The following is a 574763-nucleotide window of genomic DNA, read 5'->3' as shown; positions in this document are numbered from 1 at the left end:
ACATGTGTATATACTGCTGCACCTGTGTATAATGCCCACATGTGTATATACTGCTGCACCTGTGTATAATGGCCCTCATTCCGAGTTGTTCGCTCGGTATTTTTCATCGCATCGCAGTGAAAATCCGCTTAGTACGCATGCGCAATGTTCGCACTGCGACTGCGCCAAGTAACTTTACTATGATGAAAGTATTTTTACTCACGGCTTTTTCTTCGCTCCGGCGATCGTAATGTGATTGACAGGAAATGGGTGTTACTGGGCGGAAACACGGCGTTTCAGGGGCGTGTGGCTGAAAACGCTACAGTTTCCGGAAAAAACGCAGGAGTGGCTGGGGAAACGGTGGGAGTGCCTGGGCGAACGCTGGGTGTGTTTGTGACGTCAACCAGGAACGACAAGCACTGAACTGATCGCACAGGCAGAGTAAGTCTGGAGCTACTCTGAAACTGCTAAGTGTTTAGTAATCGCAATATTGCGAATACATCGGTCGCAATTTTAAGAAGCTAAGATTCACTCCCAGTAGGCGGCGGCTTAGCGTGTGTAACTCTGCTAAATTCGCCTTGCGACCGATCAACTCGGAATGAGGGCCAATGCCCACATGTATATACTGCTGCACCTGTGTATAATGCCCACATGTGTATATACTGCTGCACCTGTGTATAATGCCCACATGTGTATATACTGCTGCACCTGTGTATAATGCCCACATGTGTATATACTGCTGCACCTGTGTATAATGCCCACATGTGTATATACTGCTGCACCTGTGTATAATGCCCACATGTGTATATACTGCTGCACCTGTGTATAATGCCCACATGTATATACTGCTGCACCTGTGTATAATGCCCACATGTATATACTGCTGCATCTGTGTATAATGCCCACAGGTATATACTGCTGCACCTGTGTATAATGCCCACATGTGTATATACTGCTGCACCTGTGTATAATGCCCACATGTGTATACTTCTGCTCCTGTGTATAATGTCCACATGTATACTGCTGCACCTGTGTATAATGCCCACATGTGTATACTGCTGCACCTGTGTATAATGCCCACATGTGTATACTGCTGCACCTGTGTACAATGCCCACATTTATATACCGCTGCACCTGTGTATAATACCCACATGTGTATATACTGCTGCACCTGTGTATAATGCCCACATGTACCATTTGGCTCATATATTGTGTGTAAATCTGACTCTGGTAACAACCAGTGCCTCCTGAGCCATTTACCTCACTGCACATCCCTGCTGTGTACTGTAACTTGTTCCCTGTGTACTGTAACTAGTTCCATGTGTGCTGTAACTTGTTCTCTGTGTACTGTAACTAGTTCCCTGTATACTGTAACTAGTTCCCTGCATGCTATAACTTGTTATCTGTGTACTGTAACTTGCTCTCTGTGTACTGTAACTTGTTTTCTGTGTACTGCAACTTGTTTTCTGTGTACTGTAACTTGTTTTCTGTGTACTGTAACTTGTTTTCTGTGTACTGTAACTTGCTCTCTGTGTACTGTAACTTGTTTTCTGTGTACTGTGACTAGTTCTCTGTGTACTGTAACTTGTTCTCTGTGTACTGTAACTTGTTTTCTGTGTACTGTGACTTGTTCTCTGTGTACTGTAACTTGTTCTCTGTGTACTGTAACTTGTTTTCTGTGTACTGTGGCTTGTTCTGTGTACTGTGACTAGTTCTCTGTGTACTGTGGCTTGTTCTGTGTACTGTGACTAGTTCTCTGTGTACTGTGACTAGTTCTCTGTGTACTGTGACTAGTTCTCTGTATACTGTGACTTGTTCTCTTTGTACTGAGACTTGTTCTCTGTATACTGTGACTTGTTCTCTGTGTACTGTGACTGTTCTCTGTGTACTGTGACTGTTCTCTGTGTACTGTAACTAGTTCCCTGTGTACTGTGACTGTTCGCTGTGTACTGTGACTGTTCGCTGTGTACTCTGACTTGCTCTCTGTGTACTGTGACTTGTCCTCTGTGTACTGTGACTAGTTCTCTGTGTACTGTGACTAGTTCTCAGTGTACTGTGACTTGCTCTCTGTGTACTGTGACTTGCTCTCTGTGTACTGTAACTTGTTCTCTGTGTACTGTAACTTGTTCTCTGTGTACTGTAACTTGTTCCCTGTGTACTGTGACTAGTTCTCTGTGTACTGCGACTTGTTCCCTGTGTACTGTAACTAGTTCCCTGTGTACTGTAATTTGCTCTCTGTGTACTGTGACTAGTTCTCTGTGTACTGTGACTTGTTCTCTGTGTACTGTGACTTGTTCTCTGTGTACTGTGACTGTTCTCTGTGTACTGTGACTGTTCTCTGTGTACTGTGACTGTTCTCTGTGTACTGTGACTGTTCTCTGTGTACTGTGACTGTTAACTGTGTACTGTGACTTGCACTCTGTGTACTGTGACTAGTTCTCTGTGTACTGTGACTAGTTCTCTGTGTACTGTGACTTGTTCTCTGTGTACTGTAATGCATCCTCTGTGTCCTGTGACTTGTTCTCTGTGTGCTGTAACTTGCTCTCTGTGTACTGCAACACATTCTCTGTGTACTGTAACTTGTTATCTATGTGATGGGACTTGCTCTCTGTGTACTGTGACTAGTTCTCTGTGTACTGTGACTTGTTCTCAGTGTACTTTGACTTGTTTCCTGTGTACTGTGACTTGTTTCCTGTGTACTGTGAGTAGTTCTCTGTGTACTGTGACTTGCTCTCTGTGTACTGTAACTAGTTCTCTGTGTACTGTGGCTTGTTCTGTGTACTGTGACTTGTTCTCTGTGTACTGTGACTTGTTTCCTGTGTACTGTGACTTGCTCTCTGTGTACTGTAACTAGTTATCTGTGTACTGTGGCTTGTTCTCTGTGTACTGTGACTTGTTCTCTGTGTACTGTGACTTGTTCTCTGTGTACTGTGACTTGTTCTCTTTGTACTGTGACTGTTCTCTGTGTACTGTGACTAGCTCTCTGTGTACTGTGACTATCTTTCTGTGTACTGTGACTAGCTCTCTGTGTACTGTGGCTTGTTCTGTGTACTGTGACTGTTCTCTGTGTACTATAACTTGTTCTCTGTGTACTGTGACTAGTTTTCTGTGTACTATAACTTGTTCTCTGTATACTGTGACTTGTTATCTGTGTACTGTAACTTGTTTTCTGTGTACTGTGACTTGTTCTCTGTGTACTGTAACTAGTTCCCTGTGTACTGTGACTGTTCGCTGTGTACTGTGACTGTTCGCTGTGTACTCTGACTTGCTCTCTGTGTACTGTAACTAGTTCCCTGTGTACTGTGACTGTTCGCTGTGTACTCTGACTTGCTCTCTGTGTACTGTGACTTGTCCTCTGTGTACTGTGACTAGTTCTCTGTGTACTGTGACTAGTTCTCTGTGTACTGTGACTGTTTGCTGTGTACTGTGACTTGGTCTCTGTGTACTGTGACTTGCTCTCTGTGTACTGTAACTTGTTCTCTGTGTACTGTAACTTGTTCTCTGTGTACTGTGACTAGTTCTCTGTGTACTGCGACTTGTTCTCTGTGTACTGTAACTAGTTCCCTGTGTACTGTAACTTGCTCTCTGTGTACTGTGACTAGTTCTCTGTGTACTGTGACTTGTTCTCTGTGTACTGTGACTAGTTTTCTGTGTACTGTGACTAGTTCTCTGTATACTGTAACTTGTTCTCTGTGTACTGTGACTGTTCGCTGTGTACTGTGACTTGCTCTCTGTGTACTGTAACTTGTTCTCTGTGTACTGTGACTAGTTCTCTGTGTACTGCGACTTGTTCTCTGTGTACTGTAACTAGTTCTCTGTGTACTGTAACTAGTTCCCTGTGTACTGTAACTTGCTCTCTGTGTACTGTGACTAGTTCTCTGTGCACTGTGACTTGTTCTCTGTGTACTGTGACTAGTTTTCTGTGTACTGTAACTTGTTCTCTGTATACTGTGACTTGTTCTCTGTGTACTGTGACTGTTCTCTGTGTACTGTGACTGTTCTCTGTGTACTGTGACTGTTCTCTGTGTACTGTGACTGTTTGCTGTGTACTGTGACTAGTTCTCTGTGTACTGTGACTTGTTTTCTGTGTACTGTGACTAGTTCTCTGTGTACTGTAATGCATCCTCTGTGTCCTGTGACTTGTTCTCTGTGTGCTGTAACTTGCTCTCTGTGTACTGCAACACATTCTCTGTGTACTGTAACTTGTTATCTATGTGATGGGACTTGCTCTCTGTGTACTGTGACTAGTTCTCTGTGTACTGTGACTTGTTCTCAGTGTACTGTGACTTGTTTCCTGTGTACTGTGACTAGTTCTCTGTGTACTGTGACTTGCTCTCTGTGTACTGTAACCTAGTTCTTTGTGTACTGTGGCTTGTTCTGTGTGTACTGTGACTTGTTCTCTGTGTACTGTGACTTGCTCTCTGTGTACTGTGACTTGTTCTCAGTGTACTGTAACTTGTTCTCAGTGTACTGTAACTTGTTCTCAGTGTACTGTGACTTGTTCCCTGTGTACTGTGACTAGCTCTCTGTGTACTGTGACTAGTTCTCTGTGTACTGTGACTTGTTCTCTGTGTACTGTGACTATCTTTCTGTGTACTGTGACTAGCTCTATGTGTACCGTGACTGTTCTCTGTGTACTGTGGCTTGTTCTGTGTACTGTGACTTGTTCTCTTTGTACTGTGACTGTTCTCTGTGTACTGTAACTAGTTCTCTGTGTACTGTGACTAGTTATCTGTGTACTGTGACTAGTTATCTGTGTACTGTGACTTGTTCTCTGTGTACTGTGACTAGCTCTCTGTGTACTGTGACTAGTTCTCTGTGTACTGTGACTGTTCTCTGTGTACTGTGACTATTCGCTGTGTACTGTGACTATTCGCTGTGTACTGTGACTAGTTCCCTGTGTACTGTAACTAGTTCTCTGTGTACTGTGACTAGTTCTCTGTGTACTGTGGCTTGTTCTGTGTACTGTAACTTGTTCTCTGTGTACTGTGACTAGTTCTCTGTGTACTGTGACTGTTCGCTGTGTACTGTGACTTGCTCTCTGTGTACTGTGACTAGTTCCCTGTGTACTGTAACTTGTTCTCTGTGTACTGTGACTAGTTCTCTGTGTACTGTGACTTGCTCTCTGTGTACTGTGACTAGTTCCCTGTGTACTGTAACTTGTTCTCTGTGTACTGTGACTAGTTCTCTGTGTACTGTGGCTTGTTCTGTGTACTGTAACTTGTTCTGTGTACTGTGACTAGTTCTCTGTGTACTGTGACTGTTCTCTGTGTACTGTAACTTGTTCTCTGTGTACTGTGGCTTGTTCTCTTTGTACTCTGACTGTTCTCTGTGTACTGTAACTAGTTCTCTGTGTACTGTGACTAGTTCTCTGTGTACTGTGACTAGTTATCTGTGTACTGTGACTTGTTCTCTGTGTACTGTGACTAGCTCTCTGTGTACTGTGACTAGTTCTCTGTGTACTGTAACTAGTTCTCTGTGTACTGTGACTGTTCGCTGTGTACTGTGACTTGCTCTCTGTGTACTGTGACTAGTTCCCTGTGTACTGTAACTTGTTCTCTGTGTACTGTGACTTGCTCTCTGTGTACTGTGACTAGTTCCCTGTGTACTGTAACTTGTTCTCTGTGTACTGTGACTAGTTCTCTGTGTACTGTGGCTTGTTCTCTGTGTACTGTGACTAGTTCTCTGTGTACTGTAACTAGTTCTCTGTGTACTGTGACTAGTTCTCTGTGTACTGTGACTAGTTATCTGTGTACTGTGACTTGTTCTCTGTGTACTGTGACTTGTTCTCTGTGTACTGTGACTAGCTCTCTGTGTACTGTGACTAGTTCTCTGTGTACTGTGACTGTTCTCTGTGTACTGTGACTATTCGCTGTGTACTGTGACTATTCGCTGTGTACTGTGACTAGTTCCCTGTGTACTGTAACTAGTTCTCTGTGTACTGTGACTAGTTCTCTGTGTACTGTGGCTTGTTCTGTGTACTGTAACTTGTTCTCTGTGTACTGTGACTAGTTCTCTGTGTACTGTGACTGTTCGCTGTGTACTGTGACTTGCTCTCTGTGTACTGTGACTAGTTCCCTGTGTACTGTAACTTGTTCTCTGTGTACTGTGACTAGTTCTCTGTGTACTGTGACTAGTTCTCTGTGTACTGTGACTAGTTCTCTGTGTACTGTGACTAGTTCTCTGTGTACTGTGACTTGCTCTCTGTGTACTGTGACTAGTTCCCTGTGTACTGTAACTTGTTCTCTGTGTACTGTGACTAGTTCTCTGTGTACTGTGGCTTGTTCTGTGTACTGCAACTTGTTCTCTGTGTACTGTGACTGTTCGCTGTGTACTGTGACTTGCTCTCTGTGTACTGTGACTAGTTATCTGTGTACTGTAACTTGTTCTCTGTGTTCTGTGACTAGTTCTCTGTGTACTGTGACTGCTCTCTGTGTACTGTGACTTGCTCTCTGTGTACTGTGACTAGTTATCTGTGTACTGTGGCTTGTTCTCTGTGTACTGTGACTAGTTCTCTGTGTACTGTAACTAGTTCCCTGTGTACTGTAACTTGCTCTCTGTGTACTGTAACTAGTTCTCTGTGTACTGTGACTGTTCTCTGTGTACTGTAACTAGGTCTCTGTGTACTGTAACTTGCTCTCTGTGTACTGTGACTTGCTCTCTGTGTACTGCGACTTGTTCTCTGTGTACTGTAACTAGTTCCCTGTGTACTGTAACTTGCTCTCTGTGTACTGTAACTAGTTCCCTGTGTACTGTGACTGTTCTCTGTGTACTGTAACTAGTTCTCTGTGTACTGTGACTAGTTCTCTGTGTACTGTGACTTGTTCTCTGTGTACTGTGACTATTTCTCTGTGTACTGAGACTTGTTCTCTGTGTACTGTAACTAGTCCCCTGTGTACTGTAACTTGCTCTCTGTGTACTGTGACTTGTTCTGTGTACTGTAACTTGCTCTCTGTGTACTGTAACTTGCTCTCTGTGTACTGTAACTAGTTATCTGTGTACTGTGGCTTGTTCTCTGTGTACTGTGACTAGTTCTCTGTGTACTGTAACTAGTTCCCTGTGTACTGTAACTTGCTCTCTGTGTACTGTAACTAGTTCTCTGTGTACTGTGACTGTTCTCTGTGTACTGTAACTAGTTCCCTGTGTACTGTAACTTGTTCTCTGTGTACTGTGACTAGTTCCCTGTGTACTGTAACTTGTTCTCTGTGTACTGTGACTAGTTATCTGTGTACTGTGGCTTGTTCTGTGTACTGTAACTTGTTCTGTGTACTGTGACTAGTTCTCTGTGTACTGTGACTGTTCTCTGTGTACTGTAACTTGTTCTCTGTGTACTGTGACTAGTTCTCTGTGTACTGTGACTAGTTCTCTGTGTACTGTGACTTGTTCTCTGTGTACTGTGACTATTTCTCTGTGTACTGCGACTTGTTCTCTGTGTACTGTAACTAGTCCCCTGTGTACTGTAACTTGCTCTCTGTGTACTGTGACTTGTTCTCTGTGTACTGTGACTTGTTCTGTGTACTGTAACTTGCTCTCTGTGTACTGTAACTTGCTCTCTGTGTACTGTAACTAGTTCTCTGTGTACTGTAACTTGTTCTCTGTGTACTGTGACTAGTTGTCTGTGTACTGTGGCTTGTTCTGTGTACTGTAACTTGTTCTGTGTACTGTGACTAGTTCTCTGTGTACTGTGACTGTTCTCTGTGTACTGTAACTTGTTCTCTGTGTACTGTGACTAGTTCTCTGTGTACTGTGACTGTTCGCTGTGTACTGTGACTTGCTCTCTGTGTACTGTGACTAGTTCTCTGTGTAGTGTGACTTGTTCTCTGTGTACTGTAACTAGTTCCCTGTGTACTGTAACTTGTTCTCTGTGTACTGTGACTGTTTTCTGTGTACTGTAACTGTTCTCTGTGTACTGTAACTAGTTCTCTGTGTACTGTGACTAGTTCTCTGTGTATTGTGACTAGTTCTCTGTGTACTGTGACTTGTTCTCTGTGTACTGTGACTAGTTCTCTGTGTATTGTGACTAGTTCTCTGTGTACTGTGACTTGTTCTCTGTGTACTGTGACTATTTCTCTGTGTACTGCGACTAGTCCCCTGTGTACTGTAACTTGCTCTCTGTGTACTGTGACTTGTTCTCTGTGTACTGTGACTTGTTCTGTGTACTGTAACTTGCTCTCTGTGTACTGTAACTTGCTCTCTGTGTACTGTAACTAGTTATCTGTGTACTGTGGCTTGTTCTCTGTGTACTGTGACTAGTTCTCTGTGTACTGTGACTTGTTCTCTGTGTACTGTGACTATTTCTCTGTGTACTGCGACTTGTTCTCTGTGTACTGTAACTAGTCCCCTATGTACTGTAACTTGCTCTCTGTGTACTGTAACTAGTTATCTGTGTACTGTGGCTTGTTCTCTGTGTACTGTAACTAGTTCTCTGTGTACTGTGACTTGTTCTCTGTGTACTGTGACTTGTTCTGTGTACTGTAACTTGCTCTCTGTGTACTGTAACTTGCTCTCTGTGTACTGTAACTAGTTATCTGTGTACTGTGGCTTGTTCTCTGTGTACTGTAACTAGTTCTCTGTGTACTGTGACTGTTCTCTGTGTACTGTAACTTGCTCTCTGTGTACTGTAACTAGTTCTCTGTGTACTGTGACTGTTCTCTGTGTACTGTAACTAGTTCTCTGTGTACTGTAACTTGCTCTCTGTGTACTGTGACTTGCTCTCTGTGTACTGCGACTTGTTCTCTGTGTACTGTAACTAGTTCCCTGTGTACTGTAACTTGCTCTCTGTGTACTGTAACTAGTTCTCTGTGTACTGTGACTGTTCTCTGTGTACTGTAACTAGTTCTCTGTGTACTGTGACTAGTTCTCTGTGTACTGTGACTTGTTCTCTGTATACTGTGACTATTTCTCTGTGTACTGCGACTTGTTCTCTGTGTACTGTAACTAGTCCCCTGTGTACTGTAACTTGCTCTCTGTGTACTGTGCATTGTTCTGTGTACTGTAACTTGCTCTCTGTGTACTGTAACTTGCTCTCTGTGTACTGTAACTAGTTCCCTGTGTACTGTAACTAGTTCCCTGTGTACTGTAACTTGCTCTCTGTGTACTGTAACTTGCTCTCTGTGTACTGTAACTTGTTCTCTGTGTACTGTAACTAGTTCCCTGTGTACTGTAACTTGCTCTCTGTGTACTGTAACTAGTTATCTGTGTACTGTATGAAGGAAGCACACTGCCTAGGGGGGCGGATTATCATACACACCCTAATGGTTTACGGCTAATTTCATTATTTTTTTTTCCCAGATGCCCCGATAGTAGATAGTGTTCTATAGTGCCAGCGCAGGATATGTTCTGATAAAAGGGCTGATTTAATTGTTCCACTTTTATTTTTAGAGCAGGACATTGTGATAGTACTACAGTATTTCTATAGGGACGGTGCGGGTTTGTGTGTTTTTTTTTATTTTTGTCTCTTTTCATTTTCTTTTCTCTTTGGGAGTATCCATTAATAAAGGAAAATAAGAGGAGATAAGTATGAATGTGACTGCCTGCAGGAAGCATGCTCACGGTATACACAACAAATGTCTTTATAACGGTAATTAAATTAAGCAGGGAATCATGATGGAAGAAGATGATAGCACCCAAGTTACTGCAGTAAGGCGTGGGGCCAGTGGGTTCCTGAATCCCTCCCCACAGTGGAATACAAAGTAGTCACTGTGTGTTATTTAATGCAATGCACATTTACATAAAGGATGTTATGGAAGGTGGGGTAGTCCGTCCCATGGGAAGTTAACTGTTTCTCTCTCAGCTAGCAAGTGTACTCCGTGTGCTCTCACTGCCAGCCTGCCTGTTCTGAGGTGCAAAGGATGGGCTTCCTCCATGCAGCCTGCCTGCACTGAGATGCAAAGGATGGGCTCCCTCCATGCAGCCTGCCTGCCCTGAGGTGCACAGAATGGGCTCCCTCCATGCAGTGTGCCTGCCCTGAGGTGCAAAGGATGGGCTCCCTCCATGCAGTCTGCCTGCCCTGAGGTGCAAAGGATGGGCTCCTTCCATGCAGCCTGCCTGCCCTGAGGTGCAAAGGATGGGCACCCAACATGCAGCCTGACTGCCCTGAGGCGCAAAGGCCGGGCTCCCTCCATGCAGTCTGCCTGCCCTGAGGTGCAAAGGATGGGCACCCTCCATGCAGCCTGCCTGCCCTGAGGTGCAAAGGCCGGGCTCCCTCCATGCAGCCTGCCTGCCCTGAGGCGCAAAGGCCGGGCTCCCTCCAAGCAGTCTGCCTGCCCTGAGGTGCAAAGGCCGGGCACCCTCCATGCAGCCTGACTGCCCTGAGGCGCAAAGGGTGGGCTCCCTCCATGCAGCCTGCCTGCCCTGAGGTGCAAAGGCCGGGCTCCCTCCATGTAGTATTCTATCTGGTCATCAGGCACCTCGTAGCCATGGAAGAGGAAGCAATTGGTGATAGAGTGATTCACTAAACTATCACTGCATGCTTCTTCCTCACTCACCGGCATATTAATTAATCTATGCGGCCAGTCTCCGATAATAAGAATTCCTTATCGCCGCAATTCCTGGCAATAAGGAATCCATATTAACTTGAATATATCATTACCGAGTCACCTGGGACAGGGGCTCCTATAGGAGCCAGTCCTGGCAATCAGTAAAAGTGATCGCATCTACTTTTCCACTTTTTACTCCAGAGTTTTGACTATAAAAATGATTAGAATAATACAAAGAAGATATAATATATTCTTTGTATTTTTTTCTAGACTTTTATATAGTCAAAACTCTGGCGTATTTGTTAGTATGTTAGGAAAGGCTCTGCCTCACCTGCCTCACCCCACCGCACGTCACTGCCTCAGTGGAAGATTTATCAAACCTTCTAAAGAGGACCAGGGCAGGTGTTGCCCATAGCAACCAATAGATACCAGGGGCGGATTGGGACCTAAAAGTGGCCATTGAAAAAATGGCATATGTGGCCTGACATGTCCCACACCAGAGGGTTAGCACAGCGTACTGTGTAGCCATTACAACAGCAACCCCCTATTCCGGAGATTTGTCACCGGGGATCTTCCCTGTGAGGCTTGTGACTGGTCCGCCCTGGTGTATACTAGATAAATGATAGTTTGAACCTGATTGGTTACTATGTGACCCCCCTGGTGTTGGGTGTGCATATCTGCATGGTGTATGGTGCCCCACACTTGGGGTGGGATGTACTAAGCATCGCATGCGTGATGCGGTACATCCCACCAGTTATCGGGTACATACCGGTGTAAATAACGACGGTATGTACCAAGAAATTTGCAAAGAGCAGCCCTCCGTAAAAGAGCTGTCATGTACAATAGAAGGACTTCCGGGTTTCGTGCCTGAACTCAGTGGCGGATCCAGGGGGAGGGGGGCACTCGGGCCCGTGCCCCCCCCCTGTCATTTGTGGCAGTTCTCCCTCCGTCCGTCCCCGCTGCCGCACAGGGAGATGACGGGCGCCCGCTGAGATTGTTTTACCAGCGGGCGTCCGTCTCCCTGCACAGCGGCAGCCGGAGGCAGGAGATCAGTACTGAGCTACGGCTTCCGGCGCTGTCACTGTGCGGCGTGCGCTATGGGAGAGACGTCAGTCATGACGTATCTCTCATAGTGCTGAGGAGAGGACGCCAGGAGGAAGTCTGGAAGCGGGAACGGGACTCGGTAAGTATGAAGTTTTTTATCTTCCTTAGTGCAGCGGGGGCATCTACTGGGTGGCAAATGACAGGGGGACATTACTACTGGGGGGGCATCAACAAGGGGCATTACTGCTGGGGGGGCATCTACTGGGGGAATTACTACTGGGGGGGTCATCTATTGGGGCATTACTACTGGGGGACATTTTTACTGGGGGGCATCTACTGGGGGCAAACTACTGGGGGACATTATTACTGGGGGGCATCTACTGGGGGCAAACTACTGGGGAACATTATTACTGGGGGGCATCTACTGGGGGCAAACTACTGGGGGACATTATTACTGGGGGGCATTATTACTGGGGGCCAACTACAAGGGGGCAAACTACTAGGGGTAAGCTACAAGGGGGCAAACTACAAAGGGCTAACTACTGGGGGCATACTACAGGAGGGCATTACTACTGGTGGCGTAACTACAGGGGCATTACTACTGGTGGCGTAACTACAGGGGCATTACTACTTGGGGGCTAAACTACAGGGAGGCCAAACTACTGGGGGCATAACTACAGGGGCCAAACTACTGGGGGATAACTACAGGGGCCAAACTACTGGGGGCATTACTTCTGGGGGCTAAACTACAAGGGGGGCATAACTACAGGGGCTAAACTACAATGGGGCAAACTACAGGGGGGCATTACTACTGGTGGCTAAACTACAAGCGGGCAAACTACTGGGGGCATTACAACTGGAAGGCTAAACTAAAGGGGGGGGGGGTAAACTACTGGGGTCATAACTGCAGGGGCATTACCACTGGGGGCATAACTACTAGGGCGCCAAATGACTGGGGGTATTACTACAGGCAACATTACTACTGGGGGCAATACGGGCATTGCATAAGGGGCACTACCAGTACAGTGGACATTGCATAATGAGCGCTACAACTGTGGGCATTGTATAAGAAGCGCTACTGTGGTGGGCATTATGTGTATTACAGGGTGCTACTACTGTGGGCATTATTATGCTGCCCCCTGCCCCTCACACACTGCCCCCTGCACCTTGACCCTCACACGCTGCCCCCTGCCCCTCAAACGCTGCCCCCTGCACACTGCACCATGCACCGAAGCCGCACGCAAATGTACTTGCCCCTTCCATGGTGCCCCCCCTATCATTTTCTTCTGGATCCGCCCCTGCCTGAACTCATGTGTCCAGTTATGGATGTGCCGTGGGGGGTGCTGGGAGGGATCCAACTGGTGGAAATTGCATTAGCTTCTATTGGGTAATGCCACACAAATGCTTTGCACACTGGAGCTGGGTACATATGAATATTGCGATAAGGGTTTAGTACTTCCTGCCCTTACTCTGCTATGCCTGGTCGTGGGTGAGACACAAGTGCCAGTGGAGCCCCCGAATACTCTGGTGTCTAGCACAGGATGCAGTATGGTGGATTGTTTGCCGGTGCAGTGCAGATAAATGGGCACCAGGCCATCTCATAAAATCAAGAATGAATTTATTTGAAAGATGAAGCTTTATCATGTAGACAGTGACGAAATGCTGACTTCTTAGAATGTCGACATATCGTTGGACCAGCTATGACTAACCTTCTCCTGGAGGCTGCAGCTGCTCCAGGCTGCTGGGACACCACAGACATGTGACCATCACTTCCAGGTCAGAGCTGTGATCCTCCACCTGTGTCAAGGTTAGCTGCGCCACTACACATGTATAATGCCGTGTGTACCTCACAGGGGAAGACCCCCGGTGGGCCTATGCGAGTGTGGGGCCTGTTTTGTTTGCGGACATGTGAGGGGTGGTGCCATAGTTACACGGTATGCCTCTGGTGCAGCCCATGTGAGGCCGCTTCTACAAATTTTTCCAGGGCCACTTTCAGTTCCTAATCTGCCCCCTGGCCGACTTTGAAAGAAAATGCAATGGACTATGCTAGCGCTACATAAATGTTAATACATTAATATCCAGATGTTACAGACAATAATTGTAAAAGCTCTTGGTGTCACTGGGCTTTTCAGACAGCAGTGGCAATTTGAAACAAATTGTAATACCAAAAGTTATAGTATACATTTATTTATTTTTCCCTGTGGGGGCCAATCTGTTTTATTGTTTTCTGTGGGGGCCAATGTGTGTGTTTTGCTGTGAGGTCCAATAGGGCTGCTTCCATAAATTTCCCAGGCTGGTTTTCCATCCCAATCTGCCCCTGTATATAGCTCCATCACTACCCCTGTATAATGCCGTGAGTACCTGTGTAATGTATAACTGTGGAAAAATTGTGCAATACACAACACCCATGTGTTATAAGTATAATGAAACAATCACCCTACGTAACGTTCTTTCTTGATATCCAAATGTTTGTAGCAAGTCACCTGATAGACATCATATACTTCAGGAAATAGCTTAGAGCAGGTTTTCTTCATATATTCCTTAATAGGACCTGTAAAAGGTGACTCCCATCCCACATAACACGTGTAAGGGAACACGTGAAAAACAAACACAATAGTGCAGAGAAACCTTTGATTTAAAAGGTTTAATAACAACTTGCACTTACAAACATGAAGAATATAAACGGCATAGAATGCATCCCAAAGTGGCCAGCAGCAACAAACAAGGATCACTCCTGGTTCTCCAGTCGACCAATAGGCTTCAAAGTCCAGATACAGAGAGCCTCCACAGCGACAATCCAAGAAGAAGCTGTTCACCCCTCCGGGAGTGCAATATGTGCAGAGCCACAGCCAACGCGTTTCACACACAATGGTCCTTCATCAGAAGCGTGGTTTAGGCTCCAAAGTCCAGATATAGAAAGCCTCCACAGCAACAAGCCAAGAGGAAGCTCTTGGTATCTGTTCACATGGTCGACCATGTTATGGTCGACAGTCATTAGGTCGACCACTATTGGTCGACATTGACATGGTCGACATGGACACATGGTCGACACATGAAAATGGTCGACACATGAAATGTCGACACATAAAAAAGGTCGACGTGAGTTAACTTTTTTTTCTTTTGGGGAACTTTTCCTTACTTTACGATCCACATGGACTACGATTGGAACGGTAAAGTGTGCCGAGCGAAGCGGTAGCGGAGCAAAGGCACCATGCCCTCGCATGGCGAGCGAAGCGAGCCATGCAAGGGTACACGGTGCACTAATTGGGGTTCCCAGTCACTTTACGCAAAAAACGACACCAAAAAAAGTTAAAAAACTCATGTTGACCTTTTCATATGTCGACCATTTTCATGTGTCGTCCATGTGTCCATGTTGACCATGTCAATGTCGACCAATAGTGGTCGACCTAATGACTGTCGACCATAACATGGTCAACCATTCATACCGGAACCGAAGCTGTTTATCCCCCCCGGGAGTGCAAGATGTGCAGAGCCACGGCTAACGCGTTTCACACACAATGGTCCTTTCGTCAGAAGCGTGGTTTAGGTTCCAAAGTGCACAACTAAATACCCTATCTAATTGAAAATTCACCTGTGACTAATCCGCCACTAATCAGCATGTCGTCCAGACCGCGCATGTGCAGAAACCATAGACCGGATCCCAGATATCCCATGCGTTCCACTTAGCCGGAAGTTGTCATATTACATGTCGGCTGCGTTCCACACATCCCCGGCAGCCCGTTTTCAACATTAGATTTTTATTGCTTACAAAATATGCAGAAAGTAATCATACAGACAGCCATAAAGCCACATAGCGTCAACAGCAAAAAAAAAGTACACAAAGCATTAGATCAGCAGATGTATACATGAAATCTCAAATACACAAAATACACTCAACAGAAATAAAAGAGGGGGGACATAAGACACAAAAGACAAAGTGCGGGATGTACTAAAGGAAAAATGCGGTAAAACCCCTGAAAACGTGTAAGTAGATAATCAATGACGCAATTGCAAGTATATAAATAAGTCATGCTTCTGGATATTAAATTGCAATTGCAGCTGGGAGAAGGCAAGTAGACCGTCCGTACCATAAATGTCCTTCAAGCTTGGTATTCCCGTCTCAACCCAAGAGTCTAGTTTGAGATTCGGGATAGAGTTGGTTATCGTCATCTAAATCAGGATAAGCAGCGCCTCCGGAGCGTTTAGGCAAAATCAAGACACGCCTGGCTATACGGGGCCTGGATCCTTTCCATATAAATTGGGAGAATATTTTATTAGCTCTAGTGCTGAAGGCCTTAGGGAAATTACGGGGGATGGCACGAAAAAAGTACATACGTTTAGGTAACAACACCATCTTAGCCAATCAAGAAATTTCGTGATGCGACCACTCTCTTTAATCAATCTCTCAAAAGAACCCAGCAAAGGTGTAAAATTACTGTCAAATAGGTCGGTATCCTGAGCTAGTTGCACCCCTAAATATTTAATGGGACGTGTCTGCCATGCATATCTATATTTGTCTTTAAGATGGGCAAGTGTTACCTCTGAAATATTAAGTGGGAGGGCTTCACTTTTAGAAGTATTTAATTTATAGTAGGAAACTTTTGAATGTCTATTCAAAATGTTATGAAGCCCAGAAAGGGAGGTTTCAGGGTGAAGAAGGCAAATCAAAATATCATCAGCAAAAAGGCTGATCTTGTGGTTAAGTACTCCTATCTCAGGTCCCTTTACATCCTGGCAGTCCGTTTTCAATAGCGGAGGTGTCTTCAGATAATAAAGGATAATGTAGTTGGGATCCAATACGCTAATAGTCCAATGGGGCACAACGCCAAAGTAAAGTCCATATTGCATAAAAAAGACAGTTAAAATAAACACAATATACATCAATAAAAGTAAGATAGTAACATCAAGGGTATAATATTAAATAAGAATTTACTCACCGGTAATTCTTTTTCTCGTAGTCCGTAGTGGATGCTGGGAACTCCGTAAGGACCATGGGGAATAGCGGGCTCCGCAGGAGACTGGGCACTCTAAAAGAAAGATTAGGTACTATCTGGTGTGTACTGGCTCCTCCCTCTATGCCCCTCCTCCAGACCTCAGTTAGGGAAACTGTGCCCGGAAGAGCTGACACAATAAGGAAAGGATTTGGAATCCCGGGTAAGACTCATACCAGCCACACCAATCACACCGTACAACTCGTGATACTATACCCAGTTAACAGTATGAATAACAACTGAGCCTCACGAAAAGATGGCTCATAACAATAACCCTTTAGTTAGGCAATAACTATATACAAGTATTGCAGACAATCCGCACTTGGGATGGGCGCCCAGCATCCACTACGGACTACGAGAAATAGAATTACCGGTGAGTAAATTCTTATTTTCTCTGACGTCCTAGTGGATGCTGGGAACTCCGTAAGGACCATGGGGATTATACCAAAGCTCCCAAACGGACGGGAGAGTGCGGATGACTCTGCAGCACCGAATGAGCAAACTCAAGGTCCTCCTCAGCCAGGGTATCAAACTTGTAGAACTTTGCAAATGTGTTTGAACCCGACCAAGTAGCAGCTCGGCAAAGCTGTAAAGCCGAGACCCCTCGGGCAGCCGCCCAAGAAGAGCCCACCTTCCTCGTGGAATGGGCTTTTACTGATTTAGGATGCGGCAGTCCAGCCGCAGAATGTGCAAGTTGAATCGTGCTATAGATCCAGCGAGCAATAGTCTGCTTTGAAGCAGGAGCACCCAGCTTGTTGGGTGCATACAGGATAAATAGCGAGTCAGTTTTCCTGACTCTAGCCATCCTGGAAACATAGATTTTCAGGGCCCTGACTACGTCCAGCAACTTGGAATCCTCCAAGTCCCGAGTAGCCGCAGGCACCACAATAGGGTGGTTCAAATGAAACGCTGATACCACCTAGGAAGAAATTGGGAACGAGTCCTCAATTCCGCCCTATCCATATGAAAAATCAGATAAGGGCTTTTACATGAGAAAGCCGCCAATTCTGATACACGCCTGGCCGAAGCCAAGGCCAACAGCATGACCACTTTCCGCGTGAGATATTTTTGCTCCACGGTTTTAAGTGGCTCAACCAATGCGACTTTAGGAAATCCAACACCACGTTGAGATCCCAAGGTGCCACTGGAGGCACAAAAGGGGGCTGAATATGCAGCACTCCTTTTAACAAAAGTCCGAACTTCAGGCAGTGAAGCCAGTTCTTTTTGGAAGAAAATCGACAGAGCCAAAATCTGGACCTTAATGGAACCCAATTTTAGGCCCATAGTCACCCCTGACTGTAGGAAGTGCAGAAATCGACCCAGCTGAAATTCCTCCGTTGGGGCCTTCCAGGCCTCACACCAAGCAACATATTTCCGCCATATGCGGTGATAATGTTTTGCGGTCACATCCTTCCTAGCTTTAATCAGCGTAGGAATGACTTCCTCCGGAATGCCCTTTTCCTTTAGGATCCGGTGTTCAACCGCCATGCCGTCAAACGCAGCCGCGGTAAGTCTTGGAACAGACAGGGCCCCTGCAGTAGCAGGTCCTGTCTAAGCGGCAGAGGCCAAGGGTCCTCTGAGATAATTTCTTGAAGTTCTGGGTACCAAGCTCTTCTTGGCCAATCCGGAACAATGAGTATAGTTCTTACTCCTCTCCCTCTTATTATTCTCAGTACCTTGGGTACGAGAGGAAGAGGAGGGAAACATATAAACCGACTGGTACACCCACGGTGTCACTAGAGCGTCCACAGCTATCGCCTGAGGGTCCCTTGACCTGGCGCAATATCTTTTTAGCTTTTTGGTGAGGCGGGACGCCATCATGTCCACCTGTGGCCGTTCCCAATGGTTCACAATCAGCTGGAAGACTTCTGGATGAAGTCCCCACTCTCCCGGGTGGAGGTCGTGCCTGCTGAGGAAGTCTGCTTCCCCGTTGTCCACTCCCGGAATGAACACTGCTGACAGTGCTATCACGTGATTCTCCGCCATCAAAGAATCCTTGTGGCTTCTGCCATTGCTACCCTGCTTCTTGTGCCGCCCTGGCGGTTTACATGGGCGACCGCTGTGATGTTGTCTGACTGAATCAGAACCGGTTGTTTTTGAAGCAGGGGTTCTGCTTGACTCAGGGCGTTGTAAATGTCCCTTAGTTCCAGAATATTTATGTGTAGGGAAGTTTCCTGACTTGACCATTGTCCTTGGAAGTTTCTTCCCTGGGTGACTGCCCCCCAACCTCGGAGGCTTGCATCCGTGGTCACCAGGACCCAGTCCTGTATGCCGAATCTGCGGCCTTCGAGCAGATGAGCACTCTGCAGCCACCACAGCAGAGACACCCTGGCCCTCGGGGACAGGGTAATTAAACTATGCATCTGGAGATGCGATCCGGACCACTTGTCCAACAGATCCCACTGGAAGATTCCTGCATGGAATCTGCCGAAGGGACTTGCTTCGTAAGAAGCTACCATCTTTCCCAGGACTCGCGTGCAGTGATGCACCAACACCTGCTTTGGTTTCAGGAGGTCCCTGACCAGAGATGATAATTCCTGGGCCTTCTCCTCCGGGAGAAATTCTTCTGTTCTGTGTCCAGAATCATGCCCAAGAACAGCAGACGCGTCGCAGGAATCAGCTGCGACTTTGGGATATTCAGAATCCAGCCGTGCTGATGCAGCACTTCCTGAGATAGTGCCACGCCGACTAGCAACTGCTCCTTGGACCTCGCCTTTATAAGGAGATCGTCCAAGTACGGAATAATCATGACTCCCTTCTTTCGGAGGAGCATCATCATTTCGGCCATTACCTTGGTAAATACCCACGGTGCCGTGGACAGACCAGACGGCAACGTCTGGAATTGGTAATGACAGTCCTGTACCACAACCTTGAGGTACTTTGAACATGAACTTTTTTATATAAATGTTCAAGGATTCTAAATTTAGAATGGGTCTCACCGAACCGTCTGGTTTCGGTACCACAACATTGTGGAATAGTAACCCCGTCCCTGTTGAAGGAGGGGTACCTTGATTATCACCTGCTGAAGATACAGCTTGTGAATTGCCGCCAGTACTACCTCCCTTTCTCTGAGGTCAGCAGGCAAGGCTGATTTGAGGTAACGGCGAGGGGGAGTCGCCTCGAACTCCAGCTTGTATCCCTGTGATACTACTTGCAGAACCCAGGGATCCATCTGTGAGCGAGGCCACTGGTCGCTGAAGGTCCGGAGACGCGCCCCTACCGCACCTGGCTCAGCCTGTGGAGCCACAGCGTCATGCGGTGGACTTAGAGGAAGCGGGGGAAGATTTTTGATCCTGGGAACTGGCTGTCTGGTGCAGCCTTTTTCCTTCTTCCCTTGCCTCTGGCAGAAAGGAAGCGCCTTTGACCCGCTTGCTTTTCTGAGGCCGAAAGGACTGTACCTGATAATACGGTGCTTTCTTAGGCTGTGAGGGAACCTGAGGTAAACATTTTTACTTCCCAGCTGTTGCTGTGGATACGAGGTCCGAGAGACCATCCCCAAACAATTCCTCACCCTTATAAGGCAGAATCTCAATGTGCCTTTTAGAATCAGCATCACCTGTCCACTGCCGGGTCCATAATACCCTCCTGGCAGAAACGGACATTGCATTAATTCTGGATGCCAGCCAGCAAATATCCCTCTGTGCATCCCTCATATATAAGACAATGTCTTTAATATGCTTTATGGTTAGCAAAATAGTATCCCTGTCGAGGGTAACACTATTATCTGACAGGGTATCAGACCACGCTGCAACAGCACTACACCTCCATGCTGAGGCAATTGCAGGTCACAGTATAGTACCTGAGTGTGTATATACAGACTTCAGGATTTCCTCCTGCTGTCTATCAGCAGGCTCCTTCAAGGTGGCCGTATCCTTAGACGGCAGTGCCACCTTTTTTGACAAACGTGTGAGCGCCTTATCCACCCTAGGGGATATCTCCCAACGTGACCTATCCGCTGGCGGGAAAGGGTACGCCATCAGTAACTTTTTAGAAATTACCAGTTTCTTATCGGGGGAAACCCACGCTTCTTCACACACTTCATTCAATTCATCTGATGGGGGAACAAAACACTGGCTGCTTTTTCTCCCCAAACATAAAACCCCTTTTTAGTGGTACTTGGGTTAATGTCAGAAATGTGGAACACATTTTTTTTTATTGCCGAAATCATGCAACGGATGCCCCTAGTGGATTTTGTATATGTCTCAACCTCGTCGACACTAGAGTCAGACTCCGTGTCGACATCTGTGTCTGCCATCTGAGGTAGCGGGCGTTTTTGAGCCCCTGATGGCCTTTGAGACGCCTGGGCAGGTGCGGGCTGAGAAGCCGGCTGTCCCATGGCTGTTACGTCATCCAGACTTTTATGCAAGTAGTTGACACTGTCGGTTAATGCCTTCCACATATCCACCCACTCTGGTGTCGGCCCCGCAGGGGGTGACATCACATTTATCGGCACCTGCTTCGCCTCCACATAAGCCTCCTCATCAAACAAGTCGACACAGCCGTACCGACACACCGCACACACACAGGGAATGCTCTGACTGAGGACAGGACCCCACAAAGTCCTTTGGGGAGACAGAGAGAGAGTATGCCAGCACACACCACAGCGCTATTTAATCAGGGATTTACACTAATAGAAAGTGATTTATACCTAAAGCTGCTTTTTTATATACAGTTTGCACCTAAATTTAGTGCCCCCCCTCTCTTTTTAACCCTTTGAGCCTGGAAACTGCAGGGGAGAGCCTGGGGAGCTGTCTTCCAGCTGCACTGTGAAGAGAAAATGGCGCCAGTGTGCTGAGGGAGATAGCCCCGCCCCTTTTTCGGCGGACTTCTCCCGCTCTTATAATTGTATTATGGCAGGGGATTTTTACACATATATAGCTTATTAGGCTATATTATGTGTTGTTTGCCAAAGTTAAGGTACTCTAATTGCAGCCCAGGGCGCCCCCCCCCCAGCGCCCTGCAACCATCAGTGACCGGAGTATGTGGTGTGCATAGGGAGCAATGGCGCACAGCTGCAGTGCTGTGCGCTACCTTAATGAAGACCGAAGTCTTCAGCCGCCGATTTCCAGGACGTTCTTCTTGCTTCTGGCTCTGTAAGGGGGACGGCGGCGCGGCTCCGGGACCAGACGACCGAGGCTGGGCCTGTGTTCGATCCCTCTGGAGCTAATGGTGTCCAGTAGCCTAAGAAGCCCAAGCTAGCTGCAAGCAGGTAGGTTCGCTTCTTCTCCCCTTAGTCCCTCGTAGCAGTGAGTCTGTTGCCAGCAGATCTCACTGAAAATAAAAAACCTAACAAATACTTTCTTTACTAGGAGCTCAGGAGAGCCCCTAGTGTGCAACCAGCTCGGGCCGGGCACAGATTCTAACTGAGGTCTGGAGGAGGGGCATAGAGGGAGGAGCCAGTGCACACCAGATAGTACCTAATCTTTCTTTTAGAGTGCCCAGTCTCCTGCGGAGCCCGCTATTCCCCATGGTCCTTACGGAGTTCCCAGCATCCACTAGGACGTCAGAGAAATTAAAATTAATTAAATAAGAAAACATTTCAATTCAAATTGACTGTTGAGCCCATTGGGTGCCCAACTGGGGAATCCAACGTTTCTCAATATCGCGGGTATTCAATTTTGAAAGAACTTGCTGTATTCTCCACAAAATTTTTATGTGGCATTCATCAGACTTGTGGCACAGTTTAAAGTATGCAGAAACGGTGAGTATGTGATTTGCGGATATTATATATGTGCTCCGCAAGTCTCACCTTAAGCTGTCGGGAAGTCTTTCCTACATGCCATAAACCAAAATAGGCTTTGAAGGTATTCTTTCACCAGTTATGGGGTCCTGCTTTAATAATTTCCAATTTCTACTGAATACAGCTTCCACATCTTTATGACGGATGTTAAATTGGCTAATAAAAGCCCACTGATATTTATCATCAGAATTAGTTGTTTAATTCTTATCTTTTTTCTCTCAATAATTCAGATCTATCTACCATATCTACAGTATCTTTTCCCTCACTTGTTATTATTTTTCTTTCTTAAGAATACCTTCTAAATCTATTTTCATCTATAGAAAGGCCCCCTCCTTGAGAGAACATCTAGGGCGGGATGTATTAACATACATCACCCACAGCCCATTGCAGCGATGTTAATCGCATATGTACTAACATATGCAATTAGAATCGCAATGCGGTGATGGATGTCCCCCGCGATACCTGTGAGGTGGTGTGCGGGCAGTCTCTGTCACCTCCCTGGGCTCTCCCTCTCCTCAGCTGCCGGGAAGCAGGCAGCAGGCTGTCCCCGGCGCCTCCTCCTCTTCCTTGCAGCTGGAAGGACCTCCGTCTGTGTTGCTAGGGGGAGGAGGAGTTTAGCTTCAGGGACCAGTGCTGCCTTAACGGAGGTATGCCAGGGGGAGAGGGGTCAGCAGGTTGCGGCAGCCGGCGTTAAGAAGCCCATAGGCTTCTATAGGGTGTCGCCGTCAAGGGCAAAAACACGGCCGGGGGTTAGTACATATGAAAATGCGGTAAAACTCCCGAAACCGGGGGTTTTACCGCATTTTCCCTTTAGTACATCCCGCCCCTGGTGAGAAGTAATTTGGAAACAGAAGTGAGACAGAGTGTAAGAACAAAAGGCTTTCATAGCTGCGGAACATGTTTAACCCTTAACTGACTATTTTTTCCTTCAAAAGCGTTAATAACATTGTTTTTTTAAAGTTATTTAATAAAGCTGAAAAAGTATTTTTTAAAATATTTAAACATATTATGCACATCTGCATCCTCATCAAAAACGAGGGGACAGGGTGGGACGGCGCACTCGCATGAGATCTGACCATGCCAGTTAAGTGGTTAATCTGCAAAACGGTAAAATCGAAGGATCGTAAGGTTACTAATTTTAATATTGGTAACAAGACCTATAATATTAAGGAATTCATCACATGCCACTCCAAGAACGTTATATATGTCTTGTAGTGTGCATGTGGTTTATGGCATGTAGGAAAGACTTCCCAACAGCTTAAGATGAGACTTGCGGAGCACATATATAATATCCGCAAATCACTCACCACACATTCCGTTTCTGCACACTTTAAACTGTGCCACAAGTCTGATGAATGCCATATACATTTTTGGGGGGGAATACAGCAAGTTCTTTCAAAGTTGAATACCCGCGAATCGCGATATTAAGAAACATTTATCACAGTCTGAGATGCGTTGGATTCACCAGTTGGGCACCGAATGGGCTCAACAGTGAATTCAAATTAAAAAATTTCTTATTTCATTAATATTATACACTTTGGGTGTGGATCATTAGATCGACAATGTTTAGGTCGACCACTATAGGTCGACAGTCACTAGGTCGACAGGGTTGGAAGGTCGTAGAAAATAATTCCTCTCTTGGCGCTGCAATAAAGAGCTGCAATAGAAAGTACTAAATAGACCACCAATCTATATCCACTTGCAAAAAAGAAAAGGTACAATCTCACTTTGCGCTCAATGTCCCAGAAGTCCAAATTTGTCCCGGTGGACAGATGTCATCTAATCAATATGAAAAATAAAAATAAAAACACAACATAGTGTAATCCTGCTATGAAGATGGATCTTTCACCGCTGTGTAACACGGAAATTGGAGGTGTTGGTATAGTCCCAGATAGAAAGTTCATACATCCACCTCCTTTTCAAAGGCACCAAGTGTGGTATACAGGAATTAAGGTGATGAACTCTTACATGTATGCTAAACATCTTAGTGATAATTGGTGGACCCCTTTCTTTGAAAGTAAAGCATTCATAACCATAACCAGAAATAACGACACTGAGACTTGAATTTGGCAGAAAATTGCTAGCTATTTATTTGTCCCTAACCATTGGGAAACCTGTAATAAAAGAGATTAATTTAATATGCCGCTCCAGCTGGCATATGGTGGCGGCCCAAAAGAACGGCTCCTTAATCTAAATTAACTTAAATAACTGAATCCTATAAATTAACTAAAAGCTTACCATAAACCGGTAATAGGTGACAACTCAACCCCCACAGTGACTACCCACCGCTCCTGGGTGCCCTGCCGCTGCCTTCCCGGATGGGTGGTCAAGCGGCCATAAGTCGATGGAGGTGAGTGCACCTAAACCACAACAAACTGTAAAACACTACAGTTTTCTCTACCATACGAAACTGCCGTTCTTTTCCGCCAATAAATAGCCAACGATAAAACAGCCAACAACTTAGAGCCACAGCACCACGTGCCACTATTTCCAACTACCAGGGCGGGTGGGTGGGAAACCGAGTCACCAAGAGACTTAAAATGGCTTCGCCTTCCCTATATATATCAAGCCCTCCCCCTTAAAGGCTGAACTTTCCTTACAGCTAGGTCCACCCCTCCCCAGATGTTTAACCCTTTCCTCTCCTATGCAGTCAATACTCTCTTCTAAACATCTTAGTGATAATTGGTGGACCCCTTTCTTTGAAAGTAAAGCATTCATAACCATAACCAGAAATAACGACACTGAGACTTGAATTTGGCAGAAAATTGCTAGCTATTTATTTGTCCCTAACCATTGGGAAACCTGTAATAAAAGAGATTAATTTAATATGCCGCTCCAGCTGGCATATGGTGGCGGCCCAAAAGAACGGCTCCTTAATCTAAATTAACTTAAATAACTGAATCCTATAAATTAACTAAAAGCTTACCATAAACCGGTAATAGGTGACAACTCAACCCCCACAGTGACTACCCACCGCTCCTGGGTGCCCTGCCGCTGCCTTCCCGGATGGGTGGTCAAGCGGCCATAAGTCGATGGAGGTGAGTGCACCTAAACCACAACAAACTGTAAAACACTACAGTTTTCTCTACCATACGAAACTGCCGTTCTTTTCCGCCAACAGCGAAAGACTCATCCCCAAAATCTTTCGCACCGCCACCATAAACCTACCCTAACTCCTGCAAAGCGAAACCTAGATCCTCCAGAAACAACATCATCCCCTCATTGGATAGATGTACTCCATCGCGCCGGAAAAGGTGGCTGTCTCTGAACCGTATCCTCGGGTGGCGAACCACCCTCCCACCGTGGGACAGCACCCACTTTGCCACAGCTCCGTTCACCTTTTTCCGGGCCTCATCAATCCGGCGACCATCCGCCACACCCCTCCAACACAATCTCGGCACCATCATGGAAAAAACCAACACACAATTGGTCCATTGCGCGGTCACACTTGCCAGATCCTGTATCATGGCCCACCGCAGCTCCAAGGATGTCCTCTTCCCCAAGTCGTTGCCACCTAGATGGACAACCAAAACCCTAGGGACTCCATGCTCTCTGGCCTGACTCACTAACCTACTCCTCAGCTCACCCCACATCATTCCTCGCCAGCCGAGCCATCTGACACCCTGAGTTCCCAACAATGCCTGAGACCCTTCCGAGGCCACAAACCTGGCCGCCCAGTAAATGTAAGAGTGGCCAACCACCCAAATGGGCAAACAGTCTTCGAACCATCCTGAAGGGAAAAAGAGGGGTAGAATTGATTACTAAGAGGCTTATTTCGTGTTTATACTGAAGGATCTGCCAAAAAAGAAAAACTTTAGATCTCGCCATTGCAGCAGTCACGGCCTAGCCGACTGCACCATGCTCCGTTGCCAATTTAAAGCGCAATTAAAGACACAAAGGGTAAAGATCAAATATAACAAACGAAATAAAAAAGGGGGGGGGGGGGAGGGGGGTATAAAATGGGAAACACATGTAATAACTCAGCTGGAGGTGAACGTAAAGACCTGCTGAGGGACTCTGATTAGACCAAATTAGCCGAATTATAGATTAGAATTCAGTCCGTCAAGTCAGGCAAAAAATCGCAAATAACTCCAGACCCCCGCTGCCGACTCATGCCAGCAACGGCGAGTAGCTAATCCCTGAGTAGGATAACAAAAACGGGGGAACAAACATAACAAACGCACAACTTCATGAAAACACTGAACTGAAACAGCATAACGAATTGCAATTAACAATGCCCCCAGCGCCGGGCGCCCTCTCAAGTGACAGGGCGAATATATCGCTTATAACTGGACGACTTCCATCGCCCTACCGCCTGGATCTCAGTTCTGGAGAAACCCGCCGCAGCTGCCGACGTCGCCGCGCCTATCCGAAAGGAATGGGTACCGAAAGCAGCAGGCGAGAGGCCCAAGCCCGTCAGACAGCGGCCCAGCATCCACCGGAACTGGTATTTTGTGACTGGCAGCCCGTCATAGTGCAATAGCCATGACCCCTCCTTAGCGGGTCGTACTCCCAGATATTGCATTGCCAGACCCACTGGGCAGACGCTTACCTCTATCGCCGGAACCATCGTAACCCAGCGCCCTCTGCCCACTTGATCCGTCTTGGATCGCCGCAATCTGCACAGCAAGGACCTCTCACCCACTACCACGTCCCCGACCAGCATGCGCGATTCCGACCTCTTGGAAGGCGCTACCAACTCAGAGACTCGAAAAGCCCCGTGGTAAGCCATAGAGAAGGCTAAACGGAACAAAAGCGCCTCAAACCTGGACGACGCTACTCGCCCCACCGCCTCGATGACGGCCGGCAACAAAGCCGCATCGATGGGCCGCCTCCTATCCGGCGGCGTCGGCGCAACTCGCGCCCACCCTTTCATAGCCTTCCGCAAAACCTCGCTTTTCGTTACATCCGAGACGCCTCGCAGCTTGCAAAAGAATGAGACGCCAGCCAAGTACCGGGCCACCACCGCTCGCGACCTACCAGAAACGTAGAGCTGCCACATAAAAGAGAGCATCAGCCGATGCTTGCTCTTACCTTGATGTTGACGACTCTGAACAAACGCCTCCCACTCACTCCACGCTTGTCCGTACGCCTTGAGCGTGGCCGGCGCCACCGACCGCAACGCTAGACCTTCCAATCCGGCCCGATCACCTGCCAAACATAATCAGGACAGTGAAAACCCTGCTTTTCGGCCTCGGGTGCCAAAACCCAAAACCTCTCCCACTGTCCCCGCGACAATGCATCTGCGATTTCGTTCTCCAAGCCGGGAACATGCTGCGCCCGGAACCATAGGTTCCTACGCAAGCACGTCAAAAGCAAGTGCCCAAGCACCCTCAGAACCACTAGCGATTTCGCCCTCTGGTTATTAATCGCATGCACTACGCCCAGATTGTCGCATCTAAACACTATGCTGCGATTAGCCAAACGGTCACCCCAAACTTCCAGGGCTACCATAATGGGAAAAAGTTCCAGTAGTAACAGATCCCTTGTAAGACCTTCACTATGCCAGCTTTCCGGCCAAGCTGCCACGCACCACGATCCCTCCAAAAAACAACCAAATCCATAGGCCCCTGCGGCGTCGGTAAACAGCTGCAACCGGTCGCTGTCTACAGCTGGCGCTTGCCATATGCTCACACCGTTAAAATCCTCGAGGAACGAAGCCCATACGGCCAGATCCCTTTTTAATTCAGAGGACAATCGAACGAAATGATGAGGCCTGACACACCCCGCCGTTGCCCTTTCAAGCTTCCTGCAGAAAACCCTGCCCATCGGAATTACCCGACAAGCAAAGTTAAGCATGCCCAGCAAGGACTGCGCCTGACGCAACGTGACTTTACGCGAGCCTTTGAACCGGCAAATGGTTTCGCGGAGCTTCGACACTTTGTCCTGAGGCAAGCGACACTCCCCCGCCACTGTGTCGATTTCAATCCCCAAGAACGATAAACAGGAGTCAGGACCTTCCGTTTTGTCCTCGGCTACAGGAACACCGAAGTGGTAAAAGAGAGCCTGGGTGCTAAACAACAAATCGCCGCACCTCGTGTCGTTCGCCGGACCTGCGCATAGGAAGTCATCGAGGTAATGTGCAACCCCGTGGCCGCCTGACGTCGACTCCACACACCAATGAAGAAAAGTGCTAAAGCGCTCGAAAAATGAGCATGAAACGGAACATCCCATCGGCAAACATTTGTCGATGAAATACTCCGTCCCAATCCGGAAACCCATGAAACGGAATGAGTCAGGATGCAAAGGCAATAATCTAAAGGCTGACTCAACATCGATCTTAGCCATGAGGGCCCCGCTCCCGTAGCTGCGGACCATCTCTAGCGCCTCGTCAAATGACTGATACACCACCGAACAAAAGGCCGGTGGTATTGCGTCGTTGACCGAAGCCCCCGGCGGGTAAGACAGATGCTGTATGAGCCGAAAAGCGCCCGGGGTCTTCTTCGGAACCACCCCGACCGGGGAGATGACCAAGTCATCCACCGGGGGTGATCTAAAAGGCCCCTCCATCCTGCCCAACCTGACCTCCTTATCTACTTTCTCCCGCAGTACGGTCGGCAATGCCCGTGCTGACTGTAGGTTTCTCTGCGCCCGCACTGATACCTCGCTTGCAACAGGCAAGCGAAAACCAAACTTAAAACCGTCTAACAAAAACTTAGCATCCTCTCTATTTGGATACATATTCAGCCATTTGCCCATTGTTAACAACTTAACTGGCGTTGGGGCTCTGCTGAGCGGTCCCGCTCGTGGCCTGCTTAGAGTAAGGCTGCTTCCCCTTGCTTCCCTGTCGCCCCCCTTTGAAACAGGAGGAGGCTGGGTGGGCTCCCCCACAATGGTGGCAGGAGTGACGAAACCGACACTGCTTGCCATAGGAACATGTTCCGCTGTTAAAAGCGAAGCATTTCCCCCGAGTAGCAGACCGCCCGCCCCCGCGAGCGGCCAGCCCGCCTGTCCTGGCCATACCTCCGTCTGCGGCCGCCCCCTGGGCCGGTGCCCCCGCGCGACGCACCCCTGTCCCCTGTTTCTGGGGCTCCGCCTCTTGTTGTGATGCCCGGGTCACCTTGAGCCATACCTCCACGTCTTTGAAGCCAAAATCCATGACCCGCAGCCCATCCTGTTTCTCCCGAAACTCTTGGTCGTACTGGCGCCATTCCGAGCCAGCGGAAGTGCGCTGCATGTCATGCACTAGGTGTAGGTACCGGATGATATTCATGTGCTCTTCCGGCCTATCCTCCAAATAGCATGCCGCAAACACCCAAAAACCGGCCAGCCAATTATCAAAAGACCGGAAAGCTTCAGTACCCATGCCTGTCTTAGTGGCCGCCGCTTTGTAATCCCTCTTCATGGCCCTCGTCAAGACGAATAGATCCACGAAGTCGCCCCTACATATTTTCTTGCGGCAGCTATCTCGCAGCCCCCTCATAACTGCGGTGTATTCGCAGCGCACTACCCCCGGCAGATCGCGCCGCTTCTTTGCCCTACGCTCCTCTACGCTCATTCGCCTGCGTCGCTTGCGCCTCTTCTGCTGCCTTGCCGCTCTTTTGGCAAGTTTCTCGGCCTCCCGCCTTGCCCTAGCAGTGCTATCTGCGTCGGACGCCTGCGACGCTAAAGAAGATGAGGACGCGGAGGAAGAAGAGCTTCGCGAACTCGAGCTCATGGTGGAAACCGATATAGAGTGCAACAACTCACCGGATGCTATCGACCTCTCCGACCCGGATCCTTCGTAATCCTCCAGCCAATCCTCATTCACCACGGAGTCCGCCCCATCTCTTTCACTTCGGCCCTCTGTGGAAGACAAAAAAGAGGAAGAGGGCCCGGCCCCCGCTTGTGGCGCACGCCGGGCACCCCGTACGGAATGCGCGGCGACTGTGCGCCCCCGCTCCCTTCTTGGTCCTAGTTCCAGCTCCGCCGCGGCGGCCCCCAGCTCTCGGCAGGCCCGCGCTATTCGCTGTGCCGCTGATGCTCTACGGTCGCCAGACCCCTTGCGTCCCGCAGACTGATCACCATAGCGCGCGGGGCGACGCGCGGAACCGCCGCCCGATGGGTGGCCGGTCCTTGGTTGGGCGCGCGCCCGCGCCCGCTGACCGCTTGATGTGCCCCGGGGATACAGCTCGTCGTGCTCTAAACCGAAATCCAGGGCACCGCTGACGGCTCCGCTACTCTCCATTTCAGAGCCTGCTTCCTCCCTGTCTGGGGAAACGGAAAAATCCTCTGACCCCGCGTAGGACCCACTGTCGGGCTCAGCGTCCCGTGCCGCGGCCCTGCGGCCGCTGACCCACTCCCTGTCCTCCTTCCTGCCGCGGGGCCTGCTGTGATCCGCGGTATCCACGGTGCACTGCTGCCCCCCCGCGCGTGCTCTCCCCCGTGCTACCGGGCCCGTGGCGGGCGCACCCGCCCGCTGGCCCCGGCCAGCCCTTGCCGCTGGTGTTGCTCCCCTACTGCCCCTAGTAGCCACCGTGTGCCCAGCGTTGCCTACTTGAGGCATACGCTGCACCCCCCTCATGTGTTCCTTCCCCCTGCCGTTAGCCGGCATACGGGGAGAAGGAGAGGCTGATGTGTCTGCAGTGACCCCAGCTGCGCGCGCACGTGCGCGGCCTGCAGCTTGTGGAACGAGCGTGGGCGCGCGCGCGCCTCGGGCGCGCGTCCCACGGCCTCCCGCACATGGCCTCCCGCCATGAGTTACCTCCTCAGCCGCCGCGCGGGGCTCCTGCATAGGCCCCGTGCGGCGACCGCCTGCACCCGCACCTGCCCTCCCCCCCCGCCCGGCACGAACACTCGGCCGCGGCGAGGAAGGAGAGATGTTCTCTGCCGTTGCCGGGCGCTCACCGCAGCGCGCATGCGCGCGCCCGCGGGCGCCCGACCTGCTCCCGGGTACGGCGGCTCCCGGAGGGGACGGCCGCCGCCCACCGGACCTCGGGTGGCTTGAAGGGACCACCGGTCCCCCACGCCGCCCTCGTACTGCCAAAGTGCTCCCGGCCCCCGGCGGCGAGCCCGCCCGGCCCCCGACTGCGCTGCCTTCGCCCGTGGTTGAAGAGGCCCTAGAGGACGGAGCCCCGTCCCTCAGGCCACCCACCGCCTCCTCAGGGCCCGCTCGGACATCCGAGCTGCTGAAACGAGCCGGGGCCCTTAACACGCGCCTTGGCCTAGCAGCCATGACAGCAGGCAGACCAGGTGAGAGGGTATGAATAGGGGGGAAGAGCAGCCAACGGATCTTGACTAAACAAAATGCGTACAGCAAAAAAAGGCGTATTGAAGGCACATAAAGGTTTCTTTTGTGATCTTCAAAACTCTCCTCACACAAACGGATGAACCCTGTTATTCCTCGTAACAAATCAAAAGCCAGAGATATAATCCAATTAGGACAAAAACACTCCTTTTATTATCAGAGTAGAATAAAAGTGGAAAGCAAAACAGTCATACCATATGGGAAAGGCAAGATGGTATTCAGCTAAAAGCAATGGACCCGGATATCGATTGCTAATATGTCCCCACTATGGGTAGGCTGATCTGCAACCCACCACATACACTGTGTCGACGCGTTTCGACGCTATGCAGCGTCTTTTTCAAGATTCACAGTGTAACACACTATAGACATAAATACAATTTGTAATTAAAAATTACGATAAAACAATACTTCATATATTATTAATGTGTTTTACAATTTATAAAGCCACTTAGAGGCACTATAACAATATAATAATAGTAATCCAAAGTATTTCTCTCCATTATAAACCTAGCTAGCAAAAATACACCTTCACTCAAGAAGGTTACGCCTTCAATCAAGAAGGTTACATACCCCTGGAACGCAGCGTGTCCTGTCTGATCTCCTCCGAAACAAACATGCCCCAGAGCTACTGTATGCATTTAAGTAGGCAAAAGCCTGATTGGTGTGAACTTAATCCACCAATCAGGATGGGAACAAAATGATTGACTCAAATATAAGCCAATGCGGGTTCACACAAATAGCGCAGGTGTAAAATAACACTGAACTGAGTTTTGATTTGAAAGTCATATGACTCGCGGGTCACGTGTTATCCTTAGGACATGTGACCAGCCTAGGTGACGCGTCACCGCGTCACTGCATACTCGGCAGCGCATCGCGCTATTGAACCCGCCGGTCCCCCAATAAAAAGATGCGCACGGGCAACCCCACACAAAGGTTGAGGTCACGATCGTATGCCGCACATTACGGCAGTGCACATCCCGACTCCGTCTACGTATCGCGATGCCTGTCAGATGACATCATTGTCACGTGACCGCAGACCTCCTTCTTATACGCTAGTCATGGTTTGTTTACATCACATGACCGCTCCATAGGACTGTAGAATCAGAAGAAGAATAATCAAACAGCACAGCTGCCCCTTACAATCTAAATACATCCTACATAAACACACTATAAAAACCACTTAATCTCAAAATCGTGGTTTAATCCACGTGGTCTGAGACTGTTAAAATCATAAATATTTTTCATTTCAGCCCTGGCCAATCTATTATCTCTATCTCTGGTCCTCCAATCATTTTTGATCCATTTAATCGCACAGAAACTCTTTAACCCTTTAAGGGAATTCCCATGTTTTTCTTTAAAATGAAGAGAAAAAGGATGACTTTCATTGCCCTTTAAGATGTTTCTGACATGTTCTGCCCATCTAATTTTAGCCTGTCGCTTAGTTTTGCCTATGTACAATAGATTGCAGTTGCAAACGATAGCATAAATAACATAATCCGTATGGCATGTTATAAAATCTTCTATCCTGATTTTTTTCTGTCCCCAATTGAACTGTGTAATTTTGGATTCAATACTAGGACAAGCTTTACACATCCTGCATTCCCCACAGCGATAAAAACCTTTGTTTCTTGGTAGGAACCTTTTTCCATCCATAGGCAGAGCGCTATTCACCAAGGTGTTCTTAATATTGGGTGCCCTTTTGTATGTAAATTGGGGACAGAAAAATTTATTTTTTGGGTGTCGTTTTCTTTGTAGAGTGACTGGGAATCCCAATTAGTGCTTCGCTCGTCAATGGATACCGTTCCAATTGTAGTCCACGTGGATTGTTAAGTATGAAAAAGTTGTTCAAAAAAAGGAAAAAAAATGTGAAAAACTCATGTTGACCTTTTGACCTGTCGACCTAGAAACCCTGTCGACCTTCCAAACCTGTCGACCTAGTGACTGTCGACCTATAGTGGTCAACCTAAACATTGTCGACCTAGACAGTGTCGATCTTCAGACCGGATCCCAAGTGGAACGCATGGGATATCTGGGATCCGGTCTATGGTTTCTGCACATGAGCAGTCCGGACGACACGCCAATTAGCGGCGGATTAGCCACAGCTGAATTGTCAAATACATAGGGTATTTAGTTGTGCACTTTGGAGCCTAAACCACGTTTCTGACGAAGGACCATTGTGTGTGAAACGCGTTAGCCGTGGCTCTGCACATCTTGCACTCCCGGGGAGGGGGGGGGGTGTGGAGGTGAACAGCTTCCTCTTGGCTTGTCGCTGTGGAAGCTTTCTGTATCTGGACTTTGGAGCCTAAACCACGCTTCTGACGAAGGACCATTGTGTGTGAAACGCGTTGGCCGTGGCTCTGCACATCTTGCACTCCCGGGGGGGGGGGGGGGGGGAGATGAACAGCTTCATCTTGGCTTGTCGCTGTGGAGGCTCTCTGTATCTGGACTTTGACGCCTAAACACTCCATTGGTCGACTGGAGAACCAGGAGTGATCTTTGTTTGTTGCTGCTGGCCACTTTGGGATGCATTCTATGCCGTTTATATTCTTCATGTTTGTAAGTGCAATTTGTTATCAAACCTTTTAAATCAAAGGTTTCTCTGCACTATTGTGTTTGTTTTTCACGTGTTCCCTTACACGTGTTATGTGGGATGGGAGTCACCTTTTACAGGTCCTATTAAGGAATATATGAAGAAAACCTGCTCTAAGCTATTTCCTGAAGTATATGATGTCTATCAGGTGACTTGCTACAAACATTTGGATATCAAGAAAGAACGTTACGTAGGGTGATTGTTTCATTATACTTATAACACATGGGTGTTGTGTATTGCACTTTGAGAGCGCTCTTTGTAAATGCAGTCACCATTTTTCCACTTGTTCCTATGAGTCTTTTGGATGTGTACTCCCTTTGCATGTACTAGAGCAGCACTTGTGGTTTTACTGCGCACCTACCTAAGGGGCCGAATCAGACCTGTGTGCGTTTTCTCACAGCCTGCGATCAGATCTGAACTGCGCATGCACCGCAATGCGCAGGCGCAAGGGACAACAGCAACGGGGATTATCGGTTAACGACGGGTTGGTGCAAAATTTCCGAACGCACGGGCGATCGCAAGAAGATTGACAGATAGAAGGCATTTGTGGGTGGCAACTGACCGTTTCTGGGAGTGTCTGGAAAAACGCAGGCGTGTCCATTTGTTTGCAGGGAGGGTTCCTGACATCAATTCCGGCCCCGGACAGGCTGAAGTGATCGCAGTGGCTGAGTAAGTTCTGGGCTGCGCAGAGGCTACACAAAATCTGTTTGTACAGCTCTGCTACACATGCGATCGCACACTTACACAGCTAAAATACACTCCCCTATGGGCGGCGACTATCTGACAGCAGCAGTACAAATATCACCTGCTAGCGATCAGGTCTGATTTACCCCCTAAGTATTTTCTTTTATATACTGTATAGCTGTATATTATCAGTACCTATGTATCACTGTACCAGCTGGGCTATCACACAGGGGTTAAGCAGATATATCCGTGTCATATTAGTGACGGTACGGCAAGGTCTGGATAACATGTGATATGAGTTCCTGTTGCGGAGAATGAGTAGAATCTATACAACACATGCTTCTCATTGCCGGAGACTCGTGTCCTGTAATATCTGCCTTCACGTGTCCAATCTTCTCAGCAGCAGCTCTCAGCACCAGCCTAAACTGCCCTCTCCCCGGCACACTGTGTTTCCCCTTCTGCAAGTGTATCAAATATTTCTATGGGGGTCATTCTGACCCATTCGCTCGCTGCATTTTAACGCAGCAGAGTGAACGGGTCCCTGCTGTGCATGCGCCAGCGCATGCCAGACAGCCGAAGGCCGTAGCATGGATGCGATCACCTCTGCCTGATTGCCAGGCAGAGGCGATCGCTGGGCGGAGGGGTCGGAAATGGCGGCATTTGGCCGCCGGTTTGTGGGTTTGGTCCGGCCAACGCAGGCGTGGCCGGACGGAACGGGGGGCGGGCCGCAGCGGCTGCATGACGTCACACGCAGTCGCTGCGGGCTGGGGAGCGATGAGTAGCTCCCGGCCACCACGCTAAAGCTGCGCTGGCCGGGAGCTACTCTTGAAGTGCAAAGGCATCGCCGCTGTGCTAAATTTAGCACAGCTACGATCAACTCGGAATGACCCCCAATATTACTTATGTTGCTGATGTAGAACTTTTAGAGCAGGTTTAGGCAATTGGTGGTTCCCAAGCTGTGGTGGAACTATAAGTCCCAGCAGCACTACCAGCCATAGTCTCCTTATACTATGCACCATTACACACAGCTCACTGATATCAGGCTGTCCTGTATTGTTCTGCTCCAAGATCAATACGTTTCATTGCTGTCAGTGGGCACTGTGTTTATGGGGGATCCGGTTGACATGCCGACGTTCGGGATTAGGCCCTAAGGGGGAGGGTTAGGGTTAGGCACTTAGGGGGAAGGGTATGGGTTAGGCTGCTGGGGTTAGGCACTAAGGGGGGAGGGTTAGGCTGTGGGGGGGGGGGGGGTTAGGGTCAGGCTGCAGGACAGGAGGGTTACGGTTAGCGCTGTAGGAGAGGGGGTTACAATACTTACCTAGCAGGTGTCGGGATTCTGTGTGCCGGGATCAGTGGTGTCGAGAGAGGGGGGGGGAGAGGGTACAAATTACCTGGGCCCAGGTCTGATGGAGGGGCCCAGGCCACCTCCCCCCTACCTGGCGGCAGCAGCAGCAGCAGCAGCTCTTCTCCTCAGCCCAGCACACGCTGCTGTGTATTGGGCTGCAGTGTGGCCATGGCGGCGCTTAAAATACTATTTTTTTTTCAGTATTTTTTTCTAAGGGTACATGACCACACCTCCTGTGATTAGGCCACGCCCCTTGAAAAGTACCTGGGTCCAGCCCGGCTCTCGACTGCCCTGGCCGGGATGCAGCTATCGGTATACTGACCCCAAGCACTGGGATCCCGAGACCATCCTGTTTATAGGGAATAACCAAATTCTATCGTTAGGGCTGTTAATGTTATCTGGGGTCCACTACACAGCGCCAAAGCAGTTGTGCGGCGAAGTTGCCACCTCATGTGTTTACACTACAGAGCAAGATGGCGGCGTTGGCGGGGGAAGAGGCTGATGCAGAGTGGGCAGTAATGGGAGTAAATTACATGTGCTAGGTCGACAGGTCAAAAGGTCAACACAAGTTTTTTTTTTGGGGGTGTCGTTTTCTTCGTAGAGTGACTGGGAACCCCAATTAGTGCACCGTGTCCCCTCGCTTCGGGCAAGGTGACTCGCTCTACTACCGCTTCGCTTGGCACCGTTCCAATCGTAGTCCATGGGGACTCTTGCCTGCAATACTGTGTAAAATGGGGACTCGTGCCTGCAATACTGTGTAAAATGGGGACTCTTGCCTGCTGTACTGTGTAAAATGGGGACACGTGCCTGCCGCAATGTGTAAAATGGGGACTCGTGCCTGTCGTACTGTGTAAAATGGGGACACTTGCCTGCCGTACTGTGTAAAATGGGGACTCGTACCTGCCGTACTGTGTAAAATGGGGACTCGTGCCTGCCGTACTGTGTAAAATGGGGACTCGTGCCTGCCGTACTGTGTAAAATGGGGACTCGTGCCTGCCGTACCCGGTAAAATGGGGACTCGTGCCTGCCGTACCCGGTAAAATGGGGACACTTGCCTTCCGTACTGTGTAAAATGGGGACACTTGCCTGCCGTACTGTGTAAAATGGGGACTCTTGCCTGCCGTACTGTGTAAAATGGGGACACTTGCCTGCCGTACTGTGTAAAATGGGGACACTTGCCTGCCGTACTGTGTAAAATGGGGACACTTGCCTGCCGTACTGTGTAAAATGGGGACACTTGCCTGCCGTACTGTGTAAAATGGGGACACTTGCCTGCCGTACTGTGTAAAATGGGGACACTTGCCTGCCGTACTGTGTAAAATGGGGACACTTGCCTGCCGTACTGTGTAAAATGGGGACTCGTGCCTGCCGTACTGTGTAAAATGGGGACTCGTGCCTGCCGTACTGTGTAAAATGGGGACTCGTGCCTGCCGTACTGTGTAAAATGGGGACTCTTGCCTGCAGTACTGTGTAAAATGGGGACTCTTGCCTGCAATACTGTGTAAAATGGGGACTCTTGCCTGCAATACTGTGTAAAATGGGGACTATTGCCTGCTGTACTGTGTAAAATGGGGACTATTGCCTGCCGCAATGTGTAAAATGGGGACTCGTGCCTGTCGTACTGTGTAAAATGGGGACTCTTGCCTGCCGTACTATGTAAAATGGGGACACTTGCCTGCCGTACTATGTAAAATGGGGACACTTGCCTGCCGTACTGTGTAAAATGGGGACACTTGCCTGCCGTACTGTGTAAAATGGGGACTCGTGCCTGCCGTACTGTGTAAAATGGGGACTCGTGCCTGCCGTACTGTGTAAAATGGGGACTCGTGCCTGCCGTACTGTGTAAAATGGGGACTCGTGCCTGCCGTACTGTGTAAAATGGGGACTCTTGCCTGCCGTACTGTGTAAAATGGGGACACTTGCCTGCCGTACTGTGTAAAATGGGGACTCGTGCCTGCCGTACTGTGTAAAATGGGGACTCGTGCCAGCCGTACTGTGTAAAATGGGGACTCGTGCCTGCCGTACTGTGTAAAATGGGGACTCGTGCCTGCCGTACTGTGTAAAATGGGGATTCGTGCCTGCCGTACTGTGTAAAATGGGGACTCGTGCCTGCCGTACTGTGTAAAATGGGGACTCTTGCCTGCAGTACTGTGTAAAATGGGGACTCGTGCCTGCCGTACTGTGTAAAATGGGGACTCGTGCCTGCCGTACTGTGTAAAATGGGGACTCGTGCCTGCCGTACTGTGTAAAATGGGGACACGTGCCTGCCGCAGTGTGTAAAATGGAGACTCTTTTTTTTTCCTGTGGTGGGCGTGATGATATCAGATGAGGCCACGCCCATTTTAATGAGGCCACACACCCTTTCCGGGAGCGCGCGCGCGCCTTCGTCGCTTGCTTGCTTTTTCTATCTATGGGGGGGGGGGGGGGCGCATATATATATATATATTTTTAATGTCAATGGGTGGGTGGGTGGGGGGGGGGGGCGCATTTTTAAATCTTGCACTGGGAGCCAAATTGGCTAGAAACAGCCCTGCGTTTAGAAAGGAATGTGATTTTTTTCTTTTCTTTTGCAAAGTATTAGTATTACGCATCTGAAAACAGAAAAACAGCTTTAGCAAGTGCTTTATTTCAGCACAAAGCAGCAGAAAAACATATAATTGCTGGTTTTGCAATCATCCTACAGTATTGTGAAGGGGGAGATATAAATAAAACAAGGGTCAGTGTTATCTTTTTAGCTCATCATGCCGACACAATTTATTTCCGATTCCCAAAACATTGGTGAATAAAGCATTGTGCAATATTATTATATTGTGACTGCATCATTATATTGTTTCATGAGGAAGAACATACAAGGGCCAGTATTTACTAAAAATTCGAGTTTGGCCGATTTGTTTTTGTCAGCGGTTGACCGAAAGTAACCTCACCGCTGACCGCAAAGTTCCCACCATTGGCTACAATGGAGCGCATAGGCGCTACATTGTATCACTGCCGTGTGCTGCCTGACAGACACTACAGGAGCACACAGCCAATCAGGAGGGTGCCACGACGTGGCGCTCCCTGATTGGCTGAAGGGACCCTCTTTGACAGGAGTCAGGGGGGGTCCTGGCAGTCGGGGAAAGGGGTCCCATGTGTAAACATGGGACCCCTTTCAGTGCGTGGTCGGGTTTCCAGTTTAATTTTTTGCCAAGTACGTGGATTATTCAAAGGCCGGATTCTTCACTGGATTATGTGAGTATAATTTTTTTCACAGGTACCCCTAGGATTCTACATGGAGAAGAGGACCGAGCCTCGTGGGAATATAGGTAAGTATGTGTGTATGTTGGTGTGCATGTATGTAATAAAGTTGTACTGTCACGGTGTGTGTGTCCTGTTTTTATTGGGGTATTTTTTTAGTAGTAGTACTACAGGTACCAGCGGCTAGTGGAGCCCGGTGCTGGTTTTAAAAATACGGGGGACCCCTACACTTTTTGTCCCCCGTATTTTTGGAACCAGGACCAGGCGCAGAGCCCGGTGCTGGTTGATTAAATATGGGGGAACCCCTGTCATTTCCCCCCCCCATATTTTTTCAACCAGGACCGGCTCAAAGAGCCCGAGGCTGGTTATGCTTAGGAGGGGGGACCCCACGCAATTTTTTTCAGATTTTTAAAGACTTTAATCAACTTTTTAAGGTACACAATGAAGCCCTGCACGGATCTCACAGATCCGGCCGGGATTCCTTGTGTTTTTTGAGGCAGTGTTTTACTCATCACTCCCGTAAAACACTGCCTGATATTACGAATCACATCGACATCGGAAAAAAACGATTGTGCAAAACTCGGCAGCTTAGTGAATGATCGTATCAGGATTAAAAAAGTTGCAGTAAAATGCACCCGATACCATTCGAGTTCAAACACCCTTCAAAACGGCCAAAACACGAATATTAGTAAATATTGCCCAAGGAACAAGTTACTGAAGTAATAATGCAATGTTTTATTTTCTTGCTAATCCTTCACGTCAGACTTTTCTCTGATACCAAAAAGAATCTATTTCTGTGTACACGAGGAATTAGCAGTTCTGTTTCTTTACAATCCGCGTTGCTTATTGGCTGTGCGCCGGGGATTACCGTAATGCTTACAGAGGTTGCTGTGGAGAAAGGGAATTTCTTTTCATTCTGTGTCAGAGCTATTTAAAGAAGGGAAATATATCACTGGTGAAATTGTCTTTGGGCCCAATTCAGACCCGATTGCAGCAGCAAATTTGTTAGTAAATGGGCAAAACCATGTGCACTGCAGCGGGGACAGATATAACATGTGCAGAGATAGATTTGGGTGGGGTGTGTTCAAACTGAAATCTTAATTGCAGTGTAAAAATAAAGCAGCCAGTATTTACCCTGCACAGAAACCATATAATCCACCCAAATCTAACTCTCTCTGCACATTTTACATCTGTCCCCCCCTGCAGTGCACATAGGGGTTCATTCCGAGTTGATCGCACGTAGCAACTTTTTGCTGCTCGTGCGATCAACTAGATGCTGCCTATGGGGGAGTGTATTTTAGCATAGCAAGGGTGCGATCGCTTGTGCAGCCCTGCTGTGCTAAAAAAAGTTTTGTGTAAAACAAGACTAGCCCTAGACATACTTACCTGGTGCGATGATTTCAGCGATGCAGGTCCCGGAATTGACGTCAGACATCCGCCCTCCAAATGCCTGGACACGTCTGCGTTCGCCGAACCACTCCCGGAAAACGGTCAGTTGTCGCCCCGGAACGCCTTCCTCCTGTCAATCTTCTTGCGGTCGCCGCTGCGACTGCTTTCTTTGTTTGCGGCATTGCTGCCCGGCGATGGCCATCGCTGGGCACCGACACGCCTGCGCAATGCTGCCAGTTCTGACCCGATCGCAAGGCTGTGAAGAAGTGCAGCGTACGATCGGGTCAGAATGACCCCCATGGTTTTGCGCATTTGCTAACAAATTTGCTGCTGCAATCAGGTCTGAATTAGGCCCTTTATTTGCAGACAGGTAGATGCCAACAGCAGTCACTTGCACACAACACTAATGATAGTATATGGATGGCAGCCAACGGACAAGATCATAATACCGCAGAATCAGGTGTTTCATTTCCAGATTTCTCATATGGATGGTATTCAATACAGATGTCCCGAAGAGGAATATGAAAATAGAGAACACAAAAGACCAATGTGCGGTATTTCACATAAAAGTATGATTCAGTCTCAAATTTTCGATTCAATATTGGTGAAAAGACTAATTAGATGTGGAGCGTACCCCAAAACTCACAGAGGAGAATGGTGTACAGGACACATCAAGGTATCTTTGAAATCTACAGATTTTTATATACAGCGTACCCAGACTCACACTTGGTGGTATATGATGAATCCTATAAAGGTATCTTTCGATTGATCTTCCTTTTCATACGCACAAATCGTTGAGTAGATCTCATATAACCTCAGTGTAATATATGAAAAAATAAAGAAAGGAAAACCAATGTGTAGTATGTAAGGCACCCACGTTGTATTTAGGGTTTAGTCTCACAAAAAGGAGGTGGTATTCTATACACACCAAACAATCTTTCAAATATAAAGACTCCACAAAAGATGGCGTACCCCAACTCACACTTGGTAATATATGGAAAATCCTATAAAGGTATCTTTCAGTGGACTCCCTCTCCCAAATGTGAAAGAAAAGGTACGTAACGGATATTATGGAGATATCTTTATAAAGATGTAATGATGGTAGTATGTGGCGTACCCCAACTCACACTGAATGGTGTAGAGTAAATCCTATAAAGGGTATCTTTAAATCAGCCTTTTTTCTCCCAAGATAAATCAAACCAGCACACGTGATGAGAAGAGGTAAAAAAGGTGTCTTTACAGATATGTGATGATCTTCATATAAAGCGTACCCCAACTCACGTATATAAGTGAGGTGATGTTCCCATAAAGGTATCTTTTTGCTGTATATCCTGAACTTCACATCCACATCACGATATTTTCTTTAAAAAATGATTTTATTCGGCTACACAATACTTTCCATAAACTCCGCCGCGGAGTGTACAAAAATACAAAAATTGAACAAGAATATTTTAGTCCCAAATCCAGACTGATAAAAAAATTTTTTAAAACATAAAAACAAGACAAGAATTAATCCAAGTTTAAAAAAAGTAGCTACTCACACTCCCAGAAGTGTATTCAATCAACGCGTTTCGGTCGTAACAAGATGATAAAGGTTGTTACGACCGAAACGCGTTGATTGAATACACTTCAGGGAGTGTGAGTAGCTACTTTTTTTAAACTTGGATTAATTCTTGTCTTGTTTTTATGTTTTAAAATTTTTTTTTATCAGTCTGGATTTGGGACTAAAATATTCTTGTTCAATTTTTGTATTTTTGTACACTCCGCGGCGGAGTTTATGGAAAGTATTGTGTAGCCGAATAAAATCATTTTTTAAAGAAAATATCGTGATGTGGATGTGAAGTTCAGGATATACAGCAAAAAGATACCTTTATGGGAACATCACCTCACTTATATACGTGAGTTGGGGTACGCTTTATATGAAGATCATCACATATCTGTAAAGACACCTTTTTTACCTCTTCTCATCACGTGTGCTGGTTTGATTTATCTTGGGAGAAAAAAGGCTGATTTAAAGATACCCTTTATAGGATTTACTCTACACCATTCAGTGTGAGTTGGGGTACGCCACATACTACCATCATTACATCTTTATAAAGATATCTCCATAATATCCGTTACGTACCTTTTCTTTCACATTGGGGAGAGGGAGTCCACTAAAAGATACCTTTATAGGATTTTCCATATATTACTAAGTGTGAGTTGGGGTACGCCATCTTTTGTGGAGTCTTTATATTTGAAAGATTGTTTGGTGTGTATAGAATACCACCTCCTTTTTGTGAGACTAAACCCTAAATACAACGTGGGTGCCTTACATACTACACATTGGTTTTACTTTCTTTATTTTTTCATATATTACACTGAGGTTATATGAGATCTACTCAACGATTTGTGCGTATGAAAAGGAAGATCAATCGAAAGATACCTTTATAGGATTCATCATATACCACCAAGTGTGAGTCTGGGTACGCTGTATATAAAAATCTGTAGATTTCAAAGATACCTTGATGTGTCCTGTACACCATTCTCCTCTGTGAGTTTTGGGGTACGCTCCACATCTAATTAGTCTTTTCACCAATATTGAATCGAAAATTTGAGACTGAATCATACTTTTATGTGAAATACCGCACATTGGTCTTTTGTGTTCTCTATTTTCATATTCCTCTTCGGGACATCTGTATTGAATACCATCCATATGAGAAATCTGGAAATGAAACACCTGATTCTACGATTTTAAAACAGGGACGTACAGGCTTCCTTTTTTCCTGCTCTTGTTTTGATATATGCTCTTGCGCTGAACACACCAGGGCGGTTTATATTTTTCGTTTATTGTGTATGTCGAATGTGGTGACATTCATTTTAAATCTCTAGGTGCCACAGCAGCATTGCGCCATTTGGGTATACTATCCTTTTACTTTTTCAAGATCATAATACCGTTCTATAGGTCTTTATATACTTCCGTTTATTGCACCGGATGCATTAATACTGTCTAAGAGAATACTGTACTAAAGCAAACACAGCCAGCGGGCTACGCTACAGGGACGTATTTCCTGAGTCCTACTGTGATACAGAAGTGACCAATCAAACTTCTTAGAATAGGAGAGCGCTACTGCACCAATATGGCTCCTCTGGGGGTGATTATACATTCCCTTACCAAGATGGCTGCCAGTACTGTTACCGTGCATGCGTGGTGCCATCTTGTTACTGTGTATAAGTGATACAGTGGGAGACGGACTTCTAAGTCCTTATCTCCAGAGACCGGCGACACCATTATTATACCCTAGACCGCTGTTCCAGCAACTTGTACCGCTACCGCTTTTAAGAGACAGTCACTGGCTGGTGATCTGCCTGCAAGCTCCGCTGCAGATTCCAATCCATGCCGTAAAACAGTGTAACAGTGAGTACGGCTGTGCCAACACTTGCTCAGTAAACCACCCTGCCTGGTTAAGCTGAAGTGGACTTAACGTTGGGTGAATCATATCCGCTCGTGTGTACATTACCTCTGCCAAACCACCATTTCCCGCAAAACTAACCATCGGCGAGGGGAACCAATCACAGGACCCGATTCAGACCTTGTCACTGTTGTGCGAATTCGCAAGGTGGCCGATTATCGACCGACTGCGCATGCGTATGGATCGTAATGTGCAGGCGTGAGGCCAAACTGCAGAAGAATCTAGTGTCTTTTTTGATCGCTAGGCGTACGCAGGTGGATTGACAGGAAGTGGACGTTTGTGGGCGGTAACTGGCCGTTTTCTGGGAGTGTCAGGAAAAACACAGGCGTTACGAAGTGTTTTCAGGGCGGGTGTGTGACGTCCGCTCCGGCCACCGATCAGCCTGTGTGTATCACACTGTAGGAGTTAGTCCTGGGCTGCACACAGACTGGAAAAATCATTAGACGGTGAGTGAGTTGCGAACGGATTTGCAGCTGACCGACGTTTGCAAAGCTTTTGGAACAGTGTACGTACACCTGCGCGGGGCGGGGATTCACTCTGGCTGGGCGGCAACTATCTGATCGCAAACCTCTGCAACTTCACAAAGGGACAATCCGGTCTGAATCGGGCCCACAATCTCTTGATCGCATCTGGTTTTTGGCTCTCCCGTTCTCCCCACATTGGTGTTCGGCCAGGGTTGTAAATTTCTACATGTAGAATTGGCGGAGTAATAAAATATTTTCCTAGTGGTGGCGCAGCGTTAATTTATAAAGTGCACAATGAACAAATTCATATACGAATATCTTATACTGCGCAGCTGTCATACACAGGTACACACCAGTTACACTTCCCAGGGAGTGTATATGGGGAAATAACGCGTCGGCATTTATAGTTGTGTAATCAATATTAGGATGCAGAACAGTGACACATGTAGAGTCCTGACGTCTCCTCACTCACCATTCAGCAGCGTAGTGTAACGTAATAAAGGGATGATCCTGACGTGGCGAGGGGCTGTGCGTGGAAGTGTTGTTTTAATAAGCCACCAGCATTTCCACAAGACGTGGTTGAGGCAGTGATAAAAGCGGAATGAGGTACGTGTGCACAACCTGCAGCATCCTGCGTGACGGCATACTTCCTGGGTTTTATAAATAACCCATTGTCCGTGTCTTGCCGTATGACCGTACCCCATGCTTCCAGATATTATTCCTTATTATTCATTTACATCCATCAGGCTTCTTCTACTGCAGGCGGAGCCTCAGAGCCAGATTCAGCAGGAAATCTAGTAGTCTTAATAAAGAGAAAATCATCCGCTAACACTGTAACTTAGTAGAAGAGCAGGGCAGTAGAGAGCCGGAGTGGGCCCCAGGTACTTTCCAAGGGGCGTGGCCTAATATCAGGAGGTGTGGTCATGTACCATTAGAAAAAAATACTGAAAAAATAGTGTTTTAAGCACCTCCATGGCCACACTGCAGCCCAGCACCCAACAGCGTGTGCTGGGCTGAGGAAAAGAGCTGGGTCCCTACTTGACCCTCACTGGGCCCCTCCGTCAGACCTGGGCCCGGGTATTTTGTACCCTCTCCCCCCTTTCCCCTCCCTCAGCACCACTGTAGAAGAGTGAAACGTTATAATATTACTTCCTTTCTGGGTTAATTACACACTGACCTGGGGACCTTTTACTCATTGTGGAGATGGTGGTTTTGCATTTGTTATAATCATGTGAACTTGTCGTCCTCCTGACATTTCTCTGAAACATTTACGTACATCGCTGTTTCGGAATGTTATTGTGGCCGGAGACAGTGGTTGTGTTGTTCAGGGAAGATGCTGGTGGCGTTTCCTTCCGAGCGAGAGTATACACAGCAGTCAGATCCGCACATAGGGGTCATTCAGATGGGAGCGCTGCTGGGCGTTTTCACACAGCGGACGATCAGGTACTAACTGCACATGCGTGAGGAGAGATGTACACACACTTATGAATGCAACAAAGAAATAATAGACACGACCTGACTGGTTGCTATGGGTAACATCACTTCTTTTTTTTAGAACCTTTAGTAAATTTACACCATATTGTTTGACATAAACCGTTTCTGCTTCTTGCATGGACTTTGATGATCTGGTTGCAGTAGCGGATCTTGCCACGGGCAAGCAGGACTTTTGCCCGGGGCGCCGCCTTTTGGAGGGCGCCATCCGGAGGGCGCCGCACCAGGGCAAGATCCGCTGCTGCTGTGAAGAGAAACTAGACGCGTACGCGTCTAGTTTCCCTTCGTGGAGAGGACCTTTGCTGTGTGGTGCGTAATGACATCATCGCGCACCGCACATAATTTCAGTCTGTACAGGGGGCGGAAATGACCACGCCCCCTGTATGTAGCCACGCCCCTATTGTCGCCCGGGGCGCACAGCGACCAAGAACCGGCCCTGTCTGGTTGCAAAACCTTCAACGTAACTGCATACACTAATCCTCAATATTATAGAGAAGATGCAAGGGGTGTGGCCTAGTGTATAGGTGGCGTGATCATAGACAAACTAGGGCCTGTCTCAGCAGAACAGTGCAGTTTAATTACTTTGTTCCATTTCTTTTAAAGTGCGTGTGACTTGCTTCATAGCACTTGTTACCTAATTCATAAACGGCACAGCAGCACAGAGAATTTTAGGAGAAAAATGTGCTAATTCTGTAATAGACAGAGGGAAGCCACAGATTGAGAGCTATATAGTGGGATGAGCAGTACCCCAGCAGCACAGAGTGTATCAGGAGATGAGGGATGCGTCAGTGAGGACAGGGCTGCATGTAACAGGGGCAGTGACATGATGTGAGGAGGGGAATGGAGGCAGCAGGAAGCCACAGACTGAGAGTTATATAGTGGGAGAAGCAGGGTTCCCAGCAGCACAGAGTATATCAGGAGATGAGTGATGTGTCAGTGAGGACAGGGCTGCATGTGACAGGGGCAGTGACATGATGTGAGGAGGGGAATGGAGGCAGCAGAAAGCCACAGGCTGAGAGTTATATAGTGGGAGGAGCAGGGTCCCCCAGCAGCACAGAGTATATCAGGAGAGGAGTGATGTGTCAGTGAGGACAGGGCTGCATGTGACAGGGGCAGTGACATGATGTGAGGAGGGGAATGGAGGCAGCAGGAAGTCACAGACTGAGAGTTATATAGTGGGAGGAGCAGGATCCCCAGCAGCACAGAGTATATCAGGAGATGAGTGATGTGTCAGGACAGGGCTGCATGTGACAGGGGCAGTGACATGATGTGAGGAGGGGAATGGAGGCAGCAGGAAGCCACAGATTGAGAGTTATATAGTGGGATGAGCAGTACCCCAGCAGCACAGAGTGTATCAGGAGATGAGTGATGTGTCAGTGAGGACAGGGCAGCATGTGACAGGGGCAGTGACATGATGTGAGGAGGGGAATGGAGGCAGCAGGAAGTCACAGACTGAGAGTTATATAGTGGTAGGAGCAGGGTCCCCAGCAGCACAGAGTATATCAGGAGATGAGTGATGTGTCAGTGAGGACAGGGCTGCATGTGACAGGGGCAGTGACATGATGTGAGGAGGGGAATGGAGGCAGCAGTAAGCCCAGATTGAGAGTTATATAGTGGGATGAGCAGGGTCCCCAGCAGCACAGAATATATCAGGAGATGAGTGATGCGTCAGTGAGGACAGGGCTGCATGTGACATGGGCAGTGACATGATGTGAGGAGGGGAATGGAGGCAGCAGGAAGCCACAGACTGAGAGTTATATAGTGGGAGGAGCAGGGTCCCCAGCAGCACAGAGTATATCAGGAGATGAGTGATGTGTCAGTGAGGACAGGGCTGCATGTGACAGGGGCAGTGACATGATGTGAGGAGGGGAATGGAGGCAGCAGTAAGCCCAGATTGAGAGTTATATAGTGGGATGAGCAGGGTCCCCAGCAGCACAGAGTATATCAGGAGAGGAGTGATGTGTCAGTGAGGACAGAGCTGCATGTGACAGGGGCAGTGACATGATGTGAGGAGGGGAATGGAGGCAGCAGGAAACCACAGACTGAGAGATATATAGTGGGAGGAGCAGGGTCCCCAGCAGCAGAGTATTATGTTATTTTTCTCATTCATCAATAAAAAATAATTGCCTAAAAGTCTACCGGACAACCTTACCTTCTGATTGGCCACAGAGATTCTGGCTTTTGTAGGGTACTGCCCATTGTAGGTAGGTTTGAAAGCTCCATCCAAACCACTGTTTAATAATTCTAGCAGTTTGGATGTGAAAACCGCTGGGCATGGACGTTGAATTGAAAACACCACAAAACCCACCCTTTAGTAATTTAACCATTGGTGTTATTTTGTCTACATTACCTATGTTTTTATGTACTTATATGAATCCTAGCAGAACTCAAGTCCCGCTCACCTTTACCCTCCTGCTTATCCGGTAACCCCCATGTACTGGAGCCTGGCGAGCAGAACCCTTGTAGCTGTTTATCGGGTTTGTTCATACCCCCTAAATATATTATCTTTGTGACATTCTACATTTTGAACACGGAGATACTATCAATTATTATAATAGACACTGCTGGTAATATTGAATTAAATCCCTTATATATATATATATATATATATATATATATACCAGGCACTCACCAGCTCTGTAAATGCTGCAGTACTACTTTTCTTTCTATGGGGGTAATTCCAAGTTGATCGCAGCAGGATTTGTGTTAGCAGTTGGGCAAAACCATGTGCACTGCAGGGGAGGCAGATTTAACATGTGCAGAGAGAGTTAGATTTGGGTGTGGTGTGTTCAATCTGCAATCTAAATTGCAGTGTAAAAATAAAGCAGCCAGTATTTACCCTGCACAGAAACAAAATAACCCACCCAAATCTAACTCTCTCTGCACATGTTATATCTGCCTCCCCTGCAGTGCACATGGTTTTGCCCAACTGCTAAAAAATTTCCTGCTGCGATCAACTTGGAATTACCCCCTATAAGCGCATACTAACGGACATTGTGGGTCATTCCGAGTTGATCGTAGCTGTGCTAAATTTAGCACAGCTATGATCAGGCACTCAGACATGTGGGGGGACGCACAGCAAAGGGCCAGCCCTTCCCCCGCAGAAATGCAAAAGCATCACACAGCAGCGATGCTTTTGCATTTAAGGAGTACCTCCCGGCCAGTGCAGCTCCTGCGGCTGCCTGGGTTGCAGGGCTGCGTGTGACATCACGCAGCCACCGCCCCAACGGTCCAACCACGCCTGCATTGGCCGGACCGAGCCCTTTAAACGGCGGCTTAACGCTGCCATCCAGCCCCCTCCCACCCAGCGACCGCATCTGCCTGTCAATCAGGCAGAGGCGATCGCTAGGCAACGACGGCCTTCGGCCATCTGGCATGAACCGGCGCACTGCAGCGCAATTCCGACCCGATTGTTGCGATAAACCGCCGCGAGGGATCGGGTCATGACCCCCCTTGTTTGTTTTATATTGTGGGAATTATTTTTTTAGGTTACATTAAAACCATGATTTTTGTAATATATATACCAATAGGCTTGTATAATGTTTTGAGACAGTGCACCCATTCCTTTTAGTATATACTGTCTAAATAACGGTTCGCAAATAAAGGAGCACATTATATCAACTTTAATTGTATTCTAGGTCTAGTTCTGGAACCTGTGCACTCAGCGCCACCTAGTGGCTCTTTACACAAGTAAGAGGGAACTGGATGCAATCTAGGCTCCATAATTTCATTCTGTTGCCACTAGGTCACAGTCAATTTAGATGGCAGAAAAAGCGATTCTGCTGTTGTGGAGTCATCCGAAGCCCCAAACTCTGCAGATATTTTCTGTATTATACTGAATAAATCTAAGCCTGAATAAGAGATTATTATTATTATTTTTTTTTTACATGTAACTTACATCTACAAAATAGCTTTCACTGGCTGTAGGGGGGGAATTCAGTTGGCTGCAAGGTTTTGACCACAAAAAAACAAAAAAAAAAACTTGTGGACCCAATTTTAGATTATTGCAGGTATGCGTGCTTCCGATACCCACAAAGCGAGTAAAATAATATAAATCAGAATATTTATCTGTCTGGGGGTCTCCCCTCCATCTTTGCTGCTGGGAGATGTAATACTCCCACCAGCTGCTGCCTTGTTATTGGGGGTGGGGGGTGGGGGGGGGGGGGTGGTGGTTATGCACACACATGCTTACATACACTCACCGCTGCTGCAGAAGACCGACTACCAATACTGGTTGAAGACATCACTTTGGAAGGTGATTAATTGCAGACTAATTAAACCAATTATTTAATCAGTCCTTTGGAAGGGGGTTGGAGGGGTACAGCAAGGGTGCCAGAGCAAGTCCAGATGATTTTTCCTAAAAATAAAGATGCAGAGACTTGTATAGAAATCGCTGCTTCCCATTTTCTCCTCTAATTGAATAGGAAAACCCTGCGATGCAGGATTTTTTTTAAAATTTCCTTCCCTCAGTTGAATTCCCCCTAAGGCTCACCTTCATATTGGACAGTAGTTCCTATCTTTTCCTGGATTGTCCCAATTTGCAGGACCCGCACAAGGAAAATTAATGTGCCTTCTAAGTAGGTGTGGCTTCTTTACAATGGTATGGAAAGTGGGTGTGGCTTCTTTAGTATTTGTGTTATGGGAAGTGGGTGTGGCTCCTTTAGAATGTGTGCTATGGGAAGTTCCACGCTTTCTTTAGAATGTGTGCTATGGGAAGTTCCACGCTTTCTTTAGAATGTGTGCTATGGGAAGTTCCACGCTTTCTTTAGAATGTGTGCTATGGGAAGTGCTGCGCCAAACATCGCCAGCCGGGACACTAGCAGTGGGTGTGGCTCCCCTATTTGAATTTTGAACTGTGCTCTGCAACTGCCACTGGCAAGGAAATCCAGGAGCAGAGCATTTTGTACCTAATGGAATGGGTCATGTTGAAGGGTATGCCTTCTGCCTCCTCCAGCCTACCCTCTCCATTCTTCAGGATAGGTGGAGCATAAGGAGGCTTTTCATCAGGCCTGGCCTGCTCTATATGTTCTGCTCAGGAATACTCATCAACCCTCACTACTTAGCAACCAGCGATTGTTTACCACCAATGGTCAAGGGTTCAAAATTTCTCTTCCATCATTGGCAGAGTGAAGGTAGTGGCTCAGCATGGTTTGTCATATGGTGCTCAGCTCCACCCTTCTTCCCTGATTGGCCCACCACAGTCATGTGTCCCACAATCGTGAAGCCGCTCAATGGTTTTCAGTTGATGGTTTCCTGCCTTCAATGTCAAGTACCGATGGCAACAAACAATGCAATACAGACCTGGACATTCCCTCTCTGGGTGACATCAGGTTAAATGGGGAGTGTTTCAATTAGAAAACTTTGGGGGAAAGACTTACTATGCATTGTAGTTACTTAAAACGGCAACAGAAATGAATGCTACATCAGGCTTGCACAGCATTTACTACAAGCGCTAGTTTAAATCCATTGGTCAAAATCGCCAAAGACTGGCAGCTTGGGAAATGAGCTGGTTAATAAATCTGTCACCCTGTCTACAAACTGCAACTTGTGCTGCAATAATACTTGGATAGCACTTTAAATAAAATAAAAAAAAATAAGAATTTACTTACCGATAATTCTATTTCTCGGAGTCCGTAGTGGATGCTGGGGTTCCTGAAAGGACCATGGGGAATAGCGGCTCCGCAGGAGACAGGGCACAAAAAGTAAAGCTTTAGGATCAGGTGGTGTGCACTGGCTCCTCCCCCTATGACCCTCCTCCAAGCCTCAGTTAGGATACTGTGCCCGGACGAGCGTACACAATAAGGAAGGATTTTGAATCCCGGGTAAGACTCCTACCAGCCACACCAATCACACTGTACAACCTGTGATCTGAACCCAGTTAACAGTATGATAACAGCGGAGCCTCTGAAAAGATGGCTCACAACAATAATAACCTGATTTTTGTAACTATGTACAAGTATTGCAGATAATCCGCACTTGGGATGGGCGCCCAGCATCCACTACGGACTCCGAGAAATAGAATTATCGGTAAGTAAATTCTTATTTTCTCTATCGTCCTAGTGGATGCTGGGGTTCCTGAAAGGACCATGGGGATTATACCAAAGCTCCCAAACGGGCGGGAGAGTGCGGATGACTCTGCAGCACCGAATGAGAGAACTCCAGGTCCTCCTCAGCCAGGGTATCAAATTTGTAGAATTTAGCAAACGTGTTTGCCCCTGACCAAGTAGCTGCTCGGCAAAGTTGTAAAGCCGAGACCCCTCGGGCAGCCGCCCAAGATGAGCCCACTTTCCTTGTGGAATGGGCTTTTACTGATTTTGGCTGTGGCAATCCTGCCACAGAATGTGCAAGCTGAATTGTACTACAAATCCAACGAGCAATCGTCTGCTTAGAAGCAGGAGCACCCAGCTTGTTGGGTGCATACAGGATAAACAGCGAGTCAGATTTTCTGACTCCAGCCGTCCTGGAAACATATATTTTCAAGGCCCTGACAACGTCAAGCAACTTAGAGTCCTCTAAGTCCCTGGTAGCCGCAGGTACCACAATAGGTTGGTTCATGTGAAATGCAGAAACCACCTTAGGTAGAAATTGAGGACGAGTCCTCAATTCCGCCCTGTCAGAATGAAAAATTAAGTAAGGGCTTTTATATGATAAAGCCGCCAATTCTGACACACGCCTGGCTGAAGCCAAGGCTAACAGCATCGACACCTTCCATGTGAGATATTTTAAGTCCACAGTGGAAAGTGGTTCAAACCAATGTGACTTTAGAAAACTCAACACCACATTGAGATCCCAAGGTGCCACTGGAGGCACAAAAGGAGGCTGTATGTGCAGGACCCCTTTTACAAATGTCTGAACTTCAGGTACTGAAGCCAGTTCTTTCTGGAAGAAAATCGACAGGGCCGAAATTTGAACCTTAATGGACCCTAATTTTAGGCCCATAGACAGTCCTGTTTGCAGGAAATGAAGGAAACGACCCAGTTGAAATTCCTCTGTAGGGGCCTTCTTGGCCTCACACCACGCAACATATTTACGCCAAATGCGGTGATAATGTTTTGCGGTTACGTCCTTCCTGGCTTTGACCAGAGTAGGGATGACTTCTTCTGGAATGCCTTTTTCCCTCAGGATCCGGCGTTCAACCGCCATGCCGTCAAACGCAGCCGCGGTAAGTCTTGGAACAGACAAGGCTCCTGCAGTAGCAGGTCCTTTCTTAGAGGTAGAGGCCATGGTTCGTCCGTGAGCATCTCTTGAAGTTCCGGGTACCAAGTCCGTCTTGGCCAATCCGGAACCACGAGTATAGTTCTTACTCCTCTCCTTCTTATGATTCTCAGTACTTTTGGTATGAGAGGCAGAGGAGGGAACACATACACTGACTGGTACACCCACGGCGTTACCAGAGCGTCCACTGCTATTGCCTGAGGGTCCCTTGACCTGGCGCAATATCTGTCCAGTTTTTTGTTGAGGCGGGACGCCATCATGTCCACCTTTGGTTTTTCCCAACGGTTTACAATCAGGTGGAAGACTTCTGGGTGAAGTCCCCACTCTCCCGGGTGAAGGTCGTGTCTGCTGAGGAAGTCTGCTTCCCAGTTGTCCACTCCCGGAATGAATACTGCTGACAGTGCTATCACATGATTTTCCGCCCAGCGAAGAATCCTTGCAGCTTCTGCCATTGCCCTCCTGCTTCTCGTGCCGCCCTGTCTGTTTACGTGGGCGACTGACGTGATGTTGTCCGATTGGATCAACACCGCCTGACCCTGAAGCAGAGGTTTTGCTTGACTTAGGGCATTGTAAATGGCCCTTAGTTCCAGAATGTTTATATGAAGAGACGTTTCCAGGCTTGACCACAGGCCCTGGAAATTCCTTCCCTGTGTGACTGCTCCCCAGCCTCTCAGGCTGGCATCCGTGGTTACCAGGATCCAATCCTGAATGCCAAATCTGCGGCCCTCTAGTAGATGAGCACTCTGCAGCCACCACAGGAGAGACACCCTTGTCCTTGGCGACAGGGTTATCCGCTGATGCATCTGCAGATGCGATCCGGACCATTTGTCCAGTAGATCCCACTGAAATGTTCTTGCATGGAATCTTCCGAATGGAATCGCTTCGTAAGAAGCCACCATTTTCCCCAGGACCCTCGTGCACTGATGCACTGAGACCTGTCCTGGTTTTAGGAGGTTCCTGACTAGCTCGGATAACTCCCTGGCCTTCTCCTCCGGGAGAAACACCTTCTTCTGGACTGTGTCCAGAATCATTCCTAGGAACAGTAGACGTGTCGTTGGAATCAGCTGCGATTTTGGAATATTTAGAATCCACCCGTGCTGACGTAACACTACCTGAGATAGTGCTACTCCGACTTCTAACTGTTCCCTGGATCTTGCCCTTATCAGGAGATCGTCCAAGTAAGGGATAATTAAAATGTCTTTTCTTCTTAGAAGAATCATCATTTCGGCCATTACCTTGGTAAAGACCCGAGGTGCCGTGGACAATCCAAACGGCAGCGTCTGAAACTGATAATGACAGTTTTGTACTACAAACCTGAGGTACCCTTGGTGAGAAGGGTATATCGGGACGTGGAGATAAGCATCCTTGATGTCCAGAGACACCATATAGTCCCCTTCTTCCAGGTTTGCTATCACTGCTCTGAGTGACTCCATCTTGAATTTGAACCTTTTTATGTAAGTGTTCAAGGATTTCAGATTTAAAATTGGTCTCACCGAGCCGTCCGGCTTCGGTACCACAAACAGCGTGGAATAATACCCCTTTCCTTGTTGCAGGAGGGGTACCTTGATTATCACCTGCTGGGAATACAGCTTGTGAATGGCTGCCAAAACTGCCTCCCTGTCGGAGGGAGACTTTGGTAAAGCAGACTTCAGGAAACGACGAGGGGGAAACGCCTCGAATTCCAGTTTGTACCCCTGCGATACTACCTGTAGAATCCAGGGATCCACTTGCGAGTGAGCCCACGGCGCGTTGAAATTCTTGAGACGGGCCCCCACCATATCTGAGTCTGCTTGTAAAGCCCCAGCGTCATGCTGAAGACTTGGCAGAAGCAGGGGAGGGCTTCTGCTCCTGTGAAGCGGCTGCATGGTGCAGTCTTTTTCCTCTTCCTCTGCCCCGGGGCAGAAAGGAGTGGCCTTTTGCTCGCTTGTACTTATGGGAACGAAAGGACTGAGTTTGAAAAGACGGTGTCTTTTTCTGCTGATGTGGAGTGACCTGGGGTAAAAAGGTGGATTTTCCAGCCGTTGCCGTGGCCACCAGGTCCGATAGACCAGCCCCAAATAACTCCTCCCCTTTATACGGCAATACTTCCATGTGCCGTTTGGAATCCGCATCCCCTGACCACTGTCGCGTCCATAACGCTCTTCTGGCAGAGATGGACATAGCACTTATTCTTGATGCCAGGGTGCAAATATCCCTCTGTGCATCACGCATATATAGTAGTGCATCCTTTAAATGTTCTATAGTTAACAAAATATTGTCCCTATCCAGGGTATCAATATTCTCAGTCAGGGAATCCGACCATGCGACTCCAGCACTGCACATCCAGGCTGAGGCGATTGCTGGTCGCAGTATAACACCAGTATGTGTGTATATACTTTTTAGGATATTTTCCAGCCTTCTATCAGCTGGTTCTTTGAGGGTAGCCGTATCAGGAGACGGTAACGCTACTTGTTTTGATAAACGTGTGAGCGCCTTATCTACCCTAGGGGGTGTTTCCCAACGCGCCCTAACCTCTGGCGGGAAAGGATATAATGCTAATAATTTTTTAGAAATTAGCTGTTTTTTATCGGGGGAAACCCACGCTTTTTCACACACCTCATTTATTTCCTCTGACTCAGGAAAAAATATTGGTAGTTTTTTCTCTCCCCACATAATACCCTTCTTTGTGGTACTTGTAGTGTCAGAAAGGTTCAATGCCTCTTTCATTGCCGTGATCATGTAACGTGTGGCCCTACTGGACATTACGTTTGTCTCGTCACCGTCGACACTAGACTCAGTATCTGTGTCAGGGTCTGTGTCGACCCACTGAGGTAACGGGCGTTTTAGCGCCCCTGACGGTGTCTGAGACGCCTGGACAGGCACTAATTGATTTGCCGGCTGTCTCATGTCGTCAACAGTTTTCTGCAAATTGCTGACATTATCACTTAATTGTTTAAATACAATCATCCAGTCAGGTGTCGACTCCCTAGGGGGTGACATCACCAACACAGGCAACTGCTCCGCCTCCACATAATTTTCCTCCTCATACATGTCGACACACGCGTACCGACACACAGCACACACACTGGGAATGCTCTGATAGAGGACAGGACCCCACTTAGCCCTTTGGAGAGACAGAGGGAGAGTCTGCCAGCACACACCCAGCGCTATATATATATATATATATATATATACATACAGGGATAACCTTATATAAGTGTTATTCCCTTATAGCTGCTGTTATTATCGTTATTTGCTGCCAAAAATGCCCCCCCTTCTCTTTTTTACCCTGATTCTGAAGCAGGACTGCAGGGGAGAGTCAGGGAGCCGTCCTTCCAGCGGAGCTGTGAGGGAAAATGGCGCTTGTGTGCTGAGGAGATAGGCTCCGCCCCTTCACGACGTCCTTATCTCCCGCTTTTCTGTGTAAAATGGCAGGGGATTAAAATACATCCATATAGCCCAGGAGCTATATGTGATGTATTCTGTTTTGCCACCTAAGGTATTCCGTTATATTGCGTCTCAGGGCGCTCCCCCCCCAGCGCCCTGCACCCTCAGTGACCGGAGTGTGAAGTGTGCTGAGAGCAATGGCGCACAGCTGCGGTGCTGTGCGCTACCTTAGTCTGAAGACAGGATGTCTTCTGCCGCCGATTTCACCGGACCTCTTCGTCTCTTCTGGCTCTGTAAGGGGGACGGCGGCGCGGCTCCGGTGACCCATCCAGGCTGAACCTGTGATCGTCCCTCTGGAGCTAGTGTCCAGTAGCCTAAGAAACCCGATCCACTCTGCACTCAGGTGAGTCCGTTTCTTCTCCCCTTAGTCCCACGATGCAGTGAGCCTGTTGCCAGCAGGACTCACTGAAAATAAAAAAACCTAACTAAACTTTTATTCTAAGCAGCTCAGGAGAGCCACCTAGATTGCACCCTTCTCGGCCGGGCACAAAAATCTAACTGAGGCTTGGAGGAGGGTCATAGGGGGAGGAGCCAGTGCACACCACCTGATCCTAAAGCTTTACTTTTTGTGCCCTGTCTCCTGCGGAGCCGCTATTCCCCATGGTCCTTTCAGGAACCCCAGCATCCACTAGGACGATAGAGAAATACAGGTTTTCAGTTAGTTATTCAACTGCTGCGAAGCATGGACATAACCTTATTAATTACTGCATGAGCGGCTATGCTATAAACAGAATATCCAGGGAATGTACGGAACTCGCTGACAGCAGTTACTAACTTTGTAAATTACAATATGTAACCTTCTCCAAGCAGGTCACACGAAAATCCCCAGAACAGGAACATCCATGAAACCAGGCTCACTAGTCCTCATGGAAGACGGTAGACTGCCCTCTAGCGGAGAGACTTGTGCAATCGTGAAGTGACAGCAATGGCATCAACTGCTGGTGACCAAGATATTTGGGAAGGACAAGATGGAAAAATTTGAGAGTGTTCAACTTTATGTCCACCCCACCCATTTTATGGGGTACATTCTATCGAAGTCGGATCCATTCTGTTATTCATTTGTCGGAATGGATCCGACCAGGGCTATTCAATACCATTTCAATTCCACTTTCAAAAAAAGTCGAATTGAGATGCGGGAGCTGAGACGGGGGGAGAGCAGCGCTACAGAAGCGTAGCCGGAGGATGTGTCACAGCCGCCACTCACGGCAGTGTTCACCCGGCTCCAGCAAGCGAGGTTTCGCTTGCTGGAGCCGGGTGGACGCTGCCGTGAGTGGCGGCTGTGACACATCCTCCGGCTACGCTTCTGTAGCGCTGCTCTCCACCCGTCTCTACTCCCACATCTCAATTCGACTTCTTTTAAAGTCGAATTGAGATGGTTGAAAAGGAGGCCAAAACCTGTTGGTTTTGGCCCCGTTTTCAACAGAAGCGCGCTGATCGGCAGCTATTCCACCAATCCATGTGCTTTTTGACAAGTCGAATTTCTCGACTTGCCGAATAATTTGGGGTTAGATTGAATAGGTCAGAACCCCTTCCGACCTAAAAAAGTCGAAAACTGCCGTCTTTTCGACAGACGCCAGCTTTCAACTTCAATTGAATATACCCCTATGTCTATAAAAAAAATAAACTCACTTTGTATGCCCACACATCTGCTCTTAACATAATACTTAGAAATATCCCAGTCATAGATTCTATAAATGGTCATTTACAAATCTGAAAACCTGTGGGCCGATCATGGTTACAGATTTGCACAATTGGCTCTGCAGGTTTGCCGATCACAGGTTTTCATATTCTATCCTCAGGAGTCTGGACAACCCCCGTTTTCCAGGCGACCCAGCAGGGGCACAGGTGCACTCGTTACTCACCTACACATTTTAAAAGACCCACAGCTGGAGCCAATTATTTCACTTATGATTCTGGGGGGAGATCTGGAAACCTAATTGCCATGTTCCAGGCTGTGTTTAAAAAAAAAATTACACTTTAGGAGCTCATTGGTTGGTTACTCTCTCCAAGACTTATAGGCCCTACACACTGGCCGATTTGTTTGAAAGATATGAACGAGCTCGTTCATAAATGAACGAGAACTCGTTCATATCTTTCAGTGTGGAGGCTCCAGTGATGAACGATGCGCGGCCCCGCGCTCGTTCATCGCTGGTCCCCCGTCGGCTGTGCATGCAAGCCAATATGGACAATCTCGTCCATATTCGCCTGCACTTCAATGGAGCCGCGTGACGGGGGGAGTGAAGAAACTTCACTCCCCCCGTCACTGCCCCCCCGCCGCCGGATCGCTCGTCGGCCGTATCCGCCGTCGGGCAGCTCGGCGGCGGATCGGCCAGTGTGCAGGGCCCTTTAGTACATAAGGGCCATTGCATGAAAATGAGTGTATAGGTCCCATATCCGACACAGTAAACAAAAAATAAATATACAGCTGTGTAGTTACATTACAAATCTCTTAGGTTTTCATTAATATTGATATGGTAAAACATGTACAAATGTCCATACATGACTGTGGAATAGCCTACAGTCTACATTAAGCGGCGCTATGACATGTCTATCCCATGCATGCCGAAATCGTTCTACCGTTTTAGCCTCTACCACCCCTGACATGTGTTCAACCCGGCTTGGGGTGCGGTGTGAACGGGTAAGCCGGGTCAATACGACCCATTCACTAAATAGGAAGAGGCGGCACTTGGAGATCTTCTCTTCGACAAGCACCGCCTCCACCCGCGTCAGCGTCACCAACCCGAATTATTGCCAGGTCAGGACGAATGTCTGAAAGGCGTCTTGCCCAGTCGCACCACTGTACACGTTCTGAGCGTAATTCGGCAAAAGCGGTCTGAAAGGGGGATGACACTGCATAGTAGGATGATGATGTGGAACCTGGGAACGATTACGTACAGGCCAATGAGAGCTGGAACCTAGGACCAAGTTGGAGCAGAGTTTGAGGGATTTGTAAAATCATAAACAAACACCAATTTACATGAAGGTCTCATAACAGTGAAGAGCGGATGCATTTACTGCTGTGCACGTGACGTTTGCATGGATACTGGTGACCACTTTCACACAGAACGCTCCACACAGGTAGAAAGTCCATATGAGGCCCTAGCATTGGAAGCCATTTTGTAGCCCCCATATAACCTGATATTACACCTACAGTACTATACCACATTACACAGCAACCCCAGAACTTACCTGCTCCAGAGGGGAGCCTATAACCGCACCTGTCCTACTCATTATAGACTACATGCACCATGAAGCCCAGTGTCATTAGCACAAATATCATGTGCCGGTTGTGATGAAGTCCAAGTTTGCTGGAGGTGTGGGTTTCCGGCCGAACTACTCTCCACTCCTTTTCCTTCCAGATAGGGCAATTTACCCCAGAACCTGCTCTTCACCATTTCTACTACAGTATCATGGGGCATCAGTCAGGGCCTATGTTGTCTTATCAGCAATGGGTAGCAAACAACCTAGTTTAATAGACATAATAAAATTTACTTTGACTTGTGTCAGCTGCTTACCTAAATTTGATGACCATCTCACCTTTATAAACGGTTGGGTTCTAAATGGCAGTGGTCAGGATGCTGACTGCCGGAACCCCGACCGCCGGCATTTAGACCGGATCCCCTTTGAAAGCAAAAGGTGCTGTGAGCTTAAAAGGGCCCCATACACTAGAATGATAATTTTGGGCCGATAAATCGGATGAAAAGTGGCAAATCGGATGTGTTTTACATCCAATCCGATGCGCGGTCGCGTGAGCATCGGATCAGAGCCCCTAGGTCGTTAGTGCTGTACTTGTGATATGTTGAATCCCGCAGGCATAGCTGGGATCGCATACGATACATTGTATGCAAAAGGACCGCATACGATGTATCGTATGCAACCCTGCCACCCGGTTCAAGGGAAATCGCCTCCGACATGTTGCTGTAGTGTTTGGGGCCCTTTACACTAGAGATGTGCAGGTTCAGATTTACTCAGATTTCAAAAACAGTATCTTATTGGCTATTGGCTCTCGTGTTTTGGATAGTAAACCACAAAACAGGTCACATTTTTCAGGTCATGCATCAGGTGCACAGGTATACTCATTAATCGTTAGTCACTAACATTTTAAAAGAACCACAGGTGAAGTTAATTATTTAACTTGTGACTGATTCTGTGAGAAGACCTGGTGAAACATCAGATGTTTGAGGTCCTGAAGACTAAGTTCGATAACCTATGATCTAGAACAGTCTTGATAATATAAAAAAAATATATATTTTTACTCACAGTAAAATCCCTTCCTCAGAGTTCATCTGTGTGACGCTGCCTTATGACGCTGGCTTAGAGTGTGTGGTATTGGAGTTTGGCACTAAAAGAGTTAACAGCTAACTCCTCCCCCCTTTAACCCCTCCCAGCTCCAGCAGCAGCTCAGTTATTGTTTAGCAGAGTCGCCCGTAAGAAGAAGAGAGCAAAATAGTAAAAAAATGAAAGTCTATAACAAGGGGTGGGGAGAGGTGGTGACGAAGAGTATCCAGCACCAACACATCTGAAAAAGACACAGGACTGATGGATGGCAGAGGTGACCCTGGGTTTTAAGAGCCAAGCTGTTAAAGCCAATGGAGACAAATTGGGTTGTAGACACAGACTCTGACCAAGGAGGTGTGGTCGAAGAGGCAGATGGTACGGACCTTCAGCTACCATGTCTTGAAGCAAAGTGTACCATTGACGACTAGGCCAATCCGGGGAGATCAGAATGATCAGGAGAACCTCTTGTCTGATTCACTGAAGAACTCGAGGCAGCATTGACAGAGGTGGGAAGAGATATCCCAGATGGAAATGCCAAGGAGCCGTAATGGCGTCCACAAGAAATACTTGAGGATCTTCTGCACGAGAGCCATACCTCAAAAGTTTTCTTTAGAGGCGAAAAGCCATGAGATCGATATTGGGTTTTCCTCACCTGGATACGAGATCCACACCCACCGCCTGGTGCAGTTCGCATCTCCTAGTTGTCCACTCCTTGGATGCGGACAGCAGAAATGGCAGGAATACAAAGCTCCACTCCCATCATAGGACGTGGGAGACCTCCTGCATAGCACGCCAGCTGCGAGTGGCACAGATTGTTGGGCATTATCCGACTGGATGTGAACAAAATAGACCTATAGAGTGGGTTGAGATCGTAACATACCGAATCGCTCGCAATTCTAGAATGTTGATGGGAAGCGATGATTCTGGTGCTGACCAAAGACACTGCAGGTGTGTGTCCTTAACAACCGCGCCCAAACGTGTAAGGCTGGCATCAGTGATGACAAGTACCCAGTTCCAAATCAAAAAGGGGGCTTCTCTGGTCAGATTCGGACCCTGTAGCCACCATAGGAGCGACTAATGAATTTGAGGCGATAGCCTGAACAGCTGTCTGGCCAACCGCAAACCCATCTTTGACTAACAACGGAGGGGCTGGTTCTGAAAAGTTCGGGCATGAAATCTGGCAAACAGAATTGCCTCGAATGCTCCATCATCTTCCCCAACAGTTGCATGCACCTGAGGACAGAACTTTCTCTGGTGGAAGAAAACCTTTGGACATTGGGCGTCAAAAAAAAAAAAGAGACCTAAAAACACCATCCATTGTGATGGCACGAGGTTCAACATGGGAAAGTTTACGATCCAGCTGAAAGACTGCAGTGTATTGATTGTCAACTAAAGATGTTGTTGCAGAAAAGGCGCAGAAGAAGCCTTGAGCAGCAGGTCGTCTAGATATGGTGCAACACTGATGCAGGCATGTCTGAGCAGGGAGATCATGTGGGCCATGACCTTGGTGAACACCCTGGGCGCCTTGGAGAGTCTGAAAGGCAAGGTCTGAAACTGAAAATGCCACCTCTATCCTACGGTATAATGGAGAAAATGATGGTGACCCTTCCGTATGTGGACATGGAGGTACGCATCTTTAATTTGTATTGAAGCAAAATACTCCCCCACTTCCATGGCATTGATGACTGAACGCGCAGACTCCAAACTGAACTTCTCCAGATAAAGTTACAGATGTGTCCCGCTACAGCCTTGCTGTTTTCAGCAGCATTCTGTAGCGGGACTGCGTTGCCTATGCATCGCAACACTAGATCAAGAGGACACATCTGTAAGGATTTGACAACTTTAGGTTGAGTATAGGGCAAAGAGAACTGTACGTTTTTCCCACAAGAAACAGACTGGACTAAAATACCCGACTCTGTTTGTGTACAGGAACCAGAAGAATTACTCTGGAAAATAAACTGCCTGTATTAGAGTCCTTCTTTGTCGGTTTGGTACGTGACCCTCTAAGCTTCAGGATGCAACCCTTGGATACAACCTCATTCACCCAATGATCCAGGCAGTACTGAATCCAGACATCCTGAAACCTTAGCAAACAGGCCCCCACAACCTGAGAATGTGCTGGGGTTTCAAGGCCGTCCTGTGGCTTGTTTGTCAAAAGGACGACTGGTTCACAGGGCTCCACAGCCTTAAAAGTTTCCACGACTGGAACAGTGGGACATGCCACAGAAAGACTGGAAGGTTCCCCCACCCTGGGGCCGAAAGGAATGGAACCTGGAAGATTTTGAAACCGAAATGGGAAGGTAAGGTTACCACCTGTAGCCTGTGAAATAATTTTGGAAAGTTCTGAACTAAACAGGAATTCACCTTCAAAAATGGAACTGCCTCTAATGTGAGTTTCTATTCTATATCAGCATTCCAGGACCAGTTACAAAAAAGCCCTGTGCTGACAGCACCAACGCGGAAATGTGAGACTGCACAGAAATGGAATCTAACAAGGCATCCACCACATACGTGACAGCCTCTGTGATCTGGTCTGCTAATGCGATAGCCTCAGACTCGTTATTGGACTGAAAGCCAGAAACTACCTGAGCCAGCCAGGTGTCCACAGCCTTTGAACTTCTTTGGAGCTGGGACCTTTGTATTGGACTTCAGCCATGCTTCCTTTAATGATCTCTCTGAAGTGTGAGAAAGGTAGAAGCACAGACCCCTGTTTCTTTTTACGTTTGAAGGAGGCAGAGCTGGTTTCAGGAACTGGAGAATCCTGCAACTGTAAGCTTGACGTACTGCGTCAATTGATATAGCAACCCCAGAGCTAGATTGGGAATCCTCTTCCCAGCCAGTTATCCTGTCACTCAGGATCCAACTCTCTCCTTCTTCCAGAGAAGATGTGACAGATCCCAGATCATCTCCTGGAAAGTCTATGGTGGTACGCATTCTAGCGGCTGTAGCCCCCGCCGATGCTACCATCGTATTTAAAGATGTAGCCATCTCTGAAAGACACTTGCCCATATTACGGGCTCATAGTAGTTATTCAAAGGAATCAGGCAAAGGTTGTGGCTGAGCGCAGGGTAGTGAGTCACTGACCTGAGACTGGCGTAGGTCCGCGATATAGCCTCTGCCATAGATCTGGCACACTAAGGCACCCCTGACTCGGCAGTAGAAGCTCCTGGCTGTGGATCCATTAGCGACCCGGAACACGCTGCGCAGAGTGAACCTGGTTCCAAAATAAACAGCCCGGCGCCATGTCACACAGCAGCAATGGTCACGGACCAGCAGTAATAAGTGGGCTGAAGCTATACCTACCAGACTACCTCCTGGGATTGCGGCCCTGTGCTGGTGGAGCCCCAGTGAGCATCATCTGGTTTGGTGACTCTCCAGAGGCTTGGATAGTGGGACACCAGTCAACACTAGCTCCTATCCTAACAAGCACTAACTTTATTGGTGCTTTTCATCTGTTAACAGGGTACTAAGCACCCATTTAAAAAAAAAAAAAATACAAATAACCTTAAATAAATCTAGCTACAACCTAGCTGGAAAGGTGTGCCTTCACTCAAAGGCACAAAAAACAGGATATTAATACCTACCGGTAAATCCTTTTCTCCAAGTCCGTAGAGGATGCTGGGGTCCACTTCAGTACCATGGAGTATAGACTGTTCCACAGGAGCCATGGGCACTTTAAGACTTTTCTAGAGTGTGAACTGGCTCCTCCCTCTATGCCCCTCCTCCAGACCTCAGTATAGGAATTGTGCCCAGGGAGACGGACATTTCGAGGAAAGGATTTACTTTTAAGTTAAACGGTGAGATTCATACCAGCTCACACTTCAACCATGCCGCACACATAGCATTCAACAACTATTGCAGCAACATGCTAAAAATAATTTTAACACAACACCTGTGTAACTATAACAAAATAACTACTGCAGGTAAAGTTCGCACTGGGTTGGGTGCCCAGCATCCTCTACGAACTAGGAGAAAAGGATTTACTGGTAGGTATTAAAATCCTGTTTTCTCATACGTCCTAGAGGATGCTGGGATCCACTTCAGTACCATGGGGTTATACCAAAGCTCCAGTACGGGCAGGAGAGTGCCGATGACCCTGCAGCACCGATTGACCAAACTTGAGGTCCTCATCGGCCACGGTGTCAAACTTGTAAAACTTCGCAAACGTGTTTGCCCCTGACCAAGTAGCTGCTCGGCAAAGTTGTAACGCCGAGACCCCCCCGGGCAGCCGCCCAGGATGAGCCCACCTTTCTAGTAGAATGGGCATTCACGGAATTCGGTATCGCCAATCCTGCTGTGGAATGAGCGTGCTGAATCGTACCTCTGATCCAGCACACAATGGTCTGCTTAGAAGCAGGACACCCAATCTTGAAGGGAGCATACAGGACAAACAGAGCCTCTGTTTTCCGTATCCGAGCTGTTCTTGCGATATAAATTTTCAAAGCTCTGACCACATCCAGAGACTTTGACGCAGCGAAGGTGTCAGTAGCCACTGGCACCACAATAGGTTGGTTTATATGGAAAGAAGAAACCACCTTCGGAAGAAATTGCTGACAAGTTCTTAACTCAGCCCTATCTTCATGGAAGATCAAGTAAGGACTCTTGTGAGACAAGGCCCCTAACTCAGACACCCTCCTTGTGGATGCCAAGGCCAACAGCATGACCACTTTCCAAGTGAGAAACTATCTCCTGGAGAGGTTCAAACCAATCCGATTGAAGGAACTGCAACACCACGTTAAGATCCCATGGTGCCACTGGAGGCACAAATGGAGGTTGGATATGAAGAACCCCTTTCACGAACGTCTGAACTTCTGGAAGGGAGGCCAATTGTTTCTGAGAGAAAACAGACAAGGCCGAAATCTGGACCTTGATTTAACCCAATCTTAGGCCCGCATCAACACCTGCCTGCAGAAAATGGAGAAAACGTCCTAACTGAAACTCTTCCGTAGGAGCCTTCTTCGATTCACACCAAGACACATTTTCTCCAAATACAGTGGTAATGTTTAGACGTTACTCCTTTCCTGGCCTGAATCAGAGTAGGAATGACTTCTTTTGGAATACCCTTTTGGGCTAGGATCCGGCGCTCAACAGCCATGCCGTCAAACATAGCTGCGGTAAGCCTTCATACACGCACGGCCCCTGCTGCAGCAGGTCCTCACGAAGAGTAAAAGGCTGAGGATCTTCTATTAGCAATTCCTGAAGATCTGTATACCAAGCTCTCCTTGGCCAGTCTGGGACAATGAGGATCGCTCGAACCCTTGTTCTTCTCACGATCTTGAGCACTTTTGGTATTCGTGGAAGTGGAGGAAAGACATACACCGACCGAAACACCCACTGGGTCACCAGCGCATCCACTGCTATTGCTTGAGGGTCTCTCGACCTGGAACAATATCTCTGAAGCTTCTTGTTGAGACGAGATGCCATCATGTCTACTTGAGGAACTCCCCAAAGACCTGACACCTCTGCGAAGACTTCTTGGTGGAGGCCCCATTCTGCATGTCTTTCTGCCCAGAGGAGGATCTTTGTCACCTCTGCCATCGTCGCTCTGCTTTTCGTTCTGCCCTGACGGTTTATGTACGCGACTGCTGTTACATTGTCCGACTGGATCTGTACGGGTTGATCTTGAAGAAGACGCCCCGCTTATAGAAGGCCGTTGAAAATGGCTCTCAACTCCAAAACGTTTATGTGAAGACAGGTTTCCTGACTCGACCATCTTCCTTGGAAGCTTTCTCCCTGCGTGACTGCACCCCAGCCTCGGAGACTTGCATCGTGGTTACTAGGACCCAGTCCTGAATCCCGAACCTGTGTCCCTCTAGTAGGTGAGAACTGTGTAGCCACCACAAGAGCGAAATTCTGGCTTTGGATGACAGGATTATCTTCCGGTGCATGTATAGGTGGGATCCGGACCACTTGTCCAACAGGTCCCACTGGAATACTCTGGCATGGAATCGGCCAAACTGTATGGCTTCGTAGGCAGCTACCATCTTCCCCAACACCCGAATGCATTGATGAATCAACACTCTTGTTGGTTTCAGAATTTGTTTGGCCATTCTCTGGATTTCCAGAGCCTTTTCTGCTGGAAGAAATACCCTCTGTACTTCCGTGTCCAGTATCATCCCCAGAAAGGACAATCTTGTCGTCGGTTCCAATTGTAACTTTGGAAAACCTATGATCTAACCGTGATGTTGAAGTACTGTCAGGGAGAGTGCCATGTTCTGCACCAACTTTTCCCTGAATCTCGCTTTTATCAGGAGCTCTTCCAGGTCAGGAATTAAATTGACTCCTTGTTGTTGGAGGACCATCATCTCCTGCCATCACCTTGGTGAAAACCCTCGGTGCCGTGGAAGGTCCTAATGGCAACGTCTGAAATTGGTAATGACAATTCTGTATTGCGAATCTCAGATAAGCTTGATGTGGAGGATAAATGGGAACGTGTAAGTATGCATCTTTTATGTCTGCCACCATGAAGTCCCCCTCCTCCAGACTGGAAACCACTGCCCGCAGGGATTCCATCTTGAACTAGAACCTTTGCAGGTAGAGATTCAGAGTAAACAGGTTTAGAATCGGTATGACCGAGCCGTCCGGCTTCTGAACCACGAATAGGGTTGCAATAAAACCCTTCCCCTTGTTGTAACAAGGGAACCAGGACAAAAACTTGATCCTGACAATTTTGATCCCACCACTTCCCTGTCTGGGATAGAAGCTGGTAAGGTCGATTTGAAAATACAGCCTGGGGAAATGTCTTGAAACTCCAGTTTGTACCCGTGGGACTCTATTTGTATGACCCACGAGTCTAGGCCAGATTGAACCCAGAACTGACTGAAGAGTTTCAGACGTGCCCCCACCTGAGCGGACTCCCGCAAGCGAGCCCCATCATCATGCTGAAGATTTGGCAGGAGCAGAGGTTGATTTCTGCTCCTGTGATCCTGGAGACGCTGTGGACTTTATTTCCTTTTCCCCTTTCTTTACCCACACAGAAAGGGGAACCTTAACCCTTTTTTGTAATTTTTGGGCCTAAATGACTGCATCTGAGAGTGATGTGTCTTTTTCGCCGGCGCAGGAGCAATAGGCAAGAATGTCGACTTACCAGCGGTAGCTGCAGAGACTAAAGCATCCAGCCCATCTCCAAATAAGGATTCACCTTAATACGGGAGTCTCCATATTCCTTTTGGAATCTGCGTCAGCATTCCATTGGCGGATCCACAACGCCCTCCGTGCTGAGATTGCCATGGTAGCGGCTCTTGGTCCCAAGAGACCAATATCTTTCATGGTTTTTAGAATGTACGCAGCAGCGTCTTTGATATGACCTAACGTCTCTATCTATTGTGTCAATGTCTAATGACAAGTTTTCTGACCACTTTTCAATAGCACCACTCACCCACACACAGGCAATGGTAGGCCTGAGTAGTGTCCCATTGGCCACATAAATAGATTACAATGTAGACTCCAATTTGCGGTCTGCCGGCTCCTTAAGTGAAGCCGTCCCAGGCGCAGGGAGAAACACTTTTTTCCTTTAACCGTGACAGGGCACTGTCTAAAATGGGGGGTGACTCCCACCTTTTCCTATCCTCTGCATGGAAAAAGCTAAGCTGCCCGACTTCTTTTGGGAATCTGAAATTTCTTTTCGGGTTAAACCAGACTCCCTCCAAGAGACTGTTCAGCTCATGAGGTGGAGGGAAAATAAGAATTTACTTACCGATAATTCTATTTCTCGGAGTCCGTAGTGGATGCTGGGGTTCCTGAAAGGACCATGGGGAATAGCGGCTCCGCAGGAGACAGGGCACAAAAAAGTAAAGCTTTACTAGGTCAGGTGGTGTGCACTGGCTCCTCCCCCTATGACCCTCCTCCAGACTCCAGTTAGGTACTGTGCCCGGACGAGCATACACAATAAGGGAGGCATTTTGAATCCCGGGTAAGACTCATACCAGCCACACCAATCACACCGTACAACTTGTGATCTAAACCCAGTTAACAGTATGACAACAGAAAGGGCCTCTTAAAGATGGCTCCTTAACAATAACCCGAATTAGTTAACAATAACTATGTACAAGTATTGCAGATAATCCGCACTTGGGATGGGCGCCCAGCATCCACTACGGACTCCGAGAAATAGAATTATCGGTAAGTAAATTCTTATTTTCTCTATCGTCCTAAGTGGATGCTGGGGTTCCTGAAAGGACCATGGGGATTATACCAAAGCTCCCAAACGGGCGGGAGAGTGCGGATGACTCTGCAGCACCGAATGAGAGAACTCCAGGTCCTCCTTTGCCAGGGTATCAAATTTGTAAAATTTTACAAACGTGTTCTCCCCCGACCACGTAGCTGCTCGGCAGAGTTGTAATGCCGAGACCCCTCGGGCAGCCGCCCAAGATGAGCCCACCTTCCTTGTGGAGTGGGCTTTTACAGTTTTAGGCTGTGGCAGGCCTGCCACAGAATGTGCAAGTTGAATTGTGTTACAAATCCAACGAGCAATCGACTGCTTAGAAGCAGGTGCGCCCAACTTGTTGGGTGCATACAATATAAACAGCGAGTCAGATTTTCTGACTCCAGCCGTCCTTGCAATGTATATTTTTAAGGCTCTGACAACGTCCAACAACTTGGAGTCCTCCAAGTCGCTAGTGGCCGCAGGCACCACAATAGGTTGGTTCAGATGAAATGCTGATACCACTTTAGGGAGAAAATGCGGACGAGTCCGCAGTTCTGCCCTATCCGAATGGAAGATTAGATAAGGACTTTTATAAGATAAAGCCGCCAATTCAGATACTCTCCTGGCAGAGGCCAGGGCTAGTAACATAGTCACTTTCAATGTGAGATATTTCAAATCCACCTTTTTCAATGGTTCAAACCAATGGGATTTGAGGAAATCTAAAACTACATTTAGATCCCACGGTGCCACCGGAGGCACCACAGGAGGCTGTATATGCAGTACTCCCTTGACAAAAGTCTGGACCTCAGGGACAGAGGCCAATTCTTTTTGGAAGAATATTGACAGGGCCGAAATTTGAACCTTAATGGATCCCAATTTGAGACCCATAGATAATCCTGATTGCAGGAAATGTAGGAAACGACCCAGTTGGAATTCCTCCGTCGGAACCCTCCGATCCTCGCACCACGCTACATATTTTCGCCAAATGCGGTGATAATGTTTCACGGTGACTTCCTTCCGTGCCTTAATCAAGGTAGGAATGACTTCTTCTGGAATGCCTTTCCCTTTTAGGATCTGGCGTTCAACCGCCATGCCGTCAAACGCAGCCGCGGTAAGTCTTGAAAAAGACAGGGACCCTGCTGTAGCAGGTCCCTTCTCAGAGGTAGAGGCCACGGTTCGTCCGTGAGCATCTCTTGAAGTTCCGGATACCAAGTCCTTCTCGGCCAATCCGGAACCACTAGTATTGTTCTTACTCTTCTTTGCCGTATGATCTTCAATACCTTTGGTATGAGCGGCAGAGGAGGAAACACATACACTGACTGGTACACCCAAGGAGTTACCAGTGCGTCCACAGCTATTGCCTGTGGATCTCTTGACCTGGCGCAATATTTGTCCAGTTTCTTGTTGAGGCGAGACGCCATCATGTCTACAATTGGTCTTTCCCAACGGTCTATTAACATGTTGAAGACTTCTGGATGTAGACCCCACTCTCCCGGATGAAGATCGTGTCTGCTGAGGAAGTCTGCTTCCCAGTTGTCCACGCCCGGGATGAACACTGCTGACAGTGCTATCACGTGATTCTCCGCCCAGCGAAGAATCTTGGCAGCTTCTGCCATTGCACTCCTGCTTCTTGTGCCGCCCTGCCTGTTTACATGGGCGACCGCCGTGATGTTGTCCGACTGAATCAACACCGGCTTTCCTTGCAGGAGAAGTTCCGCCTGGCTTAGAGCATTGTAGATTGCTCTTAGTTCCAGAATGTTTATGTGAAGAGACTTTTCCAGACTCGTCCATACTCCCTGGAAGTTTCTTCCTTGTGTGACTGCTCCCCAGCCTCTCAGGCTGGCGTCCGTGGTCACCAGGATCCAATCCTGAATGCCGAATCTGCGGCCTTCTAATAGGTGAGCCTTCTGCAACCACCACAGAAGTGACACCCTTGTCTTTGGTGACAGGGTTATTCGCAGGTGCATCTGCAGATGCGACCCTGACCATTTGTCCAACAGATCCCTTTGGAATATTCTTGCATGGAATCTGCCGAATGGAATTGCTTCGTAAGAAGCCACCATTTTTCCCAGGACTCTTGTGCATTGATGTACTGACACTTTTCCTGGTTTTAGGAGGTTCCTGACCAGATCGGATAACTCCTTGGCTTTTTCCTCTGGAAGGAAAACCTTTTTCTGAACCGTGTCCAGAATCATTCCTAGGAACAGCAGACGAGTTGTCGGGATTAAATGGGATTTTGGAATATTCAGAATCCACCCGTGTTGTCTTAGCACCTCTTGAGATAGTGCTAAAGCTGTCTCCAGCTGTTCTCTGGACCTTGCCCTTATTAGGAGATCGTCCAAGTATGGGATAACTAATACGCCTTTTCTTCGAAGAAGAATCATCATCTCGGCCATTACCTTGGTAAAGACCCGAGGCGCCGTGGACAATCCGAACGGCAGCGTCTGAAACTGATAGTGACAGTTTTGAACAATGAACCTGAGGTACCCTTGGTGTGCGGGGTAAATCGGAACGTGTAGATACGCATCCTTGATGTCCAAGGATACCATAAAGTCCCCTTCTTCCAGGTTCGCTATCACTGCTCTGAGTGACTCCATCTTGAACTTGAACTTTTTTATGTAGAGGTTCAAGGACTTCAGATTTAGAATAGGCCTTACCGAGCCATCCGGCTTCGGTACCACAAATAGAGTGGAATAATACCCCTTTCCTTGTTGTAATAGGGGTACTTTGACTATCACCTGCTGAGCGTACAGCTTGTGAATGGCTTCCAACACCCTCTCCCTTTCGGAAGAGACGGTTGGTAAGGCAGACTTCAGGAAACGATGAGGAGGATCCGTCTCTAATTCCAACCTGTACCCCTGAGATATTATCTGCAGGATCCAGGGGTCTACCTGCGAGTGAGCCCACTGCGCGCTGTAATTTTTGAGACGGCCCCCCACTGTCCCCGAGTCCGCTTGAGAGGCCCCAGCGTCATGCTGAGGTTTTTGCAGGAGCCGGGGAGGGCTTCTGTTCCTGGGAAGGAGCTGCCTGTTGGTGTCTCTTCCCTCTTCCTCTGCCTCGTGGCAGGTACGACAAGCCCTTTGCTCTCTTATTTTTGTAGGAGCGAAAAGGCTGCGGTTGAAAGGTCGGTGCCTTTCTCTGTTGGGGAGTGACTTGAGGTAAAAAAGTGGATTTCCCGGCAGTAGCCGTGGCCACCAAGTCTGATAGACCAACTCCAAATAACTCCTCCCCTTTATACGGCAAAACCTCCATGTGACGTTTTGAATCCGCATCGCCTGTCCACTGTCGTGTCCATAAGGCTCTTCTGGCTGAAATGGACATAGCACTCACCCGAGATGCCAGTGTGCAAATATCCCTCTGTGCATCACGCATATAGATAAATGCATCCTTTATTTGTTCTAACGACAGTAAAACATTGTCCCTATCTAGGGTATCAATATTTTCAATCAGGGATTCTGACCAAACTACTCCAGCACTGCACATCCAGGCAGTTGCTATAGCTGGTCGTAGTATAACACCTGCATGTGTGTATATATTCTTTTGAATAACTTCCATCTTTCTATCTGATGGATCCTTAAGTGCGGCCGTCTCAGGAGAGGGTAACGCCACTTGTTTGGATAAGCGTGTGAGCGCCTTGTCCACCTTAGGGGGTGTTTCCCAGCGCGCCCTAACCTCTGGCGGGAAAGGGTATAATGCCAATAACTTTTTTGAAATTATCAACTTTTTATCAGGAGCAACCCACGCTTCATCACACACGTCATTTAATTCTTCTGATTCAGGAAAAACTGTTTGTAGTTTTTTCACACCATACATAATACCCTGTTTTACGGTATCTGTAGTATCAGCTAAATGTAACGTCTCCTTCATTGCCAAAATCATATAACGTGTGGCCCTACTGGAAAATACGTTTGAATTTCTACCGTCGTCACTGGAATCAGTGCCCGTGTCTGGGTCTGTGTCGACCGACTGAGGCAAAGGGCGTTTTACAGCCCCTGACGGTGTTTGAGGCGCCTGGACAGGCATTAATTGATTGTCCGGCCGCCTCATGTCCTCAACTGACTGTTTAAGGGAAGATAAACCATCACGTAATTCCACAAATAAAGGCATCCATTCTGGTGTCGACCCCCTGGGAGGTGACATCTGCATATTTGGCAATTGCTCCGCCTCCACACCAATATCGTCCTCATACATGTCGACACCACGTACCGACACACACCGCAAACTCACAGGGAATGCTCTAATGAAGACAGGACCCACTAGCCCTTTTGGGGAGACAGAGGGAGAGTCTGCCAGCACACACCACAAAGCGCTATATATACAAGGGATATCCTTATATTAAGTGCTCCCTTATAGCTGCTTTAATATATATATATATATAGCCATTAATGTGCCCCCCCTCTCTGTTTTACCCTGTTTCTGTAGTGCAGTGCAGGGGAGAGACCTGGGAGCCGTTCTGACCAGCGGAGCTGTGACAGAAAATGGCGCCGTGTGCTGAGGAGATAGGCCCCGCCCCTTTTTCGGCGGGTTCTTCTCCCGCTATTTTTCCAGTCAGGCAGGGGTTAAATATCTCCATATAGCCCCTATGGGCTATATGTGAGGTATTTTTAGCCTTGTATAAGGTTTATATTTGCCTCTCAGAGCGCCCCCCCCCAGCGCTCTGCACCCTCAGTGACTGCCCAGTGAAGTGTGCTGAGAGGAAAATGGCGCACAGCTGCAGTGCTGTGCGCTACCTTATGAAGACTGAGGAGTCTTCAGCCGCCGGTTTCCGGACCTCTTCACGCTTCAGCATCTGCAAGGGGGTCGGCGGCGCGGCTCCGGGACCGGACTCCACGGCTGGGCCTGTGTTCGATCCCTCTGGAGCTAATGGTGTCCAGTAGCCAAGCAGCAAATCCACTCTGCATGCAGGTGAGTTTACTACTTTCCCCCTAAGTCCCACGTTGCAGTGATCCTGTTGCCAGCAGGACTCACTGTAAAGAAAAAAACCTAAACTAAACTTTCTCTAAGCAGCTCTTTAGGAGAGCCACCTAGATTGCACCCTTCTCGTTCGGGCACAAAATCTAACTGGAGTCTGGAGGAGGGTCATAGGGGGAGGAGCCAGTGCACACCACCTGACCTAGTAAAGCTTTACTTTTTTGTGCCCTGTCTCCTGCGGAGCCGCTATTCCCCATGGTCCTTTCAGGAACCCCAGCATCCACTTAGGACGATAGAGAAAGTTACATTACATCTTTACTAAAGTAAGCCTGCTCCTGTGGTAAAGGAGAGGGCCCCGTAACTTCTTTTTTTTTTTTTCTAACAATTTTTTATTGAGACATCATGGCAAACATAATCCAAAAAGATACCAAGACAATGAAAAATTGCTGTAAAGAAGGGTTACAAATGTGCGGTGTGCATTGATTTCACATATGTATAATAATAAAAATTGTTACAGAGTATGTATTCCTTGATTCGTATCATTTATAGTATTATGGACAATAGAAGCAACCCTGGGGAAAGCCGCCATACATGTTAGTTCTCAAATCAGAGATACAGGCTGGTCTTGTGCTGCCATTCTAGTTTGGTACCATGTGGTATTCTTTAGACTGTTGTGGATTTGCAGCCTCGTGGTAAGGGGTAGAGTGGATATATAGGATTCCCAAAGATTGAAAAACCTGTCTACCTGTTTGCCTCTATCCACAATGGCTTCCACCCAGTCCATCCTGAATATGTGGTGTAATTTATTCAAAAATAAAGGTATCTGTGGAGGCGCGCTATCTATCCACCCCTGTAAAATCGTTTTTTTCCCGGCTGCACGGAGGGCTATCAATAGTTTTCTACATTCCGATGACATTCAGAGAGTAGGATCAATGATGCCTAAAACTGCCCATTCGGGGGTGAATGGCACATAGGTTATTAGTTTAGCCTCTGCAAATCTCCTAATAAGGTGCCAGAAATACTGCACGATAGGGCATGCCCATAGACAATGATAGGTATCTGCCTCACTCTGGTGGCATTTTGGGCAAGAGTGTGTTTCCGACGTTCCTATATGGAAACGCCGTAGCGGGGATAGGTATGTATTATGGTATATATTAAGAAATAATTCAGTATACATACTGGCTGGCAGGACCTTCCGAGAATAAGATAATGCTTTTTCCATTACGGGTATAGTCAGCCTAGGAAAGTGGGTCAACCATTTGGACATGCCACCCGCCACGGTAGCATGATCCAGGATAGTCCTCAAAAATGTATAAGGTATGGATATGGCTTTGTGGCTAGGTACAGGGTGTAATAAGAGGCTGTCTAGAGAATTAGTCCAATCCCCCTCCGCAAAATGTGTAAGAACGTGCCTAACATAAAATTGTGTTTGGAGAAATGGAAGGGGGGACGAAACAACCACAACATTTCTCGTTGAGACCTCCGAGAAGGTTAGAAAGCGGCGGTCCTCCACAGATACCAATGAGCGAATGGATATTATACCAGCCTCCCTCCACAACACAAAGGGGTGAGCAGCCATGCCATCCAAAAATTCTGGGTTTTTGATTAAGGGCAAATGTAAAGAATGGTATTGATTCAATTTCGCATTGTGGCGCAATATGTGCCACACTCTCCTGGTAGACCATAAAAGTGGGTTCGACTTAACGTGGTCCGGTATTTCCCAATCATGTTGGTGGAGAAAACATGTCAAATCTATATTCACTAGGAAATTTTGTTCTAAGCAGGTATTCGTATATATCGAGCTGTTTTGTAGTCAGTCTCTTAAGTGTCTCTAGAGTGCTGCCTGGTTATAAATTACCACAACTGGGAAATTAATCCCTCCATTAGATTTGGGTTGGATAAGTTTACGTAAAGCAATGCGTGCACGGCCTCCCTTACATATAAATTTTCTGATAAGTTTGTTAATCGTCTGCGCGTCTCGTTTAGTCAGCAGTACAGGGAGTGTTTGCAATGGGTACCATATGCGTGGTATAGCTACCATTTTTAGCAGGTTAGCCCTGCCCAAAAATGACAGCGGAAGACGTTCCCATCCCTTAGTATCGTCTGTTAAAGTACGTATGGCCTTGCTTACATTGAGTTTGTATAGTTCAGATATATATCGTGGCACCATAATACCCAAATATGTAATATACGTCGATACCCAGTGTAAGGGGAAGCAGGAGGTCCAATGCGGACATGTCACGTTGCCATACAGCAATAATGCCTTAGATTTATCCATGTTGATACTAAAACCTGATATACGACCAAATGATTGAATTTTGTCCAGCATCAAAGCAAGGGAATGCTCGGGGCCAGTTATGTAAAGGAGGATATCATCGGCAAATGGCGACAATTTAATTTCCTGTCCGCCCACTCTAATACCCCTAAAGTCTGGCCAATCCTGCAAAGTCCGAAGCAGTGGATCTAGGGCTAAGTTAAATAATAGCGGCGATAAGGGGCATCCTTGACGGGTGCCTCTTTCTAAAAAGAACCTTTGGCCCCTGATCCCGTTTATTAACAGAGAAGCAGATGGTTTGTCATAGATATACCGAATATAATTAATAAAGTCCGTGTCGAAGCCCCTTTTTTCCAACACAGTGAACAAATGTGGCCACAGGACCATATCGAAAGCCTTATTGGTGTCGAGGCTAAGAAGCATATTTGAGTCTGTACATGGAGATTGAGACGCCGTCACCGCTGCCAATGCCATGCGAATTGCTTTAACCGCATGTCTGCCAGTCACAAAACCCATCTGTGTTGTAGTAAGGATATCAGGGAGAATGGACTGAAGCCTCAGTGCCATTATCTTTGCCAATAATTTATAGTCGACATTCAATAGACTAATTGGTCTATAGGAAGAAAGAAAAGTAGTGTCCCTGCCGGGTTTAGGGATAAGGGTAATAAATGCTTCATTAAACAGTGGGGATGGAAAACTTCTTTCATGTATGGCTCGAAATAATTCTAATAAAGCAGGGACAATATGGGCCTGTAATATGCGATAGTAATCTCCCGATAGGCCATCTGGGCCCGGAGATTTACCATGGGGTAGATAGAGATGGCAGCGCTAATTTCCTCTGCCGTTATATTACCCACAAGAGCTTCTCTCTGGCTCCGGGTTAGAGGGGGTAGTACCTCATCTGTAAGCAATTGCGTTTGCAAGTCGTTATCTACCGGTGTAGAACTAAACAGGGCATGAAAATAGGTTTGGAATTGTGTTATTATGTCCTGAGATTTGATAATAATACGGCCTGACACGGGGTGGTGTATAGCAGTTATGGTATGCCATCTTTTAGGAGGTCGGGACATGACAGCTAGTAACCTACCCGCTTTATTGCCCCATCTATAAAATTTATTTTTGGTAAAGTCTAAGGAGCGTTTCGCCTGGGTCGCTAAATATGTTTCAAGCAGGCGTCTAGCTTGTCTATATTCAGTGAGAGTGGAGTCCGTGGGCGCAGAAGTATATATTTGGAAAGCCGTTGACATTGCTGCTTTCAGTGCAGTATATTCCGCCTTGGATTCCCTTTTTTTCCGGGCGACATAGCTAATAATGTGACCCCTCATCACAGCCTTAGAGGCATTCCAAAAGATATCGGGTCTATCCCAGTAATCTATATTTTCATCAACGTAATTGGTCCAATGGTATGTGAGATATAGTTTAAAATCCTCCGAGTTTGCCAGGTATTGTGGGAATCGCCAAATATAGTCCGTTAAATGCATATGAGGATGGGTCAGGGCCAGCGTAACTGGAGCATGATCAGAGATCAGTATATCGAGTATATCCACCCCAGCAACCTGAGACATCAAGTCATCTGCAATTAGGAATTTGTCAATACGAGATAACGTCCCATGTGCCAGAGACAGATGGGTACGGGTTTTGTCGGTAGGGTACAGCAATCTCCATGGATCAGAAAGGTCTAAAGAGTCCCGAAATGCTAACAAGTGTCTACTATGGGTGTCAGTAGTTCTCGGTATAATCGGTGATCTATCAACTGTGGGATCGTCTACCATGTTGTAATCCCCACCATCAGGGAATAGTTGGTTCTACCGTGAAGAATGTGGCTGAGGTCTTGAAAAAAAACATGTGTGTTGACATTCGGGGCATACAGATTGACAAGGGTAAATTTAGAATGAAAAAGCTCTATATCCAATATTATATATCTGATTCGGGGTCAATAAGTTCTGTCAAAACTGTAACAGGAAGGTTTTTCCGAAAAAGTATGGTCACTCCTCTGGCCTTTGTGCAAAAGGGAGCAGAGATACAGGGTCCAAGCCAGGGGGCCTTCAATACACCCTCTTTGCCCATCAGCCAGTGAGTCTCCTGTAAGAAAACCACATCCGGGTGAGAGCGTTTGAGGTGCGTGGCCACGCGGCGTCGTTTGACTGGGGAATTAAGCCCTCCAACATTCCAGGAAATAAAGTGTATGGGTTTTGGGGGTAGTACCTCAGACGAGGAAGAAGCTACTGACGGCATGGCTACTCAACCCCCACGGGGCAGAGAGATATTTGGCAGATAATCAGTAATTTCAAGTACACAATGGCGGCTCCCCTCCCAACCCAAAGACTCCATTGCAGCGTAAATTGTAGTAGTAGGAACATCAATATGACATTAAATGCATTGCACAATTGTAGTAGTTGAAGTGTAAATAAGAAACCATAATGACTCATAACTTCATTTTCTAACATTTTCCTAATAACCAAAACCATGGTGGGCACCAACTAGGTCTAGTGGTGCGCACACTAAATACTAACAAAAAAGAACTATAGAATTAAAGAAAGATAAAATACAAGGTGGAGCAACACACATCCGTCCGAGGCGAGGGTACCCAAATTGCTCAACCTATCGCAGTTCAGTGACCTACATTTTGGCTAATGGGTGACCTTGATGGGGATCTGTGATTTAGAAAGTGTGATCTTGCTATCTTCGGGTCTGTATAAAATACCTGACTCCCATTTTCTAAAACCCGCAGTTTAGCTGGGTAAAGCAGGGCAAATCGAATATTTTGATCATGTAGGAAAGAACAAACGTCAGAGAATTCCTTTCTTTTCTGAGCCACGGCTACCGAAAAATCCTGAAATATCAAGATTTTGTGACCTTTAACAGTTCCCTGGTTTTGCGGTATGCGGCAAGAATTTGTTCCTTGGCCCTATAATCCAAATATCGAGCAATGACAGGCCAAGAGCGCTTCCGCGTCCCGTCTTGCACCGCTCCCAGCCTATGGGCCCTTTCGATGTGTGGGACTTCTATATCATCAACGAGACCCAAAGAGGTAGGCAGATCCACGCTAAGATAGAAGGAAAGAGCTTGACCTGTCAAGGACTCTGGTATATCTATAAACCTAAGGTTATTTCTACGGGATCTATTTTCCAGGTCCCCAACCTTGTCTTGCAGTTGTTGTATATATTTACCCTGGGATAACACCCCCTCCCGACAAGACTGGATCAGGTCCTCAGTGTCACTCATTCTCGTTTCCAGCGTGGAGATGTGTGTCGCATGTGAATCTATGCGAGCTAATCCCGCATCTAAGCAGGCTTGTAGGTCGTCAAATCGTTTGTCAAGCAGGGGCATAAGGAAATCTGAAATCTCCTTAGCTGTCAAGGGGGAGGCTCTATCACTGGATAAGCCAGACGATTCCACCCCAGAACCAGCCGGGGAGGGCGGGCCCGACTTAGGAGGAGCGTCCTTCTCTTTCCCCGCTTTATAGGAGGTATTTGATTGTTTTGGAGGCATATTTTTGTCGAGGTATTTATCCATACCCCAGAGAACGAGGTATATAATAATCAATGTCTCCTGAAAGCACAGATCCCACAGTTATGGGTATTAATGTAATAACAGAAGTGAATATATATGAGGCTCGGGCGAAAGTGTGAAACCACACCAAACTATTCAAAACATATTTCAATCAGTCTACTTCCCCACTAAACAATTTGCAGCTGTACATAATGACCGCCTATAACTGTTGAGAGGATATCTGAGGATGACTCCAGCAATAAACTATGTCAAATATGGGCAGGGGCGAGAACCCACGCTAGAGTACAAATTGAACTGTCAAGTAACATAGAAGAAAAATATTGGGGAAAAATAACAAACGTCACATACAGCACTCAGCAAGAGAAAAGCTGAAAAATATATCACATAGAATCCTTAGTGTAAGAAAAATAACAAACGTCACAAAAATCCTCAGCAAGGGAAAATAGAAATCTATCACGTAGAAGCCTTGGAATATGAAAAATAACAAACGTCACACAAAAAATAAAAAAATAAAAATTTCCCTTCCCAGGAGAGGAAAAAACAGAAAATATCCCATTTGATAGTATAAGAAGAACAACAAACAGTACAGATATGCTACTTTGGGAGCCAGCAGGGCAGAAAATAAGGGAAATATAACCGAGGGTATACGAAATATATATGTAGTCACCCTGTGAGTCTCCCAACAAAGAACCACTGGGTGGCACTATTCCCTCAGCTGCAGCACTATGTATTCCGCATAACCCCCCACCTAACTTCCAGAAGTAAAAATATTGCTTATATAGCAAGTAAGGCAGAGACTCTGTAATCAGGCAAATATTATATAGTCTTCTTCCGGGGGTGTGACGTCTCGATGTAGCATTCATTGGTGTTATGTAGCGTTGGAGAATGTAGTAGGCACCCCGACAGGAACCACAGCAACACATTCTATGAGAAGCGTCAGCACACCTCTTTTGTAATACAATGGGGAATAAGGACTCGTAAAAACCAGTAGGGGGGGCCAGTCCAGTTCAAAAGCACATAAGAGGCTCCCAAACACACTTATGGTGCACAAAAAGAATGTGCGGGAAGAAGGAAAGAGAGGAGCAAGTGAGGGTAACTTTGATTAAGGAGGAGAGGAATATGCTGCGAGGGGGGAACAGGTTCACACATGAGGGGGGGCGGCACCAAGAATGGGGTAATGTGAAAGAGGAAAGGGGATATCGTTAGTAAAAGGCAGTGAGGGAGACAAACAATGTTAGTACCTGGGGCAGCAAGGTCGTGCACAGGAACAATGGCAGCAGGAATCGGGGCCTCTCCAGGATCACCAATCTGTAGTCAGCCGTAGAGGTCTCAGTCCCAAACCCTCCGGATGCCAGCAGTAGGGATGGGCAGTCTCAGCAGTGGCCTTTAGCGGCACAGTCAGAAATGGGGCACTGTGATATTAGCGGAGCCGGACAGGGACAGATATACAGCAGGTTCACAGCTCCGTCGGTTCCCCCAGCCATGTACAAGAGTTAGTAAGCGGGACCTTTAACGGCAGGGATCACTCGGGTTGCACAGGAGGAAGCTGAAATGTGTCCCGGGGAGAGAGTCAGCGGTGGTCACTGCTGCAGCGCCGACTTCAGCCAGGGGTGAATGTGGGTAGGGGCCACACTGATTACCAGTATATTACGGATCACTCAGCGGGTAGGAGAGGGAGCGTAGCGCGGGCAGCATGGGCTCGCGATCCACCCGAGCACACTGCCAGCACCGCCGAGGCTCCAGGAAGCCACGCCGGTGGGCGACATAGCAGGGCGCCGCAGCGGGAGAGTCGTCAGCCGCTACTAGCAGCGGCGCCTCCAGCAGCGATCCACAGCGGGGTGAAGGCAGGAGGGCAGCCCAGAGCGCAGATCTTCAAGCAGGGCAGGGGGGAATCAGGTGTCTGCAGCAATCCGGAGTGTGGTCTTCCGCCACGCATACACTCCACTGCCGAGTTGCCAAGCAGCCTATGGGGCCATCAGTTGCGGTGAAAAAAAAATCTGTCCTTGGAACAGCGGGTATCAGTCTCCTCAGTGCAGCCAGATCTTTCCACTTGGGGTGTTAAAGACTGAAAAAATAGTCGTTGTGAGGAGGATGTAGGCAGATTGGGGAGCCGCTGTCCGGAGTTTCAGTAAAAAGCGGCCATGCTGGATGCCCCGCCCACCGGAAGTCCCGTAACTTCTAATACCTCCTTTATAGCTAAAAACATGTTTTGAATGTTTTTCGCTAACTTAGGACCTCTTCCCCTGGAATCCCTAGTGTCGACACAGGAATCAGCGTCCGTGTCGGTATCAGTTCATACTTGTGCAAAAGTTTGTGTGACCCAGAGGGGTCCCCTGTGGATGAAAGGCAGAACTATTAAAAATCACATCTTCAACAGATTATTTTCAGTTTTCTGCATGAGACTCAGACTTATCTAATCTCTTACTGATATGATTCACACTATCACGTAAATCTTTCACCCAGTCAGGCTCTTGGTGTGCCGGCAGCGCCACCACATTACAACTCAGTGTCCCTAAAATGGCTCCCTCAGGGGAAGAGCTCCCTGCCTCAGACATGTCACACACGTGCACAATCACACCACAGACACTCCGGGGCTTATAGAGGACAGACCCACAGTAAAGTCTGTCAGAAGGACACAGAAAAAACATTGCCAGTCCACAACTCAGCGCTTAAATAAAAAATCCCTCTGTCGTGTACTTTGTACACAGACTTTCCGCTCGCTATATATTGTCAATAATAGGTTATAATACCACAATATACACTTCCCCCCCCCCTTTTTACACTCTGATACTAAAATCACAAGTTGAGAGGAGGATCAGCGTTTCTTCCCTTGCTTTCTGCTGGAAGAAAATGGCGCTGAGCAGTGTGCTGGCTGCATGAGGAAGAAGCCCCGCCCCCTGCAATGGTGCGTTCTTCCTCAGCAAACATGAGGTAATATTTATACTGGCGGGGGTGTAGGATTGTGCCACGGCATAATATGCTACTTTTGCCAGTTTAAAGGCCCGTACACACTTGTCGATATATCGGCCATTCTCTTGAACGGCTGATATATCGCGGGACCGTCGGCCAATGTGTACGGCCGATACTTCTGTGAACTCCGTCACTCACAGACGTATCGCGTCGGCCGCGCAGCACAGCCGACGGCCAATTTATCTACTGATATATTGGCGCGTCGCTGTGTGTGTACGGGGCGGTCGACCGACCGCCCGTACACATTCTGCGGCGGCAGACGGTGATTGACAGCTGAACTGGGCGGGCGTATGTACACGCCCGCCCAGTTCATGACGTCAGTCCCCGACGGATAGTGTGTATGCACAGCTCACTGCCCGATCTGTCCATAGATATATCTGCAGATCTATTGATCTGCAGATATATCTATTAGTGTGTACCTACCTTAAGAATAGATTTTCATGCTGCCCAGGGCGCGCCCCCCCCCGCGCCCTACTGTGCGCTGTGTATGGGAAGCATGTCAGCGCAGCGTTCCCGCTCGCTGCGCGGCACCTTGAGCCGTCACGATGAGATCTCCGGTAATAATACTCACGCGTCTTCTGGCTCTGTTAGGGGGGTGACGGCGTGCTGTGGGAGTGAGCACATAGCCGCAACTAGCGTTCAGTACCCTTCAGGAGCTAATGGTGTCCTGTCAGCAAGAAGCAGAGCCATGAAACTATTTAGGAAGTTGGTTCCTACTTCTTCCCCCTAAGTCCCACGAAGCAGAGAGACTGTTGCCAGCAGTCCTCCCTGAAAATAAAAAACCTAAAAGTCTTTTCAGTGAAACTCAGTAGAGCTCCTCAGTGCGCATCCAGTCTGCCTGGGCACATTTCTAAACTTAGGTCTGGAGGAGGGGCATAGAGGGAGGAGCCAGTTCACACTCTAGAAAAGTCTTAAAGTGCCCATGTCTCCTGCGGAACTGTCTATACCCCATGGTACTGAAGTGGACCCCAGCATCCTCTAGGACGTATGAGAAACTAAACTGAGCTGCTGCGGGAGCTGGGAGGGGTTAGAGGGGGGAGGAGTTAGCTGTTAACGGATTTAGCGCCAAACTCCAATACCACACACTCTAACCCAGAGTCATAAGGCAGTGTCCCCCGGATGAATGATAGAGGAAAACGTAGAGCATTCTTTCGGTGTGTATTTACAACAAATAAGTACACACTATACAGCCTAGTCTACTGCATATTAAACTGCATGACATACAACAGCAGAAAGCGTGCCTGGGTTGTGCAAGGCACCACTACATAAATCAAGGTTACTATATGCAACATATTTAATATCTATAGACACAGTTTAAGTCCCCCCCTCCTCACTCTAGCTCAGTGATACCCAAACTCCGTCCTCACGGACCCACAACAGTTCATGTTTTCCAGGTCACCTAGCAGCTGCACAGGTGTATTCATTACTCAATTACATATTTTAAAAGAGCCAGAGGTGGAGCTACTTATATCACTTGTGATTCTGTGAGGAGACCTGGAAAACGTGACTTGTTGGAGGTCCTTGAGGTCCAAGTTTGAGAACCACTGTCCTAGCTGCACATCTGCACTTAGATAGAGATTGCAAGAGTACTCACCCATGGGATCTGTGGTCTAATCTAAGAGCAGCAAAAAATTAGGAGACCCGCTTGGATTCTAAAAATTACCTGTACAGGTTTTTCTTCTTAAAATAATAAATCTATTGTATAAAACAAAAGAAAAAGAAAAAACAAACAAACCAACCACAGGCTTATCTTCTGAAATCATTTACATATTATAGGGTATTTGTTAATGCTACAAGATGGCGCTTTCTATATAGCAGCTTATTTCATAGTTTGTGGTTCTACAAGACCATCCAATATAAGTAGTATGAAACACGTAAGTGGACAATACAGGTATTATAGTTATAAGCCTATACAGTGATCTTTATATATAAGGACACCTACATAGAAGCTGCAAGCTGTCCAATGGGGATGAGATTACCATCCTGGCGGTCAGCATACCGATTGCTGGGATCCCGGACGCCAGCAAGGGACCTAGGACTATTCCCACTCGTGGGAGTCCACGACCCCCATAGAGTGGGAATAGAACCTGCGGCGAGCACAGCAAGCCACGGAGCCCGCAGCGTGGCAAGCCTATAAGGGGCTTCGTTGCGCTAACCCCCCCCTGCCGGTATTCTGGCCATCAAGACCCCTGCGTCAGTATGCAGACAGCCGGGATCCTGACCACCGGTCACCCGGCCCCAACCTGTCCAAAGGTTGCATTAGACTTCACAAGGAACATAGACGGTCACAATTGGCTCGTGGCAGTATCGGGTATGGGTCGACTCAACTTAGGGCGACAGTCATTAGGTCGACGATGGAAGGTTGACATGCATTAGGTCGACATGGGTATTAGGTCAACTTTTTTTTTTTACTGTTTTTGGCGTTGTTTTCTTTATAAAGTGACGGGGAACCCCAATTAGTGCATCGTGTCCCCTCGCACGGCTTGCCATGCGTCGGGCAAGGTGCCTCGCTTAACTCGACACCAGTTATCGTTCCAATCGTAGTCCACGTGGATCGTTAAGTATGAAAAAAATCCAAAAAATGAAAAGAAACAGTGAAAAACTCACGTTGACCTTTTGACCCATCGACCTAATGCATGTCGACCTTCAGTGGTCGACCTAACGATCGTATCCCGTGGTATCTAATTGTGCATCCAGAAAGTTGGACAATACTGACCAAGCAGAATAATATAAACCCTACATTCAGCGGGATCACCAAAGGATCCAATTGCTGCAATCTGTGCTGCACACTACATAATTATTGGGCCGATCGGGTGAATGGTCCAAAAATGGGCAGAAAATCTCGACTTCGATTATACATTCAGTCATCCTTGGCAGATGTCAGCCAAAGGGTCCCGATATTGCGCCATTCTCTATAATCTGCCCACATCCCCTATGGTTTATTCTGATTACCTCACCCTCAGTGTAACGTGGCGGAAAATCTAACATATTTATGCCAATATTGGGACCTTCCACCATCAGAGAATCACCCCGATTGCCATGTGATGGAGTTGGAGGCACTGTGAAAAGATTAGCTGTACGAGCCAGTCTCCAAAGGCCGTACGATCAACAAATAATGACACCTCGACAATTGTTTGATTGGGCCATTGAGAACGTTCCCGCTGTCTCTTTCAAGTACGCCAGTTCAGCTGACCACGAGGCAGAAGAGAAGTTCCTGGAAGCTCGATTTGAGCAATCCCGCACAATTGCTGGAACCCAGAAACTACATTCCTTTATTCCCATATAACAACTACTCTGTCAACTAAAGTTTATTCCTACTCTACATCTTCGAAAGTGGAACGAGTTGGTTTACTGGAGGACGAAGTAGAATTTAAAGACATTAAAGGATTTGTCACTTGTGTGTATGATGCAGAGTGGTGGGTAGCATGTGTTCTTGACGTAGATGAAAAGTACGAATTAGTAAAGGTCAGCTTTCTCCACCCACAAGGACCATCCCCATCATACAAATACCCAGGGAAACAAGACATTCTTCTAGTTCATCGTTGTGATATACTAACAACAGTAGACCCAATGACTACAACAGGACGTGTGTACACCATTACAGAAAGAGAAACCCTGTCTGCAACTTCAAAACTAAACTCATGGAAAGCATGAACAAAACCTGGTCTGTTATATATATTAAGGTTATTTTGCTGTTTTTCAAAACTTTATAATACACTGTCTGCATGTGAGAATTTTGTATAATTTAGCTGCCTGCTGGTCAGTAAATTATTGTTATCGCATTATCCCATGGGAGTCCCAAAGTGAAATTTCGTACATGTTTAAATGAAATATGGGAGAACACAAATAAAAAAATAAAAAAAAAATGTACTTTTTTTGTTTTAAATCACTTTAAAAAAAGTTTAATAACAACATTTGACCATGACCTTTGACATCAATTTTTTTTTTAGTGCTACCTTACTAATTTAAAGTGAAAAGATCTAGTCATAAGCTTCAAAATGACACTAATTTCATCTCTCTGTCTTAATTAGAACTCAAGTTACAGGCAAACGAAAAGACCCACGCAGCAGTAAAATTGCATAATTTGTTAATTTTTAAAATGGCTCCACCTCCAAAAATATCCAACCTATGATGTTGAAATTTGGTGTAAATTAGTTTCGCGTCAGACCTAGCAAGCACAGCAAATGTCATTGAAATTGGTGATGGTCATGAAAATGGCGGTGTTGATTTGATGTGGAATGACCCAGACATGGATACGGCTCATGTCACGCCATGCTGAGGAAAACGTATGGTCTCTCTACATAGACAAAGTACAGCTTACCTTGGTAACTTGACAGAAAGGCTGGCACTTAAATATGAACTTCGACCCCTAACCCAGGAGTATTTGGAGCGTCTTAATATCTCATTCTCTTGTCTTCCAGCAATACACCAGCCTGTACTGAAATACAACTGTGCTGCAGTTATAAAGGGGGTGGGGGACAGGTCGTACTTACAATGTTTGCGGATGGCTAAACCCTGCAGCACTTCGAGTTCTCTCCTGTAAACAAAGGCAGCCCACAAATAAAAGGAAAAATGTATCATCAAGTTTTCTGTTTTATTTAAGATTTTAGTTTTAATTCTGAAGACAGAGGTACATTTTTTTCTTGGTTTAGTTTTAGCGTCAGGTTATAACCATGTGTAATTCATCATATTTCCCCCTCTTACAGGCTTCTCCTCTCCCTAATCTGGTCAATACTGCAGAATAATTCCAGAAACTAGAAGGTTAGGTTTTTTTAGAAATCAGGTGACGAGTCGTACTTCCGCCAGGGACCTGAAAAAAGTTGCCTTGATATTAAAAGCTGTTGGGCTCATAATCAGGAAAAACAAAAATCGATTTTTTGCAATATATATTTCATGTTAGTGCAAAGGTTGCCCAATTTCCAAAAGAACCAGATGTCTGGTTAAGTAGCATATCCATTACCGAACCTTACGGTATACTGTGTGGTTTTGAAAGGTGACCAATGATGACTCGACGGCATGAATAAAATACACCAACACTGTCACGGATCTTCAGACAGCAACAAAAAAAAGCCAAAATGATCAGGTTTGAATTGCTAACGATAGAATTCCCATTATTTATCAAAAAGCAGTGGGTCATTTCCAAGTTGGACGTTTCACGTCTTCTAATTCGCAACGTTCCCGGATTTCACGGCTTGCTGCTCAGCATCTGGAAAAAGCACCATTATACATGGCAAACATTGTGTTTAACAAATAAAAAAAAAAAATGGCGACAAAAGACTCGCCAAATCCCATTTCAACTTGACCCCTTCAATGCCAGAGGGTTAAAGACAAAAAAAAAATATTCTATATATATTTGACAACGAAGCCCCTTTGGTCCTGAAGAAAATAAAGTATGAAATGGCACATTTTTGCCAGCACAAACCACTGAAATAATTACAAAAAAACCCCACCAAAAAAAAAAAAAAGAAGGCAATGAAAATTTTTACTATGCTCTTCCTTAACGTTAATACATTCTCCTTAGTTACTGATCATGACAGGCCTCTATTTTTCGTCCCTAGAGTATTTTATGATTAGTTCCTGGTACTAGCTAGATCTCAGAGCTGTTAAATCACATAATAAGCTGGAAAAAAAAAACCCGAAACAAAACAGATCATGCAGCAGACCAGTGATTTCAGGTATTGAGAATTTTCGTACAATTGATTTAATTTTTCATTTATTTTCTTTCGTCTCTCTGTAATCGTTCAGGAAACTCGTTGGTGCTTTTGGATGGTAATCTGCTAGTCACCTCTTCAAAATGACCTTTAAGCATTGCAACAATGGCGGAAAACGTAGACACCGGATTTCAATTTAAACGTGGCAGGGAAGGGTTAGTGGAATCGCCTCAAGAGTCTTGAGAATCCCCGCAAAAACTGTTGGGAGGACTGGATGAGAGGGAAAACACTGAGGATTTGATTTGGACTGAAATTGGGTTGGGGGGAAAGTAATCCCAAATTTGTAGCTGTCTCTTATTCATTTATTTTTAATGACGGTCCAGGGCTGAGCTCTGTAGTAGATCTGTAGGTGTTTTGGTAGGGGGTCTGAAGGCCGTCTGAAAGCCTGGGGGTGGGGAGTGGTAACTGGCGGGGTTTGATGGGGGTGGATAAGGGCTCCAATTTGGTCTGTGTAGGGGTATCTGTGTGCTGAAGAGATTATTGTGAGGGTGGTGGGGAGGTATTGAACTGCTGGGGCCGTCCATCTCTGTCAGGGCTTGAAGTGATTTTAACCAGTGTGGCGGATTGTCATCTGGCAGAAGTTCTATACCGTTTCCTGTGGATGACGGGATGCCTGCAGAGGAAGCAGAAGAAACGGATGCTGAAAACTAGTGCACACGTATAGGTCTATAGAAACAGCGCAGTAATCCACACGCCTGCTTCCACGTTTAATACGCAGGAGGCGATTGCGCGCTATGGGTTAAAACACTTTTTGAAAGTATACGTTTCTAACATGTCCCAGACAGCTTATAATAAAATAAACATTAGGCAGATTTAATTCAGTTCGAGGCTGCGAGCAGAATCCAGTTAGCAGGCGGAAGCTGACGGGAACCCTAAAAATGATTTTGCCCCTAGGATTGCTTTACACCAGCATAAATACAGCCAGGATATCTTGGAAAGAGGAAATACTTAGATTTTTCCTTAAAAAACAACAAACCCCCCCCCCCCCCATATACAGTATACAAGTGCATAACGTAACCTCAATGCTCGTTAGTTACAGAGCTAAGAAACTTCGGAAAATCATACTTGCAAGGTTACGTCACTTGCACACCAATCTGATACAGTTATGTTCAGGAGCTCCTTTATATAATCCATACATGCAGCAATCTGATATATTCCCATTCAGGAGTTTCTTTATATCATCCAAAACCCCCCCCCCCCCCATCTGATATATTCCCATTCAGGAGTTTCTTTATATCATCCATACACATGTCTGATATTTGTATTTAGGAGTTCCTTTATTTAATCCAGACACACACCAATCTGATATATTTGTATTAACGAGTTCCTTTATATCATCCACACACACACACACACCAACCTGATATATTCCCATTCAGGAGTTTCTTTATATCATCCATATACACACCAACCTATATATTCCCATTCAGGAGTTTCTTTATATCATCCATACACACACCATCTGATATATTCCCAGTCAGGAGTTTCTTTATATCATCCATACACACATCAACCTGATATATTGCCATTCAGGAGTTTCTTTATATCATCCATACACACACCAACCTGATATATTCCCATTCAGGAGTTTCTTTATATATCATCCATACCCACAGATTAGATCAATTCGCATTCAAAAGATCTTTTTAATCATCCATACACACACCTACCAAATCGGATATATTCTTTTCCATGAGTTTCTTTATATCATCTATTCACCCACCTCCTGCTTCTTCTACTGTAGACACCATGTTACATAACATTTACAAGACCAGTTTCCTAGCCAGCATGCTTGCAATCTAATTTTTTGTGACTTGGCAAAGGCCATTTCCACCTTCAGATAAATTTATCGTTCACAGGTAACCCAACCCGGTATAACAGCACAGAGATGCCCGTGGTACAATGCCATTTCATGCAGAATTAAAAAAAAGCGGAAAACTTAATTTATTATGCAAAAGAGAACCTGCAAAGCACAGAAAGTAGATAAGAAGCAATGCATGTAGTAAAAGTAGCACCTGGCTCCCTACAAACCAGTGCAAGACTTTCTAAGCTTCAAAAGAGTCTAGAGCCCAGTATTATCACTATGCTGGTGACCCTGTGAAAGCCACGATTACACAGCATGGGGGAAATGTATCAAAGAGTGGAGAAGTGGACAGCAAACAATCAGTTCCTACATACCATTTTATAGAATGTATTATATAAATTGCTGGCGAGAAGCTGATTAGTTGCTATGGGAAACTTTTCCACCTATCCTCTCTTTACAAGGTTTGATACATTTACCCCTTAGTGCGGCTGAAAGAGACAGAGGGGGGTATTCAATTGAATGCCGTTTTTTCGACTGGTCGAAAAAACGGCATGAATTCGACACATGGTATTACATTGTGGCCATTTTCGCACATTTTTTTAATCCATTTTCGCCCATGTCGTTTCACTTTTTTTTTGTCGAATCGGCATGGCCGAAAAATTGCACCAAAAATTGGTGAAGACGCCCGTGAATCCACCTAACACACGTGTATCAGCAGCGAATTCGCTGATACACACGGTTTTTCACCCGTGCCGGATTTTTCAACCACGGGCATCAAAAAGTTCTGTTTTTTCAACTGGTCGAAAAAACGGCACTGATTGAATACCCCCCAGAACTTCTTGTAACTTTGTGTTGATCCAGAGGAAGAGAAATTCCCACAGGAGGTAAAGAAATCATTTATAGTCAGGTATTTCCCAGATCAATCACATCTATTAAACATTTTTGCAAGGAAGGTAATAAAAGGGAAGACGTTAACATTTAATAGTATTTGGACACTGCATGCGCTGCCTGGCCCCAGACAATCGTTGGATTAAGTTCTCCAATAAAATGAATTTCGAAATGTACATTCCCTGGCACTTGCAAGGTGGCTTCCCCAGATCTGAATTTATACACTGGAGAAACTCAGGGCGGTATCCAATTAGCCGCAGTAATTTATCGCGGTTAATTACCTCCCCGGGGCTATCCAATTAGCCCTGAAGCCGGCACTAATTGGGGATTTTGTCATGCCCAATGAAAAAAAATTCCCGATCGCAGCAGCAAAAACACCTAGGTTCGAGACATTTTTCGCAATTCCCATGTGTTTTTGCACAAAATTTTTATTTTTTTCCAATTGGAAAAAAATGGGAGCGAATTGAATAGCCCGGGGAAAAAAACAAAAACAAATCTGTCCTAAAAAATAAAATAAAATTGAATACCCCGGTTTAGCTGCCAAAAATTCTTCGGGTCTAATTGGATAACCCTCCTAAACCTTTTTAGCTCTCCAGAAGCATGGATGTAGTGGCATGTAAAGTCGTGCATCTGTTTTAAACAGCAAGCAGTCATATCTTACAAATCCCTTACACAAGAAGTACACTCTATCCAACAATATGATTCAGTACAGGTATTTATTTCGACAAACATATAAAGATTAAAAAAAAAAAGCTTCAAATGCCCCATCAAAGAATAAAATAAAAAAATTACCAAAAAAATGTCGTAAAATAAAATAAACAAAGTAAATAAATAAATAAAATTCTATATGATATAAAACAAAAAATAAGTTGCATTAAAGTGAATAGTAGGGGCAATATAAGAAATATTAATATATTAAAAGCAAGGGCAACTGTTTATTTATATATAAATAAATATATAAAAATACTGGCTTTAAATCTACTAATTAAAGGGGGGTGGGAAAAGCGGCATCACTTCTGTAACAGTCACTCATTCGTACCTTATGGAAAAACATACCACCTGCTCGCTCTATTGAATAAATGTGGAGTATGGTTTGAAAGTTCAAAATTATTTTGCCCTCATCCCCCACTTTTTTCCAGGGTTGACTACTCTGTCCACAGATATTAAAAATATATAGAAAAACTGAAATGGTGGAAAAATCAGTTATAGAAAAAATAAATTAAAAAACGAATAAATCTCCAATTTCTGAAAGTTCTACTGACCACTGAAGAGTGTATATGTAGATAAAATAGATCGCTGCGTATGCCGTTTATAGGGCTCTGATATTAAGCCCGCTTGGGCAGAGAGGGTATGTAATATTCTGATTGAGAAACGGTTACCTGTGATTATGGCGGGATCCATCCAGCTGCTCGGGCAGTCCCAGTTCAGGCTGTTGGATGTGGCAGTGTTGGACGTTGGTGCACTGTGGGTGATGTTGGAAGGGGAAGAAGCATTTTGCAACCCACCAAAGTTGATGTTTATGTTGGGCAGAAGTGCCCTTAGACCGTCCTGCCATTCCTTCATATTTATACTCTCTATTGAATTGCTGTGGTCTGGGAGGTTTATCCAAAAATAAAAAAATAAAAAAAATAAAAGAAAGAAAAAAAAATAAAAAAGTTGCCGTTAGAATTTTTAAGGGTGAGGAGAGATTTAAAACGAAATCCTTTAAGTTCATAACTGGCTCTAATGCAGCTAGATTTTTTTTTTAAGACTAAAGGGAAAGCCATCTTTAAAAAAAAGAAAAAAAGAAAAAAGTTTACACTGCTACAGTATATGAAGCTGCGCTTCAACTGATGACGAAGTTAATACAAGACACCAGGTCAATTACTGGTAAGATGTAAAAATAAGTTAAAAAAATTAAAAACCTAGAAAAATTAGACCCTGTAAGAAAAATGCACGTGTGCAATGTAATTGTGTATTTAAGAAGATTTATTATTATATTTTTAGGGATGGACATTACAGTAGAGTATCCCTTTTCCAAAATGCTTGGGACCAGAAGTATTTTTGATATCGGAATTTTCCATATTTTGGAATAATTGCATACCATAATGAGATATCATGGTGATGGGACCTAAATCTAAGCACAGAATGCATTTATGTTTCATATACACCTTATACACACAGCCTGAAGGTCATTTTAGCCAATATTTTTAATAACTTTGTGCATTAAACAAAATGTGTGTGCATTCACACAATTCATTTATGTTTCATATACACCTTATACACACAGCCTGAAGGTAATTTAATACAATGGCGTATATTCAATTGAAGTCGAAAGCTGCCGTCTGTCGAAAAGATGGCAGTTTTTTACTTTTTCAGGTCGGATGGGGTTCCGACCTATTCAATCTAACCCCAACTTATTTGACAAGTCGAGGAATTCGACTTGTCGAAAAGCACGTGGATCGGCGGAACAGCTACCGATCCGCGTGCTTCTGTCAACCCCTTTTTGACTATCTCAATTCGACTTTAAAAGAAGTCGAATTGAGATGTGGGAGCAGAGACGGGGGAAACGCGGGCAGACGGAGAGCAGCGCTACAGCAGCGTAGCCGGAGGATGTGTCACAGCCGCCGCTCACGGCAGCGTCCACCCGGCTCCAGCAAGCGAGACTTCGCTTGCTGGAGGCGGGTGGACGCTGCAACACATCCTCCGTTTACGCTGCTGTAGCGCTGCTCTCCCCCATCTCAATTCGACTTTTTTTTAAAGTCAAATTGAGATGGCATTGAATAGCCCTGAACGGATCCATTCCGACAAATGAATGTCGGAATGGATCGGACTTCAATTGAATATACCCAAATATTTTTTATAACTTTGTGCATTAAACAAAGTTTGTGTACATTGAGCCATCAGAAAACAAAGGTTTCACTATCTCACGCTTACTCAAAAAATTCCGTATTTCGGAATATTTGGATATGGGATACTCAACCTGTAATATGTAATTCAAGGTTACGAAAAGAAACATGGATGTAATCCGTGGAGAAAAAACAGACCACAAATGATCTCATATTGCGGGTGGTCACCGGCAGCTATAATACAGGCTTATAGTGAATCACACTCAGCGCAAGTCTTAAGGACAGTACTACCACTCGGAGGACACATTCCTATTTGGTAAATAGACTAACGTCAATGAATTGCAGAGTATAACTTCCTGGCTAGCGGCATGATTGTGTGTTATTACAGGTGTGCTAGAATAGAGTTACACAAATTATATAGATCGTCAATAGGTCGGGATGTATCCATTATCCTACAATCAAAATACCGACGGTCAAAATCCCAACATTTAAAATACAGACAAGGTCAAAATGCAAACGACATTTAAACTGTCGATAGGTCAAAAAGTCAACAGACTTGTTCATACTTTACCACCCCAGTGGACCTGGAGGGGGAATATAATAGTGTGCTGAGCGCAACGAGGGGACGCGGTACACTTATATGGTGTCCATGTTGACCTATGTCGACATACACATAACCCCCCCCAACAAAAACTTGTGTCGGCTTATTCACCTGTTGTCATTTTAAATGCCAGTATTTTGACCTTGTCGGTATTTTAAATGTCGGTATTTTGACCGTGTCAGTATTTTTACCGTCAGCCAATTGTTGACGGTATTTTGACTGTCTGAATTTTGATTGTAGGTATTTCATACTAAAACCGATAGGTCAACCTTATATGGTCAAGAGTTAAAAGGGCAACATGGAAATGGTCAACTCAAAAAAGGTTGCAACAAGTTTAATGTTTTTTGACAAAAATCGGCATTTCACAGTCTTGTGCTTTGCTCGCGAAGCTTTGGATATCGGGCCTAATTCAGATCTGATCGCAGCAGAAAATTTGTTCGCTAATGGGCAAAACCATGTGCACTGCAGGTGGGGTAGATATAACATGTGCAGAGAGTTAGATTTGGGTGGGTTATATTGTTTCTATGCAGGGTAAATACCGGCTGCTTTATTTTTACACTGCAATTTAGATTTCAGTTTGAACACACCCCACCCAAATCTAACTCTCTCTGCACATGTTATATCTGCCCCACCTGCACTGCACATGGCTTTGCCAAAATGCTAACAAATTTGCTGCTGCGATCAGGTCTGAATTTGACCCAAGGTGCCTTGCTCTGCTACCTCTGCACAGGTTACTATTCCCAATCGTAGTCCACGTGATTGTAAATCAAGCAAAAGTTTAACAAAAAACACAATGCGTCGACCATTGTCACATCGACCTTTCGAACATGTTGACCATAAACAGTCAACCTATTGCATGACTGTATCTATACATGGGTGTGGTATGGAGGGTCGACAAGAGTTAGGCCGACCACTATTGGTCGACAGTAAGTAGGTCGACATGGGTTCTAGGTCGACAGGGACTCTACCATTCCCAGTTTTAGTCTGCGTGGATCGCAACGTGTGAAAAAGTTTTGGAAAAAAAATAAGAATTTACTTACCGATAATTCTATTTCTCATAGTCCGTAGTGGATGCTGGGAACTCCGTAAGGACCATGGGGAATAGCGGCTCCGCAGGAGACTGGGCACAAAAAGTAAAAGCTTTAGACTAGCTGGTGTGCACTGGCTCCTCCCCCCATGACCCTCCTCCAAGCCTCAGTTAAGATACTGTGCCCGGACGAGCGTACATAATAAGGAAGGATCTTGAATCCCGGGTAAGACTCATACCAGCCACACCAATCACACCGTACAACTCGTGATCTGAACCCAGTTAACAGTATGATAACCGTAGGAGCCTCTGAAAAGATGGCTTCCAACAATAAACAACCCGATTTTTTTGTAACAATAACTATATACAAGTATTGCAGACAATCCGCACTTGGGATGGGCGCCCAGCATCCACTACGGACTATGAGAAATAGAATTATCGGTAAGTAAATTCTTATTTTCTCTGACGTCCTAGTGGATGCTGGGAACTCCGTAAGGACCATGGGGATTATACCAAAGCTCCCAAACGGGCGGGAGAGTGCGGATGACTCTGCAGCACCGAATGAGAGAACTCCAGGTCCTCCTCAGCCAGGGTATCAAATTTGTAGAATTTAGCAAACGTGTTTGCCCCTGACCAAGTAGCTGCTCGGCAAAGTTGTAAAGCCGAGACCCCTCGGGCAGCCGCCCAAGATGAGCCCACCTTCCTTGTGGAATGGGCTTTTACAGATTTTGGCTGTGGCAGGCCTGCCACAGAATGTGCAAGTTGAATTGTACTACAAATCCAACGAGCAATCGTCTGCTTAGAAGCAGGAGCACCCAGCTTGTTGGGTGCATACAGTATAAACAGCGAGTCAGATTTTCTGACTCCAGCCGTCCTGGAAACATATTTTCAGGGCCCTGACTACGTCCAGCAACTTGGAGTCCTCCAAGTCCCTAGTAGCCACAGGTACCACAATAGGTTGATTCATGTGAAACGCTGAAACCACCTTAGGGAGAAATTGAGGACGAGTCCTCAATTCCGCCCTATCCGAATGAAATATCAGGTAAGGGCTTTTATAGGATAAAGCCGCCAATTCTGATACGCGCCTGGCTGAAGCCAGGGCCAACAGCATTAACACTTTCCATGTGAGATATTTCAAATCCACTGTGGCAAGTGGTTCAAACCAATGTGATTTTAGGAACCCTAAAACTACATTGAGATCCCAAGGTGCCACTGGAGGCACAAAAGGAGGCTGTATATGCAGTACCCCTTTGACAAACGTCTGAACTTCAGGCACTGAAGCCAGTTCTTTCTGGAAGAAGATCGACAGGGCCGAAATTTGAACCTTAATGGATCCTAATTTTAGGCCCATAGACAATCCTGCTTGCAGGAAACGACCCAGTTGAAATTCCTCCGTAGGGGCCTTCTTGGCCTCACACCACGCAACATATTTTCGCCAAATGCGATGATAATGTTTTGCAGTTACATCCTTCCTGGCCTTGATCAGGGTAGGGATGACTTCATCTGGAATGCCTTTTTCCTTCAGGATCCGGCGTTCAACCGCCATGCCGTCAAACGCAGCCGCGGTAAGTCTTGGAACAGACAAGGTCCCTGCTGGAGCAGGTCCTTCCTTAGAGGTAGAGGCCACGGGTCCTCCGTGAGCATCTCTTGCAGCTCCGGGTACCAAGTTCTTCTTGGCCAATCCGGAGCCACGAGTATCGTTCTTACTCCTCTCCTTCTTATGATTCTCAGTACTTTTGGTATGAGAGGAAGAGGAGGGAACACATATACTGACTGGAACACCCACGGAGTTACCAGAGCGTCCACCGCTATTGCCTGAGGGTCCCTTGACCTGGCGCAATATCTGTCCAGTTTCTTGTTGAGACGGGACGCCATCATGTCCACCTTTGGTTTTTCCCAACGGTTTACAATCACTTGGAAGACTTCTGGATGAAGTCCCCACTCCCCCGGGTGGAGGTCGTGTCTGCTGAGGAAGTCTGCTTCCCAGTTGTCCACTCCCGGAATGAACACTGCTGACAGTGCTATCACATGATTTTCCGCCCAGCGGAGAATCCTTGCAGCTTCTGCCATTGCCCTCCTGCTTCTTGTGCCGCCCTGTCTGTTTACGTGGGCGACAGCCGTGATGTTGTCCGACTGGATCAATACCGGTTGACCCTGAAGCAGAGGCCTTGCTTGACTTAGGGCATTGTAAATGGCCCTTAGCTCTAGGATATTTATGTGAAGAGACGTTTCCATGCTTGACCACAAGCCCTGGAAATTTCTTCCCTGTGTGACTGCTCCCCAGCCTCTCAGGCTGGCATCCGTGGTTACCAGCATCCAATCCTGAATGCCGAATCTGCGGCCCTCTAGAAGATGAGCCTTCTGTAACCACCACAGGAGAGATACCCTTGTCCTTGGAGATAGGGTTATCCGCTGATGCATCTGAAGATGCGATCCGGACCATTTGTCCAGCAGATCCCACTGAAAAGTTCTTGCATGGAATCTTCCGAATGGAATCGCTTCGTAAGAAGCCACCATTTTTCCCAGGACTCTCGTGCACTGATACTTGTCCTGGTTTTAGGAGGTTCCTGACTAGCTCGGATAACTCCCTGGCCTTCTCCTCCGGGAGAAACACCTTTTTCTGGACTGTGTCCAGAATCATCCCTAGGAACAGTAGACGTGTTGTCGGAATCAGCTGTGATTTTGGGATATTTAGAATCCACCCGTGCTGACGTAGCACTACCTGAGATAGTGCTACTCCGACCTCTAACTGTTCCCTGGACCTTGCCCTTATCAGGAGATCGTCCAAGTAAGGGATAATTAATACGCCTTTTCTTCGAAGAAGAATCATCATTTCGGCCATTACCTTGGTAAAGACCCGTGGTGCCGTGGACAATCCAAACGGCAGCGTCTGAAACTGATAATGACAGTTTTGTATCACAAACCTGAGGTACCCTTGGTGAGAAGGGTAGATTGGGACATGGAGATAAGCTTCCTTGATGTCTAGAGATACCATATAGTCCCCTTCTTCCAGGTTCGCTATCACTGCTCTGAGTGACTCCATCTTGAATTTGAACCTTTTTATGTAAGTGTTCAAAGATTTTAGATTTAAAATTGGTCTTACCGAGCCGTCCGGCTTCGGTACCACAAACAGCGTGGAATAATACCCCTTTCCCTGTTGTAGGAGGGGTACCTTGATTATCACCTGCTGGGAATACAGCTTGTGAATAGCTTCCAATACTGCCTCCCTGTCGGAGGGAGACGTTGGTAGAGCAGACTTCAGGAACCGGCGAGGGGGAGACGTCTCGAATTCCAATTTGTACCCCTGTGATACTACCTGCAGGATCCAGGGGTCCACTTGCGAGTGAGCCCACTGCGCGCTGAAATTCTTGAGACGGCCCCCCACCGTGCCCGAGTCTGCTTGCAGAGCCCCAGCGTCATGCTGAGGATTTGGCAGAAGCGGGGGAGGGCTTCTGCTCCTGGGAAGAGGCTGCATGGTGCAGTCTTTTTCCCCTTCCTCTGCCCCGGGGCAGGAACGAGCGGCCTTTTTCCCTCTTGCCCTTATAGGGACGAAAGGACTGGGTTTGAAAAGACGGTGTCTTTTTCTGCTGAGAGGTGACCTGGGGTAAAAAGGTGGATTTTCCAGCCGTTGCTGTGGCCACCAGGTCCGATAGACCGACCCCAAATAACTCCTCCCCTTTATACGGCAATACTTCCATATGTCGTTTGGAATCCGCATCACCTGACCACTGTCGCGTCCATAACGTTCTTCTGGCAGAAATGGACATCGCACTTACTCTAGATGCCAGGGTGCAAATATCCCTCTGTGCATCTCGCATATATAGTAATGCATCCTTTAAATGCTCTACAGTTAATAATATACTGTCCCTATCCAGGGTATCAATATTTTCAGTCAGGGTATCCGACCAAGCCACTCCAGCGCTGCACATCCAGGCTGAGGCGATCGCTGGTCGCAGTATAACACCGGTATGTGTGTATATACCTTTTAAGATATTTTCCAGCCTTCTATCAGCTGGTTCCTTGAGAGCGGCCGTATCAGGAGACGGTAACGCCACTTGTTTTGATAAGCGTGTGAGCGCCTTATCTACCCTAGGGGGTGTTTCCCAACGTGCCCTAACCTCTGGCGGGAAAGGGTATAGTGCCAATAATTTATTAGAAATCAGCAGTTTTTTATCGGGGGAAACCCACGCTTTATCACACACCTCATTTAATTCATCTGACTCAGGAAAAACCACTGGTAGTTTTTTCACACCCCACATAATACCCTTTTTTGTGGTACTTGTAGTGTCAGAAATGTTCAATGCCTCCTTCATTGCCGTGATCATGTAACGTGTGGCCCTACTGGACATTACGTTTGTCTCGTCACCGTCGACACTGGATTCAGTATCCGTGTCAGGGTCTGTGTCGACCATCTGAGGTAACGGGCGTTTTAGCGCCCGTGACGGTGTCTGAGACGCCTGAACAGGCACTAATTGATTTGTCGGCTGTCTCATGTCGTCAACAGTTTTTTGCAAAGTGCTGACATTGTCACGTAATTCTTTAATTACTACCATCCAGTCAGGTGTCGACTCCCTAGGGGGTGACATCACTAACACAGGCAATTGCTCTGCTTCCACATAATTTTCCTCCTCATACATGTCGACACAATCGTACCGACACACAGCACACACACAGGGAATGCTCTGATAGAGGACAGGACCCCACTAGCCCTTTGGGGAGACAGAGGGAGAGTTTGCCAGCACACACCAGAGCGCTATATATATACAGGGATAACCTTATATAAGTGTTACTCCCTGTTATAGCTACTGTATTTATATATTAGCTGCCAATAGTGCCCCCCTCTCTGTTTTACCCTGTTTCTGTAGTGCAGGACTGCAGGGGAGAGTCAGGGAGCCGTCCTTCCAGCGGAGCTGTGAAAGAAAATGGCGCTTGTGTGCTGAGGAGATAGGCTCCGCCCCCTTCACGGCGGCCTTTTCTCCCGCTTTTTTCAGGAAACTGGCAGGGGATAAATGCATCCATATAGCCCAGGAGCTATATGTGATGCATTTTTTTTAGCCATATAAGGTTTTTATATCGTTTATATTGCGTCTCAGGGCGCTCCCCCCAGCGCCCTGCACCCTCAGTGACCGGAGTGTGAAGTGTGCTGAGAGCAATGGCGCACAGCTGCAGTGCTGTGCGCTACCTTATTTGAAGACAGGAACGTCTTCTGCCGCCGCTTTCTCCGGACCTCTTCGCTCTTCTGGCTCTGTAAGGGGGCCGGCGGCGCGGCTCCGGGACCCATCCAGGCTGAACCTGTGATCGTCCCTCTGGAGCTAATGTCCAGTAGCCAAGAAGCCCAATCCACTCTGCAGTCAGGTGAGTTCGCTTCTTCTCCCCTTAGTCCCACGATGCAGTGAGCCTGTTGCCAGCAGGACTCACTGAAAATAAAAAACCTATTTAAACTTTTACTTCTAAGCAGCTCAGGAGAGCCACCTAGCTTGCACCCTTCTCGTTCGGGCACAAAAATCTAACTGAGGCTTGGAGGAGGGTCATAGGGGGAGGAGCCAGTGCACACCAGCTAGTCTAAAGCTTATACTTTTTGTGCCCAGTCTCCTGCGGAGCCGCTATTCCCCATGGTCCTTACGGAGTTCCCAGCATCCACTAGGACGTCAGAGAAATGGGATTTAACCCCCCCTCATGTCGACCTTTTGTCACGTCGACCTAGAACTTGTCGACCTACCTACTTCGACCAATAGTGGTCGACCTAGATACTGGATGCCCTATACACTGGAACCGGCGTGTTACGGTAGATTATCCATAACATAAAAGTAACATTGGGGCAGGAGGTGGCGTGCACGTGTGTAGATAAAAACTGGGAATCTGCATAAAAATGCCTGCACTCTGTCTTTATCGACCTGGCAATGCAAATTCCAAATCGGAATAAAACCACTAAGGTTTCACTAGTTTTATTTCCAACGGATGAGAACAAGTGCAATCCTCGGCCTGGACTATCTCACCTCATAGGTTTCAGCGTACAGGTTGAGGAAATTTCTACAACTTAACATCTGACCGTGTTGCACAAATTCGGTGTATTTTCGTGAGGGACGGGAATTAATTACACCGTATAATACTGAATGTAAATGAGGTTTCCATATTTTTTTCCCTTGCGATAAAAATGATGGGTTTTATTTTAGCCTCCAGGCGCAACCAATTGTATTCACTTTCCAATGGATAGGGGAGGGGGAAGGGGGGGTAAAAAAAATAAAATAAAAAAAAATTAAAATAAAATGACCATTGGCCAGATCCCTCCAGATACGTGTAGCAGTGTAAACCGTGACAAAGTCAGGCTTTAAATAATAAATAGTCCATATTTGTTTATAACCGGAATTCTGCATTACAGAGTAATCGTATCCCTCCTCGTTTTAATCAGTGGGAAATATCCTATAACATAACTTTATATTTATTCATTTAAAAAAAAAAATAAAAATAAGAATTTACTTACCGATAATTCTATTTCTCGGAGTCCGTAGTGGATGCTGGGGTTCCTGAAAGGACCATGGGGAATAGCGGCTCCGCAGGAGACAGGGCACAAAAAGTAAAGCTTTTCCAGATCAGGTGGTGTGCACTGGCTCCTCCCCCTATGACCCTCCTCCAGACTCCAGTTAGGTACTGTGCCCGGACGAGCGTACACAATAAGGGAGGATTTTGAATCCCGGGTAAGACTCATACCAGCCACACCAATCACACCGTACAACTTGTGATCTAAACCCAGTTAACAGTATGATAACAAAGGGAGCCTCTGAAAGACGGCTTCCTACAACAATAACCCGATTTTTGTAACAATAACTATGTACAAGTATCGCAGAATAATCCGCACTTGGGATGGGCGCCCAGCATCCACTACGGACTCCGAGAAATAGAATTATCGGTAAGTAAATTCTTATTTTCTCTATCGTCCTAGTGGATGCTGGGGTTCCTGAAAGGACCATGGGGATTATACCAAAGCTCCCAAACGGGCGGGAGAGTGCGGATGACTCTGCAGCACCGAATGAGAGAACTCCAGGTCCTCTTTTGCCAGGGTATCAAATTTGTAAAATTTTACAAACGTGTTCTCTCCCGACCACGTAGCTGCTCGGCAGAGTTGTAATGCCGAGACCCCTCGGGCAGCCGCCCAAGATGAGCCCACCTTCCTTGTGGAATGGGCATTTACATATTTTTTGCTGTGGCAAGCCTGCCACAGAATGTGCAAGCTGAATTGTACTACAAATCCAACGAGCAATAGTCTGCTTAGAAGCAGGAGCACCCAGCTTGTTGGGTGCATACAGGATAAACAGCAAGTCAGATTTCCTGACTCCAGCCGACCTGGAAACTATATTTTCAGGGTCCTGACAACATCCAGCAACTTGGAGTCCTCCAAGTCCCTAGTAGCCGCAGGCACCACAATAAGCTGGTTCAGGTGAAACGCTGACACCACCTTAGGGAGAAACTGGGGACGAGTCCACAGCTTTGCTCTGTCCGAATGGACAATCAGATATGGCTTTGTGAGATAAAGCCGCCAATTCTGACACTCGCCTGGCCGAGGCCAGGACCAACAGCATGGTCACTTTCCATGTGAGATATATCAAATCCACAGATTTGAGTTGTTTAAAACAATGTGATTTTAGGAATCCCAAACTACGTTGAGATCGCCCAGTGCCACTGGAGACATCAAAAAGGGGTTGTATATGCAGTACTCCCTTAACAACTTCTGGACTTCAGGAACTGAAGCCAATTTCTTTCTGGAAGAAAATCGACCGGTCGAAATTTGAACCTTAATGGACCCCAATTTGAGACCCATATACACTCCTGCTTGCAGGAAATGTAGGAATTAACCTAGTTGAAATTCTTCCGTGGAGCCTTCCTGGCCTCACACCATGGAACATATTTTCACCTAAGCGGTGATAATGTTGTGCGGTCACCTCCTTCCTGGCTCTGACCAGGGTAGGGATGACCTCTTCCGGAATGCCTTTTTCCCTTAGGATCCGGCGTTCACCCGCCCTGGCGTCAACGCAGCTGCGGTAAGTCATGGAACAGACATGATTCTTGCTGAATCAAGATCCTTTCTAGTATCTCTTGAAGTTCCGGGTACCAAGTTCTTCTTGGCCCAAACCGGAACCCCGAGTATAGTTCTTACTCCTCTCCTTCCTATCATTCTCCATACACTGGGTATGAAAGGCCGAGGAGGGAACACATACACCGACTGGTACACCCACGGTGTTACCAGAGCGTCCCAGCTATTGCCTGAGGGTCTCTAGACCTGGCGCTTCATGTGGGACGCCATCATAACCACCTTTGGTCTTTCCCAACGGTTTACAAACATGTGGAAACTTCCAGATGAAGTTCCCACTTTTCCGGGTGGAATTCATTTATGCTGAGGAAATCTTCCTAGTTGTCCACTCCCGGAATGAACACTGCTGACAGTGTTATCACATGATCTTTCGCCCAGCGAAGAATCCTTGCTGTCATTGCCCTCCTGCTTCTTGTGCCGCCCCGTCTGTTTACGTGGGCGACTGCCATGATGATGTCCTACTGGATCAGCACCGGTTGACTTTGAAGCAGAGGTCTTCCTAGGCTCAGAGCATCGTAAATTGCCCTTAGCTCCAGTATATTCATGTGGAGAGAAATCTCCAGACTTGACCACACTTCCTTGGAAATTTCTTCCTTGTGTGACTGTTCCCCAGCCTCTCAGGCTGGCAACCGTGGTCACCAGAACACAGTCCTGAATGCTGAATGTGCTGCCCTCTAGAAGATGAGCACTCTGCAGCCCCCACAGAAGAGACACCCTTGTCCTTGGAGACAGGGTTATCCGCTGATGCATCTGAAAATGCGATCCGGACCATTCGTCCAGCAAATCCCCCTGAAAAGTTTTTGCGTGAGATCTGCCGAATGGAATCGCTTCGTAAGAAGCCACCATTTTTCCCAGGACTCCTGTGCATTGATGCACTGATACTTGGCCTGGATTTAGGAGGTTTCTGACTAGGTCGGATAACTCCCTGGCTTTCCCCTCCAGGAGAAATACCTCTTTCTGGACTATGCCCAGAATCATTCCTAGGAACAGCAGACGTATCATCGGAAAACAGCTGCGATTTTTGGAATATTTAGAATCCACTCGTGCTGTCGTAGAACTACTTTAGATAGTTCTTTTCCGACCTCCAACTGTTCTCTGGAAACTTGTCCCTTTCAGGATATCGTCCAAGTAAGGGATAATTTAGATGCCTTTCTTCTTTTAAGAATCATCTTTTCGGCCATTACCTTGGTAAAGGCCCGGGGTGCCGTGGATAATTCAACGGCAGCGTCTGAAACTGATATTGACAGTTCTGTATCACGAACCAGAGGTACCCTTGTTGAGAAGGGCAAATTTGGACATGGAGGTAATCCTTGATGTCCAGGGACACCATATAGTCCCCTTTTTTCCGGTTCTCTATCACTGCTCTGAGTGACTCCATCTTGATTTGAACCTTTTTATGTAAGTGTTCAAAGATTTCAGATTTAGACTATGTCTCACCAAGCCGTCTGGCTTCAGTACCACAATATAGTGTGGAGGACTAATACCCTTTTCCTTGTTGTAGGAGGGGTACTTTGATTATCACCTGCTGGAAATACAGCTTGTGAATTTTTTCCCAATACTGCCTCCTTGTCGGAGGGAGCCGTTGGTAAAGCAGGCTTCAGGAACCTGCGAGGAAAAAATGTCTCGACTCTCCAATCTGTACCCCTGGGATAATACTTGTATGATCTAGGGGTCAACTTGCGAGTGATCCCACTGCGCGCTGAGACTCTTGAGACTACCCCCCCACTGGTGGAGGGCTTCTTTTCCTGGGAAGGGGCTGCCTGCTGCAGTCTACTTCCCTTTCCTCTATGTCTGGGCAGATATGACTGGCCTTTTGCCCGCTTGCCCACATGGGAACGGAAGGATTGAGGCTGAAAAGACTGTCTTTTTCTGCTGAGATGTAACTTGGGGTAAAAAGGTTGGATTTCCCAGCTGTGGCCGTGGCCCCCAGGTCCGACGGACCGACCCCAAATAACTCCTTCCCTTTATACGGCAATACTTCCATGTGCCGTATGGGATCTGTATCACCTGACCACTGTCGTGTCCATGACATCTTCTGGGAGATATGGACAACGCACTTATCTTGATGCCAGAGTGCAAATATCCCTCTGTGCATCTCGCATACATATATATATAGAATGCATCCTATTAAATGCACTATATCAATAAAATATTTGTAGTCAGGGAATTCGACCAAGCCAACCCAGCACTGCATCTCCAGGCTGATGGCGATCGCTGGTCGCAGTATAACCACCGTCTGTGTGTATATACTTTTTAGGATATTTTTCCAGCTGCCTATCAGCTGGCTCCTTGAGGGCGGCCGTATTTGGAGACGGTAACGCCACTTGATAAGTGTGTGAGCGCCTTATCCACCCTAATGGGTGCTTCCCAACGCGCCCTAACTTCTGGCGGGAAAAGGTATAACGCCAATATTTGCTATCGGGGTAAACCCACACATCATCACACACTTCATTTTATTTTATCTGATTCAGGAAAAACTACAGGTAGTTTTTTCACTTCCACATAATACCCTTTTCTGTGGTACTTGTAGTATCAGAAATATGTAACAGCTCCTTCATTGCCCTTAACGTGTGGCCCTAATGAGGAATACGTTTGTTTATTCACCGTCGACACTGGATTCAGTGTCCGTGTCTGTGTCTGTGTCGACCGACTGAGGTAAATGGGCGTTTTTTATAAAAAACCCCTGACGGTGTTTCTGAGACGCCTGGACCGTTACTAATTGTTTGTCGGTCGTCTCATGTCGTCAACCGACCTTGCAGCGTGTTGACATTCTCACGTAATTCCCTAAATAAGCCATCCATTCCGGTGTCGACTCCCTAGAGAGTGACATCACCATTACAGGCAATTTCTCCGCCTCCTCCAGCATCGTCCTCATACATGTCGACACACACGTACCGACACACAGCACACACACCTGGAATGCTCTGACAGAGGACAGGACCCCACTAGCCCTTTGGAGAGACAGAGGGAGAGTTTGCCAGCACACACCAAAAAACGCTATAATTACATAGGGACAACCTTATATAAGTGTTTCTCCCTAATAGCATCTTTATATATATATTTATATCGCCAATTTGTGCCCCCCCTCTCTGTTTAAACCCTGTTTCTGTAGTGCAGTGCAGGGGAGAGCCTGGGAGCCTTCTCTCCAGCCTTTCTGTGAGAGAAAAAATGGCGCTGTGTGCTGAGGAGATAGGCCCCGCCCCTTTTACGGCGGGCTCGTCTCCCGCTCTTTAGTGAAGTTTGGCAGGGGTTAAATATCTCCATATAGCCTCTGGGGGCTATATGTGAGGTATTTTTAGCCAGTATATAGGTTTACATTTGCCTCCCAGGGCGCCCCCCCCCAGCGCCCTGCACCCTCAGTGACAGCGTGTGAAGTGTGCTGAGAGGAAAATGGCGCACAGCTGCAGTGCTGTGCGCTACCTTTAGAAGACTGTCAGAGTCTTCAGCCGCCGATTCTGGACCTCTTCTAACTTCAGCATCTGCAAGGGGGCCGGCGGCGCGGCTCCGGTGACCATCCAGGCTGTACCTGTGATCGTCCCTCTGGAGCTAATGTCCAGTAGCCAAGAAGCCAATCCATCCTGCACGCAGGTGAGTTCACTTCTTCTCCCCTCAGTCCCTCGTTGCAGTGATCCTGTTGCCAGCAGGACTCACTGTAAAATAAAAAACCTAAGCTAAACTTTCTCTAAGCAGCTCTTTAGGAGAGCCACCTAGATTGCACCCTTCTCGGCCGGGCACAAAAATCTAACTGGAGTCTGGAGGAGGGTCATAGGGGGAGGAGCCAGTGCACACCACCTGATCTGGAAAAGCTTTACTTTTTGTGCCCTGTCTCCTGCGGAGCCGCTATTCCCCATGGTCCTTTCAGGAACCCCAGCATCCACTAGGACGATAGAGAAATAATAATAATAATTCACTTAATGTTAAGAATGCATTAGTCATTGTGAACTGCCCCTTAATCATTAGTTATGTTTCTATATAAAAGCAAACAGTCTGTAAGGAAGAGGTGTTAGAATGTAAAGGTGTCCTATACGCGGTCCCATATAAACCGTATTTGTATTGGAAACCGTCTGGCTGATCAGCACCTGCTGGAATATTATTTTGTAGCCAGGATAGAAAGAAAATGATAAAATGCTGGAAAACGGAGGAACTGAATTTGATAAGAGGCATACTCCACATTTATTCCCAAACTCAACGTCGCGTGCGTCACAGGTTCAACCGGGAATCCGTACAGAACATACGTCATTAGACCAACACTACATACTGAAATAATCACATACTCAATATACTGTGCGTTCTCAAAGTCACGCAGTCCCCCCTACACCTCAGTACCGCATCCTAAAAACACACCAATATTAAAACCTGTTAAATCCTGGTCACAAGAGTCCGCAGCCTAATGACCCATTCTTGCATATGTGCGCAGTTTTGGCTCTGCGGTAACAACTGTCAAAGTGAAGGTTAAGGTGCATACACACGGTGCGATATGAAATATAATCCATACCGGTAGAAAACATAGCGCATATCACACCTTGCGATGCCGATGCGCGGTCGTTATCTCAAAAAATAAATAAAAAAATACTGCGCAGACATGGCAATGATTATTATATTGTGTACAATCTAGCGCATATCGCACGTGTTTCCAGTAGTGATTGATATTCGCTTGTGATACCGATCTACGTCCCCACTGATATATCCCAATAATCAAATGAGCTGTCTAAATCGGCCATATCCAAAATCACACAGTCAAAAACATACGTACAGTACATATAGTCAAAATTGGTGGTTCTGGGCTCTGGGGAGTTCAAGGGAGACCGCATAATCAAAATCTCACCGTGTATGCACCTTTAGGTTGTAGGTTTCACGGCCCTCATCTGGTAGCAAACTGGAATCATTTTTTATTTTAAGTTACAGACTGACGAACGCACAAAAATGCATTTCTTTACTAACATTTATATAGCAGCAGAATATTACATTGATCTTTAGAACTGGAACAAAACACACACACACGGGGTTGGCGGGGTGAGGGCTTCAGTGATTCCCATAGCAGCTCCCGATATCTAAACGCAGGGATACCAAATCTATTTGTTTTAGTGAATGAGCCTGCAGCCAGGCCAGTCCTTGGGAAACTCTGATGAATCTACCGTATATTCAGCAAACATCTAACCACTGCATTTCTTTACATAAATGGTTACACACTGGGTTCATCCCGACACACTCCCATGTAACAGCAAAACGCTGCTACTCAGACACTGGATCGATTGTTGCATGCTTTGGTCAGAAGGCAGCATAGAAAACCGGTTACACACAGTCTTCCACCGTGACCAACACTAACCTGGGAGCTGTTGAATGAATTAGTATACAGTACCGCAGAATGCAGCTACCCTTATATAGCAGTTACTATTAGACCAATTTGATTTGATTGTGGAGCAAGGATCCGATCTTCACTAGTACCGGGTCCCGCCAACAAGAGCGTGATAGAAACACGTTGGATACATACATGATGCTGAAAAATTGGAAATCCTAGTGGGACTCCATTCTTGGCTATATGCAGCGGCAGATGTGCGGCTACACGCGTCACGGAGAATTACAGTATGGGCTACAGCATACATTTTTTCTGGTGGTTGCCTGCGAAGGTGCCGGCGCTCTGGCAGTTTCCAACGCATCATAAAGACAATTCACGACCATTGGTACTAATTTAATTCCCTCCCCACGAGCACAGATCCCCAATTACTATGATTTGCAAACAATGTTTGTGCACTGCCTTAATCCCATCCCGCAATTTGCGTATGCTCTGACTGTACAGAAACTCTGTTTCAGGAGACTGATTACATTTAGATAATTTGTATCCATTTTTGAATTATTATTATATTTTTTTAACCAGATCATAAGTTAAATAAAAAAAATATTCACATACACAGACACACTTGGTGAACTGAATCCCCTCCGCTGATTATTCATGAAAACGTTCAACTATATCTTGATCAGATTATCAAATCGGTAGTTAAGTAAGGCTGGGTACACACTTGCCGATGTCCGTGACATCGTGCAAGATCCCCCCGCAAATAATATCGTTCATACACACTGAACGATATCGTTTGCGTCTCGTCAGTGACGGAATAGACCCACATCCAGGTGCGTGCCGTCTCGTACAATATCTTTCGATTTCAAGTTGAAAACTAAATTGATATTGTACCTCACTAACAACCCGCAGGAGCGCGCATAGTTAACAATATAGGGTATACACACTTGCCGATGTATACGATATAGCGTCCGATCTGCCGGTTCGGACGATATATCGGGTGCACATAGGGGGTGATTTAGACCTGATCGTAGATGTGGTAAATTTAGCACATCTACGATCATCTTCCCTGACATGTGGGGGGATGCCCAGCACAGAGCTAGTCCGCCCTGCATGTCAGTCCCTACCCCGTCGTACTAGTACAAACGCACCGCACAGCGGCGGACCTACTCGTCGCTGCCCGTGTCGCTGCGGCTGCGTGTGATGTCACGCAGCTGTCGCGGCCCCCCCCCCCCCCCCCACAACGGCATTGCCCGGACCACGCCCCCTAATGCCGCCGTCCCGCATCCTCCCGCCCAAAGACCGCCACTGCCTGTTAATCAGGGAGAGGCAATCGCAGGGCTAAGACAGCCGTCTTCATAGACCAAAGCAAGAGATGTCAGTTCATCATGGCATCTAAGCGTTTACTGCTGGAATCCAACTATAATTCCTAAACAGCCCTGGATCCTTAGAGGTTTCTGTTGCTGGGGACAGACTATACCCTCTTGAATAAACAAACAATCCCCCCTTGTTCCGAATGTAAAAGGCCTAAACCCCCATTAGGAAAAGGGGACCTGCATTCCGCGGTTATGACTAACACACACTATCAAGGTCTGGCCAACCCGCGGCTCTCCAGCTATTGAGAAACTACAAGTCCCAGCATGCCCTGCCACCGTTTTGCTATTAGGGAATGCTGAAACACAGCATGCTGGGATGTGTAGTTTCACAATAGCTGGAGAGCCGCAGGTTGGACAGGGCTGCACTAGATACTTTATGCTTGCTTTTCTCCACTCCATAAGAATTTCCTTACTTCCCCTCCGCATACCGCACGATAAAGCAGATCGCGTCGCTACACTGATCAGTAATACGGACTTTCTCTCTATTTATTTAAAGCTACCAGAAAGACATACCTGGTGGTTCTTGCTTCGGCATTAATCCAAGAAAGCACTCGACAGCATAGTATCATCAACGACATCCCCAAATTGACCTGTATGTACGGACGACAAGGGGTGTCGCTGTCTATCCGTGGGACAGCGCATCATCGACAATATAGGGGTATATTCAATTCCTGTCGGAAAGACGTCAGTTTCCGACAGGTTTAGGTCGGAAAGGGTTCCGACCTATTCAATGCGGGACAATTTTTTACGACAAGTCGGGAATTCCTGACTTGTGGGAAACCACGTCGATTGTCGGATTAGCCACGGATCCACATGTTCCGCGGCCAAATCAGACAGGTTTTGGCTATGGTTCCAACAGTATCAATCCGACTTTTTTTTAGGAGATAAGACGGGGAAGCAGGGACACTGCAAGCATGTGACTGAGACCACCACAGAGAGGAGCGGGGACGGGTAAGTAGTGGCAGCAGCATGGCAGTAAGTAGTGGCAGCAGCAGCACGGACGCCACTTCAGCATAGAGGACCCGGCCGCCGGACGTGACTGCGCGGTAATTGAGCGGCGTCTGTCTCCCCAGAGTTGTGCTGCCACTGCCCGTACTCCTGGGCCTGCAGCCTGATGGAGAGAGAGGTGATCCGGCTCCGTGAGGAGAGCTGCAGGTACACCGGCTGGAACAGGGCAGAGAGCCGCTCACAGCTCGCCTCGGGGGCCCAGCCTGAGCCGTCCATCCCCGGCCACCACCCCACTCATTGCTTTGGCTTCCCACTCCAGTCCGATCCCTGGGACAGTTGACTCCTCCGGTGGTCCCGGGATGAAGTTGCCCATCCAACTCCCCCCTCCCATGGGCTGCAATGTGCAGAGTACAGTGACCCACACGCAGCGCCCACATCTCCTGTTCAGGTCCGGCCGCACACCAGCAGTAGCGCTGTTGCCGCCACACGGTCTCCGGGTGTGTCAGAGCAGCAGCCTGTCTGTCGGATTGGCATTGTCGGAACGGCCAAATTCTGACAGCCCATTGAATACTGACCTGTCGGATCCTTTCCGTCGGATAGGATCGAACAGGAATTGAATATACCCCATAGTCTGTAAACACTTGACAATATGAACGATACGTCGTTCTAAAATATCGGAATCGGGCGTATTGTTCAGAATATCGTCTAGTGTATACCCAGCATTAGAGAGACAATGCGCAGAACGTATATAGACTGCAATCCTACCAGTGTAACCGCATGCCACCACCTCATTCTGCTCGCACTACCCCCCCCCCCCCCCCCCCGCCAGGTCCCCACCAATCAGCAGGGAGCTCCTGGCAGACGACGTGTGGTTTAATAAACACACCATGGATGGTCTGGACCCAGTCAGTCGTACGTCCTCAGTGACCCCAGCTTTATATAGGAGCCTGCGCACACTTCCGATAAGCCCATTAGTCCAGAAATCATGACAGTATATTACAATTATTGTGCCTGAAGAGACTCTGATCTAGACTCTGGCGGCGAATAACCACATGACATTCCCGCTCCTGCCATTCAGTGCGGTCTGTGGAATAATCGCAAACATTTGTGCTATGGCTTCTGGTAAGTCCACACTACTGAGATACTGGTTGTAGGCATTTCTTTTGGACTAGGGGTGCAGTGAAGAAATTGCTGTAGCTGAGGTATTAATGCTACCATGGACAAAGTAACTTGGCAACCACTGGCATAGGGTATTATTGTCTTGTGATCACAAGAAAGAAACTACTTGTTTGAAAAAGGGGACCCCCCCCTCTTTCCAATAAGGGTGCCTCCAAGTGGGGGCGGGGGGTTTACAGAGCACCTTTCATAGTTACATAGTTGGTGAGGCTGAAAGAAGACAAAATGTCCATCGAGTTCAACCTATATTATAAACTTTTATTTCATTTAGAAATATCCAATACAGCATCTATCAGTTAGGAATTTATCTAATCCATTTTTAAACTTATTTAGTGAGTCCACCATTACTACTTCCTCTGGTAGAGAATTCCAAATCCTTACTGCTCTTACTGTAAAGAAACCTTTCCTCCATTGTGTATAAAAAAAATTTTCTTCTAACCTCAGGGGGTCCTTGTGTCCTATGTAGCTTTTTTTAATAACCAGATCATCTGATAAGTCCTTGTATTGTCCCTTAATCTTTTTATAAATATTAATAATGTCCCCTCCCAGCCGCCTCTTTTCCAGTGTAAACATAACTAACCCTGCAAGTCTTTCCTCAAAATTCAGTGCCTCTAACCCCTTAACCAGTTTGGTGCCTCTGAACTCTTTCTAGTTCCAAGGTATCTTAGGTCTCTCCATCCTGGCTTGTAAAAATTCCTGCAACGTTTATGCTGTAACTGGTGGGGCTTAATGATGTAGTTATGGGTTGTAAGAGATATCATTAAGCCCCATCCATTTCTGCGTCAGCAACTGTAAGGTGGAGACTTTTCGGCAAATATTAAGGTACATGTTCTTGCCTGCTTCCTAATTTGACCACTCAAGACTGGACTGCATTCTTTTAAAGGTCGTCTCAACTAACAAACGATTACACATCATTTAAACAAGGCGGAGTACTGCAATGTACTGCAATATTCACAGACACAGAAATTGACTTTTGTGTAAAAGCAACAGCTGAAATATCAGAAACGCACAGTTGCTGCAATCTGACTGTAATGAGGTTAGTTATCCGCAACACCTGTAACCCAGGAAGTTGTACAGTTCACCACTTGTTTATATGGTTACTGATGATGCTACGGAATGTAGGCTACAGGACATAGGTTCAAGGCTCACATATACATATCAGGATACAATCATCATTGGTTTGCATCAGTGTAAATGAATTATCCCCTTAAGATTAGTTTGTCCCAAAGGGGCTGGCATTCAGACGTTTCAAGGGTGCTTGCACCTTCCTCAAGTGCTTCCCAGTCACCCTGAAACTAAACCACTCCTAACGGAAACATACTTCGATGTGTGCAGTCCGTATTTGCAACCTGTCAATTCGCAGCAAGAGCCTTATTTTTTTATCTATGGACAATTTAAAGGGCAGTATTAAATTCTTTTCACCCCCTTCTACACTCGTTCTGCTTCTGTTGATGGGCGTGGTATAATAATTTCCCCCTGGTGTAGCGAGGGCACCCAACCCATTACGCAGCTAAAGCGGATTACTATGGGCGCGATATGTGCTTTAATGGGGGTCACTTTAGAAAGGAGATTGGGTGTGATATATCATTTGAATACCGCCCTAAGAGTTAGCACTATTGCACATACGAAAAGATCCTTAAAGAAGTTGTAGTATTGGGTGCAATGATTTATTTTTATTTTATCAGGCAATTCGTTACCCTTTAAGTGATTAGTATAGAACAGCCCACCGTAAGTACAAACCCACCACCAGTGTCCGTCTGTACTGGAAGCAGCAGGGCAGGAGAATGTCTCGGATTCTAAGAAGGAGCAACCACAAAAGGACATTTGGCCTGGACAGGGCCAACATTAGGGCAGCATTATTGAACTATAATAGACATCACAGTAGCCGTAACAGGTCTGGTGGTTATGACCACTGATGGACTCCATGTACAGACCACCAAATTAGCATCAGCAGGAGTAAGAACGGTTCCGCAGAAAGAATCTTTAAACTTTCAATGACACACACAACAGAGCATCGAGAAGCCTACCCTCCCCACCCCCCTTTAGAGGAAGGTGTAAAGGGAATGGAGCAACCTACCTGAAATGGGAATCCCTCCCAGGCCTGTGCTGTGTTGAGAAGGGTGGCTCAAGTCCATGAAATTACTGTTTGAGGTCGGGTTTGCCGTGTGGTTCAAGTGCATGATGTTGTTACGTGGAAAGGCCATCCAGGGATACCGCGTGGCCTGGCCCGGGAAACTGTAGGAGTTATAAACTGCTCTGTGCTGAAAGGGTGGGAACCGCTGTGGCAAGACGGGGTAGGTGCTAGAGATAGAGTTGGCGTTGGAGACTGTGATGGGGTGGAGGTAGCCGGAGCCGGGCCCTTTGGCAGTAGTGTGGTGAGAAGGGTTCTGTAGGGATGTGGGGGACAGTGCAGGCTGCTCTTGGACAGACAGTTCTTTCTCGATCAAGTCTGCTAAGGCTTTGCGGGTGATATCAAAAGGATCGAAACCTAAATCATCCTCTTGCTGTTTAGAAGAACCGAACCCAAACGCCGCTTGCCAGTCTGTGGATGAGGAAACCGGGATTGTTTCTGCGTATAGAGAAGACATTTAAAAATGTTACAAACATTTTTTATCATCAGATCTTTAAAAAATAAAAAAAAATGGACACTCGTATTATGGGAATCGTTCAGAGTTGATCGCTAGCTGAAAATGTTCGCTGCGCAGCGATGAGGCAAAAAAAATGACACTTCTGCGCATGCGGCGCAATGCGCACGCGCGACGTACTTTCACAATGGCCGATGTGTTTTTACACAAGGTCTAGCGAAGCTTTTCAGTCGCACTGCTGGCCGCACAGTGATTGACAGGAAGAGGGCGTTTCTGGGTGTCAACTGACCGTTTTCAGGTAGTGTTTGGAAAAACGCAGGCGTGCCTGGGAGAATGCAGGGCGTGTTTGTGACGTCAAATCTGGAACTGAACAGTCTGAAGTGATCGCAAGCGCTGAGTAGGTCTGGAGCTACTCTGAAACTGCACAATTTTTTTTTTTGTAGCCGCTCTGCGATCCTTTTGTTCGCACTTCTGCTAAGCTAAAATACACTCCCAGTGGGAGGCAGCATAGCGATTGCACAACTGCTAAAAACTGCTAGCGAGCGATCAACTCGGAATGACCCCCTGTGTTGTATGTTTATAAGCACATTCCTCACAGGTTTTCATCATACACTCAATAATCCTAAGCAGACTACTACGTAGTTAAACGGACGCCTGAAGAGTGGTCATTCTAGGAAGATACTTTATAGTCAACACTGGGAGATCAGACATCATGGCAGATTTCACCTACGTTCAGTCACAAGGTAATAAAAAATAAACACTAAGAAAGTTAGGACTTTGCCAATAACAAGATGCAAAGGAAAAAGTCATAATTTGTCGGTGATGTGTTTTTGGTAACCATGAACTCTTGGGGGAGGGGTTCAATTCTAGGCGAAGAATGCCACGTGCAGTTCCGGAACGGCATATTGAGCCTGCCCGTATTGCAGGTTTTCCCTCACACTCCACAGATGCGCCTTGAGATACCAGAACTACTGTAAAAGGCTGATATGTACGCGGTCGGGCACCACCGCAATGCCTGGCGACACATACTGTAGCGCTGAATTGAAACCCCCCTCCATTAGAATCCACCAAACATCCGAGGAATAAAATAGGCACAAACATAAGACGACACCTAGAACAGGAGTTTTTTTTTTTTTACAAACATTACTTTTCTATAATAAGTAACACATTAAACCAGAGTTTCTCAAACGCGGTCCTGATGTCAACCCAATGGTCTTGAAAGGTTTCAGTTTATCCATGTTTGGCCACAGGTCACCGCAGAATGATTAAACCATGGACATACTTAAAACCTGGGGCCTAATTCAGATCTGATCACAACAGCAAATTTGTTAGCTAATGGGCAAAACCATGTGCACTGCAGGGGGGGGGGGATGGGCAGATGTAACATGTGCAGAGAGTTAGATTTGGGTGGTGTAAATACTGGTTGCTTTATTGTTACACTGCAATTTAGATTTCAGTTTAAACACACCACACCCAAATCTAACTCTCTCTGCACATATTACATCTGCCCCCCCCCTGCAGTGCACATGGTTTTGCCCATTAGTTAACAAATGTGCTGCTGCGATCAGATCTGAATTAGGCTCCTGGACTGTTGCGGTGCCTTGAGGACCGCGTTTGAGAACCTGTGCATTAACCAATATTTAACCTATTAAAGATTTTGGTTGGTGTTAAGCTGCTGTAAAAGAGGGAGCACAGGTAAAACCTGGAAACGGCACATCGCTGCCCGCGGCAGATCACCACCAGCCGTGGCAACCAGCCGTGGCACCTCCGTCATCTTCTTTGTACCCATACTAAGACACGCAACTCAGCAGTTATAGGACAAGTGAAGAGCAGGGATACTGAGAACCGCAGCAGCCAGATACCAGCTTCAGGCAGACACGAGTTGCAAGATGACAATGCCTAATATCAGAACGGTTGCTATGGGTTACAGCGCACAACTTCTTCCAGCAGGATTCACTCCTCAGTAAGGTCACTGGATACTAGGTAAGTTATAGGATGCCTTCCTCTGCATACTGATTAGGCTGGCGAAACGTCGGCCCAATGCAAACCTTATAAATCGTACCTAGAATTACTGAAAGTGATTATAAGCACCTGATGTGAAGAGACTTTGGGGCTCTGGAGCCGTTGGCCATTCGCTTGACGTCTGTGGGGAGCTGGGAAATGGAGGGAGACCACTGGGGATGGGGTTGGGGTGCCGGAAGTTGTCCGAAAACAGAGACTGGGATTCTGTCATGGCATCTTCAAAGGGAGACCGTGCACTGTGATTGGCTGAATTGATTGGGACGACTGGGTTGGGTTTGGATAAACCTGGCGGAGGTGACGGGGTGTCACTTGTTAATATCTGTTGATAGAAATAAAAAGACAGGCTAAGATCTTTGCAAGTACATACACACCAATAGAAAATGAACAATTCAGCAGATCGTTCGGTCCTGTAACTTCCCAGCTCTAGTGCTGTCCATTGGTGCATCTGCCACTGACTGTCTCCGTTAGCGGAGAACCAAACATTGTGGACAAATGCTCAAAGGTGGTTACTGCATGTGCAAATTGCGCACTGCCGCTGCAGAGATTACATTCACGCAAACCGCCCACAATAAGAATTCAAGACCCAACGTATTCAATGGGAAAATACAATTCTTGACTCAATTAGTTGAGGACCCAACTAGAGGTAAAACAATTCTGGACCTAGTTATTACCAGTAATGTGGACATTATATCAAACCCTAAAGTTGGGGAGACCCTGGGAAACAGTGACCACTACATGATCACATTCAACATCAGTTTTAAGAAACATAGCTATAAGGGAGCCACCAAAACATTTAACTTTAGAAAAGCCAACTTCAATATGCTGAGACGGGCGCTAAACGACACTGACTGGGAAGTTTTGTTTCAAGGCAAGGACACATCGGAAATGTGGGATGCTTTTAAAGGGTTGCTTGAAAACAATATTCACAAATTCATTCCCATCAGCAGTAAACGCAGGAGTACTAAACACAAACCAATGTGGTTTAATAAGGAGGTCAAGGAAGCAATGTCTAATAAGAAACGTGCTTTCAAAACATTTAAGTCTAATGGAGGGGAGAAGTCATTCCGGTATTACAAGGAATGCAATAAAAAATGTAAAAAAGCGATAAGGGCCGCTAAAATTATAAATGAGAAAAAGAAAGAAAAAAAAAATCGCTAGGGAGAGTAAAACCAATCCTAAAAAGTTTTATAAATATATAAACAGTAAAAGGTTAAAGAAGGAGAACATATGCCCTTTAAAAGATGAATTGGGAGCTTTAGTAAAGGATGACAAATTAAAAGTGGAAATATTGAACACATTTTTTCCCATCAGTATTTACCAGGGAGGATAAGCCAGTGACATTAGTGCATAACGACAGTGAGAGTAATGACTCTTGGCTTGATGCTTGTTTAAGTGAGGAAGTAGTCCTGGAGAGACTAGGTAACGTGAAGATTAATAAATCACCAGGCCCAGACGGTATTCATCCAAGGATTATTATGGAGCTTAGGTTACAGCTAGCAAACCCCTGTACTTCATTTTCCATAGTTCAATTAGATCAGGCATGGTACCAAGGGATTGGCACATAACGGAGGTAGTGCCTTTATTCAAAAAGGGAATTAAAAATGATCCTGGAAACTATAGACCAGTTAGTTTAACCTCTATAGTGGGTAAAATATTGGAAGGCATTTTGGAGGTATAGCCTAAGGGATCACCTACAGCAGGGCTGGCCAAACCAGTCCTCAAGATCTACCAACAGTTCACATTTGTGCTGCATTCATTCCTAACTGACAATTCTACAGATCTCCAGGAGGCATGGAAAACATGAACTGTTGGTAGATCTCGAGGACTGGTTTGGCCAGCCCTGACCTACAGGCTACAAAGTTTATTAGTAAAAGTCAGCAAGGGTTTGTAAGGAACAGATCATGCCAAACCAACTTAAATAGCTTCTATGAGGAAGCGAGCAAGAATCCTGACCATGGAAAAGCAGTGGATGTGGTGTATTTAGATTTTGCAAAAGGCTTCGATACAGTGCCTCCTAGAAGACTGATCAACAAACTATGGGAACTTGGCCTAGGTAACATTATTTGTACATGGATACGTAATTGGCTGGATAACAGAGTACAACGAGTAGTGGTCAATGGGATGTTCTCCAGTTGGGCACCAGTAGTCAGCGGAATACCACAAGGGTCAGGTTCTTGGCCCTCTGCTCTTCACTATATTTATCAATGATCTAGGAATAGGCCTGGAAAGCAGAGTATCAATCTTTGCAGATGATACTAAACTGTGTAAGGTAATTAATTCAGAAAGCGATTTGGAGTCTTTACAGAATGACGTAGTTAAACTGGAAACCTGGGCGTCTAAATGGGGAATGATGTTCAATATAGACAAATGCAAAGTTATGCATTTTGGGGGAAAAAAAACAAAACAAAAAAAAAAAACCACACACATGCATCCTACACTCTAGATGGGGAAAATATAGGGGTAACTATGGTGGAAAAAGATTTGGGAGTGCTCATAGATAATATGCTCATCATAATATGAATAGATTAATGCAGAATGCAGGTTGAACCCGATGCGCAGTTTGCCTCTTTTCAACATCACTGACTATGGGGGTCATCCCGAGTTGATCGCTCGCTAGCAGTTTTTAGCAGCCGTGCAAATGCTATGCCGCCGCCCTCTGGGAGTGTATCTTAGCAGAAGTGCAAACGAAGGGATCGCAGAGCGGCGGCAATTTTTTTTTGTGCAGTTTCAGAGTAGCTTCAGAGCTACTCAGCGCTTGCGATGACTTCAGACTGTTCAGTTCCTGTTTTGACATCACGAACACGCCCTGCGTTCGCCCAGCCACGCCTGCATTTTTCCTGGCACCCCTGCGTTTTTTCCGAACACTCCCTGAAAACGGTTAGTTGACACCCTGAAACGCCCACTTCCTGTCAATCACTCTGCGGCCAGCAGTGCAACTGAAAAGCTTCGCTAGACCTTGTGTGAAACTACAACATCCGTTGTAGTAGTACGACGCGTGTGCGCATTGCGCCGCATACGCATGCGCAGAAGTGCAGTTTTTTAGCCTCATCGCTGCACAGCGAACGAATGCAGCTAGAGATCAACTCGGAATGACCACCTATGTAACACCAACGGCCCCTAACTGGCAACGATTGTGAAACACTGACAACCAATGGCCTACCCTCCCTCTCTTGATATTATGGAATATGAATGTTTCTGTCCAATCACATCACAAGGTGAAATCCGCATTCTCACCCCCCTCTTTACCGCGTGTGGCTACGTTGCTAATGACAGACAGTAGAACAGGGTAAACCTGAACATAAGGAGAGATGGAGAACGGCTTCTAGTAATACTGCATGAAAACAACGTATTACACTAAATTTCTCTCTAATACGTTTCTGTCAGAGACGTGGCGCAATTAGACAGAGAAGAGTAACTGGATTTGGCCATGATTTTCCAGTCTGTATATAGGGATGTATGTAAGTACTGATTACACTCATTTCCCATTTTTATCATGGCCCAGTCTTGCAAACGTATGAACACTAAGGGGGAGATTAAATTGTTTAATGGGCGCCCACAATTGCATTTCCCCCGACACTTTACACGGGGTGGTATGCAACAGATTGAGCACCCATTGTTTCTTTGCACCCAGAAGCGCTGGGTTCAGCAGCGGAAAACGGCCAAACCAGACTAAAGTGCTGCCCGCGGCACCAAAAGTCCTGTTTTGGGCACCCAAATGGGACACCTTCTCGGGGGGCACTGCCAGTAGAAATGCTGGTGCCAGCAGTGATCGCGCCCCGAATAGCAGAACAATTGAACTGCTGTCCATCTAGTGGCCGACACCTGAAAATCTATTGGATCGCCCTTTAACATGTAATTTAGTATTGTATGAAGATATAATCTATTATGCTGTAACTGCACTTCAATAAAGGAGCAATAGTTAACGCTTTACTTACTATATGCTAAAATTTAAAACGTGAATTAGGAATTTTAGTACAGAGATCAAGCTCACAAATGCAAATATACATACATATAAATCGACCTTTAAAAAAAAACAAAAAATAAATAATAAAAAGCAAAATAGAAAATAAAATAGCAGGGATGGCTGCTCCTATGAGTTATCATTACAAATGGGGCACTCCTGTAGCATGTTTGGGTAACCACGGGGACACGTTAACCCTATGAGTTACCCATACCTAAGAGTTAAGTCATGTAGCAGGGATGTAGAAACACCCGCAAATCCAGAAAGAAGATACAAACTCCACACAGATATCGTCATGGGTCAGGATTGTCACTCCGACCTCTACATGCCATGTAGAGATCGGATTGACAATCCTGACCAAGACTATATTTGTGTGGAGTTTGTATCTTCTTTCTGGATATGCGGGTGTTTCCTCCGGTTCCCTCCCACACCACTAAAACATACTGGTAGGTTAACTGGCTTCTGACAAAAAGATTATTATGTTACATGTGCATGGTCATGTGATCGGAGATATAGAATATACGCTCCAATGAGGCAGGGACTGCTGTAGAACACTGCGGAATATGTTCTATATAAAGAACTCAAACCATAATCACAGCACATATCTACTCACCTGCTGTAAGTTGTCACCGTTGCCTATACTCAATGACTCTGTTGATTTGTCGACAGAACTGAAAACGGAAAAAAAAAAAAAACATGTATGACACACGTGTGTAAAATGGAACAAACACAATTACACATTTGTGAATACAAAACGTTATTTTGTAGAGAGATGACTGCAACAAATAATCCATGCAGGTGTACTGCGAAACGGTTCCAAACTAAACAGTCTATCCATAGATGGCAAATCCAGAACAGAAAAACAAAATTACTAGCCAATTTGGCCATGTACGAAATCCACAAAAACATCAAATACGAAAAAAAAAAAAAAAAGTCAGGCAATTGTCAACCACAATAAACAACAAGACAGATAAACAAACAATAAACAATTTTCCAGCTTCATGCGCTTATAACAGTGGCATGCACATGCCCTTAGCTAAAACTATATATACACACACACACGCACATAATTGTCGGTGTCTTGTTGCCGCCTAAGTTTGCCGCGTGCAACACTGCCAGGGGCTCATTGAGCCTGACGCAAATGCCCATTGCTGCAGTACCCAGAATAAAAACTAGCTCTATTTAATATGAACACATCGCTCAGAATCTCAGAAGACGGAAAGACACGCTATTTAATTTAGTCAGTGGATACTGGACACATAGGTCATCAGAAGCCAGAAACCGCCTTTAAGCACAGGCCCGCATATAAAATGCAAATGACAAACATGCTGCTTAGTTAGAGTACTAAGGGGTGTATTTACTAAGCCTTGGACGGAAATAAAGTACCAGCCAATCAGCAGCTACCTGCCATGTCACAGGCTAGGTTTGAAAAATGACAGTTAGGAGCTGGTTGGCTGGGACTTATCTCCATCCAAGGCTTAGTAAATACACCCAGAAGACCCAATGACCACATTCACAGCAAGGCAAGCAAGGTAAACATGCATACACAACGCCACAGCTGCATTCTCCGATACCGCCTAGTACCCCATCTCCTGCATGAGCGAATGGGGTTTAATAAAGACCGGCCTATAGGTAACCAGAGCATTCATTCCTAATTACACAGACGTCAAGTAAATAGGCATGATAAATAAAGGGGTCACTGCTCTGAGGTGCAATCAGGCAGCCGGAAACCTTAGCGTGCTGCTCGGCTGAAGTCATCGTGCTGGCAAAACACAGCCGTGACGCATCATGTCCTGCTAAAAATGAGACCGGCTGAAGGAGAGGCTCCTTAGCAGTTTAATAAAAGTTTCTAAGTAAGTATCCTAACCTCATTCTGTTTGGAATCAGCCGCCATTTTGTTTGAATTACTCTGTCTAATAATGCAGCACATCCATTCACAGGGAACCCCAGACATCATGGAGGTTCTTAAGGGGGGCACGAGTGGTGATGGAAGTGAGGCACTGGAGAAAACTGTTGGACTCTGGTCCCCTTGCGGCCACAGATTTGTCCTCACACCCAAAAAACAAACGACTAGCATTTGACCGATCCTTTTATGTGCAAAAAGAAACACGTGACTACTGGCTATTTTTAGGATTTCATGTCCGCTTTTCTACTACATAATGGCAGGTCTCTCAATGCTATAGTAAATACATGAATACAACATAAAAAGCATTACAGGAGTTTATAAAGTCTGAAAATGGGGGGTCATTCCGAGTTGATCGCTCGCTAGCTGTTTTTAGCAGCCGTGCAAACGCTATGCCGCCTCCCACTGGGAGTGTATCTTAGCTTAGCAGAAGTGCGAACGAATGCAGCGCAGAACGGCTACCAAAAAAATATTGTGCAGTTTCTGAGTAGCTTCAGACCTACTCAGCGCTTGCGATCACTACAGACAATTCAGTTACGGATTTTATGTCACAAACACGCCCTGCGTTCACCCAGCCACGCCTGCGTTTTTCCTGGCACGCCTGCGTTTTTTCGAGCACTCCCTGAAAACGGTCAGTTGACACCCAGAAACACCCACTTCATGTCAATCACTCTGCGGCGGCCATTGCGACTGAAAAGCTTCGCTAGACCTTGTGTGAAAATACAACGGCCGTTGTGAAAGTACGTCATGTGTGCGCACTGCGCCGCATGCGCATAAGTGCCGTTTTTTTACTTAATTACAGCGCAGCGAACATTTTCAGCTAGCGATCAACTCGGAATGACCACCATAGCATCCGGTATGGACAGACGTAATGCACAACAGACAGGAGTCCGGAAATGCTCACACGTATAAATTAATAAAATCTGACGGTCAAGAAGGATCCAAGAGACAAAGTTGTGTCACTTCTAATTGTAAGATAAGGTTAAACGTTAGTGGTAGAATAGCTGCCCAATCTCTCGGTGATGAGATGGAAACTTCTTCGGTCCGTTTAATAAGGACATGATCAGGAGACCTCAAGGAACGTAGGGCTTATGTGTTAGTTAACTTTGTGGAGGAAGCATGAGATAGAGGAATAGAGTTGTCCAGATAACGATTTGTCAAAGAAGGTAAGAGAAGGGGAAAGTCTAAAGATGCTCCAACACTACAAGAAAACCTCAGGTCACTAGGTTACTGCGCCAAAGAAAATGTAAAATGACAAAGAGAAACAAAAAGTTTCTATTAACCTAAAATTCTTCAAGACAAAGACTTTGAAGTAGAATATTGTTAGTGGAAAACCAATATCGAGAAATAAAATGAAATGCAACCCCATTTCCCCAACACCCCCCTTCCCAAAAGAAAAGTCAGTTCTACATACCTTGTCTCGTCCTCTAAGACCCTGCCAAATTTGGTAACATTATGCTCAGCGGTATCCCAAAACAGCCTAAAAATTTGTGAGAAACAGTGATTTGAAGCAATAAGGGTGTGATAAAAAACAAAAACAAAACAAAAAAACAGAAGGGAGGTGGCATGCTTTTAGAAGAGGGGTAGGAAGTATATCAGAGCCAAAATTACTGAGCTACATTTCAAAAAAAGTTTCTGAAAACCTCAGGTCACTGCAAGGTTTAAAGGGGGGTGGGGGTTGTTCTTTAGCAAATTCTACTATATTGGTTGCTCTACGGTCACTCTTCCAAAGTTCAGTCACTTTGCAAAAAAATGAATGGCACTAAGAGCGCAAGTTCTTGTGCACAAACTAGCTAAGGAAGTCGGTGAAGAAATGGAAGATGGAATGATATCACATGGTACGAACACGAGACAATACAAGATGCAGGTATGTTTTAAAAGAAACATAAAAAAAGGGAGAAATAATAAAATAAAACAAAACAAACTAGCGAACCACCAGAACAGAACGGCAGCTCAATTACCCAAAATCTGAGTCGGGAGCGACTGAAGTCAAATGGTCGAGATCTAAGCCATTGTCTAACTGCCTGTGTTCCAGTGTTAGTCCGTTGGCGGATCGGCTCGAGCTCTGTAATGACGGCCAGGTGTCTTTGTTATTACTGTTGGGTCTAAAAATATGTGGGTAAGAACCCAGAAGATGCAAAAGCAGAAGAAAGGGGGGGGGGGGGGGGGGGGGGGGGGAAGCAAGGAAGAAATTAAACTAGAATGCTTAAAGAAAAAAAAAAAATACAACGTCCGGTGGAAACGGCGCGTTAAAAGTTAAAAACAGGCGGGTCACCGTGAATTATCAATATCACGGGAACTGCGGGCGTAAGTTTACATGATACAACTATATAGTAACACGGACTAATACAAGAAAACACAATATACATTATATAAGAGGGTGGTTCAGTAAGGCAACAAGACCTCTCACGTGTGTAATGTTCTCCATTTCGTTCTCCCCGCCAGGCCAGAGCAGGTAGACCGCTGCTTCCCCTCACGGCCATTAGACTGTGCCTCCAATCAGCCATAGGGCAAGACTCAAAACTAATCTTGCCAGCAGCCACTAGATGGCGCCCAAATGGAGCTAATCAATTGTATCGCCATTCGGGCAAGATGGCTGCCGGTTTATGCATTTCATCTCACCCCCCCAGGGGTAACAGATAACGTTAAAGACGTTCAAGATGAGCAGCATTCCAGCCGGCCACGCACGTCCACCACAGGCGGTGCACCAAACCCTAACCTGCTTCTGTGACATGGCGTGATCACCGTACACCTCCGCAAGTTGGTGATGAATGTCAGCGGCTGGTGTGCCCTTTAGGTACAGAAATCGAATCACACTATGCACCTCAATGTGTCTACGTTTTCGCCAGTCCCGCCGTCTTACACCGGATGATGGGACAATATGACTGATCTGAGGAGAAGTGTAAGGACCCCGAGGGGAAGCAGCGGTCTACCTGCTATGGCCTGGCGGGAAATTAGAATGAAATAGAGAACATTACATGCGTGAGAGGTCTGGTTTCCTTACTTACTGAACCACCCTAATAGAAAGGTGTTGGAAATTGTAAATATTACTCCTCAGTGGTGCTAGGGGATCCTGCCCTATATAGCTAATACGGTCTGTGGCCTCCAGCTGTTCTCCAACCACCTCTCACCATACAATGACACGGCCCTGTCACATGCAGTCCCGAATTCACTAACACGGTGCACATCACTGCTTCCTAGACAGCTCAGCGTCATCGCCTCCTGAATTACTCTGTGCTGCTCTAAAATGCAGACTATCAGATTGGCTTCAAAAACTAAGCACATCTGAAATGATGACCAAATACACAAAGGTGTTCTGACTCTTGCCGGGGCGCACCTTACAGAGACCACAACGAATCTTGCATATTATAATATACAGAGGCAAGCACAAGATTGTGCACTATTTACTAGGATAGCAGGCGGATTTGCTGCAAAGTATCTGTTGGATCACTGTTTAGCCAAATCTCTCTGCAGCAGTGAACAAACCGTAGTCCGGACGGCTCCGTATGACAGACTACAAAATAGGAAGCACCCTGTAAAGAGAACGCTCTGCTATATAGATCAGTCTGGGATCCAAACTAATACAGCTTTCAGATCGCAAATGCCGGATCCCACCCGGTAAGAGAAACGTGTCCTTACAGGGTGGGATCCGGCATTTGCTCTGCTCTGGGGGGCGTAGCGCAGCAGCAGCAAGGGCGGGGGTGGAGGCGGCGCTGGGAGATAAGCTCATCACCTGCGCCGCCTCTCCCTATGCTGTGAGTGGGAGCCTTGTCGCATTGAAAACTGCTCGCCTGACCCGGTATTCAATCCGGTAATAACCCTTCTTTTTTACCGGGTTGAATTACCGGCCAAAGTGCTTTCACATCGCACACTGACCCGTTTCGACACGGCAATATGCTGTGTCAATACCGGGTTATTTGTGGGATTTGAAAGGGGTATAAGAGGAAGATTTATCAAAGCTTGGAGAGAGACCAACCAACCAGCTCCTAACTGTAATTTTTCAAACACAGTAGGTGGAATTCAATTGTTTGAAAAGTCGGTTGGGCTTCTGTTTTTTTCCGAACAATTAAATAGCCCCCAGTACGTAACACGGCACATCGTTGCTAAGTTTTTAACATTGAAGTATCAGGCCACAGACACTAACTAAATGCAATTGAAAACAGCAAATGCACACACCTGTGCTTCAATCAAACCTCCAACTTGACCAGTCATTAACATTGCAGTGGGAACAGGCAATTGGTCACCATATACTGTAGCTCTTACGGAAACCGCAAAGGACTATTACTGGGGCTAGAGGACGGTACACAACCCAAGGTATTCTGGGCTGGATCTCGTGCACTCTGACCCAAGTTGGACAACAACGGAAGTCGGTCAATTCCCAAGACCAGCAGCGGCACTGTCAGGTTTTGTTTCTGTGGCGCCTTACGCTTAGCGTATATACAGAAAACACACGCCGCTGACCTTATATTATAGAGTAGACTACCACTTTAAAGCAATGTAATCTATGATCGCAAATGCTCAATTGCGGCAAATCGATGGCACTTTCCCGATCCCTACCATATGGTTACACTTTACAGATGACGCAATACAATTCTCAGTCTTCTTACAGTAACCACATCCATAGATATAGGGAAAATACATCTTCAGGTCCGTGCCGACCCAACTTACACAGGCAAATGACTCACTGCAGCCGACCTGTGCACAGGCACGCAACATGTATCGCTGAGTATTTACACCGACAGCAACACGCGACTGGTTAACGGGAAGCCAAGATGGAACAAGTGTTACTGGGAAACGATAAACAGAAACGTTCTCTTAATGGGGGAGGTGTATCAAAGCTTGGGGGAGAGATAAGGCACCAACCAGCTCGACATTCTTTTTTCAAACACAACCTGCAACGTGATAGTTAGGAGCAGATCCACCCCCCCCCCCCCCCATCCCACAATTGTTGGTTTCTCTCTCCAACTTTTGATACATCGCCCCTGAATCTCAGCCGTAACAAATGTCTCCATCAGACGTTAAAATGGAAGTCTTGCTTTTTTCTTTTATTATTGTTACTATAGACTGATGCTGTGCAGGGCTAGGTGCCGCACTAAACTCGCTCAAACTGTTCCATGTATACTGAGAGCAGAAAACACATTAGTATAAGGATGGCATCCGTAGAGCACCCTAAACCCTTGCTCGTGCTCAGTAAGAAAGTTACACATCCGTAGTGTTTCCCTGGTGATGAACTGAACTAAGCGGGACAGCCGCTCCCAGTGTCGTACGGCCGCGGGTAACCGCTACCATGTGGCAAGAAGACTTTCCCCCTTTGCACGGGAGCGACAACACACTATTTTCTCTGACGTCCTAAGTGGATGCTGGGGACTCCGTCAGGACCATGGGGATTAGCGGCTCCGCAGGAGACAGGGCACAAAAATAAAAGCTTTAGGACTAGGTGGTGTGCACTGGCTCCTCCCCCTATGACCCTCCTCCAAGCCTCAGTTAGGTTTTTGTGCCCGGCCGAGAAGGGTACAATCTAGGTAGCTCTCCTGAGCTGCTTGGAATAAAAGTATAGACTTAGGTTTTTTTATTTTCAGTGAGTCCTGCTGGCAACAGGCTCACTGCATCGAGGGACTAAGGGGAGAAGAAGCGAACTCACCTGCGTGCAGAGTGGATTGGGCTTCTTGGCTACTGGACATTAGCTCCAGAGGGACGATCACAGGCCCAGCCATGGATGGGTCCCGGAGCTGCGCCGCCGGCCCCCTTACAGATGCTGAAGACAGAAAAGGTCCAGAAATCGGCGGCAGAAGACGTCCATGTCTTCATAAAGGTAGCGCACAGCACTGCAGCTGTGCGCCATTGCTCTCAGCACACTTCACACCGCGGTCACTGAGGGTGCAGGGCGCTGGGGGGGGCGCCCTGAGACGCAATGAAAACACTATATATGACTAAAAATACATCACATATAGCTCCTGGGCTATATGGATGTATTTAACTCCTGTCATTTTACCTCAGAAAAAGCGGGAGAGAGGCCGCCGAGAAGGGGGCGGAGCCTATCTCCTCAGCACACAAGCGCCATTTTTCCACACAGCTCCGCTGGTAGGAAGGCTCCCAGACTCTCCCCTGCACTCCTGCTACAGAAACAGGGTAAAAAAGAGAGGGGGGGCACTTATTTGGCTAGATATAGATAGATATATTGCAGCTATAAGGGATAGACACTTATTTATAAGGTTGTCCCTATACATATATAGCGTTTTGGTGTGTGCTGGCAAACTCTCCCTCTGTCTCCCCAAAGGGCTAGTGGGGTCCTGTCCTCTATCAGAGCATTCCCTGTGTGTGTGTGCTGTGTGTCGGTACGCGTGTCTCGACATGTATGAGGAGGAAAATGGTGTGGAGGCGGAGCAATTGCCTGTATTAGTGATGTCACCCCCTAGGGAGTCGACACCTGACTGGATGGTCTTATTTAAGGAATTACGTGATAGTGTCAGCACTTTACAGAAAACTGTTGACGACATGAGACAGCCGGCAAATCAGTTAGTGCCTGTCCAGGCGTCTCAGACACCGTCGGGGGCTCTAAAGCGCCCATTACCGCAGTCGGTCGACACAGACACGGACACTGACTCCAGTGTCGACGGTGAAGAAACAAACGTATTTTCCAGTAGGGCCACACGTTACATGATCACGGCAATGAAGGAGGCTTTGCATATTTCTGATACTACAAGTACCACAAAAAAGGGTATTATGTGGGGTGTGAAAAAACTACCCGTAGTTTTTCCTGAATCAGAAGAATTAAATGAAGTGTGTGATGATGCGTGGGTTTCCCCCGATAAAAAACTGCCAATATCTAAGAAATTATTGGCATTATACCCTTTCCCGCCAGAAGTTAGGGCGCGTTGGGAAACACCCCCTAGGGTGGATAAGGGACTCACACGCTTATCAAAACAAGTGGCGTTACCGTCTCCTGATACGGCCGCCCTCAAGGAACCAGCTGATAGGAAGCTGGAAAATGTCCTAAAAAGTATATACACTCATACTGGTGTTCTACTGCGACCAGCGATTGCCTCAGCCTGGATGTGCAGCGCTGGGGTGGCTTGGTCGGATTCCCTGACTGAAAATATTGATACCCTTGACAGGGACAGTATTTTATTGACTATAGAGCGTTTAAAAGATGCGTTTCTATATATGCGTGATGCACAGAGGGATATTTGCACCCTGGCATCAAGAGTAAGTGCGATGTCCATTTCTGCCAGAAGATGTTTATGGACACGACAGTGGTCAGGTGATGCGGATTCCAAACGGCACATGGAAGTATTGCCGTATAAAGGGGAGGAGTTATTTGGGGTCGGTCTTTCGGACCTGGTGGCCACAGCAACAGCTGGAAAATCCACCTTTTTACCCCAACTCACCTCTCAGCAGAAAAAGACACCGTCTTTTCAGCCTCAGTCCTTACGTCCCCATAAGGGCAAGCGGGCAAAAGGCCAGTCATATCTGCCCCGGGGTAGAGGAAAGGGAAAAAGACTGCAGCAGACAGCCTCTTCCCAGGAACAGAAGCCCTCCACCGCTTCTGCCAAGTCCTCAGCATGACGCTGGGGCCTTACAAGCGGACTCAGGTGCGGTGGGGGGTCGTCTCAAGAGTTTCTGCGCGCAGTGGGCTCACTCGCAAGTAGACCCCTGGATCCTACAGGTAGTATCCCAGGGGTACAGATTGGAATTCGAGACGCCTCCCCCTCGCAGGTTCCTGAAGTCTGCTTTACCAACGTCTCCCTCCGACAGGGAGACAGTATTGGAAGCAATTCACAAGCTGTATTCCCAGCAGGTGATAATCAAAGTACCCCTCCTACAACAGGGAAAGGGGTATTATTCCACACTATTTGTGGTACCGAAGCCAGACGGCTCGGTGAGACCTATTCTAAATCTGAAATCTTTGAACACTTACATACAAAGGTTCAAATTCAAGATGGAGTCACTCAGAGCAGTGATAGCGAACCTGGAAGAAGGGGACTATATGGTGTCCCTGGACATCAAGGATGCTTACCTTCATGTCCCAATTTGCCCTTCTCACCAAGGGTACCTCAGGTTCGTAGTACAGGACTGTCATTATCAGTTTCAGACGCTGCCGTTTGGATTGTCCACGGCACCCCGGGTCTTTACCAAGGTAATGGCCGAAATGATGATTCTTCTTCGAAGAAAAGGCGTCTTAATTATCCCTTACTTGGACGATCTCCTGATAAGGGCAAAGTCCAGGGAACAGTCGGAGGTCGGAGTAGCACTATCTCGGGTACTGCTACAACAGCACGGCTGGATTCTAAATATTCCAAAATCGCAGCTGATCCCAACGACACGTCTGCTGTTCCTAGGGATGATTCTGGACACAGTCCAGAAAAAGGTGTTTCTCCCGGAGGAGAAAGCCAGGGAGTTATCCGAGCTAGTCAGGAACCTCCTAAAACCAGGAAAAGTGTCAGTGCATCATTGCACAAGGGTCCTGGGAAAAATGGTGGCTTCTTACGAAGCGATTCCATTCGGCAGATTTCACGCAAGAACTTTTCAGTGGGATCTGCGGGACAAATGGTCCGGATCGCATCTTCAGATGCATCAGCGGATAACCTGACAACAAAAACTACAAAGGAGATCTGCACTCTCAAGTTATGTATTAGAAGATATTGAAGTGAGAAAAATCACTTCTGATGACCCCAATATATACTTCAGGGATTCGTATACCTCAGTCTTGGGGGTGCTACCTAGGACAACCAATTAGCAACGCATATTACAGACAAAAGAGAATGGGGTTGTACAGGTAAGGTGCACACAAAGTCAATTAAAATATAACTTTTATTATCACATTAAGAGGCCAAAAATCGGTCAGCATAGCGAAATATATGGTTAAAAATAAGTATAAAGAAAGACTTAAAGTGCTCTAAGATGGAAAAGTGATAAGATTAAAAATTTCTCCACTTTGATGGATGCAAAAACTACGGATGAGTAGGAATTCGTTTAATTTGCAATTATCAAATAAGTTTATTATATATACATGTAATAAAATCAAGCCTATAATTGTACATTATTTTATCAGCGGATAACCCTGTCTCCGAGGACAAGGGTGTCTCTTCTGTGGTGGCTGCAGAGTGCTCATCTACTAGAGGGCCGCAGATTCGGCATTCAGGATTGGATCCTGGTGACCACGGATGCCAGCCTGAGAGGCTGGGGAGCAGTCACACAGGGAAGAAATTTCCAGGGAACGTGGTCAAGTCTAGAGACTTCTCTCCACATAAATATACTGGAGCTAAGGGCAATTTACAATGCTCTATGCCTAGCAAGACCTCTGCTTCAAGGTCAGCCGGTGCTGATCCAGTCGGACAACATCACGGCAGTCGCCCACGTAAACAGACAGGGCGGCACAAGAAGCAGGACGGGAGAGTGGGGACTTCACCCAGAAGTCTTCCACATGATTGTGAACCGTTGGGAAAGACCAAAGGTGGACATGATGGCGTCCCGCCTCAACAAAAAACTGGACAGGTATTGCGCCAGGTCAAGGGACCCTCAGGCAATAGCTGTGGATGCTTTGGTAACACCGTGGGTGTACCAGTCAGTGTATGTGTTCCCTCCTCTTCATCTCATACCCAAGGTACTGAGAATTATAAGACGGAGAGGAGTAAGAACTATACTCGTGGCTCCGGATTGGCCAAGAAGGACTTGGTACCCGGAACTTCAAGAGATGCTCACAGAGGACCCATGGCCTCTGTCGCTAAGAAGGGACTTGCTTCAGCAAGGACCCTGTCTGTTCCAAGACTTACCGCGGCTGCGTTTGACGGCATGGCGGTTGAACGCCGGATCCTAAGGGAAAAAGGCATTCCGGAAGAGGTCATACCTACCCTGGTCAATGCCAGGAAGGAGGTGACCGCACAACATTATCACCGCATTTGGCGAAAATATGTGGCGTGGTGTGAGGCCAGGAAGGCCCCCACGGAGGAATTTCAACTGGGTCTATTCCTGCATTTCCTGCAAACAGGAGTGTCTATGGGCCTCAAATTGGGGTCCATTAAGGTTCAAATTTCGGCTCTGTCGATTTTCTTCCAGAAAGAATTGGCTTCAGTTCCTGAAGTCCAGACATTCGTCAAGGGAGTACTGCATATACAACCCCCTTTTGTGCCTCCAGTGGCACCGTGGGATCTCAACGTAGTTCTGGGATTCCTCAAATCACATTGGTTTGAACCGCTCAAATCTGTGGATTTGAAATATCTCACATGGAAAGTGACCATGCTGTTGGCCCTGGCCTCGGCCAGGCGAGTGTCAGAATTGGCGGCTTTGTCTCACAAAAGCCCATATCTGATTTTCCATTCGGACAGGGCAGAACTGCGGACTCGTCCTCAGTTTCTCCCTAAGGTGGTTTCAGCGTTTCACCTGAACCAACCTATTGTGGTGCCTGCGGCTACTATGGACTTGGAGGACTCCAAGTTGCTAGACGTTGTCAGGGCCCTGAAAATATATGTTTCCAGGACGGCTGGAGTCAGGAAAACTGACTCGCGGTTTATCCTGTATGCACCCAACAAGCTGGGTGCTCCTGCTTCTAAGCAGACGATTGCGCGTTGGATTTGTAGTACAATTCAGCTTGCACATTCTGTGGCAGGCCTGCCACAGCCAAAATCTGTAAAGGCCCATTCCACAAGGAAGGTGGGCTCATCTTGGGCGGCTGCCCGAGGGGTCTCGGCTTTACAACTTTGCCGAGCTGCTACTTGGTCAGGGGCAAACACGTTTGCAAAATTCTACAAATTTGATACCCTGGCTGAGGAGGACCTGGAGTTCTCTCATTCGGTGCTGCAGAGTCATCCGCACTCTCCCGCCCGTTTGGGAGCTTTGGTATAATCCCCATGGTCCTGACGGAGTCCCCAGCATCCACTTAGGACGTCAGAGAAAATAAGAATTTACTTACCGATAATTCTATTTCTCGTAGTCCGTAGTGGATGCTGGGCGCCCATCCCAAGTGCGGATTGTCTGCAATACTTGTACATAGTTATTGTTACAAAAATCGGGTTGTTATTGTTGTGAGCCATCTTTTCAGAGGCTCCTCTGTTATCATGCTGTTAACTGGGTTCAGATCACAAGTTGTACAGTGTGATTGGTGTGGCTGGTATGAGTCTTACCCGGGATTCAAAATCCTTCCTTATTGTGTACGCTCGTCCGGGCATAGTATCCTAACTGAGGCTTGGAGGAGGGTCATAGGGGGAGGAGCCAGTGCACACCACCTAGTCCTAAAGCTTTTATTTTTGTGCCCTGTCGCCTGCGGAGCCGCTAATCCCCATGGTCCTGACGGAGTCCCCAGCATCCACTACGGACTACGAGAAATAGAATTATCGGTAAGTAAATTCTTATTTTTCCAAGGTTCCATTTTACAGTATAATAACCAATGCAATCACAGGAAGTTTATATACTCCCACTGAAATATTGAGGCATATTCAATTAGCCACAGGACGTACTGCAGGATTTGGTTCCTGGGTTAAGTGGCTCCGAACTATTCAAACACAGCGCGCATTAAGCACGAAGGAGGGCGTGAACAGAAATCTGCGTTCCATGCACCCTCTGAAATTACCGCAGGCTTACTGTGTGCAGTAACGGCATAGCCCCAGGGACTTGATCTATGCTTAAAAATCGATATAGCTTCGGGGCTTTTTGGGTGATATAATTGAATAGCTCTGGTCACTTAACTCGGAAAAGCCTGCAGTAAGTCTCAGTGGCTAATTCCCACTGAGTGCACAGCTTTCAACTTTTACACCATTAAGTCTGAGTAAACATGCGTATTTGCTAACACCGGGGTACTTCATAAATAGAACAACAAAATGTCCTTTTAATTGGGAGGCAGGATGATTATATCTCTTTACCTTTGTGCTACATACAAAGCGAGTACAGCCAGTCACAGGAAGTACACAAAACTCAGGTAGATGGACAGTGTCACCGCACATTAAGGAATGACCCCGACTATCGATAGTGTAATAGCAACTATGCAGTACTAAATGTAGGATACGGCAAATACACTAAGCAATCACCCTGTATTACATCCTACAAACGGACCAAACACTTATTCAGAGACACTTACTACACAATAGAACAAGCTGAGCCTTCAGCAAACCGCACACTTAGTAAAATTTCCTACTTATGACATTTACTAGGCAAACCGCTTCAGCCGTGATCACAGTAGCTACACATCCATAAACATCTGGCGCAAAGATCGGGAACCTTTGGCACTCCAGCTGTTGTTGAACTACACATCCCAGCATGCCCTGCAACGGTTTTAGCATGGCCAAACAGCAAAAATGTAGCCTGGTATGTGTAGTTCAACAACAGCTGAAGGGCCAAAGGCTCCCCAAGCCTAAATAAATTTTAGTGGAATACATCCTTACTGGTGCACAGCGGTCTTTTTAAGTCAGAGGGTCTTCTTCACCATTCAAGTTGTTGGATACCAATTTGTCGATTGAGTATTTAGAGGCAGTGTACTTTTCATCATAGACCAGAAAAATAAGTCTTTAATAAAAATATACAAATAAATATTTCAGCCGGTGTATTTGGATGCATTCATACAACTGGTAGAACAATTCCAGCTGTGCAGTCACTTAATCTGTAGTCGCTCCGATGTTTTGCCGCACACTTGGAATACGTGGATATAAAGATCCGGACGATAGAGATTATCCGCTCCGAGTTCCATGCTGACTGTACCTTAGATATTGTTGCTTGCGGAACATTAAGATCTGGAACAGTCACCAAAGCTCCTGCCAAACGTATCCCAGCAACCATCCACTCTTTCAAAGTCATTGAGGTCTCTTCTTGTAGCCAGAGGTGCAATCGTTACAGGCAACTAGTGCATTATTATACATACCCCTGGGATGTTATCCTATAGTTGTCCTTATGCCAGCCACTGCAGTGGCCAAAGTCCTTCACAATTACTCCTTGCACAACAATTGCACATAACACAATACATTTCCATAGACTGCAATCTATAATATTGCGATGATAGAAACAACTATATACATGGCAGCACTGAGGTCTTGGGAGTCTGGTCCATACGTGTGTGGAGTTTGCATGTTCTCTCCTTGCTTGCACGGGGTTTCCCCAGATACTCTGGCTTGGTTCCACACTCAAAAACATTCTGGTAGGTTAACTGGATGCGTGTGTCCCCATGTGGTAAAGAATAGATTGTGAGCTCCTCTGAGGCAGTGACCGATAGAATGAACAAACGGTGTAAAGTGCTGCGGAATATATGTGCACTATATAAATATCCTACAAAGTAGCCAGCAATTCCTTTCCTCACACACCACCCTAATGGCGATTATACCAGAAGTGAACTCCTCATATAGATACCAGCAGCCATGCGACATTACTGTAACTGGAGCGCAAGACACAGGAGTCACCCGCTCAGAGCTACAAGCCTACACCAGTGCAGCATGCAGGATTAATCAACGCCACAGGCAAGCATGCAGCTGGGAAACTTAGCACGCCGTGCCAATACTTACACATCGTACCTCTGTAGGGGTGTTACTTTGTTTTTGTTCTTGTCAACTGTACCCGTAGACAACTGTAAAAAGTTGGGGTTTAGTTTGTAGAGTTCCTGAAGCAACTTCTGTTCATATTCCTGATGTTTGCCCGCCTGTAGAAAGAGGAGAGGGGGTGATAAGTTAATACGGCAAAGCCATTCAGGGGCCACTATACCCAGCAACGGTGACATTGTGCAATAGATCACATAGTACTATTGATACACAAGTTCTAAAAAGCAGCATTTAGCTTTTGGTGGCGTATCCCAGCACGGCTTTCTACCTCCAAAAATTAACCACACGTCTTTCTCATTTTCTCTCTCCGAGCGCACCCTAGTTTCACTTTCGCTGAGATGGGCATGTAATAGCCAAAAAGCCTTGTGGTCACTAGGTAGGCATGTCGCCTAAAACCACTTGGTGAATACTGCATTCCAGGTGTAGAAACTCTGTAGCTCTGTCGTCTAAAGTGACGGTTGCTATTCGGTTGTTTCTGGGTGTTCAATTATTTCCGATTTCTGCTCACACCCTCAGACGGCCATTAGGATTTTAAACCTTTGAATCACTTACTGGTATATTGCGTATATAAAGCTCATAAGATAATATCGGATTTTGTCTTTGGAAATTAAGAATGGCATTATTCTGAATGAACCATTGGTAGGAAGAGTCCTCTTATTTAAAAATAACCCTTTTCTGTTTGAGGTAGAGTACATCTCAAAGCCCCAGTAATGTTCTGCACACTAGGTATATATTTACTAAAGATCGATTTTCACCCATTCCAAATTGATGGAATAATCTAAATCAATGTTGTGCTTCCATTTACTAACATTTAAAAATGACCATAAAAAAAAAATGAATGTTAGTAAATGTGTTAAAGCCCTTTAAAAACATATCGATTTAGATCAATTTTCCTCGATTTGAAATAGCTGAAAATGGACCCTTAGTAAATATACCCCAAAGACAGCCTTCCCTGAGCAGAAGGCAGCTGTAAAGTTTTGTGCTGCCTCCACAATCCCGAAAGAGGAGGTTGCTCCTCCAATTGTTTTCTCACACCCATAGCGCCCATCTGAAGTCATGGTAGCTATTCAACCGTTGATCGCCAGCCCTGTACTGGTTGACAGTGCCGCATCCTCACACCCAAATGCACCGGGATTCGATGCGTACAGCGGCTTTTCCTATGCACACTACTGGATGCGATGCAAATAAGGTGCCCAAAAGCCCTACTTCAGATGGATTTCTGCTCGCATCTCAAGATGGTGCGAGCATAAATCAGGCAATAATTGATGAACACCCAAAAACAACTGAATAGCACCCGTCACTTTATACGAGAGCGCTTCGCTGTACGAGAACAACTGAATCCCCCCCAAAGAAAATTTGCTAAGAAAAGAACGTAACATTTAAATGGACAGAATAAGAAACTGTTTCCTGTGAAACAGACGCAACACAAAGCAAACAGTGGACCAACGAGCTAACCATCTTCTGCTTGCAAACAGACCCACCTACCCCATTAAAATATGTAACTGCTAACAAGGTTGAGGCCACTAAGAATAAAATCTATTTTAAACTGACATTTCCAGATACGATAAAACATTAAATGTATGACTGTTTCCCAACGTCATTTTAATTTATCATAAAAGCAAGCATAGCAATTAACAGTGCTAATTATCTTATTACAGGTAATTTTAAAAGTAATTAGTGGTATTTCATGCCTGCAAGCCTTTTACATGGCTGACTCTGAATTGGGATTCTGGAGCAGAACAAATACAGCCATTGTACTGTGTGACAAGCAGAACATTTGACACTCTCGGCATTTCACAGTGCAATTTCTAGAATATTGCCTTTTACGGTCAGTCGCTACATACTCTACTTACTTCCTGGAAATAAACAGAAAAAGGGTGAAATGTTCAATCTCTGCACACTGACATGTAAATCAGAAACTGTGCAAAAGCATAAACATCCTTTATCATAAAAGGCTAACACGGCTCCTCATCTCTCTGGGGGGGGGGGGTTTCAAGCGTTTTGCTCGGCTGATGGCCACTAGATAGTGCCCGACGGAACAATTCAAGTGTTGCTCCGTTCGGCCGCACACAGCCGCCGGCACTGATATTACGGTTATGCTGTTCCGTAATTTTGACGGGCTGGTAACTAGCAGTACTTAAGCACAATGGGAGAAGTCCTGCAACGACGGGGGGCTTTAGTTCTGATTTTACTCTGTATATTAAGGAATGAATAATATGCTTAGGCCCAGATTTATCAAGCCTTGGAGAGTGATAAATTGCATGGTGATAACATACCAACCAATCACCTCATAACGGTCATTTTTCAAAAACAGGGACAGATGTATTAACCTGGAGATGGCATAAGGAAATGATAAACCAGTGATATGTGCAAGGTGATACACGCACCAGCCAATCACCTCCTAACTGTTAATTTACATATTGGAGCTGATTGGCTGGTGCGTGTATCACCTTGCATTTATCACTGGTTTATCACTTCCTTATGCATTCTCCAGGTCAATACATCTGCCCCACAGCCTGTAACATGGCAGTTAAGAGCTGATTGGCTGGTACTTCAACATCGTGCAATTTATCACTCTCCAAGGTTTGATAAATCTGGGCCTTTATATATGGTATGTATGACTATTATAGAGTCTGCTTTCAGCATTTAATATTCTGTAGACTGTCCTTGTTTATTCAGAAGGTTGGAAAAAGATTTTCATTCTAGTCTTTGAGAATACATAACAATTTGGCATGTCTCCTTTCCTTTCAGACATATCCTGATTTCACAACACGCTAACCTGATAAGAGTAATTTCATACCATTTTATCACTTTGTGACGTACCAGACGTGAACAGATGGTTTTAGCAGAGACATTACTCATACATATCTGCACATCACACTCAAACGCACAATTTAGAAGCAAACGGGGTGAAGACGAGATATTTAATATCCACATGACATTGAACGTCAACAGTAAACGTTATTCAGTAGTAGGCCTTAAAAAAAAATGATAACCAGCTATAGAATGAATGCATGGTACAATTCATACTGATGCTTCTGTCATTACAATCATAATTTCATTAAGTAGAATACACATCTACTGTACGGTTAAGAAACAAAAACAGGGGTCCATGAAGTTGCCCATGGCGGTGCCACGGAACAGATCAACTAATGCAAAACGATCAAGTTCTTACCTGCATTTCTTCTTTTGTGAAACTGGCTGCTTCGTCCCCCAATTCGTGTAAATACATACAGTCTGGCTTTGGACACTGCATATTTTTTAAGAAATAACTGCAGTATTTTGTAGTACCTAAAGATGCCTTGAGACAGCGAGTGGAATGAAAAAAAAAATAAAGAGAGAAAGAGACCAATATTAGAGGACCCAAAACACAAACAAAAAAGATACAAGTAGACTCTTCAATTGTGTTTTAAACATTACAACTGCTGCCTCGATTGTCTAGGTGAGACAACGATCGTGACAAAACACACCCTAAGAAAACACCATGTTTTAGTAAATGTGTTTATCATACTGGAGCGTGGAATTACCCTCTGCTGTATCTTTCCTTGCCACACAGGGGGTTTCCTGTAAAACTGACTAGCAAGCAAAAAGACTACAAGGATTGTAGATTTCGTCATGCCGAGATACATTTGGAGGAAAACAGATGCGTCTGCAAATCATTTGCTTGAACAGATCTGGACAGTGAGACTTGTGGGCATTAGAATGGTAATGCCGCTGGCCAAACCACTTCATTTAAAGCCTTGTACCGAGAGATCAACCGAACGCTGACCGCACGCAGCGATATCGCAAACTACAATTTTGGAAATTTTTGACCAGTCCTGTAAATCCAGTGACTGCTGTGTAACTGTATGTGCCAGGGATTCGGTGACCGCACTACTGTACCACTAAGTAACTGGTGGTTTGATATGAGTGTTGGGTCTGTCTACATTGGCCACCCCTGCGGGACGCAGGGTCGATGGGACTCGCTGCCGGGATTCCGTCAGACGAGATGCCGCTGTCTGTATACCGACAGCCGGCATCCCATCTGCCGATAAAACATATTTATTCCACCTCCACAAGTTGCCAAATAGCAAATAAGATTGGTTGAAAAGAAAAAGGCAATGACTGACTTCTAAACTCTTAAAGTGCCAGCTCAAGGTTAGCACACACTCTATACCCATTGTAAAGAGCACACCAGTGTCCCTAGTGGATGAAGGAGAAATAACAGAGGTAGTAGTATTCTACAGATCTCAGATAAGACCATATATTTGAGTCATGCTACACACTGCATCTTAATAGGGGTATTTAATAGATAAAGCTGCACCAGGTATATACTACCCAGGGGGACTTCCTATGCACTTATCCTAGATGGCTTTATTTTTCATTCCAGAACTGAGTAAAGAGTTTTCAATGTATGGGCAAATTACAGCAGTGGCTATCTATATTATGGGCCGCGGCATTACTGCATCATACATAGATACAAATGGTTATCTATCGGCAAATTCTATTAGCCGTGTGGTACACTTTCGCAGTCTATGCCACCTATGAAATGGCTGCCCCGGGACCGCTTGAGAGTAGATTGCAAGTCTCTAATATAATGGCTCTGGGAACTTTTCACTTTGGAATAGACCACGCGCAAGCCAACCGCAGGTTACTGAATACGACTGAAGATTATTTATTGATAAAAAGAAACATTATTTATGCTTAAATAAAACACGGAAACACAAGGTATGCACTCCTAGATTGTCACGGGTGGGGTATAATAGCCTTGTGTGTGACAAACGGTATCCAGACGATAGATAGAAAATGTATTCGTAGACACCAAAAGTTCAACCATATATTCGTTCAACAGGGTGAAAAGGTCGACATGACAAAGAACACATTTTGACAGGTGCCCTTGGCACGCCAATTTGTTTTACAACTAATTTATTTCTATAAAAAATTGTTCAAAATACACCATAGACTTCCATTGATCTCTATAGGTCTAAAGGTCTCCAGGATTATAAAGCTGTGAAAAAACTAACAGTACAGACGATGACTACCTACCATAGCCACAGGAAAAAAACATGGAGAACTACCAAGTAGAATACCCGTTTTAAAATAATTTTAACCCCTTTCTCCTTAAAAGGTACAAATTAGCGCCATCTCTCTAACATAAGCCGTTATTGTCACCTGTAAGATAACATTCTTGTTAATTTTTCCCTAGAGTTAGTAAAGCAACTTCAAACTTGCTCTCATATGACTACCATGGCAACCACAGTCACAACACACATGATGTAGTGACCAGAGAGGCTTTACAATGGTTCTTGCTCTCAACAGGCACGGGACCCCGCCAATCTCTGCAATCACGTGACCCAGTGGCATCTATAGTATAGTATGGCTTCTTTGTGGGAACTGTGGCGGTCAGCTTTCGCAACCCCATAGGTCATGCAGCTGGCCAATGGTTTTGCAGCATCGGATCAGTAATGCAAACAGGAGTACCGCTCCTGCTGCAAAACATATTCATGCTACGTCTGCTACTGCTATGAAAGCAGCAGTGATGGCAATTCCAACCACACATGAATCGGGCCAAGTGAGTGTTTCGCTGCGTCTGCGAGAAAACAACATTTAAAGTTGCTAAGTTACACCGCTAGCTGCGGCTTAGTCACATCCGACGTCTCCCGCCGTACGGCATATGGAGGCTAGGATCTGATTCTAAACGTCACCAAGCAACAGACTTATGTAGTGGCTGCCATCTATGTGTCTGTCACACAGGCCTGTCGCATCATACCTTAAGCGTTCTTCCGTCTACTACCACATTGTTGACACACTGTATAGCTCGAAGTGCATCTTCTGACCGTATATATGTTACATAAGCACTTGCACTTGGACCCTGCAAGAGAGAGGAGATATATTTAGTTAATGGCTACTGGCACAAGTGGCAGCTGTCTAACGTCAGCGGAAAACCTCTGAGCAGAAACCATTCTCATTTTCTATATACGTTTCATGTCCTGATCCCAACACATTAGACCACAGGTTCTCAAACTCGGTCCTCAGGACCCCACACGGTTCATGTTTTGCAGGTCACCTGTAGATTTTTAAAATGTAACAGTTGGTGATACACACAGTGCAGCTGCCGGGTGACCTGGAAACCGTGAACCGTGTGGGGTCCTGAGGACCGAGTTTGAGAACCACTGCATTAGACCAAACTTAACTGTTAATAGACACTGCTAAATTAATCACCCTCCTAATTGGCAGATGTCATGGCAAGACCCACCAGGGCATATGCAATGTGGGTATGCAAGGGTAAACCGGCAAAAACAAAAAACACACCTGGCCAGTCTAATAGCAACAAAAATCTCTCTCACACTATTAAACACAAAATCCTGTCACCAGTAAGATTTGGTTAAAGAGCTGGCACTCCTTACAGACAGACAACTCTTTACCGACTAATATCAAAATGCAAATTACATCATACATTAAATCACAGGCTCTGCAATTCAAAAGACTCCCTATATAATTGGAGAAACACACAAATACTAGCCGCACTCTCTAAGAAAACAGAATATTAAACGGGATTTAAGAACTGTTACAATGCTCATGGAATCAAAATAAAATAATCGACAAAAATAAACTTATATTTATTCTTTTATTTAAAACATGGAAACCATGGTCTATACTCTTGCACGCTTAATAATCGTAATGCGTCACAACGGGAAAAGCTAAAAAGAAAAATAATTTGATAGGTGTCCTTGGTATGCTAAAGCTGTTTCACAATTATTTTCTTTCCCTCTGGATCAACAACAGTAAGCAGTTCATAAAAATAAACCATACCTATATTGTAGAAAAGAACTGCCATGTCTTCCGCCAAGCATGGATTCCCCAAACAGGTTCCTTAAGGGGCCTGTATGTGTCATTCACAAACTATCTGTTTCTTACCACATAAGTGGGGTGGGGTTTTTATTTTGGCACGATGTGTCATGGTGCATATTGGCAATTACTGTAGTGCCTATGGGTCCACAGTTATCTTGACTAGTTTTCTGTGCCTAGCCACAACATGACTTATTAGCATAAACCCTTCATCTATTGTTCTCAGCTGCAATACAATACAGAGAACAATACAGCAGGGGATTAAGTCATTACAGCAGGGGATTAAGTCCGATTGGCCAGTCTCAGTTAATCCTATTAAAGGTCAAGACAAACGTGGACCCATCTGTACATTGCTCGCATAACTACAGTACTTCATAGTAAAGCCTTGTTCTGGTAGAAGGGCAATTTGATATTTCAGGAATTTACACCAGGAAAACCACTTTCCAGTTACTCACCTGTGAGCCTGCATAGGATGTGCTGTTGTTGATAACAACTTTATGTATTTTACCAAATTTCCCAAAATATTCTGGCCGTTTTAAAACCTGTGATGGGAAAGGAACATTAAAAGGGAAGGAAAAAATAAATAAATTATTTGTGCAATTATTTCTTTCAACAATTTATCCAGGTAAAACATAGTAGTTTTCACTTTTGGTATTTAAAGGAATTGATATTTGGCAGCAGTGTATAAGATTGACAAAATGTAGCTGCCTCTGTCAAGTGAGACATGATTTTTGGTGTGTTCGCGGGCAAGTAATAGCAGACAACGCGTTTTACCTGCGGCCACCGTAGTAATGAATGATCTCTATATGCAGATCAGATCCCAGCGCAGATTACAAGTGTTCAGTGCGCAGTGGCTACATGTATCAACACTACATCACAAATTCCCTAAAAAGTGCATGTGGGGGACAAGCCAAAATCAACGGAAAATCCTATTTAAATTATATATTGAATGAAATGAAAAAAAAAAAAATATAAGTTATGGTAAGAACTTACAGTTGATAACGGTATTTCTCCTAAGTCCACAGGATCCACAAGATAACAACGGGATATGATGAAGCGACAGCAGATTTGCACCAATCGGTCAAAGCTTTCTGGCCTCCCAGTATGCAACGGGCCCATCAATATATCCCCGCCTCCTGGCTGAGGCAAATCGGTTGTATTCCAAAGCTCAAGGCAGGAGCATCATAGATAGCCCTAATCAGGCGATAAGAACACACATACACACCCTTCCGTGCAAGAAGGAAGAGGTTAGTGAGTAAAAGTATCCTCAAATCAGGTACGTCAGGGTGGGATCCCTGTGGAACCTGTGGACTTAGGAGAAATACGGTTATCAACGGTAAGTTCTTACCATAACGTATATTTCGCCGGCAGGGTCCACATGTTATCCACAGGATAACAATGGGATCTCCCAAAGCAATTTAGTGGTGGGTACGCTTCTGACTGGTCAGGAGAATCCTTCGCCCGAATTCAGCGTCATGAGAAGCAAAAGTATCCAAGGCATAATGTCTAACGAATGTGTTAATGGAAGACCATGTGGCTGCCTTACATATCTGCTCTGCTGAAGCACCATGTTGTGCTGCCCATGATGGACCTACCTTACCAGTAGAGTGAGCAGAGACATTAGCCGGAACAGGGAGATCAGCACGAGAATATGCTTCTGAAATAGTCATCCGAAGCCACCCCGCCAGTGTCTGCTTATCAGCCGGCCATCCTCTCGTGAAATCCGTAGAGAATGAAGAGAGAGAATCAGTTTTTCTGATAACACTGGTACGATCCACGTAGATCCTTAATGTATGGACCACGTCCAGCAATGTATCTCCTGCAGAAAGGCCCGGTACCTGGAAAGCCGGGACTACAATTTCTTCATTAACCACTTGCCTGGCATGGTGGCAGCAGATGCGACCATACCAGCAAGTGCTCTATCTGACCTGGTCGCACAGGATAACACCAGTCAGACAGACAGTGTGTGCAGTGACAGGGAAGGGAAACTTCCTTCCGCTGCTGCTGTCAGGGGGACCGGAAGGTTCCTCTGCCTCCCTGCACTCTCCCCCTGTGTCTGCCGAGCTGCCGATCACTGCTGATCGGTCAGCACGGCAGGATCCCCCCCACCCCTCCCCCCCCTCCAGCGGCTGCAGACAATGGCAGCCGCTGGGGAGAGTACATTAATCCTCTCAAGCCCCCCCCTAGCCCCCCCCCCCCGCATACATACAGGCTGTCCCGGCTTTCAAAATGAAAGCCGCGATGTTCCAGATCGATGTTTGAAAAAATTATATTTAACATTTTTTTTATTTTTTATTTTTAACTAAAATCATTTGGGATAGGGTTAAATTGATGTTCTTCCCCTAATTCATGAATAAAAAAACCGACAATTTCGGAGCGGTTTTCGGCGAAATAAATCGTCAGTTAAGTGGTTAAGGTGGAATTTAAACACCATCTTCGGAAGATACCCAGATCTAGTTCTTAGAACTGCTTTATCTGGATATAAAAAAAATAAATAAATCAGAAATGGGGAACGACATGAAAAAGCCCCTAAATCCGATACTCTTCTAGCTGACACCATAGCCAGTAGAAAGAGAACTTTAGCTGTCGACCATTTAAGATCCACTTTATTAAGTGGTTCAAATGGGGCAACTTGAAGAGCTTTCAGGACTAGACTTAAGTCTCAAGGCACTACAGCAGGAACAAAAGGAGGTTGTATGCGCTGCATTCCCTGGAAAAAAGTACGCACATCCTGTAAGTTGGCAATTTTCTTTTGGAACCATACAGTCAATGCCGACACTTGCACTCTCAAGGAAGCCACCTTCAAACACTTATCTATTCCTGCCTGAAGGAATGCTAAGACCCTGGAAACTCTGAAAAACTTAGGCTCCATTTTCCGTTCACTGCACCAATGAAAATAGGTTTGCCATATTCGGTGATAAATGCGAGCGGAGGAAGGTTTCCTTGCTCTAAGCATAGTTTGAATTACCTGTTGTGAGAATCCTCTTGACTTCAGGATAGAGCACAGGTTCTCAAACTCGGTCCTCAGGACCCCACACAGTGCATGTTTTGCAGGTCTCCTCGCAGAATTGCAAGTGGAATAATTAGCTCCACCTGTGGACCTTTTAAAATGTGTCAGTGAGTAATTAATACACCTGTGCACCTGCTGGGTTACCTGCAAAACATGCACTGTGTGGGGTCCTGAGGACCGAGTTTGAGAACCCCTGGGATAGAGGTTTCAAGAGCTACGCCGTCAAAGACAACCGATCCAGATGCCTGTGATAACAAGGACCCTGCATTAGTAGATCTGGACGTTGAGGGAGCAGAAGTGGAGCATTCATCGACATTCTCTGCAGATCTGTGTACCAATGCCTTCTGGGCCAAGCCGGAGCTATTAGTATCACAGCACCTTTCCCTTGCTTTTTCTTTCTCACCACCCTTGGTAATAGGATGATTGGAGGAAACACATAAGCCAGATGAAAGTACCATCTCTCCGACAGGGCATCCACAAAGATCGCTCTTGGATCCTCTGTTCGTTCTTAACCCATATGCGAGCACTTTGTTGTTCAGATGGGATGCCATGAGATCTCTCTCTGGCAACCCCCACTTGTCTACTAGAGTCTGGAAGACCTCTGGGTGTACAGCCCATTCGCTTGCCCGAATAGCATGTCGACTGAGAAAGTCCGCTTCCCAGTTTAGGACTCCCAGAACAAATACTGCGGACAAGGCTGGAAGATGAAGTTCTGCCCACTTTAGTATGTGACTTACCTCCTTCATCGCTTTTCGGCTGCAAGTTCCTCCCTGATGGTTGAGGTACGCTACTGCCGTCACATTGTCCGAGCGGATCTGGACTGGTTTTCCCAGAAGAATCAGTGCCATGTATATAGGGGGGTCATTCCGAGTTGATCGCTAGCTGCCGTTGTTCGCTGCGTAACAATCAGTAAAAAAAACGAACACATGCGTATGCACCGCAATGCGCACGTGCGATGTACAGGAACAAAGAGCATCGTGGTTTTGCACAGGTTCTAGCGACGCATTCAGTCGCACAGCCGATTGCAAGGAGATTGACAGGAAGAGGGCATTTATGGGTGTCAACTGACCGTTTTTTAGGAGTGTTTGGAAAAACGTAGGCGTGGCCGGGCGTTTGCTGGGCGGGTGTCTGACGTCATTACCGTGTCATTCGTCGCAGCAATCATCGCACACAATAAGTAACTACAGGGCTGGTCTTGTTTTGCACAAAATGTGTTAGCTGCCGCGCGGCTGCACAGGCGTTCACACTCCTGCAAAGCAAAAATACACTCCCCCGTGGGCGGCGACTATGCGTTTGCACGGCTGCTAAAAGTAGCTAGCGATCAACTCGGAATGACCCCCATGGCCCGAAGTTCCAATATACTTATTGGCAGGCAACCTTCTTCCTTGGTCCATTGCCCCTGGAAACACAACCTTCCTGACACTGCTCCCCAGCCCGGGAGACTGGCATCCGTTGTCAGAATTTCCCAATCTGATATCCACAAGGGTCTCCCCTTGTCCAGATGGGATGTCTGTAGCCACCAGTCTAATGACATTCTTACTTCTATCGTAAGCACCATAGTCTGTTTTTATCGTCTGATGCAGCCCATTCCATTTGGCAAGAACCAGACGCTGCAGAGGCCTCGAGTGGAATTGTGCATACTCCACCATGTCGAATGTTGACACCATCAAACCCATCACACGCATTGCTGCGTGAATGGATACTTTTTGACTGTGTAACAAGTCCTGAATCCTTGACTGAACCTTGGATATCTTGTTCAGAGGTAACGTTACTCTCTGAAAACTTGAATCCAGTACAGCCCCCAAGTGAGTCATCCGCTGTGACAGAACTAGAGACGATTTTGCCCAATGTTTGAGCCACCCGTGGTTCTGCAGACACATTGTCTGTTGCAGATGACAGAGGAGCAATTCCTGCGACTGTGCCAGGATTAAAAGATCGTCGAGGTATGGAAAAATTATTATCCCCTGCTGTCGGAGATAAGCTGCCATTACCACCATAATCTTGGTAAATACTCTGGGGGCTGTGGCTAACCCAAAAGGTAGGGCCTGGAACTGAAAATGCTGTTGGAGGATAGCGAACCTGAGATAGCACTGATGCGACAGTGCTATAGGAACATGTAGGTAAGCATCCAGTATATCCAGGGATACCATATAACCCCCTGGCTCCATGGCCAAAATTATGGAACGTAAGGTCTCCATGTGAAACAGAGGTACCCAAATGTATTTGTTCAGCAGTTTGAGATTGAGAATGGGCCGGAACGGGCCATTTGGATTCTGAACTAAAAACAGCTTGGAGTAAAAACCCTGTCCTCGTTGTTCAGGAGGAACTGGAATGACTACTCCTGACTGAAGCAATTTCTGAACTGCCTCTTGCAAAGCCCTGGTCTTCATCTCTACCCAAAACGGGCTGGTACAAAAAAACCTTCATGGAGGGTACTTCTTGAGGGCAAAAGCATAACCTAGAGATAGTTTCCTGTACCCTGTGCAAAGTGAAGTCGTCGGCCCCCCACCCTGGGGTCCCCCAGGTGGAGGCCCGCACCATCAGGCTGATGGTTTATCATCGGTCTTCCCAACCCGTCCTCTGGTAGCCCAATGCTTTTTAGTCTTACCAGACTTGTTGTATTGGGCCTGCTTGCCCTCATTTTTTCCTTTAGCTTTTTCTTGATACCGAAAGGGCCAGAACTTTAGGTTTGAAATTGTATGTGGAAGGAAACTTGACCTTCTTGGGAGTCTGCTTCGGACTCCAAAATATCTGTCAATTCTTTACCAAAAAGAATATCTCTAGAAAAGGGCAGAGATTCCAAAACCTTCTTAGATTTTGAATCAGCTTTCCACGTACGTAGCCTAACTGCTCTGCGAGCAGCTATTGATGAAGCTGATGCCCTGGAGGCAATAGTACCCATATCCAATGCTGCTTCTTCCAAGAACATTGCAGCCTGTTTTATATGTGCTATATGGGATTTTTGCTCTCTAGATGCTAATGGAAAATCCCCCTCCAATGCATCAGCCCAGGCAGCCACTGCCTTTGCCATCCAAGCTGAAGCCATGGCTGGCCTTATGACTGCCCCGGACAGTTAAAAAATGTTTTTAAGAAAACCATCCACTCTCCTATCCGTGACATGATTTAATGATGTTGAAGGCAAAGGTAATGTAGATTTTCGCACTAATCGAATCATATGCGTATCTACTTTAGGAGCCACCTCTTTTTTTAAACAATCCCCAGCTAGAAGAGGATAATTGGAATTCCATTTCTTAGGAATTCAAAACAACTTATTAGGCGTAGCCCAAGCCTCTTCCATGAATTCCGTCAGCTGATCTGACCCTGGTAACTCAGTCTTAACGGTTTTGGGACGTTTAAACACAGGTGCCTTGGTTTTTAATACACAGGCTCTGCTGAATCTTCTAAGGATAGAATGGCTTTCATTGCTTTAATTAACTCACCTATATCCACTGAGCTGAGACCTTCCTCCTCCTCTTCGTATGCCGAAGTAGAATTAATTGAGCTTTCATCCTCTGATGAATTCTCCTCTGAACCATGTGTAGCCTGTGAGGATGAAGATTTACTTACCACCGGCTTATCAGCCTGTTTCTTCTGAGAGGCTGCTGCTGGAAGTGATACACCACAAGTAGGAAGCTGCATGTAAGGGTTAAACGTGTAACCTATCGCCGGTAGAGGAGTTGGAGGAATTATCCATTCAGCTATACTGGATAAAGTGTGTGCAAACATAGCCCAAGGTGGATCAACCTGCACCTGAAAGTGCCTTGCATTTTTCAAGAACCCCTGGTGAAAGCTAAAACAATTTGCACACAAACTATCCTGAACCAGATCCTGAGAGCTTTGCAAGACAAACATGATATGAGTGTTGGTGTTGCTGTGAGTGTATCTTCTTCACCTATGCCGCTCTTAGACATAATAAATAATGAACACTTCCACAGTGTACTACACAATTTGTGACTGTAATCAAACTAAGCTTTTTAAAGTGACAAACAATCCGACCCTACCCATGCACCAGCATTGAGGATCGGAATAAAACAAAACTGACAGAATATAGTAAAGTCAGCAATCACACTAGCAGTCAGTCACGTTATATATTGGTATAATAAGCAATATGAGTATGTAGGAGAACATATTACTGAATCATGTTTAAACAGATCTAACGTATGCAGACGCAATGCGAAAGAAACAGTATATGTATACAGACACATATGCAATAGGCACTTATCTAACTATTCATACTCAAGAGGCAGATACAGGGAGACTCACCTCGCTTCCAGGACCGATCAATACGTTAGCGAACGCTGAGTGGATCCAGATGCTACTAGTGTACACTGTCGCTCCATGAACCTATAGTGAACACAGACGCACCAGTCACACAGCCGCCTATGCTGCGACTGGGTCTCCTTGTGTACAACGTCTGAAATGGAAGCGGGAAAACAGTTCACGGCGGGATACTCGGAGGAAACTGGTCATGAACCAGGGGGAGGGGTGACCAGGAGAACGTCTGTCATCAACCCTAGGGATCGCGGCCTCATACTATTCCTGGAGCCTATGATCCCTAAGGCCTAGCGCTGGTGCACCGAAGGGGGCAGCCGCATCAGCGACTGTTTGGTAGTCTCCTCCCAAAACAGTGTGGCTGTGTCCGTATTCCCCTTCTAAGCGGAACCGATGCCTTACCTTCTCCCCGTGCTCCGGCCACAGCCTGGTAACGTCTACTGGACCTGCTAGTATATCAGACACAGGCGCCCGCCGAAACAGCACTGTACTCGTGGGTAAGCATTGTCGCGACCCGGTGGAGAGTTGTTGGAGCGACTCTTTCTAAGGTACGTATAAGATGCTGTTTAGAAAGATTGCTCAGAAAAAATAGTAAGACTATAAAAATTAAAATAAGAAAGCTTAGGGCTGCTAAAACCAGCAGTCCTCTGACCATGGTTTGACTCCTGCCGCACCAAACCAAAAACTGATTTGCCTGAGCCAGGAGGCGGGGATATATGGACGGGCCCGTTGCATGCTGGGAGGCCAGAAAGCTTTGACCGACTGGTGCAAATCCGCTGTCGCTTCATCATATCCCATTATTATCCTGTGGATAACCTGTGGACCCTGCCGGAGAAAAAAAATCTTTACAGTATAAGCATATACGAGATTCCAGCAGTTATGACTTTAAGTCAGATAAAAACTCCTTACCGAGTCCAAAAGTGATACACTGTATTAAAAAAATATATATAAATAATCAAATGAAAAAAAAAAAAAAAAAAAAAAACCCAAACAATCGATACTGAAAAAAACCCCAAAAACAAAACAAAACCCCAAATACCAGTAATTTGCAATTCCTTCTTCTAGATAAAATGCAGCATTAAGGGTTACAGAATGGTGAAGATAACCAAGTGATAAGTCTGCCTGCCACCAGCTGTAGCAAGAAGTCCGAGCTAAGCAGTATGACCAGGGCTGTGAATGCCTCAAACATACCTCTAACTTCTAGCTCTTAGAGGAAGCAAATGAAAACTGCATTTGTAAGTGCTGTATTTCAACCACACTGCAGAAAAAAATATTTTAGCCCAGCATTTCCGACCTCCGATCCGCAAAATTCCCCCGACAGCCCTGGTTTATAATGACACAGGCTACGGGTTAATTAACACGTCAAGTCATTTTGATCCACCACCTGTGTTCTAGCACGGAAATCCTTAAAACCCGGACTTTCGGGGAAGGCTTGAATATTTATACTAAGCCTCCATGAGGAAATAAAAGGCCGCCTTGCACTCACCTCTGGGTCTGCGAGGCGTTGTGAAAGGCCCACTACAAAGACTAGATTTTTCTGGACAACGCGCACGCTGGCCAAATGTTTCCGGTTTTCTGATATTTTCTGTTTGCGCTCGTTCTGTTTCTGTTTCTTTTCATTCTTTATCCTCTGTAGCTCTTCCTGGGAGAGAGGTTTGTATACGGCTGGGTCTTCTGGATATGGCTAAGGAATGACACAGGGGAATTTTAGCGGGGTAACGCTAAAGGACTTTACGCAGGCTCCTACGAACCACAATAATAAAAATACACAACACTGAATGATAATGATACCAAGTTACCGCTCTAAACTACAATAACTAAATATACTCTTTGCCTTGAGAATGTTGAAAGCAAGCAGTACCGTGGTAACTGCAGGGACCCTGCACTCATAGGAACCCACAGGAGAAATAAGAGTGAGTCAGGAGTTGATGACAGACCAGGGCAGTTACATGTACCCTAACGTTTTCAACTTTAAAATAACTTGAGTTAAAAGAGGATCTATCACAAAGATCCTCTAATCAGTTATTCTAGATCACAGGTTCTCAAACTCAGTCCTCAGGACCCCAACACGGTCCATGTTTTGCAGGTCACCTGTAGATTTTTTAAATGTGACAGCTGGTGTTACACAGTGCAGCTGCTGGGTGACATGGAAAACGTGAACCGTGTGGGGTCCTGAGGACCGAGTTTGAGAACAACTGTTCTAGATCATAAAACGGTTTTCAAATGAACTCCTTAAACAGTGCTTGAAATAACGACAGTATGTATCATTTACAGGGGAAAGTGGAACAAAGCGTCAATAAAAAAAAGTAAAAAAAAAGTGATGCTTATTGTGGGTCTTAAAATGTCAAAGTTGGGGATGCCAGAGCAGAAAGGGAAGTGCATCCATCCTCTGGGTTCAATCACGTAATAAAACCAAATGCTGATAAAAATTCCATCAAAGCACACAACAGGTGCCCACCAATATTTTATCTATCTACTCTGGAGTTCTTCTAAGGCCTATAATGAAAAGAACTTTGGACTACAGGTACTTCAAAGGATGCACTAGCCATTTGTTTAAAAATATATATATATAATCCGTTACAAATTATGTCATCAGGTGGCGATACAAAACACTTGAAGAGCGCTACAACTGTTTAATGCGTCCTCCATTGCGGTCAACAGTTTCCATTTGTAGAACAACACTCTACAGTAGACTGCAACATGTCAGGTGGAACAGCCAACGCATGCGCTTTAATGCAGTCTTTAAAGATCACAGAGGGTATGATATCTTTCCAGATACAGCAGGTTCTTTAAAAAAAAAAAAAAAAAAAAATCACAAAGCTTCATTGTAGTGAAGTCCGGAGATCAGGGAGGTCAAGAAAGTAGTCGAAAGTAGGGGCTGATGATCCGTGCTCCTGTAAAGTGTTACATTAGCAATTATGGTACTCTTCAAGGGATTTGTATCACCACCCAGTGCCAAAATCTGTAACAAATCATTTTTGGAGAGAAAAATAAATAAATCTATGGCATCCTCTCAAGTACCTATGGCCAGATGTGTCCTCATACACCCAGCCTCAATACGCCATGCATTGTAAGATGCCTGTCGTGAGTGAGCCGCAGGGTCCCGTGCAACTCTGCTAACGTTGGGCGTATTTGCTTCGACGCAACGCAGTGCACACAAATATATAAGTGCCATATATCAATTATGTTGCGGCTAACGCGTTTCGGCAAAACACGAAGGCAGACGTTAGAAATTTTTCCCGTGAAGGGGCTGTTAAGCATGACGGCCGCAAAGATGAAGGAAGGACACATCTGTAAACAACCACACCACGCCATTATACTGCCCCAACTGAACGCAATACCATCGGGACCCTTCAGGTAGATACATAGCCTACATACTCTCTGCAGAGGGTGGAAGAGAGGCCATGAGAAAAGATTTCTGCAACGCTGACCTTTCTGCATGCGGGACACAACCCGTTCTCGTCTGTGCGTATACGGTGCCAACAGAAGCGGCAAATCTGATATCCACATGTGCAAGGGAAAAAGTTTATGTCATCGATTTCCAAAGGCTCCATGCAAAGGGGGCATTCCACAGGGTCTTCCTTCATATCGGGGCTGCGGGACATCTTTATGGGATCCCAAAAACACAGTAGAAAAAAAACAAAAACCCCAAAAAATATATATATATGTGTTCCACGCTTAGAATAATTTACTGAAATTAAAATCCGTGTGATGCAGCAATCTGAAAGACAAATCAGGACAAGGAAACCATTAGATAAAAATAGAACGACAAAGTAATACAATAAAAAGGTGTGCTTTACACTTAAGGGCCCTACACACTGGGCGATAATTCTCAAAGATATGAACGATCTCGTTCATTAATGAACGAGATACCGTTCATATCTTTGAGTGTGGAGGCACCAGCGAAGAACGATGCGCAGCCCCGCGCTCAATCATCGCTGGTGGCCCGTCGGCTGTGCATGCAGGCCAATATGGACGATCTCGTCCATATTAGCCTGCACTTCTATGGAGCCGTGTGACGGGGAAGTGAAGAAACTTCACTCCCCCCGTCACTGCCTGCCGCCCCCCCCCCCCCCCCCCCCCTGCCGCCAGGCAGCTCGGCGGCGGATCGTTAAATGTGTAAGGCCCTTTACAGATGGAGCCTTGCACATCTAGGCTTCTCTGCTGCGCCTAGGTGCACCAAGGCTTATTAGCATAAGCCTTTCATCTATTGTTCTCAGCTGCAATACAATACAGAGAGAGCAATACAGCATGGGATTAAGTCATTACAGCAGGGGATTAAGTATGACTGCGCTGGCTCAATTAATCCTGGTAGAGGGATAGATGAGAAGGGCTCCATCTGTACTGTCGCTTTACACTTCACCTCAATGCCGCCACTTCATACTGTACATGTAGCCCAGAAGGTGTGACTAGTATGTGTCTGAAGATGGAGAAAGTTTATTGCATTTTATAGGACGCTATAGCAATGAATACATGTGCGTGTATTGTGAAGGATCTCAGACCACTAACGCGTTTCACCACCAGAGAAGGCTTAAACATCTGTGACCAAACCCATAGTCAAAGTTTTCTGTTGAGTTTGTTACACGGAGAAAATTCTTAATCTAACAAAGTGTTATTTATCTTTCCTCTTAGACATACATAAAGGTTCATACACGCTAGACAGCGTCCATATCGCTCAGCGACGTCATGCGGCAGCCAGCTCTTGAACGATGTTCCAAATTGAGCATAAATGCACCACCGACACAGAGGGTCGTTAACGACCCTCGGTGCCGCGCATCGGTCGTCATCACCGGCATACACACTTGCTGAGAAAGTGAGCGTCGCCACTCAGGAAGGGTGAAAATTAGCGACGTTGTTCATTTTGTCGGCAAGTGTGTACGCACCTTAAAGGATTTCTTAAAAAAATAAAAATAAATTTTTACTGAAATCTTTTAAACAACAACTTCACTCCACTTCCCCACCGCCAGGTCGCTCGTCTGCCGTATCGGCGGCCGCCCAGTCTGTAGGGCACTTAAGTTTCTTTAGTGTGTTGCGAGACAATATTTGCTTCTGTTTGTCCTCATTTTATAATTGACAGCACTGCACAAGCACTGGTTTTGTCTATTACTTTGACCAAAAATAGTTTGAATTGGTCCTGGACCACCAATCCAAGACACCCCTGCTAGTGTCCTGAGGCCTAGGCACACAAGTTTGGGAACCACAGACGTACACTACAAATTAGAACCTTGCAATGGGTTGCAAAGTGAAGATTATAGTGGCTACTATTGTAATATCCCTGTGCGGTACATGTCTGGCAGCCTTAGAACTTGTTGCAATTTAGCGTAGATACCCCCAAACACACACATACACCGGGGACTAGCGATCAAACCAACGTGCACAGCATGTGCCTCATCGGTAACCCCCACACACACTGCAGCAATGCAAATCAATCACCTAGCAGCGACTCCCAATGGATGTGTCACGCTGAGTGGGTCCCAGGGATAAACCACTAAATTAAACTTAAAACATACTTGATTTAGAGTATACAAATACGGCGATAATACGGAACAAGATAACACATCAGGAGAGTACCGATCACATAGATGGAAGAAACAACATACCTGTCTGTGAGAATCACCTATTCATACACACTCGCCTGCTTTACATGGAAATGTGTTGTGTAATGAATAATGTAACCTCTTACCATAAATCGGCTGTTAGAGGTCACAGTGTAAAATCACGGCCTCATATTGCAGTATGAGTAGGGGGTAGAATGTATATGGCCACTGCTAAGACGAGAATAACAGCAAGCATACCGCCATGTAATCTCCAGTACACCATGGTACTCTAGAGCAGTGGTTCTCAAACTCGGTCCTCAGGACCCCACACGGTTCACGTTTTCCATGTCACCCGGCAGCTGCACTGTGTATCACCAACTGTCCCATTTTAAAAATCTACAGGTGACCTGCAAAACATGAACCGTGTGGGGTCCTGAGGACAGAGTTTGAGAACCTGTGTTCTAGAGCACCCGTTCTAGAGGCTTGTGTGCTTATAATTTTGGTGCAGCAGTTTGAGGAAGGCCCTTTCCTCTGTCAGCATGACACTACCCCCCCCCCCCTCCCCCATTCACAAAGCAGGGTACAACATAAACAGATGGTTCAACAAGTTCAGTACGGTAGAACCAGACCGGACGATTTCAACCCCATCACACACACCTTTGGGATGAATTGGAACACCAGCTGCCAGCCAGGCTCTACCACCCGAAATGGGTTTGTTGGGTTGACCCTATTTAGGTCGACACTCATTAGGTCAACCACTATTGGTGTCGACAGGCACTTGGTCGACATGTTTTTTGGGTGTTTTTGGTGTAGTTTTCTTCATAAAGTGACCGGTAACCCCAAAAAGTGCACAGTGTCCCCTCGCATGACTAACTTTACTCGCCATGCTTCGAGCAAGGTGATTCGCAGCGCTCGGCACATGTTACTATTCCCAATCATAGACCGCGTGGAACGTAAAGTATGAAAGAATTTTTTTTTTTAAACTCATGTTGACCTTTTCATGCGTCAACCTTTGCCATATCAACCTAATGGCTGTGTCGACATTCTCAAGTTGTCAACATAATGCATGTCGACCAACAGTGATCAACCTATTGAGTGTTGACCTACCCTATCACCCAACACCAGTGCGTGGCCTCCCAAACTCTATTGTGGTGGAACAGTGGCAACTCCCTGCAGTCATGTTTCAGAATTCTGTTGCAAAGCCTCCATAGATGAGAGGGGGCTGGACTATTAGCCAAGGGGCGACCAAATCCATATGGGCAGAGTCTGGGGTCAATTGTAAAATAAGATTTTAAACCTACCGGTAAATCCTTTTCTCCTAGTCAGTAGAGGACGCTGGGGACTCCGTAAGGACCATGGGGATAGACGGGCTCCGCAGGAGACATGGGCACTAAAAAGAACTTTAGATATGGGTGTGCACTGGCTCCTCCCTCTATGCTCCTCCTCCAGACCTCAGTTAGAGAAACTGTGCCCAGAGGAGACGGACAGTACGAGGAAAAGATTTTTGTTAATCTAAGGGCAAGATTCATACCAGCCCACACCATCCACACCGTATAACATGGAATATACAAACCAGTTAACAGCATGAAACAAAACAGTATCAGCCCGAGACTGATCAAACTGTAACATAACCCTTAAGAAAGCAAAAACTATTTACAAGTCTTGCAGATGTAGTCCGCACTGGGACGGGCGCCCAGCATCCTCTACGGACTAGGAGAAAATAAGAATTTACTTACCGATAATTCTATTTCTCGTAGTCCGTAGTGGATGCTGGGGACTCCGTCAGGACCATGGGGAATAGCGGCTCCGCAGGAGACAGGGCACAAAAAGTAAGCTTTTAGGATCACATGGTGTGTACTGGCTCCTCCCCCTATGACCCTCCTCCAAGCCTCAGTTAGGTACTGTGCCCGGACGAGCGTACACAATAAGGAAGGATATTGAACCCCGGGTAAGACTCATACCAGCCACACCAATCACACCGTATAACTTGTGATCTGAACCCAGTTAACAGTATGACAAACGTAGGAGCCTCTGAACAGACGGCTCACAACAAATAACAACCCGATTTTTTTTTTGTAACAATAACTATGTACAAGTATTGCAGACAATCCGCACTTGGGATGGGCGCCCAGCATCCACTACGGACTACGAGAAATAGAATTATCGGTAAGTAAATTCTTATTTTCTCTAACGTCCTAAGTGGATGCTGGGGACTCCGTCAGGACCATGGGGATTATACCAAAGCTCCCAAACGGGCGGGAGAGTGCGGATGACTCTGCAGCACCGAATGAGAGAACTCAAGGTCCTCCTCAGCCAGGGTATCAAATTTGTAGAATTTTGCAAACGTGTTTGCCCCTGACCAAGTAGCAGCTCGGCAGAGTTGTAATGCCGAGACTCCCCGGGCAGCCGCCCAGGATGAGCCCACTTTCCTTGTGGAATGGGCCTTGACAGATTTAGGTTGAGGCAAGCCTGCCACAGAATGTGCAAGTTGAATTGTGCTACAAATCTAAGTCTGCTTAGAAACAGGAGCACCCATCTTGTTGGGTGCATACAATATAAGCAGTGAGTCAGACTTTCTGACTCCAGCCGTTCTTGAAATATATATTTTCAATGCCCGGACCACGTCCAACAACTTGGAATCCTCCAACTCGTTAGTAGCCGCAGGCACCACAATAGGCTGGTTCAGGTGAAACGCTGACACCACCTTAGGCAGAAAATGAGGACGCATCCGCAGTTCTGCCCTGTCCGTATGGAAAATCAGATATGGGCTCTTATATGATAAAGCCGCCAATTCTGATACTCTCCTGGCTGAAGCCAGGGCCAGTAGCATGGTTACTTTCCATGCAAGATACTTCATCTCCACCGATTTGAGCGGCTCAAACCAATGGGATTTTAGAAAATCCAAGACTACATTAAGATCCCACGGTGCCACTGGGGGCACAACCGGGGGCTGTATATGTAGTACTCCTTTTACAAAAGTCTGGACTTCAGGAACTGAAGCCAATTCTTTCTGGAAGAAAATCGACAGGGCCGAAATTTGAACCTTAATGGACCCCAATTTGAGGCCCATAGACAATCCTGTTTGCAGGAAATGTAGGAATCGACCCAGTTGAAATTCCTCCGTGGGGGCCTTCCTGGCCTCACACCACGCAACATATTTCCTCCAAATGCGGTGATAATGTTGTGCAGTCACCTCCTTCCTGGCCTTTACCAGTGTAGGAATGACCTCTTCCGGAATGCCTTTTTCCTTTAGAATTCGGCGTTCAACCGCCATGCCGTCAAACGCAGCCGCGGTAAGTCTTGGAATAGACACGGTCCCTGCTGAAGCAGGTCCCGTCTTAGAGGTAGAGGCCACGGATCCTCCGTGAGCATCTCTTGAAGTTCCGGGTACCAAGTTCTTCTTGGCCAATCCGGAGCCACTAGTATCGTTCTTACTCCCTTTTGCCGTATAATTCTCAGTACTTTTGGTATGAGAGGCAGAGGAGGGAACACATACACTGACTGGAACACCCACGGTGTTACCAGAGCGTCCACAGCTATTGCCTGAGGATCTCTTGACCTGGCGCAATACCTGTCCAGTTTTTTGTTGAGGCGGGACGCCATCATATCCACCATTGGTTTTTCCCAACGGTTCACAATCATGTGGAAGACTTCTGGATGAAGTCCCCACTCTCCCGGGTGTAGATCGTGTCTGCTGAGGAAGTCTGCTTCCCAGTTGTCCACTCCCGGAATGAATACTGCTGACAGTGCTATCACATGATCTTCCGCCCAGCGAAGAATCCTTGCAGCTTCTGCCATTGCTGTCCTGCTTCTTGTGCCGCCCTGTCTGTTTACGTGGGCGACTGCCGTGATGTTGTCCGACTGGATCAACACCGGCTGACCCTGAAGCAGGGGTTTTGCCAGACTTAGAGCATTGTAAATCGCTCTTAGCTCCAGTATATTTATGTGAAGAGACATCTCCAGGCTTGACCATACTCCCTGGAAGTTTCTTCCTTGTGTGACCGCTCCCCAGCCTCTCAGACTGGCATCCGTGGTCACCAGGACCCAGTCCTGTATGCCGAATCTGCGGCCCTCTAACAGATGAGCACTCTGCAACCACCACAGAAGAGACACCCTTGTCCGTGGCGATAAGGTTATCCGCTGATGCATCTGCAGATGCGATCCGGACCATTTGTCCAGCAGATCCCACTGAAAAGTTCGTGCGTGGAATCTGCCGAATGGAATCGCTTCGTAAGAAGCCACCATCTTTCCCAGGACTCTTGTGCATTGATGCACAGACACTGTCCCTGGTTTTAGGAGGTTCCTGACAAGTTCGGATAACTCCCTGGCTTTCTCCTCCGGAAGAAACACCTTTTTCTGAACCGTGTCCAGAATCATTCCCAGGAACAGCAGACGTGTCGTCGGGGTCAACTGAGATTTTGGAAAATTCAGAATCCACCCGTGTTGTTGCAGCACTAGTTGGGTTAGTGCTACTCCGTCTTCCAGCTGTTCTCTGGATCTTGCCCTTATCAGGAGATCGTCCAAGTAAGGGATAATTAATACGCCTCTTCTTCGTAGAAGGATCATCATTTCGGCCATTACCTTGGTAAAGACCCGAGGTGCCGTGGACAATCCAAACGGCAGCGTCTGAAACGGATGACAGTTTTGCACCACGAACCTGAGGTACCCTTGATGTGAAGGGCAAATTGGGACATGCAGGTAAGCGTCCTTTATGTCCAGGGACACCATAAAGTCCCCTTCTTCCAGATTCGCTATCACTGCTCTGAGTGACTCCATCTTGAACTTGAATTTTTGTATGTACAGGTTCAAAGATTTGAGATTTAGAATAGGTCTTACCGAGCCGTCCGGCTTCGGTATCACAAATAGCGTGGAGTAATACCCCTTTCCCTGTTGTAGGAGGGGTACCTTGACTATCACCTGCTGAGCAAACAGCTTGTGAATGGCTTCCAATACTGTCGCCCTGTCCGAGGGAGACGTTGGCAAAGCAGACTTTAGGAACCGGCGAGGGGGAGACTTCTCGAATTCCAACCTGTAACCCTGAGATACTACCTGTAGAATCCAGGGGTCCACCTGTGAGCAAGCCCACTGTGCGCTGAAATTCTTGAGTCGACCCCCCACCGTTCCTGAGTCCGCTTGTAAGGCCCCAGCGTCATGCTGAGGGCTTTGCAGAACCCTGGGAGGGCTTCTGTTCCTGGGCAGGGGCTGCTTGCTGCCCTCTCTTACCCCTTCCTCTGCCCCGAGGCAGATATGACTGTCCTTTTGTCCGCTTGTTCTTATAGGAACGAAAGGACTGCGGCTGAAAAGACGGTGTCTTTTTCTGTTGGGAGGGGGTCTGAGGTAAAAAAGTGGATTTTCCGGCAGTTGCCGTAGCCACCAGATCCGATAGACCGACGCCAAATAATTCCTCCCCTTTATACGGCAATACTTCCATATGTCGTTTGGAATCCGCATCACCTGACCACTGTCGCGTCCATAAACTCCTTCTGGCAGATATGGACATCGCATTTACTCTCGATGCCAGAGTGCAAATATCTCTCTGCGCATCTCGCATATAAAGGAAAGCATCCTTTAATTGCTCTATAGTCAATAAAATACTGTCCCTATCCAGGGTATCAATATTTTCAGTCAGGGAATCCAACCAGACGACCCCAGCACTGCACATCCAGGCTGAGGCGATGGCTGGTCGCAGTATAACACCAGTTTGAGTGTATATACTTTTCAGGGTAGTTTCCAGCCTCCTATCAGCTGGATCCTTGAGGGCGGCCGTATCAGGAGACGGTAACGCCACTTGTTTCGATAAGCGTGTGAGCGCCTTATCCACCCTAGGGGGTGTTTCCCAGCGCGCCCTAACCTCTGGCGGGAAAGGGTATAATGCTAATAACTTTTTTGAAATTAGCATTTTTCTATCTGGGTTAACCCACGCTTCATCACATACATCATTTAATTCCTCTGATTCAGGAAAAAATAAGAATTTACTTACCGATAATTCTATTTCTCGGAGTCCGTAGTGGATGCTGGGGTTCCTGAAAGGACCATGGGGAATAGCGGCTCCGCAGGAGACAGGGCACAAAAAAGTAAAGCTTTACTAGGTCAGGTGGTGTGCACTGGCTCCTCCCCCTATGACCCTCCTCCAGACTCCAGTTAGGTACTGTGCCCGGACGAGCATACACAATAAGGGAGGCATTTTGAATCCCGGGTAAGACTCATACCAGCCACACCAATCACACCGTACAACTTGTGATCTAAACCCAGTTAACAGTATGACAACAGAAAGGGCCTCTTAAAGATGGCTCCTTAACAATAACCCGAATTAGTTAACAATAACTATGTACAAGTATTGCAGATAATCCGCACTTGGGATGGGCGCCCAGCATCCACTACGGACTCCGAGAAATAGAATTATCGGTAAGTAAATTCTTATTTTCTCTATCGTCCTAAGTGGATGCTGGGGTTCCTGAAAGGACCATGGGGATTATACCAAAGCTCCCAAACGGGCGGGAGAGTGCGGATGACTCTGCAGCACCGAATGAGAGAACTCCAGGTCCTCCTTTGCCAGGGTATCAAATTTGTAAAATTTTACAAACGTGTTCTCCCCCGACCACGTAGCTGCTCGGCAGAGTTGTAATGCCGAGACCCCTCGGGCAGCCGCCCAAGATGAGCCCACCTTCCTTGTGGAGTGGGCTTTTACAGTTTTAGGCTGTGGCAGGCCTGCCACAGAATGTGCAAGTTGAATTGTGTTACAAATCCAACGAGCAATCGACTGCTTAGAAGCAGGTGCGCCCAACTTGTTGGGTGCATACAATATAAACAGCGAGTCAGATTTTCTGACTCCAGCCGTCCTTGCAATGTATATTTTTAAGGCTCTGACAACGTCCAACAACTTGGAGTCCTCCAAGTCGCTAGTGGCCGCAGGCACCACAATAGGTTGGTTCAGATGAAATGCTGATACCACTTTAGGGAGAAAATGCGGACGAGTCCGCAGTTCTGCCCTATCCGAATGGAAGATTAGATAAGGACTTTTATAAGATAAAGCCGCCAATTCAGATACTCTCCTGGCAGAGGCCAGGGCTAGTAACATAGTCACTTTCAATGTGAGATATTTCAAATCCACCTTTTTCAATGGTTCAAACCAATGGGATTTGAGGAAATCTAAAACTACATTTAGATCCCACGGTGCCACCGGAGGCACCACAGGAGGCTGTATATGCAGTACTCCCTTGACAAAAGTCTGGACCTCAGGGACAGAGGCCAATTCTTTTTGGAAGAATATTGACAGGGCCGAAATTTGAACCTTAATGGATCCCAATTTGAGACCCATAGATAATCCTGATTGCAGGAAATGTAGGAAACGACCCAGTTGGAATTCCTCCGTCGGAACCCTCCGATCCTCGCACCACGCTACATATTTTCGCCAAATGCGGTGATAATGTTTCACGGTGACTTCCTTCCGTGCCTTAATCAAGGTAGGAATGACTTCTTCTGGAATGCCTTTCCCTTTTAGGATCTGGCGTTCAACCGCCATGCCGTCAAACGCAGCCGCGGTAAGTCTTGAAAAAGACAGGGACCCTGCTGTAGCAGGTCCCTTCTCAGAGGTAGAGGCCACGGTTCGTCCGTGAGCATCTCTTGAAGTTCCGGATACCAAGTCCTTCTCGGCCAATCCGGAACCACTAGTATTGTTCTTACTCTTCTTTGCCGTATGATCTTCAATACCTTTGGTATGAGCGGCAGAGGAGGAAACACATACACTGACTGGTACACCCAAGGAGTTACCAGTGCGTCCACAGCTATTGCCTGTGGATCTCTTGACCTGGCGCAATATTTGTCCAGTTTCTTGTTGAGGCGAGACGCCATCATGTCTACAATTGGTCTTTCCCAACGGTCTATTAACATGTTGAAGACTTCTGGATGTAGACCCCACTCTCCCGGATGAAGATCGTGTCTGCTGAGGAAGTCTGCTTCCCAGTTGTCCACGCCCGGGATGAACACTGCTGACAGTGCTATCACGTGATTCTCCGCCCAGCGAAGAATCTTGGCAGCTTCTGCCATTGCACTCCTGCTTCTTGTGCCGCCCTGCCTGTTTACATGGGCGACAGCCGTGATGTTGTCCGACTGAATCAACACCGGCTTTCCTTGCAGGAGAAGTTCCGCCTGGCTTAGAGCATTGTAGATTGCTCTTAGTTCCAGAATGTTTATGTGAAGAGACTTTTCCAGACTCGTCCATACTCCCTGGAAGTTTCTTCCTTGTGTGACTGCTCCCCAGCCTCTCAGGCTGGCGTCCGTGGTCACCAGGATCCAATCCTGAATGCCGAATCTGCGGCCTTCTAATAGGTGAGCCTTCTGCAACCACCACAGAAGTGACACCCTTGTCTTTGGTGACAGGGTTATTCGCAGGTGCATCTGCAGATGCGACCCTGACCATTTGTCCAACAGATCCCTTTGGAATATTCTTGCATGGAATCTGCCGAATGGAATTGCTTCGTAAGAAGCCACCATTTTTCCCAGGACTCTTGTGCATTGATGTACTGACACTTTTCCTGGTTTTAGGAGGTTCCTGACCAGATCGGATAACTCCTTGGCTTTTTCCTCTGGAAGGAAAACCTTTTTCTGAACCGTGTCCAGAATCATTCCTAGGAACAGCAGACGAGTTGTCGGGATTAAATGGGATTTTGGAATATTCAGAATCCACCCGTGTTGTCTTAGCACCTCTTGAGATAGTGCTAAAGCTGTCTCCAGCTGTTCTCTGGACCTTGCCCTTATTAGGAGATCGTCCAAGTATGGGATAACTAATACGCCTTTTCTTCGAAGAAGAATCATCATCTCGGCCATTACCTTGGTAAAGACCCGAGGCGCCGTGGACAATCCGAACGGCAGCGTCTGAAACTGATAGTGACAGTTTTGAACAATGAACCTGAGGTACCCCTGGTGTGCGGGGTAAATCGGAACGTGTAGATACGCATCCTTGATGTCCAAGGATACCATAAAGTCCCCTTCTTCCAGGTTCGCTATCACTGCTCTGAGTGACTCCATCTTGAACTTGAACTTTTTTATGTAGAGGTTCAAGGACTTCAGATTTAGAATAGGCCTTACCGAGCCATCCGGCTTCGGTACCACAAATAGAGTGGAATAATACCCCTTTCCTTGTTGTAATAGGGGTACTTTGACTATCACCTGCTGAGCGTACAGCTTGTGAATGGCTTCCAACACCCTCTCCCTTTCGGAAGAGACGGTTGGTAAGGCAGACTTCAGGAAACGATGAGGAGGATCCGTCTCTAATTCCAACCTGTACCCCTGAGATATTATCTGCAGGATCCAGGGGTCTACCTGCGAGTGAGCCCACTGCGCGCTGTAATTTTTGAGACGGCCCCCCACTGTCCCCGAGTCCGCTTGAGAGGCCCCAGCGTCATGCTGAGGTTTTTGCAGGAGCCGGGGAGGGCTTCTGTTCCTGGGAAGGAGCTGCCTGTTGGTGTCTCTTCCCTCTTCCTCTGCCTCGTGGCAGGTACGACAAGCCCTTTGCTCTCTTATTTTTGTAGGAGCGAAAAGGCTGCGGTTGAAAGGTCGGTGCCTTTCTCTGTTGGGGAGTGACTTGAGGTAAAAAAGTGGATTTCCCGGCAGTAGCCGTGGCCACCAAGTCTGATAGACCAACTCCAAATAACTCCTCCCCTTTATACGGCAAAACCTCCATGTGACGTTTTGAATCCGCATCGCCTGTCCACTGTCGTGTCCATAAGGCTCTTCTGGCTGAAATGGACATAGCACTCATCCGAGATGCCAGTGTGCAAATATCCCTCTGTGCATCACGCATATAGATAAATGCATCCTTTATTTGTTCTAACGACAGTAAAACATTGTCCCTATCTAGGGTATCAATATTTTCAATCAGGGATTCTGACCAAACTACTCCAGCACTGCACATCCAGGCAGTTGCTATAGCTGGTCGTAGTATAACACCTGCATGTGTGTATATATTCTTTTGAATAACTTCCATCTTTCTATCTGATGGATCCTTAAGTGCGGCCGTCTCAGGAGAGGGTAACGCCACTTGTTTGGATAAGCGTGTGAGCGCCTTGTCCACCTTAGGGGGTGTTTCCCAGCGCGCCCTAACCTCTGGCGGGAAAGGGTATAATGCCAATAACTTTTTTGAAATTATCAACTTTTTATCAGGAGCAACCCACGCTTCATCACACACGTCATTTAATTCTTCTGATTCAGGAAAAACTGTTTGTAGTTTTTTCACACCATACATAATACCCTGTTTTACGGTATCTGTAGTATCAGCTAAATGTAACGTCTCCTTCATTGCCAAAATCATATAACGTGTGGCCCTACTGGAAAATACGTTTGAATTTCTACCGTCGTCACTGGAATCAGTGCCCGTGTCTGGGTCTGTGTCGACCGACTGAGGCAAAGGGCGTTTTACAGCCCCTGACGGTGTTTGAGGCGCCTGTACAGGCATTAATTGATTGTCCGGCCGCCTCATGTCCTCAACTGACTGTTTAAGGGAAGATAAACCATCACGTAATTCCACAAATAAAGGCATCCATTCTGGTGTCGACCCCCTGGGGGGTGACATCTGCATATTTGGCAATTGCTCCGCCTCCACACCAATATCGTCCTCATACATGTCGACACCACGTACCGACACACACCGCAAACTCACAGGGAATGCTCTAATGAAGACAGGACCCACTAGCCCTTTTGGGGAGACAGAGGGAGAGTCTGCCAGCACACACCACAAAGCGCTATATATACAAGGGATATCCTTATATTAAGTGCTCCCTTATAGCTGCTTTAATATATATATATATAGCCATTAATGTGCCCCCCCTCTCTGTTTTACCCTGTTTCTGTAGTGCAGTGCAGGGGAGAGACCTGGGAGCCGTTCTGACCAGCGGAGCTGTGACAGAAAATGGCGCCGTGTGCTGAGGAGATAGGCCCCGCCCCTTTTTCGGCGGGTTCTTCTCCCGCTATTTTTCCAGTCAGGCAGGGGTTAAATATCTCCATATAGCCCCTATGGGCTATATGTGAGGTATTTTTAGCCTTGTATAAGGTTTATATTTGCCTCTCAGAGCGCCCCCCCCCAGCGCTCTGCACCCTCAGTGACTGCCCAGTGAAGTGTGCTGAGAGGAAAATGGCGCACAGCTGCAGTGCTGTGCGCTACCTTATGAAGACTGAGGAGTCTTCAGCCGCCGGTTTCCGGACCTCTTCACGCTTCAGCATCTGCAAGGGGGTCGGCGGCGCGGCTCCGGGACCGGACTCCACGGCTGGGCCTGTGTTCGATCCCTCTGGAGCTAATGGTGTCCAGTAGCCAAGCAGCAAATCCACTCTGCATGCAGGTGAGTTTACTACTTTCCCCCTAAGTCCCACGTTGCAGTGATCCTGTTGCCAGCAGGACTCACTGTAAAGAAAAAAACCTAAACTAAACTTTCTCTAAGCAGCTCTTTAGGAGAGCCACCTAGATTGCACCCTTCTCGTTCGGGCACAAAATCTAACTGGAGTCTGGAGGAGGGTCATAGGGGGAGGAGCCAGTGCACACCACCTGACCTAGTAAAGCTTTACTTTTTTGTGCCCTGTCTCCTGCGGAGCCGCTATTCCCCATGGTCCTTTCAGGAACCCCAGCATCCACTTAGGACGATAGAGAAACTACAGGTAGTTTTTTCACCCCCCACATAATACCCCTTTTTGTGGTACTTGTAGTATCAGAGATATGCAAAGCCTCCTTCATTGCCGTGATCATATAACGTGTGGCCCTACTTGAAAATACGTTTGTTTCATCACCGTCGACACTAGATTCAGTGTCTGTGTCTGGGTCTGTGTCGACCGACTGAGGTAAAGGGCGCTTTACAGCCCCTGACGGTGTCTGAGACGCCTGGGCAGGTACTAACTGGTTTGCCGGCCGTCTCATGTCGTCAACTGATTTTTGTAATGTGCTGACATTATCACGTAATTCCATAAACAAAGCCATCCATTCCGGTGTCGACTCCCTGGGGGGTGACATCACCATTATCGGCAATTGCTCTGCCTCCACGCCAACATCGTCCTCATACATGTCGACACACACGTACCGACACACAGCAGACACACAGGGAATGCTCTTATCGAAGACAGGACCCCACTAGCCCTTTGGGGAGACAGAGGGAGAGTTTGCCAGCACACACCCAAGCGCTATAATATATATGGGAACAACCCTATATAAGTGTTGTTCCTTATAGCCGCTTAAATATATAAAATTATCGCCAAAATATGCCCCCCCTCTCTGTTTTACCCTGTTTCTGTAGTGCAGTGCAGGGGAGAGTCCTGGGAGCCTTCCTCACAGCGGAGCTGAGCAGGAAAATGGCGCTGTGTGCTGAGGAGAATAAGCCCCGCCCCCTATTCCGGCGGGCTTTTCTCCCGGAGTTTTAGACATTTGGCATGGGTTAAATACATACATATAGCCTTAATGGCTATATGTGATGTATTCTTTTGCCATAAAAGGTATTATATATTGCTGCCCAGGGCGCCCCCAGCAGCGCCCTGCACCCTCCGTGACCGTCTGGTGTGAAGTGTGTGACAACAATGGCGCACAGCTGCAGTGCTGTGCGCTACCTTCATGAAGACTGAAGAGCCTTCTGCCGCCTGTTTCCGGACCTTCAATCTTCAGCATCTGTAAGGGGGGTCGGCGGCGCGGCTCCGGGACGAACCCAAGGGTGAGACCTGTGTTCCGACTCCCTCTGGAGCTAATGGTGTCCAGTAGCCTAAGAATCCAATCCATCCTGCACGCAGGTGAGTTGAAATTCTCTCCCCTAAGTCCCTCGATGCAGTGAGCCTGTTGCCAGCAGGACTCACTGAAAATAAAAAACCTAAAAAACTTTTTCTAAGCAGCTCTTTAGGAGAGCCACCTAGATTGCACCCTGCTCGGACGGGCACAAAAACCTAACTGAGGCTTGGAGGAGGGTCGTAGGGGGAGGAGCCAGTACACACCATGTGATCCTAAAAGCTTACTTTTTGTGCCCTGTCTCCTGCGGAGCCGCTATTCCCCATGGTCCTGACGGAGTCCCCAGCATCCACTTAGGACGTTAGAGAAATAGATTTACCGGTAGGTTTAAAATCTTATTTTCTCTTACGTCCTAGAGAATGCTGGGGACTCCGTAAGGACCATGGGGATTATACCAAAGCTCCAAAACGGGCGGGAGAGTGCGGATGACTCTGCAGCACCGATTGAGCAAACATGAGGTCCTCATTAGCCAGGGTATCAAACTTGTAGAACTTCGCAAAGGTGTTTGAACCCGACCAAGTAGCAGCTCGGCACAGCTGTAACACGAGACACCTCGGGCAGCCGCCCAAGAAGAGCCCACCTCCCTAGTGGAGTGGGCCTTTACAGAATTTGGTAACGGCAATCCGCCTGCTGAATCGTGTTACAGATCCAGCGAGCAATAGTCTGCTTCGAAGCAGGAGCGCCAACCTTGTCGGCTGCATACAGGACAAACAGTGCTTCTGTTTTCCTAACCCGACCCGTTCTGGCCACATACATTTTCAATGCCCTGACCACCTCAAGGGACTCGGTATCCTTCAAGTCCTGTGTAGCCACAGGCACGACAATAGGTTGGTTCATATGAAAAGAAGAAACCACCTTGGGCAAAAAATAAGAATTTACTTACCGATAATTCTATTTCTCGTAGTCCGTAGTGGATGCTGGGGACTCCGTAAGGACCATGGGGAATAGCGGCTCCGCAGGAGACTGGGCACAAAAGTAAAGCTTTAGAACTACCTGGTGTGCACTGGCTCCTCCCCCTATGACCCTCCTCCAAGCCTCAGTTAGGATACTGTGCCCGGACGAGCGTACACAATAAGGAAGGATTTTGAATCCCGGGTAAGACTCATACCAGCCACACCAATCACACCATATAACTTGTGATCTAAACCCAGTTAACAGCATGATAACAGAGGAGCCTCTAGAAAAGATGGCTCACTACAGCAATAACCCGATTTTTTGGTAACAATAACTATGTACCAGTATTGCAGAGAATCCGCACTTGGGATGGGCGCCCAGCATCCACTACGGACTACGAGAAATAGAATTATCGGTAAGTAAATTCTTATTTTCTCTGACGTCCTAGTGGATGCTGGGGACTCCGTAAGGACCATGGGGATTATACCAAAGCTCCCAAACGGGCGGGAGAGTGCGGATGACTCTGCAGCACCAAATGAGAGAACTCCAGGTCCTCCTCAGCCAGGGTATCAAATTTGTAGAATTTTACAAACGTATTTGCTCCTGACCAAGTAGCTGCTCGGCAAAGTTGTAAAGCCGAGACCCCTCGGGCAGCCGCCCAAGATGAGCCCACCTTCCTTGTGGAATGGGCTTTTACAGATTTTGGCTGTGGCAGGCCTGCCACAGAATGTGCAAGCTGAATTGTACTACAAATCCAAAGAGCAATAGTCTGCTTAGAAGCAGGAGCACCATACAGAATAAACAACGAGTCAGATTTTCTGACTCCAGCCGTCCTGGAAACCTATATTTCCAGGGCCCTGACAACGTCTAGCAACTTGGAGTCCTCCAAGTCCCTAGTAGCCGCAGGCACCACAATAGGTTGATTCAGGTGAAACGCTGAAAACCACCTTAGGGAGAAACTGAGGACAAGTCCTCAATTCCGCCCTGTCCGAATGGAAAATCAGATGAGGGCTTTTACAGGATAAAGCCGCCAATTCTGACACGCACCTGGCCCAGGCCAGGGCCAACAGCATGACCACTTTCCATGTGAGATATTTTAACTCCACATATTTAAGTGGTTCAAACCAATGTGACTTTTGGAACCCAAAAACTACATTTAGATCCCAAGGTGCCACTGGAGGCACAAAAGGAGGCTGTATATACAGTACCCCTTTCACAAACATCTGAACTTCAGGGACTGAAGCTAGTTCTTTTTGGAAGAAAATTGACAGGGCCGAAATTTGAACCTTAATGGACCCCCATTTCAGGCCCATAGACACTCCTGTTTGCAGGAAATGTAGGAATCGACCTAGTTGAAAATTCCTCCGTCGGGGCCTTACTGGCCTCGCACCACGCAACATATTTTCGCCAAATGCGGTGATAATGTTTTGCGGTTATATCTTTCCTGGCTTTGATCAGGATAGGAATGACTTCATCCGGAATGCCTTTCTCCTTCAGGATCCGGCGTTCAACCGCCATGCCGTCAAACGCAGCCGCGGTAAGTCTTGGAACAGACAGGGTCCTTGCTGGAGCAGGTCCCTTCTTAGAGGTAGAGGCCACGGATCCTCCGTGAGCATCTCTTGAAGTTCCGGTTACCAAGTCCTTCTTGGCCAATCCGGAGCCATGAATATAGTGCTTACTCCTCTCCATCTTATAATTCTCAGTACCTTGGGTATGAGAGGCAGAGGAGGGAACACATACACTGACTGGTACACCCACTGTGTTACCAGAGCGTCTACAGCTATTGCCTGAGGGTCCCTTGACCTGGCGCAATACTTGTCGAGTTTTATAAACATGTGGAAGACTTCTGGGTGAAGTCCCCACTCTCCCGGGTGGGGGTCGTGTCTGCTGAGGAAGTCTGCTTCCCAGTTGTCCACTCCCAGAATGAATACTGCTGACAGTGCCATCACATGATTTTCCGCCCAGCGAAGAATCCTTGCAGCTTCTGCCTTGCCCTCCTGCTTCTTGTGTCACCCTGTCTGTTTACGTGGGTGACTGCCGTGATGTTGTCCGAATGGATCAACTCCGGGTGACCTTGAAGCAGAGGTCTTGCTGAGCTTAGAGCATTGTAAATGGCCCTTAGCTTCAGGATATTTATGTGAAGTGATGTCTCCAGGCTTGACCATAAGCTCTGGAAATTCCTTCCCTGTGTGACTGCTCCCCAGCCTCGCAGGCTGTCATCCGTGGTCACCAGGACCCAGTCCTGAATGTCGAATCTGCGGCCCTCTAGAAGATGAGCACTCTGCAACCACCACAGGAGAGACACCCTTGTGCTTGGTGACAGGGTTATCCGCTGATGCATCTGAAGATGCGACCCGGACCATTTGTCCAACAGGTCCCACTGGAAAGTTCTTGCGTGGAATCTGCCGAATGGGATTGCTTCGTAGGAAGCCACCATTTTTCCCAGAACCCTTTCATTGATATACTGAGACTTGGCTCGGTTATAGGAGGTTCCCGACTAGCTCGGATAACTCCCTGACTTTCTCCTCCGGGAGAAACACCTTTTTCTGGACTGTGTCCAGGATCATCCCTAGGAACAGAAGACGAGTCGTCGAAATCAGCTGCGATTTTGGAATATTGAGAATCCAATCGTGCTGCCGCAACACTACCTGAGATAGTGCTACACCGACCTCCAACTGTTCCCTGGATCTTACCCTTATCAGGGAATCGTCCAAGTAAGGGATAACTAAAATTCCCTTCCTTCGAAAGAGTATCATCATTTCGGCCATTACCTTGGTAAAGACCCGGGGTGCCGTGGACCATCCATACGGCAGCGTCTGAAACTGATAGTGACAGTTCTGTACCACAAACCTGAGGTACCCTTGGTGAGAAGGGTAAATTGGGACATGAAGGTAAGCATCCTTGATGTCCCGAGACATCATGTAGTCCCCTTCTTCCAGGTTCGCAATCACTGCTCTGAGTGACTCAATCTTGAATTTGAACCTCTGTATGTAAGTGTTCAAAGATTTTAGATTTAGAATCGGTCTCACCGAGCCGTCCGGCTTCGGTACCACAACAGTGTGGAATAATACCCCGTTCCCTGTTGCAGGAGGGGTACCTTGATTATCAAAACTGCCTCCCTGTCAGAGGGAGACATCGGTAAAGCCGACTTTAGGAAACAGCGAGGGGGAGACGTCTCGAATTCCAATTTGTACCCCTGAGATATCACCTGAAGGATCCAGGGGTCTAATTGCGAGTGAGCCCACTGCGCGCTGAAATTCATTGAGACGGGCCCCCACCGTGCCTGATTCTGCTTGTAAAGTCCCAGCGTCATACTGAGGGCTTGGCAGAGGCGGGAGAGGGCTTCTGTTCCTGGGAACTGGCTGATTTCTGCAGCCTTTTTCCTCTCCCTCTGTCACAGGGCAGAAATGAGGAACCTTTTGTCCGCTTGCCCACGAAAGGACTGCGCCTGATAATACGGCGTCTTCTTATGTTGAGAGGCGACCTGGGGTACAAACGTGGATTTCCCAGCTGTTGCCGTGGCCACCAGGTCTGAAAGACCGACCCCAAATAACTCCTCCCCTTAATAAGGCAATACTTCCAAATGCCATTTGGAATCCGCATCACCTGACCACTGTCGTGTCCATAACCCTCTACTGGCAGAAATGGACAACGCACTTAGACTTGATGCCAGTCGGCAAATATTCCGCTGTGCATCACGCATATATAGAAATGCATCTTTTAAATGCTCTATAGGCAATAATATACTGTCCCTATCTAGGGTATCAATATTTTCAGTCAGGGAATCCGACCACGCCAACCCAGCACTGCACATCCAGGCTGAGGCGATTGCTGGTCGCAGTATAACACCAGTATGTGTGTAAATACATTTTAGGATACCCTCCTGCTTTCTATCAGCGGGATCCTTAAGGGCGGCCATCTCAGGAGAGGGTAGAGCCCTTGTTCTTACAAGCGTGTGAGCGCTTTATCCACCCTAGGGGGTGTTTCCCAACGCACCCTAACCTCTGGCGGGAAAGGATATAATGCCAATAACATTTTAGAAATCAGTTGTTATCGGGGGAAACCCACGCATCATCACACACCTCATTTAATTTCTCAGATTCAGGAAAACTACAGGTAGTTTTTCCTCACCGAACATAATACCCCTTTTTGGTGGTACTCGTATTATCAGAAATGTGTAAAACATTTTTCATTGCCTCAATCATGTAACGTGTGGCCCTACTGGAAGTCACATTTGTCTCTTCACCGTCGACACTGGAGTCAGTATCCGTGTCGGCGTCTATATCTGCCATCCGTAATTCCTTCCAACAGTTCATCCACTCAGGTGTCGACCCCCTAGGGGGTGACATCACTATTACAGGCAATCTGCTCCGTCTCCACATCATTTTTCTCCTCATACATGTCGACACAAACGTACTGACACAGCACACACACAGGGAATGCTCTGATAGAGGACAGGACCCCACTAGCCCTTTGGGGAGACAGAGGGAGAGTTTGCCAGCACACACCAGAGCGCTATATATATATACAGGGATAACCTTATATAAGTGTTTTTCCCCTTATAGCTGCTGTATTTTTAATACTGCGCGTAATTAGTGCCCCCCTCTCTTTTTTAACCCTTTCTGTAGTGTAGTGACTGCAGGGGAGAGCCAGGGAGCTTCCCTCCAACGGAGCTGTGAGGGAAAATGGCGCCAGTGTGCTGAGGAGATAAGGCCGCCGAGAAGGGGGCGGAGCCTATCTCCCGTTTTTCTGTGTATTCTGGCAGGGGTTAAATTCATCCATATAGCCCAGGAGCTATATGTGATGCATTTTTTGCCATCCAAGGTGTTTTTATTGCGTCTCAGGGCGCCCCCCCCCCAGCGCCCTGCACCCTCAGTGACCGGAGTGTGAAGTGTGCTGAGAGCAATGGCGCACAGCTGCAGTGCTGTGCGCTACCTTGTTGAAGACAGGACGTCTTCTGCCGCCGATTTTCCGGACCTCTTCTGTCTTCTGGCTCTGTAAGGGGGCCGGCGGCGCGGCTCTGGGACCTATCCATGGCTGGGCCTGTGATCGGTCCCTCTGGAGCTAATGTCCAGTAGCCTAAGAAGCCCAATCAACTCTGCACGCAGGTGAGTTCGCTTCTTCTCCCCTTAGTCCCTCGATGCAGTGAGCCTGTTGCCAGCAGGTCTCACTGAACATAAAAAACCTAAAACTAAACTTTTCACTAAGCAGCTCAGGAGAGCCACCTAGTGTGCACCCTTCTCGTTCGGGCACAAAATCTAACTGAGGCTTGGAGGAGGGTCATAGGGGAGGAGCCAGTGCACACCAGGTAGTTCTAAAGCTTTACTTTTGTGCCGTCTCCTGCGGAGCCGCTATTCCCCATGGTCCTTACGGAGTCCCCAGCATCCACTAGGACGTCAGAGAAATTGAGGACGAGTCCGCAACTCTGCTCTATCCACATGGAAAATCAGATAGGGGCTTTTGCGAGATAAAGCCGCCAACTCCGACACTCGCCTCGCCGATGCCAAGGCCAACAACATAACCACTTTCCAAGTGAGATATTTTAATTCCACCTCTTTCAAGTGGTTCAAACTAGTGAGACTTAAGGAACCGCAACACCACGTTAAGGTCCCAGGGTGCCACTGGAGGTACAAAAGGAGGCTGGATATGCAGCACTCCCTTCACAAAAGTCTGGACTTCTGGGAGAGAAGCCAATTCCTTCTGAAAGAAAATAGATAGGGTCGAAATCTGAACCTTAAATGGAGCCTAATTTTAGGCCCAAATTCACTCCCGTCTGTAGGAAGTGAAGGAAACGGCCCAAATGGAACTCTTCCAGAGGAGCATTCCCGGACTCACACCAAGATACGTACTTTCGCCATATACGGTGATAATGTTTCGCTGTCACGTCTTTCCTAGCCTTTATCAGAGTAGGAATGACCTCATCCAGAATGCCCTTTTCCGCTAGAATCCGGCGTTCAACCGCCATGCCGTCAAACACAGCCGCGGTAAGTCTTGGAACAGACAGGGCCCCTGTTGTAACAGGTCCTCTCTGAGAGGAAGAGGCCACGGATCTTCTGTGAGCATTTCCTGCAGATCCGGATACCAGGCCCTTCGCGGCCAATCTGGAACAATGAGAATTGTCTGTACTCCTCTTCGTCTTATGATTCTCAATATCTTTGAGACGAGCGGTAGAGGAGGGAACACATAGACCGACTGAAACACCCATGGTGTCACCAGGGCGTCCACCGCCACTGCCTGAGGGTCCCTCGACCTGGCGCAGTACTTCGGTAGTTTTTTGTTGAGGCGTGACGCCATCATGTCTATTTGGGGCAGTCCCCACCGACTTGCAATCTCTGCGAAGACTTCCTGATGAAGTCCCCACTCTCCTGGATGGAGATCGTGTCTGCTGAGGAAGTCTGCTTCCCAGTTGTCCACTCCTGGAATGAAGACTGCTGTCAGGGCGCTTACATGATTTTCCGCCCAGCAAAGAATCCTGGTGGCTTCTGCCATTGCCACTCTGCTCTTTGTTCCGCCTTGGCGGTTTACATGCGCCACTGCGGTGATGTTGTCTGACTTGATCAGAACCGGTAGGTCGCGAAGCAGATTTTCCGCTTGTCGAAGGGCGTTGTATATGGCCCTCAACTCCAGAACGTTGATGTGAAGACAAGCCTCCTGGCTTGATCAGAGACCCTGGAAATTTCTTCCCTGTGTGACTGCACCCCAACCTCGGAGGCTCGCGTCCGTGGTTACCAGAACCCAGTCCTGAATGCCGAACCTGCGACCCTCCAGAAGGTGAGCACTCTGCAGCCACCACAGGAGAGATACCCTGGCCCTGGGGGACAGGGTGATCATCTGATGAATCTGTAAATGTGACCCGGACCACTTGTCCAGAAGTACCCATTGAAAAGCTCTCGCATGGAACCTGCCGAATGGAATGGCCTCCTAAGTCGCCACCATCTTTCCCAGAACTCGAGTGCAGTGATGCACCGACACCCTTTTTGGCCTCAATAGGTCCCTGACCAAAGACATGAGTTCTTGGGCCTTTTCCATCGGAAGATAAACCCTTTTCTGGTCTGTATCCAGAATCATGCCTAAGAAAGGCAAACGAGTTGTTGGAATCAACTGTGACTTCGGGATATTGAGAATCCAGTAGTGCTGTTGCAACACCCTCAGGGAGAGTGATACGCTGTTCACAGCAACTGTTCTCTCGATCTCGCTTTTATTAGGAGATCGTCCAAGTACGGGATAATTGTGACACCCTGCTTGCGCAGGAGCACCATCATTTCCGCCATTACCTTGGTGAAAATCCTCGGGGCCGTGGAAAGCCCAAACGACAACGTCCGAAATTGGTAATGACAATCCTGTACGGCAAACCTCAGGAACGCTTGAAGAGGCGGATATATGGGGACATGAAGGTATGCATCCTTTATGTCCAGGGACACCATATAACCCCCCCTTTCAAGGCTGGCAATGACCACTCTGAGCGACTCCATCTTGAACTTGAACCTTTTTAAGTATAGGTTTAAGGATTTTAAATTTAAAATGGGCCTGACCGAACAGTCTGGTTTCGGGACTACAAACAGGGTTGAGTAATACCCCATCCCCTGCTGCAGCAGGGGGACCTTGACCACCACTTGTTGAAGACACAATTTTTGAATTGCCTTTAACACCAACTCCCTCTCTGGGGGAGAAGCTGGCAGGGCCGATTTGAAAAACCGGCGAGGAGGCACCTCTTCGAATTTCAGCTTGTAACCCTGGGAAATTATTTCTATTGCCCAGGAAATCCACCTGTGAGTGAACCCAGACGTGGCTGAAAAGTCGAAGACGTGCCCCCACTGGGGCAGACTCCCTCAGCGGAGCCCCAGCATCATGCGGTGGATTTTGTAGGGGCCGGGGAGGACTTCTGCTCCTGGGAACTAGCTGTGGCTGGCAGCTTTTTTCCCCTTGCCCTTACCTCTGGCAAGAAAGGAAGTTCCCCGCACTCTCTTGGGTTTATGTGACCGAAAGGACTGCATCTGATAATGTGGCGTTTTCTTAGGCTGTGAGGAAACATAAGGCAAAAAAGTTGATTTACCAGCCGTAGCCATGGAAACTAGGTCCGTGAGACCTTCCCCAAACAATTCCTCACCCTTGTAAGGTAAAACCTCCATATGCCTTTTCGAGTCGGCATCGCCCGTCCATTGTCGGGTCCATAGGGCTCATCTAGCCGAAATCGCCATAGCGTTGGCTCTGGAACCCAGTAGGCCAATGTCTCTCTGAGCATCTCTCATATATAGGACAGCATCGAACAGCTAGGAGAGACCTGCGTTCCGACTCCCTCTGGAGCTAATGGTGTCCAGTAGCCTAAGAAGCAGAGCCTAGCAGTTAAGTAGGTCTGCTTCTCTCTCCTCAGTCCCACGATGCAGGGAGCCTGTTGCCAGCAGTGCTCCCTGAAAATAAAAACCTAACAAAAAATATTTCTTTCAGGAAACTCAAAAGAGCTCCCTGTAATGCACCCAGTCTCGTCTGGGCACAGTATCAAACTGAGGTCTGGAGGAGGGGCATAGAGGGAGGAGCCAGTGCACACCCATATCTAAAGTTCTTTTTAGTGCCCATGTCTCCTGCGGAGCCCGTCTATCCCCATGATCCTTACGGAGTCCCCAGCATCCTCTAGGACGTAAGAGAAATTTACTTTCAAATTTTAGACAAGGTAATTTACTGGTGTATATAGGGTTAAAGCTTAAGGTGTATATTCAATTGAAGTCGAAAGCTGCAGTCTGTCGAATAGATGGCAGTTTTCGACTTTTTAAGGTCGAATCATGATTCGACCTATACAATATAACGCCAAATTTTTCGACAAGTCGATGAATTCGACTTGTCGAAAAGCACGTGGATCAACCGGTTTTGGCCCCCTTTTCGACCAGCTCAGTTCGACTTTTAAAAAAAGTTGAGTGAGATTGGGAGAGCAGCGCTGGAGACGGGGAGAGCCGAGGCGGGGATGGGGAGAGCAGTGCTGGAGGATGTCACAGCCACCGCTCACAGCAGCGTCCACCCGGCTCCAGAAAGCGAGACCTCGTTTGCTGGAGCCGGGTGAACGCTGCTGTGAGCTGCGGCTGACGGGAAGAGGCGGCTGTGACAGAGGGGACGGGGAGCGGCAGCTGTGACGGGGGGGGGGGGGGGGGGGAGATGAGGAGCGGCAGCTGTGAGAGAGGAGGGACTGGGGGGGGGGGGGGGGGGAGAGCAGCGCTACAGCAGCTCTTCCCTCGCGCAAATTGAGATGTCCATTGAATGGCCCTGGTCGGATCCATTCCGACAAATGAATGTCGGGATGGAACAGACTTCAATTGAATATACCCCTGAGGCTGCAAAAAAACAAACAGGAAGGTATGTCTTATGTTTGCACCACAATTATAAGGGGCAAGTCTTCTTTATTTACCAATGACCCTATGAGAAACGGGGGGATTGGGCCTTTGAACTGCATACCCTAATTCTAAACATAATGAGAGGTGTTACCATGCTGACACTTGCAATTCCACTCAGAGAAAAGAGAAAATACAGGTGCACACTCTAAATACTAAACACTGCTATACAGAAAAAATAAGAATTTACTTACCGATAATTCTATTTCTCGTAGTCCGTAGTGGATGCTGGGGACTCCGTCAGGACCATGGGGAATAGCGGCTCCGCAGGAGACAGGGCACAAAATTAAAAGTTTGACCACTAGGTGGTGTGCACTGGCTCCTCCCCCTATGATCCTCCTCCAAGCCTCAGTTAGGATACTGTGCCCGGACGAGCGTACACAATAAGGAAGGATTTTGAATCCCGGGTAAGACTCATACCAGCCACACCAATCACACTGTACAACTTGAGATCTGAACCCAGTTAACAGCATGATAACAGAGGAGCCTCTGAAAAGATGGCTTCCAACAATAATAACCCGATTTTTGTAACAATAACTATGTACAAGTATTGCAGACAATCCGCACTTGGGATGGGCGCCCAGCATCCACTACGGACTACGAGAAATATAATCATCGGTAAGTAAATTCTTATTTTCTCTGACGTCCTAAGTGGATGCTGGGGACTCCGTCAGGACCATGGGGATTATACCAAAGCTCCCAAACGGGCGGGAGAGTGCGGATGACTCTGCAGCACCGAATGAGAGAACTCCAGGTCCTCCTTAGCCAGGGTATCAAATTTGTAGAATTTTACAAACGTGTTCTCCCCTGACCACGTAGCTGCTCGGCAGCGTTGTAATGCAGAGACCCCTCGGGCAGCCGCCCAAGGTGAGCCCACCTTCCTTGTGGAGTGGGCATTTACAGATTTTGGCTGTGGCAAGCCTGCCACAGAATGCGCAAGTTGAATTGTGCTACAAATCCAACGAGCAATCGTCTGCTTAGACGCAGGAACACCCAGCTTGTTGGGTGCATACAGTATAAACAGCGAGTCAGACTTTCTGACTCCAGCCGTCCTTGAAATATATATATATATTTTTAAGGCTCTGACAACGTCGAACAACTTGGAGTCCTCCAAGTCGCTAGAAGCCGCAGGCCCACAATAGGTTGGTTCAGGTGAAACGCTGATACCACCTTAGGGAGAAACTGAGGACGCGTCCGCAGTTCTGTCCTGTCCCAATGGAAAATCAGATATGGCTTTTGTACGAAAAAGCCGCCAATTCTGACACTCTCCTGGCCGAAGCCAGGGCCAGTAGCATGGTCACTTTCCATGTAAGATATTTCAAATCCACCGATTTGAGTGGCTCAAACCAATGGGATTTGAGGAATCCCAAAACTACATTGAGATCCCACAGTGCCACTGGAGGCACAACCGGGGCTGTATATGTAGTACTCCCATGACAAAAAGCCTGGACTTCAGGAACTGAAGCCAATTCTTTCTGGAAGAAAATCGACAGGGCCGAAATTTGAACCTTAATGGACCCCAATTTGAGGCCCATAGACAATCCTGTTTGCAGGAAATGTAGGAATCGACCCAGTTGAAATTCCTCCGTCGGAGCCCTCTCCTTCAGGATCCGGCGTTCAACCGCCATGCCGTCAAAAGCAGCCGCGGTAAGTCTAGAGGTAGGGTGCACGGATCCTCCGTGCGCATCTCTTGAAGTTCCGGGTACCAAGTCTTTCTTGGCAAATCCGGAGCCACGAGTATCGTTCTTACTCCCCTTCGCCTTATAATTCTCAGTACCTTGGGTATGAGAGGCAGAGGGGGGAACACATACATTGACTGGTACACCCATGGTGTTACCAACGCGTCCACAGCTATTGCCTGAGGGTCTCTTGACCTGGCGCAATACCTGTCCAGTTTTTTGTTGAGGCGGGACGCCATCATGTCCACCTTTGGTTTTTCCCAACGGTTCACAATCATGTGGAAGACTTCTGGATGAAGTCCCCACTCTCCCGGGTGGTGATCGTGTCTGCTGAGGAAGTCTGCTTCCCAGTTGTCCACTCCCGGAATGAACACTGCTGACAGTGCTATCACATGATTTTCTGCCCAGTGAAAAATCCTTGCAGCTTCTGCCATTGCCCTCCTGCTTCTTGTGTCGCCCTGTCTGTTTACGTGGGCGACTGCCGTGGTGTTGCCCTACTGGATCAACACCGGCTGACCCTGAAGCAGAGGTCTTGCCAGGCTTAGAGCATTGTAAATTGCCCTTAGCTCCAGTATATTTATGTGAAGTGAAGTCTCCAGGCTTGACCACACTCCCTGGAAATTTCTTCCCTGTGTGACTGCTCCCCAGCCTCTCAGGCTGGCATTCGTGGTCACCAGGACCCAGTCCTGAATGCAGAATCTGCGGCCCTCCAAAAAGGTGAGCACTCTGCAACCACCACAGAAGAGACCCCCTTGTCCTTGGAGACGGGGCTATCCGCTGATGCATCTGAAGATGCGATCCGGACCATTTGTCCAGCAGATCCCACTGAAAGGTTCTTGCGTGGAATCTGCCGAATGGAATCGCTTCGTAAGAAGCCACCATTTACCCAGGACTCTTGTGCATTGATGCACTGACACTTTTCCTGGTTTTAGGAGGTTCCTGACTAGCTCGGATAACTCCCTGGCTTTCTCCTCCGGGAGAAACACCTTTTTCTGAACTGTGTCCAGAATCATCCCTAGGAACAGCAGACGTGTCGTCGGGCTCAGCTGGGATTTTGGAAAATTTAGAATCCACCCGTGCTGTTGCAGCACTACTTGGGTTAGTGCTACACCGGCCTCTAACTGTTCTCTGGATCTTGCCCTTATCAGGAGATCGTCCAAGTAAGGGATGATTAATACGCCTTTTCTTCGAAGAAGAATCATCATTTCGGCCATTACCTTGGTAAAGACCCGGGGTGCCGTGGACAATCCAAACGGCAACGTCTGAAACTGATAGTGACAGTTTTGTACCACGAACCTGAGGTACCCTTGGTTTGAAGGGCAAATTGGGACATGGAGGTAAGCATCCTTGATGTCCAAGGACACCATAAAGTCCCCTTCTTCCAGATTCGCTATCACTGCTCTGAGTGATTTCATCTTGAACTTGAACCTTTGTATGTAAGTGTTCAAAAGATTTCAGACTTAGAATAGGTCTCACCGAGCCGTCCGGCTTCGGTACCACAAACAGCGTGGAATAATACCCCTTTCCTTGTTGTAGTAGGGGTACCTTGACTATTACTTGCTGGGAATACAGCTTGTGAATAGCTTCCAACACCGTCTCCCTGTCGGAGGGAGATGTTGGTAAAGCAGACTTCAGGAATCTGCGAGGAAGAGACGTCTCGAATTCCAATCTGTACCCCTGTGATACTACCTGCAGGATCCAGGGGTCGACTTGCGAGTGAGCCCACTGCGCGCTGAAATTATTGAGACGACCCCCCCCCACCGGACCTGAGTCCGCTTGTAAGGCCCCAGCGACCTGCTGAGGACTTTTCAGAAGCGGGGGAGTGCTTCTGCTCCTGGGAAGGAGCTGCTTGCTGCAGTCTCTTACCCTTTCCTTTGCCTCAGGCAGATATGAATGGCCTTTTGCCCGCTTGTTCTTATGAGAACGAAAGGACTGAGGCTGAAAAGACGGTGTCTTTTTCTGTTGGGAGGTGACCTGAGGTAAAAAAGGTGGATTTTCCGGCTGTTGCCGTGGCCACCAAGTCCGATAGACCGACACCAAATAATTCCTCCCCTTTATACGGCAAACTTCCATATGCCGCTTGGAATCCGCATCACCTGACCACTGTCGCGTCCATAAACTTCTTCTGGCAGAAATGGACAGCGCACTTACCCTTGATGCCAGAGTGCAAATATCCCTCTGTGCATCTCGCATATAAAGAAAATGCATCCTTTAAATGCTCTATAGTCAATAAAATATTGTCGCTATTCAGGGTATCAATATTTCCAGTCAGAGATTCCGACCAAACCCCCCCCCAGCACTGCACATCCATGCTGGGGCGATTGCTGGTCGCAGTATAACATCAGTATGTGTGTATATACTTTTTAGAGTATTTTCCAGCCTCCTATCAGCTGGATCTTTGAGGGCGGCCGTATCAGGAGACGGTAACGCCACTTGTTTTGATAAGCGTGTGAGCGCCTTATCTACCCTAGAGGGTGTTTCCCAGCGCACCCTAACCTCTGGCGGGAAAGGGTATAATGCCAATAACTTCTCTGAAATTAGCAACTTCCTATCGGGGGTAACCCACGCTTCATCACACACTTCAATCAATTCATCTGATTCAGGAAAAACTACAGGTAGTTTTTTCACACCCCACATAATACCCATTTTTGTGGTACTTGTAGTATCAGAAATATGTAACGCCTCCTTCATTGCCGTGATTATGTAACGTGTGGCCCTACTGGAAAATACGTTTGTTTCTTCACCGTCGACACTGGAGTCAGTGTCCGTGTCTGTCGACCGACTGAGGTAATGGGCGTTTTAAAGCCCCTGACGGTGTTTGAGACGCCTGGACAGGTACTAATTGGTTTGCCGGCCGTCTCATATCGTCAACCGACCTTGTAGCGTGTTGACACTATCACGTAAATCCATAAATAAAGCCATCCATTCCGGTGTCGACTCCCTAGGGGGTGACATCCCATTACAGGCAATTGCTCCGCCTCCACACCAACATCGTCCTCATACCTGTCGACACACACGTACCGACACACAGCACACACACAGGGAATGCTCTGATAGAGGACAGGACCCCACTAGCCCTTTGGGGAGACAGAGGGAGAGTTTGCCAGCACACACCAAAGCGCTATAATTATACAGGGACAACCTTATAGTAAGTGTTTTCCCTTATAGCAGCTTAATATATAATAATATCGCCAAAAAATGCCCCCCCTCTCTGTTTTAACCCTGTTTCTGTAGTGCAGTGCAGGGGAGAGCCTGGGAGCCTTCCCACCAGCGGATCTGTGTGGGAAAAATGGCGCTGTGTGCTGAGGAGATAGGCCCCGCCCCCTTCACGGCGGGCTCTTCTCCCGGTTTTTTCTGTAATCCTGGCAGGGGTTAAATACATCCATATAGCCCAGGGGCTATATGTGATGTATTTTTAGCCAGTAAAGGTAATTACATTGCTGCCCAGGGCGCCCCCCCCCAGCGCCCTGCACCCTCAGTGACCGCGGTGTGAAGTGTGCTGAGAGCAATGGCGCACAGCTGCAGTGCTGTGCGCTACCTTAAGAAGACTGGGAAGTCTTCAGCCGCTGATTTCTGGACCTGTTCTCTCTTCAGCATCTGTAAGGGGGCCGGCGGCGCGGCTCCGGTGACCCATCCAGGCTGTACCTGTGATCGTCCCTCTGGAGCTAGTGTCCAGTAGCCTAAGAAGCCAATCCATCCTGCACGCAGGTGAGTTTGCTTCTTCTCCCCTTAGTCCCGCGTTGCAGTGAGCCTGTTGCCAGCAGGACTCACTGAAAATAAAAAACCTAACAAACTTTTATTCTAAGCAGCTCTTTAGGAGAGCCACCTAGATTGCACCCTTCTCGGCCGGGCACAAAAATCTAACTGAGGCTTGGAGGAGGGTCATAGGGGGAGGAGCCAGTGCACACCACCTAGTGGTCAAAATTTTAATTTTGTGCCCTGTCTCCTGCGGAGCCGCTATTCCCCATGGTCCTGACGGAGACCCCAGCATCCACTTAGGACGTCAGAGAAATTATAATAAACGCTGTAATAGAAAACAGTAAATTTGAGATGCTTAGCATAATTTTGCATAAAATATTGTCTTACCAACCACAACCGGGTGACCACATCTGGTGGGCCCCTAAAGTCCAGGGCAACAACGACCCTCAAAGCATTGGAGAGGTGTGCCTCAGTGACAGATAGGTTTGCTAATTTTTCTTCGCAACTCACAGAGGCTGGCTAATTTGCACAGATTATCTAGAAGAATAAGTGGTACAGGTTGAGTATCCCATATCCAAATATTCCAAAATACGGAATTTTTCGAGCGAGAGTGAGATAGTGAAACTTTTGTTTTCTGATGGCTCAATGTACACACATTTTGTTTAATGCACAAAGTTATTAAAAATATTGGCTAACATTACCTTCAGGCTGTGTGTAAGGTTTATATGAAACATAAATGCATTCTGTAATTATACTTGGGTCCCATCACCATATCTCACTATGGTATGCAATTATTCCAAAATATGGAAAAATTTGATATCCAAAATACTTCCGGTCCCAAGCATTTTGGATAAGGGATACTCAACCCGTAATATGTTCCGCCAGCCCTCGCACCGATATCCAGCTGCTCGCCGCGCAACACAGATAAAATGCACCAATCCCTTACACAGCAGCAGACGTTTCAGGAGGTGAATCGATAGTTCTATTACTCCAGTTTACCCATTCACCCCTACCTCATGCCTCAGCGATATCACTAGTTACTAATGATTGCCAAGACCGAGGGCCTCATCTGCAGAGTGTAGGTGCTTCAGCAGTTGAATGAAACAAAGGAAGTTTTCAACGGGTTGGGAAACGTGTAACTACAATAGGGCCAGTCTCTGCATAACACAATGTGCAGCAGAAGATCTGCGCAGCATCTAAACGCGTGCAGCCGATTTCAAAGGAAAATGATTTAGTTTTGATAATTGCGGTATATTTTCCCTGTACAGGAAGATAAAAGGACACCAGACAATAGGTTTTCACAGACCCACGAAATAAGTTATTTTTAGCCAGCGATAGAGAGCAGGGGGCACTTCATACAGCAGCATCTTCTCTCACAGCCCTGACTCAGCTACATGCGGCCTCCACAAATCTCACACGTTCCTGAGCAATAGACGGAGGGGGGGCAGTGCTGACAGCACACAGCTAATCTCCCACTGCTCGCTGGCTTACCGCACAGGTCCAGGGGCAACATTATCACTTCCACCGCTGCAAACAAAGTCATTTGCAGGAACAGGGTTATTACATGTCCCACTAAGCAGGCGGAGAATTTGCTTGAAAATGAACTTTACTTCCGGGGGGATATTCAATTGTTTGAAAAGTCAGTTGAGTGTCTGTTATTTCCTGTCTATTAGATAAGAAAAACCAACAGACACCCAACTGACTTTTCAAACAATTGAATACCCCCCCAACAGGACATGTAGCGGTGAAGGTTATTCAAAAGGCATTAAAATAAGAATTTACTTACCAATAATTCTATTTCTCGTAGTCCGTAGTGGATGCTGGGGACTCCGTAAGGACCATGGGGAATAGCGGCTCCGCAGGAGACAGGGCACAAAAGTAAAGCTTTAGGACTATCTGGTGTGCACTGGCTCCTCCCCCTATGACCCTCCTCCAAGACTCAGTTAGGATACTGTGCCCGGACGAGCGTACACAATAAGGAAGGATATTGAATCCCGGGTAAGACTCATACCAGCCACACCAATCACACCGTACAACTTGTGATCTAAACCCAGTTAACAGCATGATAACAGAGGAGCCTCTAGAAAAGATGGTTCACTACAGCAATAACCCGATTTTTGGTAACAATAACTATGTACAAGTATTGCAGACAATCCGCACTTGGGATGGGCGCCCAGCATCCACTACGGACTACGAGAAATAGAATTATCGGTAAGTAAATTCTTATTTTCTCTGACGTCCTAGTGGATGCTGGGGACTCCGTAAGGACCATGGGGATTATACCAAAGCTCCCAAACGGGCGGGAGAGTGCGGATGACTCTGCAGCACCGAATGAGAGAACTCCAGGTCCTCCTCAGCCAGGGTATCAAATTTGTAGAATTTTACAAACGTATTTACCCCTGACCAAGTAGCTGCTCGGCAAAGTTGTAAAGCCGAGACCCCTCGGGCAGCCGCCCAAGATGAGCCCACCTACCTTGTGGAGTGGGCATTTACAGATTTTTGGCTGTGACAGGCCTGCCACAGAATGTGCAAGCTGAATTGTACTACCAATCCAACGAGCAATAGTCTGCTTAGAAGCAGGAGCACCCAGCTTGTTGGGTGCATACAGGATAAACAGCGAATCAGATTTCCTGACTCTAGCCGTCCTGGAAACATATTTTCAGAGCCCTGACAACGTCTAGCAACTTGGAGTCCTCCAAGTCCCTAGTAGCCGCAGGCACCACAATAGGTTGGTTCAGGTGAAACGCTGAAACCACCTTAGGGAGAAACTGAGGACGAGTCCTCAATTCCGCCCTGTCCGAATGGAAAATCAGATAAGGGCTTTTACAGGATAAAGCCGCCAATTCTGACACGCGCCTGTCCCAGGCCAGGGCCAACAGCATGACCACTTTCCATGTGAGATATTTTAACTCCACAGATTTAAGTGGTTCAACCAATGTGACTTTTGGAACCCAAAAACTACATTGAGATCCCAAGGTGCCACTGGAGGCACAAAAGGAGGCTGTATATGCAGTACCCCTTTTACAAACGTCAACTTCAGGGACTGAAGCTAGTTCTTTTTGGAAGAAAATTGACAGGGCCGAAATTTGAACCTTAATGGACCCCAATTTCAGGCCCATAGACACTCCTGTTTGCAGGAAATGTAGGAATCGACCCAGTTGAATTTCCTCCATCGGGCCTTACTGGCCTCGCACCACGCAACATATTTTCGCCAAATGCGGTGATAATGTTTTGCGGTTACATCCTTCCTGGCTTTGATCAGGATAGGGATGACTTCATCCGGAATGCCTTTTTCCTTCAGGATCCGGCGTTCAACCGCCATGCCGTCAAACGCAGCCGCGGTAAGTCTTGGAACAGACAGGGTCCTTGCTGGAGCAGGTCCCTTCTTAGAGGTAGAGGCCACGGATCCTCCGTGAGCGTCTCTTGAAGTTCCGGTTACCAAGTCCTTCTTGGCCAATCCGGAGCCACGAATATAGTGCTTACTCCTCTCCATCTTATAATTCTCAGTACCTTGGGTATGAGAGGCAGAGGAGGGAACACATACACTGACTGGTACACCCACGGTGTTACCAGAGCGTCTACAGCTATTGCCTGAGGGTCCCTTGACCTGGCGCAATACCTGTCGAGTTTTTCCCAACGGTTTATAATCATGTGGAAGACTTCTGGGTGAAGTCCCCACTCTCCCGGGTGGAGGTCGTGTCTGCTGCGGAAGTCTGCTTCCCAGTTGTCCACTCCCGGAATGAATACTGCTGACAGTGCTATCACATTATTTTCCGCCCAGCGAAGAATCCTTGCAGCTTCTGCCATTGTCCTCCTGCTTCTTGTGCCACCCTATCTGTTTACGTGGGTGACTGCCGTGATGTTGTCCGACTGGATCAACACCGGCTGACCTTGAAGCAGAGGTCTTGCTAAGCTTAGAGCATTGTAAATGGCCCTTAGCTTCAGGATATTTATGTGAAGTGATGTCTCCAGGCTTGACCATAAGCCCTGGAAATTCCTTCCCTGTGTGACTGCTCCCCAGCCTCGCAGGCTGGCATCCGTGGTCACCAGGACCCAGTCCTGAATGCCGAATCTGCGGCCCTCTAGAAGATGAGCACTCTGCAACCACCACAGGAGGGACACCCTTGTCCTTGGTGACAGGGTTATCCGCTGATGCATCTGAAGATGCGACCCGGACCATTTGTCCAGCAGGTCCCACTGGAAAGTTCTTGCGTGGAATCTGCCGAATGGGATTGCTTCGTAGGAAGCCACCATTTTTCCCAGAACCCTTGTGCATTGATGCACTGAGACTTGGCTCGGTTTTAGGAGGTTCCTGACTAGCTCGGATAACTCCCTGGCTTTCTCCTCCGGGAGAAACACCTTTTTCTGGACTGTGTCCAGGATCATCCCTAGGAACAGAAGAAGACGAGTCGTCGGAACCAGCTGCGATTTTGGAATATTGAGAATCCAACCGTGCTGCCGCAACACTACCTGAGATAGTCCTACACCGACCTCCAACTGTTCTCTGGATCTTACCCTTATCAGGAGATCGTCCAAGTAAGGGATAACTAAAACTCCCTTCCTTCGAAGGAGTATCATCATTTCGGCCATTACCTTGGTAAAGACCCGGGGTGCCGTGGACCATCCAAACGGCAGCGTCTGAAACGGATAGTGACAGTTCTGTACCACAAACCTGAGGTACCCTTGGTGAGAAGGGTAAATTGGGACATGAAGGTAAGCATCCTTTATGTCCAGAGACACCATGTAGTCCCCTTCTTCCAGGTTCGCAATCACTGCTCTGAGTGACTCCATCTTGAATTTGAACTTCTGTATGTAAGTGTTCAAAGATTTTAGATTTAAAATCGGTCTCACCGAGCCGTCCGGCTTCGGTACCACAACAGTGTGGAATAATACCCCTTTCCCTGTTGCAGGAGGGGTACCTTGATTATCACCTGCTGGGAATACAGCTTGTGAATGGCTTCCAAAACTGCCTCCCTGTCGGAGGGAGACGTCGGTAAAGCCGACTTTAGGAAACGGCGATGGGGAGACGTCTCGAATTCCAATTTGTACCCCTGAGATACCACCTGAAGGATCCAGGGGTCTACTTGCGAGTGAGCCCACTGCGCGCTGAAATTCTTGAGACGGGCCCCCACCGTGCCTGAGTCCGCTTGTAAAGCCCCAGCGTCATGCTGAGGGCTTGGCAGAGGCGGGAGAGGGCTTCTGTTCCTGGGAACTGGCTGATTTCTGCAGCCTTTTTCCTCTCCCTCTGTCACGGGGCAGAAATGAGGAACCTTTTGCCCGCTTGTCCTTATGGGAACGAAAGGACTGCGCCTGATAATACGGCGTCTTCTTATGTTGAGAGGCGACCTGGGGTAAAAACGTGGATTTCCCAGCTGTTGCCGTGGCCACCAGGTCTGAAAGACCGACCCCAAATAACTCCTCCCCTTTATAAGGCAATACTTCCATATGCCGTTTGGAATCCGCATCACCTGACCACTGTCGTGTCCATAACCCTCTTCTGGCAGAAATGGACAACGCACTTACTCTTGATGCCAGTCGGCAAATATTCCGCTGTGCATCACGCATATATAGAAATGCATCTTTTAAATGCTCTATAGGCAATAATATACTGTCCCTATCTAGGGTATCAATATTTTCAGTCAGGGAATCCGACCACGCCAACCCAGCACTGCACATCCAGGCTGAGGCGATTGCTGGTCGCAGTATAACACCAGTATGTGTGTAAAATAAGAATTTACTTACCGATAATTCTATTTCTCGGAGTCCGTAGTGGATGCTGGGGTTCCTGAAAGGACCATGGGGAATAGCGGCTCCGCAGGAGACAGGGCACAAAAGTAAAGCTTTTACAGGTCAGGTGGTGTGTACTGGCTCCTCCCCCTATGACCCTCCTCCAGACTCCAGTTAGGTACTGTGCCCGGACGAGCGTACACAATAAGGGAGGATTTTGAATCCCGGGTAAGACTCATACCAGCCACACCAATCACACCGTACAACTTGTGATCTAAACCCAGTTAACAGTATGATAACAGAGGAGCCTCTGAAAGATGGCTTCCTAAACAATAACCCGAATTAGTTAACAATAACTATGTACAAGTATTGCAGATAATCCGCACTTGGGATGGGCGCCCAGCATCCACTACGGACTCCGAGAAATAGAATTATCGGTAAGTAAATTCTTATTTTCTCTATCGTCCTAAGTGGATGCTGGGGTTCCTGAAAGGACCATGGGGATTATACCAAAGCTCCCAAACGGGCGGGAGAGTGCGGATGACTCTGCAGCACCGAATGAGAGAACTCCAGGTCCTCCTTTGCCAGGGTATCAAATTTGTAAAAATTTACAAACGTGTTCTCCCCTGACCACGTAGCTGCTCGGCAGAGTAGTAATGCCGAGACCCCTCGGGCAGCCGCCCAAGATGAGCCCACCTTCCTTGCGGAATGGGCCTTAACAGATTTAGGCTGTGGCAGGCCTGCCACAGAATGTACAAGTTGAATTTTGTTACAAATCCAACGAGCAATCGACTGCTTAGAAGCAGGTGCACCCAACTTGTTGGGTGCATACAGTATAAACAGCGAGTCAGATTTTCTGACTCCAGCCGTCCTTTAAATGTATATTTTTAAGGCTCTGACAACGTCCAACAACTTGGAGTCCTTCAAGTCGTCTGTAGCCGCAGGCACTACAATAGGCTGGTTCAGGTGAAACGCTGATACCACCTTAGGGAGAAAATGCGGACGCGTCCGCAGCTCTGCCCTATGTCGAATGGAAAATTAAATAAGGGCTTTTATAAAACAAAGCCGCCAGTTCAGATACTCTCCCGGCCGAAGCCAGGGCCAGTAACATAGTCACTTTCCATGTGAGATATTTCAAATCCACCTTCTTTAGTGGTTCAAACCAATTTGATTTGAGGAAATCTAAAACTACATTTAGATCCCACGGTGCCACCTTAGGCACCACAGGAGGCTGTATATGCAGTACTCCTTTGATAAAAATCTGGACCTCAGGGACTGAGGCCAATTCTTTTTGGAAGAATATTGATAGGGCCGAAATTTGAACCTTAATAGATCCCAATTTGAGACCCATAGACAATCCTGATTGCAGGAAATGTAGGAAAACGACCCAGTTGAAATTCCTCCATCGGAGCACTCCGCTGCTCGCACCACGCAACATATTTTCGCCAAATACGGCGATAATGCTTCGCGGTGACTTCCTTCCTTGCCTTTATCAAGGTAGGAATGACTTCTTCTGGAATGCCTTTTCCTTTTAGGATCTGGCATTCAAAACGCCATGCCGTCAAACGCAGCCGCGGTAAGTCTTGAAAAAGACAAGTACCCTGCTGAAGCAGGTCCCTTCTCAGAAGTAGAGGCCACGGATCGTCCGTGACCATCTCTTGAAGTTCCGGGTACCAAGTCCTTCTTGGCCAATCCGGAGCCACTAGTCTTACTCCACTTTGCCGTATAATCCTCAATACCTTTGGTATGAGAGGCAGAGGAGGAAACACATATACCGACTGGTACACCCAAGGTGTTACCAGCGCGTCCACAGCTATTGCCTGCGGATCTCTTGACCTGGCGCAATACCTGTCCAGTGTTTTGTTGAGGCGAGACGCCATCATGTCCACCATTGGTTTTACCCAACGGTTTAATAGCATGTGGAAAACTTCTGGATGAAGTCTCCACTCTCCCGGGTGAAGGTCGTGTCTGCTGAGGAAGTCTGCTTCCCAGTTGTCCACGCCCGGGATGAATACTGCTGACAGTGCTATCACGTGATTCTCCGCCCAGCGAAGGATCCTGGCAGCTTCTGCCATTGCCCTCCTGCTTCTTGTGCCGCCCTGTCTGTTTACATGGGCGACTGCCGTGATGTTGTCCGACTGGATCAACACCGGTCTTCCTTGAAGCAGAGGTTCCGCCTGGCTTAGAGCATTGTAGATTGCTCTTAGTTCCAGAATGCTTATGTGAAGAGACTTTTTCAGGCTCGACCACACTCCCTGGAAATTTCTTCCCTGTGTGACTGCTCCCCAGCCTCTCTGGCTGGCACCCGTGGTCACCAGGATCCAATCCTGCATGCCGAATCTGCGGCCCTCCAATAGATGAGCCTCCTGCAACCACCACAGAAGGGATACCCTTGTCCTCGGCGACAGGGTTATCCGCAGGTGCATCTGAAGATGCGACCCTGACCATTTGTCCAACAGATCCCTTTGCATGGAATCTGCCGAAAGGGATTGCTTCGTAAGAAGCTACCATTTTTTCCCAGGACTCTTGTGCATTGATGTACAGACACCTTTCCTGGTTTTAGGAGGTTCCTGACCAGGTCAGATAACTCCTTGGCTTTTTCTTCGGGAAGAAAAACCTTTTCTGAACTGTGTCCAGAATCATCCCCAGGAACAGCAGACGAGTTGTCGGCATTAATTGGGATTTTGGAATATTCAGAATCCATCCGTGCTGCTTTAGCACCTCTTGAGATAGTGCTAAACCCATCTCTAGCTGTTCTCTGGACCTTGCCCTTATTAGGAGATCGTCCAAGTATGGGATAATTAATACGCCTTTTCTTCGAAGAAGAAATATTATCTCGGCCATTACCTTTGTAAAGACCCGAGGTGCCGTGGACAAACCAAACGGCAGCGTCTGAAACTGATAGTGACAGTTTTGTACAACGAACCTGAGGTACCCCTGGTGTGAGGGGTAATTGGAACGTGGAGATACGCATCCTTGATGTCCAAGGATACCATAAAGTCCCCTTCTTCCAGGTTCGCTATCACTGCTCTGAGTGACTCCATCTTGAACTTGAACTTCTTTATGTACAGGTTCAAGGACTTCAGATTTAGAATAGGCCTTACCGAGCCATCCGGCTTCGGTACCACAAAAAGAGTGGAATAATACCCCTTCCCTTGTTGTAGAAGAGGTACCTTGACTATCACCTGCTGAGAATACAGCTTGTGAATGGCTTCCAAAACCGTCTCCCTTTCTGAGGGGGACGTTGGTAAAGCAGACTTCAGGAAACGGCGAGGTGGCTCTGTCTCTAATTTCAACCTGTACCCCTGAGATATTATCTGCAGGATCCAGGGATTTACCTGCGAGTGAGCCCACTGCGCGCTGTAATTCTTGAGACGACCGCCTACCGCCCCCGAGTCCGCTTGCGAAGCCCCAGCGTCATGCTGAGGCTTTTGTAGAAGCCGGGGAGGGCTTCTGTTCCTGGGAAGGAGCTGCCTGTTGCTGTCTCTTCCCTCGTCCTCTGCCTCGTGGCAGATATGAATAGCCCTTTGCTCTCTTATTTTTAAAGGAACGAAAGGGCTGCGGTTGAAAGGTCGGTGCCTTTTTCTGTTGGGGAGTGACTTGAGGTAGAAAGGTGGATTTCCCGGCCGTAGCCGTGGCCACCAAATCCGATAGACCGACCCCAAATAACTCCTCTACGCATCGCCTGTCCACTGTCGTGTCCATAAAGCTCTTCTGGCCGAAATGGACATAGCACTTACCCGTGATGCCAGTGTGCAGATATCTCTCTGTGCATCACGCATATAAAGAAATGCATCCTTTATTTGTTCTAACGACAGTAAAATATTGTCCCTGTCCAGGGTATCAATATTTTCGATCAGGGACTCTGACCAAACTACCCCAGCACTGCACATCCAGGCAGTCGCAATAGCTGGTCGTAGTATAACACCTGCATGTGTGTATATACCTTTTTGGATATTTTCCATCCTCCTATCTGATGGATCTTTAAGTGCGGCCGTCTCAGGAGAGGGTAACGCCACTTGTTTTGATAAGCGTGTTAGCGCTTTGTCCACCCTAGGAGGTGTTTCCCAGCGCTCCCTAACCTCTGGCGGGAAAGGGTATAAAGCCAATAACTTTTTTGAAATTAGCAGTTTTTTATCGGGGCACCCCACGCTTCATCACACACGTCATTTAATTCTTCTGATTCGGTAAAAACTACTGGTAGTTTTTTCACACCCCACATAATACCCTGTTTAGTGGTACCTGTAGTATCAGCTAAATGTAACATCTCCTTTATTGCCAAAATCATATAACGTGTGGCCCTTTTGGAAAATACGGTTGATTCGTCACCTTCACTACCGGAATCAGTGCCTGTGTCTGGGTCTGTGTCGACCGACTGAGGCAAGGGGCGTTTTACAGCCCCTGACGGTGTTTGAGGCGCCTGGACAGGCACTAAGTGAGTGTCCGGCCGCCTCATGTCGGCAAACGACTGCTTAAGCGAGTTGACGCTATCCCGTAATTCCACAAATAAAGGCATCCATTCTGGTGTCGACCCCCTAGAAGGTGACATCCTCATATTTGGCAATTGCTCCGCCTCCACACCAATAACGTCCTCATACATGTCGACACACACGTACCGACACACAGCAGACACACAGGGAATGCTCTATACGAAGACAGGACCCACTAGCCCTTTGGGGAGACAGAGGGAGAGTCTGCCAGCACACACCAAAAAGCGCTATATATGACAGGGATAGCCTTATGATTAAGTGCTCCCTTATAGCTGCTTTTATATTAATATATTGCCATTTATTTTGCCCCCCCTCTCTGTTATACCCTGTTTCTGTAGTGCAGTGCAGGGGAGAGACCTGGGAGCCTTCCTGACCAGCGGAGCTGTGACAGAAAATGGCGCCGTGTGCTGAGGAGATAGGCCCCGCCCCTTTTCCGGCGGGCTCGTCTCCCGCTATTTAGTACATTTAGGCAGGGGTAAATATCTCCATATAGCCTCTGGGGCTATATGTGAGGTATTTTTAGCCTTTTTAAAGGTTTACATTTGCCTCCCAGGGCGCCCCCCCCCCAGCGCCCTGCACCCTCAGTGACTGCCGTGTGAAGTGTGCTGAGAGGAAAATGGCGCACAGCTGCAGTGCTGTGCGCTACCTTAAGAAGACTGCAGGAGTCTTCAGCCGCCGATTCTGGACCTCTTCTTGCTTCAGCATCTGTGAGGGGGCCGGCGGCGTGGCTCCGGTGACCATCCAGGCTGTACCTGTGATCGTCCCTCTGGAGCTTCATGTCCAGTAGCCAAGAAGCCAATCCATCCTGCACGCAGGTGAGTTCACTTCTTCTCCCCTCTGTCCCTCGTTGCAGTGATCCTGTTGCCAGCAGGAATCACTGTAAAATAAAAAACCTAAGCTAAACTCTCTAAGCAGCTCTTTATGAGAGCCACCTAGAATTGCACCCTTCTCGGCCGGGCACAAAAATCTAACTGGAGTCTGGAGGAGGGTCATAGGGGGAGGAGCCAGTACACACCACCTGACCTGTAAAAGCTTTACTTTTGTGCCCTGTCTCCTGCGGAGCCGCTATTCCCCATGGTCCTTTCAGGAACCCCAGCATCCACTTAGGACGATAGAGAAATACATTTTAGGATACCCTCCTGCTTTCTATCAGCAGGATCCTTAAGGGCGGCGATCTCAGGAGAGGGTAGAGCCCTTGTTTTGACAAGCGTGTGAGCGCTTTATCCCCCCTAGGGGGTGTTTCCCAACGCACCCTAACCTCTGGCGGGAAAGGATGTAATGCCAATAACTTTTTAGAAATTGTCAGTTTTTATCGGGGGAAACCCACGCTTCATCACACACACCTCATTTAATTTCTCAGATTCAGGAAAACTACAGGTAGTTTTTCCTCACCGAACATAATACCCCTTTTGGTGGTACTCGTATTATCAGAAATGTGTAAAACATTTTTCATTGCCTCAATCATGTAACGTGTGGCCCTACTGGAAGTCACATTTTTCTCTTCACCGTCGACACTGGAGTCAGTATCCGTGTCGGCGTCTGTATCTGCCATCTGAGGTAACGGGCGCTTTAGAGCCCCTGACGGCCTTTGAGACGTCTGGACAGGCACAAGCTGAGTAGCCGGCTGTCTCATGTCAACCACTTTCTTTTGTAAAGAGCTGACACTGTTAATTCCTTCCAACAGTTCACCCACTCAGGTGTCGACCCCCTAGGGGGTGACATCCCTATTACAGGCAATTTGCTCCGCCTCCACATCATTTTCCTCCTCATACATGTCGACACAAACGTACCGACACACAGCGCACACACAGGGAATACTCTGATAGAGGACAGGACCCCACTAGCCCTTTGGGGAGACAGAGGGAGAGTTTGCCAGCACACACCAGAGCGCTATATATATACAGGGATAACCTTATATAAGTGTTTTTCCCCTTATAGCTGCTGTATTGTTAATACTGCGCCTAATTAGTGCCCCCCTCTCTTTTTTAACCCTTTCTGTAGTGTAGTGACTGCAGGGGAGAGCCAGGGAGCTTCCCTCCAACGGAGCTGTGAGGGAAAATGGCGCCAGTGTGCTGAGGAGATAAGTCCGCGAAAAAGGGGCGGAGCCTTTCTCCTGCTTTTTTATGGATTCTGGCAGGGGTTAAAATTCATCCATATAGCCCTGGGGGCTATATATGATGTATTTTCGCCAGCCAAGGTGTTTTTATTGCTGCTCAGGGCGCCCCCCCCTAGCGCCCTGCACCCTCAGTGACCGAAGTGTGAAGTGTGCTGAGGAGCAATGGCGCACAGCTGCAGTGCTGTGCGCTACCTTGGTGAAGACAGGATGTCTTCTGCCGCCGATTTTCCGGACCTCTTCTTGCTTCTGGCTCTGTAAGGGGGTCGGCGGCGCGGCTCTGGGACCGGACTCCATGGCTGGGCCTGTGTTTGATCCCTCTGGAGCTAATGGTGTCCAGTAGCCTAAGAAGCCCAATCCACTCTGCAAGCAGGTGAGTTCGCTTCTTCTCCCCTTAGTCCCTCGATGCAGTGAGCCTGTTGCCAGCAGGTCTCACTGAAAATAAAAAAACCTAAAACTAAACTTTTCACTAAGCAGCTCAGGAGAGCCACCTAGTGTGCACCCTTCTCGTTCGGGCACAAAAATCTAACTGAGTCTTGGAGGAGGGTCATAGGGGGAGGAGCCAGTGCACACCAGGTAGTCCTAAAGCTTTACTTTTGTGCCCAGTCTCCTGCGGAGCCGCTATTCCCCATGGTCCTTACGGAGTCCCCAGCATCCACTAGGACGTCAGAGAAAATTAGATCACGTGACTTGTATGATGGACAAATGTGCACAGAGATAAGGCAACATGCAGCAAGCAACTACTAATTCTATGAACATCTTAATAACGAGGAAGCAGACAACCCTTCTAATCGATATGTTACCACATTTCTAAGCATCAGGGGTATCTTTGTATAGTGTCTGTACCAGACCTGGATCACTAGCATCTTGTTTTTTGGGGTAAACATTGCAGCACCTGTACTAATGTGATTATCGCCAGCCTGGCTGACTTCTAAATGATCATGAACCTAAAACACACACACACACACACACACACACTAGCAGCAAAGTGGATCTCGCACTACATGGAGTAATACTAAACTGGCAAAGATGCAGGAAAAACTTCTCCTACATAGCCAAAAGCAAAACAAACAGTTACAATGTGCGATACACACACAGGCCTTGGAAGCCAGAGACAAAGCTGAATGACGATTACTGCCGGACGAAGGCACAAACAAGCCATTACAACTAGCGGCTATCTGTATATCATGCAAGTCATGGCTGACCACTGCCATAAGGGGAAGACCAATCTGTTTATCTGATTCTCGGATGCGATTATCTGAGACAAAGTAGTCACATTACCACCAATGTGCTTCTAAGCAAAACCAACACATGTCCTCACTGACACATCACTCATCTCCTGATATACTCTGTGCTGCTGGGGACCCTGCTCCTCCCACTATATAACTCTCAGTCTGTGGCTTCCTGCTGCCTCCATTCTCCTCCTCATATTATGTCACTGCCCCTGTCACATGCAGCCCTGTCCTCACTGACACATCACTCATCTCCTGATACACACTGTGCTGCTGGGGAACCTGCTCCTCCCACTATATAACTCCGTCTGTGGCTTCCTGCTGCCTCCATTCCCCTCCTCACATCATGTCACTGCCCCTGTCCCATGCAGCCCTGTCCTCACTGACACGTCGGTCATCTCTTTACATACTCTGTGCCCCTGGTACCCTGCTCCTTTCACTGCATAACTCTGGCGGCCTCCATTCCCCATGTCGCTGTCCCTGTCACATGCAGCCCTGATCTCACACAGTCTCCAGTAGTATACAGAACACCGCTCTGAGCAAACCGCACTCACATGATGTATCCTTGGGCACTTTAAAAATGATCGCACCACTATAATCTAATACAGGGTTCATCGACCACTCAAATCCTCCAAAAGTTTTGCACCAAAAATCTAGTGTGCTATCACAAGCAGCCTGGGTTTTTTTTTTTGGGGGGGTGGGTGGGTGTCAATCCCCCAATGGACAAAGAATACTGTAAATCGATAAAGAACCAGCGCTGAATGAATTAGCGAATAGTAACTAAATCAATAGATGGTAAAAAGGTACAATAAACCATAAAATCGTCCATATATGAATAAGTGCTTTTCTTAGAGGCCACTGTCCCAGCTCCTGGATGAAGGAGGACATATGGTGGAGATCACATCAGTGGTGTATCATGTATAGATGCCCTGTCTTAGCAGCAGATGTCATGGAAAGCTGAGTTCCTGCAGTCCTTGGTAGGAGGCTGTAGGGAGGTCCACCAGGCTACAAGTTCCGCTGAAATTTCCTGGTCCAATTGTGAGAGTGTGGAGAGTCCAGGAGACACTGTGGCATCGGCTTGACGCGTTTTGCTGGGCAACGGCCACCCAGATTTAATATACCTTGTTTTTAGCATAATAAATGGGTGTGTAATTTTACAAAACTATTTAAAGAGTCAATCTAAATATGTATTTACTATTAGCCAATTCATTCAGCGCTGGTTCTTTATGCACTTCCAATATATGTGAATGGCGTATACAGCCTGACAGCCTCCCATATATGGATGGTGGCCTAGGTGGGACAGGATCCTGGGGGGGGGACTGAATAACCAGTGCATGGAGTGCGGTCATACAATGGAGTGTAAGTATTCTGAGACGCGAAGGACCACAAAATAAAAATCATGAGACGTAACACAATAGGTGTATTACAAAACTAAGTCGGCGACAGCTAATTTCAAAGGAATGACTACCCAGCAATCAATGGATACAGATGTGTTCTCATATACAGACCGCGGTCGTACCAAACAGCAGCTCTTGGTGTGCCAGGTCCCGGCGACTTGGCAGAGTGTCTTTTGCACAAAATGTGCGTCTTATCCGCACAAATAAAACTACAAGCGTCAAAACGACTCTGCTAGGTTACACTGATCAATGTGATGAGCGACATTTGTGCATCTGTGTGCGACCGAGTGTGAGTCTGTATACGAAGTGCTATGATGCGGCGCCCGCGGCTTTATTTCAACGCCAAGTTCCGTTGTGCTTCATCTGCGGCTTTATACGTGTTACAACTTAATTCCTGTGTAGTTAAAGTCGCAGCCCGGTGTTTCTGGCACACCGCGAGCGCCTTCCAGCGCCGCCTGTGATGCAAATAACATACAAAATTGAAAGAAAACGGCGGTACGCTGAATCTCTCGGAAAGCTTGGTTGCATCTGGCGTCTCGCACCATTGATGATAGGGTATCCGTTCACATGGTCGACCATGTTATGGTCGACAGTCATTAGGTCGACCACTATTGGTCAACATTGACATGGTCGACACATGAAAGGTCGACACATGAAAAGGTCGACATGAGTAACTTTTTTTTCTTTTGGGGAACTTTTCCATACTTTACGATCCACGTGGACTACGATTGGAACGGTAACCTGTGCCGAGCGAAGCGAATGCACCATGCCCTCGCTTGCCATGCGAGGTGACGCGGTGCACTAATTGGGGTTCCCAGTCACTTTACGCAAAAAACGACATCAAAAAAGTAAAAAAATTCACGTCGACCTTTTCATGTGTCGACCATGTGCCCATGTCGACCATGTCAAAGTCGACCAATAGTGGTCGACCTAATGACTTTCGACCATAATATGGTCGACCATTTAAACCGGAACCTGATGATAGGAGTATGTGGACACATCTGTATGTAGCCATTATGTCGGCACTGAGAATGTCAACAGTCACAATACCAACGTGGTTGACATGCAGTCACAAATCCAAAATGCCAACCCTGTGCCGAAAGTCAACAGCATGTGCGGATTAGTTGTAAGATGCCCGAACCTCGCAACGGAACTTCCCATCTGACATCACACTTAATTGAATTGACTCCTACATCATCTAGCTTATCACTTATTATGGAATTCTACTATGTCAGCACCTTCCACGCGTCAGCACCGCTCATTACTTAGGAATGACAACACGGACAAGTGGTCACAGGCGACAAAATAATGCAATTTACGATGTAAGGACATTGAGGTCACAAATAGCCCAGTCCCCTCCTGCATCTGCCCAGACAGGACCACACGCAGGCCTGCAAAGGAAACGCAACCAAGGTGGCGGGAGCGGAGAACAACAAGCGCACTGAACACACAACGGTGGCAGTAAGGAAAGGTAAAGTCACTGAGCGAGCTCATGAACAGCCTTTCTTCCTCCTTCTGAATGATCTTTGCACAGCTGTGCTGTTATAGAGACGCACCGCAGGCTTTCCACGGGAAAACGGAGCACAGAGCAAACACTAGCACTGCCAGGAATCTCCTTCTAGGATAAGCGTGTAGGCCACTGACTGGCTCTCCTAGTAGAAGACAAGTTGCAGGGTCAGATTGCTGCACTGGCTTTCAACTACCAACCAAAAAAAAAAAAAGGGAGAACTGTTGGGTGGCCATGCATACATATTTAACACAACTTTGTTTTTGCAAATATAAAGCAATCTAAGACAGTGATGGGCAACAGGTAGCCCTCCAAGCCTGCACTATTAGCACCCGCATCTCCTTCCTGCTTTGTTGTAGCTTGTAATGCTGATGTAAAAGGCCTGCTGATTCCTTAGTGTGGATTCAATTAAACGCGATGTGAATAGGGAAGGCGGTCCTGGAGCTATTCAATTCTTCTTGCTATGTCATGTAAGAGAATGGCGGTGCTTGCGCCTTAAACCGGGTGTTTAATCATGAGAACTGGCATTCTGCAACCTAAGAGCCACGCCTCAATGCTATTTGCGCCGCGCTAAGGCACAAAACGGCATTGTGCCACTAGTTTTGTAAGATTTCTGCTTGCACTTCAGGAGGGGTTCAAGCAGAAGTCCTGAATTGAATAGCTCCGGGACCTCCTTCCCAGCACTATTAACAGCACGCTGAAATGAATCAACCCCCTTATTACAGATCGGTGTCTCTCTTATTGGGCTCGATTCAATTCCATGACCGCTGAATAGCACCGGGAATTAGTTCCTGAGGCTATTCAATACAGCGCAGTGGTAAGTCGGAGAATGCTCATTCTACCGGAATAAACGGTGTTTTGTCAGGATACCGGGCATTTTCGACTTAAGTGCGCGGCGCGACGCTGATTCCGCTGTGCCAAGGGCAGAAGTCAGCACCGGCACTTTTGGCAGATTTCTGCTTGCATCTCTCCGGGAGTGCGAGTGGAAATCCCGTCGTTGGGTGTCACATGGCGCTGTATTGAATAGCGCTGGGAGCTAATTCCCGGCGCTATGCAACTGTCATCGAATTGAATCGAGCCCAATGATTAAATGTGTTCATTAAGCTTAATGCACTAACCAAAACAGCAACGCCAATACTACACTAGAATAAAATTATAAGAAGTATAATGTGCGGCCCTTTTGGAGGTTAGAGGGCCCCATAGGGGTTGATTCAATTAACTGACAGTTAAATAGCGCCGGGAATTAGCTCCCGTCGCTATTCAATTCAGCTCAAGTTAAGTCGGCGAAGGTCCGTTCTCGCCGACTTAACAGGTTGAATTGAGGGAGAACAGGCATTCTCCGACTTAACTCACCCGCCGCGATGCTAATTCCCAACAGAATCAGCCTCGCGCCGGATGCGCAGCAGCAGTTTTGGCGGATTTCTTATCTCATCCCCGGGGGTGAGAGAAGAATTCCCGACAATTGAGGGTCACTTGTCGCTGTATTGAATAGCGCTCCCGGCACTATTCAACTGTCAGTGAATTGAATCGACCCCATAGTTTGGCCGGTATATCAGGGGGCTATCACTGGTGTAAGAGTTGCCATAGGCCATAAAGGTGGCAATTACAATCTTTAAACAAGTCACCAAATGGACAGAGGGAACAAACAAACTGTACTTAGTGCATCAGGGGACTAGAGGGTATAACTGGCCGTGCCACAAACAAGCCAGACGCAGGAAACACCAGCGTCTTACTGCCCAGAGTCTCTTGGAGATGACAGACAAACAGCTCTGCTGCCTGACTTCTCCATTCAGCGGATGAGACGTCTCCGCTATATACACAGATCGGCTAATCGGTGAAATGCAGACAGACAGCCTTTATCCCAATTTATAGTCCTGTATCATCTGCTGCTTACACCATCAGGACAGAGCACTGGATTAGTTGGGTGAAAGGACATTTGGCAAATGAAAAACAGCTTAAAATAACACACAGGCTGCGTTTTCTAAGAAATCGGGAAACAATCAAATCGAGGGACAGAAAATGTAATCTGGCTAAATTACAAGTCGCTCCACCAAAATGAAGAACACAAAGCAAGAGGGGGACAGGGGGAGAACACACACACACACTTATATTGTGTAGGGATGTATTTTTGTTTTTAACACTATCTTCTTTATTGGAGCAAATCACTCAGGAAAGTTATAGGGGGTCATCACAATTTAAAGGCACAGTGAGGGGGGTTTGCCTATATTTGCCCTATACACTACCCCCGCCACTGTGGCAAAATCACCTTCTGTGGGAACAAATAAATATCCACGTTGTAGGTGCAAAGTGGAATCCTGCCGCGGAAAGAGATGCACATCTAACTGAAGTAACAGCGTAAAGGCACGCCACCAATGCGACAGCCTGCACCAGTAACAGCATAAGGCACGCCACCAGTGCGACAGGCTGCACCAGTAACAGCGTAAAGGCACGCCACCAGTGCGACAGGCTGCACCAGTAACAGCGTAAGGCACGCCACCAGTGCGACAGCCTGCACCACTAAGAGCATAAGGCACACCACCAGTGCGACAGACTGCACCAGTAACAGCATAAGGGCATGCCACCAGTGCGACAGGCAGCACCAGTAACAGCGTAAGGCACGCCACCAGAGCGACAGGCTGCACCAGTAACAGCGTAAGGCACGCCACCAGTGCGACAGGCTGCACCAGTAACAGCGTAAGGCACGCCACCAGTGCGACAGGCTGCACCAGTAACAGCGTAAAGGCACGCCACCAGTGCGAGAGGCTGCACCAGTAACAGTGTAAATTCACGCCACCAGTGCGAGAGGCTGCACCAGTAACAGCGTAAGGCACGCCACCAGTGCGACAGGCTGCACCATTAACAGCGTAAAGGCACGCCACCAGTGCGAGAGGCTGCACCAGTAACAGCGTAAAAAGGCACGCCACCAGTGCGAGAGGCTGCACCAGTAATAGCGTAAAGACACGCAACCAGTGCGAGAGGCTGCACCAGTTACAGCGTAAAGGCACGCCACCAGTGCGACAGGCTGCACCAGTAACAGCGTAAAGGCACGCCACCAGTGCGAGAGGCTGCACCAGTTACAGCGTAAAGGCACGCCACCAGTGCGAGAGGCTGCACCAGTTACAGCGTAAAGGCACGCCACCAGTGCGACAGGCTGCACCAGTAACAGCGTAAAGGCACACCACCAGTGCGACAGGCTGCACCAGTAACAGCGTAAGGCACGCCACCAGTGCGACAGCCTGCACCACTAAGAGCATAAGGGCATGCCACCAGAGCGACAGGCTGCACCAGTAACAGCGCAAGAGGCACGCCACCAGTGCGACAGGCTGCATCAGTAACAGCGTAAAGGCACGCCACCAGTGCGAGAGGCTGCACCAGTAACAGCGTAAGGCACGCCACCAGTGCGAGAGGCTGCACCAGTTACAGCGTAAAGGCACGCTACCAGTGCGAGAGGCTGCACCAGTTACAGCGTAAAGGCACGCCACCAGTGCGACAGGCTGCACCAGTAACAGCGTAAGGCACGCCACCAGTGCGAGAGGCTGCACCAGTAACAGCGTAAAAAGGCACGCCACCAGTGCGAGAGGCTGTACCAGTAATAGCGTAAAGGCACACCACCAGTGCGAGAGGCTGCACCAGTAACAGCGTAAGGCACGCCACCAGTGCGAGAGGCTGCACCAGTAACAGCGTAAAGGCACGCCATCAGTTCGAGAGGCTGCACCAGTAACAGCGTAAAGGCACGCCACCAGTGCAACCGGCTGCACCATTAACAGCGTAAAGGCATGCCACCAGTGCGAGAGGCTGCACCAGTAACAGCGTAAAGGCACGCCACCAGTGCGAGAGGCTGCACCAGTAACAGTGTAAAGGCACGCCACCAGTGCAACCGGCTGCACCATTAACAGCGTAAAGGCATGCCACCAGTGCGAGAGGCTGCACCAGTAACAGCGTAAAGGCACGCCACCAGTGCGAGAGGCTGCACCAGTAACAGTGTAAAGGCACGCCACCAGTGCAACCGGCTGCACCATTAACAGCGTAAGGCACGCAAACCAGTGTGAGAGGCTGCACCAGTAACAGTGTAAAGGCACGCCACCAGTGCAAGAGGCTGCACAAGTAACAGCGTAAAGGCACGCCACCAGTGCAAGAGGCTGCACCAGTAACAGTGTAAAAGGCACGCCACCAGTGCAACCGGCAGCACAAGTAACAGCGTAAGGCACGCCACCAGTGCGAGAGGCTGCACCAGTAACAGTGTAAAGGCACGCCACCAGTGCAAGAGGCTGCACCAGTAACAGCGTAAGGCACGCCACCAGTGCGAGAGGCTGCACCAGTAACAGCGTAAAGGCACGCCACCAGTGCAACCGGCTGCACCATTAACAGCGTAAAGGCATGCCACCAGTGCGAGAGGCTGCACCAGTAACAGCGTAAAGGCACGCCACCAGTGCGAGAGGCTGCACCAGTAACAGTGTAAAGGCACGCCACCAGTGCAACCGGCTGCACCATTAACAGCGTAAAGGCATGCCACCAGTGCGAGAGGCTGCACCAGTAACAGCGTAAAGGCACGCCACCAGTGCGAGAGGCTGCACCAGTAACAGTGTAAAGGCACGCCACCAGTGCAACCGGCTGCACCATTAACAGCGTAAGGCACGCAAACCAGTGTGAGAGGCTGCACCAGTAACAGTGTAAAGGCACGCCACCAGTGCAAGAGGCTGCACAAGTAACAGCGTAAAGGCACGCCACCAGTGCAAGAGGCTGCACCAGTAACAGTGTAAAAGGCACGCCACCAGTGCAACCGGCAGCACAAGTAACAGCGTAAGGCACGCCACCAGTGCGAGAGGCTGCACCAGTAACAGTGTAAAGGCACGCCACCAGTGCAAGAGGCTGCACAAGTAACAGCGTAAAGGCACGCCACCAGTGCAAGAGGCTGCACCAGTAACAGCGTAAGGCACGCCACCAGTGCGAGAGGCTGCACCAGTAACAGTGTAAAGGCACGCCACCAGTGCGACAGGCTGCACCAGTAAGCGTAAAGACATGCCACCAGTGCGACAGCCTGCACCAGTAACAGCGTAAGGCACGCCACCAGTAACACATGGAAACTGAATGGAGAAATCACTACATGTTGACCTCCGTACACTATTACAGCACAGTGCTGGTAAATACAATTACTATGAAGTATTAGAGACTTCACCATGAGGACTAAGCACTAGGTTCTAGATGGGTGTATTTATGAAGTGCGCCGCTTGTTGGTGGGTTGACCTCAGAAAATATTGTGGCTCTAATTTAAAAAAACAACACAAAAAACCCCAAACCCCGCTATTCAGTTAGTGGCCCGTGGTACGTACGTGACTGGCCCCTAAGCAGCACACAGATTTGCTTGCACCTAAAGAGCAACAAGGTCCACGGCTATTTGAATTCCCCCCATATAAATTAATACATTTGGAGGAAAAATCCGGCGCTTTGTAAAAATTACTCCTAAGTGTGTAAAGTATTTTGAGTCCATAATTGAAGAGAACTAATCTTTCTCCACACTAGATTCATGGGGATACAGCCAACATATGAGGCCTTTATTCTAGAATATAATATTTTCCGGACTTATCTACAGTCTACAGTGTGTTAAATGGCCGGGCTGGACAAATAACGCGAGATCGCTAAAGAGCGTGTATAAACGATTCGCTGCATAAAACAAATGACTGATCAACAACTGTCTGCGCTGTACGCCCTTTATAGAAGTGTGTAGGGGATGCCTTTTCTTCCCAGTAAGGCAATCCGCTCAGGTAACCCTCCTTTTTTGGGCGCTGCTCATTGCTCTTCAGGCAACGGTGTTCCCTCTTCTCAGTAGCATTAAATACAGCTATTTCCCGTAATCTGCAAAATGATATATACACACATATACATACACATATTCCTTTTGCTTATGATCAATACCAAGAAGAATGAATGGATAATAGGATTTTAATACCTACTGGTAAATCCTTTTCTCGTAGTTCATAAGGGATTATTGGGGGAATCTAGTACGATGGGGTATAGACGGGGTCCAAAGAAGCCAGTGCACTTTAAATTTCTTCAACTGGGTGTGCTGGCTCCTCCCCTCTATGCCCCCTCCCACAGGCAGTTCTAGGTAAAAACGTGCCGAAGGAGAAAGGACATATATGAGAGAAGGAACATGATAACAGAAGAGGTGGTGAGATTCACATACCAGCACACCACTAACATACAACAACCAGCAAACGGCTGAACAGGTAACTACAGAACAAGAACCTGCAGAAAAGTCCACGCACTGAGGCGGGCGCCCAATATCCCATATGGACTACGAGAAAAGGATTTACTGGCAGGTACTAAAATCCTATTTTCTCTAGCATCCATAAGGGATATTGGGGGAAACTAGTACGATGGGGACGTCCCAAAGCTTCCAGAACTTGCGGAGACATCTGCAGCACCGCCTGCCCAAACTGGGTACCCTCTTTGGCCAGGGTATCAAATTTGTAGAACTTCACAAAAGTGTTCTTCCCCGACCAGGTAGCAGCACGGCATAGTTGCAGGGCCAAGACTCCACGGACAGCCGCCCAGGAAGAGCCCACTGATCTTGTAGAGTGGGCCTTTAGAATCTTAGGAACAGGTAAGGCTGCCGACACATAGCAAGCCTAATCCAACAAGCAATGGACTACTTTGAAGCAGGGCAACCCTTTTTCTGCGCATCATAGAGCACGAACAAGGAATCCGTTTTTCTGACCCGAGTTGTGCGCTTGACAGATTTACAAGGCACGCACAGCGTCCAATGCCTCCAGAGGAGCAGGAGCGTCAGAACTGGACGGAACCACAATAGGTTGATTCAAGTGAAACGCGGAGACCACCTTCGTCAGGAACTGCTGTCTAGTCCAGAGGTCCGCTCTGTCCTCGTAAAAGACCAAGCGCCTAATTCAGAGTTGATCGCAGCAGCAAATTTGTTAGCAGTTGGGCAAAACCATGTGCACTGCAGGTGTGGGCAGATCTAACGTGCAGAGAAAGATAGATTTGGGTGGGGTGTGTTCAATCTGAAATCTAAATTGCAGTGTAAAAATAAAGCAGGCAGTATTTACCCTGCACAGAAACAAAATAACCCACCCAAACCTAACTCTCTCTGCACGTTATATCTGCCCTCCCACAGCAGTGCACATGGTTTTGCCCAACTGCTAACAAATTTGCTGCTGCAATCAACTCTGAATTACCCCCTCCAAGTACGGACTTTTACACGATAAGGCCCCCAATTCTGAAGCACGACGAGCAGAAGCCAGGGCCAGTAACATCACCGTCTTCCACGTGAGGTACTTGTCTTCTACCGTCAGAAGTTCAAACCAGGAGGACTGTAGAAATGTCTACACTACATCCAAATCCCAGGGTGCCGTAGGCGGCACAAAAGGTGGTTGTATGTGGAGTACCCCTTGCAAGAAGGCCTGAACTTCAGGCAACACAGCCAATTTCTTCTGGAAGAAAATGGAAAGGGCTGAAATCTGGACCTTAATGGAACCCAGACGTAAGCCTTTATCCACACCAGCCTGCAGGAAACGTCCCAAGTGGAACTCTGCAGGTGGATACGTGCGTTCCTCGCACCAAGAGACATATCTCTTCCAGATATGATGGTGTTTTGACGTCACAGGTTTTCTGGCCTGAACCATGGTAGCAATAACCTTTTTGGAAAGGCCCTTGTGAGCTAAGATGTTCCGCTCAACCTCCATGCCGTCAAACGAAGTCGCCTTAAGTCCGGGTAGACGAAACGGTCCTTGTTGAAGAAGATCTATTCTTAGTGATAGAGGCCAAGGGTCTTCGACAGACATGTCCAGAAGATCCGCGCACCACGCCCTCAGAGGCCAATCCGGTACAATCAGAATTGTCTGGACACCTTGATTCCAGATTCGCTTTAGCACCCTTGGGTGCAATGGAATCGGAGGAAACAGGTAGACCAGCCGGTATAGCCAAGGCGACACCAGTGTGTCCACTGCCCTCGCCTGAGGGTCCCTGGTCCGTGAACAATACCAGGGAAGTTTCTTATTGAGACGAGAAGCCATAATGTCTATTTGTGGGCAACCCCATCGGTCGATCTGCTGGAATACCAGATGGTGGAGCCCCCACTCCCCCGGGTGGAGATTGTGACGACTCAGGAAGTCCGCCTCCCAATTTTTCCACACCCGAAATGAAGATTGCTGACATTACTCTTGCATTTCTTTTCGCCCAAAGGAGTATCTTTGACACCTCTCACATGCAGGCCCTGCTTTTTGTCCCTCCTTGATGATTGATATATGCCACTGCCGTGGCATTGTCTGACTGTACCTGGATCTCGTGATCCTTGAGCAGAGGAGAGGCCTGAAGCAGAGCATTGTAGATCGCCCGAAGTTCCAGAATGTTGATTGGAATGAGGGACTCGTGGGCTGACCACCTGCCCTGAAACTGCGCCCCTTGGGTGACAGCTCCCCATCCCCGTAGACTTGCATCCGTCGTGAGAAGGGTCGAATCCTGAATCCCGAAACTCCAGCCTTCAAGGAGATTGGAGGACTTGTAGCCACCACAGGAGGGAAATCCCGGCCTGAGGTGACAGCTGAATCATCCGGTGCATCTGGAGATGCGATCCGGACCACTTGCTCAGGAGATCCAATTGAAATGTTCTGGCATGGAACCTCCCATACTGGATCGGCTAGTATGAGGCAACCATTTTTCCTAGCAATCTTATGCAAAGATGGATGGACACTCGAGTAGGCCGGAGCACCATGCGGACCATCTCCTGAAGTGTTTTCGCCTTGTCCTCTGGTAGAAACACCTTCTGGGCCACAGTATCCAGCAACATCCCCAGGAACAGGAGCCTCTGAGTTGGCTCCAGGTGGGACTTCTGCAAGTTGAGGATCCACCCATGGTCCAATAGAAGACGGATGGTGCTCTCAATATGGAGCAACAAAATCGTGCCTTTATTAGAAGATTGTCCAGATAAGAGCCCACATTGACTCCCTGGACCCGGTGTTGGAACATCATCTCCACCATCACCTTTATGAATACCCTCGGGGCTGTGGACAGGCCGAAGGGTAGTGCATGGAATTGGAAATGATTGTCCAGTAGGTCAAACCGCAGGTACGTCTGATGAGGCGGCCAAATCGGAATATGGAGATAGGCGTCCTTAATATACAAGGAGACCATAAATTCTTGTTATTCCTGGCCCACAATCACTGCTCGCAGAGATTCCATCTTGAGCACCTTCAAGTAAGGATTCTAGGATTTGAGATTCAAAATGGGTCTGACCGAACCGTCCGGTTTAGGCACCACAAACAGGTTTGAGTAAAACCCTGTGCCGCGTTGTGGTAGTGGTACTGGAACAATGACGTGGGACTGGACCAACTTTCGGATTTCCTGTTGTAACGTAACTTGCATATCCTCCAAAGCTGGTAAGCTTGATTAGAACAATCGTTGAGGGGGGTGGGGGGGTGGGAGTACTGTCGAACTCCAGCCTGTAGCCCTGAGAAACGAGATCTCTGACCCAGGCATCCTGGCAAGAAGTCTCCCAGATGCGGTTGAAGTGACGCAGTCAAGCTCCCACCTCAAGATCCCCTCGGAGTGGGTGGGCACAGCCATGCTGGGGCCTTAGTGGAAGCAGAACTGGTGGACTGTTCCCGAGAACTGGCGCTTGCAGGTTTTCTGGACTTACCTCTGGTGCCCCTAGCCGCATTGGCAGCACCTCTGGCATTCGATTGAAAATCTGTGAGACCGAAAGGATTGGACAGACGGCCCCGGATAGGAGCGTCTCGCCGGCGGGGACCCAGAGGGGAGAAACGTAGATTTCCCAGCCGTAACTTTGGAAATCCAGGTATCCAATTCGACCCCAAAAAGCCATTCCCCAGAAAAGGGGAGGGATTCCACACTATGTTTGGATACTGCGTCTGCAATCCACCGACGCAACCACAAGGCCCTGCGCGCCGACACTGCCATGGCAGAAGTCCGAGAATTATTGTTCCCCATCTCCTTGAGCGAATCACAGAGGACACGGGTAGTGTCCTGAATGTGCTTCAGGAGTGCTACCATAGTAACTAATGGCATATCCCCCCGGAGAGACCCCCCGAATTTGAGTAGCCCAAGAATGAATAGCATGGGTCATCCAGCAACCAGCAATGACCGGTCTTTGTGATATACCGGCTGCTGTGTATATAGATTTTAGGGTAGTCTTTATCTTCCTATCCCCTGGATCCTTTATGGTAAAGGAGCCCGGGGCGGGCAGCACTGCCTTTTTAGACAGGCGAGATACGGAGACATCCACCCCAGGGGGTTCCTCCCAAAATTTTCTACCTTCAGGAGCAAATGGGAAACTGCGCAAAAACTTTTTGGACACTTGGAATTTTTTGTCTGGATTTTTCCAGGCCTGTTTGAATAAGTCATCTAACTCTGTAGAATCAGGGAAAGTGACATTAGGCTTGTTTTGTACTGCTTGGCAGCATCGGGATCCCAACTAATGGGGACCAGGTCATCCCCATCATCCTGTATATCATCATCTGTATCAGATAGAATAGCAGGTAAACCACGTTTCTGTGGACCTGCATGATAGAGGAGGGGCTGTGCTGCATCTGCCCTAGCAGCTAAACCTGCAACAGCCTGTTGTAGTAGCTGAGTCGACTTATTAGACATCATAGTCTTAAGAGACCCGAACCAGTGGGGCACTGGACCCTCTCCCCCAGCCCCTTCACTGATTTGTGAAGATTGACTGCATTGTTCACAGGAAACAGAATCATTATATAAAGGAGAGAATCTAGTGTGACATACACTGCTCAGCTTGTGTTTACCCATGATTCACAGTAAGCACAAAAACAGTGATCGTGCTAAGCCGAAAACAAAGTGGGTCCCAGGGACCCCTCATTTAAAAATTTGGGTCCTACCGGTCCTTTTCTGGGTCCCATCGGAATGAAGGTTCTTATTAATCTTATTAATGATTCAAATATAAAAACACACAACTTTATTTGGACACTACAAAACTGTTGCGAGGTGTGTGACAATGCTGCTGGGCTGTGTAGCATACAGGACACTGCACCAGAGGTGTAACTAGACATTTTGGTGCCCTTTGGCAGAAAATTAATTGGTGCTCCCCTTCTCATATTCCAAAACATGAAGGTATGGACACTGCGCCAGGCAGAGCACGTTATATACACACACTGCGCCAGGCAGAGCACGTTATATACACACACTGCGCCAGGCAGAGCGCGTTATATACACACACTGCGCCAGGCAGAGCGCGTTATATACACACACTGCGCCAGGCAGAGCGCGTTATATACACACACTGCGCCAGGCAGAGCGAGTTATATACACACACTGCGCCAGGCAGAGCGCGTTATATACACACACTGCGCCAGGCAGAGCGCGTTATATACACACACTGCGCCAGGCAGAGCGCGTTATATACACACACTGCGCCAGGCAGAGCACGTTATATACACACACTGCGCCAGGCAGAGCACGTTATATACACACTCTGCGCCAGGCAGAGCACGTTATACACCCACTGCGCCAGGCAGAGCACGTTATACACCCACTGCGCCAGGCAGAGCGCGTTCTATACACACTGCGCCAGGCAGAGCGCGTTATATACACACACTGCGCCAGGCAGAGCGCGTTATATACACACACTGCGCCAGGCAGAGCGCATTATATACACACACTGCGCCAGGCAGAGCGCGTTATATACACACACTGCGCCAGGCAGAGCGCGTTATATACACACTGCGCCAGGCAGAGCGCGTTATATACACACACTGCGCCAGGCAGAGCGCGTTATATACACACACTGCGCCAGGCAGAGCGCGTTATATACACACACTGCGCCAGGCAGAGCGCGTTATATACACACACTGCGCCAGGCAGAGCGCGTTATATACACACTGCGCCAGGCAGAGCGCGTTATACACACTGCGCCAGGCAGAGCGCGTTATACACACTGCGCCAGGCAGAGCGCGTTATACACACTGCGCCAGGCAGAGCGCGTTATACACACTGCGCCAGGCAGAGCGCGTTACACACACTGCGCCAGGCAGAGCGCGTTACACACACTGTTATATCACCGCGCGACCCAAATGCACAGACTCGTGTCGCAGGGATCTCTTAAGGCCAGGAAGCTGCGCCATGCCCGGACCCAGAGGCGCCAATGAGGAGTGGAAAGGCTCCACCTCCTCTGTTTAAATCTTGCAGCAGGGACGGCAGCTACAGATTGGCTGCCTCGGAGCGTGTCCCCAGGGACCCTCCCAGTTTAGAAAACTGAGTCACAGGTCCTCAAAAGTGGGTAAAATACGCACCATGGCGCGTTTCTGCGATCACAGAATAACATACACACAGACCGTTATAATGCAAGCCTGCCCTACTGTATGAGGGGGTAGAGAGAGAGAGCGAGCTCGAGAGCGAGAGAGAGCGAACACCAGCACACCCCCAGTGAGGCGGTCAGCTCCCTATAATACAGTAAACACTGACAATAATTGTCCTAGATAGGATCAGGATAGTGTACACATGCGGCTCTCCCACTTTGCTACACCCTGTACCAGATGGGATACGGTCATTATGTCGACACAGCTTAGGTAGACAGTCCTTAGGTCAACCAATGAAGGTCGACATGCCTTAGGACGACATGGTCATTAGGTGGTGAGTTTTTCACAGTTTTTTTTTATTTTTTTGACTTTTTCATACTTGACGATCCACGTGGACTACAATTGGTACCGTTAACCTTGCCCGAAACATGGCGAGCGAAGCGAGGGGACACGGTGCACGAATTGGGGATCGCCGTCAAATTACGAAGAAAACGACACCCAAAAAAGTCCAAAACGCATGTCGACCTTTTCACCTGTCGACCTAGCACATGTTGACCTTCAGTGGTCGACCCAAGTTGAGTTGACCCAACGACCCGCACGAGATATCCAGCGTGTCTGAGGATCGGGAAGCGCTGACAGTGCTGCAGTAAGCAAAGGAAGGCGCCAAAACGCCTCAGGTCCCGCTCTGAGGTAGCTCCGCCCCCTCCTATGGCGCCGGAGTTACATACATATATTATACTGGAAAAAGTCTCCTTTTAAGCTTAAACCACAACACAAGTGCTAGACAAGCCCTTCTGTGCCAGTTCTACACGGGGGATCTTAGCGGGACCCCGTGGGAGTGTCCCGTACGCCACACCCGTGGTCTGCAGCACTTTGAACCGGGGGACCCCCCTAGCGGGGCCCTGCTTTGTACTCGCCACCGATGTCACTTTCAGGCAGCGTTAGGGGTGTGCGGCAGCCAAGGCGCAGTGCCCCGCTGAACAACAACCCCTCAGGACCGTGGTCCTGCAGCGGGGAAGCGGCTCTGCACCTTGTAAAGCCGGTCACCGACACCCCCCCCCCCTTCCACCCATAACTCCCACGGTGCAGGTATGCTGTGACCCAGACAGCATACCGAAAATAATAAAAGATTAAAATAAATTGAAGAAAACTCTCTGGAGCTCAGAGATGTGCATCCGCTCCTGAGGGTACTTTTTTCTAACTAACTGTGGGAGAGGCATAGAGGGGAGGAGCCAGCACACCCAGTGGAAAAAAATTTCAGTGCACCGGCTCCTATACCCCATCGTACTAGATTCCCCAATTTCCCTTAGAGAAAGGACGTATTTTATTTGCCTTAACGATTGCCGCTTAACAAACCTCCGATATCGGCCGGCATTCCCCCACAGCAAACTTAGACCCTTTAACATATGCCCCATACTGTGCATAGAAATTACCTCTCTCCCCCTAACTCTTGTGCATAACACCTTTTCCACCTGCCCTTCCTCACTCAACACAGTGATGGTTTTCGCAGCACGCTGCACCCGAAAGAGCTATTCAATTGTGCTCCGTGTCAGGTGACCATAACACAAACGCCCATTATTTCTGTTCACCCCCTCCTGAGGGGGGGAGAGCGGTAATGTGCGATAAGACGGGCTTTTCGCACAGTTTTCCTTACAGGCACAATACTTGGATCAAGTTTAGCCAGGTACTTTGTGGGGGTGACCAGAATGAAAGACAACGGGCGCCCACCACCATAAACAAACAATTGCAGATCGCCCATGTGTAAAGTGATGGGCAATTTGCAATTACGGGTGCCCATAAAACACTTGAAATTCCCCCCTCCCCCCAATGTTCACACCATACAAATATTAGAGCAAATAAAAAGGAGCAATTTGCACCTTGACAAAACCAGATATAAAATGAATGATTTAACACTCGGAAGAGGGGCATCCTGGCCCAATTCTACATTTCAGCGTTAGAACAAAGCTGCCCAGTATTCGTTCTCCACCAAGGGGGAAGAAAAAGAGATTCAGCAAGCCTCCCATTAGCCTAAGAAGAATATCCTATGGAGGAATGTCCTCTGGTAAACTACAGGTTGCAGAGCCAATGTCAATGAATAAAAATGATGTCCGGTTCAGAATAATTTATCACATCATTGTTTGTACAATGGGATCAGAATTAAATCATCATATAAGAATTGTATGTTCGAGACGTTACATTAAATGAGACACACACTCTGTAGAACTTGATTGACAAAACTTGAAGCAAAGTAATGACAGCAGATAGGGCTGCAGAGGAATGGTTGCAGGAAATTACAGGATCACAATTCCCCTACGTCCGCCTTTGACAGGTGGAGAGTATTGAGCAACATTACAGTCTGGTTGTCTGTAACCTGCCCTGGCCAAGTTCAGCACTTTCACTGGAGCAAATAGCTGATAAGTCTCTCTAGGAGGAAACTCATCCATGTAATGCACTTTATCTAGGAAAGTGCAGCTAGTTTGCAAGGGACGGCCAAGGCTCCTGCATGCAGATCACAGGTACACAATCCTGCCAGACGCTTCGGGGATGGGACACTACAAACGCCATTACGTGTTGTCTGCATTCATTTCATCTTACAGCCGGGGCCACAATTGGGGAAAATTTGTGTTGTCGGAAGTCCTGTACACGACAACCAGGCGTCGCATACAAGTAAATCCTGACCAATGTGCAAGCAGTAGATTAAATAAATAAAATGTGTGGGTTCAGATTAACGCTGTTCTTTCCATCAAACTAGCGCAAGCTCGGATTTATTTTATTGGCTATCCAAAACACGCAAGTTACCGTTTTCGAGATCAGAGTAAATTTGAACCTGCACACCCCTGTTTCAGCTGAATATGTCCAGCTCAGGACATCAAGTAAGCCTTGATTATATAAACTTAAATAAAACCATCATCATCATTTGGCTTACTGAGTTTCAAAGCTCTACATGACCAGGGCCCAAGGTACCTGAAGCAGCTTCTGACCCCAATACTGCCCCACTCCATTACTGCGATCTGTAGATGAAGGACTTTTAGCAGTACCTAGAATCTCCCGTAATTCATCTGGGGGTCGAGCTTTCAGTCATGCGGCTCCGACTATGGAACTCACTTCCCCGCACAGTGCGAGAGGCCCCAACTATAGAATCCTTCAAGTAGACTCAAGACTTTCCTGTTTACTCAAGCATTTCCATAATGTCCCTTTAATATCTCCATGCTTCTGTATTGTATGAAAAGCTTTTCTGTACTTCATTATTTTCTGTACTATATTATGCTGTGTATCTGTTAAGCGCCTTGAATACTATTGAAGAAAGAGCGCTATATAAAAAAAATCATCATCATCAGGCAGCAAATGATCTACACGAGATACATTTACTGCGGCTGCCCCTTAGCAAACAGAGGTAAATTCAATTACCTGCAAAGCTACAATACCGCAACTTCTGGCTTGGTAGGAAAAATAAGATTTTACTCATCGGTAAATCTATTTCTCGTAGTCCGTAGTGGATGCTGGGACTCCGTAAGGACCATGGGGAATAGCGGCTCCGCAGGAGACTGGGCACAACTAAAAGAAAGCTTTAGACTACTGGTGTGCACTGGCTCCTCCCACTATAACCCTCCTCCAGACTTCAGTTAGGATACTGTGCCCGGAAGAGCTGACACAATAAGGAAGGATTTTGAATCCCGGGTAAGACTCATACCAGCCACACCAATCACACCGTATAACTCGTGATACAAGACCCAGTTAACAGTATGAGAACAATTGAGCCTCTCAACAGATGGCTCAACAATAATAAGAATTTACTTACCGATAATTCTATTTCTCGTAGTCCGTAGTGGATGCTGGGGACTCCGTCAGGACCATGGGGTTTAGCCGCTCCGCAGGAGACAGGGCACAATAATAAAAGCTTTAGGATCAGGTGGTGTGCACTGGCTCCTCCCCCTATGACCCTCCTCCAAGCCTCAGTTAGGATACTGTGCCCGGACGAGCGTGCATAATAAGGAAGGATATTGAATCCCGGGTAAGACTCATACCAGCCACACCAATCACACCGTACAACCTGTGATCTGAACCCAGTTAACAGTATGATAACAACGAAGGAGCCTCTGAAAAGATGGCTCACAACAAGAATAACCCGATTTTTGTAACAATAACTATGTACAAGTATTGCAGACAATCCGGACTTGGGATGGGCGCCCAGCATCCACTACGGACTACGAGAAATAGAATTATCGGTAAGTAAATTCTTATTTTCTCTAACGTCCTAAGTGGATGCTGGGGACTCCGTCAGGACCATGGGGATTATACCAAAGCTCCCAAACGGGCGGGAGAGTGCGGATGACTCTGCAGCACCGAATGAGAGAACTCCAGGTCCTCCTCAGTCAGGGTGTGCCCCTGACCAAGTAGCAGCTCGGCAAAGTTGTAAAGCCGAGACCCCTCGGGCAGCCGCCCAAGATGAGCCCACTTCCTTGTGGAATGGGCTTTTACTGATTTTGGCTGTGGCAAGCCTGCCACAGAATGTGCAAGCTGAATTGTACTACAAATCCAGCGAGCAATCGTCTGCTTAGAAGCAGGAACACCCATCTTGTTGGGTGCATACAGGCTAAACAGCGAGTCAGATTTTCTGACTCCAGTCGTCCTGGAAACATATTTTCAGGGCCCTGACAACGTCAAGTAACTTGGAGTCCTCCAAGTCCCTAGTAGCCGCAGGTACCACAATAGGTTGGTTCATGTGAAAAACAGAAAACACCTTAAGGAGAAATTGAGGACGAGTCCTCAATTCTGCCCTGTCAGAATGAAAAATTAAGTAAGGGCTTTTATATGATAAAGCCGCCCATTCTGACACACGCCTGGCTGAAGCCAGGGCTAATAGAATCTTCACCTTCCATGTGAAATATTTTAATTTCACAGTGGTGAGTGGATCAAACCAATGTGACTTTAGGAAACTCAAAACAACATTGAGATCCCAAGGTGCCACTGGGGGCACAAAAGGAGGCTGTATATGCAGTACCCCTTTTACAAACGTCTGAACTTCAGGCACTGAAGCCAGTTCTTTCTGGAAGAAATTTGACAGGGTCGAAATTTGAACCTTAATGGACCCTAATTTTTAGGCCCATAGACAGTCCTGTTTTCAGGAAATGTAGGAAACGACCCAGTTGGAATTCCTCTGTAGGGACCTTCTTGGCCTCACACCACGCAACATATTTTCGCCAAATGCGGTGAAAATGTTTTTCGGTTACATCCTTCCTGGCTTCGACCAGGGTAGGGATGACTTCATCTGGAATGCCCTTTCAGGATCCGGCGTTCAACTGCCATGCCGTCAAACGCAGCCGCGGTAAGTCTTGGAACAGGTCCTTTCTTAAAGGTAGAGGCCACGGTTCTTCCGTGAGCATCTCTTGAAATTCCGGGTACCAAGTCCTTCTTGACCCATCCGGAACCACGAGTATCGTTCTTACTCATCTCCTTCTTATGATTCTCAGTACTTTTGGTATGAGATGCATAGGAAGGAACACATACCCTGACTGGTACACCCACAGTGTTACCAGAGCGTCCACCGCTATTGCCTGAGGGTCCTTTGACCTGGCGCAATATTTGTCTAGTTTTTTTGTTCAGGCGGGACGCCATCATGTCCACCTTTGGTTTTTCCCAACGGTTTACAATCATGTGGAAGACTTCCCGCTGAAGTCCCCACTCTCCCGGGTGGAGGTTATGCCTGCTGAGGAAGTTTGCTTCCCAGTTTTCCACTCCCGGAATTAACACTGCTGAGAGTGTTATCACATGATTTTTCGCCCAGCGAAGAATCCTTGCAGTTTCTGCCATTTCCCTCCTGCTTCATGTGCCGCCCTGTCTGTTTACGTGGGCGACTGCCGTGATGTTGTCCCACTGGATCAATACCGGCTGACCTTGAAGCAGAGGTCTTGCTAAGCTTAGAGCCTTGTAAATTGCCCTTAGCTCCAGTATATTTATGTGGAGAGAAGTCTCCAGACTTGATCACACTCCCTGGAAATTTTTTCCTTGTGTGACTGCTCCCCAGCCACTCAGGCTGGCATCCGTGGTCACCAGGACCCAGTCCTGAATGTCGAATCTGCGGCCCTTTCATAGATGAGCACTCTGCAGCCACCGCAGAAGAAAACACCCTTGTCCTTGGAGACAGGGTTATCCGCTGATGCATCTGAATATGCGATCCGGACCATTTTCCCAGCAGATTCCACTGAAAGGTTCTTGCGTGAAATCTACCGAATGGGATCGCTTTGTAAGAAACCACCATTTTTCACAGGACCCTTGTGCAATGATGCACTGATACTTTTCCTGGTTTTAGGAGGTTCCTGACTAGCTCGGATAACTCCCTGGTCTTCTTCTCCGGGAGAAAACATCCTTTTCTGGACTGTGTCCAGAATCATTCTTAGGAACATTAGACGTGTCGTCGGAAAAAGCTGCGATTTTGGAATATTTAGCATCCACTCGTGCTGACGTAGAACTACTTGAGATAGTGCTACTCCGACCGCCAACTGTTCTCTGGACCTTGCCCTTATCAGGAAAGCGTCCATATTTCTTTTAGGAAGAATCATCATTTCGGCCATTACCATGGTAAAGACCCGGGGTGCCGTGAACAATCCAAACGGCAGCGTCTGAACTGATAAGGACAGTTCTGTACCACGAACCTGAGATACCCTTGGTGAGAAGGGCAAAATTTGGACATGTAGGTAAGCGTCCCTGATATCCAGTGACACCATATCGTCCTGGTTCGCTATCACTGCTCTGAGTGACTCCATCTTGATTTGAACCCTTGTATGTAATTGTTCAAATCTTTTAGATCTCACCGAGCCGTTTGGCTTCAGTACCACAATATAGTGTGGAATAATACCCCTTCCCTTGTTGTAGGAGGAGTACTTTGATTATCACCTGCTGGGAATACAGCCTGTGAATTTTTTTCCAATACCGCCTCCCTGTCGGAGGGAGACGTTGGTAAAGCAGACTTCAGGAACTTGTGAGGGGAAGACGTCTCGAATTTCCAATGTACACCTGGGATACTACGTGTAGGATCCAGGAGTCCACTTGCGAGTGAGCCCACTGCGTGCTGAAACTCTTGAGATGACCCCCCACAGCACCTGAGTCCGCTTGTATGGCCCCAGCGTCATGCTGCGGACTTGGCAGAAGCTGTGGAGGACTTCTGTTCCTGGGAATGGGCTGCCTGCTGCAGTCTTCTTCCCTTTCCTCTAACCCTTTGCAGATATGACTGGCCTTTTGCCCGCCTGCCTTTATGGGTACGAAAGGACTGAGACTGAAAAGACTGTGTCCTTTTCTGCTGAGATGTGACTTGGGGTAACAAAAGTGGATTTTCCAGCTGTTGCCATGGCCACCAGGTCCGATGGACCGCCCCTTTATACGGCAATACTTCCATGTGCCGTCTGGAATCTGCATCACCTGACCACTGTCGTGTCTATAAACATCGTCTGGCAGATATGGACATCACATCTACTCTTGATGCCAGAATGCAAATATCCCTCTGCGCATCTCGCATATATAGAAATGCATCCTTAAAATGCTCTATAGTCAATAAAATATTGTTCCTGTCAAGGGTATCAATATTTTCAGTCAGGAAATCCGACCAAGCCCCCCCAGCGCTGCACATCCAGGCTGAGGCGATTGCTGGTCGTAGTATAACACCAGTATGTGTGTATATACTTTTTAGGATATTTTTCAGCTTCCTGTCAGCTGGCTCTTTGAGGGCGGCCGTATCTGGAGACGGTAACGCCACTTGTTTTTATAAGCGTGTGAGCGCCTTATCCACCCTAAGGTGTGTTTCCCAACTCGCCCTCACTTCTGGCGGGAAAGGGTATACCTCCAATAATTTTCTATCGGAGGAAACCCACGTATCATCACACACTTTAATTTATCTGATTCAGGAAAAACTACAAGTAGATCATTCCCACCCTACATAATACCCTTATTTGTGGTACTTGTAGTATCAGAAATATGTAACACCTCCTTCATTGCCCTTAACATGTAACGTGTGGCCCTAAAGGAAAATACGTTTGTTTCTTCACCGTCGACACTGAAGTCAGTGTCCGTGTCTGTCTGTGTCGACCAACTGAGGTAAATGGGCGTTTTTACAAGCCCCTGACGGTGTCTGAGACGCCAGGACAGGTACTAATTTGTTTGCCGGCCGTCTCATGTCGTCAACCGACCTTGCATCGTGTTGACATTATCACGTAATTCCTAAATAAGCCATCCATTCCGGTGTCGACTCCCTAGAGAGTGACATCACCAATACAGGCAATTTGCTCCGCCTCCTCACCAACATCGTCCTCCTACATGTCGACACACACGTACCGACACAGCACACACACAGGGAATGCTCTGATAGAGGACAGGACCCCACTAGCCCTTTGGGGAGACAGAGGGAGAGTTTGCCAGCACACACCAAAAACGCTATAATTATACAGGGACAACCCCTTATACAAGTGTTTTCCCTTATAGCATTTTCACATATGTAATCATATCGCCAAATAAGTGCCCCCCCCCTCTCTGTTTTAACCCTGTTTCTGTAGTGCAGTGCAGGGGAGAGCCTGGGAGCCTTCCTCACAGCAGAGCTGAGCAGGAAAATGGCGCCGTGTGCTGAGGAGAATAGGCCCCGCCCCCTAAAACGGCGGGCTCTTCTCCCGGAGTTTGTGAGATCTGGCAGGGGTTAAATACATCCATATAGCCTCAAGGGCTATATGTGATGTATTTTAGCCATAAAAAAGGTATAATACACTGCTGCCCAGGGCGCCCCCCCCAGCGCCCTGCACCCTCAGTGACCGCTGGTATGAAGTGTGCTGACAACAATGGCGCACAGCTGCAGTGCTGTGCGCTACCTTATGAAGACTGAAAGTCTTCTGCCGCCTGTTTCTGGACCTCTTCAACTTCGCCATCTGCAAGGGGGGTCGGCGGCACGGCTCCGGGACGAACCCCAGGGTGAGACCTGTGTTCCGACTCCCTCTGGAGCTAATGGTGTCCAGTAGCCTAAGAAGCAAATCCATCCTGCACGCAGGTGAGTTTACTTCTCTCCCCTAAGTCCCTCGTAGCAGTGAGCCTGTTGCCAGCAGGACTCACTGAAAATAAAAAACTTAACTTAAACTTTTATTCTAAGCAGCTCAGGAGAGCCACCTAGATTGCACCCTTCTCGGCCGGGCACAAAAATCTAACTGAGGCTTGGAGGAGGGTCATAGGGGGAGGAGCCAGTGCACACCACCTGATCCTAAAGCTTTTATTATTGTGCCCTGTCTCCTGCGGAGCTGCTAAACCCCATGGTCCTGACGGAGTCCCCAGCATCCACTTAGGACGTTAGAGAAAACCCTTTAGTTAAACAATAACTATATACAAGTATTGCAGAAAATCCGCACTTGGGATGGGCGCCCAGCATCCACTACGGACTACGAGAAATAGATTTACCGGTGAGTAAAATCTTATTTTCTCTGACGTCCTAAGAGGATGCTGGGACTCCGTAAGGACCATGGGGATTATACCAAAGCTCCCCAACGATCGGGAGAGTGCGGATGACACTGCAGCACCGAATGGGCAAACTCTAGGTCCTCCTCAGCCAGGGTGTCAAACTTGTAGAATTTAGCAAACGTATTTGACCCCGACCAAGTAGCTGCTCGGCAAAGTTGTAGAGCCGAGACCCCTCGGGCAGCCGCCCAAGATGAGCCCACCTTCCTTGTGGAATGGGCTTTTACTGATTTAGGATGCGGCAGTCCAGCCGCAGAATGTGCAAGCTGAATCGTACCTACAGATCCAGCGAGCAATAGTCTGCTTTGAAGCAGGTGCAACCAACTTGTTGGGCGCATACAGGATAAATAGCGAGTCAGTCTTTCTGACTCCAGCTGTCCTGGAAACATAAATTTTCAGGGCCCTGACTACGTCCAACAACTTGGAAGCCTCCAAGTCTTTAGTAGCCGCAGGCACCACGATAGGTTGGTTCAGGTGAAAGGCTGATACCACCTTTGGGAGAAATCGGGGACGAGTCCTCAATTCTGCCCTATCCATATGGCAAATCAGATACGGGCTTTTACATGACAAAGCCGCCAATTCTGATACACGCCTGGCAGAGGCCAAGGCCAACAACATGACCACTTTCCACGTGAGATATTTTAATTCCACGGTTTTTAGTGGCTCAAACCAATGTGACTTCAGGAAGTCCAACACCACGTTGAGATCCCAAGGTGCCACTGGAGGCACAAAAGGGGGCTGAATATGCAGCACTCCCTTAACAAAATTTTGGACTTCAGGCAGCGAAGCCAGTTCTCTCTGGAAGAAAATCGATAGAGCCGAAATCTGGACCTTAATGGAACCCAATTTTAGGCCCATAGTCACCCCTGACTGTAGGAAGTGTAGGAAACGGCCCAGCTGAAATTCCTCCGTTGGGGCTTTCCTGGCCTCACACCACGCAACATATTTTCGCCAAATGCGGTGATAATGGTTTGCGGTTACTTCTTTTCTAGCTTTAATCAGCGTAGGAATGACTTCTTCCGGAATGCCCTTTTCCTTCAGGATCCGGTGTTCAACCGCCACGTCGTCAAACGCAGCCGCGGTAAGTCTTGGAACACACAGGGCCCCTGCTGCAGCAGGTCCTGTCTGAGCGGCAGAGGCCATGGGTCCTCTGAGATCATTTCTTGAAGTTCCGGGTACCAAGCTCTTCTTGGCCAATCCGGAACGATGAGTATAGTTCTTACTCCTCTTCGCCTTATTATCCTCAGTACCTTTGGTATGAGAGGAAGAGGAGGGAACACATAAACCGACCGGTACACCCACGGTGTCACTAGAGCGTCCACAGCTATTGCCTGAGGGTCTCTCGACCTGGCGCAATATCTTTCTAGCTTTTTGTTTAGGCGGGACGCCATCATGTCCACCTGTGGCCTTTCCCAACGGTTTACAATCAGTTGGAAGACTTCTGGATGAAGTCCCCACTCTCCCGAGTGGAGGTCGTGCCTGCTGAGGAAGTCTGCTTCCCAGTTGTCCACTCCCGGAATGAACACTGCTGACAGTGCTAACACGTGATTTTCCGCCCATCGGAGAATCCTTGTGGCTTCTGCCATCGCCGTCCTGCTTCTCGTGCCGCCCTGTCAGTTTACATGGGCGACCGCCGTGATGTTGTCTGACTGGATCAGTACCGGCTGGTTTTGAAGCAGGGGTTTTGCCTGACTTAGGGCATTGTAAATGGCCCTCAGTTCTAGAATATTTATGTGCAGGGAAGTCTCCTGACTTGACCATAGTCCTTGGAAGTTTCTTCCCTGTGTGACTGCCCCCCAGTCGCGAAGGCTGGCATCCGTTGTCACCAGGACCCAGTCCTGTATGCCGAATCTGCGGCCCTCTTGAAGATGAGCACTCTGCAGCCACCACAGCAGAGACACCCTGGTCCTTGGAGACAGGGTTATCTGCCGATGCATCTGAAGATGCGATCCGGACCACTTGTCCAACAGGTCCCACTGAAAGGTTCTTGCATGGAACCTGCCGAATGGAATTGCTTCGTAGGAAGCTACCATCTTTCCCAGGATCCGCGTGCAGTGATGCACCGACACCTGTTTTGGTTTTAGGAGGCCTCTGACTAGAGATGACAGCTCCTTGGCCTTCTCCTCCGGGAGAAACACTTTTTTCTGTTTTGTGTCCAGAACCATCCCCAGGAACAGTAGACGTGTCATAGGGATCAGCTGTGACTTTGGAATATTTAGAATCCAGCCGTGCTGTTGTAGCACCTCCTGAGATAGTGCTACCCCGACCAAAAACTGCTCCTTGGACCTCGCCTTTATCAGGAGATCGTCCAAGTATGGGATAATTAAAACTCCCTTCTTTCGAAGGAGTATCATCATTTCGGCCATTACCTTGGTAAAGACCCTCGGAGCCGTGGATAGACCGAACGGCAACGTCTGGAATTGGTAATGACAATCCTGTACCACAAATCTGAGGTATTCCTGGTGAGGATGGTATATGGGGACATGCAGGTAAGCATCCTTGATGTCCAGTGATACCATGTAATCCCCCTCGTCCAGGCTTGCAATAACCGCCTTGAGCGATTCCATCTTGAACTTGATTTTTTTTATATATGTGTTCAAGGATTTCACATTTAAAATGGGTCTCACCGAACCGTCTGGTTTCGGTACCACAAACATTGTGGAATAGTAACCCCGTCCTTGTTGAAGTAGGGGCACCTTTACTATCACCTGTTGTGAATACAGCTTGTGAATTGCCTGTAACACTGCCTCCCTGCCTGAGGGAGTGGTTGGTAAGGCAGATTTGAGGAAAACGGCGGGGGGGAGACGTCTCGAATTCCAGCCTGTACCCCTGAGATACTACTTGAAAGATCCAGGGATCCACCCGTGAGCAAGCCCACTGATTGCTGAAAAATTTGAGACGGGCCCCCACCGTACCTGGCTCCGCCTGTGGAGCCCCAGCGTCATGCTGTGGACTTAGAGGAAGCGGGGGAGGACTTTTGCTCCTGGGAACTGGCTGTATGCTGCAGCTTTTTCCCTCTGCCTCTGGGCAGAAAGGACGCGCCTTTAACCCGCCTGCCCCTATTGGGCCGAAAGGACTGTACCTGATAATACGGTGCTTTCTTTGGCTGTGAGGGAACATGGGGTAAAAATGTAGACTTCCCAGCTGTTGCTGTGGAAACGAGGTCCGAGAGACCATCCCCGAACAACTCCTCACCCTTATAAGGCAGAACTTCCATGTGCCTTTTAGAATCTGCATCTCCTGTCCACTGCCGAGTCCATAACCCTCTCCTGGCAGAAATGGACATTGCACTTATTTTAGATGCCAGCCGGCAAATATCCCTCTGTGCATCCCTCATGTATAACAGTGCATCTTTAATATGCTCTATGGTTAGCAATATAGTGTCCCTGTCTAGGGTATCAATATTTTCCGACAGGGAATCTGACCACGCAGCTGCAGCACTGCACATCCATGCTGACGCAATAGCTGGTCTCAGTATAACACCTGTGTGTGTATATATAGACTTCAGGATAGCCTCCTGCTTTCTATCAGCAGATTCCTTCAGGGCGGCCGTATCCGGAGACGGTAGTGCCACCTTTTTTGACAAGCGTGTGAGCGCTTTATCCACCCTAGGGGATGTTTCCCAACGTGACCTATCCTCTGGCGGGAAAGGTTACGCCATTAGTAACCTCTTAGAAATTACCAGTTCTTATCAGGGGAAGCCCACGCTTCTTCACACACTTCATTTAACTCTTCAGATGGAGGAAAAGCTACTGGTAGTTTTTTCTCTCCAAACATAATACCCTTTTTTGTGGTACCGGGGGTAACATCAGAAATGTGCAACACATTTTTCACTGCCTCAATCATGTAACGTGTAGCCCTATTGGAAGTTACATTAGTCTCATCGTCGTCGACACTGGAGTCAGTATCCGTGTCGACATCTGTGTCTGCCATCTGAGGTAGCGGGCGTTTTAGAGCCCCTGATGGCTTTTGAGACGCCTGGGCAGGCACAGGCTGAGAAGCCGGCTGTCCCATAGTAGGTATGTCGTCAAACCTTTTATGTAAGGAGTCGACACTGTCGCGTAATTCCTTCCATAGAACCATCCACTCAGGTGTCGACCCCGCAGGGGGTGACATCACATTTACAGGCATTTGCTCCGCCTCCACATAAGCCTCCTCATCAAACATGTCGACACAGCCGTACCGACACACCGCATACACACAGGGAATGCTCTGACAGAGGAAAGGACCCCACAAAGCCCTTTGGGGAGACAGAGAGAGAGTATGCCAGCACACACCAGAGCGCTATATAATACAGGGACTAACTGAATTATATCCCCTTATAGCTGCTATAATATATATATACTGCGCCTAAATTTAGTGCCCCCCCCTCTCTTTTTTACCCTTCTGTAGTTGCAGACTGCAGGGGAGAGCCAGGGAGCTTCCTTCCAGCGGAGCTGTGAGGGAGAAATGGCGCCAGTGTGCTGAGGGAGATAGCCCCGCCCCTTTTTCGGCGGACTTCTCCCGCGTTTTTGAAACTCTGGCAGGGGTATTAATTTACAACTATATAGCCTCTGGGACTATATATGGTTTATATTTGCCAGCCAAGGTGTGTAATATTGCCCTCAGGGCACCCCCCCCCCAGCGCCCTGCACCCATCAGTGACCGGAGTGTGAGGTGTACATGAGGAGCAATGGCGCACAGCTGCAGTGCTGTGCGCTACCTTGGTGAAGACCGAAGTCTTCTGCCGCCGATTTTCCGGACCATCTTCATGCTTCTGGCTCTGTAAGGGGGACGGCGGCGCGGCTCTGGGAACGAACATCAAGGTCGGGTCCTGCGGTCGATCCCTCTGGAGCTAATGGTGTCCAGTAGCCTAAGAAGCCCAAACTACCACCAGTTAGGTAGGTTCGCTTCTTCTCCCCTTAGTCCCTCGCTGCAGTGAGTCTGTTGCCAGCAGATCTCACTGTAAAATAAAAAACCTAAAATACTTTCTTTCTAGGAGCTCAGGAGAGCCCCTAGTGTGCATCCAGCTCAGCCGGGCACAAGATTCTAACTGAAGTCTGGAGGAGGGTCATAGTGGGAGGAGCCAGTGCACACCAGTAGTCTAAAGCTTTCTTTTAGTTGTGCCCAGTCTCCTGCGGAGCCGCTATTCCCCATGGTCCTTACGGAGTCCCAGCATCCACTTAGGTCGTCAGAGAAAATAAAATAATGTATATATATATATATATATATATATGTATATATATATATATATATATATATATATGTATATATATATATATATATATATATGTGTATATATATATATATATATATATATATATATATATATATATATGTGTATATATATATATATATATTTTTTTTTTTTTTTTTTTAAATAGTAGCTACTATCAGTACCTTTGTCTTAATAGTGAGCAAGTCTGCCCTGGATGACCCATCCGCCACACCTGCAGAAACCTGGCCTCCACAACGGAAGGGGAACATAACGTGAGTGTTGATCCAAAAACGCTGTCATGCACCACTACACCTTGCCTACATGACCATTGAAAGTCGCAGCATGGTAACTACAGGTGCAAGGATACTCCACTGTTACTACAGCATCGTGAAGAGACAGCATGCTGTCTGGTGGGTGGAAAACAGGATCAACAAGCTCTGCACATCAAGCCCATTGTACGGGCCTTGTTTCATCAAAGGTAACCAGGCGTGAGAGCCCCAGTATCCTGCTATGGCTGTGGCTTATTCTTTAAAATTAGAATGCTTCAAAACTGCGCTTTAAACGTTGCTATACAATGTCGGCAATGATTTCATGGTCGCGTCGTTGGGAAGACCTCTCCACCATATTCTCAGCCCAGGTACCAATACCAGATCTAGCTTCCTCTAGTGCAAAGCTTGTAGCCTAGAACATCCGTATGAAACTTGCACAGGACCAATCAAATCAAAGAAAAAGCAAAAATGCTTCGAATGTCTTTGAAACCCTAAACTATCAACATAGATGCAGCCTCTGTATCAGCCCCCAAGGCAAATGGCTGCTGGTGACGCAATATTAAGTCTACATCATACATTGTCAGAGATCGCATATTTAGGGAGCAATCAAATCCCCCCCCCCCCCCCCTTCACGGCTATCACTAGGGAGTGCAAAAGGGAGCTATTCAATCGCTGCTGCATTTAGACGCCCGTTAGCCATGGGGTTGACTTCTCTTTTCACAGCATCCTGAGGTGCGAAAAGAAATGTGTGCAAAGTCCGTGGTTTAGGTTTGGGCATACTTACCAGGACACAGGATTATCCGACTATTTGGGCACCCGATCAGAGCAACAATTGCTCTACTCTAAGAGACTCTCCAAATAAACATTTGAATCGCCCTCTTAGAGACTGATGATCACAGAGAACCTGTTAAAAAGACATTAGATGCCTTTGGCCCTTAGTCCGAACGTTAAGAATCCGGCGGCTCTTGGCATAGGATGCGCCATTGCTAGAGTTTAATGAACATTTCTCCTGTATGAACACATACACCTACTCTTATAAGGGCTTGATGCATTAAATGGTATTTTAGAAGGGGCTTCTCCTTTAGGACCACCATCATCTAATCACTGAGCCTAGCAGAGCTCTAACACCCATCTATAACCCGCTCTTCAAAACTGTCCCAGTTTGTTTTCCTACTGAAGGAAACATTAAGGGACTGCACAGGGGCAGATGTACTAAGCCTTAAATAGTGATAGATTGCACGGCGATGCCAGCCAATCAGCTCCTAACTGCCATGTTACAGGCTGGGTTTGAAAACTGACAGTTACGAGCTGATCGGTTGATACTTTTTCACTTCCCAAGGCTACGCGCACACAGATAACGGAATGGCTTTTCATGTGTACGGCAGCACTAATACATAGGAGATGCCATGTTCATTAGGAAAACAAGCCATTGTATAGAACGCTCACATTCCAGGACATTGGATGTTTATAGCACCCAATAGATATTCCAGTCTACGGAAGATCTTTTCGGATTACCTCTGTAAATCAAGCCTGACTTAATGCATGGATATATGCTGCGGAACATATAGTTCATTACAAAGAACACTGTTACGGGAGCATTTTAATAGGACACACAGTGAAAACATCTTGGCTGGCGTAGTGATTCGCATTGCCGATTCAGAGCCCCGACATCACAAGCTCAGTTCCTGACCCAGGCTCTACATGTGGAGTTTGTACGTTCTCCCCGTGTTTGCGTGGTGCTCTGGTTTGCTCCCACAATCCATAAACATACTGGAAAGCTAAATGGCTCTAGACAAACAACAAACTAACAATAATTAACCCTAGTGTATTTATGTGGTACAGAGACTAAGCTCTACTTGGGCAGGGATTGATGTGACTGATTTTCCCTGTAAAGCACTGCAGAATACGAGAAAGATAGAAAGATATATAGAGATAGAGATATATATATATATATATATATATATATATATATATATATATATATATATATATATATATATATAAACGTTTGTAGAAAAGGGCACTCAATCCAGCTTTGAAAAAAATTCTTTTAATATCACCCCACCATGGGCATTTAAAAGGTGAACAACAAATTGCGGTGGCTCGGCATGAAATAACTTGAAGAATTATCCGCAAAACATTTGGCGTATCAACGCCTAAAAATTATATCCATAAAATGAGTTTCATAGTCATAGGGATACAAATGGTAACTTAGCTGTCCGTCGACCTCGGTCACTAAATGACCGTTCAAGACCATAACATCATGTCACTGTCACCCCGCCAAAGTGTAGAGCCATCAATGCATGAACACCACCAAATCACACTTAATATATCACCCAAAAAAAATATTGAAAACGAGAAAACTACTTACAGGTGGGCTAGCCGCAAGGACCACTGCTCCCGGCGTGCGTTCCACCCATCTGCGCATGCGTCACCATGCATGCCGGTATTGCTCACAGGGAGTGGAAACCTCTGCGTTCCACTACATCCATTGCTTCCCCAGTGTGCGTTCCAATTGCCGTCACGTCACTTCCGGTGACGTGCGGTGGGCGCAACACTAACAGGAGGATTATTACAGTCACTATGGTAACAGGGCGTCATGAGAGACAAGCTACCGCCCGCTCATCACCACCCTGTCATCCAGGTACAGGATCTATATATATATATATATATATATATATATATATATATATATATATATATATCTATATCTATATATCTATATATCTATATATATATATATATATATCTATCTATATCTATATCTATATCTATATATATATATATATATATATAATAAGATTTTACTCACCGGTAAATCTATTTCTCGTAGTCCGTAGTGGATGCTGGGGACTCCGTAAGGACCATGGGGAATAGACGGGCTCCGCAGGAGACTGGGCACTCTAAGAAAGATTTAGTACTACTGGTGTGCACTGGCTCCTCCCTCTATGCCCCTCATCCAGACCTCAGTTAAGGAAACTGTGCCCGGAAGAGCTGACATTACAAGGAAAGGATTTTGGAATCCAGGGTAAGACTCATACCAGCCACACCAATCACACCGTATAACTTGTGATAAACTTACCCAGTCAACAGTATGAACAACAACAGAGCATCAAACAATGGATGCCAACATAACATAACCCTTTATTAAGCAATAACTATATACACGTATTGCAGAAAGTCCGCACTTGGGACGGGCGCCCAGCATCCACTACAGACTATGAGAAATAGAGAATATAAGATTTTACTCACCAGTAAATCTAACGTCCTAGTGGATGCTGGGGACTCCGTAAGGACCATGGGGATTATACCAAAGCTCCCAAACGGGCGGGAGAGTGCGGATGACTCTGCAGCACCGAATGGGCAAACACAAGGTTCTCCTCAGCCAGGGTATCAAACTTGTAGAACTTAGCAAATGTGTTTGAACCCGACCAAGTAGCTGCTCGGCAAAGCTGTAATGCCGAGACCCCTCGGGCAGCCGCCCAAGAAGAGCCCACTTTCCTTGTGGAATGGGCTTTCACTGATTTTGGATGCGGCAATCCAGCCGCAGAATGAGCCTGCTGAATCGTGTTACAGATCCAGCGAGCAATGGTTTGCTTTGAAGCAGGAGCACCCAGCTTGTTGGATGCATACAGGATAAACAGCGAGTCAGTTTTCCTGGCTCCAGCCATCCTGGCTACATAGATCTTCAAAGCCCTGACTACATCAAGCAACTTGGAATCCTCCAAGTCACGAGTAGCCGCAGGCACCACAATAGGTTGGTTCAAATGAAAAGATGACACCACCTTCGGCAGAAATTGCGGACGAGTCCGTAATTCTGCCCTGTCCATATGGAAAACCAGATAGGGGCTTTTACATGACAAAGCCGCCAATTCGGACACACGCCTAGCCGAAGCTAAGGCCAATAGCATGACCACCTTCCACGTGAGATACTTTAGCTCCACGGTCTTAAGTGGCTCAAACCAGTGGGATTTCAGGAAACCCAACACCACGTTGAGATCCCAAGGTGCCACTGGTGGCACAAAAGGGAGCTGAATATGCAGCACTCCCTTTACAAACGTCTGAACTTCAGGAAGAGAAGCCAGTTCCTTTTGAAAGAAAATGGATAGGGCCGAAATCTGGACCTTTATCGACCCCAACTTCAAGCCCATAGTCACTCCAGGAACCGGCCCAACTGGAATTCCTCTGTAGGGGCCTTCCAGGCCTCACACCAGGCAACATATTTTCGCCATATACGGTGATAGTGTTTTCTAGCCTTTATCAGCGTAGGAATAACTTCATCCGGAATGCCTTTTTCCGCTAGGATCCTGCGTTCAACCGCCATGCCGTCAAACGCAGCCGCGGTAAGTCTTGGTACAGACAGGGCCCCTGATGCAACAGGTCCTGTCTGAGAGGCAGAGGCCATGGGTCCTCTGTGTGCATTTCCTGCAGTTCCGGGTACCAAGTCCTTCCTGGCCAATCCGGAACAATGAGTATTGTTCTCACTCCTCTTTTTCTTACGATTCTCAGCACCTTGGGTATGAGAGGAAGAGGAGGAAACACATAGACCGACTGGAACACCCACGGTGTTACTAGTGCGTCCACAGCTAGCGCCTGAGGGTCTCTTGACCTGGCGCAATACCTTTGTAGCTTTTTGTTGAGACGGGATGCCATCATGTCCACCTGTGGCAGTTCCCATCGATTTGTAATCTGAGTGAAGACTTCGTGATGAAGTCCCCCACTCTCCCGGGTGGAGGTCGTGCCTGCTGAGGAAGTCTGCTTCCCAGTTGTCCACTCCCGGAATGAACACTGCTGACAGTGCTTGCACGTGATTCTCCGCCCAACGAAGAATCCTGGTGGCTTCCGCCATCGCCACTCTGCTTCTTGTGCCGCCCTGGCGGTTTACATGAGCCACCGCGGTGATGTTGTCTGACTGAATCAGCACCGGTTGGTTGCGAAGCAGAGGCTCCGCTTGACTCAGGGCGTTGTATATGGCCCTTAGTTCCAAGATATTTATGTGCAGACAAGCCTCCTGACTTGACCACAACCCTTGGAAGTTTCTTCCCTGAGTGACTGACCACCATCCTCGGAGGCTCGCATCCGTGGTCACCAGGACCCAGTCCTGTATGCCGAACCTGCGGCCCTCGAGAAGGTGAGCATTCTGCAGCCACCACAGTAGAAACACCCTGGCCCTCAGGGACAGGGTGATCAGCCGATGCATCTGAAGATGCGATCCGGACCACTTGTCCAACAGATCCCACTGAAAGATCCTCGCATGGAACCTGCCGAAGGGAATGGCTTCGTACGATGCCACCATCTTTCCCAGGACTCGCGTGCAGTGATGCACCGACACCTGTTTTGGTTTTAAGAGGTCTCTGACTAGAGTCACGAGCTCCTGAGCCTTCTCCGCCGGGAGAAAAACCTTCTTCTGGTCTGTGTCCAGAATCATGCCCAGAAAGGGCAGACGCGTCGTAGGAATCAGCTGCGACTTTGGGATATTCAGAATCCAGCCATGCTGCTGCAACACTTCCTGAGAGTGTGCTACGCTGATCAGCAACTGCTCTCTGGACCTCGCCTTTATGAGGAGATCGTCCAAGTATGGGATAACTGACTCCTTGCTTTCTCAGGATCACCATAATTTCTGCCATTACCCTGGTAAATATTCTCGGTGCCGTGGAGAGCCCAAACGGCAACGTCTGGAATTGGTAATGACAGTCCTGTACCACAAATCTGAGGTACTCCTGATGAGGTGGATAAATGGGGACATGCAAGTAAGCATCCTTTATGTCCAGAGACACTATAAAATCCCCCTCTTCAAGGCTTGCAATGACCGCTCTGAGCGATTCCATTTTGAACTTGAATCTTTTCAGATAAATGTTCAGGGACTTTAAATTCAATATGGGTCTGACCGAACCGTCCGGTTTCGGTACCACAAACATTGTGGAATAGTATCCCCTTCCCTGTTAAAGGAGGGGAACCTTTACCACCACCTGCTGGAGATATAACTTGTGAATTGCCGCTAACACTACTTCCCTTTCCATGGGGGAAGCTGGCAGGGCCGATTTGAGGTAACGGTGAGGGGGCATCACTTCGAATTCCAGCTTGTATCCCTGAGACACAATCTGTATAGCCCAGGGATCCACCTGTGAGCAAACCCACTGGTGGCTGAAATTTCGGAGACGCGCCCCCACCGCTCCTGGCTCCACCTGTGGAGCCCCATCGTCATGCGGTGGATTTAGTGGAAGCCGGGGAGGACTTCTGTTCCTGGGAACTAGCTGTATGGTGCAGCTTCTTTCCTCTACCCCTGCCTCTGGCAAGAAAGGATGCACCTCTGACTTTCTTGCTTCTTTGTGATCGAAAGGACTGCATTTGGTAATACGGTGCTTTCTTAGGCTGTGAGGGAATATATGGCAAAAAAATTTGACTTCCCAGCCGTAGCTGTGGAAACTAGGTCCGAGAGACCGTCCCCAAACAATTCCTCACCCTTGTAAGGTAAAACCTCCATGTGCTTTTTGGAGTCGGCATCACCTGTCCATTGCAGAGTCCACAGGACCCTTCTGGCAGAAATTGACATTGCATTTATTCTAGAGCCCAGTAGGCAAATGTCCCTCTGGGCATCCCTCATATATAGGACAGCGTCTTTTATATGCCCCAGGGTCAGTAAAATGGTATCCTTGTCTAAGGTATCCAGTTCCTCAGACAGATTATCTGTCCATGCTGCTACAGCACTACACATCCAGGCCGACGCAATCGCCGGCCTCAGTAGAGTACCTGAATGTGTATAAACAGACTTCAGGATACTTTCCTGCTTCCTATCGGCAGGATCCTTTAGGGAGGCCGTATCCTGTGACGGCAGGGCCACCTTCTAAGATAAGCGTGTCAGAGCTTTTTCTACCCTAGGGGAGGATTCCCAGGGAATCCTGTCCGTTGGTGGGAAAGGGTACGCCATAAGTAACCTTTTGGAAATCAGCACTTTCCTATCGGGGGAATCCCACGCTTTTTCACATACTGTAACTCATTTAACTCATGTGAAGGGGGAAAAGTCACCTCTTGCTTTTTCTCCCCATACATATACACCCTCTTGTCAGGGACAGGGTTTACCTCTGATATGTACAACACATCCTTCATTGCTATAATCATGTAGCGGATGGCTTTAGCCATTTTAGGCTGCAACTTTGCATCATCGTCATAGACACTGGAGTCAGAATCCGTGTCGATATCTGTGTCAACAATTTTGGATAGTGGGCGCTTCTGAGACCCTGACAGCCTCTGCGCTGTAGGATCAGGCATGGGCTGAGACCCCGACTGTCCCAAGGCATCAGCTTTATCCAACCTTTTATGCAAGGAGTTTACATTATCATTTAACACCTTCCACATATCCATCCAATCAGGTGTCGGCGCCGTCGGCGGAGACATGTCATTCATCTGCACCTGCTCTGCCTCCACATAGCCCTCCTCGTCAAACATGTCGACACACGCGTACCGACACACCACACACACAGGGGATGCTCTATATGAGGACAGGACCCCCACAAGGCCTTTTGGAGAGACAGAGAGAGAGTATGCCAGCACACACCCCAGCGCTATATGACCCAGGAATCACACAGTAACTTAAGTGTTTACCCAGTAGCTGCTGTATATATGATTAATGCGCTAAATTTATGTGCCCCCCCTCTCTTTTTACCCTCTTTCTACCGTGAGTCTGCAGGGGAGAGCCTGGGGAGCTTCCTCTCAGCAGAGCTGTGGAGAGAAAATGGCGCTGGTGAGTGCTGAGGAAGAAGGCCCCGCCCCCTCAGCGGCGGGCTTCTGTCCCGCGATTTTGTGTAAAATTAATGGCGGGGGCTCATGCCTAATACAGTGCCCAGCTGTATATATGCTGCTTTTTTGCCAGGAGGTAATCAATTGCTGCCCAGGGCGCCCCCCCCCTGCGCCCTGCACCCTACAGTGACCAGAGTGTGTGGGTTAGTGTGGGCGCAATGGCGCACAGCTGCAGTGCTGTGCGCTACCTCATATGAAGACAGGAGTCTTCTGCCGCCGATTTTGACGTCTTCTTGCTTCAACCCGCCGGCTTCTGTCTTCTGGCTCTGCGAGGGGGACGGCGGCGTGGCTCCGGGAACGGACGACCAAGGTTAGGTTCCTGTGTTCGATCCCTCTGGAGCTAATGGTGTCCAGTAGCCTAAGAAGCGCAACCTAGCCGCAGTTAGTAGGTTTGCTTCTCTCCCCTCAGTCCCACGTAGCAGAGAGTCTGTTGCCAGCAGAAGCTCACTGAAAATAAAAAACCTAACTAAAATACTTTCTTATTAGCAAGCTCAGGAGAGCTCACTAAAATGCACCCAGCTCTGTCCGGGCACAGATTCTAACTGAGGTCTGGAGGAGGGGCATAGAGGGAGGAGCCAGTGCACACCAGTAGTACTAAATCTTTCTTAGAGTGCCCAGTCTCCTGCGGAGCCCGTCTATTCCCCATGGTCCTTACGGAGTCCCCAGCATCCACTAGGACGTTAGAGAGAAATATTATATATATATATATATTATATCCAATGCACAAACAAATATACAAGCAAAGACTAACGCAACAGGGGCTGCCATACAGGTACTGTGTTATAAAGCATAATCCAACTAAGCAGGTAGGTGATTGCAACGTTATTCCAGCCGGAATACATTGGAGCACTTTTATAGCAAAACGCTTCTGTGCCATCCTCTCAATATATCATATGAATGGATTACAAAACACAGCAATTATAAGATGCAATTTAAAATGTGCCATTCAAACGTCCCATGTGACACGTACAGTAGGTGAGGAATCCAGGAAACATAACATGCTAACATTCATGCAATGCACTTAGCCATACAAAGGTCAGACGAAGTCGCCGTGTCCTAATCACACACATTACATCACTCATCTAAACTCTATTCAGTATGTACTAAGAGGAAACGCATCATTCTGTGACTTCTCGTGTGGGAAGTGTACAGTCACATCACACTGGTATCCCTGAGCCATCTATCACCGGCTCTGCCCGACGGAAGCCGCTGGAATCAGAAATTAAAAAAGGAGGTGGCTGAAGGCTATGATTGGAAAGCAGCACGTCTGCAATAATGTGTCACAGTGTACCTCCCAAAAATAGACATGCGAGGAGGAAAAAAAAAAGAAGAAAAAAAAAAAAGTCCAGAGTAGGGACTATTAACTCTGTAGTGGTGACTAAGGGAAACAGTTGCAAATTCATGCAACAATGTATCGGACACATACTGCAGCTGCAGGGATATTAGGAAGCACATCAGTCACTTACAAACATAATATCCAATAATTGCCGATCACCCAATCGGATATTGGTGATTCGCCGATTCATGTATGGACCCCCTTCACACACACAATAACCAAAGTTTTTAATTAGCACTTCACCTCTCTCTGGTGGTCTCAATGTAATAACTGCTATGATGATACCCAACACAGAGTTATAGAGATCATATAACATGCACGGAAATGACACGTGTGTTATTACAGTTCAAGTGAAAGGAGAAACCAATAAACAAAACTGGGTCATGTGACTTCACAATGCGATTCTTACACCAGCTATTTACTACTGTGGGTCACAGACTTTGGTTAGAACAATGCCAACTTAAATCCGTATAATAAATGACACTTCTGTAATTGGCGGCGCTCCTAATTTCTCTCTATCAGAATGCAGCTTTTAAAGTTTCATTGCAATACAAAAGTTGTATAGAAACGACTGGCATGCTACAAACACAGACGGATTGCAAGCTCTTCAGTATACCACGCTGCCAACATTCCATCCACCACATGAATTCGATTTTTACAAACACTGAGCACATTTAGAGCTTGCTACGAATATCAAGTACACGTCTAATGACTGAAGGCGAGTGATTGACAGAGGTCTGGATATAACAAGAACAAAATCACAGGCTACACATGATACTCCCCCAGACCAGGCTACATTCATGTGTGTATATATGGTGATAAAGTTACTAGGGGCAGACACAGTGTATATGGAGTCAGTGCTGACTGGCCCAGACGCTTCTGGAAGTGGAAGAATGTAGCTCGTGGCTTTCCCTTCCAATTTTGGAAGACGTGCATATCCCTCCTTCTTAATGTACAAGAGTAAAAATGTTAAGGCCTGTGGTGTGTGTGTGTGTGTGTGTGTTTGTGTTTGTTGGGGGGGGGGTGGGGGAGGGGGGGGGGGCAGGAAGGCATAGAGGACTCGATTCAATTCATTGACCGTTGAATAGTGCTGGGAGTTAGCTCCCGGCGCTATTCAATACAGCGACAAGTGACCCTCAATTGTCAGGAATTCTTCTCTCACCCCCGGAGGATGAGAGAAGAAACCAGACAAAAGTGCTGCCGCGCGGCCGGCGCAAGGCTGATTCTGTCGGGAATCAGCATCACGCCGGGGAGTTAAGTCGGAGAATGCCCGTTCTCCCGACAATTCGGCCTGTTAAGGCCGCGAGAACGGGCCTTCGCCGACTTAACTGGAGCTGAATTGAATAGCGACGGGAGCTAACTCTTGGTGCTATTCAACTGTCGCTGAATTGAATCGAACCCAATGACTAGCAATACCCCTTTCACACACGCGGCCTGGGTATTTACCGGGTCTATCAAGCTGGCAAATTCCCGGGTCTCAGTTCGACCCTAGTAGGGGCAGGGACGAGGACACTAGGGCTTCGTCCTGGGTAGTTTCTTTTCACACATACTAAAAACCTGGGTTGATGCGCATTCATGTGCAAAAATCCAGGTTTTTGAATAAGTGAAAGGGGTATAGGGCTGTAAGACGAGGGGAGCACCTGCTGCAGGATTGGAGGCTATAGAGGATGATAAATACAACTGATCCCGCTGTCAGACGGCTAATGCTGGATCGCTCCCGGGAATTTGAAATGGGTCCTTCCCGGGTGCGACCTGGCATTGGACCCTGAGAACTGGCTTCCCGACCCGCCACATTGCAAGGTCAGGTTACCATCGGTAGCGGGGACCATGGCGTCATCGGGGGCGGAGGTGGCGCTAGGAGATGAGAATCTCTGTGCCGCCTCTCCCTATGCTGGTAACGGGTCCCGGGTTGCATCAACCAGGGAAATCCGTTCGCACTGCGCCTGGCCCGGGAATAACACGGCTTTATTCTTGGGTTGAATTACCAGATCAGGTGACCCGGGAATTCGGGACTGACCCTTTCACACCGCACAGCGACCAGGCAATATACCGGGTTATCTTTGTGGTGTGAAAGGGGTGTTAGTTTGTGTTCTTGGGGAGGTGGAGGGTGAGGCCACAGTGGGGAGCAGAGTATACCACACGGAGGCTGAATCAAAGTCCCCATTAAGAGCAGGGTGAGGCTGTTTAAGAGACGGGGCAGATGTACTAATAGTTGGAGAGTGATAAAGTGGAGCAAGGTAAAGTACCAGCCAACCAGCTACTGCCATTTTCCAAACAGGCTATAACATGACAGCTAGGAGCTGATTGGCTGGAACTTTATTACTCTCCACAGCTTAGTACAGCTCCCCCAGGGTATAATATGCGGGGTGACAGGAAGCTAGGCATGAGAGCAGAGCAGGACGTGTGGGGCGACTAAAGTTAAATGACCTGTATGGGAGCAGGGTAAAGCGGTTAGTGGCATGTAGACTGTAGAGAGCGAGGTGAGGACTTGGAGGATCAGACTGTGATAGACCTGCAAGAAGCCTTCCGGATAACTGGAGGCTGAGAAACCCGGGTATGACATGTGGAGGACTGGAGACCGTACAGGAACTCTGTGGAAAGCTACAGGCTGTATGAATGAAAGATCAGACTACTACATGTCAGGGGAGCTGGAGGTTGTGTGAGAGAGATCTGGGTATGACGTGTCAGGGGGACTGGAGGTTGGGTGTGTGAGAGATCTGGGTATGACATGTCAGGGGGACTGGAGGTTGTGTGTGCGAGATCTGGGTATGACGTGTCAGGGGGACTGGAGGTTGTGTGTGCGAGATCTGGGTATGACGTGTCAGGGGAGCTGGAGGTTGTGTGAGTGAGATCTGGGTATGACGTGTCAGGGGGACTGGAGGTTGGGTGTGTGAGATCTGGGTATGACGTGTCAGGGGGACTGGAGGTTGGGTGTGTGAGATCTGGGTATGACGTGTCAGGGGGACAGGAGGTTGGGTGTGTGAGATCTGGGTATGACATGTCAGGGGGACTGGAGGATGTGTGTGAGATCTGGGTATGACATGTCAGGGGACTGGAGGTTGGGTGTGTGAGAGATCTGGGTATGACATGTCAGGGGGACTGGAGGTTGGGTGTGTGAGAGATCTGGGTATGACATGTCAGGGGGACTGGAGGTTGTGTGCGAGAGATCTGGGTATGACGTGTCAGGGGGACTGGAGGTTGGGTGTGTGAGATCTGGGTATGACGTGTCAGGGGGACTGGAGGTTGGGTGTGTGAGATCTGGGTATGACATGTCAGGGGGACTGGAGGTTGGGTGTGCGAGTTCTGGGTATGACATGTCAGGGGGACTGGAGGTTGTGTGTGCGAGATCTGGGTATGACGTGTCAGGGGGACTGGAGGTTGGGTGTGTGAGAAATCTGGGTATGACGTGTCAGGGGGACTGGAGGTTGGGTGTGTGAGAGATCTGGGTATGACATGTCAAGGTTACTGGAGGTTGGGTGTGTGAGAGATCTGGGTATGACGTGTCATGGGGACTGGAGATTGTGTGCGAGATCTGGGTATGACGTGTCATGGGGACTGGAGGTTGTGTGCGAGATCTGGGTATGACATGTCAGGGGGACTGGAGGTTGTGTGTGAGATCTGGGTATGACATGTCAGGGGGACTGGAGGTTGTGTGCGAGATCTGGGTATGACGTGTCAGGGGGACTGGAGGTTGGGTGTGTGAGAGATCTGGGTATGACATGTCAGGGGGACTGGAGGTTGTGTGTGCGAGATCTGGGTATGACGTGTCAGGGGGACTGGAGGTTGGGTGTGTGAGAGATCTGGGTATGACGTGTCAGGGGGACTGGAGGTTGGGTGTGTGAGAGATCTGGGTATGACGTGTCAGGGGGACTGGAGGTTGTGTGCGAGATCTGGGTATGACATGTCAGGGGGACTGGAGGGTTGTGTGTGAGATCTGGGTATGACATGTCAGGGGGACTGGAGGTTGTGTGTGAGATCTGGGTATGACATGTCAGGGGGACTGGAGGTTGTGTGTGAGATCTGGGTATGACATGTCAGGGGGACTGGAGTATGTCTGAGAGATCTGGGTATGATGTGTCAGGGGGACTGGAGGTTGTGTGTGTGAGATCTGGGTATGACATGTCAGGGGGACTGGAGGTTGGGTGTGTGAGATCTGTGTATGACGTGTTAGGGGGACTGGAGGTTGTGTGTGCGAGATCTGGGTATGACATGTCAGGGGGACTGGAGGTTGGGTGTGTGAGATCTGGGTATGACGTGTCAGGGGGACTGGAGGTTGTGTGTGTGAGATCTGGGTATGACATGTCAGGGGGACTGGAGGTTGGGTGTGTGAGATCTGTGTATGACGTGTTAGGGGGACTGGAGGTTGTGTGTGTGAGATCTGGGTATGACATGTCAGGGGGACTGGAGGTTGGGTGTGTGAGATCTGGGTATGACGTGTCAGGGGGACTGGAGGTTGTGTGTGTGAGATCTGGGTACGACATGTCAGGGGGACTGGAGGTTGGGTGTGTGAGATCTGGGTATTGCATCTGGAGGAGCTGCAGGCTGTGTGACAGCAGAATGAGTCCTTCTGAAGGACCTGAAGCTGTCTGAAACTGAGGCATGAACACATGAGAAAGAAGGCTGTATGAGATCAGGTCAAAGCCTTTGGGAGGACTGGGAGCTGTGCGAGAGAAGGGCGAGGACCATTGGAGGTTGTCTGTTGTACCTGTGTATGTCATGTGGAGACAGAAAGCCATGTAAGAGCAGCGGAGGCTGTATGCGATACTGGTGTATGACATGAGGCTGCAGGAGACCCCAGGGGAGGCTACGAGGTGTGTATAAGAGCAGGGCATGACATGGTGAGAGTGTGGAGGCTGGGAGAGGCCTGTGTGGTGACTGAAGGTTGTGTGTAGTACTGGGGTATATGTGGGAGACATGAGACTGCGGGAGAGACCAGGGGAGGCTGTGGGAGACAGGAGGCTAAGGGCTGTTTATGTGACCAGGGCATGACATACTGGGAGTGTGGAGGCTGGATGAGGCCTGTGGGAGAGATCAGGGGAGGCTGTGATAGAGGAGACTAAGCATGACATGTGGGAGGCTAAGGGGTGTGTGTGTGACCAGGGCATGACATGCTAGGAGTGTGGAGGCTGGGTGAGGCCTGTGTGGTGACTGGAGGCTGTGTGTGATGCTGGGGTATGACATATGGGAGACAGGAGGCTGAGGCATGACATGTGGGAGGCTGAGGGGTGTGTATGTGACCAGGGCATGACATGCTGGGAGTGTGGAGGCTGGCTGAGGCCTGTGGGGTGATGGAGGCTGTGTGTGATACTGGGGTATGACATATGGGAGACAGGAGACTGTGGGGAAGATCAGGGGAGGCTGTGGGGGAGGTCAGGGGAGTCTGTGGGAGACAGGAGGCTGTGGGAGAGATCAGGGAAGGCTGTGGGAGACAGGAGGCTGAGGCATGACATGTGGGAGGCTGAGGGGTGTGTATGTGACCAGGGCATGACATGCTGGGAGTGTGGAAGCTTGGCTGAGGCCTGTGGGGTGACTGGAGGCTGTGTGGAAGCAGGGTGAGGCCTGGCGGGCATGGACGGGTGTGAAGGCCGCTCCCAGGCCCGGACATAGCTGCAGGGTGACGGCGGGATCTTACCCTCCTCGCACCGCCTCCTGCGCCGGCCTGGCCGCTGAGTGTGCTGCTGCTTCTGCTAATGGCGGGCGGTGGGGGGCGGACCGGCAGCTCCTCCTCCTCTCTGACAGTCAGTGGGAGCTCGGAGAGAGTGGGAGAGAGAAGCGGGGCCTGCGGATCCTCCTCACCACCAGACGGCCACCATCTTACATTAGGGGGGGGACACTGTCCTGGCAGCTGGGAGGGAGGGGGAGCGGCGCACTGCGCAGGCGCAACGCCTTTGGGAGGAAGATCGAGCCCTGAGCTGGCGGCGCGGAGCATGACGGGAGCTGTAGTCCACGCTGCAGTGTGACACTGCGATGCCCTGCGGCCGCCTGGACTGCAACTCCCGGCATGCCCCGCGTGGCGTATGGCAATCGTCTCCCCGTTCGCTAAAACGCCACTTCTGTGAACACTTTGACGGTTTGAGAACAACTGACAACAGTTCCCGTAACGGGACCGCGTCAGCTCAGCCGCCCTCAGATTGTCCGGCAGTGGCTGCCGGGAAGTGTAGTTCCCTCAACCCCTGACCTGGCGTAACGTCTACCAGCGCGGGACTATATCTCCCAGAAGCCCCCGCGGTCCTGTCATAGGCCGATAGAGGGCTTGCTCGTTGTAACTCATAACTCAAATATCTGCCCAGGACTGGTCCTCTGGCAGCTGTGTAAGGCCGGTGAGGCCCCCGTGGCTCCGTTTTGACAGGGGATTGCCGACTCGGGGAGCCGGGTTTTTTTCAGGCACCGCTGAGGGCAGCCCCCGGGAGAGAGCCGGCGTGTTCCGGTCGGGGAGTTGCAGTCCCAAGATGGCGGCGCCGTTGGCGGTAAATTCAGGTAATGATAAGAATAAGTCGTGTCCTGGCTGGGTATCTAATGGGGGCGTAGGGTGGGTGCTGGCGGGGGGTCTCCCAGCTGCAAGGGCCCCAGCACGTGCCGGACACACCTCCCTGCACATGTCCTGAGGTGGTCACTGACTAATATCAGGCACACAGCACATAAGCACCATGCAGTCCTATGGCCACCTATGTGGGGTCACTGTAATAGCCTGTACACCCGGCTGCAGGGCAGGGATATGTCCCTGCAATGTCCTCCCTGGCAGCGCTGTGCGCGTTCTTGGTGCCAGCTACGTAGGCGTCCATATATGTGGCCGCCAGCAGCTCAACCCAGGGATGGTTACCATTGGTTATCTGCCGGCGGCCCAACGTATCGCCATTCATGGCGGCAATCTGATGGTGATGGTCCACAGCTGCGCTGTCCTAGGGTTGGCTCTCTGCTGACACGTGTCGCTAGATGGATATCCGCCATCGATGGATAACCATTCCATGGCTCACACGGGATAGAATACACTACACCCTGTACAGACATAGGGCCTCATTCTTGCTATTCAGTAGCAGCTGTGGTGGTCGTGGCTGCTGGTACTGCAACATTATGCTAATGACGCAGGAGACGGCTTCTGTGTAAATAGGCGCCCCCTGCCGGCTTCTGTGATCCGCGATGACGCAACTTCAGATCATCTGCGTGAACATTGGTCATCTGAGTAACCCTCCGATTATGCAGGATGGCCGGGATATTCACGCTGCTGAAACCAGTGAAGCTGAGTTCAAGGACGCAACTGCTAGTTTCAGCATGCACAGAAGACTGTGGTGATGTGCCCCTTGTTTTCTAAAGTGCTGCCTGCCACTCCCCCAAATGGGCACACCTTGTTACTCGTGCTGCGCCTTAGGGGCACTGAATACAGTATTGCAGGGCGAGCGCACCATTTTCACATGCACAGATCTCTAACCATAGGATTTGTTCGTAAACCATTGGGTTTGCGTACACATCTGAATCGCGCCAATAGGACACAACACCCCCAACATGACCTGACAGCTGGCCATGACCATAATACATCTATTACACCCTATACAGACATAGGACATTACACCCTCTACATAACCTGACCGCTGGACATGACTATAATACATCTATTACACCCTATACAGACATAGGATGCTACACCCCCAACATGACCTGACCACTGGCCATGACCAAATACATCTATTACACCCTATACAGACATAGGACACTACACCCCCAACATGGCCTGACCACTGGCCGTGACCAAATACATCTATTACACCCTATACAGACATAGGACACTACACCCCAACATGACCTGACCACTGGCCATGACCATAATACATCTATTACACCCTATACAGACATAAGACACTGGACATGACCATAATACATCTATTACACCCTATACAGACATAGGACACTACACCCCAACATGACCTGACTACTGGCCATGACCATAATACTTCTATTACACCCTATACAGACATAAGACACTGGACATGACCATAATACATCTATTACACCCTATACAGACATAGGACACTACACCCCCAACATAACCTGACCACTGGCCATGACCATAATACATCTATTACACCCTCTACAGACATAGGACACTACACCCCAACATGACCTGACCATAATACATCTATTACACCCTATACAGACATAGAACACTACACCCCAACATGACCTGACCGCTGGACATGAACAATAATGCATCTATTACACCCTATACAGACATAGGACACTACACCCCAACATGACCTGACCGCTGGCCATGACCATAATACATCTATTACACCCTATACAGACACAGGACACTACACCCCCAACATGACCTGACCACTGGCCATGACCATAATACATCTATTACACCCTATACAGACATAGGACACTACACCCCCAACATGACCTGACCGCTGGACATGAACAATAATGCATCTATTACACCCTATACAGACATAGGATGCTACACCCCCAACATGACCTGACCACTGGCCATGACAATAATACATCTATTACACCCTATACAGACATAGGACACTACACCCCAACATGACCTGACCACTGGCCGTGACCAAATACATCTATTACACCCTATACAGACATAGGACACTACACCCCCAACATGGCCTGACCACTGGCCGTGACCAAATACATCTATTACACCCTATACAGACATAGGACACTACACCCCAACATGACCTGACCACTGGCCATGACCATAATACATCTATTACACCCTATACAGACATAGGATGCTACACCCCCAACATGACCGGACCACTGGCCATGACCATAATACATCTATTACACCCTATACAGGCATAGGATGCTACACCCCCAACATGACCTGACCACTGGCCATGACCATAATACATCTATTACACCCTATACAGGCATAGGATGCTACACCCCCAACATGACCTGACCACTGGCCATGACCATAATACATCTATTACACCCTATACAGACATAAGACGCTACAGCCATAACATGACCTGACCACTGGCCGTGACCAAATACATCTATTACACCCTATACAGACATAGGACGCTACAGCCATAACATGGCCTGACCACTGGCCATGACCATAATACATCTATTACACCCTATACAGACATAGGACATTACCCCCAACATGACCTGACCACTGGCCGTGACCATTATACATCTATTATACCCTATACAGACATAGGACACTACAACCCCAACATGACCTGACCGCTGGACATGACCATAATACATCTATTACATCCTATACAGTCATAGGACACTACACCACCAACATGACCTGACCACTGGCCGTGACCAAATACATCTATTACACCCTATACAGACATAGGACACTACAGCCCCAACATGACCTGACCACTGGCCATGACCATAATACATCTATTACACCCTATACAGACATAGGACACTACAGCCCCAACATGACCTGACCGCTGGACATGACCATAATACATCTATTACACCCTATACAGACATAGGACACTACACCCCCAACATGACCTGACAGCTGGCTGTGACCATAATACATCTATTACACCCTATACAGACATAGGACACTACACCCCCAACATGACCTGACCACTGGCCATGACCATAATACATCTATTACACCCTATACAGACATAGAACACTACAGCCCCAACATGACTTGACCACTGGCCATGACCATAATACATCTTTCTCTGACGTCCTAGTGGATGCTGGGGACTCCGAAAGGACCATGGGGAATAGCGGCTCCGCAGGAGACTGGGCACAAAAGTAAAAGCTTTAAGACTACCTGGTGTGCACTGGCTCCTCCCCCTATGACCCTCCTCCAAGCCTCAGTTAGATTTTTGTGCCCGAACGAGAAGGGTGCAGTCTAGGTGGCTCTCCTGAGCTGCTTAGAAAAAAGTTTAGTTTTAGGTTTTTTATTTTCAGTGAGACCTGCTGGCAACAGGCTCACTGCATCGAGGGACTAAGGGGAGAAGAAGCGAACTCACCTGCGTGCAGAGTGGATTGGGCTTCTTAGGCTACTGGACATTAGCTCCAGAGGGACGATCACAGGCCCAGCCATGGATGGGTCCCAGAGCCGCGCCGCCGTCCCCCTTACAGAGCCAGAAGAGCAGAAGAGGTCCGGAAAAATCGGCGGCAGAAGACGTCCTGTCTTCAATAAGGTAGCGCACAGCACCGCAGCTGTGCGCCATTGCTCTCAGCACACTTCACACTCCGGTCACTGAGGGTGCAGGGCGCTGGGTGGGGGCGCCCTGAGACGCAATATAAAAACCTTAGGGGGCAAAAAATGCATCACATATAGCTCCTGGGCTATATGGATGCATTTAACTCATGCCTGTTTTTCCATAAAAAAGCGGGAGAACGGCCGCCGAGAAGGGGGCGGAGCCTATCTCCTCAGCACACTGGCGCCATTTTTCCTCACAGCTCCGTTGGAGGGAAGCTCCCTGACTCTCCCCTGCAGTCCTGCACTACAGAAACAGGGTAAAACAAGAGAGGGGGGGCACTAAATTGGCAGATAAATCTATACAGCAGCTATATAAGGGAAAAACACTTATATAAGGTTATCCCTGTATATATATAGCGCTCTGGTATGTGCTGGCAAACTCTCCCTCTGTCTCCCCAAAGGGCTAGTGGGGTCCTGTCCTCTATCAGAGCATTCCCTGTGTGTGTGCTGTGTGTCGGTACGTTGTGTCGACATGTATGAGGAGGAAAATGGTATGGAGGCGGAGCAATTGCCTGTATTAGTGATGTCACCCCCTAGGGAGTCGACACCTGACTGGATGGTCTTATGGAAGGAATTACGTGATAGTGTCAGCACTTTACAAAAGACTGTTGACGACATGAGACAGCCGGCAAATCAGTTAATACCTGTACAGGCGTCTCAAACACCGTCAGGGGCTCTAAAGCGCCCGTTACCTCAGGTGGTCGACACAGACTCCAGTGTCGACGGTGAGGAAACAAACGTATTTTCCAGTAGGGCCACACGTTACATGATCACGGCAATGAAGGAGGTTTTGAACATTTCTGATACTACAAGTACCACAAAAAAGGGTATTATGTGGGGTGTGAAAAAACTACCCGTAGTTTTTCCTGAATCAGATGAATTAAATGAGGTGTGTGATGAAGCGTGGGTTTCCCCCGATAAAAAACTGCTAATTTCTAAAAAATTATTGGCATTATACCCTTTCCCGCCAGAGGTTAGGGCGCGTTGGGAAACACCCCCTAGGGTGGATAAGGCGCTCACACGCTTATCAAAACAAGTGGCGTTACCGTCTCCTGATAAGGCCGCCCTCAAGGAACCAGCTGATAGGAAGCTGGAAAATATCCTAAAAAGTATATACACACATACTGGTATTATACTGCGACCAGCAATCGCCTCAGCCTGGATGTGCAGTGCTGGGGTGGCTTGGTCGGATTCCCTGACTGAAAATATTGATACCCTGGACAGGGACAATATATTATTGACTATAGAGCATTTAAAGGATGCATTTCTATATATGAGAGATGCACAGAGGGATATTTGCACTCTGGCATCAAGATTAAGTGCGCTGTCTATTTCTGCCAGAAGAGGGTTATGGACGCGACAGTGGTCAGGTGATGCGGATTCCAAACGGCATATGGAAGTATTGCCGTATAAAGGGGAGGAGTTATTTGGGGTCGGTCTATCGGACCTGGTGGCCACGGCAACGGCTGGGAAATCCACCTTTTTACCCCAGGTCACCTCTCAGCAGAAAAAGACACTGTCTTTTTTCAGGCTCAGTCCTTTCGTCCCCATAAGGGCAAGCGGGCAAAAGGCCACTCGTATCTGCCCCGGGGCAGAGGAAGGGGAAAAAGACTGCAGCAGACAGCCTCTTCCCAGGAACAGAAGCCCTCCCCCGCTTCTGCCAAGTCCTCAGCATGACGCTGGGGCCTTACAAGCGGACTCAGGCACGGTGGGGGCCCGTCTCAAGAATTTCAGCGCGCAGTGGGCTCACTCGCAAGTGGACCCCTGAATCCTGCAGGTAGTATCTCAGGGGTACAAATTGGAATTCGAGACGTCTCCCCCTCGCCGGTTCCTGAAGTCTGCTTTACCAACGTCTCCCCCCGACAGGGAGGCGGTATTGGAAGCCATTCACAAGCTGTATTCCCAGCAGGTGATAATCAAGGTACCCCTCCTACAACAGGGAAAGGGGTATTATTCCACGCTGTTTGTGGTACCGAAGCCGGACGGCTCGGTGAGACCTATTTTAAATCTGAAATCCTTGAACACTTACATACAAAGGTTCAAATTCAAGATGGAATCACTCAGAGCAGTGATAGCGAACCTGGAAGAAGGGGACTATATGGTGTCTCTGGACATCAAGGATGCTTACCTCCATGTCCCAATTTGCCCTTCTCACCAAGGGTACCTCAGGTTTGTGGTACAGAACTGTCACTATCAGTTTCAGACGCTGCCGTTTGGATTGTCCACGGCACCCCGGGTCTTTACCAAGGTAATGGCCGAAATGATGATTCTTCTTCGAAGAAAAGGCGTCTTAATTATCCCTTACTTGGACGATCTCCTGATAAGGGCAAGGTCCAGAGAACAGTTAGAGGTCGGAGTAGCACTATCTCAAGTAGTACTACGACAGCACGGATGGATTCTAAATATTCCAAAATCGCAGCTGATTCCGACGACACGTCTGCTGTTCCTAGGGATGATTCTGGACACAGTACAGAAAAAGGTGTTTCTCCCGGAGGAGAAAGCCAGGGAGTTATCCGACCTAGTCAGGAACCTCCTAAAACCAGGCCAAGTGTCAGTGCATCAATGCACAAGGGTCCTGGGAAAAATGGTGGCTTCTTACGAAGCGATTCCATTCGGCAGATTCCACGCAAGAACTTTTCAGTGGGATCTGCTGGACAAATGGTCCGTATCGCATCTTCAAATGCATCAGCGGATAACCCTGTCTCCAAGGACAAGGGTGTCTCTCCTGTGGTGGTTGCAGAGTGCTCATCTTCTAGAGGGCCGCAGATTCGGCATTCAGGACTGGGTCCTGGTGACCACGGATGCCAGCCTGAGAGGCTGGGGAGCAGTCACACAGGGAAGAAATTTCCAGGGCTTGTGGTCAAGCATGGAAACGTCACTTCACATAAATATCCTGGAACTAAGGGCCATTTACAATGCCCTAAGTCAGGCAAGGCCTCTGCTTCAGGGTCAGCCGGTGCTGATCCAGTCGGACAACATCACGGCAGTCGCCCACGTAAACAGACAGGGCGGCACAAGAAGCAGGAGGGCAATGACGGAAGTTGCAAGGATTCTTCGCTGGGCGGAAAATCATGTGATAGCACTGTCAGCAGTGGACAACTGGGAAGCAGACTTCCTCAGCAGACACGATCTCCACCCGGGGGAGTGGGGACTTCACCCAGAAGTCTTCCACATGATTGTGAACCGTTGGGAAAAACCAAAGGTGGACATGATGGCGTCCCGCCTCAACAAAAAACTGGACAGATATTGCGCCAGGTCAAGGGACCCTCAGGCAATAGCTGTGGACGCTCTGGTAACACCGTGGGTGTACCAGTCAGTGTATGTGTTCCCTCCTCTGCCTCTCATACCCAAGGTACTGAGAATCATAAGAAGGAGAGGAGTAAGGACTATACTCGTGGCTCCGGATTGGCCAAGAAGGACTTGGTACCCGGAACTTCAAGAGATGCTCACGGAAGACCCGTGGCCTCTACCTCTAAGAAAGGACCTGCTCCAGCAGGGACCCTGTCTGTTCCAAGACTTACCGCGGCTGCGTTTGACGGCATGGCGGTTGAACGCCGGATCCTGAAGGAAAAAGGCATTCCGGATGAAGTCATCCCTACCTACAAAGCCAGGAAGGATGTAACTGTGCAACATTATCACCGTATTTGGCGTAAATATGTTGCGTGGTGTGAGGCCAGGAAGGCCCCTACAGAGGAATTTCAACTGGGTCGTTTCCTGCATTTCCTGCAAACAGGACTGTCTATGGGCCTAAAATTAGGGTCCATTAAGGTTCAAATTTCGGCCCTGTCAATATTCTTCCAAAAAGAACTAGCTTCAGTTCCTGAAGTCCAGACGTTTGTCAAGGGGGTACTGCATATACAGCCTCCTTTTGTGCCTCCAGTGGCACCTTGGGATCTCAATGTAGTTTTGGGGTTCCTAAAATCACATTGGTTTGAACCACTCACCACTGTGGACTTAAAATATCTCACATGGAAAGTGGTAATGCTGTTAGCCCTGGCCTCAGCCAGGCGTGTCTCAGAATTGGCGGCTTTATCCTATAAAAGCCCTTACCTAATTTTTCATACGGACAGGGCAGAATTGAGGACTCGTCCTCAATTTCTCCCTAAGGTGGTTACAGCATTTCACTTAAACCAGCCTATTGTGGTGCCTGCGGCTACTAGGGACTTGGAGGATTCCAAGTTGCTGGACGTAGTCAGGGCCCTGAAAATATATGTTTCCAGGACGGCTGGAGTCAGAAAATCTGACTCGCTGTTTATCCTGTATGCACCCAACAAGCTGGGTGCTCCTGCTTCTAAGCAGACTATTGCTCGTTGGATTTGTAGTACAATTCAGCTTGCACATTCTGTGGCAGGCCTGCCACAGCCAAAATCTGTAAAAGCCCATTCCACACGGAAAGTGGGCTCATCTTGGGCGGCTGCCCGAGGGGTCTCGGCGTTACAACTTTGCCGAGCAGCTACTTGGTCAGGGGCAAACACGTTTGCTAAATTCTACAAATTTGATACCCTGGCTGAGGAGGACCTGGAGTTCTCTCATTCGGTGCTGCAGAGTCATCCGCACTCTCCCGCCCGTTTGGGAGCTTTGGTATAATCCCCATGGTCCTTTCGGAGTCCCCAGCATCCACTAGGACGTCAGAGAAAATAAGAATTTACTTACCGATAATTCTATTTCTCATAGTCCGTAGTGGATGCTGGGCGCCCATCCCAAGTGCGGATTGTCTGCAATACTTGTACAAAGTTATTGTTACAAAAAATCGGGTTATTATTGTTGTGAGCCATCTTTTCAGAGGCTCCTCTGTTATCATGCTGTTAACTGGGTTCAGATCACAAGTTGTACGGTGTGGCTGGTATGAGTCTTACCCGGGATTCAAAATCCTTCCTTATTGTGTACGCTCGTCCGGGCACAGTATCCTAACTGAGGCTTGGAGGAGGGTCATAGGGGGAGGAGCCAGTGCACACCAGGTAGTCTTAAAGCTTTTACTTTTGTGCCCAGTCTCCTGCGGAGCCGCTATTCCCCATGGTCCTTTCGGAGTCCCCAGCATCCTCTACGGACTATGAGAAATAGAATTATCGGTAAGTAAATTCTTATTATTACACCCTATACAGACATAGGACACTACACCCCCAACATGACCTGACCGCTGGCTGTGACCATAATACATCTATTACACCCTATACAGACACAGGACACTACACCCCCAACATGACCTGACCTCTGGCCATGACCATAATACATCTATTACACCCTATACAGACATAGGACACTACAGCCCCAACATGACCTGACCGCTGGCCATGACCATAATACAATTATATTACACTCTATACAGACATAGGATGCTACACCCCAACATGACCTGACCACTGGCCGTGACCAAATACATCTATTACACCCTATACAGACATAGGACGCTACAGCCATAACATGACCTGACCACTGGCCATGACCATAATACATCTATTACACCCTATATAGACATAGGACACTACACCCCCAACATGACCTGACCTCTGGCCATGACCATAATACATCTATTACACCCTATACAGACATAGGACACTACAGCCCCAACATGACCTGACCGCTGGCCATGACCATAATACAATTATATTACACTCTATACAGACATAGGATGCTACACCCCAACATGACCTGACCACTGGCCGTGACCAAATACATCTATTACACCCTATACAGACATAGGACGCTACAGCCATAACATGACCTGACCACTGGCCATGACCATAATACATCTATTACACCCTATACAGACATAGGACACTACAGCCCCAACATGACCTGACCACTGGCCGTGACCAAATACATCTATTACACCCTATACAGACATAGGACGCTACAGCCATAACATGACCTGACCACTGGCCATGACCATAATACATCTATTACACTCTATACAGACATAGGACACTACAGCCCCAACATGACCTGACCACTGGCCGTGACCAAATACATCTATTACACCCTATACAGACATAGGACGCTACAGCCATAACATGACCTGACCGCTGGCCATGACCATAATACATCTATTAAATCCTATACAGACATAGGACGCTACACCCCAACATGATCTGACCGCTGGCTGTGACCATAATACATCTATTACACCCTATACAGACATAGGACGCTACAGCCATAACATGGCCTGGCCACTGGACATGAACAATAAAGCCCCCCTATACACGCTGCTGCAACAGTATTTAGATGTCAAAATACAAAGCACCGAATACTGGTTTATACAAAATAAAATATACTGCACACTCTGCTTGCGAATGTGATGACCGCACATATGCTAATAATTGCTGTCACAAAAAAATAACACCATGTTTTTGAGTTATAAATGTTTGAAAGTGTCAAAAATACAAAACATTTTGTACTTGTGGTCATACAAAAACCTTGTTTTTTCAGGCCAGGATAAAGACAAATTTAGAGTTTTTAAGGGTTATTTGATGCACTCAAACTTTTTAAAACAGATTTCTTAAAAAAAAATAACATGGTATAAAATGCTCTAATACTTTGGGGCATATACAATTAGCCTCGTTAATTTCACCTCTAACATTAATGCAGTTATCTTGACCATTTTTCGAATACTGCGACTATGCGCGCTCCCGATATCTACGTAATGTAATTGAAACTAAAAAAATAGTTGCAAGTTATTTTTTTGGCTGAAACCTTCAGGGAATTTTTAATTTCTTTACTAACCCAAAGAAAAATATTTTGTTCTGTAAAAAGTGTTATGATGTGTACGTACACACGGTGAGATTTTTTCTTTCGATTTTGACTATATAGTCAAAATCGCAAGAAAAGTTAGTGCAGATTGCAAGGTGTTATTATTATTTTCTCTATCGTCCTAAGTGGATGCTGGGGTTCCTGAAAGGACCATGGGGAATAGCGGCTCCGCAGGAGACAGGCACAAAAAAGTAAAGCTTTACTAGGTCAGGTGGTGTGCACTGGCTCCTCCCCCTATGACCCTCCTCCAGACTCCAGTTAGATTTTGTGCCCGAACGAGAAGGGTGCAATCTAGGTGGCTCTCCTAAAGAGCTGCTTAGAGAAAGTTTAGTTTAGGTTTTTTTCTTTACAGTGAGTCCTGCTGGCAACAGGATCACTGCAACGTGGGACTTAGGGGGAAAGTAGTAAACTCACCTGCATGCAGAGTGGATTTGCTGCTTGGCTACTGGACACCATTAGCTCCAGAGGGATCGAACACAGGCCCAGCCGTGGAGTCCGGTCCCGGAGCCGCGCCGCCGACCCCCTTGCAGATGCTGAAGCGTGAAGAGGTCCGGAAACCGGCGGCTGAAGACTCCTCAGTCTTCATAAGGTAGCGCACAGCACTGCAGCTGTGCGCCATTTTCCTCTCAGCACACTTCACTGGGCAGTCACTGAGGGTGCAGAGCGCTGGGGGGGGGCGCTCTGAGAGGCAAATATAAACCTTATACAAGGCTAAAAATACCTCACATATAGCCCATAGGGGCTATATGGAGATATTTAACCCCTGCCTGACTGGAAAAATAGCGGGAGAAGAACCCGCCGATAAAGGGGCGGGGCCTATCTCCTCAGCACACGGCGCCATTTTCTGTCACAGCTCCGCTGGTCAGAACGGCTCCCAGGTCTCTCCCCTGCACTGCACTACAGAAACAGGGTAAAACAGAGAGGGGGGGCACATTAATGGCTATATATATATATATTAAAGCAGCTATAAGGGAGCACTTAATATAAGGATATCCCTTGTTTATATAGCGCTTTGTGGTGTGTGCTGGCAGACTCTCCCTCTGTCTCCCCAAAAGGGCTAGTGGGTCCTGTCTTCATTAGAGCATTCCCTGTGAGTTTGCGGTGTGTGTCGGTACGTGGTGTCGACATGTATGAGGACGATATTGGTGTGGAGGCGGAGCAATTGCCAAATATGCAGATGTCACCCCCCAGGGGGTCGACACCAGAATGGATGCCTTTATTTGTGGAATTACGTGATGGTTTATCTTCCCTTAAACAGTCAGTTGAGGACATGAGGCGGCCGGACAATCAATTAATGCCTGTCCAGGCGCCTCAAACACCGTCAGGGGCTGTAAAACGCCCTTTGCCTCAGTCGGTCGACACAGACCCAGACACGGGCACTGATTCCAGTGACGACGGTAGAAATTCAAACGTATTTTCCAGTAGGGCCACACGTTATATGATTTTGGCAATGAAGGAGACGTTACATTTAGCTGATACTACAGATACCGTAAAACAGGGTATTATGTATGGTGTGAAAAAACTACAAACAGTTTTTCCTGAATCAGAAGAATTAAATGACGTGTGTGATGAAGCGTGGGTTGCTCCTGATAAAAAGTTGATAATTTCAAAAAAGTTATTGGCATTATACCCTTTCCCGCCAGAGGTTAGGGCGCGCTGGGAAACACCCCCTAAGGTGGACAAGGCGCTCACACGCTTATCCAAACAAGTGGCGTTACCCTCTCCTGAGACGGCCGCACTTAAGGATCCATCAGATAGAAAGATGGAAGTTATTCAAAAGAATATATACACACATGCAGGTGTTATACTACGACCAGCTATAGCAACTGCCTGGATGTGCAGTGCTGGAGTAGTTTGGTCAGAATCCCTGATTGAAAATATTGATACCCTAGATAGGGACAATGTTTTACTGTCGTTAGAACAAATAAAGGATGCATTTATCTATATGCGTGATGCACAGAGGGATATTTGCACACTGGCATCTCGGGTGAGTGCTATGTCCATTTCAGCCAGAAGAGCCTTATGGACACGACAGTGGACAGGCGATGCGGATTCAAAACGTCACATGGAGGTTTTGCCGTATAAAGGGGAGGAGTTATTTGGAGTTGGTCTATCAGACTTGGTGGCCACGGCTACTGCCGGGAAATCCACTTTTTTACCTCAAGTCACTCCCCAACAGAGAAAGGCACCGACCTTTCAACCGCAGCCTTTTCGCTCCTACAAAAATAAGAGAGCAAAGGGCTTGTCGTACCTGCCACGAGGCAGAGGAAGAGGGAAGAGACACCAACAGGCAGCTCCTTCCCAGGAACAGAAGCCCTCCCCGGCTCCTGCAAAAACCTCAGCATGACGCTGGGGCCTCTCAAGCGGACTCGGGGACAGTGGGGGGCCGTCTCAAAAATTACAGCGCGCAGTGGGCTCACTCGCAGGTAGACCCCTGGATCCTGCAGATAATATCTCAGGGGTACAGGTTGGAATTAGAGACGGATCCTCCTCATCGTTTCCTGAAGTCTGCCTTACCAACCGTCTCTTCCGAAAGGGAGAGGGTGTTGGAAGCCATTCACAAGCTGTACGCTCAGCAGGTGATAGTCAAAGTACCCCTATTACAACAAGGAAAGGGGTATTATTCCACTCTATTTGTGGTACCGAAGCCGGATGGCTCGGTAAGGCCTATTCTAAATCTGAAGTCCTTGAACCTCTACATAAAAAAGTTCAAGTTCAAGATGGAGTCACTCAGAGCAGTGATAGCGAACCTGGAAGAAGGGGACTTTATGGTATCCTTGGACATCAAGGATGCGTATCTACACGTTCCGATTTACCCCGCACACCAGGGGTACCTCAGGTTCATTGTTCAAAACTGTCACTATCAGTTTCAGACGCTGCCGTTCGGATTGTCCACGGCGCCTCGGGTCTTTACCAAGGTAATGGCCGAGATGATGATTCTTCTTCGAAGAAAAGGCGTATTAGTTATCCCATACTTGGACGATCTCCTAATAAGGGCAAGGTCCAGAGAACAGCTGGAGACAGCTTTAGCACTATCTCAAGAGGTGCTAAGATAACACGGGTGGATTCTGAATATTCCAAAATCCCATTTAATCCCGACAACTCGTCTGCTGTTCCTAGGAATGATTCTGGACACGGTTCAGAAAAAGGTTTTCCTTCCAGAGGAAAAAGCCAAGGAGTTATCCGATCTGGTCAGGAACCTCCTAAAACCAGGAAAAGTGTCAGTACATCAATGCACAAGAGTCCTGGGAAAAATGGTGGCTTCTTACGAAGCAATTCCATTCGGCAGATTCCATGCAAGAATATTCCAAAGGGATCTGTTGGACAAATGGTCAGGGTCGCATCTGCAGATGCACCTGCGAATAACCCTGTCACCAAAGACAAGGGTGTCACTTCTGTGGTGGTTGCAGAAGGCTCACCTATTAGAAGGCCGCAGATTCGGCATTCAGGATTGGATCCTGGTGACCACGGACGCCAGCCTGAGAGGCTGGGGAGCAGTCACACAAGGAAGAAACTTCCAGGGAGTATGGACGAGTCTGGAAAAGTCTCTTCACATAAACATTCTGGAACTAAGAGCAATCTACAATGCTCTAAGCCAGGCGGAACTTCTCCTGCAAGGAAAGCCGGTGTTGATTCAGTCGGACAACATCACGGCTGTCGCCCATGTAAACAGGCAGGGCGGCACAAGAAGCAGGAGTGCAATGGCAGAAGCTGCCAAGATTCTTCGCTGGGCGGAGAATCACGTGATAGCACTGTCAGCAGTGTTCATCCCGGGCGTGGACAACTGGGAAGCAGACTTCCTCAGCAGACACGATCTTCATCCGGGAGAGTGGGGTCTACATCCAGAAGTCTTCAACATGTTAATAGACCGTTGGGAAAGACCAATTGTAGACATGATGGCGTCTCGCCTCAACAAGAAACTGGACAAATATTGCGCCAGGTCAAGAGATCCACAGGCAATAGCTGTGGACGCACTGGTAACTCCTTGGGTGTACCAGTCAGTGTATGTGTTTCCTCCTCTGCCGCTCATACCAAAGGTATTGAAGATCATACGGCAAAGAAGAGTAAGGACAATACTAGTGGTTCCGGATTGGCCGAGAAGGACTTGGTATCCGGAACTTCAAGAGATGCTCACGGACGAACCGTGGCCTCTACCTCTGAGAAGGGACCTGCTACAGCAGGGTCCCTGTCTTTTTCAAGACTTACCGCGGCTGCGTTTGACGGCATGGCGGTTGAACGCCAGATCCTAAAAGGGAAAGGCATTCCAGAAGAAGTCATTCCTACCTTGATTAAGGCACGGAAGGAAGTCACCGTGAAACATTATCACCGCATTTGGCGAAAATATGTAGCGTGGTGCGAGGATCGGAGGGTTCCGACGGAGGAATTCCAACTGGGTCGTTTCCTACATTTCCTGCAATCAGGATTATCTATGGGTCTCAAATTGGGATCCATTAAGGTTCAAATTTCGGCCCTGTCAATATTCTTCCAAAAAGAATTGGCCTCTGTCCCTGAGGTCCAGACTTTTGTCAAGGGAGTACTGCATATACAGCCTCCTGTGGTGCCTCCGGTGGCACCGTGGGATCTAAATGTAGTTTTAGATTTCCTCAAATCCCATTGGTTTGAACCATTGAAAAAGGTGGATTTGAAATATCTCACATTGAAAGTGACTATGTTACTAGCCCTGGCCTCTGCCAGGAGAGTATCTGAATTGGCGGCTTTATCTTATAAAAGTCCTTATCTAATCTTCCATTCGGATAGGGCAGAACTGCGGACTCGTCCGCATTTTCTCCCTAAAGTGGTATCAGCATTTCATCTGAACCAACCTATTGTGGTGCCTGCGGCCACTAGCGACTTGGAGGACTCCAAGTTGTTGGACGTTGTCAGAGCCTTAAAAATATACATTGCAAGGACGGCTGGAGTCAGAAAATCTGACTCGCTGTTTATATTGTATGCACCCAACAAGTTGGGCGCACCTGCTTCTAAGCAGTCGATTGCTCGTTGGATTTGTAACACAATTCAACTTGCACATTCTGTGGCAGGCCTGCCACAGCCTAAAACTGTAAAAGCCCACTCCACAAGGAAGGTGGGCTCATCTTGGGCGGCTGCCCGAGGGGTCTCGGCATTACAACTCTGCCGAGCAGCTACGTGGTCGGGGGAGAACACGTTTGTAAAATTTTACAAATTTGATACCCTGGCAAAGGAGGACCTGGAGTTCTCTCATTCGGTGCTGCAGAGTCATCCGCACTCTCCCGCCCGTTTGGGAGCTTTGGTATAATCCCCATGGTCCTTTCAGGAACCCCAGCATCCACTTAGGACGATAGAGAAAATAAGAATTTACTTACCGATAATTCTATTTCTCGGAGTCCGTAGTGGATGCTGGGCGCCCATCCCAAGTGCGGATTATCTGCAATACTTGTACATAGTTATTGGTAACTAATTCGGGTTATTGTTAAGGAGCCATCTTTAAGAGGCCCTTTCTGTTGTCATACTGTTAACTGGGTTTAGATCACAAGTTGTACGGTGTGATTGGTGTGGCTGGTATGAGTCTTACCCGGGATTCAAAATGCCTCCCTTATTGTGTATGCTCGTCCGGGCACAGTACCTAACTGGAGTCTGGAGGAGGGTCATAGGGGGAGGAGCCAGTGCACACCACCTGACCTAGTAAAGCTTTACTTTTTTGTGCCTGTCTCCTGCGGAGCCGCTATTCCCCATGGTCCTTTCAGGAACCCCAGCATCCACTACGGACTCCGAGAAATAGAATTATCGGTAAGTAAATTCTTATTATCCTTTATTTATATGGCGCCACAAGGGTTCCGCAGCGCCCAATTACATAGTTGCTGTTTTTCTGTTTGATTATTTATGTACTAACAGTTGACGACAATATAGGACAAGTACAGGGTAAATAAACATAGCTACATCAGCAGATGACACTGGAATAAGTATCAGGTGGCAGGAGACTGCTGGAGTTGATGCAGTTGAAGATTATTAAAGTAAGAAAGGATAAGCACATGAGGGAAGAGGGCCCTGCTCGTGAGAGCTTACATTCTAAAGGGGAGGGGTAGACAGACAGGGGTGACACAGATGGGGTACATGGAGAGCGTAGAACAGAGGGTTAGGATGAGATTTGGCTGGGTTTGGTGAAGAAGTGGGTCTTGAGAGCCCGTTTGAAGTTTTGTAAAGAGGTGGAGAGTCTGAGGGGGAGAGGTAGGGAATTCCAGAGAAGTGGTGCAGCACGCGAAAAATCTTGGAGGTAGGAGTGGGAGGAGGTGATCCGTAGGCAGGAAAGTCGTCGTGCATTAGCAGAGCGAAGAGGACGTGTGGGAATGTAAAGGGAGATAAGATCAGAGATGTAGATGGGAGAGGAGTAGTTGAGGGCTTTGTAAGCGAGTGTGAGAAGCTTGAAATGGATTCTGAAAGGGAAGGGGAGCCAGTGAAGGTCTAGTAAGAGAGGAGAGGTAGACGTAGTGCGTTTGGTGAGGAAAATGAGCCGGGCAGCAGCATTGAGGATAGATTGGAGTGGAGAGAGGTGTTTGTCAGGAATGCCAGTTAGGAGGAGATTACAGTAATCCAGTCTGGAGATGACCAGTGAGTGGATAAGAGTCTTAGTAGCATCCTGGGTCAGAAAGGGTCTGATCCTGGAAATATTTTTTAGATGAAAACGGCAGGTTTGTGAGAGGTGCTGAATGTGTGGTTTGAAGGAGAGGGAGGAGTCATTACTCCAAGACAGCGCACTTGGGGGCTAGATGAGATAGTAGTGCCATCAATAGATAATGAGATTGTAGGAGGTGAGGTTATGCGGGATGGAGGAAAGTTGATCAGTTCGGTCTTAGACATGTTAAGTTTAAGAAAGCGCTGGGACATCCAGGAAGAGGTAGCAGAGAGACAGTTGGAGATACGAGTGAGGAGAGCAGGGGAGAGGTCTGGAGAGGAAAGATAGATTTGGGTGTCATCAGCATAGAGATGATATTGGAAACCAAAAGAACTAATGAGCTTACCTAGTGAGGACGTATAGAGAGAGAAGAGGAGAGGACCAAGGACAGAACCTTGGGGTACACCTACAGTTAGTGGAAGTGAGGGGGAGGTGGATTCATGAGAAGAGACAGAGAATGAACGGTCAGAGAGTTAGGAAGACAACCAAGAGAGGGCAGTGTCACGCAGACCAATGGAGTGAAGGATTTGCAGTAGGAGAGGATGGTCCCCAGTGTCAAAAGCAGCAGAGAGATCAAGTAGAATAAGTAGAGAGTAGTGTCCCTTAGATTTAGCAGCATGGAGGTCATTGCATACTTTTGTAAGGGCAGTTTCAGTGGAGTGGAGAGGATGGAAGCCAGACTGGAATGGGTCAAGTAGTGAGTGTGAGGAAAGAAAGGAAGTAAGGCGGTTGTAGACAATACGCTCAAGGAGTTTGGAGGCAAAAGGGAGGAGAGAGATGGGTCGGTAGTTGGAGAGAGTGTTTGGATCAAGGGTAGGTTTTTTAAGAATAGGAGAGATGAGTGCATGTTTGAAGGCAGAGGGGACAGTGCCTGATGAGATGGAGAGATTGAGAAGGTGGGAACAAGCAGAAGGAGAGAGGTAGCGGAGGAGGCGGGAGGGGATAGGGTCAAGTGGTGAGGGGACAGGAACGAATGAGGGCCATGACTTCCTCTCCAGTTGCATGGGAGAAAGATGTCAGAGTTGGTGCGAGGGATGGGGAGGGTTGGTAAGGGATTGGAGAAGGCTGGCTACTGATGGTCTGGTGTGATGTGATGTCCTTACGTATGGAGTCAATTTTGGATGTGAAGTAAGTGGCAAAGTCAAGAGCAGAGAGTGAGGAAGGGAGACGAGGTGGAGGTGGGCAGAGGAGTGAGTTGAGAGTGGCAAAGAGGCGGCGGGGTTTGGAAGACTGGGAGGAGATGAGGTTCTTGAAGTATGACTGTTTAGCAAGAGATAGGGCAGCACTGAAGGATGAGAGCATAAGTTTGAAATGGAGGAAGTCTGCCTTAGAGCGTGATTTCCTCCAGTGTCGCTCTGCAGTACGTGAGCATTTTTGCAGATATCTGGTGCATTTGGTGTGCCAGGGTTGAGGTGTTAATTTGCGAGGGTGAATAGTGGTTGGTGGAGCAACAGAGTCAAGAGCAGAAGTAAGGGATACATTGTATGTGGAAGTGGCTTGTTCAGGGCATGAGAGAGAGAGAGAATAAGAGAGAGAAGTGAGTCAAACAGGGAGGAAAGGAATGTGGTGTCAATAGCCTCAATGTTACGCTTAGTGATGGTAGCCTTGGGAGGTAGAGATGGGGAAGACTGGAGAGATAGGTTAAAGGAGAGCAGGTGGTGGTCAGAGAGGGGAAATGGGGAATTGGAAAAATCAGAAATATCACAGCGGTGAGTGAAGACCAGATCAGTGAGCTCCCATTCACATGGGAGGGTGAGGAGGTCCACTGGGAGAGACCAAGTGAAGAGGTGAGGTTAAGGAGTTTAGAGGCAGGGGATTGTGTGGGGATGTCAATAGGGATGTTGAAATCGCCTAGGATAATGGAAGGAATGTCAGAAGAGAGGAAGTGAGGAAGCCAGGAAGCAAAGTTGTCGATGAATTTGGAAGCAACGCCAGGGGGGCGGTAAATGACAGCTACTCTAAGATGGACTGGTTGGAAGAGGCGTATGGCGTGGACCTCAAATGTAGAGAATATAAGGGATGGTTCTGGTGGTATGAGTTGGTAGGAGTAACTAGAAGGTAAAAGGACCCCAACACCACCCCCATGGCGACCCCCAGGTCAGGGTGTGTGTGTGAATGCGAGGCCCCCAGCAGAGAGAGCAGCAGCAGAAGTAGTGTCAGAGGGCGTAATCCAAGTTTCAGTAATGGTTAGTAGGTGCAGGGAGTTGGAAATGAAAAGGTCATGAGTGGGGACCAGTTTGTTACAAACAGATCTGGCATTCCAGAGGGCACAGGATAGGGGGTATGAGTGTGTGGGAGAGATGTGAATGAGATGATCAGGGTTGCTGTAGCGATGAGGAGAGATTAACTTTGAGGGCAGGGATGATGAGAGAGTAGTGATGGTACGGGTGCCTGAGCTAGGAGGGGAAACTGCAGGAGGTGGGCAGGGAGGGAGGTCAGTGTGATGTGGATGGGGATATGGGGAGGTGACAGGGAAGGGAGAGAGGGAGCAGGGCTGAGTTGTGGGGTAGCAGGACCATGGGGTAGACGTGAGTGAAAGTGGGGTAACAGGAATGGAGGGGAAAGAATACAGAGAGATGGAGGGGAGACAGAGGAGGGGAGAGAGGAGGAGGTGTAGGAGACGAGGGGGGAAGGATAAAGACGCATGATTAGGTAGACACTGAGTAATGTGGGGAGTATAAGAAAGCCTTGACATAGTGTGTAGTAGGTAAATAGGTTGAGGGAAAGTGGAAGTAGGAGAGGAGACAGTAAGGAATTCAGAGTTGAAGAAATGCAGATGAGAAAAGCAGTGTCGGCTCAATGGGTGTAGTTTTAGTATGAAATGAATCAGAAGCGTAGATAAAGTGGGTGTTGAAATGTATTTGGACCGTATGTAATGAAAAGATTGTGAGGTTTAAGAAGCAATGGTGGTTCTGTAAGATTTTTTAGGTGTTTGTAGGTAAGATTGCATTGGTGCAGCTGTGCATGAAAAACAGAATTCCAATAATATAGATACAAGCATTTGTTGGTAAAATGGATGGTTTATGAAATGTCCAAGTAAGGTAGTTCCGTGCTATTTAATCAGATGCAACAATCAGGAGGTGAGTGGTCTGAAGAGTAAGTGACTCACATTTGTTATTAGTTCCTCTGGTTTCTTTGTTTTGTTAGATTGGTGTGCTTCTGTTTTCCTTCTTTTTCACTTCGTTTGAACGCTGTTGGAACGCTGCAGTTGTGTGTCAATTTTATCACGCTTTGATAAAAATGCACGCTTAGATCATAAATGCACAGCCAAAACGGCTTTGCACAGCCTACACCATATGCCACTTGCTATCCCAATGCGCGGTCCCGCCAGGTCGGTATCGCAAGAAAAGATAGACTGTGCAGGGAAATCAATCCTTGCTAAATCGGTGTACTATCTAGTTCATTTCGCATGTCAATGACATCTCACATAAGCCAAAATCTCACATAAGCCAAAATCTTGTGTACACACGGTCAGATCACTGCTATGTTCGATTTTCACTATGCGAATTCCCTTGAACTCCCCCAGAGCCCAGGTAGCACAGATTGTACAGATTTTGACTCTGTGCTTGAGATTTTGTCTACGTACGATTTTGACTAAGTGACTATTTTGACTATACTTTGTACTAGATTGTACGCTAGATCAGTAGTGGCCAACCAGTCAGAGGCAAAGAGCCAGAAAAGATGTGTAGTCAAGGGGAAGAGCCACTATCAAGCCACACCCCATTTTTGTGCGCACACCTTTCGGTATGACGTTTGTAGGAGTGTGACCTTGTGTCATAACCCCGTTTTTAGTCATGTTGTACAGTGCCACATACATATAATGCCCCAGTACAGTGCCACATACATATCAAAACGCCAAATGGGTGCCTCCACAGTGCCAGATACATGTATGCCCCCCACAGTGCTAGATAAATATATGCCTCCACAGTGCCAGATACATATGTGCCTCCCCCACAGTGCCAGATACATATGTGCCCCCACAGTGCCAGATATACCACACAGTGCCAGTAATACACATGATGCCAGATATACCCCCAGTGCTATATACATATATGCCCCCAGTGCCAGATATGCCCTCAGTGCCAGCCACATATGTCCCTGCAGTGCCAGATATGCCCCCCGTGCCAGCTACATATGTCCCTGCAGTGCCAGATATGCCCTCAGTACCAGCTACATATGTCCCTGCAGTGCCAGATAGGCCTCCAGTGCCAGCCACATATGTCCCTGTAGTGCCAGATATGCCCCCACAGTGCGCTCCCCCCCCCCCCCCATGAACTGCTCACCACGCTGCTGCATATGAGGGGAGGAGGGTCTGCTCCTCAGCCTTACTCTCCAGCGGCGCCGGCGGTGACTATCTTCAGTTCGCGCCGGGTCGTGAGCCAATCAGAGCTCACGGTCCGGCAGCCAATCGGGACCCTTAGCTGCCGGACCGTGAGCCCTGATTGGCTCATGGGCCGGCACTGAATTGAGATGATCACCACCGCCGGAGGAGACCAAGAAGCCTTCCAGGCTGTGTCGGGCAGCGGTGGCCGGGAGCGGATCGAGCCGCATGCGGAGGATAAAAGAGTTGCATGCGGCTCGAGAGCCGCAGGTTGGCCACCGCTGCACTAGATAGTCAAGATTGACTTGCCTGCACAGTCTATCTAGCCTTACGATACCGACCCCACGGGAGCGCGTATCGGGGTCGAATCTGTATCGCAAGCTGCCTAACACCTTGAGATATGCACTAACTTTTCATAAGATTTTGACCATATAGCCAAAATCTTACAGATTTATCTCATAGTGTGTACACAAAGCACACACAGTCCATATCTCAAGAAAAGTTAGTCAAAATCGGTGGTGCTGAGCTCCGGGGAGTTCAGGGGAAATCGCAAAGTGAAAATCGGGCATAGCAAGGATCTCACCGTGTGTACACACCATTAGAGTAAATATGTTTATTATTGTCTCAAAGATTTTGCTCTATAAAATAGCTGCTAAAAAAGTTTTTAATTTCAGTATAAACCGGGGTCATTTCAGGCCATTAGAAATACACTAAGATATGAAAAAAATGTTTCATTTAAAAAATACTTTGAATTCGTGGTGTATAAAGTAGAGATGAGCGCCTGAAATTTTTCGGGTTTTGTGTTTTGGTTTTGGGTTCGGTTCCGCGGCCGTGTTTTGGGTTCGACCGCGTTTTGGCAAAACCTCACCGAATTTTTTTTGTCGGATTCGGGCGTGTTTTGGATTCGGGTGTTTTTTTCAAAAAACCCTAAAAAACTGCTTAAATCATAGAATTTGGGGGTCATTTTGATCCCATATTATTATTAACCTCAAAAACCATAATTTCCACTCATTTTCAGTCTATTCTGAATACCTCACACCTCACAATATTATTTTTAGTCCTAAAATTTGCACCGAGGTCGCTGGATGACTAAGCTAAGCGACCCTAGTGGCCGACACAAACACCTGGCCCATCTAGGAGTGGCACTGCAGTGTCACGCAGGATGTCCCTTCCAAAAAACCCTCCCCAAACAGCACATGACGCAAAGAAAAAAAGAGGCGCAATGAGGTAGCTGTGTGAGTAAGATTAGCGACCGTAGTGGCCGACACAAACACCGGGCCCATTTAGGAGTGGCACTGCAGTGTCACGCAGGATGTCCCTTCCAAAAAAACCTCCCCAAACAGCACATGACGCAAAGAAAAAAAGAGGCGCAATGAGGTAGCTGTGTGAGTAAGATTAGCGACCCTAGTGGCCGACACAAACACCGGGCCCATCTAGGAGTGGCACTGCAGTGTCACGCAGGATGGCCCTTCCAAAAAACACTCCCCAAACAGCACATGACGCAAAGAAAAAAAGAGGCGCAATGAGGTAGCTGACTGTGTGAGTAAGATAAGCGACCCTAGTGGCCGACACAAACACCGGGCCCATTTAGGAGTGGCACTGCAGTGTCACGCAGGATGTCCCTTCCAAAAAACCCTCCCCAAACAGCACATGACGCAAAGAAAAATAAAAGAAAAAAGAGGTGCAAGATGGAATTGTCCTTGGGCCCTCCCACCCACCCTTATGTTGTATAAACAAAACAGGACATGCACACTTTAACCAACCCATCATTTCAGTGACAGGGTCTGCCACACGACTGTGACTGATATGACGGGTTGGTTTGGACCCCCCCCAAAAAAGAAGCAATTAATCTCTCCTTGCACAAACTGGCTCTACAGAGGCAAGATGTCCACCTCATCATCATCCTCCGATATATCACCGTGTACATCCCCCTCCTCACAGATTATCAATTCGTCCCCACTGGAATCCACCATCTCAGCTCCCTGTGTACTTTGTGGAGGCAATTGCTGCTGGTCAATGTCTCCGCGGAGGAATTGATTATAATTCATTTTAATGAACATCATCTTCTCCACATTTTCTGGATGTAACCTCGTACGCCGATTGCTGACAAGGTGAGCGGCGGCACTAAACACTCTTTCGGAGTACACACTTGTGGGAGGGCAACTTAGGTAGAATAAAGCCAGTTTGTGCAATGGCCTCCAAATTGCCTCTTTTTCCTGCCAGTATAAGTATGGACTGTGTGACGTGCCTACTTGGATGCGGTCACTCATATAATCCTCCACCATTCTTTCAATGGTGAGAGAATCATATGCAGTGACAGTAGACGACATGTCTGTAATCGTTGTCAGGTCCTTCAGTCCGGACCAGATGTCAGCATCAGCAGTCGCTCCAGACTGCCCTGCATCACCGCCAGCGGGTGGGCTCGGAATTCTGAGCCTTTTCCTCGCACCCCCAGTTGCGGGAGAATGTGAAGGAGGAGATGTTGACAGGTCGCGTTCCGCTTGACTTGACAATTTTCTCACCAGCAGGTCTTTCAACCCCAGCAGACTTGTGTCTGCCGGAAAGAGAGATCCAAGGTAGGCTTTAAATCTAGGATCGAGCATGGTGGCCAAAATGTAGTGCTCTGATTTCAACAGATTGACCACCCGTGAATCCTTGTTAAGCGAATTAAGGGCTCCATCCACAAGTCCCACATGCCTAGCGGAATCGCTCCGTGTTAGCTCCTCCTTCAATGTCTCCAGCTTCTTCTGCAAAAGCCTGATGAGGGGAATGACCTGACTCAGGCTGGCAGTGTCTGAACTGACTTCACGTGTGGCAAGTTCAAAGGGCAGCAGAACCTTGCACAACGTTGAAATCATTCTCCACTGCGCTTGAGACAGGTGCATTCCACCTCCTATATCGTGCTCAGTTGTATAGGCTTGAATGGCCTTTTGCTGCTCCTCCAACCTCTGAAGCATATAGAGGGTTGAATTCCACCTCGTTACCACTTCTTGCTTCAGATGATGGCAGGGCAGGTTCAGTAGTTTTTGGTGGTGCTCCAGTCTTCTGTACGTGGTGCCTGTACGCCGAAAGTGTCCCGCAATTCTTCTGGCCACCGACAGCATCTCTTGCACGCCCCTGTCGTTTTTTAAATAATTCTGCACCACCAAATTCAAGGTATGTGCAAAACATGGGACGTGCTGGAATTTGCCCATATTTAATGCACACACAATATTGCTGGCGTTGTCCGATGCCACAAATCCACAGGAGAGTCCAATTGGGGTAAGCCATTCCGCGATGATCTTCCTCAGTTGCCGTAAGAGGTTTTCAGCTGTGTGCGTATTCTGGAAGGCGGTGATACAAAGCGTAGCCTGCCTAGGAAAGAGTTGGCGTTTGCGAGATGCTGCTACTGGTGCCGCCGCTGCTGTTCTTGCGGCGGGAGTCCATACATCTACCCAGTGGGCTGTCACAGTCATATAGTCCTGACCCTGCCCTGCTCCACTTGTCCACATGTCCGTGGTTAAGTGGACATTGGGTACAGCTGCATTTTTTAGGACACTGGTGACTCTTTTTCTGAGGTCTGTGTAAATTTTCGGTATCGCCTGCCTAGAGAAATGGAACCTAGATGGTATTTGGTACCGGGGACACAGTACCTCCAACAAGTCTCTAGTTGGCTCTGCAGTAATGATGGATACCGGAACCACGTTTCTCACCACCCAGGATGCCAAGGCCTCAGTTATCCGCTTTGCAGTAGGATGACTGCTGTGATATTTCATCTTCCTCGCAAAGGACTGTTGGACAGTCAATTGCTTGGTGGAAGTAGTACAAGTGGTCTTACGACTTCCCCTCTGGGATGACCATCGACTCCCAGCAGCAACAACAGCAGCGCCAGCAGCAGTAGGCGTTACACGCAAGGATGCATCGGAGGAATCCCAGGCAGGAGAGGACTCGTCAGAATTGCCAGTGACATGGCCTGCAGGACTATTGGCATTCCTGGGGAAGGAGGAAATTGACACTGAGGGAGTTGGTGGGGTGGTTTGCGTGAGCTTGGTTACAAGAGGAAGGGATTTACTGGTCAGTGGACTGCTTCCGCTGTCACCCAAAGTTTTTGAACTTGTCACTGACTTATTATGAATGCGCTGCAGGTGACGTATAAGGGAGGATGTTCCGAGGTGGTTAACGTTCTTACCCCTACTTATTACAGCTTGACAAAGGGAACACACGGCTTGACACCTGTTGTCCGCATTTCTGTTGAAATTCCTCCACACCGAAGAGCTGATTTTTTTGGTATTTTCACCAGGCATGTCAACGGCCATATTCCTCCCACGGACAACAGGTGTCTCCCCGGGTGCCTGACTTAAACAAACCACCTCACCATCAGAATCCTCCTGGTCAATTTCCTCCCCAGCGCCAGCAACACCCATATCCTCCTCATCCTGGTGTACTTCAACACTGACATCTTCAATCTGACTATCAGGAACTGGACTGCGGGTGCTCCTTCCAGCACTTGCAGGGGGCGTGCAAATGGTGGAAGGCGCATGCTCTTCACGTCCAGTGTTGGGAACCGACACAATTGGACTCTCCTTGTGGATTTGGGATTTCGAAGAACGCACAGTTCTTTGCGGTGCTACTGCTTTTGCCAGCTTGAGTCTTTTCATTTTTCTAGCGAGAGGCTGAGTGCCTCCATCCTCATGTGAAGCTGAACCACTAGCCATGAACATAGGCCAGGGCCTCAGCCGTTCCTTGCCACTCCGTGTGGTAAATGGCATATTGGCAAGTTTACGCTTCTCCTCCGACAATTTTATTTTAGGTTTTGGAGTCCTTTTTTTACTGATATTTGGTGTTTTGGATTTGACATGCTCTGTACTATGACATTGGGCATCGGCCTTGGCAGACGACGTTGCTGGCATTTCATCGTCTCGGCCATGACTAGTGGCAGCAGCTTCAGCACGAGGTGGAAGTGGATCTTGATCTTTCCCTAATTTTGGAACCTCAACATTTTTGTTCTCCATATTTTAATAGGCACAACTAAAAGGCACCTCAGGTAAACAATGGAGATGGATGGATACTAGTATACAATTATGGACGGACTGCCGAGTGCCGACACAGAGGTAGCTACAGCCGTGGACTACCGTACTGTACTGTGTCTGCTGCTAATATAGACTGGTTGATAAAGAGATGTAGTAGTAGTATGTATGTATGTATGTATAAAGAAGAAAGAAAAAAAAACCTCGGGTAGGTGGTATACAATTATGGACGGACTGCCGAGTGCCGACACAGAGGTAGCTACAGCCGTGAACTACCGTACTGTACTGTGTCTGCTGCTAATATAGACTGGTTGATAAAGAGATGTAGTAGTATGTATGTATAAAGAAGAAAGAAAAAAAAAAACCTCGGGTAGGTGGTATACAATTATGGACGGACTGCCGAGTGCCGACACAGAGGTAGCTACAGCCGTGAACTACCGTACTGTACTGTGTCTGCTGCTAATATAGACTGGTTGATAAAGAGATGTAGTAGTATGTATGTATAAAGAAGAAAGAAAAAAAAACCTCGGGTAGGTGGTATACAATTATGGACGGACTGCCGAGTGCCGACACAGAGGTAGCTACAGCCGTGAACTACCGTACTGTACTGTGTCTGCTGCTAATATAGACTGGTTGATAAAGAGATGTAGTAGTATGTATGTATAAAGAAGAAAAAAAAAAACCACGGGTAGGTGGTATACAATTATGGACGGACTGCCGAGTGCCGACACAGAGGTAGCTACAGCCGTGGACTACCGTACTGTACTGTGTCTGCTGCTAATATAGACTGGTTGATAAAGAGATGTAGTAGTATGTATGTATAAAGAAGAAAGAAAAAAAAACCACGGGTAGGTGGTATACAATTATGGATGGACTGCCGAGTGCCGACACAGAGGTAGCTACAGCCGTGAACTACCGTACTGTGTCTGCTGCGACTGGATGATAAATAATGATATAAAAAATATATATATATATATATCACTACTGCAGCCGGACAGGTATATATTATATAATGACGGACCTGCTGGACACTGTCTGTCAGCAGAATGAGTTTTTTATAGAATAAAAAAAAAAACACCACACAAGTGAAGTCACACGACGAGTGTTTAACTTTTTCAGGCAATCACAATATAGTATACTACTAACTATACTGGTGGTCAGTGTGGTCAGGTCACTGGTCAGTCACACTGGCAGTGGCACTCCTGCAGCAAAAGTGTGCACTGTTTAATTTTAATATAATATGTACTCCTGGCTCCTGCTATAACCTATAACTGGCACTGCAGTGCTCCCCAGTCTCCCCCACAATTATAAGCTGTGTGAGCTGAGCACAGTCAGATATATATACATAGATGATGCAGCACACTGGGCTGAGCAGTGCACACAGATATGGTATGTGACTGAGTCACTGTGTGTATCGTTTTCAGGCAGAGAACGGATATATTAAATAAAACTGCACTGTCTGGTGGTCACTGTGGTCAGTCACTAGTAAACTCTGCACTCTCTACACTTCTACAGTACTCCTAAGCTCCAGTAAATCAGGTCAATCTCTCTCTCTCTCTCTCTCTTCTAATCTAAATGGAGAGGACGCCAGCCACGTCCTCTCCCTATCAATCTCAATGCACGTGTGAAAATGGCGGCGACGCGCGGCTCCTTATATAGAATCCGAGTCTCGCGAGAATCCGACAGCGTCATGATGACGTTCGGGCGCGCTCGGGTTAACCGAGCAAGGCGGGAGGATCCGAGTCTGCTCGGACCCGTGAAAAAAACCATGAAGTTCGGGCGGGTTCGGATTCAGAGAAACCGAACCCGCTCATCTCTAGTATAAAGTAATGAAAAAGTTGATTTAGGGGTGATTTGAGGTCGTTTGTTATTCACACCCAATAATGGCATGTAATTATTGGACTAATTAAGTCAATTGGAAACTTGTAATTGCCTTATTAGTCACTAGAGGGAGTGCCCAGGGGTTCTGAACCTAGTCTTATCGTATTTACCTTAAAATTATGATTTTTCCCAGACTTTAGGGCTGCGAGAAAAAGTTTCCGTAATTCCTATGGAAATTGTGTCTCAATTTTCTCTACGGCAATTGAATAGGTAAACTTCTTGGCTACAATTATGTATAAAATCTTTAAAAAAAAATTAGAGGGGAGGAGGGAGGGCGCTGGGCAAACCGTACCCTGGGTCCCCCTCTGTCAGGGCCCCCGTCCGGCCAAAGCACTCTGACATCACTAGCTCTCCCTATTGTGCAGCAGCAGAACCAGGCAGCCAAAATGTGAGCCGGGCGGTATGCAGAACAGGCAGACACTCAGGTGTATGAGGTTTCCCGAGATAGATAACTGGTTACACAGGAGCCAGACACCTACTTCCCTGTCTGGGTGTCTGGATCCTGTGCAACCTGTTATCTAATTAGAACATTTGGGTCTAGAGAGAGACACACACACACACACACACACACACACACACACACACACACACACACACACACACACTCTCTCTCTCTCTCTCTCTCTCTCTCTCTCTCTCTCTCTCTCTCTCTCTCTCTCTCTCTCTCTCTCTCTCTCTCTCTCTCTCTCTCTCTCTCTCTCTCTCTCTCTCTCTCTCTCCCCCTCCCTCCCTCCTTCCTCTTGAGTCCTGTCCCAGAGTGTAAGTAGTACAGAGGCTGCTGCTAATGCATTCTAGCAAGATAAATTATAGATTTTATTTCTCTGTGTATGTTAAGGTTGTTTAAGTTGTCTTTGTTCCACTACAGGAAAACTGTATAAAATTGTTGTCTGTCAATCAGGTGGAGCTATAAACAGTACCCAGGCATTATTAAACTATTAGTTTAAATCTAATATACACCATTGGTTTTAATGTACACAATCCATACCTAGCAATATGGTGGACCATTATGCAATAGATAGCATCTTTCCTTGTATATCAATGCCTATTTCCCTGTAAGCGTGTGAGCAAGGCCTTCCTACCTCTATATCTGTTTTTTTTACCCAGTTTTGTTCTATTACTGTTGTTCTAATTGTAATGCACAACGGAATATGCTGCGCTATATAAGAAACTGTTAATAAATATATAATACCTCCCCAACATGACCCATTCCAGGAGGGGTAAAATGCCCTTTACCTGGACTTCCATCTTAATTTATGATTGCAATCACCATCTGTTGAAATACCGTTCATATCAATTAAATGGTTCAACACAAGTGATGTCAAATCATATATTAAGAGGGAAGTCCAGGTAGAGAGCATTTTGTCCCTCCTGGAATGGGTAATGTTGGGAGGTATGCACAATCTAATATACATCCCCCCTTACCCCGGACCCCCTAGTCTTAAGTGCTCCAGGCCCCTCCAAGGCTTAATCCGGCCCTGCCTATGAGGTGTGCATATATTCAGCCTAGCGTAACTTCCCAGAAAATGGCACAACGTTTGTTGCTGGTGTCCCTAAGTGACCTCTATCGCATGTGACTATCTCTGCAGTAAGGTTATGGTTACTGAAGCAAGATACAGTGTTTGAGTCTACACAGACCTATCAGAATTTATATCCATGTCTGTGACTCATAGGAACATGAAATATAAGAGGTATAGCTCTAATTGTACAGATGACAAGTTGATATAATAAGTTTAAACCTGTAATTTTCCTTTAATCTACTTCTTTCCACCTTTTTCAGCACCTGGTGTTGCTTTAAAAAAAAATAAAATAATAATTTATCAATATTTTGCTATAATAATTAGGAACCGTACAGAGATCAGATTTTACAATAAAGTTTACCTTTTGATTCCATTATTAGTGTTCACTCTAGGCTGTTTTAGTTTTTTAGCAGGCAAAACCCGCCCTGTCCCTTTTGCGGCGCCCTGCTAGAACAACCGCCCGCTTCCTGCCCTCCCAGCGTGTAAAGATGGTGTGCGCATGCGCACGGCATCCATTCACGCATTGGGAGAGAGCTGGGGGAAGCCCAGCACTGACGGAGGTGCTAGGCACGCCCCGAAAAGTGAAGTCGCCGGCCACAGACGCCCTCTACAGTAGCGTCTGTGGGCCACACGCCCACTAAAATGACGTAGGCATGGCCACGCCCCCTAATTTGCGTGGCCGCGCCCCCGGCCATCGCACCGGCAGTTCAGGTGTGATGAAATCGCACCTGAACTGCCAAAGTGATTATCATGCGATAGATCGCATAGTAATCACATGATGGGCACATCACCGCCGCCGAGTGCATATCGCAGTGCGATATATCGCATGTGTGAACAAAAACACATGCGATCGCACTGCGATCAAAAACACATGCGATCGCACTGCGATGTGATAAATATTAAGTGCAGCACATAAGACCATGCAACGCTATAGTCGACCGGAGAGCCCGCACATTGCGTCGCATGGTGGACAATATGTGCATGCAATCATGTGGTTGATCTCACAGATGTGATCGAAATGGCATCATTGTATGCCATGTCGTATAAGTGTATGGGCCGCATTAGCTTTGGGTGGGGTGTGTTCAAACTGAAGTCTAAATTGCAGTGTAAAAATAAAGCAGCCAGTATTTACCATGCGCAATATAACCCACCCAAATCTAACTCTCTCTGCACATGTTACATCTGCCCCACCTGCAGTGCATCATAGTTTTGCCCATTAGTGTGCTTTTTTGGTTTACTAACAAACCTGAATAAGCCCCATAATCCCTAGTGCATCCCAAAATGGAACTCGCTGTTCCGTTGTCCAAATAAGTGACAGCATATTTGCATAAATGTTTATTAGAGTCGGGTTAAATCTAAATAAATATTTTCAAGATTCTGTAGTGCATGGTAAAGTGTATCATGTTGTATTTCCTTGAATGTAAGAATAGCACTGATATATTTCTGTGAAAGTCTACACCACGGCCCAAATGCGTTTGGAGCAAGAAATAAATGGCCGTATCACCAAAAGATGCAACAGTAACTTGTTTTGGCGAGCCTAATTCTGTTTTGTGATTATAAACCAGGGTTGGCTGGTTTAAACCAAATGGTTTTTAAAAAAAAAACAAACCAATATGCTGTGACTACAGGCATAACACCGTGACTTCTTTAAAAAAGCCTATTGTAAGGGCTGGTGTTATTCCACATTCTTGTTGCTTGTGGTCTTCACCTAAGTAGGCTGAACCAATGCAGTAAATCACACACAACAAAGATATAGGGAGGTGAATCAGCTAAGAGAGGTGCTAAATCTGTTTAGCATCAAGCTTCTCCCTCAACATTACCATAGGACAGGAGAAACCCACAGTTAACACTCACATTCTTAAAGAGTAAACAACACCAACACATTAAACAGGCAATACACAGAAAAACACCTCATGGTTTAATCTTCATGTTTACTTCAATTCATATAGTATTGCTTAAGGCCTACTTTTTTTGTGTTTGTGCGTTTCTCTGAAAAGGACTTTTGCATGTTTTCATTTATATTTAGTCTAAAATTGGTTTTATTTTAAATAAATCATATCAAAGCCTAATAACTTTGGATTGTTAGTGTTAGAAAGCATTAAAACATGGTTGATCAAGGTTTCTAATACATAGCAATGTTTCACAGTATTATAACAAACAGGATTACTTTTTTTTCATTAAAACGTTAATGCAAAAAAAAATTGGTTTAAAAAAAAAAAAAGGTTTAAACCAAAAACAGCGGGGTTTTTTTGTTTGTTAGGTCAGTAATCAGGAAGAACTGTAACAGTATGTTCTGGAAACTATCACTTTATCGTGCATCTTAGTTTACACTTTTATATCTTTTTTTAAGTTGTAGCATTTTTTATTAAAAAAATTTAGTGAAATGTAGGGTTGCTACTTTTGTCGTCTTATTGTAGGTAGAGTTCATAACTCTTTCTGCTTCAGTGGATATGTCTGTATTTATCATTGTTCTTTCTTTGCCATTGTGTTTGTCCATTGCCGCCAGATTTTAATGATAAATACAAGATATTAATGAACTGGTAAACTGTAAGTTTTACTGTGCATTTGTTTCAGGAGCCAGTCTCTGGGGTCCGTACAAAGACCTCTGGCAGACAGTGCTAAACGCGTTGCTGAAGAGACAACCAGAAGCCGTTCATGTGTTGGACATACTGCTAAAGAAGCATAAACCTGACTTCATCTCCCTATTCAAAAATCCGGTATGTGTTCTTCATTCTCTGTAAGAGTTGTATGCTGTTAGGGGTGTTAGATAACATTTCATTTGAAAAATCGTCTTTCTTATTATGAATGTCTTTTGAACGATGAAATGCTATTTGAATCAACTAAAGACCTATGGAGCATGTTATGCAGGCAGATGGCCTGTGACTCAAGTAAAAGCGACTCCGGGCATTAGACCCAGGTTACTTTATCCACCCTAAGGTAGGAAAACAATGGCCTGATCCCCTGGTGAGTGGCTGGGCATTAGACTCAGTTCACTCTTTAGTAACAGATAGGTAAAGGCCCTACTGTGTGGCATAGTGTGTATAAAGGGTATTGCTCTGTGGCATAATATGTATAAAGGGTACTACTGTGTTCTGTGTGACAAATGTGAAAAAGGGGCTCTACTGTGGTGTAAGGTGAATAAAGGGCACTACTATGTGGCATAACGTATATAAGGGATACTGTCAGTGATCGCAAAAACGCGCTATAGCGCGTATTTTACCCGATTTTGAGGGAAGGTGACTCACTTTTCGGAAATGGGCGAGTCCCCGGGGACGCGCTCTGCTGCAGCAGCCAATCACTTCCTGTTAAGTGAGTGATTGATGCCTGTGACTGTGGCTGGAGAAGGTGAGCACCGCGGAGGCGCCGATTCATCACAGACTTGCTGTTGCCTGAAGCCTCCGCTTCGGCTCCCGTGCTCATAGACTGAGCGCACCGCCTCTCCGCAGGTCAGTTTCCCCGCCGCTCCTGACAGCCGCTCTGAGCGCCGGCCAGTGTGTGTGTGTGTGTGTGTGTGTGTGCGGTGTACATCTCCCGGTCTCCGTGTTGCTGTAAACGGACTTCTGGCTGCCGGCTTTTGCCGTGCCTGCCATATGGGCTCTGCCAGCGAGGAGGTGCTTGCACTGTTGCGGTGTGTAAGTGGAGGGGGCCAGTTAGTGTGTGTGTGTGCCTGGGGTACAAGGGGAGATGGTCAATTACTGCTTGTGTGTTTTTCGAGTTGTTTGGGAGGGGGGGCAATTGCTGGGTCTGTGCACGGGGTATAAGGAGAGAAGGTTAAATTACTGCTTGTGTGTCCTGGTTGTATGGGGGTTGGGGGGCAATTACTGGGGGTGTGCACGTGGTATAAGGGGGGGGGATTATGAGGTGGGCAGATGTGTGTGTGTGTGTGTGTGTGCCTGGAGTATGAGGTGGGCAGCTGCTGAGTGTGCCCGGGGTATGAGGTGGTCAGATGCTGTGTGTGTGCCCGGGGTATGAGATGGTCAGATGCTGTATGTGTGCACGGGGTATAAGGTGGGCAGATGCTGTGTGTGTGTGTGTGTGTGTGTGCGTCCGGGGTATAAGGTAGGCAGATGCGGTGTGTGCGTCCGGGGTATAAGGTGGGCAGATGCTGTGTGTGCGTCCGGGGTATAAGGTGGGCAGATGCTGTGTGTGTGTGTGTGTGCGTCCGGAGTATAAGGTGGGCAGATGCTGTGTGTGTGTGTGTGTGTGTGTGTGCGCGCGTCCAGGGTGTGTGGTGGGTAGCTGCTGTGTGTGTGCCCGGGGTATGATGCAATGTGTCTCGGTGCTCTACCTGGTGCAATGTGTCTCGGTGCTCTACCTGGTGCAATGTGTCTCGGTGCTCTACCTAGTGCAATGTGTCTCGGTGCTCTACCTAGTGCAATGTGTCTCGGCGCTCTACCTGGCGCAATGTGTATAACTTGCTCTGCCTGGCGCATTGTGTATAACGTGCTCTACCTGGCGCAATGTGTGTAACGTGCTCTACCTGGCGCAATGTGTGTAACGTGCTCTGCCTGGCGCAATATGTGTAACGTGCTCTACCTGGTGCATTGTGTATAACGTGCTCTACCGGTCGCATTGTGTATAACGTGCTCTACCGGTCGCATTGTGTATAACGTGCTCTACCTGGTGCAATGTTTATATTTGATTTACCTGGTGCAATGTGTCTTAAGTGTTCTACCTGGTGCAATGTATATAACGTGCTCTACCTGGTGCAATGTATATAACGTGCTCTACTGGGCGCAATGTGTATAATAATGCGCTCTAACGGGCGCAATGTGTATAAAGTGCTCTACCTAGCGTAATGTGTATAACGTGCTCTGCCTGGCGCAATGTGTATAAAGTGCTCTACCTGGTGCAATGTGTATAATGTGCTCTACTTGGAGCAAAGTGTATAGCGAGCTGTACCTGGAGCAAAGTGTATAACATGCTGTACCTGGTGCAATGTGTATAAAGTGCTCTACCTGGTGCAATGTGTATAATGTGCTCTACTTGGAGCAAAGTGTATAGCGAGCTGTACCTGGAGCAAAGTGTATAACATGCTGTACCTGGTGCAATATGTATAACGTGCTCTACCTGGCGCAGTGTGTATAGGAGGTTCTACCTGGTGCAATCTGTATAAGCGGCATTACTGTGTGGTGTAATGTGAATTGGCACTATTATGTGGTCACGCCCCTTCCCCATGAAGCCACGCCCCTCAAATTTTGCGGCGCTATCGGCGTGCACTGCCTGTACTTTACGATCTAGTAAGGTGGCACACCAATTCACTTTCTACCTAAAGGGCACCAAAATGTCTAGTTACAGCTCTGGTGCAGGGTGTCCTGCATGCTACACAGCCCAGCAGCACTATCACCCCATCCCCCCCACCTTGCAACACTTTTGTAGTGTCCAAACAAGATTAAGATTAATAAGAACCTTCATTTCGATGGGACCCAGAAAAGGACCGGTAGGACCCCAATTTTTGAAAGTGAGGGGTCCCTGGGACCCACTTTTTTTTTTGGGATCAGCGCGATCACTGTACTGTGTGGCGTGGGGTGTATAAGGGGCTCTTCTGTGTGGCATAACGCGTATAAGGGGCTTTGCTGTTTGGCGTAACAGATAGGTGGGGCACTGCTTTGTGGTGTAGTTTTAATTGGTACTATTGTGTTCCCTGTAAGGCCACTCCCTAATTAAAATAAGGGCGTGGGGGGGGGGGGGTGTGCTCTCTCTAGCACATGACACCAAAATGTAGTTACGGCTCTGAGCTTACCTGTAACACACAAACAAATATTTGATAATTAGCTCAGGGCAAGTTAAGGTTAGATGATAAGAGAACGTATTCCAAGCTTTGTGAAAGATGCTCGGTCATTTCTTTGAGTAATTATCTGTACTGCCTACTTAAATTAAGGCTGTCTGGTAAACCTGTATCACTCAATTTAAAATAATAAGAATAATTTTCTGAAGTGCACGTTGGAGATGTTTTTCGTAGCAGCTGGATTTATTAAACTTATGTTATTAATTAGAGTAGGGATGCTGAGGCACCTCGGGTCGCCTCCTGCTATGCCCCTCCATCCCTACTGAATGCTTACCCTGTTCCTGGTGCCCGCAGAGTGATCCTAATCTGTCCTTTGAGGTCTGTCCGTCGCTGGAGTGGCCCGAGGCTTGCACCCCGGCTCCTGAGGCACATGTCGGAGACGGGATAGAAATGCCTTCCTTTTTTTTTTTTTTTTTTTTTTTTTTACGACCATCTTCGCAATATGTTTTCTAATGCTATTTTTAATGCGTGGTTTTTGCTTGCAGCCAAAGAGCGTCCAACAGCATGAAAAAATCCAGAAAGCCAGCACGGAGGGGATCGCCATTAAAGGCCAGCAGGGGACACGGGTCCTCCCAGAGATGCTCATCAAAGAAGCCTTCATTCTTAGCGACTTGTTCAATATCGGAGAGGTGGCTGCGGTGGAGCTGCTGCTTGCAGGTGCTTCTTGGTTATGAAATATCGCCCCATCTTTGGATGCGAGTTATCAAACTTTATAAGAGGACCAAGAGAAGGCGTCACCCATAACGACCAATCAGATTTGAGCTGTCATTTATCTAGTGCATTCTTTAAATTGATAGCTAGAATATGATTGGGTGTGGGTAGCACCTCCCATTTTTCCTCTTCAGGAGGCTTGATACATCTCCCTCCTTACTAGGGAGGCCAATCCCGGGATCGGGATCGGCGGGATCCCGGGATTTGGGCCCAAAAATGCCGGGATTCACGGGATTGCACTGCGCATGTGCGGGAGGGAGTGTGTGTAAGTAATACTACTTACACTTAGGCGGGCGGCAGCCATAGACGAACGCTGAACGCGGCGACACTTCAAATGTGGCGCCGGCCGCCAGCCAATCAGAGCTGGCGGACCGGCAGCCAATCAGGGAAGCTGCCGCGGCAGCCAATCAGGTGCGACTGCTGCGGCCGCTTCCCTGATTGGCTGCTGGTCCGCCTGCTCTGGTTGGCTGGCGGTCGGCGCTTCATTTGAAATGCCGCCGCGTTCAGTGTGTCCATGGCTGGCGCCCACCTAATAGTAAGTGTTATTACTTACACCCAGCCTCCCTCCCGCGACGCTACCAACCCTCCCCGCTACCTACTGTACACCCTCCCGCCCAGCTACCTACACCCTCCCGCCCAGCTACCTACACCCTCCGCACCGCTACCTACACCCTCCGCACCGCTACCTACACCCTCCCGCCCAGCTACCTACACCCTCCTGCACTGCTACCTACACCCTCCCGCCCAGCTACCTACACCCTCCTGCACTGCTACCTACACCCTCCCTCCCTTCCCCGCCGATACCTACACCCTCCCGCACCGCTACCTACCCTCCAGCGCTGCTCCCTACACCCTACTTTACTGATCCCTACTGGAATCCCGGGATTGATCGTTTTTCAATCCCAAATCCCGGGATTGAAAAAACGGCCCGGGATTGGCCTCCCTACTCCTTACCATTTGATAGTATGTTTTGTCGCTGGAGGTTTGCGGCCCTGGATTTACATGTACCACTCTGGGTCCTCAGATGGTGCCCCTCAGCACCAAACTCCTGCATTGCTACTAGATATGTTTTGTGAGCGTCATGTGTATCTGACAGCTATCTCCCTGCAGGCCACGCCCATCTCTCCGCGATTGCCCCGCCTCTCTCATTTCCCTATCTGCCGTTCTTCAGAATAATAAATATTTTCAAATGCATTTAAATTGCAGAAATGTGTTTACGTCTATTGAGAACCCAGAAGAGAGGGTGGTCTGCAAGTGGACCCCTGCTGCCGCCAACATCTTATAGTTACCGGTAAATCTTTTTTGTTTCAGGAGAACACCAACAACCTAATTTCCCCGGTCTGACGCGTGGACTGGTCGCTGTTCTGTTATACTGGGATGGGAAGAGGTGTATCGCCAACTCCTTATGTACCCTCATCCAGTCCCGGAAGGGCAAGACATTCACAATGGATCTCGGGTAATGTTAGTGCTGTATGTTGTGTTGTCATTTGGTAGAGCTTTCTGATTTCAATATTTTAGAGCTACCATCTAAGTTTTGCACAACTTAACAGCGCCTTTGGAAAAGGTTGTGTTCTTAATGGCGACTAGGACTGGGAAGGTATATGGTAGACCTACTTTTATATTCTCCCACTGTACAAGCTAAGTACAACATAGTTAGATTTGTCTATTGCATGTATTACCTGCCCTTAGTCATTATTCCGTTCCTTGGAATACTCCCAGAGAGGTGACATTAGGCCGTTCAGCCAGGCTGTTGCATTGTTGGAGGACATAAAATGTTTCTAAGAGAAGAGAGAGACCATAATGGAACTGTACTAGAGTTTAAGCTCTGCTGGATGACTTGTTAATACCGTCACAGAATCCTATAGCCTGGTTATTTTTACATTCATCTCTTAGGGGTAGATTTAGTTAGTGTCGATGGTCCTTTTTGTTGGCTAAAATGTCTGGACATATTCAGTCAGAGAACCACGCCAAACCGTGGGCAGCCCCAAAGTAGCTATTGCTGCTTATTTCAGCTCACGCCCTCCGGGCAAATCCTGCAGCTACTTAAATCTGCCCCTAAATAATGACACCATACCAGACACATATCCCGCCCTCTCCTTGTGCAGCACAATGAAACTGTTCTTAAAGTCCAGACATAGAGTATTGTTTTACAAACTATATGTTCAAGGTGATCTCTTCATGTTCTCAGCCCAGAAGTGGTGTCCATGACGACGCGTTTTACGGACGGTCTGATGGAAAGTGGACTGACGCAGAAGATCCTCACCTTGGTCTCACAAATTGATGTCAACAGTGAATTTATTAAGCTTCAGAGAGATAGAGGACTGGGCAATGAAGAGCATCGCAAACAGGCAAGCGAGCTGGGATATAAAGGAGAGGGGGGGGGGGGGTTGTCATCACACTGGTGTCAATGAGAATGTATTTCCTGTCGCACACCGCTAATATACTATGTAATATAGGCGAATATATGATGGTCTGATGACTGGAGAGTAAATGTGTGTAATTATTGTGTTGTCTCTATATGTCCTAGGTATCGGACCTCATAAAGCAATGCCGGCAGTCACTGGCCGAAAGCCTCTACTCCTGGGCCTGCCAATCCCCGCTGAACAAGGATAATACTCTTCTCCTGATTGGATACCTGGAGAAGGTCACCGTGGAAGCCGACGGCACATTGGACAGTGTTAACCTCTACCTACTTATGGCTGTTCTATACTGCTTTGATGTAGGATATTTGGAACTGGGAACAGAGGACAGAGATGGTAAGAAGACTCGTCGCTATATAATCACAGAAGCTTGTGCTGACTCTTCATTGGTTATACACACAACTTCTTCTCTAGCACTTTCTTATGTGTACGGGTGTTTCTTTCACCATGGGGGTCACTGGATCTTTGGGGTATAGAATGCTGTGACTGGTGCTTACGCTCTTTTTTTAATATTGACCTCCAATAGCTATTGCTCCTCTTCCTCAATACCCATTGTGTACCTGGAACGTCAGTCTTTTTCTGTGCCCACTGGAGCTTTCCACTAGTGTAAGTGGCAATAATGTGGGATTGGGGGGGGGGGTTGGGGTTGTTGTAGCACCGTATATTTTGATTCTCTCCAGTTCCGTCCTGTCAGCAAACGAACAGAGATCCCTGCAGGATGGGGATATAAAAGGGGGAGGAGCACACAACATACTGGATGTTGTAAAGTGTTGTCATTGGCTTAAATCTATACCCCGGTAGTGCTGTGTCGCCTGATTGGATGAAAGGAAAACGTAAAGCTGGAATGTTGAAAAAAAACAAAAAACACTTTGTTTCTATAGTCACTTCCTGTAAACTATAATCGCTGTTTCTCGTGTCTTTTCAGCTAGCCTTATAAAAATAGCGTTTACTTTATATCGTATGTATACTCTAGGCTGATCTGTAATTCTTAATTTCCATTGAATAAGTTCCGCTACTGTTAACCACCGGAGTCAGTCACAGGGCCGCAATTGAGTTGAACCTATAGAACGTGTTCAATATATATTTATTTTATTGTTTTGGCTTCGTCAAGCCGTATTATAATGAATGTGTACCTGCACGCTGCTTTACTATATATAATTGTCCCTGCAATTATTTTGAAGGCTACGATTGAATAATAGACTTGTAATTGTATCTCGTTACTTCTTCACCCCTAGAACGACTGCTGCAGACCCCTCTGCTTACGGAGAGACAGTACGTTGCAGCCATACATCACCGACTGCAGGACCCCCAGCCATGGAAGTTAGCCGGCTTACAAGCCACGGTGCGGCTGGCGTGGGCGCTCGCCCTCAGGGGCATCTCCCAGTTATCAGAAGTCACAGGTATGAAATGGGATCACAACATGTAAATGTGTGCTGGGAAATAATGCATTGATCACGCTTGGAAATAGGTCGGTACGTGCCCTTGGCATCGGAACTGTGTGCGTTTGATCTATAGAAGTGCTAAGTAAGATACCTACAGTATTACTCAGATGCTGAAAGTTGTAACGTGATAAAGAAGATGCGTGAAATAAATAGATTCTTAATATATAAATATGTGTGTAAATGTTTGAGTAACTGATCAGAACGGAAGATCGGTCTCTCGTGCGTCTCCTGATTCTGTCTACTTATAACTTACTGTTTTTGCCTGTACCTTGATAGAGACCTTTTGGTGTTATTTATTTGTGTGTGTCAACAGACTTCAGCTGGGTATACACTAGATCAAGGGTCTTCAACCTGCGGCCCTCCAGCTGCTGTGGAACTACACATCCCAGCATGCCATGTCACAGTTATGCTATTAAGGCATGCTAAAACTGAGGCAGGGCGTGCTGGGATGTGTAGTTCCCCAGTAGCTGGAGTGCTGCAGGTTGAAGACCCATGCACTAGATAAAGCGGATGATGTGCTCGATTCCGACATATTATTGACAATATCATCTTAATGTGTGTATGCACTATGATGCTGACGATGCGTGCTCCCGCGCGGCGTCAGTGGTTCTTCCCCATCGATGGTAAAAATATTCAACAACCCTAGGGTGGTGCCAGAAGAAGCAGGCACCATTTTGTGGGGCTGCTATTAAGTGGTCCCTCCAGTCACTTTATTTTACGAGTATTCTGTACAGGCGTCCTATAGTATGCCCTCACAGCTGCTCCAACACCCTGCTTTGGTGGCGGCAGCTTTGGAGACCACGGCAGTACGGGTGAGTGTCTGCCCAGCTCGCTGCTCCGCACACTAGATCACCAAGGCAACGTGAAACAAGACACTGCTGCAGCGGTTAGCACACAGTCCCTGGGGGGGGTGGTCATCTGTGAGGGAGACGGAGGCTCCCCCCCCCCCCCCCCCCCCCCTCCCCATCCCTGAGTGCGCTTGCAACCTGGTTGACTGCCTTCCTCAGGCTGCCACTATTTGTCAATGTTCTAGTTGCATGTTTTAGGTGGCTTATATATTTCCTAATATATATTATATGTATGGATATGTTTCATATCTTGGTCACAGTAAGTTGTGGACACACTTCCAGGTATCTTTCCCCACAGTATATAAGGAGCCATGCTATAGCTCAGTCAATGAGCGCCGGCTTAGTAACAATGTGACCCGGGTTTCTCTCTATAGTCCCACTTATTTCTCTATTGTAGCGCGTCAACATTCATTGCATGGTCCCGTAAAGCACACACCTCTGTTTTCTAACTTTGGCCTGTGGGGATATATTTGGTTGGCTTTAACATGTCTTCCACAAAATTAAGCACCCTGGCAGGGGGAGAGGAAGGGGGGGGGGGGGGGGTTACTTCTATATAATTTAGCTATGGAACCTGTACTGAGACACTTTCTCCTCAGATTCCAAACCATAATGGCAGAGGAATCCCTATCACAGGTCTGTGTGCCCGGCTTTTCACAGCTACGCCGAGTGCGGTTACATTGGCCACAATTGCCACTCAGGAACAGACCTCACCCATTTTCACAGGTGTTATGCAGTAGCTTACCAGCTTGCAGCTCCCAGTTAGCTCCACATGCTGTTATTTCTCCAGACGAGACCCTGCGTAGTCCGTTTGCCATACGCACAGGTGGCTGCAATTCACCAGGCTGCACAGCTGTCAGCACGGCAGAGATTGCGCAGCTAGAAGCTGCTTCTCTGGGTATGCGTTGCCTGGTTGGGCTGCGTCTATGACCCCAGTTGAAATGTCTGCCTTTGTGCAGAGAAACGCGTTGAAATCCCATGGCTTTCTAGAATTGCAGATCTCTCTCCATGAGCCACCAATGCTAAAGCTGCCTTTGATCACCTAAAACGTCTCCTCTCCAGCGCTTACAAGCGGCCCGTATCCTAAAGACCATCCGGTTGCATAGGTGATATCCGCCACGGGTCTAGCTGGCGGCAACACCGCTCCTGACGGATATCCGAGGAGGACCCCCTAGCCAGCATAATACGGCGTGGCCATCTTACTCCCGGCAGCCGGTGAAACAAGCCGGCGGTAAACACTGCTCCTGACAGACATCTGAGCAGGACCCCCAACCCATGCAGGGATAACAAACGTTGGGCATTTAAGGGTTGGAATTGACACGTTGGCTTCTTCATCTAATACAGGTGACTGTACAGTTTCTTCAAATAACATCTTATTAGTGGGCTCAGTCACCGATGTGAGACTGACGGGATCTCATTGAGTGTCTCCCCGGTGACATTAACTTTTCTGTGCGAGTCGTGACCACTAACTTGCTGTTGCCTGACACCAACTGCATTGACAGTTTATATGCTGCTTGTAGCAAGAATTTACATCAGTGACAGCACATTGGGGGTCATTCCAAGTTGATCGCTAGCTGCCGATGTTAGTTGCGTAGCGCTCATTTAAAAAAAAAACTGCAAAACTACGCATGCGTATAGGGTACAGTACGCACGCGCGGCGTATAGGTACAAAGAGCATCGTTGTTTTGCACAGGTCTAGCGACTATTCCATTTGCACAGCCGATCGTAAGGAGATTGACAGGAAGTGCGAGTTTCTGGGTGTCAACTGACCGTTTTCTGGGAGTGGTAGTGAAAACACAGGCGTGACCAGGCATTTGCAGGGCGGGTGTGTGACGTCGGTTCCCGGACCTTCGTCGCTGGAATCATCGCACAGAATAAGTAACTACAGGGCTGGTCTTGTTCTGCAAAAAATGTTTATGTACCGCTCGGCTGCAAAGGCGTTCGCACTCCTGCAAAGCGAAAATACACTCCCCCCGTGGGCGGCGACTATGCGTTTGCACGGCTGCTAAAAGTAGCTAGCGAGCGAACAACTCTGAATGACCCCCATTGTCCTTTAAGTTTATATACTAAATGTATCTGATGCTATTATGTTGTCTGCAACTGATTTTTTTACCACTTTTCTCTAACGTCCTAGAGGATGCTGGGACTCCGTAAGGACCATGCGGATAGACGGGCTCCGAAAGAGACATGGGCACTTTAGGAAAGACTTTGGATCTGGGTGTGCACTGGCTCCTCCCTCCATGCCCCTCCTCCAGACCTCCGTTTGATACTGTGCCCAGTGGAGACTGGGTGCTTTCAGGGAGCTCTCCTGAGTTTCCTGTAAAAGAAAGTATTTTAGTTAGGTTTTTTTATTTTCAGGGAGCCTGCTGGCAACAGACTCCCTGCATCGAGGGACTGAGGAGAGAGAAACAGACCCACTTCTCTGAGTTTCAGGGCTCTGTTTCTTAGGCTACTGGACACCATTAGCTCCAGAGGGATCGGTACACAGGTCTCACCCTCGCCGTCCGTCCCAGAGCCGCGCCGCCGTCGTCCTCGCAGAGCCGGAAGAAAGAAGCCGGGTGAGTATGTGAGGAAAAGACTTCAGAGGCGGCAGAAGACACCTTGATCTTCATAGAGGTAACGCACAGCAGTGAAGCGGTGCGCCATTGCTCCCATTCACCTCACACACTTCGGTCACTGTAAGGGTGCAGGGCGCAGGGGGGGGCGCCCTGGGCAGCAATAAACACCTCCTGTGGCAAATACACATATATACATGTACAGCTGGGCACTGTACATGTATAAAAAGAGCCCCCGCCATGTTATTAGAAAATTTGAGAGGGACAGAAGCCCGCCGCCGAGGGGGCGGGGCTTCTCCCTCAGCACTCACCAGCGCCATTTTTTCTCCACAGCACCGCTGAGAGGAAGCTTCCCGGACTCTCCCCTGCTTGACACACGGTGAAAGAGGGTTTTAAAGTAGAGGGGGGGGGGGCACATAATTGGCGCATATACATGATACAAAAGCGCTACTGGGTAAACATCTGTGTTTTTTCCTGGGTCATATAGCACTGGGTGTGTGCTGGCATACTCTCTCTCTGTCTCTCCAAAGGGCCTGGTGGGGAACCGGTCTTCAGAAAAGAGCTTCCCTGTGTGTGTGTGTGGTGTGTCGGTACGCGTGTGTCGACATGTCTGAGGTTGAAGGCTCACCTAAGGAGGAGGGGGAGTGTATGAATATTAGGTCTTCGTCGGCAGTGCCGACACCTGACTGGATGGATATGTGGAATGTTTTAAGTGCTAATGTTAATTTATTGCACAAAAGATTAGACAAAGCTGAAGCTAGGGTACAGTCAGGGAGCCAACCCATGTCTGTCCCAATGTCGCCGGGACCTTCGGGGTCTCAGAAGCGCCCACTATCCCAAATAGTTGACACAGAACCGACACAGATTCAGACTCCAGTGTCGACTACGATGATGCAAAATTGCAGCCAAGGGTGGCTAAATGTATTCGATATATGATTATCGCAATTAAAGATGTTTTGCATATTACTGAAAGGGAAAGAAACCTGAGGTCACTTTTCCCTCTTCACATGAGCTGAACGAGTTATGCGAAAAAGCGTGGGAAACTCCAGACAAAAAACTGCAGATTCCCAAAAGGATTCTAACAGCGTATCCTTTTCCGTCACAGGACAGAATACGGTGGGAATCCTCCCCTAGGGTAGACAAAGCTTTGACACGCTTATCAAAAAAGATAGCGCTCCCGTCCCAAGATACGCCTACCCTCAAGGATCCTGCTGACCGCAAGCAGGAGGTTACCTTGAAGTCCATTTACACACATTCTGGTACGTTACTCAGGCCGGCAATTGCGTCGGCCTGGGTTTGTAGTGCTGTAGCAGCATGGACAGATTCTTTATCAGCGGATATTGAGACCCTTGATAAGGATACCATTTTAATGACCCTAGGGCATATAAAAGATGCTGTCTTATATATGAGGGATGCTCAAAGAGACATTAGTTTACTGGGTTCCAGAATAAACGCTATGTCCATTTCTGCTAGGCGAGTCTTATGGACCCGACAGTGGACGGGGGATGCCGACTCAAAGAGGCATATGGAGTTTTTGCCTTACAAGGGTGAGGAATTGTTTGGAGAGGGCCTCTCGGACCTCGTCTCCACAGCTACGGCAGGTAAATCGAATTTTTTGCCTTATATTCCCTCACAATCTAAGAAAGCGCCTCATTATCAAATGCAGTCCTTTCGTTCAAATAAAAGCAAAAGAGTACGTGGATCGTCCTTTCTTGCCAGGGGCAGAGGAAAAAAGCTGCACAACACTGCTAGTTCCCAGGAACAGAAGTCCTCCCCGGCCTCTGCAAAATCCACCGCATGACGCTGGGGCTCCCCTGAGGGAGTCCGCTCCAGTGGGGGCACGTCTTCAACTTTTCAGCCACATCTGGGTTCATTCACAGGTGGATCCCTGGGCAATGGAAATTGTTTCCCAGGGATACAAGCTGGAATTCGAAGAGGTGCCTCCTCGCCGGTTTTTCAAATCGGCGCTACCAACTTCTCCCCTGGAAAGGGAGATAGTGTTACATGCGATTCAAAAATTGTGTCTTCAACAAGTGGTGGTAGAGGTTCCCCTGCTTCAGAGAGGGAAGGGGTACTACTCAACCCTGTTTGTGGTCCCGAAACCGGACGGTTCGGTCAGACCCATTTTGAATTTAAAATCCCTGAACCTTTACTTAAAACGGTTCAAGTTCAAGATGGAATCGCTCAGAGCGGTCATCGCCAGCCTGGAAGGGGGAGATTTTATGGTATCTCTGGACATAAAGGATGCATACCTGCATGTTCCCATATATCCTCCTCATCAGGCGTACCTGAGATTTGCGATACAGGATTGTCATTACCAATTTCAGACGTTGCCGTTTGGGCTTTCCACGGCCCCGAGGATTTTCACCAAGGTAATGGCGGAAATGGTGGTGCTCCTGCGAAAGCAGGGTGTCGCAATTATCCCGTACTTGGACGATCTCCTCATAAAATCGAGATCACGGGAGAAGTTGCAGAACAGCGTATCCCTTTCACTGAAGGTGTTACAGCGACACGGCTGGATTCTCAATATTCCAAAGTCGCAGCTGAATCCTACGACTCGCCTGTCCTCCTTGGGCATGATTCTGGACACAGACCAGAAAAGGGTTTTTCTTCCGGTAGAAAAAGCGCAGGAACTCATGACTCTAGTCAAGAACCTGTTGAAGCCGAAACAAGTGTCTGTGCATCATTGCACTCAAGTCCTGGGAAAAATGGTGGTGACATACGAAGCCATTCCCTTCGTCAGGTTCCATGCAAGGACTTTCCAATGGGACCTATTGGACAAATGGTCCGGGTCACATCTGCACATGCATCAGCGGATCACCCTGTCCCCCAGGGCCAGGGTATCTCTCCTGTGGTGGCTGCAGAGTGCTCACCTTCTAGAGGGCCGCAGGTTTGGCATTCAGGATTGGATTCTGGTGACCACGGACACGAGCCTCCGAGGTTGGGGAGCAGTCACACAGGGAAGAAATTTCCAAGGCCTTTGGTCAAGTCAAGAGACTTGTCTTCACATCAACATCCTGGAACTGAGGGCCATATACAACGCCCTATGTCAAGCGGAGACCTTACTTCGCGACCGACCAGTGCTGATTCAGTCGGACAACGTCACCGCAGTAGCTCATGTAAACCGCCAAGGCGGCACAAGGAGCAGAGTGGCGATGGCGGAAGCCACCAGAATTCTTCGCTGGGCGGAGAATCATGTAAGTGCACTGTCAGCAGTGTTCATTCCGGGAGTGGACAACTGGGAAGCAGACTTCCTCAGCTGACACGACCTGTCCAGGAGAGTGGGGACTTCATCAGGAAGTCTTCGCACAAATTGCAAGTCGGTGGGGATTGCCCCAAATAGACATGATGGCATCCCGTCTCAACAAAAAGCTACAAAGGTATTGCGCCAGGTCAAGAGATCCTCAGGCGGTAGCTGTGGACGCCCTAGTGACACCGTGGGTGTTCCAGTCGGTCTATGTATTTCCTCCTCTTCCTCTCATACCCAAGGTGTTGAGAATAATAAGAAAAAGAGGAGTGAGAACAATACTCATTGTTGTGGATTGGCCACGAAGGACCTGGTATCCGGATCTGCAGGAAATGCTCACAGAAGATCCGTGGCCTCTTCCTCTAAGACAGGACCTGTTGCAACAGGGTCCCTGTCTGTTCCAAGACTTACCGAGGCTGTGTTTGACGGCATGGCGGTTGAACGCCGGATCCTAGCGTAAAAAGGTATTCCGGATGAGGTCATTCCTACGCTAATAAAGGCTAGGAAGGACGTGACATCTAAACATTATCACAGAATATGGTGAAAATATGTTTCTTGATGCGAGGCCAGGAATGCTCCTACGGAAGAATTCCATCTAGGCCGTTTTCTTCACTTCCTACAGACTGGAGTGAATTTGGGCCTAAAGTTAGGACTATTTCTGCAAGACTTGTATATAGTTATTGCTTTCATAAGGGTTATGTTATAATTTTGTCGGTTTTGGACCAATGATATGTTGTTGTTCATACTGTTAACTAGATTGTATATCACAGGTTATATGGTGTGATTGGTGTGGCTGGTATGAATCTTGCCCTTAGATTAACTAAAATCCTTTCCTCGTATTGTCTGTCTCCTCTGGGCACAGTTTCTCTAACTGAGGTCTGGAGGAGGGGCATAGAGGGAGGAGCCAGTGCACACCCAGATCCAAAGTCTTTCTTAAAGTGCCCATGTCTCCTGCGGAGCCCGTCTATCCCCATGGTCCTTACGGAGTCACAGCATCCTCTACGGACTACGAGAAAAAGATTTACCGGTAGGTTCAAAATCGTATTATTTTCTCTTACGTCCTAGAGGATGCTGGGGACTCCAAAAGGACCATGGGGTATAGACGGGATCCGCAGGAGCTTGGGCACACTAAAAAGACTTTGACTGGGTGTGAACTGGCTCCTCCCTCTATGCCCCTCCCTCAGACCTCAGTTAGACTTTGTGCCCAGGAGTGACTGGACACACACTGGGGGAGCTCTATTGAGTTTCTCTAGAAAGGCTTTTGTTAGGTTTTTTATTTTCAGGGAGACCTGCTGGCTACAGGCTCCCTGCATCGTGGGACTGAGGGGAGAGAAGCAGAGCTACTAGTTCAAGGGCTCTGCTTTTTAGGCTACTGGACACCATTAGCTTCAGAGGGTTCGATCACTTGGTGCGCCTAGCTGCTTGTTCCCGGAGCCGCGCCGTCACCCCCCTCACAGAAGTCAGAAGAAAGAAGCCGGGTGAGTATTAGAAGAACCGAAGACTTCAGTGACAGCAGAAGACTTCAGTAACGGAGGTACAGCGCAGCGGTAGCGCTGCGCTCCATGCTCCCACACGCACTTCACCAACGGCACTCAGGATGCAGGGCGCTGGGGGGGAGCGCCCTGGGCAGCAGTTACTGAGGTTATATATATTATACGTGTGTAGTATATAGGCACTGGGGTGTGAGCTGGCATACTCCCTCTGTGTTTCTCTCTCCGGGCTTCCCTGTAGGCTGTCCCCTTTATTGGCCAGTGTGGGGGTGTCGGCACTACGTGTCGGCATGTCTGAGGATGAGTGTTCCTCCCCGGAGGAGTTTACTGGGGGCGCAGAAAAGGGGCTGGAGATGGCTCTGTCGGCACAGCCGACTGCTGATTGGGTTACTATGTTTAGTACACTTAATGCTAATGTGGCTTTATTGTCTAAGAGGCTCGATAAATCTGATTCTCAGACATGGAGAAAATCCATGGAAGATGCTTTGGCTCAGGTGCTGACCCACTCAGGGTCACAAAAACGTTCTTTTACCCAGATGGTAGATACAGATGCCGACACGGAATCGGATTCCGATGTCGACTTTAATGAGGCTACTTTACACCCAAGGGTTGTTAAGAGTATTCAGTACATGATAGTGGCTATTAAAGATGTTTTACATATCTCTGACGAACCTACTGTTCAGGAAACGGGTTTGCCTCTTTAACGGGAAAAAACCTGAGGTGAAGTTTCCCCCCTCTCATGAAATGAATGCTCTTTGTGAAAAAGCTTGGGAGTCGCCGGACAAGAGGTGGCAGATTCCCAAGAGAATTTTTATGGCGTATCCTTTCCCCTCTGATGACAGGGAAAAATGGGAGTCGTCTCCAAATGTCGACAAGGCTCTGTCCCGTTTGTCCAAGAAGGTGGCGCTTCCGTCCCCTGACACGGCTGCTCTCAAGGATCCGGCGGATCGCAAGCTGGAGACGTCTTTGAAGGCCATTTTCGTTAATACTGGTGCATTGCACAGACCTGCTGTGGCGTCGGTATGGGTGAGTAGTGCTATTGCTAAATGGGCTGATAATTTAGCTTCTGATATGGATACCCTTGATAAAGATAATATTCTTTTGACTCTTGGTTATATCAAGGACGCTGCAGATTACCTAAAGGATGCGGCGAGAGATGTTGGCCTCTTGGGATCAAGAGCCAATGCGATGGCGGTCTCGGCCAGGAGGGCGCTGTGGATCCATCAATGGAATGCTGATGCCGACTCCAAGAAAAATATGGAAGCTCTCCCCTTCAAAGGTAGTGTCTTGTTTGGTGACGGCCTGGCTGACCTGGTGTCTACCGCTACTGTGGGTAAGTCATCTTTTCTTCCTTATGTTCCCACACAACAGAAAAAGGGGCCCCATCAGCAGATGCAGTCCTTTCGGCCTAACAAATACAAACGAGGAAGGGGCTCGTCCTTCCTCGCTTCGAAGGGTAGAGGAAGGGGAAAGAAGTCGCCTGCAGGTTCAGGCACCCAGGAACAATAGTCCTCCCCCACCTCTACCAAGTCCACCGCATGACGCTGGGGCTCCCCTGCGGGAGTCCGTGTCGGTGGGGGGCCGTCTCCGAATCTTCAGTCAGGTCTGGTTTCAATCGGCCCTGGATCCTTGGGCCTTAGACATAGTGTCCCAAGGGTATAAGCTGGAGTTTCAGGAGATGCCCCCCCCCCCCCCCCACCCGCTTTTTCGTATCGGCCTTGCCAGTTTCTCTTCCAGAAAGAGAAGTAGTAAATGCTGCGATACAAAAGTTGTGTCAACAGAGGGTCATTGTTCCCGTTCCCCTGTCCCAACGGTTCTATTCGAGCCTCTTTGTCGTACCGAAGCCGGACGGTTCGGTCAGACCGATTCTGAACCTAAAATCCCTCAATCCATACTTGAAAACTTTCAAGTTCAAGATGGAATCTCTTCGAGCTGTGATCTCCAGCCTAGAAGGGGGGGATTTTATGGCGTCAGTCGACATAAAAGATGCCTACTTACACGTCCCGATTTATCCTCTGCATCATCAGGCCTTCTTGAGATTTGCGGTGCAGGATTGTCATTATCAATTTCAGACGTTGCCGTTTGGGCTTTCCACGGCCCGAGGGTTTTAACCAAGGTTATGGCAGAAATGATGGTACTCCTTCGCAAGCGAGGGGTCACAATTATCCCGTACTTGGACGATCTCCTAATAAAGGCGAGGTCACAGGAACAATTGTTAAAGAATGTGGAGCTCTCCCTGACGGTTCTGCAACATCACGGTTGGATTTTAAATTTGCCAAAGTCTCAGTTAATTCCGACGACTCGGCTGCCCTTTCTGGGCATGATCCTAGACACAAAGCTTCAGAGAGTGTTTCTTCCGGAGGACATAGCTCTAGAAATACAGACCATGGTCAAGGAGCTTTTGAGACCGACAAGAGTGTCGATTCATCAATGCACTCGAGTGCTAGGGAAGATGGTGGCGGCTTACGCGGCCATTCCGTTTGGCAGGTTTCATGCCAGGGTGTTTCAGTGGGACCTGCTGGGCAAATGGTCTGGGTCGCACCTACACATGCACCGGAAAATAAGTCTATCTTCCAGGGCCAGGATTTCTCTCCTGTGGTGGCTGCAAGGCTCTCACCTTCTAGAGGGACGCCGTTTCGGAATCCAGGACTGGGTCCTGCTGACCACGGATGCAAGTCTCCGAGGCTGGGGCGCAGGGAAGAAGTTTCCAGGGAAAATGCTCAAGCCAGGAATTTTCTCTCCACATAAATGTTCTCGAGTTAAGAGCCATTTACAACGGCCTCCTGCAAGCGAAGAGTTTTCTTCAGGGTCTTCCGGTCCTGATCCAGTCGGACAACATCACAGCGGTGGCGTACGTAAACCGCCAAGGTGGAACAAGGAGCAGGGCGGCAATGGCGGAAGCCACAAGAATTCTCCGCTGGGCAGAACAGCACATAAGCGATCTGTCAGCAGTCTTCCTCCCGGGCGTGGACAACTGGGAAGCAGATTTCCTCAGCAGACACGATCTCCATCCAGGAGAGTGGGCTCTTCATCAAGAAGTATTTGCAGACGTGACAAGGCGTTGGGGAACTCCTCTGATAGACATGATGGCGTCTCGCCTCAACAAGAAACTTCCGAAGTATTGTTCCAGGTCAAGGGACCCCCAAGCCTGTGCGGTGGACGCCCTGGTAACTCTGTGGGTGTTTCAGTCGGTGTATGTTTTCCCTCCGCTTCCTCTCATTCCAAAGGTGCTGAGGATCGTAAGACGAAAAAGGATTCAGACAATACTCGTCGCTCCAGATTGGCCACTGAGGGCCTGGTACCCGGATCTTCAGGAATTACTAGTGGAAGATCCCTGGCCGCTTCCTCTAAGAGAGGACCTGTTACTGCAGGGGCCATGCCTGTTTCCGGACTTACCGTGGCTGCGTTTGACGGCGTGGAAGTTGAACGCCAGATTTTAGCTCGGAAAGGTATTCCAGGGGAAGTCATTCCCACTCTCCTTAAGGCTAGGAAGGAGGTCACGGCGAAACATTATCACCGTATTTGGAGAAAATATGTGTCGTGGTGTGAATCCAAAGCAGCTCCTGCGGAGGAGTTTCACTTGGGGCGTTTTTTCCATTTTTTGCAGGCAGGCGTGGATGCGGGCCTGAAATTGGGTTCCATCAAAGTGCAGATTTCAGCCTTATCTATTTTCTTTCAAAAGGAATTGGCCGTCCTTCCTGAGGTTCAGACTTTTGTGAAGGGAGTGCGGCATATCCGTCCTCCATTTGTGCCACCCGTGGCGCCGTGGGATCTTGAAGTGGTGTTGCAGTTCCTTATGTCTCACTGGTTTGAGCCTTTGCGTAAGGTTGAGTTGAAGTTTCTCACTTGGAAAGTGGTCATGCTTTTGGCTCTGGCGTCTGCCAGGCGAGTATCTGAGTTGGCGGCTTTGTCTCACAAGAGCCCATATTTGATTTTACATTCGGATAGAGCAGAATTGAGGACCCGGCAACAATTTCTGCCGAAGGTGGTCTCTTCGTTTCACATTAACCAACCTATTGTGGTGCCTGTGGCTACGGATGCTGTGGCGGTCCCAAAATCTCTTGATGTTGTAAGAGCTTTGAAAATTTACGTCGCCAGGACGGCTCTTACTAGGAAGACAGAGGCTCTGTTTGTCCTGTATGCTTCCAACAAGATTGGAAATCCTGCTTCTAAGCAAACTATTGCTCGTTGGATTTGTAATACGATTCAGCAAGCTCATTCTTCGGCTGGGCTACCGTTGCCGAAATCAGTAAAGGCCCATTCTACCAGGAAGGTGGGCTCATCTTGGGCGGCTGCCCGAGTGGTCTCGGCACTTCAACTTTGCCGAGCAGCTATGTGGTCGGGTTCAAACACTTTTGCTAAGTTCTACAAGTTTGATACCCTGGCTGATGAGGACCTCGTGTTTGCTCAATCGGTGCTGCAGAGTCGTCTGCACTCTCCCGCCCGGTCTGGAGCTTTGGTATAGACCGCATGGTCCTTTTGGAGTCCCCAGCATCCTCTAGGACGTAAGAGAAAATAGGATTTTAATACCTACCGGTAAATCCTTTTCTCCTAGTCCGCAGAGGATGCTGGGCGCCCATCCCAGTGCGGACTGTTCCTAGCAGTTAGGTTACTACTGGTTATTTTCGTGTTTTTTTTTAATTCAACAATTTTTATTAGATTTTTTTATAGAAATACAAGAACAGGGAAGACCTTCATGATACAGACATACCAAAAACCGGAGAGAAACCGGTATAGTTACAATAATCCATCGTAAAGTGCTTTTAAGCCACATCAGTGAAACCACAGATACATAGACGGTACTTGTAGGCTTGAGTAAGAGGTAAAGGATAAACAATCTTAACCTACATGAGGTCTAGGAAATGATGAAAACATTACCGACGTGCGTCTTAGCATAAGAAATCACCATATACCTAAGGCTAAGCATACAATTCTACCTGAGGATTCACAGGACATCAGTATACCCGAGAGGTCAGTAAAGAAGACAGACAGGAGGGGGGGGGGGAAACAAATGGGGAAAACAATACAAGTATAATCATATCATGAATGAGTAGCGGCCAAAGAAGTCCTAAGTAAAAATATTAAAGAAGTGATTCAGGCATGGTTAGCCATTCTAACCAAAGAGGAGGTTCAGTACCCATATGGCATCAGACTAAACATACAGCATGGGGGTATTAAAATTAATATAATTGCATTTCCTAAGAAAACAGCAGGGGGTCCCAAAGGAACAGTACATGGGCCTAGTTTGTCAAGAGGCCCTATCGATTTGTCTATATAGATACCACGTTGTGGTCTCAAAAAGTTTATATATGAACGACTGTACATCAGGGTCTAGAGTATCAATATACCTCTCCCACTTCTTGGCAAACCGCCTGACCCCCAATTCAATATCAGGAAGAGTAGCACGCCTCTCAAAATAAATAATCCGGAGGGTCATGTGTTTCACAGCCATCAAAGAAGGGGTAGACGGTTTGATCCAATTATTAAGAATTTGTTTCTTGGCAATTGTCAGGATAACAGAGAGTACCGGAACAATGTCTCTATCTTCAGGCCCAAGAGACCACTCCCTAAAATCAAGTAGCAAACAAGCCCTCGGGCGTTTTATTAACCGTAAGTTAAATACTGTGTTGAGATAAGCGACCACCTTGTACCAAAACTTAGATATTTTCCGGCAAGACCACATATTGTGGTACAAGGTGGCACTCTGCGCAGTACATTTGATGCAACAGCCAGTGTCGTCTGGGACCATGTGTGCCCTCTGATTAGGCGCTATATATGCCCTTTGGAGCGTCTTCAAGTGAACCTCTTGCAAAGAGGCAGAGTATAAGAACCTAAAAGTGGGTAAAATGTTATCTAACAATTCAGCGCACGATCCCATAATGGGGATATCTCTGGCCCATGAAGACAAAGCGGAGTCCCAGAGCCGGTCTCTATATGAGACCCTAAAGGTGTTTCTGAAGTAACTAAGATGGTAAGGACAATCTTTAGTAAGCACCATTAAGATGCGCAGCGGGTCTGTGGTAGCCTCAGAAATCATTGGGTGAGACTGGGATTGAGCAAAGTGTCTGGCCTGCAGGTACATAAAAAATTCCCGGTGGGAAATACCAAATTTTATCTGGATATCAGAGAAAGAAAGCACTGCATTGCCTCCTGGGTTGTATGTCTCTAATAGCTGCGATCCCCTTTTCTCTCCAACTCAAAAAATGTGCGTTATCAAGGCCAGGAAGGAAACATGGGTTACCCCAAAACATAGTGTGAAGAGAGGTGTCAGGTTTTCTCCGGGCTTTAGTGTGAGTGGCCTGCCATGCTCGATATGTATGCCAAAATTGATTATTATGTTTTATCTCTGATGGGAGACGGGAGTTTGAGGTGTGTAAGAGTGCAGCAGGGGAGAAAGGATGGAATACGGCAAGTTCAAGTGGCAAGTTCGTAAATACTGATCTGCCCCAAAGCCAGTCTGTGATATAGCGGTACATCGCTGCTCTGCTAAATAGAACAGGATCCGGGATTCCCATACCTCCCTCTTCACGTAATAGCTGTAACCTAGCGTAGGGGACTCTTGGTCGTTTACCTGCCCATAGAAATCTAGTGAAACACTGTTTAAGAAAAAGGACATCTTTCTCAACCAGGGCAATAGGGAGCATAAGAAGAAAATAAGCAATCTTGGGAAAAACAACAGATTTAATAACTTCTGCGCGACCCATAAGAGACAAGGGCAGAGACGCCCAGTCTGTAAGGATTTTAGACACCTTGGACAAAATAGGACCAAAATTAACCGCATATAGATCCGGGAGGGAAGTAGGGATCTGAACTCCTAAATATCTAAGACTATCTCGAGCCACTGGGAATAGGGACAGGAACGGGTGTAATGGAAAGAGGGAAGAGTCTCCTGAAAGGAGGAGAAGCTCGGATTTAGATATATTAATTTTGTATCCCACAAAGGAACGAAATTGTTCAATCAGGGAGACAATTGCAGGGATGGACGTATCAGGCTGAGAAATAAATAGAAGCATGTCGTCAGCATACAGTGATAATTTTACCATGGTGTCCATTATTTTTATGCCTGTAAATCTGGGAGAATTTCTCGGGGAAACAGCTAGGGGTTCTAAAGGTAAGGCAAATAATAAAGGTGACAAGGGGCAGCCCTGACATGTGCCACTCTGGATAAGAAAAGGGGATGAGAGGATACCATTCCCCAAAACTTGAGTGGAGGGAGATTCATATAATTGGGAAATAAGAGAGACAAAGTCCTCAGGTGCACCAAAGCGGTGAAGCGTTTCATACAGATGGTCCCAGGTGACCAGGTCGAACGCCTTTTCGGCATCAAGTGACAATAATACATTAGTGTCAGTGGGTTTGGAAAGCTGAAAGGCCTGCATAACAGTCAAGACCTTTCGGATATTGCTCACTGATTGCCGACCCCAGACAAATCCAGTCTGGTCTGTATGAACTATATCAGGGACTATGACTTTGAGTCTATTCGAGAGGATTTTAGTGAACAATTTATAATCCGTGTTTAGAAGGGAGATCGGACGATAAGAACTGGGAGACTCAGGATCCCGGCCAGGCTTCGGGATAACCTTTATGACCGCGGAATTAAAATATTGGGGCAAGGAAGCACCCTGCATGAAAGAATTAAATAAGACAGAAAGAGGTTCGCACAGTCTAGTAGATAGAATTTTATAGTAGTCATTGGCAAAACCGTCAGGGCCCGGAGTCTTCCCAGTCTTCAGTCCAGCCATTGCTAAAGAAACTTCCTCAGTGGTGATAGGTGCAAGAAGAGAGGTACAGTGCGACTCTGACATTTGAGGCAGATCAGTAGAAGACCAAAAGCTAGACTTGTGGGTCTGGTTAATAACAGGACGTGCATAAAGAGTGGTATAAAAAGACTGTAGCACCTCAGCAATCTTGGCCGAGGTCCATACTCTATCCCCACCTTGGGTGAGCAGAGAGTGAATGACCACTTTAGGGTGTCTGCCTTTTAACAAATGGGATAACAGTTTGCCAGACTTATTGCCATATCTGTAAATGCCACAGTCTCTTGAAAATGAATATTTAGCTTCCATTTGAGAAAGGAGGGTATCAAACAGTGTTTCTCTATCGTCCTAGTGGATGCTGGGGTTCCTGAAAGGACCATGGGGAATAGCGGCTCCGCAGGAGACAGGGCACAAAAAGTAAAGCTTTTTCCGATCAGGTGGTGTGCACTGGCTCCTCCCCCTATGACCCTCCTCCAGACTCCAGTTAGATTTTTGTGCCCGGCCGAGAAGGGTGCAATCTAGGTGGCTCTCCTAAAGAGCTGCTTAGAGAAAGTTTAGCTAGGTTTTTTATTTTACAGTGATTCCTGCTGGCAACAGGATCACTGCAGCGAGGGACTGAGGGGAGAAGGAGTCAACTCACCTGCGTGCAGGATGGATTGGTTTCTTGGCTACTGGACATCAAGCTCCAGAGGGACGATCACAGGTACAGCCTGGATGGTCACCGGAGCCACGCCGCCGGCCCCCTTGCAGATGCTGAAATCAGAAGAGGTCCAGAATCGGCGGCTGAAGACTCCTGCAGTCTTCTAAAGGTAGCGCACAGCACTGCAGCTGTGCGCCATTTTCCTCTCAGCACACTTCACACGGCAGTCACTGAGGGTGCAGGGCGCTGGGAGGGGGGCGCCCTGGGAGGCAAATGAGTACCTATAAAGGCTAAAAATACCTCACATATAGCCCTAGAGGCTATATGGAGATATTTAACCCCTGCCTAATTTTTCTAAATAGCGGGAGACGAGCCCGCCGGAAAAGGGGCGGGGCCTATCTCCTCAGCACACGGCGCCATTTCCTCTCACAGCTCCGCTGGTCAGGACGGCTCCCAAGTCTCTCCCCTGCACTGCACTACAGAAACAGGGTAAAACAGAGAGGGGGGGGCACATTTATGGCGATATTTTGATATAACAAAGCAGCTATAAGGGAGCACTTATTATAAGGCTATCCCTGATATATATATAGCGCTTTTGGTGTGTGCTGGCAAACTCTCCCTCTGTCTCCCCAAAGGGCTAGTGGGTCCTGTCTTCGTTAGGAGCATTCCCTGTGTGTCTGCTGTGTGTCGGTACGTGTGTGTCGACATGTATGAGGACGATATTGGTGTGGAGGCGGAGCAATTGCCAAATATGAGGATGTCACCCCCTAGGGAGTCGACACCAGAATGGATGCCTTTATTTATGGAACTACGGGATAGTGTCAACACGCTAAAGCAGTCGTTTGACGACATGAGACGGCCGGACAATCAATTAGTGCCTGTCCAGGCGACTCAAACACCGTCAGGGGCTGTGAAACGCCCTTTGCCTCAGTCGGTCGACACAGACCCAGACACAGGCGATGACTCCAGTGGTGACGGTGACGAATCAACCGTATTTTCCAGTAGGGCCACACGTTATATGATTTTGGCAATGAAGGAGGCGTTACATTTAGCTGATACTACAGGTACCACTAAACAGGGTATTATGTGGGGTATGAAAAAACTACCTATAGTTTTTCCTGAATCAGAAGAACTAAATGACGTGTGTAATGAAGCGTGGGTTGCCCCTGATAAAAAGCTGATAATTTCAAAGAAATTATTGGCATTATACCCTTTCCCGCCAGAGGTTAGGGAGCGCTGGGAAACACCTCCTAGGGTGGACAAGGCGCTAACACGCTTATCTAAACAAGTGGCGTTACCCTCTCCTGAGACGGCCGCACTTAAAGATCCATCAGATAGGAGGATGGAAAATATCCAAAAAAGTATATACACACATGCAGGTGTTATACTACGACCAGCTGTAGCGACTGCCTGGATGGGCAGTGCGGGGGTAGTTTGGTCAGAATCCCTGATTGAAAATATTGATACCCTGGACAGGGACAATATTTTACTGTCGTTAGAACAAATAAAGGATGCATTTCTTTATATGCGTGATGCACAGAGGGATATATGCACACTGGCATCACGGGTAAGTGCTATGTCCATTTCGGCCAGAAGAGCTTTATGGACGCGACAGTGGACAGGCGATGCGGATTCAAAACGGCATATGGAAGTTTTGCCGTATAAAGGGGAGGAGTTATTTGGAGTCGGTCTATCAGATTTGGTGGCCACGGCTACAGCCGGGAAATCCACCTTTCTACCTCAAGTCACTCCCCAACAGAAAAAGGCACCGACTTTTCAACCGCAGCCCTTTCGTTCCTTTAAAAATAAGAGAGCAAAGGGCTATTCATATCTGCCACGAGGCAAAGGTCGAGGGAAGAGACAGCAACACGCAGCTCCTTCCCAGGATCAGAAGCCCTCCCCGGCTTCTACAAAAGCCTCAGCATGACGCTGGGGCTTCTCAAGCGGACTCGGGGACCGTGGGGGGTCGTCTCAAAAATTACAGCGCGCAGTGGGCTCACTCGCAAGTAGATCCCTGGATCCTGCAGATAATATCTCAGGGATACAGGTTGGAATTAGAGACAGATCCACCTCGCCGTTTCCTGAAGTCTGCTTTACCAACGTCCCCCTCCGAAAGGGAGACGGTGTTGGAAGCCATTCACAAGCTGTACTCTCAGCAGGTGATAGTCAAGGTACCTCTTCTGCAACAAGGGAAGGGGTATTATTCCACTCTTTTTGTGGTACCGAAGCCGGATGGCTCGGTAAGGCCTATTCTAAATCTGAAGTCCTTGAACCTGTACATAAAGAAGTTCAAGTTCAAAATGGAGTCACTCAGAGCAGTGATAGCGAACCTGGAAGAGGGGGACTTTATGGTATCCTTGGACATCAAGGATGCGTATCTCCACGTTCCAATTTACCCCTCACACCAGGGGTACCTCAGGTTCGTTGTACAAAACTGTCACTATCAGTTTCAGACGCTGCCGTTCGGATTGTCCACGGCACCTCGGATCTTTACAAAGGTAATGGCCGAGATGATGTTTCTTCTTCGAAGAAAAGGCGTATTAATTATCCCATACTTGGACGATCTCCTAATAAGGGCGAGGTCCAGAGAACAGCTAGAGATGGGATTAGCACTGTCTCAGGAAGTGCTAAAACAGCACGGGTGGATTCTGAATATTCCAAAATCCCAGTTAATGCCGACAACTCGTCTGCTGTTCCTAGGGATGATTCTGGACACGGTTCAGAAAAAGGTTTTTCTCCCGGAGGAAAAAGCCAAGGAGTTATCCGAGCTTGTCAGGAACCTCCTAAAACCAGGAAAGGTGTCTGTACATCAATGCACAAGAGTCCTGGGAAAAATGGTGGCTTCTTACGAAGCAATTCCATTCGGCAGATTCCACGCAAGAATTTTCCAAAGGGATCTGTTGAACAAATGGTCAGGGTCGCATCTTCAGATGCACCTGCGGATAACCCTGTCTCCAAGGACAAGGGTGTCTCTTCTGTGGTGGTTGCAGAGTGCTCATCTATTGGAGGGCCGCAGATTCGGCATACAGGATTGGATCCTGGTGACCACGGACGCCAGCCTGAGAGGCTGGGGAGCAGTCACAAGGAAGAAACTTCCAGGGAGTATGGACGAGCCTGGAAACGTCTCTTCACATAAACATTCTGGAACTAAGAGCAATATACAATGCTCTAAGCCAGGCAGAACCTCTGCTTCAGGGAAAACCGGTGTTGATCCAGTCGGACAACATCACGGCAGTCGCCCATGTGAACAGACAGGGCGGCACAAGAAGCAGGAGTGCAATGGCAGAAGCTGCAAGGATTCTTCGCTGGGCAGAGAATCATGTGATAGCACTGTCAGCAGTGTTCATCCCGGGAGTGGACAACTGGGAAGCAGACTTCCTCAGCAGACACGATCTTCACCCGGGAGAGTGGGGACTTCATCCAGAAGTCTTCCACATGCTGGTAACCCGTTGGGAAAGACCAATGGTGGACATGATGGCGTCTCGCCTCAACAAAAAACTGGACAGGTATTGCGCCAGGTCAAGAGATCCGCAGGCAATAGCTGTGGACGCGCTGGTAACGCCTTGGGTGTACCAGTCGGTGTATGTGTTTCCTCCTCTGCCTCTCATACCAAAAGTATTGAGAATTATACGGCAAAGAGGCGTAAGAACGATACTAGTGGTTCCGGATTGGCCAAGAAGGACTTGGTACCCGGAACTTCAAGAGATGATCACGGAAGATCCGTGGCCTCTACCTCTAAGGAGGGACTTGCTTCAGCAGGGTCCCTGTCTGTTTCAAGACTTACCGCGGCTGCGTTTGACGGCATGGCGGTTGAACGCCGGATCCTAAAGGAAAAAGGCATGCCGGAAGAAGTCATTCCTACTTTGATTAAAGCAAGGAAGGAAGTAACCGTGCAACATTATCACCGAATTTGGCGAAAATATGTTGCGTGGTGCGAAGATCGGAGTGCTCCGACGGAGGAATTTCAACTGGGTCGATTCCTACATTTCCTGCAATCAGGATTGTCAATGGGTCTCAAATTGGGATCTATTAAGGTTCAAATTTCGGCCCTGTCGATTTTCTTTCAAAAAGAATTGGCTTCAGTCCCTGAAGTCCAGACCTTTGTTAAGGGAGTGCTGCATATACAGCCTCCTGTGGTGCCTCCAGTGGCACCGTGGGATCTCAATGTGGTTTTGGATTTCCTAAAATCTCATTGGTTTGAACCACTAAAAAAGGTGGATTTGAAATATCTCACATGGAAAGTGACCATGCTTCTAGCCCTGGCTTCTGCCAGGAGAGTGTCAGAATTGGCAGCTTTATCTTACAAAAGCCCATATCTGATTTTCCATTCGGACAGGGCAGAACTGCGGACTCGTCCGCATTTTCTCCCTAAGGTGGTGTCAGCATTTCATCTGAACCAGCCTATTGTAGTGCCTGCGGCTACAAGTGACTTGGAGGACTCCAAGTTACTGGACGTTGTCAGAGCATTAAAAATATATATTGCAAGGACAGCTGGAGTCAGAAAATCTGACTCGTTGTTTATATTGTATGCACCCAACAAGATGGGTGCTCCGGCGTCTAAGCAGACGATTGCTCGTTGGATCTGTAGCACAATCCAACTTGCACATTCTGTGGCAGGCCTGCCACAGCCTAAATCTGTAAAGGCCCACTCCACAAGGAAGGTGGGCTCATCTTGGGCGGCTGCCCGAGGGGTCTCGGCATTACAACTTTGCCGAGCAGCTACGTGGTCAGGGGAGAACACGTTTGTAAAATTTTACAAATTTGATACTCTGGCTAAGGAGGACCTGGAGTTCTCTCATTCGGTGCTGCAGAGTCATCCGCACTCTCCCGCCCGTTTGGGAGCTTTGGTATAATCCCCATGGTCCTTTCAGGAACCCCAGCATCCACTAGGACGATAGAGAAAATAAGATTTTACTTACCGATAAATCTATTTCTCGGAGTCCGTAGTGGATGCTGGGCGCCCATCCCAAGTGCGGATTATCTGCATAAATTGTACATAGTTATTGTTAACTAATTCGGGTTATTGTTGAAGGAAGCCATCTTTCAGAGGCTCCGCTGTTATCATACTGTTAACTGGGTTTAGATCACAAGTTGTACGGTGTGATTGGTGTGGCTGGTATGAGTCTTACCCGGGATTCAAAATCCTCCCTTATTGTGTACGCTCGTCCGGGCACAGTACCTAACTGGAGTCTGGAGGAGGGTCATAGGGGGAGGAGCCAGTGCACACCACCTGATCGGAAAAAGCTTTACTTTTTGTGCCCTGTCTCCTGCGGAGCCGCTATTCCCCATGGTCCTTTCAGGAACCCCAGCATCCACTACGGACTCCGAGAAATAGATTTATCGGTAAGTAAAATCTTATTTTTTTGTGTAAGGTACCGTTCCCTAGTAGAAGGGGAGGGGGAGGATTTAAATTCCTGAAAAGAGTGAGTAAGAGCCGCCTGGGCTTCCAAATATTGTGAGTTTAAATCTAAATCCCTTTTTTTACTATAGGACATAATGTGCCCCCGAATAACTGATTTTAAAACCTGCCAGAAAAGAGCAGGATCATCGCCAGGGTTTCTCCATTGTGCGTATGATAATCCAGCCACGCTGCATCTAATGAGGAGCGGAATTTCAGAGAGCCACTTAAATGAGAGGGGAAGTGCCAGGAGCAAAAAGGGGATTTTTCTGAGAGGAGCATCAATTTCATCCAGCATAAAGCATGGTCTGAAATACAGATATTCTCAATTTTAGAGTCAGCCACTTTTGAGAAAAAGGAGTCAGATAACAGCAGATAATCAATCCTCGAACGTGTGGTGCGCAGCTGAGAGGCATGTAAATTCCCTTTCTAATGGGTAGCATGCGCGCCACACATCCACTAAGGACAACTGCGAGCAAATATAGGGGATACCAATACGTGGTAGCGAGGGGGGGGGGATTTATCCAAGGTTGGAGAAGAATATAAATTAGAATCTCCACCCAAGATTATAGGAATTTCAGAGTAGCTTAGTAGCATAGTGACCATGTTCGTATAAAATTGCTTAGAGTACTGATTGGGAGCATAGATATTACAAAGTAGGAACCTGGATGCATACAATGTGACATCTGCCAGTACATACCGACCCTGAGTGTCATCTAAAATCGCATGGACAGAGATAGGGACCGTGTGCCGTGCTAAAATAATCACTCCCCTAGCCTTAGAAGAGAAGGAGGAAGAGGCTACCACAGACCAACCCATGGTGTTCAGTTTTACCACCTCATTTGGCATAAGGTGAGATTCCTGAATGAAAACTGCATCCATCCCCACCTTCCGAAGATAGAGCAAAATCTTTCTGCGTTTAGCTGGGGAGTTGATCCCTCCCACATTCCACGTGCCGACACTCAAACTAGCCATGCATCAAATGAACTGGGAAAACCTGAAAACCTGCGCAGTAATCATGATATCTACAGCCGCTGAAAAACAGATACAAATCATACCGGGGTGGACACATTAGGAGGAGAAGGGGAGGGGGAGAAGAAAAGAGGGACAGAAACATAGAAAACACACAAAATATAACATTAACATTGTGAAAGAAAGTCCTGCTAAGGACAATCATAACTTCAGAAAACGAGAACAACCGGTTCAAGCAAGCACAGAGGCCGTCATAGACCGCCAATGAGCCAGCCAGAATTATGAAAACCTGAGGGAAAAAATGAGGGAGGGGGCGCCCTTACCCACCCTCGGCAACATAATATATGAAAATATACATAGGAAAAATAACAAGAAAATATCAGAGCACACAGAGCATGTTACAGAAAAAGAAAAACGCAGCCTGTCGCATAAGAAGTAGGGGGAGATATCTCCGCTAAGCATATATAACCATTCTAGAAAGATTACATAGCCACAAAAAGACAACAGATGAATAAGAAAAATCTAAAACAGAAAACAAGGCAAAAAGGTTCAGCCCGCTGTATAAGACCAAAGTCTCTTTTGGGGGAAAAAACACCTGCAGCAGATTCTACAGCAATAATTAAATTGGCAGACATAACCGGAAACAGAGAAGTCCAGGAGCAATACTCAGCCATCTCGATCCAGGGTGTCATCCGCCTGAGAGGAGTCGTCATCTGCCTTGGATGCCTCAGAAACATAAGCCTCTGCATCTGCAAGATTTGTTAAGTCCCGGAAAGAATTTCCATCAAACAGGCGTAGTCTTGCAGGGAAGAGCAGAGCAAATTTTTTATTCGCCTTTACCAAACGGGAGCAAAGGGGGGTAAATTCCCGACGTGCCCGGGATACCTCCGCGTAGTAGTCCTGGAAAATGGCCAAACGAGCTCCCTCTTATTGTAAATTCCTATGCCTCCTGGATGTCGTCCATATTGCCTCCTTATGGAGAAAGTTCAGACATTTAAATATAACCACACGTGGTCTGCTATTAGGTGAAGAACGTGGGGGACCCAGTCTGTGGGCTCTCTCGATAACTAAGCCAGTGCATTCATCTTGGATATGCAACAAATCAAGGAGCGACGTTTGTAAAAAAGAGTCAAATCGGGACCTTTCAGTGACTCGGGGAGCCCCAGCACCCGAAGCTTCGATCTCCTCGATCTATTTTCAAGATCGTCAACCTTGTTCAGCAGCTGGAAGTGAGATTTCTGGAGCTCATCATATCTGTGCTTAAGATCCCCAACATCCTGAAAAGTCTCCCCCAGCCTTTGTTCATTTGTAAGAACAGTCTTAGATAACTGCTTGATTTGGGATTTTAGGTCTTTTACTGCCTGCTGCATTTTAGCATCCATGATAAATCCATGTGCATCCATGATAGGCTCCATGGCATCCCTAACAGCTCTCACTACATCAGCATAAGTCACTGGAGAGGCAGGGGAACAGTCAGGCTCACCTGAGGGAGAAATGTGTTTTGCAGAAGCCTGTTTAATGCTGCCAGCAGCCTGCAGACTCGTTTGTGAGCTAGGTGCAGCGGCCATCTTGGATTCCCCCGGCCGTTTTTCAGACCTCGATCTCTGGGCTTTAGGGGGCATGGGGGAGGACAGAAACCTTTCCATCCAGTCCCCAGCACTTTCCCACAGGTAGTGTGCGCCAGGTGCGGAGAAAAGCCGCGAACGGGAGGCGCTGTGTGCTCCGGTTAACGAGGGTGCAGGAGAGCTGCAGCAATCAGCTTCTCCTCACATGGGCGCCGGAACCGGAAGTTCCTGGTTATTTTCGGTTACACGTGCATTGTGTATCGGTTAAGTTCAGCTTGTTGCTGTTGTTAGTTCATACTGTTATCTGGTTTCATGCTACTCCAGTTGTACGGTATGTTTGTGGTGTGGGCTGGTATGTTTCTTGCCCTTAGTTTAACAAAAATCCTTTCCTCGAAATGTCCGTCTCTCCTGGGCACAGTTCCTATAACTGAGGTCTGGGGGAGGGGCATAGAGGGAGGGGCCACTTCACACCCAGTCAAAGTCTTTTTAGCGTGCCCAAGCTCCTGCGGATCCCGTCTATACCCCATGGTCCTTTTGGAGTCCCCAGCATCCTCTACGGACTAGGAGAAAAGGATTTACGGGTAGGTATTAAAATACTATTTTTTATTACCACTTCCTGGAGCTTCCATCATTACTGCAGATTTTATTACACCTGTATTTGAATTGATGTGTATTAAATTCGTTCTTTTTTTACTTAACTGTGTTGGTCTTTGCTTTGGGAGCGCCTCCTGATTTTCCTGTGAAGCAGTTATGATAAAGGTGCATTTTGTTTATGTTAAACAAAGTTCGTACTACTTCGTCCTTTTATAATGTCCTTTGATGTTGTGTGAAAGTGGATTCTGTTGTCTCGCAGCCCTGGCCGAGTTCACCGAGGCAGATGAAACAATTGCAGAGGTGGCCATTGGGGGCAATGCTTTCCTGTTCATCACCGAGTCAGTGGTGGGCTCCGAGGTCTTCTCCCAGGAGGAATTCTTCATCCGTAGGATTCACACACTCATCACCGATTTCCTGACACGAATGCCCATGAAAGTAGGTGACCTATCCAGCATTCTTTGATCCTGTAGTTTTGGAGACCATTTAAGAGGAATAGTTTTTATCCTGCAAGTAAATCTTTGAATCTTGCTCCCTTTCCCCGTCATCATCCCAACTGTGACATTTATTAAGACTAAAGGACACCTATGGACCGTATTCTCTCCTTGCAGGTTAAGCAGCTAAGAAATCGGGCTGAAGAGGATGCCCGTTTAATCCACATGAGCATGCAGATGGGAAACGAGGCCCCCGCGTCACTTCGGCGAGATCTAGAACATGTCATGTTATTGGTAAGAACGCAACACACACTTCCTGTTTTATCAGATAGACGCCTCACCTGTTCCGAGTACAAAATGTATCTGCATAAACTAAAACCCCTGAAGATGATTATTTTTCAGTGTGTGCAGCTTTAAGGAGGTTGATGTGTGACACGATTTGTCTTCTATTATCCCGGCAGATTGGCGAGCTGTACAAGACAGATCCCTTCCATCTTGAACTGGCTCTGGAATATTGGTGCCCGACCGAGCCACTCCAGAAAACCACCTTGATGGGGTCTTACCTTGGGGTCGCTCACCAGAGACCACCTCAGCGCCAGGTATAAGGAAAATACACGCAAAATATTACCCGATTAGCTGACTTTATTTTATTTATTTTTTTGTTACCTCTGCTTTTGTTTTTAATTATTATTTCATTTATCGAAAATATATTTTAGTTACAAAAATACACACTGCTAGTGTTTATAGATCTCCATTGTAATATTACCCTCCACCTTTCCCCTCCAGTAGCAAGTATTTCCCATCCGCCCACTCCCTCAATCCCTCAGTGGTAACAGATCCACCTCTGTGGCTATAGATCCCCACTAAAGCATTGGTGGCCACCTCTGTGGCCATCGATCCCCCTTACCATGTAATTGACCATTCCCCCACATGCAGAGTGCAGCAGGTTACGGGGGAGGCGGGTTTTGCGCAGGAGTTTAACTTTACTGTCCGGCACATGCACTGCACAGTGCCATTCTCTCTGCATTCTGCGCCGTGAATTAAGCAGTGATGTTGGTAGTAGCAGACCATTACATAACTGGCGAACCAATGTTCATGAATTGCAGTCTATCCATTCAGAATATTTCATGCCGTACAGCGTTTGTAGGCTACATTGTCCGATGTCATCAGCGAGGTCATTTTGTCAGCTGAACCAGTGTGCGTCTGGGATTGTAACAGACTACTTCACTAGGGACCACTTCTCTCATATACTTTATGTATTGTCAGGATCATCGGTTTACTGTGTGTAGTCTCCTAATCACAATGTATATGTCCCTGGCATCTTTGGCTGAACATTCCAACATCTGAGTGCAGCCTAGACCTGCTTGTGTTCAGATGGTGGCTTCGCTCTTCCTGTCTGGGACAGAAAGGGGCAGGTTGAGATCCCAACCTTTACGCTGCAAGACTTGCTTATACCAGCAGTGGTTGAGATCCCTACCCACCTAACTAAACAATACAGATTCCTTGTCTCAGATACCCTCACCTACCTGTTCTCCCAGGTAGTAAGACACTTAGTAAAGTCCCTACACACCATATTAGCCTCTACGGGTGCAAGCACTAATTATCCTGATCTCCCAAAATGAGCCTAATGGATGGAGCCCGCCCACCCTCTCCATCCATAACCCCAGGAACACTTAACCAACTTTTACTAAAGCCCAAAGTCTTATGTCTTTAGAAACAGACATTTCTCTAACGTCCTAAGTGGATGCTGGGGACTCCGTCAGGACCATGGGGGTTTAGCGGCTCCGCAGGAGACAGGGCACAATAATAAAAGCTTTAGGATCAGGTGGTGTGCACTGGCTCCTCCCCCCATGACCCTCCTCCAAGCCTCAGTTAGATCTTTGTGCCCGGCCGAGAAGGGTGCAATCTAGGTGGCTCTCCTGAGCTGCTTAGAATAAAAGTTTAAGTTAGGTTTTTTATTTTCAGTGAGTCCTGCTGGCAACAGGCTCACTGCTACGAGGGACTTAGGGGAGAGAAGTAAACTCACCTGCGTGCAGGATGGATTTGCTTCTTAGGCTACTGGACACCATTAGCTCCAGAGGGAGTCGGAACACAGGTCTCACCCTGGGGTTCGTCCCGGAGCCGTGCCGCCGACCCCCCTTGCAGATGCCGAAGTTGAAGAGGTCCAGAGGTCCAGAAACAGGCGGCAGAAGACTTTCAGTCTTCATAAGGTAGCGCACAGCACTGCAGCTGTGCGCCATTGTTGTCAGCACACTTCATACCAGCGGTCACTGAGGGTGCAGGGCGCTGGGGGGGGCGCCCTGGGCAGCAATGTATTATACCTTTTTTATGGCTAAAATACATCACATATAGCCCTTGAGGCTATATGGATGTATTTAACCCCTGCCATATCTCACAAACTCCGGGAGAAGAGCCCGCCGTTTTAGGGGGCGGGGCCTATTCTCCTCAGCACACGGCGCCATTTTCCTGCTCAGCTCTGCTGTGAGGAAGGCTCCCAGGCTCTCCCCTGCACTGCACTACAGAAACAGGGTTAAAACAGAGAGGGGGGGGCACTTATTTGGCGATATGATTACATATGTGAAAATGCTATAAGGGAAAACACTTGTATAAGGGGTTGTCCCTGTATAATTATAGCGTTTTTGGTGTGTGCTGGCACACTCTCCCTCTGTCTCCCCAAAGGGCTAGTGGGGTCCTGTCCTCTATCAGAGCATTCCCTGTGTGTGTGCTGTGTGTCGGTACGTGTGTGTCGACATGTAGGAGGACGATGTTGGTGAGGAGGCGGAGCAAATTGCCTGTATTGGTGATGTCACTCTCTAGGGAGTCGACACCGGAATGGATGGCTTATTTAGGAATTACGTGATAATGTCAACACGATGCAAGGTCGGTTGACGACATGAGACGGCCGGCAAACAAATTAGTACCTGTCCAGGCGTCTCAGACACCGTCAGGGGCTTGTAAAAACGCCCATTTACCTCAGTTGGTCGACACAGACACGGACACTGACTTCATTGTCGACGGTGAAGAAACAAACGTATTTTCCTTTAGGGCCACACGTTACATGTTAAGGGCAATGAAGGAGGTGTTACATATTTCTGATACTACAAGTACCACAAATAAGGGTATTATGTAGGGTGGGAATAATCTACTTGTAGTTTTTCCTGAATCAGATAAATTAAAGTGTGTGATGATACGTGGGTTTCCTCCGATAGAAAATTATTGGAGGTATACCCTTTCCCGCCAGAAGTGAGGGCGAGTTGGGAAACACACCTTAGGGTGGATAAGGCGCTCACACGCTTATAAAAACAAGTGGCGTTACCGTCTCCAGATACGGCCGCCCTCAAAGAGCCAGCTGATAGGAAGCTGAAAAATATCCTAAAAAGTATATACACACATACTGGTGTTATACTACGACCAGCAATCGCCTCAGCCTGGATGTGCAGCGCTGGGGGGGCTTGGTCGGATTTCCTGACTGAAAATATTGATACCCTTGACAGGAACAATATTTTATTGACTATAGAGCATTTTAAGGATGCATTTCTATATATGCGAGATGCGCAGAGGGATATTTGCATTCTGGCATCAAGAGTAGATGTGATGTCCATATCTGCCAGACGATGTTTATAGACACGACAGTGGTCAGGTGATGCAGATTCCAGACGGCACATGGAAGTATTGCCGTATAAAGGGGCGGTCCATCGGACCTGGTGGCCATGGCAACAGCTGGAAAATCCACTTTTGTTACCCCAAGTCACATCTCAGCAGAAAAGGACACAGTCTTTTCAGTCTCAGTCCTTTCGTACCCATAAAGGCAGGCGGGCAAAAGGCCAGTCATATCTGCCCAGGGTTAGAGGAAAGGGAAGAAGACTGCAGCAGGCAGCCCATTCCCAGGAACAGAAGTCCTCCACAGCTTCTGCCAAGTCCGCAGCATGACGCTGGGGCCATACAAGCGGACTCGGGTGCGGTGGGGGGTCATCTCAAGAGTTTCAGCACGCAGTGGGCTCACTCGCAAGTGGACTCCTGGATCCTACACGTAGTATCCCAGGTGTACATTGGAAATTCGAGACGTCTTCCCCTCACAAGTTCCTGAAGTCTGCTTTACCAACGTCTCCCTCCGACAGGGAGGCAGTATTGGAAAAAAATTCACAGGCTGTATTCCCAGCAGGTGATAATCAAAGTACCCCTCCTACAACAAGGGAAGGGGTATTATTCCACACTATATTGTGGTACTGAAGCCAAACGGCTCGGTGAGATCTAAAAGATTTGAACAATTACATACAAGGGTTCAAATCAAGATGGAGTCACTCAGAGCAGTGATAGCGAACCAGGACGATATGGTGTCACTGGATATCAGGGACGCTTACCTACATGTCCAAATTTTGCCCTTCTCACCAAGGGTATCTCAGGTTCGTGGTACAGAACTGTCACTATCAGTTCAGACGCTGCCGTTTGGATTGTCCACGGCACCCCGGGTCTTTACCATGGTAATGGCCGAAATGATGATTCTTCCTAAAAGAAATATGGACGCTTTCCTGATAAGGGCAAGGTCCAGAGAACAGTTGGCGGTCGGAGTAGCACTATCTCAAGTAGTTCTACGACAGCACGAGTGGATTCTAAATATTCCAAAATCGCAGCTTTTTCCGACGACACGTCTAATGTTCCTAGGAATGATTCTGGACACAGTCCAGAAAAGGATGTTTTCTCCCGGAGAAGAAGGCCAGGGAGTTATCCGAGCTAGTCAGGAACCTCCTAAAACCAGGAAAAGTATCAGTGCATCATTGCACAAGGGTCCTGTGAAAAATGGTGGTTTCTTACAAAGCGATCCCATTCGGTAGATTTCACGCAAGAACCTTTCAGTGGAATCTGCTGGGAAAATGGTCCGGATCGCATCTTCAGATGCATCAGCGGACAACCCTGTCTCCAAGGACAAGGGTGTTTTCTTCTGCGGTGGCTGCAGAGTGCTCATCTATGAAAGGGCCGCAGATTCGACATTCAGGACTGGGTCCTGGTGACCACGGATGCCAGCCTGAGTGGCTGGGGAGCAGTCACACAAGGAAAAAAAAAATTTCCAGGGAGTGTGATCAAGTCTGGAGACTTCTCTCCACATAAATATACTGGAGCTAAGGGCAATTTACAAGGCTCTAAGCTTAGCAAGACCTCTGCTTCAAGGTCAGCCGGTATTGATCCAGTGGGACAACATCACGGCAGTCGCCCACGTAAACAGACAGGGCGGCACATGAAGCAGGAGGGAAATGGCAGAAACTGCAAGGATTCTTCGCTGGGCGAAAAATCATGTGATAACACTCTCAGCAGTGTTAATTCCGGGAGTGGAAAACTGGGAAGCAAACTTCCTCAGCAGGCATAACCTCCACCCGGGAGAGTGGGGACTTCAGCGGGAAGTCTTCCACATGATTGTAAACCGTTGGGAAAAACCAAAGGTGGACATGATGGCGTCCCGCCTGAACAAAAAACTAGACAAAGATTGCGCCAGGTCAAGGGACCCTCAGGCAATAGCGGTGGACGCTCTGGTAACACTGTGGGTGTACCAGTCAGGGTATGTGTTCCCTCCTATGCATCTCATACCAAAAGTACTGAGAATCATAAGAGGGAGATGAGTAAGAACGATACTCGTGGTTCCGGATGGGTCAAGAAGGACTTGGTACCCGGAACTTCAAGAGATGCTCACGGAAGAACCGTGGCCTCTACCTTTAAGAAAGGACCTGCTCCAGCAGGGGCCTTGTCTGTTCCAAGACTTACTGCGGCTGCGTTTGACGGCATGGCAGTTGAACGCCGGATCCTGAAAGGGCATTCCAGATGAAGTCATCCCTACCCTGGTCGAAGCCAGGAAGGATGTAACCGCAAAACATTTTCACCGCATTTGGCGAAAATATGTTGCGTGGTGTGAGGCCAAGAAGGTCCCTACAGAGGAATTCCAACTGGGTCGTTTCCTACATTTCCTGAAAACAGGACTGTCTATGGGCCTAAAATTAGGGTCCATTAAGGTTCAAATTTCGACCCTGTCAAATTTCTTCCAGAAAGAACTGGCTTCAGTGCCTGAAGTTCAGACGTTTGTAAAAGGGGTACTGCATATACAGCCTCCTTTTGTGCCCCCAGTGGCACCTTGGGATCTCAATGTTGTTTTGAGTTTCCTAAAGTCACATTGGTGATCCACTCACCACTGTGGAATTAAAATATTTCACATGGAAGGTGAAGATTCTATTAGCCCTGGCTTCAGCCAGGCGTGTGTCAGAATGGGCGGCTTTATCATATAAAAGCCCTTACTTAATTTTTCATTCTGACAGGGCAGAATTGAGGACTCGTCCTCAATTTCTCCTTAAGGTGTTTTCTGTTTTTCACATGAACCAACCTATTGTGGTACCTGTGGCTACTAGGGACTTGGAGGACTCCAAGTTACTTGACATTGTCAGGGCCCTGAAAATATATGTTTCCAGGACGACTGGAGTCAGAAAATCTGACTCGCTGTTTAGCCTGTATGCACCCTACAAGATGGGTGTTCCTGCTTCTAAGCAGACGATTGCTCGCTGGATTTGTAGTACAATTCAGCTTGCACATTCTGTGGCAGGCTTGCCACAGCCAAAATCAGTAAAAGCCCATTCCACAAGGAAGTGGGCTCATCTTGGGCGGCTGCCCGAGGGGTCTCGGCTTTACAACTTTGCCGAGCTGCTACTTGGTCAGGGGCACACCCTGACTGAGGAGGACCTGGAGTTCTCTCATTCGGTGCTGCAGAGTCATCCGCACTCTCCCGCCCGTTTGGGAGCTTTGGTATAATCCCCATGGTCCTGACGGAGTCCCCAGCATCCACTTAGGACGTTAGAGAAAATAAGAATTTACTTACCGATAATTCTATTTCTCGTAGTCCGTAGTGGATGCTGGGCGCCCATCCCAAGTGCGGATTTCTGCAATACTTGTACATAGTTATTGTTACAAAAATCGGGTTATTCTTGTTGTGAGCCATCTTTTCAGAGGCTCCTTCGTTGTTATCATACTGTTAACTGGGTTCAGATCACAGGTTGTACAGTGTGATTGGTGTGGCTGGTATGAGTCTTACCCAGGATTCAATATCCTTCCTTATTATGCACGCTCGTCCGGGCACAGTATCCTAACTGAGGCTTGGAGGAGGGTCATAGGGGGAGGAGCCAGTACACACCACCTGATCCTAAAGCTTTTATTATTGTGCCCTGTCTCCTGCGGAGCCGCTAAACCCCCATGGTCCTGACGGAGTCCCCAGCATCCACTACGGACTACGAGAAATAGAATTATCGGTAAGTAAATTCTTATTTTTCCTGGGGTTTTAAATCATATAGATTAGAAACCTGGGACAAATATATCTCCCGTGTACAAACTTACCAGTACTTTTATAACAGCTGTCATGCTTAGACTGCAGTTCCTGTAATTAATACGGCCACACACTGATTTGTAAAGAAGTGTGGTTTTAGAAAACAAAAAAATATAATACAGAGCAGTAATTGTTCTGAAGACAGGTGTGTAAAGGTCCCCAGCACTATCTACACATGAGTATCAGGTCCTGCCTTTTATGTTACCTTTAGTACAATACCTGTAGTCTTTAGTTGATTATCTCCTCACTTTGCAGGTCCTGCTGTCCAAGTTTGTGAGACAAATGAGCGACCTGTTACCGGCCACTCTGTACATCCCTTACCTGAAGATGCTGCAGGGTCTGGCCAGCGGCCCCCAGTCCGCCCATTATTGCTTCAGTTTTCTGAAGGCCAACAGCAGCGGCCATGGTGAGTAGCCTGTACTATATGTAATACTCTATTCTGCTGCAATCTGAGCTTTCTTCTGTGAACTGTCACGTGGTCAGATGCTGGCTGAAGTACCTGAAACATCCTAACGTTTCACTTTGATCCCAGCAGAGAGTTTGCAGGCGTCTGGTGGCAGCCCCGTCTCCTGGGAACACTTCTTCCACTCGCTAATGCTGTACCACGAACAGTTACGTAGGGACGTGCCGAGTGCCGACAGCGTCCACCACCGTCACCCGCCCCTCAGGGGCATCACCCAGCGCGAGATGGATGGGCTCATTGCGTATCTGCAGCTCACGACGACGGTCATTGAATGGGTAGGCTGATGTCTTGGCATTATAGTTGGGGACCTGGGTGTTTAATAATGCATTTATCCTCTGCTGTCGGATGGAACGCTGTCGGATGGAACGTGATTGTGTGTAATGGTGAACTGTTGTTTTTCTGAAAACCTGTGCAAGAGTCACTGGGGGGGGGTTCATTTAATTCAGTTTGTCCTTTTAAATTGTAACCCGCCAAAAGGCTCATCCTCCCCCCCCCCCCCCCCATCTTTGTTATTATGACATAAAACAGAATTCCATTGCTACCATGTGCCCCTTTGAATTCCGAACATGCCTCCACCTCTATAGTGGATTACCAGCTGTTCCGGCACTGTGTCAGCCAGCCGGCATGCAGCGGTGTTAATTCGATCACTGTGCACACAGGCGCAAGCAGCAAGTTTTCTGCACAGATCCAAATTTAGGCATTTTTATGTATCCATCCTATTGTGAGTCAGACGGAACTCGCTGTTTTTCCGTGAAAATTGGACATTTCAAGGCTGGTAAAAATGAGACGGCACAAAATGGCCAGGACTTGTGGGCGTGTGTCTAAAGCGATGGGGTCATGCGGTGGAGAAGCAAAGCCTGTTTCTGGTGGATCTCTTGCACCTAGCGAATGCTGATATTCATGATGAAACTTGCGGCGGATGACGTCACATCAGCGAGCAGCGCAGGTTTCCACTTGCAGGCGCCCGATTCCCTCCTTAGCCCTACAGATTCCGCAACTAGCCTGTGGTATCCAATGGGATGTATAGAGGGGTGCAGTATGTTTGACCGCCAGACGGGATGCAGGCGGTCACAATACAGACGCTGGGATCTCGATGTTTGAAATCCCGAATGGGGCGAGGTAAGTATGTTACCCCCCTCTCCCCTACACCCTAACCTTCCCCTCCCACAGTCTAATTCTAACCTCCCCTCTTCCCTGCAACCTAACCCTTCTCCTTTAGTGCCTAAACGTATCCTCCCCCTGTGTGGCGCCTAATCCTAACCGGCCTTAACCTGTCCGCTATACTTACGGTCGGAATGCCAGCTGCCTTTATTCCAGCAGCTGTCTCCTGACCCTGTCGGAAGTCTGGCGTCAACATTCTGCTGGGTGTCAGGATTCTGGCGTCGGAACTCGACTGCAGGCATCTTAACCGCAACCTGTATAGAGAGGTTTAAGATTTCTCAGTCAGACACTAGGGGACACTGGAACATGTTGACACTGGGGTATAGACGGGTGGCTATAGAGAACCTGACACTTTTAAATTTTAAAGAAGTGTGAAAGCTCCTCCCCCTCTATCCCCAATCAGACCTTAAAAGTGACCAAGCTACACCACACTCACGGCTCCGTGTTATTTTGTACTTCTACAGACGTGAAATATGTGACTTCCTCCTGTCTCTACTTTAGTGGTTTTTCTGGAACTCCTTAGCAATACAGGGTCTGTTTTTTATTTTTTATTTTCTCTGACGTCCTAGTGGATGCTGGGAACTCCGTAAGGACCATGGGGAATAGCGGGCTCCGAAGGAGGCTGGGCACTCTAGAAAGATCTTAGACTACCTGGTGTGCACTGGCTCCTCCCACTATGACCCTCCTCCAAGCCTCAGTTAGATTTCGTGCCCGGCCGAGGTTGGATGCACACTAGGGGCTCTCCTGAGCTCTTAGAAAGTAATAGTCTTAGATTTTTTTATTTTCAGTGAGACCTGCTGGCAACAGGCTCACTGCAGCGAGGGACTAAGGGGAGAAGAAGCGAACTCGCCTGCTTGCAGCCGGATTGGGCTTCTTAGGCTACTGGACACCATTAGCTCCAGAGGGATCGACCGCAGGCCCAGCCTTGATGTTCGGTCCTGGAGCCACGCCGCCGTCCCCCTTACAGAGCCAGAAGCAAGAAGATGGTCCGGAAAATCGGCAGCATGAAGACTCTGTCTTCACCAAGGTAGCGCACAGCACTGCAGCTGTGCGCCATTGCTCCTCTCACACACTTCACACTCCGGGCACTGAGGGTGCAGGGCGCTGGGGGGGGGCGCCCTGAGGCAGCAATAAAAACACCTTGGCTGGCTAAAATACCTCAATATATAGCCCCAGGGGCTATATATGAGGTAAATACCCCTGCCAGAATTCCATAAAAAGCGGGAGAATAGGCCGCGAAAAAGGGGCGGAGCCTATCTCCTCAGCACACTGGTGCCATTTTTCCCTCACAGCTCCTGCTGGAAGGAAGCTCCCTGGCTCTTCCCTGCAATCTACAGTACCAGTAAGAGGGAAAAGAGAGTGGGGGCATTAAATTTGGCAGTATATATATTTTATTGAAAAGCAGCTATTAGGGACATAACTCAGTTAGTCCCTGCATATATATATATATATAGCGCTCTGGTGTGTGCTGGCATACTCTTACTCTGTCCCCCCAAAGGGCTTTTTGTGGGTCCTGTCCTCTGTTTGAGCATTCCCTGTGTGTGTGGAGTGTGTCGGTACGGCTGTGTCGACATGTTTGAGGAGGATAATGATGTGGAGGGGGAGCAGATGCCTTTAGCAGGGATGTCACCCCCTGGGGGGCAGACACCTGAGTGGATGAGTTTATGGCAGGAAATGAGTGCACGTATAGACTCCTTACATAAAAAATTTGACGACATGCCGACTGTGGGACAGCCGAGTCTTCAGCTCGTGCCTGTCCAGGTGTCTCAAAAGTCATCAGGGGCTCTGAAACGCCCGCTATCTCAGATGGCACAAGTAGATGTCGACACGGATACTGACACCAGTGTCGACGACGATGAGTCAAATTTAATGCCCGTTAAGGCCATTCACTGCATGATTGAGGCAATGAAGGAGGTGTTAAATATTTCTGATTTACATCCAGGTACCACAAAAAAGGGTATTATGTTTGGGGAGAAAAAACTACCTGTAGTTTTTCCCCCGTCAGATGAATTAAATGAAGTGTGTGAAGAAGCGTGGGCTTCCCCTGATAAGAAATTGGTAATTCCTAAGAAGATACTAATGGCGTTCCCTTTCCCGCCAGAGGATAGGTTACGTTGGGAAACACACCCTAGGGTGGATAAAGCGCTCACACGTTTGTCTAAAAAGGTGGCACTACCGTCCCAGGATACGGCCGCCCTTAAGGAACCTGCTGATAGAAAGCAGGAGGCGATCCTGAAGTCTGTATATACACACTCAGGCATTATACTTAGACCAGCTATTGCGTCAGCATGGATGTGCAGTGCTGCCGCTGCGTGGTCAGATAAACTGTCAGAAAATATTGACACGTTAGACAGAGACACGATTCTGCTAACAATTGACCATATCAAAGACTCAGTCTTATACATGAGAGATGCACAGAGGGAAATCTGCCGGCTGGCATCTAAAGTAAGTGCATTATCCATCTCTGCTAGGAGATGCTTATGGACTCGCCAGTGGACTGGAGATGCAGATTCCAAAAGGCACATGGAAGTTTTGCCTTATAAAGGGGAGGAATTATTTGGGGATGGTCTCTCCGACCTAGTTTCCACAGCAACGTCTGGGAAGTCAGCATTTTTACCCCATGTCCCCTCACAGCCTAAGAAGGCGCCATTTTATCAGGTTCAGTCCTTTCGGACCCAGAAAAACAAGCGGGGAAAAGGAGGGTCTTTTCTGTCTAGAGGCAGAGGTAGGGGAAAAAGGCTGCAGCAAACAGCAGGTTCCCAGGAACAAAAGTCCTCCCCCGCTTCCTCTTCCAAGTCCGCCGCATGACGGTGGGGCTCCACAGGCTGAGCCAGGTACGGTGGGGGCCCGCCTCATGAATTTCAGCGATCAGTGGGCTCGCTCACAGGTGGATCCCTGGATCCTTCAAATAGTATATCAGGGATACAAGCTGGAATTCGAGGCGGCTCCACCCCACCGGTTCCTAAAATCTGCCTTGCCGATTGCTCCCTCAGACAGGGAGGCGGTGCTAGCAGCGATTCACAAGCTGTATTCCCAGCAGGTGATAATCAGGGTACCCCTACTTCAACAAGGCCGGGGTTACTATTCCACACTATTTGTGGTGCCGAAACCGGACGGTTCGGTGAGACCCATTTTAAATTTGAAATCCTTGAACACATACATAAAAAAATTCAAGTTCAAGATGGAATCGCTCAGGGCGGTTATTGCAAGCCTGGACGAGGGCGATTACATGGTATCCCTGGACATCAAGGATGCTTACCTGCATGTCCCCATTTACCATCCTCACCAGGAGTACCTCAGATTTGTGGTACAGGATTGCCATTACCAATTCCAGACGCTGCCGTTTGGACTCTCCACGGCACCGAGGGTATTTACCACGGTTATGGCGGAAATGATGATACTCCTTCGAAAAAAGGGAGTTTTAATTATCCCATACTTGGACGATCTCCTAATAAAGGCACGATCCAAGGAACAGTTGTTAGTGGGAGTAGCACTATCTCAGGAAGTGCTGCGCCAGCACGGCTGGATTCTGAATATCCCAAAGTCACAGCTGGTCCCCACGACACGTCTAATGTTCCTGGGAATGATTCTGGACACAGTCCAAAAAAAAGTGTTTCTCCCGGAGGAGAAAGCCAGGGAGTTGTCTTCTCTAGTCAGAGACCTCCTAAAACCAAAACAGGTATCGGTGCATCACTGCACGCGGGTCCTGGGAAAGATGGTAGCTTCTTACGAAGCAATTCCATTCGTCAGGTTCCATGCCAGAATTTTTCAGTGGGACCTGTTGGACAAGTGGTCCGGATCGCATCTTCAGATGCATCGCTTGATAACCCTGTCCCCAAGAACCAGGGTGTCTCTTCTGTGGTGGCTGCAGAGTGCTCATCTTCTGGAGGGCCGCAGATTCGGCATACAGGACTGGGTCCTGGTGACCACGGATGCCAGCCTACGAGGCTGGGGGGCAGACACAAAGGGAAGAAACTTCCAAGGACTATGGTCAAGTCAGGAGACTGCCCTTCACATAAATATTCTGGAACTAAGGGCCATTTACAATGCCCTAAGTCAAGCAAAATCCCTGCTCCTACACCAGCCGGTGCTGATCCAGTCAGACAACATTACGGCAGTCGCCCATGTGAATCGACAGGGCGGCACAAGAAGCAGGATGGCAATGGCAGAAGCCACAAGAATTCTCCGATGGGCGGAGAATCATGTACTAGCACTGTCAGCAGTGTTCATCCCGGGAGTGGACAACTGGGAAGCAGACTTTCTCAGCAGGCACGACCTCCACCCGGGAGAGTGGGGACTTCATCCAGAAGTCTTCCAAATGATTGTAAATCAATGGGGTCGTCCACAGGTGGACATGATGGCGTCCCGCCTAAACAAAAAACTAGAGAGGTATTGCGCCAGGTCAAGAGACCCTCAGGCGATAGCTGTGGACGCTCTAGTGACACCGTGGGTGTACCGGTCAGTTTATGTGTTCCCTCCTCTACCTCTCATACCAAAGGTATTGAGAATAATGAGAAAGCGAGGAGTAAACACAATTCTCGTGGTTCCGGATTGGCCAAGAAGAGCGTGGTACCCGGAACTTCAAGAGATGATCTCAGAGGACCCGTGGTCTCTGCCGCTCAGACAAGACCTGCTACAGCAGGGGCCCTGTCTGTTCCAAGACTTACCGCGGCTGCGTTTGACGGCATGGCGGTTGAACGCCGGATCCTGAAGGAAAAGGGCATTCCGGAGGAAGTCATTCCTACGCTTATTAAAGCCAGGAAAGAGGTCACAGCAACTCATTATCACCGCATATGGCGGAAGTATGTTGCATGGTGTGAGGCCGAAAAGGCCCCAACGGAGGAATTTCAACTAGGTCGATTTCTGCATTTCCTGCAAGCAGGAGTAAATATGGGCCTAAAACTGGGCTCCATTAAGGTACAGATCTCGGCTCTGTCGATTTTCTTTCAAAAAGAACTAGCTTCAGTACCTGAAGTTCAGACATTTGTTAAAGGAGTGCTGCATATTCAGCCCCCGTTTGTGCCCCCTGTGGCACCTTGGGATCTCAACGTGGTGTTGAGTTTCTTAAAATCACATTGGTTTGAACCACTAAAAACCGTGGATCTGAAATATCTCACGTGGAAGGTGGTTATGTTATTGGCCTTGGCTTCAGAATTGGCGGCTTTGTCCTGTAAAAGCCCTTATCTGATTTTCCATATGGATAGGGCAGAATTGAGGACTCGTCCCCAGTTTCTCCCAAAGGTGGTGTCAGCGTTTCACCTGAACCAGCCTATTGTGGTGCCTGCGGCTACTAGGGACTTGGAGGACTCCAAGTTGCTAGACTTTGTCAGGGCACTGAAAATATATGTTTCCAGAACGGCTAGAGTCAGAAAATCTGACTCGCTGTTTATCCTATATGCACCCAACAAGCTGGGTGCTCCTGCTTCTAAGCAGACTATTGCTCGTTGGATTTGTAATACAATTCAGCTTGCACATTCTGTGGCAGGCCTGCCACAGCCAAAATCTGTCAATGCCAATTCCACAAGGAAGGTGGGCTCATCTTGGGCGGCTGCCCGAGGGGTCCCGGCTTTACAACTTTGCCGAGCTGCTACTTGGTCAGGGGCAAACACATTTGCAAAATTCTATAAATTTGATACCCTGGCTGAGGAGGACCTGGAGTTCTCTCATTCGGTGTTGCAGAGTCATCCGCACTCTCCCGCCCGTTTGGGAGCTTTGGTATAATCCCCATGGTCCTTACGGAGTTCCCAGCATCCACTAGGACGTCAGAGAAAATAAGAATTTACTCACCGGTAATTCTATTTCTCGTAGTCCGTAGTGGATGTTGGGCGCCCATCCCAAGTGCGGTTTATCTGTAATACTTGTATATAGTTACTGTTAACTAAATCGGGTTATTGTTGAGCCATCTGTTGAGAGGCTCTGTTGTTTCATACTGTTAACTGGGTTTCATATCACGAGTTGTACGGTGTGATTGGTGTGGCTGGTATGAGTCTTACCCGGGATTCAAAATCCTTCCTTATTGTGTACGCTCGTCCGGGCACAGTATCCTAACTGAGGCTTGGAGGAGGGTCATAGTGGGAGGAGACAGTGCACACCAGGTAGTCTAAGATCTTTCTAGAGTGCCCAACCTCCTTCGGAGCCCGCTATTCCCCATGGTCCTTACGGAGTTCCCAGCATCCACTACGGACTACGAGAAATAGAATTACCGGTGAGTAAATTCTTATTTTTAATATGGATTTTAAAGTGTAACCATGGCATTCTCCACATATACACCCTTGTAAGGTGCAGTCAGAGCTCTGTAACCGCGCAGCTGACTGACCTACTCATCTATGTTAAGCAAACTACATTTGTAGAAGAGATGGTAAATGACATCCGCCACCCTCCACTATAGGTCACGCACAAGTTGAATTCTGAATTCATATTTAGGGGGACATGTACTAAGCAGTGATAAGAGTGAACCAGTGGAGAAATTGCCATTGGCAACCAATCAGCTGCTCTGTATACTTTCATAGTATACAAATTATAAATGTTACGTCAATGCTGATTGGTTGCCATGGGCAACTTATCCACTGGCTCACTTCTCCACTTTTATCACCTTAGTACATCTTCCCCTTAGATTTTTACACTGTTTGTTTGACGCTGTGATCTGCATTGGTTGTTTATATGTGACCGCTTGTCGTTTTTATTCTTAGAGTGAGAGTGCCCGCATGGCTCTTTGTGATCACGCCCAGTGGACGCCAGTGGTTGTGATCCTAGGGCTGCTGCAGTGTAGTATTGCTCCCGTCCTGAAGGCGGAGCTGCTGAGAACACTGACCGCATTTGGGAAATCTCCGGTGATAGCTTCTTCTCTCTGGCAATCCTTGGAGTATACTCAGGTATATGATAACCGCTGTTCAGTTACTTATCCATTTGCCGTAAGTTTACACTGCCCTGTGTACTGTTTCATGTGCTTGCCGCTGTGAGTTTACGCTTTAAGTATTTGCCAATAGTTTCTCAAATTGCTCCGCAGATTTTGCAAACTGTGAGACCTCCCGGAAGACGGGCAGCGGGAATTGAAGTACGTATGTGTTATCTTTTATCAACGTGTTTTGGTGGTCATTCCGAGTTGTTCGCTAGCTGCATTCGTTTGCTGTGCAGCGATGAGGCAAAAAAAACGGCACTACTTCACATGCGGCGCAATGCGCATGCGCGATGTTCTATTACAACGGACGATGTAGTTTCACACAGGGTCTAGCGAAGCTTTTCAGTCGCACTGCTGGCCGCAGAGTGATTGACGTGAAGTGGGCGTTTCTGGGTGTCAACTGACCGTTTTCAGGGAGTGTTCGAAAAAACGCAGGCGTGCCAGGAAAAACGCAGGCGTGCCAGGAAAAACGCAGGCGAACGCAGGGCGTGTTTGTGACGTCAAAACAGGAACGAAACAGTCTGAAGTGATCGCAAGCGCTGAGTAGGTTTTGAGCTACTCTAAAACTGCACAAAAAAAACTTTGTAGCCGCTCTGCGATCCTTTCGTTTGCACTTCAGCTAAGCTAAAATACACTCCCAGTGGGAGGCGGCATAGCGTTTGCATGGCTGCTAAAAACCGCTAACGAGCGAACAACTCTGAATGACCACCATAGGCTTTTCCAGTAGTGTAGCTGAGAAAGACTAGTGGACCAGGAAACTGCTGTTGCAGTAAATACGCCTGGCCCCCTTCCACCATTATACTGGACTTTATTGAGTTCCTTCCGGGGCCGCTTTGTACATCTGTAACAGCACATAGGCCCTCTTCGGCTCTGATTGAATTGCGATTCCCGCTCCAATTTAGGCTCCGTTAGATCGCTTTCTATCTTCTGAAGAAAGAAGTCTTTCCCCACAATGCTTCTCATGTATTAAAGTATACAATGTTGAATATACTGCTAACTTTGAAGTTATATAAGTGTTGTGTCTCTGTAAAGGTTGAACTGAATGAAATTGAGTCCCGGTTTGAGGAGTACCCGCTTACCCGAGCTTTCTGCCAGCTCATCGGCACTTTGGTGGAAGCCTCGTTTCCATCCAATCTTGGAGCTGGTTTAAGAGCCCCTGGCTTTGAGCCGTACCTCAAGTTTCTCCGTGATGCCGTGTTTCTTCAGTTCCGCACCAGAGCGTACAGGAGACCTGCAGAAAAGGTAATCGTGTTGCCTGTCCATCATTGTATATTCCTGCCAAATCTTAGTTCAGCTTAATGTACTTTGTTTCTCCTGAGGTCCAGCGAAATAAAATTTTTAAAGAGAAAACCCAAGAGTGAATCAGCTCCCTTGGGCACAAATTAAAGACTGACTTGGAGGGGGGACATAGTAGGGGGGACATAGTAGGGGAGGAGCTAGTCACATGGTTATAAATTTAAAGTGCCAGCTCCCAGTTACTGCCTACTATATCCCCATTGTAACTGCACTCCAGTGGCCCCTGTGGAATCGGAGAAAGGGATTTATCGGTAAGTACCAAAATCCTGATATCGAGTATGTGGATGGGGATCCGTTCTCTACGTCGACAGGTCAAAAGGTCGACATGAGTTTTTCACATTTTTTTTCTTTTTTTAAACATTTTCATACTTAACGATCCACGTGGACTACGATTGGAACGGTAATCTGTGCCCGAAGCATGGTGTACACTAATTGGGGTTACTGGTCACTCTTCGAAGAAAACAACACCAATTTTTTTTATTTTTTATAAACTCATGTCGACCTTTTGACCTGTCGACCAATAGTGGTCGACCTAGACACTTGACTTACTTACTATCTACCTTCCATACCACACACGTGTGGATGACCTTTTGCTGATGGTAGGGTCTCGGATGTAGCTTTGTGGACCTTGGCACTTGAGTCCCAGAAATTCAGTTTCTGGGTCTAATTGGTTCCATAATTTTACTAGGCTCTTGAGAACAAGCTCCTCTCAATTTGGGATAAATCTGCCTGTTGCCAGAATCACATTGGTTGCTCCTGTGGTAGTTGAGGGCCTCAACATGGGTCATCCCTTTGCCATTTGGAGTTGGGCAGTTGTGACGACAAATGCCAGCATCCAGTGATAAGGTTGCTGTCGAATGTCAAAGCTTCCGATACATTTTCAAAAAGAGCCATACCAAGCATTCTACTTCAGGGTCACCTTATGTTGGTAGGACGACCTACATGGATTTAGCTTGGCAAGGCCACAGCTGTGACAGGGAACCTGAGCACTCAAAATAAACTCATGGCTAGTACATCGTGGGGAGAACAAACATCCTGCAAACATCACATATGTTTTTTATTTTATTTTAGTTTGATATTGTATCTCTACCAAATAATAAAGTAATACTTGTCCTGTTTAGTCTTGTTTCAACGCCTAATAAATATAGTGAGCTTGTAATATACGTCGTTATATTGGTTTTCCTTTTCTCCGCAGACACCTTTTCATGCATGATCATGATTTCTCAGTGCGCTTTGTGTTTTCTTCTTTTATTAAATTGCTTTTTGATTTGTTCCTCGCAGTGGGAGGTGGCAGAAGCTGTGCTTGACGTCTTTTACAAGCTCCTGAGAGATTACGAGCCACAACCTGAAGACTTTGTGGACCAGATTGTGGAGTCCCAAGGCAGGTGTATTCCCTTTTCAATCTTAAAGCCAGCATGTACTCCTGTAGTCATACTGTGCAAGGCCGCCTCCGAAATATAGAATGCACACAACTTCCCATCATAAACAGATGCGGCAAAGATCACCGCCAGCAATGTTAGAGTGAAAAAGAGGAAAGTGTATCTAGAATCTAAGGGGGGTATTCAATTGGTGCCGTTTATCATCCACTAGGGTCGAAAAAACTGCACTTTTCGCCTGTCTTTAGGTCGAATTTACATTCAACTTAATTCAATGCCTGTGCCGTTTTTTCGACTGGTAAAAAAACTGGTCCAGCACTGGCGAAAACCGTTGTATCTGCAAATTCGCAGCCGATACACGTGTTTTGGCGAATTCACGGGCATTTTCACTCGTTTTTGCCTCATTTTTCACCCATGCTGATTCAACAAAAAAAGTGAAACGGCATGGGCAAAAATGGATTAAAAAAAAATGCCCGAAAATGAATACCCTGTGTAGAATTAGTGCCGTTTTTTCGACCAGTCGAAAATACGCCACTTAATTGAATACCCCCCATAATGCTAGATGTTTATTGGGTTAGATTTTTCTCTTTGTTACGTTTTGTCGCTCTGTGTTTGGGAATGAAGCTGATTGTTTCTCTGCAGGGGAAGAGAAGGCAGCCTTCAAGCCGCCTGGTTTCAGTCTGATGCACCATCTCCTTAATGAGTCCCCCATGTTGGAGCTGTGTCTCAGCTTGCTGGAAGAAGGCGTCACCCAACTGGACACCTACGTCCCATTTCCCGGTACGGTCTTTAGCACCTCCTGATGCAGAGACAAACAGATTTAAAGGGATTTTTGACCTCCACAAGTCTGTTATTGTGCCTAGCCTTTTTAGCCTTGGTGTAGCGGAGGAAGGGGGATTTCATATGGGCCTCTAGTGGCGGAAGCTGAGACTGACCAGCACAGCAGCTGTAGGACTTGTGTATAGTCACTCCGGTGCCTGGACACACAATGTCTAGTTGTGTAATAAAGGCTGCAGTGCAGTAAGTTGGTCGGTACTCATCAGGTCCTGCAAAGCCAAAGCCGCAACTGGCTAAAACAGCCCAGGACCTGCCACCCCCTGCCGTGTGCCATGCCATAGTGATGACTCCTCTGTAACAGACACCAATCTGCTGACACTTCCTCTCCATGTGTGTAAGGAGGTCCGTTTTCAGCAAGTCTCTGTCCTTCAGTTGACCAATTGCAACACATTTTCCATTTCTCCAACCTGTTAAATGTCTTCAGTCTTTAAAAACTACAAACCCAACATTTTTTGTTACTGCAGCTGTAGTTTTGCTTATTTGAGGTGTACGTGAAGGGGGTGTCCAACATCGGTCTATCTGTACGTCTTTAAGGAGGACTTCCTCCTTCCCTCTTTGCACCACGCAGCACTTTATTCCATCGCAGACCAGACTGTTGTTGAATTTCCGTACTACGACTCCTGATGTATTCCAGAACTGATAATAACGTGTTGTGTTCCCAGGTAAGAAGCACCTGGAGAAGGCGGTGATGTGCTGTTTCATGCTCCTGAATTTAACGTTCCAGAAGGAGAATAGCTTCATGGACTTCCTGCGAGGGAGCCACCTCTCTCTGATTGTCACCCCACTGGAACAGCTGCTGCAGGGCATCAATCCGAGGTCTAAGAAGGCAGATCACGTGGTGAATATTGCCAGGTGGGAGAAAGGTCTCGTCTGGAGTGATATGTCAGGATAATTACGTCACAACTGAGTCCTCCACTGCTCCATAAACTCTTAGCGTCCGTATCAGTCACTTCTCCCTATAACAGTCACCTTTCCCATAAAGACTTTACTTGTGCTTAGATGCTTTCAGGACTTCAGCATTGATAGCTTACGGGTCAATTCAATTCAACGGGTGATGCCCGTGACTAAGTTCACGCATATGGGCTGCAAACAGATCACTGCGATTTCAGAGTATTATGTAGGCAATGCGGTGTGGCTTTGATGGCATTTTACACGCATTGCCCATAACTGAATCTACCCCTAGGAATGTATTCAAGGGTATGTGTGAGGATACGGGGTTCTTCTAACCACTCAGACACAGAGCAGATGAAACCAAAGTGACGGTTTATTTCTCACTGCACACAGGAATAGATATCACACAGGAGACAGAGGTAAATATAGCCCAGGAGCAATACGCAGGTAGCAGTCCAGATAGTAAGTCCCAGTAGAGGATTTAGGTCCACAGCAATTCCACACAGAAGTTACAGATAAACAGGTCCACACAGCAGAACTATCACTGAGTCCGCACAGTAGTGATAGCAGATGAGTCCACAGGAGAATATTTGTATAAGTCCATGTAGGAGTAAATATGTGTAAGTCCACACAGCACTGGGTACCCTGTCAGAGAATCACCCCTTAGCCAGAGTACTTGCAACTAACACCAGGAGCTGACCTGCGCAACCTCTTTTATAACCTTCCAAATGCCCATCATGCCGCGCTCACCTGGGGAGGACACAGGTTCCTGATTGGTGGGATCCCATTTCAGGTGTCTCCCTCCTCCCTCCCACAGCTGGCCTTCTCCTGCTGACCACATGCTGGATCCGAGTTGTCTGTGAGAGGCCCAGTTTTAACAAAGGACAGTAAATAGAAGGAACAATGACAGGGAAATTGGTTTTAGTCCTGATTGTCCCCTGTGGAGGAGCATCTTCATAGAGATGTTACCTGGCCCTCAAATGTATTTCCTGTGTGACCATATAAGGATCATAGATGGGTTACACAGGATTATTCATGATAACTTGTACCCTCATACACAGACTGGCATCCTCCTACAATAACATAACATGACAGCACTAGGTGCCAGGTCACAGCCCACCTGTATTTACCTGAGTAAGATTATAGTTCAGAATATATAGGTTAACGAATGAACACGCACATGGGGTAATAGTGACACAAGCCAGATAGATAATGGAACAAAAGGAATAAAAAGTACTTTAAACGCTATAAATAAATACAGTTTTACCCTCTGCCTCATATCTTTACAGTATGTATAATCTGAAAGGATAGAACAGGACGGGTGTGGATTATTGGATCTACACTACAAACGTCTACAGTAAATAGGCTGACCACTAATGGACGACATGCATTAGGGTCGAGAGGGTGAAAAGTTCGATAGAGTCAAAAGGTTGACATAGAATAGGTAGACTGTAGAAAATGTCGATAGGGTCAAAAGGTCGTCATGGAAATGGTCAACACAAAAAAGGTAGACACAATTTTATTTCATTTTTCTTTTTCATCCACTAGGGGTCACTGGAGTACTCTTGGGATATGGACGGCGTAGCAGAAACAAAGGCACTGAATATTTAAATTTAGAACTCTCCACCCCTCCATATCCCAGAGTACCTCAGTGTACGACCTCAGTGTTTTTTCTGTGCTCAAAGCACTAACATCGGCTTGTGGGATTCCCACACTTGGTGGAAGATTTTATTAATTTTTATTTTTAAATTTTTTTTTAATAGCACATCCCTTCCCAGTTTCAAGAAAAACATGGGTCCGGGATAGTGCCGCTGCACGGGCAGCGCATGGCGTGTCGGTCCTCACAAAGAGCACCCTCACAGCCACAGGCAGCCCACTGCTCCTGCAACAGCTGGACGGAGCTTACACATAGAAGCCCCGTCGCAGCCATGACTAAGATGACTGAAAGCTGGACGGAGCTTACACATAGAAGCCCCGTCGCAGCCATGACTGGAGAGCTGGACGGAGCTTACATATAAGAAGCCCCGTCGCAGCCATGATCACAGATACAGAGCAAGGTAGGCTGGGGAACGGGGCGGTCAGCGCAGGCTGCCGCCCCGCTATGTGGGTTGTTTAATATGCCGCTTCCGCCGCTCATCCGGCCGCCACAGCGCCCAGCTGCTACCTCTGCCAGACATTCTCTCCAGCGCTACGTCCGCCCGTCCCAGCCGCTCCGTTCGGCCGCCCAGCGCCATACACCCGCAGCGGTAACAAGGGTGATAACACGCTTACTCTGCACTAAGAACAAGGGTGATAACCGAGACGCCGCTCCGTCCGGCCGCCCAGCACCATCCACCCGCAGATCAGTGCCAGCGCTAAGGGGCTGCAAGAAGGCCTCCCTGCAAGTCTTCCCGGGCTCCCCGCGGAGACACAGCGTTACAGGGGGGGAAGGGGGGCGGTGGAATCTGCCGGAGTACAGCGGATACCTATACAGCCACAGTGTATGTACAGCCATATATAGGTAACAGGTATTTATAATAACGGTGATTATCACTGTAAATAATGCAGAGCATGTATTGTAACCTGTCCTGTGAGTTTCATATTAGGCTATTGAGCCTATATTAATATCTGTGATTATCACTGTATAATAGGCTATTGAGCCTATATTAATGTCTGTTATCACTGTATAATAGGCTATTGAGCCTATATTATTGCTGTATAATAGGCTATTGAGCCTATATTAAGTATCACTGTATAATAGGCTATTGAGCCTATATTATTGCTGTATAATAGGCTATTGAGCCTATATTAAGTATCACTGTATAATAGGCTATTGAGCCTATATTATTGCTGTATAATAGGCTATTGAGCCTATATTAAGTATAATAGGCTATTGAGCCTATATTAATGTCTGTTATTATCACTGTATAATAGCCTATTGAGCCTATATTATTGCTGTATAATAGGCTATTGAGACTATATATTAATGTCTGTATTTATATTCATAGAGCATGTGGTGTACCCTGCCTGTGATTATCACACAATTGTAACTTGTTCTGTAATTATCACAGTCAGCATGGCAAAGGGGCCATTTTAACCATGCTTCCTGTTGTTTTCCAGTTTGTAATTCTGGAACATTCCTGCCCTACATCTCTAAGCCACCAGAGGCGCAGGGGTGTTAGTGGGAATTTGGTTCGGGTTTCACATAGGCTGCCCATGTGAACTGCTTTTCAGCATAAAAATATGCTGTTCAGCAATAAATATATATATATATAACACATAATCACTAAGTCGTGCAAGTGTTTGTCCGTTGCCTATTGTGGTGTCTGTCTGCATAGCGAGTAAGGCTCCAGCGCAGACTAAAAAATAATTTTACAGGCGGCAGTCCGCCAGCTCTAACGAAGTGTTTATTTAACTGGTCTTCTAATTTAATGCAGTCGGACGGTTCTATGTCAAATCTCACAGCGATAACTACAAGTGAGAACGGTACATTAGACCAGCACTCAGATAGTGCGGGGTTTTTGACAACATGCATTGCTAAGACCCAGTGAGTCAATGTCTCAATTTTTACAGACACTAAGTAGACTCTAAACACTATTTAACCGTTTCCACATCTAAATGGGACGATCCGCCATTGGGAATTCGTCTGTGTCAAACATTATAAAGACCCAAGATACATTTCGGTCATTAGACTCTATGTATGGAAACAATGACGATCACTGTTAATGAGAAGCTGCAAAGTATATCTGTAAAGCTTCTGCTAACGCCGGTTACGTCGATTCTCACTCTTCATCGTCGCTAGTTTCAGCACGACAAGGCCAAATGTTTGGTCCTAAATTTGATATTCAGCCATTGCCGCCTCCAGTATCAAAACGGAATACTTTGTTCCGGCGTTTAATCCCTTTAGACTTCAGTCTTTTCAAGGCAGTGGTACAAAAACAGTCACGCCTTGTAACGACAGAACGCTACAGTCAACAAGCCAGTGGCTTGACGACTTCTTAGCCCATCTCCATTTTCTAATTGGGGAAGCGCGTCTTTACATGTTACATTGGAGGGGTTTACAGACATCAACTCATGGATGTCTCCGCTATTTACAGATTAAAGGACAAGACTGCCTCTGTCGAACGTTTTGGCAGGTTGCCATTCACTCTCTGCTGGTTTCAGCGGTTTTTATTACCAGGCATGGTACACCAACAGAGTCAGGGTTACTTATTCCCCTCTGTTTGGCGTAACGAAACCAGAGGGCTCCGTCGCAGTCTCAATCAGCAAGTCACTTACTGCAGTTTGAAAATGGAATTTCTGCGGTTAGTATTTGCATGTTTGGAGCCACAAAATTGGATAATTGCGTTTGATCTTCAATACCCATTCCGGTTTGGTCACCGCATCACAGGTTCTAGCGTTTTGCAAAACGCCACAACCATTAACCATTTCATCTACCGTTTGGCTTCTTGTCAACGCCTCGGGTATTTACCAAAGTGATGTTGGTGATGATAGCTCATCTCAGAGCCCTGCCAGTGACAATCGTTCCATATTTAGACGATCTGCTCATAAGAACTCTGTCTCAACAGAGGTTCTTCTTACTGGTGCTACTAACGTACATGGTGGCAGGTCAAGTTCAAAAAGCAATCGCATCTAATTCCGTCTGAACGACTTCAATTCCTAGGTATGATTATAAATACGGTAAATCAAAGACATTTACCTACTACACCAGCAAGAACAAATATACCAGCTAGTACAATTAGTGCAAAAACCACGCACACTAGCGGTACATTGGTGTATTCGCCTATTAGGAACAATAATGTGTTTTCAAAGCGCTTTAGTTCGCCGGGCTTCTCTCGCGTTTCCCACAGGGGGGCGAGGGTGTATATACTCTGGACGAGAGTCTCAGGGGTTGAGGAGTTGTAGTTAAAAAGGTCAGCGACAGGGGTTCTAAAACGGATCACGACAGATTGCTGTCTATAAATGTCCTGGAACTCCGTGCAATTTACAATGCACTACATGCTTCGCTTTCAGTCTGTCCAAGTACAGTCAGACAACGCAACGGGAGTTGCATACACAACAACCAAGGAGGACCAAGAAGCCGCATGGCAATGCGGCAGGTAGCTTGAATCCTCAATTGCCCAGAACATCATTAGGTGATGTTGTCCACAGGGTTCATTCCGGAAGTAGATATCTGTTAGACAGATGATCTCAACCGTCGGGATTTATATACTAAAAACTGGGCATTAAATCCAGAGGTGTTTCATATGTGAGTCCACAGAAGGTTACCCTCAGGTATACATGATGGCATCGCGCCACAATTACAAACGCTCAGTATGTGTACAGAACGACAGATAACAAGGGCAGTGGCGGTGGAAGTTCTCACATTCGTGTGGTCATTCAGCCTCGTGTATCTGGCTCCACCATTTTCCGCTGCTCTCTCCGTTGCTAAAACGGATCATAAGACAGTTCGTCACAGTCATACTGGTGATATCTCATGGGTTTCGGATAGCGTGCTTCTCGAATCTCCCAAGGAATACTTGCACACGATTTTGGCCCGCTCATAATACGTCCAACCTGTTACAACATGGACCGTTCTTTTACCCCTACTTACCTATGTACCTATTACCTATGTACCGCGGCTGCGGTTGACGCGGTGGGGGTTCAGACCGCCCTCTTAAGAAAAGAAATAGGGCATTACAGTATCGGTTATACCAACCATGTTACGAGCTAGTAAGCCGCTTACGGCAGCTCATTATTACAAAATTTGGTGTGCCTATATAGGTGGTAAAGCTCGAAAGTTTCCGACATCAGCTTTCAAGTTACCCGTATTCTGTTATTTTACAGACGGGGTGTGATGGAGAACTGCGTTTATCTGCACTAAGGGTGCAGGTATATCTGTGGTCAAGTTATTTTCAAAGAAGTTTGACTCTATTGCCTCGGTACACACCTTTCTACAAGGTGTCATCAAAGTGCAGCCTCCATTTATCCCACCTACAGCGCCAGGCGACTTGAGGTTGGGTTCAGATTTCTTACAGTTTTCATATTTTGAACCCTTACAACAAATGGGGATTAAGTTTCTCACTTGGAAAACTTTTTTCTTCTAGCCTTAGCTTCGGCAAGGGTTTTGTTTTCATATTTGGGTGCCTTGTATTCCAAGCCACCGTATTTGAGTTTTCTCATGACAAAGCAGAACTTCGGACGAATTCCAATTTCTTATTCTTCACATCAATAAACCAATAGTGTTTCCTGTGTTGACAGCACATTCTAGAATTCTGAATGTGGTACACGCATTACGCGTCTATATGTCCCGAACGTCTACAGTTCGTAATACGGATACGTTGTTTGTTCTCTATGATGCTGCCAACTGGGGTTAGCCAGTTTCTCAGCAGACATTATCCAGTTGGATAAAAATGACTACAAGTCAGGCTTACTTTAAGGCTAAGTTACAGTCGCCTACGTCAGTAATAGCTCATTCCACAGGTTCTGTGGGAATGTCAGGACCAGCTGGTCATGGAGCGTCTACGACGCGGCTACATAGCCTTCAGTGCACACGTTTGTGCACGTTTACACGTTATGAAACGGTTGCGGCATCAGCATCTAGCTTTGGCCGCCTACTGTTACAAGGGCCAAACAGCTCTCCCGCCCACGAGGGAAGCTTTGGTACGTCCCAAGAGTACTCCAGTGACCCCTAGTGGATGAAAAAGAAAATAGGATTTTGGTACTTACCAGGTAAATCCTTTTCTTTGAATCCATAGGGGGCACTGGACGCCCACCCAGAGCAGTTTTACCTGGGTTGTTTTACGCTCAGAGGAGCTTATGGTAACACATTTTACCTGGTTTGTATTAAGCTCAGAGGAGCTTATGGTAACACATTTTCACCGATTGGTTCAAATTATAAAGGTCTATCGGTTATGCTGTCAACTGTTTAGTTGACATTAACGTTATAGGTCAACTTTGTTGTTGTCCGTTATGTTATAGGAATTCTCCATTGTCAACCTCTCTATAGTAGTTCGCTCAGTAAAAACACTGAGGTCGTACACTGAGGTACTCTGGGATATGGAGGGGTGGAGAGTTCTAAATTTAAATATTCAGTGCCTTTGTTTCTGCTACGCCGTCCATATCCCAAGAGTACTCCAGTGCCCCCTATGGATTCAAAGAAAAGGATTTACCTGGTAAGTACCAAAATCCTATTTTTTTTGGTGGGGTGATTTGTCACTTTTTTGCCACCAACAAGCCCCATTAGTGTACCACGTCCCCTCGCAAGGTGCCTCGCTCCACTACCATTCCCAATCGTGGTCCACGTGGATAGTAAAATATGAAAAAGTTTAATAAAAACAAAACCTTGTGTCGACTATTGTCTTGTCGACCTTTTTAACGGTCTACCTCTTGACCATGTTGACCCAATACATGTCTACCATTAGTGGTCCACCTATTGACTGTAGACCTTTATAATGTAGATCTATGGACCGGATACTAGGGAAGCCAATCCCGGGCCATTTTTTTCAATCCCGGGTATCTGGATTGAAAAATGGCCAATCCCGGGATTTGCTTTTAGCTAGGTGTCCGCCCCTTTACCCCTACCCCACCATATACCAGGGTGGGCAGGTGGGGAACAACCTCCGATCGCTGCTGGCGGCTCCCTGCAGCAGCTGACGGCGCAGCGTGACCTCTCGCGCTGCTCTGGGGAGCCGAAACAAGGAAGCCGGGCAGCGTCTGAGCGTCCTGTGGATGCTCAACGCTGATTCCTCAATCCCCGGGATTGAATCCCGCCCATTTTTGGCCCTGAATCCAGGGATCCCGCTGACCCCGATCCCGGGATTGGCCACCATACCGGATACCTAACAGGACACTTAATGGAAAATCTTTTTCTCTGACGTCCTAGTGGATGCTGGGAACTCCGTAAGGACCATGGGGAATAGACGGGCTCCGCAGGAGACTGGGCGCTCTAAAAGAAAGATTAGGTACTAGCTGGTGTGCACTGGCTCCTCCCTCTATGCCCCTCCTCCAGACCTCAGTTAGATTTCTGTGCCCGGCTGAGCTGGATGCACACTAGGGGCTCTCCTGAGCTCCTAGAAAGAAAGTATATGTTAGGTTTTTTATTTTACAGTGAGACCTGCTGGCAACAGGCTCACTGCAACGAGGGACTAAGGGGAGAAGAAGCGAACCTACCTGCTTGCAGCTAGCTTAGGCTTCTTAGGCTACTGGACACTATTAGCTCCAGAGGGATCGACCGCAGGACCCGTCCTTGGTGTTCGTTCCCGGAGCCGCGCCGCCGTCCCCCTTACAGAGCCGAAGCATGAAGATGGTCCGGAAAATCGGCGGCAGAAGACTTCAGTCTTCACCAAGGTAGCGCACAGCACTGCAGCTGTGCGCCATTGCTCCTCATACACACTTCACACTCCGGTCACTGAGGGTGCAGGGCGCTGGGGGGGGGGGGGGGGCGCCCTGAGCAGCAATAAAAACACCTTGGCTGGCAAAATAATCACAATATATAGCCCCAGAGGCTATATATGTGATAATTACCCCTGCCAGAATCCATAAAAAAGCGGGAGAAAAGTCCGCGAAAAAGGGGCGGAGCTATCTCCCTCGGCACACTGGCGCCATTTTCTCTTCCCAGTGTAGCTGGAAGACAGCTCCCCAGGCTCTCCCCTGTAGTTTTCAGGCTCAAAGGGTTAAAAAGAGAGGGGGGGCACTAAATTTAGGCGCAATATTGTTTATACAAGCAGCTATTGGGGAAAATTCACTCAGTGATAGTGTTTATCCCTACATTATATAGCGCTCTGGTGTGTGTTGGCATACTCTCTCTCTGTCTCCCCAAAGGGCTGTGTGGGGTCCTGTCCTCAGAGCATTCCCTGTGTGTGTGCGGTGTGTCGGTACGGCTGTGTCGACATGTTTGATGAGGAGGCTTATGTGGAGGCGGAGCAGATGCCGATAAATGGGATGTCGCCCCCTGTGGGCCGACACCAGAGTGGATGGATAGGTGGACGGTATTAACCGACAGTGTCAACTCCTTACATAAAAGGCTGGATGACGTAACAGCTATGGGACAGCCGGCTTCTCAGCCCGCGCCTGCCCAGGCGTCTCAAAGGCCATCAGGGGCTCAAAAACGCCCGCTCCCTCAGATGGCAGACACAGATGTCAACACGGAGTCTGACTCCAGTGTCGACGAGGTTGAGACATATACACAATCCACTAGGAACATCCGTTACATGATCCCGGCAATAAAAAATGTGTTACACATTTCTGACATTAACCCAAGTACCACTAAAAAAGGGTTTTATGTTTGGGGAGAAAAAGCAGGCAGTGTTTTGTTCCCCCATCCAATGAGTGAATGAAGTGTGAAAAAGCGTGGGTTCCCCCGATAAGAAACTGATAATTTCTAAAGAGTTACTGATGGCGTACCTTTTCCCGCCAGAGGATAAGTTACGCTGGGAGATATCCCCTAGGGTGGATAAGGCGCTCACACGTTTGTCAAAAAAGGTGGCACTGCCGTCTTAGGATACGGCCACTTTGAAGGTACCTGCTGATAAAAAGCAGGAGGCTATCCTGAAGTCTGTATTTACACACTCAGGTACTAGACTGTGACCTGCTGCAGCGTGGTCTGTAACCCTGTCAAACAGGGATGCTATTTTGCGAACATAAGACGTCGTCTTATATATGAGGGATGCACAGAGGGATATTTTGCCGGCTGGCATCCAGAATTAATGCAATGTCCATTCTGTCAGGAGGGTATTAGAGACCCGACACTGGACAGGTGATGCTGACTTTAAAAGGCACATAGAGCCTTATAAGGGTGAGGAATTGTTTGGGGATGGTCTCTGGGACCTCGTATCCACAGCAACAGCTGGGAAGAAAATTTTTTACCTCCGGTTTCCTCACAGCCTAAGAAAGCACTGTATTATCAGGTACAGTCCTTTCGGCTTCAGAAAAGCAAGCGGGTCAAAGGCGCTTCCTTTCTGCATAGAGACGAGGGAAGAGGGAAAAAGCTGCACCAGTCAGCCAGTTCCCAGAATCAAAATTCTTCCCCCGCATGACGCGGGGGCTCCACAGGCGTAGCCAGGTACGGTGGGGGGCCGCCTCAAAAATTTCAGCGATCAGTGGGCTCGCTCAGAGGTGTATCCCTGGATCCTTCAAGTAGTATCTCAGGGGTACAAGCTGGAATTCGAGGCGTCTCCCCCCCGCCGTTTCCTCAAATCTGCCTTGCCGACAACTCCCTCAGGCAGGGAGGCTGTGCTAGAGGCAATTCACAAGCTGTATTCCCAGCAGGTGATAGTCAAGGTGCCCCTACTTCAACAAGGACGGGGTTACTATTCCACACTGTTTGTGGTACCGAAACCGGACGGTTCGGTGAGACCCATTTTAAATTTGAAGTCCTTGAACACATACATAAAAAAATTCAAGTTCAAGATGGAATCGCTCAGGGCGGTTATTGCAAGCCTGGAGGAGGGGGATTACATGGTATCCCTGGACATCAAGGATGCTTACCTACATGTCCCCATTTACCATCCTCACCAGGTGTACCTCAGATTTGTAGTACAGGATTGCCATTACCAATTCCAAACACTGCCGTTTGGACTGTCCACGGCACCGAGGGTCTTTACCAAGGTAATGGCAGAAATGATGATACTCCTTCGAAAAAAGGGAGTTTTTAATTATCCCGTACTTGGACGATCTCCTTATAAAGGCGAGGTCCATGGAGCAGTTGTTGGTCGGAGTAGCACTATCTCGGGAAGTGCTACAACAGCACGGATGGATTCTATACATTCCAAAGTCACAGCTGGTTCCTACCACACGCCTGCTGTTCCTGGGGATGGTTCTGGACACAGAACAGAAAAAAGTGTTTCTCCCGCAGGAGAAACCCAAGGAGCTGTCATCTCTAGTCAGAGACCTCCTGAAACCAAAACAGGTATCGGTGCATCACTGCACACGAGTCCTGGGAAAAATGGTAGCTTCTTACGAAGCAAAATTCCATTCGGCAGGTTCCATGCAAGAACCTTTTCAGTGGGACCTCTTGGACAAGTGGTCGGAATCGCATCTTCAGATGCATCGGCTGATAGCCCTGTCTCCAAGGACCAGGGTATCTCTACTGTGGTGGCTGCAGAGTGCTCATCTTCAAGAGGGCCGCAAATTCGGCATACAGGACTGGGTCCTAGTAACCACGGATGCCAGCCTTCGAGGCTGGGGGGCAGTCACACAGGGAAGAAATTTCCAAGGACTTTGGTCAAGTCAGGAGTCGTCCCTACACATAAATATTCTGGAACTGAGGGCCATTTACAATGCCCTAAGTCTGGCAAGGCCTCTGCTTCAAAACCAGCCGGTACTGATCCAATCAGACAACATCACGGCAGTCGCCCATGTAAACCGACAGGGCGGCACAAGAAGCAGGATGGCGATGGCAGAAGCCACAAGGATTCTCCGATGGGCGGAAAATCACGTCTTAGCACTGTCAGCAGTGTTAATTCCGGGAGTGGACAACTGGGAAGCAGACTTCCTCAGCAGACACGACCGACACCCGGGAGAGTGGGGACTTCATCCAGAAGTCTTCCAACTGTTGGTAAACCGTTGGGAAAGGCCACAGGTGGACATGATGGCGTCCCGCCTAAACAAAAAACTAGATATTGCGCCAGGTCAAGGGACCCTCAGGCAATAGCTGTGGACGGTCTAGTGACACCGTGGGTGTACCAGTCGGTTTACGTATTCCCTCCTCTGCCTCTCATACCAAAGGTACTGAGAATAATAAGAAAACGAGGAGTAAGAACGATACTCGTGGTTCCGGAGGGGCCAAGAAGAGCTTGGTACCCAGAACTTCAAGAAATAATATCAGAGGACCCATGGCCTCTACCGCTCAGACAGGATCTGCTACAGCAGGGGCCCTGTCTGTTCCAAGACTTACCGCGGCTGCGTTGGACGGCATGGCGGTTGAATTCCGGATCCTAAAGCAAAAGGGCATTCCGGAGGAAGTCATTCCTACGCTGATAAAAGCCAGGAAAGAAGTAACCGCAAACCATTATCACCGTATTTGGCGAAAATATGTTGCGTGGTGTGAGGCCAGGATGGCCCCAACAGAGGAATTTCAGCTGGGTCGTTTTCTGCACTTCCTACAGTCAGGAGTGACTATGGGCCTAAATTTGGGTTCCATTAAGGTCCAGATTTCGGCTCTGTCGATTTTCTTCCAGAAAGAACTGGCTTCACTGCCTGGAGTTCAGACATTTGTAAAGGGAGTGCTACATATTCAGCCCCTTTTTTGTGCCTTCTGTGGCACCTTGGGATCTCAACGTGGTGTTGAGTTTCTTAAAATCACATTGGTTTGAGCCACTTAAAACTGTGGATTTGAAATATCTTACGTGGAAAGTGGTCATGTTATTGGCCTTGGCTTCGGCCAGGCGTGTGTCAGAATTGGCGGCTTTGTCATGTAAAAGCCCTTATCTGATTTTCCATATGGATAGGGCAGAATTGAGGACTCGTCCCCAGTTTCTCCCTAAGGTGGTATCAGCTTTTCACTTGAACCAACCTATTGTAGTGCCTGCGGCTACTAGGGACTTGGAAGATTCCAAGTTACTGGACGTAGTCAGGGCCTTAAAAATTTATATTTCCAGGATGGCTGGAGTCAGGAAAACTGACTCGTTTTTTATCCTGTAGGCACCCAACAAAATAGGTGCTCCTGCTTCTAAGCAGACTATTGCTCGCTGAATTTGTAGCACAATTCAGCTGGAGCATTCTGCGGCTGGATTGCCGCATCCTAAATCAGTAACAGCCCATTCCACGAGGAAAGTGGGCTCATCTTGGGCGGCTGCCCGAGGGGTCTCGGCTTTACAACTTTGCCGAGCTGCAACTTGGTCAGGGGCAAACACGTTTGCTAAATTCTACAAATTTGATACCCTGGCTGAGGAGGACCTTGAGTTCTCCCATTCGGTGCTGCAGAGTCATCCGCACTCTCCCGCCCGTTTGGGAGCTTTGGTATAATCCCCATGGTCCTTACGGAGTTCCCAGCAATCACTAGGACGTCAGAGAAAATAAGATTTTACTCACCGGTAAATCTATTTCTCGTAGTCCGTAGTGGATGCTAGGCGCCCATCCCAAGTGCGGATTGTCTGCAATACTTGTATATAGTTATTGCCTAACTAAAGGGTTATTGTTGAGCCATCTGTTGAGAGGCTCAGTTATATTTCATACTGTTAACTGGGTATGGTATCACGAGTTATACAGTGTGATTGGTGTGGCTGGTATGAGTCTTACCCGGGATTCAAAATCCTTCCTTATTGTGTCAGCTCTTCCGGGCACAGTATCCTAACTGAGGTCTGGAGGAGGGGCATAGAGGGAGGAGCCAGTGCACACCAGATAGTACCTAATCTTTCTTTTAGAGTGCCCAGTCTCCTGCGGAGCCCGTCTATTCCCCATGGTCCTTACGGAGTTCCCAGCATCCACTACGGACTACGAGAAATAGATTTACCGGTGAGTAAAATCTTATTTTCTAATATTAATTGCTAGTTTATTAAAGCGTAACAATTGGAACGGTGGGTAATAAATGTAAGCAATCCAAACGGGAATATTGTTGAAGTGACTATACAGATAATACCAGAGTATAAAATGCAGTCTTCAATTAAAGGTGAGCTTGTTCAAGGAAATCTGATGGGTGCAAAAGAAATTAATCAGGTGTGATCCAATGGGATCATGATCGCACAGGCGTGTGCAATTCCATTAAGTGTACCGCTGCAGCGTGATTATGACTGCCCCAGTTGCTAGGCATCCGACTGTGTGCAGCGGAGCGTTGCGATCATGCCGCCTCGTTCTAACACAAGAGAAGTAATATTTCCATTTTACCCCATAGAGCTGGGTAATTGCAGTGGTTTTATAGCTCTAGGTTTAAGTGCATTTCCCAGGAAAGTCTAGTGGCATATTTCTTCAGCGTCCACTAGGGGGCGCAGGGCATTTCTGCATTTTTAGAGCCTATGTGGCAAACCTTAAACTCTGCTCATCTTTGCATATTGTTCCAAGGCCATATCAATAAGGTTTGTGATAGGGAGATTCATGGTGTAAAGTTTTTTAATGTGCCCAGAAATAAAATAAAAAAACCTCCAAGTAACTTGCTGCTTGTTCCCCAGGTATCTCTACCACGGCAGGGACAACCCCGAACTGGCGTTTGAAAGCGCGAAGATCTTGTGCAGCATTTCCTGTAATGCCAACATCCAAGCGAAGCTCGTCGGGGATTTTACCCAGGACCCGGTAATGGAAACATTGTGGCAGTGAGCTTTGCTTATCCATTTCATTGTGTGTCGATAGGATAGGATAGTATGGATGTACTACGATAACCCGGCCGTCGGGATCCCAGCGTCTAGCTTACCGGCGCCAGGATCCCGTTTGCCGGAATGCCGGCAGTGGGGTGAGTGCAAAAGAGCCTATTGCGAGCTTGCCACGCTGCGGGCACAGTGGTGCAACACACGCTATTTATTCTCCCTCCAGGGGTGTCGCGACACCCCAAGAGGGAGAATAGTTGTTGGTATCCCGGCACCAGTATGCTGCGCACATGGATATCGAATGCTTCCCGGATAGTACAAAACTTGCATAAATTATAACGGCGCCTCTATTAGCATCTGTTAACCCCTGCTATACAGCGTGTTATACTGACGCTGCTGAGAGGCTCAGTGAGGAGGCAGAAGTCAGTTTCACGGCATAAGAGGAACGCCAGCCTTGGGTATTTGCATTGTTAGTTCCGCTGATCAAAATAATATCGGCTGGGGATTTGACGGATGGCTCTCGGGAGCTGACACTGTAAATTTCCTTCTATGGGTGTGCTGACTCCTCCCGCTCTATGGGGGTCATTCCGAGTTGATCGCTCGGTAGCTGTTTTTAGCAGCCATGCAAACGCTATGCCGCCGCCCTCTGGGAGTGTATCTTAGCTTAGCAGAAGTGCGAACGAAAGGATCGCAGAGTGGCTACAAAAAAAATTTGTGCAGTTTCAGAGTAGCTCAAAACCTACTCGGCGCTTGCGATGACTTCAGACTGTTCAGTTCCTGTTTTGACGTCACAAACACGCCCTGCGTTCGCCCATCCACACCTGCGCTTTTCCTGGCACGCCTGCATTTTTCCGAACACTCCCTGAAAACGGTCAGTTGACACCCAGAAACGCCCACTTCATGTCAAGCACTCTGCAGCCAGCAGTGCGACTGAAAAGCTTCGCTAGACCTTGTGTAAAATCACATCGGCCATTGTGAAAGTACGTCGCGTGTATGCATTGCGCCGCATACGCAGAAGTGACGGTTTTTTGCCTCATCGCTGCGCAGCGAAGATTTTCAGCTAGCGTTCAACTCGGAATGACCCCCTATACCCCCATTTCTCCATCAGTAGCAGAGGTGTGACACAGGCGTTGGGCCCTAGAATGTGTTACTCTGTGATAAATATTTCCCTATAACCCACCTGTCCGTTGATGCGCCTGAGGAGCTGGTCGCGGTTGCATCTCCGCAGCGCCAGCGGTTTGGTTTTAACAGTAATTGCCAAAGTAATCTATTTGCAGCTGTTCCTGTTACTTCTTATCATAGCAGCCTGTTTTAGTGAAGACGGACGTTTTAGAAGTACATATAAATACAGTGCACATCCGCTTGTTGCTCTTTCAGATCTCTTGCAGATTGCTACAATTTACAGAAGGTTTCGGGCTAATATTGGCCATAATATATTATGTCATATTATTTTATATTACAGTGCTACAAGTCTAGCTGCATCTGCGTCAGTATAGCTTACACACCAACACTGAGAGAGAACGTGGCGGTAGTAGGAGCTCACACCTCCGTGGTACGTGTCTAGATATAACGTGTTTATTCTTTGTTCCGGCAGAACGTGAGCCAGAAGCTAATGGCCGGCTTTGTGCAGTGTTTGGACAGCGAGGAGTCCGAGGAGGTGTTTAATGTCAGCGAAGGTGAGAAGCTTTCCTGAACAGGTCTGCCCTTTCCCTGGTAAGGAAAATAATTGTGCAGAGATTGGGATTTCTCCTTCATCCACTAGGGGCCACTGGAGCGTAGTTACAATGGGGAAATAGTAGGCAGTAATTGGGAGCTGGCACTTTTAAATTCTCACACTGTGGCTAGCTCCTCCCCTACTATCTCCCCTCCAAGCCAGTCTTAGTTTAGTGCCCGAGGTAGCTGGTTCACTTGGGTTTAGCTGAAGAATTTTTTCTTTTTTCTTTATTATTTTATTTTTCTTTCACACACTCACAGACTGGCAGCTCTGCCACTGCCAGTCTGCACCGCGGGAGCTGCCGGCGGGGTCCCATCGCAGCTGCGTGCGGCTCGGGATGGGCCCCGGCTGAGGGAGACACTGAGCTCTCCTGAGTTGGCCGGACACCGCTGCGTGCGGCGCGTGTCGGGGCCACTCCATCCAGCAGAAGATTCCGGCAGCATGGCAGCGGTGAGTATCAAAAATGGCCGGACACCGCTGCGTGCGGCGCGTGTCGGGGCCGCTGGGTCGAAACGCCTGACGGAAGGAAGCGGTGAGTACAATCTCCCCCCCTCCAGACTGATGTATGTTTTTACATTTTTCAGTTTCAGTGTTTTAATACATGGATGGACAGGCTCCCCTATACTCTCCAGTCAGACAGGCTGGAGTGCATAAAAGGCTTACTAATTTGAAATTGGCGCCATTAAGAGTGGTAACACCTATGGTTACGATGCCCACGAGCTAGGGTTCGATTCCAGCAAAGGACACACTCTCCCCGGCCGCAGCATACACACTTACAGGCAGCCGGATGATAGTGCGGTTTTAATTTGAAAGTGACCTGAGCAGGGGGGCGGAGCTAACTCCCGCTCCGTTCGGCGGGCTCAGGCTTTCCGCTCCCCGGCCGCACATCGCTCCCCGGCCGCAGCATACAGGTGGCCGGGGGATGCATGGGCGCTTTCCGCTTACTATACAGCGGATTTGAATTTGGCGCCGAAGCGGAGGGGGCGGAGCTAACTCCCGCTCTGTACGGCGGGCTTTCTCCGCTCCCCAGCCGCTGCAGCATGACGAGACGCCGCTCCACAGTCCCCCGCTCCCCGGGCCACTGAAAGCTCCTTTCCTCTCCTGGCTGTGCAGGGAGGATTCTTTACATGTATAAGGTATGAGGGGGGGGGTGAAGCTTAATCCCCCCCCCCCCCCCTTTCCCCCCCCTTTCCCCCGTTGGAGGCTCCCAGCTCTCATTGTCTCTAGGCAACACACCTGTCTCTGGAGTTTGTAGCTTTTCTGTGCAGTGTGCTGCAGAAATATTGTTACATCTTGCTTTGGCTACATTCCTCCTGCAGGGGAGTCCTCTTCCCCATTTCAGACATTTAGATCAGGGAATCTGCTCTATAACAGGAGCTGGGACTCAGCTCATTGATAATTAAAAATCTACTGTGCAGTATTTCTTTACCCTACAAATACACAGTATTTATCTACCCTATTAGGTGCACAGTAATTATCTACCCTATTAGGTGCACAGTATTTATCTGCCCTATTAGGTGCATGGGTTCACTGTGGTGTGTGTATATAGATATATATAGATATGTTTGTATATATATATATATATATATATATATTTAAGTGTGTGGGTATGTATATAGATATATCCATACAATACCATATATAGGGGATAAAACAAACACTTCCGCAATGTTTTCTAGAAACAGAATACCCCACCTTGCCACATAACATTTTCACCCATCTTTTCTCACAGGCTGGTCACCATTTTGAAAAGCCAGCGGAACCTCCGAGAAACATCTGGTGCACCTTAATTAGCGGTACACTACATGCAGGGCGGGGTGTTGCCTTCCCTTTATTATTCCTTGGTGTCACTAGTTACTAATGCTATCTGTAATTGGGGAATGTGTGTAAGGCATCAGACAAATAGCGCTGTGGCTCAGTACGCTAGTAGCGGGTATCTGAACAGGGGTTTGAATCCAAACAAAACTTTAAGGAGAGCTCCTATAGCCTAGGGCTAAGACTCCTGTCCCACAGCGCAGCGCTACTGGTTCAGGTCTCCGCTGCTCCAGAAAGTTTATTTGAATCGTGTCGGTCACTACACATTATAGTACAGACCTTACATAGGGCTGTGTTTATTTAACCCACCTTTTCTCCTTTCGTTTGTCTCACCTGGGATAGTCAAAGAATTCCCTCTTAGGTGTGAAGTATGCGGTGGAGCCATCTGCAGAGCCCTCCACGCACCTGCAGGACACTCCTGTTTGAACAGCTCAGATTATACAGGTAATGTCACTGTTAACCAGAGACCTTGTACGTCATTTCACCTCTCCAGGTTTCTAAAGGAACCTTGCTAACCTTCCATGTTACAATACTGATGATGTCTGTTTTCTGTGGAGTCTGAACCTGTGTCTCAGAATATCCAGGTGCATTATACAGCAGTTCGTCTGAGACTGCAGGTAAAGGAGGCGGACACGTCAAGTCCATCAGGGTTTGACGCTGAAAGGATTGCCCCTATATTCTTTAACCCTCGATGTGATGGCCTCTCAGACGTCCGTGAGTGTAAACCTTTAGCCACAAGTTACATGCACAACACAAGCAGTAAAGATTCACACTGATTATTGTTCGTTTAACAAAAGTATATAAAAGAAAGGATTTAGGGCGTGTATATCCCAAGTCAATAACTAATTGGACAGAACACAAAAAGGGGCTAACATAACATGATTGGCTAGGAACTGCCGCAGTGGAAGGATATGCATATATGGGCAAGTTTGTATTTCAAATAGGGAGGTTGTTCACACGGTATAAAAAAGATAAGAGACAAGGACAGTAGCAAGGAATGTGCTGGAACATTAAGTTCTATAACACAAGCAATTCTATGACATTGAAGCAGAGACGAGCTTTAACCCTTTCAATCCCCTCTTAGAATCATTATTGTTATACTATATGATTCTTGCAAAGCTTACGTCTTTCTGCGCGCCAATGGCGCAATTTTTAGCCTGAGCGGGAGTTGCAGTAATTGTTGGGCATTTTAAGAAGGGTTAATCGTTGAGTTAATGATGTTCCGTGTTCATCCTTTTCATCTAAGGCTTCAGCGGGCTTATAGCCCCATGGGGTACCTGTGTTCCAGGCAGCCGCGGACCATGAGCTGCAATCATTTCCCCAGTTATGGCCTGTAACGCAAATATAGGGTACCTCGGGGCTTAGGTTGTCTGTGGTGTCAGCGCGGATCTGGTAGTCAACAGACTTTTGGACAGCAGCTAGTTGGGGGAATTGGAAATAATCTAGTATGTAGGTTGCGGTGTATGTGGTGGAAGAGTTATACCATAGTGTCAGTTTCCCTTATTCTGAGTTATATCAACCTCAGTCATTGAGAGGGGAAAATGGGCCAGTAGGGCTATCAAGATAGTCCCCAGGGTAAAGATAGGGGGCATTTTCTTCATCCTCCTCTGGTCTTCTGTCTTCGCTAGGTGGGAGGTCAGGGCTGTCCGCCCCGGTTCGTACCTCACTGGAATCACTTGCTTCCCTCTCTAGGTCTGGTCTAGGAACCTTTTTTACTCGGGATGCATGGATCCAGGTAGGACTTTCCTCTGTCAGGACTGCTGTTCGGGTAACTGCTACGACTTCCGCCTCTGGGCCATAGGTGAAGTCTCCTGGGCTCTTGTTCCTGGGGAGCACCTTCACCACGACTCTGTCTCCGACTTTAAAGGGGTGTGTAGGTTCCTGTGGATTCAAAGGGTTTTTACAAACAACCTCATGTTCAATTTCATTCAGTTTTGTTATCAGGGACCTGACATACTCTTCCCTTATAAGTTCTAGATCTCCTTCCTGTATTACTAGTGGTTTCTTAGCCCAGGGTGTGGGGAAGGGTCTACCCATTAGTATTTCAAAGGGTGAGTATCCTAGAGTTTTCTGTGGGGTCATTCTGATTTCTGCTAGGACAATGGGAAGGACCTGCTTCCATTTGTGGAAGGTACCTCCTGTGGCCTTCCTTAGTTTGTCTTTGAGGGTCCTATTCATTCTTCCTACGACCCCTGAACTCTGCAGGTGGTACCGAGCTTTTACTAAGGCCTGTGTGATTTTGGCTGTAAAGGCTGAGCCTTTATCACTATTTATTTGCAGGGGGCACCCCCATCTAGGGATGATTTTCTGTGTTAGGATTCTTGCTACTGTCTTGGCATCCTCTGACTTAGTTAGGAATACTTCTGGCCAGCGGGAGAACATATCTACAATGACCAGGGCATATTCTTGTTTACCTGTACCAGGGATATGGGTAAAATCAATTTGTAAGTGTGTAAAAGGGGTGGTGGGGTATTCAAGATGCTGGTGTTTAGCTTTATTAGGGTTGTTAGGGTTGTTCCTGAGGCAAGTGATGCATCTGCTAACATACTGGTCCACAAGTGATTTGGCATTAGTAACATAAAAATCATTGGTTAGTAGGAGGAGTGTTGTGGCTTTACTATGGTGACTAACACCATGGTAATGGGCAATGAGCAAAGGGGCACTGGACTGGGGTATACAGGGTTTCCCCTCTTTGCAGATTAATCCTGATTTAGGATTTTTTCTGCAGAATTGGGTAAGTCCAGTCGGAGAGATCAGTATTAGTCGCAGCAGCTTGAAGTTGAGTGAGCAGATGGACGTTGTCAAGGGAGGGACATGCTCTAGTGAGTGCAATGAGTTCTGCAGCTTGCGCGGACTGATAAGGTATTGGCAGGGTTTCCAACACAGTGTCAGGGAGGGTGACAATGGCATAGCCAGCCTGGTATGTATTGTCATTGGGCCTACTACAGGAGCCGTCAACAAAAACTATGTCTGCGCCTGGTATGGGAACGGGAGACATGTCAAGTCTGGGAGAAGTTTCAGCTTCAATGGAAGCAGCACAGTCATGTAGGTCGGGTGGTTCATCCTCGGGACCTTTCAAGCCTAAAAGGGCATTGAGAATGGGTGCAGGGCCAGAAGAACTAGCAGTGTACTTAATGGTAAGGGTAGGGTTACTCAAAAGGAGTACTTCATATCCACTAAGGCGTTGTGCTGACATGTGCTGTGTGTGCAAGCCTTTAAGTATTGCCAGGACATCATGTGTGGTGTGGAGTACTGTGATGTGGCCTAAAGTGAGGGTAGTGGCCATTTCTGCAACCATTGCACAGGCTGCCAAAGCCCTGAGGCAGGCAGGCATACCTTGCACAGACACTGGCATGACTTTGGAAAAAAATGCCACGGGGCGCAACTTCCCTCCATGAAACTGTGTGAGCACCCCCGCCATGGTTTTACAATTGTCCCTTGCATATAGATGGAAAGGTAGTACATAATTGGGGAGGCCAAGTGCCGGACTTTTCATCAACATACATTTTAAACTTTCATATGCAGTTAACATTTCTTGTGACCATTGTACAGTTTTAGGTTTGTCCTTCAGTGTGGCTTGTCTCAAAATGTTATCATAATAAGAGCAATCAGAAATCCACTGTCTGCAGTAATTTACCATACCCAGGAAGGACAGTAGTTCCTTCTGGGTAGTTGGGGTGACCAGGCCCAATACAGACTGTATGCGTTGTGGACTGACTTTCCTCTCTCCCTGAGTGAGCACAAAACCTAAGTAATCAACATGCTTTTTACACCATTGCATTTTTATTTTGGACACCTTGTGTCCACATTCACAAAGCCAGTTTAGTAATGAAACACCATCCTCTCGGCAGGCCTCCTCAGTTTGACTACAGAGCAGCAGATCATCTGCATACTGTAGCAGGACTGAACCATGGTGAGGTTGCCAGGGCCCCAATGTGGCCTGGAGACAACAGGTGCGTCAATAATCTGCACCAGGTAAGTTGTTTACCCTCAAAAGAAAAGGCAAAAAGTAATTGTGTCTGTGAATCTACAGGTATGCTGAAAAAGGCATTCTTCAAATCAATTACAGAGAAGAACGCAGCATCTGCAGGGATTGCAGAAATGAGTGAGTTTACATCTGGGACAATTGGTGCAATTGGGACAATTAACTGATTGATCGCTCTGAGATCCTGTACAAATCTTATACTGCCATCAGCTTTGGCAACAGGGTTCACAGGAGTACAGTATGGTGATACAATATGTCTGAGAATACCCTGTTGTAAGAATTGCTGTATCATGGGGCGGAGACCTTCTATCTTTTCTGGTGAGAGGGGATACTGCATAGGTCAGAACACAAAACACTGGTTGTTGCACCGCTGTCCACTAAAAAGGGAATTTTACTTCCATTTATAATAAGTGGCAGCAGAGGTGAATCTTTACTATGACGGGTGAGTTGAATAAAGGCTGGGATACCCTCCTCCGGGCCCCGTTAGTGCGCGGGGTCTTTGGAATCTTCCCTGACTGCGGGGTTGGTTCTGTCTGTCAAAGCGTCCGGAGTTCTGATAGTTATGAGTGGGCGCAGGTTTCTTTACATCAAAACACCCTGCAGCCTCTTTCTCATACAGATGTTTTTTTTTTTCAAAATCTATCGTACTATCAGAAGTCCAGGAAGAGACGTTAGACGTTTTGCTTAACAGAAACTATGACAGAAGGTAGAAGGTTGTTAATGAAGGTGGAAATGAGTAAGCTTTCTGAGTTAAGCAAAGGTAAGCCAGCGTCATCTGTCCAGCAGTCCTTAAACCTTTTCCAAAACTCAGTAACAGACTCCGAAGGTTTCTGTTTACAAGCTACAGCGACAGGCAAAAAAGCACAGGCAAAGGAGCACGGGTTTTAAAGACTTCCTTCATATGTGTATCGCTGCGTCCTTTGCAAGCTTTGCGCAAATAAGATATACAGCCATCGAGGGTAATAGTGGGCTTGGGACAGTGTTTTACTATTATCTAAACTCTGGGTTACTGGTGCGTTAGGGATAGAGCTAGTGGACGCACCCTCCAGCAGTGGAGTTGGAGGCGATCCCATCTGGTGTGAAAGGGTTACTGCTGCCAAGAGATCTGTGTCTCCGAGCGCAGGATACATTGGAATGCAAGGGGGAGGCGAGAGGGATTTCAAAGATTTACAGTTTCTCACTTCTGTGCTGTTGGGAACTGACATTTTTTTTTAATCCTCCATATAGAAAGGGTAATTACTGCCTTCCCGTAGGAATGGGTCCTGTCCTGCTTTCTCTGTCTACCCTGCTAAATTATCCACCCAGGGGTTAACTAAGTAATACTCTGAGGTAGAGTTGCGGGCGACATACATCTTGCATGTCTCACCAGGGAGGGGCGGGGGATATGTAGTTTTTTTTACTCTGACTAGAGCCCATTGTCAGACAGTAATATAAATCAACAGTACAACTTTAAAAGAAAATATCTAAAATTTACAACACTCTACTATACATGCATCAGCTAACCAGTTAATTAGTCATTGACAATATCACAATATTATCTGTATAGTGAGAACATGAAATCTTTTGACGTGTACGATACTTACCATTCGTACAAGATGTCAGAAAAATACAGCGTTTTAAACAGGAAGCAGGAAAAGTGTTTGAGTAAAGATATCTGGCAGACGAAAACTTACCAGCCGTCTGATCAAATATAAGAACTTATCTCACTACAAACATACAAGAATATATAGACGATCAAATCGAGGTATTCTCTACGTTACGTATAGACTCCCAGGTCTATTTTAAGTATCCCAGATACTAACGTCACGTTATGTATAGACTCCCAGGTCTATTTTAAGTATCCCAGATACTAACGTCTTTGGAGAGTTGCGCTTGGACCCCTGGTCCCTTCTCAGACGTATCTTTAAGTCCCAGACATTAAAGATGTTTGGTCACGTGTTCCCAGAACACTGACACGGATTCAGCTTCAGTGTATGACCGCAATCCCGTATGGCAAAGACAGACAATAAATTCTCTATCTTACCATCCAGGGACGATCACTGAATCGCGGACGGAGCCCCCACTTGAAAGGATTGCCCCTATATTCTTTAACCCTCGATGTGATGGCCTCTCAGACGTCCGTGAGTGTAAACCTTTAGCCACAAGTTACATGCACAACACAAGCAGTAAAGATTCACACTGTTTATTGTTCGTTTAACAAAAGTATATAAAAGAAAGGATTTAGGGCGTGTATATCCCAAGTCAATAACTAATTGGACAGAACACAAAAAGGGGCTAACATAACATGATTGGCTAGGAACTGCCGCAGTGGAAGGATATGCATATATGGGCAAGTTTGTATTTCAAATAGGGAGGTTGTTCACACGGTATAAAAAAGATAAGAGACAAGGACAGTAGCAAGGAATGTGCTGGAACATTAAGTTCTATAACACAAGCAATTCTATGACATTGAAGCAGAGACGAGCTTTAACCCTTTCAGACGCCAATGACGAAATGACAGCGACTGGTCCAGTTTCGGATGAGCTGGCCAGGCTCCGGTAGACGGCCGGCAGACACCCGAATACACAATTTCAGGTATCAAACAATGTTTGTTTTCCTATCCTTTCCCCGCAGACGGCAGGAAATGGTATCAGGACCTCTCCAGGGTATACCCCTCGATGTATCGCCGGTCCAACAAGCTGCCGTTTTCCTGAGGCAACCTTGCTCAGGGACCCATCGAAGACATATACGGCAGCAGGGTTCTACCTTGTCCGGAGCAGGTAGGTTGTGGAACAATTGTCCTCTAGGTTACAGGATGTTTCGCATCCGGATCAATTGATACTTTGGTACGAGTCAGAATCACGATTCTGCTTTATGTTCTTTGGAGGTCTCCACGTCTGCAGTCTCGGAACCTGCATTTTCGCTTTGGGCTGTCTTAACCCGACGACCTCTGGGGCTGCGACAGTGACAGGTGAACATGAGATCCTACCGGGCAGATGGTTCAGGGGAAGGAACTTTCTGCAGGATTTCTTGAACCATTGGAGGTAAGTCCACTTTGCTTTCTCCTACTTCTGCTCCAGCTCCAAGACAGACCTTTACCGGTCTTTCCTTTAGATTTTTACCGTGCCCTTTCAGGCTTCCGATTCCACACGGGCGATATCTCTGTCGCCAGGGGATCTCAGAAGAAAAAAAAAAAAAAAAAAGCTGAAGCAGAGGCTCAGCATCCTCGGTCCAGTCTGATTTTACATCATCCTATACACACACTAAAGGTCAGACTTTCCTACCACCTGGAGGGTCCCAGGGTGGGCGCAGGTCGGTGGAAGAAGGCTTGGGCGGTTACAGACTAGATTTGGGAGTACAACCGTCTCGGGAGTCCCTCGGCAGGGGTCGGCCGATTTACGATGACAAGAGAGTCATAATGCAGGCGGCGCTCCATATGCTTCTAACCGCAAAGGGTGTTGATCCCTGTTTTTTACATATCATTTGAATCGGGACAGTTCTCAGGCCTTTGTTTTCTTTTCACGTTCCGAAGCCAGTTGGCTCGGCCAGGCCTATTCTGGCCTTAGAATCCTTTCAGTCTGTGATTGCTAGTTGAACAAGAAAGGGAGTTTTACGCGTCCCTTGTCTTCAGGGATGCCTGTTTACTGATTTCCACTGGGTTTCCTCATCGGGCTTTACTCAGTCGCATTACAGGATTCTCATTTTCACTGTAAGTCCTTTTCTTTCGGTCTCTCTTCCGCTCCCACAGGGTTCAGGAAGATCACAGAATAACTCTTTTTCAAGGGGTTGACGTTGGTTCCCTGATGGGACAATCTACTGCTACTATCCCACTCTGTACATTACGTGGCTTCTGAAGATCCGATTTATGCTCCTCATAAACGTTTTCTCAACAGGGTCCGTCGGAGGATTTTTCCTTCCTCGGTACCAGGTACTCTATTTCTTCAGTCAAGCTGCGACGCAATGAGTGGTCGCCTACATTCCCCTCTGAGCGGGGGACAACAATCTTCTTTCCAGATCAGGCCACCAGGTCAGACTCCTGGGTGAGGGAACATTCCCCGGAGTTTTGTCAGCTGGTCTGCTGTGGGCGGAGATTTCGAATCGACCTCAGGGCGTTCTGACTGACTCTTTAACCCTTTACTACTCACCGACGTGAGCTCTGGTGGCAATAGCCGAGGATGCCCTCAGGGCTCCTGGGAGTTTCTGGTTATTCTATCCTGCCTCCTTTTCTATTTCTACCTCACTTTCGGTAACACAGGAGGAGAATATGCGTGCTAGTCCTCTCGGTGGCTCTGGTTGGGCCACCCATGACTTGAAGATACGGCTACAACTGTTGTCGGTAGAGGAGCCTTGGCTCCTACCTCGACTGGACTGTCTACTTCAACAGGGTCCTTTTCTTTGTTCAATCTTACACTGGTTTCATTTAACCGTGTGACTGTTCACGAGCCCTCAGAAGGGAGGAGTTCCCTAGTTCGGTTAGGCCTACTAGGCCCCAATTTCAGAAGTCTGTTACCTCTTCTCGCTTTTGCCACTTTTGGAAAGCTGTATGGGACATAATAAGGATAAAAGGGGGTTTTCCCCTTCTTTCAGTTACCATTCAGCCGTAATCTTTGGTTTCTCTAGGAGGTTTTGCTCCGCTGCGCTTCAAACCACATTGACCTGAATTTTCGGTCCCTGCCTTTTTCGGTTTTCTTCCAAAAGAAATTAGCCTGGCGCCCGTAAGTTCGGGCTCTCTTTCAGGGAGTACTCTATTAGCAACTCCCCCAGCTGAGCTTCGGCCTCAGCGGTTGTTTCTCCCAAAGGGCATGTCCGTTTTTCATATGAATCTGACACTAGTTTTTTTCAGTCCTCTTTGACTGTTGTCAGGGCTCGCTGACTTTCTCTACAGAGGTCTTAGGCTATTCGACGAAGGGTTTTTTCTTCTTTATTCTGTACGATGCTCCCGTACTAAATAGCCAGGGTCCCAGCATATGCTGGGCTGTTGGATACAGTCTTCTTGGCGGTTGCTCGGGAGCCTCCGTTTTCCATTTCAGCGCACTTTACGTGCGTGGTGGGACCTTCGTGAGCAGCTGCCCGTGGGGTCTCCATGAATACTTTAGGTCGGGCGGCTACTTGGTCCGGCCGTCATACGTTTGTCAAATTCTACAAGTTTGACACTTTTGCGGCCTCTGCATCTCAGTTTGGCCAAGTGGTTTTACAGAACTCTCAGCGCTCTCCCACCCGTTCTGGGAGCTCTGGGACGTCCCCATTGTAACTACGCTCCAGTGGCCCCTAGTGGATGAAGGAGAAATCAGGATTTTGGTACTTACCGATAAATCCCTTTCTCCGATTCCACAGGGGCCACTGGACGCCCGCCCAGCGCTGTTCCTCCTTGTTTTTTGCTTAACGGTTTGCAGATCACCATATGACTGCTTGTTGAGTTCGGGCTAGCCGGTTGTTTCTTGGGTTCTGTTCCAGGTTTGGTTTGTGTTCTCCTGGTTTACAGGGCTTCATTAACCTCCTCTACCTTACGGTTTGTTTATTACAGCTCTCCTCGGGCACAGTTTTACGTAGACTGGCTTGGAGGGGAGATAGTAGGGGAGGAGCTAGCCACAGTGTGAGAATTTTAAAGTGCCAGCTCCCAATTACTGCCTACTATTTCCCCATTGTAACTACGCTCCAGTGGCCCCTGTGGAATCGGAGAAAGGGATTTATCGGTAAGTACCAAAATCCTGATTTTTAATATACAGGTTGAGTATCCCATATCCAAAATGCTTGGGACCAGAAGTATTTCTTTTTCATCCACTAGGGGTCACTGGAGTACTCTTGGGATATGGACGGCTTAGCAGAAACAAAGGCACTGAATATTTAAATTTAGAACTCTCCACCCCTCCATATCCCAGAGTACCTCAGTGTACGACCTCAGTGTTTTTTCCGTGCTCACAGCAATAACAAGGCTTGTGGGAACTTCCCACACTTGGTGGAAGATTTTATTAATTTTTCATTTTTACTTTTTACACTTAGCACATCCCTTCCCAGTTTCTGGAAAAACGTGGGTCCGGGATAGTGCCGCTGCACGGGCAGCGCATGGCGTGTCGGTCCTCACAAAGAGCACCCTCACAGCCACAGGCAGCCCACTGTCTCCTGCAACAGCTGGACGGAGCTTACACATAGAAGCCCCGTCGCAGCCATGACCTGAGGAGCTGGACGGAGCTTACAGATAGAAGCCCCGTCGCAGCCATGACCTGAAGAGCTGGAAGGAGCTTACAGATAGAAGCCCCGTCGCAGCCATGACCTGAGGAGCTGGACGGAGCTTACAGATAGAAGCCCCGTCGCAGCCATGACCGGAAAGCGTCGCAGACCTCCCTACAAAAGGTATGCTGGGGAAACGGGGCGGTCAGCGCAGGCTGCCGCCCCGCTGTGTGGGGTCCGTGGGTAAAGCCGACCGCTCACTGCCGTGATAGCCGCCCCAGCCGCTCCGTCCAGCGCTCCGTCTGCCACTCCGACCGCCCGCCCCAGGCGCTCCGTCCTCCCGCCAGGCGCTCCGTCAGCGGTACACCGCTCAGAGAGGGAGACCCGCCGCAGCTTGCCTAGCGACGCCGCGCTCCGGCCAGCCGACCTCAGCTGCTCTGAACTATGTGTCCCTCGCCTCCCTGCAATGAGCTTCCCGGCTCCCCGCTGAGACACAGCGCTACAGGGAGTACAGGGAAGGGGGGGGTGGGGGACCTGGCTGATTACAGCGTGGCTGCAGCTGCCAGAAGGTATTAATGCTGCAAGGGGAAAAATCACGGTATAATAGGCTGTTGAGCCTATATATATATTAACAGGCTGCCATATCTATAGAAGATATTAATATTAACAGGCTGCCATATCTATAGAAGATATTAATATTAACAGGCTGCCATATCTATAGAAGATATTAATATTAACAGGCTGCCATATCTATAGAAGATATTAATACAAAATTAACTGCAGGCAGAGCTTATATTAAAGGTGACCTGCCTGTGATTGTATTGTAACCTGCATGTGATTATCAGTGTATACTAGACTGTGATTATCAATGTATACTAGACTGTGATTATCACTGTATAAGTATCAGTGTAAGCACATGGGGGCCATTTTAATCATGTTTCCTGTTTCTTCCAGTGGTAATTCCAGAACATTCCTGCCCTACATCTCTACGCCACCGGAGGCGCAGGGGTGTTAGTGGGAATTTTGGTTCAGGTTTCACATAGGCTGCCCATGTGAACTGTATTTCGCCCATAAATATATATATATATATATATATATATATATATATTACGCACCTTAAGTAAAGATTTTACTGAGTCGTGCAAGTGTCTGTTCTTTGGCTATTGTGGTGTCTGTCTGTATAAGGGGTAAGGCTCCAACACAGACTAAATATAAGGTTTACTACAATGTCTGTACATAAATCTACCACAGATTCAGTTGTTTTGTAGGTTTCCACTCCGGAAGCCGGGTCAGTCCCAGATCCTATGTTAAGCATTGGCAATTCAAATTGACTCCGCTCGACAGGAGCGGTATGATCGGAGTCTCGGAAGTTACTCCGCCAGCTCTAACGGAGGAGTCTCAGCCTTTCCAAAGGTCCAACTTCCCTGTTAATTTAACTGGTCTTATAATTAAATGCAGTCTGACAATTCTATGTCAAACCTCACAGCGATAACTACGAGTGAGAAGGGCACATTAAACCAGCAGTCAGGTAGTGCGGGTTTTGACAACCATACATTGCTAATGACCAGTGAGTCAATGTCTCAATGTTTACAGAGACTAAGGAGACTCTAACATCTAATCCGTCGAATTTAATAAACGACAGATCTTCAATGAGTTTCTTATTTAGAATATCTGACTAAGATTTACTCTATTTACCCGTTTCCACATCTAAATGGGAGAATCCGCCATTGGTGAATTCGTCTGTGTCAAACATTATAAAGACCCAAGATACATTTGGGTCACTAGGCGCTCTATGTATGGAAACAAAGACGATCACGTTAGACTTATCGTTAATGAGAAGCTGCAGAGTATCTCTGTAAAGCTTCTGCTGACGCCTGTTACCTCGATTCTCGCTTTTCATCGTCGCTTGTTTCAGCACGACAAGGCCAGAAGTTGTTTGGTCCTAAATTTCAGGCCAAGGCGGGGGGGGGTAAATGTCTAGCCATTGCCTCCTCCGGTATCAAAACGGAAATACTTTGGTCCAGCGTTTAAAGCCTTTAGACTTCAGTCTTTTCAAGGCTGGGGTACAAAAACAGTCACGACTTGTAACGCCAGGGCGCTAAAGTCAACAAGCCAGTGGCTTGACGGCCTCTTAGGCCATCTCGAATTTCCAATTGTGGAAGCGCGCCTTTACACGTTACATTTGCCGGGTTTCCAGACATCCACTCATGGATGTATCCGCCATTTAAAGGTTAAAAGACAAGACTGCCTCTGTCGGACGAAATTAGGCGTTTTGGCAGGTTGCCATTCAGTCTCTGCTGGTTTCAGCTGTTTTTATTTCCAGGCCTGGTACACCAACAGAGTCAGGGTTATTATTCCCGTCTGTTTGGGGTACCGAAGCCGGAGGGCTCCGTCGCAGTCTCAATCAGCAAGTCACTTACTACAGTTTGAAAATGGATTTTCTGCGGTTAGTATTTGCATATTTGGAGCCACAAGATTGCATGATTGCGCTTGATCTTCAGGATGCGTATTTACCCATTCCGGTTTGGTCACCACATCACAGGTTCTTGCGTTTTGCAATACGCCACAACCATTAACCGTTTCAGGTTCTACCGTTTGGCCTCTTGTCAGCGCCTCGGGTATTCACCAAAGTGATGTTGGTGATGATAGCTCATCTCAGAGCCCTGGCAGTGACAATCGTTCCATACTTAGACGATCTGCTCATAAGAGCTCTGTCTCAACAGAGGTTCCTCTTACTTGCGCTGCTAACGTACACCACGGTGCAGTGTCAAGTTCAAAAACAATCGCATTTAATTCCGTCTGAACGACTTCAATTCCTAGGTATGATTACAGATACGGTAAATCAAATATTTACCTACTACACCAGAAAGAACAGATTATACCATCTGGTACAATTAGTGCAAAAGCCACGCACACTAGCGCTACATTGGTGTATTCGCCTATTAGGAACAATGATGTGTTTTCGAAGCGCTTCAGTTCGGCGGGTTTCACTCGCGTTTCCCACAGGGGGGCGAGGGTGTCTCTACTCTGGGCGAGAGTCTCAGAGGTTGGGGAGTTGTAGTTTAAAAAGGTCAGCGACAGGGGTTCTAAAACGGATCACGACAGATTGCTGTCTATAAATGTCCTGGAACTCCGTGCAATTTACAATGCACTACATGCTTCGCTTTCAGTCTGTCCAAGTGCAGTCAGACAACGCAACGGGAGTTGCATACACAGCAACCAGGGAGGACCGAGAAGCCGCATGGCAATGCGGGAGGTAGCTCGAATCCTCAATTGCCCAGAATACCACAAGGTGATATTGTCGACTGGGTTCATTCCGGGAGTGGACATCTGTTAGACAGATGATCTCAGCCGTTGGGATTTTCATCCAGGAGACTGGGCATTAAATCCAGAGGTGTTTCACATGTGGGTCCACAGGTGGGGTTACCCTCAGGTGGACATGATGGCATCTCGCCACAATTACAAACGCTCAGTATGTGTACAGAACAACAGATCCCAAGGGCAGTGGCGGTGGAGGCTCTCACATTCGCGTGGTCGTACAGCCTCGTGTATCTGGGTCCACCGTTTTCCGCTGCTCTCTCCGTTGCTAAAACGGATCATAAGACAGTTCGTCACAGTCATACTAGTGATATCTCATGGGTTTCGGAGAGCTTGCTTCTCGAATCTCCAAGGAATACTCGCACACGATCCTTGGCCGCTCATACTACGTCCAACCTGTTATAACAGGGACCGTTATTTTACCCCTATTTACCTATTTACCGCGGCTGCGGTTGACGGGGTGGTTGTTGAGACCGCCCTCTTAAGAAAAGAGAAAGGGCATTACAGTATCGGTTATACCAACCATGTTACGAGCTAGGAAGCCGGTTACGGCAGCTCATTATTACAGAATTTGGCGTGCCTATATAGGTTGGTGTGAAGCTCGGAAGTTTCCGACATCATCTTTCAAGTTACCCGTATTCTGTTATTTTACAGACGGGGTGGGATGGAGAACTGCGTTTATCTACACTGATGGTGCAGGTATCTGTGTTGTCAATTTATTTTCAAAGACGATTGACTCTATTGCCGTCGGTACACACCTTTCTACAGGGTGTCCTCAGAGTGCAGCCTCCATTTATCCCACCTACAGCGCCATGCGACTTGAAGCTGGGTTCAGATTTCTTACAGTTTTCATATTTTGAACCCTTACAACAAGTGGGGATTAAGTTTCTCACTTGAAAAACGTTTTTTCTTCTAGCCTTAGCTTCGGCAAGGCGTTTTTCAAATTTGGGTGCCTTGTATTCCAAGCCACCGTATTTGGGTTTCCTGATGACAGAGCGGAACTTCGGACGAATTCCGATTTCTTATTTTTCACATCAATAAACCAATAGTGGTTCCTGTGTTGACAGCACATTCTAGAATTCTGAATGTGGTACGCGCATTACGCGTTTATATGTCCAGAACGTCTACAGTTCGTAATACGGATACGTTGTTTGTTCTCTATGATGCTGCCAAGTGGGGTTAGCCAGCTTCTCAGCAGACATTATCCAGTTGGATAAAACTGACTACACGTCAGGCTTACCTTAAGGCTAAGTTACAGTCGCCTACGTCAGTAATAGCTCATCCCACAGGTTCTGTGGGAACGTCATGACCAGCTGGTCGTGGAGCTTCTACGACGCGGCTACATGGTCTTCAGTGCACACGTTTGTGCGCGTTTACAAGTTTGAAACGTTTGCGGCATCAGCATCTAGCTTTGGCCGCCTACTGTTACAGGTGTCAAACAGCTCTCCCGCCCACGAGGGAAGCTTTGGTACGTCCCAAGAGTACTCCAGTGACCCCTAGTGGATGAAAAAGAAAATAGGATTTTGGTACTTACCAGGTAAATCCTTTTCTTTGAATCCATAGGGGGCACTGGACGCCCACCCAGAGCAGTTTTACCTGGGTTGTATTAAGCTCAGAGGAGCTTATGGTAACACATTTTCACCGATTGGTTCAAATTATAAAGGTTTATCGGTTATGGTGTCAACTGTTTAGTTGTCAGTAACGTTATGTGTCAACTTTGTTGTTGTCCGTTATGTTATAGGAATTCTCCATTGTCAACCTCCTCTATAGTTCCTGTTCGGCTCAGTAAAAAACACTGAGGTCGTACACTGAGGTAATCTGGGATATGGAGGGGTGGAGAGTTCTAAATTTAAATATTCAGTGCCTTTGTTTCTGCTAAGCCGTCCATATCCCAAGAGTACTCCAGTGCCCCCTATGGATTCAAAGAAAAGGATTTACCTGGTAAGTACCAAAATCCTATTTTTGGATATGGGATTTTTCCGTATTTTGGAATAATCGCATACCATAATGAGATATCATGGCGACGGGACCCAAGTCTAAGCACAGAATGCATTTATGTTTCATACACACCTTATACACACAGCCTGAAGGTCATTTAATACAATATTTGTAAGCATTATTTGTATTAAATAAAGTTTGTGTACATTGAGGCATCAGAAAACAAAGGTTTCACTATCCACTCTCACTCAAAAAATTATGTATTTTGGAATATTCCATATTTCGGAATATTTGGATATGGGATACTCAATCTGTATATCTAAAATAACATTTCCAGTAACACATCAGATTTACTGTGTCCCTGTGTCTGGGTGAATGTATTCCTTTTATAATTCCCTTGTTTTCCTTCATGTGTGTACATTTCATGTCCTTTAGAAAGTGAAATAGAAGAAAAGGAAAAGGCCACGGTCCACCACGACACCAAAATCCACATCCTCAATCTCCTCATCACCTCCCTTGAAATGAAACCCCCAAACCTGGCCTTATACCTCCTGGGCTTCGAGGTGAAGAAACCAGTCAGTACAACAAACCTGCAGGACTCTGGTAAGGAGAATTACTGTGTGCAGGGGGGTGGGGTGGGGGGGCAGTGTACCCGGGGCGGTACCTATAAACTATAGTCCAACTTATCTGTCATCGCAACATTAAAGGGAAACTTCACCGAAACAGCAGCGATCCCAAACGTCTGATCCACTGTCCAGGTGGGGGGGGGGGGGGGAGGGGAGGGGGGGGTTACTTATTTAAAACTGGGATCCAAATGTGGAATCATTTTATTACAAGAACAAAGGCAGATCTATACAGAAAATGTAACAAGTGTGCATATTATCTCTGAATAGGCATCCCTATTGAAATCATTTGTTTTCCTGATCAAATGGATAGTGTAAGATGGGCATGTTTGCTTGTAGGTGTCTTGGGCTGCCCACGGACCTGTCTGCATTCTATCCTGGATATCCTAAAGACCGGGACAGAGGGGAGGACGGGGCCTGTAGCAGTGTGGGAGACCCCTCACCTTGCCGAGCTGTGCTATCAGGTAGGACACTTTACGTAAATGAATTTATGGCATCTGGGGATTCCGATGGTCAATATTCCGACATTGAAAATGCAGACGGCGCCCCGAAGTGAGTGTGAGGGCTAGGGTCGGGCACTAGGAGGAGGGTTAGGTTGTGGTGGTGGTTAGGTTTAGGCCGCGGGAGGGGTGGTTTAAGGGTAAGGTTTGGGATTCTGCTGACGGAATTTTATACCCAACCTGACATTTGTGTGACGGAGCAAACTGCACATTGTGAGCACTGGTTAATTTTGTGCGAGCCTCAGACAGCATTTTAGCATGGTCCTAGTCTTTTGCAGTTCCTATGTCAGGCATCGGCCTGATCTAAAGACGTTACTTCCTTTTCCAGACGTGTTGTGTATTTTTGCTACTGTCGTAAATGCTACACCTTATTGTGTCATTAGGTAATCCACCAACTGTGTGCGTGCGGAGACACCTCCGGCCCTACCATGCGATACCTCCGTACTAGCCAGGATTTCCTGGTCACCCAGCTCCAGCACCTGCCCTTCTCCATGAAAGGTAGGTCTGTCCGATTTATGTAGGCGAGCCAATAGCTAGTGTGTGTGTTCCGTTTCTAAAGGAAAGTGGGGAGGAGATTGATGCTTAGATAATCGGTACCAAGTGATTGAGTCTTATTACCAAAACAAGTGACAGAACATTGATGGGGATAAGAAGTAAAAGTAAAGCTTGCCCTAATCTCCTTGATCTATGGGGGTAATTCAAAGTTGATCGTAGATGTGCTAAATTTAGCACATCAACAATCATTTACTCTGACATGTGGGGGGACGCCCAGCACATCGATGCTATTCTACCTGACGAGTAACTACCCGCCGCGTTCTGGGTCGCAATGGCTGCGTGTGACGTCCCAATGGTCCGGACATTCCTAAATTGTCCGGACCGCGGCATTCTAACACCATTGGCACGCCCCCCTCCTGGCCCGGGACCGCCTCTGCCTGTCAATCAGGCAGAGGCGATTGCAGCCCTGGCCTCCCGGGGTGCGCACGGGCAGTGCGGGCGCTGCGTGCGCGCACTCCTCAAAGTAATTCAGACTGCGAACGCTGCCGCTGCAGAGATGCAGTCTGATTTACCCCCTATGTTCCGTCTACCCTATAGAGCGCTAAGACGTCTTTATGGGCAGTGTACTGTAAGTGTACGTAGTCTTGCGTTGCTCAGGTAGCGTCTTCCCAACAAAGGGTCATCTCTTCTTGGAGTTTTGAGTGATGACTCGAAACTGCGACATATCCTGGTTCTGAAATGTGGTCCCTGCTTTACACCCTAAAACTAAAGTGTTAAAATTTCTGTAAACATAGCACATCATTACTGAGATAGAATGAGTATTGTGTAACACTTGTCATCCCATTCTAGATATACACCAGGTAGTAGTTCTCCTCCATTCCTACGTCTGTCGTACCTAATCCTATTTAATAAGAGGCTGCACTGCATAGTTGGACCCTTCTGAGGTTATGTAACAGGAACCAGCAGCGCCATTAAATGTTAAAGCTGCAATCATTTATAAGGCAAAACTAGCCTTGGTACCCATTGCCGCCTTAAATTTAGCTTAAATGACATCTCCCCCTATGTCTGCTAGAAAGGACAAAGAATAAGAAGTTGTTTATTTTGCTCTTTCAGAACATGAAATTTATGCCCTAAATCAAATGTCCTGGCTGATGAAGATATCGTCCATTGAACTGCGCATTACGTCTTTAAACCGCCAGCGATCCCATACACAAAGGTTGCTCAACCTTCTACTGGACGACATGCCTGTGCGGCCGTACGCAGGTGAGAGTGTAGTAACCATTAATAGAGACGAGCTATAGCTATTCCAGGGTTTCTGCAAATCTTTCTTTTAATGTCATTCATCGACCTGACATTACTCTGATTATTAAGCACGGTTCAGGGACTTGGGTGGTCATTCCGAGTTGATCGCTAGCTGCATTTGTTCGCAGCCCAGCGATCAGGCTATAAAAAACAGCAGTTCTGCGCATGCGGCACAATGGGCATGCGTGACGTACGGGCACAACGAACGATGCAGTTTTGCACAGGGTCTAACGATGCATTTCAGTCGCACTGGTGGCCGCAGAGTGATTGACAGGAAGTGGGTGTTTCTGGGTGACAACTCACCGTTTTCAGGGAGTGTTCGGAAAAAACGCAGGCATGCCAGGGAAAACGCAGGCGTGGCTGGGCGAAAGCTGGGCGGGTGTGTGACGTCAAATCCGGAACCGAATAGTCTGAAGCGATCGCAAGCGCTGAGTAGGTTTTGAGCTACTCTGAAACTACACGAAATTTTTTTGCAGGCGCTCTGCGATTCAACCGTTTGCACTTCTGCTAAGCTAAAATACACTCCCAGTGGGAGGCGGTATAGCGTTTGCACGGCTGCTAAAAACTGCTAGCGAGCGATCAACTCGGAATGACCCCCTTAGTTCCCCTAAGGAGCCGTGTTACGGGGTATTCTGTACTCTCCTGAGTACTGTAGTGTTCCACGTCGTGTTGTCTGCTGGTCCATGCGTTTTTCAATTATTAATTGTGGTTAATGCATTACCCTGGATGTTCACTGTAGAGGGTTTGGATGGATGCAGCAGGAAACGCACTTCACATTTAGAGTTGCGTCAGATTGTGAAACACTTGCGTTATCTCTGGTTTGTTGCTTTGTAACATGTACCGTTGTCCCGTAATGGCTTTACATTATCTTTATATCTTTCTCTGTACGAACACCAGATGGTGAATCTGGAATGGAGGATGAGAGTCGGAACCGCGATGTTTTTCTTCACTTTGACACAACAACGAAAGGTAAAAAAAAAAAGTCTGTCTGGCAGCCAATGATGACATAGAGGGGTGGAGCTTACATTTTGGAGGACATTCTGCAGCCCAGTTATCCCCCTGTCCCACTTTGGATTTAGATTAATTGATTTAACACAGGTATCAAAATCCCATTTTCTCATTCCACGTGATTTGAAAAGTGGTTGATAGAAGTCCCTGTTTTTGTCCCTATTATCCAGTGCGAAGGAAAATCCTCAGCATCTTGGACTCCATTAACTTCAGCCAGGTGATCCCGGAGCCTCTGCAGCTGGACTTCTTTGACCGCAGCCAAATAGAGCAAGTGATCACTAACTGCGAGACCAAGAAACGCAGAGGGCATACAAACTGCAACATCAAGGTGAGCACGCCGCTGTGGCCGAGACTGCTGCGCTCTGCTCTTCCTGTTCCCACATCTTCAGGACGTGTCTTCTTCTGTCTGTGTTTTACCAGCTTCTCCATCGCGTTCTGATATCGGAAGTCAACGCTCTTCAGGGAATGGCTGCCATTGGTCAGAGGCCTTTACTCATGGAGGTACAGTCACTCTAATGGTCATAGTACAGCCTAAATAGGTGGAATATTGGCTGATCCCGATCACTACAGCTACCACAATGAGGCACGCCAAATGTGACAGTCGTATGTTCCACTTACAGGTCCTTGGAAGAGAAGCTCCTGTCTGGATAAATCCCCCGTCCCTCTTGGTCTTAGCTATTTGTTTTCCCAGTGCCTTTATTAATATAATAGTGAAAAGCTTTATATATATATATATATATATATATATATATATATATATATATATATATATATATATATATATAATGTATGTATGTATTTGCTTGCCATTGTCATTTTAAAAGCATTTACTTTTGGTAGGGTAGAACTTCTAGGGTTGTCCATTGTGGCTCTGCCATCGATATTCGATGGCTTTGGTCCATCGTTGAGAAACCATAGATCAGCCATGTCCAAACTGCAGCCCTCCAGCTGTTGAGAAACTACACATCCCAGCATGCCCTGACACAGCTTTAGCATTCTCTGACCGCTAAACTGTGTCAGGGCATGCTGGGATATGTAGCTTCACAACAGCTGGAGGGCCGCAGTTTTGACATGCCTGCCATAGATGTTTCGTGGTTGTGCACCAGCCATCGGACCTTGGCCCCCAATGTACACCATCAGTTGGTCGATGGTAAAATCGTCTTCGCATCACTATCGAGCCATGGATGGTTTTTAATCATTGATGGTCAATGGCCAACCCTACTTCTGTCCTGCATGACTTTAGAATAGAGGTGGGGGGAGAGGCAGTATCTGGGTATTTGCGTGGGGTGTATGTAATCTCTGAGCTGTACTGATGCGCTGTATTCCTCCAGGAGATAAACACCATCCTGCAGTACGTAGTAGAAAGGAACAAGCTCCTCCAGTGTCTGCATGCCAAGCGTCACGCCCTGGAGTCTTGGAGGCAGCTGGTGGAGATTATTCTGACCACCTGCCCTCAGGATCTTATCCAGGCCGAGCAGAGGCAGCTGATAATCCGGGATCTTCTTCAGGACGTGCACGACAAGGTGACTAATACGCCAGCTTCCAATTCTATTACCTCCATCGCTGCAAAATCCATGTACTGCAGCCTATCCAGCGTACTACAGCTATTGGTTTACCATTAGAATACTGATTGTTTTTTTCTTTTCAATGAATTAAGGTGACGACCTGATCTTTCCATATTGACAGCTGTTACATTGTTACAGATCTGAGTTGAATTTCTTATTGCCATTCATTAAGTGATTACTTGAGCCCGCTTATTCGCTTTCACCATGCTCTCCCCCTGCAGATTCTGGACGAGGATGCTGCTCAAGAGCTGATGCCGGTGGTAGCCGGAGCCGTGTTCACCCTCACCGCTAACCTGAGTCAGTCCATACGCACCGAGCAGAAGCAGCCGCTGACTGCTCCCGGGGCGAACCAGTCGCAGTACGTGCGCATGTTGGACGGGACCTTTGCTTCTTCCCCGGGACCCGAAACCCTGTCTGCAGGCTTCGCCTCTATCGGAGACTCTTCACTTCACATGATTCTCCGGAAGCTGCTGGAATTCATTCTCAAAACAGGTCTGAATTTAAGGCAACGCTTGTCTCCTTCCTTGCCGTTGTCAGATAATAAGTGGTCTCCACTGAACTGCACTTTTCAATTAAGTCCCTGGGTCTTATTGAGCGGCTGATGCAGGAGGGCATGCAGCGGCGTCTGTTGGCGGTCGCCCGTCTGCGACTTCATGCAGCTGCACACTTCTTCCCTCCTCTACATCCGTGCGGCCGAATGTGCAAGGACCGAGATGCCCCCTGTCAGTGCCCGAAGACCGATTGGTGCATCCTTAGTTACCACCATCTGTTGCCCCGTTGAAACTTACGCCAGCCGTATAGCCGGTGCAGTCTGACCACGACCTCCTGTGCCTGCAGCTGTGTCGGTTACTAGATTGTTCATATCGCACTTTTTGTAATTTATTTTTTATGATGATTTTTACTTTTTGCATTAACAGGCGGAGGCTTCCAGAGAGTACGAGCCCATCTGTATGGATCGCTGTTGTATTACCTACAAATAGCCCAAAGGCCGGATGAACCTGACACGCTAGAAGCAGGTGATCAATGTTTGCAGGATGTGCAGAGCAAGTGATATCCAGGTTACTGCACAGTACTGCCGTAGGACCGTTCACATGGATCACATGACTTCCTCTTTCTCCCATTCAGCTAATAAGACCATGTGGGAGAGGCTGACTGCCCCTGAGGACGTCTTCAGCAAGCTACAGCGGGACAACATGTCCATATTGGAGAGCTACGGGGCCACTCTGATGGAGGTGGTCTGCCGAGACGCCTGTGACGGCCACGAGATAGGCAGGGTAACTATGGCTTGATACTGGGTTTTTTTCGACTGACGGTAGTCCGGTAATGACCAGTCATTATTTACAATAGAAGCTATTGAGCTTCATGCTGGAAATTGAAGATCAGCGGCCGTTCTCGAGCGACGGATGACCAACCCTCGACCTCTTCTCACCTTTGCTGTCACTGGTTTTCAGATGCTGGCGTTGGCTCTGCTGGACCGGATTGTCTCTGTGGACAAGCAGCAGCAATGGCTGCTCTATCTTTCCAACAGCGGGTACCTCAAGGTATTGGTGGACAGCCTGGCACAAGACGATGGCATCTTACAGAATCTGCTGACTCCTCAGCCTCCGATGCTGAAGGCTCTGTATATTTATGAGTCCAAAATGGTAAGAGTCTGCCCGGAACGTCGTCTTGGGCAGGAAATAAGACGGACGGCTGTGTGCTTCCTCCCTTCTATTCTATTGCAATTTTGGTGCCCATTATATAAACCAATGCCAATAGCAGTAATATCTAAGCCTCCATCATTTTAATACTGTAACTTAAAAATAGTTTGGGCGCCTTAGAAAATCTGTTTTTCTCTGTGTAGCTATGCCGCTTTATGCGCTATTATTGCTCTTGGTGAGAACGGTGTTTGTTGTCCTGCAGGCGTTCCTGACCCGTGTGGCTAAGAACCAGCAGGGAGCTCTGGAGTTGCTGCGCTGCGGGGTCATCGTACGACTAGCGCAGTGCCAAGTGTATGACATGCGCCCAGAGACAGATCAGCATGGGTAAGCGAGCAGCGCCCAACGTAGTGTATTCACCAGTTTTATAGCTATTTTCACATTTCTGGGGAGTTTGAAGAAATTCGTTGCACAGGAGGTCTTGTACACAACAGATTCTAGTTATCACTTATCTAGAACGTTATAGATTTGATAGCTACAATCTGATTGGTTGCTACAGCCAACAGCTCCAGTAGTCCTCTTTGGGTGGCTAAATCTCCTTCTGGATCACCACAAATCACTTAGACCCTCAGTGAACGAATGATAAGAAAAAACATGTATGCATGTTTATATTTAGGGGGGTAGGGAATCCAATTAAGCGCGAGCAGCTTGCGGAGGGTGCGAGGTGCTGTTGAGACGGTGTGTAAACGCCGGTAGCTGCACCTAATCTTACACCCCTCGTAGCCCCTTCTAGTAGCGTACTTGCATATTTATGCATGCAGCCCTGCAAATAAAAATACGTGTGTCCAGCGGTACCGTAAGTGCAGCATACGGCGCTTTTACTCTTGTATGCAAGCAGCTCGCACCTCACTATGGGGTAAATTCTACGTGCTCTGGCAGCTGCAAGTGTTACCTCCCACTGGCTGAATTCTGCTTGCAGCCTATGGAGTTGCAGTAATCTGCCACCTGGATGAGAATTGAATCTTCCTGCATGTCTCTCTATATGTCTGGAGTTTTAGAGGGTCGTTACTTAGAATGACTTCTCCTGGGAACGTAGTTTTAAAGTTGTAGTGTTACAGTTAATCTTACCCCGAGCAAGTGGAGTTTGTTTTACCAGATTCACAAAAAATATTTGAAGTTCTCTTATTACTGTTTCAGTAATTGATCATTTTCAGTCAGTATCTGGCTGAGGTTATAGATATACTGTAGTTCATTTAAATCCAAATTAAAGAAAATGACATTCTGGTTCCTCCTATCGTAGACCATGTTTGCTTATAATAGTTATATCTCTGCGGTCTTCTTTATCCTACATTAGACTGTACGGCATGAGAGAAGCTCCAGTCTTTATACCCGCACCTGTGGAAAGGTACAGGCACATTCTGTTACCCGCTCTTCAGCTGTGCCAAGTGATCCTGACCTCCAGCACAGCGCAGAACCTGCAGGTGGCTGGACAGGTGAGTGCAGGGAGCCATACGTGTCACTGGTCCCAAATTCTATTCTATCAGCAGGTCTTCTTAGACCTATCTGGCCTGACGCTCAGTCACAAGCAAAGTGATCGGGATTCCGTGGATCGCTTGTGATGTGTGTTCATACCGTGGAGCATGGGCGAAGACCAAAAGCTCCGTCCGCATTCGGAATTGCCATCCGCCTTATCTGCAGAACACACCTCTGTGTGAATAAAGCCAGGCCTTACAATAAAGAAGGAATGTAAAGCCATTAACTGCCTTAATTACAGCTGAAGGAATTCCTTTCATTAAGGATTTCCTGTTTGTGTAATTAGTCATTAGGAAACTTAACTTTCAAAACTCCCCAAGTTTCCCAAAAACCTTTGACCGTCTCACGTCAGAGCTTACAAATTGATAACAGTAATTCCATTAGCAGCCACCTAGTTGCTTCCACAAACTGCAGAGATCATCGGCCGGTACTTGCTAGTACATCCAGTGTGACGCCCCGCCGAAACTGCAGTGTACTCGGAGGTAACAGTGGTCGCAACTCGCCGGAGAGTTGTTGGAGCGTCTTTACCTTATACGTATAAGACAAATAGAAAGATCACTCATAAAAAGAAAAAATACTATAAAATAACAGTTTATGGCTGCGGAAAAAATCTGCAGCCCAACCATTTAAAGTGGTCCAGCTCCTGCCGCACCAAACAAAAAATTGAATTGCCGGAGCAGGGAGGCGGGGATATAGGGGGCTGTCATATTGCTTCCTGGGAGTCTGAAAAGCTTAACTGTTTGGTGCCCGTTCCGCTGTCGCTACTATATATCCCAAGGTAGATCCTGTGGACCCTGATCGAGAAACGGGTATAGATTTGCAAAAAATGCACTGGGCTGAATGTCCTTTTAACGTATGTTTTGTATATTACAATATAAGTGATAGGTGCACAGCTCTTTAGCAGCTGGGGAGAATTGCATTCTTGAGTAACTCCATAAAACGCAGCTACATCCCTAGCGATGTAACTGATAATAACATATGTCCCTGTTATCAGATGTAATATTTTATTTCTCTACCTGTCCGCCAGGTGTTACAGTTCCTGATTGCTCACTCCGATACGATACAAGCTATCCTCAGGAGCCAGGAGGGGAGTCTCGGGTCTTTACAGGAACTGGCCCTGCTTACAGGCATCATCAGCAAAGCTGCTCTTCCAGGTAAATTTGCTTTTTTCTTCTGCCCATAGCAGGTGCGATATATGTGGTCATCATCACAAATGTATTCAGGACCTTGTGCAAACCTGGCAGTCCCCAGGAAAAGATCTATTGGCGTTTTAAGTAAATGACAAGCCCTCGCTCTGCAGTGCAGAAAACTACAGGCGTGCGTGCATTATGGACCTGTTCTGTGACCCCTTTCCCCCCCGAATCTGCTGATCCCTTGGACGTGAGGCTCTCCTTTTGCATACGATGTATCTTGGGCGATCCCAGCCATGCCTGCGGGGTCGGACCAGATTGAATATGCAGCACATTCAATCTGGAGGATCCGATGCTCACGGGAACGCACATCGGATTGCCCGATTTCATCCGATATATCGGGCCGAATGCCCGAAATCGGGCATTATTGTCCTAGTGTATGGGGCCCTTAAATTTTTATTGCCCTGGGCTAATATATTCCAAAATATTTGCTGAGATACTACTTTACGTTTACTTATCACACCTGCGTACATGTATGGTTCTTTTGCAGCAGTCACATCTGCGACTTTATACTAATGCCGCAACAAAGCCCTTCCCCAGTGTACACCCGAGCATCTGACTGGGCAAGGACTGAGACCCCCAGCCTCTTATTTCAGTTATGTCGGCAGCTCTTCTGGGGGTGATGTGCTCCGTTCCTGTGAATATAGGCCCTCATTCCGAGTTGTTCGCTTGCTAGCTGCTTTTAGCAGCAGTGCACACGCTAAGCCGCCGCCCTCTGGGAGTGTATCTTAGCTTAGCAGAAGTGCGACCAAAAGGTTAGCAGAACAGTGCTGACATTTTTTCATGCAGTTTCTGAGTATCTGCAGACCTACTCCTACCTTGCGATCACTTCAGTCTGTTTAGTTCCTGTTTTGACGTCACATACACGCCCTGCGTTCGGCCAGCCACTCCCCCGTTTCTCCAGACACTCCCGCGTTTTAGCCTGACACGCCTGCGTTTTTTAGCACACTCCCGGAAAACGGTCAGTTACCTCCCAGAAACACCCACTTTCTGTCAATCACTCACCGATCAGCAGAGCGACAGAAAAGCGTCGCTCGCCCTTGTGTAAAACTGCATAGTTTTGTGTGAAAGTACTTGGCGCGTGCGCACTGTGGCCCGTGCGCATGCGCAGAAATGCCGATTTTTTTTTTGCCTGATCGCTGTGCTGCGAACAACGGCAGCTAGCGATCAACTTGGAAGGACCCCCATTGATAAACCTGGGTCTGGATCAGCAAATCATTGCGCCCTTTGCTTCATGGGCGTCTATAATTTCAAGCACATTCTCATAAATATGAAATGAGATCATGGTATGACTGCCTATGATACTGCAGAGGTATACACTCCCCCCCCATGCTGAATAAGGCTTTCTCAGCAGCCCCACATGCCTGACTGTAGAACATTCAGTGATCTGCCCAGTCATCTCTCCTTCCCGGTCCGGTGTAATGGTAAAGTTGGCACTTATACTGTGCATTGTATGTAAGATCTGATGCCCTGTTACAGTGAAATGTTTTGTATGTATACTCTGCACATTTTGTGGCACTTTATAGATGAACGATAATAATTATAATTATAATAACGTTGCACATTCTCTAGGTGTACTCAGTGAGTTGGACATCCATCTAAATGAGGGCACCGTGATCGAATTGCACAGACTCTTTGGCCGATACCAGGTAAATTCTTAATATTCAGTCTCTTGATGAACCGTGGCAGTAATTAGCAGGAACAGAATTCCTGTGTGGAATTATTAGCAGAGACATGGAACGTTTGGCCCTGATGGACCCTGACCCCCAATGCGATTGTGAAAAATACACTTTTGTTTTTACACCAGGAGTAACATACTCATCCGATATTGTGTAGGGTGTTGTGAGCCCTTGGCGGATAGAAAGCGGCTTGTAGCGGACCTGCTGTTTGTATATCCAAGGACGTCCGTTAAAAAGATGCAGAAATGTCATAAATTCCCAGTATCTGGTAGAAATAGGAGCTAACTTTTGATTGGCTACAATCAGGAGCTATATGCAAATTCCAATGCATCTGTTCCCTCCCCCTTTGCGAATCTTGCTGAGCTCCGGCAGCACTATAGTAAAGTTTCACAGTACAAGCGCAGACTTCTCTTCTGTGCATACAGTATATAGACAGATTCCTGGCTTACGTACTAGTTTAAACAAAGGGCAAGCAATACGTTTCAATTTAAGGATATGAGAAGACGCTGGAGGAGGTCTGTGGAGGTTTTGGGGAGTCCACGAAGGTTAAATTGTGCGTACATGTAATGGGTATGGGTCATTAAGTCGACTGCTATTGGTCGAAATGGAAAATGGTCGATATGAGGGGTTTTTTTTTTTACTGTTTTTGTTGTTTTCTTCGTAAAGTGACCGGGAACCCCAATTAGGGCACCGTGCCCCCTTGCTTCGCTCGCCATGCTTTGGGCAAGGTGTCTCGCTCCGCTACCGTTGCACTCAGCACAGGTTACTGTTCCCAATTGTAGTCCACGTGGATTGTGAAGTATGAAAAAGTTCAAAAAATGAAAAACTCATGTCGACCGTTTTCCATATCGACCTATTGACCATGTCGCCCTATAGTGGTCGATCTAATGACCGTATCCCCGTGTAGTAATCCCCTAGAGAACATACAAGATTTCCCAGCATGCTCGAGTGTATTATTCTCATGTATGACTGTCCGCTGCCTGGAGACCAATCTGTTAGTTGACCTACAAGTTACAAATGGGTGTAATAAAGAAAGTCATAAAGAATATTACCAAATACAATACATTTTATCGTTTGACCTTTTTAAATATAACAGTGTCTTTAGCTCCCTGTACTGTGTTGGTTTTAAATGCTCTCGCCGAATATATGGATATTATTTTGGGTTTTTGTAGCCATTGTGAATATCGGAAATGTTGTCAGTGGTCTTTTCTTATTGTTGTGTTTTAGCACCTCTGCCTGGCTTTACTAAACCGCTTTGGGGGCTCAGACAAACTCCGCCAGCTCAATCTTCAAGGCGACGGCTCACAGTTGGACGGAGTGAGTAAGAAAGACGACATGGAGCTGGCGATGCAGCAGGTGAGGTCTGGGGTACGGTGCCTCGGTGGTCAGCTGGTCGGGAGCACAGTTCACTCATCTATGATTACACTGTACATTATGGCTGACTGCAGTCCGTCTATTGTTTGTCAGAAGTTTTCCCCCTAGTGGCTTAATAAGAAAACACAATTCTTCCAGGAAGCTAAGGGAACAGAATCGTTCCTTGTACGTCAGGTGTATTCAACATACAGCCCTTCATCTGCTGTGGAACTAGACATCCCAGCATGCCCTGCCACAGTTTTACTATTAAGAGATGCTAAAACTGTGGCACTGCATGCTGGGATGTGTAGTTCCCATAGCAGCTGGCGGGGGCGCTTAACCACTTGCCTGGCATGTTCGCATCAGTATGCACAGGATGCGACCAGTCAGTGTTAGTAGCGGCGGGGAAGGGAAACTTCCCTCCGCTGCTGCTGTCAGAGGGACCGGAAGGTCCCCCTGCCTCCCTGCACTCTCCCCTACTGATTGCTGTGCTGCCGATCACTGCTGATTGGTCAGCACGGCAGGAACCCCCATCCCTGTATACCTGGATGCTGACCTGGCTTTCAAAATGAAAGCTGCAATGTTCCAATGGTCACGATGTTCCCGATCCATATTTGGGAGAAAATTTATTTAAATTAAAAAAAAAATCTTTTTTTCTTTTTTTGAACTAAAATCATTTGGGATAGGGTTAAATTCATGTTCTTCACCTAATTCACTCATAAAAAATAGCCAACAATTTCGGAGTGTTTTTTGGCTAAATAAATCGCCAGTTATGGGGTATATTCAATAAGAGTCGGAAACTGCCGTCTTGTCGGAAAGACGGCAGTTTCCAACTGATTTAGGTCGGAAGGTATTCCGACCTATTCAATAGGGGCTGGTTTTTTTTTCGACAAGTCGGGAATTCCTGACTTGTCGGAAAACACATGGATCAGCGGAATAGCTGTCGATCCGCGTGCATCTGTCGGAAACGGGGCCAAATCCGACAGGTTTTGGCCCGTTTCCGACCATCTCAATCCGACTTTAAAAAAAAGTCGGATTGAGAAGATCAGACGGGGGAGCGGGGCGAGGGAGGGTGAGAGAGTGCTTACCGGCGGGGGCAGCCGCTGTCGGTGGAAGACACGGCTCCTCTCTGACGGGCGTCCCCCCAGCCAGGCTGCTCTCTTCCGGCAGTGCTACACGGCTCCCCAGGCGGCTCCACGGTCCCGCGGCAGCGCTGCCCGGCTCCCCAGGCGACTCCACGGTCCTGCGGCACCGCTGCCCGGCCCCCCGGTTACACATGTGGCTACATGGCTGAGTGCGGCTCCCTCCAGCAGCTCCCTGTGATCACACACACAGGGAGCTGCTGACAGCAGCAGCACGGATGCCGGCCAAATCCGACTGTCTTTGACTGAGGTTGTCTGGTCCATTCCGACAACTGCATGTCGGAATGGACCCGACTCTTATTGAATATACCCCTAAGTGGTTAATGACACGCGTGTTGTATGTATTGTGGGTAATGTAGAAATGTCAGCAATTTCCAGGTTTCTTACTATACTACTTCTTTCATATAGATCTGTTGTAACGTGATGGAATACTGCCATACGCTGATGCTACAGAACGCCCCTAACCTCCAGCCAATGGTGTGTCTGTTCACACCCAGCCTGATGGAGAGCAGCAGCAGGGATGGCACCAGATTAGGTATGCTGTATGAGGAATTGCTGTCAGACACAGTAGCGGATCTTGCCACGGGCAAGCAGGACTTTTTGCTCGGGGCACCGCCTTCCGGAGGGCGCCGCACCAGGGCAAGATCCGCTGACCGCTGTGAAGGAAAACTAGAGTTTTCCTTCGTGGAGAGGTCCTTTACTGCGCGATGTGCGATAACGTCATCGCGCACCGCACTGCAAAGGTCCTCTCCACGAAGGGAACTAGACGCTACGCGTCTGGTTTCCCTTCGTGGGGAGGACCTTTGCTGTGCGGTGCGCGATGACGTCATCGCGCACCGCACATTAAAGGACCTCTCCACGAAGGGCTTCGCAGCGGGCGGACACATTTCAGAGCGCTACAGTAGTCTGTACAGGGGGCGTAAATGACCACGCCCCCTGTACGAAGCCACGCCCGCCATTGCCGCCCGGGGCGTGCAAAGCCCCAGAACCGGCCCTGGTCAGACACCGTGGAACTCTTATGATTACCTAACAGATGATATTACAGTGATCCCTGGGAATATTTTTTTTTTTTTTTTGCTCATTCTGGACCATAAACAGAAGATTTCCCATAAACTCCAGAATCCTTGCATCCAGTGTACAGAAGATAAAGTGGGTGGGGCTTAGACCAACGTGTAGCCAATCGGAGCCTTTGAAAGTTAACAGCAGTACAAATTATTTTAGATATCACTCACATGTGTCCAGTGAAGCCAAGAGTTGTTTGTGCAACATACAGCCAGTCTGGGCCACAAGCCGCTAGCTGCACAGAGTAACAATATGAGGCTCCTGTCTCACTGGTGCGGTTGATTTGGGGTATAATCATTTTTTTTCTTCTTTATGTTAAAGACACCCAGGGATCCCTCTTTCACACCGGGAGGTCGCCCGGTTTGGGCATTGTGTTGGCTCTTCTGAAACAGTGCTCCAGCGACTTCTTCACCTACTACGACATCCACCGGCAGAGCATGAGCAAGCTGCAGAACGTGGAGCAGCTGCCACCGGACGAGATCAAAGAGGTATGGTCAGAATCAAAGGTCTCTCCTCTGACCTCATTAACCTTTGAAGCGCCCCGTTCCTGACCTTGCTTTCTGATTTGCCCTAGTTGTGCCAGACCGAGACGCCGATCGGGGTGGACAAAATCTCGACCACGCAGAAGTATGTGCTGGCACGGAAGAGACTGGTGAAACTAATCAATAGCAGAGCTAAGCTGCTGTCAATCTGCTCCTGTATCCTTCCAGCGATATGTGTATTTCCTTGTCTCTGGCCACCGATTGGAGGCGCCCAACAGTATAAAGCAGCGTTGGCTCTGTATGCCGCCATCTAACAGTGCGAGCGTGAGACTGACATCCCATGGATTCAGTTTCTTGGCCTGTTTGTGACCACTATACTTGTTTATTGCAGCCGCTTGAATTGGGCTATGTTATACGCCATGTTGTTATGCTCAGGTTAGAGACTTATTAACACAGGTTGTCACTTCCAGCCCCGGGAGGTGACGTGAGCAGTCAGTCCCGGGCTCCTCCTCCCTGCAGCTGGAAGGACCTCCGACTGTGTTGCTGGAGGAGGAGGGGGAGTTTATATAAAAAGATGGCGATACCCTCCGCATCGTTAAGCGGGCGGCTGAGTTTTAGCGCATTTGAAAATGCGGTAAAACCCCGAAAACGGGGGTTTTACCTAATTTTTTTTCTTAAGTACATCCCGCCCAGAATGAGCAGGAAAAAAGTCACATCGTTGCCCCACCCCTGAGTAGAAGCTATGATCCCTCACCCTAGGCTCTACGAGGGATTGTCCCATCCTGGTCTTACTGCAATTATATGTTGCTTATAGCTTGCTGTCTATGGGCACCGGCTTTATGACTTTATCAGTGTTCTGATTATGTTCAGTGCAGTACTAGTGCGCAGGTTTATTCTCCATTTCACCATTCTCCTTCACGAGTCACTACTCCTAGATATCATAGAAACCTGCCTCTTCATACTGTGGCGCCATCTAGAGTATTACCTGCTCCAGTGCACCCCAAGTGACAACCAGGAGTCGCTGTTCTCCAGTACATCTTTTAGCATCAGAAAGTTCCAAGGTGAGTGGTGACCATTAGTTGTGTTTGAGAAACATGCAGGACCGAGGTCTCCTCTGCCATAGAACAGAAGCCAACCCAGCTTGATAAAACCCCTTTTGTTCTCTTGGCAGATACACTCAATAACGACCTCAACACAGACCTCAGGACGCAGAACAAAGTGACCCAACAAGACCTAGATATAGTGAGTACAGTGTTGAGTGTTCCCACTTACTGTAGCCTTGCCAAGGAAAAATGTGCTTTCGGAACTGTAGAGAGAATGCCGGAACGGTTACAGGGCATCCATAGGGATCCATATGTTCCCATGTTGTCTCTCTTCCATTCTGTATTCACCCTTTGAATGGAGGTGAGCTGGACAATCATTGCCTGATAGAGTCAAGTAAATTGCACATGGCTGTGTCAGTAAGGAGATGACGGAACAGCTATGGGGCAAAGTTGAACATGTTCATCATAAGATGATGATAGCGGAGAAGTTTTGGACCCCCAAACACCGGACCCTTGTCATTCAGCCTCAGATTGACTAACCTAGAACTCTACTTGTTCTTTCATTTACAGCTGCAGAGAGAAGGGGCTAATTTATTTGGGGAATCCCTACAGAAGCGCCTGTTGGACATGGAGAGCATGTACTCAAAGGTGAAGTCTCGGCACAGCTTTATCCAGGCGCTGGTCAGGAGGATAAGAGGTCTCCTGCGAGTATCTAGAGCCTGATGGGGAAAAAAAGACGTTACGCCAAAATGTACACCATTTATTTTCTACCTTCTAAATTATGGACAGCCTTTTTCACTTTTCCAGATGAATGATAAAAAATAAATTGTATATGACATTTTTTTATTGCCACTACAAATGGATTAAAATTGTACATGTCACTCTGTGGTGTTGTATTTACTTCTGTTAAAAGTGAAACACGAGTTTGTGCTTGTTATAAGGAGTACACCGCTCCCTGCACCGTGGGTATAAAAATGTTTTGGTCCCACAAATCTCTTAAGACGTTCTGATGACCTCCACGGAACGGAATCTGTCCAATATGCTGAGCCCAACCCGATAGCTGTAAGCAGATATCTGAAATCCACCTTCCCTATCAAACCGTTGTTCATGACTTTGCAGTAGTGCATAATAAGGAGTCTGAGCGGTTGGTTAACAGCCTTTGATTTGATGTACCTGAACATGACCAAGGATCTTACAGTAAGCATAACTGACATTCTCTGCTTGACATTTTGAGCTTTTTTTCTTTTGTCCGCAGCTTTCTACCTTGTGCCCAGGAGATCGGCCTATTTAGCCTTTGCTGTTTGTAATAGAGTGGTGAGGAAATACACCATCGCACTTTAGTTACAAACCTACAATGGAAATTCAGGAGAAAACTGAGCAGTGCATTTACCCCCAGTTTTATAAATTGAGACTGCAGGTGGGAGTTTAATACCACTTGGGGGAGGGGGTCAGCAGCAGATGTTAGTAGTTGATTTGGGATGTTTTCTAATGACTGGAACCACCCAGGTGTCCCTGTTTTTCTGCAGTATTCAATAAACCCTCTGCAAGTTATGCAAGAAGACTTTTTTTTTAAAGTGTTTTGCTACGAAAAAGATTAATAAAGGTACCCGGCATACGCCAGGTCACCTCAATCTTGCCTGCTGCTCTGTCCCGCTTCGCCCCACCCTCCCTATCTCCGCTGTTCTGCTCCGCCCCATCTCTCCTTCTGGTTTTTCCTTTCCTCCTCTCCAGCTTCAGTCTGTCGCATCTGTTTCACCCCCACAACAGCGGCTCTCGCCTCCGTTTTGAGAAACGGAGGCCATCGCCGCCCTGAACGACCTCAGACTGTCAATCACTGACGCCGTACTGCAACTAACGTTGCAGACCAGTACTGCACTTGTGCAAACATGACGATATGCGTGGCAACCCGAACCACATCTGAAGAAGGCCCATTGTGCAGAGCGATACTCGGATGAAGTAGAGAGAACATGGCACTGGTGGAGAAAAGTTATTGTCATTTACTGTGGGCATAAAGAGACGAGAAAGTATATATAGAGATAAAAATGGCGGTTCACCCAGAATAAAAGGGGAACCAAATAGTATGCTAATAAATAAATGGTTTAACATGCCGTAAATGTAAACATATAGGGGTTTTGTCAAATTAGTAAATCGACCCCGGCGACTCAGAAGTAATTGAAGAAAATAAAAGTCAGACCAAAAGTTTCAGCTATGGTAAAGAGAGGGGAGAAAACAGATACTCCGAATGCGGATGAGCACGTACTGGCTGAAAAGTAAAAATCCACGCAGTCCAGGCTTCTCTGATCTGCTGCATCCAAAGACGCAGCATCAGATCAGCTACGTGACCATCAAATATAACCGGTAAAACCAGGTAACAGCACGGCAGCGTAGCGGTTTATCTGATCACCAAGTGACACCCTGACCGTTATTCTATAGTTTTTTTGTTTGTTTCCTCTCTGCTTTTATTACATAATATTGGGGGTCATTCCGAGTTGATCGCTCACTAGCAGTTTTTCTCTGACGTCCTAAGTGGATGCTGGGACTCCGTTAGGACCATGGGGAATAGCGGCTCCGCAGGAGACTGGGCACAACTAAAGAAAGCTTTAGGACTATCTGGTGTGCACTGGCTCCTCCCACTATGACCCTCCTCCAGACCTCAGTTAGAATCTTGTGCCCGGCTGAGCTGGATGCACACTAGGGGCTCTCCTGAGCTCCTAGAAAAGAAAGTATACTTTTAGGTTTTTTATTTTCAGTGAGATCTGCTGGCAACAGACTCACTGCTACGAGGGACTAAGGGGAGAAGAAGCGAACCTGCCTGCTTGCAGCTAGCTTGGGCTTCTTAGGCTACTGGACACCATTAGCTCCAGAGGGATCGAACACAGGCCCAGCCTCGGTCGTCCGGTCCCGGAGCCGCGCCGCCGTCCCCCTTACAGAGCCAGAAGCAAGAAGATGGTCCTGGAAATCGGCGGCAGAAGACTTCGGTCTTCAACAAGGTAGCGCACAGCACTGCAGCTGTGCACCATTGCTCCTCATGCACACCTCACACTCCGGTCACTGATGGGTGCAGGGCGCTGGGGGGGGGGGCGCCCTGAGCAGCAATATTAAACACCTTGCTGGCATAAAACTCACATAATATAGTCTTAGAGGCTATATATGTGAAAAATACCCCTGCCAGATATCCATAAAAAAGCGGGAGAAGTCCGCCGAAAAAGGGGCGGAGCTATCTCCCTCAGCACACTGGCGCCATTTTTCCCTCACAGCTCCGCTGGAAGGATCGCTCCCAGGCTCTCCCCTGCAGTTTCAAGCTACAAAGGGTAAAAAAGAGAGGGGGGGCACTAAATTTAGGCGCAGTAGTATACATATAAGCAGCTATAAGGGAAAATCACTCAGTTATAGTGTTAATCCCTGTGTTATATAGCGCTCTGGTGTGTGCTGGCATACTCTCTCTCTGTCTCCCCAAAGGGCTTTGTGGGGTCCTGTCCTCAGTCAGAGCATTCCCTGTGTGTGTCGGTACGGCTGTGTCGACATGTTTGATGAGGCTTATGTGGAGGCGGAGCAGATGCCGATAAATGTGATGTCACCCCCTGCGGGGCCGACACCTGAGTGGATGGACTTGTGGAAGGAATTACGTGAAAGTGTCAAATCCTTACATAAAAGGTTTGACGACATAGCAGATGTGGGACAGCCGGCTTCTCAGCCTGTGCCTGCCCAGACGTCTCAAAAGCCATCAGGGGCTCTAAAACGCCCGCTACCTCAGATGGCAGACACAGATGTCGACACGGATACTGAATCCGGTGTCGACGACGATGAGACTAATGTAACTTCCAATAGGGCCACACGTTACATGATTGAGGCAATGAAAAATGTGTTGCACATTTCTGATGTTACCCCAGGTACCACAAAAAAGGGTATTATGTTTGGGGAGAAAAAAAACTACCAGTGGTTTTTCTCCCATCTGATGAATTAAATGAGGTGTGTGAAGAAGCGTGGGCTTCCCCCGATAAGAAACTGGTAATTTCTAAAAAGTTACTAATGGCGTACCCTTTCCCGCCAGAGGATAGGTCACGTTGGGAAACATCCCCTAGGGTGGATAAAGCGCTCACACGCCTGTCAAAGAAGGTGGCACTACCGTCTCCGGATACGGCCGCCCTGAAGGAGCCTGCTGATAGGAAGCAGGAGGCTATCCTGAAGTCTGTATATACACACTCAGGTATTATTTTAAGACCGGCTATTGCTTCAGCATGGATGTGCAGTGCTGCAGCTGCGTGGTCAGATTCCCTGTCGGAAAATATTGATACCCTTGACAGGGACACTGTATTGCTAACCATAGAGCATATAAAAGACGCAGTCTTATACATGAGAGATGCACAGAGGGATATTTGCCGGCTGGCATCTAAAATAAGTGCAATGTCCATTTCTGCCAGGAATGCCAGCCTTCGAGGCTGGGGGGCAGTCACACAGGGAAGAAACTTCCAGGGACTATGGTCAAGTCAGGAGACTTCCCTACACATAAATATTCTGGAACTGAGGGCCATTTACAATGCCCTAAGTCAGGCAAGACCCCTGCTTCAAAACCAGCCGGTACTGATTCAGTCAGACAACATCACGGCAGTCGCCCATGTAAACCGACAGGGCGGCACAAGAAGCAGGATGGCGATGGCAGAAGCCACAAGGATTCTCCGATGGGCGGAAAATCACGTGTTAGCACTGTCAGCAGTGTTCATTCCGGGAGTGGACAACTGGGAAGCAGACTTCCTCAGCAGACACGATCTCCACCCGGGAGAGTGGGGACTTCATCCAGAAGTCTTCCAGCTGATTGTAAACCGTTGGGAACGGCCACAGGTGGACATGATGGCGTCCCGCCTAAACAAAAAGCTAGAAAGATATTGCGCCAGGTCGAGAGACCCTCAGGCAATAGCTGTGGACGCTCTAGTGACACCGTGGGTGTACCAGTCGGTTTATGTGTTCCCTCCTCTTCCTCTCATACCCAAGGTACTGAGGATAATAAGAAAAAGAGGAGTAAGAACTATACTCATTGTTCCGGATTGGCCAAGAAGAGCTTGGTACCCGGAACTTCAAGAACTGATCTCGGAGGACCCATGGCCTCTGCCGCTCAGACAGGACCTGCTGCAGCAGGGGCCCTGTCTGTTCCAAGACTTACCGCGGCTGCGTTTGACGGCATGGCGGTTGAACGCCGGATCCTGAAGGAAAAGGGCATTCCGGAGGAAGTCATCCCTACGCTGATTAAAGCTAGGAAAGAAGTGACCGCAAACCATTATCACCGCATATGGCGAAAATATGTTGCGTGGTGTGAGGCCAGGAAGGCCCCAACGGAGGAATTTCAGCTGGGCCGTTTTCTGCACTTCCTACAGTCAGGGGTGACTATGGGCCTAAAATTGGGTTCCATTAAGGTCCAGATTTCGGCTCTGTCGATTTTCTTCCAGAAAGAACTGGCTTCACTGCCTGAAGTTCAGACATTTCTTAAGGGAGTGCTGCATATTCAGCCCCCTTTTGTGTCTCCAGTGGCACCTTGGGATCTCAACGTGGTGTTGGATTTCCTAAAGTCGCATTGGTTTGAGCCACTTAAAACCGTGGATTTGAAACATCTCACGTGGAAAGTGGTCATGCTGCTGGCCTTGGCTTCGGCCAGGCGTGTGTCAGAATTGGCGGCTTTGTCATGTAAAAGCCCTTATCTGATTTTCCATATGGATAGGGCAGAATTGAGGACTCGTCCCCAGTTTCTCCCTAAGGTGGTATCAGCTTTTCATTTGAACCAACCTATTGTAGTGCCTGCGGCTACTAAAGACTTGGAGGATTCCAAGTTGTTGGACGTAGTCAGGGCCCTGAAAATTTATGTTTCCAGGACAGCTAGTGTCAGGAAAACTGACTCGCTATTTATCTTGTATGCACCCAACAAGCTATGGTGCTCCTGCTTCAAAGCAGACTATTGCTCACTGGATCTGTAGTACGATTCAGCTTGCACATTCTGCGGCTGGACTGCCGCATCCTAGATCAGTGAAAGCCCATTCCACGAGGAAGGTGGGCTCTTCTTGGGCGGCTGCCCGAGGGGTCTCGGCTTTACAACTTTGCCGAGCAGCTACTTGGTCGGGGTCAAACACATTTGCAAAATTCTACAAGTTTGATACCCTGGCTGAGGAGGACCTAGAGTTTGCTCATTCGGTGCTGCAGAGTCATCCGCACTCTCCCGCCCGTTTGGGAGCTTTGGTATAATCCCCATGGTCCTTACGGAGTCCCAGCATCCACTTAGAACGTCAGAGAAAATAAGATTTTACTCACCGGTAAATCTATTTCTCGTAGTCCGTAGTGGATGCTGGGAGCCCGTCCCAAGTGCGGATTGTCTGCAATACTTGCATATAGTTATTGTTTAACTAAAGGGTTATTGTTGAGCCATCTGTTGAGAGGCTCAGTTATATTTCATACTGTTAACTGGGTATAGTATCACGAGTTATACGGTGTGATTGGTGTGGCTGGTATGAGTCTTACCCGGGATTTAAAATCCTTCCTTATTGTGTCAGCTCTTCCGGACACAGTATCCTAACTGAGGTCTGGAGGAGGGTCATAGTGGGAGGAGCCAGTGCACACCAGGTAGTCCTAAAGCTTTCTTTAGTTGTGCCCAGTCTCCTGCGGAGCCGCTATTCCCCATGGTCCTAACGGAGTCCCAGCATGGTCCTTACGGAGTCCCAGCATCCACTATGGACTATGAGAAATAGATTTACCGGTGAGTAAAATCTTATTTTAGTAGCCGTGCAAACGCTATGCCGCCTCCCACTGGGAGTGTATTTTAGCTTAGTAGAAGTGCGAACGTTTTTATCGCAGAGCGCCTGCAAAAATTTTTTGTGTAGTTTCAGAGTTGCTCAAAACCTACTCAGCGCTTGCGATCACTTCCGACTATTCAGCTCCGGATTTGACGTCACAAACGCCCTGCGTTCGCCCAGCCACGCCTGCATTTTCTCTGGCACGCCTGTGTTTTTCCAAACACTCCCTGGAAACGGTCAGTTACCACCCAGAAACGCCCACTTCCTGTCCATCACTCTGCGGCCACCAGTGCAACTGAAATGCATCGCTAGACCCTGTGCAAAACTGCATCGTTCAATGTGCCCGTATGTCGCGCATGCGCAGAACTGCCGTTTTTTAGCCTGATCGCTGTGCTGCGAACAAATGCAGCTAGCGATCAACTCGGAATGACCACCATTGTTCTCAGGCACAATCACTTTTAGAGCGAACTGGGAATTTGTCTCTTTGCTGACCGCCAGGTACAGTGATTCAGAAATGTACACAATAGTTACAGCCACTACATCTTTATACATGTCTGAATTAGGACCATTCTATGGATGTTTGGATTGAGTAAAGCCGCTTGGGAGTCAATATTGTAGGCTTAATAGGCTCACATTGCTGTAGACGATGGAAATCTAAATTATATACTTAATATCTGCCTGTTTTAACAAAGGGCCTAATTCCGACCTGATCGCAGCAGCAAACTCGTTATCAAACCCATGTGCAGTGCAGGTGGGGCAGATGTAACATGTGCAGAGAGAGTTAGATTTGCGTGGGTTATATTGTTTCTGCGCAGGGTAAATACTGGCTGCTTTATTTTTACACTGCAATTTAGATTTCAGTTTGAACACACCCCACCCAAATCTAACTATCTCTGCACATGTTACATCCGCCCCACCTGCAGTGCACATGGTTTTGCCCATTAGAGAAAAAATTTGCTGCTGCGATTAGGTCTGAATTAGGCCCAACGCCCACTGGACAAATCCTTATTTGTTTTTCAAATCAATAATGATCTTAAGCCGTGGAGCAACGGAAGATGCCACCTGACAATACCCGAGTAGTAACAGAATACTAAAGCTGGATTATGTGTTCACACGTCATTGTTCTGATCATTTGTATCATCTTTTATTTATATGGTATCACCAAGGGTCCCGAGCACATTATGGGGAAAACACAATGGGATGTACAAAAAATACAGTACAAAAAGATTCCACAATGTACAGGCAACAATAAAACTGAGAATGATACAACTAAACGAGCTACAGTAATTAGCAGTACATCTCCACGGCCTATGGTTCTGGGCGCGTGGACAGAATATATAGCTAACGGACAGGAATTGTATTATAACCAATGGTGCCTAATTCTCAATAAAATCAATATACTTCTTTCACTGCACTTCATTTCAACAAATTATCTTCGTGCATATGGAGAGAAAACAAGTGTGATAATGCACTGAAAATACTTTTTTGAGATGCAGAGGGAGAGAAATCGTTTTTATTCTATTTATTCACAGTTTGGCGCTATTGGTTATTACACACGGTCTGCCTGTTAGCATTTCTCTTTGGGTTTAAGGTTACCCACAAACACAGCCTGTAACATGGCAGTAAGGAGCTGATTGGCTGGTACTTTATCTCTCCAAGGCTTAGTACATCTTCCCCCTTGGTACTTAATGTAGTTGCCACGTCATTCTCACTAATGGCCACTAGGTGTCACTATAACCCCCAAGGAACGCGACTGGGCAGCAAAAACGTTTAAAGGATACGCTGTACACCGATCCCTTTGCCCTCTTTAAAGATGGCTGCCCGGTGACTTCCCCCGGATGCAGGAAGTGCAGGATCCTGGACTGGAGGAGTCGAGGCTGGTGCTGGGAGGAGACGCTGTCATCATGTTGCAATTCTTGGTAAGTTGCTGGAGTTTAGCAGGTTACAGGTGAAGGCAGACTCTTAGTGTGGGCAAGGTGCTAGGGAGACCCCACAAGTCAGCGAGGTTCTTGTTGTGGGGTTTTTAATGTTAAGTAATCAGTCACCTCTATGTCTCTGATATCCCTTCACAGTCTTACATTGCAAAGGTGTGCCACTGTCTCTACATTTTATTATAATAATATTATTTCTATTATCCAAATGCACCGTACAACCTCAAAATGCTCTCATCCTGTTATATAGCCTTTACACATGGTGTGGGACTACAAGTGCCAGCTAGGGAGCCCCAAGTTCCCTGCCTGTGCAGTAACCAGGTGGCCTGTGCATACTGGGACTATTAGTTCCACAGCGGTAGGAGAGACGCAAGAAGCCCATGTCTGTCTGTCTGTCTATCCATCTATCCACCTGTCAATATACTCTTCCTCTCTCCCTCTCTCTCTTCCCCCTTTCTCTCTCTTCCCCCTTTCTCTCTCTCTCTCTCTCTCTCTCTCTCTCTCTCTCTCTCTCTCTCTCTCTCCCCCCCCCTTTCTCTCCCCCCCTTTCTCTCCCCCCTTTCTCTCTCTCTCTCTCCCCCCCTTTCTCCCCCCCCCCTTTCTCTCCCCCCCTTTCTCTCCCCTCCCCCCCTTTCTCTCCCCTCCCCCCCTTTCTCTCCCCTCCCCCCCCCTCCCCCCCTTTCTCTCCCCCCCTTTCTCTCCCCCCTTTCTCCCCCCCCCCCCCTTTCTCCCCCCCCCCTTTCTCCCCCCCCCTTTCTCCCCCCCCTTTCTCTCTCTCTCTCTCTTCCCCCCCCCCTTTCTCTCTCTCTCTCTCTTCCCCCCCCCTTTCTCTCTCTCTCTCTCTTCCCCCCCTTTCTCTCTCTCTCTCTTCCCCCCCCTTTCTCTCTCTCTCTCTTCCCCCCCCTTTCTCTCTCTCTCTCTTCCCCCCCCTTTCTCTCTCTCTCTCTCTCTTCCCCCCCTTTCTCTCTCTCTCTCTTCCCCCCCTTTCTCTCTCTCTTCCCCCCTTCTCTCTCTCTCTCTCTTCCCCCCTTCTCTCTCTCTCTCTCTTCCCCTCTTCTCTCTCTCTCTTCCCCTCTCTCTCCCCTCCCCCCCTCTCCCTCCCCTCCCCCCCTCTCCCTCCCCTCCCCCCCTCTCCCTCCCCTCCCCCCCTCTCCCTCCCCTCCCCCCCTCTCCCTCCCCTCTCCCCCTCTCCCTCCCCTCTCCCCCTCTCCCTCCCCTCTCTCCCTCCCCTCTCCCCCTCTCCCTCCCCTCTCCCTCCCCCCTCCCTCCCCCCCTCTCCCTCCCCTCTCCCTCCCCTCCTCTCCCTCCCCTCTCCCTCCCCTCTCCCTCCCCTCTCCCTCCCCCTCCCTCTCCCTCCTCTCCACTCTCTCCCCCTCCTCTCCACTCTCTCTCCCCCTCCTCTCTCTCTCTCTCCCCCTCCTCTCTCTCTCTCTCCCCCTCCTCTCTCTCTCTCTCCCCCTCCTCTCTCTCTCTCTCCCCCTCCTCTCTCTCTCTCCCCCCCTCCTCTCTCTCTCTCCCCCCCTCCTCTCTCTCTCTCCCCCCCTCCTCTCTCTCTCTCCCCCCCCTCCTCTCTCTCTCTCCCCCCCTCCTCTCTCTCTCCCCCCCTCCTCTCTCTCTCTCCCCCCCTCCTCTCTCTCTCTCTCTCCCCCCCTCCTCTCTCTCTCTCTCTCCCCCCCTCCTCTCTCCCCCTCCTCTCTCTCTCTCTCTCCCCCCCTCCTCTCTCTCTCTCTCTCCCCCCCTCCTCTCTCTCTCTCTCTCTCTCCCCCCCTCCTCTCTCTCTCTCTCTCTCCCCCCCTCCTCTCTCTCTCTCTCTTCCCCCCTCTCATACTGTAGCTCTGTAACTTGCCTTCATGTGATTGCTGGACAGTATATACTATAACATAATGAAGCATCTGCAGGTTTGATATTTGCGCTCTTGTTCCCTCTGTATACAATGTATGGGTCTCTTACTATTGCCCCTGCAGTCACATGGCTTGGCAGGATAAGGCAGAACCCTGGGAAGAGAGCGGCTGCTGTATGTCTGCAGTGAGAATGAGTGCTGCTCTCTGTACTTGTGCACAACTGACTTCTCTCTCTATTTCCAGCTGGGATTTGCCTTTGGGAACGTGGTGGGGATGTACCTGGCGCAGAATTATGAAGTAAGTACAGTTGTTACTCTCCGTGCAGCAGGCAATTGAGTCCTGGGCTAGAACCTACACAGACCCGTTCAAGTTTCTGTGAGTTTTCCTTTGCTGTAAAACGCCCTCGCCCTGCAGATAGCGGCACTGTGTGGACCCGGTATCTGCGACCGCTGCTGCTCTGTATCTAGCACCTCCTCACCACGCTTCATTCTGCAGCAGCCCCAATACTCCCTGTAACCAGACTGCTGATTGGACGGCTGTTGCAGAACCCCTGCGTTGAACATACAAGCGGTGAGGTCCGGAGTTCACAGCTTTGTCATTGTGTTAACGTTCTGTTTTATTGCCAGGCCAGTGCTAGATGTGTTTTACTTGCAGCATTTGTTTTGCCCCCACAATTCAGTGGGACTCTGTCGCTCTAAACCTACGTTCTCATGGTCGTTTACCTACTTGTTTTTAAAAAGTCATATTTATGTGTTTCGTTTTAGCATAATAAGTAGTTTGGAAGGGGGAGGGACGGAGGCGGGTAGTAACTGTGGTCCTAATTCATACCTGATTGCTAAAGTGCGTTTTTTGCATCCCTGCGATCAGGTAGTCGCCGCCTACAGGGGGAGAGGGAAATCGCTGTGCAGGGGTGCGATCGCATGTGCAGGAGAGCTGCACAAACCAGGACTTACTCTTCCAGCGCGATGATCGGGGCCAGAGCTGACGTTAGAAACCCTCCCTCCAAACGCCGCGTCCCTCCTGTGTTTCTCCAGACACTCCCTTAAAAACGGTCAGCTGCCATCCACAAACGGCCTCTTCCTGTCGGTCACCTTGCGATCTCCCGTGCGATTGCTTTTCTCGCACCGTCCCGTCGCTGGCCTGTGCTCCCTGTCGCTGCGGACCGACGTGCCTGCGCTTTGCGGTGCATGCGCAGTTCAGACCCGATCGCAGGCTGAACGAAAACGCAGCCTAGCGATCAGGTCTGAATTACGCCCTGCGACCTTTTAAGAGTAACCTCTGTTTTTTCCTCTTGCTGTGGATATGATCCCAATTTACATATCGGGCAGAGGATACTGACTGCGCTGTCCAAAAATGAAGCTTACCATTGTTGCATAACCGTTTTGTTTTTTTTAGGTATTTATAAGGTGCAGACGACTAGTATTTATATTGGACAGACACTTGAAGATGTGTTACGTGGGGAATTCAAATTTTCACTTACATTTTAAAATATCTGATTTTTATTTTATTTTTTTATCTGCTTAAGGTGCCCGACATTGGGAAAAAAGTTTCAGACTTTAAAAAGGATCTGGAAGAAAAAAAGAAGAAACCTCCGAGCGATTAACCTTCTAAAAGTTTCCTGACGGGATATCCCTCCCTATCTAGTAGACGCCCTTTGTATCTATATGCTCCTGCGTGGAGATGGGACAGAGGACATGTGTCCCTACAGAGGATCTCGCCCAGACAGAGTCTCCGTACAGCACAGAACTGTGTTTTCTTTTTGGTTTCCAGAGATCTCCCAAACTCCCCGTCCGCTGTGCACGGTGGTGGGCAATGTGCTGGGACAGGTATTAAAACATTAGGCGGGAATGTTCGACAATCAAGTCACCGCTGCTTTTAGCTCTGTTGGGTTTAATAAAGTGATATCTTTATTGTAAGATGAATATACACATTGCTTCGGTGCACAGGATGGAGGAGCGGGGGTTACGGTAATAACACGTTAGACTTCTACCTATAGTCTGATAACACGTTAGACTTCTGACTATAGTCTGATAACACGTTAGGCTTCTGCCTATAGTCTGATGACGCGTTAGACTTCTGCCTATAGTCTGGAGACGCGTTAGGCTTCTGCCTATAGTCTGATGACACGTTGGGCTTCTGCCTATAGTCTGATGACACGTTGGGCTTCTGCCTATAGTCTGATGACACGTTGGGCTTCTGCCTATAGTCTGATGACACGTTGGGCTTCTGCCTATAGTCTGATGACACGTTGGGCTTCTGCCTATAGTCTGATGACACGTTGGGCTTCTGCCTATAGTCTGATGACACGTTGGGCTTCTGCCTATAGTCTGATGACACGTTGGGCTTCTGCCTATAGTCTGATGACACGTTGGGCTTCTGCCTATAGTCTGATGACACGTTGGGCTTCTGCCTATAGTCTGATGACACGTTGGGCTTCTGCCTATAGTCTGATGACACGTTAGGCTTCTGCCTATAGTCTGATGACACGTTAGGCTTCTGCCTATAGGCCCTCATTCCGAGTTGTTCGCTCGGTAATTTTCTTCGCATCGCAGCGATTTTCCGCTAATTGCGCATGCGCAATGTTCGCACTGCGACTGCGCCAAGTAAATTTGCTAAGAAGTTTGGTATTTTACTCACGGCATTACGAGGTTTTTTCTTTGTTCTGGTGATCGGAATATGATTGACAGGAAGTGGGTGTTTCTGGGCGGAAACTGGCCGTTTTATGGGAGTGTGTGAAAAAACGCTGCCGTTTCTGGGAAAAACGCGGGAGTGGTAGGAGAAACGGGGGAGTGTCTGGGCGAACGCTGGGTGTGTTTGTGACGTCAAACCAGGAACGAAACTGATCGCAGTGGCAGAGTAAGTCCCGAGCTACTCAGAAACTGCTAAGAAATTTCTATTTGCAATTTTGAGAATCTTTCGTTCGCAATTTTGCTAAGCTAAGATTCACTTCCAGTAGGCGGCGGCTTAGCGTGTGCAATGCTGCTAAAAGCAGCTTGCGAGCGAACAACTCGGAATGAGGGCCATAGTCTGATAACACGTTAGGCTTCTGCCTATAGGGGGTGATTCTGAGTTGATCGCAGCAGGAATTTTGTTAGCAGTTGGGCAAAACCATGTGCACTGCAGGGAGGGCAGATATAACATGTGCAGAGAGAGTTAGATTTGGGTGGGTTATTTTGTTTCTGTGCAGGGTAAACACTGGCTGCTTTATTTTTACACTGCAATTTAGATTGCAGATTGAACACACCACACCCAAATCAAACTCTCTCTGCACATGTTATATCTGCCTCCCCTGCAGTGCACATGGTTTTGCCCAATTGCTATCAAAAATCCTGCTGCGATCAACTTGGAATTACCCCCATGGTTTTGCCCAACTGCTAATAAAATTCCTGCTGCGATCAACTCAGAATCACCCCCATAGTCTGATAACACGTTAGACTTCTGCCTATAGTCTGATAACACGTTAGACTTCTGCCTATAGTCTGATAACACGTTAGACTTCTGCCTATAGTCTAATAACATGTTAGACTTCTGCCTGTAGTCTGATAACACGGTAGACTTCTGCCTATAGGGGGTGATTCTGAGTTGTTCACTCGCTAGCTGCTTTTAGCAGCATTGCAAACGCTAAGCCGCCGCCCTCTGGAAGTGTATTTTAGCATAGCAGAATAGCGAACGAAAGATTCGCAGAATAGCGAAAAGAAATTTCTTAGCAGTTTCTGAGTAGCTCCAGAACTACTCACAAATAGCGATCAGCTCAGGCCGTTTCGTTCCTGGTTTGACGTCACAAACACGCCCAGCGTCCGGCCAGCCACTCCCCCGTTTCTCCAGACACTCCCGCATTTTTCCCTGGCACGCCTGCGTTTTTCCGCACACTTCCAGAAAACGGGCAGTTTCCACCCAGAAACACCCACTTCCTGTCAATCACACTCCGATCACTTCAACGATGAAAAATCTTCGTTCGGACGTGAGTAAATCTACTAAGTTTTGTGGTAAAATACTAACCGCATGCGCACTGCGAACCATCCGCTTGCGCATTTTTGCCTTAATCGCTCCGTTGCGAAAATCGTCAACGAGCGACCAACTCGGAATGACCCCCATAGTCTGATAACACGTTAGACTTCTGCCATTAGTCTGATAACACGTTAGACTTCTGCCTATAGTCTAATAACATGTTAGTCTTCTGCCTGTAGTCTGACTATAGTCTAATAATACGTTAGACCTCTGCCTATAGTCTGCTAACACGTTAGACTTCTGCCTATAGTCTAGTAACACGTTAGACTTCTGACTATAGTCTATAGGCAGAAGTCTAACGTGTTACTAGACTATAGGCAGAAGTCTAACGTGATACTAGACTATAGGCAGAAGTCTAACGTGATACTAGACTATAGGCAGAAGTCTAACGTGTTACTAGACTATAGGCAGAAGTCTAACGTGTTACTAGACTATAGGCAGAAGTCTAACGTGTTACTAGACTATAGGCAGAAGTCTAACGTGTTACTAGACTATAGGCAGAAGTCTAACGTGTTACTAGACTATAGGCAGAAGTCTAACGTGTTACTAGACTATAGGCAGAAGTCTAACGTGATACTAGACTATAGGCAGAAGTCTAACGTGATACTAGACTATAGGCAGAAGTCTAACGTGTTACTAGACTGTAGGCAGAAGTCTAACGTGTTACTAGACTATAGGCAGAAGTCTAACGTGTTACTAGACTATAGGCAGAAGTCTAACGTGTTACTAGTCTGATAACACGTTAGACTTCTGCCTGTAGTCTGATAACACGTTAGACTTCTGCCTGTAGTTTGACTATAGTCTAATAATACTTTAGACCTCTGCCTATAGTCTGACTATAGTCTAATAATACGTTAGACCTCTGCCTATAGTCTGGTAACACGTTAGACTTCTGCCTGTAGTTTGACTATAGTCTAATAATACGTTAGACCTCTGCCTATAGTCTGACTACAGTCTAATAACACGTTAGACCTCTGCCTATAGTCTGACTACAGTCTAATAACACGTTAGACCTCTGCCTATAGTCTGATAACACGTTAGACTTCTGCCTGTAGTCTGACTATAGTCTAATAATACGTTAGACCTCTGCCTATAGTCTGATTATAGTCTAATAACACGTTAGACTTCTGCCTATAGTCTGATAACACGTTAGACGTCTGACTATAGTCTAATAATACGTTAGACCTCTGCCTATAGTCTAGTAACACGTTAGACCTCTGCCTGTAGTCTGATGACACGTTAGACTTCGGCCTGTAGTCTGATAACACGTTAGACTTCGGCCTGTAGTCTGATGACACGTTAGACTTCGGCCTGTAGTCTGATGACACGTTAGACTTCGGCCTGTAGTCTGATGACACGTTAGACTTCGGCCTGTAGTCTGATGACACGTTAGACTTCGGCCTGTAGTCTGATGACACGTTAGACTTCGGCCTGTAGTCTGATGACACGTTAGACTTCTGCCTGTAGTCTGATGACACGTTAGACTTCTGACTACAGTCTGGTAACACGTTAGACTTCTGTCTGTAGTCTGATAGCACTGCAGAAGTCTAACGTGTTATCACAGCTGGGCTACTGCACCATGATCCATTTTATTGCCTGATCTGTCCATTTAATGCTAGAAACTTGAGTCTAGTGGTGACCCCCACTTTCCGTATAGTCTGAGTTTGTGTGAAAGACCCTTAGGCTGGGAACGTAGCCTGGTGCTTCTGTCCTTGAGAATTTAAGTATAGTCTAAAGAAAAACCTTTAGAAGGATAGGATCCTTTGAGTGGACAGAGGGATGCTTTAGAGGCGGACGCTATGCAAGTGTGAGGATAAATCGCTCCAGCGTCCACCTCTTCAGCGAGCCCCGCAGTGTATTACTGGCCACTAGATCAGCTGTCATTGCTGACTGTTACATCCATCTTGTGTTTGGTTGCTTTCCACTGCGCTCCCTACGAACCGGCCGCCCAGTGCGTTTTCATTAATTGCGGTCAGATGTGCTGTGAAGATGAATAAACTCCTTCATTGACAATCGTAGAAGGCTTTCCAACCAAAGGCTGTCCAGACCTGTCTCAGTGCAGAGATGTGACCATATACTTACACCTCATTACGTAAGCGTTAGAGCCATTCATATAAACCCAATAGCGACTGCATCAGGTACTGTATTACATTGCCACATCATGAGATCTTCTGACCACGTTGCTTAATAGTCGTTTGTATAGCATAACAAAATTGTCTACGATTATTTATCGCTATTTACAATCTACAGCCTGTATTCAGTGTAACACCCCATACACTTTCCGTTTTACTTTTAGTTGTGATGGAAAGTAGGTTTGTGTATGGGGTCACTGTGTCTGGCAGCAGTTTGGGAAGCGCAGGGCCTAATTCAGATCTGATCGCAAAAGCAACATTTTTCACTAATGTGCAAAACCATGTGCAGTGCAGGTGGGGCAGATGTAACATGTGCAGAGAGAGTTAGATTTGGGTGGGTTATATTGTTTCTGTGCAGAGAAAATACTGGCTGCTATATTTTTTACACTGCAATTTAGATTTCAGTTTGAACACACCCCACCCAGATCTAACTCTCTCTGCACATGTTACAGCTGCCCCAGCTGCAGTGCACATGGTTTTGCCCATTAGAGAAACATGTTGCTGTTGCGATCAGGTCTGAATTAGGCACACTGTGTGTTAGGTATAAAATTGTTCTGTGTATGGAGTCAGTGTGTCGGCGTTATGAAGATAATTGGACATAAAAAAAACACAGAGATCATAGAATAATTTTGTTTAACAAAATATAATCTAAATGTTTGACTCATGAAAGCAGCCGCCTGTTACAGATATCGCCCCCAATCACACCCGTGACATTTTTTTTTTACAATGATAATCGCATATTGTCCAGGAAGTTCTTCCCAGCAGTGTTTCAGAAGCTCTCACAGATGTGCTGCGCCAGTAGGTTACTTTGCTATCACCCTTCCAACCATCCCGCGCCAGCTGGCTGGAGACTGTGTGGCCATTCCGCGGTTTGACGCTTACCGTCTTATTTTCCTCAAAGGTAGCTCTGGCCTAGCCGCGGTGAGTGCTTCAGGCCATGATCTTGCTGTAAGGGTGTACCCTTCACCAACTAGGAGTAGACCAGAGGGTGTTGCATTGGCACTGTAATAGGCTATGATAGTTCTTTAGGATCAGGGTGCCAGTCACTCTGCAAGTCGTTGACTTGAGTTCCAGCAAAACAGCCTCAGACCAGCACGCTTCCTCCTCCCATGTTTGACAGTTGCTGTCATGGCGGTTTATTTAACTATGCCCCGGCTTTTACGTTTAGAGGGGCAATGCTTTTAGCAGCAAAACATGGTGTCTTTGGCTACTAAAAGCCTCCACTCTGGGAATTGCTTAGTAAATAATGAGAAAGCGTCCTTTCACCTGCTCGGTGGTGTAGGAAAATCCTGCATGATGAACCAAAGATCTATCATTTTGACCCAGGCAGGCCTCTGGTTCATTGCTCAGCACCCCTGCATGGTTAGGGTAGCAAAAGACTACTGTGCCATTACCAACGTCAAATAATTTGCAATGGGGGCTGCTACTTTCTGCTGGAGGTCCACTGTACCGTGATACCAGACTGGCAAGTTCCTCCTAACTTCATTGAAATGGTGGCTGTAGGGAGTGTTAGCAACTGCAAGCGAGATTCCCCTGACTGTGGTGTGTGATTGTACCTCCCGATAGCACACAGCCGCTGTTGAAAGTGCAATGAATGGCCGCCGGTGCTCCTGCTAGGATAAGAGGAACCTTACGAAGGATGATTATACTAGGTGGTTGAGCTTTAAACATGGCTTGTGATTGCAGTAATGGGCTGATTTTTTTGATCCATGCCATGTTAACACTTCTATACTCTAGAAACCGTCTATATGCACCAGGACTGATCTGTGTGTGTAAAATACGGGTGCTCAAAGTGCCAGTCTGTCACTGCACTAATTATTTTTACTTTTTAAATTGCCAAGCCTATATCAGCTACAACTAAATGCATTCAGTATTGTTCAATAGACCATTATCTACAGGAAGAGAAAGGTTTGGTGGCAACAGTCAGAAGAAGTTTCAGGTCCACCATTGATACCGGTCACACATGAAATGCAGTGTGTGCCATCAGTAGTAACATGGCCACCTAAAAGCCTGGCATATGGCCGCACATTTCAGGGAGGCAGATTACATAAAGTGCGTTTGGCACAAATATCTTTCAAGTATATAATAAAATCTCATAGTGGTAAATGATCCTTTGGTGTGCAGCTGGGTCTTCGGCAGGGCGCGTTCAACACCCTCTCTCCAGGTGTGGCAGGAGGCCAGTAAGGTCCCGCTCACTCTGATGATCCGGCACCTTCACAGGTGGTCCGTGGTGTTATGAATCATGGCCCAATCAGGAAAAGTGTTCAGCTGGAAGAGGCTGATGCCCCACGTGTTAATGGCCACCATGATAATACCCAAGCCAATCACGTTCACTCCCAGGCCGGCCTTCACCTGGAGTAGGGTGAGAAGACATCAGACTAATGATTTGCATATACACACACCACATAGACTCCAGCTTATTTGAAAGTGGAACGGAAGCCAAATATGTATCCCTACATAGAGCACTATGGAGCAAGTTCTAAGGCCCATAATGAAGAGAAATTTTGACAACATATACATCAGAGAATGCACTAGCCATTTATTGGAAAAAATGGTATCCGGACTCCAGGTCGACAACAAAAAGGTCAACACACCTTAGATCGACGCCAATTGGTTGACACACCTTAGGTCAACATGGACAAAAGGTCGACCCGGAAAAAGGTCGACATGAGTTTTTCACAATTTTTTTTTCTTTTTTGGAACCTTTTTATACTTAACGATCCACGTGGACTACGATTGGAACCGTAATCTGTGCCGAGCGGAGCGAAGGCACCATGCCCGAAGCATGGCAAGCGAAGCGGTGCACTAATTGGGGTTCTCGGTCACTCTACGAAGAAAACGACACCAAAAAAACATAAAAAACTCATGTCGACCTTTTTCCATGTCGACCTTGTTCCTGTCGACCTTTTGTCCATGGCGACCTAAAATGTGTGTCGACCAATTGGCGTCGACCTTTTTGTTGTCGACCTGGAGTCCCAGACACGTAAAAATATATAAAAATGTTAGTTGCAAATTTGGTCACCAGGTGGCGCTGTTGCAATACAACTCACTTGATACAGCGCTGCAATTGTGTATTGTGTCCTCCATTGTGGTCAACAACAGTTTCCATTTGAAGAACAGCATTTTCTATAGCAGGTGAAATAGCTACATAAAGCACATGAGGCCTAGTGCTGTCTTTTAGATCTGACAGGGCTTTCCTGATACACCTGGTTCTTCAAAAAAGGTCACAACCAAATGTCACAAAATGTCTGAAAGTAGCTGATGCTGACGTGTGCTTCCATGAAGTGTTGCCTTAGAAATTGTAGCACTCAAGTGATCTGCATCACCATCTGGCAACAAAATTTGTAGCCGTTTTCCAAATTTCCATTTGGCAAGAGCCTGAGAACTTGCTCCAGAGTAATTGATGTAGAGACACTTTACTTCTGTTAATTGCATACATTGGCCCTAATTCAGAGATCTGTTTCTGTGATAATGGTCAAAGTGTCCCCTAAGCATGATTGCCGTTTGGGGGTGGGCAATGCCAGCGTTACAGAAAATGGGAGGGGGGTATTTTCTGGACCTGCAGAGGCTGCGTCCAGTTTCATTGGCCCCGTCAACATCTACGGATGTAGTAGAAAATCAGAGAAGCCTTAAGAGGCCTCTGCGGCATTCACATATTATTGCACAGCGGCTGCGTACGACAGAGTCGCAGATTCTGTGCAATAGCATCCACCACTGATTCGGGTACATTGGTGGTCATTCCAAGTTGTTCGCTCGCCAGCAGTTTTTAGCAGCCGTGCAAACGCTATGCCGCCTCCCACTGGGAGTGTATTTTAGCTTAGCAGAAGTGCGAACGAAAGGATCGCAAAGCGGCGGCATAATTATTTTGTGCAGTTTTAGAGTAGCTCAATACCTACTCAGCGCTTGCGATGACTTCAGACTGTTCAGTTCCTGTTTTGACGTCACAAACACGCCCTGCATTCGCCCAGCCACACCTGCGTTTTTCCTGGCACGCCTACGTTTTTTTTGAACACTCCCTGAAAACGGTCAGTTGCCACCCAGAAACGCCCACTTCATGTCAATCACTCAGTGGCCAGCAGTGCGACTGAAAAGCTTTGCTAGACCTTGTGTGAAACTACTTTGGTCGTTGTAATATTACTTTGCGCGTTCGCATTTCGTTGCATGCACAGAAATGCAGTTTTCTCTAACGTCCTAGTGGATGCTGGGAACTCCGTAAGGACCATGGGGAATAGCGGGCTCCGAAGGAGGCTGGGCACTCTAGAAAGATCTTAGACTACCTGGTGTGCACTGGCTCCTCCCACTATGACCCTCCTCCAAGCCTCAGTTAGATTTCGTGCCCGGCCGAGGTTGGATGCACACTAGGGGCTCTCCTGAGCTCTTAGAAAGTTATAGTCTTAGAATTTGTTCTTTTCAGTGAGACCTGCTGGCAACAGGCTCACTGCAGCGAGGGACTAAGGGGAGAAGAAGCGAACTCGCCTGCTTGCAGCCGGATTGGGCTTCTTAGGCTACTGGACACCATTAGCTCCAGAGGGATCGACCGCAGGCGCAGCCTTGATGTTCGGTCCCGGAGCCGCGCCGCCGTCCCCCTTACAGAGCCAGAAGCAAGAAGATGGTCCGGAAAATCGGCGGCATGAAGGCTCAGTCTTCACCAAGGTAGCGCACAGCACTGCAGCTGTGCGCCATTGCTCCTCATACACACTTCACACTCCGGTCACTGAGGGTGCAGAGCGCTGGGGGGGGGCGCTCTGAGGCAGCAATAAAAACACCTTGGCTGGCAAAAATACTTCAATATATAGCCCCAGGGGCTATATATGAGGTAAATACCCCTGCCAGAAGTCCATAAAAAACGGGAGAATAGGCCGCGAAAAAGGGGCGGAGCCTATCTCCTCAGCACACTGGCGCCATTTTCCCTCACAGCTCCGTTGGAGGGAAGCTCCCTGGCTCTCCCCTGCAGTCTACAAGGGTTAAAAAAAGAGAGAGGGGGCACTAAATTTAGGCGCAGTATACATTATATATATATAGATATAAAGCTATAGGGGACATAACTCAGTTAGTCCCTGCAGTATATAGCGCTCTGGTGTGTGCTGGCATACTCTCACTCTGTCCCCCCAAAGGGCTTTTGTGGGTCCTGTCCTCGTTTAGAGCATTCCCTGTGTGTCTGCGGTTTGTCGGTACGGCTGTGTCGACATGTTGAATGAGGAGGCTTATATGGTGACGGAACAGAGGCCGATATATGTGATGTCGCCCCCTGTGGGGCCGACACCAGAGTGGATAGAGAGGTAAAAGGTATTAACCGACAGTGTCAACTCCTTACATAAAAGGGTGGATGACGTAACAGCTGTGGGACAGCCGGCTTCGCAGCCCGCGCCTGCCCAGGCGTCTCAAAGGCCATCAGGGGCTCAAAAACGCCCGCTCTCTCAGATGGCAGACACAGATGTCGACACGGAGTCTGACTCCAGTGTCGACAAGGTGGAGACATATACACAATCCAATCCGTGACTTGATCCCGGCAATAAAAAATGTGTTATACATTTCTGACTTTAACCTCTATAAATGGGTTTTAGGTTTGGGGAGAAAAAACAGGCAGTGTTTTGTTCCCCCATCAGATGAATAAATGAAGTGTGTGAAAACCGTGGGTTCCCCCGTTAAGAAACTGGTAATTTATAAAAAGTTACTGATGGCGTACCCTTTCCCGCCAGGAGGATAAGTTACGCTGGGAGATATCCCCTAGGGTGGATAAGGCGCTCACACGTTTGTCAAAAAAGGTGGCACTGCCGTCTTAGGATACGGCCACTTTAATAGGTACCTGTTGATAAAAAACAGGAGGCTATCCTGAAGTCTGTATTTACACACTCAGGTACTAGACTGAGACCTGCAGATAGTGCTGCTGCAGCGTGGTTGGTGACCCTGTCAAACAGGGATAATAGTTGGCAAACATAAAAACATATTAAAGACGTTGTCTTATATATGGGGGATGCACAGAGGGATATTTTGCCGGCTGGCATCCAAAATAAATGTAATGTCCATTCTGTCAGGAGGGTATTAGAGACCTGTCACTGGACAGGTGATGCTGACTTAAAAAGCGCATAGAGAGCCTTATAAGGGTGAGGAATTATTTGGGGATGGTCTCTGGGACCTCGTATCCACAGCAACTGCTGGGAAGAAATAATTTTACCTCAGGTTTCCTCACAGAAAAAGGTACCGTCCTTTCGGCTTCAGAAAAGCAAGCGGGTCAAATGGCGCTTCCTTTCTGTACAGAGACAAGGGTAGAGGGAAAAAGCTGCACCAGTCAGCCTGTTCCCAGAATCAAGATTCTTCCCCCGCCTCCTGTGAGTACACACCATGACGCGGGTGCTCCACAGGTGTAGCCAGGTACGGTGGGGGGCCGCCTCAAAAATTTCAGCAATTAGTGGGCTCGCTCACAGGTGGATCCCTGTTTCTTCCAAGTAGTATTTCAGGGGTACAAGCTGGAATTAGAGATGTCTCCCCCCAGCCGTTTCCTAAAATATGCCTTGCTGACAACTCCCTCAGGCAGGGAGGCTGTGCTAGAGGCAATTAATAAGCGGTATTCCCAGCAGGTAATACTCAAGGTGCCCCTACTTCAACAAGGACGGGGTTACTATTCCACACGGGTTGGGGTACCGAAACCGCATGGTTCGGTGTGACCCATTTTATATTAAAATCCTTGAACATAAAAAAAAAATAAAAAAAAAAATTCAAGTTCAAGATGGAATCGCTCAGGGCGGTTATTGCAAGCCTGGACGAGGGGGATTACATGGTATCCCGGGACATCAAGGATGCTTACCTGCATGTCCCCATTTACCATCCTCGCCAGGAGTACCTCAGATTTGTGGTACAGGATTACCATTACCAAGTCCAGACACTGCCGTTTGGACTGTACATGGCACCGAGGGTGTTTTATCAAGGTAATGGCCGAAATGATGATACTCCTTCAAAAAAAAGGGAGTTGTAATTATCCCGTATTTGGACAATCTCGTTATAAGGGCGAGGTCCAAGGAGCAGTTGGTAGTCGGGGTAGCACTATTTTGGAAAGTGCTACAACAGCATAGGTGGATTCTAAACAGTCCAAAGTCACAGCTGGTTCCTATGACACGTCTACTGTTCCTGGGGATGGTTCTGGACATAAACCAGAAATAGTGTTTCTCCCGGAGGAGAAAGCCAAGGAGTTGTCATCTCTAGTCAGAGACCTCCTGAAACCAAAATAGGTAGCGGTGCATCATTGCACGCGAGTCCTGGGAAAAATGGTAGCTTCTTACGAAGCAATCCCATTAGGCAGGTTCCATACAAGAACTTTTCAGAGGGACCTGTTGGACAAGTGGTCCGGATCGCATCTTCCGATGCATAGGCTGATAACCCTGTCTTCAAGGACCAGGGTATCTCTACTGTGGTGGCTGCAGAGTGCCCATCTTCAAGAGGGCCGCAGGTTCGGCATACAGGACTAGGTCCTAGTGACCATGGATTCCAGCCTTTGAGGCTGGGGGGCAGTCACATAGGGAAGAAACTTCCAGGGACTTTGGTCAAGTCAGGTTATTTCCCTACACATAAATATTCTGGATCTGAGGGCCATTTAAAATGCCCTGAGGCCAGCAAGGCCTCTGCTTCAAAACCAGCCGGTACTGATCCAATCAGACAACATCACGGCAGTCGCCCATGTAATCAACAGGGCGGCACAAAAAGCAGGATGGCGATGGCAGAAGCCACAAGGATTCTCCGATAGGCGGAAAATCATGTGTTAGCACTGTCAGCAGTGTTCATTCCCGGAGTGGACAACTGGGAAGCAGATCTTCTCAACAGACACGACCTCCACCCGGGAGAATGGGGACTTCCTCCAGAAGTCTTCCAATAGGATTGTACACCATTGGGAAAGGCCACAGGTGGACATGATGGCGTCCGCCTTAACAAAAAGCTATAAAAGATATTGCTCCAGGTCAAGGGACCCTCAGGCGATAGCTATGGACGCTCTGGTAACACCGTGGGTGTACCAGTCGGTTTAGGTGTTCTCCCCTCTGCCTCTCATACCAAAGGTACTGAGAATAATAAGAAGGCGAGGAGTAAGAACGATACTCGTGGATGGCCAAGAAGAGCTTGGTACCCAGAACTTCAAGAATTTATATCAGAGGACCCATGGCCTCTGCCACTCAGTCAGGACCTGCGGCAGCAGGGGCCCTGTCTGTTCCAAGACTTACCGCGGCTGCGTTTGACGGCATGGCGGTTGAACGCCGGATCCTGAAGGAAAAGGGCATTCCGGAGGAAGTAATTCCTACGCTTACTAAAGCCAGGAAAGAGGTTACAGCAACTCATTATCACCGCATATGGCGAAAATATGTTGCATGGTATGAGGCCGAAAGGGCCCCAACAGAGGAATTTCAACTAGGTCGATTTCTGCATTTCCTGCAAGCAGGAGTGACTATGGGCCTTAAATTGGGTTCCATTAAGGTACAGATCTCGGCTCTGTCGATTTTCTTTCAAAAAAGAACTCGCTTCAGTACCTGAAGTTCAGACATTTATAAAAGGAATGCTGCATAGTCAGCCCCCGTTTGTGCCTCCTGTGGCACCTTGGGATCTCAACGTGGTGTTGAGTTTTCTTAAAATCACATTGGTTTGAACCACTAAAAACCGTGGATCTGAAATATCTCACATGGAAGGTGGTTATGTTATTGGCCTTGGCTTCTGCCAGGCGAGTATCAGAATTGGCGGCTTTGTCTTGTAAAAGCCCTTATTTGATTTTCCATATGGATAGGGCAGAATTGAGGACTCGTCCCCAGTTTCTCCCTAAGGTGGTGTCAGCGTTTCACCTGAACCAGCCTATTTGGTGCCTGCGGCTACTAAGGATTTGGAGGACTCCAAGTTGCTAGACGTTGTCAGGGCCCTGAAAATATATGTTTCCAGGACGGCTGGAGTCAGAAAATCTGACTCGCTGTTTATCCTATATGCACCCAACAAGCTGGGTGCTCCTGCTCCTAAGCAGACTATTGCTCGTTGGATTTGTAGTACAATTCAGCTTGCACATACTGTGGCAGGCCTGCCACAGCCAAAATCTGTCAATGCCCATTCCACAAGGAAGGTGGGCTCATCTTGGGCGGCTGCCCGAGGGGTCTCGGCTTTACAACTTTGCCGAGCAGCTACTTGGTCAGGGGCAAACACGTTTGCAAAATTCTACAAATTGGATACCCTGGCTGAGGAGGACCTGGAGTTCTCTCATTCGGTGCTGCAGAGTCATCCGCACTCTCCCGCCCGTTTGGGAGCTTTGGTATAATCCCCATGGTCCTTACGGAGTTCCCAGCATCCACTAGGACGTTAGAGAAAATAAGAATTTACTCACCGGTAATTCTATTTCTCGTAGTCCGTAGTGGATGCTGGGCGCCCATCCCAAGTGCGGTTTATCTGCATTACTTGTACATAGTTGTTGTTAACTAAATCGGGTTACTGTTGAGCCATCTGTTGAGAGGCTCTATTGTTTCATACTGTTAACTGTGTTTCATATCACGAGTTGTACGGTGTGATTGGTGTGGCTGGTATGAGTCTTACCCGGGATTCAAAATCCTTCCTTATTGTGTACGCTCGTCCGGGCACAGTACCTAACTGAGGCTTGGAGGAGGGTCATAGTGGGAGGAGCCAGTGCACACCAGGTAGTCTAAGATCTTTCTAGAGTGCCCAGCCTCCTTCGGAGCCCGCTATTCCCCATGGTCCTTACGGAGTTCCCAGCATCCACTACGGACTACGAGAAATAGAATTACCGGTGAGTAAATTCTTATTTTTTTTTGCCTCATCGCTGCACAGTGAACGAATGCAGCTAGCGATCAACTCGGAATGACCACCATTGTCCTTTTCTATGTTACCATTGCTAAGTTAACGGAGCTGCAATGTTTACCGAAGGAACTATTTATTATTTCACTAAATGCTGCCATTTTGAAAACATCTGTAGATTTGCTTTTTTTTTTTCCTGATGCCCTTGGATACAACACATTTAATGTACAGTTACTATTGAATTCAGTGCACAGACCTGAATTTCTTCTATTGTCCCATCTAAGATCAATGAATAGGATTCTGGGTGGTCAATTTACTAAAGGTCGATTTTAAATCGATCTAAAACGATGTTGTATTTAAGGAGCTAAACACACACATTTACTAATAGTCATGTTTTTTTATACTGATTTTTAAATGTTGGTAAATGTGCGATTTAGCCCCTGAAACACAACATTGATTTAGATTGATGTAGTCGATTTAAAATTGACCTTTAGTAAATTTTCCCCCGGGGGGTATGGGTCACTTCTTACTCATTTCAGCTCTCCAACCCCGTGGGGTGCGAGTTAAAATGCAGGCGACGGCAGCTTATCGCACCCAAATGGAGCAACAATTGAATAGCTCTGTTGGGCGCCATCTACTGGATGCTGGCGGATTAAACAATTGAATCTCGCCCAATGACTCTAGACAAATCCCCCATTCGTTTTTGTTAAACGTCGATGGACAGTTCCTATGTCTCATCTTCCTGCACAAAGAAAGAAAATGTGTATCAGTCTCACCATGTCTTTGATCTGGCAGTGCCCGTAGTTATACACGATGGCGTTGGGCGGATTCCCCACTGGCAACATCACAGCGAACGAGATGCACATGACAACTGGTATCAGGGTATATAGTGGGTTAATGTGAAGAGCCTCAGACTGCCAGAGAAACAAACACAATGGGGCATATGTAATAGGGTAAGGATTTGCCGGATGCCGGATGATCTTGGACGTTTTTTAAAGCGGCAATCACAAGGCAAAACCATGCTATGTAAATGATTGCCGTTTTAAAAAAACGTCTGAGATTGGCGGCATCCTGTACCTCCGGCAAATCCTTACCCTATTACATATGCCTCAATATTTTTTTTTAATAAACAGGCAACTTGATTGAACGGTAAGATATATATATATATAAGAGTAATAAGAGTATGGTCATATTTTTAAAAAGTACATTAAATTGCAGAGGAACAATCTTAGAATTAGCCGGTGTTCCGCTCATGCCGGTGAGAAGTACTTACCAGACTGCATAATATGGGTAAGAAAATGGTTATGGTGGCGGGGTTACTGACAAATTCCGTCACGCCCGAGACTAGCACACAGGCCAGAAGGCTGACCGCCCAGGACGGGAGGCTGCTGAGACATTCCATCTGATGTCCAATCCACGCTGAGAGACCAGACGTCTGCAATGGACACCAGACGCTTATTTATTGTGCTAAGAGGGACTAAGCCTTACATTATCCTCAAGCCCTGTTACCCAACCCATAGATCACCTATGAAATATATTGTTTTTTCCAAAGAACAAGAAACAACACGAACACGGCATCAAAACCAATTATACAAATACCCATAAATCCTTGTTGCCTTACGCATGTATCTAGTATGCCTACATAGTAAATAACATGTCTTTGAATGATCTAGATCAGAGGTTCTCAAACTCGGTCCTCAGGACCCCACACAGTGCATGTTTTGCAGGTAACCCAGCAGGTGCACAGGTGTATTAATTACTCACTAACACATTTTTAAAGGTCCACATGTGGAGCTCATTATTTTAATTGCGATTCTGTGAGGAGACCTGCAAAACATGCACTGTGTGGGGTCCTGAGGACCGAGTTTGAGAACCTGTGATCTAGATCACAGGTTCACAAACTCGGTCCTCAGGACCCCACACGGTTCATGTTTTGCAGGTCACCTGTAAAAAATTTTAAATGTGACAGTTGGTGATACACAGTGGGTGACATGGAAAACGTGAACCGTGTGGGGTCCTGAGGACCGAGTTTGAGAACCACTGATCTAGATCACAGGTTCTCAAACTCGGTCCTCAGGACCCCACACAGTCCATGTTTTGCAGGTCTCACAGAATGACAAGTGAAATAATTAACTCCACCTGTGGACCTTTAAACGTGTCAGTGAGTAATTAATTCACCTGTGCACCTGCTGGGTTACCTGCAAAACATGAACCGTGTGGGGTCCTGAAGACCGAGTTTGAGAACCTTTGATCTAGATCAGTGGTTCCCAAGTGTGGTCCTCAAGGACTCCCAACATTTCCCGTTTTCCAGGTCTTCTCACAGAATCGCAAGTGAAATAATTATCTCCACCTGTGGATCTTTTAAAATGTGTCCATAAATAATGAGTGCACCTGCTGGGTGACCTGGAAAACATGAACTCTTGGGGGTTATTGAGGACGGAGTTTGGCAACCTCTAATCTAGATCATAGGTTCTCAAACTCGGTCCTCAGGACCCCACACAGTGCATGTTTTGCAGGTCTCACAGAATCACAAGTGAAATAATTAGCTCCACCTGTGGACCTTTTACAATGTGTCAGTGAGTAATTAATACACCTGTGCACCTGCTGGGTTACCTGCAAAACATGCACTGTGTGGGGTCCTGAGGACCGAGTTTGAGAACCTCTGATCTAGATGATGAAAGCAAGTGTTTGGTCGATCTCGAAGATGAAAGCAAGTGTCTGGATGCCATGGCTGCCAAGAGTTGCCGCAAGCCTAGAGCGGCAACTTCTTGAGGGCACCAAAACAGGTTTTACCAACAATTCTACGATACTTAAAAAATGCAGAGAATCCTAACAGCTGGACAGAGATGATTATGCCGCCCTGTACTGCAGAATAAGTTCTCTCTTGGGTCCAAAATTGGCATCATAAGCAACTGGAGTGTTACTAGTGGCAGGGGCGGGGGATCTTTGCTATTTGCGCCAGCTGCCTGCCCACTTCCGAACAGTGAAAACAAGGTGATTTAATAATGATTGGTAACCATATGAATGGGGTGAATGAAAACCATGCATGCCCCAAGGGAATAGCAATAATAAAAGTAATACAAGTCTGTATACTGGGCTCCTCAATGCAAAATGGCCCCTGGACAATGGGTAATCTGGCTCTGGGCTGGAAGAACCTACCTCACAAAATGGATAGGGAGTTCTGAAAGACCATCAGACGTTAAAGATTTCTGAAACCATTTGTCTTATAGATTGGTTGGTGGATCAGGCAATGTCACAGTTACCTTACATCCAGCCGCCAGCGCGTAACCTCCTCCAACCAACACCACAATCTCCCAGGGCATATGTTTCTGGAACTCTTGCCAGGTCAGCATCGGGCCGCCCAAGTGTGGTCCATCTTCTTTTTTATCCTTGTGTCCTAATGTCAAGAATTACATGAAGGAGTAAATTTACTAAGGTGGGAGTTGTTGTTTTTTTGAACTGGTGATGTTGCTCAATGCAACCAATCAGATTCTACTTAACACTTAGCTGTTTCTAGAAGATAATAGATGGAATCTGATTGGTTGTTATAGGCAACATCACCAGTTTTAAACAACTCATGCCTTAGTAAAGTTACCCCGAAGTGTGTGGAAGTGCAAACCAGATAGCATGTACCTGGGTATTCACTTTATGAGATACTGCAAATTGTTGTAATTGAAACTTATGTAGTAACTAGGTGCTTCATCGCGCCCTACGGGCGCTCTTCACACCGTCGCATGGGGCTACGCCCCCTTAACCCTTGCATGCCTTTCTGGGGTTCAATATTTGTGTTATATGGAGTATCACCTGCATTCCTTTATTAGTGGTTAAATATTGCACAATGAAAGGGTGTGCGATGGTGAAGGAGGCGCAGCCCCTTGCGACGGCGTGAACAGCACCTGCAGGCCACAATGTACAGAATGTAGCGGGTGCGGGGGGTACTGCGGATGGTGTCTGTAGATGCTGCGGATGGAGGGGGGCGGGGGGGCGGAAGTGGGGGTGGGGCCCGGATGGGGAAGGGTTGGGAGGTGCTGCGGGTGGGGGAGGGGCAGAGGAGTGGGGGATGCAGATGGGGGAGGGGTCCGGAGGCACTGCAGGTGGGGGAGGGGCAGGGGTGCCATGGGTGGGGGAGGGGCAGGTGTGGGGATGTTGCAGATGGGTGAAGGGTTCCGGAGGTGCTGTGGGATGGGAAGGGGCGGGAGTGCCACTGGTGGGGTAGGGGTCCGTAGGCACCATGGGTAGGGGTGGGGCAGGTACGGGTGTTGCGGCAGATGGGGAAGGAGGTCCGGAGGTGCTGCAGGTGGTGGTGGGGCAGGTGCGGGGGTGCCATTGGTGGGGGAGGGGTGAGTGAGGGGGGGACCGCGGATGGAGGAGGGTGTCTGCAGATGCTGCGGGTGGAGGGGGGCAGGTGTGGGGGAGACATAAGGGGGGTGAATGGTGGAGGGGGCCTGGAGATTGCTGGGGGTGGTGAAGGGGCGGAGGAGTGGGAGCCGCGGGTGGTGTAGGGGGTCTGGAGGCACAGCATGTGGGGGAGGGGTGGAGTGCCGCATGTGGTGGAGGGGAAGGTGCGGAGGTGTGGTGCATTGGGGAGAGGTGTGGAGGTGCTGCGGGTACTGTACCTGCCAAAAAGGTAGTTGGAGGGTATGCAGTAACAGGGCCAGGACAGGGGTGACAGGGTCAGAACAGGGTTGACTGGGCCAGGACAGGGGTGACAGGGTCAGAACAGGGGTGACGGGGTCAGAACAGGGGTGACGGGGCCAGGACAGGGGTGACGGGGCCAGGACAGGGGTGACGGGGCCAGGACATGGGCGACGGGGCCAGGACAGAAATTACAGGGACAGGATAGGGGTGACAGGGTCAGTGTAGGGGCGGCAGGACCAGGACAGGGGTGTCAGGGCAAGTATAGGGTTGACAGGGAAAGCACAGGGGTGACAGGGCCAGGATAGGGGTAGCAGGGCCAGCATAAGGGTGACAGGGCCAGGATAAGGGTGAAAGGGCCAGGATAAGGGTGAAAGGGCCAGGATAAGGGTGGCAGGTCAAGGCCAGGGGTTACAGGGACATGACAGAACACAGGGCATGGGAGAGATTGGTATTAGGGCAGAACAGTGGTGACAGACAGATGTGTCTTACCGGAGTCACTGCTGCTGTTCCACTCCAACCTGTTGGCATCTGCTGCTGGTGGAGACTTGGCATGGCTGACTCTCTTAGGCTGTATTCCTGCTTCCTCTGCCCGTCCGCATCCCTCCCCCCCTCCTCAGTCACACACCGCAGACCTCGCACAGCTGCCGGGCACTGTGGTAAGGTGAGACTGGGAGTGACTGGTTAGCCCCCAGGAGATGCTGCGGCTGGAGGGAGGAGGGGGTCATAGCATGCACGTGGCGCGGACCTCACTGCTGCTGGGCACTATGGTAAGGGGAGGCTGGGAGTGACTGGTTAGCTCCCAGGAGACGCTGATGCTGGAGGGAGGAGGGGGTCAGAGCCTGCAAGCAGCGCGGACTTCTGCAGCGCTACCCGCCGGCTAAAGTGTGTGAAGGAGCTGGGCGCAACTCACTGCGGGTGGCAGCGCTGCAGCTAGCGGTGGGGTCGCAGGGGCTGGAGATAACAGAGGCAAGTACGGAAAGTGCACAGCGGCTGGTGACCCACAAAACTCCAGCTAAGAAGCGTGGGGTGTGCCAGAATGTGACGCTCCTCCCCGCCAGAGAGACCCTGCTGAGTATGCTGATGTGGGGGTCAAGTATGGCATACCCCCTCACACACCCCCATACCTCCCAAATGTCCCAATTTTCGCGGGACAGTCCCATTTCTCTGACGTCCTAGTGGATGCTGGGACTCCGTCAGGACCATGGGGATTAGCGGCTCCGCAGGAGACAGGGCACAAAAATAAAAGCTTTAGGACTAGGTGGTGTGCACTGGCTCCTCCCCCTATGACCCTCCTCCAAGCCTCAGTTAGGTTTTTGTGCCCGTCCGAGCAGGGTGCAATCTAGGTGGCTCTCCTAAAGAGCTGCTTAGAAAAAGTTATTAGGTTTTTTATTTTCAGTGAGTCCTGCTGGCAACAGGCTCACTGCAACGAGGGACTTAGGGGAGAAGAAGTGAACTCACCTGCGTGCAGGATGGATTGGCTTCTTAGGCTACTGGACACCATTAGCTCCAGAGGGATCGAACACAGGCCCAGCCATGGAGTCCGGTCCCGGAGCCGCGCCGCCGACCCCCTTGCAGATGCCGAAAAGTGAAGAGGTCCAGAAACCGGCGGCAGAAGACTTTTCAGTCTTCATGAGGTAGCGCACAGCACTGCAGCTGTGCGCCATTGTTGTCAGCACACTTCACACCAGCGGTCACTGAGGGTGCAGCGCGCTGGGGGGGGGCGCCCTGGGCAGCAATGATAATACCTTGTTCTGGCTAAAAATACATCACATATAGCCCCTGGGGCTATATGGATGTATTTAACCCCTGCCAGGTCTCACAAACACCGGGAGAAGAGCCCGCCGAAATAGGGGGCGGGGCCTATCTCCTCAGCACACAGCGCCATTTTCCTGCACAGCTCCGCTGCGAGGAAGGCTCCCAGGACTCTCCCCTGCACTGCACTACAGAAACAGGGTAAAAAAAACAGAGAGGGGGGGCACTTTTTTGGCGATATTGATATATTAAGCTGCTATAAAGGAAACAACACTTCTGTAGGGTTGTTCCTATATATTTATAGCGCTTGGGTGTGTGCTGGCAAACTCTCCCTCTGTCTCCCCAAAGGGCTAGTGGGGTCCTGTCTTCGATAAGAGCATTCCCTGTGTGTCTGCTGTGTGTCGGTACGTGTGTGTCGACATGTATGAGGACGATGTTGGTGTGGAGGCGGAGCAATTGCCGGTAATGGTGATGTCACCCCTTAGGGAGTCGACACCGGAATGGATGGCTTTGTTTATGGAATTACGTGATAATGTCAGCACGTTACAAAAATCAGTTGACGACATGAGACGGCCGGCAAACCAGTTAGTACCTGTCCAGGCGTCTCAGACACCGTCAGGGGCTGTAAAACGCCCTTTACCTCAGTCGGTCGACACAGACCCAGACACGGACACCGAATCTAGTGTCGACGGTGAAAAAACAAACGTATTTTCCAGTAGGGCCACACGTTATATGATCACGGCAATGAAGGAGGCTTTGCATATCTCTGATACTGCAAGTACCACAAAAAGGGGTATTATGTGGGGTCTGAAAAAACTACCTGTAGTTTTTCCTGAATCAGAGGAATTGAATGAAGTGTGTGATGAAGCGTGGGTTAACCCCGATAGAAAACTGCTAATTTCAAAGAAGTTATTGGCATTATATCCTTTCCCGCCAGAGGTTAGGGCGCGCTGGGAAACACCCCCTAGGGTGGATAAGGCACTCACACGCTTATCAAAACAAGTGGCGTTACCGTCTCCTGAAACGGCCGCCCTCAAGGATCCAGCTGATAGGAGGCTGGAAACTACCCTGAAAAGTATATACACTCATACTGGTGTTATACTGCGACCAGCCATCGCCTCTGCATGGATGTGCAGTGCTGGGGTGGTTTGGTCGGATTCCCTGACTGAAAATATTGATACCCTGGATAGGGACAGTATTTTATTGACTATAGAGCAATTAAAGGATGCTTTTCTTTATATGCGAGATGCTCAGAGGGATATTTGCACTCTGGCATCGAGAGTAAGTGCGATGTCCATATCTGCCAGAAGAAGTTTATGGACGCGACAGTGGTCAGGTGATGCGGATTCCAAACGGCATATGGAAGTATTGCCGTATAAAGGGGAGGAATTATTTGGGGTCGGTCTATCGGATTTGGTGGCCACGGCAACAGCCGGGAAATCCACCTTTTTACCTCAGGTCCCCTCCCAACAGAAAAAGACACCGTCTTTTCAGCCGCAGTCCTTTCGTTCCTATAAGAACAAGCGGGCAAAAGGACAGTCATATCTGCCCCGAGGCAAAGGAAAGGGTAAGAGAGTGCACCAAGCAGCTCCCTCCCAGGAGCAGAAGCCCTCCCCGGCTTCTGCAAAGCCCTCAGCATGACGTTGGGGCTTTACAAGCGGACTCAGGGGCGGGGGGGGGTCGACTCAAGAATTTCAGCGCACAGTGGGCTCACTCACAGGTGGACCCCTGGATCCTGCAGGTAGTATCTCAGGGTTACAGGTTGGAATTCGAGAAGTCTCCCCCTCGCCGGTTCCTAAAGTCTGCTCTGCCAACGTCTCCCTCAGACAGGGCGACGGTATTGGAAGCCATTCACAAGCTGTATTCTCAGCAGGTGATAGTCAAGGTACCCCTCCTACAACAGGGAAAGGGGTATTATTCCACACTATTTGTGGTACCGAAGCCGGACGGCTCGGTAAGACCTATTCTAAATCTGAAATCTTTGAACCTGTACATACAAAAATTCAAGTTCAAGATGGAGTCACTCAGAGCAGTGATAGCGAATCTGGAAGAAGGGGACTTTATGGTGTCCCTGGACATCAAGGATGCTTACCTGCATGTCCCAATTTGCCCTTCACATCAAGGGTACCTCAGGTTCGTGGTGCAAAACTGTCATTATCAGTTTCAGACGCTGCCGTTTGGATTGTCCACGGCACCTCGGGTCTTTACCAAGGTAATGGCCGAAATGATGTTTCTTCTGCGAAGAAAAGGCGTATTAATTATCCCTTACTTGGACGATCTCCTGATAAGGGCAAGGTCCAGAGAACAGCTGGGGGACGTAGTAACACTAACCAAAGTAGTGCTGGTGGATTCTGAATTTTCCAAAATCTCAATTGACCCCGACGACACGTCTGCTGTTCCTGGGAATGATTCTGGACACGGTTCAGAAAAAGGTGTTTCTTCCGGAGGAGAAAGCCAGGGAGTTATCCGAACTTGTCAGGAACCTCCTAAAACCAGGAAAAGTGTCTGTGCATCAATGCACAAGAGTCCTGGGAAAAATGGTGGCTTCTTACGAAGCGATTCCATTCGGCAGATTCCACGCACGAACTTTTCAGTGGGATCTGCTGGACAAATGGTCCGGATCGCATCTGCAGATGCATCAGCGGATAACTTTGTCTCCACGGACAAGGGTGTCTCTTCTGTGGTGGTTGCAGAGTGCTCATCTGTTAGAGGGCCGCAGATTCGGCATACAGGACTGGGTCCTGGTGACCACGGATGCCAGTCTGAGAGGCTGGGGAGCGGTCACACAGGGAAGAAACTTCCAGGGAGTGTGGTCAAGCCTGGAGATGTCTCTTCACATAAATATACTGGAGCTAAGAGCGATTTACAATGCTCTAAGCCTGGCAAAACCCCTGCTTCAGGGTCAACCGGTGTTGATCCAGTCGGGCAACATCACGGCAGTCGCCCACGTAAACAGACAGGGCGGCACAAGAAGCAGGAGGGCAATGGCAGAAGCTGCAAGGATTCTTCGCTGGGCGGAAGATCATGTGATAGCACTGTCAGCAGTGTTCATTCCGGGAGTGGACAACTGGGAAGCGGACTTCCTCAGCAGACACGATCTACACCCGGGAGAGTGGGGACTTCATCCAGAAGTCTTCCACATGATTGTGAACCGTTGGGAAAAACCAAAGGTGGATATGATGGCGTCCCGCCTCAACAAAAAACTGGACAGGTATTGCGCCAGGTCAAGAGACCCTCAGGCAATAGCTGTGGACGCTCTGGTAACACCGTGGGTGTTCCAGTCAGTGTATGTGTTTCCTCCTCTGCCTCTCATACCAAAAGTACTGAGAATTATACGGCAAAGGGGAGTAAGAACGATACTCGTGGCTCCGGATTGGCCAAGAAGAACTTGGTACCCGGAACTTCAGGAGATGCTCACGGAAGATCCGTGGCCTCTACCTCTAAGACGGGACCTGCTTCAGCAGGGACCGTGTCTATTCCAAGACTTACCGCGGCTGCGTTTGACGGCATGGCGGTTGAACGCCGAATTCTAAGGGAAAAAGGCATTCCGGAAGAGGTCATCCCTACCCTGGTAAAAGCCAGGAAGGAGGTGACTGCACAACATTATCACCGCATTTGGAGAAAATATGTTGCGTGGTGTGAGGCCAGGAAGGCCCCGACGGAGGAATTTCAACTGGGTCGATTCCTACATTTCCTGCAAACAGGATTGTCTATGGGCCTCAAATTAGGGTCCATTAAGGTTCAAATTTCGGCCCTGTCGATTTTCTTCCAGAAAGAATTGGCTTCAGTTCCTGAAGTCCAGACTTTTGTAAAAGGAGTACTACATATACAGCCCCGGTTGTGCCCCCAGTGGCTCCGTGGGATCTTAATGTAGTTTTGGATTTTCTCAAATCCCATTGGTTTGAGCCACTCAAATCGGTGGATTTGAAATATCTTACATGGAAAGTAACCATGCTACTGGCCCTGGCTTCAGCCAGGAGAGTGTCAGAATTGGCGGCTTTATCGTATAAAAGCCCATATCTGATTTTCCATTCGGACAGGGCAGAACTGCGGACGCGTCCTCAGTTTCTGCCTAAGGTGGTTTCAGCGTTTCACCTGAACCAGCCTATTGTGGTGCCTGCGGCTACTAGCGATTTGGAGGATTCCAAGTTGCTGGACGTTGTCAGGGCATTGAAAATATATATTTCAAGGACGGCTGGAGTCAGAAAATCTGACTCGCTGTTTATACTGTATGCACCCAACAAGCTGGGTGCTCCTGCTTCTAAGCAGACGATTGCTCGTTGGATTTGTAGCACAATTCAACTTGCACATTCTGTGGCAGGCCTGCCACAGCCTAAATCTATCAAGGCCCATTCCACAAGGAAGGTGGGCTCATCTTGGGCGGCTGCCCGAGGGGTCTCGGCATTACAACTCTGCCTAGCAGCTACGTGGTCGGGGGAGAACACGTTTGTAAAATTCTACAAATTTGATACCCTGGCTAAAGAGGACCTGGAGTTCTCTCATTCGGTGCTGCAGAGTCATCCGCACTCTCCCGCCCGTTTGGGAGCTTTGGTATAATCCCCATGGTCCTGACGGAGTCCCAGCATCCACTAGGACGTCAGAGAAAATAAGATTTTACTTACCGATAAATCTATTTCTCGTAGTCCGTAGTGGATGCTGGGCGCCCATCCCAAGTGCGGATTGTCTGCAATACTTGTACATAGTTATTGTTACAAAAAAATCGGGTTGTTATTGTTGTGAGCCGTCTGTTCAGAGGCTCCTACGTTTGTCATACTGTTAACTGGGTTCAGATCACAGGTTATACGGTGTGATTGGTGTGGCTGGTATGAGTCTTACCCGGGATTCAAAATCCTTTCTTATTGTGTACGCTCGTCCGGGCACAGTATCCTAACTGAGGCTTGGAGGAGGGTCATAGGGGGAGGAGCCAGTGCACACCACCTAGTCCTAAAGCTTTTATTTTTGTGCCCTGTCTCCTGCGGAGCCGCTAATCCCCATGGTCCTGATGGAGTCCCAGCATCCACTACGGACTACGAGAAATAGATTTATCGGTAAGTAAAATCTTATTTTTTTGGGGTCTGTCCCGCTGTCCCACCCGCGGGTCGCAGTGTTCTGCGGGTGGGGGAGGGGGGAGCAGTTGGAAAGCTCCTGTACTCACTGTTCTGCTTAGCAGAGCAGCGGTGAATAGTGGAGACAGAGGGAGAGGGTGCATCATGGGGTACGGATTAAGGGGGGGTTCCAGCAGCAGAGCCGGATTAAGGGGGGGGGGGGGGCAGGCGGTACGTACCGTAGGCCCCACAGTTTTACGGGCCCCCCCGGCTGGAGTAGCTCTGTCCCAGCTCAGAAGCTCCCCCGTCCTGCCAGCAACAGCGGCAGCATTGTGCTACAGTCAGCACACGCTGCTGCGTATTGGCAGGTCTGTGGTGTTGCAGGGAGGCAGCAGTCTCCCTGCTTTCTTCTGCCTGTGCGGGTGTGTAGGGGGAGCGACCACCTCCTCTGGATTTACCTCTAGCTGAGGGGCCAAAATACCATAAAAAAAAAAAAAAAAAAAAAAAAAAAAAAAAAATCCCGGAATTTGCATAAGGGGCGTGGCCTCGCGTCCCGCGATTAGACCACGCCCCCAACCCCACAGCATGCACAGCAATGAGATAGGGCTCCCCTGTCACAAGTGCCCTGGGCCCCCCGGACTCATAATCAGCCCCTGGGGGCATGCCAGCAGCTCACAGAGCGCTGGGCATGCCCCCTCACTGACGAAAACGGGGCCCTCCCGCGAAGCCACGCCCCCTTTTCGGTGTGTGTGTGTGTGTGTGTGTGTGTGTGTGTGTGTGTGTGTGTGTGTGTGTGTGTGTGTGTGAAAGCTGGGAGGTATGCACCCCTGCCTGTGCCATGTCCATACTATCTGCTTCTGCAGCTGCTCCTAGTGTCCTATAGATTTGGCCAGATCTGTGACTCATTTGACTAACTCCGCCCACTGTTGTTACTCCGCCCAGCGTTAGCAAATGAATCACAAGATCACAGAATAGGGCTATTATATAGGAGATAACTTACAGTGTTCTCTAAAAGTTCTACCAAAACATTTAAGGGTCTCACCTGATTCCCCTTTTCCAAAGCATGTAAACTGGGGTCGTTTGGATGGGATAAGAAAAAGTAGGAATCCCAGGAACACTGAAACGGTAGCGTCCGTCCTGTATCCCTTCCTACAACACAAGCATTAGCGTGGTGTGTTAACTTTGCAGAATCAGGAACCTGCATTCCCAGAGGTGCCCCAGGCAGCTGCCTAGATGAGATTAGCGAGCCGACTCTTTCTTTACTCACCTAAACAGGTATCCGTACTTACTTCTCAAATAATGATTCCCAGCCGGGCACAAACCCAGGTTCCCGCGTGAACCAGAGGACAGTCATCAGAATGAAGAAGAAGACTGTAACCTTTTCCGGGTAGCTGGAGAAAAACACAAAAAGTCTCATTTGTATGTTTTTGTGGATCTTTGATATTGCCCGGACACATCATTTCATTACTTGTGCGTCCATCAGACAGCAGCTGGTTTTCACTGTGGCCCCACGCTTATAGTGAAGAGCAGCCCAGACCGTCTAGTACTATTTGGTGAGACGGGTTTGGAGGATGAGACCCAGTCTCCACCAATTATTAACTCTTGTTGAGTTCAAGGCCTTTTTGGAAGTGTTTGAGAAAAACCCTCTCAACTCCTTTTTACCCAATTACAATAACTACCTGCTGCAAAATGTAGTCTTGTTTCTGCACTAGCAAAACGAGGTACACTAGCATGGCTCCTCCGCAGGCCGTAGCAGAGTACAAATGTGCCTGGAGGTATCCCCTCGCTCTGCCTTGCACATGTGGCATAATGATGCAACAAAAAGGGAACCAGGAGGCTCTCCTGGCTGCAGGCTGCTGGTTCTAGAGCCCTGCCATCGAAATACAAGAGCCTCCGGGGCAACAACGGTGGCTCTGTGCCGGGGTGGCCTCCACAAAGCTATGTGCCCTGGGCATGTGTTGAAGTCAACGTTTTTGTGGAGCTGCCATATTGCACTTTATAAGTGACCTCCACTGGAGGCAGCCGTTGGAGAAGGATAATCATTTAGTAGGAACCCGAATCCTCAATGAGTGGTTTCCAGAGAATGGACTGCCTGCATTATCATTCATATTCATTCAGCCCATAAAACTGCATGAAGGTGCTGGATGCACTGTAACGTGGTGCTGGACCAATACCGCTGTGTGTCGCTTTATAGATAAGTGATTAAGGGGGACATTTACTAAGCAGTGATAAGAGCAGAGAAGTGAGTCGGTGGAGAAGTTGCCCATGGCAACCAATCAGCACTGAAGTAACATCTATAATTTGCATACTATAAAATGATACAGAGCTGCTGATTGGTTGATGGGGCCACTTCTCCGCTGGCTCACTTCTCCGCTCTTATCACTGCTTAGTAAATGTCCCCCTAACAAACAGTGTAATTACCAGTCAGATGCTATGACATGGTGGTTTTATAGTCTCCAAAATAGCGTGTACCTCATTTCCCCCAGCTGCTCATATTCCTCCTGAATCCGTCTCTCAGACGCCTCCTCCTGTCTGGTCTTCTTCTTCTTACTCAGAGAGCAGGTTTCCCTGAAGCTGAAAGGTGATCACAATGAATGTCTCTGATGGGCAGCACGGTGGCACAGTGGTTGGCATCGGTGCCTGACTGCACAAGGGTGGTGGGTTCAATTTCAACCATGATAAAGATACATTGGCTATGAAATGTAAACATACTCAACTATATGTAAATGTAATGTTGCGTGTATGAAATAAGCATTTGAATAGGCCTTTGTGGCATATAATTCTTTCAGCATCTCACGTCTATTGTTTTTTCAATCCTTTTCTGTCTGTAATAGCATTATTAGCATTATAGGGTTATTAAATTCAATGCGATGAAGCCATCAGGCCAAGGCACTTTGTGACCAGTATTATCCCCTTACATGGCTAAACTGCTGTCTTTTTACAGTATTGACTTGCAATTATTTAAGTTTATGCCTGAATATAATTGGACAATTTTTAAATACCTATTTGATATTGGATCAATGTAACATCTGCATATGTAGTCTCTATAATGCCTTGCAAACAGTCATAGCGTGTGCAGGGTTGGACTGGCCCACAGGGGTACCAGGGAAACCACCGGTAGGCCCCACTGCCTGAGGGCCCAATCCTTCCTCTAGGGATCAGGTTCCAGACTTTGCACTTGTATTATACATGGTAGATATGTTGCATTACACTGCACTAAACTATTGTGTATTTCAAGCCTCTGTGGAGGCTGACCACACCCCCTTTGTAGGCTGGCCACACCCCTAAGTATGGGCCCACATAACTGCATTCCCCCGGTGGGCCCTTCATGTCCCAGTCCGACACTGAGCGTGTGGGATTTCCGAGTGACTGCTCTATACACAAATCTGCAGTAAAATTAGTCATCAGGGACTTCTAAGGACATTCTCTCAGTGAATGAATCATTTCCACCACAGTGGGCTGAGCCTTCATGTATAGTATAGATCACTCCATGTAACGCTAGCCTCTGTGCTGATGTCTCAGTGTGCGGCCACTTTATAAATTGCTCCAGTTTAATAGAATACTTTTGTGCAGGCAGCTTTGTTTAATTTTGAGCAACATTAAACTCATCTGTGTGCACCGGATACAGTTATATCTGTACAGCAGATTTCTTGCCATATTAAGGACAACAAACTTTGATTGTCTAATCCAGGGGTTCTCAAACTCGGTCCTCAGGACCCCACACAGTGCATATTTTGCAGGTCTCCTCACAGAATCACAAGTGACATAATTAATTCCACCTGCGGACTTTTTAAAATGTGTCAGTGAGTAATTAATACACCTGCTGGGTTACACGCAAAACATGCACTGTGTGGGGTCCTGAGGACCGAGTTTGAGAACCTCTGGTCTAATCCATGGCCAGTGGCGGTTCTTGCCACGGGCAAGCGGTACTTTTGCCCGGGGCGCCGCCTTTCCGGAGGGCGCCGGCGCCATCCGGAGGGCGCTGCACCAGGGCAAGATCCGCCACTGTGCCCCCCGCAGTGCCCTGCTGTGCCCCCCCCGCTTTGAAGGGAACTAGACGCGTAGCGTCTAGTTTCCCTTCATGGAGAGGACCTTAGTTGTGCGGTGCGCGATGACGTCATCGCGCACCGCACAGCAAAGGTCCTCTCCATGAAGGGAAACTAGACGCTTCGGTCTAGTTTCCCTACGTCTAGAGGACCTTTGCTGTGCGATGTGTGATGACGTCATCGCGCACCGCACAGCATAGTGGCACAGACACTAGGGGTCAGAATTGACCTCTAGTGTCTATGCTGTTCTATGGGAGAGACGTAATAACGTCTCTCCCATAGATCGAAGAGAAGAGAGGAGAGGAGAAGAGCGGCGCCGCCGGCGGAGGGGGTCTGGATCAGGAACGGGGATGGTAAGTATACTTTTTATTTATTTTTATTTTTTCATTTAGCGCGTTGACCACGCCCCCAATTGAAGCCACGCCCCCCCATATTTTGCCCGGGGCGCCACAAATCTTAGAACCGGCCCTGTCCATGGCTAATGGTGACGCCTGGCTAGTGGTTCCCATACATCTACGATTAATTGCATCAATTCCCTGTGTTGTAAAATGTTGTAAATCCTCAATTCGACTATTTCAACCCAAAAATGATTGGAATCGGCGAGTCTGAGATTTTTAACATGCTGGACTTTGCCGATCCCCGACAAATCGCTGATCATCGGAGTCCGATAGGCAGACCGGCATAGGCACAACTGACAATACAGTAGATGTATGGCCCGCAAAACGGAACTCTTTTTCTCTGACGTCCTAAGTGGATGCTGGGACTCCGTAAGGACCATGGGGAATAGCGGCTCCGCAGGAGACTGGGCACAACTATAAACAAAGCTTTAGACTACTGGTGTGCACTGGCTCCTCCCACTATGACCCTCCTCCAGACTTCAGTTAGAATCTTGTGCCCGGCTGAGCTGGATGCACACTAGGGGCTCTCCTGAGCTCCTAGAAAGAAAGTATATTTAGGTTTTTTATTTTACAGTGAGATCTGCTGGCAACAGACTGCAGCGAGGGACTAAGGGGAGAAGAAGCGAACCTACCTAACTGGTGGTAGTTTGGGCTTCTTAGGCTACTGGACACCATTAGCTCCAGAGGGATCGACCGCAGGACCCGACCTTGGTGTTCGTTCCCGGAGCCGCGCCGCCGTCCCCCTTACAGAGCCAGAAGCATGAAGAGTCCGGAAAATCGGCGGTAGAAGACTTCAGTCTTCAACAAGATAGCGCACAGCACTGCAGCTGTGCGCCATTGCTCCTCATGCACACCTCACACTCCGGTCACTGATGGGTGCAGGGCGCTGGGGGGGGGGGGCGCCCTGAGGGCAATATAAGACACCTTGGCTGGCAAATCTACATCATATATAGTCCTAGAGGCTATATAGATGTAAAAAATACCCCTGCCAGTATTCCAGAAAAAGCGGGAGAAGTCCACCGGAAAAGGGGCGGGGCCATCTCCCTCAGCACACTGGCGCCATTTTTCCCTCACAGCTCCGCTGGAAGGAAGCTCCCTGGCTCTCCCCTGAAGTCTGCAAGCTACAGAAGGGTAAAAAAGAGAGGGGGGGGCACTAAATTTAGGCGCAGGATATATATATATATATATAAGAAGCAGCTATAAGGGAAAACACTAATTTATAGTGGGATCCCTGTGTTATATAGCGCTCTGGTGTGTGCTGGCATACTCTCTCTCTGTCTCCCCAAAGGGCTTTGTGGGGTCCTGTCCTCTGTCAGAGCATTCCCTGTGTGTTTGCGGTGTGTCGGTACGGCTGTGTCGACATGTTTGATGAGGCTTATGTGGAGGCAGAGCAGTTGCCTGTAAATGTGATGTCACCCCCTGCGGGGTCTACACCTGAGTGGATGGTGCTGTGGAAGGAATTACGTGACAGTGTCGACTCCTTGCATAAAAGGTTTGACGACATACCAAATGTGGGACAGCCGGCTTCTCAGCCTGTGCCTGCCCAGGCGTCTCAAAAGCCATCAGGGGCTCTAAAACGCCTGCTACCTCAGATGGCAGACACAGATGTCGACACGGATACTGTCTCCAGTGTCGACGACGATGAGACTAATGTAACTTCCACGTTACATGATTGAGGCAATGAAAAATGTGTTGCACATTTCTGATGTTACCCCCGGTACCACAAAAAAGGATATTATGTTTGGAGAGAAAAAACTACCAGTAGCTTTTCCTCCATCTGAGGAGTTAAATGAAGTGTGTGAAGAAGCGTGGGCTTCCCCTGATAAGAAGCTGGTAATTTCTAAGAGGTTACTAATGGCGTACCCTTTCCCACCAGAGGATAGGGCACGTTGGGAAACATCCCCTAGAGTGGATAAAGCGCTCACACGCTTGTCAAAGAAGGTGGCACTACCGTCTCCGGATACGGCCGCCCTGAAGGAATCTGCTGATAGAAAGCAGGAGGCTATCCTGAAATCTATATATACACACACAGGTGTTATACTGAGACCAGCTATTGCTTCAGCATGGATGTGCAGTGCTGCAGCTGCGTGGTCAGATTCCCTGTCAGAAAATATTGATACCCTAGACAGGGACACTATATTGCTAACCGTAGAGCATATAAAAGACGCACTTTTATACATGAGGGATGCACAGAGTGATATTTGCCGGCTGGCATCCAAAATTAGTGCAATGTCCATTTCTGCCAGGAGAGGGTTATGGACTCGGCAGTGGACAGGAGATGCAGATTCCAAAAGGCACATGGAAGTTCTGCCTTATAAGGGTGAGGAGTTGTTCGGGGATGGTCTCTCGGACCTCGTTTCCACAGCAACAGCTGGGAAGTCTACATTTTTACCCCATGTTCCCTCACAGCCAAAGAAAGCACCGTATTATCAGGTACAGTCCTTTCGGCCCAATAGGGGCAAGTGGGTTAAAGGCGTGTCCTTTCTGCCCAGAGACAGAGGTAGGGGAAAAAAGCTGCAGCATACAGCCAGTTCCCAGGAGCAAAAGTCCTCCCCCGCTTCCTCTAAGTCCACAGCATGACGCTGGGGCTCCACAGGCGGAGCCAGGTATGGTGGGGGCCCGTCTCAAATATTTCAGCAATCAGTGGGCTCGCTCATGGGTGGATCCCTGGATTTTTCAGATAGTATCTCAGGGGTACAAGCTGGAATTCGAGACGTCTCCCCCCCGCCGTTTCCTCAAATCTGCCTTGCCAACCACTCCCTCAGGCAGGGAGGCAGTGTTACAGGCAATTCACAAGCTGTATTCACAACAGGTGATAGTAAAGGTACCCCTACTTCAACAAGGACGGGGTTACTATTCCACAATGTTTGTGGTACCGAAACCGGACGGTTCGGTGAGACCCATTTTAAAATTGAAATCCTTGAACACATATATAAAAAAATTCAAGTTCAAGATGGAATCGCTCAGGGCGGTTATTGCAAGCCTGGACGAGGGGGATTACATGGTATCACTGGACATCAAGGATGCTTACCTGCATGTCCCCATTTACCATCCTCACCAGGAGTACCTCAGATTTGTGGTACAGGATTGTCATTACCAATTCCAGACGTTGCCGTTCGGTCTATCCACGGCTCCGAGGGTCTTTACCAAGGTAATGGCCGAAATGATGATACTCCTTCGAAAGAAGGGAGTTTTAATTATCCCGTACTTGGACGATCTCCTGATAAAGGCGAGGTCCAGAGAGCAGTTGTTGGTCGGGGTAGCACTATCTCGGGAGGTGCTACAACAGCACGGCTGGATTTTAAACATTCCAAAGTCACAGCTGGTCCCTACGACACGTCTACTGTTCCTGGGGATGGTTCTGGACACAGAACAGAAAAAAGTATTTCTCCCGGAGGAGAAGGCCAAGGAGCTGTCATCTCTAGTCAGAGGCCTCCTAAAACCAAAACAGGTGTCGGTGCATCACTGCACGCGGATCCTGGGAAAGATGGTAGCTTCCTACGAAGCGATTCCATTCGGCAGGTTTCATGCAAGAACCTTTCAGTGGGACCTGTTGGACAAGTGGTCCGGATCGCATCTTCAGATGCATCGGCTGATAACCCTGTCTCCAAGGACAAGGGTGTCTCTGCTGTGGTGGCTGCAGAGTGCTCATCTTCAAGAGGGCCGCAGATTCGGCATACAGGACTGGGTCCTGGTGACCACGGATGCCAGCCTTCGAGGCTGGGGGGCAGTCACACAGGGAAGAAACTTCCAAGGACTATGGTCAAGTCAGGAGACTTCCCTGCACATAAATATTCTGGAACTAAGGGCCATTTACAATGCCCTAAGTCAGGCAAAACCCATGCTTCAAAACCAGCCGGTACTGATCCAGTCAGACAACATCACGGCGGTCGCCCATGTAAACCGACAGGGCGGCACGAGAAGCAGGACGGCAATGGCAGAAGCCACAAGGATTCTCCGATGGGCGGAAAATCACGTGTTAGCACTGTCAGCAGTGTTCCTTCCGGGAGTGGACAACTGGGAAGCAGACTTCCTCAGCAGGCACGACCTCCACCCGGGAGAGTGGGGACTTCATCCAGAAGTCTTTCACATGATTGTAAACCGTTGGGAAAGGCCACAGGTGGACATGATGGCGTCCCGCCTAAACAAAAAGCTAGAAAAGTATTGCGCCAGGTCAAGAGACCCGCAGGCAATAGCTGTGGACGCTCTGGTGACACCGTGGGTGTACCGGTCGGTTTATGTGTTCCCTCCTCTTCCTCTCATACCAAAGGTACTGAGGATAATACGGAGAAGAGGAGTAACTACTATACTCATTGTTCCGGATTGGCCAAGAAGAGCTTGGTAACCGGAGCTTCAAGAAATGATCTCGGAGGACCCATGGCCTCTGCCGCTCAGACAAGACCTGCTGCAGCAGGGGCCCTGTCTGTTCCAAGACTTACCGCGGCTGCATTTGACGGCATGGCGGTTGAACACCGGATCCTGAAGGAAAAGGGCATTCCGGAGGAAGTCATTCCTACGCTGATTAAAGCTAGGAAAGAAGTAACCGCAAACCATTATCACCGCATATGGCGAAAATATGTTGCGTGGTGTGAGGCCAGGAAGGCCCCAACGGAGGAATTTCAGCTGGGCCGTTTCCTGCACTTCCTACAGTCAGGGGTGACTATGGGCCTTAAATTGGGTTCCATTAAGGTCCAGATTTCGGCTCTATCGATTTTCTTCCAGAGAGAACTGGCTTCACTACCTGAAGTTCAGACTTTTGTTAAGGGAGTGCTGCATATTCAGCCCCCTTTTGTGCCTCCAGTGGCACCTTGGGATCTCAACGTGGTGTTGGATTTCCTAAAGTCACATTGGTTTGAGCCACTGAAAACCGTGGATTTGAAATATCTCACGTGGAAAGTGGTCATGTTGTTGGCCTTGGCTTCGGCCAGGCGTGTATCAGAATTGGCGGCTTTGTCATGTAAAAGCCCTTATCTGATTTTCCATATGGATAGGGCAGAATTGAGGACTCGTCCCCAGTTTCTCCCTAAAGTGGTATCAGCTTTTCATCTGAACCAACCTATCGTGGTGCCTGCGGCTACAAAAGACTTGGAGGCTTCCAAGTTGTTGGACGTAGTCAGGGCCCTGAAAATATATGTTTCCAGGACAGCTGGAGTCAGAAAGACTGACTCGCTCTTTATCCTGTATGCGCCCAACAAGTTGGGTGCACCTGCTTCAAAGCAGACTATTGCTCGCTGGATCTGTAGTACGATTCAGCTTGCACATTCTGCGGCTGGACTGCCGCATCCTAAATCAGTGAAAGCCCATTCCACGAGGAAGGTGGGCTCTTCTTGGGTGGCTGCCCGAGGGGTCTCGGCTCTTCAACTTTGCCGAGCAGCTACTTGGTCGGGGTCAAACACGTTTGCTAAATTCTACAAGTTTGACACCCTGGCTGAGGAGGACCTAGAGTTTGCCCATTCGGTGCTACAGAGTCATCCGCACTCTCCCGCCCGTTGGGGAGCTTTGGTATAATCCCCATGGTCCTTACGGAGTCCCAGCATCCACTTAGGACGTCAGAGAAAATAAGAATTTACTCACCGGTAATTCTATTTCTCGTAGTCCGTAGTGGATGCTGGGCGCCCATCCCAAGTGCGGATTGTCTGCAATACTTGTACATAGTTATTGCTTAACTAAAGGGTTATTGTTGAGCCATCTGTTGAGAGGCTCAGTTGTTATCATACTGTTAACTGGGTATTGTATCACGAGTTATACGGTGTGATTGGTGTGGCTGGTATGAGTCTTACCCGGGATTCAAAATCCTTCCTTATTGTGTCAGCTCTTCCGGGCACAGTATCCTAACTGAAGTCTGGAGGAGGGTCATAGTGGGAGGAGCCAGTGCACACCAGTAGTCTAAAGCTTTCTTTATAGTTGTGCCCAGTCTCCTGCGGAGCCGCTATTCCCCATGGTCCTTACGGAGTCCCAGCATCCACTACGGACTACGAGAAATAGAATTACCGGTGAGTAAATTCTTATTTTAAATCATTGCGGGATGCGGTCACCATGTCAACACTAGAATGTCGACAGTTAGGTTGTCAATACTGTGTAGACATGGAACATGCTGACATCTGCAGAATGCTGACATCTTCAAAATGTAAATTTCTGATGTGTCCACATTTCAAATGCCGACATTCTGCAGAATGCCGACATTAGGGTTAGACTGATGGGGAGGTTGGGATTATGTTTAGGGTTAGGGGTGAGCATAGCACTGCTCCGCCTTAGCACTGTGTCGTTAAAATTCTGAGCATGACACATGTCATCAGTGTTGACATGTTTCGACATTAGGACCATACCAACATTTACATGTTAACACGCCAAACTCCTGATGGAGCTGAGTATGTTGCATTTTATAGAACAGACTAGAAGGACTCTTTGATGTTCTTGTCTCATTTGACCAACTCACTTGCAACCAAGAAACAGCCAGTGCATCCACATCCAGGTCAGCAGCAGGACGATGACAGTAATGGGCAAGCTGAACACAAACCATGTGCCAAAATTCACCACCTCGGCATCCGGGTAGCGGCTGAAATACAAGAATGGAATATGTGTGCGACATAAGAGCAGTGACTGTAAATGTTCAATAACATTTCAAAACATTTTTGACCATTTCCTGAGTCTGGCAGTGAAACCAGGTGGGAGGGAATGGTCTCTATCTCCTGGGCCTTTACTCCAGGTGACCTACTTCTTGAAGTGTTCCAGAAAGATGAGGCTGGTGGATGTCCCAATGATGGTGGTCAGGCCACCGATGGTCGCTGCGTAGGAGACACTTAGTGACAGGCATTTGCAGATCATGTGGTCATGTTTGGATCTATATTTTCCCTTTTCCGTTGGGTCTCGGCACTCAGCCGATGGAAGAACCAGAATCTGTGTCTGCAAGAAAGGATAAAGCACTTATACATAACAGGGTTCCAAAACATGATCTGTATCATTTAGAAGAATAAGAGCTCTATGTATATTACAGTGCAGCAGGGTTTGGACATTATGTGTAGGCTATGCCATGGTATCTGTAGACCAGTGGTTCTCAAACTGTATGCCTAGGCACCCTGGGTATCCTCAGAGCACTTGCAGGGGTGCCTTGGATTGGTGGTCCAGGACCAATTCAAATTATTTATGGTCAATGTACTGGGCAAAACCAGTGTTGGTGGCTGTCAATCATAAAATATGTGGACAAACAGAAGCAAATCTCGTCCCTCACAACTCAATCGAACCTAAAGATGACATATAAACACAATTAATTTAACAATTCTTTCTAAATTTCTCAAAAATAAACTCTTGGCCTAGGGGTGTCGTGAAAAAATTTCTGATACTCTAGGGCGCCGTGATTCAAAAAAGTTTGGGAACCACTGCTGTAGACTATTTAATTTTGATGCCATTTACATTTGTAATGAATAGTGTAGTCTGAGCTACTGTAAGCGAAGGGAAAGTCTACCATCATTTAGAAAACTCAACCTATGTTTTTCTGGAACAGTTTTTATTGATTTTACAATAACAAAAACAAGGCAAGCACAGCATCACATTGTATATAAAACATAAAAGTACAGAAAGTGGGCTGCGTATTACCCAATTAGCCTCCAGACAACAGTAAACAACAGAGGAGATATCTCAAGGCAAAATAAGGCATCTTAGGAAAAAAAAAAATAGATGTGCGGGAAAGGCTGGAACGTCTGAAGCCATGCAAAACTGCAAACATCTTATCAATGTCCCAAAATATTGAGTGTCCTTAATTAATTAATGGCCTAAATGTAGCACAAGAGTCAGGTAGTATCTGCACTAAAGGGTTGATGTGATACTTTTCTATGTGTGGAATCCCAGGAGGGATGGGGCGTGTAGTGTACCCATGGACGTTCCCCTGTCCCTGAGAATATTGTCTAGTCTCCTCCTCTTGTTGCTGTCCAAGTCACAGTGCTGGACTAGAAATAGCACTAGGAAGTTATAAAAAGCAATCTGTGCTAACAATTCGTTATTAATTTAAGGGTTTCTTTAACTACACGTGGTTGCAAGATCCCAATGTCAACAGCACAATCATAGCAAAGCTCTATCACTATCCCAGTTCACAGGTTGAATATGTGCCAAGTCCCAGACAGCGTGAATTGGCTGATCTTTCATTTTTCTCCTTTAGAATATCAATAAAATATATGAGCGCTAGTGAATTTATTGATATAGATCTGCGTGGAAGCTGGCTGGATTTTTGTAGGATCATCCAGATCATTGGAGTTCAGAAGCTTTAGGAGCCAGCAACGTCTTACCTGAGGGAGAGACTGCCCATTGGTGGAAGGCTTTACAAAACTCATGGGATTGGCAATCATATGAACACCGCTGAGATTCTGCTGGTAGAGAACAAATTGAAATAGAGAATCACTAACGAAATACCAAAAAACAAAGCTTTCCTTTTAATTTCAGAAAGCCCTTTCATAAATTACCCCCCCCCCCCCCTTCCTTTCCCAAGAACCATTTCTCTTAACTAAGTCTATGGGGGGCAACTCAGTTGTTGGCGATAGCTGCAAGTTGCCTATGTTCGGACCGCTTCTCCAGTAACCCGCTGCCACAAACATTACAGATTTTCCTCCTCAGCCCATAGACGTGCCCAAGAAAAATCTGTGACGTTGCTCTACTGTAATTTTGCACATTCAGGTGTGGGGTATGTGTGGAAGCCGTGTACACACAAGCACTCTCACGGCTAATGTTATGCAATGTCCAAGCCTAGTCCCTGTTTCTACACCAGGGGATGAGGGATATTGGGAGCTGGACTGCTTAACTACATGGTTCCTTCCTCACAAGTTACAGGCTCCCAAAATGAGTGTTTTCCATCAAAAACTAGTGTGCGTAGTTGACTTTAGATGTCGTTACCTTGCTCTGGATGAGTTTGCTCAGGTCTTTGGCTGTGGCCCTAAAAAGGAAATGAATCAGACAAGCAATTTATTGCCATGATCATACCTTCTACATTTGCCTTAATAACAAGTATAAATCCCTCTCAACTTCTACTGGTTGAGTGGGGTCGGAACGCCATTTGTTATCTGCTGTCATCTATTGCATGTCTGTGCATCCAGTTATGAAGTGAGAGGGGACAAAACAATCTATAGCAAAACAAATCGTGGGAATGGTCATGTATGAAACTCCTCTTTTCCTACAGATATTAGTCGGCCAGCAGGGACCTCTTACTACTGTGTTTCGGTTTATTATTGTGCTTGTTTCCAGTTGTACAGCACTGCAGAGTATGCGTGCACTCTAAAAATAAATTTTAATAATATAACTAATGATATTAATAAAAATGTTGACTATACAACTGAGCGTTTCAAAATATTAGTAGGCTGGTCTTGTGCGTGGGCAGTGACCAGTCCGCTTGCGGGACAATGGGGGAGGTGTATCAAACCTTCGAGCGAGAGGCTAACTCTGACACATGGTAAAGGTGCTTCACTCCAGCAGGGCCATGAAGATACGGGCAATGACACTAGAGATAGATTACTTCATTTGCATCATAGAGAGGTTTTGTCATTCAGGAGCAGATTTACTAAGCCTTAGAAAGTGATAAAATGGAGAGAGATAAATTACCAACTGTCATTTTTCAAATATAACCTGTAACATGGCAGTTAGGTGCTGATTGGCTGATACTTTAGCTCCATCCACTTTATCTCCTCCAAGGCTTAGTACATCTCACCCATAATTAATCTAATTTATTGATTAGTCTTGTCTTACTCCTCGTTGATGAAGATAAGTTCAATTGACGGCTGGTTCTGCTTCTCTTTTCCACCTGAAATACCAACACAGCGTGTCAGACAGACCAGCCCAATACTAAATCCTTTGTGACAAGCAGATTATAGTGTCTTTACCTCCACCCAAGGGACAGTAATATAAAATTATAATATTTACTATCACGGGGAAGGTGTATCAAGCCTTGGAGAGAGAGATAAAGTGGAGCAGTTGCCCAAAACATACAATCAACTACTCACTGTCATTTATCTAGCACAGTCTTTGAAATAACAGTTAAGGTGGGTACACACTGGCCGATATATCGGGCGTTCTCTTGAATGACCGATATATCGCAGGTCCGTCGGCCAGTGTGTATGACCGATATGTCTGTGAATTCCGTCGTTCACAGACATATCGCATCAACCCCACAGCACAGCCGACGGCCAATATATCTACCGATATATTGGCGTGTCACTATGTGTGTACGGGCGGCCGACAGCCCGTACACATGCTGCGGCAGCCGGGTGTGACTGACAGCTGAACTGGGCGGGCGTGTGTACACGCCCGCCCAGTTCATGACGGATCGGGCAGTGTGTATGCTCAACACACTGCCCGATCCGTCCATAGATATATCTGCTGATCAATTGATCGGCAGACATATCTATCAGTGTGTATCCACCTTTAGACACTGATTGGTTGCTTTGGGCAACTGCTCCACTTTATCTCTCTCCAAGAACTGAGACACCTTCCCTAGAGACAGACTTCAGTCTTCTGCTTGACTTGCTGCGGACAAGGTATCAACATGTAATCATTTGGAAACAGTACATCAATAATGATCTACAGTATACAATCTTGGCATCAGGCAATTGTATTGACATTTATAGCCCTACGTCGACTCGTCACCAGCCAACCTGTTGCTGGACAACCCAAAACCGATTGCAGGAAGAAGCGCGCTGTGACAGCAATCTCATTTCCATCTACCTGCATTCACCATAAGCTTGCTGTAACACATTGACTGATAACGTGAGTGAAGTAGGGGCAAAGAAGGAAAGAGTGTACTCTTCTTCTCCTGCTTCTCTTAACGCGCCCGTCACAGTGACTGCAGGAAGTAGAACTGTCTGGTATCGATTTGCACTTATTGTGCTAAGAAACCTTATTATTTCTCCATGTTAAATTGTAGTGTTTATTATAATTATTCTGATTATTAGCATTCTTAGTATTTGAAATGTGCACCTGCATTTTTCTGTTTTCTGCATGGCACTACAGGCCCTTATTAACCCTGGCGTGAATGTGTGTGTGGGACAATGTTGTAGGGAATATAGATTGAAAGCTCCATTAGAGCAGGGACTGATGGCCAAATATTCTCTGTAAAGTGCTATGAAATATGTGTGCGCTATATAAATAATTACCAACAGAAGGAACCATTGATGGTTGCTAACCATCAATGGTCCATGGCCAACCCTAAACAGTTACTGTATTGGGTTAGAGAGTAGGTTGGCGCCAGACATTGAGGGTTGTCCTCTATGCCTAGGACAACCCTAGACAACCCTAGGGTTTGACCAGAGAAAAGAAGGGTAAATTACTGCCTATCCTGTGCACAAATTGGGTAATCTTGATACCATGAACAGTAGTTGATGTCAACTCAAGCAATCAATGAGAGATAAAGTGGAGAGAGGTAAATTACCAGCCAATCAGCCAAAAAGTGACAGGAGCTGACTGGTTGGTACTTTATCTCTCTCCAAGCTGCGGTTATCACAAGAGTTATAGAGTCACCTTTCTGTTGTCCATTCTCCACAGCTGCAGAACCATTCGCCACCGTCCCCTCATGCTCCTCATCGGCGCAGGTCAACTGCTGCAGAACCGCATCCGCAATGGGCATCACCATGGCCGTGGACGAGGTATTGGAGAGCCACATGGAGAGCAGAGCGGTGCAGCACATGAAACACATCAGGAGCCTGAGCGGAGCAGAAATGAGTCAGTTCCTGCCACCATGGTGAGCCGTTCCCTCAGGATGCTGTGACATGCATTATGTTCCAGTGACGTGCGGTAGATATGTGCTAGGTATGTGGGTATTAATATGATAAAATTATATGACTTTGTATATTTACTTAGAGCTTATAGTCACGCTATGGGGCTGATGCTGGGTGAGGACTGCGCCAGTTTGCGCAGAGATTCTTGCGTGATTTCACCCTGCGCCTGCTCAGAAAGGCAACCCATTACTTCTCCAGACAATACCCCTGGAATAACTGCATCGGAGGCGGTGCTGTGGGTACTGTGGGTGTTTGTGGCCCCCTGGTATCTATGATGCTCCCAGTCATGAGGGGTTTCCAGATGGTAGATCGACAGTCAACAGGAGAGAGTACACGTTTCCACTAATTTAGCTCAGACATGGTGAAACATACAAAACAACACCAAAGAAACTTGTGTTGACCATTTTTATGTCAACCATTTCCATGTTGACCTTTTGACCCCATCGACCTTTTCTATCTGTGGACCCTTTGTACTGTCTTCCTTTTTCATGTGGACCTTTTGTACCTGCCGACCCAATACATGTTGACCATATGGTGTCGACCTACTACTGACTGTCAACCTATTTATTGTCGATCTGTTAATCCACACCCATCATGAGTGGGCATAGCATTATCAAAGTCATAGGGTGGATGTAAAGCGAATACTCCCAGGGTTGAAGCCATTCTGCATTGAACAACCATCTTGGGCTATATTATCTGTTAAGTGTTTGATGTGTGGCTCCAAAGCCACCAACTGACCAGCGGAGTGTGGCGTCCTATTTGGGTGTGGGAGAGGGGGCGGGGCACGGTATGACAGGGAAGGTGGGGGGAATCTCTCCTAGACTGTGATATGATTGTAAGGGGAAAGGGCGGCTTGGCTTGTATTCTGTTTTTTCTTTATCGGGAATATTTTTTACCTCAGGGTTGCAGTGACATCACAATGACAATACCTTACTGTATTGCGCAGTATCCTGTATACTTATTACTGTATAATACTGCTAATAATAAGAGACTTATCTGCATATAAAGGGTTGAGTTCTTCTGCAGCGTGTACTTACATGCCCGGCTTTGCACCAGACAACATCACCATTCTCAGTGCGATCCTCTTGTGCAGATTCCATTTCTCCACGGACGCCGCCAGACATATGACCCCCATCAACAGCAGTGTCGTGTTCTTCACGTATTCCGCAGCCACCTGTCGGGAGAAACCATCACATTAAGGGGCTGATTCCGAGTTGGGCGGAGCTTCTTAGATGGGCACAAATAAAAGTGAATTTTACGCATTTTTGCGCATCTATGGGCAATTCTGAGTCAGACCGATCTTTGCATGAAATAGGAATTTCTAGTCGGTAACTATCAAGAGATCTGTCTCTGGGCCGTATTGCGGGTCTGTAGCTTTATCTCTCTCTACTTTATCTGTCTCCATGGTTTGATACATCTCCCCCTCTGTGTGTAGAGTGCCACCTGCTTCCTTTTTTATGTCTTCCGTGCTAGTCTGAGTCATGTACGCAGTAGAGAAGCCTCTTTCAGAGGGATCTCTTGCACCTGGTGAAAGTGCAGATATTTTTGATGATGACGTTTGTAGCTGTAGATGGAAAAATAGTGGGAGGACCTGATTCTTCCTTGAAGATGCACAGATCTGGAGACTGGCATTAGCATTAGAGATGTGTGCCGAACCGTTTTTGCCGATTTAACTCTGATTCGTCGTCCGGATTTGGATTCAGATTTGCCAAATCGCCATGACTGGTTTTGGATTATTATTTTTTTGCAATAAAATTACAAAAAGAGCTAAAATCACATAATGTGGGCCTTTTTTTTGTTTTGTTCCTAGAGTATTATTAACCTTAATAACATTAAGTGTGTAACGGAGCTAATTGGCTAGTACTTTATCTCTCTTCGCTTTCTCTCTCTCCAAGGCTTGGTACATCTCCCCCAAGTGTAAATAGAGGTACAAGAAGAGGATTACTGGAGAAGAACAGGTTAGTGAAGATGAGTGATGTGCGAGGGAGCAGCTACATGCACCTAGTTACAGAACTAGCATGCTCAGGGGAGAGATCTGTACATAGAAAAGAAAGTGAAACGCGTCGCCATAATGTTGCTGGACAGATCCAGATTCCACTGTCTGTTCAATTTCAGATCCACTGTTTAGCGACACATTCAGACATCAGAAAATAGGATTTTTCAGATTAATAGGATTTTTTTTTTTAAAGAGCGGATGTGGGAGGTCGTGGGCGGAATGCGAGACCATATGTGACCAAGATGCTGCATGTTCTGTTCATTTATATATCGGCATGATTAACTCCAGAGATACCAGGATGTAGCATCTGGAACTCTTTGCGAAGCCTCGATGCTGTAGACGGTATACATTTATTTCCGTATGCTGTTGTAGAAGTATATAGTGCAGTTTTGCCTCACCTCTCACCTTCAACGTCAGAAAGATTACATTATTTCTAAAGCATTCACAGGAAATGACCCTAGTTCTTTACAAATCTACTTTATGCCAAGTCGTTGACTAGTGTCTGTCAATTAAATGCCATTTGTACTAAAATAGTCTATTGTAGATTATTTCCCTTTTTACATCCTGAAGTTTTTGCTTTACGTGCCAAGCGTTAGAATTTTTATTATTTTTGACCGCACTGCTGCACAGTACGGTTTGCTTGAAGAGACACCATCATGGTGGCTTGATATCAGAAAATGAAACAAAACAAGAGAGATCTGGCGCTGAACGGGTTACAGTCAGTTAGTTAAGCACATACCTGTGTCTCTAGCTGCCACTGATAGGGGGATAGTCAGCCCCCAAAAATTTGACAAAGAAAAAAAAAGTATAATCAGGGCATTCAAGACGCAGGTATTTAGATTAATACAGATAAAAAAACATACATTACAACACAAATCTAATAGTTCTACATCTAAATAGCATAATACTGTTATAAAGGTATGCGGTTAGCATTCCGCTCATTGGGATCCCGGCTGTCACAGCGGCAGGGACACCATACCGTATATACCGGTATACCGGCGAGGTAGGTGATTCCCCCTCTATGGGTGTCCACGACACCCATAGAAGTAGAACAGAACCTACGCTTGCCACCGAGCCGGCAGCGTGGCGAGTGCAGCGATCCCGCAAGGGGCTTCGTTGCGCTTGGCCCCCTGCTGGCATTTTACAGCTTGGGATGCTGATGTCGGGATACTGACGTTCGGCATCCCGTGTGGCGGTAACACATACCGATCCCGTTACAAACACGTAGAAGAGCAATCACTGTAGCAAGTTGTTAGTAAGTATCTTGTTTAAAAGGCAGTAAGTCGGTTAGTTATAGTTGGCAGTTCTACGTAAAAGCAATTAAAAACTAAAAAAACAATTAAAATTAACTTATAATCACCTCCTTCCAGATACAATCCTGGTCAGATGATAAATGATTAATACTTGGTATATATGTGTTTGCAGTAACGCTTGATCCCAATAGGTATTGAGCATATAATTAGTACCATGCTAACGACTGGTGTCTCCCGACCGCTGGAGCTTAAACCTATTTTGCGGCCTTCTCTGGAGTATCCGTGTCACTTTTATGTAGATTATAGCAAAGCCACAGTGATGTTCCAGTTGGTATGGTGTTATACGGTCCTTAACGCGTTTCTCCGCCTCTCAATACATTTGTTGGCTTCCAAAGAAGGATATGCAATATGCCTGGAGCCCTGGTGAGACTCCTAGGAGTCATTAATGAGTTTATTCCATATGATCTCATGTCACCAAAGGACCTAAACAACATGGCCATAGTCCTTGAAAAGACACTGAGACATACAAGCCCTGATATGTGCAAGGAGAGTGGTCCAGTGTCTTTTGAGAAGAAAACATATTGATGGAAGAAAAACTGTGGCTGTCCCTACCTTTCCCTAAACAAGCAGGGCTGGTGTCCAACAGGGTGCTTACATAAAGTGTTTCTTTGTTGTCCCGTTTGCGCTGATCACAATGCATGGAGCCTTGGACTCACTAGGTGATACGCAGCGTAGACGCCAGTCAGGCATATTACTAAAGCTGCCCACCCTCTAGTGTGTACTCAGAGTTTTCAGCACAGCCGAGACCTTGTGAGTGATTGGCGTAGGAGGCTACTTCCTCAAAATGTGGAAAAGATGAAGACCTTTTCGCCAATTATGTCAATGTACAGAGACTCCTGTAATGGTGGATGAGAGTGAGGATGAGGATGATAATGACATCATCTTCCCACTGTACAGAAGAGATCATTAACAAAACAACACTGTTAGCTGCCTTAAGCCCATTGGTACTTTGTTTTGTGGGGGCCCAAACAAACCAAGCACTTCAGCCACAAAAGTGTCAGCCCCTGTCGCTGAAGTGCTTGTCGTTTTTAATATCCAACATAAGGGAGGGTGCAAGGACAATTCCATCTTGTACCACTTTTCATTTCTGCCACTGCCGTGCGGTAATGTTTAATAAATGTGCTATAAACTACCGTGTGTTTGTTCCGCAGCTCTCACATGGCAGTAGGTAACAGTGAGAGGCAGAGAGTGACATGGAGAGGCAGAGAGTGATAGAGAGAGGTAGTGGGTGGCAGGGAGAGGCAGTAGGGTACAGGGAGAGGTAGCACCTGCTGCACCAATGGTAGTTACGCTCCTGCTTTGGCCATTACTGGTGAAAACAATATTATGAGCTGTGAGGTGGTCCAAATTGTCTGTAAATGACTGGAAATTTATGTTATTGAGGTGAATAATACTCTAAGAACTAAAACAGACCCAAATTACATGATTCTAGATGTTTTCAGCATAAAAAATACAGATCCACAACCAAAACACGGGGGTCAGTGAACATCTCTATTGAAAACAAAGAAACACACTATAGTTGCAATCTAACAATTTCAGAGTGGCCTTCCTAACTAAAGGGTGCAACCAGTGCACTGTGCAGTCATTCCGAGTTGATCACACGTAGCAACTTTTTGCTGTTCGTGCGATCAACCAGACGCCGCCTATGGGGGAGTGTATTTTAGCAATTCAGGGCTGCGATCTATGCCAAAAAAGTTTCCTGCAAAACAAGACCAGCCCTGCAGCTACTTACCCAGTGTGACAGATCCAGCGATGAAGGTCCCGGCTGTGACGTCAAACATCCACCGTCCAAACACCTGGATCCGCCTGCGTTGGACTCACCACGCCTGGAAAACGGTGAGTATCTGCCCCGGAACTCCTCCCTCCTGTCCGTCTTCTTGCGATCGCCGCTGCGATCACTTTTCTCACTGGCGGCATCGCGGCTGGGCGACCATCATCACCGGGAAACGATGCAAGTATGCAGTGCATCCGCCGCATATGCGCATTTCTGAATCTTTCGCACCGCAGCGAAGAACCGCTGCCTGCAAACAGGTTGGAATGACCCCCACAGTTTTTTACCCCTGTTGCTAGGGTAGGTAAATTACTGTGTTCAAAATCTGCTACATGTTAACAACAGTGTATTTCTTAGTTTTCAGCAGCTCATTTCAGGCACAAAACTTTTATTAATATTATTAATTTTTTTATCTCAAGATTTAATCCTATATTTTAGTCTATTAATAATGTCAATAATGTATTTTTTTATTTTGGGTGATAATTCCCCTAATTGAAAATAAATCAGTGGAAAGGACTTCGGAACAGCAGATTACGTTTTCAGGCTGTCAGTGAGCAAGTGTTTTCTGATTAAGCCGTACCAAATCCTCTTCTTCCTATATGTCCTCGTACTGTATCTACAGGAGAAGAATAGCAGTCATGCATTGTTTAGGCATTTATTCATATTGTGATGATTATTATGCGAGTATATATATGTCTCTTGATATTGTGACTTAATGGTTTTCCTGCTACTGTGGAACTACATGTCTCAGCATACCCCAAAAGTATTCAAAGTTTTATTTTTGCCTACTGACTTGGGCTGATTCAGAACTGATTGCTGCTGTGCGTTTTTGCACAGCGGGCAATCAGCAATAGACTGCGCATGCTTATGCACCGCAATGCGCATGTGCGTCGGCAAACCGCAACAGGCATCGCCGGTCAGCGACAGGCCGTTGCGAAAATTTCAATCGCACAGCCGTTCGCATGCTGATTGACAGGAACAGGACGCATGTGGGTGGTAACTGACGTTTTCTGGGAGTGTCAGGGAAAAGTGAGGCATTCCAAAGCGTTTTCAGGGAGGGTGTGTGACGTCAGTTCCGGCCCCGATCAGCCCGTTCTCATTGCACTGTAGGAGTAAGTCCTGGGCTGCGCACAGTGGAAAAATCATTCACTGGTGAGTGAGGTCCGCTGACTGAGGGATTTTTAGCAGCTCGGCGTATACATGCAATCGCACATGTGCACGGCAAATATTTATACACTCCCCTTGGGCGGCGACCATCTGAACGCAGCACAACAATTTTAGCCGCCCAGCAATCAGGTCTGAATCACCCCCTCACAGAAGCGTCATCTCTAAGGGGGAAGAATGATCCTGTTTATTTGCAGCCACATTAGGTGCATTACTTTCCACGTGCCGCACGGTGTGGATAAGACAGTGGCAATTACAGAGCTGCCATAGGGTTGGGCCAATCTGTCTTCCGTCCTGACATTCCACTGAGACCGCACTCACAGAAGTGACCAGTCATCTAGTTACGACATATAGGAAAGTTCCTATGAATGGAGCAGTGTATAATATAACTGAGGTGGAGCAATCTCCTCTCATCCTATGGGTAGTTTCCAGGGCAGAGTCGCACAGTGACCGCACTGAACAGAATGAGACGCGCAGTTGTGTAGTTATAGAATGTTACTCAGTAATTTCCACCAGTCACCTTGGTGACGCGTCTGCCAACCGTACCACCTTTGCCCCACTGGGATGACCTCATTTACCAGCCCCTCCCTCCGCTCATGTGCAGTTATTTCTAATAAAAAACTTCTTATTCGGGTGGGCAGGAATCCGGTGGCCGGGAGTGAAAGGCTGCATTGTTTCCTGTGATCCGACTGACGCCCCACTGAGGGAGTAATGCTCTGCACAGTACTGCAATGTTCTGCTTCCTATTGCTAATACAGGCGTGTGCTCTGCAGAGCATCGGTGAAAGCCAGGGATATTCATTCATGTAAAGGAATCCATTAAAACTTTGGGGATCATTCCGAGTTGATTGTAGCTGTGCTAAATTTAGCACAGCTACAATCATCTTCCCTGACATGTGGGGGGACGCCCAGCACAGGGCTAGTCCACACCGCATGTCAGACTGCCCCCCCCCCCTCCGCCCCTCGCACAAATACTAACGCATCGCACAGCGGCAATGCTTTTGTATTTGTGGAGTAACTCCCGGCCAGCGCAGCTCCTGAGGCTGGCCGGGAGTTGATTGTCGCTGCCACTGGCCGCAGCGGCTGCGTGAGACGTCACGCGGCTGCCGCTGCCCCCCCCCCACGGCCCGGCCACGCTTGCGTTGGCCGGACCGCGCCCCCTAAACGGCGGCTTAACGACGTCCAGCCCCCTCCCGCCCTGCGACCGCCTCTGCCTGTCAATCAGGCAGAGGCAATCGCTACTGAACGACATGCACAATTCCGACCTGATCGCTGTTATCTGTCACCATTATCCTGAAGTCACAGATTGTTTTTTTTTTTATTGCAGAACAGCCTGTGCTTTGTGGATAATGCTTCATTGTGGGAGAGTCACCTTTTATAACTGCATGATTATCTGTTGGTTATAAGGCCCCCAGTGCACACCTTATATCAGGATCACTGAGTAGCAAAGCAGAGAAATCATAAGTACTGTATCTGGGTGTAATCAGCCTATTTGGTTTCATAGAAGGGGACGAGCGCAGGGACCTGGGGGATGGGGGTCGGGATCTGCGTCTTTTAGCTACAATTTCCTGGAACTTTATATTAATGCACCAAAACATCTCCCTCTCTCAGTGTAATGATTGCTCCTCTATACCCAAAGGGGCTGATTCAGTTGTGCACAAGTCCGTTTTGCGGATGGATCTTGCAGTTTTGTGCATACGTCAGAGCCAAGCATATGGGCGATTCAGACATACGCATCTTAGTCGCTTCTCCACCTGCGGCTGAATGGGTGTAACTGGGTAGCTTGCATGTGAGCTGGATGTTCTGAGGGCGTTCTGTGGGCATGCAAGTGGACCTGCGAGCTGCGCTACCGTACCATGTATAGGGCTGGCGCAAATATTTATTACCAGTTATTTATATAGCGCACAAATATTTCGCAGCACTTTACAGAGAATATTTGGCCATTCACTTCAGTCCCTGCCCCAGTGGAGCTTACAATCTATATTCCCTACCACATGTACACACACACTAGGGTTAATTGTGTTGGGATCAAATTACCCTAGCAGTATATTTTTGGCTTGTGGGAGGAAACCGGAGTACCCGGAGGAAACCCATGCAAGTACGGGGAGAATATACAAACTCCACACAGTTAGAGCCATGGTGGGAATTGAACCCATGACCTCAGTGCTGTGAGGCAGTAATGCTAACCATTACACCATCCGTGCTGCCCTGATAGTGATGAAAGCTGGTTCAGTGAGCAGGTGGATGGGAGTGGTGCAGCGTAGATCTGCATTTATATCTATTCAGGCAATGCGGTCGCAATTGAGGGAGAATTGCACAGAACTGTGAATCAGCCCCAAGTAAATCCCAATATTCTGTCATCCAGATCAGTGAATGTGGAATTCCCCAGCGATCACTGCAGGACAGCCAATAGAGAATCCCAGATGAGGTCCCCTGCCTTTCCTCCTTGCAGAAGTCTCCAGCGATGTCTGGGGGGGCCAATAAGAGAGAGATGTGGCTCTACCAGACTGCGGCCTGCGTAGCCGCTGACGCAAGATAGAAGTATAGGTAAATATGGTTTAACTAAATATGTTCAACTATATTAATCAAGTTTACAAAACAGCTATTTTTTTCTAATAAAAACATAAATAATACCAGCAATTTTCAGCCCATCCTTTCTGCTTTTTATGATAGATAAGTACATGTGCTGGTGCCTTATAGTTTCAGATTATAACAGAGAGAAATAACTGGCATTATACAGAGAGTGTTTAGGCATAGTCGCAATTGCCACAGCAACTGTTCATCACACTACAGCACATATATACAGTAGCGGCGAAACTACTGGTGGCATTATGTGTATAAGGGGCGCTACTACTGGGGGCATTATGTGTATAAGCGGCGCTACTACTGAGGGTATTATGTGTATAAGCAGCGCTACTACTGGGGGCAGTATGTGTATAAGTGACACTACTGCTGGGGAAATTATGTGTATAAGGGGTACCACTACTGGGGGCATTATATATAAGTGGCGCTACTACTTGGGGCATTATGTACACAGTACCAGTCAAAAGTTTAGACACACTTTCTCATTCAATTGAATGAGAAAGTGTGTCCAAACTTTTGACTGGTACTGTAAGTGGCACTACTACTGGGGGCATTATGTGTATAAGTGGCATTACTACTGGTGGGATTATGTATAAGTGTCACTACTACTGGGGGCATTATGTGTATAAGGGGCACTACTACTGGGGCATTATGTATAAGCGGCACTACTACTGGGGGCATTATGTGTATAAGGGGCACTACAACTGGGGGCATTGTGTATAAACACTACAACTGGGGGCATTATGTGTATAAGCAGCGCTATACATCTGGGGACATTATGTATAAGCGGTGCCACTACTGGAGGCATTATGTGTAAGTGGTGCCGGTACAGGGGACATTATGTATAAGTGGTGCCACTACTGGGGGCATTATGTATAAGCAGCACTACTAATGGGGGCATTATGTATAAGCAACGCTTTACTAGGGGCATTATGTGTATAAGCGGCGCTACTACTGAGGGTATTATGTGTATAAGCAGCGCTACTACTGGGGGCAGTATGTGTATAAGTGACGCTACTGCTGGGGAAATTATGTGTATAAGGGGTACCACTACTGGGGGCATTATGTATAAGCGGCGCTACTACTTGGGGCATTATGTATACAGTACCAGTCAAAAGTTTAGACACACTTTCTCATTCAATTGAATGAGAAAGTGTGTCCAAACTTTTGACTGGTACTGTAAGTGGCACTACTACTGGGGGCATTATGTGTATAAGTGGCATTACTACTGGTGGGATTATGTATAAGTGTCACTACTACTGGGGGCATTATGTGTATAAGGGGCACTACTACTGGGGCATTATGTATAAGTGGCACTACTACTGGGGTCATTATGTGTATAAGGGGCACTACAACTGGGGGCATTGTGTATAAACACTACAACTGGGTGGCATTATGTGTATAAACAGCGCTATACATCTGGGGACATTATGTATAAGCAGTGCCACTACTGGAGGCATTATGTGTAAGTGGTGCCGGTGCTGGGGGCATTATGTATAAGTGGTGCCACTACTGGGGGCATTATGTATAAGCAGCACTACTACTGGGGGCATTATGTATAAGCAACGCTTTACTAGGGGCATTATCTATAAGCGGCGCTACTACTGGGGGCATTATGTGTATAAGGGTCACTACAACTGGGGGCATTGTGTATAAACACTACAACTGGGGGCATTATGTGTATAAGTAGCACTACCACTGGGGGCTTTATGAGTACAAGTTCGTGCGGTGTAATGTAATAAGACTGTGTTTCTGTGTGGCATAATTTGAAATGGGGGTACTATTGTGTGGCCACGCCCCTTCCTTAAGAGACCACACTCTTTTTTGTTGTGCATTGTCCCTTTGTAAAGTATGGGAGGGCACAAATTGTTAAGTTTGCAGGGGGGCGTGCAGTGGTGCAAGTGTGTGGGTACGGGTGGGTACGGCGTACCCGTAAGAATTTAGCCGTGGGTATGCCGTACCCACACCGACGGGCCGCCGCTCCTCTTCCCTCCCTCCCTCTGCTGCTCCCCGCCGTCCCCGCCGCACCGCCGCTGATGTGAGGTAAGGAGAGCGCACTCCAGCCTGCGCCTCTCCTTCCCCTCAGTCTCCGGCGGGTGTCTCAGTTTAATTCAGCGCCGATCCATGAGCCAATCAGAGCTCGCACCCGCGAGCTCTGATTGGCTCACGGATCGGCGCTGAATTAAACTGAGACACCCGCCGGAGACTGAGGGGAAGGAGAGGGTGCAGGCTGCGCTCTCCTTCCCTCACACAGACAGGACGGCGACGGCAGCGGCAGCGGTGAGCAGGGGAGGGGAGGGAGGGGGGGGGGCATGTATACCTGACACTGGGGATATCTGGCACTGGGGGGGCATGTTATACCTGGCACTGGGGATATCTGGCACTGGGGGCATATCTGGCACTGGGGGGGGGGGGGCATGTATACCTGGCACTGGGGGATATCTGGCACTGGGGGGGCATGTATACCTGGCACTGGGAGCATATCTGGCACTGGGGGGGCAAGTATACCTGGCACTGGGAGCATATCTGGCACTGGGGGGGACTTGTGTACCTGGCACTGGGGGATATCTGGCACTGGGGGCATATCTGGCACTGGAAGGACGTGTATCTGGCACTGGGGGCATATCTGGCACGGGGGGCATATCTGGCACTGGGGGGACATGTGTATCTGGCACTGTGGCCATATCTGGCACTGTGGAGACGTGTATCTGGCACTGGGGCATATCTGACACTGAGGGCATATCTGGCAATGGGGGCATACTTGTGTATCTGGCACTGGGGGCATTTCTGTATCTGGCACTGGGGGCATACTTGTGTATCTGGCACTGGGGGCATATCTGGCACCGTGGGGGCATTTCTGTATCTGGCACTGGGGGGCAATGTATATTTGACACAGTGGGGGCATTTGTGTATCTGGCACTGTGGGGCAATGTGTATCTGACACTGTGAGGCAATGCATATCTGGCACTCTGGGGGCATTTGTGTATCTGACACTGTGAGGCAATGTGTATCTGGCACTCTGGGAACATTTGTGTATCTGGCACTCTGGGGGCATTTGTGTATCTGGCACTCTGGGGGCATTTGTGTATCTGGCACAGTGAGGCAATGTGTATCTGGCACTGTGGGGCAATGTATATCTGGCACTGTGGGGCAATGTGTATCTGGCACTATTGGGATCATAGGTGTATCTGCCCCTCCCCCCATATGTGTATTACGCCCCCATTTTCATTGGCCACGCCCCATGTGGCATTTGGCCACACCCATATTTTTGCGTGCGGGCCTTCGGCGCGTGCACACAGTACCCGTAAGACATTTTTTCTACTTGCACCACTGGGGGCGTCTAACTACATTTATAGAGGAAAAAGCAACAGCCATCAAGCGTTAAGAGCCTGCAGCAATCTGAGCGCTGTTAATAAACACTGCGTTATCCCCTCATCAGGCAGGATTAGCAGCAAATATTCCTGTCAGATATTAAAAACCACAGCGCAGTAAACACAGCTCAGGAAAGCCCGTTTGGCACTAAAAAATTTTGTGTACTTTCCTGACACGGAGGATCGACAGCAGAAATGGTAGGCGCTGTATCACTTGTAAAATGACGCAAGGAGCACCGTAAGGGGCACTGGCGTATCTATAATGTGTGCAGCGTGTGTGGTGTACATGGGCCCCCCGAGGTCCAGGGGGGTTCAAACCGTACATCCTGCACCCATTCTGTTTAATACTCACCCTCCGGAGTCCAGAAATCACTGGGAAAATGGCGCCGCGTCATTTTCCTGGAGATGTGCGAATGCGCCCTAAGCTCTGGAATAGCGCTAGGGACTCTAGTGCCCAGAGACTCTGCACCGCCGGCTAGAGAGGACTGAGCCTGCACAGGGCCTTCTCCTCTCTAGAAACGCCTCTGGTAAGGGGTCATCCTTTCCTCTGCTGTAAAGATTTAGACAACCCCCACAGGGGTGTAGTATGGTATGCCGGCGGCCGGGCTCCCGGCGACCGGTATGCCGGGTGTCGGGGTTCCGGCGCCGGTATACTGTGCGCCGGGATCCCGACATTCGGCAACCTGTAGACCCCCCCCCACAGAGTGACCGGCGCTTGAGCAATCTAAAGGGTCCATTTATCAAAGTATATTTGCAGCTATATCCCCAAAAACACCCATTTTTGGGGGGCTAGCTGCAAATATTAGGGATCTTCTGAATGTAAGAAGGAGGGATCGCAGAAAGTATCGCCCATACCTGCTGCGATCCCTCCATTGGCGCCAGCAGCCGCATACCCCATACGTTTCTAGTGTGGGTGATGCTGCCTGATTTATCAATATCCGTCATGCTGCCGCCCCAGTCACTTCCACTGTTTGACTAGCGCCGCCCCCGTTTCTCCGTCACCGCCACCGCAACATTCTGTCCCCGCAACATTCGTGCACGTGCAGAAAATGCGGGCGCATGTGTAGGACGGGCCCAGCACATGCGCCCTCATCCTCGTCGTAGTTTTTGCGGTTGGATCACGTATTGCGCAATCCAACCTAAATTAGTCCCATAGAGAACAATGGGGCAGATGTATTAACTTGGAGATGGCATAAGGAAGTGATAAACTAGTGATAAGTGCAAGGTGATAAACGCACCAGCCAACCAGCTCCAATATGCAAATTAACAGTTAGGAGCTGATTGGCTGGTGCGTTTATCACCTTGCTCTTATCACTGGTTTATCACTTCCTTATGCCGTCTCCAGGCTTAATACATCTGCCCCAATCTTTCTTATTGTTCTAGTCCCGGGCACTACCTATTACATTCTAATAACATTTGCTTTAACCCCTATTGGAGACAGGATACAGGAAAACATATAATGTGCACCACCTGTAGAGAACTCAGCTGAACTAACCGGGGAAAAGTAAAAAGCACTAAATAAATAGTGTAAAAGGGAACTAAGGAATTGCTCTATTAGTTGCATGCATAGTTTAATGGATTCTGTCCTGTTTAGACATGCCCTTATAATAAGTGTTACGATATTTTTTTATCATTATTATTATCCTTTATTTATATGGCGACACAAGGGTTCCGCAGCGCCCAATTACAGAATACATGTGCACATAATCAAAACAGGAAAACAGTGACTTACAGCTGAAGACAATATCGGAAAAGTACAGGGTAACTAAGCATAGCTACATCAGCAGATGACACTGGAATAAGTATCAGGTGGCAGAAGACTGCAGGATTTGGGCAGTTGAGGATTATTAAAGTAAGAAAAGGATAAGCACATGAGGGAAGAGGGCCCTGCTCGTGAGAGCTTACATTCTAAAGGGGAGGGGCAGACAGACAGGGGTGACACAGATGGGATAGACCGAGCGTGGGACAGAGTGTTAGGATGAGATTTGGCTGGGTTTGGTAAAGAAGTGGGTCTTCAGAGCCCGTTTGACGTTCTGTAGAGACAGTATTGTGGTAAAAATCTATAAATCCCTGTTAAAGTGGCGTAGTTAAAGTATAATGTTTCATTGTTGGAATATATGTGTACATTCTTAAAGGTTCGATGAATCTACAACTCTAATTAAGATACGTTTGCACCGTTCTTGCAAAAGAAGACTAAGGGACAATCGGTTCCAGTTAAATAAAAAATAAGTTTATTGTTAATGTGTGAAACTTATTGCAGTTCTATTTGACTGTAACACTCATCTGCTGCTCAAAAACGTCACGGCAAAGAACCGTTCAAAAATAAATTATACTGTGAGATGAAAAGCCATTGGTATATTTCCCTTAGTGGATTCATTCTCCTTACCTCTCTGTATAAGATTCAAAGAACCTGCATATAGAAAAAAGGCTACATCCACCAGGTAATAGAAAACCTACTTACCTTATACAATACTTACCTGGGTACTACAGGTTCTATGCTCAGGAAGGGGAGTGACTGATGTGTGGGAGGTGCTATGCTCAGGGGAGTGACTGACTTGTGGGAGGTGCTATGCTCAGTTAGGGGAGTGACTGACGTGTGGGAGGTGCTATGCTCAGTTAGGGGAGTGACTGATGTGTGGGAGGTGCTATGCTCAGGAAGGGGAGTGACTGATGTGTGGGAGGTGCTATGCTCAGTAAGGGGAGTGACTGATGTGTGGGAGGTGCTATGCTCAGTAAGGGGAGTGACTGATGCGTGGGAGGTGCTATGCTCAGTAAGGGGAGTGACTGATGTGTAGGAGGTGCTATGCTCAGTTAGGGGAGTGACTGATGTGTGGGAGGCGCTATGATGAGTTAGGGGAGTGACTGATGTGTGGGAGGTGCTATGCTCAGTTAGGGGAGTGACTGATGTGTGGGAGGTGCTATGCTCAGTAAGGAGAGTGACTGATGTGTGGGAGGTGCTATGCTCAGTTAGGGGAGTGACTGATGCGTGGGAGGCGCTATGCTCAGTTAGGGGAGTGACTGACGCGTGGGAGGCACTATGCTCAGTTAGGGGAGTGACTGACGTGTGGGAGGTGCTATGCTCAGTTAGGGGAGTGACTGACGTGTGGGAGGTGCTATGCTCAGTAAGGGGAGTGACTGATGTGTGGGAGATGCTATGCTCAGGAAGAGGAGTGACTGATGTGTTGGAGGTGCTATGCTCAGATAGGGGAGTGGCTGATGTGTGGGAGGTGCTATGCTCAGTTAGGGGAGTGACTGATGTGTAGGAGGTGCTATGCTCAGGAAGAGGAGTGACTGATGTGTGGGAGGTGCTATGCTCAGTTGGGGGAGTGACTGATGTGTGGGAGGTGCTATGCTCAGTTAGGGGAGTGACTGACGTGTGGGAGGTGCTATGCTCAGTAAGGGGAGTGACTGATGCGTGGGAGGTGCTATGCTCAGTTAGGGGAGTGACTGACGTGTGGGAGGTGCTATGCTCAGTTAGGGGAGTGACTGACGTGTGGGAGGTGCTATGCTCAGTTAGGGGAGTGACTGATGCGTGGGAGGTGCTATGCTCTGGAAGAGGAGTGACATGTGTGGGAGGTGCTATGCTCAGTTAGGGGAATGAATGACGTGTGGGAGGTGCTATGCTCAGTTAGGGGAGTGACTGATGTGTGGGAGGTGCTATGCTCAGTTAGGGGAGTGACTGATGTGTGGGAGGTGCTATACTCAGTAAGGGGAGTGACTGATGTGTGGGAGGTGCTATGCTCAGTTAGGGGAGTGACTGATGTGTGGGAGGTGCTATGCTCAGTTAGGGGAGTGACTGACGTGTGGGAGGCGCTATGCTCAGTAAGGGGAGTGACTGATGCGTGGGAGGTGCTATGCTCAGTAAGGGGAGTGACTGATGTGTGGGAGGTGCTATACTCAGTTAGGGGAGTGACTGATGTGTGGAAGGTGCTATGCTCAGGAAGAGGAGTGGCTGATGTGTGGGAGGTGCTATGCTCAAGAAGAGGAGTGACTGATGTGTGGGAGGTGCTATGCTCAGTAAGGGGAGTGACTGATGTGTGGGAGGTGCTATGCTCAGTAAGGGGAGTGACTGATGCGTGGGAGGTGCTATGCTCAGTAAGGGGAGTGACTGATGTGTAGGAGGTGCTATGCTCAGTTAGGGGAGTGACTGATGTGTGGGAGGCGCTATGATGAGTTAGGGGAGTGACTGATGTGTGGGAGGTGCTATGCTCAGTTAGGGGAGTGACTGATGTGTGGGAGGTGCTATGCTCAGTAAGGAGAGTGACTGATGTGTGGGAGGTGCTATGCTCAGTTAGGGGAGTGACTGACGCGTGGGAGGCGCTATGCTCAGTTAGGGGAGTGACTGACGCGTGGGAGGCACTATGCTCAGTTAGGGGAGTGACTGACGTGTGGGAGGCGCTATGCTCAGTTAGGGGAGTGACTGACGTGTGGGAGGTGCTATGCTCAGTTAGGGGAGTGACTGACGTGTGGGAGGTGCTATGCTCAGTAAGGGGAGTGACTGATGCGTGGGAGGTGCTATGCTCAGTAAGGGGAGTGACTGATGTGTGGGAGGTGCTATGCTCAGTTAGGGGAGTGACTGATGTGTGGGAGGTGCTATGCTCAGTTAGGGGAGTGACTGATGTGTAGGAGGTGCTATGCTCAGGAAGAGGAGTGACTGATGTGTGGGAGGTGCTATGCTCAGTTAGGGGAGTGACTGATGTGTGGGAGGTGCTATGCTCAGTAAGGGGAGTGACTGATGTGTGGGAGGTGCTATGCTCAGTAAGGGGAGTGACTGATGTGTAGGAGGTGCTATGCTCAGTTAGGGGAGTGACTGATGTGTGGAAGGCGCTATGATGAGTTAGGGGAGTGACTGATGTGTGGGAGGTGCTATTCTCAGTTAGGGGAGTGACTGATGTGTGGGAGGTGCCATGCTCAGTAAGGGGAGTGACTGATGTGTGGGAGGTGCTATGCTCAGTTAGGGGAGTGACTGATGTGTGGGAGGTGCCATGCTCAGTAAGGGGAGTGACTGATGTGTGGGAGGTGCTATGCTCAGTTAGGGGAGTGACTGACGCGTGGGAGGCCCTATGCTCAGTTAGGGGAGTGACTGATGCGTGGGAGGCACTATGCTCAGTTAGGGGAGTGACTGACGCGTGGGAGGCGCTATGCTCAGTTAGGGGAGTGACTGACGTGTGGGAGGTGATATGCTCAGTTAGGGGAGTGACTGACGTGTGGGAGGTGCTATGCTCAGTAAGGGGAGTGACTGATGCGTGGGAGGTGCTATGCTCAGTAAGGGGAGTGACTGACGTGTGGGAGGTGCTATGCTCAGTTAGGGGAGTGACTGACGTGTGGGAGGTGCTATGCTCAGTTAGGGGAGTGACTGATGCGTGGGAGGTGCTATGCTCAGGAAGAGGAGTGACATGTGTGGGAGGTGCTATGCTCAGTTAGGGGAGTGAATGACGTGTGGGAGGTGCTATGCTCAGTTAGGGGAGTGACTGACGTGTGGGAGGTGCTATGCTCAGATAGGGGAGTGACTGATGTGTGGGAGGTGCTATGCTCAGTTAGGGGAGTGACTGATGTGTGGGAGGTGCTATACTCAGTAAGGGGAGTGACTGATGTGTGGGAGGTGCTATGCTCAGTTAGGGAAGTGACTGATGTGTGGGAGGTGCTATGCTCAGTTAGGGGAGTGACTGACGTGTGGGAGGCGCTATGCTCAGTAAGGGGAGTGACTGATGTGTGGGAGGTGCTATACTCAGTTAGGGGAGTGACTGATGTGTGGAAGGTGCTATGCTCAGGAAGAGGAGTGACTGATGTGTGGGAGGTGCTATGCTCAAGAAGAGGAGTGACTGATGTGTGGGAGGTGCTATGCTCAGTTAGGGGAGTGACTGATGTGTGGGAGATGCTATGCTCAGGAAGAGGAGTGACTGATGTGTTGGAGGTGCTATGCTCAGATAGGGGAGTGGCTGATGTGTGGGAGGTGCTATGCTCAGTTAGGGGAGTGACTGATGTGTGGGAGGTGCTATACTCAGTAAGGGGAGTGACTGATGTGTGGGAGGTGCTATGCTCAGTTAGGGGAGTGACTGATGTGTGGGAGGTGCTATGCTCAGTTAGGGGAGTGACTGACGTGTGGGAGGCGCTATGCTCAGTAAGAGGAGTGACTGATGCGTGGGAGGTGCTATGCTCAGTAAGGGGAGTGACTGACGTGTGGGAGGTGCTATGCTCAGTTAGGGGAGTGACTGACGTGTGGGAGGTGCTATGCTCAGTTAGGGGAGTGACTGATGCGTGGGAGGTGCTATGCTCTGGAAGAGGAGTGACATGTGTGGGAGGTGCTATGCTCAGTTAGGGGAATGAATGACGTGTGGGAGGTGCTATGCTCAGTTAGGGGAGTGACTGATGTGTGGGAGGTGCTATGCTCAGATAGGGGAGTGACTGATGTGTGGGAGGTGCTATGCTCAGTTAGGGGAGTGACTGATGTGTGGGAGGTGCTATACTCAGTAAGGGGAGTGACTGATGTGTGGGAGGTGCTATGCTCAGTTAGGGGAGTGACTGATGTGTGGGAGGTGCTATGCTCAGTTAGGGGAGTGACTGACGTGTGGGAGGCGCTATGCTCAGTAAGGGGAGTGACTGATGCGTGGGAGGTGCTATGCTCAGTAAGGGGAGTGACTGATGTGTGGGAGGTGCTATACTCAGTTAGGGGAGTGACTGATGTGTGGAAGGTGCTATGCTCAGGAAGAGGAGTGGCTGATGTGTGCGAGGTGCTATGCTCAAGAAGAGGAGTGACTGATGTGTGGGAGGTGCTATGCTCAGTTAGGGGAGTGACTGATGTGTGGGAGATGCTATGCTCAGGAAGAGGAGTGACTGATGTGTTGGAGGTGCTATGCTCAGATAGGGGAGTGACTGATGTGTGGGAGGTGCTATGCTCAGTTAGGGGAGTGACTGATGTGTGGGAGGTGCTATACTCAGTAAGGGGAGTGACTGATGTGTGGGAGGTGCTATGCTCAGTTAGGGGAGTGACTGATGTGTGGGAGGTGCTATGCTCAGTTAGGGGAGTGACTGACGTGTGGGAGGTGCTATGCTCAGTAAGAGGAGTGACTGATGCGTGGGAGGTGCTATGCTCAGTAAGGGGAGTGACTGATGTGTGGGAGGTGCTATACTCAGTTAGGGGAGTGACTGATGTGTGGAAGGTGCTATGCTCAGGAAGAGGAGTGACTGATGTGTGGGAGGTGCTATGCTCAGATAGGGGAGTGACTGATGTGTGGGAGGTGCTATACTCAGGGGAGTGACTGATGTGTGGAAGGTGCTATGCTCAGGAAGAGGAGTGACTGATGTGTGGGAGGTGCTATGCTCAGGAAGAGGAGTGACTGATGTGTGGGAGGTGCTATGCTCAGATAGGGGAGTGACTGATGTGTGGAAGGTGCTATGCTCAGGAAGAGGAGTGACTGATGTGTGGGAGGTGCTATGCTCAGGAAGAGGAGTGACTGATGTGTGGGAGGTGCTATGCTCAGATAGGGGAGTGACTGATGTGTGGGAGAGAGAAAGAGAAATCTGACATCTTAGAATTCCGAAAAGCTGCCCCAGAACTTAGTGGGGATATTTAATTGTAGGTGAAGGGTGTGAATTGCTGTTGCAGTGGCATTTAAATACCAGCAACGACAGTCCGGCCAGCACCCTCCGCCAGACCAGTTTGCACCCCGATTTGCTCAAAGTGCGCATATTCTGCTGGGCATATTTGTTTGTCCCTCAATTGAATTCCCCCCATAACCTCCTAAAATGTAGAATTTAAAACATAAACAGAAGACACAAATAAGACATGAATATATGTTATAGTGAATATTACATATGAATTGCCTGACCTCGCTACTCTTGAGCACCCCGAATAGTGGGAAGAGAAATGCTGGTACCAAGGCGGCCGCTCCCAGTGGCACCGCCTCCGACACCCAGTACACAGCGGTCACTATCAGTACATAGGCGCAGGATGATTCCTGGAAGGATAGAAAGAAAATGACATGGACACGGAACATCTAGCACAGAGCTCTGAATAACCTGGCCACAGCAGGTGGGACATTGCTGACCCAATCAGATTCATTCACTTGTCTATGCTTAAGGTAATCCTTGAAACATGGCCTGCCGGGGGTACTTGGGAAATGGATGTGAAAGACCTTGGTCCCACAACGCAATGAAGGTAACACAAAACCACAGTAACAGTATATATATATATCTTTGGAAGACCCCTTGCAATAGATGTATTGCTACAGAAACACAATGGGGTTTCCTAATTACAGTGGTACATCACCTCCTCTGTAATGTGCTCTGCACAAGGCTGTACAAATAAATTGTGAACTACAAATACCAGGATGCTCTGTCAGAGCCAGTGTGTGTCTTTACAGCGTTCTTAAGCTACATGTACCAGCACATCCAACCAGAAATGAGATGCTGCTCTTCAGGAGAAAAAGGCTAATGACATGCTGGGACTTGTAGTTCACAACAGCTACGGTTTGCACTAAGCTGTGGTCCCCCACTACTTTTCTCATGCTCACACTGCCATAAATAGCAACAGAGACCATTATGTTTCATATAGGAAATAGTTTCAAAAATATATATATATTTTGAACTCTTTTTTTCTTTTTTTTTGCATTCTGGAAAAGACAACAATTTTTTTTGTGATGAGAACCAGTGAGACGGTACTTACACTGCTAGGGTGCAGTAACGGCAGTGGGAGCAGGAGGAGGGGGATTGCGACGACCAGCAGTAGATTTTTGGATCTCAGAAGCTCGGTCCAGACCGCCATGCTCCTCCGTGGTGACAGAAAGTTCCCCACGCCAAACTGTCTTTTTCCTTCTGTAACTTTACCGGCGGATTTTCTCCTCTTACTCATCCAGAAATCCTGTGACGTTCCTTAATCCCCGACTGTGTTCTCCCCCCCTCCCCCCCACAAACTCCCTGAGTTCGATAGGACTTCTTAGTATTTTGTTAAATACATTTCCAAGGTTACTATTCTTAAGGATTAAAAAAAGAAAAATGAGAAAAAAAAAATCTCTTCCATAATCCTCAATTAATTGTTCCTGTAATGTATAGATTTAAAATTGTGTTTGGAAAGAACCAAAAGCACATTGGCTTCTCCTAGCGTTAGCGTGCCGTCACAGGTTCTACAGCTACAGTGTATTAGCGATCTTGGAAAAGGAACTATTTTCCCAGGTAGATAATGAGCCCCGTTTAGTAAAAAGAAAAGTATTTTACTAGATTGCTAGTTAATAATAACCCACATGCCAGGATCACCCTAAAGACGATTTTATTTTGGGTTTTATACCAATACGAGGCCAACTCTCTCTGCACATGTTATATCTGCCCCCCCCCCCCTGCAGTGCACATGGGGGGTCAGTCAGACCTTATCGCTCGCTAGGAGTTTTTTGCACTGCTGCGAGCAGATAGTCGCCGCCCATAGGGGAGTGTCTTTTTGCTTTGCAAGTGTGCGATCGCATGTGCAGCCGGCCGGTACAAAAATGTTTTGTGCAGTTTCTGCGCATCCCAGAACTTACTCAGCCTGTCCGGGGCTGGAATTGATGTCAAACACCCGCCCTGCAAACGCTTGGACACGCCTGCATTTTTCCAAACACTCCCAGAAAACGGTCAGTTGCCACCCACAAACGCCCTCTTCCTGTCAATCTCCTTGCGATCGGCTGTGTGAACGGATTCTTCGTACAATCCATCGCTGGGCGACGATCCGCTTTGTACCTGTACGACGCTCCTGCGCCTTGAGGTGCATATGCATGCGCAATTCTGACCTGATCGCAGCGAAAAAAACCTAGCGTGCGATCAGGTCTGAATGATCCCCCATGGTTTGGCTCATCCGCTAACAAATTTGCTGCTGCGATCAGATCTGACTTAGGCCCTATGTATTGATAGAGCAGATCGGTGAGTGCGCTTGGTGACACACCTGATTAAAGTGTGACTCCCAAAGCCCAGTTTTGGACTTTCAGACTCTGATGAAGACATGGCTTATCCTTATGTTGGGCTGAGCTTAGGGGTGCAGTTAGGAAGATCAGGGGCGGGGCTGTGGCTGATGGGCGGGGGCTGATGACTCATGGGCAGTGCTTTTTCTATTGTGGCAGGTATTGGATTGGTCGGGTTGCCCCAGAGCCAGAGGTGTAGGGTGGCAGACCTGCAGGGAAGGTTGAACTTTGTAACACAATTTTTGTCAAATTCTTTTTGTTTATCCCTTCCACTTGGCTGGACCCAAAACAAAATTTGGTTGGGCTTCACTCTGCATTCTGTTACTGAAAGCCCACATGGGGCATGCTCCTGAGCCCCGCATTCTCCTGCAAAGCAAAGCCAGGGGTCTCTGGGCCTGAAGGACATCCACTGTTGATCCTCGTGGGCTGTTCCTATGGGAGTCTCCACCCCTGCTGTTCCTATGGGAGTCTCCACCCCTGCTGTTCCTATGGGAGTTTGCACTTAGAATAGACTGTTCCACAGCTATGAAAACTCTGCAAGTTCGGGGTAATGGAGTTCTGCAGTGGAGGCAGAGAAGCCAGGATCATAAATATGAGCCTAGGGAGGTATGCATTGGGTGAGGGGGTGATGGTAAGGGGTAATGGGATGCAGGAAGATCTCTGCAGAACACTAGTGAGTTCTAAATTACAGTATAACCAACTATTGGGAAAACATTGATCAAGGTGGATTTTTCCTCTATACCGCTTGTACAAAGTAACATTTATTACTGCCTGGGCCACTAGTACGTAGAGTTTTCCCTGCCTTACTTACAGCCTGGTAACCCAAGGACCCATCCTAAGATATATTTTAATGCAGAGGTCATTTTATCACAACCAGTATTATGTCTATAACGCACACATACTCAGTAGCGCTTTACCGAAAATATTCTGCCATCCACATCAGGCTCTGCTCCAGTGGGACTTACAATCGTTATTTCCTACCACATGTACACATTGGGCCTAATTCAAGGTTAATTGCAAAAAAATGTTTCCTCTAATGGTCAAAACCATGAGCACTGCAGGGGGGGGCAGATGTAACATGTGCAGAGAGAATTAGATTTGGGTGGGTTATTTTGTTTTTGTGCAGGGTAAGTACTGGCTGCTTTATTTTTACACTGCAATTTAGATTTCAGTTTGAACACACCCCACCCAAATCTAACTCTCTCTGCACATGTTATATCTGCCCCCCCCACCCCTGCAGTGCACATGGTTTTGCCCATTAGAGGAAAATGTTGTTTTGCAATCAACCTTGAATTAGGCCCATTGTCAGTAAAATAATGGTAAACTGACTATAATAAACCGTATGCTACAGAGCAGTATGCAGTTGATATTTTGATTGTGGCCACTAGGGGGAGCCATATGCATAATCATATGTTCACACTGCTACATAGACACAGGCATTTACATTTGGTTCTGTACTGATGTAGCAGCAGTGGAGTACAATACTGTACATTATGCTTGAATTCTAAATGGTTTCCTTAGTTATCTGGAGTTGACTTTCCTGTAGGGAAGAAATAATTTCCTGGCCATAATGTATTTGGTGTATTCCAACTAGGGCAGATATTTGCTGATAATACAGTTTTGCCACCTTCCTTTTCTCCTTCTCAGTATTTCAGCTAAACTCTAAGGGGTAAATTTACTAAAGCTTCTAAAAATGAAAAGTGCTGATGTTGCTCATAGCAACCAATCAGATTCTGTCTATCATTTCTCTATTGCATTCTAGAAAATGATTGAATATGATTGGTTGCTATGGGTGACATCACCTCTTTTCACTTTTAGATGTTTTAGTAAATTTATCCCTAAGAGTCAACTCTGCAGTCATTCAAATTCTTATATCAACAGTACATAAATATAAGGGCTTGTCTTTGATCCTGCTATGCAGGGCTGCAGACATTTTACATAACAGACTTGCAGTCTCCTAGCTAACAGAAATTACTGTAAATATCAGACGCAGGTGTCTGACTATTGTCATCACAGCATGTTCATAGAGGCAATATAAACTTATTTTTGACATATCTTAGCATCATTTAATTAATGGCTTCAATGGGATCCGGTCTGAAGATCGACAGTGTCTAGGTCGACAATGTTTAGGTCGACCACTATAGGTCGACAGTCACTAGGTCGACATGGATGGAAGGTCGACAGGGTTTCTAGGTCGACATGTGCTAGGTCGACAGGTCTAAAGGTCGACATGAGTTTTTCACATTTTTTTTCTTTTTTTGAATTTTTTCATACTTAACGATCCACGTGGACTACGATTGAAACGGTAAAGTGTGCCGAGCGAAGCGGTAGCGGAGCGAAGGCACCATGCCCGAAGCATGGCGAGCGAAGCGAGCCATGCGAGGGGACGCGGTGCACTAATTTGGGATCCCGGTCACTCTACGAAGAAAACGACAAAAAAAATAATCCTCATGTCGACCTTTAGACCTGTCGACCTACCACATGTCGACCTAGAAACCCTGTCGACCTTCCATCCATGTAGACCTAGTGTCCATGTAGACCTAGTGACTGTCGACCTATAGTGGTCGACCTAAACATTGTCGACCTAGACACTGTCGATTTGATGAACCACACCCGGCTTCAAGATGTGCAATGTGTCTATAGCATGCGGTGGCAGGATTGGTAACAAAATGCTCTGTTATACTTTCATGCAAGCTACAGTGTAACAGAGTTCAGACTGCTTCCATTACTATAACTTCATTATATAACAAACTTGTGTTTCCACCACCTCAGTCGTTTGTCTCTTCTTCACGAGAACGTTTTATATATTCAGGGATGGTTGGAGGTCGGTGGTGACTAACTAGTGGAGGCACCCCACCAATAAAATAGGATGTTTTGTATTGTGCTCCCAAACACGTCTTTTTATCAGATATCCTGTTAAACACACTCCACCCATTAGATCTAGAAGTCACCAATCTCCAGTATCTAAGTGGGTTAACCTTCAAGACAACTCCGTCCAGCTGAGATACATGGTTATTACTGTTTTGCCTGAATAGTTTCAGTGTAATGCGCTATAACATCAGTAAATACTAAGTAAATAATAGTAGCCAATCAGAAGCTTGCTTTCATTTGATATCTTCCACTGTCTTAATCAAAGCTAATGACTCATTGGATGTTCTGGGTTTCAGTACATTTCCACTATTTGAGTAACCACCTTTGTTACGTTCAGTCTGAGAAGTTCCAACTTGTTTGTGACTAATCTCCTATATATTAGCCCAGATCTGTGACTCTGTGCCTGGGTCTCTAACGCTGGGCGTGGCTAGGAGCTCTCATTGGGTTAGCAGCAGGTTTATCACACCCAGCCCACAGCTGATTGGGTGAGAAACGCCCTCCCACACAGGTTACATCCAATGGGAGGCTCTGCCCTTTGGCTGCTGTGTGTTCCCAGAGCAGGATTAACAATGGGGCTGATGGAGCTGCAGCTCCAGGTCCACACCCCAAAATAGGCCCACCGCATCTGCAGCAACACACCCTCCAACAATTTACACATAAAAATTGGCTCAAATTTGAAAAGGGGGCGTGGCCACGGGAAGCAATGCCGTGGCCACGCCCCTTTCCCTATACTTTCAATGGAAGTTTGGATCATCAAAAATCTTTACAGACCATAAAAAAAGGGACTGTACCTGCCAAAAAGCTGGAGGGTATGTCACTGCATCTGCAGCAAGTCTCTGTGCTGTAGATAGGGGGGAAAAAACCTTTTACTGCAGCGTCCTATGGGGGTCTTTCTGACCTGATCGCTCGCTGCAGTTCATCGCAGCGTAGCGATCAGGTTAGAACTGCGCATGCGCCGGCACTGCAGTGCGCCGGCGCATGGCTGACAGCCGACGGCTGTCGTTGCCTAGCGATCGCCTCTGCCTGATTGACAGGCAGAGGTGGTCACTGGGCAGGAGGGGGCGGCACACCGTTTTGTGAGCATGGTCTGGCCAACGCAAGCGTGACCGCACCGTGAGGGGGGCGGCCCACAGCGGCTGCATGACGTCATACCCAGCCGCTGCGACCAGGGCAGCGATGAGTAACTCCCAGCCAGCTGCTGTGCGATGCTTTTGTACTTGTGCAGGGGGCACCGGCCTGACATGCGGGGTGGACTATCCCTGTGCTGGGCGTCCCCCGCATGTCAGTGTCAGTGATTGTAGCTGTGCTAAATTTAGCACAGCTACGATCAGGTCGGAATGACCCCCTATGTCCTGCTGCCAGTCCGCCTGCCCCCTCCGGCATCAACAATCCCCACTCCCTAGCCACGGCGCAGGCGGAACAAAAGCTGCTGCGGCCACCGGCATACATGTGTATGAAAGCGGCGCAGCGGAAGACTTTCATAGCCCTCCCTGCGCCGCATACTCTCTGAGCCCCGGAGCCTGCTCTGCGTGTGATGTCACAGAAGTGCCTCCCCGCCACAGCCACGCCCAGATCCCCAGAGGCCCTGACTCCGCAACACAGCACCTGGCCTGCCGGCCTGGAAGCCCCAAGATGGCTAATGTAACGGATAGAGTGGGTGATATCGCGGAGGGTAATGTCTGGACGCTGAATCAATGTAAAAGGTGAGAGTGCTGTGCAGTGCAGTGGGTGCTAACAATAGTGACTGGCTGCTGTGCGAGTCCCCGGAAGAGCCACCGCCAAAGGGAGGACAGCAGCTTAGCTGCTTCCAGGGGTAGAAGCATTACCCGCCCCTCCCCCACTCGCAGTACATCCGGGCCCCATCCGCGACACCCGCACACACACCCTCCACCACCCACTGGCCCTGGTTGTGGAAGAGCCCTGCACAGCAGTCAGTCTCACCTGGGGATCTGCGCGGCAGACAGCACTGCTGGTGAGGTACTAACAGTGGCGGATTTAGGGGGGGGGGCACCAAGGCACGTGCCCCCCTGTCATTTTTAGTTGATTTTTGTATTTTTATTTTTATTTTATTTTGTGCGCACGCCGCAGCCCTCGCGGTGGCTTGGGGGCGAGGGGCTGCGGGGGCGCCACTGATTTAGTGCAGACTGACATGCGGACGAGCGTCCGCATGTCAGTCTGCGGTCTCGTTTCCTCCGCTGCTGTTAGGAGGGACACGGAGGGCACAGTGCACGCCTCCCTGTGTCCCTCCTGGGTCTCCGGCGGCCGCGGGTCTCATAAAGGAAGTGCCGTTCGTGAGCACTTCCTTTATTAGAGTGACCCGCGGCCGCCGGAGACACAGGAGGGACACAGGGAGGCGTGCACTGTGCCCTCCGTGTCCCTCCTAACAGCAGGGGAGCGGGGGGGAGCGGCGGCGGCGGAGGAAGGGGGGGTGGGACGCACTGAGGGGGCATATCTGGCACTGGGGGGGAATATCTGGCACTGGGGGCATATTTGGCAGGGGGGGGGGGGAGAATATCTGGCACTGGGGACATATATGGCACTGGGGGGAATATCTGGCACTGGGGGCATATGTGGCACTGGGGGGGGGGAATATCTGGCACTGGGGGCATATGTGGCACTAGGGGGGAATATCTGGCACTGGGGCATATGTGGCACTGGGGGCATATATAGCACTGGGGGGGGATATCTGGCACTGGGGGCATATGTGGCACTGTCGGGGAATATCTGGCACTGGGGGCATATGTGGCACTGGGGGGGGGGATATCTGGCACTGGGGGCATATGTGGCACTGGGGGGGAATATCTGGCACTGGGGCATATGTGGCACTGGGGGCATATATAGCACTGGGGGGGGGGGATATCTGGCACTGGGGGCATATGTGGCACTGTCGGGGAATATCTGGCACTGGGGGCATATGTGGCACTGGGGGGGTATATGTGTACCTGGCACATGGGGGGGGGCTATATTTGGCACTGGGGGCATGTGAGTACCTGGCACCGTGGGGGAATATCTGGCACTGGGGACATATGTGGCACTGGGAGCACAGCCCTAGCAACAAGGACTACCTCCTAGCAACGAGCATGACACCCAGTGCATGAAACCCCTGGCAACGAGCATGACACCCAGTGCATGAAACCCCTGGCAACAAGCATGACTCCCAGTGCATGAAACCCCTGGCAACGAGCATGACACCCTGAGCATGAAAACCCCTGGCACCGTGCATGGAACCAAGAGCATGAAACCCCTGGCAACGAGCATGACACCCAGTGCATGAAACCCCTGACAACGAGCAGGTATTTGAAAAGTAATTAGAAGCCTTACTGTAGGACTTAATGTGTAATGGGCATTACGGTGTGTGGCATAATGTATCACGGACATTGCGGTGTGTGTCATAATGTGTCACAGGCATTACGGTGTATGGTATACTATATCGCTGGCATTGTGATATGTGGTATAATGTCTCAGGGTCATTGCAGTGTGTGGCATAATGTATCACGGACATTGCGGTGTGTGTCATAATGTGTCAGGCATTACGGTGTGTGGTATACTATATCACGGGCATTGTGGTATGTGGTATAATGTCTCAGGGTCATTGCAGTGTGGCATAATATATAACGGGCATTGCGGTGTGTGGCATAGGGTATAACGGGCATTGCGGTATGTGTCACAGGCATTACGGTGTATGGTATACTATATCACGGGCATTGTGGTATAATGTCTCAAGGTCATTGCAGTGTGTGGCATAATGTGTCACAGGCATTGTATGTGCTATAATGTATCGGGCATTGCAGTGTGTGGTATAATGTATCACGGACATTGCAGTGTGTGTCATAATGTGTCACAGACATTGTATGTGCTATAATGTATCAGGGGCAGTGCAGTGTGTAGCATAATGTATAACGGGCATTGCAATTCCTGTCATAATGTGTCACAGGCATTATAGTGTGTGGCATAATGTGTCGGGGGCATTACGGTGTGTGGCATAATGTGTCGGGGGCATTACGGTGTGTGCATACTGTGTCATGTGCATTATTGTGTGTGGCATAATGTCTAAGGGCCATTGCAGTATGTGGCATAATGTATACTGGGCATTACTATAAGGAGGAAAAATGACAAATAATGTAAGGGGCATGAATCAGGATTATTTTTCTTTCCTGTGGTGGCCAACGTCTGGGCGTGCAGGTTGCAAAACTGGGGTATAAGGTAGTCTTTTCCTGCAATACCACGCCCATTCCAACGAAGCCACGCCCATTCCAACGAAGCCACGCCCCTTATGGTGCCCCCCCTGTAATTTTTTTCTGGATCCGCCCCTGGGTACTAACTAGATAGATAGATAGATAGATAGATAGATAGATAGATAGATAGATAGATAGATAGATAGATAGATAGATAGAAAAATCTGATTGTGATGACAACTACAGCTTCGAAAATGATGAATCTTTATAAGTATAAACCAATAAGAAAAATGTAACTTGTGCAAAATTGTAACCAGAAACATACAGTACATAACCATGATACCATCCTTATAGCTGTGTTTACACATAAATATAAAATATACAGATCTTTAATGAGAAACCTCAGAAAGTAGCACCGGCAGGTGGGAGGAGCTGTGATGTTGAGCAGTATACTGCATAGGATTCAGGTAGGCGCAGGAGTCCCCCTACTGTTAGAAGAGGCAGAAATGGGATTGTGGCTCCCAGAATGCAATGATTTGAATTGGATGAAAGGTTGGGGTGGAAGTGACCACTGTCGGGCAGAATGGTGGGAATAAGAGGCTTGGTGGGAAGAAGGTGTTCTGTCACCCCCCACCACCACCACAAAACTGAAAGGGCTTGTTACATCTCCGCATTCCATTAAGTAAAATAAATTATATTCTCCGATATATATAGCAACTGTATCATAACATGCATCATTAGACAAGGGGTCTTCAAGGTCTTGGATCAGTGTTTTCCCTCTCTGTTATTCGGGAACATCAAGTCTTTTCTCAGTGCAAAAAAGAGCTCAGTGGCAGCGTCCATCCAGACCTTCTGCTGGTTGTCGTCGTCTGACTTTGATGTCTTCAAGGCTGCATAGGCCATGGTCAAAAGCGTCCTCTCAAAGTCTTCTTTCTTCAGGGGACCCTGAAGGTAGGACAGTTTATCTTTCAGCCTCCGAATGTCCGAGATGGACTTGGGGATCACGTCGTTGCAAACAACGTCAAAGGCGGTGGCTTTTCTCAGAGAGGACAACTCGGGGTCAAGGAGAGCCAGCCTGTTGTCCTGGTCGATGTGGACCCCAGTTGACAGAAACTAAGGGGGACAAGAAGGAAAATCAAGATATAAATTACTGGAAAGTTTTTGAGACGCTATGCTAAAAGCGAGGGCAGGATAGTTATGCTCGTTTGTGTGAATCCTAGGAATCATAGGAGCTTACTATCTTTCCCTTCTGACCACCAGGAAACCAGTGGCTGTCATGTCTTGAATGCGTCAGTAGATGGCGCTCTTAAGCAACGTTGTTGAATGCTCCGCAGCACCGCCTGCCATCTCACTGTTTCTCATTACTTCTATATTTTTATTTCATTTGTTAAGCTGTGAAAATATGCTGCGCCGCCGAGTAATCATTACACATATTCTACCATAAACCGCAATTCCCTGCAAGCCGTGCTGGCTCTCATCCAACTACTGACTTCTGCCGCATTCTCGCTGCTGGTTTCACGTTGTGTTTTCTCCTGTAACGCAATACCAGCGTTATCCTGGTGTTTATTATATTTCAGCACCCAAGGGATACATGTGGCAGGTCCTGATCATATCGTAACGCACGCGCAGTGCGATTTATAATGAGTGTGTGTACAGTATGTGGGGGGGGGGGGGAGGGGGGGGTTTAAGAAAAGTGTTACGATATTCTGCTTCTGCGTCCTGGGCTTATTGGAATTTTCTTTTTTACAGGTGCACTGACTGCAGGTCCCAGCAAGGCCTGCTTCAGAGTCGGACACATCCAAAGCTGCTGCCTGCTTCCTACATTATGCAAAAAAAAATCTGTGTATGCTAATTATGTGCGCAAGTGCCCACGGAAGCCAATCCTGCCCACTGATCTTATGGACCAGTTCTGTGTGATTGCACGATTGCCGCCGAGTTACCGCCCAGAAACTCCCATTTCACATATAGGGTGGGGTGTACTAAAGTTAAAATGCGGCCAAAGTTTTGGCATCATTCCCCATATGTACCAAGCTCTGGAAAGCAAAACTTTCCGGAACTTTGACTCGGTAGTCAGCGCTTCTTATCGCATTCTGCCCTGAGGGATCCAATCCCTCCCAGTGTGTCCCCTTCGGTTATCGGACGCACACACTGAAGGACTCCCGGGTCATAAATCCAAAAGTCCAATCGTCGCAAAGGACAACTCTTATCTGGAGAGCTGTCCACTGCGATTCGCAATTCTATTAACGCCGGTATGTACCTGATAAGTGGTGGTATGTATCACATCCACAATGCAAAGCATAGTACATCCCACCCATAATGTGGTCCGCAGACAGACGGGTCAATCCGTATGCAATAGCGAATCCATCCGTGCGCTAAAGTCTGATATGCACATGTGGCGCACTTGTCGACTTCTTTCTTTGGCCCACGCGCAGTAAGCTGAAAAACCGCGAGAACCGTCTGCATCTCCACTCGCCTCAGTCTCGGAATGGAGGAATTATGAAACCTCCCACAGGGTGTAAGGCTGCGAGCAGGGCCCTCTTACCTCTCTGTCTGTCTGTTATTACCCAGCCTCGTTTTCTTACTCTGTAAAACGCAACGGGATATACTGGCGCTATATAAGTAATGGTTAATATGTAATAATACAATAGCCAGCATACAGTAGCTCATAGCTTAATGTAATGTATGCATGTACGAGGCACGTTATAGTATATCCCCTGTCTGAGCGTAGGGCCCCTGTAGGCAGGCAGAACTGGCCGATGAATTATACGCAATGTTTCCATGAGTGTGAGTGCAGTAGTGGCAGCGTTTGCTGCGGGGAAGGGTGTGGGTCCGTTACAATCGGCTCCCGGAATTCCTACACTATAACAGTGTCCCTGTCCTCAGTGCATCTTGGAAAGAATCTATAGATTTTCCACTTACCTCATAGAGCAGCTCCACCTCAGGCAGAGACTTCTGCAGCACGGGGTCCAGGAACTCGGCCGCGGAGCGACGCACACGGTGGGCAGACGGAAAAAACACCACTGAGGAGATATAAGGGGACAGGTTGTGCGGTGAATAACGTGTGAGCAACATATCAGAGACCTGGAAGGAATGGAAGTGCAATTAGTGCTCGTGTCACGGTGATTCCGACCATTATAGGCCCTGTGCGATGGATGCTGGATATGGTAGTGCATTTGTACACACCGATACTTTATAGACTGTACCCTGGTGCCGTGCGCTGCGCTCAAACGTATCGTGTCAGAGCCTCGAGAAACAGCTAGAGATAGGAAAACTGTAATACGGGGAAAACGCGTAAAAACACACTCCATATTGATGGACGTTACACTGCAAGTGTTATGACCATTAATGGGGAGATTTCATGTTTGGAGAGAGATAAAGTACCAACCAATCAGCTCCTAACTGCCATTTTTCAAATACAGGGGTCTATTTACTAAACCTTGGAGAGAGATAAAGTGGAGAAAGATAAAGTACCAGCCAATCAGCTCCTAACTGCCATGTTACAGGCTGTGTTTGAAAAATGACAGCTAGAAGCTAATTGGTTAGCACATTATCTCTCTCCGCTCTGGCAGTCCCTACACTGGTCGGTCACCTGTACAGTATTTTTTCCAATATAAACCATTTCTATTAACATACAAAGCCAAAAAAAAGAGGCTACCCCAACACATACATCTGCATATGCCGATGCGTCCCAAGTCTTAGGGGGACATTTACTAAGCAGTGATAAGAGGGGAGAAGTGAGCCAGTGGATAAGTTGCCCCATCAACCAATCAGCAGCTCTGTATCATTTTATAGTATGCAAATTATAGATGTTACTTCAGTCCTGATTGGGCAACTTTTCCACTGGCTCACTTCTCCGCTCTTATCACTGCTTAGTAAATGTCTCCCTTATTGTGCTGCAGTTCCTTGAACACCCCCATTGGATATACCGAATAAATATACTGTGGATATCAATGTGATATGGGTATAATAACTAAAGCAACTGCATTCAACTTGTCAAACATAATAAAAAAAATATTTAAAAAATCTAAATTAATATAGTAATATTAGCAAATAGTCAAAGTCAATGACTAAGACAAGTAATAGCTTTATTTCAATTAATAAAGATTTTTTTAACTTGAATACAATTTATAGACAATTTAACGCCATGCAAAGATAACGCCATATAAAAATAACACCATGCAAAGATAATGTCACGCAAAGATAACGCCATGCAAAGATAACGCCATGCAGAGATAACGCCATATAAAAATAACACCATGCAGAGATAACACCATGCAAGGATAATGTCACGCAAAGATAACGCCATGTAAAGATAACATCATGCAGAGATAGCGCCATGCAGAGATAACACCATGCAGAGATAACACCATGCAACCATGCAAAGATAATGCCATGCAAAGATAACGCCATGTAAAGATAACATCATGCAGAGATAGCGCCATGCAAAGATAACATCAAGCAAAGATGATGCCATGCAAAGATAACGCCATACAGAGATAACGCCATGCAAAGATAATGTCACGCAAAGATAACACTATGCAGAGAAAACGCCATGCAAAGATAACGCCATATAAAAATAACACCATGCAGAGATAACACCATGCAAAGATAATGCCATGCAAAGATAACGCCATGTAAAGATAACATCATGCAGAGATAGCGCCAGGCAAAGATAACATCAAGCAAAGATGATGCCATGCAAAGATAACGCCATACAGAGATAACGCCATGCAAAGATAACGCCACGCAAAGATAACACTATGTAGAGAAAACGCCATGCAAAGATAACGCCATATAAAAATAACACCATGCAGAGATAACACCATGCAAAGATAATGCCATGCAAAGATAATGCCATGTAGAGATAGCGCCATGCAGAGATAGCGCCATGCAAAGATAACATCAAGCAAAGATGATGCCATGCAAAGATAACGCCATACAGAGATAATGCCATGCAAAGATAATGTCACGCAAAGATAACGCCATGCAGAGATAATGCCATGCAAAGATAACGCCATGTAAAGATAAAGACATGCAGCGATAACACCATGTAAAGATAAAGACATGCAAAGATAACGCCATGCAAAGATAACCCAAACAAAGATAACAACATGTAAAGATAAAGACATGCAGCGATAACACCATGTAAAGATAAAGACATGCAGCGATAACGCCATGCAAAGATAACGCCATGCAAAGATAACCCAAACAAAGATAACAACATGTAAAGATAACGCCATGCAGAGATAAAGCCATGATGATCAGAAGCACTATCTAGTTGTCTCTGATTGGCTGACTTCATTGATCCTTCCAGCTGACAGAACGTAAATCATAAGCAGCAGTTCCCAAAGTAGGAGTGCAGCAAAGAAGGCTAATAAGATATTAGCATGCATAAAACGGGGAATTGATGCAAGGGACGAGAGTATTATACTCTCATTATATAAATCACTAGTGAGGCCACATCTTGAATACTGTGTACAATTCTGGGCACCGTACTACAAAAAGGATATCCTGGAGCTAGAAAAGGTTCAGAGGCGGGCGACCAAACTAATTAAGGGCATGGAGACGCTGGAATACGAGGAAAGGCTCGAAAGACTAGGCATGTTTACATTGGAAAAGAGAAGACTAAGAGGGGATATGATCAATATCTACAAATATATAAGGGGACAATACACAGAGCTTGTGCGGGACCTGTTTTTGGTTAGATCAACACATAGTACTCGTGGACACTCGCTTAGGTTAGAAGAGAGGAGATTCCACACAATACGTCGTAAAGGCGTTTTCACGGTAAGGACAATACGTGTTTGGAATTCCCTGCCTGAGGGAGTTGTAATGGCGGAATCTGTCAACACCTTTAAGAATGGGTTAGATAAATTCCTAATGGATAAAGATATCCAGGGTTATGGTGCATAGTCACGCACTATAGTTACTATAAAAAGGGATAAAATGCAACGGCTGAAATCAGCATCAGTCATAAGTTTAGACAAATCATCCTGCACAGGAGACCACAAATAGGTTGAACTTGATGGACAATTGTCTTTTTTCAACCTCAGATACTATGTTACTATGTATTACCGCAGGGGCTATACTAGATGAAGTTGTGGACGTCTACTCGCATTACTTAATTGACATTTCCGTTTGGATTACTGCAGAAGACGGGATTCCCATTAGATTTTCAAAAGGGAAAACAACAACAGATGTTTGTATTTAATTTAATTAAACTTGTATTTGTGTTTTCTCCTTGTGTTTGTATGCAATTACATTTCACATGGAACATGCAACTTTCCCATTTATTAATAATACTGTCTAGACGCAGTCCCTCACGCCTACAACGCTCCGTCAGGGCTTTTCTTCTATGACATAAGGCAGCCGGTGCTCTCCTAAAGCTACAGCTTCATCCAAAATACATGGCGGCTTCCACACTCCTTATTTCATGCATTTCTGAAATAATTTTTCCTATTTCTCCCTCTTTCCAGAAATAGATAAAAGCGCTAAAAACTGTCCCAAAACAGGTGCCGGTACTGCGTACCCCTGTGTGCCATCAGGTACAAAGCTCAGCGCTTTATTACATTGTGTACGACTAGGGTAATGTAACCCTAAACAGCAGTATCACTCTGCGGGCGCACATATCCACAGAACACCAGAGATGATTGGCGATCAGTCGGGAAATCCGGGAAATTAAACGTGTTGAAAATGCACGATTCTCCTACTCGGACCGAAATTTTTTAGGTTCGGTAATCTGGATTTTTCAACATGTTTAGTATTCCCAGACACGGCCTCCGGGGGATTGGGACCAGGGCCGTAACTACAGAAGGTGTGTGCTGAGTGTGCTCCGCACATAGCGCTGCAGGGTAGGGGGCGCTGTTGGCAACACTTGTCAAATATGATTTCTCTAATTACTTTAACTTGCAGCTTCCTCCCTTTTTGAAGCCCAACATCTCCTGACCGCCCCTGACTCCTACCCCCACCCCTTTTGTCGCTAATTCCTATATAGCATTCATGGACGTGACTTGATAGCTCTTTGTTGTTCAGGCGCACTGTCCTTTGGGCCTAATTCACTCCCTAGGGTTTTTTTTGCAGTCCTATGTTCGCATAGTCGCCGCCCCACAGGGGAGTGTATTTTAGCTGTGCAAGTGTGCGAACGCATGTGCAGCCGAGCTGTACGAACAGATCTTGTGCAGTCTCTGAGTAGCCCAGAACTTACTCAGCCGCTGCGATCACTTCAGCCTGTCCGGGACCGGAATTGACGTAAGACACCCGCCCTGCGAACTCTTAGGCACGCCTGCGTTTTTCCAACCACTCCCTGAAAATGGTCAGTTGCCACCCACAAACGCCTTCTTCCTGTCAATCTCCTTGCCATCGCCCGTGCGAATGGATTCTTTGCACAAACCCATCGCTGAGCGTCGATCCGCTTTGTACCTGTGCGACGCGTCTGCGCACTGTGGTGCATATACATGCACAGTTTAGACCTGATCGTAGGCTGTACGAAAACGCAGCCTAGCGTTCAGACTGTTGGGGTGTAGCTGGCCTCTGGGATCCAGGTGATTGTGCAGCTTTAAGCCAAATTTGAATCCAGACATTTGCATCACAATGAGCTCCAGATTCTTATTATTACAGCATTAAATTCCCTTTTTGCTTCTTGTTTTGATAAGCCCGGTGTTTAACTTTAAAGCCAAGAGCCTGAGAGGAAAATTGGAAGCATGTGTACGGAGTGCAATGAATACATTCTCCAATATACGAGTCCATATAAAACAGGCTCTGACGTGAGTCGCTGTATGTGTGTCTCGAGGCCGGTACATCTGCGTGTATAGAAAACAAGGTGCTGCCTGTATAAAATAGTATAATGCCTGCGTGTGTGTAAAACTATAGGCAGAGGCCCAGCGGGCGGACGTGCGAGTGAGGCGTGCCACTACCAGAATGCCAGGAGCCAAAACTATTATTGGAGCATGAGACCCTTGGGCAGGAGCTGAGATGTACTGGCGCTCCCAGCAAAACGCTGCATGCCAAGTACAAAAGGCATGGCCAGAAGGAACGCATTCCCACTTATATACTGTACGAGGGAACATGTCTCGTCTGCCAGTCTACTCTTCCCAAGCTGTGCAAAATTGGGAGTATACTTATTACTTACACACATTTTGGGCAGATGTATTAAGCCTGGAGAAGTGATAAAGCAGTGATAAGTGGAAGGTGATAACGCACTAGCCAGTCAGCTCTGATATGTAAATTAACAGAAGCTGATTGGCTGGTGCCGATCACAAGAAGATTGACAGAAAGAAGGCGTTTGTGGGTGTCAACTGACCATTTTCAGGGAGTGGTTGGAAAAACACAGGCGTGTCCAAGCGTGTGCAGGGCGAGTGTCTGACGTCAATTCGGGACCGGACAAGCTGAAGTGATCGCAACAGCTGAGTAAGTTCAGACCTACTCAGAAACTGCACAAACTGCTTTTGTACCGCTCGGCTGCACAAGCGTTCGCACACTTGCAAAGCGAAAATACACTCCCCCCTAGGCGGCGACTATCTGATCGCAGCGCTGCAAAAAATAGCGAGCGATCATCTCGGAATGACCCCCATTGAGTCATGCCCCCTCCGAAAGCGATTGTACCGTAAAAGGCTTAACGCACCTCCCAAAAGGCTGGCAGAAGAGGTATAGGAGTAGGTAGTGGGGAAGACATGACAAACAATGGAACTGTACTTAAAGTCTACAAGCACAAATATTGTGAATTGCAACAATGTGTTATTGTTTTATTTTCCCATTTAATGTAAATATTAATTATAGAAAGTCTGTTTTAATGTATGATCTTACTTTGCTTGTTAATCCTTTAACAGGCCTTTATGATCGTATGTGGAACTGCAATATATATATATATATATATGTGTGTTGGTTTGGGACATCTTGTGCCTATTTTAACACTACTTCAGCCCTTTGTATATGGTGAATGCACAGAGGATTAGCATGTCAAGATGAAAGGAGATACAGCCTAGCCTCGCACTGTTTCCACGTGCACAGAATCAGATGTTGTGTTATAGGACGAGTTATATAAATGAGATGTAAGGGTTAATAGGTGTTTCAGGTGCCCGTGAAGGCTACTTATTAAACCCATTTCTATGCAGAAAATGATTATTCCACCGCTGGTGGTGACAGAGATTGGGTGTTGCGTTAAAGCTTCAAAAAGATTTTATACCATCAAGACGCACAGTACATGGAGAAACGCATTTATAGGCTCAGATTAATAGTATAATAATTTATACATTAAGGGCCGGATTCAATTAGCAGCGGTAATTTACAGCGCAGGGAAAAGCCTGGTAGCCTCTGAGACTCAAGTACAACCCCTTTGCCACTAACGCGCGTTAACCCATGGAGCCAGGATAAGTAACCAGAGTTATGGGTTGATGCGTTTGCTTTGCGGCACCCATGATTAGGCGCCATCGGCCATTTGCGTGACCTTCAGGTTATACGGATTGGCTGCAGCAGCATCATAAACGAGACCAAGAAATCAGAGTCAGAAGACCTTGACACTCCCAGTTTCCAGGAGCACATCACCCCACCCCCAAACGCGCGCAAACTGGCTGACAGGGAACTGCGAGCACGATTACAGGACCCATTTTGCATATGCACAGAACAGTTACCATCGGATTTCTACATAAACCATCAGATTTGCGTACAAATCCGATACAAGGGGGTCATTCCGAGTTGTTCGCTCGCAAGCTGCTTTTAGCAGCTTTACACACGCTAAGCCGCCGCCTACTGGGAGTGAATCTTAGCTTATCAAAATTGCGAACGAAAGATTCGCAATATTGCGAAAAGACTTCTCTGTGCAGTTTCTGAGTAGCTCGAGACTTACTCTGCCAGTGCGATCAGTTCAGTGCTTGTCGTTCCTGGTTTGACGTCACAAACACACCCAGAGTTCGCCCAGATACTCCTCCGTTTCTCCAGCCACTCCCGCGTTTTTCCCAGAAACGGTAGCGTTTTTTCACACACACCCATAAAACGTCCTGTTTCCGCCCAGAAACACCCACTTCCTGTCAATCACATTACGATCACCAGAACGAAGAAAAAACCTTGTAATGCCGTGAGTAAAATTCCTAACTGCATAGCAAATTAACTTGGCGCAGTCGCACTGCGGACATTGCGCATGCGCATTAGTGACTAATCGCTCCGTTGCGAGAAAAAAATAACGAGCGAACAACTCGGAATGACCCCCCAAACCCGATGTTAGCCGATACCATCAGCCGCAGCAGTTTACATTTTACCTACACTGGGCCACACAAGGCTGCAATCTGTATCTGTTCCAAAATCAGAGATCAAAGCATCCGGTAGCTGCAGAAATACCTATAAATATACAGTATATACTTAGTAAAAGCGACAGAAGGATCGTACACTACAAACCAATGCATTAACGTCATCTGACAGAAACACCATAAAATACAGGCTTGTATTTGGGGGCACAAGAGGCAGCAGATGTGTTAATAGCAAATCATCTTCCTGTCAGGTTTACCAGAGTTTGAGAAGGCGCTTTATTTGCTGTACAGATAGTGAACGGGACGCAGAATCATTACCCTGCAGGAATTTATTACTGACTGAGCTCAGAGGAAATAAAATTAGATTTTTTGCAGTTCTAAAAAAGAAATGTGACTCAGCTGGCGCAGGGCGGGTTTCCGTACCTCACCCAGGGAGCCCTGACTGATGCCAGTGTGTTAAGCAGACTTTCCCAGGAAGCTGGCAATTAGCCGTGCGTCCCCTGGGCACACAGACAGGCTGAGAGAAGGGGGTCAGTGTGCCAGTGGGTGAAGGGGCGGCTAAATGGGGTCATTGTACTCTATGTGCCATCAGCCATGGGAATTCTCAGCTTGTCTCCTTGTAATGGGCATTAACCCCTCTGCCTGGGGCCTGGCACCTGTCTGTCTCCACATAAAGTGGCTCATTCCCTGGATCGGCCCAAGACAGTTCACACCGGGTCACAGTGCTCTCTGTGTTCTGCCAAATTCACAGTGTGGAATTTCTCTAGTGTCCAAAAGTTTCATCCTGCGAGCAGGGTCATTACAGGTTACCGTGGAACCTGCAAGTCCTCAAGTCGTCTCTCCAGTCACGTTCCAATAAGCGGATCTCGGTTCTTGTAGTTCATCCACCTGGAAACGTGTATCATCCAGCACTTTATGGCTCAGACTATACAGTAATGTCCTCTCCGTGTTTTTGAAGAGGTGGCTGCGTCTTATGCTAATGCCACGGCTGATTTTCTAATTACTAAGATGGCCACGTCCGCGTCTTTAGACCCCACCATCAGACCCTCCATTGGAATTGCGCTAGCATATGGCTGGTGCAGATTCTCCATCTGACCAGAGCCTCCTGCGTGAGCAGTTCAGCGTCTTTGGATGCCGTCGCTTTCAGTGACACGCCGACGTCTGCTTAGCCACTCCTCCTGCTACCTCCCAGGTCCTCCCACTAAATAACACAGACTCCGCGTGCCTATCTGTACCTCATCTCTGAGCAGTAATCCTCGGGAAGCACGCATAGTACGACTACAGGGTCAGTCAGGTGCGGTTGCACCTGAGACCATCTGTGCAAAGTACATGCACATTGATTGACAGTCTGATGCTGTTTCATGAGCGGGGCCGGCGACGGACTCCGTATGGAAAAATGGAGGCATGTCGCCACTGTGTAGTGGGTGGGAAGAGGCCAAAGACCTCCGTCGTAGGATGGAGATTTCCTGGCCTCTGCAATAGGCAGCTCGCGCACCACCATGGGTGCCGTAAACCGCCCGATGGTGGGTGCTTTGATCCGATGCTGTGTCCCAGTACGCAGCTCGAGTCACTACTGCAGCAACAGACGCCTCCTGCTGCGTCACTATACAGCGCTATCATGGCATATTAAGGAAGCAGCAATGATAGCAAAACCAAACGCAGCTGAATGACCCCCTAGGTGCATTTGCAGAGTTATAACATCGGACGATTTCCGTTTTCGTGCGACATTGCCAGTGGGTCCTCCTCTTAATCAGGTCCTATTACTGAATATACATATATCAAGTCACTTTCACAGTTATATATATTTAAAAAGGGACCTTTTTCAGGGGTTAGGAACTTACAGCTGTTCTGTAGCCATGAGATAGAGGCCTACCTGAGCCATAAAGCGCAACCAGAGGCGTTGAGAGGGGGGAAGAGGAGTGGGTACTTTTTGCCCAGGCATAAGACCCACCCCCCGTCCCCAGCAGCAGTCAGCCTCTCTCCCCGCCTCCTGGCATCTTGGCCCAGCTCCTGCACCCGGTGAGCAGAGGCGGGAGCTGGAGCCGGCACCGGGCTGTGTGTGTACTGGAGCAGCCACCAGTTAGCCCGGGCACTGAGCTGTCACAGCATGGCAGCCGCCGGAAGCGCAGAAGCTGTTGGAAGACCCTCTCATGATACAGAGTGTAGGGGACTGGGGAGCGATGCTGCAGCAGCAGTCAGTCCTGCTTCCATGTCCGCAGCAGCGATAGCTCCTCCAATCACATCTGAATCAGGTGTGGATCATAGGGTTGACAGTTATTAGGTCAACCATTATTGGTCAACAGTGACTAGGTCGACACCTGAAATAGGTCGACACAGTCATTAGGTCGACACAAACAAGGTCAACATGGAAAAAGGTCGACATGAGGTTTAAAAAATAAAACTTGTCATTTTCTTCGTAAAGTGACCGGGAACCCCAAATAGTGCACCGTGTCCCCTCACATGACTTGCTTGCTTCGCTCGGCACAGGTTACCATTCCCAATTGTAGTCCACGTGGATCGTAAAAGTATGAAAAAGTTAAAAAAATTGAAACATTTTTGAAAAACTCATGTCAACCTTTTTCCAAGTTGACCTAGCACATGTCGACCTATAGACCACGTCGCCCTATAGACCATGTCGACCTAATGCATGTCGACCAATAGTGCATACTTGCCTACTGTCCCGGAATGGCCGGGAGGCTCCCAAAAATCGGGAGACCCTCCCGGCCCCCCGGAAGAGCAGGCAAGTCTCCTGATTTGAGGGGTCCCCCCTGCCCGTCCGTCCACTTTGTGTGTAAAGTGGGCGGTTCGGGCAGTCGATGACGCGATTCTTGCTGAATCGCGTCATCATAGCCACGCCCCCTGCAGTGTAATGCCGGTGATCGCGGCATTGCAGAGCGGGGGCGTGGCTTAAAGGAGGTGTCACCGTAACCTAACCCCCGCCCCGTCCTTGCTCCACCCCCGTCCCGCCTCCGGTTCACACCCTCCTTTTGTCAGAGCGCTCCCCGGCCCGCCTGTTGAGCCGACCTGGCTGCTCTCTCCCGCAGAGAGCAGCCAGAATGTCGGTAAGTATGCAATAGTGTGGTCGACATAAAGACCGAATACCTCTGAATCAGGCTCAGTGTATGTGATTTACATTGCAGACAAAATAGCACAGGCTCCCCTTTACCTCATTGTCATAAATACATGGAAATGAAATTGTTACTTTGTCTGTAATTGTTCCATTTGTATGAGATTTGAGCCTGGACATATAGATATATAGGGGGTCCTTCCGAGTTGATCGCTAGCTGCCGTTGTTCGCAGCGCAGCGATCAGTGAAAAAAAGGCTTATCTGCGCATGCGTAACTATGCACCCCAATGTGCACGCGCAACGTAAGGGTACAAAGTCCTTTGTGGTTTTGCACAGGTTCTAGCGAAGCTTTCAGTCGCACGGCAGAACGCAGGAAGATTGACAGGAAGTGGGCGTTTCTGGGTGTCAACTGACCGTTTTTATTGAGTACTTAGAAAAACGCAGGCGTGTCGGGGAAAACGCAGGCGTGGCTGGGCGAACGCTGGGCGGGAGTGTGACGTCAAAAGCCAACCCTCCAACGTTAGAATCAACGCACACGAAGAGTAAGTCCAGCCCTGGTCTTGTTTTGCACAAAATTATTTTGCAGGCGCTCTGCTGCACAGGCGTTCGCACTTCTGCAAAGCGAAAATACACTTCCCTGTGGGCGGCGACAATGCGTTTGCACGGCTGCTAAAAACTGCTTGCGAGCGATCAACTCGGAATGACCCCCATAATCAGCGCAGTAGAGAGCCAGGCTGGGCCCAGGTGCTTGTCAGTGGCGTGGCCTATTCAGAGGAGGCGTGGTCATGCACTCTTTTAAAAAATACCTATAAAATGGTATTTTAAGTACCACCATGGCCACACTCCAGCCTAGCACAAAGCAGCGTGTGCCAGGCTGAGGAGAAGATCCGTAGCTGCTGCTGCCAGTTAGCCTGGGGCCCTCACTGGGCCCCTCCATCAGACCTGGACCCGGGTAATTTATACCCCCCCCCCTCCCCCTCTCGGCACCACTGTATATAATATAAATTGAAAGTTCCTAGACCGAATTTTAGACTTCTCACCTGCCCATTTGTTTGTTCCGTCTTAACTAGTGAACTTTTTCTGATAAAAACTTCAATATTGTATATTTGTTTTATACATTATCAGTGGGCAACAGCCAGCATACTGTATATGAATGTATATAACTTACATTTGTTCTTCTGCATTTATAAGCATCTGCACAGTACCACTTCCCTTCCTATCTATGCTGGATACGGTGCTTCTGTCGGCTTATTTTGTATATATTAGCAATCGCCCGTATTCCGCTTGCTGGAAGTAATTATCTTGATTTACTCCTGTTCTGCAGTAAGTGAAATCCTCTCTCCTGGTAATATGACCTAATCAGAGTGTTTCTATGATAAATACTGTATATGTCAGTGCTGTATATATGTTTATAGAATAGCATGTGATACAGTTATCAGAACTTAGACAAACAAGCTCTAGCCTAGAAATCTATTATTTTGATGTGCGGTCAGACATGACTGAACGATGTGGACAGTGGACTGGCCAGCAGATGTGCACAGCGTGGGGAGTTCTAGGGTCTAAGGTCCCCTAACTCATTACAGTTCCTTATAAATCTCCGCTCACGTGGAGCCTTTGATCACGACTTCACAAACACAGAGGGAATATGATCCATATGGGCACCTGTAGCAGTTTACTTTCATGTGCATGTAATGGATGTCATGTGACAGCTGCAACATGAAACGTTACATACAGGTTGTAAGCGCTGGCAGACGCTGGCATACACTGGGTTTCCAGTGAAGAGCGAGGCGCTACAGTACCTGTGGTCATAACTAGATTAAGGGGCGTGGGGGTCACAGGAGATAATGTACTCCTGGCCCCCCTCTGTCAGGGAACCCCCCAACCGGAGCACACTGACATCACTAGCTCTCCCTCTTGTGCAGCAGCAGAACCAGGCAGTCAGAAGGCGAGTAGGACAGTAGTCAGTGCAGGCAGAGACAGGTATCAGGTTTCATGACCTACCGATGGAGCTTCCTAACCAGAGGAGAGATAGGAGGACGGAGAGCTCCTCTTCTGCGTTGAAATACCTACTGCGTTTAAATACCTTTCTTATCAATTAAACAGTTCAAAACAGGTTTCGCCAATCATATATTAAGAGGGAAGTCCAGGAGCAGAGCATTTTCTCCCTCCTGGAATGGGTCATGTTGGGAGTTATGCACAATCTAATATACCCCCCCCCCCCCCTCCCCTTCCCCTGGGCCTTCTTGACTTAAGTGCCTCAGCCCCCTCCCACCCACCCAAGGTTTAATCAGACCCTGCCTGTAGTCTACTAACCAACATTGCAAAAGTGCATTTTAATGTCTCCGTAGTAAACATTTAGGATCTGATTCATCGGTGTACGGTATGCCGATAGTTACAAAAGACTGCAATGGCAAAGTGCACTGGACCTGATTCATCTGTGAGTAGCTATTGGTGCTGCTTACATGAAAGCAGCAGCAATAGCAGTAATATGAGGTGTCACGCATGCATTAATGATCCGAGCTGCGTCCTAGAACTCAGCATTGGATCATCTGCGCACCAACGGCCGTCTGCATGACCTATGGGCTCGTGCAAGCCAAGTGCCCAAATCCAACTAAGGGTCCAAAAAATTTCTGTCCTCCAACGGAAATCCCGGCCTCGTCACTCCCCCACAATGGTGGCGACATACACGCGAGCAGACTGTAAGTCACTGATAGACTGCTGACGATCTGCGTCCGACATCACAGACCTGTACAGCGCATGCGCAGCACGGGTATGGTGCATGTGCAAAGTACTGAACATCGTACCTTGCGGCGTGTGCCACACTTCTGTCAGGACCTGAATAAAGACTAGCAGTATACGATTTCTTTGTCAAAACAGAAAAAAAGTGACAATTTTAAGCTTGTTGCAGAGAAAGCTCCGTTTGCAGAGAAAGTGCTGATTGCAGAGAAAGCGCTGATTACAGAGAAAGCACTGATTACAGAGAAAGCGCTGATTGCAGAGAAAGCTCTGATTGCAGAGAAAGCACTGATTACAGAGAAAGCGCTGATTGCAGATTAAGTGCTGAATATAGAGAAAGCGCTGATTGCAGAGAAAGCGCTGATTGCAGAGAAAGCACTGATTGCAGAGAAAGCACTGATTACAGAGAAAGCACTGATTACAGAAAAAGTTCTGATTACAGAGAAAGGTCTTATTGCAGAGAAAGAGCTGATTGCAGGGAAAGCTCTGTTTGCAGAGAGAGCTGATTACAGAGAAATCGCAGATTACAGAGGAAACTCTGATTACAGAGATTGCTCTTATTGCTGAGAAAGCTCTGATTACCAAGAAAAAGCTGATTGCAGGGAAAGCTCTGATTGCAGACAAAGCGCTTATTACAGAGAAAGCTCTGATTGCAGAGAAAGCTCTTATGGTGCCCATACACTTGTGCAATATCGCACTTCGATTTCCCTTGAAGCTCCCCGTGCGATAAATTGCATTGAAAGTGCTTTTTTTGTGCATTCAATGCGCATACAATCATGCAATTTATTGCATGCTCCTTGCGACCAGAAATCGGGTGACCAGAAATGGGTAGCGGGGAGTGTCTAGGAAGTGAGGTAAATACCTCACAGATCGCACATTGCAGTGCGATAAATCGAATGTGATAGAAAGAGCATGTGATCGCACGTGCGATCCAATAAATATTAAGTGCAGCACATAATATCTTGCGATGCAAGATTCAACCAGTGTGCCCGTGCATCACTTCGGGGAACACATTAGATGTGTATACAATCCTGCGATTTATCGCACTGATGCGGTCAAAATCGAATGATTGTACCAGATATCTCACAAGTGTATGGGCACTATTATTGCTGAGAAAGCTCTGATTACAGAGAAAGCTCTGATTACAGAGATAGCTCTTATTGCCGAGAAAGCTCTGATTGCAGAGAAAGAACTGATTGCAGGGAAAGCTCTGTTTACAGAGAAAACGCTGATTACAGAGAAAGCTCTGATTACATAAAAAGCTCTGATTACAGAGAAAGCACTGATTACAGAGAAAGCTCTTATCGCTGAGAAAGCTCTGATTACCGAGAAAGAGCCGATTGCAAAGAAAGGGCTGATTCCAGAGAAAGCTCTTATTGTCGAGAAAGCTCTGATTGCAGAAAAAGAGCTGATTGCAGGGAAAGCTCTGTTTGCAGAGAAAACACTAATTACAGAGAAAGCTCTGATTACAGAAAAAGCTCTGATTACAGAGAAAGCACTGATTACAGAGAAAGCTCTTATTGCTGAGAAAGCTCTGATTACAGAGAAAGAGCTGATTGCAAAGAAAGGGCTGATTACAGAGAAAGCGCTGATTGCAGAGAAAGCTCTGATTGCATAGAAAGCTCTGATTGCCGAGAAAGTTCTGATTACAGAGAAAGCACTGATTACAGAGAAAGTTCTTATTGCTGAGAAAGCTCTGATTACAGAGAAAGAGCCGACTGCAAAGAAAGGGCTGATTCAAGAGAAAGCTCTGATTACAGAGAAAGCTCTTATTGACGCAAAAGCTCTGATTGCAGAGAAAGAGCTGATTGCATGGAAAGCTCTGATTACAGAGAAAGCACTGATTACAGAGAAAACTCTTATTGCCGAGAAAGCTCTGATTGCAGAGAAAGCTGATTGCAAAGAAAGGGCTGATTACAGAGAAAGCGCTGATTGCAGAGAAAGCTATGATTACATAGAAAGCTGTTATTGCTGAGAAAACTCTGATTACAGAGAAATCTCTAATTGCAGAGAAAGAGCTGATTGCAGGGAAAGCTCTGATTGCAGAGAAAGCTTGTATTGCTTAGAAAGCTCTGTTTGCAGAGAAAGAGCTGATTGCAGAGAAAGCACTGATTGCAGAGAAAGCTCTGATTGCTGAAAAAGCTCAGATTGCAGAGAAAAAGCTGATTGCAGGGAAAGCTCTGTTTGCAGATAAAGCGCTGATTACAGAGAAAGCACTGAATACAGAGAAAGCTCTTATTGTAGAGAAAGCTCTGATTACAGAGAAAGAGCTGATTGCAAAGAAAGGGCTGATTACAAAGAAAGCGCTGATTGCAGAGAAAGCTATGATTGCAGAGAAAGCTATGATTTACATAGAAAATTCTGATTGTACCAGATATCTAACAAGTGTATGGGCACTATTATTGCTGAGAAAGCTCTGATTACAGAGAAAGCTCTTATTGCCAAGAAAGCTCTGATTGCAGAGAAAGAGCAGATTGCAGGGAAAGCTCTGTTTGCAGAGAAAACGCTGATTACAGAGAAAGCTTTTATTGCAGAGAAAGCTCTGATTACAGAGAAAGAGCTGAGGGCAAAGAAAGGGCTGATTACAGAGAAAGTGCTGATTGCAGAGAAAGCTCTGATTGCCTAGAAAGCTCTGATTGCAGAGAAAGAGCTGATTGCAGGGAAAGCTCTGATTGCAGAGAAAGCTTATTGCTTAGAAAGCTGTTTGCAGAGAAAGCGCTGATTACAGAGAATGCGCTGATTGCCGAAAAAGCGCTGATTACAGAGAAAGCTCTGATTGCAGAGAAAGGTCTTATTACAGAAAAAGCTTTTATTGCAGAGAAAGAGCTGATTGCAAAGAAAGGGCTGATTACAGAGAAAGCGCTGATTGCAGAGAAAGCGCTGATTTCAGAGAAAGCTATGATTACATAAAAAGCTCTGATTACATAAAAAGCTCTTATTGCAGAGCAAGCTCTGATTACAAAGAAAGAGCTGATTGCAGACAAAGCTCTGTTTGCAGAGAAAGCGCTGATTGCAGAGAAAGCTCTGATTGCAGAGAAGGCGCTGATTGCAGAGAAAGCTCTGATTGCAGAGAAGGCGCTGATTGCAGAGAAAGCTCTGATTACAGAAAAAGCGCTGATTGCAGAGAAAGCTGTGAAACTAATTTAGAGATGACAAAACAATTCCGCGCTAAACATTATTGACTCTGTGAAGTTCAGCACAAGCTGTTGCTAAAGACCTTTTAGAACTGCACGTGCTTTCCCTACGGTCTCCATAAGGATCACACAGGGAAATCAGACAGAAGCTTATTTACAGCATATGTGTGTACAGAAGATACCGCACCCAAGGGATCCTGTATAAACAAGCTCTGATCTTGGGCATGCTGCCTAAAGGTTGTATTATTTTAGTCTTATTTTCAATGGGTGTTGAATAAAGCCCCAGGGCACAATTTGCTCATATACAGCATTAAATAGACATTACCAAAAAAAGTGTATTCTTATTAGTTTATGATACTGTTAAACATTAAATACTTTTATTATGTTTACAAAAAAAAGCAGGAATCCTTATCCCAGCGCTGCAGAGATAGTATCTGTGGGGACTATTTACTAAGCCTTGTAGAGAGATAAAAAGGAGAGAGATAAAGTACCAGCCTTGGAAAGAGATAAAGGTGGTCATTCAGAGTTGATCGCAGCCAGCAACTTTTTGCTGCTGGTGCGATCAACTAATCCACGCCTATGGGGGAGTGTATTTTAGCTTAGCAGGGCTGCGATCGCATGTGCAGTCCTGCTATGCTAAAAAAGTTTTTTGTAAAAGAAGACCAGCCCTGGACATACTTACCCCGTGCGACGATCTCAGCGATGATGGGGCCGGCTTTGACGTCAGACATCCGCCCTCCATTCTCCTGGACACACCTGAGTTTTCCTTACCACTGCCCGAAAACGGCTGCCAACGGACAGGTGACTGCCCGGAACGCCTTCCTTCTGTCTATCTTCTTGCGGCCGCCGCTGCGACCGCTTTCTTCGTAACCAGCAGGTCGCCGGGCAACGACGCGCATGCGCATTCTAGACCACTTCACACCGCAGCGAAGAACCGCTGCATGCGAGCGGGTCAGAATGACCCCCAAAGTGGAGAGCGATAAATGACCAGCCAATCAGCTCCAAACTGTCATTTTTCAAACTCAGCCTGTAACATGGTAGTTAGGAGCTGATTGGCTGGTGCTTTATCTCTCTTCAAAGCTTAGTAAATAGACCCCTATATTAGTAAGGAAAGTATCAATAAACAATTAAAATTGTGCATAATCTGATTGCTGTTCTTCAATTCTTCTCCATACTGTATGTCTATTTTTAGCAGAATCACAGTCAGTGTGAATACCTATATATACTATACCTGTATAAATGTGAAAGCCCTCACTCACTCACTCACTCACTCACTCACTCACTCACTCACTCACTGACTCATCACTAATTCTCTTAGTCTCCTCGGGCAGTTTCTAGACTGAGTCTGGTAGGAGGGGCATAGAGGGAGGAGCCAGCCCACACTCTCAAAACTCTTAAAGTGCCAATGGCTCCTGGTGGACCCGTCTATACCCCATGGTACTAATGTGGACCCCAGCATCCTCTACGGACTATGAGAAAAGGATTTACCGGTAGGTAACCAAAATCCTATTATTACCCGATATGTTAGGAAGATGAAATGTAACATAGGTATTCTTCAGGTGGGATATAGGAAAACTACGTAATCAGAATTTTAATAAACCTCCCCTAAGGGGATGAAAAGGGGGTTGACATAATGACGTCATTACCGATGCGTAGCTTGCGTTGCGTAAACGATAACGCCCAAACAGACAATTGGATCAAAATTTGGATTGCACTCCCAGTGTGTAGAATTTAATAAACTGCAAAAATGCTCCTGTCACTTTTTACCGTATCTGCTACGGCTGCTCCTCGGGTAACGCCAAGAACCATGGATTCATATTTACTTACATTAAGACGTCTCAGATTTACATCTCTATAGAATTACCAGATTATTAACACTCACGTATATGTACAACCGTGAAAATCAGAAACTCCCGTGCGAAGAACGGGTAGAGCAGCTAGTATGGGTGTAGTACGGTATGCCGGCGCTCGGGCTCCCGGCGACCAGCATACCGGAGCCGGGAGCCTGACCGCCGGCATACTGACAGCGTGGCGAGCGCAAAGGAGCCCCTTGCGGGCTCGCTGCGCTCGCCATGCTGCGCTCGCCACTCTGCGCTCGCCGCGAGGGAGAATAGTTGTCGGTATGCCAGGTGTCGGGATTCCGGCGCCGGTATACTGTGCGCTGGGATCCCGACATTCGGCATACAGAAGACCACCCGCTAGTATATGTACTGTATATATAGTTCTAGCAGCAAAACCTGCACTGGCTGTGGTAGTTATACTTATATTATGCTGTAATGTTATGTAAAGGGATGCTAAGAAGACATAGTACTCAGTCTATTTGCGTCCCATACAACCATACTGTAGCCTGTGCATTACTATCCAATGTGATCACACACATACAGTAGGCGAGGTCAAATTGGACAAGGTCTGGGTTTTTGGCGCATTCACCGAGCAGCCGAGTGTCTTATAAATTCAGCGGAGGCTTATAGCACAGAATGTGGAAAGTGCGATTCACATATATAGATTTTTCAGGACAAATTGGTGAGTAATACGCCCCTAAGACACCCACCTGTATTACTGAAGGCACTGCATTCAGCAAAGGGTCTAATTCAGAGATGTACATAAATCGATAGTTACATACACCTCCGATGTTTGCTGACCTGCGTATGTGTAGATCTTTTTCTATGACGCCGGTCACAGTGCTCCAAAGCTGCCGCATGATTGACACACTACTGGTGTTTGGCGGCGGCAACGAGTCGGTAGCACAGAGAAAATTGGGACGGGGGGGGGGGTGTCAGCCATGTTTTCTGGACGTGCAGGGCCATCTTATTGTATAGGCACACTGGGCAGCCGCCCAGGGCCCCACAATTCTAGGGGCCTCCTAGCAGGAGCTGGTGGTGGTCCCACTATCAGCGCAGTGATGCAGCATTCTCTACCTGCCTCCCAGCCTGCAGCCAGACAGTGAATGGCTGTCAGCATGCTGATTGGTGGATGGCTGAAGCTATCTACCAATCAGAATGCAGCATTCTGTGATTAGTTAAGGGGCCTACACACTGGGCGTTATCTTGAAAGCTCTGACCCTGCATGTGATAATTGATACATCCGTGCAATGTAATCAATTATCGTACTGCGGATTCGGGCGCTTGTATCACCTCTCAAGGCGCATCCTTGGATGCAGATGGTGATAAATAGGCCCCTTAGTCTGTGATTGTATGGTAATGATGTCATAGAGTGTGCGCAGTGCAGTGCAGTATTAGTTTGCAACTATATGGTGATTAGTCAGTGATTGTATGATGATGTCTCAGAGTGAGCACAGTACGGGATTAGTCAGTGATTGTATGGTGATGTCATAGAGTGAGCACAGTACGGGATTAGTCAGTGACTGTATGAGGATGTCATAGAGTGAGCACAGTACGGGATTAGACAGTGATTGTATGGTGAGGTAATAGAGTGAGCACAGTACGGGATTAGTCAGTGATTGTATGGTGAGGTAATAGAGTGAGCACAGTACGGGATTAGTCAGTGATTGTATGGTGATGTCACAGAGTGAGCACAGTACGGGATTAGTCAGTGATTGTATGGTGAGGTAATAGAGTGAGCACAGTACGGGATTAGTCAGTGATTGTACGGTGAGGTAATAGAGTGAGCACAGTACAGGATTAGTCAGTGATTGTATGGTGAGGTAATAGAGTGAGCACAGTACGGGATTAGTCAGTGATTGTATGGTGAGGTAATAGAGTGAGCACAGTACGGGATTAGTCAGTGATTGTATGGTGAGGTAATAGAGTGAGCACAGTACGGGATTAGTCAGTGATTGTATGGTGAGGTAATAGAGTGAGCACAGTACGGGATTAGTCAGTGATTGTATGGTGATGTCATAGAGTGAGCACAGTACGGGATTAGTCAGTGATTGTATGGTGAGGTAATAGAGTGAGCACAGTACAGGATTAGTCAGTGATTGTATGGTGATGTCATAGAGTGAGCACAGTACGGGATTAGTCAGTGATTGTATGGTGATGTCATAGAGTGAGCACAGTACGGGATTAGTCAGTGATTGTATGGTGAGGTAATAGAGTGAGCACAGTACGGGATTAGTCAGTGATTGTATGGTGAGGTAATAGAGTGAGCACAGTACGGGATTAGTCAGTGATTGTATGGTGATGTCATAGAGTGAGCACAGTACGGGATTAGTCAGTGATTGTATGGTGAGGTAATAGAGTGAGCACAGTACGGGATTAGTCAGTGATTGTATGGTGATGTCATAGAGTGAGCACAGTACGTGATTAGTCAGTGATTGTATGGTGATGTCACAGAGTGAGCACAGTACGATATTTGTCAGTGATTGTATGGTGAGGTAATAGAGTGAGCACAGTACGGGATTAGTCAGTGATTGTATGGTGAGGTAATAGAGTGAGCACAGTACGGGATTAGTCAGTGATTGTATGGTGAGGTAATAGAGTGAGCGCAGTACGGGATTAGTCAGTGATTGTATGGTGATGTCATAGAGTGAGCACAGTACGGGATTAGTCAGTGATTGTATGGTGAGGTAATAGAGTGAGCACAGTACGGGATTAGTCAGTGATTGTATGGTGATGTCACAGAGTGAGCACAGTACGGGATTAGTCAGTGATTGTATGGTGATGTCATAGAGTGAGCACAGTGCGGGATTTGTCAGTGATTGTATGGTGAGGTAATAGAGTGAGCACAGTACGGGATTAGTCAGTGATTGTATGATGATGTCATAGAGTGAGCACAGTACAGGATTAGTCAGTGATTGTATGGTTAGGTAATAGAGTGAGCACAGTACGGGATTAGTCAGTGATTGTTTGGTGAGGTAATAGAGTGAGCACAGTACGGGATTAGTCAGTGATTGTATGGTGAGGTAATAGAGTGAGCACAGTACGGGATTAGTCAGTGATTGTATGGTGAGGTAATAGAGTGAGCACAGTACGGGATTAGTCAGTGATTGTATGGTGAGGTAATAGAGTGAGCACAGTACGGGATTAGTCAGTGATTGTATGGTGAGGTAATAGAGTGAGCACAGTACGGGATTAGTCAGTAATTGTATGGTGATGTCATAGAGTGAGCACAGTACGGGATTAGTCAGTGATTGTATGGTGAGGTAATAGAGTGAGCACTGTACGGGATTAGTCAGTGATTGTATGGTGAGGTAATAGAGTGAGCACAGTACGGGATTAGTCAGTAATTGTATGATGATGTCATAGAGTGAGCACAGTACGGGATTAGTCAGTGATTGTATGGTGATGTCACAGAGTGAGCACAGTACGGGATTAGTCAGTGATTGTATGGTGATGTCATAGAGTGAGCACAGTACAGGATTAGTCAGTGATTGTATGGTGAGGTTATAGAGTGAGCACAGTACGGGATTAGTCAGTGATTGTATGGTGATGTCATAGAGTGAGCACAGTACGGGATTAGTCAGTGATTGTATGGTGAGGTAATAGAGTGAGCACAGTACGGGATTAGTCAGTGATTGTATGATGATGTCATAGAGTGAGCACAGTACGGGATTAGTCAGTGATTGTATGGTGAGGTAATAGAGTGAGCACTGGCCCTCATTCCGAGTTGTTCGCTCGCAAGCTGCTTTTAGCAGCTTTGCACACGCTAAGCCGCCGCCTACTGGGAGTGAATCTTAGCTTAGCAAAATTGCGAACGAAAGATTCGCAATATTGCGAAAAGACTTCTCTGTGCAGTTTCTGAGTAGCTCGAGACTTACTCTTCCAGTGCGATCAGTTCAGTGCTTGTCGTTCCTGGTTTGACGTCACAAACACACCCAGCGTTCGCCCAGATACTCCTCCGTTTCTCCAGCTACTCCCGCGTTTTTCCCAGAAACGGTAGCGTTTTTTCAAACACTCCCATAAAACGGCCTGTTTCCGCCCAGTACGGGATTAGTCAGTGATTGTATGGTGAGGTAATAGAGTGAGCACAGTACGGGATTAGTCAGTGATTGTATGGTGAGGTAATAGAGTGAGAACAGTACGGGATTAGTCAGTGATTGTATGGTGAGGTAATAGAGTGAGCACAGTACGGGATTAGTCAGTGATTGTATGGTGAGGTTATAGAGTGAGCACAGTACGGGATTAGTCAGTGATTGTATGGTGAGGTTATAGAGTGAGCACAGTAAGGGATTAGTCAGTGATTGTATGATGATGTCACAGAGTGAGCACAGTACGGGATTAGTCAGTGATTGTATGGTGATGTCACAGAGTGAGCACAGTACGGGATTAGTCAGTGATTGTATGGTGATGTCACAAAGTGAGCACAGTACGGGATTAGTCAGTGATTGTATGGTGAGGTAATAGAGTGAGCACAGTACGGGATTAGTCAGTGATTGTATGGTGAGGTTATAGAGTGAGCACAGTACGGGATTAGTCAGTGATTGTATGGTGAGGTTATAGAGTGAGCACAGTACGGGATTAGTCAGTGATTGTATGGTGATGTCATAGAGTGAGCACAGTACAGGATTAGTCAGTGATTGTATGGTGATGTCATAGAGTGAGCACAGTACGGGATTAGTCAGTGATTGTATGGTGATGTCATAGAGTGAGCACAGTACAGGATTAGTCAGTGATTGTATGGTGATGTCATAGAGTGAGCACAGTACGGGATTAGTCAGTGATTGTATGGTGAGGTTATAGAGTGAGCACAGTAAGGGATTAGTCAGTGATTGTATGATGATGTCACAGAGTGAGCACAGTACGGGATTAGTCAGTGATTGTATGGTGATGTCACAGAGTGAGCACAGTACAGGATTAGTCAGTGATTGTATGGTGATGTCACAGAGTGAGCACAGTACGGGATTAGTCAGTGATTGTATGGTGATGTCACAAAGTGAGCACAGTACGGGATTAGTCAGTGATTGTATGGTGATGTCACAAAGTGAGCACAGTACGGGATTAGTCAGTAATTGTATGATGATGTCATAGAGTGAGTATGGTGCACAGTTTTTATAGAAATATCTCACAGCCTCCAGTAACACAGAACAAACCTCCTGATCGCAGTGCACTGCTGGAACAACGGCAGCTGGACACTATGGAGTATGAATGACATATATAAATCTCCTATATATAAGAGCAGCCGGGTGTGACACAGAATACTACATAACTGATGTCAGTGCATAATACACTATATATCATATATTACTGCTGTATGGGACTGTTACATGAATCTGCAGCTCAGACACATGACGACCGCAGCACGGTCCACACTGTTCCTGGGAGGGGCCGCACATTTGTTCTGTACACACATTCCACTCCTGGATCCCATGATTATAATGTAGTTCTGTAATAGCAATAGATGAGCTTCTAGTGGAACTTGGGTGGAGATGCCAGCTGGAGAGCGGGGATCAGGGGGATTACGATGTGTGATTGGCGCACATGCCTGATATTTGGGTGTATAACTGTACAGCAATAAAACAATGTATTCCATTGACATCTAGCATAATCTGCAGACTATACAGCGCAGTAACGTGTAACACGCAGCGTGGGAGGTGACGACGTAATCACCATAAAGGACAATACTGCACAGGGTGGAAGGCGTCACTATCATACACTTTTCATACTCATGTTATCCACTTACTTAGCTACAACACCCTGGGCCCCAATGTATGTGTGAGCTGGGGTCCTGCTCTCTGCCCTCCTACCACCAACACCCCACCTCCACTAAAAGGGAGAGATACATGGTGACTGTGTTTATAGTGTAGATATGTCAGACCTATGACTATACTATAGTACATGTATTACAGTGTTATTGGACAAGGCTACTGTATACTGGACAGGGCTGTACTGGACAGACAGGGCTACTGTATACTGGACAGGGCTGTACTGGACAGACAGGGCTACTGTATACTGGACAGGGCTGTACTGGACAGACAGGGCTACTGTATACTGGACAGGGCTGTACTGGACAGACAGGGCTACTGTATACTGGACAGGGCTGTACTGGACAGACAGGGCTACTGTATACTGGACAGGGCTGTACTGGACAGACAGGGCTACTGTATACTGGACAAGGCTATACTGGACAGACAGGGCTACTGTATACTGGACAAGGCTATACTGGACAGACAGGGCTACTGTATACTGGACAAGGCTATACTGGACAGACAGGGCTACTGTATACTGGACAGGGCTGTACTGGACAGACAGGGCTACTGTATACTGGACAGGGCTGTACTGGACAGACAGGGCTACTGTATACTGGACAGGGCTGTACTGGACAGGCAGGGACATTGTATACTGGACAAGGCTATACTGGACAAGCAGGGCTACTGTATACTGGACAGACAGGGCTACTGTATACTGGACAGGGCTGTACTGGACAGACAGGGCTACTGTATACTGGACAGGGCTATACTGGACAGACAGGGCTACTGTATACTGGACAGGGCTGTACTGGACAGACAGGGCTACTGTATACTGGACAAGGCTATACTGGACAGACAGGGCTACTGTATACTGGACAGGGCTGTACTGGACAGACAGGGCTACTGTATACTGGACAGGGCTGTACTGGACAGGCAGGGACATTGTATACTGGACAAGGCTATACTGGACAAGCAGGGCTACTGTATACTGGACAGACAGGGCTACTGTATACTGGACAGGGCTGTACTGGACAGACAGGGCTACTGTATACTGGACAGGGCTATACTGGACAGACAGCTACTGTATCCTGGACAGGGCTATACGTGACAGACGGGGCTACTGTATACTGGACAGGGCTGTACTGGACAGACAGGGCTACTGTATACTGGACAGGGCTGTACTGGACAGGCAGGGCTACTGTATACTGGACAGGGCTGTACTGGACAGGCAGGGCTACTGTATACTGGACAGGCAGGGCCATTGTATACTGGACAAGGCTATACTGGACAGGCAGGGCTACTGTATACTGGACAGGGCTGTACTGGACAGACAGGGCTACTGTATACTGGACAGGGCTGTACTGGACAGGCAGGGCTACTGTATACTGGACAGGACTGTACTGGACAGACAGGGCTACTGTATACTGGACAGGGCTGTACTGAACAGACAGGGCTACTGTATACTGGACAGGGCTATACTGGACAGACAGCTACTGTATCCTGGACAGGGCTATACTGGACAGACGGGGCTACTGTATACTGGACAGGGCTGTACTGGACAGACGGGGCTACTGTATACTGGACAGGGCTGTACTGGACAGGCAGGGCTACTGTAAACTGGACAGGGCTGTACTGGACAGACAGGGCTACTGTATACTGGACAGGGCTGTACTGGACAGGCAGGGCTACTGTATACTGGACAGGCAGGGCCATTGTATACTGGACAAGGCTATACTGGACAGGCAGGGCTACTGTATACTGGACAGGGCTGTACTGGACAGACAGGGCTACTGTATACTGGACAGGGCTGTACTGGACAGGCAGGGCTACTGTATACTAGACAGGACTGTACTGGACAGACAGGGCTACTGTATACTGGACAGGGCTGTACTGAACAGACAGGGCTACTGTATACTGGACAGGGCTGTACTGGACAGACAGGGCTACTGTAGTGTATACTGGACAGGGCTGTACTGGACAGACAGGGCCACTGTATACTGGACAGGGCTGTACTGGACAGACAGGGTCACTGTATACTGGACAAGGCTATACTGGACAGACAGGGCTACTGTATACTGGACAGGGCTGTACTGGACAGACAGGGCTACTGTATACTGGACAGGGCTATACTGGACAGACAGGGCTACTGTATACTGGACAGGGTTATACTGGACAGACAAGGCTACTGTATACTGGACAGGGCTGTACTGGACAGACAGGGCTACTTTATACTGGGCAGGGCTATACTGGACAGACAGGGCTACTGTATACTGGACAGGGCTATACTGGACAGACAGGGATACTGTATACTGGACAGGGCTGTACTGGACAGACAGGGCTACTGTATACTGGTCATGGCTATACTGGACAGACGGCTACTGTATCCTGGACAGGGCTATACTGGACAGGCATGGCTACTGTATACTGGACAGGGCTATACTGGACAGACAGGGCTACTGTATACTGGACAGGGCTGTACTGGACAGACATGGCTACTTTATACTGGGCAGGGCTATACTGGACAGACAGGGCTACTGTATACTGGACAGGGCTATACTGGACAGACAGGGATACTGTATACTGGACAGGGCTGTACTGGACAGACAGGGCTACTGTATACTGGACAGGGCTATACTGGACAGACGGCTACTGTATCCTGGACAGGGCTATACTGGACAGGCATGGCTACTGTATACTGGACAGGGCTACTGTATACTGGACAGACAGGGCTGCTGTATACTGGACAGGGCTGTACTGGACAGACAGGGTCACTGTATACTGGACAAGGCTATACTGGACAGACAGGGCTACTGTATACTGGACAGGGCTGTACTGGACAGACGGGGCTACTGTATACTGGACAGGGCTACTGTATACTGGACAGGGCTATTCTGGACATGCTTATATAGGACAAGGCTGTACTATAGTAGACAAGGCTATACTGGACATGGGTATACTGGGCAATGTTGTACTATAGTAGGCAAGGCTATACTGGACATGGTTATACTGGACAGACAGGGCTAGTGTATAGTGGACAGGGCTATACTGGACATGCTTACATAGTACAAGGCTGTACTATAGTAGACTTAGCTACACTGGACAGACAGGGCTACTGTATACTGGATATGCTTATACTGGACAAGGCTGTACTATAGTAGACAAGGCTATACTGGACAGCATTCATTTATTGTAAGGAGGGTTAGGCACTTGGGGGGGGGGGGGGTAGTAGCCCTGTCCACTATCCCCTATGGGTTAGGGTAGGGGGAAGGAGAGGGATAAAATACATACCTCTGTCCGGTATTGGGATCCTCATTGTTGGGATGCCGCGGCCGGTCATGTGACCGCCAGCATCCCGGCCGTCGCTATTTCATACCGAACCCCATTTCACTAGTACATTCCATAAATTGATAGTTACATTCTGATTGGTTGAGATAGGCAACTTCTCCCCCATGTTCTCTTTAGTCATATCCTCGGATGAAGTATGCGAGAAGTAAAGCTTCGGGGTCCATAGACAACTGAACATGAAACATGGGGTTGATAGCACAAATACTGTGGATTCAAATAAAAAAATAAATGACTTCATACGAGACTGTTGCTGTTTTGGACAGGACCACGTATTATGTGTGCTGCCTGTATTTTACATTTAGGACAGAGTCCCGTTTCCTCCACAACCATATGTTTTCTTGGAGCCGGGGACACATAAGCCCTATTAAGAGCTTTAATAGGTATCGCTTGGAGTCTAGCACAGCCAACGTCTTTCATTGTATATTCCGTGGAGCCAGGAACCATTACGGGGTCAGAAAGGGCGAGGTAATGTTGACGTGTGGACTACAATTTAGCACATAGATGTTCCTCATTAGGAGCAACTAAGTCAGAGCACAAATAACCAACTCTAAATTTAAGAGCTTGAAAAGGAAGTTGATAACTCCGGACTAGGGAGGCCAATCCCGGCATCGGCATCGGGATCGGCGGGATCCCGGGATTTGGGCCCAAAAATGCCGGGATTTGAATCCCGGGATTGGAGCCTCCAATCCCGGGATTCTAGGGATTACAGTGCGCATGTGCGGGAGGGTTGGTAGGGCGCGAGAGGGCGGGTGGGTGTAAGTAATAACACTTACTATTAGGCGGGCGGCCGCGGCAGCCATGGACAAGCTGAACGTGGAGGCACTTCAAATGTAGCGCCGGCCGCCAGCCAATCAGAGCTGGCGGACCGGCAGGCAATCAGGGAAGCTGCCGCAGCCAATCAGGAGCGACTGCTGCGGCAGCTTCCCTGATTGGCTGCCGGTCCGCCAGCTCTGGTTGGCTGGCGGCCGGCGCTTCATTTGAAATGCCGCCATGTTCAGTGTGTCCATGGCTGCCGCGGCCGCCCGCCTAATAGTAAGTGTTATTACTTACACCACTCCCTCTCTCCCTCCCGCGCCGCTACCAACCCTCCCGCCGCTACCTACACCCTCCCTCCCGCACCACTACCTACACCCACCCTCCCGCACCGCTACCTACCCCCATAGGCATGAGCAGACACTGACAGGCAGGTGCCGCTCAGGACTTCCCACCATTGAAAAAATGGCCCGGGATTGGCCTCCCTACTCCGGACTAGGTGCCTGTGACGAGGAGCTAGGACGGCCGGCAAGCATTCTACAGAAGCCTTACTATGAGTGACATGCAATGCTGATATATGCAGGAATGGTCAATGTTATGCATGTGTCCCTAAACAGTCACACAGCGCAAGGGGATCAGTATGAGATCCCGGTGTATGGTACCCCGGTGAGCGAAATACCGACGCTGGGATCCAGGAGCTTAAAATACCGCCAGGGGTGAGTTAAGGGTGTTCTACCCTCTCCCCACCCCCCTGACAATAACCTCCCTCCCTTTGTGCCTATCCCTAACCACCCCCTGGAGGTGCCTAAACCTAACCCCCCCCCATCACCGCTGCCTAATCCTAACCCTCCCGCCCCGTAGCCTAACCCTAACCCTCCGAGGGCGTGCCTAATCCTAATTCTCCTCCCCGCAGCCTAACCCTAACCCCCTGGTACGCAACTTAACCCTAACCCCCTGTCCCTGCAGCCTAACCTAACCTCCCCCCCTCCCGTGGCTTACCTCTGCAGCATCGTGGTGCCTCCTCGTTCGGGATCCCGGTTGTCGGGATTCGGGCAGCGGGATGTTGTCGGTATTCTGATTTCTGGGTTCCCAACAGCCGAGATGCTGACTGCATCCCAGCGCAAGCATGCCGTGACTGGGAAATGGCGATGCTTACGCACAGGTATCCGGAATGGAAGATAGACCGGTGGTTTCCAAACTCGGACCTCCAGGCACCCTAACAGCCCAGGTTTTAAGTGTATCCATTTTTGAGCACAGGTGACTAAATAAGTACCTCAGTCAATTTAATTTAGCCATCGGTGCTCAACCATGGATATCCTTCAAATCCGGACTGTTAAGATGCCTTGAGGACTGAGTTTGGGAACCATTAAGATAGACAGTCAATAGGTTGACAACAGATGGTCGACACGGTCAAAAAGTTGACAGTTTCAAAAGGTCAACGTCCAAAAGGTTGACGCATGAAAGGTCGTTGTGTGGTTTTTCATGACTGTTAAGGTTTGGGCTACAGTTATGGTTAGGGTTAGGCTGCAGAAGGGGTAATTTAGCATGGGGCTGGTACAAGTTTTGATGGTGCGACAGAGGTGGCATCTAAAGATGATGGTGTCTAAACGCAGCAATGCATGAAGGGCCTAATTCAGACCCAATCACTGCAACGGAAGTGACCGCAGTCTGAAGACCTTTGAGGAGTGCGCCCGTGAAGCCCAGTGAGATGCTAACAGCATCTCTGGGCAGCGGTCCGTCCCCGTGTCCGGACCGTTGTGGGGGTGGACCGCAGCAGCTGCGTGACGTCACTGTCGTGCGATGCTTTTGAACCCGTGAGAGCGGGAAGGGGGCAGGGCCTGACATGCGGGGCGGACTAGCCAAATTTAGCACATCTACGATCAGGTCTGAATTAAACCCCAAAATGCGTTGCATACACATGGATCAAGACAGTTGTTCTCAACTCTAGTCCTCGAGTACCACCAACAGGACATGTTTTGTGGATAGCTTTAATTACGCACAGTAGGGTTCATCTATTTTGCTAGATCAATAATTATCCCACCTGTTCCCAGAGACAGAAATCCTCAAAATATTACCTGTTGGGGGTACTTGAGGTCTGAAGTTGAGAACCGCTGGGTTAAGAGAAAGAGCTTGGTAAGTTAAAGGAGTGGAGTAGAGATAAGGAGCTAGGTAAGGGGTAAGCTGGGTGGAGAAGAACAGCTAGGCAGAGGGTAGATACTGGGCTGCAGGGAGGAGAAGGGTAAAGAGAAGGATCTGGGTAGAGGGGAGGAGCTATGAGAAGGTAAGCAATGGGACTGTAGCACATAGATCCCCTTCACCAAAAGTACCTTTCTTGACAGGCACTGGGGCAATGTCATCATCTATTGGGAATAAATACTAAACAGGGCCGAAGCGTGGCGAGCGAAATGTGATGAACAAAGCGAGCTCACAAGGGTACAATGGCAGCTAAATAGCAGGAAAAAACCTACATAAAGCGTAGATTTCGGAAAAAATGAAAATGCTTTAAGCGCGTTCGGGTTCTTTCAACGAAGGGAATCTAGATTCATCTGGAAAGAACTGTGCAGAGGGGAGGAGCTAGGTGAAATGAATGCACTGGGCAGAGGGGAGGAGCTATGAGAAGATAAAGAACTGGATAGAGGGGAGGAGTTGGGAAGAGAGGAAGAGCTGGATGAAGGAAGGAGATGGTCAGAGGGCAGGGACTAGCTAAAAAGTAGGAGCTGGGTGGAGGAGAAAAGCTTGGTGAAGAGAAGGAGCTAAATAAAAAGAAGGACTTATGTGAATGGAGGGAGCTAGGTGACGGGAAGGAGCTGAGCAGAGGGGAGGAGCTATGAGAAGGGCTAAGAGCTCAGCCGAAAGAAGTAGCTAGGAGAGAATCTCAGGTAGAGGTAATGGAAGTGTCGTGGGTGTGTAATGGGAGTGTTGTGGGTGTGTAATGGGAGTGTCATGTGCATGTCATGGGTGTGTTATCTGCATATTATGGAAGTGTCATGAACAAGTTATGGGAGTGTCGTGGGCGTGTAATGGAAGTGTCATGGGCGTGTTATAGGAGTGTCGTGGGCGTGTAATGGGAGTATCGTTGGCATTTTATGGGCGTGTAATGGGAATGTCATGGTTGTTTTATGGGAGTGCCATTGGTGTGTAATAGGAGTGTCATGGGTGTATTATAGAAGTGTTATGGGTGTGTTTTGGGAGTGTCATGGTTGTGTTATGGGAGTGTCATGGGCGTATTATGGGTGTATAATGGGAGTGTCATGGGCGTATTATGGGTGTGTAATGGGAGTGTCATGGGCGTATTATGGGTGTGTAATGGGAGTGTCATGGGCATATTATGGGAGTGTCAGGGGCGTATTATGGGTGTGTAATGGGAGTGTCTATCTGGAGAACCCATATTGAAAAGAATCATTTGATGGTGGAATGGATTCTCAATAAGAATGGCAAAACCATCAGCATTGTATCCGAGGCATCAATGTTTGCAAACATTCAGTTGTAATGGCCATCCCTACCCTGCTGTACCAGTGCAGTGCTAGGATATGCTGGTTATGTGTGTTGCCTTATGTAATGTATACTCGGGCTGTAATGTCACAAGCATGTAGACTGTTCATCTACTAGCACCTGATTATAGCTGTGCCTGCTAGACATTGCAAAAACATCCCACGCATTTCACTGTGGTTCATCTGTAGGTTATTAAGTTATCTTGGCACACACGCATTTCACCCGCCTTTTCTCCAAGCAGCCAACTCCTAATGCAAAAATGCTGGTAGTCCAAACAACAATGTATATAGACGGGCATTCTGGAGCTAAATCAGATGTGGTTGGAAGCAGCAGCGATAGCGCTATATGGTGATGCAGCAGGAGGCGCCTATTACAAGTAGACACCTCCTGCTGCGGTAGTGGTATGAGCTGCATCCTAGGACGCAGGCATCGGATTACTGTGACACCGTTGGCGGCTTGCAGCCCTCATGGGGGTCACGCAATCCAGCCATCACAGAGGCCAGGAAATCTCCGTCCAACCACAGTGATCCTGGCCTCTTCCCTCCCCCTCAACGGCGGCCATGCACCATCCATTTTCACAAACGGAGGCCGTCGCTGCCCCCTACTCACCCCCCCCCATATGGTATCAGATTGTTAATCACTGACAGTCTGATGCCGGACGGCTTCCATTGTCACAGGGCCCGGACACACACACAGTGTCCTGCACATGCACAAAGCAGAGGCGTCACCGGGTGCGGTGAGACCCGGCGTGCTCGTGGCACAAAGGGGCGTGGACAAAAAATAAAGGGGGGCGTGGTCTCATGGGGATCGTCACTCCGGGGGCGTGCTCGTCGCAAAAAGGGAGCGTGACCGTAAATTAAGGGGACGTTGTCTTATGGGGATCGTCACTCCAGACATTCTGGGCTGCTCCTGGAGACTGTCTCCCAGCGCTGTCGGCTCCTCTTCTGTAGCCGAATTTAACACTGCAGCACCTGGCTCCTGACACTGCGGAGGAGCCCACATTTTGGTGTCACACCTGGGTGCGTACCGCAGCCCCCGCACCCCGCCTTGTGACACCACTGGCGCAAAGTACCGATAATCAGCACTTTATGACATGAGAAGCAATTACAATCGGATCTGAGTGAGGTTCTTTCTGTCACAGGGTTTTGTGTACACAACGTTTTCCTTTTTGAATGACCATGTGTACATATCCCAAGACATAAAGTCAAGGAGACACTTTTTAGATAGCTAAAAGCACTCACTGCTACTTTGGAAAGGGTTCAGTATGATTTGCCGGCTGTCGCGATCCTGGCAGTCAGGAGACTGACGCCGTAATGACGGCAGCGAGTGCAGAGATTCCCCTCGCGGGCTCACTGCGCTCGCCATGCTTCGCTCATCACACTATTATATTCCCCCTCAGGTGGTGGTATGGAACACCACCCAAGTGGGAATTCCGACCGTCGGCATTTCACCAGGTGTCGGGATTCCGGCCTAAGTATCCTTAGCACCGGGATCCCGACAGACGGTAAAAATTTACCGCATCCCTTTGGAACATTGCAAGTTGTAAAGATCTCTATTAGTAACAAAGGTGGTCATTCCGAGCTAATCGCTAGCTGCATTAGTTCGCTGTGCAGCAACGAGACAAAAAAACGTCACTTCCGCGCATGCGTATACGGCGCAATGCGCATGCACGGCGTACTATTACAACGAACGATGTAGTTTTACACAGGGTCTAGCGATGCTTTTTAGTCGCACAGGCAGCCGAAGAGTGATTGACAGGATGAGGGCGTTTCTGGGTGTAAACTGACCGTTTTCAGGGAGTGTTTGGAAAAACACAGGGGTGCCAGGAAAAACGCAGGCGTGGCTGGGAGAACGCAGGGCGTGTTTGTGACGTCAAAACAGGAACTGAACAGTCTGCAGTCATCACAAGCGCTGAGTAGGTTTAGAGCTACTCAGAAACTGCACAAAAAAACTTTGTAGCCGCTCTGCGATCCTTTCGTTCGCACTTCTGCTAAGCTAAAATACACTCCCAGTGGGAGGCGGCATAGCGTTTGCACGGCTGCTAAAAACTGCTAGCGAGCGATCAACTCGGAATGACCCCCAAAGTGACTGTAGTGTGCTGAGTTTATCAAGCGCACAAGATATATAGATTTCTAACAGAATACAAATCTACAATGTAGCTGTTGCTTTCATTTGAGAATATATTTCATTAATGCACACGTACTTACAAATAGTCCAGATTATTTATCCGATTAGAATAGATTGAAATGTGCCTGTATGGAAAACGGTGAATTATACAGTATTACAGTAACAGGTGAACACTCTACAAACTTCACCTCTATCCCTAACTAAGGGGGTCATTCCGAGTTGTTCGCTCGTTATTTTTTTCCGCTACGGAGCGATTAGTCACAAACTGCGCATGCGCAATGTACGCAGTGCGCCTGCGCCAAGTAAATTAGCTCAAAAGTTTGGTATTTTACTCACGGCGTAACAAAGTTTTTTCATCGTTCTGCTGATCGTAGTGTGATTGACAGGAAGTGGGTGTTTCTGGGCGGAAACTGACCGTTTTCTGGGAGTGTGCGGAAAAACGCAGGCGTGTCAGGGAAAAACGCGGGAGTGTCTGGAGAAACGGGGGAGTGGCTGGGCGAACGCTGGGTCTGTTTGTGACGTCAAACCAGGAACGAAACTGACTGAACTGATCGCAGTGTAGGAGTAAGTCTGGAGCTACTCAGAAACTGCAAAGAATTTTCTATTCACTATTCTGCTAATCTTTCGTTCGCTATTCTGCTAAGCTAAGATACACTCCCAGAGGGCGGCGGCTTAGCGTGTGCAAAGCTGCTAAAATCAGCTAGCGAGCGAACAACTCGGAATCACCCCCTAAATGTTCTGGATTATCTGGTAAAATACAGCTAACTATACTTAGTAAATTGCAGCCTTCTACATATACCTTGCTGGTTATAGGGGATCCGGTCAGTGTCTAGGTCGACCACTATAGGTCAACAGTCACTAGGTCGACATGGATGGAAGGTCGACACGGTTTCTAGGTCGACATGTGCTAGGTCGACAGGTCTAAAGGTCGACATGAGTTTTTCACATTTTTTTTCTTTTTTTGATTTTTTTCATACTTAACAATCCACGTGGACTACGATTGGAACGGTAAAGTGTGCCGAGCGAAGCGGTAGTGGAGTGAAGGCACCATGCCCGAAGCATGGCGAGCGAAGCGAGCCATGCGAGGGGACGCGGTGCACTAATTTGGGATCCCGGTCACTCTACAAAGAAAACGACACAAAAATAAAATAAAATCCTCATGTCGACCTTTAGACCTGTCGACCTATCACATGTCGACCTAGAAACCCTGTCGACCTTCCATCCATGTCGACCTAGTGACTGTCGACCTATAGTGGTCGACCTAAACATTGTCGACCTAGACACTGTCGATTTGATGAACCACACCCGGTTATAGATCATTTATGTTATTTAATGGTAACCTAACCAAATGTATTTTCATTCTGAGAAAACATATAATAATAATGTAAAACATAATAAATGAATTAATCCTTTTTAATTAACAAATGGCGCTTTTGGGGGGGGGGGGGGGAATCTAAATGCGCAATTTCATTTGCTGCCAGAGAACTTAATCCTCCTGCTTACGGGATATTTATTTTTGGCAGGTTTTCAGGAGAGTAAATTAAATCAATAAACAAGTTATTCGCTTTCATTGGAAAAAAAACTCCCACAAATGTATACGTCCCGCCTTGTTTTACACCAGATAGCAAAAAAAAAAACACAAAAAACCCTGTATACTGTATATATAAAAATAAATAAAAAATAATTACAATAATATTAAAATGTATTAACTGAAATTCAATTTAAGAAATAAATGCAAAACCCATCATATATAATCCTTTACCTCTCTGCCACTTGCTGGTGAAATTGGCCTCCACACAGTTGTAGAGCAGCAGTAGGACGCAGGACTGTAGGTACATTATACCGCCGTCTGGTGCCTGGGCTGAGTGTGGGCTCTCGGCGTTCCCTTGGAATAAGAACCTGCTCCTCTTGCTGCAGCTCCTGGGTCTCTCAGTAGTCTAGTTCTGTGATCTCTCAGCTGCTTGTAGTTTGACTTATGACTGTAGCAGATATTTCTTCCCCCCCCCTCACACACATCTGGAATGAGTCAGGGTTGCAGCACGTGAGAGCTCAGCAGTGAGAGGGAACCAAAACATTATCCCACTCTCCACATCGCTGTCTGTACCATGAGTGTCCCTCTGGGAAGCGGGCCGCCTTTACTGACGCAGAGCTTCTGTGGAAACTCAGAACACTCCCTGTACAGTGTCTGACTTCAGAGATGCACCTGCCTGTCCAGTTGGGTAGTCAGTATAGGCACATGCCTTGGGGTATCTGGAAAAGCCTAGGGGCATGTGTCAGGCTGGACATCTAAACTCTGCTGCTTCAGCTCCAGATTTCAGAAGCAGGGGTGTAGCGAGGGTGACTCCAGTGAAGAACGAGCCCCAGGCGCCAAAAAAGTTAGAGGACGCAGATGGAGCGCACACTGACTTAGACTCAGAGACTAGGTGGGGAACAGGGCAGGCCAGTGGTGACAGCAGGTGACACTGACATCCAGCACATGCCGTAGCTCTGCCCGCCCTCTTTACATGTGTCACTGTCTGCTTGTAGCTGTGCAGCCGGGTTACTTTTGTCCTGCAGCCTTCACTGCTGCAGCACCTCTTTCTGCCCAGGCTGCTGCAGCACCTCACTCTGCCCCGGATGCTGTAGCACCTCTCTCTGCCCCGGCTGCTGCAGCACCTCTTTCTGCCTTGTTTGCTGCAGACCTCTCTCTGCCCCAGCTGTTGCAGCACCCCTCTCTGCCCCGGCTGTTACATCATTCTCTCTCTACATTGATGCTGCAGCACCTCACTATGCCTCAGCTGCTGCTGCAGCACCTCTGTCTGCATTACAAGCTGCAACATAACATGTATAAATGGCTTTTCTGTGGTGTAACATGTATAAGCGACTCTACTGTAGTGTAACTTGTATAAGCAGCTCTACTGTGGTGTAACGTATGTAAGCGGCTCTACTGTGTGGCATGATGTGTAGAAGGGGCACTACTGTGGCATAACGTGAATAAACAGCTCTTCTGTGGTGTAACATGTATAAGTCTCTACTGTGTGGTGTAATGTGATTAATGGAAACTACTGTGCAGTGTAATGTGAATTGCCACTATTTTGTGGTCACATCCCTCCCCTATGAAGCCACGACCCTATATATTTGTTGCATGCCTGGGGACGCACTGTCCCTGTTTTAAACTTGGAGGGAAGGGGGGGGGGGGGGTGCCCAGGGAAAACTTTCGCCCTGAGCTCTACAAGGTCTACAACCGGCCCTGTGACCAATTTATAATTTTTTTATATTTTTTCTTTTCAAATATAACATTCCACCACATGTTGGGCAGGCCCCCAATTCAGTACAGGGGAGGGGGTGCCGAAACATACCTTTGCTCCGGGCACCATGGCACCTAGCTACACCTCTGTTCAGAAGTCCTTGCTGGCAGTGGCTGTCCTCCGATGGGGATGTACAGGCTTTCTGGTAATGCTGTCATGTTATATGACAGGCAGCAGAGCAGCAGCTGCAGAAATCCTGTACAGACCAGCGATGATCATACATCTCCTGCAGCATCCATCCATGTGATGCTGGCATGACCCAAGGTCACGTCAGTGTCAGTCACAGTAGGGAGTGCACTGTGGAGGAGAGAAGCAGAGGGAATGGTGTGAACCAGGATATCTGACCCAAGTCATGCTAAAAGGACCGTAAAGTCTGGTCACCGACACTAGGAGATGACGTCATCTCCAAGCGCCACCAGATCAGGCAGTCTGCACACGGGTCTACCCGGCAATATCCTGGATCCAGCCTGTTGTGCGAACAGGGGCCCTCATTCCGAGTTGTTCGCTCGCTAGCTGCTTTTAGCAGCATTGCACACGCTAAGCCGCCGCCTACTGGGAGTGAATCTTAGCTTTGCAGAATTGCGAACGAAAGATTAGCAGAATTGCAAATAGAAATTTCTTAGCAGTTTCTGAGTAGCTCAAGACTTACTCCTACACTGCGATCAGTTCAGTCAGTTTCGTTCCTGGTTTGACGTCACACACACGCCCAGCCACTCCCCCGTTTCTCCAGACACTCCCGCGTTTTTCCCAGACATGCCTGCGTTTTTCCGCACACTCCCAGAAAACGGTCAGTTTCCGCCCAGAAACACCCACTTCCTGTCAATCACACTCCGATCAGCAGAACGATGAAAAAAACCTTGTTAGGCCGTGAGTAAAATACCAAACTTTTGTGCAAATTTACTTGGCGCAGGCGCACTGCGAACATTGCGCATGTGCAGTTTGCGACTAATCGCTCCGTAGCGAAAAAAAATAACGAGCGAACAACTCGGAATGACCCCCAGGGTTTCAGCCACTGCGATGTGGCTTGAAACTGCATTCAATAACCCATTGTGGATCCAGGATTTTGATATGAAAGGGGTAAAAGTGGACATGACAATGCCAACGCCAGGGTGCCGACATGTTTCTAATGTTAGGTAAAGCATTTTAACTGTGACGGCAGTGTCACTCAACGCTTTATGTTTAAACTGACATTGCCGACATGGTTAAACATGCTTTCACCTTTTAGAACTGTGTCAGCATTCTGATGTCAGCATATAATTTGTTCACATATTCACTGTTGACAAACCGCATTTATTCCAAATGTTCTGTACTAATAAGTTTATACCAAGAGTGAACAGGGCAATATTCTACTCGCCTCTATAGCAGATTGTGGACTCACAGAGAATCATTTACAGGAACATCAAATGTACAATAGTATCTTCTCATGGAAGTAGGGGTTGATCAGATTACTGTGTCCCTTGCTGAGTGTGGGTAAGGCATACGCACGTTTCTAAACACATTCTGAAACACAGCGGGTGAGGAGGGCATGTTTGGGATTTTTACCTGAAGAAAGACAGTTGTAGTGAAACGAACATCGGGCGCCTGTGCAGCCTCCTCAGAAATCTGGACTTAAGTTAAAAAAAAATATATATATCAAAAGATAACTATGGGAATGCTGTAATCGAACAGCAGCTTTGTTACCACAAAATTATTTCTTTATTTAATAATTCGATTACTGTTTAATATCTTGAAAGGAAAGATCTATACACACTTATACTCAGGGGTATTAGGATTCTGACTAATCAGTTTCTGCAGTCACTATACCAGCAATAGCCTGGTCATCAGTTGTGCTGGGAGGATACATGTTTATAGCAAACTGTGATCATTATCTTCTTTGCTTCTGTAATATTAAACAGTGACTAAGGGGTACATTTACTAAGCAGTGATAAGAGTGGAGAAGTGAGCCAGTGGAGAAGTTGTCCCATCAACCAATCAACAGCTCTGTATAATTTCATAGTATGTAAATTATAGATGTTACTTCAGTGCTGATTGGTTGCCATGGGCAACTTCTCCACTGGCTCACTTCTCCGCTCTTATCACTGCTTAGTAAATGTCCCCCTAAGGCACTTGTTAGGCATCGTTGCAAAAATATACTAATGCTGCAGCGATATGTACAGAGAGGCCCACTGTCATCATCTCTGATACGTTGCTTGTGTACAAATACCATCAATCGCACATCATTCACACCATCGGTCACCTGATCCACCCTATGGTTGCTCAGAATGCCCATCGGAAGTGAGCAACTGGAGCCATTGCAGCTGAGTTCACAGGTGCAGCTGCTAGTGCAGGAATGCCCACAGAGTACTCACAACACGCCGGCATTTGACTAGCAACCCCCCCGTTACCTCCCATAAATGCACACTGACTGTCAATCACTCTGCGTCCACATTCCCACTGCGACTGCCATTGGTGATCAATCGTGGCTTATGCACGGTACAAATAACAAATCTCACAACAGGTATTGGTGGTCCCAAAATAATGGAAAGACAGCAACGCCGGGCGCACATTTTGCAATTATTGGCCTGATTCACAGATTATTGGTGGATCGGGCCGATAGTCGCATTGTGTGTGGCCGCGGCCAATCAGCGATGATCAGATGGTCGGGTACGAGACGCCTTCCAACATGCCCGACTGATCCGATCATTGGTCAGCCGCATCTGGCTCCTCTCAACATTTCCCCTGTCCCTGGAATAACAGGGATATGTTTTCTCCCTAGGGCAAGAACCCAGATATTGTGTGGCCATACACTGGGGCAGATGTACTAAGCCTTGGAGAGAGATAAAGTGGATGGAGATAATGTTCCATCCAATCAGCTCCTAACTGTCATTTTTCAAAGTAAGGGGTCTACAGTATGTACTAAGCCTTGGAGAGAGATAAAGGGCGGGTAATGCCAGACGTGCGGGTTGCAGTCACTTACAAGGCATGGTTTTGCCTTGAAAATGACTGCCCCATTAAAAAAACATCCGTGTTCGGCTGGCAACCCGCACGTCCGGCAAACTGGGACGGCATTACATCCCCCCCTAAGTGTACGTAGATAAAGTACCAGCATCCCGCTAAAAGTACTTTCAGGATTCCAGGCATCGAATTTTGACGGGATCCCGAGCTCATTCGGATTGTGATGCCGGTATCCCGTCCGCCGGCATTTTAACTACATAAGTATTAAAACGTGGGTGCAATATCTGCAGTGTGGGCCCCCCTGGACCAAGGGGCCCGTGTGCACCACACACCTTGCACCTATTGTAGAAACGCCAATGGATGGGAGTATAGGTTCATGATAAGGTGGGCAGTTATTGTACTTGGTGTATGCAGTGGGCAGTGGGTACTTGGTGTACAGTGTACTTGGTGTACAGTGGGTACTTGGTGTACAGTGGGCAGGACAAGATTAACAATGGGCCCACTGCCCCAGACCTCCAAATAAAAATAGGCCCATGATCATGACAGCACGATGACGGCCAGTTGCCCCCACAGGCGGCCATAATCATATACATAAAAATTGTATTTCTATTTACCTCACACAATAAAGCAGTTTTTCTACTTTTACGTATTTAGAGAGACATCGGGGCTGATAGAGTAGATGTGTACACGCCCACATGGCACTGGCCACACCCACACAGCACTGACCACACACCCTCCACCCTTAATCTGGCTTGCCCCAGTACAGTGGACGTGGCCACATGGGGGCATGTATATTCACACTGTGCCGAAGGGGGGGGGTGCCCATGGCATTTGGGGAGAGGCGTGGTTATTCCTTCCCTGTACACATGGCCCCTGAAGGGAACCAGGCCTGGGTACTCTGTACCCAGCCCTATTGGCGACCCTGAAGAGTGGGCAAGCAGGCAGGGCTCTCATTTGTCAGGTTGTTGAGGGCACCAATATTTTTGGCGGTAACAACGGTGTAAGCATCTGTTGTACTTCTAATGGCCGCAGTACTGTGCGCCGTATTCAGAAAACATTTCACAATTCCACAAAGTGAATATTGGTGGTTAAATCTTTATGCAGACAACATCGGTGAGAAAAGAATAAACTGACAATATCATTTAATGGGAAATACTGATCTAATGATCTCACATATAAAACACAATCTGATTTATTTGGTTTCCATTTTCTGGCCATAAAGGCTTAGAAACAGCTTAGAAACGACAGGAAATTCTTCCCATAACTTTGGCTCCTTCTGACTTCTGCTTCCCAGAAAGTTTCGCTTCTTTATCAAATTATCCTTTTTACTTGTTCCTTCTATGGAATGCAAGTGACTGGAGGTTGACAGTGTGTGGAGTGCTTTCCATCAGCCAGCCGGAGGAGTGACTCCTGTGTTATCTTATGTGATATAGTTTGTGGCCGTGGCATGAGTCCCAGTGAGAACGTTATGTATGTTCTGCAATGCTTCCTGCTGAGAACAGCAGAATTATAATGCGGAATTACCACAAACAAAACATGTCAGACCTGGAATGTCCCTGAGACGCAGTGTAACTGCTGGTATACAGTGGGGACGTGCTGCAGGAGGAAGCTGCACTTGTTTATATCATTATTACAGTCTGTCAAGCCACAAGATTGAAGATAATCGCTTAATACCTTAATATAGCACTTTATGGCCCTCATTCCGAGTTGTTCGCTCGGTATTTTTCATCGCATCGCAGTGAAAATCCGCTTAGTACGCATGCGCAATGTTCGCACTGCGACTGCGCCAAGTAACTTTACTATGATGAAAGTATTTTTACTCACGGCTTTTTCTTCGCTCCGGCGATCGTAATGTGATTGACAGGAAATGGGTGTTACTGGGCGGAAACACGGCGTTTCAGGGGCGTGTGGCTGAAAACGCTACCGTTTCTGGAAAAAACGCAGGAGTGGCCGGAGAAACGGTGGGAGTGCCTGGGCGAACGCTGGGTGTGTTTGTGACGTCAACCAGGAACGACAAGCACTGAAATGATCGCACAGGCAGAGTAAGTCTGGAGCTACTCTGAAACTGCTAAGTAGTTAGTAATCGCAATATTGCGAATACATCGGTCGCAATTTTAAGAAGCTAAGATTCACTCCCAGTAGGCGGCGGCTTAGCGTGTGTAACTCTGCTAAAATCGCCTTGCGACCGATCAACTCGGAATGAGGGCCTATATCTGGTCTGTAACTGCAGCTGCTGGCCCGGGACAATGACCCCTTCATCTAGGCAACAAAATGTTTTAGTACAATAAAAATGAGATGTTTTAAGGTCACTCAAATCCCCAAAAAGTAAAATGTAAGTATATGAAACACAGGGATGGTATGATTTGCCTATTTATTTCATGGCTAAGTCTATTCATTTCATGGGTATTCCTATTCATTACCTGGCTAAGCCTATTCACTTAATGGGGAAGCCTATTCATCTCATGCAGAAGCCTATTCATCTCATGCAGAAGCCTATTCATCTCATGGGTATGCCTATTCATCTCATGGGTATGCCTATTCATTTCATGCAGAAGCCTATTCATCTCATGGGTATGCCTATTCATCTCATGGGTATGCCTATTCATCTCATGGGTATGCCTATTCATCTCATGCAGAAGCCTATTCATCTCATGGCCATGGGTATGCCTATTCATCTCATGGGTATGCCTATTCATTTCATGCAGAAGCCTATTCATCTCATGGGTATGCCTATTCATCTCATGGGTATGCCTATTCATTTCATGCAGAAGCCTATTCATCTCATGGGTATGCCTATTCATCTCATAGGTATGCCTATTCATCTCATGCAGAAGCCTATTCATCTCATGGGTATGCCTATTCATCTCATGGGTATGCCTATTCATTTCATGGGTATTCCTATTCATTTCCTGGCTAAGCCTAATCATTTCATGGGGAAGCCTATTCATTTCATGCCTTAGCCTATTCATTCCATGGGGAAGCCTATTCATTACATAGGGAAGCTTATTCATTTCATGAGTATGCCTATTCATCTCATAGGTATGCCTATATTGCATGGGGAAGCCTATTCATCTCATGGTTATGCCTATTCACTTCATGGGTATGCCTATATTGCATGGGGAAGCATATTCATTTCATGGTTAAGCCTATTAATTTCATGGCATAGCCTATTCATGGCATGGGGAAGCCTATTAATTTCATGGTTAATCCTATTCATTGTATGACTAAGCCTATTCAATTAAGGGGTATCCTATTCATTTCATGTCTAAGCCTATTCACCCGCCTGCTGCAGAGTTCTCTCACCGCCTGCGCTGAGCCCATTTGTTGACACTTGTCACATTCTCACATCAGTGTCACTAATGTTACACAGCGCATACACAAATTATAGCTTGTTTTCCCCCCAGAAGACTGCAATTATTATCAGTCTTATAAAGTGAACTAAAAGCAAGTATACAAACCTACCCCATTTATTTATTTGACACCAGATGGGAGAGATCTGGAAATTTCCATTTTTTGCACAGTGGTCAGTAGCTACTAACGGAGCAATCGACTCTTTCAAACAGGAATGTCCACACACGTGTTAAGTTCAGTATGAGGGTGACAATGTTGGACGCAGAGTCGCAGAACAAATTTAACCTCACGGTCGTAGAAAGGGGCGTTCCTGGATGGTGACTGGGGGGTAACAGGGGGGTGGCTGCAAAGACGCACGGAGAGGTAGCGTGTCACAGAAAGCGGTTGAGTACCATGGTCACACCCCCAGCAACTGGGCCCGCCATAATAACCGGTAGCGCTGCACGCAGAGCGCACTCTTCGTCCTGCATCGTCCCCTATAAATGCTGGGAGCTATACTCAGTCTTTCCATAAGTCTCAGTATGTCGGCAATTCTATGTATTGCTTCAGAAGGAAATATCTCCACTATTTATCATTTATATTTTGTGTTTATTAAGTGGTTGCAAATGTCTCAAGCCTACTTCCCGGGGCTGTTCATCATCCAGGATTATATATGATAATGATTTGTTGAAGGATAAACTAACAGGAGCTCTGTATATATAGCAACTGTCTCCTCCTGCGGCTGAGTTATACGGCGCGGGTCACAGAGCTATGCTCTGTATACATTACAGCATGTGTGTTTGTGATTCGTCAGGATTTCTAAAGGAACGCTGATTGTAAGTATTTTCTCCTGCGTCACATACGAACACTGAAGCTTATTGTGCACGTATAACATACGTTGTACAGTGAGTGACTGATTGCTAATGGCCTTGTAAGTATGATGCCTGTAAATTGTATAGGGTTCAGAATGTATACAATATAAACGTTACTGGCTGCGCTGCATGGCAGTATTGGAGGGGTTAATTCCGCATCTGTGCAGAGCAAGCGTTAAAGCGACCAGGGTCACCTGGCGCAGATCTTGTGCCGTGTGTGTGGCGGCTGAGGGCATGACCCCAATGACCAATTGGCTGGAGAGAGGATCCTGTTGCTACAACTGCACCAGCCAATCATAAATGACTGTCTGTAGCCATTGAGGGTTCGAGCCACTGAAGTAGAAAATTAGTTTCACTGGTGGCACGTGGCACTCCCCACACATATCCAGGTCTCAAATCGTTACTAGAGTCCCTCAGCCTTGTTCACCGTTATTCCAGGACTATACACACCACGCAGAGCACTATTATTCCCCATGCACAGACAGGAGCCGTTAAATATGAACATAAAACAATCACATTAGAGTTACACTGTCAGCGCACTGCGGACTGGAACTGGGGTTATGCTGGGCAGGACTGGCGCTGGGGTTATGCTGGGCAGGACTGGTGCTGGGGTTATGCTGGGCAGGACTGGCACCGGGATCATGCTGGGCAGGACTGGCACCGGAATCATACTGGGCAGGACTGGTACTGGGATCATGCTGGACGGGACTGGCACTGGATTATGCTGGGCAGGACTGGCACTGGGTTATGCTGGGCAGGACTGGCACTGGGTTATGCTGGGCAGGACTGGCACTGGGTTATGCTGGGCAGGACTGGCACCGGGATCACGCTGGGCAGGACTGACACTGGGAACATGCTGAGCAGGACTGGCACCGGGGTCATGCTGAGCAGGACTGGCACCGGGACCATGCTGGGCAGGACTGGCACTGGGAACATACTGGGTAGGACTGGCACCGGGATCATGCTGGGCAGGACTGGCACCTGGATCACGCTAGGCAGGACTGGCACCGGGATCACGCTGGGCAGGACTGGCACCTGGATCACGCTAGGCAGGACTGGCACTGGGATCATGCTTGGCAGGACTGGCACCTGGATCACGCTGGGCAGGACTGGCACCGGGATCACGCTGGGCAGGACTGGCACCTGGATCACGCTAGGCAGGACTGGCACCGGGATCATGCTTGGCAGGACTGGCACCTGGATCACGCTTGGCAGGACTGGCACCGGGATCATGCTGGGCAGGACTGGCACCGGGATCACGCTAGGCAGGACTGGCACCGGGATCACGCTGGGCAGGACTGGCACCTGGATCACGCTAGGCAGGACTGGCACCGGGATCATGCTTGGCAGGACTGGCACCTGGATCACGCTTGGCAGGACTGGCACCGGGATCACGCTGGGCAGGACTGGCACCTGGATCACGCTAGGCAGGACTGGCACCGGGATCATGCTTGGCAGGACTGGCACCTGGATCACGCTGGGCAGGACTGGCACCGGGATCACGCTTGGCAGGACTGGCACTGGGATCACGCTAGGCAGGACTGGCACCGGGATCACGCTAGGCAGGACTGGCAACGGGATCACGTTGGGCAGGACTGGCACCTGGATCACGCTAGGCAGGACTGGCACCGGGATCATGCTTGGCAGGACTGGCACCTGGATCACGCTGGGCAGGACTGGCACCGGGATCACGCTTGGCAGGACTGGCAGCGGGATCACGCTAGGCAGGACTGGCAGCGGGATCACGCTAGGCAGGACTGGCACCGGGATCATGCTTGGCAGGACTGGCACTGGGATCACGCTGGGCAGTACTGGCACCGGGATCACGCTAGGCAGGACTGGCACCAGGATCACGCTAGGCAGGACTGGCAGCGGGATCACGCTAGGCAGGACTGGCACCGGGATCACGCTGGGCAGGACTGGCACCTGGATAACGCTAGGCAGGACTGGCACCGGGATCATGCTTGGCAGGACTGGCACCGGGATCACGTTGGGCAGGACTGGCACCTGGATCACGCTAGGCAGGACTGGCACCGGGATCACGCTAGGCAGGACTGGCACCGGGATCACGTTGGGCAGGACTGGCACCTGGATCACGCTAGGCAGGACTGGCACCGGGATCATGCTTGGCAGGACTGGCACCTGGATCACGCTGGGCAGGACTGGCACCGGGATCACGCTTGGCAGGACTGGCAGCGGGATCACGCTAGGCAGGACTGGCACCTGGATCACGCTAGGCAGGACTGGCACCGGGATCATGCTTGGCAGGACTGGCACTGGGATCACGCTGGGCAGTACTGGCACCGGGATCACGCTAGGCAGGACTGGCACCAGGATCACGCTAGGCAGGACTGGCAGCGGGATCACGCTAGGCAGGACTGGCACCGGGATCACGCTGGGCAGGACTGGCACCTGGATAACGCTAGGCAGGACTAGCACCGGGATCACGCTTGGCAGGACTGGCACTAGGTTCATGCTGGGCAGGACTGGCACCGGGATCACGCTGGGCAGAACATTTGCTGACAGTATAAAATAAATACAATTTCCATGAATAAAACGTTAACTATCTGTTGGTAACATTGATACTGGCACAGCAGGTGATCTGCTGGGGGGGGGGGTATTAATGCAGTGCTATAGTTTGGGCATGTGACATCATTTAAAGAGCCATGATGTATCAGCTGGGGGTTTCTATCCTAATCATTTCTACCAAGGAGTCTCCAGCTTTGCAGTTTTTGGTCTTAGGGTTGGGATGGCCACCGGAAAAGGTGGCATTGGAAGAGGCGGAATTGGAAGAGACGGCATCCGAAGGGGCGGCATTGGAAAAGGTCATGCACCAACAGTTTGTGTGCTTCAGAACCAGGCCCTGCGTGTGGCTGTACAGGTCGCACATGCTGCTCCTATTATATTATCATATGCTGGATACAGATGCAGCCATCAGTCAAAGTGTCAGCCCAAACCAGATTCCAGAAGCTGTAAAGAATCTTCTGAGCGTTCCCGTGTTCTCAGGGTGAGATTTGGCTGCACATAGACATTATTGTCTCTCTACTTGGCAATGGCCCTCATTCCGAGTTGTTCGCTCGCAAGCTGCTTTTAGCAGCTTTGCACACGCTAAGCCGCCGCCTACTGGGAGTGAATCTTAGCTCATCAAAATTGCGAACGAAAGATTCTCAAAATTGCGAAAAGACTTCTCTGTGCAGTTTCTGAGTAGCTTGAGACTTACTCTTCCAGTGCGATCAGTTCAGTGCTTGTCGTTCCTAGTTTGACGTCACAAACACACCCAACGTTCGCCCAGACACTCCTTCGTTTCTCCAGCCACTCCCGCGTTTTTCCCAGAAACGGTAGCGTTTTTTCGCACGCACCCATAAAACGGCCTGTTTCCGCCCAGAAACACCCACTTCCTGTCAATCACATTACGAATTTACGATCACCAGAACGAAGAAAAAACCTCGTAATGCCGTGAGTAAAATACCTAACTGCATAGCAAATTTACTTGGCGCAGTCGCAGTGCGAACATTGCACATGCGCAATTAGCGGAAAATCGCTGCGATGCGAAGAAAATTACTGAGCGAACAACTTGGAATGACCACCAATGACAACTATAATGGGGTGTGGTTCATCAAATCAACAGTATCTAGGTCGACAATGTTTAGGTCGACCACTATAGGTTGACAGTCAGTAGGTCGACATGGATGGAAGGTCGACGGGGTTTCTAGGTCGACATGTGCTAGGTCGACAGGTCTAAAGGTCGAGATGAGGATTTTATATTTTTTTGGTGTCGTTTTCTTCGTAGAGTGACCGGGATCCCAAATTAGTGCACCGCGTCCCCTCGCATGGCTCGCTTCGCTCGCCATGCTTCGGGCATGGTGCCTTCGCTCCGCTACCGCTTCGCTCGGCACAGATTACCGTTCCAATCGTAGTCCACGTGGATCGTTAAGTATGAAAAAATTCAAAGAAAGAAAAAAAATGTGAAAAACTCATGTCGACCTTTAGACCTGTCGACCTAGCACATGTCGACCTAGAAACCCTGTCGACCTTCCATCCATGTCGACCTAGTGACTGTCGACCTATAGTGGTCGACCTAAACATTGTCGACCTAGATACTGTCGATCTTCAGACCGGATCCCCTATAATGACCTGGTCATTAAATCCCAGCCAATGACAAGTGCTCCCCCTTGTGGTGAAAGTGTGACAGATCAGGATAGATATTTATTTTTCTTTAAATGTTTAAATGACTGAACTAGGCTGCTTGATGGATGGGCTGTCTCCGGCTCAGAGACATTAAAGCTCTTCGCAGAGGCAGCGTCCTCAGACGCAAAGTAATCTAAGTGATGTGGAAATCCCCATTCAAAGGATCCACATTCTATTTTATGTCTATTAATTTCCTCCGCTGACATAATTTGCACTGACTCAAGGTTACTGATGGTGCAGTGGTGTGTGATGCTGACATGTAATGTGGCATGTCTGCCAGGAGGTGGAGCTGCAGCATTTTAATAAAAAGAGATAAAGTGAAATGTGCGCTATTTGTTTCCAAGAAGCAATTTATGTTTTATTTTATTTTTTTTATTTTCGCATTGCTCTCCCTTCAGTCTACTTCAGCTGTTTTATTATTAGATTGCTGGATAAGTTATAGTTTGGACAAGTATAGGATGACATTTGCCTGATATCACAGACCGCACTGCAGGTACATTATGCATCATTCCACCTGTAAAGCAAAAGTACAGCAGCAATGCATGTAATGCACAAATGCAGCTGCATAAACCGCACCGCAAACATTATTTTAGTAGCATAGTATACCCCATACTATGTACTAAGCCTTGAAAAGAGAGATAAAGTGGACTGAGATAAAGTACCAGCCAATCAGCTCCTAACGGCCATGCCACAGGCTAGGTTTGAAAAATGACTGTTAAGGGTCACCTACACATTATTTAATAGCATGGTATCACATACCCTCCAACTGGACCTTTTTGGCAGGTACAGTACCTTTTTTTTATGGTCTGTACCAATTTTCGACTCTCCAAATTCCTATTAAAAGTATAGGAAAGGGGGCCTGACCACACCCCTTTTATCTGTGGCCACGCCCCCTTTCTCATTTGTACCGATTTTGGGGGGTCATTCCGAGTTGATCGTTTACTGGCTAGTTTTAGCAGACGTGCAAACGCTATAACTCCGCCCACTGGGGAGTGTATTTTAGCTTAGCAGAAGTGCGAACGCATGTGCAGCCGAGCTCTGCAAAAACAGTTTGTGCAGTTTCTGAGTAGCTCTGAACCTACTCAGCGCTTGCGATCACTTCAGCCTATTCGTGTCCAGATTTGACGTCATACACCCGCCCAGCGAATGCCCAGCCACGCCTGCGTTTTTTCAGACACGCCTGCGTTTTTGCAAACCCTCCCTGAAAACGGTCAGTTGACACCCAGTAACACCTCCTTCCTGTCAATCTTCTTGCGGCCGCCAGTGCGACTGAAAACTTCGTTAGAACCTGTGCACAATCACAATGGGCTTTGTACCCGTATGTCGCGCGTGCACATTGCGGGGCATAAGCATGCGCAGAAATGCCATTTTTTAGCCTGAATGCTGCGCTGCGAACAACGGCAGCTAGCGATCAACTCGGAATGAGCCCCTTTATGTGTAAAATGTTGGAGGGTATGGTATAGCGACCAATGAGATTCTAGCGCTCAGGTTTAGCGTTGTTGGTGTAATGAAGCCTAACATCTGATTGGTTACTATGTGAAGACTCTGCAGGCACCAGAAAGTTAGCGGCTGTGGGGTGAAGACATGGTTAATATGCTTCTTACAGCACTTTAATATGGAGATTGGAGACATTACAGGGCTGATTCTGTAGTAGCGGACAGCATGGAAGCCTGATTTATTGCTTTATGCTAATGTCAGATTCTGTTCAACTAATGTATCTGCAAGCGGAAAGCTGTGCCACCTACAGATTATACGCCAGCTACCAACTGCATACCCTCCAGCTGTACCTTTTTGGCAGGTAGAGTACCTTTTTTTTTATGGTCTGTACCGATTTTTGGCTCTCCAAACATCCATTGAAAGTACAGGAAAAGGGGCGTAGCCACACCCCCTTTACCTATGACCACGCCTCCTTTTCTAATTTGTCCCGATTTTTATGTGTAAAATGTTGGAGGGTATGCAACTGTCATTATTAGTGTTGGCATTTGCACCACCCTGAAGCTAAGTGCAGGTGATCCGTCACAGTTTTGCTTCCCTTCCCCATACACACGACACAGACTCGTACATTGCTGTAGAGCTTGCAGTATTGCCGGCCGGTAGCATCCAGAAGGACAGATCTGCCTGGGTTCCATTCAGCTCAGAATAGAATGGAGAGGCCCAAAACACATAACTGCACTGTATGCAAAAACTCGCCAATTGCACCAGTGGAAGAAATCTGTCCGACTCACATTCAGCCCCTATAACTTTACACATCCCTCTTTATTAAACTTTATAATGCCTGCACGGTAATGATGCAGTAAGTAGCATTTTAAGCACGTTGGGATCCCGGTGACGGCTTTCTGCATAGTTGCTGTGTCGGCATTGTGTCCGTAGACATCCAGACTGCATCCCGTCACTTTATATTGTCACACGAATAAGTCAGACATATGAGGTATCGGAGTGAAAATATAAAACAGTGAAACAGAGTAATGTTTGTGCTTCCTGGAAATGTTTTGCTGCATTTGGCACCCAAACAGAAACACATGATTCCATATAGACTGCATATTTTACGTCACACACATGATTCATTGCATGTGAGCCAATTTCTACGAGGCTTTCACAATATCTCTCCCTAGCTGAGGTTGCTGCAGACTGCCGACTTTATTCTGTCCCATGTGATCGGGGTGTCTGGACTTTGAGGTTTAGCCAGCTTGATGCCCCTTCTTGTTCAAACTTTGTTTTTTTTTTTAACATTGCTTGTATGGGTATATTTTATGTCCTTTGCATATTTTGAAAATCTTGTTAAATGAGGTTGTGCACACTGCTACTATTGTCCAAATATGCCTTTTTGTTTGTGTATTGTAAAATGCTTTGTTGGCACTGCATCTCCACTGAGCAAAATGTGCTTTTGCAGACATGCTGGAGCCACACACTGCATGTGTCCTGCATTGAGTAGGGGGCTGAAATGGGTATGTGTGGGGGGAGGGGGGTCATTAATGAGTCAGAAAGTGGTTTGAGGGAGAAACAGCACAGGGTGCATAGTAGGAGAGGGACTGTACTCACAGGTGGCACTCAAAAGCAGGTGACTATGCCTGCACTACAGAACCACTGTCTTATGTCAGTACAGAAGTAAAACATTGGCGGGCCTTGGAAGACAGAAACATGGGGTACGTGTGTAGCTAGTGTGCAGGGGTGCGTTGAACTGCCTTATGAATAGGCCTCATAGTCCCCTTTTTTAAACACTCTCCAGTCCCAGTTACCGGCAGCCAATCCCGTGCAGGCATCTGTCGTCACCATGACATGGGGTTAAAACGATCTCAGCAGATATGGAGGCCTTAGTGGACCAAAACAGTTCAAAAGACCTAAGCAAGCAGCACTAAACACTGCTAAATCAATCCCGGATTTAGCCAATGACTTACGTGTGTTTTACTTAATTAACTTATAGAAAGCCGCTAAAATGCTGAATAATCAGATCCATATGGCATATGTCTGTGTCGCTGACTGTATGTAGCGCCCCACTGCGTATCTTGTGACCAGAGCACATGCTCCATCCACAGCAGACCCCTGAGCATGAGACAGGACATCGCATAATGATTTCATGCCATCCATACTCTATATATATCCAAAGTTCCAAACCCAAGCAGAAGTTGGCCTTAGACATCTTTAGATGGGATTGTGGGGTCCACAGAAACTAGTTTAGGACATGATGATTAATGACTATATAGGGCCTCTCTCTCACACTCATTCTCTCTCTGATATGAATAGTTGTCTACCTTCCCGCATTCTGCAGGAGACTCCCTGAAATAGCAGCAAACTCCCTGACTCCCTGAATAGACCAGCAATCTCCCTGATTACACCTTATCCCCATTGTGTAGCTGTTACATTCTTGGGGGGGAGAGGGGAATTCGAAGTACATACAGTACATTCAAATGGGATCATCAGTGGCATTTCCCTGCATTGGTTATAAGGCACAATGATACCTATTTTAAATAAGGTTTCTCGTGGCCACTTACAGTATATGGAACCTCTTGTAAAACACAATACACGAACAAATCCTGCAAAATATCAGTGTATCCTCTTCAACAAGTAGATCTTACTAACTTTGGGGCTCATTTACATGTTTATGACACGCCTCTCAGATGTAGCGGTACACGTCCGCGCTGATAGGTGTTACTTTCACAATCTACCTGAAATGCTTTTTCAAAAGTAGGCAAGTATGCAGTTATGATGAATTGGCTGAGGCTGATGTATTAGGCACATTATGTTGGCAGGTGGGTAAGAGCCCGCAGACGGAGAAGAGTCAGGTTGTCTCTGTTATGGGGCACAGAGCAAGGTATTACCATGCGAGGCCGCTGTGCTGCACACTGCTGGGAAACAATATAACACTTCCAGGAAGCCGTATGATGTACATCAAAGAGAACCTGAAAACTACTGAACAAGATGTATCTGTAACATAAACAGTATGAAGCTGATGGATAACGTGGGTCCGTCTCTCGCCACGATGGGGGAAGCATACGTTTCTCACTATCTGTGACATGCACTGTAATCTCTCTTTATGCTGAAGCACAGCGGCTTCTCCTGGCGGCTGCGCCCATCTGGACACGGTTTGCCCATTTGGGTTCCATATGTTTGCTGAAAGAATGAAAGTTCGGCACATTCCAGAACAGACGCTGTGGCTGGCTCGTACTGCTTCTGGCTCAGTGGTTAGGGACTCTCCTACCTGGCTCAGCGTCGCTGGGACATTCTGCCAACCTACATGTTTGTCTACGGGCAAAGATGTCGTAAAAACGTGTTTGCTCAGATAAGAGGTTATTACTATCCCTGTATGTTTTTGAGTATGCTTATTATAATTATTATTAAATCTAGTTCAAACAGTGTTAATAAAGAGCTAATAATAAGAATTTACTTACCGATAATTCTATTTCTCAGAGTCCGTAGTGGATGCTGGGGTTCCTGAAAGGACCATGGGGAATAGCGGTTCCGCAGGAGACAGGGCACAAAAGTAAAGCTTTCCGATCAGGTGGTGTGCACTGGCTCCTCCCCCTATGACCCTCCTCCAAGCCAGTTAGGTACTGTGCCCGGACGAGCGTACACAATAAGGGAGGAATTTTGAATCCCGGGTAAGACTCATACCAGCCACACCAATCACACCGTACAACTTGTGATCTAAACCCAGTTAACAGTATGATAACAGCGGAGCCTCTGAAAAGATGGCTCACAACAATAATAACCCGATTTTTGTAACTATGTACAAGTATTGCAGATAATCCGCACTTGGGATGGGCGCCCAGCATCCACTACGGACTCCGAGAAATAGAATTATCGGTAAGTAAATTCTTATTTTCTCTATCGTCCTAGTGGATGCTGGGGTTCCTGAAAGGACCATGGGGATTATACCAAAGCTCCCAAACGGGCGGGAGAGTGCGGATGACTCTGCAGCACCGAATGAGAGAACTCCAGGTCCTCCTTAGCCAGGGTATCAAATTTGTAGAATTTAGCAAACGTGTTTGCCCCTGACTAAATAGCCGCTCGGCAAAGTTGTAAAGCCGAGACCCCTCGGGCAGCCGCCCAAGATGAGCCCACCTTCCTTGTGGAATGGGCATTTACATATTTTGGCTGTGGCAGGCCTGCCACAGAATGTGCAAGCTGAATTGTATTACACATCCAACTAGCAATAGTCTGCTTAGAAGCAAGAGCACCCAGTTTGTTGGGTGCATACAGGATAACAGCAAGTCAGTTTTCCTGACTCCAGCCGTCCTGGAACATATTTTCAGGGCCCTGACAACATCTAGCAACTTGGAGTCCTCCAAGTCCCTAGTAGGTGCAAGGCACCACAATAAGCTGGTTCAGGTGAAACACTGACACCACCTTAGGGAGAGAACTGGGGACGAGTCCGCAGCTCTGCCCTGTCCGAATGGACAAACAGATATGGGCTTTTTTGAGAAAAAACCACCAATTTGACACTCGCCTGGTCCAGGCCAGGGCCAAGAGCATGGTCACTTTTCATGTGAGATGCTTCAAATCCACAGATTTGACTGGTTTTAAACCAATGTGATTTGAGGAATCCCAGAACTACGTTGAGATCCCACAGTGCCACTGGAGGCACAAAAGGGGTTGTATATGCAATACTCCCTTGACAAACTTCTGGACTTCAGGAACTGAAGCCAATTCTTTCTGGAAGAAAATCGACAGGGCCGAAATTTGAACCGTAATGGACCCCAATTTGAGGCCCATAGACACTCCTGTTTGCAGGAAATGCAGGAAACGACCGAGTTGAAATTTCTTTGTGGGGCCTTCCTGGCCTCACACCACGCAACATATTTTCGCCACATGTGGTGATAATGTTGTGCGGTCACCTCCTTTCTGGCTTTGACCAGGGTAGGAATGACCTCTTCCGGAATGCCTTTTTCCCTTAGGATCCGGCTTTCCACCGCCATGCCGACAAACGCAGCTGCGGTAAGTCTTGGAACAGACCTGGTACTTGCTGAAGCAAGTCCCTTCTTAGCGGCAGAGGCCATAAGACCTCTGTAAGCATCTCTAGAAGTTCCGGGTACCAAGTCCTTCTTGGCCAATCCGGAGCCATGAGTATAGTTCTTACTCCTCTACGTCTTATAATTTTCAGCACCTTAGGTATGAGAAGCAGAGGAGGGAACACATACACCGACTGGTACACCCACGGTGTTACCAGAACGTCCACAGCTATTGCCTGAGGGTCTCTTGACCTGGCGCAATACCTGTCCCGTTTTTTGTTCAGACGGGACGCCATCATGTCCACCTTTGGTATTTCCCAACGGTTTACAATCATGTGGAAAAAACTTCCCGATGAAGTTTCCACTCTCCCGGGTGGAGGTCGTGCCTGCTGAGGAAGTCTGCTTCCCAGTTTCCATTCCCGGGATGAAACACTGCTGACAGTGTTATCACATGATTTTCCGCCCAGCGAAAAGTCTTTGCCATTGCCCTCCTGCTTCTTGTGTCGCCCTGTCTGTTTACGTGGGCGACTGCCGTGATGTTTTTCCCACTGGATCAATACCGGCTGACCTTGAAGCAGAGGTCTTGCTAAGCTTAGAGCATTATAAATTTACCCTTAGCTCCAGTATATTTATGTGGAGAAAAGTCTCCAGACTTGATCACACTCCCTGGAAATTTTTTCCTTGTGTGACTGCTCCCCAGCCTCTCGGGCTGGGCTCCGTGGTCACCAGCATCCAATCCTGAATGCCGAATCTGCGGCCCTCTAGAAGATGAGCACTTTATAACCACCACAGGAGAGACACCCTTGTCCTTGGATATAGGGTTATCCGCTGATGCATCTGAAGATGCGATCCGGACCATTTGTCCAGCAGATCCCACTGAAAAGTTCTTGCGTGAAATCTGCCGAATGGAATTGCTTCGTAGGAAGCCACCATTTGTACCAGGACCCTTGTGCAATGATGCACTGTTTTTAGGAGGTTCCTGACTAGCTCGGATAACTCCCTGGCTTTCTCTTCCGGGAGAAACACCTTTTTCTGGACTGTGTCCAGAATCATCCCTAGGCACAGCAGACGTGTCGCCGGGATCAGCTGCGATTTTGGAATATTTAGAATCCACCCGTGCTGTTGTAGCAGTATCCTAGATAGTGCTACTCCGACCTCCAACTGTTCCCTGGACTATGCCCTTATCAGGAGATCGTCCAAGTAAGGGATAATTAAGACGCCTTTTCTTCGAAGAAGAATCATCATTTCGGCCATTACCTTGGTAAAGACCCGGGGTGCCGTGGACAATCCAAACGGCAGCGTCTGAAACTGATAGTGACAGTTCTGCACCACGAACCTGAGGTACCCTTAGTGAGAAGGGCAAATTTGGGACATAGAGGTAAGCATCCCTGATGTCCCGGGACACTATATAGTCCCCTTCTTCCTGGTTCGTTATCACTGCTCTGAGTGACTCCATCTTGATTTGAACCTTTGTAAGTGTTCAAAAAATTTTTTAGAATAAGTCTCACCTAGCCTTCTGGCTTTAGTACCACAATATAGTGTGGAATAATACCCCTTTTCTTGTAGTAGGAGGGGTAATTTAATTATCACCTGCTGGGAATACAGCTTGTGAATTTTTTTTTTTTTTACCCATACTGCCTCCTTGTCGGAGGGAGACCTTGGTAAAGCAGACTTCAGGAGCCTGCGAAGGGGAAACGTCTCGACATTCCACTCTGTACCCCTGGGATACTACTTGTAGGATCCAGGGGTCCTGTACGGTCTCAGCGCCATGCTGAGAACTTGTCAGAAGCGGTGGAACGCTTCTGTTCCTGGGAATGGGCTGCCTGCTGCAGTCTTCTTCCCTTTCCTCTATCCCTGGGCAGATATGATCTTATAGGGACGAAAGGACTGAGGCTGAAAAGACGGTGTCTTTTTCTGCAGAGATGTGACTTAGGGTAAAAACGGTGGATTTTCCAGCAGTTGCCGTGGCCACCAGGTCCGATGGACCGACCCCAAATAACCCTTTATACGGCAATACACCTTTGTGCCGTTTGGAATCTGCATCACCTGACCACTGTCGTGTCCATAACATCTTCTGGCAGTTATGGACATCGCATTTACTCTTGATGCCAGAGTGCAAATATCCCTCTGTGCATCTCGCATATATAGAAATGCATCCTTTAAATGCTCTATATTCAATAAAATACTGTCCCTGTCAAGGGTATCAATATTTTTAGTCAGGGAATCCGACCAAGCCACCCCAGCTCTGCACATCCAGGCTGAGGCGATCGCTGGTCGCAGTATAACACCAGTATGTGTGTATATACTTTTTATGATATTTTCCAGCCTTCTGTCAGCTGGTCCTTGAGGACGGCCCTATCTATAGACGGTACCGCCACTTGTTTTGATAAGCGTGTGAGCGCCTTATCCACCCTAAGGGGTGTTTCCCAACGCGCCCTAACTTCTGGCGGGAAAGGGTATACCGCCCCTAATTTTCTATCGGGGGGAACCCACGCATCATCACACACTTTATTTAATTTATCTGATTCAGGAAAAACTATGGTAGTTTTTTCACATCCCACATAATACCCTCTTTTGTGGTACTTGTAGTATCAGAAATTTGTAACACCTCCTTCATTGCCTTTAACGTGTGGCCCTAATAAGGAATACGTTTGTTTATTCACCGTCGACACTGGATTCAGTGTCCCTGTCTGTGTCTGTGTCGACCGACTAAAGTAAACGGGCGTTTTAAAACCCCTGACGGTGTTTTTGAGACGTCTGGACCGGTACTAATTGTTTGTCGGCCGTCTCATGTCGTCAACCGACCTTGCAGCGTGTTGACATTATCACGTAATTCCCTAAATAAGCCATCCATTCCGGTGTCGACTCCCTAGAGAGTGACATCACCATTACAGGCAATTGCTCCGCCTCCTCACCAACATCGTCCTCCTACATGTCGACACACACGTACCGACACACAGCACACACACAGGGAATGCTCTGATAGAGGACAGGACCCACTAGCCCTTTGGAGAGACAGAGGGAGAGTTTGCCAGCACACACCAAAAACGCTATAATTATATAGGGACAACCTTATATAAGTGTTTTCCCTTATAGCCTCTTTTTTATATATTTCTAATGCCAAATTAGTGCCCCCCCTCTCTGTTTTAACCCTGTTTCTGTAGTGCAGTGCAGGGGAGAGCCTGGGAGCCTTCCCTCCAGCCTTTCTGTGAGGGAAAATGGCGCTGTGTGCTGAGGAGATAGGCCCCGCCCCTTTTTCGGCGGCCTCGTCTCCCGCTCTTAACGGATTCTGGCAGGGGTTAAATATCTCCAAATAGCCTCCGGAGGCTATATGTGAGGTATTTTTAGCCAAAATAGGTATTCATTTGCCTCCCAGGGCGCCCCCCTCCCAGCGCCCTGCACCCTCAGTGACTGCCGTGTGAAGTGTGCTGAGAGGAAAATGGCGCACAGCTGCAGTGCTGTGCGCTACCTTTAGAAGACTGAGGAGTCTTCTGCCGCCGATTCTGGACCTCTTCTTACTTCAGCATCTGCAAGGGGGCCGGCGGCAAGGCTCCGGTGACCATCCAGGCTGTACCTGTGATCGTCCCTCTGGAGCTGATGTCCAGTAGCCAAGAAGCCAATCCATCCTGCACGCAGGTGAGTTCACTTCTTCTCCCCTAAGTCCCTCGTTGCAGTGATCCTGTTGCCAGCAGGACTCACTGTAAAATAAAAAACCTAAGCTAAACTTTTCTAAGCAGCTCTTTAGGAGAGCCACCTAGATTGCACCCTTCTCGGCCGGGCACAAAAATCTAACTGGCTTGGAGGAGGGTCATAGGGGGAGGAGCCAGTGCACACCACCTGATCGGAAAGCTTTACTTTTGTGCCCTGTCTCCTGCGGAGCCGCTATTCCCCATGGTCCTTTCAGGAACCCCAGCATCCACTAGGACGATAGAGAAATTTATTTTCAGAGCTTTGTAAAAGTATATAAAGTCATATTACACCCACGGCACAGTGAGCCACCGGTCTCACGTGTGTCAGTCACCGACCTCAGTGCAGGCGGGTGCAGCTATACGTCTCAGCGTATAGATTTATTTATTACCAGTTGTTTATATAGCATGCACAGATTTATAGAGAGTATTTCGTCATTCACATCAGTCCCTGCCCCGGTGGAGCTTACAATCAATAGTCCCTTTAGTACAATCAGGCCCGGCGACAGGGGGGGTCAAAGGGGACAACCATACCGGGCCCCAAGGGTCAGTTGGGCCCCGTGGATCAGGCAGTGTTCAAAGTGGGGCAGGAGAAAGCACTGCTGAATGACCTGTTGAAATGAGAAGGCAGACTGTCCCTTAAGGGTAGATGCTAGAATCAAGTGGGCTAAGGGACCTTTTCCGTCTGGGGGAGGAGTCACAACACAAGGGGGAGGAGCAAGGCCAGCGGGACAGTTCCTCTACTATCCACGCCACCAACTATTATTTTTAGTAATCAGGTAGCTCCTCCCCCTGGTGACGTGTCTCCTCCCCTAGATACGTCAGAAGGTCCCTTCTCCCACTCCGACATAGAATCAACTGTCCATTAAGGTCTCCGGAGCCAGGTCCTGTCTTGTGCGGTCTTCCTCAGGGTCCTGCCACCGGGTTGGGGATGTCTTCTGCGGTGCCTGCCATTTCACTTCCCCAACTGCAGAGTAGGCTGTTGCTTGAAGGGAATGTCAGGGGGATCCTCTGCTACTGTATCCACTTCTGCCACGTCCTCTGCGCTGCTTGATCTTCTCCACGGTCCCCAGTCTTCCCTCCAGTAACTCCTCTCCAGACAGGCAGTTCCCGTGACAACTGGGTGTAGAAAGGGGTCCTTTCCTCGCCCTCAGCACCGGCTCTTCAGGGTCCCATTTCCAGGCATTTTCTGGAGCTGTGACTGGGATCCGTCCTCTACGTCTTGATGCTGCTGTGCTCCCTCAGTCCCTCGTCCTGGTGAGGGAGTCTTTCAGCACCCAGAGTCTCCATCGGTCGCTCAATCTTTCTCCTCCCTGGGTCTCAACAGCCACTTTCCTTCAGCCAGAGAGTGAGGGGTGCAGGGGGTTAGAGGGAAGCAGACCCTGAGAGTGTAGCAGGGAATGAGAGGACCAGGGGGTGAGGGGGATGGAGGATGGCCTGGAGTGAGAAATGCAGTGAGTGATATATATATATATATATATATATAACATGGCTGGAGGAGGTTGAGGGTCAAGTGTGGTTAAGGGGGCCCTCAGAGAAATCAGTGTACAGGGCCCCAAGATTTCTGTTGCCGACCCTGATTACAATCTACTGTATACACACTCATACACGCCAGGGTTAAGTTTTCCAGTTGGGTGCCAATGGACGTACCAGGAGGAGAAAACCAGAGCAGGAGGAATACACACACACACACACACACACACACACACACACACACACACACACACACACACACACACACACACACACACACACACACACACACACACACACACACACACACACACACACACACTCCACGCAGTGATAAGGCCCATACATCAGGGGTTTATTATAAGTAGCCTTCCCATACCATCCTTTTAAAATGGGACGCTCATGGGGGTGGTATTAATGTGACCGGCGGTCAGCTGACCGACAGTCACATGACCTCCTCCACCATCCCGATGGCTCACTATCCCGATGGTCGGCATGCCGACCAACAGGGACTATTTCCACTCGTGGGTGTCCACAACACCCATAGAGTGGGAATAGAACCCGTGGCGACCTCAGGTCGCCACCGAGCCCGCAGCGTGGCAAGCGCAGCGAGCCCGCAAGGGGCTTGCTGCACTCGCCCCTCCCCGCTGGGATCCCGGCGTCGGTATGCTGCCCGCCAGTCAGCCGTACTACACCCCGCTCCTGGATTACACAGGTTCTGTGTCTGATTAAAACCAGGTGACATGCAGGCTCGCCGACCACCAGTTATCATCATCATTATCAGTTTGCATTTCGAACCAGGCATCGACCATCCACAAGTCACCCACTTTGTTGTCTTTCTTGTGGTCGGCCATGGGATGCATTTTGTACGAACCCACTCTTACTGTAATTTTGGCGCTATTATGCGCCGGGATAAGTACGAGATCCCGGCGGTCGTGATCCTGGCTGTCAGGAGACCGATGCCAAGAGCCCGACAGCCGTGATCCCGGCGGCAAACGCAGCATGTCCCCTTGACACGCTACGGTCGCCATAGGTTTCTATTCCCCTCCGGGTGGTGGCGTGGACCACCACCCAAGAGGGGTAACTAGCCGGCGGTCAGAACTCCGACCACCAGTATTTCAGCTGGTGTTGGGATTCCGGCGTCGGTACCCTGACCGTCGGGATCCCGACAGGCAGTCAATTGACTGCCTCCCTATGCGCCACCTTCATCCCTGGTTCTACCTTTCTAACTGCAAGGCGTCATCAGCGCTGACTGCGTCCCTGTTGGCATAGAGACAGATGCATAAGACTTTTCGGTGGGCATGCGCCAGGAAAACAGTAATTGGACATCAATGCAATTTGCACTTTTTTCCCAGCAAATTGCGTTTACGCCCAACTCTGCACGAGCCCCTTTATGTTTTCTGATGCATCGCAAAACGTCAGTTCTTGATCAGTAGGCCCCTAACTAATTCCTGTAATCGCTGCTGACCTGACATTCCTGCCTCTCCGTCCGCATTCCTCCACGTAATCCAAGTTCTTTCTCGTTTCAAATCAGCTCCTTTAATTTCATCCATCTTCTTCTCATTTCAGGCAATTTCCTTTCCTCGGTCAAAGATTGTTTTATTTCACTAATGCATTCCATGGGACGGATGAGCAAGGTGGGCTTTGTACTTGTGGGTACTTGTCTCATGTAATGCCTTTTATCATAAAAGGAACTGATTACAAATAATATAAAACGGGAACTACAGTAATACATCCTATTTTTGATACATGCATAATATACTAAGGGGTCTATTCATGTAGGATCGCGTTTGTGTGAACTTAATTATCTCTGTGTATCGCCCCTCTTCAGTGCGACATTTACCTTCCACTAAGGGTAATTCATGTATGTGTGGCTGCTTTGCCATGCAAAGCGGCAAATCAAGTCTCTGCGGACTCATCTTCTTAACCTCTTTATTCGTTCCCCTGGTCAACTCCGGCATCTGCGAATGAGCCCCCTGTGCGCTGTCAATCAGGCATCTTTACCAGTAGCGGATCTTGCCACGGGCACACAGGATTTTTGCCTGGGGCGCCGCCGCCATGGCAAGATCCGCTACTGTTGGTCAGTGCCCCCCGGTACTGTGCGGCGCTGTGAAGGAAACTAGACGCTACCCATCTAGTTTCCCTTCCTTAAGAGGACCTTTGCTGTGCCGTGCGGGATGATGTCATCGCGCCGCACTGCATTGTGGGAGCCGCACATAAACGCTAGGGGTCATAATTGACCTCTAGTGTCTATGCTGTGCTATGGGAGAGACATCATGACCGCTCTCCCATAGATCCGAGGAGCGGCGCTGGCGGAGGTCAGCAGCGGTCGGGAATCAGGAGCGGGGATAGTAAGTATTAATTATTATTATTATAATTATTTTTTTGTATTTTTATTCTTGTAAGCGGCGCTACTTAACTGGGGCACAACTCTGCCGGGGGTACAAATGGGGGCACAGCTCTACAGGGGGCATAACTGACCACGCCCCTGTATGAAGACACGCCCATATTTCCCCCCGGGATGCCACAAGGGCTAGAACCAGCCCTGATCTTTACGCTCCTTCTCATGCGCAAGTGCCGCTTGTTAACCTCCCTGCAAGCCGCAGTGGCTGCTGGGAGGTCAGGGACGGAGCCAGCACCGTGTGCCAAGCAGAGAGCTTCCCTGCCGTCTCCGCACCACAGTTCAGGTTACGCCATTGTGAGATGGAGAAGCGGAAAGCAGAGCTTTTTGCTCTTTCACGAATTGCACTCAAAATTCTAAAGTATGTTGATGTGATTCATTAACAGAGCAGAGGTGCCGCTGGAGAAGTCAGGAACTTCTCCACGGTAACCCGCTCTGTGAATTGCGGGAAGTGGAGAAAAGCCCCGTTTACCACAAAACGGGGCTTTTCTCTGCTTCATGAATAGACCCCCTAAGAAACAAAGCAGAAATATGATCAATATGAAACCAACCCTAGAATAGTGTATAGCCCCTTTAAAAGTACATGGGTCCAGCCCGGCTCTCGACTGCCCTGCTTCCTGGTATTGCTGCTTATACTGTGAGGGATTACCCCCTTCGTATACTCCTCACAAATACTGGGGACATTTACAACACTGAAAATAGCAACAAACCAAACTTGTAGGTGACGTTGAATCTTCTCAACACCTACTGCTGGGTACACACTAGGACAAAGACTGACACGGCGACTTATCTGACAATTGGTAAGTTCGTGCACACTTACCAATTGCTGGCCCGATGTGTTGTGCCTTATGTCACAATTGGGCTGGCATTTACATGTGCTCGCCCAGTTGTGATGTCAGTCACCGGCGGTCTCTGCAGCAAGTGTACAGGTGGCCTGCTGAATGCCCATACACACATCATGTTACGCCGATATTACTGCAGATATACCCGCCAGCGGTTGTGCTGCACAGCCGCCGCGATTTGTCCGTGAACGACGTTGGGGAGCTTGTACAGTATCAAACTTTGGAGAGTGATAAAATGGAGAGAGGTAAAGTACCATCCAATCAGTTCCTGACATTTTTCAAACCCAGCCTATAACATGGCATTTAGGAGTCGATTAGCTAGTACTTTATCTCTCTCCAAGGTCTGATACATCTTCCACCTGGTGAGATGAAGAACATTGGGCCTAATTCTGAGTTGATCGCAGCAGCAATTTTGTTAGCAATTGGGCAAAACCATGTGCACTGCAGGTGGGGCAGATGTAACATGTGCAGAGAGAGTTAAATTTGGGTGAGGTGTATTCAAACTGAAATCTAAATTGCAGTGTCAAAATAAAGCAGCCAGTATTTACCCTGCACAGAAACAAAATAACCCACCCAAATCTAACTCTCTCTGCACATGTTATATCTGCCTCCCCTGCAGTGCACATGGTTTTGCCCATTTGCTAACAAACTTGCTGCTGCGATCAACTAAGAATTACCCCCATTGATTAGTTGTGATGTCACCATCGCAACATCTCTCATGTGACCATCATTTGTAAGCCATGAGTTAGCTATTAGGGGTTTACTCCCCCAGGGTGAGCCTGCCTGGTACAAAGGCTCCGAATAAAGCTTTATAGTGTAAAAGGAGACTTGTGGCGAGTAGATTTACTAAAGTTTCTTAAACAGACGGAGCAGTTGCCCGTAGCAACCAATGTGCATATTTGTCCAGTGGTGACTCCAGATGTGGGGCTGCAGCGATGTTTGGCAGCGCTTGGGGTGGCAGTTGGTGTGGCTCCCCTATTTCAGTTTTGGACTGCGCAGTGACTCCACCTCTGGAGCAAATCTGATTGGTTGCTACGGACAACAGAACCGACGAGTGACTAACGATTCTGATGCACTGTACTGCCCCCACGTCTCCTCCCACTGAATGTTGCACACATCATAGCAGACGCACGTGACAGAGCAGCAGTTGCCCCAATTCCTCAACTCCCGAGCCGATCGGGATCGGTTGGTGGGACAGAGCTCACAAATCGGGACGGTAGAAATGTATGATTCAGCTACAGTACTATACATGATTTTTCACTGCACTTGCCATTCATTAATCACTCCAATAAGGGGCAGATAAGTTATGGGGAGATTTATCAATCCTTGGAGAGAAAGTGGAGAAGTTGCCTATAGCAACCAATCAGGTTCTAATGGTTATTTTACAGGAACCATGACAGAAGCTCATCGGTTGCCACGGGAAACCTCTTCACTTTATCTCTCCAAGATTTGATAAATCTCTCCCTTAATTTTGTGCACATAAAAAAGCCAGCAATATTTTATCGTCTTTGCAGACCGTGTGCTCAGGCAGATGGTCAGGTTACTAGATTTCATTGTTCATTTAAAAAAAAATGCTTATGAAGTAATGGGAAAAGTTCATTTTTTGCTGTAGGATCCTTTTTTCCTCGCCAACATCATCAAAGAACAATGCCAATGTAAATGTGGCATCCAGACTTAGAGCGTTCCGCGGCAGAGTACGTGTTGTTCTTCTTCTGATGAACTTGAGAGTAATGTAGTAATTCACATTCCTATTGGTAATGATCAATAGGCTGCATTCAGTTGGGCATGCACTTTCACATAATCATACCTCCCAACTGTCCCGATTTCAGCGGGACAGTCCCGCTATTCGGACACTGTCCCGCTGTCCCTCCCGCCAGTTGCAGTATCCCGTGGGTGGGAGGGCATTTGGGGAAACCAGTGATCACCGCTTATGAAGTAATGGGAAAAGTTCATTTTTTGCTGTAGGATCCTTTCTTCCTCGCCAACATCATCAAAGAACAATGCCAATGTAAATGTGGCATCCAGACTTAGAGCGTTCCGCGGCAGAGTACGTGTTGTTCTTCTTCTGATGAACTTGAGAGTAATGTAGTAATTCACATTCTTATTGGTAATGATCAATAGGCTGCATTCAGTTGGGCATGCACTTTCACATAATCATACCTCCCAACTGTCCCGATTTCAGCGGGACAGTCCCGCTATTCGGACACTGTCCCGCTGTCCCTCCCGCCAGTTGCAGTATCCCGTGGGTGGGAGGGCATTTGGGGAAACCAGTGATCACCGCTGCTCTGCTTTGCAAAGCAGCCGGTGATTGCTGAATAGATGTCGTGTGCATGCGCACAGCATCTGAACAGTGCAGGGAGGAGAGGAAGGGGCTGGCCAGCTGCTCAAGGCCCCACCCCCTCTCATGAGGCCCCCATCACTCGAGGCCCCACCCCCTCTCATGAGGTCCTGCCCCTTTTCCGCCCACTGCCGCGCTGCATGTCCCGCATTAGGGATTCCAGAAGTTGGGAGGTATGCATAATGCTGGCCCACACCTCACACCCTGGACTCATTATTTTTAATACTCACCCTCCAGAGTCCTGCGGCACAGCAGCAGTGCTGCAGAAATCACTGGGAAAATGGAGTGGCACCATTTTGCATGCACAATAGGAAAATCACTTGGAAAATGGCCACTGTGCCATTTTCCCGGAGATCTGCGCATGTGCTCTAGGCTTTGGGACAGCGCTAGGGTCCCCTAGTGTCCAGAGCTATACAGAGCTGCCGGCTAGAGGGGAGGGGGCCCAGACGGAGCTGCACACGGCCCTCCTACTCTGTAGAAACACCCCTGCCCATCATAGGGGTAAGCTAATATACGTGACTATTGTAATTATTCATCACTCACCATTAAAGGAACAGTCCAAAAGATGCAGAGGTTTTAGTCTGGCAACTTGTTGTGTCAGATCAGGTATTTGTATTTTACAGGGATATACTTTGTATATTTAAGAAACAAATAATGTTTTCAGCATCTTATTATGATCCACATTCTTATGTCTCACATGAGATGATACATTCATACATTCTGGCTAGCTGTGTGGAGTTTGTATATTCTCCCCGTACTTGCGTGGGTTTACTGCGGTTTCCTCCCACAATCCAAAAATATACTGGTAGGTTAATTGGATTCCTACAAAATTACCCCTAGCGTGAACTGTGAATGTGTGTGCGTGTGGTGGGGAATATAGGGGGTCATTCCGAGTTGTTAGCTCGTTATTTTTTTCTCGCAACGGAGCGATTAGTCGCTAATGCGCATGCGCAATGTCCGCAGTGCGACTGCGCCAAGTAAATTTGCTATGCAGTTAGGTTTTTTACTCACGGCATTACGAGGTTTTTTCTTCGTTCTGGTGATCGTAATGTGATTGACAGGAAGTGGGTGTTTCTGGGCGGAAACTGGCCGTTTTATGGGTGTGTGCGAAAAAACGCTACCGTTTCTGGGAAAAACGCGGGAGTGGCTGGAGAAACGGAGGAGTGTCTGGCCGAACGCTGGGTGTGTTTGTGACGTCAAACCAGGAACGACAAGCACTGAACTGATCGCAGATGCCGAGTAAGTCTGGAGCTACTCAGAAACTGCTAAGAGGTGTCTATTCGCAATTCTGCTAATCTTTAGTTCGCAATTTTGATAAGCTAAGATTCACTCCCAGTAGGCGGCGGCTTAGCGTGTGCAAAGCTGCTAAAAGCAGCTAACGAGCGAACAACTCGGAATGACCCCCATAGGTCCTAATTTAGAGCTAAATTTAGCACATCTATGATCAGTTTCACAGACATGTGGGGGGACGCCAGCACAGGGCTAGTCCGCACGCATGTCTGGCTCTGCACCCCCGCACAAGTACAAAAGCATCGCACAGCGGCGTTGCTTTTGTACCTGATGAGTAGCTAGCTCTCTGCCAGCGCAGCTCCGGCCGCATCCTGGGTCGCATCGGCTGCACGTGACGTCACGCAGCAGCCGCTGCCCGCCCCTCCAACAGCGTTCTAATGCCATTGGCACGCCCCCTCCCACCCCGCGACCGTCTCTTCCTGTCAATCAGGCAGAGGCGATCGCACCAGAGAGATGATGGGCTCCCGGGGTGTGCACGTGCGCACTCCACAAAGTAACTCAGACTCCGATCGCTGCTGCAGCGATACGGTCTGAATTACTCCCATAGAGTGTAAGCTCCACTGGGGCATGGCCAAATATTCTCTGTAAAGCGCTGCGGAATATGTGTGCGCTATATAAATAACTGGTAAAAAATTATAATCAAATGTCACAGTATTGTATTGTAGGCAGGCTATGTCTGAGTATACCAAGTCGTGATGTATGTAGAGGCTTATATTGCCATCAGATGTAGATGGTTACAGCCTAATTGTATCCCTACAGAAAGGAGCAAACGAGGTTTTAATATCAATTCTCAAATCAAATTTGGGTGGGGTGTGTTCAAACTGAAAATCTAAATTGCAGTGTAAAAATAAAGCAGCCAGTATTTACCCTGCACAGAAACAATATAACCCATCCAAATCTAATTCTCTCTGCACATGTTACATCCGCCCCACCTGCAGTGCACATGGGGGGTCATTCCGAGTTGTTCGCTCGCAAGCGGATTTTAGCAGATTTGTTCATGCTAAGCCGCCGCCTACTGGGAAATAATCTTAGCATCTTAAAATTGCGAACGATGTATTCGCAATATTGCGATTACACACCTCGTAGCAGTTTCTGAGTAGCTCCAGACTTACTCGGCATCTGCGATCAGTTCAGTCCTTGTCGTTCCTGGTTTGACGTCACAAACACACCCAGCGTTCGCCCAGACACTCCCCCGTTTCTCCGGCCACTCCTGCGTTTTTTCCGGAAACGGTAGCGTTTTTTCACACACGCCCATAAAACGGCCTGTTTCCGCCCAGTAACACCCATTTCCTGTCAATCACATTACGATCGCCAGAACGAAGAAAAAGCCGTGAGTAAAAATCCTAAGTGCATAGCAAATTTACTTGGCGCAGTCGCAGTGCGGACATTGCGCATGCGCATTAAGCGGAAAATCGCTGCGATGCAAATATTTTTAACGAGCGAACAACTCGGAATGACCCCCATGGTTTTGTCCATTAGAGAACAAATTTGCTGCTGCGATCAGGTCTGAATTAGGCCCTGTATTTTAGCACTTCCCTAAATGAGCATTACAGACAACCACTGGGAAACCCACACACACAGAACCGGCATAAAGGCATTTTCTTCCTAACAAGATTTCTTCTGCGAGACGAGAGATTGAGAAAGTGATTCTCCTTTCCAAGCTGGAAGCCCCATTCAGAAATGTCAAAATCTCTCAAGTCCCACCAATGTATGGAAACAATTCCACAGACACAACTGAACACAGAACACCACTCTGCATGGATTTGCTTTTAGAGGATGCAATAAAGTCTTCGGAATGCAGGAACACAATGGAAATTGATGACTACAATAGAAGATTAAAGCGAGTTGTAGAAACGTCTCCTGGCATTTTTGCTGAGGCTGCATGTGATTTCAAAGACGGGGGAATTGCTGACAAAGTGCTTTTATTTGTGTGTGAAAAGTACAGGAATAAACTATAATTGACCTATTCAGCCAGGAAACTGGGCCCTAGATAGCGGAGTTCTTGTGTCACTGATGGACGATGTATACCCAGGTTCCTGAACAGAAATCTCTTTGCCATGCATCCAGATAAGACCCTACATGAAACGTATACCCAGATAAATCTCCGCGCCTCTGCCTCCACATCTCTGACATCTTGGAAACCGGTGCTACATAGTAGTTAATGCTGGAAGAATGTATTATGGATCACATAAAACACCTTAATCCCTTGTTTGCTGAGCTCAGAAAGGTGGAACAGATCTCATGTCTGCTCAGTAAAGAAACTAGCAATTGTACTGTAGAGCGCGTCCATAAATTGTAAGTATTTTAGCTCTAACTAGGAATTGTGACATCATTTATGAAGTACACAAGATCGCCGCGTCAAGACGGTCCACCCAGCACGCTTTGTGGCGCTTGCGGCTGAACTAAAGGAATCCAACCTCTTAACATAATAGAATAACCCCGTTTTCCTGGAATGTCCAGGAGACTCGCAAATTTGTCTCCAGGAAAGTTAAGCAACTCTCCCGCAACCTGCCAGTGCTGCCGTTTCTCAGGTGAAGGCAGGTGAGGGGGAGAGTTTAAGTTGTTCAATTATACTTACCTACTCTTCCAGAAATGCTGGGAGGCCATAGGCAAACGCAAGGGGGGTTTCTGGTTGCCCAGAAACCCCCCTCCTCTTGTCAAGTGGTGCCAATTATAATAACAATAGCAATGGTATATAATCAGATTATTAGAGTTGCTGCCACATCATGCAGTTTAAGGTACAGAGCAGAGCTGCTGCACATGCCTAGTGGTAGCAGATTCTTCTATCACGTTTGCTGTGTGTGTGGATCTGGATCTGAGTCCTCAATCAGTGCCCTGGAGCAGAGAGTAGCTGCCAGGAAGAAGAGACAGGAGCCTTGCCATGAGGTGGGAGAATGTTTGCATAGAAAGTGCAGTACTGGTTCTATTATGTTTATGTATTTATTTATTATAGTATGTTTAAACTTTTCCTGATTACTTTTCTTATTTATATTAATTGAATATGTTTAATGCAGCCTACACTATAATCCATATATTGTGTTAAATATTAATACTGTATTCCATGTTACGCCAAGTGGGAGATTGTGGATTGCATCTGGAAACCCCCCTCTAGAAATCCTGTGTTTGCCACTGGAGGCTCCCGAATCTCAGATGGCACTCCCGCCTGCCCAGAAGGGTATTCAAGTCTCCCAGAGCCTGGCCCAGGTCTGCCCGATGCCATCCACTTCCTGAGTTCAATGGGAAGTGCAGGCAGCCAATGAGGCAATTTGTGCTGAATCATTGAAACCCACGCCTCCTGCTTTACAATTCCAGTAAATTTGGCATTGTATAGCGGGGGTGGGGCCATGATGAAACAATGAAGCTGAAATCCCCCCAGCACCGCCCACTTAGCCGAGCCAAGCCTCCACTGTGTTGACATTGGGTGACGTACAACTGTAAAGTAGAGATGAGCGGGTTCGGTTTCTCTGAATCCGAACCCGCCAGAACTTCATGTTTTTTTTTACGGGTCCGAGCGACTCGGATCTTCCCGCCTTGCTCGGTTAACCCGAGCGCGCCCGAACGTCATCATGACGCTGTCGGATTCTCGCGAGGCTCGGATTCTATCGCGAGACTCGGATTCTATATAAGGAGCCGCGTGTCACCGCCATTTTCACACGTGCATTGAGATTGATAGGGAGAGGACGTGGCTGGCGTCCTCTCCGTTTAGACACTTGATTTACTAATTTTGGGGAGCATTAGGTAGGAGTACTCAGTAGTGTACAGTGCAGAGTTTTGCTGATAGTGACCAGTGACTGACCACCACTTTTATTTATAATCCGTTCTCTGCCTGAAAAAAGCGATACATAGCACACAGTGACTCAGTCACATACCATATCTGTGTGCACTGCTCAGGCTCAGGCCAGTGTGCTGCATCATCTATTATCTATATATAATATTATATATATCTGTCTGACTGCTCAGCTCACACAGCTTATAATTGTGGGGGAGACTGGGGAGCACTACTGCAGTGCCAGTTATAGGTTATAGCAGGAGCCAGGAGTACATAATATATTATATAGTGAGTGACCACCAGACACACAGTGCAGTTTATTTAATATATCCGTTCTCTGCCTGAAAAAAGCGATACACACAGTGACTCAGTCAGTCACATACCATATCTGTGTGCACTGCTCAGGCTCAGGCCAGTGTGCTGCATCATCTATATATATTATATACTAGGTGCTTCATCGCGCCCTACGGGCGCTCTTCACACCGTCGCAAGGGGCTACGCCCCCTTAACCCTTGCATGCCTTTCTGGGGTTCAATATTTGTGTTATATGGAGTATTACCTGCATTCCTTTGTTAGTGGTTAAATATTGCACAATGAAAGGGTGTGCGATGGTGAAGGAGGCGCAGCCCCTTGCGACGGCGTGAACAGCACCTGCAGGCCACAATGTACAGAATGTAGCGGGTGCGGGGGGTACTGCGGATGGTGTCTGTAGATGCTGCGGATGGAGGGGGGGGCGGAAGTGGGGGTGGGGCCCGGATGGGGAAGGGTTGGGAGGTGCTGCGGGTGGGGGAGGGGCAGAGGAGTGGGGGATGCAGATGGGGGAGGGGTCCGGAGGCACTGCAGGTGGGGGAGGGGCAGGGGTGCCATGGGTGGGGGAGGGGCAGGTGTGGGGATGTTGCAGATGGGTGAAGGGTTCCGGAGGTGCTGTGGGATGGGAAGGGGCGGGAGTGCCACTGGTGGGGTAGGAGTCCGTAGGCGCCGTGGGTAGGGGAGGGGCAGGTACGGGTGTTGCGGCAGATGGGGAAGGAGGTCCGGAGGTGCTGCAGGTGGTGGTGGGGCAGGTGCGGGGGTGCCATTGGTGGGGGAGGGGTGGGTGAGGGGGGGACCGCGGATGGAGGAGGGTGTCTGCAGATGCTGCGGGTGGAGGGGGGCAGGTGTGGGGGAGACATATAAGGGGGGTGAATGGTGGAGGGGGCCTGGAGATTGCTGGGGGTGGTGAAGGGGCGGAGGAGTGGGAGCCGCGGGTGGTGTAGGGGGTCTGGAGGCACAGCATGTGGGGGAGGGGTGGAGTGCCGCATGTGGTGGAGGGGAAGGTGCGGAGGTGTGGTGCATTGGGGAGAGGTCTGGAGGTGCTGCGGGTACTGTACCTGCCAAAAAGGTAGTTGGAGGGTATGCAGTAACAGGGCCAGGACAGGGGTGACAGGGTCAGAACAGGGTTGACTGGGCCAGGACAGGGGTGACAGGGTCAGAACAGGGGTGACAGGGTCAGAACAGGGGTGACGGGGCCAGGACAGGGGTGACGGGGCCAGGACATGGGCGTCGGGGCCAGGACAGAAATGACAGGGACAGGATAGGGGTGACAGGGTCAGTGTAGGGGCGGCAGGACCAGGACAGGGGTGACAGGGCCAGTATAGGGTTGACAGGGCAAGCACAGGGGTGACAGGGCCAGGATAGGGGTAGCAGGGCCAGCATAAGGGTGACAGGGCCAGGATAAGGGTGAAAGGGCCAGGATAAGGGTGAAAGGGCCAGGATAAGGGTGGCAGGTCAAGGCCAGGGGTTACAGGGACATGACAGAACACAGGGCACGGGAGAGATTGGTATTAGGGACAGAACAGTGGTGACAGACAGATGTGTCTTACCGGAGTCACTGCTGCTGGCTGCTGCTGTTCCACTCCAACCTGTTGGCATCTGCTGCTGGTGGAGACTTGGCATGGCTGACCCTCTTAGGCTGTATTCCTGCTTCCTCTGCCCGTCCGCATCACTCCCCCCCTCCTCAGTAGCACACCGCAGACCTCGCGCAGCTGCCGGGCACTGTGGTAAGGTGAGACTGGGAGTGACTGGTTAGCCCCCAGGAGATGCTGCGGCTGGAGGGAGGAGGGGGTCATAGCATGCACGTGGTGCGGACCTCGCGGCTGCCGGGCACTGTGGTAAAGGGAGACTGGGAGTGACTGGTTAGCCCCCAGGAGATGCTGCGGCTGGAGGGAGGAGGGGGTATAGCATGCACGTGGCGCGGACCTCACGGCTGCTGGGCACTATGGTAAGGGGAGACTGGGAGTGACTGGTTAGCTCCCAGGAGACGCTGATGCTGGAGGGAGGAGGGGGTCAGAGCCTGCAAGCAGCTCGGATTTCTGCAGCGCTACCCGCCGGCTAAAGTGTGTGAAGGAGCTGGGCGCACCTCACTGCGGGTGGCAGCGCTGCAGCTAGCGGTGGGGTCGCAGGGGCTGGAGATAACAGAGGCAGTACGGAAAGTGCACAGCGGCTGGTGACCCACAAAACTACAGCTAAGAAGCGTGGAGTGTGCCAGAATGTGACGCTCCTCCCTGCCAGAGAGACCCTGCTGAGTATGCTGATGTGGGGGTCAAGTATGGCATACCCCCTCACACACCCCCATACCTCCCAAATGTCCCAATTTTCGCGGGACAGTCCCATTTTTTGGGGTCTGTCCCGCTGTCCCACCCGCGGGTCGCAGTGTCCTGCGGTGGGGGGGGGGGAGCAGTTGGAAAGCTCCTGTACTCGCTGTTCTGCTTAGCAGAGCAGCGGTGAATAGTGGAGACAGAGGGAGAGGGGGCATCAGGGGGTACGGATTAAGGGGGGGTTCCAGCAGCAGAGCCGGATTAAGGGGGGGGGATGGGCAGGCGGTACGTACTGTTGGCCCCACAGTTTTAGGGCCCCCCCCCCGGCTGGAGTAGCTCTGTCCCAGCTCAGAAGCTCCCCCGTCCTGCCAGTAACAGCGGCAGCATTGTGCTACAGTCAGCACACGCTGCTGCGTATTGGCAGGTCTGTGGTGTTGCAGGGAGGCAGCAGTCTCCCTGCTTTCTTCTGGCTGTGTGGGTGTGTAGGGGGAGCGACCACCTCCTCTGGATTTAGCCCTAGCTGAGGGGCCAAAATTCCATAAAAAAAAAATAATAAAAAAAAAAATCCCGGAATTTGCATAATGGGGCGTGGCCTCGCGTCCCGCGATTAGGCCACGCCCCCAACCCACAGCAGGCACAGCAATGAGATAGGGCTCCCCTGTCTCAAGTGCCCTGTGCCCCCTGGACTCATAATCAGCCCCTGGGGGCATGCCAGCAGCTCACAGAGCGCTGGGCATGCCCCCTCACTGATGAAAACGGGGACCCTCCCGTGAAGCCACGCCCCCTTTTCGCTGTGTGTGTGTGTGTGTGTGTGTGTGTGTGTGTGTGTGTGTGAAAGCTGGGAGGTATGCACCCCTGCCTGTGCCATGTCCATACTATCTGCTTCTGCAGCTGCTCCTAGTGTCCTATAGATTTGGCCAGATCTATGACTCATTTGACTAACTCCGCCCACTGTTGTGACTCCGCCCAGCGTTAGCAAATGAATCACAAGATCACAGATCTGGGCTATTATATAGGAGATCTGTCTGACTGCTCAGCTCACACAGCTTATAATTGTGGGGGAGACTGGGGAGCACTACTGCAGTGCCAGTTATAGGTTATAGCAGGAGCCAGGAGTACATAATATTATATTAAAATTAAACAGTGCACACTTTTGCTGCAGGAGTGCCACTGCCAGTGTGACTAGTGACCAGTGACCTGACCACCAGTATATATAATATTAGTAGTATACTATCTCTTTATCAACCAGTCTATATTAGCAGCAGACACAGTACAGTGCGGTAGTTCACGGCTGTGGCTACCTCTGTGTCGGCACTCGGCAGCCCGTCCATAATTGTATATACCACCTAACCGTGGTTTTTTTTTCTTTCTTTATACATACATACTAGTTACGAGTATACTATCTCTTTATCAACCAGTCTATATATTAGCAGCAGACACAGTACAGTGCGGTAGTTCACGGCTGTGGCTACCTCTGTGTCGGCACTCGGCAGCCCGTCCATAATTGTATATACCACCTAACCGTGTTTTTTTTTTCTTTCTTTATACATACATACTAGTTACGAGTATACTATCTCTTTATCAACCAGTCTATATATTAGCAGCAGACACAGTACAGTGCGGTAGTTCACGGCTGTGGCTACCTCTGTGTCGGCACTCGGCAGCCCGTCCATAATTGTATATACCACCTAACCGTGTTTTTTTTTTCTTTCTTTATACATACATACTAGTTACGAGTATACTATCTCTTTATCAACCAGTCTATATATTAGCAGCAGACACAGTACAGTGCGGCAGTTCACGGCTGTGGCTACCTCTGTGTCGGCACTCGGCAGCCCGTCCATAATTGTATATACCAGTGACCTAACCGTGGTTTTTTTTTCTTTCTTTATACATACATACTAGTTACGAGTATACTATCTCTTTATCAACCAGTCTATATATTAGCAGCAGACACAGTACAGTGCGGTAGTTCACGGCTGTGGCTACCTCTGTGTCGGCACTCGGCAGCCCGTCCATAATTGTATATACCACCTAACCGTGGTTTTTTTTTCTTTCTTTATACATACATACTAGTTACGAGTATACTATCTCTTTATCAACCAGTCTATATATTAGCAGCAGACACAGTACAGTGCGGTAGTTCACGGCTGTGGCTACCTCTGTGTCGGCACTCGGCAGCCCGTCCATAATTGTATATACCACCTAACCGTGTTTTTTTTTTCTTTCTTTATACATACATACTAGTTACGAGTATACTATCTCTTTATCAACCAGTCTATATATTAGCAGCAGACACAGTACAGTGCGGTAGTTCACGGCTGTGGCTACCTCTGTGTCGGCACTCAGCAGCCCGTCCATAATTGTATACTAGTATCCAATCCATCCATCTCAATTGTTTACCTGAGGTGCCTTTTAGTTGTGCCTATTAAAATATGGAGAACAAAAATGTTGAGGTTCCAAAATTAGGGAAAGATCAAGATCCACTTCCACCTCGTGCTGAAGCTGCTGCCACTAGTCATGGCCGAGACGATGAAATGCCAGCAACGTCGTCTGCCAAGGCCGATGCCCAATGGCATAGTACAGAGCATGTCAAAACCAAAACACCAAATATCAGTAAAAAAAGGACTCCAAAACCTAAAATAAAATTGTCGGAGGAGAAGCGTAAACTTGCCAATATGCCATTTACCACACGGAGTGGCAAGGAACGGCTGAGGCCCTGGCCTATGTTCATGGCTAGTGGTTCAGCTTCACATGAGGATGGAAGCACTCAGCCTCTCGCTAGAAAACTGAAAAGACTCAAGCTGGCAAAAGCACCGCAAAGAACTGTGCGTTCTTTGAAATCCCAAATCCACAAGGAGAGTCCAATTGTGTCGGTTGCGATGCCTGACCTTCCCAACACTGGACGTGAAGAGCATGCGCCTTCCACCATTTGCACGCCCCCTGCAAGTGCTGGAAGGAGCACCCGCAGTCCAGTTCCTGATAGTCAGATTGAAGATGTCAGTGTTGAAGTACACCAGGATGAGGAGGATATGGGTGTTGCTGGCGCTGGGGAGGAAATTGACCAGGAGGATTCTGATGGTGAGGTGGTTTGTTTAAGTCAGGCACCCGGGGAGACACCTGTTGTCCGTGGGAGGAATATGGCCGTTGACATGCCAGGTGAAAATACCAAAAAAATCAGCTCTTCGGTGTGGAGGTATTTCACCAGAAATGCGGACAACAGGTGTCAAGCCGTGTGTTCCCTTTGTCAAGCTGTAATAAGTAGGGGTAAGGACGTTAACCACCTCGGAACATCCTCCCTTATACGTCACCTGCAGCGCATTCATAATAAGTCAGTGACAAGTTCAAAAACTTTGGGTGACAGCGGAAGCAGTCCACTGACCAGTAAATCCCTTCCTCTTGTAACCAAGCTCACGCAAACCACCCCACCAACTCCCTCAGTGTCAATTTCCTCCTTCCCCAGGAATGCCAATAGTCCTGCAGGCCATGTCACTGGCAAGTCTGACGAGTCCTCTCCTGCCTGGGATTCCTCCGATGCATCCTTGCGTGTAACGCCTACTGCTGCTGGCGCTGCTGTTGTTGCCGCTGGGAGTCGATGGTCATCCCAGAGGGGAAGTCGTAAGCCCACTTGTACTACTTCCAGTAAGCAATTGACTGTTCAACAGTCCTTTGCGAGGAAGATGAAATATCACAGCAGTCATCCTACTGCAAAGCGGATAACTGAGTCCTTGACAACTATGTTGGTGTTAGACGTGCGTCCGGTATCCGCCGTTAGTTCACAGGGAACTAGACAATTTATTGAGGCAGTGTGCCCCCGTTACCAAATACCATCTAGGTTCCACTTCTGTAGGCAGGCGATACCGAGAATGTACACGGACGTCAGAAAAAGACTCACCAGTGTCCTAAAAAATGCAGTTGTACCCAATGTCCACTTAACCACGGACATGTGGACAAGTGGAGCAGGGCAGGGTCAGGACTATATGACTGTGACAGCCCACTGGGTAGATGTATGGACTCCCGCCGCAAGAACAGCAGCGGCGGCACCAGTAGCAGCATCTCGCAAACGCCAACTCTTTCCTAGGCAGGCTACGCTTTGTATCACCGCTTTCCAGAATACGCACACAGCTGAAAACCTCTTACGGCAACTGAGGAAGATCATCGCGGAATGGCTTACCCCAATTGGACTCTCCTGTGGATTTGTGGCATCGGACAACGCCAGCAATATTGTGTGTGCATTAAATATGGGCTAGTTCCAGCACGTCCCATGTTTTGCACATACCTTGAATTTGGTGGTGCAGAATTTTTTAAAAAACGACAGGGGCGTGCAAGAGATGCTGTCGGTGGCCAGAAGAATTGCGGGACACTTTCGGCGTACAGGCACCACGTACAGAAGACTGGAGCACCACCAAAAACTACTGAACCTGCCCTGCCATCATCTGAAGCAAGAAGTGGTAACGAGGTGGAATTCAGCCCTCTATATGCTTCAGAGGTTGGAGGAGCAGCAAAAGGCCATTCAAGCCTATACAATTGAGCACGATATAGGAGATGGAATGCACCTGTCTCAAGCGCAGTGGAGAATGATTTCAACGTTGTGCAAGGTTCTGATGCCCTTTGAACTTGCCACACGTGAAGTCAGTTCAGACACTGCCAGCCTGAGTCAGGTCATTCCCCTCATCAGGCTTTTGCAGAAGAAGCTGGAGGCATTGAAGAAGGAGCTAAAAGGGAGCGATTCCGCTAGGCATGTGGGACTTGTGGATGCAGCCCTTAATTCGCTTAACAAGGATTCACGGGTGGTCAATCTGTTGAAATCAGAGCACTACATTTTGGCCACCGTGCTCGATCCTAGATTTAAAGCCTACCTTGGATCTCTCTTTCCGGCAGACACAGGTCTGCTGGGGTTGAAAGACCTGCTGGTGACAAAATTGTCAAGTCAAGCGGAACGCGACCTGTCAACATCTCCTCCTTCACATTCTCCCGCAACTGGGGGTGCGAGGAAAAGTCTCAGAATTCCGAGCCCACCCGCTGGCGGTGATGCAGGGCAGTCTGGAGCGACTGCTGATGCTGACATCTGGTCCGGACTGAAGGACCTGACAACGATTACGGACATGTCGTCTACTGTCACTGCATATGATTCTCTCAACATTGATAGAATGGTGGAGGATTATATGAGTGACCGCATCCAAGTAGGCACGTCACACAGTCCGTACTTATACTGGCAGGAAAAAGAGGCAATTTGGAGGCCCTTGCACAAACTGGCTTTATTCTACCTAAGTTGCCCTCCCACAAGTGTGTACTCCGAAAGAGTGTTTAGTGCCGCTGCTCACCTTGTCAGCAATCGGCGTACGAGGTTACATCCAGAAAATGTGGAGAAGATGATGTTCATTAAAATGAATTATAATCAATTCCTCCGCGGAGACATTGACCAGCAGCAATTGCCTCCACAAAGTACACAGGGAGCTGAGATGGTGGATTCCAGTGGGGACGAATTGATAATCTGTGAGGAGGGGGATGTACACGGTGATATATCGGAGGGTGAAGATGAGGTGGACATCTTGCCTCTGTAGAGCCAGTTTGTGCAAGGAGAGATTAATTGCTTCTTTTTTGGGGGGGGTCCAAACCAACCCGTCATATCAGTCACAGTCGTGTGGCAGACCCTGTCACTGAAATGATGGGTTGGTTAAAGTGTGCATGTCCTGTTTTGTTTATACAACATAAGGGTGGGTGGGAGGGCCCAAGGACAATTCCATCTTGCACCTCTTTTTTCTTTTCTTTTTCTTTGCATCATGTGCTGATTGGGGAGGGTTTTTTTGGAAGGGACATCCTGCGTGACACTGCAGTGCCACTCCTAGATGGGCCCGGTGTTTGTGTCGGCCACTAGGGTCGCTAATCTTACTCACACAGTCAGCTACCTCATTGCGCCTCTTTTTTTCTTTGCGTCATGTGCTGTTTGGGGAGGGTTTTTTGGAAGGGCCATCCTGCGTGACACTGCAGTGCCACTCCTAGATGGGCCCGGTGTTTGTGTCGGCCACTAGGGTCGCTAATCTTACTCACACAGCTACCTCATTGCGCCTCTTTTTTTCTTTGCGTCATGTGCTGTTTGGGGAGGGTTTTTTGGAAGGGACATCCTGCGTGACACTGCAGTGCCACTCCTAGATGGGCCCGGTGTTTGTGTCGGCCACTAGGGTCGCTTATCTTACTCACACAGCGACCTCGGTGCAAATTTTAGGACTAAAAATAATATTGTGAGGTGTGAGGTATTCAGAATAGACTGAAAATGAGTGTAAATTATGGTTTTTGAGGTTAATAATACTTTGGGATCAAAATGACCCCCAAATTCTATGATTTAAGCTGTTTTTTAGTGTTTTTTGAAAAAAACACCCGAATCCAAAACACACCCGAATCCGACAAAAAAAATTCGGTGAGGTTTTGCCAAAACGCGTTCGAACCCAAAACACGGCCGCGGAACCGAACCCAAAACCAAAACACAAAACCCGAAAAATTTCAGGCGCTCATCTCTACTGTAAAGTGCAGCATTTATCATCCAATTATAAAGCAAAGGACCAATTCCAATCTCCAGGAAAACAGAGCAAGAGGAACAATACAAACATTTTTGAAGCGTGAAGATGGCTTCTTAGTTCAGCTCCTTTTGCCAAAATCTCCCATCACCCAATTCACCATAGGATAGGAATACAACACAGTGTTGATTCTCAATGTGTGATGTACTTTTATTAGTGATTGCACTGTCTAGTGCAAGACAACATCCCTGAGGAGGGGGCTGTTTGCACTATGAGCTGCGGTATATGTGGCGTGTGTACAGTATGTGTTACTAGTGAACTTGTGTAACTAATCCAGTGTTTTTTATACTATACTTTGCCCAACACACACACACTTCTTTGGAACATTCGCTTCCTGTAGGAACGACAAGAAGATTGACACTTATTCCAGCCTCATGGGTGGAGAAAACTTCTTAAATCGCTGATTGTTGCATTTGGACAAACCTACGTGGATTCAAAAGCTGCAGCTAAGCACATTACATTTCTGCTTCATTTTTTTTATGTTGTAGTGTGTGTATTTTTGTCTTCACATAATACTACAATGAACTCCTGAAACCCTACCCTATAACCGGTTCCAACGGGAACAGGCGGCAGCTTTCCTGCGGGAGAAGTAGCTAGTGACTGAACAGTGTCCAAGATCCTAAACTTAGTGGGAACAAGGGGGATACTGGCTCTGCCTCCACTATCACAGAGGTCCATGTCATCTCTACTAGCACACGAGCACCAGTGGCCCTCAGTAACTCGGGCCCCTGTGAGCATGGTGCCCATAAATGTGGCAATGAGAATTAGCCCTAAAATATTTCCTGCTCTTCTTGCCTTATGAGACTCTCCACAAACCTGTTAGGACACGGAGGGTCATTCCGACACAGGCGCGTCGCACGGGTACAAAGCGGATCGTTGCTGAGCGATGGATTTAAAGAAGAATCCATTCGCACAGCCGATCGCAAGGCGATTGACAGGAAGAAGGTGTTTATGGGTGTCAACTGACCGTTTTCTGGGAGTGTTTGGAAAATCGCAGGGGTGTCCAAGCGTTTGCAGGGTGGGTGTCTGACGTCAATTCCGGGACCGGACAGGCTGAAGTGATCGCAGCGGCTGAGTAAGTTCAGACCTACTCAGAAACTGCACAAACTATTCTTGTACCGCTCGACTGCACAGTCGTTCGCACACTTGCACAGCAAATATACACTCCCCTGTGGGCGGCTACTATGCGTTCACACAGCTGCAAAAAGTAGCTAGCGAACGATCAACTCGGAATGACCCCAATGGTGCGCTCTGTACCTGTCTCCTTCTGTGTATCAGTCTATGGGTGCATCCCCTAGTGTTAAACCTCTAGTGCCAGGAGTCTCTCGGAGGCGGAGTTATGTGATGTAAGTTCTTGTTCCTCCATCTCAGAGAGAGAGTGAGGAGAGTGTGACACACAGAGACTGAGAGACAGAGTCCCGGTGTACAAGCATGCAGAGCTGAGACTGGGAGCAGATCTCAGCTACAGAGACTAAGGGGGACATTTACTAAGTAGTGATAAGAGTGGAGAAGTGGCCCCATCAACCAATCAGCAGCTCTGTATCATTTTATAGTATGGTCGACACCCATTAGGCCGACACCCATTGGTCGACAGTGGATAGGTCGACACTACGAATAGGTTGACATGGCCATTAGGGCGACATGCACAAGGTCGACATGAGTTTTTCGCAAATTTTTCATACTTTACGATCCACGTGGACTAAGATTGGGAATGGTAACCTGTGCCACGCGCAGCAGTAGCGGAGCAAGGCATCTTGCCCGCAACATGGCGAGCGAAGCGAGCCGTGCAAGGGGATGCAGTGCACCAATTGAGGTTTCCGGTCACTTGACGGAGAAAACAACACTAAAAAAGCATAAAAAAATTCACGGCGACCTATTTTCATGTCGACATAATGGCCACGTCGACCTATTACCAGTGTTGACCTACCCACTGTCGACCAATGGGTGTCGACCTTATTGGTGTCGACCATGAGTCCCATACCCAATTATAAATGTTACTTCACGTTACTGTTTAAGTCACTGATGGGTCTATTTACTAAGCCTTGGGCGGAGATAAATCCGACGGAGATAAAGTCCCAGCCAATCGGCTCCTAACTGTCATTTTTCAAACCCGGCCTGTGACCTGGCAGTTAGGAGCTGATTGGCTGGGACTTTATCTCCGTCGGATTTATCTTCATCCAAGGCTTAGTTAATAGACCCCTAACGGGGATATTCAATTTGGCCCGAAGAGACATTGGGAGTAAAAAACCCCCGATATTTCTTTGGGTGCTGCGTTCGGGCTATTTAATTAGCTCGGCCAGTAACAAGTCCTTTTACACCCGTAAACACACATGTTCAGTGAAACCTGTGTATTTTCGGGTGAAATAGCCCTGTTTTCGGATGAAAACGGGGCTGTTATCGGGCATTTTGCTTCGCTTGCTGGAGGCAGGTGAAGCAAAATCCCCGATAAGCCGCGGCACGCGCCGGCATATCGGGGCCAATTAAATAGCCCCCGGCGGCGATACTTATCACCCACCAGCTTCGGGCCAAATTGAATATCCCTGTAAGTGTGTGGACTGACTTCACTGCACCAGATAGCCCAGTACACTCTGCCAACAAAACCAAGGCGCAAGTGAGTCCCCATTCAATGGCCTTAACTCCACTTCATTCAGATCCACTGAACTGCCTCTATGGACTGGAGTAACCACTACCACCCGGACCTGAACCCGGACCTGATCTTTTCCACCTACCGGCTCTTGCTCCTGTAATTCATTACAGGAAATGACCAAAGAGCATTCCACCACATAACCTGCCCGGAGCTAACATACCATCTAAGGGGTCGATTCAGACCTGATCATTGCTGTGCGTTTTCGTACAGCAGGCGATCTGACACAAACTGCACGTGCATATGCACCGCAATGATCAGGCGTGTCGCAAGGGTACAAAGCGGATCGCCGCTCAGCGATGGGTTTGTGTGACGGATCCGTTCACACGGGCGAACGCAAGGAGATTGACAGGAAGAGGGCGTTCGTGGGTGGCAACTGACCGTTTTTAGGGAGTGTTTGTAAAAACTTAGGCGTGTCCATGTGTTTGCAGGGGGGTTCCTGACGTCAATTCCGGTCCCGGACAAGCTGATGTGATCGCAGCGGCTGAGTAAGTTCTGGGCTGCACAAAATCTGTTTGTACAACTCTGCTACACATGCGATCGCACACTTGCACAGCTAAAATACACTCCCCCCCCCCCCGTAGGCGGCGACTATCCGATCGCAGGGCTGCAAAAAACACTGCCCAGCAATCAGGTCTGAATTAGCCCCTAAGTACCCATCTCGGCTGGACCCTCTGGCCTACTGCTCAGTTACTAATCATGTATGGGTTCTTCCCATCGATCAAATGACTAGCAAACCCGGTGAGACCGTAAACCCTCCTCCTGCCAATCAAGTGCCTGCCTGGCATGGACCTGTTTTCCAACCTAACCTTCATCATCCAGAAGGCACTTGGCTCTCAGGATCTAATTCTGTCTTATACTTATCCAACACACAAATCTTAGATTGCTTCCTGAGGTCACCGTCTTAGACAGATTTGCCTAAACCTGTACTGAGCCCCTCAGCCCTACTGCTGGAGAGTCTCTAGATTCCAGTTATAGACTTCATGATTTAGGCCTGCAACTGAGATTCCAGTTAACAGTAATTGAATGAAAACTAGATAAATAGCTACATTTGTTTGCAGTACTACTTTTCTTTAACAGGCTCGACAGTTCTTATAAAGCAGCTCATACAGGCCTGTTAACTAGAAGGTCTCTGACCCACAATGATCTTCCTCCTGGCCTATCTTCTCATAGTGGCTGTTGTAGTGCTCATGTTCTAGTGTAATGTAATCTGATCTTTTTTTTCCTTCTGCCCCAAGTTCTACCTGGTAACTATTTAAGCAAGGCCTGATAATGCCTGATAGGCCTGATAACCTCCAACCCCATCTCTATACAATAGAAGACAAGGCTATTCCACTGCAGCAGCCAAGGAGTCCAAGTCTAGGTGCAAGCTGCCAGGAGGCAACATCTCATCATCAACCTCTATCAGCGACATTTGAGCAGGAACTCAGGAAAGCAGTTGATGACTTCAGGATTGAGATTACGATACTCAATAATAAAGATGCTCTTGATACCAAAAAAGATGACTTGTGCCGTTCCCAAGAAATCACAGATAGGGAGATGCCAATTGTATATATCGATCTTAAGATGGTGAAGTACAAAACAAGAAGACCACAAGTCTGGGTATTGATGAAATGATATTACACTCAGAAACATCAGAGCCATCTTAACAGCAGTGTAGGCCCCTGGCACAGCAATGCACTGGGGCCCCTACCCATCCTCCAGCAGTAGGGGTGGGGGCTGTTATCAGCGGCAGCTTTGATGTCCCACGGGCGGTAGGGGGGGTTCTATCTTCCGCTCAGCATGTAGGACCTGGAGAAATAATTTCTGCTAATTACTCCTTTACTGCACAGATGGTGGGAGATGGGGCAGGAGGGAATGCACTAAACTGTAGAAGGGGACATTGGGCTGAATGAAAGGGCCCTGGTACATGACTTCCAGGGTAGTAAGGGATGTTTAATACGTAGGGGAGGGGCCGATAGTGGAGTGGGATTAATAGTCATAATTTTCTGGTGAGAGGGCAGCTTGCTTTACTGCAGATATCTCCAGTTCCTGGAAATAGATTTCTTAGCTTTAATGGGATAAAAAAAACTGGAGAGTTTCACCTTTCAGGAGGTACTGGGGACTTGGGGATCAGAGTTCAGGAGACAGAGCAATCCACTGACGTAAATATAAAACTGCATATTAGGCGTGTGGAGCAGGGACCAGCTGCTTGAAGACTGATATCTCTGGTTCTGGGCATGGTAGAGACAAGCTGTCAGTGTTTTCCAAAAGAGGAGAGTCCCAGCTTTTGGAGTATATCCTCAGAAAACTCTGAGTCAGACAGAACCTGAGATATCTGGCTGGGAAGAGCAATTAACAGGCTTGGATGGGGACCACTGCTTTGAAGTCGGATATCTCCGGTTCCCCAGGGCCAATTTTCAAAAATCTGGTACCCCTGAAAAGAGGGGATCCTCAGCTATCAGCCTAGGGCCCTTTTACTCCTGGGGCCCTTGGGCAAGAGCCCATTGAGCCCATACGAAAAGACAGCCCTGAGAAACATCACCAGTCGGTGGAGAGCCAGGCTCTATCTCTTCTTCCTTAATCTGTCTCTTTAAAGAAATTCTTTCAGACCCTTCTGACGCAGAACTCGTTGGTCGTGCTGCACGCCCATCGGAACGATCCTGACAATGACCTGATTCAGGTGAATGCGGCTTTGAACAATATATTGTGCAATCGCGTGATATATCATTCAGTGCGTATAGCATGGCCAATATATTGTTTATCGTTTTGTGTGTACCCGCCTTTAATTACCAATATCCTCTTATTTATTTGCTATTGGTCCCTGGCAAAGGTTTAGGTTGAACTCATTGTGTAAAGTTACATTATCTAAGGCAGTGTTTCCCAACTATGGTCCTCAAGGCACAGTAACAGTCAAGTATAGGATGCAAGAGAAAGAGAATAAATTGCGCTATATATATATATATATATATATATATACATACATATACATAATTATTATATGTTGGTTGAAAACAGCCATTAGCTGAAACAGAAACATCTGTGTAGGAGGTTTAAAACTGAGTCAGGAACAGCCAAACTCTGCTACAAAGGTGAAGCTGTGGAAGATAATTCACGTCACAGGTCATACACCATGGCAAGACTGAGCACAGCAACAAGACACAAGGTAGTTATATTTCATCAGCAAGGACTCTCCAAGGCAAAGATTTCAAAGCATGTGCAAGTTCTTTTGAAGAAGCACAAAGAAATGGCCAACATTGAGGACCATGGACACAGTGGTAGGCCAAAGAAACTTAGGCATCTGATGAAAGACACATCATGCTTACTTCCCTTAGAAATCGGAAGCTGTCCAGCAGTGCCATCAGCTCAGAACTAGCAGAAACCAGTGGGACCCAGGTACACCCATCTACTGTTTGGAGAAGTATGTCCAAAGCTCTGGTCTAGACGTGTTTCGTTGTGGTAAGCGCCCACAAAATCTTAAGAAACATCTGGGCACCTACCACAACGTAACACATTAAGCATCACTACTATTGGACACTCCAGATCCTGGATAACTATCTTCATCTATCTGGACCAGCACTTTGGACATACCAGCTATATATTCACATCCACCTACAGCCATTGCTAGGCTCTTGCTAATTATGGGATACAGATTTCACATCTATTCATCAAACTTATAAAACTGTTCTCCATGCTGGGTATTATTCCGGTCACTATTATCCAAATTTCTTATATTGGGACATTATAGACTTTAATATATCTGGTCTAACCCTTGAGATGTCCATAAATTCATGTTATTGAGTTCATGAAGCCTTAAAATGAAAAGTTTAATCTATGATAATAACTCTTGGTTAATTTTAACAAATAGGCCCTACACACATGCCGATTTTTTTAAAGATATGAACGATCTCGTTCATAAATGAACGAGAACTCGTTCATATCTTTCAGTGTGGAGGCTCCAGCGATGAACGATGCGCAGCCCCGCGCTCCTTCATCGCTGGTCCCCCGTCGGCTGTGCATGCAGGCCAATATGGACGATCTCGTCCATATTTGCCTGCACTTCAATGGAGCCGCGTGACGGGGGGAGTGAAGAAACTTCACTCCCCCCGTCACTGCCCCCCCCGCCGCCGGGTCGCTCGTCGGCCGTATCCGCCGTCGGGCACCTCGGCGGCGGGTCGGCCAGTGTGTAGGGCCCTAAAGTCATATTCCTATATATTTTATATAATTTATATGAAATTATTTTTAATTATTTATTGAAGTTTTTCTTTAAAAATAATTATTTAATGTTGGGTTACCGGTATTTATCTCATGATGACACATTATTAGTGTGGTTCACAGGTAAACACAGTGGGGGGGGGGGGGGGGGGGGGTTTCCAGATGCCTATATATTATGGGTTTATTCCCTTTTTTCCCCTGCATGTTATATTTTACCACTGGAGCTGGAAACCCTATTTTTGAACCAGCAGCTTTATCTAATACCCCTTTTCCACTGAAGTCCCGGGTCCATTCCAAGCCAGTTCAGGCCGGAGACATACCCTTTTCCTCCACGTAGCTGATCCGGGTAACTCCCTGATCGTTGCTGTTAACTCTGCACACGGGTGCAGTGCCTGCGCCGGAATGTGGATCACCCTGTCCCAGGTCGGACTACTCAGGCAACCCATTCCACTCTCCCGGGACCTTCCGGGACCTTCCGGGACCTTCCCGTGTAAAATTCTGCAAGGGACCCGGGAATAGTCCAGGTTTTAGTAATATCCCTCCTTGAGGATAGATGGTTAAATAAAAATAACTGAGGTACTAATTAAGTCTCCAGTGCTCAATTATGGCTATCCTTAAAACCTGGACTGTTGGCGAGCCTTGAGCACCGTTGTTTAGAAACACTGCTCTAAGGTAATACCTCAATCGTAAATGGGAATTTATGTTTGTATTCCAGGCCATGCAGGTTTCCATGGTTGCAGGCAATAGTGGTAGTGAGTGTTGTAATAGCCTCTCACATACGTTCGCCTTTTCTCCAACAACAAATGTGTTTTATTTGTAACTGCCATACATTTACTTGCTTCTGATGAAGATCCACTATGGTTTGAAACGCGTTAAGCAGGACTGCTTACCGGGGTGACTCCAGGCAACGAGCAGACATCAGGAGATCCTGTTCCAGGGGCTGAAATTCCGGACTTCACCTCCTCTTCTCCCACTTTGTTCCAACTGGGAAGGTGACAGAAGCCCTGTTTTGTCTGCTGTTTTTGCTGCAGATGGAGCATTTTACCATGCTGTTGTTTTGTGTTTGTTTGTAAGTGCATTTGTTATTAAAGCTGCACTATTACCTTTTATACCTCTTAAACTCTGGTTCACTGAGGAGTGTCCAGAGATTAGAGGTTTATATCCTGCTAGGTCTGTGTTTGGCTAAGATACAAGAATCAGGAGGTGGATACCAACTGGGAGCAGTTTGCTTATTGGGATGATACAACATATGCCTATTATCCCCTTTATTTTGGAAGGGCAATTTGAAATCACAATTACTTGGTTTCAAAAGGACTACTACATACCTCCCAACTGTCCCAATTTTCACGGGACAGTCCCGTTTTTTTGGGACTGTCCCGCTGTCCCACCCGCGGGCCGTATTGTCCGGCGTTGGGGGGGCGGGGCAGTTGTGAGGCTCCTGCACTCGCTGATCTGCTTTGCAGAGTAGCGGTGAATAGACGCTGTGCGCATGCGCACAGCGTCTTTTCAGGGGAGACAGGAGGAGAGGGGGCATGCCAGTAGTGATGAAAATGGGTGTGTGGTTCGCGATCATGGGCCCTCCCATGAAGCCACACCCTTTCATAGACCACACCCCTTTTCAGAGCATATGTCCCTCTTCCTAGAATTAAAAAGTTGGGAGGTATGCTACTACACTATAGGGGTAATTCCAAGTTGATCGCAGCAGGATTTTTGTTAGCAGTTGGGCAAAACCATGTGCACTGCAGGGGAGGCAGATATAACATGTGCAGAAAGAGTTAGATTTGGGTGTGGTGTGTTCAATCTGCAATCTAAATTGCAGTGTAAAAATAAAGCAGCCAGTATTTACCCTGCACAGAAACAAAATAACCCACCCAAATCTAACTCTCTCTGCACATGTTATATCTGCCTCTCCTGCAGTGCACATGGTTTTGCCCAACTGCTAACAAAAATCCTGCTGCGATCAACTCAGAAAAACCCCCTATATTTGTTCCATTTTGTGTTTCTCTGACCCACAACACTGTGAGAGAGTGTGGAACAAGAGAAACACTTATTTTTCAGATTCGATCCATTGGAGTCTGGAATATACCAAGTTGACCCTGTTTAACAACTTATTGACTCAAGCCAAAACAAAGGGTGAATCCTTTATGTTATCATTTGATTGTCACCACATTGGCTAATTGAATGCATGTTATCTTTGAGCGCTCTATCATTTTGTGCTTTTCTCATTTTTTCTATATTTACTTGCTACTTTAGCAATTGAGATCGGAGCTTTTGGCACGCCTCTATATTCCCCATAGCTAAATAGGACACCCTACTGTAGTCATTCATGATTCAAATGTATGTTTTAGGATTAAATACTTGCATAAAAAAACAAAGAAGTATGTTACTGTAAACTTTAAATATGGATTTATTTATGTTATTGCCGTCTCCATGCACATTCTGGTAATGTACCTACGACACTTGATTGCATTATTTCCTACAGCCTCCGACCAACAACAAATTCTGCTGCGAACTCTTGTAGTTCTGCTGTGACCAGGCCTCTGGCGCCCCCTCCTGTGTGTACTCTTTTCTGCCAGTCATATCATATCAGCACCTGTGCAAAGACTTTTATATGACAAAGGTTAAATGTAGAAGAGGCACCTACAGTATGTGTGATTTTGCCATCCTGTCTGACACTGCAGTGCCACTCCTAGATGGGCCAGGTGTTTGTGCCGCCCACTTGGGTCGCTTAGCTTAGTCATCCAGCCACCTCGGTGCAACCTTTTGGCCTAAAAACAATATTGTGAGGTGTTCAGAATAGACTGGAAATGAATGTTATTGAGGTTAATAATACCGTAGGATCAAAATTACCCCCCAAATTCTGTGATTTAAGCTGTTTTTATGTTTTTTTCCAAAATCATCCAGATCCAAAACACGAGCATGGAACCAGATCCAAAACCAAAACACGAAAAGTGCCGCCGCACATCTCTAGAGGGCTGGGGAAGCCTGTCTCAATGCTTACCTTACAGTTGGGTTCCTCTGCCGCTGTCTGCTTTGTATCCAAGGGGCCTATTCATCATCACTAAAATGGCCCATTACACATGCGGAAAGTGGAAACGCATGTTTTATGTAACGGCTACTTCATTATTAAGTGGTCCAATTGGGCTGCCTAGTATGCAGCAGTTTGCCTGCAAGCAGTGGCGTAACTAGAAATTTTTCTCCCCCAAGCCAAAAAATTATTCGGCGCCCCCCTTCGTGGCTTCGCATAAAGGGGCGTGGCATTGCAGGAAAAGATTACCTATACCCCAGTTTTGCAACCTGCACGCCCAGACGTTGGCCACCACAGGAAAGAAAAATAATCCTGATTCATTTCATGCCCCTTACATTATTTGTCATTTTTCCTCCTTATAGTAATGCCCAGTATACATTATGCCACATACTGCAATGGCCCTTAGACATTATGCCACACACAATAATGCCCCTGACACATTATGCCACACACCGTAATGCCTGTGACACATTATGCCACATACTGCAATGGCCCTTAGACATTATGCCACACACAATAATGCCCCTGACACATTATGCCACACACCGTAATGCCTGTGAGACATTATGCCACATACTGCAATGGCCCTTAGACATTATGCCACACACAATAATGCACATGACACAATATGCACACACCGTAATGCCCTCGACACATTATGCCACACACCGTAATGTCTGTGACACATTATGACAGGAATCGCAATGCCTGTTATACATTATGCTACACACTGCAATGCCCCTGATACATTATAGCACATACAATGACGTTACCAGGGTTTCACAACTGTGCCTGTATGAAAATGATGTTAATATTATGAAAAAAAGGGGGGACAGTAAATGGGATATAAATGTTTAATCTACTAATATAAGTACAGGTTGAGTCTCCCTTATCCAAAATGCTTGGGACCAGAGGTATTTTGGATATGGGATTTTTCCGTATTTTGGAATAATTGCATACCATAGTGAGATATCATGGTGATGGGACCTAAAGCTAAGCACAGAATACATTTATGTTTCATATACACCTTATACACACAGCCTGAAGGTCATTTTAGCCAATATTTTTTAGAACTTTGTGCATTAAACAAAGTGTGTCTACATTCACACAATTCATTTATGTTTCATATACACCTTATACACACAGCCTGAAGGTCATTTAATACAATATTTTTAATAACTTTGTGTATTAAACAAAGTTTGTGTACATTGAGACATCAAAAAACAAAGGTTTCACTATCTCACTCTCACTCAAAAAAGTCCGTATTTCGGAATATTCCGTATTTCGGAATATATGGATATGGGATACTCAACCTGTATTACAAAGCCATAATTTGCATACATGCAAACTAGTGAAGAAAAAGAAATAAGTAAATAGAGTAAAATAGTAATACTACAGGTAAATGCAAACAAAAATAAATATAAATATAAATAATAAATGATATGGTATATAGGGTAGGTCAAATGAAAATTCTGAGTCCAAAGTCTAGTGTAAAATAGAGTGTGGCGTCCCACCTCTTTAATCACACTGATGTGGTTCTGTACTAAGTGGAATGATACAACACAGTTGGAATGGAAGCTCTAATAATGAATTGGAACTTGGGGTTGGAGAGTCCGTTACAGATGTTAAAAGTTCTCCTCTTTTCAGAGGCAGGTTCTGGTCCGGTCGCGGTAACAACACTAAGGGGTACCCCTGACTGGATAGCGGAGGGACAAGGTGACCAGGGGATAAGTTAACTATTTGCTCCGGACTTACCGCTTGTCACCTCTGCCACGGACGGTGGGAGGCGCCTGCATCCACAGACGTCCACCGCCCGCCGGGTCCGAGGGATGCGGTCACGTCTCTGGGGGGAAGGTAGCACTGGCTTCGGGACCCACAAGGGGACTGTCCGCCGTGAACCCCCCCATCTTACGGAGCTGTTACCTTATCTCCTGTGCTTGAATCCCGACGTTCGCTTCCACTGCTTCGCTCGGTCTTCTTTGCGGCTGTTGATCGGTACTCTACTCACTGGTCTTGCACCTCTCGGCCACGTGACTCGATCTTCCTCCGTAATACCTCCTATGTCCGTGGTGTATTTCGTATAGAAGTTGTTATAGAGCACCACTGTGTTGTGTATGGACACTGGTTTTTGAACTGAAAGTATAGTGTTTTCTCCTCCAACGCGTGTCGACCCGTCTGGGTCTTCCTCAGGGAGTCCTTGATTGACATCTTTGTTGAGGGCTATTTATGCCCATACTTGATTACATCATATAAGTGGGTGTGTTCCTTGGTTCTTCCCATGAACCACACGAATAGCTACACAGTAAATTAATGAAAATAACATAAATGATACAAAATATTAAAACAAAAGTGTATAGTAAACACTGAGCAGTGAATGTAAAGAAATAAAGAAATAAAATATGGTTGTGTGAATGAAAAATGATTTTATAACATATTAAAGTGCTATATCACACAAATTGTCCTAAAACTGTAATGCTGGATCGGATTGAATAAATGCATGAATTGATATTAATCTGAGAGACCCTAAAATAATTAGGGGAGTAGGGGGTTTTAGGTCCTAATATTCAGTTATTTATATAAATAGATGATAGATATAAATATGTTAAAATAAATGATTATAAGATTGATCATGTACTAAAGGATGTCAAACAGGATGTTCGTACAATTCCATCCATTAGTCACAATAATCCTCATTTAACAATGTCCTTCTCAAATAAATGGGATACACAGTTTGCAGGGCAGACAGCTCTATTGACCGTCAATTCATCACTATTGACCTCACTTCGTTATCTAAATTGAGACCTTGTGGTCTCAATGTTTTTAGAGTGTATATCCACCTTAATTCCTCTTTATTGATTTTCTTCAAAAAATCTCCTCCTCTCCAGTTGGGTGACACTAGCTTAATTCCCAGAATCCTCATACCCATAGGGTTGCTGTCATGTAGTTCTTTAAAGTGATGTGACAGATTGTGTGTTTCTAATCCCTTTCTTACGTTCCTGACATGTTCTGCCACTCTTGTCTTTAGGGGTCTTGTCGTTCTGCCTACGTACTGTAATTAACAAGGGCATTCAATAAGGTATATTACCCCTTTACTATGGCATGAGATATGTTCCCGTATCTCGAAATCTTCCCCTGTTCTGTTGGAAACAAAGTTAGTAATCCTTTTGGTGCTCACTTTGTGTGTTCTACAGTAACTACAAGTGCCGCAATAGAAAAATCCTTTATTAAGTCTCTGTCCTGTCATGGTGGTCTGTGTTGTCTCTACCTTTCTAAGGTGACTATGTGACAATCTAGATCTTAAGTCTGGCGCTCTTCTATAGACCACTTTCGGTCTCGATGGGAGTTTGTCAGCTAGTACCTCATCCTCTAGAAGGATGTGCCAGTGTCTGTATAGAATCTTTTCCAGCTGTTTATTGTTGGTATTATATTGTGCAATAAAGACCTTCTTAAACTCTTCACTTGATGTTTCTCTATTCTTATAGATTAGGAGAGTGTCTCTGTCTATCTTCGTTGCTTTTTCAAAATCTTTATCCAGTGTGTCTTCCTTATAGCCCTTTTCTAGAAATTGACATTTCATTTCTCCTGCTTGTATTTTGGAATCTTCTAATTTGGTACAATTTCTCCTGATCCGTTTGAACTGACCTGATGGGATGCTCTTTAACCAGTTGGGGTGGTGTCCACTGCTGTTTAGAATATAACTATTCACATCCACACTCTTTTGAAAAGTTTTTGTGTGTATGATTGAAATTTCTATAAAGACCGTTATGTCCAAAAAATTCACTGTGGATTGACTGTACTCTGTGGTGAAGACCAAATTGTTATTATTTGAATTGATGTATGACAAAAACTCTAATAGTTTCTCTTCTGTACCCCGCCAAATGAAAATCACATCATCTATGTACCTTCGCCATAGGACCAGGTTTGCTCCAAAGTCGTGCCCACACCAGATGTTGGTGTCCTCCCAATGACTCATAAATAAGTTGGCATAACTTGGAGCAAACCTGGTCCCCATGGCTGTACCTTTAATCTGTCTGTAATGGGTGCCGTTAAACCAGAAATAGTTGTGTTGTAAGATGAATTTTATGCATTCCAGAATGAAGGCCGTTTGTCTTGAATCTATGGTGTGATCTAATGAGAGAAAATGTTGCACTGCAGCTACACCTTGCTCCTGATCGATGATTGTGTACAGTGATGTAACGTCACTTGTACAGATCCAAAAATCATCTGACCAAGTGACGCTACTCAGTGTTCTGATGATATCCGTGGTGTCTTTTATATACGATTTCTGTACTTTGACGTATGTCTGTAGATATGAGTCAATATACTGGGATAAGTTGGATGTGAGAGAGCCTATTCCTGATACTATTGGACGACCTGGTGGATTGAATTTGTCTTTATGTACTTTTGGCAAGTAGTAGAATACCGGGAGTATGGGATTGTCGATACCTAGAAAGTCGTGCTCTTTCTTGTTCAGGATACCTGAGTCTAGTCTTTCTTTTAACAGTTTGTCTAAGCATTTTTTGTAATTATTGGTAGGATCTTGTACAAGGGTTTCATATGTGTCCTTGTCGCTCAGAATTCTAAGTGATTCAGTTATGTAGTCTTTCTTATCTATCAGTACTACCCCCCCCTCCCCCCTTTGTCTGCAGGTTTTATCACTAGTTCTCTGTTGTCACTGAGATCCTTTAGTGCATTTTTTTCTATTGTTGTCAAATTCATTGTCCTTGGTTTGGTTTCCATTTTGTCTATATCCCGTGTTACCAACTGTTCGAAAGTACTGATGAAAGAGCCTCTCATGTGTTGTGGGTAAAATGTAGATTTAGGTTTTAAATCGGAGTGTTTGTATGTTCTATCTACATCCTTTGGTTCTGTAAATGTTATCGGTCCTTTACTGTAATATTTTGCAAGGGTCAGTTTCCTTGTAAATTTGTGTAAATCCAAATATGTCTCAAATTTGTTCAGCTGCTTTGTCGGTGCAAATTTCAAACCTTTATTTAACAATGAAATGTGTTCCTTTTTCAATGTGAGCGTGCTTAGGTTGAAGATCCCTTTGGTTTCTATTTCTGGTTGTTGTTTCTCTTGTGCCTTCCTGTTTCTCCCACCTCTACATCCTCGTCTAGATCCTCCAACTTTCTTTTGTTTGGTGTTGCTTGTTTCTGTTCGCAGGACCGGAGGCCTGCACTCTTTCCTAAAAAATGGTCTACACATGCTTCTTGTGTTATCTGTTCAATGGCTTGCGTGTCCTTCTCCTCAGTGGTGGAGATATCTTCTAGATGTGCTGAAATTTGGAAACCTTTTTCTAAAGATAACCTAGCTAATTTTTCGTAGTCAAGTCCTTCCTCAATACTGTATGTAGAAAAGTCAGTGTCTAAAGTACTATCTAGGGTGGAATGGTCTAAAGTGTCCTCTCTACTCCCAGAATTTGCTGTGTTTTTTGTAACTCCTACATTTTTAGAGTGTAATCTCGTCATGTATTGTTGATAGGTAAGATTTAACCTTTTATACACAGGTGTTGTTTTAGACTTCTTTCCTAATTTTTGTGATTTTACCTCGGTTGGTGTTCTCAGTAACGTGGATGTTTGTTTCTGTTTGACTATACGTTTCTTGTCTGGCTTCTTTTTTCCTATTTTGTCCCTAAAATCTTAGATTTTTTGGTTGCTATAATTTCTTCCTCTGTTCGTCTCAATCTACTTTTAGAAATTGCTTCTAGTTCTTGAAATTCTTTATCTTGTTTGTGTTCTTCCAAAGCTCCCTGTAGTGACTCTATTTCTATTTCTAAATCTTTAAGTTCCTTCTCATATCTGCTAACAATTAATTGGATCAATTGCATAGAGCAGTCTTGCAGTATGTTATTCCATTTATTCATAAAATGGGGGTCATCTTTGCTATGTGTCGGAACTTTCTTAATTCTAAGACCTTTTGGTATTAATTGATGTCATAGATACCAATTTAATGTTTTATTGTCCCACCATAGTTTTGATTCTCTAGTCGCTAGTCTCTCTAGTTTTAGGAATAGGTCACAGAATTTATTTACACTGTCATGTGTTGCGGTTGTATGTTCTAAATTGGTGAAGATTTTGTCTGCCCTAGTGGCTCTATCTTTTCTCAAGTCTAAAATACCCATATAAGGAGCTGCTGGCTAACAGGGTTTACGGAATCTAGTAAAATACAAATGTAACCAGCGCTCTACTTATCTAGATATTAGGAGGGTGGCAGCAATACGTGATTGGGGCTAAACCCAAAGCCTCCAGAAAATTAATAAATTACGTTACCAGGGTTTCACAACTGCGCCTGTATGAAAATTATGTTAATATTATGAAAAAAAGGGGGGGGGGGGGGGGAGACAGTAAATGGGATATAAATGTTTAATCTACTAATATAAGTATTACAAAGCCATAATTTGCATACATGCAAACTAGTGAAGAAAAAGAAATAAGTAAATAGAGTAAAACTACAGGTAAATGCAAACAAAAATAAATATAAATAATAAATGATATGGTATAGGGTAGGTCAAATGAAAATTCAGAGTCCAAAGTCTAGTGTAAATAGAGTGTGGCGTCCCACCTCTTTAATCACACTGATGTGGTTCTGTACTAAGTGGAATGATACAACACAGTGGGAATGGAAGCTCTAATAATGAATTGGAACTTGGGGTTGGAGAGTCCGTTACAGATGTTAAAAGTTCTCCTCTTTTCAGAGGCAGGTTCTGGTCCGGTCGCGGTAACAACACTAAGGGGTACCCCTGACTGGATAGCGGAGGGACAAGGTGACCAGGGGATAAGTTAACTATTTGCTCCGGACTTACCGCTTGTCACCTCTGCCACGGACGGCGGGAGGCGCCTGCATCCACAGACGTCCACCGCCCGCCGGGTCCGAGGGATGCGGTCACGTCTCTGGGGGGAAGGTAGCACTGGCTTCGGGACCCACAAGGGGACTGTCCGCCGTGAACCCCCCCTCTTATGGAGCTGTTACCTAATCTCCTGTTCCATCTTTGTTGAGGGCTATTTATGCCCATACTTGATTACATCATATAAGTGGGTGTGTTCCTTGGTTCTTCCCATGAACTGGAGAGGAGGAGATTTTTTGAAGAAAATCAATAAAGAGGAATTAAGGTGGATATACACTCTAAAAACACTGAGACCACAAGGTCTCAATTTAGATAACGAAGTGAGGTCAATAGTGATGAATTGACGGTCAATAGAGCTGTCTGCCCTGCAAACTGTGTATCCCATTTATTTGAGAAGGACATTGCTAAAATGAGGATTATTGTGACTAATGGATGGAATTGTACGAACATCCTGTTTGACATCCTTTAGTACATGATCAATCTTATGTAACCCTAGTTTGGAGTATTGATAGGAACGGATTACAATAGTCGTGCCTCCACCCAAGCTTTATCACAATGTATATAGGCTTGCTTGGGTAAGCCCAATGAATACCTATATGGGATAAGGATTCAATTTTATACTATTTATCCTCTTTTACCTGTGTTGTCTTCTAGTCTTCAAGTCTCCTCTCATCAACTACCAGGATCAGGATGTGTGGTAAGTATGTAAATTTTAATATTATAACTTTAATCAACATCATTTGTTACATTCACAATGACTTTGAATATTACTGTATTTATAGTCAGCCAACTAAATAATTCATATATTACACCTTATATAATAGACATTTAAACCTAAGAGTGATCCGGGTACTCTAACATCAATAATGAGCTCGTTGGGGCCCTTAACTTTGATGATTGTGGCTATCGTGGTGAAATTAATTAATATCACCGACCTTTCCTGAAAGTTCTGCAGTAATCGTCTATTCTTCTTTTTATTTCTCTGCGGTATTACTACCGCCTCTCAATTCCACTACAATTACAATCCACATATGGTTTTAGTATAGCTATGACGAATACTAAGGTCACAATCTTCCGCTTGTCCCCTTAGTTATGGTTATCTTAAATGAAAGATTAAAGAGTGCATATCCAAATAATACTCCCGGGTTATAATAAGTCTCAATTGAGTGGTAGAGTAGTCTATCGTTAGTCCATCGTTATTCTTGTTAGTGATAACTCAGGCTGTTAAAGCAATCCTCTCTCTTGGTTCTCCTTAGTTATTCCTGAATTAGTGATACCATACTTGTTTCATTAAGTTAGTTGGCTCACGTTTAGCTACCTCAGTCCCGACTCAACACTGCACTCGGTTTCTCTTATGCTTTAATCATAAATAAAACATTATAGTCTATCAAGCCTTTTTTACAGCTGTTTCTGTATGTTAAATTGTATCTTATACAGATTTCCCACTAGAGGGAGCCGGCGATCCTTCCATATACAGCTAGGTTGTATAATTTAATGGGAGGAAATGCTATTGGAGTGAGGTGTGACTGATGGGTGTATGTTACAATCCCACCTCATCTAGTGCGTAGTCACTCCCCCGACTCCTCCTCTTGTGTTATGCGGCTTTTCCTGGTCCGTCCTTCAGCCTCTGTCTCGGAGCTCTGTCCCGCTCACCTATGACGCACTCTGCTACTTGCAGCGGTCACACGGGGCTCCGCATCGCTGGCCGGGCATTCGGGTGAGAGTGATTACTCTCCGGCATAAAGTACTGTCTCTGCAATCAGGCGCCTTGTACTGCCTCAGTACTCCTCGGTCTTCCCCTTCTCGCAGCCGCGGCTAGTCTCCCTGCGTGTCCCGGTTTCCTCCGGAGCTACCGCTCTGTCTCCTCTCTCCTCCGTAGTTGAAGTCCGTTGGTCCTCTGACCCTTCCAACGGCTGTCGGCTTCCTCTCCGCTTTGTGCCCGCGGTATCTCCCTCTTCTGCACGAGGGGTTTCTAGCATGTTCTCCCCCCGCGAGTCTCATCTTAAAAGCATTTTCTCAGTCCTTGCTACAATTAAATAGTAGTCCTATATATTTATATTATATACACGTCCGTTTTCACAGTTCAAGCTACATGTACCTATTAGTCCTATATATAGATATCATATACACATCTATTTATTAAATTTTTATACATATTTTATTATTAGTTAACCAGTGGGTTACACTTATAATTATTTATTTTAACATATTTATATCTATCATCTATTTATATAAATAACTGAATATTAGGACCTAAAACCCCCCACTCCCCTAATTATTTTAGCGTCTCTCAGATTAATATCAATTCATGCATTTATTCAATCCGATCAGCATTACAGTTTTAGGACAATTTGTGTGATATAGCACTTTAATATGTTATAAAATCATTTTTCATTCACACAACCATATTTTATTTCTTTATTTCTTTACATTCACTGCTCAGTGTTTACTATACACTTTTGTTTTAATATTTTGTATCATTTATGTTATTTTCATTAATTTACTGTGTAGCTATTCGTGTGGTTCATGGGAAGAACCAAGGAACACACCCGCTTATATGATGTAATCAAGTATGGGCATAAATAGCCCTCAACAAAGATGTCAATCAAGGACTCCCTGAGGAAGACCCAGACGGGTCGACACGCGTTGGAGGAAAAAACACTATACTTTCAGTTCAAAAACCAGTGCCCATACACAACACAGTGGTGCTCTATAACAACTTCTATACGAAATACACCACGGACATAGGAGGTATTACGGAGGAAGATCGAGTCACGTGGCCGAGAGGTGCAAGACCAGTGAGCAGAGTACCGATCAACAGCCGCAAAGAAGACCGAGCGAAGCAGTGGAAGCGAACGTCGGGATTCAAGCACAGGAGATAAGGTAACAGCTCCGTAAGAGGGGGGGTTCACGGCGGACAGTCCCCTTGTGGGTCCCGAAGCCAGTGCTACCTTCCCCCCAGAGACGTGACCGCATCCCTCGGACCCGGCGGGCGGTGGACGTCTGTGGATGCAGGCGCTTCCCGCCGTCCGTGGCAGAGGTGACAAGCGGTAAGTCCGGAGCAAATAGTTAACTTATCCCCTGGTCACCTTGTCCCTCCGCTATCCAGTCAGGGGTACCCCTTAGTGTTGTTACCGCGACCGGACCAGAACCTGCCTCTGAAAAGAGGAGAACTTTTAACATCTGTAACGGGCTCCCCAACCCCAAGTTCCAATTCATTATTAGAGCTTCCATTCCAACTGTGTTGTATCATTCCACTTAGTACAGAACCACATCAGTGTGATTAAAGAGGTGGGACGCCACACTCTATTTACACTAGACTTTGGACTCAGAATTTTCATTTGACCTACCCTATATACCATATCATTTATTATTTATATTTATATTTATTTTTGTTTGCATTTACCTGTAGTATTACTATTTTACTCTATTTACTTATTTCTTTTTCTTCACTAGTTTGCATGTATGCAAATTATGGCTTTGTAATACTTATATTAGTAGATTAAACATTTATATCCCATTTACTGTCCCCCCCCCCCCCCTTTTTTCATAATATTAACATCATTTTCAAACAGGCGCAGTTGTGAAACCCTGGTAACGTCATTTATTAATTTTCTGGAGGCTTTGGGTTTAGCCCCAATCACGTATTGCTGCCACCCTCCTAATATCTAGATAAGTAGAGCGCTGGTTACATTTGTATTTTAATAGCACATACAATGTCTGTGACACATTATGACACACACTGCAGTGTCCGTGATACATTATGCCACACACTGCAATGCCCCTGATACATTATAGCACATACAATGCCTGTGACACATTATGACACACACTGCAATGACCCTGCGACATTATACCACATACCACAATGCCCGTGATATAGTATACAACACACAGTAATGCCTGACACATACCGCAATGCCCGTTATACCCTATGCCACACACAGCAATGCCCGTTATACATTATGCCACACTGCAATGACCCTGAGACATTATACCACATACCACAATGCCCGTGATATAGAATACAACACACCGTAATGCCTGACACATTATGACACACACCGCAATGTCCGTGATACATTATGCCACACACTGCAATGACCCTGAGACATTATACCACATATCACAATGCCCGTGATATAGTATACCATACACCGTAATGCCTGTGACACATACCGCAATGCCCGTTATACCCTATGCCACACTGCAATGCCCCTGAGACATTATACCACATACCACAATGCCTGTGATATAGTATGCCACACACCGTAATGCCTGTGACACATTATGACACACACCGCAATGTCCATGATACTTTATGCCACACACCGTAATGCCCATTACACATTAAGTCCTACAGTAAGGCTTCTTATTACTTTTAAATTACCTGCTCGTTGCCAGGGGTTTCATGCTCTTGGTTCCATGCACGGTGCCAGGGGTTTTCATGCTCAGGGTGTCATGCTCGTTGCCAGGGGTTTCATGCACTGGGTGTCATGCTCGTTGCCAGGGGTTTCATGCACTGGGTGTCATGCTCGTTGCCAGGGGTTTCATGCACTGGGTGTCATTCTCGTTGCTAGGGGGTAGTGCTTGCTGCTAGGGCTATGCTCCCAGTGCCACATATGTCCCCAGTGCCAGATATTCCCCCACGGTGCCAGGTACTCACATGCCCCCAGTGCCAAATATAGCCCCGCCCATGTGCCAGGTACACATATACCCCCCCAGTGCCAGATATTCCCCCACAGTGCCAGGTACTCACGTGCCCCCAGTGCCAAATATAGTCCCCCCCCATGTGCCAGGTACACATACACCCCCCCAGTGCCATATATGCCCCCTCAGTGCCACATATGCTCGTCCGCATGTCAATCTGCGCTAAATCAGTGGCGGCGCCCCCGCAGCCCCTCGCCTCCAAGCCACCGCGAGGGCTGCGGGGGCAGTAGTTACGCCACTGCCTGCGAGAACAAATACCATCTTCAGATGGCACTTATCCCTGTCACCTTGCTCCTTCCCTATTGGAAGGTAGCTTGGGGTTGCGAAGAGGGATCTGAGTAGATCCCTCCACTGCTTCTTTACTGTGTGCGTGCGTGACCTTAGGTCACACATATGCAAAAGCCGGCAAAGGGTTTGTAATATCGCAGCTGCTTTTCGAAGCTGAATTGCTCCGGTGATAAGTATCCCCTGCCGCAACTTGCGGCGAGTAGAATACTTACGGCACCCGATGATGAAATGGTCCCCAAATAACCAGTTATTAACTTATTACCCTATTCAGATTGCTGTCAGTGCATGTAGACTGTAAGGAAAGCTCCACGCTACCTCTTTCTCTTCCTGCAGTACACATTTCACCCTACAGATGTCACACTTTCCTTAAATGTGGTATAAGACAAGTATTGACGTTTGAGGTTTTGGCAGAAGTTTGTAAAGTGCTGGAGAGACAGATATCTTATCTTTAAGTAATAAGCATCCACAGTTTCTATGCCACAGGCTTTTTAACACTTTTGCTTCTCCTTGTGCTTCCAGCGCTTCTTCTGCCTAAACCAGACATTCAAAGACCCGAACATATGTTTGAGAACATCTCAGTACGGGATGTACTAACTATTTTTACTGCCCGCGCCAGTTGTGTGAACATTGAAATCTCCGTTGGCCATCTTCCTTACAGAGTGCAAGCTCATTGATTGATAACAGTTCTGTCTGTTAAAATTCCACATACTGCAGTTACTTATCAACAACTGATCTGCAGACCGGAATATTTCGTATGTCAAAGTTGCAAACCCTTGTTCTGCTGCTCCCAGCACGTTCTATAGTATTATACTGGTCCTGTGCAGCTTATATGGTTGCCCCAGGGGACCTGTTATCTTATGCCAACACTGTACCTAACCTGAAGCCCAGAATTACTGAGCAGTACTGGACAACCTGACCATAGACTTCACAAGAACTTTTCCTGGTAGGGCAGTAGCCTAATGGGCCATCTGTGGCAGTGGCGGTTTATTTTGGGCCACCTCCAGTCTTCCTGGTAGTGTAGCGGTGCAGCTGGATGTGGTCATAGGCTGCCTAGATATGGCCTGTATGACCAAAGTTATTCATTGAAGCAGCATTGATCCCATGGGACTGTATCCTACAGAAGTCCTTTAGGGCCAATACTTAATTTTCCCTTCCATGTTAGTCTCACCCACTATTTGTGGCTGTGTCTATGAGTCCCCCTCTGTGTGTTTCTGTCAGTCCCTATCCTACTGTTCCTTTGTGTTTGTCTCATTGTCTCCAATTCTGTCCCCCTCTACAGGTGTGTCTCTGTTCCCCTTTCCATTTGTATATTTCTGTATCTTTATTGTGTGTTTGTGTCCCTTTCTTTCATCCCTTTGTGTGTCTGTCTCAAATGTTGTATGTGTGCGGCACCCCCGGAACTTGGTGTGTGTGCCGCTTTAAGAACGTTGGCTGCAGCTCCACAGCAGTAGGAGAAATGTTGGGGCAGGAGGAGTTAACTGCAGCACTGGGACAGGTCACGTGGCCTCAGGGGAGAGAGCGGATTGGACAGAGGCTGCTGGGAGAGGGGGAGACTGCGGGAAAGAAGAAGCGAGAGCGTGGTGTGAGCTGGAGACAGAGGAACGCATAGCAGAGCGGGAGCTGTGTGTTGGGGATAGCCGCCGGACACTAGGCGGTGAGAGCAGCGCTGCTAAGGAAGAGCTGTCGCCGGGGAGTGTTGCCGGAGCGTGTGTGTTGAGATGCCACGGCTGGAGGACCGGACACTACCAGGCCTGGTGAGAGGCACAGACACCGCACCCATTTTTGGGAGAGAGTGAGGAGCCATTACAACCGCAGCAGCCAGCTGGAAACTCCATTCCCTGGGTCTGATTGAGTACTGTTGAAACTGACAGCCAGCCACAAGCAAGTGTGCCCTTCAGCCTCCGCCACCTGTGTTGCAGACTAGAAAGTGTTTAGGAAGGGTGCAGTCAGCAGCACCATTTTGTGCCAGAGAGAAAGAGAGCTGAAACAAAGAGGCTGGAGATAAAGTACCAGCCAATCAGCTTCTAACTTCCATGTCACAGGCAGGGCCGGTTCAAGGGCGCAGAGCGCCCCGGGCTGGAAAGGGGCGTGACCTAATACAGGGGGCGTGGTGAGCCACGCCCCCTGTACATTGAAAGCGCCGCTTGAATGCTGAGCGGTGCGCGATGACGTCATCGCGCACCGCACAGCAAAAGGTCCTCTCCACGAAGAGAAACTAGACGCTATGCGTCTAGTTCCCTTCGTGGAGAGGACCTTTGCTGTGCGGTGCGCGATGACGTCATCGCGCACCGCTCAGCAGTTACTCTCCACGAAGGGAAACTAGACGCATAGCGTCTAGTTCCCTTCACAGGAGGCGCCGAGGACGGGGACGGCAGCGGGCAGCGGAGGCGGACACAGCGGGCAGCAGTGGCGGATCTTGCCACGGTGCGGCGCCCTCCGGATGGCGCCAGCGCCCTCCGGAAGGCGGCGCCCCGGGCAAAAGTCCTGCTTGCCCGTGGCAAGAACCGCCACTGGTCACAGGCTGGGTTTGAAACATGACAGGAGCTAATTGGCTAGTACTTTATCTCCATCCAAGGCTTAGTAAATAAATCCCTCAGTTTATTACAAGTTCAAGAGAAATACTTATGCTTAAGGACTGAGTTTAAATGCAAAGAGAAGAGAAATATTTGTGATAAAGGACTGAGATTTGTGCAACGCAGACAGACAGTCATTGTTGGAAGGACTGAGCTAATATTGCAAGTGTTAATTAAGCCCTATAACGAACAGAGACTGAGTTTGTTCTACACAAAAACCCCTTGTTGTGACATAAGTGCCGTTGTCAGGAGACCCTGCTATTCCTTAGCTAGTTACTGTACATAGGCCCTCATTCCGAGTTGTTCGCTCGGTAAAAATCTTCGCATTGCAGCGATTTTCCGCTTAATGCGCATGCGCAATGTCCGCACTGCGACTGCGCCAAGTAAATTTGCTATGCACTTAGTAATTTTACTCACGGCTTTTTCATCGTTCTGGCGATCGTAATGTGATTGACAGGAAATGGGTGTTACTGGGCGGAAACAGGCCGCTTTATGGGAGTGTGTGAAAAAACGCTACCGTTTCCGGAAAAAACGCAGGAGTGGCTGGAGAAACGGGGGAGTGTCTGGGCGAACGCTGGGTGTGTTTGTGACGTCAAACCAGGAACGACAAGCACTGAACTGATCGCAGATGCCGAGTAAGTCTGAAGCTACTCAGAAACTGCTACGAGGTGTGTAATCGCAATATTGCGAATACATCGTTCGCAATTTTAAGATGCTAAGATTCACTCCCAGTAGGCGGCGGCTTAGCATGAGCAAATCTGCTAAAATTCACTTGCGAGCGAACAACTCGGAATGAGGGCCATAATCTTTGAAATAAAGAACTGAGCAACACTGACATTTCCCATCCCAGGATCCCCTTAGTAACTGTGTGTCCATTCCCCATTGACATGCTGTGGCACCACATATATATCAACCAGGGCTCCAACGTTATTTGCCTGGTGAAGATATTTGTTACCTTGGCTACGGAGAGCTAGAAAGTTAGTGTTTAGAATTACTGAGCGTATTGCCATTTTTCTTCCTGTCATCACATTGTAGAATATAATGCACAGTGTCTGATATTATTTCATGATTCCAATGATTTTACAGTATGTTAATTTTGTGATTACAATTGTTTCTTATCCTGATTGCAATTCTTCTTCTTCTGTGATTCAAATTGTTGGTCTCTGGCATATTGAATGAACTTTTGTGGTGAATTGTTATTCCTGTATGCCAAAGTTTTCTTTTCTGTGATTTACAACCAAAGCAATGCCCCTTAATCAAACAATCCTTCCAAATCCAGAGTTCATTGCTGATCAATAAAAAAGACTTCCTGTTGGAATTTCTGACTCACTTCTGATTCGTATCAATCTATCCTACCTCTCTGAGCACGGAACTACGAGACAAGGTACGGGGAACAACATTTCAGGGAAAAGGTCTGTCACATAGCCACCCAACACCTGTGATACCTCTCTCAACCACTAAGACATACCCTGCCAACCCTGGGGTGTTACATGTGTACCAATGTTTTCCATGTGTATTTTTCTCTACACGTAATCCCCAAATGTTTCTGCTGGAGACAATGTGGGTGGCAGAACCAGCGCTGGTGGCTGCCCAACAGAAGAAACGCGGATGAATGGAGGCTCAGCCGCCCCCAATGCCACACAATTGAAATGAAGAGGGGCAGCTAAGCACCATTTACTGATATTAATAACATTTGCTCAGTGTCTCAAAGTAAACTTTATATTGTGGGTCTTATGAATAATGCTCAAAACCAAATTAGTGAAGATGCTACTGGTTTTGAGACACAATCGGCGGCATGTAAAGGAGTCTGCGATCGCCGGATCACAATAAACTATATTCTCTAATTATACAGCTTGGTTTAGCCTCACATATGGCTAAGGTATCTAGACTATCAGGAGTTGCAATTATCTGCTGAAAAGCAACTGGAAGGTGCAAAATGCGTGCCAGTAAAAGTAAGCCTATTCTCCACCGGCATGTGCAGTGATCCACAGCGGATTTCCTATATCCGACGCTATGTGAAGTTTTTATTGGCTAGAAGTTACCTTCCCATCCTCTCATTTGTAAGTTTCCTGCGATGCCAGAAAACTGACATAATAAATAATTCACAGGGTAGGCGCTGGATGTTGTTGTGCAGTAGCTATTGTCAGGTTACCCGCGGCGATGTGATTCTAAGTGCCTCTGGGAGCCTTACAGGCAGCATTTAGTGGCTGAACCTCTGCAAAGCTCTCGCTAAGTCCCGATAATGGCTCCTCCAGATACACAGGTGAGCGACACTCCGGGGTTATTCTAGCGGGTACAGGATTTCATCATCTTAAACGCCAAAAATACAATTCCTGCTGTGGAAATAACTCTTCACAAGTTTATATAAATATATATATATATATATATATATATATATATATATAATTTTTTTAAATCAGATTAGTAGAAGAGGATTGGATGAAACTGTACATCCGATAGCGGTGCCCACCTTTGTTTCATGTGCAAGTTTAACCAATTCTCTTCTAATAAATGGAAAGTGGCCAAGGTTATGCGTTGTACGCCGCATCTGCTGGTGGCGCTGTGGTCTTTGCCTTCTATGTAGAGTTGGGATGTGCAGAAATATTGTGCATTGGTTTTGACTGTAGTAAATAATACAGTGTGCACATACAGTACATATATCCAGCGATGTATGGATCACTTAGCTAGAGATCATAAAGCAGCCACCGGCTGAGATCTTAGACCTGATGACGTAATTTACAAAATATCTGGACCACCCCTATGTGTACGCTGGACTTCACTGCCATCCTCATTATCAGTACGCAGGAAATACCTGGTGCAAAAGATCATTCTGAAAAAAGGCATAACTATGTATACACACTACTCTATATTATCCGTTGCTATGCCTACAGATGCCCCATTAACACCCACCTAGAGCCCCTTCATCTGCAAGCTGAGATGTGTGCCTGTGTAGTGTGTATGTGTAGTGTGTGTGTTGCACACCACTAAGGTGGCCCCAACCTATCCATACGTACTAACTGTAAGCACTAGGATTGTCGGACACCAATTCCGGCAGTATACCTGCTGGTATGGTAGTACAGCAGTGATATTGGCGGCTGCTCCAATCCAGCGCCACCACATCATCGCCCACCACCCCCTTAGAAGGAGGCTGGGAATGGTAGACACTGAACCCGTCCGTGTACTTGGAGGAGGGGAGACACAGCAGTGATATCAGCGGGTGTCCCAGGTTAGCACCCCTACATCATCAGCCGGCCCTCCTGGATCCCTGATATGCAACTGTGGGTAGGGTGGTGCAGCAGTGACATCATGGGTGCCTCAATCCAGTGCCATCACATCATCGGCCACACCCTAAGAGGAGGTTGGGGTTGGCAGACACTTATGCAATCCGTGTACTCGAAAGTAGGGAAGCGCAGCATATTATTGGCAGGCACTGCATTCCAGCAACCCTACATCATCAGCTGCCCCCATCCCCCAGGATGAGGTTGGGATTGTCAGGCGCTGTTTCCGGTCAGGCATCAGGGGGTGGGGCAATGCAGCAGTGACATCAGCGGGGGGCCCAAAACAGTGCTGCCATGTCATTGGCCGGCCCCCAGGAGATAGTGAGGGGTCTGTGTCGGTGGGCAAAAGAGGGGAGTGTCACTCATTCCCCATTGTCCTTTGTTGCGTAAATTAATAAATTAACCATCTCCGTGCCATGGCGACAGTGGAGCCAAGATTGACAAGGCATACATCCGTCCAGAAAAGCGGGTTCCTACATTTAGCTGACGGCGGCACCCAGTGGTTTCCGCTCAGACCCCTGCAGCGCTATCAGCAAAACAGCTTCCACTGCAAATTGCAAGTTCAGAAAAGAGAATTTATTTTTTGTTCCGCAATCTGCCCGGTCCCAGTCTTCTTTCTGACATATTTAGCCAATTACTGATTTTATCAAATAATAATCTGCACCTTGCAGGATTCCTGAGGACAGACTATGTTTGACAGGAGATATTGCCCTGAAGAATCCTTTTGCTGTACAGGAATAGAACTGTAATTATTATTATTATATTCCTCTCCGGGAACCTGTGGGATAGGTAGAAAGAGGAGGTGAGTATAGAAATAACTTCAAAAGTGGGTTTTGTCCTGTGATATGAATTCTGCACCAGTTGTGCGACTCACAAATTGCATCTGAAAATGAAAAGTCGTGTTCCGTTTTAATGGCGTGTGCGCTTGGCAGCTAATTTTAGGAATCCCAAAGGGTGAGGAAGAAAAAAAATGTTTATATTAACATTTCTGAGGCGTTGGGCTAAGCGTGCATTCTATCAGCGCGGGTAAATGTTAAATTGCAGGAAAATAATGAAAGCACATGAAATTGTCAGGAAATACTTGTTGCTGTCGTAACGGAACACAATGTGGCTCGTTCTGCGCTGGACGCATTCGCACCCAAAAAAAATGAAGAGCTAAAATGATGCATTTAAAAATAACATATTTATGCCCACAGGCTGGTGTCATAAACCGCGATAGGTACAGCACCAGGTACATCACCAGAGGCTTATGCATCTGATAATGTTGACATTGTCGATTTTATATTAAAACATAAAGCTATACCTTTAAACACACTTTTACCATGGAGCCGCTGCGGCCGCTAGACTTAATATGCACTCTACGTACCTTTTACGCAATTTGCGTAGTGAGTCCCGTACAATGGCCCTCATTCCGAGTCGTTCGCTCGGTATTTTTCTTCACATCGCAGCGTTTTTCTGCTTAGTACGCATGCGCAATGTTCGCACTGCGACTGCGCCAAGTAATTTTGCTATGAAGATAGTATTTTTACTCACGGCTTTTTCTTCGCTCCGGCGATCGTAGTGTGATTGACAGGAAATGGGTGTTACTGGGCGGAAACACAGCGTTTTATGGGCGTGTGGATAAAAACGCTACCGTTTCCGGAAAAAACGCGGGAGTGGCCGGAGAAACGGAGGAGTGACTGGGCGAACGCTGGGTGTGTTTGTGACGTCAAACCAGGAACGACAAGCACTGAACTGATCGCAGATGCCGAGTAAGGTTGAAGCTACTCTGAAACTGCTAAGTAGTTTGTAATCGCAATATTGCGAATACATCGTTCGCAATTTTA

The 574763-nt window shown here is 47.6% G+C and overlaps 5 protein-coding genes and 1 long non-coding RNA gene across 13 annotated transcripts; 3 read left to right on the top strand and 3 right to left on the bottom strand.

Moving 5' to 3' along the window:
- Nucleotides 1-87416: 87416 nt before the first annotated feature.
- Nucleotides 87417-243315, bottom strand: CNOT4 (CCR4-NOT transcription complex subunit 4). 7 transcript variants are annotated; one of them, XM_063929010.1, is made up of 13 exons: nt 243079-243315; nt 154106-154395; nt 152161-152358; nt 143848-143934; nt 142314-142415; nt 139740-139865; nt 136532-136665; nt 124465-124530; nt 121761-121818; nt 117256-117505; nt 114657-115148; nt 92624-92836; nt 87417-89165 (listed from the first exon to the last, which is right to left on the bottom strand). In XM_063929010.1, the coding sequence occupies exons 2-13, from the start codon at nt 154277-154279 to the stop codon at nt 88861-88863; spliced, it is 2205 nt and encodes a 734-aa protein (XP_063785080.1). In that variant the 5' UTR covers nt 154280-154395; nt 243079-243315; the 3' UTR covers nt 87417-88860. The 7 variants fall into 7 exon arrangements, with proteins under 7 accessions (XP_063785080.1, XP_063785081.1, XP_063785082.1 ...); XM_063929011.1 differs by having other exon boundaries at nt 136541-136665; nt 243079-243314; XM_063929012.1 differs by lacking the exon at nt 124465-124530 and having other exon boundaries at nt 243079-243309.
- Nucleotides 243316-243537: 222 nt separating this feature from the next.
- Nucleotides 243538-380521, top strand: NUP205 (nucleoporin 205). Of its 2 annotated transcripts, none has more exons than XM_063929009.1 (43): nt 243538-243923; nt 276358-276500; nt 280057-280228; nt 281594-281738; nt 282471-282630; nt 282810-283038; nt 283938-284102; nt 309467-309642; nt 309816-309932; nt 310100-310237; nt 317248-317398; nt 317528-317730; nt 325306-325488; nt 325623-325670; nt 326547-326756; nt 328092-328191; nt 328829-328966; nt 329686-329875; nt 343978-344098; nt 345704-345785; nt 363462-363629; nt 363989-364113; nt 364533-364647; nt 365758-365907; nt 366844-366915; nt 367125-367282; nt 367375-367455; nt 368286-368477; nt 368741-369011; nt 369437-369535; nt 369645-369793; nt 369971-370162; nt 370422-370543; nt 371511-371649; nt 372717-372843; nt 374452-374528; nt 375786-375914; nt 377462-377588; nt 378437-378603; nt 378690-378813; nt 379533-379658; nt 379769-379839; nt 380211-380521. In XM_063929009.1, exons 1-43 carry the CDS (start codon nt 243896-243898, stop codon nt 380361-380363), a joined length of 6033 nt encoding a protein of 2010 aa, XP_063785079.1. In that variant the 5' UTR covers nt 243538-243895; the 3' UTR covers nt 380364-380521. The 2 variants fall into 2 exon arrangements, with proteins under 2 accessions (XP_063785079.1, XP_063785078.1); XM_063929008.1 differs by having other exon boundaries at nt 317525-317730.
- Nucleotides 380522-388224: 7703 nt separating this feature from the next.
- Nucleotides 388225-392101, top strand: STMP1 (short transmembrane mitochondrial protein 1). The gene is made up of 3 exons (XM_063930602.1): nt 388225-388332; nt 390429-390482; nt 391711-392101. Exons 1-3 carry the CDS (start codon nt 388252-388254, stop codon nt 391786-391788), a joined length of 213 nt encoding a protein of 70 aa, XP_063786672.1. The 5' UTR covers nt 388225-388251; the 3' UTR covers nt 391789-392101.
- A 4884-nt stretch (nt 392102-396985) lies between these two features.
- On the bottom strand, nt 396986-454688 carry SLC13A4 (solute carrier family 13 member 4). The gene is made up of 16 exons (XM_063930067.1): nt 454585-454688; nt 453749-453877; nt 434760-434896; nt 433466-433647; nt 431699-431753; nt 430853-430892; nt 430252-430332; nt 428688-428875; nt 428409-428528; nt 420001-420102; nt 418818-418919; nt 418571-418677; nt 409357-409490; nt 407367-407528; nt 406870-407007; nt 396986-398677 (listed from the first exon to the last, which is right to left on the bottom strand). Exons 1-16 carry the CDS (start codon nt 454681-454683, stop codon nt 398540-398542), a joined length of 1914 nt encoding a protein of 637 aa, XP_063786137.1. The 5' UTR covers nt 454684-454688; the 3' UTR covers nt 396986-398539.
- Nucleotides 454689-463138: 8450 nt separating this feature from the next.
- Nucleotides 463139-501464, bottom strand: FAM180A (family with sequence similarity 180 member A). Its single transcript, XM_063930601.1, has 3 exons — nt 501134-501464; nt 465811-465911; nt 463139-464004 (listed from the first exon to the last, which is right to left on the bottom strand). Exons 1-3 carry the CDS (start codon nt 501207-501209, stop codon nt 463657-463659), a joined length of 525 nt encoding a protein of 174 aa, XP_063786671.1. The 5' UTR covers nt 501210-501464; the 3' UTR covers nt 463139-463656.
- A 25631-nt stretch (nt 501465-527095) lies between these two features.
- Nucleotides 527096-565439, top strand: LOC134935767 (uncharacterized). Its single transcript, XR_010180397.1, has 3 exons — nt 527096-527224; nt 562743-562785; nt 564600-565439. It is a non-coding gene; the product is annotated as an uncharacterized LOC134935767 (long non-coding RNA).
- The last annotated feature ends 9324 nt before the right edge of the window (nt 565440-574763 follow it).

Source organism: Pseudophryne corroboree, chromosome 6 (assembly GCF_028390025.1).
Source record: "Pseudophryne corroboree isolate aPseCor3 chromosome 6, aPseCor3.hap2, whole genome shotgun sequence".
Classification (NCBI taxonomy): domain Eukaryota; kingdom Metazoa; phylum Chordata; class Amphibia; order Anura; family Myobatrachidae; genus Pseudophryne; species Pseudophryne corroboree.
This window is presented reverse-complemented; position numbering and strand designations above follow the sequence as displayed.

Coding starts and splice junctions, on each gene's coding strand:
- CNOT4 (XM_063929010.1), bottom strand. CDS start 154,279: ATGTCCCGCAGCCCCGATATGAAGGAAGACCCTGTGGAATGCCCCCTT. Junction 143,935..152,160: donor AACGCCTCGCAGACCCAGAG/GTGAGTGCAAGG, acceptor TTCCCATCACAG/GTTTTAAAACGGCCAGAATA. Junction 139,866..142,313: donor TAGACGGAAGAACGCTTAAG/GTATGATGCGAC, acceptor CGCTGTCTCAAG/GCATCTTTAGGTACTACAAA.
- NUP205 (XM_063929008.1), top strand. CDS start 243,896: ATGGCGGCGCCGTTGGCGGTAAATTCAG. Junction 328,192..328,828: donor CCAGATTGTGGAGTCCCAAG/GCAGGTGTATTC, acceptor GTTTCTCTGCAG/GGGAAGAGAAGGCAGCCTTC. Junction 378,604..378,689: donor CACCGGACGAGATCAAAGAG/GTATGGTCAGAA, acceptor GATTTGCCCTAG/TTGTGCCAGACCGAGACGCC.
- STMP1 (XM_063930602.1), top strand. CDS start 388,252: ATGCAGGAAGTGCAGGATCCTGGACTGGAGGAGTCGAGGCTGGTGCTG. Junction 388,333..390,428: donor TCATCATGTTGCAATTCTTG/GTAAGTTGCTGG, acceptor CTCTATTTCCAG/CTGGGATTTGCCTTTGGGAA. Junction 390,483..391,710: donor ACCTGGCGCAGAATTATGAA/GTAAGTACAGTT, acceptor TATCTGCTTAAG/GTGCCCGACATTGGGAAAAA.
- SLC13A4 (XM_063930067.1), bottom strand. CDS start 454,683: ATGGCGGTCTGGACCGAGCTTCTGAGATCCAAAAATCTACTGCTGGTC. Junction 433,648..434,759: donor TCTGGTGCAAAGCCGGGCAT/GTAAGTACACGC, acceptor TGCTCCGCTCAG/GCTCCTGATGTGTTTCATGT. Junction 409,491..418,570: donor CTTTGGAAAAGGGGAATCAG/GTGAGACCCTTA, acceptor TCTTGACATTAG/GACACAAGGATAAAAAAGAA.
- FAM180A (XM_063930601.1), bottom strand. CDS start 501,209: ATGTACCTACAGTCCTGCGTCCTACTGCTGCTCTACAACTGTGTGGAG. Junction 465,912..501,133: donor CACCAGCAAGTGGCAGAGAG/GTAAAGGATTAT, acceptor ATATCTCCTCAG/TGGTGTTTTTTCCGTCTGCC. Junction 464,005..465,810: donor AGGTGGAGCTGCTCTATGAG/GTAAGTGGAAAA, acceptor TGTCCCCCTTAG/TTTCTGTCAACTGGGGTCCA.